The 576,716-nt window shown below is 42.1% G+C and overlaps 2 protein-coding genes and 1 non-coding gene across 4 annotated transcripts; all 3 read right to left on the reverse strand.

The window, feature by feature from the left end:
* Positions 1-188,805: 188,805 nt before the first annotated feature.
* RIT2 (Ras like without CAAX 2) lies at positions 188,806-457,598 on the reverse strand. The gene is made up of 5 exons (XM_073343437.2): positions 457,496-457,598; positions 379,706-379,762; positions 336,534-336,607; positions 311,604-311,795; positions 188,806-189,154 (listed from the first exon to the last, which is right to left on the reverse strand). The coding sequence occupies exons 1-5, from the start codon at positions 457,596-457,598 to the stop codon at positions 188,927-188,929; spliced, it is 654 nt and encodes a 217-aa protein (XP_073199538.1). The 3' UTR covers positions 188,806-188,926.
* Positions 457,599-527,845: 70,247 nt separating this feature from the next.
* On the reverse strand, positions 527,846-539,653 carry SYT4 (synaptotagmin 4). 2 transcript variants are annotated; one of them, XM_073343440.2, is made up of 4 exons: positions 539,332-539,653; positions 535,588-536,348; positions 533,853-533,973; positions 527,846-531,294 (listed from the first exon to the last, which is right to left on the reverse strand). In XM_073343440.2, the coding sequence occupies exons 1-4, from the start codon at positions 539,363-539,365 to the stop codon at positions 530,987-530,989; spliced, it is 1,224 nt and encodes a 407-aa protein (XP_073199541.2). In that variant the 5' UTR covers positions 539,366-539,653; the 3' UTR covers positions 527,846-530,986. The 2 variants fall into 2 exon arrangements, with proteins under 2 accessions (XP_073199541.2, XP_073199540.2); XM_073343439.2 differs by having other exon boundaries at positions 535,588-536,402; positions 539,332-539,652.
* A 19,066-nt stretch (positions 539,654-558,719) lies between these two features.
* On the reverse strand, positions 558,720-558,802 carry TRNAL-UAA (transfer RNA leucine (anticodon UAA)). The gene has a single exon. It is a non-coding gene; the product is annotated as a tRNA-Leu (tRNA).
* Positions 558,803-576,716: the final 17,914 nt, after the last annotated feature.

Here is a 576,716-nt window from a genome sequence, read left to right on the forward strand (position 1 = left end):
CCCCTGAGCTCCTGGCCGGGGAGGCTAGTCCCCAGCTCCTCCCCCGCTGTCCCCTCTCCCCCGCAGTAACGCAGCCACGCGGGCGGCACAGCTTACACCCGCCCACCTCCCAGACTTTCAAATCAGCCTGTCTTGCTGCTCTGAGCGGCCTGGTAAGGGTGAGGGTAAGGGTAAGGGTAAAGCGGGGGGGGGGGGAGTTGGATAAGGGGCAGGAGCCCCCGGGGGGCAGTGAGGACACAGGGGGCGGTTGGATGGGGCGGAGGTTTGGGGGGCGGGGCAGTCAGGAGACAGAAAACAGTGGGGTTTGGCTTGCTGCAGGCTAATACATGTATGAGTTATTTTAAATGGCTGATACTGTCTTGTAGCATCACATTATCCTCACACCCCTATGTTATTCTTGCATGCTGCACATGCTTCAGAACTATACTTGCTCACACAACAGGTCTTCGGAGTTTCTATGAGGGAGGGTCATATTTCTATTTATTTAGATTTTATTTCAAGAGCACCTAGCCATCACTCTCTGGACATTCACACAATTTGGCCAGGATAAACTATAAATTACACCAGTGTCCCTAACTCAAATCCTCCTCTGCCCATCCAAACAAAAACCACCTCGTCAGCATCTCTACATCCATTCGTACACACTCAGCCTTCCCCACAGAAAAACCTTCCTGATCTGACTGGTCTGTTAACAAATTTCGAACCTGGAAAACCATAGATGTATTCCATTGTCAACACCCTGCCTCCACACCCCTTTCCCATTTCAATCCAGGGGCTGCTAACTCAAGACCCCAGCCAATCTCAATTGCCATGGCAACACACGAAGAAAGAGGCAACCTGTGTGGTAGCTGGGACCCAAACTATGACCTTTATAGAATAACACCCAGAAATGAGTTGGACAACAAAGTGCCAATGACAAAGCACTGATATAATCTGCTTCCTGTAAGAAGCAATGCTAAACAACAGGGTCATCACATTCCACATCACCTAAACTTTCTGAGTGGTCTTCAGGGGATGTCCTGAGAGCATTTTGCACCAATCTAGTCAAGAGGTCTGAAAAGGGTATGTATTAAAGACTTGTGCCATGATGCCTATTGAAGTTTGTAAGCCGACAATGGATATCTAGGCTCGTGGTGAGCTCTGATAACTGCTACCGATTGGCTTATTTTTCTCCATTAACCAATGATCCAAACAAAAATCCTCCATATCTAACAAGCATGCTTGTTTTGCTGTTTCCTCATCCTCCTTCCTTTCTTTTCTCCTGCGACAGGGTGCTGGGCAAAAACTGCCAACTCATCCCTCTGTCACACCAGCCCCCATTAAGGGCAGTAAATTGGAGCTAGCTAGAGAAAACCTGGGCCTCGTTGGGGAACGGGAGGCAGCTGCCCACCCAATTAGCCAGGGGCTATATAAAAGACTGGGAGGAAGGAAGCCCAGGGGGAAGGGAGTGGAAGCAGAGTGATAGCTCTTCCCTTGTGGGCTCAGACAGGAGAACCAAGCCATGTGATATATCAGGAGTTAAGCTAAGACTGTCTCTCTAGGGCAGGGACTATTGTTTCTATATGTTCTGTTCCATAGCTAGTACAATGGGGGACCCAAGGTTGTAGCCACTAGGTGCTACTGCAAAGCAATAATAATAGTTAATAACAATAATTAATGGTACTTGTCAGTAGCATGGTATTTACTCAATTTTAACTGCATTCTTTTATATGACTATTGTATAATTGCTAAATGACAAATAGAAAATGATGGTAAATATAATATGTGCGTTAAACAGGCACCAGCATTCAGATTAGGTTTAGGACTGTGTTTGGGTTATGGTTATAAGACGGAAACAGAGTAAGGATTTGGGTCCAAATGCAAAACAAATCAAAGCAAAAAGATGAAACCTCAACAACAGTTCCTGTGAGCTTTCATGCACCAGAAAAAAGAAGTTCCTTCCAGTTTTGGATCCAAAATGGAACGAGAATCGTAGATATAGGGCTTTAGGCAGATTCCCCCTTGCCCAAAATCTTCCCACACTCACACTTTGAAGAAGTGTGGCCCATCCCTCACACTTATATAGCACTTTTCAAATTCAGGGTACTTCACATTGCAGGTGCAGAAGTGATACGTAGGGCGACTGAACTGGTGTTATTTACATACTGAGGAGACCTGAAGAATTTGTAAACTATAATAAGTTAGACTCAGAATTCTCAGGCCCACTTCTGCTATCAAGTACAAAGGCCCATCTCCCATTGATCTCATGGACATATATAACTAAGAGCAAAACTGAACCCTTGAGGAATATCTTTACAGTGATTGACTCTCTTTAAATAAACAGGTTTCAGAGTAGCAGCCGTGTTAGTCTGTATTTGCAAAAATAAATTGGTTAGTCTCTAAGGTGCCACAAGTACTCTTTTTTCTTTTTAAATAAACAGCTCACTCGGTTCTAGTTCAGACAATATCTAAAGTTCTGAAGGTTAAGACTATAACTAAAAGAACTAGATAAATTTATGGAGGATGGGTCCATCAATGGCTATCAGCCAGGATGGGCAGGGATGATGTCCCTAGCCTCTGTTTGCCAGAAGCTGGGAATGGGTGACAGGAGATGGATCACATCATGATTACCTGTTCTGTTCATTCCCTCTGAAGCACCTGGCATTAGCCATGGTCGGAAGACAGAATACTGGGCTAGATGGACCTTTGGTCTGACCCAGGATGGCCATCCTTATGTTCTGCAAACATGCAACATGGCGTTATTGGTATCTGATTCTAGCAGAATTAGTGGTGGTCACCAGGTGGAGCTAATATATCACTTGACAGCTACAATTTTGAGACAAGAGAGCATCCAGTATGTTTCCCCAGTTGACTTTCTCTTCATTATTAATGTGCACCATATCCATGCCAGCAATTTTTCATCACTGCATGCAGATATAGCAATCCACTGAACTTCAAGTGAAAGTCCTTCTTTCTCATATGTAGTATTTGAAGACCATCAGCATTGGTAAACTCCAGGGCTAAATAAAACCCTAGTTCCCTGGATTATTTCCCCGCAATGCTTGGCAATATTTTGGAGCTTGCCCATCAGTTGTACGAGAAAAGTTCTGAGGCTATCTGCCCTCCCCAGTGCTCAAATTTTAGGAAATACCAGAGGTAAGGTTCTCTGAGTAACCATAATTCTGCATACTTCCACATATTAATTACAAAGCAGTCTTTAAATACATGTTTGCATACTGTTTTTTCCATAAGACCCCTGCCTCACTTGTGCAGATGATGGAGTGAGTCCATCAACCTGCCTTCAAAAGAGCTACACTGATTTATGACAGGTGAGAATCCATCCCAGAATCAAACCTGTACTTTTCTTTCCCCACATAGCTCCTATTCAGCTCAGTGTGATACAACAAATCCATTTCTCTTGCAGGTCAGTGTGCCCTTCATTCAATAAGACATGACCTTAGAAGGAATGCTCCTGTTTCATAAATGGGAATATTTGTGAAAATTGAAAAATGAAGTAACAGGAAGAACAAAATAGAGTTAAAAAGCATGGGAAGAAGAGAAAACAGAGACAGAAAGAATAAAATGCAGGGTCAAGTATCAGAGAAAAGGGAGGAAGGGAAGAGAAGCTAGGAGAAGCAATGATTTATTTGTAGTAGCTATTATATCAGAAAGAAAAGGTTATTGATCTGAGGGGCATACCTTGCCCCATTGCACAATGCCCAATGTATGCTGAATGCTTATGTACATTGCAGCCACAGCTGTACATTTTGCTTTAATTTAGGGTTGTTTAAAGAATGATTTTACTTTTGCCTAGTTCCGCTTTCTCATTGCCATTCCAGCCTTGCTCACTCCCACTAGACTTTTCCTCTCCTTTGCTTTTTTGGTGAAAATATTACTTATTATCCGGACTCGTGAGTGACAGAATATACCCCTGTATTCACACCCTACACATTATTATAATAATCTTTGTACAAAGTATGTCTTGTGAGGTACAATTTGAAAACTCATCATTTGCTGGTCAGTACTGTCCTGATAAAATGTGTGGCAACACTGTATGTAAAGTTATAAGATTTCCCTGTATGGTGTTATTAACCCCACAGCCCTCCCCAAACAGAAGTTGGCAAAAATGTCTGTCCTAAACAAAGGAATGTGTGCTCTGCTTAATTTTGCATTTAAACTGTAAATAGAGTCATCAAGCAGACAGGAAAAAAATAAAAGCTCGAACAGGTGAGAAAAAGCCAGCAGGGAACATCCTTCCATATAGACTCTTTGTCTCCTAGTGCCCAGCTGGAGATGTTTTTAAAGAGAGGGACTTTGAAACTATGACAAGGAAGGACAAACAACCCAAAGGACCCTTCTCTGTCTCCCTGCCCATCACATTCACTGCACCTGAAGAGATAAAGGAAGCATTTTTTGAACTCTGGTGGAAGGTTCCTGACCTACAGAGTTTCAGTAAGAGTGCTGAAAGCACATGGTGAGAAAATTTGTGTGACTCTGATACAGTTTAAGTTAGGCAATAATAAGCATTTTATTTCTCTTGTAACCACATCTGACTTGTATGCCTCCTTACTTGTACTCACTTAATTTTTTTCTCTTTGTAGTCAATAAGCTTGTTTTACTGTTTTATCAGATCCAGTGTGCTTAAATTGAAGTGTCTGAATAACTATTTGAAATCAGAAGCTAGCATATTATTCCTTTTAAGGAATAATGGACTTAAAATATTTGCACTGCCCAGGAGAGGGCTGGGCAGTACAGAACATACATTTCTGGGAGTAAATCTGGGACTGGGGGTGTGCTAGGGTCTCCCTGCAGTATAGCCAAGGCAGGTAAGAGCCCAAGTGTAACCCACGTCTGGCTGGCAGGCTACAGTTACACACAGATACTCAGGGTGTGACTTGCATGCCAGAAGGCTGTTTGTGAGCGGCCCAGGTGAGAGCTACTTCAGCAAGGCATTGTAAGGCACCCAAAATTGCAAGGGTGGCACATCCCTTCACTGATCTAGACTGTACCCTGGTATGTCACATCATATTCTTAGGTGGAGGCAATATTTCAAAGCCATTGCTGAGTTACACCTGGCTTAGAAGTCAGTGAGCAATGGAAAACCGCGGAAACATTTTGCATTGATTCTTCTCTATTGTTTTTCCTGAATGTGTTAGGGGGAAAAAAGTTGGAAACACTGTTGCCACGAGACTTAGAAATAGGGCCTATGAAATCAATTGAAAGACCCATTGATTTCAATGGACTTTGGATCAGCTTTTAGTGGACATACATTTTTATTTTCACAATATGATGGAGAGCTTCTTGGATCTCTTAACGATAAAGATGATTGAGCAGGGGAAATAATTTGCAAATACATGATTTATTTATAGATGATAGAAAATATCATAAAGTGTTTGATTACTATAATTTAACTTTCTACAGAGCTGGCTGAATAGTGGCAAATTGTATTTGTGAAGAACTATTGAGGGGCAATTGGCAAAAATTCACAATCAGTGTTATTCACTATAGCCATCATATAAAATATCCTCTTCAAAATAGATTCCACAGAATTGATAGCATTTTCCATTTTTAATTTTCTTGGGGGAGGGGAGCGGAGTGAGAAAGAGAGGCTTTTCTATGACACTCCTCGCTATACAATTAGTTCTTCACAAATCTTAATGAATTTCCCCCCAAAAAAGCTCTGAAGTGTAGGAAAGTGCTATTATCCCATCTTGCAGATGGGGAACTGGGTCACAGAGAGAGAGAAACTAAGTGTCTTGCCCAACATCACAATACTGGCAGAGGCAAAACCTCAGAAATCTATAGTTCCTAACTGATGGCTTTATGCACAAGTTGGTTCTTGTCACAGGGTGGCTGGCTTCCTGTGATTGCAATAGGTCCAGATCCTCCATGCCAGAGCAGGTGCTCCCAAGTGAGCCCATTAAAGGGGCCAGGGCTGCCCCTGGGCTACAGAGGGTCAAAGAGAGTTCAGTGAGTGTGGTGGTAGAAGGGGAGCTGCAGAGAGGAGCAAAAAAAGAGAGGCTCTCCAGCAGTGGTCCCTGAAGAAGGGAGTTGGTCCCTGAGACAGCAAGAAGGGACCATACCTCACGGGGTGCAATTTGAGGCAGAGTGGAAGATTTACTGTTAAGCTTGCTTTTTTGAAACTGCGCTAATGTAGAAACCACACCCCAAGAAGTGTTGCACGTGGTGAGCAAGGCAGTGTGGAGTTTGTTTAAAGACCCCTGAAGCAGGGAAAAACAGGGGCACAGCAGAGGTACCCCTGGGCTTGAGGGGTACACTTGGGTGGTGGCCATGGCATTACAGTGCTTCGCAGGTTAAGATTGGTGCTTCCAGACAGATCTGAGTAGAAATATTTTAGATGCAGGTTTTCAACCATTTTCAGAGTCAGAGCCACACTGTAAAAGAGTCAGTGGAACTATGCTGATTTACGCCAGCTGGGAATCTGGCCCATTGTCTCCTGTCTCCCATTTGTGCCTTTGAAAATCTTTCCCGCTCAGTCATCCACAACACAAGGCTGCCTTTTAAAGATAGTCCCATCCGGCAACAGCCGGTGATGAATCAGAAATTGTTCTAAAAATATTCCTTCAGCTTTGTGTTTTTTTCTCCTTCTCTGATATGTTGGACAATGGAGTTACACCAGAGAGGAACTGGGCTCTTCACATTCTTATACGTTCCTATGACCTAGGAGAAAGTGCTGTAAACACTATGGGATAATAATGGGTGTTTCTATGCCAGCACAGCTCTGCTTGTTACCACCCAATACTCTTTATAATCCATCTTTCTCCTGTCTTGTTGTCTTGCTCATTCCCTATCAGCCATCCTGTAGCATATGATCTTCCACCGGCAGCTCACATGTATTCCAGCGACTCCCTGGAAACCACACAGTGAATGGTTTCTCTTTTTTTGCAGTCATTTATCCGGAGATTAGCCTCTTTAAAGAAATAAAGGCCTGTTTGTTGTCCTCATTTAAACTGACTCTCAAAGCTGTATTTTGAGCATACTTTGTCTAATTTGTGGGGCTATCTTCAGGGTTATTACTCTACTATATTGTTCTATTACTTTGTAAAGTGCATGTGTTGTATGGGAATTACGCTTAAATGACTTGGTAATATTGCAAGTACAAAAGGAAATGAGAGCAGAGAACCTTTGCCAGTGTCCGTAAGCTATAAATTGTGCACTGTTTGGAGAGATAAAGCGATGCTGTGACAAGCATTTTAAAGGGCCAGAAAAGCTTTATGATGCAAATATATTAAATATATTCTTCAATTAAAAAAAACCCACAGTCTCAGCAAAACAATATTTCTTTTTGGCCCCAGGAATGCACTAAATAACCTGATGTTTTAAGTATTTACCAGTTCTAACTTTTAGGATTCTCTAATAGATTTGGTTGGATTTTTTCTTCCATAGAAAATTTCAACACAATTAAAAATATTTGATCAAAAAACTAAAAACTTGAAAACCAAAAAAGTTTGGCTTTCCAAGGGAAAATCTAACTTGTTTGAGGACAGCAGATGCTTTCCACCAAACATATCAATTAATTGAAAACTCAATTTCCTGTTAAAAAAAATATTTTAAAATTTTCCACCAGCCCCATTCTGTGATTCGAGACATGAAGACAGGAGTCAGTGAACAGGGAAATTATGAGAGGGCTGGTTTTTAGATTCTGTCAAGTTTGGATGAAGTTTTGTGGTTGCCTGGTTTCCTGAACGCTTCTCTGGAGGTACTGTACATGTGTTAGGAAGAAGCCAAGAGATAATTTGAGGTTTGCTCTTAGTATTCCACTCTGCTTTAGGTTCTTGTTAAAGATTCTGACTAGTGTAGTTCAACTGGTGTTTCCTGTTCTGACAAGTACTGAACTCAGAGCTTATACTAGAAGGAATTCAAAATGCTATGGTTCAAATTCTGTTCTCATGGACAAAGCTAAGATTTTGTCACAGATAATTTTAGTAAAAGTCACAGACAGGACAGGTCATGGGCAATAAATAAAAATTCACGGAAGCCTGTGACCTGTCTGTGACTTTTACTAAAGTATCCCTGACAAAATGGGGAGCTCAGCTGCGGGGTCCCCACACCGTCTGCAGAGGTTGGGCAGCTGCGGCGGCTGCTCCGAGCTCCAGGGTCCCCTGCCACCGCCAGTGGCTCATAGCTCCAGGGTAACCCCACTGCCCAGAGCAGCCAGGAGCTGTGGGCCTACTGCCTATGGCAGCTCGCAGTTCCAGGGTCCCCCACGCAGCTCAGAGCTCAGGGGTACCCCCGCTGCCCACCACTCCTACCAGTCTGGGTCCCTCTGTGGAACTATTGGTTTAGAATGACTGGCTGCAAGTCCAAGAGGATTTGACTTTCTTCTCCTTACCTGACACTAAATGGTTACTGTTTAACATATTGGAAAAAGGCGAGTGGTGTTCACCAATTACCAGGTAGCTATTTTGGACCTCATTATGACAGATGAAGGTGAATTAATTAAAGGGCTGGAAATTGGCTGTTGCCAAGGGACCAATGACCTTCAGTGTGGGCAAACAGCCTGAACCACTAATATGTATATATTTTGTGCTTCTAAAGAGCTAATTTCCCAAAACTGAAGGAAAATATGAATGAAATTAATTGGGAGGAAACATTTAGACAAAAAAATGTGAATGAAAATTGGGAGTTCTTTAAGACGAGTTCTATTAGATGGCCAAAAAGACACAATTCCACAAAGAAAAAAGAGGTCAACTGTTGGTTAAAATTAATTCTGACTGAGTGGCAAAGTGAAGGCCACTTAGAAATAAAAGCAGTTAGAAATAAAATAAAAATAAAGCAGTTAGAAATAAAAGGTTACTATATAACAAATGGAAACAGGGGAAATAGATTTATAAATTGGAAGTGATTAAGTCTGACTGGGAAGCTGAAATTGATAAGGGAAGCTAAAAATATAACGGAAAAAGCCATGGCTGGAAGGTCTAACTACAATAAGGAGGAGTTTTCCGGGTGTATTAGGAACAAGAGAAAACCCAGCAGTAGTATAGGGCCATTACTAAATGAAGATGGTCAAATTGTTAATAACGATTCAGAAAAGGCTGAAGTGTTCAACAAACATTTCTGTTCTGTAGTTGGAAAGAAGCAAGATCATGTACTCCTGTCATATGAGGATGATAAAGTACTTTCCAGTCCATTAATAACTGAGGAAGATGCTAGACATCATCTCCTAGGGACACATCTTTTTAAATCAGTAGAACCAGATAACGTTCATCCAAGAGTCCTAAAAGCATTTGGAGATTTCTGGCTCACTTAAGTTAATTTGTAACAACCCACAGAAAACTGAAGAAATTCCAGAAGACAGGAAGAGAGCTAATGCTGAGCCAACATTCTCCCCCATCCCAGCTTGCTTGTCAGACAGCACCAAACTAGAAGATTGCTAACATTGTACCAATATTGAGAGAGGACAAGTAGGATGACCTGAGTAACAAAAGGCCAGTTAGTCTGACATCAGTCCCAGGCAGAATAAAGGAAACAGTGATATGGGATTCAATTGAAAAAGAATTATGATAGGAATATTAATAATGCTAGTCAACCACATCTTGTCATGCTAGTCACATCTTGTTAAACAAATCTAATTTCATTCCTGGATGAGATTACAAGTTTTCTTGATAAAGGTGTAGATGTAATAGAGTTTCATAAGGTGTTTGACTTATTACCACACAAGTTTCTGATTTTAAAAAATGGGCACTGCAGAATACGAATAAAGCACATGTTAAATGGATTAAAAACTGGCTAACTGACAGATCTCATAAAGTAGCTGTCAATGAGAAGATAGCACTGGAAGGGTAGGGTTATCAGATAGCAATGTGAAAAAACGGGACAAGGGTTGAGGGGGGTAATAGGCGGAAATAGACTGTCCCTTTAAAAACGGGACATCTGGTCACTCTATGTATGGGGGAGTTTCTAGTGGGGTCGGGAGGGGATTTGTAATAGGCCTGGCGATACTCAACGTTTTCATCAGTGATTTGGAAGTAAATATGAAATCACTGCTGATGAAATGTGTGTATGACACAGACTGGCACAGATGTAAATAATGATAGGGACAGTGCAGTCAGACACAGCAATCGAAATTGCTCAATAATCGGGGCCCAATCAAACAAAATGCTTTTTAATTCAGCCAAATGCAAAGTCACATATATATAAGAACAAGGAATGCAGGCCATACCTTCATAATGGGGGACTGCACCCTGGAAAGCAACGCTTCTGAAAAGAGGTCATAGTGGACCAACAAATGAAAACAAGCACTCGGTGTTATGCTGTGGCCAAACGGGACAATGTGATACTTGGATATATAAACAGGGGAGTAATGAGTAAGGGTGGGAAGGTGATTTTACCTCTATATATGGCATGAGTATGACCGATAATGGAATAGTGCGTAAGTGTCTACGTTTTAAAAAGGATTTTGAAGAATTAGAGAAGGAGCAGAAAGGAGACACAAACATTATTTGAGGGCTGGAAAAAAATGCCTCACACAGAGACTTCAAGAGGTCAGTCTGTTTAGGATCTCAAAGAAAGGTTTTCAGAAGTGACTTGATTACAGTGTATAAGTACCTCCACAGGGAAAAAAATATACTAGGTGCTAAAGGGCTCTTTAATCGAGCGGAGAAAGATGTAACAAGAACCAATGGCTGGAAGCTAAGACAGACAAGTTTAAATTAGAAATTAGACACATTTCTTTTTAACAGTGAGTGTGATTAACCAGTGGAACAAGTAACCAAGGGAAGTAGTGAAGTCACCATCTCTTGGTATCTTCAAATCAGGACTGCAAACTTGTGTTTTAGCCAAACCCAAGTTATTGGGTTCAACAGAGGAGTGAACTGGGTAAAATGTAATGGCTTACAATATAGAGGAGGTCAGACTATATGATGTAATGCCTCTGCCTTAAACTCTATGCATCTAGGGGAATAATAAATTCATCCAGAATAGATCTGTGTGTTTGTGCAGGAAGATTAGGGTAAATTAGAGGGAAGTTTCATGTTAACAGAAGCAAGGGGTTTGCTTAATATGTCCTGGAGGGTAGAAAACACATTGATTCCCTAAGAGGTTCAAGTTGGAAGCAGCCCCATGACCATCAGGTTCATGTGAACTAGGGTGACCAGATGTCCCGATTTCATAGGGACAGTCCCAATTTTGGGGGCTTTTTTTTTATATAGGCACCTATTGCCCCCCCCCCCACATCCCGATTTTTTACACTTGATATCTAGTTACCCTAATGTGAACCCAAAAATCTAGTACAAAACGTGGAGAAAAACAACACATGCCATTTGATCCATCAGTGAGTTGTGATGGTCCGTCTGCTCTCTAATCATCTCACTAGCTATGAGGCCAGAGACTTTCCTTCATTTTAACATGAAATACTAGCACCAAACTGCTGATTTTGAGTAAATGCTTCACTAAATGCCATGCCTTTGTGATCTCTGGAGTACAGGGGCAACCCCAAGGTTCAAGAAAAGGTTCGTTAAGTGGTGCTGAATGTCTCCAACAATACTTCAGCACGAAGGGTTCTCACAGCTATAGATGCGGCTAATGTGTCTTATTGGAAGATAACACAAGGGAATAGCGTACTTTACGAGGGTTACAGCTAGCGTGTGGCACCCAGGCCCAGCCATGTTTCAGCACAGTGACTATTTTCCTTGTATTGATGTAGCCAGTGTAGTCAGGAATGAGAATTGCATATCATGGATCCCTGCACAATTTTCCCCCACAAAAAAGGGCATGAATAGAATAAAAATATGTCAGCCAATCTGAGGAAAATAGCATCATTTAGTTTGCTGTTAGTTACAGGGCTCTGTTCATTAGACTGATTGCATGATGCCATCCAGTGTTTTCAGGAGCACTTAAAGAATGTGCTTATTATCTGTGATGCAAGTCTCCTAGGTCACAAGTAGCCAGACTTAATCTGTTCCTTTCTATTGGGAGAGAGACAAACAGCTGTGTTATCAACATCAGGGGCAGAATCATCTGTTAATATGTTCAGCTCACAAAAATGGGGTATCCATAATGATCTCTTAATAAGGCATTTAAAGTCACAAGAAAATGCCACCCGACAAAAGGATTTTTTATTTCCACTTTTGCCCATTACCTTTTCCGACCCACTATTGCATTCTTCATCTAACAGAAAGAAATCATGCATGAAATAGCATTCTATTTAGTTTAATGGTTAACAGAGCCTGAATGGCTACATGCAGTGCATTATCTTAGTGCTGAAAGACTTGGTAATTTTCAAAGCATAACCTCACTGAATAGAAAATGTATCAACTGACTAGCCTTATTTCCATTACCAGCAAATATATTCCAGAGGGCTGCTCCATAATAATCATTCCCAGGTTCAAGCTTAAAAAAGAAGCATATTTTGCCCTATATTAGCAAAAGTAACATTTAGAACAGAGAAAATCCTTGAATGATTTTCATCCCCCATCCTCTCTTTCTTTTAATGATGGCAGACTCCATCCCCATTTACCTAGTTTTCCCATAAGCACCTTTCTGTCTTCTTCCACAATGTCCCTTATGAAAGGAAAACCTTCTCCTAATACCCTGAACAAATGTACCCTGTCTTCCTTCTAATCCCTTTTTAATCCCACTCTACTGTGATAGTGTGATGCTGGCAGACCAGGTGCCAGCTCAAGCCAAGCCCCTAGACCTCACTGAACACTTACAAATGCATAGCTGCAAACCAGTCTACCTGACCTGTGGGTTACCATTGTTAAAATAGATGTAATGTTTTTAAGAATGTGGTTTGTATTTAGACTTAATGAAATGCTTGTAGGATGCTGCATGTATTGATTTCACTTATCTGTATCTCATGATATAAAGTTATATGGAGTCTTTGCATCATAAAGTATGTAATTCAAACAGGAAAGAAGCACTAATTAATTGAAGTGGTGATCATGTGCACAGGAAGGCACATGGAAGCCAAATGAGACACTCTGAAACATCAAATGACAAATATTTTGTTGTCGTCCCCGTCCCTCCCGCCACACACACACATGAAGAGGAGACAGGTGCCATCTCTTCTCCCATAATAGAATCATAGAATATCAGGGTTGGAAGGGACCTCAGGAGGTCATCCAGTCGAACCCCCTGCTCAAAGAAGGACCAATCCCCAGCTAAATCAGTTTGAACTCTGGGGAAAGGGAATAAAAATCCCTGACAAGAAGGAACTGTATTCACTTTGCTGCTTGGAATTTGAAGAGGACAATATTTCTAAGCATACGCAAGGGATCCCCAAGCTGCTTACCTTGAGTTAACCTCAAAGGACATATAAAGCTTGCACACTACAGCAGCTTCTATTAGTTTTTGAAACCTAAGATTGTAATTCATTTGTGTGTAAGTTTACCTGCATTAACTTTGTAAATAACTCTCATTTCTTTTTTCCTAGTTAATTAATCTTTAGTTAGTTTATTATAGGATTGACTACAAGCATTGTCCTTAGTTTGAGATCATAGGTACAACTGATGTGGGCTAAGTGACTTTGGGCCTGGGAGTAACCTGAATATTGTTGTGATTTTTGATGTAAGGCACAATCTATCACAAAGGCAGGCTTGCCTGGATGGCAAGATTGACCGGAGTGCCCAAGGGCACTGTCTGTGATTCCATGTTAAGGCAGTTATAGTGTCTGAAGTGTTCACATTTGTTACTTGGTTGGTGAAATCTAATTATAGAACACACAACCAGTTTGGGGTTTGTGCCCTGATTTGTGACAGTCTGCCCTGAAATTGGCGCCCTTGTTTGTGAGCCATTCCAGACAGCTTGACCACCTAATTATTATTAATTATTTGTTTTGCCAGAGCACCTAGGAACCCCAGGCATGGCCCAAGACCTCACTATGCTAGGTGTTGTACAAACACAGAGCAAAAAGATGTGCCCTGCCCCAGTGAGATTACATGATCATAGCTAGGCAGGTGGCACTTACATAATCATAATAATAGAATCTTAGAATTGTAGGCCTGAAAGGGACCTTGAAATGTTTGATTGCACATTAATGATGATAGTCCAGATAATTGTCCATTAATGATACAGATGGACTTTGATTATCTGAATGGCTCAGGGGACAGATCAAAATTTCAGAAAATCAGGGTTTTGGAAATTCAGAATTCTGATGCTGGGGGCCATTTCTGAATTTCAGATAACTGGGTTTTGGATAATCAGCATTTACCTGTTGCATCTCTATATATAACTTTTCTACCATAGATCCCAAAGCACTGTACAAATGTCCACAAGCATAACCATTGTACAAATGGGATAAGTGAAGCAGAGAGAGATGAAGTGAGACTACACAACAAATCAGCTGCCTGGTTTTGCACAGCTTTGCTCACCTAAGTTAGCTGTATTCACACAAGTAGTTCCATTACCATTCACCAGTATCCGCTTAGGGTAATATTTGTTAACATTATAACATCAAACACAAAGGCAAACCACAGAAAGGGAGTAAATTGAGGACAAACCCAGTAGACGTAGAGGGTGGCAAGATTTAGGCCCTTAAACATTACAAGGAAAGAATCTCCAACCCTAGTTGTGTAAATTTTTCTGTTCAATTCTGCTACCAGAAATGCTCATTCAGCTCCCATTGAAACTAATAGGATTTGCACACACAAGAGGGTGGCATTTGACCTTTTAAAAATAATGAAAACTACCTGAGAATCTATTAATTAATTTCTTGATTCTCACAGCTCCAGTGAGGCAGAAAATGATCTACCCAAGCTTACTCCTGAGGGAATTCTGCTTCACTGTGTTAAGGAAAAGTTAGCACATGTGACTCCATTTTGGTTTGGGGCCCACCATTGTTTAAATGCCAGCACATCATACACCAGGAGGAGTAATCCTTAGATATTGAATCCCTGTGAAAATCCTCCTCCTTGTCTCCAGCCTGCCTTGACTCCCAGTATCTGGTTTTTGTCAGTCTCTAACTCCCTGTCTCTTGGCCTTGATGTGAGGCCTCCTATCCTGATAATAAAAGTTACTGATACATGGCTTTAGGACCATGCTGTGTAATTAACATACTGGTATAGCACGAGGAATGCACCAAGCAGGGATAGGTGGTAGATAAGACAAGGGTTTGTTTATTGGCTAAGGTTTCCGATGCACGAGGGCAACATGCTTTGCTAAAAGGTATATAACTTTTGTATAATCTGCATTCAGGGTCCCCTCCTGGCTAGCAGGGGGGCACCACGCTCGAGCGTAATAAACTTAGTGTCTTTTGGGAACTCTGCAGTTGTGGACTTTGTTTCTGTGCCTCAGCCTAGATTCGAACTGTGCGTGACCTATCAGGTATAATTCGCAGCATTGGTGTGCGTGACCTATCAGGTATAATTCGCAGCACTGGTGTGCGTGTCCTACAAGGCGTAATTCGTAGCACTTGTGTGCGTGTCCTACCAGGTGTAATTCGTAGCACTTGTGTGCGTGTCCTACAAGGTGTAATTCGTAACAACTGCACGTGCACAGAATTCATGTCCCCCACAGATTTATTTGCTTCCACGCAGAAAAATGACTTCTGACAGGAAAGCAAAGGGAAGCTGCAAGAGTGGTCATGTGCCTCTCCCTGGCAGCACAGCCAGGTTGGCTCGGGTGCCCAGAGCAGCCGTAAATCTGCTGCCAGGTTGGGAGGAGGCTTGGTAGTCATGAGAATGAGAGAGAGAGAGACACACATACTTTGTTCCTCTTGCTCACTATTGCAGCACGCTTGGCGTGGAGGGGCAGGGCTTTGGGGTGTTTCTGAGGAGGTAGGTGTGCGGCAGGTTCTGTCCCACTCATGCAGAGCAGAATTTAGCTGCCTGTTTAGTGAATTGTTCCCATTATCTTTGTGAATTTCCCCAGGAGTATAAAATAGGTGTAAAAGTTTTAAGTCTCCTTCATATTGCCAGGGTGGTGTAAAGGACAGTATGGCCTTATAAATGCTTATGGTGCTTTTGTGATAAGAACTGGTCTAAATTTTTGGACTGAAAAAATTTCCTGTCAAAATGTGCTCCATGAACTGTTTGCTACTGACCTTTCTGGAGATGGGCAGTAGCCAATATAAATTGTGATTTTGATTCCCCAGCCCTCACTTGCTCTTCAGTTGCCTATGAAATAACACTAAACATATGGCTGCATATATTTGTTGATTAATAACTAGAAATAAAGAGTCAAACCTAGCTACATTACTATTAGGAAAGGGGGGTTAGGGATTTCCTCCAATGCTCCCCACTCCCATTCTCCATCCATTGCATAGTAGTTTAAATAAATTACTGAAATAATTGAAACCAGAGTGATTATATTGCATTATTTTGATAAATAAAATATGCAGAATTTTGCAGAATTTTGAAATTTTTGGTGCAGAATTCCCCCAGGAGTACCAATCTGTGTGTTGTTTCATGACTCTTTCCTCTACATATTCAAACATTCTGAGGACTCATTGGTATCAGAGGAATACACAGAGACCATCTTAAAGAAAACATGGAGGGTCAGATTCTAGGACCCTTATTCATGTTGAATAGTACCTTATTCCCTGAACTATTCCTCTTGAAGACACTGGGACAACTTGTGGAGTGAGGCATCACTCCACTTAAATAAGTGTTCCATGATTTGTCCCTGAACTGGCCCATGAATTAGATTTGTTTAAGCATCAGGGGCTATCATGATCTCAGCAAATCTAACCCCTTTTACAATATGAATTACTGCTCTGAGGCGCGACTCCCTTGATGAACATGAAGAGGATATTTTAGGAAATAGAAATCATCTGTTGCTCAGTCCTACCTAAACAGACCCTTTCCATTTCTTTCCTTCTCTTTTATCTGCCTCTGACCTTGAGTGCATCACATACTTGACAGGGAATGAAAATGTTCCATCCATCCTAGCATTCATTTCTCACCCTCATGAGCAGGGGAAAAAACAAAGAAGGCATAATAAACATGCACATATAATCAATAGCTTTGTATGAGTAAAGGAGGTAAAGCACAGACTGAGTAATGATGAAACACATTCCCTACTCCGGTTGCATCTCTAATTAGAACTTTGAAAATGGCACAGATTACTTGGGTACTGTGATATTACCTGAGATGTTTAAATTTTCTGTAAAAGTATCGATTTTGTTTTGAATGTCACGCCCTGAGGTTGGCATCTTTTCCCACGTAATGAGCAGATTACTCTCCAAATTCTAATTAAGCTTCTTTGCTTAAATGAAAAGCAGAAAAACAGCAATACAAGTGAGCAATTATTGGAGCAGTTATCGACCTCTGTGGGGGCAAAATGATCACAATTTTAAGCATTGCTAAATAGCCCTTGATTTGCATAGAATGAAAGCTCTTACAAAGATGAATTGCTTTCACTTCTAGGTATACAATTTGCTGTTCCTAAAAAAAAGATTGGTTAAATAGTTCAAATGGAACACGGGATGGTTATTAACAGGTTCGGTGACACAGCAATGTGACATATTATCCTTCAGAAAATCAATCGTCTGCTCATCTCCTCTGGTCAAAGAACAAACTAATTGAATTAGTCAGCACGTGCTTAAGTGTTTTGCTGAATTGGGGCTTTGGAGAAGAAAATTTAAAGAACTAAATTGACAGAGGTGGGGAAAAGAATTCTAAAATGAGAATTCAGTAACACTGTGAATAATTAAGAAATGGATGGAAAAACCTGTTAGTTTATCTTCACCATCTTCCAAGACCAATGCAAGGACCAATGCAAGGCTGCTTCCTATCACATATTCTCCAGTGCTTTTCGTGGCATAGTTTCAAATGTCCCAGTAGAGGCTGGGACACTATTCTTGGGAGACTAAGCCACTAACAGATTTTGTTGTCAAGAAGTTGTCTTTGACATTACATAGACAAGAGCTGCACCATTGTGATCTGGGTTTCAGACCTCTCTTAGTTCAATGATGTCCAGCTTCAGATTTTGCTTCAGGTCCAACTTTATTATTTAGTTTTTATTTTCCTCCCCCCCCATTGTTCTTAGTTTGGACCAAATGATGACAGCATCCTCTGGGATTTCATAGGATGCACAAGACAAAGAAGAAAAACAGATTGAGAGACCATCCCGTGCCCTGACTAGAACAGGATTGTTCCTTACAGTACATTGATAGGAAAATAGGAATTGCTATACTGCATCAGATCCATGGTCCATCTAGCCCAATATCCCATCTCCAAAAGTAGACAGCACCACATACTTTAATGGAAGAAGCAAAAAACCTGCAGTAAGGTAGATATGAGATTATCTGCTCCCTGCTCCCCTCTCCTCCCCCCCCACACACATCCCCCTCATCTTTACAGGTTAGAGCTTGGTTTAACCCTGAAGCATAAGGTTTAATATCTCTTTCAAAATTTGTTAGCATGTACTAAAAGCAGTGAGGAGTCCTTGTGGCACCTTAGAGACTAACAAATTGATTTGGTCATAAGCTTTCGTGAGCTAGAACCCACTTCATCAGATGCATGGAGTGGAAAATACAGGAGCAGGTATAAATACATGAAAAGATGGGAGTTGCCTTACCAAGTGTGAGGTCAGTCTAATGAGACAATTAAATTAACGGCAGGATACCAAGGGAGGAAAAATAACTTTTGTAGTGGTAATGAGAGTGGCCCATTTCAAACAGTTGACAAGAAGGTGTGAGCAACAGTAGGGGGAAATTAGTATGGGGAAAATTAGGTTTAGGTTTTGTAATACAGACTAACAGACTGATACAGACTAACACGGCTACCACTCTGAAACCTATTAGCATTTACTGTTCTAACCTTGGCTATTGTTGTTATCCGTGTAAATGCCCAATCTCTCTCTGACTCTTGCTGATTTTTTTTGCCTCAATGACTTCCTTGGCAATGAGTTCTACAGTTTAATTAAGTTTTGTGGAAAAAAAGTATTACCTGTTATCAGTTTGAACTTGCCACCTTTTAATTCCATTGAATGTCCCCTTGTCTTGTATTCTTGTCTTGTGCCTTCCACCATTTCCCTTAGTATATTAGTCATAAGAATATTGATCTCTCTGTTAACAAACAGTTCCTTATATTCTGCAATAAATTTCCTCTTCTGAATTTCATCCTATTTCTCATTTACTGTAAATCAACCCCCCAGTAGCACCACTGCCCTGTTACAACCACCAGACACCAATTCCACAAGGTAGAAAACTAAACTAAAAGCAAAAAAGTTCAGACAAAATTACATTATTTCATCCACTATCCCCAATAGAACTTGCTTTAGGAAAAAATTAAACTGTTTGTGGGTTTAGTTTTCTAGACAGACCAGAACTTTTAATGCTTCACAATTTGTCCAAAAGCCCATAAAAGTCTTCCCGAAAGGCCTCTGCAGCTCCCAGTTTGGGGAGTGTGGAATTCAATGCCACAATCCTCAGAACCATTTGGAAACCATTCACGAGTAGGGATAGAAAGTAAATCCTAGCCACTAATTTCTTTTTTCTCAATTTGGTTTAGAAAACAAAACAAATAAAAAACGAAAAAATGTCTCCAAAAATTGTTTTGCCAAAAATACTTTGTCAAAACAATGCTTATGAATTATTAATAAGAATAGAATAAGAACAAGAATATCTACATCATATGTAACACTGAGACAAAATATTTTTCTGTATGTCCCTCAGCCCGCACTGCTTCCAGCAGCTCCGATTGGCCTGGAGTGGCGAACTGCGGCCACTGTGAGCCGCGATTGGCCGAACCTGGGGACGTGGCAGGTGAACAAACCGCCCCGCCAGGGGCTTTCCCTGCACAAGCGGTGGAACAAGTTTGGGAACCCCTGCTCTAGAGCAATGGGAGAGTTGCTGTGGTGCTCTATTCCACTTTTATCTAGAAACATATTCCAAAGTAAAAAAAAAGAAGTCACATTATGGAAAGGAATTGTTTTCCATTTAAGACTGATTGTTCTGACCTTTTTGCTTGGACATTGGTACTTGCTTAGGGGTGATTCAACACTATGCTATGGCTTTGATGTACAGTCTTAAAAGCACCATTACAGGCATTTGCTGGAAGGAAATACCTTGTTGCCATGGCTACTAGTGCATCACTTGGCATTGTGAGATGGCTGGATTTCATCACCACGACACCAAATTTCTCCTGTGCAGCAATACAGTGACTGGATCATGTAAACAATGGATTAAGTTGCATTGCATTTCTTTCTTCTTGCTTCTTAAGGTGCGTATATCCACCTCTAAACCAGAGCTATAAAACAAAAAGACTATGTTGACCAGTGGTTATAGCAAAGAAATGGGAGTCAGGGCTCCCGGACTCAGCATCTGGCTCTGCTTATTGCAACCTAGGAAGGATGAAGAGTAGAGTCCTCTGTCAAATCCACTGTGGATCTTGGTATGTTATTCTAATTTATCAGTACAGCCGGTCAAACTAAGTGGTACTACTCATGCAGTAAGGTACCACTCTGTGTTAATAAATGCATCAACATTTAACCTTCTGGGACTCATCCAGTGCCCACTGAAGTCAATGGCAATCTTTCCATTGACTTAAATGGGCACTGCATTGGGGTGATATGTAACGTAAATCTACATTTTTAATATCCTTAGCTATAGATCAATCCCTGAAGACTAGTCACACGAGATTACCAATATTGTTTTAAAATCCAGGAAGCAGGTCAAGGAAACAAGCATGATGTTATCTATCTGTAGGGCTGGCCAGAAAACTACTAATTTGTTTCACAAAACATTTGACATTTCAAAAAGTGTTTGCATTGCATTACAGTGGAATGAAAATTGGACTTTTGGAAATGAAGACAGGCTCTCTCTCCTAATGGTGAGGGCGCAGGGCTAAGATATGACAGATCTGTGGTTGTAGTGGTAAAAAAAAAAAGGAAGGAAGAAGTGGGTAAACTAACCTAAAGTAAAGTCCATTTCCCCCAAACAGGAAGTGGGTATAAGTCTGGTGAAGATTTTTCAACCATCGGTCAGGCAAAGCATCGTTATTACCTGTGAGCAACCACAGCAGCATCCCTGTTCAGCCCAAATCTGATAGAATATATGAGTGTTAAAGGCCCCAGTGACTTCCCGACATGCCTCATCACCTTTACTTTTCAAGCTGCCAGATGTTGTGACAAAGTGAACATGATTGTGTCTCAGATGCTGCTAAACATGCATTTACGTAAAGTTCAGTAGTTATTATTAATACCACATGGCTGAGAGAAGAGAAGAGTCTGGACAATTCTATTCCAATCCACATCCCAAACTCTGAAGGGGTTTGGGTGTGGCATTCCAGTTCAGGTCCATTCTCAATTGTTTTAACATAAGCTCATCAATAATTTAACCCTTTCTATCTTTAGCAGACATGCTCTTCTCTTTTTTTAGTGTTTGAAGCAGGGAAAGGCAAGTTTGTTTACTTCAAATTGTTCCCTTGCCTCAATTTCATCCCAGTAACATGGATTACTTTGTAGGCCTGTGTTTAAAAGGATATTTTGGTTTCACCGTCAAATGATTTTGTTGCAGGAATTTATAGTGCACTTTGTTTGATATATGACTCCATTTATATGCTTCAGTCATAAATTTGAACCCATAAAAAAATATTTCAGATTTTAAAAAAATGGTCAGCAGGCTTGTTAAATTGTTGCAGAGTCAAACGTTTAAGGAGTGGTTCCCATAGCAAGTCCTCTTTTCAAGGCAGGTGGCTTAAACTCTTTTGGCTGAGATTAAAAAATACGGATGTGTTTAGCAGTTTTCAGGCTACCTCTAATTTTAAAAATACCCCCAGCTTTCACTGAAGCCCATTTCCTTTGAATATATTTGTTGTTCAAGTGACATGAAACTGAGCAAAAATTTTATAGTCATTAAGCAGCAGTTTGTGCAGCAGTGAGTAAACTACAAAAGAGCAGAAGGCCTGGAAATTTGTTTTAATGATCTTAGGACACCACACTTCAGAATCCCAACTGGCACTTTGGAAACAGAGGAACATAAGAACAGCCACACTGGGTCAGACAAAAGGTCCATCTGTTCCAGTATCCTGTCTTCCAACGCCAGGTGCCCCAGAGGGAATGAATAGAGCAGGTAATCATCAAGTGATCCATCCCCTATTGCCCATTCCCAGCTTCTGGCAAACAGAGGCTAGGGACACCATCCCTGCCCATCCTGGCTAATAGCCGTTGATGGACCTATCCTTTATTAACTTATCTACTTCTTTTTTGAACCCTGTTATAGTCTTGGCCTTCACAACATCCTCTGGCAAAGAGTTCCACAGGTTGACTGTGCATTTTGTAAAGAAATACTTCCTTTTGTTTGTTTTAAATCTGCTGCCTCTTAATTTCATGTGGTAACCCCTAGTTCTTGTGTTATAAGAAGAAGTAAATAACACTTGCTTATTTACTTTCTGCACACCAGTCATGATTTTATAGACCTCAGTCATATCCTCTTTTCCAAGCTGAAATATCCCAGTCTTATTAATCTCTCCTCATACGGAAGCCGTTCCATACCCCAATCATTTTTGTTGCCCTTTTCGGAACCTTTTGCAAATCCAATATATCTTTTTTGAGATGAGGCGACCACATCTGCACACAGTATTCAAGATGTGGGCGTACCATGGATTTATATAGAGGCAACATGATATTTTCTCTCTTATTATCTATCCCTTTCTTAATTATTCCCAGCATTCTGTTCACTTTTTTGACTGCCACTGCACATTGAGTGGATGTTTTCAGAGAACTATCCACAATGACTCCAAGATTTCTTTCTCGAGTTGTCACAGCTAATTTAGACCCCATCATTTTAGTTGGGATTATGCTTTCCAATGTGCATTACTTTGCATTTATCAACATTAAATTTCACCTGCCATTTTGTTGCCCAGTCAGCCAGTTTTGAAAGATCCTTTTGTAGGTCTTTGCAGTCTGCCTGGGTCTTAACTACCTTTAGTAATTTTGTATGATCTGCAAATTTTGTCATACAGTTGTCTCTATTCTTTACTGGAGCTAAACAGAATAGAAACACTAATAAGGTGTTTTGCATGTTCTTGTATTTTTGTGGTCATTGTAGCTTTTGCTTTTTTAGGTTTCTGGGGTTTTTTTGGGGGGGGTAATAGAATTGCTAGCTAGTAAATCTGCTTCTGTGAAAGGTGATCTTTGTATGTTTGTTAATATCACTTTTCAAAGCAACAGACTTGTTAACTAGCAGGGAGGCAGTAAAAAGTGATATTAACAAACATACAAATAACACTTTTCACCAGGTTTACTTTGCCTTGACAAGCAGGGGGACACGTTAAGAACTGGATGGGGAAGTGGGTAGAGAGACACTGGAAGCCAGGGGTGAATAGGCCAGGCACCATGGGAAGTGATGCAGCAAGAGGCGATGAGGGTGGTGATGAGCCTGAAGCCCAGTGGCCAGAGCCTCCTGCCACTTGGCCGAGAATTGCTGCTGGCAACCCCAGAGCTGACGCCAGAACCCTGAGCCTCACGGGCCACAGGAAGCTGGGGAACTCGAACCGGCTATCTATACTGCCAGCATTTTCATTGAAAAGGAGAGAATGGCCCAACCCCTACTTGCAGATGCAGGGGAGGGGCCAATGCTTGGCAATCCCCACAATCACCACCCTGTGATTGCGTGACAGCTGTGACCACAAGAAAAGACTCTGATGGCTGTGGCGGTTCAATGATGAGACAGAACACAGCTTTATGCAAGCAAGCAAGCTGGTCAGCTGAGATGGGCTGTTCTGTCCCCCCGCCTTCCACCTTCTCCTTTTATTATATTTCTCCCCCCTAAGCATTACACACTGCTACCGCAAAAAGATACACAGAGGAATGTATGACGTTGATTAATATACTTATTTACCATCCTTTATCTACTACAATCCTGGTTCTCAGGCCTTGAGCCCAGGCTAAGAAAGCTTCCCACAGTTGCTGTCCCAACAATCAAGTTCTCATGTTTCATATCTAGCCCTTGTCCTTGGATAGAGCAATGTGTGCATTGCTTCTACAAAACAGTCAGGGTGTGCCCTGCCTGCTTCCAGGTGGAATAGCTAAACATGAACCCTTCATCCCCCCGTTTTTTATTTAATGATATTTGGCCATCTCATGGTAGCCGTCAATTTGTTTTGTCATGCTATTTAACTCCCAGACAGACAAGGACATAACTTGGGGAGCTTTCCAGGACGAAATTTTACAAAGTCTTAACAAGGAAGGAATACATTGTACACAGCAGCAGCAAAAAATAAGCCCAATGATTACAAACACAGAATAACCAAAAAGCTGTCGCAGCCATTCTAGAGAGGGCAGCCAACCTGTAAGCCAATTCCAAAAACCCTCAAACCCCAGATCTTGGCGTATGTGTGTTGTAAGACTGGCCAATTCAGCCAGTCTAGTTTCTATGGAGCGACTATTATCAGTTAAATTAAAGCAACACATGCGCTGAAACGTGGAGCAGCCTAGATGGTGTTTCAGGAGCAGAAAATCAATGGCTGCTCTGTTATCCAAAATTTCACCCCTTAATTCGTGTTGTTCTGTGTTAAGTAAGGCAATAGCCTGGGATGTTGTATTAATTGCCTTTGCTGCAAAGCATGCCAGGTTATTTAAAGTTCTGGCTGAATACATAGCAAGCGCGGGGACCCCAACAATAGAGGCTGCTAAGGCAGTATACTCAGCACGACTAAAAAGCTCAACATCTGCAATACAATCATCTAAAAGGGGTACTCTTCTTTTACTACGGTTTTGACCAGCAAAAGGCAATATAAGTGTCATTCTACTAAGACAGCAAAGGGTGCCATCACTTAAATTTGCAGGAATATAATTAAAGGTGAGTGAACCGCAAGTAAAAAACCATCCTGATGGTAGGATGATATGGCCATAATTATATGAAACATTAACAGCATGGGAACAATTTAAAAGGGGTTGAGAAATTTTTCGACAGCCCAAGGGCACCTTTGTACTAGTGCAGTTAACTACATGCGCACAGGTGACATTGTGAGCCCCGGCCGGGTACGGTGTGTGGAGGGATATAGCCGTGCGAGGCAGAGTATAGTTGGCCGGGCCCCAATTAGCCATGCTAGAGTACTGGGAGGAAAGATTCGCATAAGCAGAGAACAGTGTCTTATTCTCCATCTCCTCAGGGTGATGACATACTGGAATAAGGCATGTACCTAACAAATCTCCGGCTGCTACAGATTTAGATAGACAAAAGTGGGTAACATTTGCTATTGAAGCCAATCTTTCCCATATGTTATATGTCATTCGGGCTCGTAACGGGGGAAGCGCTTCCGAGCCAACTCCTACAGGAAATAGCAGGTACAAAAGGCACACAATCATCACAGAATTAGCAGTGATTTGGGCGAGAATCGCCACAAACAAAGTCTCAGGAGTCTCTGGCTGTTGATCTGCTGCCAGTCTTCATTGGGCCGCAGCGACCAATGCTTTTACTGCTCCCCATGTCACGGGCCGGTTTGGGACACTACGCCTCCTCTGTTTCCGTCCCGTCGTTGTCGACTGGGGGGGCAACGCGGTCTCCTCCAAGGTCAGCTGAAACTCTGGTATGGGATTCGACAGCCCCTGGTGCCATGCCATGTTGTTTAAGTGCCGGTCGCACACACCGGGCCGGAACCCACAACGGTCCTGCAGGGAGAGACACAGCAGCATATCCCCGACCCCAAGTGATTAGAGGTGCTGGGGCCAGCCACTGTGGATCGGGCAGCTGACGGTAACAGACACGCGGTCTTTCCAGTACCTCAGATTTGTGAAAATGCCGATCCGCGGGGGTCTGCTGATCTGCATTCAGTGTTAAATTATTTAAAGTAAACAAGAGGATATGCATTTGTTGTTGAATGTCTCCTAAGGTTCGGAGACGCAGCTCCCCTTGTTTTAATTGTTTATCTAGCAAGGTTTTGAGTGTGCCATTGGCACGTTCAACAATGGCTTGGCCCGTGGAATTATAAGGGATTCCGTGTTTAAGACGGACGTCCCAGCGGGCACAAAAGGTGGAGAGGGCTGCAGAGCAGTAGGCTGGGGCATTATCTGTTTTAATTTGGCAGGGGCGACCCATAACAGAAAAGCAGGCCAGCAAATGGTGAATAACTTTGTTAGTGGCTTCCTCACATTGTGGGGTTGCCCAAAGGAAGCCCGAATAAGTATCAACGGAAACATGTAAAAATGAATAGGGGCGGAATTGTGGCACATGAGTAACATCCATTTGCCACAGCTGATTTGCTGCGGTACCTCGGGGGTTAACGGCATAAGAAAAAGTAGGAGCAGCAGCAGCACAGTGGGGGCAGGAACGAACAATGGAACGTGCATGATCAGCAGGAATGTGAAACTGCCGGGCCAAAACAGAGGCAGACTGATGAAAAAAGGCATGGCTTTCAGTGGGGTCAGAAAAAAGGGAATTTACCTGACCACGCAACGCACGATCGGCGCGTGCATTGCCCTCAGTGAGTGGCCCAGGCAGAGGGGTATGACTGCGAATATGAGCAACAAAGTAAGGGAAATGACGAGTGGCAAGAAGATGCTGCAAAGACAAAAACAGGCGAAGGAGGTCTGCATCAACCTGAGGGGTAATGAGGGCAAGGGGTAAATGATCAATTACCTGATAAACATAATGGGTATCCACAATTAAATTAAAGGGACAATCAGCAAAAAGTTGAAAGGCAAAAATAACAGCAGCCAATTCTGAACGCTGTGCAGAACGCTGAGGCAGGGTAAAACGAGAATGCCAACGAGGGGGGTCACCCAACTGATAAGTGACTACACCTCGGTGGGGAGAGCCATCAGTAAAAAGAGTGACAGCGGAAACAATGGGTTGAGAGTGGCTAAGACGATGAACAACTAGGGGCACCTTTTGGGTAATGACCAACCGAGGATCTTTTGGAGGATTGTAAGAAATCTCTCCCACATAATCACAAAGAGCAACCTGCCAGGCCAAGGAGGTGTGGCACAAAGAGTCAAATTCAGAACGGGACAAGGGGAGCACAATGGCAACTGTCATAAATATAAAGGGAAGGGTAAACCCCTTTGAAATCCCTCCTGGCCAGGGGAAAGCTCCTCTCACCTGTAAAGGGTTAAGAAGCTAAAGGTAACCTCGCTGGCACCTGACCAAAATGACCAATGAGGAGACAAGATACTTTCAAAAGCTGGGAGGAGGGAGAGAAACAAAGGGTCTGTGTCTGTCTGTATGCTGCTCTTGCCAGGGACAGAACAGGAATGGAGTCTTAGAACTTTTAGTAAGTAATCTAGCTAGGTATGTGTTAGATTATGATTTCTTTAAATGGCTGAGAAAAGAATTGTGCTGAATAGAATAACTATTTCTGTCTGTGTATCTTTTTTGTAACTTAAGGTTTTGCCTAGAGGGGTTCTCTATGTTTTTGAATCTAATTACCCTGTAAGATATCTACCATCCTGATTTTACAGGGGGGATTTCTTTATTTCTATTTACTTCTATTTTTTATTAAAAGTCTTCTTGTAAAAAACTGAATGCTTTTTCATTGTTCTCAGATCCAAGGGTTTGGGTCTGTGGTCACCTATGCAAATTGGTGAGGCTTTTTATCCAACATTTCCCAGGAAAGGGGGGTGCAAGTGTTGGGAGGATTGTTCATTGTTCTTAAGATCCAAGGGTCTGGGTCTGTAGTCACCTAGGCAAATTGGTGAGGCTTTTTACCAAACCTTGTCCAGGAAGTGGGGTGCAAGGTTTTGGGAAGTATTTTGGGGGGGAAGGACGCGTCCAAACAGCTCTTCCCCAGTAACCAGTATTAGTTTGGTGGTGGTAGTGGCCAATCCAAGGACAACGGGTGGAATATTTTGTACCTTGGGGAAGTTTTGACCTAAGCTGGTAAAGATAAGCTTAGGAGGTTTTTCATGCAGGTCCCCACATCTGTACCCTAGCGTTCAGAGTGGGGGAGGAACCTTGACAGCAACTAAATCAGTGCCAGTGAGTTGCACTGCACGGTGGCGGGCTTTACGAACAAGATCAGATAGGGCATCTAAATACAGATAAATATTTCGAGGAGGGGTGGATGAAAGGTATAGCCATTCTATTATAGAGACGGCTGTGTCTGTACGGGGTACAAACGGAGCCGCAGTTGGCGTATGAGGGGTGGCAAGAAGAACCAATCGTAAGGGACAGACCTCTGGGAGTCTGTCCACAAACTGCTGACTCAATGCTGCATTGATTTGTCGAATGCAGGCAGTATGCTTTTCAGTGATGGCAATAACCGCACCCGGTGCCCGGGCTCCACGCAGGAGCTCAAACAACGGCTGCAGCATTGAAGTGGGGAGACGAAAGTAGGGCCGAATCCAGTTTAAATGACCCAAAATCTGTTGTAATTTAACAAGGGTAATGCGGAGGGCACGGTGGGTGAGGGAGGGTTTTGGGCCATCAGATGTTAATATCAAGGGTGGTGTCTAACTTTGTAAGTAAATCACGGCCCCAGATATTGAGGTGGACAGGGAGTACAAAAGGGCGGATAGTAGCAAGGGCACGGCCTCCCGGTTTAGAGACTGTGACCCAAGACAAACTGTGGCGCCCGGGTTTACTACCCCCAATCTCCCACAATTCTTTAGAAGGAACCGTAGGCCAACTAACCGGCCACTCCAGATCACGAATCACCGTAACGTCAGCTCCAGTGTCCACCAGCCCTGTAAAAGGAACATCATTTAAGAGAAGTGTTAACTGAGGTTTCGAGGGGCGGACTGACATTGTCAGAGCAACAAGTGAAGAAGACGCGCTGTGAGACGGCGAGTGAGACAACGTCGATCCAAAGCCTCCTCCGCCCCGAGTTCGATCCTCGGCAGCTGGCACCTGATAGGGGACTAAAATCAATTGTGCAACTGACCGTCCACGCGGGAGCAACTGTGGAAGATGAGTCCACACCTGAACCTTAATAATGCCAGTGTAATCAGCATCAATGACCCCTGGAATGACAAAAAAGCCCTGTTTCCCAGCATGTGAGCGAGGGAGAACAAGACCTACAAAGCCGGCAGGGAGAGGTCCCGTCACCTGTGTAGGTATGGCACAGACCTCCCTTGGCAGCCGAAAGTCAGTGTCCTCCTGCATGATCAAATCAAGCCCTGCACTTCCAGCAGTCGCCGCCCTCATAGAGTCTATGGATTTTAAGGCAGAGGAGCGGTTGTCTGAGTGGGAAACACCCCCGTTTGGCCCTGGGTTCGGGGGGGACCCGTTGCGCGGTTTCCCGACCCGCTACGACACTGATTAGCCCAGTGATAACCTTTCCCAGACTTGGGGCACTTCTTTGAGGGTCAGGCTGGTGCCTTAGATGAGCGGCACTCCCGCTGAAAATGACCCTCCTTACCACAGCGGTAGCAACGCTTCCCCTCCTTCCCAGTTTTTCTCAGGGCGGCAGCCAGAACTCCAGCCTTGTGGGCTTGTGTGCCAATGTTCTGGCACACCCGCAGCATGTCTGAGAGCTCTAAAATACCAGAGGCTTGCGCTGCCTGGAGAGCACGGCGGCAATCCTCGTTTGCATTTTCAACTGCCAATTTTAACAGGAGCTCGTGAGCTGCCTCAGTGTTATCCACCTGTCGGAGGATAGCCTCATGCAATCTGTTGGTAAAATCCAAAAAGGACTCTGAGGCACCCAGACGGATACTGACAAAGCTTTTGGTAGGCTTGCCTGAATCCGGGACCTTCTTGAAAGCATGCTGGGCACAGGTGGAAGTAATGGGGAAGACGGCCTGAGGGAGTTGAGACTGCATCTCAATAGTAGCAAACGGGCACTCCCTTGCCAAATGCTCATAAATGATACCGTGCTCTCTATGTACCTGAGCTTGGCGTTCTGACATCTGCCGATACTCACTAATCCAAATAACATACTGACTGGGTGATAACATCATGCGCAGCAGCGTTTTCCAATCCTCAGGGATTAGGGAGTACCCAGTACCTATCCCTTCAATGAGACCACGCACAAAGGTGCTAGTCAGGCCAAACTCACGAATTGCTTTCTTTACCTCTCTAACCACCGAGTATGGCAAAGTGGTCCAGGTGCCCATGGGGTTGCCCTGGTCATCATTCTGCCAGGTCACCGGGCAAACTGAGACCAGGTCAGCCAGCTCCTCCGCTGTAAGATCTGATCGAGCTTTCGCTGCATGAACCATTTGTTGCACCAGCGAAAGCTTCTGAGCAGATACAGATGACCCTCCGGGGGGCCCCGGAGCATGGGGCCCCACGGACGGAGGGTGATCACACACTGGCTCCGGTGGGGAAGGCAAGGGAGGCGGTGGTAATGAAGACACTGGGGGCAAAGCAGGGAGAGGGAGGGCTGTGGGTACGGGAGAGGGTCTTTCCGAAGCGACACGCTGGGTTGCATCAGTAGAAGGGGAGAGAGCTGCAACGGGGATGGCTACAGGAGCCGACGGGCGTGGCGAGATCACCAGCCTCGTGAAAGAGGGCCTATCCGAGGTGACACGCAGTATCGCGTCGCGACAAAGGTGCCAGGCATGTAAAGCCTGCATGGGCGCCCGAGGCTCTTCGTGCAATGTCTGGCCCAATCGCTCCCAGTCTGCTAGCTTAAGGCTTCTGGCTTCAGGATACTACGGGCACTGGGCACTCACCTCCTGTAACAGGAGAGTAAGTGCTCGAGCCGGGCAGTCATGCTGAGCCTTATGCAGCAAATACTGCAGCTCATTGCGGTGTTGCACTTGCAAAGCAGAGAGGGAGCTTCCCATACTTACCACAATGAAAAATACTCACCGGGATCCGCAAAGCGGATGAGTGACGCGTCTGAAACCCTTGCCGGGCGAGGTGAGTGCTGAGGGCCCCACGTTTGGGCGCCAGTTGTGGCGGTTCAATGATGAGACAGAACACAGCTTTATGAAAGCAAGCAGGCTGGTCAGCTGAGATGGGCTGTTCTGCCCCCCCCGCCTTCCACCTTCTCCTTTTATTATATTTCTCCCCCCTAAGCATTACACACTGCTACTGCAAAAAGATACACAGAGGAATGTATGACGTTGATTAATATACTTATTTACCATCCTTTATCTACTACAATCCTGGTTCTCAGGCCTTGAGCCCAGGCTAAGAAAGCTTCCCACAGTTGCTGTCCCAACAATCAAGTTCTCATGGTTCATATCTAGCCCTTGTCCTTGGATAGAGCAATTGCTTCTACAAAACAGTCAGGGTGTGCCCTGCCTGCTTCCAGGTGGAATAGCTAAACATGAACCCTTCATGATGGCCACATTTGAAAACTGCAGGTCTAAGCGCAGAATTCTTCCCTTGGGAGCAAGAGGGAATGGGTTTCAGCCCTGGACAAGCCCAAGAACAGTGCCTTTTCCTGGAAAGCTTTGTCAAACCTATGTTTTTTTCCAACAGTCTCTTGAACCGCAGCTGCCTTATCAATGTAATGCCGGGGTTGCACTGGTGGCCAACAGAGCCTGGGGGCCAGGGCTAGGGATGCAGAGGGTGAGCCGGGGTGGCTGCCTCTCCCAATGGTGGAATGAGCATCTTGAGCACGTGGCGCAAGGGCGACTGGGGTGGGCAGGGCAAGGGGAGGCTGGACAGTGGCCTCGGCCACTGGTGGGAGAACCAGTTTGAGGTGGCAGCACGGGGAGTCAGCGGCATCTTCCACCCATTGGGCCCAAAGTGCTGCTGGTGGCTGAAATCTTTTCCTGCTGGGATGTCCCCGCAAATGCAGCCCAGCGGAGATTCATGCTCCCCAGCACAAGCCACGCAGGGAGCCTTAAGAGACGAGCTGTAGCACAGGGTAGGGAGGCTTTCTGCTGGGCACCCCAAGAAAAGGGAGAGGCTTAAGGGTGGGCCTCTGCAGGTGGATGTGGTTGGGAGCTCCCCAGAGCCAATCCGCCCACTCGGCAGAGGCAGACGCTCTCACCCCGAAGCCAAGAATGGAGTGCCCGGCTCACGCAGGAAAGTGCAGCCAGAGCTGTGGTTGTCTGCACCCTATCCGTTCAGCTGTATGGGGCAGCCCCCCGAGTGGAGAATTGAGCACTCAGCTCAGCTGGAAAGGAGAACTCTTGCAACTTTCTATCTCTTTTCTTCTACCCAGTCTTCTCCTGATTGTCATGGGCTCAATGTATCCCTCCCTGGGAGGTGAAGATGCAGGTACTGGATTCTACCTACTGGTGGCCAATGGCACACACAGAGACGAATGCCTACAGTATCATGGCACTGGAGGGTCATGATTTAGAAGTGGTGAAAACTTACAGGAAGGTTGGTTTTGGGCCTAACCTTCTGAGGCCAGACAATGGCAGACACCACAGCCAAAGGTGGCTTGTTGGTCTAGGAGTAGAATTCTCGTTTTGGGTGCGAGAGGTCCCAGGTTCAAATCCCAGACAAGCCCTCCCTGAAGTTGTGTTTCCTGTTCTACCTTTGTGTTTCCAGGCTCTTTCTGGGTTGCTTTTTGGAAACTCCTGTGAAATGCTGCTTTCCTTAGAGTTCCAAAAGGATTAGTTGGACTGGAGCGTGAGTCTGCTTTTGGGAGCAAGAGATCCTGGCTCCATATTTCATCCACGCCCTTGCCAAGCCTGTGTTTGCAGCTGACCATTGAGGGTTTTTTTCTTCCTGTTTCCCTCCAGCATCTTGTAGAGTGAGGGCTGCATTCGGGTCTGAATTTTGTTCCTGGGTCCAGGTGAATGGTTCTCACTTATGGTGTGAGAGAGCAAGGAGGAGACCTTGGAAAGGTGAAGACAGGCACAGTACTTTTTTGTTAGGATATAGATATTCAGGCCTGTCTGTAAAGGCCTGTACTTTAAGAATTTAGGTGTATTCTTATCACTTGGCTAGTTAGAGGTATAAAAGAAAAAATCAAAATCACTGTCTGCCAGTGTAAGGTCTTTCTCTTACTGTGACAATCTGAGGCCCTGTTCTTAGGCTAAGGCCTTTGGCTAAGCAGCAGAGGCAGCCATAAGCTAGGAAGTGAATAGTCACATCCTCACATTCCAAACTAGTCACATTGAAATAAGGTGCTATTGGGCTGTCAGGCCCTATCAGGACAGGATTGTATTCCTATCACCTCCAGAGAAAGGGAAGTGCCTAGAAAATGTAAAAGGAAACTTAGTTTGATAGCATCCTGTCTGGCAAGAACTCACTTATCAATAGCTGGGATGTGAAATCCTCACTTCTGTATTGTTTTGTCATTATAGTTCCCACTTTGCTATTGTTTGTCTGTATAATCTCTGTTTGGTTCTGTGATTGTTTCTGTCTGCTGTATAATTAATTTTGCTGGGCATAATCTAATTATTGTGGTGGGATATAATTGATTAGCTAATCATGTTACAATATGTTAGGATTGGTTAGTTAAATTTCAGTAGAATGATTGGTTAAGGTATAGCTAAGAATATTAATATATAAATTAGGGGCAAACAGAAAGTAAGTTGGGATTTGAAAATAAGGAAAAAGGAACTTGTATTTAAGCTTGCTGAAAGTTCACCCCAATAAACATCGAATTGTTTGCACCTTTGGACTTCGGGTATTGTTGCTCTCTGTTCATGCGAGAAGGACCAGGGAAGTGGGAGAGTGAAGGAATAAGCTCTCTAACATTTTTCATTTTAGGGCTAACTCTGCCTGCTCTTGTGGGGCTTGGTTTGGTTTCATTTGCTTTGGTTGCGAAAATCGTGAGAAATGATATTCGCTATGGCTCCAAAGAAATGGTTCGTTGACTTTTGCGAGTCCAAGTGTGGCTTCAGGTGCGAGAGGCCCTGGGGTCAATTCCCGGACAAGCCCTTGCAAAAGGGTCTGTTTGCCACTGTCCCTTTCTTCCCTCCCCCCAACTTTTGCCTGTGTTTTTCTCCCCAGGCCTGTGGTGTGAGAGTGGCGATAGGGTATACATTTGGTTGGTTGCTCTAAAGGTGTGACAGACCCAGCCTGGAGATGACCTTGGGAAGGTGAAGATAGGAGCAGTCCTTTTCAACTTTATGCTGACAGTGGCCTGTTGTTTCTCCCAAACTTCCAAGGCGTGCCAAGCCCTCCCTGGCAAGAGGGGCTTCTTGGTCTAGAGAGATGATTCTCGCCTAGGGTGCGAGAAATCCCACACAAGCCCTTGCTATGGTTTCTTTGCTGCTCTATGGTGAATTCGGAGGGGCTGGGGGCTTGTCTTTCCCTGGAGGTGCTTTTCCTGCTGTTCTTTCCATTTGGGTAGTGTGACGGCCCGGGTCCACTCACCGCTGGACAGCGCGTCCTTGTGGCTCCTCTGGGGAATAGACTCCGTCAGGCCAATGCCCCAACCAGCGGTTACACCCTGTCAGTTACTCCTCTAGAGCCGTCTCTCGCTCTCGGGAGCTGCAGCTGTCCTTTTTGGGATTAAGCCCTCCGGCTAGGTGACTCGGCATTTCCCCCCTTCCGGCGTACAGTGCTTCCATTCTCTGTCACTACCTCAGTGAACCAGGCGGTCATACCCTTCAGTGCCCTGCGCCTGGTCTATGCTATGCCCTGGGTGGCTGGAAGGGGAACCTGGGCGGGCCCTCTTCTGCAGGATCCAGTCCAGGGACCCTATAGCTACCAGTTCTGGGCTTTCTCCTCCTTGCCTGGACTGCTTCCTAAAACTCCTGGCTTCCCTCCTTGCTCTGGGTGTACCAGCTCCAAATCCTTCCAGGGAGCGAGTGCCCTTTCCCAGCAGCGGCCTCTCTCTTTCTCTCTTGCCAGCTTCCTGGCTTTAGAGGCCCTGCCTCGTCCTGCCCAGCTGAGTCCACTTGCACTCCATCTCTGCTCCCTGGCTCTTCCTCCAGGTGCAGCCTGGTGGAGTTGATAGGCCTACCTGGCCATCTTAATGCCTTCTGGTCCTGTTGCGGGGGGAGAGTGGGGGTTGGGCGAATCCATATCAGCACAGTTAGTGTTTTGTGGGTACATTTTGAGGAGTGTGGGCTTGTTGGGAACCTGTGTGTGTCTTGTTGGTCTAGTCTCTAAAATATAATTTCAGTATCTACATACAGCTCCTTATGTGACATCCATACATACATTTTGCAATGATGACCAATATGCCATAATATTTTATTTGATACTTTAAAAGACAGTATTTAAGGATAAATACTTCTATACCAATGTATTGGGTGTAATGGGTTTGTTAGGCTTGTCAGGAATTGCTGACAGCTAACCGTAAGCTCTTTTTCAGTTGGTACCTATGTGAAACTCAACTGCTTACTGATCGTTATTCACACATCAAAAAAGGTCAATTCAGCTCATCTGTTTTGTTAATTAAGAGCTGAATCAGTCAGGCCAGATAAATGTATTTTTCATATGCCAGTACCAAAAAACACTGGACCTAATTTGCATCTGTATTTACAACCATGTAACTGAAACCAGAACCTAATCCTATATGGGTACTAAAATGCTGACCAGTGTAACCATAGATGCTTCATGCCAACCTCTTGTGCCTCTACATAGCCAGAATTTTCTGTTCTTGAATGTAGCACATCACACACGCATGCAGACACACACTGACACCCTTCCCTCCCCCCAAAAATCAAATGAGGAAAAATAAGATTGAGTTTGGGTTCATATGGACTTAAGGGATAAGGGATGGCTTTTAATTTTAGTGTAAGAATCTAGTTTGCCAATTCTCAGGAAAATAGTGGTACGGAACCAAGCACCCTTGGTAGCAGACTCGATTTATTGTGTCACAAAGATCAAAACGAAATGTAGGCAGCTAAAGAATCTTGATACCCCCAGCTGTGTATGCCGATTTGTGAACGTAACAGACACTGACTGTTGCACAGCCCAGTACTGCTGCTTGCCAGCTTAATTAAGTTAGGATTGAATGCCCATGGATAGCAGATAATAACAGGCACAAACATACAAAGGATATGTGATATTGTAGATTAAGTTTATAAGAACTGCTTTGTCTCTTTGACAGGGAAATGTAGAACGCACTGCCATTAAACTCCAAGAGATGGGACTCCCGCAGTATTAAAGAATATGCTTCAGTTTGTATTTTTCCTTTCGTATTTCTACATCCTTTCTAATAAAATTCAAGACTTTGAGCTGCATGCAGGGGAAATGGCACAAAAGGAGACAAGCTAAGGAAAACAGTCACCGGTGAACTTTTCAACTCAAAGCAACATCTCGAGGCCTGCTGTAAATAAGATTGCTTTTATGTGAGTGCTGCCTGCTACAAGTGTTCTTGTTAAGAGTCTGTCACGATTTCTATTATATATGAACAGCTGACAGGCAGACATCCCAAGTATTGGGGATTCAGCACAAAGCCCAGTTCTGCAGTGCTTTACTCATTCGAGCTGTCATACTGAGTCAATAGTAATAATGATAATACTTTGATAACAAGCTTCAGTCAGGATCTCAAAGCACTTTACAAAGGTGGTAGAATATCAGGATCAGCATTTTACCAGCAGAGAGATAGAAGCACAGAAGGGTGAAGTGATTTGCACAAGTTCACATGGCAAGTCAGTATCAGAGCTCCAAATATTCAATCCAAGGCCTTAATAATAGAACTGCCTCCACACTGATGGAGTCATGTAATACAATTTTTGGGATCAGGAAGGAATCTTCCCCTGGGTCAGATTGACTGAGACCCTGGGAGGTCTTTCACCTTCCTCTGCAGCATGGGGCATGGATCACTTGCAGGTTTAAACTAGTTTAAATGATGAATTCTCTGTAATTTGAAGTCTTTAAACCATGGTTTGAGGACTTCAGTAACTCAGCCAGAGGTTGGGGGTCGATCACAGGAGTGTGTGGGTGAGGTTCTGTGGCCTGCAATGGGCAGATGGTCAGAGTAGATTAACACAATGGTCCCTTCTGATCTTAAAGTCTATGAGTCTATGTGCCTGCATGGAGCCACATTAACTACAATGAGGCTCTGCACTGGTGCAGGGCTCATCTTGTGTGGAAGCAACTGGTGGACTGGGATCAAGCTCCCTGCCTCCCAGTTCTGTGCTCTAATCACACTGTAACAGAGCTACTTGCCTCAGTGCAATGGTATTTAACATGGCTCATGACTGCAGAATTAGGCCCTCAATCCAAAGTGTAGCTATGGGCCTGACATGATGCTAGGTTGAGGGCCTTCAGCCCCAAATCAGGAGATGCTCAGACTTCATCAGATCGAGCCTTGATTTGCTTGGGTCTACAAAACTCATTTTGAACTCTCATGGTAAAAAGCTGTGTCATGATATTACTGGTTCTCCTTGATCCTGACTTCTCAGAGTATTTCAGCATTCACACTTCTGGTTTTTCCCAAACCTTTCAAATCTCTACCAAAGCCCAGTTAAAGTTTGGGGGGAAGGGTCAGTGTGATTGCTTCCAGAGGTGGAAGCAAAGTCCTTATTTTATCTCTATCAATGTACCCATCCTGAGAAAACCCCTGTTTCCAAGATGATCTGAACATAGTCACAAAACTTTGTTCCAGGCTAAAATTCTCCATAGAGATTCTAAATCAAAATCTGTGAAAACCCCACCAAAGATCCTATGTAACCTTTGACATCTGTCAGTTCAGAATTCAGGCTCCGTCTCTGTTCCTAACTCATATCCCAATGACAGCTGCTGGGGCAAGTCTGAAAACACTGGGCCATATTCCCCAAAGGGAGAAGTAACAAGCAGAGATCTTTGCATCTGTAGAATTTTAGCCCCTGATTCTGACAAGACTTATGCACATGCTTAAGTCCAAGACCAATACTGAGTTTATGACCATCCTTCCTTTCTGGTGAGGCATGTGGTTTCACTCTCACTTGGGTTCAGTGTTCTGGTAATGATGGTCAGCACTGCCATGCTGGAGAGATGTTCAAAATAATTCTCAGTCCCACTTTCTTAATCTGGCTGTATCATGGGAGCAGCATTTTTAGGAAGCCATTTTTTTAATATCACTCAACAGAATCTTTTCTCTGACTCGTGAGATGTTTGTAAAGATAAATATCACCTAAGCACTTGTCCTGCAGAAGTCCAAAGCACAAGCAGCCATTTTCAAACATCAGGTTTCAGGAACCCACTCTGATCACCATCGTTATGTTCTAGGACACCCATGTCAGAGAAATGCATTATTAATCCATCCATTCATCTTTTATGAATGAGTTGGTAGTTATGTTCCTGAGCAGCATTCCTTATTGCTTGATTTTGCTCAATATGTATGCATGATATCAATCACTGCTGATGAAGAAGAGGACTAGGGCCAAATCCATCCCTCATCTATCTGCACTGAAGTGCAAAGTGGGGGGAAATCACACAGTGTAGGCAGAGTGAAAAATGCAGAGGATCCAAGGGTTTACCAAAGGCAGGGTAAAGAGGCCTTAAAGTAGGCATACACTTAAGCACCGAGTCCGTGGGTGCTCCAGGGCTGGAGCACCCATGGGAAAAAAAATGGTGGGTGCTGAGCACACACTGGAAGCCCCCCATCAAGCACCTCCTGCTCCCCTCACCACTTCCCACCGGCCAGTGGCCCCACTGATAAGCACCTCACCCTCCTTCTCTCCCGTTCTTTCTCTCAGCGCCTCCCGCCTGCCACAGATTAGCTGTTACACGGTGTGCAGGAGGTGCTAGAGTGGGGGGAGAAGCGAGGGTGGGCGTGCTCAGGGAAGGGGGCATAAGGGGGTGGGAAGAGGTGGGGCAGGGCCTGTGGCGGAGCCAGGGGGACCACCCCTCCAGCACATTAGAAAGTTGGTGCCTGTAGGCATACATGTAATTTATGCCTTACATCTGTTTCTCTTTAGCTAGAAAATGTGTTGTCTTTTTAAAACAAAAATCTTCCTTGAATTAAAAGAAGTTAAATTAGGGGGGAGGGAGAAAAGGTGTTTGACCTAATTTTGCAAATCCTTGAACTTCACAAGATGCGCTTCTCTCTCCTCTGAATTATTCTATCTATCTCTTCATCAGCACCATTGTGGTCACTAGTTATTATGCAACGGTCAAACCAGCTCTGAGATAGCAGCAGCATACTAAATTAAGATATATGAGAGATTGAATAGATCAGGTTAATTGTGTTTTCATTTTTCTTGACAAGAATTTACTAATGCTGGGTGGGGAGAACATCATTGCACTTAAAAGCTGTTGAAGAAAAATAGGACACTGCACAATAGAACTAAGAGAGCTATGCAATAATAGTCATTAAATCTGAAAGGAAAGGGGAGAAAAAACAGTGACCTGATCCAGATGGGACACTTTCCTGATGACCATGAGTAACAAAAACATTATTTCCACACAATTATTTTCTTTCCTTTTCTTCAATCAGTTCTAAGGGCCAGATTCTGTCACTCTCACTCAGAATGAGCGTAGAACATGTCTGTTTAAATTACTGTCCCTATTATTTTCTCTTCTTGGTCCTCATCAATCCAAAGTTTTACTGCACATCTGTGTTGGAGACAAGGCAGAGTCCTTGTGTAGCTTACTCTTTCCCTGCAGATGTTCTAGAGCATGGAGGAAGTTAGGACCTGAATGAAGGACAGTGGGTTCAAACAGTAATGTGGAAAAACTGAGGTGATGCTGTAGCAGAGTCTGGAGCATGGGGCCTGGTACAAGGCCTGAGGCCTGAACCAAAGGCAGCAAAAGTTCACTTTGGGCTGATGGTGCACCACCAATGAGGTGCCTCTACTACAAGGTGAAATCACAAAAGAGCTAAAATTACTAAGAGCTGAAATCACTGAGTGTTGTGTTAAGTAGTGGGGGAGCCTGAAGATATATTGTGGAGCAGCTCATGGGGCAGCTGGCAGAGTGGAGTGGCTGGCGGAGCGGAGCTGTTTGCGGGACGGCTGGAACAGCTCATGGGGGGCTGGCAGAACAGAGTGATTTGTGGGATGGCTGGTGGAGCGGAGCGGAGCGGAGCCCCATGGAGAGGTGGGGCAATCAGCTTCAGAATTTTATTTTTATTTTTTTATTTATTTCTTGCGGGGGAGGGATAGCTCAGTGGTTTGAGCATTGGCCTGCTAAACCCAGGGTTGTGAGTTCAATCCTTGAGGGGGCCATTTGGGATCTGGGGCAAAAATTGGGAATCGGTCCTGCTCTGAGCAGGGGGTTGGACTAGATGACCTCCTGAGGAACCTTCCAACCCTGATGTTCTAGGATTCTATGAAAGTCATGCTCTGAGCGAAAGCATATGTCAAAAGCAGATGTTTGCCTGCAAGTTCTCTGTCTGGTATACGGACTCAGCACGAGTATTGCTTGCATTGCTAAAACACACAGAATATGTAAATACGTTCCGGCAGGCTAGGATAAGAACTGCCCAACCTAGCACACAATAAGATGATTTGACAGAAGAAACGAATCGTGATGTTTCGTCTGAAACATCAGAAGAAAGGTACGAGGGGAGGTAACCCACATGTCAGGAAACACGTAAGGTGATATGTAAGTTGTTTATCCCAGATTGTTTGTCTCAGTCTATAGTTGGGATGTCTCCCCTTAACACTTTGTCTGGCCTGTGGGGCGGGGGGAGCGGAAAGTCCTGCTGCTCCCTGAGCTGGTCCATTGTCATGGGCATACATGTATTAAGGGTACCTGTAGCATATATAGGGCACTGAGACTGTGCTTTCTTGGCAATAAACCTGGCCGAGCACCTTCACCATTGGACAGAATATGAGCTCTTCTTGGGCAGTTTTGATCGAGGTCTGCTATATTGGTGACCTGGCGCAGCACACAGATGAAACACATGCAGCCAACAACTGACAACAGATGTGATCAAAAGAGAGAAATATTTCTAAACTGAGAAGCAGTTTTGACCAATGGGTAGGGGACTGGTCCAGCAGAAAGGAGAAATGGGTCCCATTCCATTCAGCTGCTGTGTGACCTTGAGTAAGTCTCTTCACCTCGGTTTTCCCTCTCACCCTTTGTCTTTTCGGACTGTAAGCTCTTCAAAGCAGGGACTGCTTCTTATTATGTGTTTGTACAGCACTTAACACAATGGGGCACTCATGTGGACTGGGGCTGCTAGATGTTATACAAATAAGAATAAATAGTAATACAGATAATAAATAAATAATCAGTGGATTTCACCCCATTGCCAGTCTACAGGTTAGCCATCCTTCTGGACTCTTCATTGCTTGTAGATAGCCACACCACTTAAAAAACCCTCTTCCATAGAAAATGGCACCTCTATCTTATGAGACTCTAATATAGCCATTGGGATCCATACCAGGTTTTGCTATTGCAGTTTGCTATACCTAGGAACAGGGACGGTGACTCTGAGTAGCTCCATTAGGTAGAAACAACAAGGAGTCCGATGGCACCTTAAAGACTAACAGATTTATTTGGGCATAAGCTTTCGTGGGTAAAAAACCCACTTCTTCAGATGCATGGAGTGCAAATTACAGATGCAGGCATAAATATACTGAACCAGCATTGACAGGGCCAGTTTGATCAGGGTGGATGTAGTCCACTCCCAATAATAGATGAGGAGGCGTCAATTCCAGGAGAGGCAAAGCTGCTTTTGTAATGAGCTGCTTTTGTAATGAGCAATGCCCCTCTGCCATGTATATTGGCCAAACCAGACAGTCCCTACATAAAAGAATAAATGGACACAAATCAGACCTCAGGAACGGTAACACACAAAAGCCAGTAGGAGAACACTTCAATCTTCCTGGGCATTCTATAACAGATTTAAAAGTAGCCATACTTGAACAAAAAAACTTCAGAAACAGACTTCAAAGAGAAACAGCAGAACTAAAATTCATTTGCAAATTCAACACCATTAATTTGGGCTTGAATAGGGACTGGGAGTGGCTGGCTCACTACAAAAGCTGCTTTTCCTCTCCTGGAATTGACACCTCCTCATCTATTATTGGGAGTGGACCACATCCACCCTGATCGAATTGGCCCTGTCCACACTGGTTCTCCACTTGTGAAGTAACTCTTGCATAACACGGGCCATAGAACTTCCCTGAAATAATTCCTGTTTGATCTAGATAATATCATTCAGAAAATGATCCAATCTTGCTTTAAAAATTGCCAGGGATGGAGAATTCACCACAAAAATCCATAACACAGGACCTCTAATACAGGACCTTCACTGAGTGTGTTAATCACAGGTTGTTGTGTTGTGTCATACACCCAAATTGATCATGGTAGGTATCTCAAAAACATATGTAATATAATTTAAACGGTGGTGGACAAAGTTTTAGATTGTGCAGGCCTCACTACTGAGGATGAGTACTTACAGTATTGAGGATGAGTACTTAGCCCCATGAAAATCAATGAGTGTACTTATATGAGGAAGGCCTCCATAGATCTAGTCCTTTGAGTTTCCTGTGTGCTCATCAAAACAAGAAAACAAAAAGCTAAAAGTGAGGCCACAGAAAGTTACCCAGTAAGGATCAATTTGACCATCAGGAACCAATCCCTAAGTAGCAAAGGATGTGTGAGCGAGCCCCATAGTCTTGGTCAGTTAAAGGTGACCAGACTGGAACCAGTCTGTTATCAACCTGAGCTCTGAGTGCTACAGATACCACAGCCGATATCACAGCCAAGGAAACCATTCTTTGGATAAGTGACCCAGAAATTGGAATTCTGCCTCGTTGGAGCTGCAGTTCAGTCTCCTCTATGGGCCTATTAGAATTTCAAATACTCCTTAAGATTTTTTACAGATTTCAACATTTGTAGCTTTATTAATTGCTTCACTGTCGGACATACATATAATATGGAGATTTAATGGATTTTTATTAGACAACTTGTGTGTGTGTGTTTATCTAGAACAACTAATTTCCTCCAAACAATAACTCTTGTTTATGCACTCCTGAGGCAGCATCCTCTTGGGAAAAGTAACATTTGTTTGGGTGGAGATGTAAAATGTACAAATTGTGTCTAAAACCCAAAAAATGACAGAAAATGGTTTGTATTCCTTTATTTTAATCAAACATTTCTCCAAAAGCATTACTCATCTTTATAGCCAGAAAGAAGCATATCTTATAACTAGCATAAAGCCATTCAAATGTGAAAAATTATACCGGGCAGAACTGAAAAAGATAAATTCTCCATGACAAAAAAAAAGTAGAGTTGGAAGTTTTCATGACATATACATCTATTCTTCGTATATAGCTCTAAGCTACCAGCCAATATCTGCATTTCAACAGTGTGCAGGGCAAACTAAAGTTCAATCGTAGTTTTTACTTTCTTTATGGTCCAGTAGTTATGGAGGTTTGCAGTAAATGGTTTAAAATGGACAGCACCATAAATCTGAGTGACAACTGTCCACTTTGTTCAGCATTTGGAGGAAGAGGCCAAACTGAGAATAGGTTTAGAAAGAGCTGCCTCTGTAATTACAATGAGATGAAATGGTTGTTGGTTTATTTATTTCATGGTATTTCAAATTTCAACAATGGGAATGGATTCTTAATGGAAATACTTTGCCTTTTACAAGTGTCCAAGGATCCCAAAGTACTTCGAAAACATTAATATAGAATCCTTGCCACATCCCTGTGAAGTAGGCAAGTATTATTCCCATTTCTCAGATGGGGAAATGGAGGCTTAAAACCTCCAGTGATGAGGATTTCACAACTTACCTTGGTAACTTGTATCATGGCATGACCTCTATCAGATCTCCTGAATCATGGACTTAGGCTAAACCACATTACAAGGCAGCCACTTCAGGTAAGTGACTGATCCACAACCCCATGAAACCACTGGAATGACTGCCATTGACTTTGCTGGACTTTGGCTCGGGCCCTATTGGAGAATACATGGATTATACATCAAAATGCATGCCTTTAAATGTTCCTAGGTGTTCCAGTACCAGCTAATGCCACAATGTCTTGTGCTCAAAAATAATGTAGCAACATACATTATGTTTCTTCTGTCCCTTAGTGTTTAACACGTGACAACTCACTTAAGGGTCCTGTGGTTTGTACTATACAACATAAGAGACCCGGATTCCATTCCTTCACTCCCTGGTTGGGTGGGATAGAAGCCCTGCAGCAATCATAAGGAGAAGACCTTACAGTGAATCTTGTGGCCAGCCTGGAAGTTCTGCCAATAAGAAAACACACACAAATCTATTTACACAGTAAGCACGGAGCAAAACAAGCAGTGACTGAATCAAGAATGTGGAGGAATGGAGAGGCCAAATTGTACTTAAATTATAGGTGTAGATTTGAGCCCACTGAGTAAAAATAGGTGGGTATGTATGTGATTTGCAATAACTTATGCAATTCATATAGGATCTTCCTAACATGCAGGGATGTATTTCAGTATCCAGAACTATTGTTTACAGAAGGGGTGCTCAACCTGGAGGTCAGAAAGAGGTGTCAAGGGATCATGCCATCCCTGCCCTATCCATAGTGGTAGTGATGTGTGTGTATGGAGAAGAGTTCAGCTGTGATATGGAAAAGGGGATCATATGTGGAAAAGGGTTAGAACTAGAGATGGCTCGGAATTTTCCAGCAAAACGTTTTCTTTTATTTTTTATTTCGCCAATTTGTCAGAAACGTATTGTTTTTATGAAACTTCAGTTGGGAAAGGTTTATCAGGTCCAGGATGCAATTTCCGGTTGAGAGAGACCCACCCCAGAGTAGCCAATAGCCCAGTGGTTAGAACATTCAGCTGAGACATGGAAAACCCAGATATTTGTCTTCCTGATTCGGTGCTGAGACTAGAACTTTGGTCTCCTACATCCCTGGGGAGTGCCGTAACCACTAACTTTTTGATTCTTCTGGGGTAGGTCTGTCTGTCTCTCACTCTTTGGGTTTTTTTGGGGGGGACCTTTTGTTTTTGAAAATTTTTGAAGGGTCTCAGTTTTGTTTTGATGCAGAACAAAAGAAAATGTTGAAACCTTGAATTTTTTTACCGAATTCTTGTTTTCCAGCCAGCCATAGTGAGAACCGCTGTGATAAATTATAGTAACTTTCTTTTAAAGACACCATGGTGTGTGAGTTTGTATCCAAAACTGCAAGTTTTACCCCTCCCATCCTGACTCTATGATCTCTGGCCTCTTCTGTAGATTGGTTCTGTAGATTTCTGTCTGATGAGTGGAATACGCCTGATGTTTTCATATTGTTTTAGATCCTACTTTGGACTCCAGTGAAACTCTTTGCTCATAAACCATAGGAGTTAGAACTGTGTGAACTGTGTAAAGTGAGATCTGAAGGATGCAATACTGGTTCTGTGCAGAAGAAGGAGCTGGAAAAAATACCCAGCAAGCAAAACTTTTTCGGCTTCATTTTGAAAACAACTTCAGGCTTTCAGACCACAGTTTCTTTGTCTGGGAGGAGATTAAAGTTAATGGAGAATCTAAAAGACAGAATAAAATTAAGGCAGCAAGAAATATCAGAATCAGGCTGTATTCGACATGCAAGTGGCTCAGAAGAACCGATAGAGACCATATGACACTAGATGAAATGCAGGCAGAGTCTGACTGTTCTGAATGGCATTACCGTCGGATGGGTGTTTGGGCTGGTCTACACTACACTACACTGACCCACTGGAAAAGAGTGGAGATATCCAGGCAAAATCCCTCTAGGAAGTCTGGGGAAAAGAGGGGAAATGTGTACACTGCATTGCCCTTTAAGGAGACATGGTGGCTTCCTTCTCTGCATTGGACATGTTTCTGCTTCCCACCCCTCTCCCTTCGGATGGTTTAGTCCCTCCCAGGGGGCACTAGGAGGGGGCAATCTCTGTGCATGCCCCACAGCCCCTTACACAATAGCCAGGCAGAATTTAGTCCCTAACTGGCACTGCACAGGCCCTCTCAGCCTGTCACATCTTAGACAGCAAAAAGTCAGCTAAGTGCTACTCTGCTGCCATGGGACTCACCTTCAGAGGAATCTTTTCCACTGTGCAGTAGCCACTCATCTTGAACTGACATTATACAGCCCTCATCATCACTATCGATGTCAGGAGTTACAAGAGCTGCCACAGCAGCAGGGGGCACGATGAAACGCCTTTGAGTTTATTTTTTGAAGTGTCACTCCCCACATCCTCGTCCTTCCTCAGCCTCTGCTGGTTGGTAATGACTATATCCCAGAGCTGTCACAGAAAACATGTCCCAAATACACTGCTGAAAGGATGGCAGCTTGAATACTCCCTGAGGTTATGTTTGGGGCGGGCCAGGCTCGTGACACTGAGTAATATTGCTTGCAGCAATGGGCCACTTTGTACCAAGTACTGGAGACTATTTACGTACAATATCTCCTAGTCTAAGTAAGTCACACTTCAGAGGAGGAACTGCTGGAATTCTTTGAAGAAGCAAATGGAAAAAAAAAAACACCACAGGAAGCAGATGGTTGGTGATTATGCTGCCCTACCTTGTTTGTCTTCATTCTCAGCCTGTGTTTGCTGCAGAATGGATCTAAGGATTTCTACTTTTGATGCACCTCCTTATGTGTTTGTTTGTTCTTTTTCTTGATCAGCTTGTGACCCTAAGAGGCCCTCAATAAGACTTCACTGTCCTATAACAGCAACTTCTATCAGACCTCACAAAATCACTTCACCTAACACATTGCTTTGATAGCATTTATCCATAAAGCATGTTGTGTAAGGTATCGTATGAAAACTTATAACACACCAGCCATAAATATTATTGTGAAATATATGTATTACCACTATAGGAGAAATTAGTGATACTTATTGATATTATGCTATAAATTCTGCATGGAATTCTCCATGGAAGATTGGACAAATGACCATGGAGGAATATAAAAATATTGCTCAGGCATGCAGAAGTGAAATCAGGAAGGCCAAATCACACTTGGAGTTGCAACTAGCAAGGGATGTTAAGAGTAACAAGAAGTGTTTTTACAGGTATGTTAGCAACAAGAAGAAGGTCAAAGAAAGTGTGGGCCCCTTACTGAATGGGGGAGACTAGTGACAGAGGATGTGGAAAAAGCTAATGTACTCAATGCTTTTTTTGCCTCTGTCTTCATGAACAAGGTCAGCTCCCAGACTGCTGCACTGGGCAGCACAGTATTGGGAGGAGGTGACCAACTGTGGAGAAAGAAGTGGTTCAGGACAATTTAGAAAAGCTGGATGAGCACAAGCCCATGGGGCCAGATGCACTGCATCCAAGGGTGCTAAAGAAGTTGGCGGATGTGATTGCAGAGCCATTGGCCATTATCTTTGAAAACTCATGGCGATCGGGGGAGGTCCTGGACGACTGGAAAAAGGCTAATGTAGTGCCCATCTTTAAAAAAGGGAAGAAGGAGGATCCAGGGAACTATAGGCCAGTCAGCCTCACCTCAATTCCTGGAAAAATAATGGAGCAGGTCCTCAAGAAAGCAATTTTGAAGCACATAGAAGAGAGGAAAGGAAAGTGATCAGGAAGTCAGCATTGATTCACCAAGGGCAAGTCATGCCTGACTAACCTAATTGCCTTCTATGATGAGATAACTGGCTCTGTGGATGAGGGGAAAGCAGTGGGCATGTTATTCCTTGACTTTAGCAAAGCTTTTGATATGATCTCCCACTGTATTCTTGCCAGCAAGTTAAAGAAGTATGGGCTGGATGAATGGACTATAAGGTGGATAGAAAGCTGGCTAGATCACTAGGCTCAATGGGTAGTGATCAATGGCTCCATGTCTAGTTGGCAGCCAGTATCAAGCAGAGTGCCCCCAGGGATGGTCCTGGGGCTGGTTTTGTTCAATATCTTCACTAATGATCTGGAGGATGGCGTGGATTGTACCCTTGGCAAATTTGCAGATGACACTAAACTGTGAGGAGTGGTAGATATGCTTGAGGGTAGGGATAGGATACAGAGGGCCCTTGACAAATTAGAGGATTGGGCCAAAAGAAATCTGATGAGGTTCTATAAGGAAAAGTGCAGAGTCCTGCACTTAGAATGGAAGAATCCCATGCATTGCTACAGGCTGGGGACCAACTGGCTAAATGGCAGTTCGGCAGAAAAGGACCTAGGGGTTACAGTGGACGAGAAGCTGGATATGAGTCAACAGTGTGCCCTTGTTGCCAAGAAGGCCAACTGCATTTTGGAATGTATAAGTAGGGTCATTGCCAGCAGATCGAGGGACATGATTGTTCCTCTCTATTCGGCATTGGTGAGGCCTCATCTGGAGTACCGTGTCCAGTTTTGGGCCCCACCTACAAGAAGGATGTGGAAAAATTGGAAAGAGTCAAGCGGAGGGCAACAAAAATTATTCGGGGACTGGAACACATGAATTATGAGGAGAGGCTGAGGGAACTGGGATTATTTAGTCTGCAAAAGAGAAGAATGAGGGGGAGTTTGATAGCTGCTTTCAACTACCTGAAAGGGGGTTCCAAAGAGGCTGGATCTAGACTGTTCTCAATGGTAGCAGATGACAGAACAAGGAGTAATGGTCTCAAGTTGCAGTGGGGGAGGGTTAGGTTGGATATTAGGAAACACTATTTCACTGGTAGGGTGGTGAAGCTCTGGAAAGGGTTACCTAGGGAGGTGGTGGAATCTCCTTCCTTAGATGTTTTTAAGGTCAGGCTTGACAAAGCCCTGGCTGGGATGATGTAGTTGGGGACTGGTCCTGCTTTGAACAGGGGGTTGGACTAGCTGACCTCCTGAGGTCCCTTCCAACCTTGATATTCTATGATTCTATGATTGCATGAAATTCTGTGACCAAGCAAAGGGAAAAACAGGTTTTCTTTCAGACAGGAGGGGAGGTATTTATCTCCCTGTCTGTAATGTAAATTAAGCAGACTTAGCAAAACACAGCAGAGGTTATATTTGCATAGTGTGACAACAAGAAAAGCAAATTAACAAAAGAACAACATAGCACTGTGTCTACACAATGAAGAATAAACAGTGGAGGCAAGGAACTCAGTCTACTGATATGCTTCAAAGGAACATAGAATTAGAGGGTTAGAGAGGACTGCAAGGGTCATCTAGTCTAACCCCCTGCCAAGATGCAGAATTTGTTATATCTCAGCCATCCAAGACAGATGGCTCCAGGCTCTTTTTGAAAATCTCCAGTGAAGGAGCTTCCCCAACCTCCGTAGGTAGTCTGTTCCATTGTCCTACATTTCAAAGGTGCACTGGACTAGAACAAGAGGTGGAAAAGATTTAGACTTTATCCATTTATTGAGGAAAGCTCTTGTAGGGTGTAGGGGAATAATGGAAATCTGGATCCTGGTATGACTGAATACCAGCTGTACAGAAGGGTTTTAGGTGAGAATCTGTTTTAAATAAGATTAACTTGCTAGAATTATGTTTTAGTCTTGTAGAAGCAAGGTTGGTTGTTGGGGTTTTTTTGGGTAATTTTGGTTTGTTTTATTTGTAACCATTTCTGTCTCTATTATCTTTACTTAATATCACTTAAATCTCTGTCCTTTGTTAATGAACTAATTCTTGATTTTACTATAAGTTCTTCTCAGCGTTGTAATGCTAAAGTGTGAATACTCTGTTAATCTAACGGGCTGGTGTGCATAATGTCTCTTTAAACACTGGGCAATTTCTCTGAGCATCCAGTGACAGGGGATGGATACTGCAGAGGAATGGTCTTCTGGGGGCGGGGGGGTGTCAGGGACTAGAGCACCTCAAGTGTTACCTACAAGGAAAAATAAAAGCTGGCAGAGCTTGGTTGGTTGGCTAACAGATTGGGGTGACATGCTGTCACCACGTTTAGCTCCAGCAAGTTCCTTCTTTGCTAAGGCTGTGGGGTAACAAAGTCACCCATAGTTCTGGGCTTCCTGAGAAAGCACCACAGTCCCATTAGGAAGTGAGCTTTGAATTGCTGGGTTTTTTTAAATCCTCACCTTGAGTAAGGTAAAGTTTCTGAGGATGCCATGGAAATGTATTTTAGGTAAGAAAATCTTAGACCAAAATACTGTGCTTTTTATTCAGAAAACAGCCACCTGCTTCAGAGCTGAAGCAAGCAGATTGGACATTTCAGGGTAATGGGCTGCAGAGACTTCTCTAAACAGCTGGTTCAAATACAACTGAGGTTAGCAATGACTGCAAAATATTGTCAGATGGACACCTACATGAGGTTTCAGCCCAGTTTCCCACAACATAAACCACCCCTATGACTGGTAGCAATTGGCTCCTCTTTTGACAGCCATAGCAGAGTGGTCAATGACCCCAGGGAGGGGGGGAAGTGGAGACTGAGTTACCGTCTCACCTCTCAGGAAAGAGGTGTAGTGGGTGTGGGAATTTGCAAGACTGCCACCTGTGTTGTATCTGTTTGGAGGATAAGCAAAAGACTTTGGGTTGCAGATCTGTTAATCCACCTCTTATCTGGGTGAATGAGATCACCAGCACTTGGCCCTGTAGTTGAGGTTAGTAGTGAGAGGCTAACTGCAGAAGCCCATTTCAGTGGTAGACTCCAATAAGGAGGGTGAGCTTAGGGAGGCCATTCCAGGCACACGGGGCAGCATGACAAAAGGCTGAGGCCATAATTTGATTCCAAATTACACTATTTTAAATAGAATAACTCATTTGAAGTCAATAGAGTTACACCGATGTAAAGGTAAAGAGAATCAGGCGCAGGAGATTTGAATGGGAGTCAGAAATTAAGGGGGTAATAAGAGGAAAGGAATGGGAGAAAGCGGGGTAAAAGAAAATGGGATAGAAGGATTCACAGACTGACACATCACATGGACAGAGCTGAGTAGTCCCTTGAAGACCAGAACAGGGAGCCAAATCCTTCAATCAGTTTAACCGATGAACTGCCCCAGGCCTGCAAGCATTTGCGTATATGTTTAACCTCACACATGTGAATAGTTCCACTAAGCTCAATGAGACTAACACATGCGCTTAATGGGCTCATGTGTGTAAAGATGAGCGCTTGCGTAATTATTTGCATTATGGGGTCTTATATTTGGAGTATTTCCACTGGCTTCAGTACTCTTACTCTGGTGGTGTGCTGGTGTGCTTAAGAGCAGAATTTGGCCAAGGAGGTTGAGCTTGAAGTGGAAAGAGAATAGGGTGATCAGATAGCAAGTGTGAAAAATTAGGATACTTTTTTTGGAGTGGGGTGTCTGTTTGTGTATATAAGATAAAGCCCCTCATATCTAGACATCTGATTACCCTAAAAGAGAAGGAAGTCAGCAAAGATGCAGATTTGGGCAGAGGGATGACAGGACGATTATTTTAGCTGAAGTGTTTTGGAAAGGGGAGACAGGTAGGGAAGGGTTGTAATAATCCAGATGAATGAGGCACTAAAATAACAAACCCTGGCAATTTTGCATGAAAGTCATTTCTGGAGAGATTTCCAGGCCTGTTTTGCACACACAAAAATCCAAGTAAAATAAGGAGGAGCAGCCAGACTTTTGGGTGCTTAACGGAACTGAACCAAACATAACTATTCACCTATCATTACTGAGATTGTGTCATAATGATGTTGCTCATGTTTGTTTCACTATGAGGTTTATCAGTACAATAATGGCTCCCCTTTGGCTACCAGGTTTGGAGGCACTTATGTTCCTCCAGTGGCTTGGATTTACAGCTTTACTCTAAGCTTGCTGTCTATCAAGGGCCTCATGGGAAAAAAAATACAGGACTCATTCAGGGCTCCAGCAAGTGATCTTGTTCAGCTGAGTCTGAATCACAGGTAAGCAGCTCATTGCAGCTTTAATTTTAAGATGTGCAAATGTTTAGCTCCTAGAATTCCCACCTATCTCGGAAAATAGAGCCCTTTACTATCCTCCATACAAATTTAAGTTTCATAAAGTCAACGCGTTTGCTTTCTCTGCTGTGTGAACACAAATATTTGAATTTCTCATGTGTGCATTTTTCTCCCCCGTTAGTTTTTACTTCGCCTCCAAATACTTTCACGCCAGTTCTGTGAGTATCTCTTACGTAAGACCCAGCACTGATCTCCCCTTTTTCAGAACAGCGCTGCAGAGAATTTTAAGATGACATTGCTGAGGACAGTCCTCATGCACACCCACCCGTTCCCATGCAGAGGAACATGACTGTATGTGTCCCACACTTTAATTGCATGCTTGGCTCCCTTGAGATAAGTTCTGCGCAAGCTCATTAACTTAAACAAAGAACGTACATTTCAGCACCGGAAAAAATATCAATAATTGCAGAACACAGGTGTTTTCATGTAATTTAGGGGGAGATCAGATCCACTTATTCTTCAAAGGCAGAAGTTTGTTAAAAATAGAAATAAAAAATTATCTGGGCCATTGCAGCTTAAAAATAGTGGAAGAGAAACATTGTTAAATTTATTCTCGTGGTCTTTTGTGTTCTTCAAGAGTGAACATGCACGTTTTTTTCCCCCTGCAGGGAGGTGCACATGAAGGAACTGAGTATGATTCAGTGATAAACAAAAAAAATCAGACAATAATCAGGGAATGAGAAATAGAATTATAGGGGCAGATTATTATTGTGGCGCCGCATTTTAACTGCTAACCATTTTATTCCTGCATATTCTATCAGCCGGATAAGCATTTGGCTTGCAGAACCACTAACACTTTCAAGGTCTTTGCGTTCATTAGAATTTTATATAGTAGTTTTTTACCTCTTTTATTCCACCCAACACACTAAAGATGAAATGATTATATTGAAATGTTGCCTAGTAAAATAAAACACTAGGCAACCTGATACTTAAGTTTTATTGATAATCTCTTTTTCCTTTAAAATTAATTCATCCCATACCTCCTCTTCCACATGATAACCTACTCAGAGAAAAATTTCATCATTACAAATTACAGAGACACCCTTTCGAATAAAGGCCAGAACATAACTCACACTAAGATCATAGGTCAAATCTGCAATTTTATTGGAAATCTAAGGAAAAGGATCATTTGAATGACGTATGGTACAAACCTCAACTCCTAATAGCCTAGAAAGAGTTCTAGTTCCCTGTTTAGAAAAGCTGGACGTGCACAAGTCCATGGGGCTGGACGAGTTGCATTCGAGAGTGCTGAAGGAATTGGCGGCCGTGATTGCAGAGCCATTGGCCATTATCTTTGAAAACTCATGGCGAACGGGGGAAGTCCCGGATAACTGGAAAAAGGCTAATGTAGTGCCAATCTTTAAAAAAGGGAAGAAGGAGGATCCTGGGAACTACAGGCCAGTCAGCCTCACCTCAGTCCCCGGAAAAATCATGGAGCAGGTCCTCAAGGAATCAATCCTGAAGCACTTACATGAGAGGAAAGTGATCAGGAACAGTCAGCATGGATTCACCAAGGGAAGGTCATGCCTGACTAATCTAATCGCCTTCTATGATGAGATTACTGGTTCTGTGGATGAAGGGAAAGCAGTGGATGTATTGTTTCTTGACTTTAGCAAAGCTTTTGACATGGTCTCCCACAGTATTCTTGTCAGCAAGTTAAAGAAGTATGGGCTGGATGAATGCACTATAAGGTGGGTAGAAAGTTGGCTAGATTGTCGGGCTCAACGGGTAGTGATCAATGGCTCCATGTGTAGTTGGCATCCGGTATCAAGTGGAGTGCCCCAAGGGTCGGTCCTGGGGCCGGTTTTGTTCAATATCTTCATAAATGATGTGGAGGATGGTGTGGATTGCACTCTCAGCAAATTTGTGGATGATACTAAACTAGGAGGAGTGGTAGATACGCTGGAGGGCAGGGATAGGATACAGAGGGACCTAGACAAATTGGAGGATTGGCCCAAAAGAAATCTGATGAGGTTCAACAAGGATAAGTGCAGGGTCCTGCACTTAGGACGGAAGAACCCAATGCACCGCTACAGACTAGGGACCAAATGGCTAGGCAGCAGTTCTGCGGAAAAGGACCTAGGGGTGACAGTGGACGAGAAGCTGGATATGAGTCAACAATGTGCCCTTGTTGCCAAGAAGGCCAATGGCATTTTGGGATGTATAAGTAGGGGCATAGCCAGCAGATCGAGGGACGTGATCGTTCCCCTCTATTCGACATTGGTGAGGCCTCATCTGGAGTACTGAGTCCAGTTTTGGGCCCCGCACTACAAGAAGGATGTGGATAAATTGGAGAGAGTACAGCAAAGGGCAACAAACATGATTAGGGGTCTGGAACACATGACTTATGAGGAGAGGCTGAGGGAACTGGGATTGTTTAGTCTGCAGAAGAGAAGAATGAGGTGGGATTTGATAGCTGCTTTCAACTACCTGAGAGGTGGTTCCAAAGAGGATGGTTCTAGACTATTCTCAGTGGTAGAAGAGGACAGGACAAGGAGTAATGGTCTCAAGTTGCAGTGGGGGAGATTTAGGTTGGATATTAGGAAAAACTTTTTCACTAGGAGGGTGGTGAAACACTGGAATGCGTTACCTAGAGAGGTGTTAGAATCTCCTTCCTTAGAGGTTTTTAAGGTCAGGCTTGACAGAGCTCTGGCTGGAATGATTTAGTTGGGGATTGGTCCTGCTTTGAGCAGGGGGTTGGACTAGATGACCTCCTGAGGTCCCTTCCAACCCTGATATTCTATGATTCTATTATTCTAGTCTAAAGGCGGAAGCACTCAGAGTGACCAAACCACTGTCAAGTTGAGGCCAAAAGTCAATTTAGAGCCCTTATTACCTTTGCAATAATGTGCAGTGGAGACTGCTAAGTCTATGGCACTCAGTTCTACATGGTTTTCTGTGATCTAAAAGTAGTTCATGCATTATAGATTAACGGAATAATTGAATATCCCTGAATTATAATCATGAAAAGGCAGTGGGTGCTCCATAGTTAAGGTTGCTATTTAGCTTTCTTAAGAAACTCAGTTCTTCCCTTAACCTCAGACAAGCAAAAAATATCAGCCTCAAATCTGGTAGGCAAAGTCTGAAGCTGTGTTAGGATTTTTCTGCCACACTGGAAGTCAATCAGGCAAGAGGTTGCCATTTTATGACACCGAAGAGCGAGCTCATCAGAGACCAATGTGCAACTCTGATTTTAATATTTAAACGGTTAATCACTTTAAAAATGATAGGCTAATTACCCATTCTCTGGTCCTGTGTCTTAGCTCCTAACTGTGTCTAAGCTCCTAATTTGCAGATCAATCCTGCAAATTAAGTTTTATCTTTTTTTTGTTTATTTTTTCCCATGCAATAGTAAGTAAGTGTCATAAATTTAGCAACTGTGACAAAGGTCTTAGGGAGTTAACCTGGGTTTGTCTGAAGGCCCAACCAACTGACCTATCACTGAGCTGAAAAGGATGGATTATCTTTGAATGGAAACTAGACCTGGTGGACATAGTTTGTAAAAGCAATTAAATTTGAGGGAAAAATAGGACATTTCTGTGTGAGAAAAGTCCCCATGTTTTTCATTAACTATAGACCTGCTCAACTTTTTCAAATCTCTAAATTTTGCAACTTAAAAAAAAGTGTGGGGGGGGCGTGGGGGGGATTTAAAAAAACAAGAACTGCTCATGATATTTTTTCTCCTTTTTTCAACCAGCTTGAGACTGTACAATGGGGGGGGGGTACATTCGATGCAGAGGCCAGGCACACCTGAGTCCCTGCTCATCACTAGGTGTGGGCACTGCTCTATAATAGCACCAATTATACAAATATCCTTTAGAATTTAATAGCAATGAAACCAATAAAGTTCAATGGAAATTTAACAAGACTCTATAATGATCACTCTGAAGTCCTGTACAATTGAACAGGTTTTTTGGTAGCCACCTTAAAAATTCTACAGAAGGCATATATTTCACTGCTAAAGTCTATAAGATGATTAAAACCATAGAATATTTATCATTTCCCATTAAATTCATTAGGCGTTTCCCAAAAGGGGAAGTCTTTGATAAGCAGAGCCCTATCAAATTCACAGCCGTGAAAAATGCATCATGGACCACGAAATCTGGTCTCCCCTGTGAAATTAAGTTGTTTGTGTACTTTTAACGTATACTGTTCAGATTTCATGAAGAAGACCAGCATTCCACAAACTGGGGGTCCTATCCCAAAAGAGGGTTGTGGGGGGTTGAAAGGTTATTGTAGGGGGGTTGCGGTATTGCCACCCTTACTTCTGTGCTGCCTTCAGAGCTGGGTGGCTGGAGAGCAGCAGCTGTCAGCCGGGTGCCCGGCTCTGAAGGTGGAGCCCCGCCAGCAGCAGCACAGAAGTAAGGGTGGCAATATTGTAACCCCTGCTACAATAACCTTTCAAACCCCCCGCCCCATCCCCTTTTGGGTCAGGACCCCTATGGTTGCAACACTGTGAAATTTCAGATTGAAATATCTGAAATCATGACATTTACTATGTTTAAAATCCTATGACCATTAAATTGACAAAAATGGACCCTGCATTTGATAGGGCCCTGTTGATAAGCAGGTCTGATTAGCGTAAAGAGCATGGAACTTTATTCTCCATTGTATCCACTCTGACAATAGGTTAAGTGCACCTGGACTTGTGTGTTCCTGTGTGTGTGAGTGGGGGCGGGGGTAACAAAGCCTTTTACTAAACCATGCTTTTTGGTTTTTTATGGCACTCGTCTACGAGCTGGACAGGCCAGCACCGTCACACTGCAAGAGTGACCAACGTATTCTGTCAGATATGGCATCTACTGACCAATAGTGCATTTATCTTTGGTGGTATGAACACCATGCCCCTTAACTCCCTTGGGAGTTATGCCCCACACATAACTCTTGTGGCCGTAGCCTCATAGAGTTGTGAAAGAGACACTCCAGCTAAGAAAGACTGTCATGACTAATAATCTCACATTTCTAATGGGCCATTGATTATTTACTGTGTGTATCGCACTTTGAACATATAAAGAGCTATACTAATTGCAAAGAATTATTTGCCTTCAGAACATTTTGCCAGGTGGGTAGGATAGAATTTCTGCTCTTTTGGGATGTTGCTGTCTTTGTCAGAAATAACATACTATCAAAAGCCTGTCACTGTAATAATGATTCAAGTAGACCATGTGACTGTCTACATTCCTATGCCCATGACTGTAATATCTTAGCATCAGTCTGGAACTTGTGCTTTTTCTTCAAAGTTCTTACTTAATGCCTTTTTAAAACGTGTTCGCAGTTGCACAGTTCTAATGGTCTTGTTGTCTGAGTCTGTTTCATACACCAATTACACTGTGCATAAAGACTTTTCTCCTAAACTCCCCAGGTGCCTGGCCTTTGCTTTGATTCACAGCATACCCTTATATCTCTAAGCATGTTACCCTTTCAAACAGCTTCCACCTCCTTATGAACAAATCATGCCTCTTCTTCAACTCTTCCTAATTTTCCTCTTAAACACAAACACACACAGCTTTTGCCATCAATGGGTAAAACTGGCTCAGGTAAAATAGGAACCTCCTGGAACCTTCAACCAACCTTGAACATAAGAATGGCCATACGGTGTCAGACCAATGGTCTTCCGACAGTGGCCAATGCCAGGTGCTTCAGAGGGAATGAATAGAACAGGAATCATCAAGTGATCCATCCCCTGTCGTCCATTCCCAGCTTCTGGCAAACTGAATTTTATTGGTGTTTTCAAAGAATGTTGTTTACTTCCCCACACCGTTTTCATACATTGTAGTGATGAGTTTCAGCAGGGACCCTAAGTATTGAGCTGCCATGAGAAAGATTATTGTGACTCAGACAAAAGATGGCACTGGAAATCTCATTAGACATGTTGTTCAAGATAGGATAGTGGACAAGATGGACCATGGACCTGACCCAGTATGGCAATTCTTACGTTTCTGTGTCCTGTCCCTGTAAATTTTACTTACATTTATCTCCTGCCAGTTTCAATGGGAATTTTGCTCTTGTGCGGAAAGAAGAATGAAGACCCAAATTTTGCACACTCACAAAGTATGTGTACTTTAGTCAAGCATCAGGAAAGCATCCAAAATTTTGTGCACTACCTCAACCACACTTTCAGAGTTTGGCCCATAGTTAATTTTAATTCTTCCACTGCTTTTAGGTCTGTGATGTAATGCCATTACAGAAAGAACTAAATGCTTCTTTATGATGGCTATATGAACCCCACACTGGGTAAAACAAGGGATTAAGAAGCTGCTCTGGCTTTAGCCAGTCCTACCCTGCCACATCTGCAAGAGATGCACAGAGTAGAGGAGAAGTTAAAAAGGAGAAGATTAGCTCACTTGGGTGCAGGCCAGGAAAGAGAGCAGACCTGCAACTTGTAGCTCCTGAGAGAAAAGCTGAGGGAAGGCAAGATCTCTCCCTATAACAACTGCCCAAAGGTCCTTCCCTGAGGGAAGGGAGGACCTGCTTCAGATATACCCCGAGAGGGAGGCATACCCCTCTCTCTCCCCTATGGACTCAGTTTGTGTTAATTCCCCTTGTTGTGTTTATGGACTACCCTATCAGGGGAGACATTTGGAACTGACCTGGCTGAGGGACAAGCCAGAGGAGGAGGCAGCCACCACCTCAAAAAAGAAAGATTTACCATACCATGTACGGCCACAAGTATGTGCAAAGCACTGAGCTTACCCCCTGAACCTCTCCTTACCACAGACGGTGAGCTTCTGGCAATCATGGGGTAGTAGGAAGTGGTCCAGGGACTGCAGCCTTAAGGAGCCCCTTATAAAATTAGATCTTTAGACTGTCAGATCTTTGATAGCCCTCACAGAGTCCAGTGGAGTAGGAGGGTTTGGTATCCCCTACCAACCCCGCCTCCCAGTTTGAAAGGCCTAAGCCCTGCCTATTCAGCAATGCTCCCCACGAGTGAAGGCCATCACAGATGGCATTTCTAGAAACAAAATCAGAGAGTAGTGGGTAGGTTCTAGAGGCATGTAAAAGATTTGCAACACATACAAACAGAAAAGTTAGATAAAGACTTCAAATACTCTTTCTAGAAGGTTGCAAAATGACACTACTTTTATTCTTAGAATCCAGAATGATAACACACGGTAACAAAAACAGAGAGAGACAAGATAGGCTGCTCCCTAAAACTGAGAGGAAAAACTCATCTCACCTTGTTCTAGGCTGGGTCCTTCCAGACTGATTCTGATTGCATACTTCCCTATAGAGCCCCAAAGTCTGCAAGCAGGACCAGGAAACCCTGTACAAATTAAAGTGACGGCCTACAAATTCCAACATAATTTTCAACTACACCACATGATGAAACACAAAGTACATCAGTTTCACATGGGCTATGTGTTTTCTTACAAACCCAAACAGATTCACTGAAAGGTTTGCTAAGTTGTTCTGAATATTTAAGTGAACATGGACATAGTTTTTAATGATCCTGTGTTCTTCCCCACATTCCCACATCAGAATAATGGGAAATTTACCAAACTGCACAATTTAATTGGGGAGCAAGATGAGACTTGATCATGTTCACCAAGTTTCACTTTGAGATTTTGAGACCATTTAAACCTATAGCTCAAAGAGAAACTTGTGCAAACCCATGTGAACAAAAACTGAAGAAAATACTTGCATAAAACTTTGAGGTTGAAACTGGAGTTTTTGCCCAGCTCTGGTTGTTGTACTGTTGAACATCTCTATGAAGATCAAAATGAAGCAAAACTGATGAGACATATTTAAAAGGATGGTGTCTTTGGATTCCACTACGGGATGTAAAATCCAGAAAATCACATTGAGTTTGTGTATTGTATCCTTTTAACCAGCAAATGTTTGCATTTCCAAACCTATTTCAATCCGGTCATTAAATCACAGCACCTAATCCTTTTTATCAGTGTACCTAAAGGGAATGCAGTGATTTGCTTTAGTTTCCTAAACACATATATGCTGGTACAGACTATATTATGAAATGTCTTTGGTTAATTCAAAATATTTCCCAATAGGGTCAAATCTTAAAGCCCAGGCAAATTTCCCAGTGACTACTGTAAGTAAGAACTGAGTAGTAACTACAGGATTTGGCCATTTTGCTAAAAAAAATTGTTTTGGATTAATAGAGTTGTGTTCCATGGGTGATTCTCTTTATTCTGATATCTTATTTTGATCATTGCCAACATACAATGAAATTTATTTTATATTATAAATACCACTAAAGACCTGTGAAATTATGGACCACTAATCATGCTGCTAGATTTCTAATGGGGAGTGATTTCAACGGGGTTTGAATCAGGGCCTACATGAGCAGCAATCACCCCCCCCCCCCCTTTCTACATGACCTTGCTGTCCCTCTGCAACTCCAGCTTCTTGCTTTCTCCTATGCCCATTAAACTTATTTCCTCCTCTACCCCCACTTAAGTTCAAGTGCTCCTGAACTCTGGACTGAGCTTCTAAGGGATCCTACCCTGTGCCCTACAACAACAATGGCCACCACATAACGAGAAATTTTGCTTTCAGCTGTTTTGAAAAGGCTTGCAGCACCCTGACAGAGAGCGGCAGAGAAAAACTGAAAAAAGGGGTTTAAATATCGTAAATTTCACCTCTCCCCATTAATATAATTAAGGTGGTGACAGTATCAGGATACTTTGACTTGCATAAAACAGCAGCTAGTTTTAAGATTAAGTCTTTAGATAAATAGTAATTAGTGATAGTTTAAAATTAGAAATCAAAATGGGAGATGCAATAATCCTCTATGAAAGCTCAGGGCTAGGGTATGGAACGTTCCAGCAACTCATAGGGAGAAGCTTTGCTATCTAAAAATAGGTCCGGGGAGACGCTCTACCTAAAATGGCATCAGAGAGAGGAGCTTAGCGATCTAAAAAGAGGTATGATGGAATAAGAAGGATTTAGAAATATGCTAATTACAGGAAGCTGGTCGGCTGAGCCAGGGCAATAAATTATGTTAATGAGCAGACCTTGGAGAGGCTTAGTTGTGGGGTTTGTGAAGATCAGAAGCCTCAAGAAGCAGCAAGAACCGCAGCACCGGAGCCAACTACAGCAGCATCTCAAGAAGCTTCCGGAAAGCAGCTACCTGCAGAAGCAGCAGCCGCAGAGCCTTCTGGAGGGCAGCAGCTTTAGCGCCCCGCAGCTACGGGAGCCTCGAAGGCGGACGTCCTGAGGGAGATGCCGGCAGCAGCTTTAACTGCCACTACAGCGGCAGGTCCTTCAGGACGAACGGCTGCCTCTACTGCGCGGAGCCAGCACCGGCCACCATCGCCGGTGCCAACCCCACCCAACCGACAGAACAGAAGGACCCCCTGAGACGAGTCAGAGGGAACTGAGAAGAAAGAGAGTAAGTCTGACTGTGCCATCGCCCCTTAAAGGGCGTCTGGGTGTGCCTGTCAATAAAGCAGGATGCCTGTGTTTGAGTGAGATCCACCCCACCCATCCGCTCACAGTGTGCAGCTAATGATTTCATTTCATCACTAACCTTGTAATAGTCTCTTGTACGTGCATGTAAAGGTCATGCATGTTACATTATACCTTACTAAGGCTTTGGTGTATGCAGAGTTTCTATATGCCTATTCCAGTGTAACTGCTATAAGGTCTGTGTATCCTGTATATTCTGTGGGTTGTGGGTTTTTTTGGTGCCGCTTTATTATTCGATTCTTTAAATGTAATTCTATTGTATTTTACTCTGTTTTATGTGTTCTTTCTGCTTTATTGGATACATTGTAACTACTTATTTCTTTTAAATAAATATTAGTTTGTTTTCGAAGAATTACTGCTTGTGTGTCCATCCTTGATCAGAAGGCTGTATCAGTCCTTCTAAGGGTTTGCAAAATTAGTTTGCTCTGGGGAGCCCTCTACGGGTCACAGACAAGCCCCCTGGTAACACTCGGGCAATTCCTCTAAGGTGGACCACTACCTTATTACCCCTTTGGATAAAGCAAATTGCATAGTCTTAGGCAAACTGTCATTGGAGTGCCTGAGATCTAAATCTTGGGGTAAGAACCAGAGCCCTCTGCTATCATTTCCCAGCATGCTGAAAGTCAGATGTGGGGACAGAATGGAGTAGAAATTCCTGCGGAGGCCAGTAGGGAGGCTTCTGCATGGGGTGACATGTACCAAGCAGTCTGCTGGGGCAATGATGAGCCAGGGCTGCTCAGCCTCTCAGAGGTAGGGCACAGTTTGACTCAGAGGCAGAGAGACTGGTTTTAGTTTCAACTTTGAGTCTGGCAGCTGAGAGAAGCAGAACAGCCCAGGGAGCCTCTAATTAACTCCCCTGCCCCACAAAAGGGGGTCGGATTCAACTGCCGTGGGATCTAGTGCATGGGCCAGGTATGGAGACCAGCACCGAGAGTGGCAGAGAACCAGCCTGGAGCCAGCTTCCAAGAATCACCTGATGCCTCCACAGGACTTCAACCAGGGATCCTGGAGACCACCTTGCCCCACCCAGGGCAACGACACTGTTAGGGGATCTTTTTGCTTAAGCCTGTGGACTCATCTTCAGTATGTTACCACCCTGGGAAGATGCTCTGGTGGGAGGTAGGGGTTAAGATCAATTGTGAATGTTGGGAGGTGAGGAATTTGTTGATTTGTTAATGTTTGATACTAATTGGTTAACCCACTTAACCTTTCCGAACCCCAGATCCTATTTTCCAATTCCCAGTAAAGTTTCCCCTTTGTTATACTTTGTTTGCCATGTTGTTGTAGCCATCTTGGTTCCAGGTTATTAGAGAGATGAGGTAATACCTTCTATTGGACCAAATGCTGTTGGTGAAAGAGACAAGCTTTCGAGCTACACACAACTCTTCTTCAGGTCTCAGCCCAGATCTGTGTAGTTTGAGAGCTTGTCTCTTTCATCAACTTATTATCAGTCCTTTGTGTCTTGTCTGTCAACCTTCTATGTATACACAGAAACTAAAAGAGAAAGGAGATATATCAACTATCAAGGAGTTATTTCCGTGTCATTATCTGTGCTCATCCAAGTATCAATGAGATAAAACCCACCAAACTCTCCATTGATCAAAGTCTCTCCAGCAGGCAGTGCTCTATTCAGCATTGATCTCCCATTGAGCTAATGTTATTTTTAAAAAGCTAGACTTAAGCTGGTGTCTTAAAACAGGTCATCAAGACTTGTAACCAAATTTATCAGGCTTCTTGACAAATTACTGAGAATGAAGGAACTCGGTCATACAAAATCAACTATATTCCTATTTAAAATGAGCCAAACAGTGAAGGGGAATTGCGCATTGATAAGACCTTCCAGATCTTTTTTGGACAATGCAATCCTTTTTTTTTAAGTTTAGTTTCTTTGTCTGCATCTAGTTTTGCCATCACAAAACCATAAGAACAGTTATGAATATGAGACAAAAGATATGGAAAAAATTACTAAGAGATCTCACCTCCCTCACCTTCCCCCCCAAATATAAAGCATCTGAATAATAGAAACCAGTTCTTGCCACATACTGGAGGTTGGGTGCCATGAGAGTCAAAAGTGGTATCTGCCATAGTAAATAGTTACAATAATCTATAGCCTTAATGAACTCCAAACTGCAGTAAAGGAGATAAGAAGGTATTTATCTCCAGAAAGGTATTTATACGTGTTCCATCCTATTTCTTCGATTTTACAGAGGCCAGCTAGGGAAAGACATTCCTGCCCCAGTGCAAATTTTCAGGCAGAATAAATAAATCTGGGGAAAAAAACATTTAAAAGGGCTAGTGATCTGGGTGATTCAGAGGCTCCTAGGTATATGATGTACCCACAAGCTAGGCCAAGCACTGACATGCTACCCTCTGGCAGAAGAGTGAATTAGACAGTGCCACATTTTCTAGTCCTGACTTTTACAACCAAACTTTTCAGCTTTGTCCAATCTGAGCTCCTCCCATTCGTTGATACACGGGACTCCAATTTTCAAAGAATTTGTAATAAATCCATGGCTGTATGCACAGATATCACAGCTGTGCCATACAGAAATCCCACACGAGATAGGGGATACTTAGCGATGTGCCTTGTAAATATCAGAGACAACCTAAAGATAGCCAAAATTTAGAATCTTCAGATCCAAAACCATAGAACAGATGTTTAGCACAAACTATTCAGGACTTTCCTGGGAGTCACATGGCTAAAATTCTACAGTGTTCTGAACAGATTTTTTTTTCAGTTTTCTCTCCCTAAACTATCATTGATCCATTTAGTGAGCTGCCTCCCTTGTTCCTTGATTCCTCAGATTGTGAATCAATGTAATATACATTGCCTTACCATATGCTTTCCTGAAATTCAGACAATCTTCATTATTAGTTTCCCCCTTATCTATAACACATCTGCAGTAATGTACTCCAAATGCTAGTACATTTCTCCTTTTTATGAGTCCATCCTGACTGCCCCTTAATAAATTATGCATTTCTAAATGTTTTATAGTCTTTTCTCTTATTGATAATTACCGTACCTTTCCTATAACTGAAATCGGGCTCAGAAGTTAGTGGTTTCCTGAATGTTCTAAATTGGCTGTTACTACTCAAGAAAGAGATTTTGGAGTCCTTGTGGATAGTTCTCTGAAAACATCCACTCAATGTGCAGCGGCAGTCAAAAAAAAAAAAAAAGCAAACAGTAAGTTGGGAATCATTAAGAAAGGGAGAGATAATAAGACAGAAAATATCGTATTTCCCCTATAGAAATCCATGGTATGCCCACATTTTAAATACTACATGCAGATGTGGTCACCCCATTTCAAAAAAGATATTCTGGACCTGGAAAAGGTTCAGAAAAGGGCAACAAAAATGATCAGAGGTATGGAAAGGCTTCCGTATGAGGAGAGATTAATAAGACTTGGACTTTTCAGCTTGGAAAAGAGATGACTAAGGGGGGATATAATAAAGGTCTATAAAATCATGACTGGTGTGGAGAAAGTAAATAAGGAAGTGTTATTTACTCCTTCTCATAACACAAGAAGTAGGGAATCACCAAATTAAATTAATAGGCAGCAGGTTTAAAACAAACAAAAGGAAGTATTTTTTCACACAACACAGTCAATCTGTGGAACTCTTTGCCAGGGGATGTTGTGAAGGCCAAGACTATAACCAGGTTCAAAAAGAACTAGATAAATTCATGAAGGATAGGGCCATCAATGGCTATTAGCCAGGTTGGGCAGTGATGGTGTCCCTAGCCTCTGTTTGCCAAAAGCTGGGAGTGGGTGACAGGGGATGTATCACTTGATGATTACCTGTTCTGTTCAGTCCCTCTGGGGCACCTGGCCTTGGCCACCACTGGAAGACAGGATACTGGGCTAAATGGACCTTTGGTCTGACCCAATATGGTCATTCTTATGTTCTATTATTATATTCTGAAATATGCATCAGAATTAGGAAGTATTAGGGTACAGAGGTTACCTATGATAAATCAGAAGCAGGAAGCCTGCTCAACAACCAGTGGGTCCCCTGGACGACTGAGATACAAAAGGAGCACTTAAAGACGATAAAGTCATTGTGGAGAAACTAAATGAATTCTTTGTTTCAGTCTTCATGGCTGAGGATGTTAGGGAAATTCCCAAACCTGAGCTGTCCTTTGTAGGTGACAAATCTGAGGAATTGTCATAGATTGAAGTGTCATTAAAGGAGGTTTTGGAATTAATTGATAAACTTAACAAAACAAGTCACGGGGACCAGATGGCATTCACTCAAGAGTTCTGAAAGAACTCAAATATGAAATTGCAGATCTATTAACTATGGTTTGTAACCTGTCCTTTAAATCAGCTTCTGTACCCAATGACAGGAAGATAGCTAATGTAATGTCAATATTTAAAAAGGGCTCTAGAAGTGATCCCAACAATTACAAACCGGTAAGTCTAACGTCAGTAGTAGGCAAATTAGTTGAAACAATAGTAAAGAATAAAATTGTCAGACACATAGACGGACATAAATTGTTGGGGAAAAGTCAATATGGTTTCTGTAAAGGGACATCATGCCTTACTAGTCGATTAGAGTTCTTTGAAGGGGTCAACAAACATTTGGACAAGGGGGATCCAGTGGACGTAGTGTACTTAGATTTCCAGAAAGCCTTTGACAAGGTCCCTCACCAAAGGTTCTTATGTAAATTAAGTTGTCATGGGATAAGAGGAAAGATCCTTTCATGGATTGAGAACTGGTTAAAAGACAGGGAATAAAGGGTAGGAATAAATGGTAAATTTTCAGAATAGAGAGGGGTAACTAGTGTTGTTCCCCAAGGGTCAGTCCTAGGACCAATCCTATTCAACTTATCATAAATGATCTGGGGAAAGGTGCCAAAGTGAGGTGCCAAAGTTTGCAGACGATACTAAACTGCTCAAGATAGTTAAGACCAAAGCAGACTGAAGAACTTCAAAAAGATCTCACAAAACTAAGTGATTGGGCAACAAAATGGCAAATGAAATTTAATGTGGATAAGTGTAAAGTAATGCACATTGGAAAAAAACAACTATACATACAGTACGATGGGGGCTAATTTATCTACAGCTAATCAGGAAAGAGATCTTGGAGTCATCATGGATAGTTCTCTGAAGATGTCCACACAGTGTGCAGCGGTAGTCAAAAAAGCAAACAAGATGTTAGGAATCATTTTAAAAGGGATAGAGAATAAGACAGAGAATATCTTATTGCCTTTATATAAATCCATGGTACGCCCACATCTTGAATACTTGCGTACAGATGTGGTCTCCTCATCTCAAAAAAGATATACTGGCATTAGAAAAGGTTCAGAGAAGGGCAACTAAAATGATTAGGGGTTTGGAATGGGTCCCATATGGGGAGAGATTAAAGAGGCTAGGACTTTTCAGCTTGGAAAAGAGGAGACTAAGGGGGATATGATAGAGCTATAAATATATATATATATAAAATCATGAGTGGTGTGGAGAAAGTGAATAAGGAAAAGTTATTTATTTGTTCCCATAATATAAGAACTAGGGGCCACCAAATGAAATTGATGGGCAGCAGGTTTAAAACAAATAAAAGGAAGTTCTTCTTCACACAGCGCACAGTCAACCTATGGAACTTCTTGCCTGAGGAGGTTGTGAAGGCTAGGACTATAGTGTTTAAAAGAGAACTAGATAAATTCATGGAGGTTAAGTCCATTAATGGCTATTAGCCAGGATGGGTAAGGAATGGTGTCTCTAGCCTCTGTTTCTCAGAGGGTGGAGATGGATGGCAGGAGAGAGATCACTTGATCATTACCTATTAGATTCACTCCCTCTGGGGCACCTGGCATTGGCCACTGTCGGCAGACAGCGTACTGGGCTGGATGGACCTTTAGTTTGACCCAGCATGGCTATTCCTATGTTCTTATGAAAAAGATATGCAGAGGTCAATATGGTATGGTGAGGGTCATTTTCATGGTTCACCCACAGTCACAGAAGGGAGGGACACAATTTTAAGACTGAACTGAGTGAGAAGAGAAGGAAAATTTCCTCTATTATCTTTATATAGATAAAGACCAGATGACAGTTTGGGAGAATTCTCAATTTAATTTTATTCCATAGTATCTCAAAGAGATATTAAGGCTAGGGTTTGTGGAATAGGTATGAATATAAGGACTCCCTTTGCCCAAATGCACACCAAGTCTTTTCTCAAGAGACCATTTCACTTTATAAAGTTACAAATTAATAATATTAATAGTAATATTTTCATATGCCCCTAAATTTCTGAACTTTGACCAGGACAGGAAAAGCTGAAACACTACAAGAAATGCTATTTTGGGTGGCATTTCTGGCCTGTCCAGAAGCAGTAAATACTGAAAATCTTATGGAAATATTCTGATTAGCCTTCCAGCCCAAATTTCTATACTCAGGACACTCAGACAGTTTAGATTACGATCCAAATGTGAGGGGAACATATTTGAATGAAACCAGAATGTTTTTATATTCCTTCATCAGTGATAGTCACAGTTCAGGGCTAGCTGCACCTTTGAGTCCTTTCTAGTCCAGCTGAGTGCACCCTTTCAAGTGAGGAGCACTGAACCTTCACTCTCTCAGGGCGGAATCTCATGATTCTCCCACTCTCAGACTCAGTCCCAGGGAACAAGTAACCTATGTAACAACTGTAATTGCTCAGCTGACTAGGTATGGCTACCTTCAACTCTTCCCTTTGGGAGCTGTCAGCAGTTGTTGAACACAGTGACCCAAAACAACCTTTACAAAACAACATATTAATTAATCACAACAGCAGGAACAAAACCTAACAGAGAAAAAGGTGTTTAACACAACAGTCTACATACATATCTGCCTTACACAAAGCACAGGTAGGCCTCCTCACTTATCCCAGACACCCCCACTTCTGGGGACTGAGCTTCAGTCTCCTTCCCCACAGTTTCTGCCTCTCTCTCTCCTGTGAGCAAGGAGATGAGTTTTTATCCATCCCAGAGTTCTTTGTTTCAGTTCTCTGCTTGGATTTCATAGAATCATAGAATCATAGAATATCAGGGTTGGAAGGGACCCCAGAAGGTCATCTAGTCCAACCCCCTGCTCAAAGCAGGACCAATTCCCAGATAAATCATCCCAGCCAGGACTTTGTCAAGCCTGACCTTAAAAACCTCTAAGGAAGGAGATTCTACCACCTCCCTAGGTAACGCATTCCAGTGTTTCACCACCCTCTTAGTGAAAAAGTTTTTCCTAATATCCAATCTAAACCTCCCCCACTGCAACTTGAGACCATTACTCCTCGTTCTGTCATCTGCTACCATTGAGAACAGTCTAGAGCCATCCTCTTTGGAACGCCCTTTCAGGTAGTTGAATGCAGCTATCAAATCCCCCCTCATTCTTCTCTTCTGCAGGCTAAACAATCCCAGCTCCCTCAGCCTCTCCTCATAACTCATGTGTTCCAGTCCCCTAATCATTTTTGTTGCCCTTCGCTGGACTCTCTCCAATTTATCCCCATCCTTCTTGAAGTGTGGGGCCCAAAACTGGACACAGTACTCCAGATGAGGCCTCACCAATGTCGAATAGAGGGGAACGATCACGTCCCTCGATCTGCTCGCTATGCCCCTACTTATACATCCCAAAATGCCATTGGCCTTCTTGGCAACAAGGGCACACTGCTGACTCATATCCAGCTTCTCGTCCACTGTCACCCCTAGGTCCTTTTCCGCAGAACTGCTGCCTAGCCATTCGGTCCCTAGTCTGTAGCTGTGCATTGGGTTCTTCCGTCCTAAGTGCAGGACCCTGCACTTATCCTTATTGAACCTCATCAGATTTCTTTTGGCCCAATCCTCCAATTTGTCTAGGTCCTTCTGTATCCTATCCCTCCCCTCCAGCGTATCTACCACTCCTCCCAGTTTAGTACCATCCGCAAATTTGCTGAGAGTGCAATCCACACCATCCTCCACATCATTTATGAATATATTGAACAAAACCGGACCCAGGACCGACCCTTGGGGCACTCCACTTGATACCGGCTGCCAACTAGACATGGAGCCATTGATCACTACCCATTGAGCCCGACAATCTAGCCAGCTTTCTATCCACCTTATAGTGCATTCATCCAGCCCATACTTCCTTAACTTGCTGACAAGAATACTGTGGGAGACCGTGTCAAAAGCTTTGCTAAAGTCAAGAAACAATACATCCACTGCTTTCCCTTCATCCACAGAACCAGTAATCTCATCATAAAAGGCGATTAGATTAGTCAGGCATGACCTTCCCTTGGTGAATCCATTTCCTCCTCCTCTGTGTCAGCCCAGGGTATTGAAAGCTTGATCAGAGGTAAATGTAAAAGGGAATGACCCTTGCATTGTCCATTGAGTATCAGTAAATGAAGCTGTATGCTTTCCTGCAGTTAAGTCCTCCTTGAATTAACCCTTCATAACCATACAGCAAACAATGTAGTAACAATCAGACAAATGGAATATATAATACTCATGAACTATTTCAGACAGCTCCTATGTCCTCCTCCCTTACCACCCCTTCTTATGGATAATGCTCTCTCTTCCTCTTAAGTTGTTTTATGTTTTGTGCCAGAAAGAAAAGACACATTGGAGAAGTGGGAATGTAGGAAGATATGACTAAGTGGGCAAAGACAGGTGCCAGGTTTGCATAGGAGAAATAAGGCAGAGGAAGAAAGGAAGGGTTGCTTCAACACACAAGTGGTTGTACGTAGATTAATGGTAGCCAAAACATAAACATGGTTGGAAAATTTAAATGTCTGAGGAGGTGAGAGCCCCAAATTTGATCTTGCATTTAAAACATTAGTAGCAGAATTGTCATATATCATACTTTCTCTCCATTATCTGTATGCCTGTATTAATGATACAGAACTCAATTCACAGCTACATCCAACACCACACCTTGATATGGGGACAAAGTAAGAGTTAAAGTAACACTTGTTTTAGGAAAAAGAAAAGGAGTACTTGTGGAACCTTAGAGACTAACAAATTTATTTGAGCATAAGCTTTCGTGAGCTACAGCTCACTTCATAGCTTAAAGCTTATGCTCAAATAAATTTGTTAGTCTCTAAGGTGCCACAAGTACTCCTTTTCTTTTTGCAGAAACAGACTAACATGGCTGCTGCTCTGAAACTTGTTTTGGGCAGGGTAGAGTAATCTAGCATCAGGAAGAAATGGAAATTTGAAGGAGGCATTTTATAGGAGGCCTTTGTGTTTGCTAAAACTCATATATTCATTGCGACTTTAGAGCTGCTCTCAGAAAATCATGGCTCTTTTCAAAAGTAAATATCTGTAAGGAGATTTCAAAACACTTTTAAAACTGATGTTGAAAAAACAGGGAGCCTGTTAGTACAAAATCAACACTCCCAGGCAATTCAATAATACAGTGCTCAGTAAGGAGGATTAATTTCCTTGACATTAGGATTATGCTTATTGTGACAAGTGTGAAAATCATGCTCGTGGCTTAGAGGTTTTGGGTGTAATTTTTTCAGTTTGTGGGCACATTGTGTAATTCTTAAAATCACACTTTTGAAGAACCAGATGGCTCAAGGAAGAATAATGGCCTATGAATCTTTTAAAGTAGCAGCCACGTTAGTCTGTATCTGCAAAAAGAACAGGAGTAATACATTTGTTATTCTCTAAGGTGCCACAAGTACTCCTGTTCTTTTTATGAATGTTTTGATTTCTGGGTTGCTAGTTCATATTCAGTAAACGGGGTAGTGGCTAATCATCCAAGAGTGACTGATAACCCTTTAGTTTGATTTTAACTTAGTCTAGTTAAACATGCAACTGTTCATATCACCAAAACCAGTATCTCTATCATCTAATCAACAGAGATGCCGAGGGTCATAGAAATGAGATATTTGAATGTCTTCTTGATCATTCTAGTGAAGGATGGTTCTCTACATATATTTTTTTAGTTGTAATTGTCTTCACCTCTTCCTTTAGGAGATCATTATATAGTCTAATAGATCTACTAGAATAGATTAGTTAAATTGGGAGGTAATCATGCAGGTTATTGGTGTTTCATTGTATGGGCAGGTTAACAGGATGAGTTGGCCATCACTTATAGATTCATAGATTCATATAAAACCTACTGGAATATTCATTGATGGGCCATCCATTCAAAGGAACGTTAAATACAGTAGGTGATTCTACACTACAAGGGTCATGCTTGACAATTAATCTTGTAGCAGAGCTTCTTGTTATTAAGATGATTTTCTCATTTGACTGCTAATTTTACTAATAACATTCACTTTGTATTACCAAAACAGGAAGGCAGGCAAACACTAAATCCAAAATCCCTATGTAATCCCCTAAATAGTCAGTATTTGTATTTCAGTCTTGTTAAGATGTGTCAATTCACTCACTTAAGAAGATTAGGTTTTTCTACTCAGTTGTAGACAGTGGGCTGCTGTAGTATGGTCCTTCTGACTAATTATAAAGCGTTATACAAGCAAAACGTTACAAGGATTCCCAGTGCTTGCTTTTTTCCACCACTATCCTGCCCAATATTTGCATATGTTTAACAGAGTCTGCTTCACATATGATTTCTGACTGCAGTTTATTAGCTCTGTCAGTGAGCTGAAAATGCAAGGCAAAGTGATTTGAGCAGATGTGATTTTTTTTACGTGAAAATGTCAGTCTTTTTCTTTTTTTCTTGTTTGTCCAAAACAGTAGATTTCCAGGAAAGCTTTAGAGAACTCTGGGGAAATTAGAGTAAGATATTTACAACAGAGTTACAATATTGGTTCAAATTGTGTCAAAACAAAGGATGGACCTGGTATTCACAGCTTTAAAACCAGTAGCAGTTTCCCTTTGCCATGTTCACCAGGAAAGCACCCCTGAAAATATCCTTGGTCATGGATATGGTAGCTGTCTATCACATTTCTAACATGCCTATTAGGTAGCTGCATCATTTATAATACCTGGTTGTAAAAGAAGAGAAATATTTTTGCAAAATATTCCCCTGCCCCATTTTTAAAAATTCTAACTTTCAAAATTTGAAATTTCAAATACAAAAACAAAACAATGTTGATCAACTCAATGGCTCGGCTGGAAAATGCAGAACTATTTCACTGAAGTTATTCCCAATTTTTTTTCATAATTTGAATGTTGAAATTTCAATGAAATTTGAAAAAAATGAACAATTTATTATTTATTAACTATTATTATTATGATCTGTATGGTGCCAATAGAGTGTCAAAATGCTTCACAGGCAGGTATGAAGGCCTTGCCCTAGAGAACTCACTGTCTTCATAGAGACAGGTTTCAGAGTAACAGCCGTATTAGTCTGTATTCGAAGGAGTACTTGTGGCACCTTAGAGACTAACCAATTTATTTGAGCATGAGCATCCGATGAAGTGAGCTGTAGCTCACGAAAGCTCATGCCCAAATAAATTGGTTAGTCTCTAAGGTGCCACAAGTACTCCTTTTCTTTTTGTCTTCATAGACAATGTGTAAACACAAAAGGTAGATGCCGAGTAATGGAGCAGCAAAGTAGTAGCTTCATGATCTTTGTTTGTATTTGTTTTTTGGTTTTTTTTAAGAGTAAAAAAGATTTTATCTCCTGTAGTTTGAAAACAATTGGCGAAGGACAGATTTAAGAAGAAAAGGACTGCCATCTTGGGCATGACCAGAGATTAAACCAAGACCTCCACACAGCTAAAAACATGGGCAACAATAGCTTAAGCTAAAGTCCTATATCCTGTAGCTGAAACTATATTAGACTCATGTGGATCAATACACAGGGGGACATAGAATCATAGAATATCATAGAATGTCAGGGTTGGAAGGGACCTCAGGAGGTCATCTAGTCCAACCCCCTGCTCAAAGCAGGACCAATCCCCAACTAAATCATCCCAGCCAGGGAAACACAGAAATGTAATAGTTACTGGACAGTGGATTACATCACCATCTCACAGCTGCCCAAAACCTCCCCAGAGTGTTGTCATAGTTCTTATAGAAAAATGCTGTATAATTTAATAGGGATAAAAACAATAGGGTTCTTATAGAAAGTTACTCTAAACAGAACTTCGGCTGATGTAAACAATGACAGCCCTACTGATTTCAGTAACCAGCTGTGGTCTCCAATCTGTGGGTGTTTGAGGGGAGACACTGCAGAGCAGGGTGATGAATTGCTGGTACAGAGTGGCCGTAATGTGAAATACATGGCCCTACATCTTCTCTGCTTATATGCCACCACTAACTTGTTTTTATGCTTCATTATTAATGTGTGAGTTGTCTGCAGTACAACAGGAGATGAATATCCAGGCTGAGATGGGTGGGGGCAGACATTGATCAAGCTGTTCAAGACAGTTCCCATTGATTTCTCCGGGCCACGTATACGCTACATGTCTCTGATAATGTGGGAATATGGTTTGCTGTACAAGACAACTTATATTATGACTTTGCTCAAGTAAAGGATGGATTTTGTATCTTTATGGGCACAATGTCCAGTGACACTAATAGAACGGCCATTTTAAGCAAGGCCTATAGGCTGGGGAGTCAGAATTACTGACAATGGGGATTTAAAATCCAGATAGAATAGTGAATAAAGCTTATTTTGTGCTGAACACCCTTCATTACTTCTAGAATTCTTCAAAGAAATTCCTGATGACGGTCATGACTGGTCCTTTCCTTGGCACACGTTGTTCAACACCACTGTCTCTGGGACACTCGTACAGCCTTTTTTCCCTCTAATCTTTCTCCCAGGACACTTGCCTGTGAGTATCAGGTGATCTTGGCTGCTTCCCTTAACTCCATTTTGAGGGCCCTGCTGCGGATCTTTTCAAAATACCACTGATTGATTATGCCTCTGAATGCTGGGTTTGAAAAAAAAATCACTACGTTGTTATTTAACAATAGTAAGCAAAATATAAATATAACAATAGTGTTCAGTAACCTTCCTACTTCTTACTCTAACAGGGAAAGCCTCATCTTCAAAGAGCCAGCAGTTTTTCCTTTCCTGACCATAGTGTAGCTCCCTGACCCCCCTCTGGGATCCTCCTTCCTCTCCCCTCAGGAGCCAACCAATGATCCTTCAAATTCAAGCCCCCAAAGTTCCAAATGAGCAGTATGGGGTGAAACTTCCACCCCAGAGTCCAAGCCTCTGTGTCTCTGTGCACCCAGCGGCATATGTTCTGTTTGGTTGTTGTCTCACAACATACCCCACCATACAATTTCACTTAACACTTACCCTACAATAGCTTCTCATACAATTTCAAGTTAACATAGTCCCTTCTCCACAGTGACTGAAACTTTATTTTACTGCAGCGCTATGGAAAGCATGTGCTGGTTAGCCGAGTGATTCAGTGTTTGGTGTAGCTTGACCACTTCAGCTGTCAAGCATCTGTATCTAGGTAGATTAATAGATTAGAAGGTCAAAAAGGAACAGTGGGGACACAGATGAACAGGCATGGTTATCATCTGATAACACACCCCCATTACCAGAGACAATGAACCTCCAAAGATTTGGAGTTGAGTTTAGATAAGCATCTAGAAGTCACTGCTTATCCAAAGCAGTTGGGCCTGGAAACCTTTGCTTGAACTCTCCTAAGAACAGACTTTCTTGTGAGACTATTGAACATTCTGCAACTGAACCTGTCCAGAAACATAATTTAGAATAGCTGTTCTAAAGGGATTTTGGCATTTCTGGCTCTGGATTAGGAATAACCCAACCTGTAATGCAATACCTTTCTATGTATTTTATCTAAGGGACCTGTTACTCTGGTTGTTAAGCTGAGAGGGGAAGTGTAGTATATCTGTATAAAATGTCCTTCTTTTCTATGAAGTGCACCTTTAAATTTCCAAGAACTCTGCCAATCTGCAGAGAAAGCAGCCATTTTGTCCACAAACTCACTGTGTCTTTTTCCAGAAGAAAAACACATACACTGTGATCTCTCATGAAAACATTACTTTTGTTCTCTCTTCCCTTATTCCTCAATCTAAAATAAAAGTCAGTTTAGGCTAGAGTCACCTGTTTTGCACTTTGGGCATGGAAACATAATATGAAGCTGGGTAAGAATTTCCTCTGAGGCATGCAACGGTGCATGTTTTCATTTAAGGGCTGATCATAGGAAATCATGTATGCAACAAACCAGTAAATTTGGATTTTGTTTGAGTTATGATGGCATTTACACCCCCCATTCCTTCCTCTTCTGTAGCTCTAACTTTTAACTCAGAATTTACAGAGAACAAAAGATTCTAGCTTTGCCTGGAAGCATTTATTTGAGGCACAGTTGAACCAGTTGTTAAAACTTATTGAGCCTTCTGAGTGAAAGAAGTCATCGAAATTCCAATTAACACTGCTGCAGTATTACCCTATTGTCATGGTAACAGTGGCATGAAAGTTTACATCAAAAGCCTTGTTAGGAAGTGCCAGCCTGGAAGTCCTCAAAATCCCAGGGAAAGCATTTAGAAGTTCAAAAGAAGCTAATGAAAAAGGCCTTTAGGACATAATTTTCATTGACAGTTAGTCTTAGATTAAGAAGAGACAACCCACAGAAGGTCTTATGATATAAGGCTGCATAGTGGTTAAAACAGAGTGATTAGAGCAATGATGTTAAGATTAACTGAAACATGGAGGTATATACTAGAAGGACACAGCTACAGCTAAGAGAAGAAAAGCTAGAGGTGACAGATTGGATTGTGGATCTCACACAATATGCACTGCAACTCTAAGAAAGTATAGTCACATGCTTGTGAAATGTAAATCCAACCAATATTATAGATAGTAAGAGTGGAGCATCTCAGAGTAAAGAAGTTATTAAATGAAACAAACTAGCCAAAGGGTATTTGGTGGTCCTGGGTAATAGGTATGAAATCCTTCCAATCTCGGTCACTGATGTGTGTCTAGGTTTGGGTGGGTACTAGTGACAATAAAACATTAATCTATGGGTGCTGGTTTTCTTTGGCTGCTGATCTGAGGACTTTCAGATCTCGTTGAAATCAATGGGAGGTGCAGGTACTCTGCAGCACTTCTGAAATTCAAGCCCATAATGTTTTGCATTTGCATAACAGCTTCTATCTGATGATCTCAAGGTACTTTGTAAATAGTGAATTAATCCTCACAAATGCTCCTATGAAGTGAGCTGCTGAAGTCACCTTCCCAGCCTGTCAATCAGGGAGTGTCACTTCCCTCTTCACAGCCCTCTCATAGAATCATAGAAGATTAGGGTTGGGAGAGATGTCAGGAGGTCATCTAGTTCAACTCCCTGCTCAAAGCAGGACCAATCTTCAACTAAATCATCCCAGCCAGGGCTTTCTCAAGCCAGGCTTTAAAAACCTCTAGGGATGGAGATTCCACCACCTCCCTAGGTAATCCATTCCAGTCCTTCACCACCCTCCTAGTGAAATAGTTCTTCCTAATATCCAACCTAGACCTCCCCCACTGCAATCTGAGACCATTGCTCCTTTTCTGTCATCTGCTACCACTGAGAACAGCCTAGCTCCATCCTCTTTGGAACCCTCCTTCAGGTAGTTGAAGGCTGCTATCAAATCCCCCCTCACTCTTCTCTTCTGCAGACTAAAAAAGCCCAGTTCCCTCAGCCTCTCCTCATCAGTCATGTGCCCCAGCCCCCTAATAATTTTCGATGCCTTCTGCTGGACTCTCTCCAATTTGTCCACATCCTTTCTGTAGTGGGGGCCCCAAAACTGGACACAGTACTCCAGATGTGGCCTCACCAGTGCCGAATAGAGGGGAATGCTGGCAATGCTCCTACTAATGCAGCCCAATATGCCATAAGCCTTCTTGGCAACAAGGGCACACTGCTGACTCATATCCAGCGCCTCGTCCACTGTAATCCAGCAGGTTCTTTTCTGCAGAACTGCCACGTAGCCAGTCGGTCCCCAGCCTGTAGCAGTGCATGGGATTCTTCTGTCCTAAGTGCAGGACTCTGCACTTGTCCTTGTTGAACCTCATCAGATTTCTTTTGGCTCAATCCTACAAAATTTGTCTAAGTCACTCTGGACCCTATCCCTACCCTCCAGCATATCTACCTCTCCCCCCAGATTAGTGTCACCTGCAAAGTTTATGAGGGTGTAATCCATCCCATCACCCAGATCATTAACGAAGATGATTATTTCCAATTGTCCGGTACCTCCTGCAATCTACATGAGTTTTCAAAGATAATGGCTAATGGCTCTGCAATCACATCAGCCAACTCCCTCAAAGCCCTCGGATGCATTGCATCTGGCCCCATGGACTTGTGCATGTCCAGCTTTTCTAAATAGTCTTTAACCTGCTGTTTCACCACTGAGGGCTGCTCACCTCCTCTCCAAACTGTGCTGCCCAGTGCAGCAGTCTGGGTGCTGACTTTCTCTGTGAAGACTGAGGCAAAAAAAGCATTGAGTACTTCAACTTTTTCCACATCCTCTGTCACTAGGTTGCCTCCCTCATTCAGTAAGGGTCCCACGCTTTCCCTGACCTTCTTCTTGTTGCTAACATACCTGTAGAAACCCTTTGTTACCCTTCACATTTCTTATTAGCTGCAACTCCAGTTGTGCTTTCGCCTTTCTGATTACACCCCTGCATTCTTGAGCAATATTTTTATACTCCTCCGTAGTCATCTGTCCCTGATCTGTGTCCATTTCCCACTCCCCTCTGTTCCCAGTAACTGAGTCAATGTTCCATTCAGATTAGAATTTCACCATGAACACAGAACTTCCCGTTTCTCTACAATACTCTTTTAGCAGAAGCATACTGAAAGGCTTTTAATGTCCAGGTAGATTATAACTGCTTTGTCAACCTGCTGTTGCCCAGTGCTACTGATAGATTCAGCAGTGCCACTGACTCCCTTGCGCGTGTGTGGCTTGAAAGCTTGTCTCCCTCACCAGTAGAAGTTGTTCCAATAAAATATATTACCTCACCCACCTTGTCTTTCCCCTGAACCTGTCATTTTGAACTCTCACTTTGATTGCAGTCAGTAGCACAAGAATTTTTCCTCTGTTGCAGCAGGAGCAGAAGAAGAGGGGAAATGGAGAGCAGGCGGGTATGACAGATTTGACTTACAGGTATGCAATTTTGTGGCTTTCACTTGCTCTGTTATTATAACTGAGTGTCACATTCACTTCTCCCTGGGCACCTCTCCTACTTTCAGTGAGAAATTTCCATTGCTCTTTCTGGGTCTCTCATTTTCTTTATAATGCAAGCTGGATATTTGATGCCGGAGCTCATGCATCCGATTCTCCCTTCTTTGCGTCTTGTGTAGTCATTTACATCAATGCAAAATAAGTATGCACTGACTTAGGAACACAGAACATAGGACTGGAAGGAACCTTATGCGTCACTGAGTCCAGTCCCCTGCTACCATAGGGAGCCCCATCATAACATCCCATTAATAAACCAAGCTCCATCTTAAAACTAGTTAGGCTGTTTACACCCACTGCGCATATTGGAAGGTTGTTACAGAACCTCAGTTCTCTGATGGTTAGAAACAGTCTTCTAATTTACAGCCTAAATTTATTCCTGGCTGGTTTATACCCATTTATTCTAATGTCAACATTGTCTTTTAGCTTATATAGCTCTTTTCCTTCCCTGGTATTTACCACTGGCGTATTTATAGAGAACAATCATATCCCTCCTCAGCCTTCAGTTTGCTAGGCTAAACAAACCAAATTCTTGTAGTCACCTCTCATAACGTTGGCCCTGTGGGCAGGAGCCACCACTTCCTGTGGTGAGTATGGGACATCATGGGCTCACTTTCCAGCCCTCCTCTGAGGGAGCTATTAAATTTTACTCAGACCATCCTAAACAATACTTTCACCCTCTGGCAATGGGACTGGAAGGGACCTGGATAGGTCATCTAGTCCAGCTTCCTGCATTGAGGCAGCACTTAGACCATCTCTGACATGTGTTCAATTAACATATTCTTGTCTTCTGATGGGGATTCCACAACCTCCCTTGGAAGCCTATTCCAGAGTTTAACTATTCTTATAGTTAGAATATTATTCCTAATATCTAACCTACATCACCCTTGATACAGATTAAGCCCATTACTTCTTGTCCTACTTTCAGTGGATGTGGAGAACAACTGATCACCATCCTCTTTATAACAGCCTTTAACACATTTGAAGACTTATCAGGTCCCCCTGTCCCCAGCTGTCCATTTGTAAGATTAAACATGCCCTGTTTTCTAACCTTTCCTCATGGGTCAGGCTTTCTAAACCTTTCATCATCTTTGTTACTCTCCTATGGATTCTCTCACATTGGCATCAACTCCGTGAGTGCTCTTGGGCTGGAACACCCATGAGAAAAAAATGGTAAGCACACACCAGCAGCCTCACCAATCAGCACCTCCTGCTCCTTCCCAGAGACTTCCACCTGCCAGGATCAGCTGTTCCACCGCATGGAGGAGGTGCTGTGGGGGAGCGTGAAGAGCAAGGGCAGGATGCTCTTGGGGCAGGGGGCAAACGGGGCACAAAGAGGTGGGGGCATTGGCGGAAGGGATGGAGTGGGTGTGGGGCCTGGGGAAGAGCAGAGGTCATCCATTATTAGCTCTGCTTCTCTCCTAATCAGAGGACCTACACTTTGCCTTTCTCTTACTCATAATGTATTTATAGAATCTATTATTCATTTATGAATGATTAGAGCCTAAAGACCAACCAAAAATGAGGTCCCAGTTTGCTAGGCTTTTTAAAAACACCACCACAGAGATTTCCAGGCTGTAGAACCCAAATACAAACATTGATTTGATTTCAATTCCAAATCAAAAGCCTTAGTTTGACTCCAGATCCAAATATAATTTTATTGGCCCACCTCCATTCCTCTGTTTGTTAAATCTCGTATGCTATAGCCTGAGTTATGTGAAGGTCAGTGGTTTAATTTTGCAGAAGCTTGTGCCAAGTTTCTACTGTTCTCTCACAACACCTTCCAATTTTGCTTTGTGTTTCTGGGTTACAAATCGATCTATTAAGTCAAGGCAAGACTCAGCCAAAGCTATCACATTGTTCCACTTTTGCCAAGTTTCAAATCGTTTTCATGCTCAATTGCGAAAACACCCTGTTTACAGTACACTTGGCTTTGTTTCTCACAAACCTCTGCTGTGTCTGAGGGTATGTCTAACTACGAAATTAGGTTGAATTTATAGAAGTTGGTTTTTTAGAAATTGTTTTTATATATTCGAGTGTGTGTGTCCCCACAGAAAATGCTCTGAGTGTATTAAGTGCATTAACTCAGCGGAGTGGTTCCACAGTACCGAGGCTAGAGTCGACTTCCAGAATGTTGCACTGTGGGTAGCTATCCCACAGTTCCCGCAGTCTCCACTGCCCATTGGAATTCTGGGTTGAGATCCCAATGCCTGATGGGGCTAAAACATTGTCGCGGGTGGTTCTGGGTACATATTGTCAGGTCCCCGTTCCCTCCCTCCCTCTGTGAAAGCAGCAGCAGACAATCGTTTCACGCATTTTTTCTTGAGTTATCTGTGCAGACGCCATACCACGGCAAGTATGGAGCCCGCTCAGGTAACCGTCACCGTATGTTTCCTGGGTGCTGGCAGACGTGGTACTGCATTGCTACCCAGCAGCAGCAACCCCTTGTCTTGTGGCAGCAGACGGTGCAGTAGGACTGGTAGCCATCATCATCATGTCCGAGGTGCTCCTGGCCACGTCGGCTGGGAGCGCCTGGGCAGACATGGGTGCAGGGACTACATTAGAAGTGACTTGACCAAGTCATTCTCTTTAGTCCTGCAGTCAGTCCTATTGAACCATCTTATGGTGAGCAGGCAGGCGATATGGATTGCTAGCAGTCCTACTGTACCATATTCTGTCAGACAGGCAAGAGATGAGGATAGCTAGCAGTCCTACTGCACCATCTTCTGCTGAGCAGCCATGAGATGTGGATGGCTTGCAGTCCTTCTGCACCGTCTGCTGCCAGCCAAAGATGTAAAAGATAGATGGGAGTGGATCAAAACAAGAAATAGACCAGATTTGTTTTGTACTCATTTGCTTCTCCCCTTCCCCCCATCTAGGGGACTCAGTCCTCTAGGTCACACTGCAGTCACTCACAGAGAAGGTGCAGCGAGGTAAATCTAGCCATGTATCAATCAGAGGCCAGACCAACCTGCTTGTTCCAATAAGAACAATTACTTAGGTGCACCATTTCTTATTGGAACCCTCCGTGAAGTCCTGCCTGAAATACCCATTGATGTAAAGCCACCCCCTTTGTTGATTTTAATTCCCTGTAAGCCATGTCATCAGTCGCCCCTCCCTCCACCAGAGCAACGGCAGACAATTGTTCCGCGCCTTTTTTCTGTGCAGACGCCATACCAAGGCAAGCATGGAGGCCGTTCAGGTCACTTTGGCAATTAAGAGCACATTAAACACCACATGCATTATCCAGCAGTATATGCAGCACCAGAACCTGGCAGAGCGATACCGGGCGAGGAGGCGACGTCAGCGCGGTCACGTGAGTGATCAGGACATGGACACAGATTTCTCTCAAAGCATGGGCCCTGCCAATACATGCATCATGGTGCTAATGGGACAGGTTCATGCTGTGGAACGCTGATTCTGGGCTCGGGAAACAAGCACAGACTGGTGGGACCGCACAGTGTTGCAGGTCTGGGATGATTCCCAGTGGCTGCGAAACTTTCGCATGCGTAAGGGCACTTTCATGGAACTTTGTGACTTGCTTTCCCCTGCCCTGAAGCGCATGTGTCAAGGTTCCTCCCCCACTCTGAACTCTAGGGTACAGATGTGGGGACCTGCATGAAAAACCTCCTAAGCTTATCTTTACCAGCTTAGGTCAAAACTTCCCCAAGGTACAAAATATTACACCCGTTATCCTTGGACTGGCCGCTACCACCACCAAACTAATACTGGTTACTGGGGAAGAGCTGTTTGGACGCATCCTTCCCCCCAAAATATTTCCCAAAACCTTGCACCCCACTTCCTGGACAAGGTTTGGTAAAAAGCCTCACCAATTTGCCTAGGTGACTACAGACCCAGGCCCTTGGATCTTAAGAACAATGAACAATCCTCCCAACACTTGCACCCCCCCTTTCCTGGGAAATGTTGGATAAAAAGCCTCACCAATTTGCATAGGTGACCACAGACCCAAACCCTTGGATCTGAGAACAATGAAAAAGCATTCAGTTTTTTACAAGAAGACTTTTAATAAAAAATAGAAGTAAATAGAAATAAAGAAATCCCCCCTGTAAAATCAGGATGGTAGATATCTTACAGGGTAATTAGATTCAAAAACATAGAGAACCCCTCTAGGCAAAACCTTAAGTTACAAAAAAGATACACAGACAGACATAGTTATTCTATTCAGCACAATTCTTTTCTCAGCCATTTAAAGAAATCATAATCTAACACATACCTAGCTAGTTTATTTACTAAAAGTTCTAAGGCTCCATTCCTGGTCTATCCCTGGCAGAAAACCAGCATACAGACAGACACAGACCCTTTGTTTCTCTCCCTCCTCCCAGCTTTTGAAAGTATCTTGTCTCCTCATTGGTCATTTTGGTCAGGTGCCAGCAAGGTTACCTTTAGCTTCTTAACCCTTTACAGGGGAGAGGAGCCTTCCCCTGGCCAGGAGGGATTTCAAAGGGGTTTACCCTTCCCTTTATATTTATGACAGCATGAATACCAAGATGAGAGCAGCCCTCACAGTTGAGAAGCAAGAGGCAATAGCCCTGTGGAAGCTTGCAACGCCAGACAGCTACCGGTCAGTTGGGAATCAATTTGGAGTGGGCAAATCTACTGTGGGGGCTGCTGTGATGCAAGTAGCCAACACAATCAAAGATCTGCTGATATCAAGGGTAGTGACCCTGGGAAATGTGCAGGTCATAGTGGATGGCTTTGCTGCAATGGGATTACCTAAATGTGGTGGGGCCATAGGGATATGGGTTCCGTCTGTCTTGGCACCGGAGCACCAAGCCAGCGAGTACATAAACCGCAAGGGGTACTTTTCAATAGTGCTGCAAGCTCTGGTGGATCACAAGGGACATTTCACCAACATCAACGTGGGATGGCCGGGAAAGGTACATGACGCTCGCATCTTCAGGAACTCTGGTCTGTTTCAAAAGCTGCAGGAAGGGACTTTATTCCCAGACCAGAAAATAACTGTTGGGGATGTTGAAATGCCTATAGTTATCCTTGGGGACCCAGCCTACACCTTAATGCCATGGCTCATGAAGCCGTACACAGGCACCCTGGACAGTAGTCAGGAGCTGTTCAACTACAGGCTGAGCAAGTGCAGAATGGTGGTAGAATGTGCATTTGGACGTTTAAAGGCGCGCTGGCGCAGTTTACTGACTCGCTTACACCTCAGCGAAACCAATCTTCCCACTGTTATTACTGCTTACTGAGTGCTCCACAATATCTGTGAGAGTAAGGGGGAGACGTTTATGGCGGGGTGGGAGGTTGAGGCAAATCGCCTGGCTGCTGGTTACGCGCAGCCAGACACTAGGGCGGTTAGAAGAGCACAGGAGGGTGCGATACACATCAGAGAAGCTTTGAAAACCAGTTTCATGACTGGACAGGCTACGGTGTGAAAGTTCTGTTTGTTTCTCCTTGATGAAACCCCCCGCCCCTTGGTTCACTCTACTTCCCTGTAAGCTAACCACTCTCCCTTCCTCCCTTCGATCACCGCTTGCAGAGGCAATAAAGTCATTGTTGCTTCACATTCATGCATTCTTTATTCATTCATCACACAAATAGGGGGATGACTACCAAGGTAGCCCAGGAGGGGTGGTGGAGGAGGGAAGGAAAATGCCACACAGCACTTTAAAAGTTTACAACTTTAAAATTTATTGAATGCCAGCCTTCTGTTTTTTGGGCAATCCTCTGTGGGCGTCTGGGTGTGGAGGCTATGGAGCTTGGGGAGGAGGGCGGTTGGTTACACAGGGGCTGTAGTGGCAGTCTGTGTTCCAGCTGCCTTTGCTGCAGCTCAACCATACACTGGAAGCATACTGGTTTGATCCTCCAGCAGCCTCAGCATTGAATCCTGCCTCCTCTCATCACGCTGCTGCCACATTTAAGCTTCAGCCCTGTCTTCAGCCCGCCACTTACTCTCTTCAGCCCGCCACCTCTCCTCCCGGTCATTTTGTGCTTTCCTGCACTCTGACATTATTTGCCTCCACACATTTGTCTTTGGTCTGTCAGTGTGGGAGAACAGCATGAGCTCAGAGAACATTTCATCAAGAGTGCATTTTTTTTTCTAAGCTTCACTAGCCTCTGGGAAGGAGAAGATCCTGTGATCATTGAAACACATGCAGCTGGTGGAGAAAAAAAAAGGGACAGCGGTATTTAAAAAGACACATTTTATAAAACAGTGGCTACACTCTTTCAGGGTAAACCTTGCTGTTAACATTATATACATAGCACATGTGCTTTCGTTACAAGGTTGCATTTTGCCTCCCCCCACTGCATGGCTACCCCCTCAACCCTCCCCATGGCTAACAGTGGGGAACATTTCTGTTTAGCCACAGGCAAACAGCCCAGCAGGAACGGGCACCTCTGAGTGTCCCCTGAAAAAAAGCACCCTATTTCAACCAGGTGACCATGAATGATATCTCACTCTCCAGAGGATAACACAGAGAGATAAAGAACGGATGTTGTTTGAACACAAGCAAACATACACTGCAATGCTTTGTTGTACAATGATTCCCGAGTATGTGGTACTGGCCTGGAGTGGTAAAGTGTCCTACCATGGAAGATGCAATAAGGCTGCCCTCCCCAGAAACCTTTTGCAAAGGCTTTGGGAGTACATCCAGGAGAGCCGCGAATGCCAGGGCAAATTAATCCTTTCACATGCTTGCTTTTAAACCATGTATAGTATTTTAAAAGGTACACTCACCGGAGGTCCCTTCTCTGCCTGCTGGGTCCAGGAAGCAGCCTTGGGTGGGTTCGGGGGGTACTGGCTTCAAGTCCAGGGTGAGAAACTGTTCCTGGTTGTCCTGTTGCTTGCTGTGAGCTATCTACAACCCCATCATCAATCATCATCATCATCTTCTTCGTCCCCAAAACCTGCTTCCGTGTTGCCTCCATCTCCATTGAAGGAGTCAAACAACATGGCTGGGGTAGTGGTGGCTGAACCCCCTAAAACAGCATGCAGCTCATCATAGAAGCGGCATGTTTGGGGCTCTGAACCCGGAGCAGCCGTTTGCCTCTCTGGTTTTCTAGTAGGCTTGCCTCAGCTCCTTAAGTTTCATGCGGCACTGCTTCGGGTCCCTGTTATGGCCTCTGTCCTTCATGCCCTGGGAGATTTTGACAAAGGTTTTGGCATTTTGAAAACTGGAATGGAGTTCTGATAGCATGGATTCCTCTCCCCATACAGCGATCAGATCCTGTACCTCCCGTTCAGTCCATGCTGGAGCTCTTTTGCGATTCTGGGACTCCATCATGGTCACCTCTGCTGATGAGCTCTGCATGGTCACCTCTGCTGATGAGCTCTGCATGGTCACCTGCAGCTTGCCACGCTGACCAAACAGGAAATGAGATTCAAAAGTTCGCGGTTCTTTTCCTGTCTACCTGGCCAGTGCATCTGAGTTGAGAGTGCTGTCCAGAGCAGTCACAATGGAGCACTCTGAGATAGCTCCCGGAGGCCAATACCGTCAAATTGTGTCCATAGTACCCCAAATTCGACCTGGCAAGGCCGATTTAAGCCCTAATCCACTTGTCAGGGGTAGAGTAAGGAAATCAATTTTAAGAGCCCTTTAAGTCGAAAAAAAGGGCTTCATCGTGTGGACGGGTGCAGGTTTACATCGATTTAACGCTGCTAAATTCGACCTAAAGTCCTAGTGTAGACCAGGGCTGAGATTTGTAATGAAGCAAGTTTCATGTGACCCCAGGTTTTGCAACAGAGGCTTTTGGTATGACATTTAGTTTCAGCAATTCTCTGTCTCACCTCTTGAATATGTCTCTGTTTTCCTGGTTCAGTTTAGATAATGCTGAGGCCAGGGTAAGCTGAAATTTTCAACCTTTATTGCTTAAATTTAGTGAAAACATTTTCCCCCCTCCTTGGAGGAAAATAGAAAGGATCACCAGCCAGCTTCCAATTATTTTTCACATGCTCTTGCCTTAAATGTGCACAAGACAGCTCTCTGTCCAAAAGTAAAGAGACAAAAAAGAATAACTGACGTGCAACAAATAGCAGCTAAAATCAGGAGACCAGAGAGAAGTTGAGACTGTTGGGGGTGGGAGGAAGAAAAGAGACGAGCACATTCAGGTAATGTTCTTTTGATCTTACTTCACAACTCTATTTCATTTTACACATCATTGCCTGCAGAGAGAAGGAGGAATGAGAGAGATTCAGATAATTAGTTACACATGTTCTTTGATCAGTATTGCATTTTACTTCTTCATGCTCTTTGCCAAAGTGCAGTCAGAGGAGAAGGAAGATTTTATTGTGGCAACTGTGCAATCAGTCCAGTAACATGAGTGTTACCTGCTCTTTAATTTTAGTTGTATATAGTTCTTTAATGGCAATTGAAAGATAATTTAGACTTGATTGTCTTTGTGCAAATTCAAACCCTTTTGACTGATAAACATTTTCAATCATACTGTTACCCCTTTCAACCCTCTAGGATCCTGCACATTATTTACTTTAGGAGGGAAAATTGGTAATGGAGTCAAGTATCTTTGGGACAATCCTGTTTAGTTACAAAGGAGAAATCAAACAAATGAGATTGTTTCTTTGCCCACAGCTCCAAGCCCCTTTCAGCCAGCACGAAGCACGAAAGCTCTCTCCTCTAAACTTTTCTCAGCACCACATACTCAATGATTCTTCAGGGTGTCTCTGGGCTTCCTTGCTATCTGTGGGCTTTGCTGATGCTTTTGCTGATGCTCTGGCACACACCAAAGAAGGCCCAGTAAAATCCCTCTGCCCACATTATTCAAATTTCTGAGTGGACTCATATGGGTTTGGGGCAGGAACCTGGACTGTGTTTTTGTTTGAAGTCCCTTTTGTTTCCTACATTTATTCTGAATGAAGGGCAGCTGTTAACACTCGCCTGTTTCAATGAGGTTTATCCCAAGCTACACCAATACTTAGCTGTTCATACATGGATCTTAATCTGTTTTCGAAAGGAAGGTACTTAGTATTGTTAGCATCATTTCCCGGACACAGAGAGGTGAAGTGACTTGCTCAACAGCACATAGCAGGTCAATGGCAAAGCTAGGAATGGAATCCAGGGCTCCTGAAATCTCATCTAGTGCCCTGTGCACTTGGCAATGGTTTGTTAAGTAGAAAAGCTCATGAAATGCTTAACAAAGATTGTTCTAATTTTCAGAAGTCCTGTGCAGCAATAATGCCAAGTGATGTCAAAGTGACCTAATTCCCAGTGCAGAGAGGACCTGTGATTCTCAGAGGCACCAAACCTTCCAGGGACTCTGCATGCGGTAATGCCACTGTGACTGCCGCTTACTCAGGGATGTACCAGCTAGCCCAGAGATTGCAACACTTATATTGGAAGGTAACTGCAATTTTTTGATTTTGTGTGGCTTCTCTGGCCATACAATTTAGGCTTATGTGCACCGGTCCAGACCTGGAGGGCAATTTAGAGCAGCCCAAGGGCCATTCCAGCAGCCAGTGATTATCAAAATGTGACGGTGCTATGACCATATCCTTCCCCCTGGCCCAAGAGCCATGAGTGGGGAAGCAGATGGCTAGATTCACTGGCTCTACATCACTTGGGGAGGTCCTTTGTGTTAGGGAATCCTCAGCTGGAGCATTAAGCCAGCTTTATGGTCTGTCAACAGGGTGGCACAAAGAAGTTGCAGAGGGGGCCAAGGATGTGATTGAACATCTCCAGTAGCATGTGTCCCTCAGGCACAGTGGAATAGTGATTCGCTATTGGGATGCACAGAAGGTTGCTTGTTACCTGCTAATCCCCAACCTCCAGCCCTGCAGCCCCAAATGATTCCTTAGAGGTTTCCTATCCAACAACTTTTTTGTCCCCAAACCATCTGGGCCAGCATTAGCAATAGACCCCACACACCACACCTACAAATTTGGTGATGGGCAGGGTGCTGGTCCATAACAACTTGGGAGCAGCAGCTCTTTGCTGCCAGCATTTGCCTTGGCCCCTACTGCTTATGGGATGGGGGAGGGGAGGGGCTGACGAGACTGAGGGGGGAGTAAGAGCATCCTTACCTTTAAGGGGCAGATACTCCCCTCTACCCCGCATGCTGTACTAGGATGCAGCTGAGATGGAGTATGGCATCTAGGCTCCCAGTCATGGATGCCATTGATATTGCGGGGTGTAGCAGTATGAAAGTGCTAGCAGACACTTTTTCAGGCATGTATGCTGTACCCGGGGGGGAACCGTTTGGAAGGGACACCTCCAGAACAACTGTCAGGCAAGCCGTGTGGCTGAAGAAGCCATGTTGTAAGCAGCCACACTAAAGCTAGGGTTTACTCATTACCCTGGTGTCAGAGTGAGATCTGATATGGCAGATGATCCAGACACAAATGAAGCATAAATCACCTTTAAAGGGTCCATAGCCATGCTGGCTCAACTCCCATCTCGTGCAGAATGGGGCTGAGATGCTCCTTTAAAAACAGGCTCCATAGACAGCTATCTATTTGGTCTATGTCTAACCCCATGCTCCAAACTCTGCTTAGCTTGTGAGATGTGATAGGATCTGATTTCTTAGTGGATCAGCCTCAGGCACACTTCAAAGCTTGTTTGTGTGTTAACTGAGACAATCTCCTGTTCTCTACAAGAACTTTTCATATAAACTTTACAAATCTGCTCTGTAATCGTCTGAGACGGCTGTTGGCATGGGTCTGTTTTCATGCTCTCTCTTCCCTCCATCACACAATCTCAGGACATCTGACTGCAACACTCCCCACCCTCGAAATAACTAATGAGGTTACAGGCACATTAGAACATCATAGGTCACTCGCTACCAACGTTGTGACAAGTGTCGGTTCTGTATAAATTACCTTGTGGGCACATTTTGTAAAATATTTCATTATTTTGTGTGGCAGCTTCAATAGCTACGATATGGGACACATCTCCCATTAGTAGCGCACAATATATTTCCTTGTCAGTTAATCTTGAAAGCTGGCTACACTTCCTCAAGAAGACTGGAACTTTCATTTCCTTCTAATAAATACTTCATGCTAAATACATTATTGCCAGAGATGTGTCAGTAATTGAATGCTTATCACCTCAGTCTATCCATGGCCTGTGACAAAAATGTTTGCTGCGTGCAATACAAAAGGAGACTAACTAGGGAATAGGGGAGTAAATTAAAGAAAGGAACAGTGAGTTGAATCGACACAGAAACCTTCCTGGCAATGAGATCACCCATGCTGGGGTATTTAAAGCTAGACTGAACAAAGAGACAGAGGGTGTGCTGTAGGGAACAATGTAGCTGGCTAGAGTACAGGTACATTTAGGGCATGTCTGTAGAGCCCTGCGCAGATACAAATTTATACCAGCAGATGTGGGTATCCACGGATATTAATCGGTATCCGCGGAACCGCAGGGCTCTCCTGGGAGCTGCAGTGGCAAAAGGAGCAGAATGTGGGGCCGCCGCTCCCAGGAGCCAGCATCCCACACCAGGCGCTCTTCCAACGTGGTTGTACTGCCCCCAGCCCTGCCCACTGGGGCGGGCACCAGGCTTACCAGCAGCTGTCCCTGGTCGCGCTCGTGTGTTCAAGCAGCACGCATGCCCCCAGACAGGAGACAGACATCTGTGTGGAAGAGATGGGGGCAGGGCTAGGCATGGTACAGCCACACCAGAGGAGCTGCCGGTGTTGGGTGCTGGCTCCTGGGAGTGGCAGCCCCCCTTTCTGCTCCTTTTGCTGCTGCAGTTCTCGGGAGATCCCTGCAGTTCCGCGAATACTGATTTATATCCACAGATATCCACATCCGCGGGTATAAATGTGTGTCCGCGCAGGGCTCTACATGTCTGCACTGCAGTGTAAGCCCATGGTTCAAAATCAGGCTCAAGCCTAACCCCACTTCTGTCTATACACAAATTGTGCTGACCCAGGACCCCCTAGGGGTGAAAAGTGCAAGCTGGGACCCACATTTCAAGTCTAGTGCTTTGACGTGTAGATGCAGCCCCACTGGACTTGTGCTCTGGGAGTCCACCAAAAGTATCCTGTGGACTGACTTACTTTGTCTTCTGGACAGTCACATTTGGCAGACAGTCAAGTTTTTCCACACTGCACTACAAACAATGGATAGAGTGGCCACATTTTGGGAGGATGCTAGGAAATCTGGGATATGAGTGATTGGATTCCGGCCTGCATAATGCAGTGTAGAGGCCAGAGCCCCAGGGTTCAACAACTCCTAACCTAAGTTTACAAGTGAGTGTAGAGTCTCTAGCCCTAGGTTAACAAACTCAGGGTCTGCCAACTCAAGTTCTACTAACCCTAGGCTTACATTATAGTGTAGACATACCCTTAGTGTGCAGGAATAGATCAGTATCCCTTAAAATAAAGTAACAAGATGTTACAACAACAGCAACACTTTAAATAGTTCATAAGCCATCTAGTACGGTATATTTAGAAATTGCCAGTAGCCAGCTGGAGCAGCAGTATGCAGCTAGATAGGTCTTGTGTATTTGTGCATATTTCTCAAACACAGGTTTCAGAGTGGTAGCCGTGTTAGTCTGTATCAGCAAAAAGAATGAGGAATACTGGTGGCACCTTAGAGACTAACAAGTCTATCTGGGCATAAGCTTTCATGGGCTAAAGCGCACTTCATCCGATGCATGCAGTGGAAAATACAGTAGGAAGAGAGCGAGAGAGAGAGATACACACAGAGAACATGAAAAAAATGGGTGTTGCTATACCAACTCTAATGGCAACACCGATTTTTCCATGTTCTCTGTGTATATATCTATATCAGTCTATCTCCCTACTATATTTTCCACTGCATGCATCGGATGAAGTGCGCTTTAGCCCACGAAAGCTTATGCCCAGATAAATTTGTTAGTCTCTAAGGTGCCACAAGTACTCCTCATTCTTTTCACAAACAGTTCATTAGGACCCGACTGCGCTCGCTTTAGTAGTTTCCTCATCTTGTTTGGTTTTGTGAAGTGCAATGAAAAGAACAATTAACCTAATACATCTTTTACTTTTTTAAACTCTATGACTGTGCAGAATTACCCATTTTACAGAAATGTGTACTTATATAGCTGTAGTTTGTACTGCACCCATCAGAGTAGCTCAGTAGCTTCTGTAGTGTTTCTTAAGCATTTGATTCAAAGCAATTATCATGCAACAGCTGTAGCCTGAGTGTGGGAAGAAGAAGGCGTGTAGAGGGGCATAGGCTAATCAAAACAGGGAAGGAAAAGAGTTATTAGGAGTCCATTAAAATATAAAATAATGCCTGAACTTTTGATTGTAGAACACTAACAAGAAAGAGCATTTAAATTACTAATAACCTCAGCCGTGCAGAACACAATACCATCCACAGCCTCAGAAATAACTCTGACATCATAATCAAAAAGACTGACAAAGAAGGTGCTGTCATCATAAATAGGTGGGATATGAACAAGAGGCTGCTAGGCAGCTCTACACCACCACTTTCTACAAGCCATTACCCCTCTGATCCCACTGAGGGTTACCAAAAGAAACTACACCATCTGCTCAAGAAACTCCCTGAAAAAGCACAAGAACAAATCCGCACAGACACACCCCTGGAACCCTGACCAGGGATATTCTATCTACTACCCAAGATCCATAAACCTGGAAATTCTGGATGCCCCATCATCTCAGGCATTGGCACCCTGACAGCAGGATTGTCTGGCTATGTAGACTCCCTCCTCAGGCCCTACGCTACCAGCACTCCCAGCTACCTTCGAGACACCACTGACTTCCTGAGGAAACTACAATCTATTGGTGATCTTCCTGAAAAGACCATCCTAGCCACTATGGATGTAGAAGCTCTCTACACCAACATTCCACACAAAGATGGACTACAAGCCGTCAGGAACAGTATCCCCAATAATGTCACAACAAACCTGGTGGCTGACCTTTGTGACTTTGTCCTCACCCATAACTATTTCACATTTGGGGACAATGTATACCTTCAAATCAGTGGCACTGCTATGGGTACCCGCATGGCCCCACAGTATGCCAACATTTTTATGGCTGGCTTAGAACAACACTTCCTCAGCTCTCGTCCCCTAATTCTTCTACTCTACTTGCGCTACAATGATGACATCTTTGTCATCTGGACCCATGGAAAAGAAGCCCTTGAGGAATTCCACCATGATTTCAACAATTTCCATCCCACCATCAACCTCAGCCTGGACCAGTCCACACAAGAGATCCACTTCCTGGACATTACGGTGCTCATGAGCGATGGTCACATAAACACCACCCTATACCGGAAACCTACTGACCGCTATTCCTACCTACATGCCTCCAGCTTTCACCCAGACCACACCACACGATCCATTGTCTACAGCCAAGCTCTACGATACAACTGCATTTGCTCTAACCTCTCAGACAGAGACAAACGCCTACAGGATCTCTATCAAGCATTCTTACAACTATAATACCCACCTGCTGAAGTGAAGAAACAGATTGACAGAGCCAGAACAGTACCCAGAAATTACCTACTACAGGACAGGACCAACAAAGAAAAGAACAGAACGCCACTAGCCATCACCTTCAGCCCCCAACTAAAACCTCTCCAACGCATCATCAAGGATCTACAACCTATCCTGAAGGACGACCCATCACTCTCACAGATCTTGGGAGACAGGCCAGTCCTTGCTTACAGACAGCCCCCCAACCTGAAGCAAATACTCACCAGCAACCACACACCACACAACAGAATCACTAACCCAGGAACCTATCTTTGCAACAAAGCCTGTTGCCAACTGTGTCCACATATCTATTCAGGGGACACCTTCATAGGACCTAATCACATCAGCCACACTATCAGAGGCTCATTCACCTGCATATCTACCAATGTGATATATATGTCATCATGTGCCAGCAATACCCCTCTGCCATGTACATTGGCCAAACCAGACAGTCTCTACGTAAAAGAATAAATGGACACAAATCAGACATCAAGAATTATAACATTCAAAAATCAGTCGGAGAACACTTCAATCTCTCTGGTCACTTGATTACAGACCTAAAAGTTCTTCAACAAAAAATCTTCAGCAAAAAAACTTCAAAAACAGACTCCAAGAGACTGCTGAATTGGAATTAATTTGCAAACTGGACACCATTAACATAAGCTTGAATAAAGACTGGGAGTGGATGTGTCATTACACAAAGTAAAACTATTTCCCCATGTTTATTCCCCCCCCCCCCCAACTGTTCCTCACACATTCTTGTCAACTGCTGGAAATGGCCCACCTTGATTATCACTACAAAAGGTTTTTTTCCTCTCCTGCTGGTAATAGCTTACCTGATCAGTCTCGTTACACTGTGTGTGGTAACACCCATTGTTTCATGTTCTCTGTTTATATAAAATCTCCCCACTGTATTTTCCACTGCATGCATCTGATGAAGTGAGCTGTAGCTCACAAAAGCTTATGCTCAAATAAATGTGTTAGTCTCCAAGGTGCCACAAGTACTCCTTTTCTTTTTGCGGATATAAACTAACATGACTGCTACTCTGAAACCTTAAATTACTAGAATGCCCAAAACAGCTCTTGTAAAATACCTACCTTGCTAAGAGTAGGAAAGCTTACGATTGCAATCACCTTATTAACATCACCCATCTCTCCACTGCAGAATAAACTTCTTAAACTCAAGCAACCTTCACAGCTAAATTAAAGCTTCCATCCAGAGTAAGACCCTCTGAACAGGTGTATGCCTAAACAAAGTTCTGAAAGTTAACCAGCCTTTTCGAGCTGAAGTGACATACATCTAGGCTGAAACTCCCAAACTGGAAGTGAACTTCACAAGGACTAAGCAGACTTTATAGTCCCTTAGCTACACCATTTGGTAGGTCTTGACCAATCAGCCCTCTCCACCTGACTCGTAAAGGGGATTTAACACAAATAATCCAATTAACCCTTTCACAGACCAATCCCCTGGGCTTCACCACAGCAAATAATCTCCTTGGTCTCCAGCTATATCAGGTCACACTAACCCAGTCAGCTGTAGTATTTTTTGGGTAAGGGTGAGAAACATTTTTCTCCCACCCCATGTAACTGATTCCTGTCTCATACCACAATTGACTGAGCTGGGCCTGATGGGAAAAGTCCCATAGAATTTAATAGGGACAAAACCAGTCACTTTCTATGGACATTATTCCAGGGGCAGCTTTAGCACGGATTCATGGATTCAGTGGCACCCACAGGAATCATAAAACCAAGGGTTTAAAAACACTGTGGTTTTTTTTGTTGTTTTTGACACTCCACTGATATGTATCCGCTGCTTCATGCTGCCAAACCTGAGCAGCACTTTCACCCCGAGCCAAACTTGAGTGTGGAGGGAACACCCTGGGGAGCTTGAGCACCCACCCCACAGCAGTGGCTCCTGCCCCAAGGGCCTGGGTCTGGCTCCCTGCTTCTGGGTGGTGTGACCTGGTGCACAGGATCACAGCACCACTCAGGTTCGGGCCAGCCACCCATCCGTCACAATGGAGAGGTGGCTGGGCCAAATGTAAGTAGCGCTGTGACCCCATGCGCCAGATCACAACGCCACTCACTCAAATTTGACGAAACTGCTGCCTTCGTGTCCATGGTGCTCCAGGAGGGGCAGCAAGCAAACAGTGCCCTTAGAAACAATCCCTTCCCCCGGGGCAGGCTGGCTCCGCACCAGACTCTATGCAAGCCACAGGATACAACAGTGAATGGTCTCATTTCTATAGGAACGTGGGAGCATGTATAGTAGGGATCTAATATTTTTCTATTACATTCTAAAGGATGATCCTATAGGGAAGTTATCATCCTCTGTTAAATCTTTTGGGATTCTCCATAAGGCAAAGGGGAGTAGAAAAGTGCTCTTGTAGGTAAGGTACTGGAGAAGATTCCTAGCTCCGCCACAGCTTTCCCGTGTGGTTTTGGGCAACTCATTTAGCCTCTCTGTGCCTCAGATCTCTATCTTGTATAACAGGAGAATACTCCTTTGTCTAGTCTGCTGAGTTGGTAAGTTTTTCAAGACTGTGGCTGCTGCACGGCACCTACCGCAGTGGAACTTCAGGCTCAGTGGAGGCCCTCTAAGTGCATCTGTAATCCTTCTGATAAGGGAGTTTGAAAATGATTCTTTGAGCAGAGTCAGGCCAAAAGGAATCAGACTCTGGCCCAAAATGAGGCTAGAAATAGTTAGGTCCTTTCTTCAACCCCTCATGTTGTTCTCTTGGGATAACCACTGGGTGATTTTAAACATACTTGTATTTCCCATGATCAAAATCTCTCTATTTCTCTTAGAGTTTTATACTGCCACCCATCGCCATAGTATCTGAGCACCCTGCAGATAAAATCAATAGCAATTCTGAAGTCCCTCGCTTCCTACTTTGTCTTGGCTCCCCCTTACTCATTTTGACAGCATCATGGTGCGTTTGTACTCTCTACGCTGTGCACACTAAGACTGCTTATTGTGCTGGCAGACTGGGGAAAGAGGTGATTCAGACTGAAGTCAAGAGGCCCAGCAAGTGCCATTTATCCTTTTAACTGCAGCCATCACTTACCCCTCTGGGCGGTACAGGTTTTGCTTCCAAGTGCAATGAACATTTCTGTCAATTGGAAAATTCTTTCCGTTGGCACAGGAGGCTGGGATCCTAGCAGGTGGAATGCTTCTTCACCTCCTTGGGAACCAGTGTTTACAGCTGTCACTTTGCAACCCTCTAGAGAGGCGTTTATCAGCTCAGTTCACGTTCAAACACCTGTTGAGCCTAAGCAGCCTTAACACCCACGCATTCATATCAGCTTGCCTGACTGTTGCATTCTTTCTGTGTGATGGGGGTGGCTGTGTGCGTAGCTAGGAGAATAATTATCCTTGCTGAGACCAAGGGGGCAATTCATCATGTCAGGCCTACAGTGTCTCTGTATAGCACAGAAAACCTACATAACTAAGCAGTGAAAACTAAGCATGGAGTGTAGTGAATTTCCCCTGTGATTGTAGAATTTGGGGTCATTATCCCATGTTTTCACTGAATGCCATAGGCATATTTCCAGGCTAACAGATGCATCGTCTTGGCTTTATTTCCACCTTCCTGGAAAAAAGAGAATGTATAGCATTTCACCAAGCCTGCAGAGCAATGAAATAAATCATGTGAAATGGTCATTTCTCTAAATTCTGCTTGCATAGGGGTTATGTGTAATTATCTGCTTTGATGTACTACATATTGAACTGTATTTATTTTTATTATGAGGAATGGTACATTCCTGTTGTATGTCTTGGCATCTCGTTGATGGTGTGGTGCTGGTGATTTAGGAATACTGTGGGCCTAAGTATCACCTAAGGGGTATGTCTACACAGCAACTGAACACCTGCTGTTGGCCCATCTCCGCCGACTTAGTCTCGCAGGGCTGGATTGCGGGGCTGTTTCACTGCTGTGTAGACATCTGGGCTTGGGCTGGAGCCCAAGCTGTAGGACCCTGTGAGGTGGGAGGGTCCAGAAGTCTACACAGCAGTGTAACAGCTCCGCAGCCCGAACCCTGAGAGCCTGAGTCAGCTGCCACGGATCAGCCATGAGTTTTTCTTTTCTGTGTAGACATACTCTAAGAGTCTGTTAGGCTTAGTGCTGGTAGAAGGTTATTAAAATTAAGTTGTTAAAATGGCAGTAAAATATGCAGTGCTTGGACTTTCCTAAATGCTGGTGAGCAGGAGACTGTAATACTCATATGTGCTAATCTCTGTATTTCTCATGTTAAGAGTAATATCTGAACATTTGTGTTACATAACTCTCACATGGCTGGGACAGACTCAATGATAACAAGAGTGATTAATTGTTGCCCATAGAAATGGCTATACCCCTTAGGCGAGAAAGTGGTCAAGTAATACCCATTGAAAAGCAGCGTGTATGGAAGAAACTCCTCAATTCTCAGTACAGCAGCTAGAATACAGTTTTCAGGACAATGGAGAAGGGGAAACTCCCAGCAGGATGACTTCATCAAAGAATTACCTCAGGGGCCCCCAGACACAAACCTTTGCCTCAATGAGCTTGGGGTCAGAACGGTCATATGGAAGGGTTTTCAGATAAAAGTTGCCTAGTGAAGGGAATAAGGTTCTTTTTGCCAAAGTGGCTCCTAAAAGGCAAGAACTTTGTCTGCCAGGTAAAGGACCCCTGACTGCCACAGCTGGGATAAGCCTCAGCAGATGAACCTATGTGACTTTGTTATGTTGAACAGAAGTTTTATAAGACAATAACCTAAGTTTATGCTTTTGCCTATCTGTATCTTTAGTATCCTTAGCACTGTGAAAACACTTGCTTCATTTTCATTTAATTAACAAAGCCAACATAAGTTTACTATGGGATCAGACTGAGCATGGCCTTATTGAGTAAAGGAGGGGAATCTAAGGAGGAACGGACTTGTGGCTGTGATATGTTCCTTTTGGAACAGAGGAACTTGGATTTTCTCTAACATTATGGAAAAAGGGCTGGTGTCAGGAGGGACTGACTTTTCCAAGGGGACTGTTTCAACTCTACATTGAGGCTGGTGAAAGTCTAGGGAGCTAATAAGCAGTATGGTTAGCTAGTTAGAGCCACAGCTGGCACCGGGTTCATGTCACTGTTGTTGAACTGTCTGCCCTGAAGCGGAACCAACAGTCTTGGGATACTGACAGGAATGATGGATGGAGATTTTGTGGTAATATGTTATTTATCATGGTAACCAGCCCATGAATATCCTGTGACTCTGTAGATCTCCACAGGTAAATTCCAGCTACAATCAAACCTAGCTCTTATACAGCACTTTTCACAAGTAGATTTCAAAGTGCTATACAAAGGAGTTTTTTTTAATTCCATTTCAGAAGGATATTATTAATTATTAATTATTATTATTATATTATTTATTATGAAAATTCAGAGTTTTCCACCAAATGGGAATTCCAATTTCCATGTAGCTCTACTTTTTACCTCTGGAGGTCCTTGGTTCAGTGAAGTTGTCCTGAAGCTGGGGAACGAGAAGGCCCGGGAGCTGGGACTGCTTAGGAACTGGGAGCTTGGAAACCAGTGTTTCCAGACTCATAGCTATCCATCAGCCTGCTACGTGACCTTTTGAGGAATCGTGGGGAGGGCGGGGATGGGGGTGCGGCAGCTGGCAGGAAACCAGGCAGGGTTCCATCCACATCCTGCCTAATTTCCATTACAATCTTGTCAAAATCAATATGTTCCATGACCGATAAATATTCAGTCAGCAAAGTTCTGACCAGTTCTAATAGAAAGCAAGAGTTTCTACAGCTTGATCTAAAGAGCTAAACAAACAGCTAAAATGCTAAAATTATTATAATACTAAATTGGTCATGCTAGTTTGGATAAAATAAGAATCCGGAGAATATCTGACGCTAGAACTGAACCATAGTTGAAATTCTAAAATATTCTGTTGAACTTTTTTAAATGATTACAGTGTTTCAGTACTTTCACACTCCTCTGCCCTTGTTGATTCCCTCTGAGACCTGAAGTGCCAAGATATTGTGAGAAATACTGTAAGTGCCTGTGATATTTCCAGCTCATGCTGAAGCAGGAAATACAGTCCCAGGAGAGAGTCTTCTTTTGTGCTACTTTCAGCCAGCAGTTTGAAGAAGCATAGGGACTTTATGGACATTTCTTTGGATTGAACTAAACCTTCACTCCTGCTGAAAAGCCTTAACACTAGATTAGACTGCGCTTTGACCTCAGTGAGAACTGGTGGGTGCTCACCACTTTTGAAAAATTGAGGTGAAGCCTACATATAGATTCAGAAACCTAACTTTAGGCTCCTGTTTGTGAAAGTTTCAACCCCAAAAATTCTGTGGAGGAAATATTTGCACACTGATGTTCCAACCTCTTTCAACACAGTCAATTTGAAAGCAAAAATGACAACCAAGGTTCTCTGCTTATCAAATATTTCATTCTAGTTAAGAATTCCCTGGCTTGGAAAACAAACCAACCAACCCAACCCAGCAGGGAAAGGACATACTCACCACCCTCAGTTCTGATCATCTGCAGACATGATGAATTTTATCCCTTCACGTTCAAAGCATAAATGCTTTGCAGCCAAATGAGTAATATACTGAATTAATATGCTGCTCTGGGGCTCTGTTTAAAGCATATGCTTAAGTGCCTGGCTGAATAGGAGCCTAATTGTATAAAGAAATAAAATCCCTATAAAGAGTAGTTTCTGTCCTAAATACAAAAAACAAAGCACATCAGGCCAAATCCCAATATTGCTTATATCAATGCACCTTAGAGCAGAGTCTAATTAATTGATATCACAGTGATCTTTGCAACTGTTCTAACTTGCAAGGTTTATGGAAGATTTGTGTGACATTCATCTGCTAGAGTGCATTACTATTGCAACCCTTCTGTCAGGTGAAAGTCAGCAGCAAGGGCCAGGTTCAATATCTAGGGGTTCCTCTTGAAAATAAAAAACAGAACCAGTTTGAGCCCCTACCCAGTAATCTGGGGAAACCTAACACAACCCTGGGGTTGCTCTAAAAGGCAATATTTCCCCACTCACATGCACTGAGCCTGTGTGTAACAAAATGGAACTTTTATTAAAAGGAAAAGGGAACCAAGATTAATTTGGAGAAACACCACAAGCACATTCAAAAGCACATGACCAGAAGCAAACCCGACCCCACAGCATATTGGGTAGTGTCCCTTGCCTCAGTTTCCCACCTTGTGGTGGGAAATTCCAACAAATGAATATACCTTTAGCAGATCTCTTCCCTCTCCCTCTGCTGCACCCCACGCACAGTTGGATGTCCCTGGTTAGTGAAGACCCAGAGTTCAGAGATGCATTCGCAGGGTTCATCTTTCCCTCCCACCGGGTAGTTGAGCAATGCCTCTACTGCTGCTACTGCTTCTCTGCCAGCGCTGGCCACTGTTTCTCTGCTGCCACTAGCTACCACTGCTTGTTAGTCCTGCAAATCACATTATGAGGTTCCACCACTTAACCCAGCTCTCAGCAGTTTCAGCAGGTAGCGGGGAACCTCACTACCAATGCAGTTTCTATGTCATCGTTCACTATCTCCACACAAGGCTTAGCTCCTAGTCCTGTTCAGCCATGATATCAACACTAGGAATCACCCACTGAAAACAAGAACTTTCAATTGAGTCTAATCAGCTGTTTCATTAAATGCTGGCAAAGAACAGGTCAAATGATGTCTACAGATACCTGTCTTTACACATTCTCCTCTTCACTTGCATTTGGCATTCCTACCCCTTGCTTAGCAAGTGAGGTTCAGTGTAGCATGACCCCCCCCCCTCAATCAGGACAGGCTAAGCACAGTTCTGCTGCCCTTTACTCATACAATAAGGATAACAACTTTCCTTTACCCCTGTTCTCAATACTAGAGTGATTTGTAACCCCAAACCAGTCAAAAATGATCATTTTGGCAAAGCAGCTTCATCTGCTGCGCACCTAGGCAGAGTAGGCGTATCTATACAAACATGGTCTGCTCCTGAAATTTTTTCCTCCAGCTCATCACCCGGTGTCAGGGGAGAGCTCATTCAGACCCTTCTTATGCTGTGTTCTTAGTTCTGCATCAGCCCATCTACTATCCCAGCTTGCTGTCTACCTGGACTGCTGTCCTGTGTATTTGTTTTGTTTGTTTCAGGCCCTGGCTCTGAAATTGCGATCTGTGCAAATCTCATATGGAACCCCATTCCAGGAGCAGTAGTACAAAATATTTGTATTATGGTAGCACCAAATGGCCCCATTTAGAACTTGTATATCATTCTCAGTGGGTGTCTTCATGGACAACAGAATCTACCTATATGGATCTGACAGCAGGATCAGAACTTAGATCGCAAGATCTTTGGGGCAGGGAGCTTGATAAAATACCATGTAAATGTATGGTGCTATGTAGGTAATATTGTAATAAGCATACTCGTAAATGGCTATAAAATTCCTATATCATTGAATGCATCTGCTGAAGTGAGCTGTAGCTCACGAAAGCTTATGCTCAAATAAATTTGTTAGTCTCTAAGGTGCCACAAGTACTCCTTTTCTTATATCATTGGAGTTTTCTGGCTGTCAGTCAATTATATCACAACTCATGTCAAATATAACCTGTGAATATGAAGATCTACTGTTGATCATTTCCATAGAGTCTATGCAGTGTATTTTGTAGGGCAGCCTCTGGCTTTGCGGCTCCAGCCATACAAATAATAGTGATGTTTTAGTGGTCTACACATCATGAGACTGATTCTGCACTGCCAGGTTCCTTGTGTAGCCATTTACACTGATACCAAGTGTGAAGAAAGTGGGCATGTAACATACCTACATACCTCTAAATCCCCAGACTCTATCATGAGGGAGAATGACCCTGAATGAGGGAGAACACCCCTTGAAATGATGGGCATCAATTTTTTTTTAGCAAACACACTATTTTATTACACACACACACACGCAAATAGCCTTGAACTTATTATGATGAACCTAAACAATGGTTCTGTGTGCTAAAAGCATACTTTGTGTAGAAAGCTACTATTTACAATAAAATAAAAGTCCATTTGCTCTAATGCTCACTGATGTTGTATTTTGTGGTTGCAGCCCCAGCCCCTAGTATCCCCAGCGATCTCCCTCAGAATGTGTGAGAGTGGGGGGCAGATCCTGCCCCTAAAATCTACAGACACCCCCCTCAGAATATGGGCCACATCTGTTTGCCTGCTAAAGCCTTGGCTATCTCCAACTATGGTTCAGCCACCACTAGAGGGGAACACTGAGTGGCTGTGTGTTACAAAAAGAAAAGGAGTACTTGTGGGACCTTAGAGACTAACCAATGTATTTGAGCATGAGCTTTCATGAGCTACAGCTCACTTCATCGGATGCATACTCTGGAAAGTATAGAAGATCTTTTTATACACACAAAGCATGAAAAAAATGGGTGTTTACCACTACAAAAGGTTTTCTCTCCCCCCACCCCACTCTCCTGCTGGTAACAGCTATTTTGGTAAACACCCATTTTTTCATGCTTTGTGTGTATAAAAAGATCTTCTATACTTTCCACAGTATGCATCTGATGAAGTGAGCTGTAGCTCACGAAAGCTTATGCTCAAATACATTGGTTAGTCTCTAAGGTGCCACAAGTCCTCCTTTTCTTTTTGCGAATAGACAAACACGGCTGTTACTGTGAAACCTGTGTGTTACAAATGCTCCATTTTGATTTGGAGAAAAGCAGTGGAGAAGAGGGGCCTAGGTTTTTTTAACATGTTGGCTCCTTGGCGATTTATTAGTATCATGAAGTTTACCATGTATGGATGAGACTTCATACTACAGAGACTATCTACTCTACAAGGGTAGTAAAGATCTCATATCATTTTACACAAAAAAACAGAGGTTTGCTTGAGAGCCTTGGCCACAGTGTCTTCTCCCTCCAAGGCCCTGTGGTGTGTGCCCTCTACCCCAGAAGTGTGTGCATTTCAGTGGTATTGGATGTTGCTATTATTTATATATTTATATGCATTATGGTAGGGTCTACCAAAATAGATGCCATAAATAAACACAGCAAGAGAGTCCCTGTCCAAAAGAGCTTGTAATCTAAGTAGAGGCAGGAAGGATTATTATCCCCATTTTGCAGATGGGGAAATGAGTCACAGAGAGATTAAATTATTTACCCAAAGTCACAAAGGAAAGCTGTGGCACAGCTGGGAACTGAATGCAAAGCTCCCAACCACTAGCCCTTAATTATAAAACCATCGTTCCTCAAGCTCCTAGGTGCAGCATTTAATTGAAGAACAGGTCTGGGTTGAAACAAGGTGCTTCCTAAATTACAAAGTAATATTACTATGTGTAACTTTGCTCAACTTCTATATGAACCAGCTGTCTGACCAGGTCAAAAAGGTTGCTGACCAATTCTGCTAACTATGTAATTCTTGAACAGAGCTGGATCCTCTTAAGCTTTATTTAAGTTAAATTTCATGGCACTTGATAACCTCAATTAAATTTTTTTAGGGGAAATCAGAAGTGCCACCAAGGGCCTCTAAGATCAATGTCTGTGGCTTTCTCCTGCTAACCGCTGATATAAACTTGGTGGTTTTTAAAAAAAAAATATAGAGAAACAGCTGCTATTTTTATCACAGGCATAAGAATGCAGCCAGTGATAACGTCTCTCTGACTGTGCTGTTAGCTCTCCCTAGCCCCATTCCTAAAGCACATACAGTAGAACCTCAGAGTTCCAAACATCTCGGGAATGGAGGTTGTTCGTAACTCTGAAATGTTCGTAATTCTGATCATTGTTACTTCGAAAGTTTACAACTGAACATTGGCTTAATACAGTTTTGAAACTTTACTATGTGGAAGAAATATGCTGCTTTCCCTTTATTTTTTATTAGTTTACATTTAACACAGCACTGTACTGTATTTGCTTTTTTTTTTTTTTTTGGTCTCTGCTGCTGCCTGATTGTGTACTGCTGGTTCCAAATGAGGTGTGTATTTGACTGGTCAGTTTGTGACTCTGGTGTTCATAACTCTGAGGTTCTACTATAATAGAACTATATAGAATATTGTTCTATCCTAGATAAATCTCCTTTTATGTTATGTTTGGTCAAAAAGAATACTTTTGTTGTGTTTTTCTAAAGCTCATTGGGTTCCATCTGTTATAACCATCAACAAAGATCACTTTAACTCTAGTAGTTTTAGGGACTTCACTTGAGTGGTCTGAACCAGGAGTGGAAGATTTCTAACACTAATAGGACTTGAAGGTACCTCAAGAGGTCTTCAAATCCACTCCCCTGCACTCATGGCAGAACTAAGTATTATCTAAGTATTAGCCCATCCTGACCAGTCTTTGTTTAATCTGCTCTTAATAATCTCCAATGATGGAAATTCCACAACCTCCCTAGACAATTTATTCCATTGTTTGACTACCAGGACAGTTAGGAAGTTTTCCCTAATGTCCAATCTAAACTGACCTTGCTTCAATTTAAGTCCATTGCTTCTTGTCCTATCCTCAGACGTTAACAAGAACAACTTTCCCCCTTCCTCCTTGTAACAACCTTCTATGTGCTTGAAAACTGTTATCATGTCCCCCCTCAGTCTTCTCTCCTTCAGACTAAACAAACCCAATTTTTTCAATCTTCCCTCCTAAATTATGTTTTCTAGATCTTTAATCTTTGTTGTTTATCTTCTCTGGACTTTTTCCAATTTGTCCACATCTTTCCTGAAATGTGGCACCCAAAACTGGACACAATACTCCAGTTGATGCTTAATCAGCGCAGAGTTGAGTGGAAGAATTACTTCTTGTGTCTTGCTTACAACACGCCTGCTAATACATCCCAGAATGATGTTTTCTTTTTTGGGAACTTTGATACTCGCTTTATGAATATCCATTTTACAATTTGATTGGTATACCACTAGACATTAAAAACAATCTACAAATAACAACTCTTAGAAGTTATCCAACATTTTACAAGCCTGATTCCCTGCTAGTATAAATCACCAGAGCTTCACTGAATACTATGGAGTTACACCAATTTAAACTAGTTGAGAATATGGTCCAACATCTCTAAAGTGGGCCACAATTAGGGCCTAATTAATTTAAACTGTGCAAATGCATTTGTGCAAACAAAAGCACACACGTCATTTACATGTCTAATAAGTGTGATTGCATATGATGATCAGGTAACTGCCTGAGCAAATGGTAATTTGCACAAGCAATTGGACATTTTGGGGGCGGGGGTGGGGAACCACCTTGATCTGCATGTACATTCACAGTACTTGCATGGACAAATTTCATTCACAATATTATATATACTTTTACATGTGCGAAACATAGCAGACAATTATGAAATCAGGCTCTTTAGTCTTTAAAAGGCACTCATCAAATTGGTCTGGATAAAATAACAGCCAACAATCAAACAGGCTATCTGCCCAAATTAAAACCAATATTACTTTGAAGTAAAAAAAGTTTGATAACTTTATTTTTAATACAATGTTTGGCATTTGTACAATTTCTCGTGCCAGCTTTGAGCAGAAGCATTGAAATAACATACAAACAGCTGCTCCATGATGAAATGTCTAGCCACAGTAGAATTTAGAAGCAATGTGACTCCTTGGAAAACACATATTGCATATGATTTCCAGCCTAAGTTTTCAGATTTAAGTTTAGATCCATATTTTTTGAGTTTCATTCACCAATAATATAAATTCATATTGGATTCTTGCACTGTTTATACAATTTAAAACATCTTTGATTAGTCTTGTAATGTCCATCTAAATTGTCCACTCTGTGTTCGTCCCAGCAGGTATACAATGTTCATAGTAGATAAACAAATAAATTGGATTTTAAAACATTAAATACTCTCACTGCAACATAATAGTAGATTGTGTTAGATTATGATTTCTTTAAATGGCTGAGAAAAGAACTGTGCTGAATAGAATGACTATCCTTGTCTGTGTGTCTTTTTTGTAACTTAAGGTTTTGCCTAGAGGAATTCTCTATGTTTTGAATCTAATTACCCTGTAAGGTATCTACCATCCTGATTTTAGAGAGGTGATTCCTTTACTTCTATTAAAAGTCTTCTTGTAAGAAAACTGAATGCTTTTTCATTGTTCTAAGATCCAAGGGTTTGGGTCTGTGGTCACCTATGCAAATTGGTGAGGATTTCTACCAAACCTTCCCCAGGAAGTGGGGTGCAAGGGTTGGGAGGATTTGGGGGCAAAAGACGTGTCCAAACTACGTTTCCCAGTAAACCCAGTTAAAGTTTGATGGTGGCAGTGGAAATTCCAAGGGCAAAGGGTAAAATTAATTTGTACCTTGGGGAAGTTTTAAGCTAAGCTGGTAAAAGTAAGCTTAGGAGGTTTTCATGCAGGTCCCCACATCTGTACCCTAGAGTTCAGAGTTTGGGAGGAACCTTGACATGGTGGCAAAAGTGGGATTAACCTAAAATCCTTTTGAGATCAATTTTAGATTTTTTGAACCAGAAAAACAGATTTTAAAAAGGAATTTTTTTTTCATTTGGGGCTGCTGGAAAGGAGGTCCAGCTGAAAGCAGCTAGTTTTTTCTCTGCTTCGGGGCCAGAGCAGAGACAAAAGGGGATTATCTTTGTGAATTGCAGGTTTTCTTTGCCTGGAGGCAGAGTAATTAACTCCTGCAGGGAAATTCAGAGTCTTCGCAAACCAGAGGGTTTTTTTTCCCCCCTAAAAGTAAATAGGGGGGTGTTCTACTCATTTGCCTGGAGACAAAAGTGGTAGGTTTTTTGGGTTTTTTTAGGATTTTGATTTATTTTTTTACAAGGAGCACAGGTTTGAAAGGAATTTTTTTTTTCCTTTGGGCTTCTGGTAAGCAGGTTTCCAAGTAGATGGACGTTTTTTGCTTTAATTTGGGCCCAGAGCAGAGACAAAGGAAATTGTCTTTTTCTGTAGGCTGACAATCACTATCAGAGAATAGGTATCCTATTCCAGCACAGCAAAATTTTACAGCCAAGTTTTGTTTGTTTATTTCTAAACCTCGGGCGTAAAGTTAGTTAAAAACAGAGAGGTTAGGATGACAGAATCCACGGCTCAACAAAAGCTGGAATTAGCCAGATTTCAGGCTGAGGAAAAACAAAAGGAACATGAAAGACAGATAGAACTCATGCGGCTGGAGAAGGAGGTACAGGAGGCTGCCCACAGGAGAGAAAGGGAGGCAAGGGCCAAAGAGCTGGAGGAGAAGGAAAAAGAGAGGAAGCATGTGGAGGAGATGGAGAAGATAAAGGCTCAGCAGAATATACCAACAAACCCTAGCAATCCTTCTCCAGGTACCAGTTCCCATCCCAGAAAGTTCCCCACCTACAAGGCAGGCGATGATACGGAGGCCTTCTTAGAAAACTTCGAAAGGGCCTGCCTTGGGTACAGCATCTCTACCAACCAATACATGGTAGAGCTGAGGCCGCAGCTCAGTGGACCCTTAGCTGAGGTGGTGGCTGAAATACCTAAAGAACACATGAACAAGTATGAACTGTTTAAATCCAAGGCAAGAGTCAGAATGGGGATAACACCCGAGCATTCTCGTCGGAGGTTCAGAGCCCTAAGGTGGAAACCAGACGTGTCATTTACCCGACATGCCTACCACATTGTGAAACATTGGGATGCCTGGATATCAGGAGCAAGTGTTGAATCTCCAGAAAATTTGCCCTTCCTAATGCAAATGGAACAATTCTTAGAGGGGGTTCCTGAGGAAATAGAAAGATACATCCTACATGAAAAGCCCAAAACTGTAATCGATGCAGGAAAGATTGGAGCCAGATGGGTGGAGGTGGCAGAGAAGAAGAAAACTGGTCGCAGTTGGAGCAGAGAGCAGAAGGGACAACCCCAGACCACACCCTATTACCGGGGGCCACCCAAGGCCCTACCTACCTCCCAAAGAACCCTCCAGACACCTTATCATCCCACCACCCCGTTCTCCAGCAACGTACCTTGCCCCAGTGACCCGTCAGCTGGATGATGTTTTAAATGTAACGAGCTGGGGCATGTAAAGGCCAACTGCCCCAAGAACCCCAACAGATTACAGTTCATTGCACCGGAATCACACCAGAGGTCTGCAGGCCCAGATACCTCCCAGATACCCTTGGAGCGGAGGGAAACTGTGAGTGTGGGCGGGAAGAAGGTGGAGGGACACCGGAGCACAAGTGTCAGCTATCCATGCTTCCTTAGTGGATCCCAATTTAATCAACCCAGAGATCCAAGTGACGATTCAACCCTTCAAGTCCAACTCTTTCGATTTGCCTACAGCCAAGTTGCCTGTCCAGTACCAGGGCTGATCAGGAACGTGGAATTTTGCAGTCGATGATGATTATCCCATTCCCATGCTGTTGGGGGAAGACTTGGCCAATCATGTGAAGCGGGCCAAGAGGGTGGGAATGGTCACCCGCAGCCAGGCTAAACAAGCCGTGAGGCCTAGCTCTGTTCTGGAAAATTCTATCAGGACCCGGTCAGAGGTGATGGACCTGGACTCCAGGCCAATGTCTGCAACAGCAGTAGTGGATCCAGTCCCAGAGACCCAGATAGAACCAGTCCCAGAACCGGAACCAGTGGAACAACCAGCACCAGACCATTTGCCAACACTGAATCCAGTACTTGCAACCTCAACACCAGAGGGCCCCACCTCAAACCTGAACCGGCAGCAGCCCATAACCCTACACAAGAGACTCAGCCAGAGACTGAACCCCAACATAGTGTCCCAGCGGAGAGCGGTTCACAGTCAACGGAAACAGCCCCATCCCCTACATCGCTTCCAGAGGGACCAAGCCTAGGTCCACAATCCCATGAGGAACTGATGTCTCCAACATCAAGGGAACAGTTCCAGACTGAACAGGAAGCAGATGAAAGCCTCCAGAGAGCTTGGATGGCGGCACAGAGCAACCCACCACCTCTCAGCTTTTCTAATCGTTCCAGGTTTGTTGTAGAAAGACGACTTTTATACAAGGAAACTCTTTCTGGGGGACACCAGGAAGACTGGCATCCTCAGAGACAGTTGGTAGTTCCAACTAAATACCGGACCAAGCTCTTGAGCTTAGTCCACAATCACCCTAGTGGCCATGCTGGGGTGAACAGGACCAAAGACCATTTGGGGGGGTCATTCCACTGGGAGGGAATGGGCAAGGATGTTTCTACCTATGTCTGGTCTTGTGAAGTATGCCAAAGAGTGGGAAAACCCCAAGACCAGGTCAAAGCCCCTCTCCAGCCACTCCCCATCATTGAAGTTCCATTTCAGCGAGTAGCTGTGGATATTCTGGGTCCTTTTCCGAAAAAGACACCCAGAGGAAAGCAGTACATACTGACTTTCATGGATTTTGCCACCCGATGGCCAAAAACAGTAGCTCTAAGCAACACCAGGGCTAAAAGTGTGTGCCAGGCACTAGCAGACATTTTTGCCAGGGTAGGTTGGCCCTCCGACATCCTCACAGATGCAGGGACTAATTTCCTGGCAGGAACTATGGAAAACCTTTGGGAAGCTCATGGGGTAAATCACTTGGTTGTCACTCCTTACCACCATCAAACAAATGGCATGGTGGAGAAGTTTAATGGAACTTTGGGGGCCATGATACATAAATTCGTAAATGAGCACTCCAATGATTGGGACCTAGTGTTGCAGCAGTTGCTCTTTGCCTACAGAGCTGTACCACACCCCAGTTTAGGGTTTTCCCCATTTGAACTTGTATATGGCCGTGAGGTTAAGGGGCCATTACAGTTGGTGAAGCAGCAATGGGAGGGATTTACACCTTCTCGAGAAACTAACATTCTGGACTTTGTAACCAACCTACAAAACACCCTCCGACCTCTTTAGCCCTTGCTAAAGAAAAGTTACAGGATGCTCAAAAAGACAAAAAAATCTGGTATGATAAACATGCCAGAGAGCGTTCCTTCAAAGTAGGGGACCAGGTCATGGTCTTAAAGGCGCTCCAGGCCCATAAAATGGAAGCATCGTGGGAAGGGCCATTCATGGTCCAGGAGTGCCTGGGAGCTGTTAATTATTTCATAGCGTTCCCCACCTCCAACCGAAAGCCTAAGGTGTACCATATTAATTCTCTAAAGCCCTTTTATTTTAGAGAATTAAAGGTTTTTCAGTTTCCAGCCCAGGGAGGAGACGACGCTGAGTGACCTGAAGGTGTCTGCTATGAAGGGAAAAGTGCTGGTGGTGTGGAAGAGGTGAACCTCTCCATGACCCTTGGGCGTATGAGCGACAGCAGATCAAGGAGCTGTGCACTAGCTACACGCCAACTTTCTCAGCCACCCCAGGACTGACTGAACAGGCATACCACTCCATTGACACAGGTAATGCTCACCCAATTAAAGTCCAACCTTACCGGGTGTCTCCTCAAGCTAAAACTGCTATAGAACGGGAGATCCAGGATATGTTACAGATGGGTGTAATCCGCCCCTCTGGAAGTGCATGGGCATCTCCAGTGGTTCTAGTTCCCAAACCAGATGGGGAGATACGTTTTTGCGTGGACTACCATAAGCTAAATGCTGTAACTCACCCAGACAACTATCCAATGCCACGCACAGATAAACTATTAGAGAAACTGGGACGGGCCCAGTTCATCTCTACCTTGGACTTAACCAAGGGGTACTGGCAGGTACTGCTAGATGAATCCGCCAAGGAAAGGTCAGCCTTCGCCACACATCTCAGGCTGTATGAATTTAATGTACTCCCTTTTGGGCTGCGAAATGCACCCGCCACCTTCCAAAGACTTGTAGATGGTCTCCTAGCAGGATTAGGAGAATATGCAGTCGCCTACCTTGACGATGTGGCCACATTTTCGGATTCCTGGGCAGAACACCTGGAACATCTACAAAAAGTCCTTGAGCACATAAGGGAGGCAGGACTAACTGTTAAGGCTAAGAAGTGTCAAATAGTCCTACACAGAGTGACTTACCTTGGACACCAGGTGGGTCAAGGAACTATCAGCCCCCTACAGGCCAAAGTGGATGCTATCCAAAAGTGGCCTGTCCCAAAGTCAAAGAAACAGGTTCAATCCTTCTTAGGCTTGGCCAGTTATTACAGATGATTTGTACTGCAATACAGCCAAATCGCCGCCCCATTGACAAACCTAACCAAACAGAAACAGCCAAATGCTGTTCAGTGGACCGAAAAGTGTCAGAAGGCCTTTAACAAGCTTAAAGCGACACTCATGTCTGTCCCTGTACTAAGGGCCCCAGACTTTGACAAACCATTCCTAGTAACCACAGATGCATCCGAGCGTGGTGTGGGAGCAGTTTTAATGCAGAAAGAACCTGATCAAGAATTCTATCCTGGAGTGTTTCTCAGCAAAAAACTGTCTGAGAGGGAAAGCAACTGGTCAGTCACGGAAAAAGAATGTTACGCCTTTGTCTACACTCTGGAAAAGCTACGCCCATATGTTTGGGGACAGCGTTTCCACCTACAAACCGACCATGCTGCGCTACAGTGGCTTCATACCACCATGGGAAATAACAAAAAACTTATTCGGTGGAGTTTAGCTCTCCAAGATTTTGATTTCGACATCCAACACATCTCAGGAGCTTCTAACAAAGTGGCTGATGCACTCTCCCGTGAAAGTTTCCCAGAATCAACTGGTTAAAATCGTCCTTGAGATGTGGAAAATATTGTTAGTCTTTATGTACTTGGTAGTATATTTAGTGGTGCATGTGTCTTATTAACTCTGTTTTTCCTAGAGCTCCAGGAAGAAATCCCAGCCAGTGTTTCACCCTAGCTGAGATTGGGGGGCATGTCATAAATATAAAGGGAAGGGTAAACCTCTTTAAAATCCCTCCTGGCCAGAGGAAAAATCCTCTCACTTGTAAAGGGTTAAGAAGCTAAAGGTAACCTCGCTGGCACCTGACCAAAATGACCAATGAGGAGACAAGATACTTTCAAAAGCTGGGAGGAGGGAGAGAAACAAAGGGTCTGTGTCTGTCTGTATGCTGCTTTTGCCGGGGATAGAACAGGAATGGAGTCTTAGAACTTTTAGTAAGTAATCTAGCTAGGTATGTGTTAGATTATGATTTCTTTAAATGGCTGAGAAAAGAACTGTGCTGAATAGAAGGACTATTCCTGTCTGTGTACCTTTTTTGTAACTTAAGGTTTTGCCTAGAGGAATTCTCTATGTTTGAATCTAATTACCCTGTAAGGTATCTACCATCCTGATTTTACAGAGGTGATTCCTTTACTTCTATTAAAAGTCTTCTTGTAAGAAAACTGAATGCTTTTTCATTGTTCTCAGATCCAAGGGTTTGGGTCTGTGGTCACCTATGCAAATTGGTGAGGATTTTTACCAAACCTTCCCCAGGAAGTGGGGTGCAAGGGTTGGGAGGATTTGGGGGGAAAAGACGTGTCCAAACTATGTTTCCCAGTAAACCCAGTTAAATTTTGGTGGTGGCAGTGGAAATTCCAAGGGCAAAGGGTAAAATTAATTTGTACCTTGGGGAAGTTTTAAGCTAAGCTGGTAAAAGTAAGCTTAGGAGGTTTTCATGCAGGTCCCCACATCTGTACCCTAGAGTTCAGAGTGGGGGAGGAACCTTGACAATGCCACATACAGATGTGACTGTTCTTGGGCTGCCCAGGAGTATGAGTCACCTTGTTACCCTCCTCCCTCCAGAGAGAGGCTTGCTTGTGATTGACTGGATGTCAGCTTCCTGAAACTACCAGCCTGTTAGCTAACAATCTCCCCTGGGCTAAACCAGCCCTTACGGTGCCTTGCAGGGTAACAACAGGTACACCCCAGTCCCTAAGTCCCTTCAAAGGACTCACCTGTAGTGTCCAGACCTTTATCAACGGAACACTCACATAAATACCAGGTCAGCTGACCCAAAGGGAACAATATATCTGTATGATTCAACTTAGGATCAGCACCTCGATTAATACCACAGTTGAGATATAGTTATAATGAGATGAGAACAAACCTAAGTTCATTATCAAAGATCAAAATTTAAGAGATATTGAGTAAGGATAATGGAAACAACAGGTTACATATAAATCACAAGTATAACATGCTTTCTAGAAACTAAACAGGCTAACAATCTGTCTCAATTTATCTCACCCCAAAGGTCTTCTGCAGCATTTCAGCCAGGGCTGGTTGTGATCCTGTTTTCATGAACGTAATCACACTGCCCAATTACTTCCTAGGTACAGAATAAAGGGGTGTCTCTTTGCCTTTTTATGTTCCACAAAGTGCATTGTTTTCCCAAAAGACAGGACAACCCCCTGCGACTCATTTTCTGGTGTCTTTTCTCCCTGTTGACTTCACATCGCCCTGTTGACTTTGTATGTAAATGGGACTTTCATTGTGTTGGCTTCTAATGCTCAATTTACATATGAACCAAGAGAACTTAAGAATGGCCATACTGGGTCAGACCAAAGGTCCATCTAGCCCAGTATCCTATCTTCCAACAGTGGCCAGTGCCAGGTGCCCCAGAGGGAATGAACAGAACAGGTAATCACCAAGTGATCCATCTCCTGTCACCCAGAGTGATGGGTGAATACATATCCTTTGTCCGGCAGAAATCTTTTTGTCATCCCTGCCTTGATACAGACTTCAGGAACATATTTTCATTATGCACACATAACTCCTTACATAGTATCTATACATACATTTAACAATTATATTAATAACCAGCATGAGCCTGGCTTTCATTTAAGATGTCACATGACACTCTTTGGTGACCCAGAATGTACATACCAGGACCAGAATATTCCTGTGACCCCCTCGCCAGTTGACAATGTTATGCTTTAGGGTCCCAACAGAATAGGGAATCCACCTCTTTTAGATCTTTCAGGGACATGACCTTCTAAGATGTTTCTGTAAAGTCACCATGAAGAAACCAGTCCCTCGGTACAAAGAAAGAAAGAAAGAAAGAAATTGAATTTGTTTTTGGAAACTGTGTCATGTTGGCTCCACTCACATACACACTAGGGAATAAATTAATGCAAATTTCTGTGTTGCCTTTAATAAATGGAGGAGAAGGGGAGGGGCAGAAAAAGCTGCAGAGTCTGGATCTGTTTGGGAATGCAAAGCTCCAGCCTGTTGCTGACCTATTCCAGCTATTTAGAGAGACATTCCGTCTTCATTCATCTCTGACCACTGTACCAGAACCGGCAGCAGGGCTGCATTCACACAGTGTTGTCACTGGCTCTCCTGTCCTCCACAGACCTCTGTTACCCTTCTGCGGGCTCGTCTAGAGGTGGAAATGAGTGATGTTTGAAAACTGGTTAGCTAATGTATGAATTATTACATTTTATACACCACTTAGCACCTAGTGTAGACAAAGCCCGTGATCTTTGAAACACTTTGTGACGCTGGCAGACCAGGTGCCCGTTCTTGCCAAGGCTTTAGGCCTCAGCTGAGCACTGACAAATTCATTTCTGGAAATTAGTCTGTTTCACCTGTGTGTGTTAGTATGGTTCAGATGGGTATTGAGCTTATAACTATGTGTTTAGTGTTTAGACTTTATAGAACGTTTGTAAATTGCTACATGCATTAATTTCACATATAATATCTTTATCACAGGCAATAAGGCAATATTTAAGTTTTTGCTTTATAACTGTAAAACTGTTTGCTCTGAAACCGAACCCAGTCAGCAGGGATCATGTCCTGCCCATCAAAAAGAACTATCAAAACTAAATGGGCCCTTGTGAAACGTCACAATACAAAGACTTTGTTAATTGCCCCCCTCATACTTTGAAGAGGTAGGCTACCTGCAAAAGGGCTTGTTCCATCAGCTTGAATTATGGAACAAGGAAATAAAACCAGCTGACAAGAAAATAATTCATCTCTTGTGCATGTTGGACTCTCACAAGGCTAGAGCTATGAAACAGAAGCAGAGATCCCCAGATCCTCAACCTGGGTTAGCCCCTAAAAGATGTTCAGAGCTGACAAATTACTACAACTCTGTAACCTTTTAAAACCATAAACTGTAACATATTTGTGTTTGTATGTTTGCCTGTTTTAACCTTGTAATAACACTCTATTTTTTTTTTAGTTAATAAATCCTTAGATAGTATACTATAGGACTGGCTAAAAGCATTGTCTTTGGCATGACATCTAAGGTACAAATGGATCTGGGGTAAGTGACTGGTCTCTTGGGACTGGGAGAAACCTGAATATTCTGTGTTCCTTAGTGTATAGCAACCACTTATCATTAATTCTAGCTTGCCTACGTGGCAAGATAGACTGGAATGCCCAAGGAGACTGTCTGTGATCCCGTGGGAAGACTCTCATAGTGCTTCAGGAATTCACATTTGTTACTGGGATGGTGAAATCTAATTGTAGAACACACCACCAGTTTGGGGTCTCTGCCCTGCTTCTTGCAATCTGCCCTGACATTTGATTTCACCATCGTGAGCCACTCCAGATAGTGTGACATGTGAGACAATATCACTGTCTTTCTCTCCATTAGGTGCTAACTGGTGTTTAAGAATGTGATTAAGAAATATTAATATTAATAAGAAATATTATCTTACACATTTTAAGATACCACTTGTGTTCCTACCATTGATAAGACTTGATGCAACCCATAGAGTATGCAGCTATAATTCAACATTGGCACAAGCATCAGGAGTTTGAGTCTCCTTTTGCTGTCCTACACGCACAATTCTGGAGGAAAAGTCTAGTTTAGAAAACCTGTTTGATGGCTTCTCCCTCCCTTTTCCCTGGTCAGACTTCCTTTGCTGGGCAGTATATTAACCATATAGGTATTCTGCGAAGGGGGCAAATGTAACCATGCATGATGGGGAGTGTGGTGGTGTGTGCAACCCCACACTGGCCCTTAAGGAGTTAATATGGGTCTCAGAGGTCAATTATGGTACCTGGCTGCTTGTGGAGGGAGAGCCAGGTTTAACTATTCATGAAGCCCAACTGGGCAGGAGCAAGCTGATTAGTGTAAAGCCAGGAAGTGGAAAGCAGAAGGGGGCTACTGTCACTCCTTTGTGAGAAAGGGAGTTGGCCAGGGACAAGAGGAGATCCAGGAGGAGAGTAAGCCCTGGAGTCATGGCTATGCTAGGGAGTCTGGCAGGAGGCCAAGAAAGGTGAAGTACCCTGGGAGCAGAGGACTCTTCTGTGGTAAACCCAGAGATAGGCAAGGAAATAAAGAGGTGGGGTAGGAAGGAGCTCAAGGAAACAACAACAGCATCTGAGACTGAGCAGACCTGGATTGCTAGTCATGGGGTCCTGGACTGGAATCTGGAGTAGTGGCAGGCCCGGATTCCCCTACCAGTTACCTGGCCAGAGGGCTGGGCTGTGACACGAACTCAGCTGCTGCCTCCTGCATTCCCTCTATTTGCATGTCTACATTGTGTAAATGAAGAGAGATTTGTGATCCCTGGTACGGTGGATCATGCACTTAGGATGGAGAAGATGAATAACCAGAGTAGAAAGAACATCCTCCCCAGGGCTGGTGCCTCAGCAGTATAACTGCAGAATGTGTTTGGCCATCTGGAAGGCACCAGGTTATCAAGACCTGCATGTAGTTAATTATGAAGCCATGGTGCCTTTGAAAAATGTAAATGTCCCCAAGGATGTATAATACAGTGCCAGAGAGCTCACCTTCCCAGCTGCCTTTAACAGGAAGTAAAATAATTTTTTATCTGTTTTGTTGATTTTTACCAATTTTTACCAATCTGAGGGCCAGATCCTCACCTGGTGTGAATCAGTGTCGCTCCATGGGCTTTAACAGGGCTAGGCCAATTTAGACCAGTTTGGGATTTGACCCTGAAAGTTCAGAAGGCAAATACTTCTCCCAGGAAATATGCATTTAAGTAATTTTGTCTATGCTTACATCCAGGGAACATGGAACCCTGGAGTTTAAATCTCAGCTTTAAATAAGTACTAAGGACTTCAAGATTTGTCCCTTCAAAAATAAAGAAATAGTTAAAAACAATGCCAGCTACCGTGCAAATCCTGTTGTTCAGAACAAGATATGTGATGGCTTGTCCATTAAGGGTTTCTGAAGAAGTCTCCCAAGGGTAAACTCTCTGTCAGGCTATGTCTACTCTATAGAGCTTTTCGCAACATGTCTGTGTCATTACAGCTGTGCCACTAAAAAGTCACTCAGCGTAGCTGCTGTCTGTAGGCTCTCCTGCCGATAAAAAGCATCCACCTTCAATGAGTGGCGTTTGCCTTGTTGGCGGGAGAGCGCTTCTGCCAACAAAGCACTGTGCACACCTTCACTTGTCCCCATCAAAACTTTTGTCTTTCAGGGGAGAGGGGGTGGGAGGGTTAACACCTCTGAAAGACAAACATTTTGTCATTCAATTGCCAGTGCAGACATAGCCTCAAAATGCAGGAAAACCATTCAGAGAGTAGTAAAGAGATGCTGTAAGGTTAATGGCCAAGACCCCCACAGGCCATTTGTCCCCAGCAGAGTGGGCAGCTAAAAGGTTTTCCAAGTTCCAAACAAAGAGACTGGGTGCTAGAACAAGGCTATGGGTTACACAGATGGAGTGAAAAAGGATAGTGGATCTCTATGGGTCTTTGATTAGAAGAAGAGGCAAAAAGTACCTGCTTCTTGGGTAAAAGGGTGGATTGCCTTATGTGGGATTTCAGCAAAAGAGATCAGCCTGCATGCTGTTTGTTCGTGCTGCTGTTTGAGGGAACAGGACTGGTGTGTACTTTGTAAATAAACAAAGTACACTCAGAAAATACAGCAACTCTCTTAAATCCCCTGATATGGTTAAAATGTTCTGGCTAACAACTGTTGTTCCAAATCCCATCCCTTCATAGCCCCAGGAGAAAATAGTGCCCTGGATATACAGCCACATGAAGATTCTTCTCACAGTGTTAGGGTACCAATGGGACTGTTGTTCACAATACCAACTGTGATCATTTTCCTGTACCTTGTCTCTGTTTTTTTTTATTCTCCCCCCCCACACCTGTTGTATGTTGCCTGATCTATTGGTTGTATATTGATTTTATTTAGTTTCCTCAATTAACACTCTCAAATTTGGTAGGTTCTTGTCTCAAGATCAGGCCCAGTGTCATCAGGATTACTGTTTTGTCACAACAATGACAGCAATATTCACTCTCCAGGAAGATCTTTTGTAATTGCAAAAGTTGTATTACCACTATGATTAGTCCAAAAAGTAAAACAATCCAATCAAGTAAAGTGATGTCATACAAGCCTGTTAAGGTGTCCTGCATCATTGCATGTGTATATTTACTCTATCCTCAGGGAGAGCTCTAAAGGTCAAGAAAGCTCCTAGTCTGATTCTGGCATGACGGCAAATGGCTTTACCTAAGACCAGATGTTTTGTAGGCCTTGTGCTATTGTCAAGGCTGATTCCCCACTCTGGCACTTCGAGTGCAGGAGGTGGGGGCCCGCAAGGATTCTAAAACTAAATTCTGGCCACTCCAGGCTGGTATTAAACTCCCAAGGTCACAGTTTCTCTCTGACCTTGGATGGGTAGATGCTGCCACTAGCCAAGTGCAAAAAACCCCTTTAGACCCAGGAAGGTGCACTTGGGAATTCCTCCCTGTGCGGTACCCTCAAGCCCTTTCACCCCCCTCTAGGGAACAGCTGAGAAAGAAAATGAAATCAGCTGTTGTCACCAGCTAATTAAACAACATGTGAACAAACTTCTTAGGACATAAAAAATCCAATCCTGTTCTTAAAAAAAGGTAAATTTTATTAAAAACAAAAAGAAAGAAAATACACCTAGAACGTAGGCTATTGCTAGATTTGAAAAGAGCAAATATAAAAATTAAAATAAAAATTATAAAATTTAATTATAAAAATTAAGCATCAAGAGTAGTTTTCCTGAAGTCCAGCTTAAAGGTTACAAGCAAAACTAAAGCACCTGGGGATAGCACAGAGGAGTCCACAAGCCATAAAGAAATAAAAGAGAGAAACCTAATCATGTCTTCCTAGACATTTCCTGATCTACTTACATATCTGGGGGTTTTAAATAAGTATTTTCTAGGTATGATCTGATGGTTTTTCATACCTGGCTTTAAGCTTCTTACAGCATAGCTCAGCCCTGTTCCTGCTCTGCATCTCCTCTCTCTGGAGAACAACAACAGACAGACAAAGAGATTTTTTTTTCCCAATTTTAAAAGTTCTACCCCTCCCATTGGCTCTTTTGGTCAGGTGCCCACTCCCTTCCTTTTACCTATGGGCTTTCTTTAAACCCCTTACAGGTAAAGCAAGTAGAGAACAGCTACTAACAGGGATTTTACAGCTAACTGGCTGGCTGGGTGTCCACAAAAGGGAGCTAACTCCTACTTCATTTATCACAGCTATGTTTAGACTGCAAACTGTACAGAGCAAGGACTGGTTTTTTTATTGTGTTTGTATACTGTGCCTAGGTAGAGCCAGATGGCTCTGACCCCCAAAATAGGATTTTTAGGTGCTCCTAACAATACCACTGCTGCTAATATTATTATTTGTCTCAATCAGGTAAATTTGGATTTGGAAAGCTAGAAGCACTTTCCATCAGCAATAACTGTGGCAAGCATGTGAGGATAATGTTGCCCCTTTGGCCAAGCAGTAGCCAGAATTTGAAGCCTTTGCAAGGTGATTTCCATTTAGATGAGAATTCAGTGCTACAGTGGGAGCTGACAGTTCGTGGCAGTGTGTACCAGTGTGCTAGGAGCTGTGTAAGGCTGCGCTTTGGAATGACAGTTATTAGCCAGAAATTTTAGCAGACACAAGCACAACTGAATACAAAGTGGCAAGAAAGAGTGAGGAATTGCAATCCGAGTGAAGCAAAACTGAAAAGAAAAGGTGCTAGGGAGTGAACTGGAAGGGTAATATGTGTACTTGGCTGGAATCTGTAACAAGGCATGTGGCATTCACTTTGGCAGCTGTGACTAAGAGTTTATCAAGGGCGATATATTCTGGTGCAGCAAAAGGCTGTATGGTAACCTCTATAAGATTACTGGGTAAGCCATGTAAAACTGTATCAAAAGTTCTTTTTAGTTCTTAAGTAAAAGGGAGAGACATATTCTTGCAGGGCTTAGTGGGCTGTAGAAGTCTGATGAGGAGGGGGATCTGGTGTATACTGTGTAATGCAGGATGTATCTAACAAATTGAAAATGAGGATTTCATACCAAACTGTACAAAGTATTTTCTCCAATTTTCTATGGGAGTCTTCATCAGCTAATTACAAATTGGGTTTGCATTAGAGACATCATTCCTAAGCTCCGGTAGAATTTAAAAGAGGTGAAACCAATATGGTTCTATAGAAATCACTGTACAATCCTACAGAGAATGAAAACCTCTACACAGAATTTTAAACCAACCAACAGGCCTTTGCAGAGAATTATATCCCTGCTATAGAACTTAATGGGCCAAATTCGCAGATGGTGTAAATCAGTGTACCTCAGCTGAAGTCAATGTAACATATGCTAGTTTAAAAATCCTATAGGAAATCTTACAAAGTGAATTCAGAATCCTCCTGGAAAGTTATCATTCTCTCTTCAGCTCTATTGGGTTTTTCCTCACTATGAAATGGAAGAGAAAATTATAATGGAAGAGATTTATTTTCACTCTTAGTCAAATCCTGAAGTCTTCATTTACTATGCTGACCTTACTAAGGCAAACTTCACAATGAACTCAAGAGGAATTTTGCCTGCATAGGGGATGAATAAAAAAATGATTAAGTGCCTCAGAACATGGCCCTAGGAAACAGAACTGATCACCATGTTGTAATACTCACTGATATTAATAATGAGTAAAAGCTTCAGTGATACTGTTCAGAGAAGCAACCAAACTTTTGGAGATTTATTCTGATTTAATCAAACTTTAGGTTTGACCCTGACAGCCTGAGGATTATGCTACTTATATGGGACCTCTCAGATCCAATGGCTTCTCATTTTATGCACCTAACCTAGAAATGAGAAATGAAGAACAGCACTAATTGTCAGATGGGGAGGGGCTACATTTTGACCTAAAAATTAATCAGCCTGATTCTCCATTGCATGGGCATTAACTTAGCATGCATTTGGAAAATTACCTCTGAATTTAGTGGGCTACGTTTTCTAAATAGGCAATTAGTTTTGCCCCAGGATACAAACAAAATAGAGGGTGCAGACAACTATTTGAACACGCTGTTACCCAAATAGCAATTTGTATGGTTTACTCAGTGCTCACACAGATAACATGTGTACATATTTAAATGCATGCCATTTAGAGTAGACACTTGTTTGCAAAAATCTTGCTTATTAGATAGTAGTCTGCAAGAACATCTAATTACTCGGTAGTTACAAAAGACACGAAAGTTGGCATGCAGTTAAATACAGGATATTTGTCCATCTTTTATCTGCCTTTAAAATGAGGGCTTGCAACAAAGATGAACTTGGATCAGACCATAAACTTGGTCTGGCAGGGATGCACTTTGAATTATAAAGAAAAAAAGTATTGTAAGTGTGGTTATGAATGAAGCCAGATGGTCAGCAATCTATAGTCATGTCTTTTAGGGGGTATCCATAAATTACAGAGAGCATTAGGGGGTGGGTGGGTCTTTAATTTTGCATGTTTGTTTCAGTGTTACAAGGGGGTGAGCAGGTCTTGAAAAATCACCAAATAATGTGTTACGTAACTTATGGAGAGCCCCTTAGAAAACATCTAATCTTGATTTAAAAACTTCAACTGATAAAGAATCCACCATTTCTTTTCTAAACTGAGCTTTCCAAGTGCTGAGCACTGAATGCCCCACCTCCTTTCTTATGCCATTGTTTCCACTCGTAGTACCACAGGGGGCTTTTACAAATCCTGTTTCTCCAGTGGAGCTAACATGCCAAGTCAGTAAGAGACTGCAGGGGGCATCCTTGTGATCCTTCTACTCACAGAAAAGGTCACACTGGTGCTGTGATTAGAGTTATTTCCTTTTGCTACTATATATGTCACACACTAATCTAGCTATCAGTCTGTCTATCCACTGCAGGTATTTCATGAGCAGGTATTTCATGGGCAGAAATCATGCAAACTATTCCAAAAAGCCCTGAGCCATGGTACCTCAGCCATAATTCTAAGGGTAAGAAGGTAGTTTACTCTAGAAACCAATTCAGTCCTTGGCTCCTTTACTGAAATGGCCCATAAAGGAGCCAATTAATGCCAACTTTGGTATTGGTGGTTTTATGAAGTGGATGCCTGTCCATTAGGAGCTTGGCTGAGAGATCTACCAATCTCGTTTCAAATGCACCACCAATCAGCTATCAGCTTGCTACCACCAGCAATTTAACTTTCAGTTAGCACCAGCAATTCAAATTTAGTAGCCCAGAGGTGAAAACTTCAGATCCTGCTAGGAGTATGCCAAGCAAACCTGCCTCCCTAGGGCTTCTTGAGTCCTGTTGTAAAGAAACACCACCAAGTGTATCTGCCACTGTTGTCTCCACCACAATGAAATGTTTACAGGAGTGAAGAATGGAAAAACAACTGAATGACAGTGCTTGGACATTTGTGTGAGGGTGGTATGTGGAAGAGAGGCAGAAGTGGATGCCCCAAATCCAGAAACCTTCTTGCCAGAAGAGGGAAATAAATTGTGGACCACAGTCGGAGATGATGTGCTCTGGAACGCCCTGGATGTAGATGATTTGGTGCACCTAGAGCTGGGCTGTTTCCTGGGTTGAGAGTAGGCCAGCGCTGGGGATGAAGTATGCCATCTTTGGGAGGTGGTCCACTGCTGACAGAATGGTTGTGAACCCACTGGACTTGGGTATTTTTACTATAAAATCTAAGATGGTGACAGTGCAGGGGCCAGGTGGACTCGCAAGAGGTTGAAGGAGCAGGGCCAGCTCCAGACACCAGAGAAGGAAGCAGATGCCTGGGGCGGCCAATAGAAAGGGGAGGCACTCCGTCCGTCATTGGGGCGGCACGTCCGGGTCTTTGGCGGCAATTCGGCGGCGAGCCCTGCAGTCCCTCTCTTCCTCTTCAGCGGCACTTCGGCAGCAGCTCAACCAGGCTTGTTTTGTTTTTTGTTTTTTTCCTTCGCTGCTTGGGGCGGCAAAAAAGCTGGAGCCAGCCCTGTGAAGGAGTCTGGGGGTTTATTATGCTGCACCTGGGAGCAGGTGCATACAATGCAAGAGGCCAGAATGGCCTGCACTGTGGCCTACATGTGAGGCCATCAGAAGACACAAGAGACTAAGTGTTAAGTTTTAAAGTTGTCAAAATGTCCTGCCAGGGGGAGTAATGACGTATTTGTAGGATTGTAGTATCAGAGGCCTAGGGGGACTATATATATTCCCTTTTAAGTAGGTTACTCCATCTCATACATTGTGGGGTTCCTTACTTATGGCTTCCTGCTCATCACGTATCCTATAGGTCAAGGCTGATAGTATGAGAAGGAGCAGATCTTGGCAGGGACCCTCACCCAGAAAGTTCTGAGACTTCAGGATGCAGGAGGTTTGGAGGCTCGAGTCCTTGTAGTCAGCATAATATTCACCCTTCTCCAACAATGCATCAGCTTTGCTATTTTTGATGCCTGGATAACAGATTACAAAATCAAAGAGTAAAAAGAATAAGGCCAACTAAAGTTGTTGTTCAGACCTTGTAAAGACCTTGTCCCTGCACAGATATTCAAGGTTTTTATGATTGATGTACACCTGGATGGGGTACCAGGCTCCTTGTATATAGGCCTGGTACCTCTTCAAAGGCCATCTGAATTGCCTTTTTAACAAGAAGACGGGTGCCCTGGCAGACTAAGTGGACTGATAATAAAAGCCTTGGTTAGGTTCTCCTGAAGGTAGGTGCACAGCACAAATAGTTCCAGCTAAGATATGGCATATACATGCAAATGAAATCTATGTCATTGGTTGTAGCTTGATTGGACAATTGTAGTCACTGGGAGGGACGGAGGGAGGGGGCAAGGTGTAGCCTGTAGGTAAGGCATAGGTATAAGTTAAGGTAGTCGTGCAATGAGCCTACAAGCCTCAAGACCTGTAAAACAATAGCTTAGCTACACAAGACATAAGGCCTCAAAAGCCTTTGAATAAGTAGTTAACCAGGAGTAGCCCTAAATCATAATATATCACAAGATATACACAAGTATAAGTAGGCCGCTGATAGGTGACCACACAATGCTAGCTTATAGCAGTCTGAGGTATTTTACAGTTAGGAACATCAGCACATGTCTTATCACAAGGATACCATGGTAATTAATAGACATATATGCTAATGAACTTGAAGTAAAAAGATTAGTAACCTGTGGGAGAAGGGAACCCCAACATTAGTAGAGTGAGGAAATACAAATAAGGAAAAGGGGGTGAAACCCCTACTGAATATGCATTAAGCATAGTGGCTTCAGCATAACACATTCTAAAGACTGTATCCTTGGTCTCCGTGCCTTGAGGGAGATGTACCTCTTAGGAGATGCCAGAATGGTGACCACTGCTGCTGGTTACGAGGAAGATAATGACTTGAACTCCAGGTTGTTCTTCAAGGGATGGTGTGATTATATGGATGCTCAGATATACATTCTGCATTATCTCTATCTACCTGACTGGGCTGGAGAGCTTGTAACTTTGCTAACTGTGTTAATAAAACTATTACTATTATTACTATTATTATTATTACTATTACTATTATTAAGGTTTTTCCTAAGTGTGAGTGTTGCAACCATGCACGTCGGAGTTCCCAACTGAACAGTAATTTGAATAGTGGGCCTGATCTTGGGACAAGGACCTACCAAACCTCAAAGTGTTAATTTGGAATTCTTAAGTAATCAATATAATTAATAGACAAAGGTGTCTGTGTTTTCTTTGTCTTTTCTTTTTCCTGAAGACATCTCTGTAGTAGCTATATTTGGATGGAAGTCAAGGACTGGAATCAGTGGCCGGCTGTGCTTGGCCAGGTGCCCTGGTGTGCAACTGCCGAGGAACTACTGTATGCTGCCTATGTCCTGGAATCAAGCAGTGTCGGTGGCAGAATTCTGAGAAAAATGTGACTTTTAGTTCATGCCAGCTGATAAGGGGTGTGGAAGGCCAGTTATGAGATATTCAGAATCAGAGGACAGTGCAGGGAATGGAAGGCATTGAACTGAATGCCCTTGGATAATAACCTCAAAAGGAACAGTTTCTGTGGCCATTGGCCAAGAGCAGTGCTACTCAAAGTGGTGGTCCGTGGACCGGTGCCGGTCCGCAAGCCATGGCTGCCGGTCTGCGCGCACATTGGAAAAAAAAATTGCCGGTCCCCCACATCAGATAGCTTGAGAAGCACTGGCCTAGTGGGTAAGAGGGACACACTGATTGTCCCTACAAGGTCCAGAATGGGCTTGGGCCACAGAGGAATTAGTAGTGCCCAGCTGCTTCTGCATCAACAAAGTCATCTGTTGCGCCGAAGTCAGTCAGGGCTTGCTGGAGAGGCAGTGGATGGGGATGCCCCACAATTAATAACCTGAATGGTACTTGTTGGTGAAGAGCTGGTTGATGGGAGCTAATGTGTGATCCCATCGGGGTCTCGATTCAGTATTCAGAGAGACACTCTGTCAGGACATCCAGGCTGGCACCCTTCACTGAGCCTCGGCTGGCTTGTTTCCCGGATTCCTTTGGACTGGATTCTAATGGCGTGCAACCTGAAATAACTTGTCCTTGCTTGCCACAGTAGTACACAGGTTATGGTGTTGTCAGCACTCACTCTCTTCAGGGGTGAGTTGCCTGCAGGTCAGATCTATCTGCATCAGCTCAGCTGGTGGGGTGGAATCCAATAGCGGGGGATATGGTTGCAACACCCCTCTTCTTTCTTCTGGTCGCTCACTTAGGCAATTACCAGTACAGATAACAAGATCTATGAAGGTGTCCAAACCCATTGGGGTCTCAACTCAGGCCAACTCCTCCTTATCTTCATCCTGCAAGTCCCACTGAAACTGAAATAACTGGGCCACCTCATTTCATTCTGAATCTTATACAAGATGGAGAAAGTGAGCTATGTAGGAAGTGGCTGTGCTCAGCTCAATTGGAGTTTCCACAGAGCAGCCTCAGCGAAGTGGGTGTGGTTGGGGGTGTTGAAGATTAACGATATTGCCTGCTGGAAGGCATCCCAGTCGGACAGAACCAGATGGTTGTCTTCCAGCAGGGGAAAGGCTCACTACAACACCTCCCATCTGCAAGCTGACTACCTTCGTACGGACGAATGCATGCATCTGTGGTTGAAGCAAGAACAAAAGGCAGCCCTGATTCACAAAGCCCTGGAATTCGGAGTCGCTTTTATCGGAGTGCTTGGGCAGAGGGATAGTAGGTCCTTGCTCAGGTGACTGCACACCTAGACAGACCCAGAGTACAGCATTCTTTGTGTGGAGTTGGTGGACTTGCTTCAGCAATGTTTGAATCTCAGTGGCCAGCTGTTCATACTGCACCCACAATACTCAGTCATCTGCTTGGTGGTAGATCACCTGTGTTTGCAGTGCTGATATTCCTTTTAGTATGGGGAACTCTGCTTGGTCCATCCTTGGCCCACTCAGAGAAGTTGGTAGTGGTTCAAGCAAGCTGCAGGGACTGGGGTGTGGGTAGTCATGACTAATGGTTAGAATCAAGAGCCTGGAACCAGAGCCAGTATCAGAACCAGGGTCAAAGTCAGGTGCCAAGTCAAAGGTCAGAGCCAGAGCCAGAGTCAGGAGTCAAGCCGGGGTTGAACTCTGAGACAACATCTGGGCCAGGGCATAGGGGCATGGACCTGAAGCAAGGCAGAAACCAGGAATAGATAGAGGTCTGAGATCAGGAGCACAGAAACAGGCTGGGAAGCAGGGCACAGGAGTCAAGAAAGTATTCAGGGTCCATAGTAACAGCCAGACAAGGCTGTTCCTGGGCAAGTGAGTTCCTTGGACAAATTCCTGTGCCTCCTTCTGGTTTAAGTAGAGAGCTGCGGGCAATCAGTGGGTCTGGACACCTTCCTCATTCAGGAGCTTCATAGGGATTCATGGCCCAAGATCCCTCCCAGTAACCTGCTCTGTGTAATGGATTCATTATGATCTTATAGAAGGTCCTGGTATTTCTCCTATTGTTAAGGCTTTCCAACACTTTCTATTATGAGACCATGTTTTCAGTTACCTATAAATTTGCCAATGTTAACCATTTGTACAGAGATTTCCATGTGTAGTTAGCTGTTGGCTGTGTGTTTTCTCACTGCATGCTGCACTGGCTCTGTCCAAATAGCCTGTACAGCAGGCTCCAGTCATATTGCCACGGACTCACTTTCTGTAGTGAAGGCACTCGGCCAGGTTTATTGTCAACGAGTCATGATAATAGCACCCAGCAGACTCTAAGGGGATGCTAAAACAGGTATGCCCGTTACAATGGACTCAACTCAGTGAATGGCAGGACTTTCCATTCCCGCCTCGGCTGGACAAAGACACTTCCTCTGAGGCTCCTCTTTTATACACTGATACAAACAAGTTGCATATTTCCTGTCTGTCGTTGTTAGTTATCACTCTTTACCTTGTACCTGCTTGTCCGATCAAAACATCTCTATGCGTCACCCTGTCATCCTGTCCTTATCTCCAGTCCAGTAGAAGTTGATGTGTAAATATTTTGTTTAGATGGGGGTCTGTTTAATTGATGTCCTGTTTTCACTGTTTTGTTAAGTCAGACCCATTTTTCTTTCCATTTTAGGACTATAGACTCCCTTTAACTTGGTCAGTCCATGTTAGACAGCGGCATATGCTTCTGTAGTGCCAGTGACTTTCTGGCATTGCTTTATATCGTGTTAGCTTCTGGACTTTCTTATGACTGTCAGAAATACAATTTATAAAGCATTTTCTGATGTCAGGTTAAAGCAATGTTCTCAAGGTTAAAAGTGTTATTGGATTGTAGAATCAAGGCTAAAAGCTCTTGTTTCCCTTAGTCTGTTCTATTTAATTAAAGACTGTAAGGAAGCCTCTCCATGTGTCATTCTGCATTTAAAGGTTAGATAGAAAAGGGTGCCTGGGTCTTGAAAAAATACATTGACTCTCCCTGGCTCCCACTATGAAATAAATCAGCTGGAAAAACCGGCAGTGCTGGCTAGCATTTCCATATAATTGTTACCAGACCCCTGGGGTACAACCTGGAGCTGCGGGATTGCTGTAACCCTTTAACTCTCCAGCCTCTCATGATGTTTTGCTAGTGACAAGCAGCAAAGCTCTCCAGGTGCTGTGATCACTCAGTCAACAACATGCAGCGACACACTCAGCTAAGTTGCACAAATGCTCTCTAAGTCACTCATGAACCATACACAGGGAAAGACCAGCAAATTCCCCCAGCCCCCAAACTTTGCATCCCAGAAATGTACCATTTCACACTGCTCAAGACCTTCTCTTGAACAATGCAAGCTCATTAATTAGTTCATCATTTTGTCAAAAGGTAGTGGACAGGCATCAGCATTTCTAATCTGTCCAGATTCCCCAAGCACTTTAGGCAAACTCACTGGGAAAAGTAAAACATTAAAATAAGTTTCTTAACTACAGAAAGATAGGTTTGAAGTGATTGTAAGTGGTAGGCATAAAGGCCACGATAGTTACCTCTGAAATAAAAAATAAACATGCATTCTAAATCCTGAACTTTATCAGACTCAGTAGGATCTGATTCAAACAGCTTTTCTCACCTAACTGGATGTTGACGGCAGGTTACTGTTCTTAATACACAGGCTGAATTCCCTTCTCAGCCTGGGACCAAAGTCTTTGTCTTCCCAGTGTTCTTGTTGACTTCAAAGTAGGTAGAGGAGGAGAAAGGTGGTCTCATGATGCCACTGTCCCTTATGTTATACTCTAAATTCGTGTCCCTGGAAGAATCCTACCCCAGACACGTCCTGGTGGACCTTGCTAAGTCTCAGAATTGAGCAGTCTCCATTGTGTGGTGCTTGTGCAGCTGTCTCCTACTGAACTGTAAATCTCTTGTTTACGATTCCCCTGCGGATCAATGTCTGGTGCTGGTTGTTAACGGCAGCCTGGGTGTGGGTCAACTCATTTGTTGCCTTTGGAGAGCTGTGGGCATCTCCCAGACTCACGACATATTTCAATAACAACCATATAGAAAAACCTCCTAACTTCATACACAATAAAAGTATACATATTTGAACGAGCAATGAGTTTCAGCGGATCATGACCTTTCATCTGATACCTTAGAAGGCATGCTTTGTATAAAATATCACATCCATATATGCAAGCATGGTCTGAATGAATTGTCCCCTGACAGCTAGCTGGGAGCGGGGAGACTTCAGGAGCAAGTTGACATGAACACAGCTACTCTGCTTAGATATCCAGTAGATAGAGTGGTGTTGCTCAAAGTAATCAACTTTGGTTGGTGTTGGGTTACAAATCACTTTAGTACTAATGCAGGGGTAGTAAAATGCTGTTATCAATGCTGTTGTCAATATTGTATGAATAAAGGGGAGCAGAACTATTCTTAACCTGTACCAAATTAGGGGGTCACCCTCAATTGAAAGGACCTCATTAGGCCAGGAGCTTGAATGTCAGAGAACTCTGAAAGTAAGAGGGGTGGGGACAGGTGTACCAGCCAGGAGGTATGGACTGTCTCTAAGGGTCCCCAGTCTGGTTTAACCTGTTCCTCCCCACCTTTAAAGAAAGATCTAAATAGGCTTCATTGGGAGGGAGTCTTTGTTACGTTAAAGTGCTCAAATGAGAGCTGAAATCACCTGAGATGAGGCAGTGTTTCTGCCCAGCCTGCAAAGAGCTGAAAATTACTAAGAGACTGATGTGTAGAGGTCACAGAAAAGAGGCAGGTGGCAGTAAAATGTGACTAATAGTCAGTTGGCAAATGAGTGGCTAGTAAGCAGAATAAGTGCCGGGCAAGGCCACTTGGGTCATAGACTATTGTTTGGAAAGGCATTTATTTAGACGAGTAAAATCACAAGAGGTGCCTGTCTCAGACTCATGCACATTGTCCTGGAGAGGTGCAACAACGTCTGCTTTGAAGAAGAGTTAGTGTAAATATGCAGTGATGACAGCTCTGGTGATTTTATCACAAGTAATGTGATTTGGACCAATGCTGAGGATAATCTTGCAAAGAAGTGAAAAGCTGTGCCTCCCTTAATTTTAGAAGCAAAATCAGAGAAAGACTCACCACTACAGGAAAGGCGAGCCCACAGGCCATAAGTTCTAGAGCCAGTTATTTCAACTAACTTAAAAAAAAAGTGTGCCCTTCATGCTCAGTGAAGAAACCAGTTATATGGACCCACACTTCATATTGTTCCTTAGGAGGTAACTATCTTTCACCAAGAAGGTAAATGAGAGTTTACACAAAGTTATTTCAAGCAGAGCAAGGAATAGAACCCTGGTTGCCTATATAACAGAACCATGATCATCATCTTTGCTGCAGTCTTTCAGAAGGGCTATGCAAAATTAGATACTTCTGTAACCCACACTAACACAGTGGGGCTCTTTCATGCTCTACCTATAAACTATAGTCAGAGGTTTATGATTCCATTGCTACAGCTAAGAGAGGTCATTCTTTAGCTTACTCAGCAGAGGATCTTGCTTTTATAGCAGGTGACCTCAGGTTCAGCCCCCCCAGATGACCCAAAGGGGCCGTTGTTACATTTGACTATGCTGTCTGTAACCTCTAGAGCACAATTTGCTCCCAGAGCCAGGATGAAAAAACAAGACTTCTGATGCCCGGCATTCCACTGCTACTTTCAACTACTCGTGAAAGCCTGTATGAACTCAGGATTTTTGAACTTGTGGGGTTGAGAGCACTAAGAATAATATCTGGAGATAATCCCACTGGGAAACTTTGGTCCAAAGGCTATGAACCAAGGAGTTCTCTTCCATAAGAAATGTCATGTTTGGTCATGATTTTCAAAAGTGACCAGCACATGTGGATGCCTCAATTTGTGGATGCCCAACCTGAGATGCTTTAAAGGGGCATGATTTTCAACAATTCTGATTTTCAGCACACTTAGGAAGTGACACTTCTTGAAGACTGATTCGGTTGAGCACCCAAAATCACCAGTCATTCTGTGTATAAACCTTGGCCTTCATGGCTGCAGTCTGATGGACAGAAGAAAAAGCCTAATGATTGTAGACGAGAACTAAGATTAATAGATTCAAAGGCCAGAAGGGTCCATTGGGATAATCTAAGCTGAAATCCTGTATAACACAGGCCAGAGAACTTCCCTGAATTAATTCCTTTTGAACTAGAGCGTATCTTTCAGAAAGAAATATCCAATTTTGATTTAAAAATTGCTGAGGATTGAACTTGTGGGGCTGAAGATGACTGTATAATGAAAGTGAGGTCAAATACAGATAAAGTTAGTGTAATAGGGGGCCTCATCCCTGCAGCACTCCCTGATGTCCCAGTACAGCACCACCATTGTATCACTGCCTCGGTTTCCCCTACTGGGCTTCAATAAGTCCAATGAGGCGTATGTATATTGAACAGTGCCCCTGCAAGAGTGTAGTTTATTTAACCAAAGGATGAGCATTATACAAAAAGGCTTCCATCCAGCATCTCTATCTGGAGGAGGAGAGGGGATGAGTTAACCTTAATCCATCAATCCCTCCTATGTCAACTCCCTTACCAGCAAGGCTCTTTTGGCCAGGAACCCTCTTCTGGAGCCAGGGCCTCTTATCATCAGCTGGGAAAGGGTTCCTTCTCTTGGGTCAAGGTCCCCACAGAAGTCAAATCACGATGACCCTTCCAGAACAGTATATCACCCCTCAGGACTGGTGATGTCCTTCCTTGAGGCTCAAGTTCCACTGAGAGTTGGCATTTATAGCTCCTCCCTTTCGGAGCCTTTCCTGCCCAGGAGCATTCTTTCTTAGTTTCCTTTCCTGGTGTGCCCCCCCCAGCCCCCCACCCCCGGCTCCCTCCAAGAAGCCCTTCCTTTGGGAGCTTTCTCTTTGTGTTCCAGAGACTGTTTCTCTCCTGGAGCCTCTGTTCTCTAGCCCCCAATCCCTGCCTGAGTGGCTCCCCTTTATCACTTTGAGGTGATTCCCTATTTAACTGCCTTCCAGTTTCTCTGTGAGTTAATTAGTCCCAGGCAGGACCGGATTTACACCGTATGCACCCCTAGGCACAGCATCTTCAGCCCTCCCTTGCCTACAGCTGACTTTTGGGTTTTCCATTAAAAAAAATAGATGTTTAACTTTTAGACATGCCTAGAATGTTGGCACCCCTAGGCACATGCCTACTGTGCCTAACTGGAATTCCAGCCCTGGTCCAAGGTGAACCTGAGTTGCCTCATTTCCCCTTGTGAAGTCTGTCAGAAGTAGGCTGAGCCCCTGACTGTTTTAGAGGGCCAGCTACCCTCTGACACTTGGTCATTTTGTACATTCTTGGCCGTGATCAGGAAGTGGAGAAAAGTAAATGCTTGAGGACATTTTACTTCACTATCCAGAGTCATTAACAGACCCCTGCCAAGCACTGCCTTAAATCACCACATGGTTCCCTGTAAAGAGTGACCTGCTGCAAGGGCTACTGTCAGTCAGATCTCAAGCATCTCTGCCTTGGTGTTGACATCCCTGTTCTTTCAGTGTGCATTGGTCAGCCTTTGATAAGCCATTTGTATTGGGGCACCTTCCATAGAGAGGAAGAGAGAAGCATGTTTTCATCCCATCTTGGGAGAGCACGGAAGATTCTATAGCCTGCAGATGAGTTCCTGGTTCAGGATAATTTTGCGGCCTCTGAACCATGGCGTTATTATTATCCTGGTGTTTTGCCATAAACAGAACCCAATGCTAGACAGGGAATTGATATATTTATTAGCATGAATTACTGACTGTGTTCCTCCATATTGCTTGCGCGCAGCCATAATTCAAATAACTGTAGTCAAAATTATTGCAATAAATATTACAAAATATGGATGTAATTATTACAGCATTTATTTCAAATTCCAGCTTTATTTACAAAGATGTGGCATTGATTAAAGCAGCTTGAATTATGCTAACTACAGCACTGAACTTTCTTTATAAAACCATTTGAGACGCACAGTAATTTGAGTTCAAGGGAGAGGCACTATTACAAGAAGGCTAATGATAATCCTGTTTAAGGTCACTGGCCGTCAAAATACTTGAAATACAGGAACCTTCTCCTCACAGACAATTATAGTGGAGGGCCTTTGGATGGGGTTGAAACACTCACAGTGCATTTCTGTGACTGCTTTGTTCTTACATTATTTATTCAATTTGTAGTGCATTATCTGCAGCATAGTTTTAAATTCACAGTGTCACAAGGCAAGTGGTTTATGCAAAGCTACACTGTGAGACTGCAATGACGCTCTAAGTTATAGTAGTTCCCCCATCAATAGCAACCCTGCCCTCCTGGATCTAAAACAGCCCACAGGTCCTTGAAGATACTATTCCCTAAAGATACTATTCCCTATTCCCAATACGCTACTAACTTAGTAGATCCCAGTATAGAGTTCTTCAATATATTATAAGGGAATCTGTAGCACAGATTCTTTTGTAGTCAGTCTACAGTCCATAATGAAGAATTCCTGTCACTGTCCTGTTTATTTCGGTTTATTTTTAATTTGGTCTTCAAAGAAAGAGTGAGTTATTAATCTTACATGCCTATGGACCCAATTATTGTAGCAATTAAGCATCTCAGACTTTAGCATGTTTATCTTTCCAGCATCCCTGTGATGTAGGGCACTGCTATTAACCCCATTTTACAGATGGGGAACTAAGTCAGAGAGAGACAGAATATAGATGCCTAAGTCCCTGGGTAATTTTATTGATTTATTTTCCAGAGAAAGGAATTGAACAACAGCCTTGTAAGTTATAGCTTGGCAGCCCAACCACTGGGCCATCCCCTTCATCTGACAAAGCATGTAAATTCCTTAAACTTGGACCAATTAAGGAACCAGAACCTTTGACCAGCTCCCGTCATAAACACTGTAAAAGAAGTCCCAGATTTAAAATGGAAATTTGAACTCAGTCTTAACTCTAGTGTGTGTGTTTTTACACCTAGAACAATTCAGAATCATGGTGATTCCTTTTTACATCCATTGTGTTCTGAATTGGTTGTCAAACTCTGGGTCAGGAAGGGATTTTTCCACACTGTATTTGTAATAAACTTGTTTTAAGTTTGGCTGATTGGTTTGTTGTTTCCCCTTCCCCTGGAGCATTGTGTAATATTTATTTGCTAGCATCAGATAGACTTGCCATCCACAATTTCTCTTCGATGACTGCTGGGTTCAGTAGGCTTTGCCAAACCTCTGGTTTTACTATGGTCCCTATCAAGCACAGCATTTATCATGGTCCTAATCCAACTCCTGTTGATTTCATTGGGACTAGTGTGTCCATGTGTACAAGAGAGCTGGCTGAAAAACAATTTGTAATTCTGATAATATTTTTGATTGAAATTTTGATGGGAAAAAGGATGAAATTTCCATGAAAACATCCAAATAAATGCAGGCTTGTTTTTCAACCAGCAGCTTCCTGTGTAATTTTAAACACATAAGAAGTAGAGCTGGTGGGAAATTAGGTTTTTTTCCACTGAAAATTTTGTCATGTGAGCAAAAAAGTCAGCTGAAAGAATCCAAATGTTTTGATTCAAACTAGTGTTGCAGTGTCTCATGAGAGCTCTAGTTTGGATACTTTATAGGAATTATAGGAAGGAATTTCCCCTGAGGTCAGATTGGCCGAGACCCTGGGTTTTTTTTTTTTTACTTCCTCTGCAGCCTGGGGCATGAGTCACTTGCAGATTAAACTAGTGTAAATGGTGAATTCTCTGTAAATTGAGGTCTTTAAACCATGATCTGAGGACTTCAGTAACTCAGCAAGAGGTTAAAGGTCTATTTCAGTAGTGGCCTGCAATGTGCAGGAGGTCAGACTAGATGATCACAATGGTCCCTTCTGACCTTAAAGTCTATGAGTCTCTTCTCTATGGGCGAGGGTGTCTTGTTGACTGATGAAGTGAGCTGTAGCTCACGAAAGCTCATGCTCAAATAAATTGGTTAGTCTCTAAGGTGCCACAAGTACTCCTTTTCTTTTTGCGAATACAGACTAACACGGCTGTTCCTCTGAAACCTGTCAAAATACATCTCCCATGATGCACTACTTTCACCCCTTTTGTTGATGGGAGGGAGTGTATCATAGGAATACCTGGCTATGTTGCATCACGGTAGATAAAGAACTCCATAAAGCCCTCTCTCTAGAGGAGAGTGGTAGCATAAGGCACCCGCACAACAACTCCCATGATGCGCGATGGCACCATATTGAGTCAAAATATTTTGAGTTTCAGGAGGGTTTTTTTGATTAAAAAAATATCAACAGAAGTCAGGCAGTTTTCATGAAAAATTCAACTTCCTCAAAAACCCAAATTTCCATCAAAAACAACTTAGATGGAAAGAAAAGGAGTACTTGTGGCACCTTAGAGACTAACCAATTTATTTGAGCATAAGCTTTCGTGAGCTACAGCTCACTTCATCGAATGCATACTGTGGAAAACACAGAAGATGTTCTTATACATAAATACCATGAAAAAATGGGTGTTTACCACTACATAAGGTTTTCTCTTCCCCCACCCCACTCTCCTGCTGGTAATAGCTTATCTAAAGTGATCACTCTCCTTACAATGTGTATGATAATCAAGTTGGGCCATTTCCAGCATAAATCCAGGTTTCCCCCCCCCCCAAACCCACTCCCCTCCCGTTCCTCAGACGTTCTTGTTAAACCCTGGATTTGTACTGGAAATGGCCCACCTTGATTATCATGCACATTGTAAGGAGAGTAATCACTTTAGATGAGCTATTACCAACAGGAGAGTGGGTTTGTGTGTGTGGAAAAAAAAAGGGGGGGGGGGGGAGAAAACCTGGATTTGTGCTGGAAATGGCCCACCTTGATTATCATACACATTGTAAGGAGAGAGATCACTTTAGATAAGCTATTACCAGCAGGAGAGTGGGGTAGGGGGAGAAAAAACCTTTTGTAGTGGTAAACACCCTTTTTTTCATGATTTGTATGTATAAGAACATCTTCTATATTTTCCACAGTATGCATTCGATGAAGTGAGCTGTAGCTCACAAAAGCTTATGCTCAAATAAATTGGTTAGTCTCCAAGGTGCCACAAGTACTCCTTTTCTTTTTGCAAATACAGACTAACACGGCTGTTCCTCTGAAACTTAGATGGAAAGTTTCCAACCAGTCCTAATAAGAGGTCTGATTGACCTTGCTGGAACTACTAGCATACTTGAAGTTACATATATGTGAAAGTGATTTTTCAGCTTGATATTTTAGAAAGATTTTTTTTCTCCTTCTGTTTCCTGAGCAACAGATGGGGAAAGTGAGGTAAAGAAAGACAAGTGAAATACTTTGCTATGTGTACTTAAAATCCCTGTGAAGTTTTCATACCGTGAGAAGAACAAAATACACAGTTTAAGTCAAAGTCAATGTTTGTTCGTTTTTTCTTGCATCCAAAGTTACAGAGACATAATCTTTGGCCAGCTTTGCCTTTTCCTGGCAGATAGCTGTAATTTTATTCTGATTAAACATTAGAATGCATGCTATCTCTCCGACCCTTTGATCTAGGCCCACTTACCCAATTTTGAACAGATGTGAGCCTTTTCTTTTAAATGCACACAATTTACATGCTCATTCTTTTACAGTTTGGTCCATTCCATTCTCCAAGAGGAAATGAGAAAAAAGAATGCCTTTTGCGCCTGGTCATAAAGGCTGAACCAGCATGGAACAGCCATTCAGGGAGCTAACACTGCTTGGTTTTAAACAGCTCTGGGATGTATGCACAACGAGTGTCATTTGGTTTTGCTGTTAATGGTGCCATCTTCCCGGCACTGACTGAGGCACATTAAATATCCAGGAGTTTCTTAAAGGATTTTCAAAAGAAAGTTTAGGAATTGAACATCCTGATCCTTTTACTAGCCTGTGTCAGCAGAGGGTTGTTAAATAATTAAGCTGCTACAAGCTTTCAGGACAGCAGGAGGGTAACACATGCAGCCCTGTGGTGCTGGGAAAAAGCTACCTGCTCCATTGGAAGAGGTGTCTTTATCCTAAAAAGATATGTCCTGGCCTATTGTTTTAAACCAGCAGCACATTTTTACTGCTGGTTGTTGCACAACGACTGTGAACCTCCAAAAGCCAGTAACTGCACTATGTGTTCTTATGCACAAACAGCATTTGAGGAGGAAAAGGCACATGCAACCTAAGTAATCAATTTCATGTGCAAATGACCTGATCTGTTTGTGCAAATGTGGACTTTGGAAGGTGCACACAACTGAGTCTTCCTCTGCAAATCTGTCTTCTGTGAAGCTGCTCTCATAGTACTGGAGTTTGATTGAGTTGTAGTGAAGGATTGCTGGAACTCTCATAAATAGGAGAGGTCAAACCCCCAGCTGGAGTAGATAGGCCAAGTAGAGCTATGTTAATTTAAACTAATTGAGAATCTTGCTCAATGTGTGCGTCTGAAAGTATGGGAGCCTATTCTTGAGAGGTGCTGAGCACCCACAACTTCTGTTAACTTCAGCACCCCCAGGTCCTCACTAAGCATCGTTTCAAGTCAATAAACAACATTGCTGTGTATAAGCTTTTTTGTTAAACATCTTTTTCTTCATGTAAGTTCCAATTCTGTAACTACCCTGCATACAGAACTTTCATTGCACACAAAGGGAGCTATGATTGTAGAGCCTGACTCAGATCTGATTTACACCATTGTAAATCAGGAATAAGTCTATTGGGATCAGTGCAGCTATAGTAATAAAAAACTGGTGTAAGTCAGGTCAGAACTAGGCCTGCACAGCAGCTGCAGAATTAGCCCCTTAGGAAACAGCCTGCTTCCTGCAAAGGTTTCCTTTTGTAATTCCTACTGTAATCTTATCACAAGGTAAGGTCATTTTTATCCTTCTTCCACCAAGTGCTATATTATGGGTTTGGATTAATAAAGCATCCTCCTTGATTGTGGTTTATGATTTTTCTGTAGCATTCTTTGCTTCCCTTTTCATAAATATTTCAGAGGAAAAAGTCACTTCAGAGCAATATTCAGATTTCAGTGAGATCACTCCTACAATATTTAGAGTGGATAATACAACCTTCCGGAAATAGTTCTAAATGTAAGTGCAGTCACTTGACCCCGTTGTGCCGCCACATGGGGAAATATACTGGAGACATTTTGAAACTCTGTTTGCCAGGCTGACCCCATTTCTCATATCAACAAGGAGATTCACACAAGGACAAAGCCGTCAGAAAGCTCTCTGATATATAACGTTGGCTTCCAATTTCTGAAAAATGCAGCTTGCTCACACATGTATGTTGTGTACGGGTATGTTATAGGCAGATATATCACTTTGTGCTAAAGCACAGCCTACGGGAGGAGGTGGCATGTAGGCTTACCATCTCAGTGTGAGCTCCTGGATGTATCTGAGGCACCCACTGTACCTCTGACACTGCAAGGAAAACACAGGTGCTACCCTTTGCAATGGTGAAGCATGAGTTTCCCATGTGTCGGGTGAGCTCTCAAGTCCATGAATTGGTTCATCTCCACCCAGAAATGCTCATGCTATTGCATCCTTTCATTCAGAGCAAGATTCTGGACCGAGTCTGCCTCCTGTACAAGGTTGTAAGGACAGTGGGGGCTTAGAGGAAGAGAGGTTCTTGCAGCTTCTCCCTCCTCTCCTTGAACACTCATCATAGGGCTAGCAACAGTCTGGATCCTAGAATATAAGGCACTGTGGGTGAGGGCCACTTCTCCTATGTCATGCATACCTGTGATGATGTAGAAATAATAAATGCAGGTGTATTTTGCCAAGCACATAACACAGTTCTGATGCACATCATTTGGCTTCTATTTGAGCCAAGAAATCCAGCTCCCTGTACAGTATAGATCCCCATGTATGGCTCCTTGAAGACTTCACTACATTTTCCACTGCAAACTTGTCCATTTGTAACCACCCTTGGTTCACTGAGACACAGACAAAGCAAACAGGCATGACTAACTTTTGGAGCAGTCAATCCTGCTTTAAAACTCACCAGAAAACAAATATTTAACTGAATCTGCTGTATACACCCTACAAAAAATAAGTTCTGATCCACACAATACAAGTAAAAAGAAAAGGAGTACTTGTGGCACCTTAGAGACTAACCAATTTATTTGAGCATTTATTAGTCTCTCAGGTTCCACAAGTCCTCCTTTTCTTTTTGTGAATACAGACTAACACGGCTGTTACTCTGAAACCTGTCACAATACAAGTAGTAAGCAACAACCGTCCATCTTCTCCTTGTATATATAACTACACTAGCACAATGGGGCCCCAATCTTTGCTTGGGAACTCTATGTGCTACTGCAGTGCAAATAACAAACAAAAAATACTTTATACGCATGTAACATGACTCCTTTCCAACTCAGAAACCAATACCTAGATTCTCTGGTGATAGCCTTATCACAGATAGGGGGAAAGAGCCTCCTCTATCTTTGATGTCCTGATATAAACTAACAAAACTCTACTGAAACCGGAGGAACTAATACCAGTTTACATTAGCTGAGGATCTGGCCAATTGATTTTTCAAATTTATGGTCCCCTTCCCTCCTACTTTGCTAATATTAAATCATTTTACTTTAGAAGTCAGACTTTGATTTGTAGAGAAAGAATGACTTGCAGCGAAGGTACAGAACTAGGCCTCAAGAAAACTGGGTTCAGTTCCTGACTCTACTATGGCCATCTTGTATGACCTTGAGCAATGAGCTGTGCCTTAGTTCCCCTTATGTACAATGAGGATAACAACTAGAAGTGGTTAGGAAAGGTATTTTATTTCCTTAAAAAATACTGGAAGGTTGTCCCCCACCTCCTGCCAGAATTATCTGGAGTTTTCACCATAAAAACAGAAAACTCATAAAATGAAAAATGCTGATGTTTGATTGTCAAAACCCCCCAAATATTTTCAAATGTCTTTCTTTGATGAAAACCTGAAAAATGCAAGTAAAAATGGATGTTTTCTTGCAAAAAAGTCTGGTTTGTCAACAGAGCATTAAAAATGCCTTTTTGGCCATCTCTAGTAATTCTTGCTTTCCTTCACCCTTTGTCTTTGATGTTGAAGCAGAGGGATTATCTCTTATAATATGGTTGAACATTTGGCGGGGGGCGGAGGGGAGAGAAGGCTGATTACAGTTTAAGGACATCCATGGAAGGCAGAACAGATATGAAAGAGACAAGGTGGGTGCAGTAATATCTTTTATTGGGCCAACTTCAATTGGTGAGAGATATTACCTCATCCACCTTATCTCTTTAATATCCTGGGACTGATATGGCTACAACAACACCCCGTAGAACAGATGTTAGTCACACAAGCTTTTAGACTCTTTTCTGTAATTGCTTCATGACAGGGCTTGGCCATAAGTGGCCTGTGTGCACCGGTCAGTTACCAAGTTGTGGTCAGAAGATGAGTAGCAGGGTTGAAGTCAAGGCAGGTGAGGATAGCAGGCAGTCAGAGTCAGGCCCCAAGTTACAGACAACAGGCAAGTAGCAGAGTCAGGGATGCACTGGGGTCAGATGTAGGTTGCCAAATATCCGGTTTTCGACTGGAACGCCCGGTCAAAAAGGGAACCTGGCGACTCCGGTCAGCACCGCTGACCAAGCCGTTTAAAATCCAGTCGGCAGTGCAGGGGGACTAAGGCAGGCTCCCTGCCTGCCATGGTTCCATAAGGCTCCCAGAAGCAGTGTCATGTTTCCCCTCTGGCTCCTACGGGTAGGGGCAGACAGGGGGCTCCTCACACTGCCCCCACCCCAAGCACCTGCTCCGCAGCTCCTATTGGCCTGCAGACGAGGCGGTGCGCAGTGCCACCTGGACGCACCTCCGTGTAGGAGCTGGAGGGGAGACATGCCACTACTCTCAGGAGCTGTTTGAGGTAAGTGCCGCATGGAGCCTGCACCTCTGACCCCCTCCCATGCCCCAACCCACTGCCCCAGCCCTGATCCTCCTCCTGCCCTCCGAACCCCTTGGCCCCAGACTGGAACCGCCTCCTGCACCCCAAATCCCTCATCCCCAGCCCCCTACCAGAGCCCGCACCCCCAGACAGAGCTCTCACCCCATACACTCCAACCTCCTGCCCCACCCCAGAGCTCCCTCCCACACCCTGAACCCCTGCCTGAGCCCAGAGCCCGCTCCCATATTCTGAACCCCTTGGCTCCAACCCCAGCCCAGAGCCCCCCTCCTGCACTCCAAACCCCACATACCTGGCCCCACCCCAGAGCCCACACCCCCAGCCAGAATCCTCACCCCCTCCTGCACCCCAATGCCCTGAGCTAGCCTAGTGAAAATGAGTGAGTGAGTGAGGATGGGGAGAGCAAACGACAGAGGGAGGCGAGATGGAATGAGAGGGGGCAGGGCCTCAGGGAAGGAGCAAGGTGGGGCCTCCGAGGAGGGCGGGCAGGGGCGGGGCAAGGGTGTTCAGTTTTGTGCAAGTAGAAAGTTGGCAGCCCTAGTCAGACGCCAGAGTCTAGAGTCCACAGCAATGCAAGGTCTGGAGCAGAAGCAAGCAGGAAGTCTACACCATTGCTGATACAGCTGCACATGCTGGCTTCCTGTTAATATACCAGCGTGAGTCAATCAGTGGGCTCAGGGGGGGGCTCCACTCAGGCCATGCTGGGTCGTACTTCCTGCAGTGCCTAGCTTCACGGGATCCTCCAGCGAAACCTAGTCTAAGATTCTAGTGGTGATGCAGAAGCATCCATGGCCTGGACTCCACCCCCACCTGTGGGTCCAAGTTCTAATCCACCCGTTTCTACTGCCTTTCTATTCTCAACTCTCTCCCAATATCACCATGAACAAGCTATAGGCTGGATTCTAGTATCTATGTGGAATATGCAGCACAAAGGAAGGGTGCCTGAGGCCTTGTCCATGCTGTGGGCAGCATGTAGGGTAAGCGTAGCTATGTGCTGCAGTGAAAAGCAGCCCCGATGTCAACATTGTGGCATGCAGCAGTCAAAGGCTCTGACAGTGGGGAGGCAGCAGGACACTACATTGCTAAAAATAGCAGTGTAAATGGGGAAGGCATGGCTTGGATGTGTGGAGAGCTGTGTAGGGTATATACTCTACAGTTCTGGTGTGTCTTTGTTTGCCTAAACAGTGCCTCATCATCTAATTGCTATTTACCCCATGGAAAGGCAACTGCACACGGCCTTAAATGTAGACATAGCCTAAGAGTGGAAATCAGAGAGGCACCAAGAAAACAGTGTGCCCTAAATGTGCCTTCAGAAACATGGTGCAAAACCATGGCCTCAATGAAGAAGAGAAGGGGTATGTGGTTTGTCTGTGGCTTATTAAAAAAGTGAATCATAGAATCATAGAATATCAGGGTTGGAAGGGACCTCAGGAGGTCATCTAGTCCAACCCCCTGCTCGAAGCAGGACCAATTCCCAGTTAAATCATCCCAGCCAGGGCTTTGTCAAGCCTGACCTTAAAAACTTCTAAGGAAGGAGATTCCACCACCTCCCTAGGCAACGCATTCCAGTGTTTCACCACCCTCCTAGTGAAAAAGTTTTTCCTAATATCCAACCTGAACCTCCCCCACTGCAACTTGAGACCATTACTCCTTGTCCTGTCCTCTTCCACTACTGAGAATAGTCTTGAACCATCCTCTCTGGAACCACTTCTCAGGTAGTTGAAAGCAGCTATCAAATCCCCCCTCATTCTTCTCTTCCGCAGACTAAACAATCCCAGTTCCCTCAGCCTCTCCTCATAAGTCATGTGTTCCAGACCCCTAATCATTTTTGTTGACCTTCGCTGGACTCTCTCCAATTTATCCACATCCTTCTTGTAGTGTGGGGTCCAAAACTGGACACAGTACTCCAGATGAGGCCTCACCAATGTCGAATAGAGGGGGACGATCACGTCCCTCGATCTGCTCGCTGTGCCCCTACTTATACATCCCAAAATGTCATTGGCCTTCTTGGCAACAAGGGCACACTGCTGACTCATATCCAGCTTCTCGTCCACTGTCACCCCTAGGTCCTTTTCCTCAGAACTGCTGCCTAGCCATTCGGTCCCTAGTCTGTAGCTGTGCATTGGGTTCTTCCGTCCTAAGTGCAGGACCCTGCACTTATCCTTATTGAACCTCATCAGATTTCTTTTGGCCCAATCCTCCAATTTGTCTAGGTCCCTCTGTATCCTATCCCTGCCCTCCAGTGTATCTACCACTCCTCCCAGTTTAGTATCATCCACAAATTTGCTGAGAGTGCAATCCACATCATCCTCCAGATCTTTTATGAAGATATTGAACAAAACCAGCCCCAGGACCAACCCCTGGGGCACTCCACTTGACACCGGCTGCCAACTAGACATGGAGCCATTGATCACTACCCGTTGAGCCCGACAATCTAGCCAACTTTCTACCCACCTTATAGTGCATTCATCCAGCCCGTACTTCTTTAACTTGCTGACAAGAATACTGTGGGAGACAGTGTCAAAAGCTTTGCTAAAGTCAAGATACAATACATCCACTGCTTTCCCTTCATCCACAGAACCAGTAATCTCATCATAGAAGGTGATTAGATTAGTCAAGCATGACCTTCCCTTGGTGAATCCATGCTGACTGTTCCTGATCACTTTCCTCTCATGTAAGTGCTTTAGGATTGATTCTTTGAGGACCTGCTCCATGATTTTTCTGGGGACTGAGGTGAGGCTGACTGGCCTGTAGTTCCCAGGATCCTCCTTCTTCCCTTTTTTAAAGATTGGCACTACATTAGCCTTTTTCCAGTCATCCGAGACTTCCCCCGTTCGCCACGAGTTTTCAAAGATAATGGCCAATGGCTCTGCAATCACAGCCGCCAATTCCTTCAGCACTCTCGGATGCAACTCATCCGGCCCCATGGACTTGTGCACGTCCAGCTTTTCTAAATAGTCCCTAACCACCTCTTTCTCCACAGAGGGCTGGCCATCTATTCCCCATGTTGTGATGCCCAGCGCAGCAGTCTGGGAGCTGACCTTGTTCGTGAAGACAGAGGCAAAAAAAGCATTGAGTACATTAGCTTTTTCCACATCCTCTGTCACTAGGTTGCCTCCCTCATTCAGTAAGGGGCCCACATTTTCCTTGGCTTTCTTCTTGTTGCCAACATACCTGAAGAAATCCTTCTTGTTATTCTTAACATTTCTCGCTAGCTGCAGCCCCAGGTGCGATTTGGCCCTCCTAATTTCATTCCTACATGCCCGAGCAATATTTTTATACTCCTCCCTGGTCATATGTCCAACCTTCCACTTCTTGTAAGCTTCTTTTTTATGCTTAAGATCCGCTGGGTTTTCACTGTTAAGCCAAGCTGGTCGCCTGCCATATTTACTATTCTTTCGACACATCGGGATGGTTTGTCCCTGTAACCTCAACAGGGATTCCTTGAAATACAGCCTGCTCTCCTGGACTCCTTTCCCCTTCATGTTAGTCCCCCAGGGGATCCTACCCATCCGTTTCCTGAGGGAGTCGAAGTCTGCTTTCCTGAAGTCCAGGGTCCGTATCCTGCTGCTTACCTTTCTTCCCTGTGTCAGGATCCTGAACTCAACCAACTCATGGTCACTGCCTCCCAGATTCCCATCCACTTTTGCTTCCCCTACTAATTCTTCCCGGTTTGTGAGCAGCAGGTCAAGAAAAGCTCCCCCCCCTAGTTGGCTCCTCTAGCACTTGCACCAGGAAATTGTCCTCTATGCTTTCCAAAAACTTCCTGGATTGTCAAGTGGGCAACACTTGAATGAAACCCATTATAAGCATAAGCTTTCGTGAGCTACAGCTCACTTCAATTGGTTAGTCTCTAAGGTGCCACAAGTACTCCTTTTCTTTTTGCGAATACAGACTAACACAGCTGTTACTCTGAATCCTGTCATTATAAGCATGTTCTTCTTGACTAGCCGTGTGGAATATGGTCTATAAACAGATTCCACCTCTGAGACTGATTAAAGTAAAACAGCTGCTTTATGGGTAGGTTTGGCAAATTCAATTTTTATTTGTGTATAATTTCAATGGATGGTATTGGTATTTATTTTTAAGCATTTGTTTTGATTTCTATGAATTTACATTTTCACGGTTGCACAAAAATATGGGTTTTAATTTTTGTTTTAATTTTATAGATTTACTTAATTTAAATCGAATTTAAATTTAATCTATTTTTATTTAATTTTATAGATTTAATTTTTTTTTCAGATTTGCAGGAAATTATGGGGGGGTCAGGCACTGGGGTGTGGGGACTCCGACACTATTTAATGACAGTACATGTTGAGATTCAAACAGTTAAAGCTTTTATAACTTATTCAAAACAAATTCTCAACATCACATGTCAAAATATATAAACTGAATATCCTTAAATCAAACTCTAACAAGTTCTCAAGCAGCATTTTTCTTACTTTACCTATCTGTAAATGTCTATTATTATCTATAGAAATATTTTTCTCTGGCTTGTGAGTGAGAGGTTAAATAAACTTTTTACCAACATTTACCAATAGAAAACATATCCTTCCAATCCTATCTATGTCAGCTGGCCTAGGCACACACAGCCATATATGTGCAAAGCAACAGGTAACAAAGTGCCTTGTGATGTTCATGGTAAGCTGCTACCTTGGAGATTTTTTCTTCAGGGGCTAAAGAAGAAAGAATTTGCTTTATGTTTACTGCAGCATCACAAGCTGAGCCAGGGGTGCTGAAACATTTTTTACAGTGGGGGTGCTGATGATGGAAATCATGGAAACTGTGTATTTGGTATTCCGACCTCAAAGCAGGGGCTGCAGCAGCATCCCCAGCGCTCCGAGTTCCAGCACCACTGGGCAGAGCATAGAAAGTTTTAACATACGAAGTCCAGAAGATGGCCAGTGGGAGCCATGTAATTACACTTAATGTTCTCTCTCTCATCTGTAATTAAATGCACATTTTTCTCCACTTTCTTTCCTGAAGGTAACTTTAAGGAGAACATAACGAGAAATTGGTATTACTTTTAAATCACCAGTACTTATTCCCATACAGCTCCTGTGTGACAATGCAGGCACGCTAGAGCTGAGTCGCGCCTCAAGATCCATTTTGACAAACTGATTCTCCTATCATGTACATTGGAATAAATCAAGACTAATAATAATAACTGTAATACGTTGCACTTATATATGCTTTGCACTAGGGCTGTCAAGCAATTAAAAAATTAATCACAATTAATCACACAATAATAAAAATTAATTGTGATTAATCAAACAATCTCACTGTTAATAATAGAATACCATTTATTTAAATATTTTGGATGTTTTCTACATTTTCAAATATATTGATTTCAATTACAACACAGAACACAAAGTGGACAGTGCTCACTTTATATTTTTTTTTATTATAAATATTTGCACTGGAAAAAATAAAAGAAATAGTATTTTTCATTTCACCTAATACAAGTACTGTAGTGCAATCTATTTATCATGAATGTTGAACTTACAAATGTAGAATTATGTCAAAAAAAACCCCTGCATTCAAAAATAAAACAATGTAAAACTTTAGAGCCTACAAGTCCACTCAGTCCTAGTTCTTGTTCAGCCAATCGCTCAGACAAACAAGTTTGTTACATTTGCAGGAGATAATGCTGCCCACTTCTTAATTACAATGTCACCTGAAAGTAAGAACAGGCATTTCCATGGCACTGTTGTAGCCAGCTCGCAAGATATTTGCATGCTAGATGCATTAAAGATTCATATGTTCCATGATGCTTCAACCACTGTTCCAGAAGACATACATCCATGCTGATGATGGGTTCTGCTCGATAACGATCCAAGGCAGTGCAGACGGATGCATGTTCGTTTTTATCATTTGTTCATTCTCAAATTTAATTAACACATTATCTTTTATTGAGCGTCATCAGCATGGAAGCATATCCTCTGGAATGATGACCGAACCATAAAGAGGCATAAAAATCTTTAGTGCATTTGGCACATAAATATCTTGTGACACCAACTACAACAGTGTCATGTGAATGCCTGTTCTCACTTTCAGGTGACATTGTAATTAAGAAGCGGGCAGCATTATCTCCCTTAAATGTAAACAAACTTGTTTCTTTTAGCAATTGTTTGAACAAGAAGCAGGACTGAGTGGACTTGTAGGTGCTAAGGTTTTACATTGTTTTGGTTTTGAGTGCAGTTACGTAACAAAAAAAAACTGTATTTGTAAGTTGCGCTTTCATGATAAGGAGATTGCACAAAAGTACTTGTATGAGGTGAATAGAAAAATATTATTTCTTTTGTCATTTTTGCAGTGCAAATATTTGTAATTAAAATAATAACAAGTGAGCACTGTACACTTTATATTTTGTGTTGTAATTGAAATCGATATATTTGAAAATGTAGAAAACCATCTAAATATTTAATAAATTTCAATTGGTGTTCTATTGTTTAACAGTGTGATTAATCATGAATAATTTTTTGAGTTAATTGCATGAGTTAACTGTGATTAATCAACAGCCCTAGTTATTATTTATAAAGTAAAGTAAAACCCCAATGTATGTACTAAATAGGTATTGAGGAGACAGTACAATCAGAAAGTTCATTAAACTGAAAATCTCAAAATTGCAGTGGGAATGGAAACGAATGGTACCCTTCATCACTTCAAACCACTAAATAGTGATTTTCAGGGCACTGAAGGCATCAGAAAGCTTTCATTACAGGATTTTGGTTTAGTTTCTTTTCCTGATCAGGAAAAATGGTTCATATAATTTGCCATTAAGTGTTCGTAAAATCAAGATTCTACAGTTCGTTGAGTTCGTTGGGTTAAGGGGGTTATATAATATATCAATCCAGATGATGATGTTGAGTGATTTACTACTGCTGCTTCTTGCATGATCTCAACAAAATTCTGAAGTGTTAAAGCCTCATCTGACTCCGGCAGCTTTTCATACAGTCTCATCACTGTTAGCTGCACATCCGGCAAAACAGCAGTAATTCCCAGAAGCAGATATGACAGGGCCTTGCTAATGTTGACATTGCAGTACCAAAGTCTGACAGACTGCTATAGAAACCTGTGATCGGATGTCATCAATGTGACAGCATAATGAAGTTGTTCGTTTGCTACAGCATAGCCCACTTCAATAAGGTTCATAATTGATTATATCTGGGACCAGGAGTCAAAGATATTTGTGAGTTTTGCTTGTGGATCTTTGCCAGCAAAACAATGAGTGTGTATGTATATATGCACAAAACAATGATATACCAAATATATATATATATGGTATATCATTGTTTTGTGCATCATAGGCTAAAAGAGAGAGCTCATGTTTCATTGGCAGCATCGTTTATTTGCATGAAATAGTTCACAAAATGCCATATGCCAGCAATATTGGAAGACAAGACATTCACTGAGATTGATCATAACAGATGCTGGAAGTTGAGCTGTCATCAACTTGATGGATATTGTGCGTTGTTTTTAAATGGATCCAGCTAAAGTAAAAAATTCTGTCCTAATGTTGAATGTGAATTCTGACTGCCCCAATAGATGCAGCTTATGGCATGAACAAAGCTCTACCTTCCCTGGCTATTATGCTGTTTGCTACAATGGCTATCTTGTTTTTTGTCTATGACTTAACTTTTTTACAAGAGTTAGTTGTTGGCGTATTGCTGAGCCCCCCAAGCTGGAGGAGCAGTGGGCTGCTATTCATCTGGTCCGTATTCTTTGACCTGTTTGGTTTGGACGGACGTGCTAGGACTTAAAACTCCCACTGGCATAACTTTCAGGGTCATTAGAGCATGCAAACCTTCCCACCACATCAAGATGCATCCCCAGGACAGGTGGTCCTAATTACAGTATGTTAAAATGTTTTCATGAGGTCTCGTTGAAACTTTTTCATCAAAACTGATTTTTAATAGAAAATTAATTTTTGACTTTTTTAAAAATAAATGTGTCTACTTTTTGTAGAAATTTTCAAATGTTCACTGAAAAAAGCTCCAAAACGTAAAATTGACATCTAGTACCTCATGGGATTTGTAGTTTGTTACCTCATGTCACTATTCTCCTGTGTGGGCTGCATTCGGCCGATGGACTACATCTCCCATGATACCCCTAGACGAGGGACTCCTATAATCCAACCACCTCCCCTCACCATGAAAGGACAAGTCACAACAGTTCCACAACTATGCAGGTAGCCATTAGTTTTTGTGTAGGCCTGCTGCCACTCCCATTAAATATTTGAAGTTGATTTCCAAATTGGGCCTTCCCCCTCTTTATAATCACAGTTTCAGATGCTCAGGTCTGATCCAAATACTTTGTACTGCTCATGTAAGGCACAACACCTGGAAAGCTACCCTAAAGATGCAGCCGAAGATCCATAATACAGGATTATACTTGGGTGATGTAAAGTCAATGTAACCCCACCATTTTGAGTATGTCGTATGTTAGGGGTGGGGATAAGCAAGGAGGGTGTGTCAAAGTTTGGAGTACCAGGGCTAGAGCACATGGTGTTCTGTCTGATGCTTCACCAGCAGTAATTTAGAGCAGCATTTAGGGTGCTCTAGATTAATCTACCGGCCATTCTGGACCCCTGCCAGATTCATGATACAGGGACCAGGAAGGTGGCCCCTGCCTCTTTTCAGTTGCATCCACCATGAGCTGAGTGCCGCTGAGAATTTGCCCCAAATTGCTCAAGAACTTGTCCTATCTGTTTCCTAGTCAGGTGTACCACAACCTTTACATTATAATGCCCGCAGGGAAATTATACACACTTTACCGGGGGAAAATATATTTTCTGCACTTTGCTAATGCTAGAGAGTAAACAACCTCCCTCACAAGTCATGTAAACATTTTTTGCAGGGTTAGCTTCCATTTTTAATTCTATAGAAATAATGACATTATGTGATACCATAGGCATGGATTTGCCTTGGCATTGTGGGGAGGGATAGCTCAGTGGTTTGAGCATTGGCCTGCTAAACCCAGGGTTGTGAGTTCAATCCTTGAGGGGGCCATTTAGAGTTCTGGGACAAAAATTGGGGATTGGTCCTGCTTTGAGTAGGGGCTTGGGCTAGATGACCTCCTGAGGTCCCTTCCAACCCTGATATTCTGTGATTCACCTCAAGAATAGTCAATATTTCAGACCCAGTTTGAAGCTGAAATTTGAAACCCATTGAATTTCATCACCATTAAAAGAGGGGAAATTAGGATGGAGTTTTATGTATTATTATCATTAGTAGTATATGTATTATACTGTATTCAGATAGGAGAAGGTGATGATAGCTTCGTAGATTCTAAGGCCAGAAGTGATTACTGTGATCATCTAGTCTGACCTCCTGTATAACACAGTCCATAGAACTTCCCCAAAATCATTCCTAGAGCAGACCTTTTAGAAAAACATCCCATCTTCATTTAAAAATTGTCAGTGATGGAGAATCCACCACAACTTTTGGTAAATTGTTCCAATGGTTAATTGCTCTCACTTAAAAATGTATGCCTTATTTCCAGTCTGAATTTATATAGCTTCAACTTCCAGCCATTGGATCATGTAATACCTTTCTCTGCTAGACTGAAGAGCCCAATATTAAATATTTGTTCCCCATGTAGGAACTTAAAGACTGTAATCAAGTCACCCTTTAACCTTCTCTTTGTTAAGCTAAATCGATTGAGATTCTTGAGTCTATCACTATAAAGCATGTTTTCTACTCCTTATCGTTCTTGTAGCTCTTCTCTGAACCTTCTCCAACAACCTTCAACATCTTGCAACATCCTTCTTGATTTGTGGACACCAGAACTGGAGACAGTATTCCAGGACGAATGCCAAATACACAGGTAACAGTGTACTCCTACTCAACATTCTGTTTATGCATCCAAGGATCACATTAGGCTTTTTGGATATAACGTTGCATTGAGAACTCATGTTTCACTGATTATCTACCATGATTCCCAAATCTTTTTCAGAGTCACTGCTTCCCAGGATACAGTCCCACATCATGTAAGTGTGGACCACGTTTGTTGTTCCTAGATGTATACATTTACATTTAGCAGTATGAAAACACATATTGTTTGCTTGGGCCCTGCTTACCAAATTACCCAGGTTATTCTTTATCAGTGACCTGACTTCATTATTTACGATCCTACCAATTTTTGTGTCATCTGCAAGCTTTATCAGTAATGAATTTATTTTTTCTTCCAGGTAATTAATAAAAATGTTAAATAGCATAGGGCCAAGAACCCATCCATGTGGGACCCCACTAGAAACCCACCCATTTGATTATGATTCCTGATTTAAATTATATTTTGAGGCCTATCAGTTAACCAACTTTTAATCCATTAAATGTGTGCCATGAGATTTTTATATCATTCTAGTTTTTTAATCAAAATGTCATGCGGTACTAAGTCAAATTCCTTACTGAAGTCCATCAATACTATTTCCTTTATCAACCAAACTTATAGTATCATTAAAAAAATCAAGTTAGTTTGACAGGAGCTATTTTCCATAAACACATTTTGATTGCCATTATTTACATTACACTCTTTTTATTCTGTTTTAATCGAGTACTATACCAGCGGCTCCATTATCTTGCCTGGGATCAGTGTCCAACTGATAGGTCTATAACTACCCAGGTCATCCCGTTTATCCTTAATAATTATTGGCACAATATTAGCTTTCTTCCAGTCCTCTGGATCTTCCTTAGTGTCCATAGATGTATTGAAAATCAGCAATAGCAGTCCAGGAAACTCCTTATCCAGCTCTTTAAAAACTCTTGGATGCAAGTTATCTGGACCTACTGATTTTTAAAAAAAAGCTTCTGTTTCACATCCACCTGAGGTACAAATGGAATGGAAAGAGTGAGATACAGTAAGACTTCCCGTATATGATATGTCCCCCCACCCCATTTATTGAAGACTTCTGCATTTTCTGCTTTATTGTTGATAATTCTACCATTTGCACCTAGTAATGGACAAATATGATGGTTAGGATTCTTTTTGTTCCTAATATACTTTAAAAAATCACTCTTATTGTCCTTAACTCTGCTGGACATAGATTTTTCCTTGAGCTGAATTTTCTCTACATCTCCCAGATTTATTTTTAATTACTATGGTGTTTTGTGCTAATAAATCCTATTGCTGTTTCACTCTCAGAATATTCCAGTGGCTTTCAATTTACCGTAATAATTTATCAGAAAATATGCAGGACTGAACAAAATGAAAAAAGTACTTTAAAGAGATTTATTGCACTGCTGGTATTTTAGCATCTGTGACTTAGGACCATTAGTATTTTGCTTTCCTCTTCCCAGCATCTGACAATACACATGTGCAGGTTTAATAGTGGATATTAAAAATATAAAGATTATGCATTGTACGGCCACATAGATAATTTGTGAGGAGTTGTTTTGGGCAAAAACAACATTAAAGACAAGTTTCTCTCCAATTTCTGTTGTGAGTTCTTAAATGTAGATGATTACAAGAGTGTAAATACTCAGGCAGACACAACAGACACACAATCTTGCAAGGTATGCAAACATGTGTACCATCTTGTACAGAAGATACATAAGATGGCCTAATCAAACTCCCATTGACATTTTTCATTTAACATGGATGGGGGGGAGTTGACCCTAAATGAAATAATAAGAAATTAGTAACCATGCAAATTAACTGGACCCCAAAAAAGGACAAAATTTTGCATTTCTTTAGACTTGATTTTTTCCCCAAATTTTAAATTTTAAAACTCAAAATTTTATTGAAACTGGAAACATTTCAACTGCTTTTTTAGAAAAAATGGTGTAAAATTTTGTGGTGATTTCTTCCTTTTTGGTTTTAATTTTGATGTACAAATTAGTTTTGACCAGCTCTAAGGCAAATTAATAAATTAATGTAATGTAATCCAAGTCTCCCCCTCTCCCTTTCTTTCTCCGAATCCCTCCGCACAACCCATTACCTTTGTGCAGCATTCTACTTAACCATTGCCTGGCGGTCTCCACACCAGTAATGACTCTATTCCTTCCTGTGTTTGTTACTGCTACTCACAGGGGGCTCCATCCTTCAAGGTAATCAACCAGTTTTAGAGGGGATGAGTGCTTTCTTGTTTGACTGAAATGCCAAATCCTGGATCCAACACCTATAGAAGCATCTATGGTGAGATTTCCAAAAGTAACCAATGGGGCCACAACTCTGTTTTCATTGAAGTCAATGGAAAAAATTCTCATTGATTCTGCATTTAATATCCTGAATATTCACTGTAAATACACTTATTAAACTACTGCCATTTGGGAAGTGCCTCAATCACTGGAAACTTGTCTGGAGGACTTGACATGAATCCAACATTACTAGATTACCTTTTGTTTGTTTTGCTGTGGTTGGTTTTGTTTTTAAAATTACACTATATACTAAAGCAACTAGAACCATCTTAATGAAAACCTTTTGCCACACTAAAATATTCCAGACTGTCCAATCCTTTACATTTTAGTGTGTGTAGAAAGCAGAGCCATTTTGACCCTTTTGCCTGAGATGATCACAGTACTGAAAGTTCCAGTTTCCCAACAGAATGATGTAAGTACAGCCTTTGTGTGCCTAGCAGGATGTAAACATTTGGATTATACTGAAGCATCTTGGCAGAATCATTTCTCCTGTTTCAGCGAGGTAATTTTTTCTATATGTCATGACTGGTCAGTCCCTTAAACGCAGCACAGACCTAATAAAAGAAGCAAGTTTTCATGGGGTTCAACAACATCTTAATGCAAGCTTTTTAATCTCCTTTTGTAGGTGTAAATAATGTTTTATTGTGTCTTGCTTCGGAAGGATGGTCCTGATAATTTATTTTGAAATCATGGCAGAACCCATATAAAGAAACAAAACACTCAAAATCAACAGTTTAAAAATGAAGAAAGACAGAAGAATTTCTTGAGGTGGGACACTTTCAAGATACTCTGTTAAGAAACAGTAAAGAGATGAGGTGATTTTTTTTTTTAGGAAACAATTTAATAGAAGACTTAAAATTCTTAAAATTAGAATCAGTCAGGAATTTTTTGATATTTTTTCGTCAGAAAATGCAAATTTGTCAAAACTGAAACTTTTTGTGCAAATGTCTCAGTTTTGACAAAAAGGGTTTCAGGAAGATTTCTCAGGAATGTATGGAATTAGGGTCAAGTAACCTGACACAGCATGGATTTGAACCAGATTGTCCCAACGTTTCTTGGAGGACTGTAACGACCAACCTGTTAACTGCTCTTTGGCAGTGTTCCTCCTTTCCTTCCTCCATTTTCTCCACCCACCCCCAGTCTCATTTTATTCTACAACGGAAGAAAAACAAATGGAGAAAACTCAGTTTTTTTGTTAAATAGAAATGTTGTTTTCTGGCCAGCCCTGCTTAAAGGTGAAATAAAACTCTCCTGAATGAAACACACAGGAACAAAAAACAAGTCTTCTGTTCTTTCTAAATCCCCTTTTTGCCACTCCAAGAAAGGGGCCTAAAAGATGGTTAACAGCGGTACCTGAGGATTAATTTAGCATATGGGAATCTTCATCTAATATAGGGCTGCTGCTATTGTCTTCCTTCTCCCTACAGTGTAGATGGCTTTCCAGAATTGGTTAGGGGCTGGGACAAGGCATGTCAGGGAAGAGTAACATAAGCACCATGGATCTTAGCTAGTGGAGTAGCTCCAAGTGAGCCATTAGCCACACTGTGCTTTGGCGGCCATAATCCAATGCCCAGAAAATGTCCCATGCTGACCTACCAAAGGAGTAGAGCAGATCTTTGGTGAGTGGTAGCTGAATGTTATGAATGAGAGAACCTTGCACAACAACATGTTCACTAAACTAAGGGATCAGGTCCTCAGCAGGTGTAAATTGGCATAGCACCCGTGACTTCAATGGAGTTATTCTGATTGATACCAGCTGAGGGTCTGACATGAATATTTTTGTTATTTGCTTTTTGTATGTAGATACGATCATTTTAAAGTCCAGTTTGGATCCAACAGTAAACGGCTACCCCAAAAGAGTCAGAGGTTTGGCCTAGATCAGTGTTTGCCAGGTGGTGTGCTGCAGCACACTGATGTGCCGTCAGGCACGAAAAGGTACGCTGCAGAAATTTTTGGAAAACGACATGTGAGAACAAAAAAGCATTCCCTTGTATTTTCATTAATGTCAGAACCAGATTGTAGTCTGTACTTTTGATCTCTGGAATGCGGCCCCTTTCAAATATGATGCATGCGTCACATTCCATTCCCCAAAGCGAGGTTAAGATGGCAAATTTGAGTCCTGTGGAGTGGGGAAGGGGGAAAGAAGGTGGAGAAACCCACCTTCTGATTGGCCATCTGCCTCACTCCAGAAGCAGAGCAACCAATCAGAGCTCAATCTCCCTCTCCTCCCTGCTCCCCACCTGGGGGCAATGGATCAGCTCCTCTGCCCCTCCACCTCCTTCCTGCAGCTGCCGGTTGGAGGCAGGGGAAGAGCCACCAGCGCCCCACCCCAAGCCTGGAAGGTGATTGGGGACCCTGCTGGAGCCCCCTGATTGAGAGGGGAAGAAAACCAGGAGAAGCAGAGGTGGGGAGGGGTGTATTGCTGGAGTGGGGCTCAGTGTGAGGTGGGGGAGCTGGGGAGGCAGAACAGGTGGGTGTGGGGGCAGAACAAGTGTGAGGTTAGACTCTCACATCATTAACTATTGTACAGACTATGAATGGCAAGGGTGGTGAAAAGTTTAAACTGAGACCGTAAGAGAGTGAGTTCATCTGGAGACAATATGGTGGTATGCCTCAAAATAATTAAAAGCAGCAGCAGTTGCTTGAAGGCTTCTACCAACTGGTCAGCAGGAAGCAGCAAAGGCCTGCCAGAAGCAGGATTCAAATGGTTAGACAGCAAGGCCTCTAGGCTGTGAAGATCAAGACCTTAACCACTTAGCCATCCTGGCCAGCCTAAGAGGTATTGCACACTAGAGATATAAACATAGTCTAGGCAGCTACCAGAACTCTCCGATACTTGGACATGCTACACAGATAACAGGGAACCGGTTGGCCCATCCTCAAGACAGGCGCAAAAGGGTAATATGATGGATCGAGTTGTTTTGTTCAAAAGAACATGTACAAGTTGAGAGGTGACACCTTACTGCGTAGATGGGTTTTACCTTGCTACGTGGATGTGTTGCACCTCAGTACGTCAGGAGTGTTACAAATTACACCTGGTAGGACACGCACACAAGTGCTATGAATTACACCTTGTAGGACACGCACACAAGTGCTACAAATTACACCTGGTAGGACACGCACACAAGTGCTACGAATTACACCTTGTAGGACACGCACACAACTGCTGCGAATTATACCTGATAGGACACGCACACCAATGCTGCGAATTATACCTGATAGGACACGCACAGTTCGAATCTAGGCTGAGGCACAGAAATAAAGTCCACAACTGCAGAGTTCCCAAAAAACACTAAGTTTATTACGCTCGAGCGTGGTGCCCCCCTGCTAGCCAGGAGGGGACCCTGAATGCAGATTATACAAAGGTTATATACCTTTTAGCAAAGCATGTTGCCCTCGTGCATCGGAAACCTTAGCCAATAAACAAACCCTTGTCTTATCTACCACCTATCCCTGCTTGGTGCATTCCTCGTGCTATACCAGTATGTTAATTACACAGCATGGTCCTAAAGCCATGCATCAGTAACTTTTATTATCAGGATGGGAGGCCTCACATCAAGGCCAAGAGACAGGGAGTTAGAGACTGACAAAAACCAGATACTGGGAGTCAAGGCAGGCTGGAGACAAGGAGGAGGATTTTCACAGGGATTCAGTATTTAAGGATTACTCCTGGTGTATGATGTGCTGGCATTTAAACAATGGTGGGCCCCAAACCAAAATGGAGTCACATGTGCTAACTTTTCCTTAACAGGAGTGATGTGTAACTTGTTTGCACCTGTGTATAAGAATGCATCCGTGAGGCAGTGTGTCTGTCCAGCCTAGGAGGCAGTTGAGTATTCTTTGTCAGGGGGCACATATTCGTAGTGTGTCCTGTAGAGTCTGCTGGAAACTATTACTGTGCTTCGTTGACAATAAACCTGGCTGGGTGCCTTTGTACATTATTGGAGTCTGTTGTCATTGGGGGTTCTCTCGGGGTCTGCTGTGTCAGCGATTTGCAGAGCAGGGGCAGCACACAGAGGGAACACATTCACACAGCCAACTGTTATCAACATTGAACAGAACAGAGCACCACATGGGTGACGTCTGATGCCAGGGAGAACCGGCTTGAGGTGGCGGCCCAGGGAGTCAGCAGCATCTTCGACCTATTGTACCCAATGGGTTGACCTGGTGGCTGAAATTCTTTCCTACCAGGATGTCCCTGCACATGCATCTCCATCTCCACAGTGGGTCTGTCACACCTCTTGAGTAAGAAACCAAATTCACACCCTAACGCCACTCTCACGCCACAGGATTGGGGAGAAAAACACAGGCAGAAGTCAGGAAAATAAAGGAAGGGACAGCGGCAAACACACCCTTTTGTAAGGGCTTGTTCTGGAGTTGACCACAGGGCCTCTTGCACCCGAAGCAACACTTGGACTCCCAAAAGTCAACAAACTATGCTTTGGAGCCAAAACAAACATCATTTCTCAAAACTTTGGTGACCAAACCAAAGCCAGACAAGCCCCACAAGAACAGGCAGAGTTATCCCTAAAATGAAAAAGTGCTGTACCTGACTTTACCTTTCCAAGCTCTTCTCCACACTCTCTCACACCCTAAGTGAGAATCATATACCTGCACCAAGGAACCAAATTCGGACACTAATGCAGCCCTCACTCTACAGGTTGTTGGAGAGAAACACAGGCCAACGCCCCCTAAACTGTCAGCTGCAAACACAGCCTTGGCAAGGGCATGGATGAAATTTGAACCCAGGATCTCTTATGCCCTAAAACTGACAAACGCACTAATAAAACAAATCTTTTCAGAATTCTAAGGAAAGGAGCATTTCATAGCAGTTTTCAAAAATAAGATGACAAACACCTAGAAGGAGCCTGTAAACTGGAAAGTACTGCAGCAAACACACCCTCGAGGAGGGCTTGTCAGGGCATGGAACCCAGGATTCTCCCACTCAAAGAGAGAATCATGCCCCATGACCAACAAGCCACCTTTTGCCATCCTGGCTTTTGTCAGCATTCAGAGGGTTTGGTGAAAGATCAGTCTTGCTGTAAAGTTTGACCACTTCTAAATGGCATTCGTACAATGCCCACAATACCCTAGGCCACAGTCTCTGGGTGTGCCATTGGCCACCGGTATATAGAATCCAGAGCCTGCATCTTCACCTCCCAGGGAGAGATACTTTGAGCCCCTGACAATTAGGGGAAGTCTGGGTAGAAGAAAACTGACTGAAAGTTGCAACCATTTTCCTTTGTGGCTGAGCTAGGTGCTGCATTCTCGACTGCACTTTTATGGCTGAGCCGGGTGCTCCATTCTAGCTTTGGGGGTCGGGGCGTCTGCCACTGCTGAGTAGGCAGACGGGCTCTGGGGACCTCCCAGCCTCAGCCTCCTGTGGAGGGAGACTGTTAAGCCTCTCACCTTCCTTGGGTTACCCACCAGAAAGCCTCCCCACCCTCCACTACAGCTCGACTATTTCGCCTTCCTTCATGGCTTGTGCTGGGGGGCATGATCCCCACTGGGCTGCATTTGCTAAGAGATCCCGCCCGGAAAGAATTCCAACCACCAGGTCAACCCATTGGCTCCAATGAGTCAACAATGCTGCTAATTCCCTGGGCCACCACCTCAATCACGCTCTCCCACCAGCCACTGCCCAGCCTACCTTTGCCCTGCCTGCCCGAGTGCCTTTGTGCCATCTGCTCATGATGCTCCTTCCACCACTGGGGGAAACAGTCATTCCGGCTCGCCCTCTGCAGCCCTAGCCCCCAAACTCCGTCTGCTACTAGGGCAACCTGGAACTCCATTCAGAGGCTAACAAAGCTTTGGCTTGACAGCATATTGGAGAAAACTGCAGACAGAAGAAAGGTTGCCAGGAAAGAGACTTTTGGCCAGAGCTTGTCCAGAACTTGAACACGGGACTTCTTGTTTCCAAGTCAAGAATCATGCTCCTAGACCAACAAGCCATGCAAGGGCACACAGTAAGCCCTCACACCTCAGAAAAAAACAAACAAAGTGCTAATTTTTCTGAGGAGGTGTCCACCCCACACACAGGACTGGAAGGTGTTAAGGTGGCCAGGTAGGCCTATCAACTCCACAGGTTGCACCTGAAAGAACAGCCACAGAGCAGAAATTGAGTGCAAGCAGACTCAGTTGGGAAGGAATGGGCAGGGCCTTTAAATCCAGGAAGCTGGCAACAAAAGGGGGCTGCTGCTGGGAAAGAACACTCACTCCCTGGGAAGAGGGAGGAGAATTTTTATCTGGTACACCCAGAGCAAGGAGAGAAGAAAGGAGTTTTAGGAAGCAGTCCAGGCCAGGAGAAGAGATCCCAGAACTGCTAGTTGTAGGGTCCCTGGACTGGATCCCTCAGAAGAGGGCCTGCCCAGCTTCCCCTATCAGCCACCCAGACCATGGCATAGACCAGGTGTGGAGCATTGTAGGACGAGATGGCCTAGGTCACTGTGCTTGTAACAGAGAATGGAAGCATTGTATCCTGGAAAGAGGGAAATGCAGAGAGACTTAGCCGGAGGGATGAATCCTCAAGAGGACAGCTGCAGATCCTGAGAGCGACAGAGGGGCTGCAGAAAAGAAACTGACAGGGTGTAACCACTGTTGGGGCATCAGCATGACCGAGCCTATTACCATGAGGAGCCACAAGGAGGCGCCACCCAGCAGTGAATGGACCCACGCGGTAATATTAACCAAATGGAAAGAACAGCTGCAAAACTACCCCCAGGCAAAGGCTAATCCATGGGCCTCCTTCTCCGCAGAAAAGAAACCATAGCAAGGACTTGTCCGGGATTTAAACCCAGGCTCTCTCGCACCCAAAACGAGAATCACACCCCCCTAGACCAACGAGCCACACTTGCAAAGGGAGGGCTGGGCATGCCTCAGAAGTTTGGGAGAAAGGCTGGACTGCTGTAGGTACAAAGTTGAAAAGGACGGCGCTTATGTTCCCCTTTCCAGGGTCATCTCTACGGTGGGTCTGTCACACCCCTAGAGTAGCAAACCAAATTCACACCCTAGTGCCGCTCTCACGCCACAGGATTGGGGAGAAAACACAGGCAGAAGTTGGGAAAATAAAGGAAAGGACAGCGGCAAACAGACCTTTTTGCGAGGGCTTGTCCTGGAGTTAACCACGGGGCCTCTCGCACCCGAAACGACACTCCCTGCCTGCAGAGTGTGTTTGCTGCAGTACCTTCCAGTATACAGTCTCCTTCTGGCTGTTTGTTGCCTAGTTTTTGGAAACTGCTGTGATTTGTTTTACTAGTGAATGAATCAGCTTTAGGGCACAAGAAATCCTGGGTTCAAATTTCATCCATGCCCTTGCCAAGGCTCTGTTTGCAGCTGACAGTTTAGGGGGGGGTTTGGCCTGTGTTTCTCTCCAACAGCCCATAGGGTGAGGGCTGCATTAGGGTCCGAATTTGGTTCCTTGGTGCAGGTATATGATTCTCACTTAGGGTGTGAGAGAGTGTGGAGAAGAGCTTGGAAAGGTAAAGTCAGGTACAGCACGTTTTCATTTTAGGGATAACTCTGCCTGTTCTTGTGGGGCTTGTGTGGGTTTGGTTTGGTCGCCAAAGTTGTGAGAAATTATGTTTGTTTTGGCTCCAAAGCATGGTTTGTTGACTTTTGGGAGTCCAAGTGTTGCTTCGGGTGCAAGAGGCCCTGTGGTCAACTCCAGGACAAGCCCCTACGAAAGGGTGTGTTTGCCGCTGTCCCTTCCTTTATTTTCCTGACTTCTGCCTGTGTTTTTCTCCCCAATCCTGTGGCGTGAGAGTGGCGTTAGGGTGTGAATTTGGTTTCTTACTCAAGAGGTGTGACAGACCCACTGTGGAGATGATCTCGGAAAGGGGAACATAGAGCGTGGGCTGCATTAGGATCTGAATTTGGTTCCTTGGTGCAGGAGTATGATTCTCACTTAGGGCGTGAGAGAGCGAGGAGGAGACTTTGGAAAGGTAAGGTCAGGGGCAGTATTTTTTTTTTATTTTAGGGCTATCTCTGCCTGTTCTTGCAGTCCTTTTCATTGTTGTGCCGAGAGCAGCCTGTTCTTTCTCCCAAGCTTCCAAGGCGTGTTTATCCTTTCCTTTGCAAGAGTGGCTTGTTCATCTTGGAGCCTGATTCTTGCTTTTTGGAGCACGAGATCCCTCATTCGAATCTTGGACAAACCCTGGCCAAGGGCCTCTTTCTTGGCAAGCTTTGCTCTGCCTGGATTTTTCTCCAACAGTCTGTTGAGCCACAGCTGTCTTAACGTCTGAATGGAGTGCTGGGTTTCCCTGGTGGCCGACTGAGTCTGGGGGCTAGGGCTGCAGACAGTGAGCTGGAGTGGCTGCTTCTCCGAATGGTGGAAGGAGCATCATGAGCAGGTGGCACAAGGGGACTGGGGCCTGGGGCAGACAGGGCAAGGGGAGGCTGGGTAGCAGCTGGCGGGAGAACTGGCGTGAGGTGGCAGCCTGGGGAGTCAGCAATAGCGTCTACCCATTGGACCCAATGGGTTGACCCGGTGGCCGGAATTTTTTTCCGGACGGGATGTCTCTACAAATGCAGCTCACCGGGGATCATGCACCCTGGCACAAGCCACAGAGGAAAGATTAATAGTCGAGCTGTAGTGGAGGGTGGGGAGGCTTTCTGGTGGGCACCCCAAGGAAGGGGAGAGGGTCTCCGTCCACAGGAGGCTGTAACTGGGAGGTCCCTGGAGCCCATCTGCCCACCAGGAAGAGACAGATGCCCCCACCTCCAGGGTGAGAACAGAGCACCCGGCTCTGCCAGAAATATGAAGCTGGAGCTGGGTTGTCAGGGGCAGCCCCCAAGTCGAGGATGGAGCACCCAGCTCAGCCAGAAAGGAGAATGGTTGGAGCTGTCTCTTAGTTTTCTTCTTCTGAGTTGTCCCCTAGTGGATAGATCACTAGCCTGTGACTCCCAAGACCTGGTTTCTATTGCCAGGTATTTAGTTGTTTATCTTTTTTTATTCAGCACTCATCACTATATGGTCTACCTCAGGTGTGCTGGATAATTTTGGGCAGATCATATCACCTTTCAGCTCTTCAGTTTATCTATAATGTAGTGATCATTCTGGCCTCCCTTGTAAGTCATTATGATGTCTATTGATGAAAATTACATTTATAAATGTTCAATAGTGGTCATACAGGAGTTCTGTGGAGATATTTTATTTAAAATATATTTATAATCTGTTACTTGTCTTCTACTTTCCACCCCGTAATCTGGTATCCTAATTAAACAGCTGCTGTACTCTCAGTGGAAATGAATATGGGTTACTTAATTTGTTTTCAAAGGTTTGTATGCAAGGCCCTATTGGTCTAAACTTCTAGCAACTATTATCTGGAGTATCAATTACTGTCTGAGCCAAGATATATCATCTACAGCATCTGAAAAGTCCATAAGATTAACTTGTGAAAGCTTCTCGATTATAGAGGACTATTTGAAATGATTAATTTATATAATGTGTATAATGAGGGGGGGTTTAAATGGTATATCCTGTAGTAAATGAATCCTAAATGTTTGGCTACAGTCATTAAAGATTCACAGATAACACTTAAAGAAGAATGGATTATGAAAACTAGGTTCAGTGAGCCAGAATTGAACTGGTATAATAATTCTGTCTACCTGACTTTTTTAGGACCTTCTATTTAATGATTATGGGCTGTATGTGTAGACTTCAAAGCTGTCTTGATTTTTTTCCTCTGTAAAAATAGGTGCAAACATTAAAAGCTTGGGTGGGAAATTCCACTTTTGAACTTTTAGTGTTGTCATCGTGGTGGTGGAACAAACTCCTGTCCATACTGGTGAGCCAAGTAGCACCATTGTTTTGACTGGTATTATCCATGTAAGGGAATGCTTTCCCATAGGATTTCCACATATTATCCCTTAGATATGATGATACAGCTCTCCATTTGGTGTGTATCAATGTATTTCAACAGCCTTTTGGTGGATGAACTAATTTACTCAGCTGATGCTCTGGGCCAAATAGTCTAAAATAATTTCCTTCCCCTCTACAAAAGGCATGCCAGGAAAAATTGTACCTGGAGTACAGTTTATTGGTCTCACTAACAAAGCCCTGTATACTAGGTTCAAGCAAAGACTTCAGTGATGTACACTAACAGACTATTTCCAATGAGCTTTCTTATTCATTAAGTAGAATACTGGAATGTTTCAGCAATTTGTCAAGGAAAATTAATGGATTTCTAATGGTCTGTATTTAAATTTAAACCAAATCACAAGAGAACTGAGCCTGATGGAGCTGTCTGAACTCTCCTCGCCAGCTTCTTGAAGGCTGATTTTGCAGGTATACTGTATCATGAGCTCTACCGGCCTGGATTTTTCGTTAATCACATTCCATTTAATTGTGGCAAGGGACAGAGTTTTAGGGTAAAACCAAGAAGAAGTGGTTCATTTAAGCAGACAGGGGCCCCAAAACAGTAGAAAAAATATCTGCCACTCATTTTCTACAGAGACTGAACGCTGATTGGCACGTCTCAATTCTGTCTCCTAAAGTGATTGGATTCTCAGTAACAGTGTTGACTCTGGTTGGCACTGTCCTACCAATTAATAAGGAAGGGTCCATTACAGCGGGATCCATTTGTCCAGTGAGGTCTGAAACAGTGGGTGTTTAGAATAGATGACATGAGCCAGAGACCACTTGTCATGTGTCCCAGGTCCACCTGAGGTAGCGGTGCATCTTGCAAAGGGAGCTCACATGGACTTTACTGCCATAACTTGATATTCAAATCAAAATGGCCAACTGGACTTTAAAATGTAAAAACATAAAACATGGTCCGAAATGTACAGAAACAGTTAAACCCTTGACTTAGCCAGGCTTGTTGGGTAAAGGTAGGGGAGAACCTTCTTCCCCTCTCCCACCTTCATCCAGAATGGAAGAAGCAAACAAATCATTTTTATCTTGCCTGCTGTGCCTTGCTTCTGCCTGCTCCCAACTCTTCTAGCCACTGGATGACCAAGTTGAGCCTGGGTGTCCTCTCTGGGCAGTTTTCAAAGGACTGAACTGAGTAATCCTGCCAGTCAAAAGGACACCTTCTGCAGGAAGGGCACACCCAGGTAGCAGAGCCATGAGGAGAGGGAAGCAAACAACTAATACATACCATCATACCATGTAAAGAAACAAACCTCTTGACCCTGATCAGCTTGTCAGTTGCACACACAAATCTGCCACAGACTTCAATGTATCCAACCGATGAAGGATGATCACTTTCTTTGTATGGTTTCAGAGTAACAGCTGTGTTAGTCTGTATTTGCAAAAAGAAAAGGAGTACTTGTGGCACCTTAGAGACTAACCAATTTATCTGAGCGTAAGCTTTCGTGAGCTACAGCTCACTTCATCCAATGAAGTGAGCTGTAGCTCACGAAAGCTTACGCTCAAATAAATTGGTTAGTCTCTAAGGTGCCAAAAGTACTCCTTTTCTTTCTTTGTGTGCTTTCTTTACCATGTCATTATTGCAGTGAATGATCCCTTATAAACTCAGCGAGATATGCTAAATATATGTATTTTAATTAATAAACAGCAGAGGCAATAAAGAGCATTGTAACAGTTTCAGAAGATATAGCTGTAAGAGTATGATTCTTTATTTTCTTTCTTGATCTTGGATTCCAGTCCAAAGTTCTAAGATTTGAAGTGCTTTTCTAGTAAAACTAATGGAAAACAGCTGCAGCAATGGCTTTCACCTTCCTCCTCCATTTCAAATGATCAATGACATTCAAATATCTTTTGATTAAAAGTTTCAATGCACTGAAATCTAAAAATGCCAATTATTGTTTTGTGGAACATTTTGAAAATGTTCTCTTTCCCCCCTTAAATTTCCCGTGATTCCCCCCCCCCCCCCGGTTTTTCTAAGCAAACAAAAAGAGAAAATTGGAAATAAAAAGGTGTAGAAACCCATTTTAGAAGGTTCCCCCCCCTTTCAAATAACCTGCTATTCAACACCCCCCAAACCCTAAACATTTTAGCTGATCTTAGTTTTAGGTGATCTTAGCTGACTGCAAACCATTCCTCTGAGAAAAGAGATGGAAGATACATTGCTTAAGAATTTTATAACTGGCTTTGTTAAAGTGCTAGAAAATACACTGTAGGGAAGAATCCTGTACTACTCATGAAGGATATACTAATTGAGTTAAACAGGTATGTTTCATTTTGAATTTGTATGATCTTATGATGAAACCAGATGGGATGCTGTATAAAAAAGAAAGATAACTAGATACACTAATACAATCAATTTATTTGAGCATAAGCTTTCGTGAGCTACAGCTCACTTCATCGGATCATGAAGTGAGCTGTAGCTCACGAAAGCTTATGCTCAAATAAATTGGTTAGTCTCTAAGGTGCCACAAGTCCTCCTTTTCTTTTTGGGAATACAGACTAACACGGCTGTTACTCTGAAACTAATACAATCACCACTGTTACAAAATTGCCATAAATCTTGTACAAAGTATGCCTTTTGATGTATCAATGGAAAAGTTATAGACTGCTAAATCTTATTATCTTGTTTAAATCCATGTATTAGCTTTGTATGTGAAGTTATGAATATTTGCTATGTGTTTATATCTCAAACATGTTGTTTTCTTCTGTGATGCCCCAAGGCAGACTTGCATCAAGGCTAGCCAACCTGTTTGATGTTATTATAATTGTAATAACATAGTACAGTCCAGAGTTGGTGTAGAACAGGTCTTACTTCTTTAAAGCTCAGTTTCCATCATACCAAAGTATCTACATTAAAAAAAAAAAAACTTTTTCCTCCATTGGGGGATGGCATCTTTTTAAATGAACTTGTTCAGTGATACATCGAGCCTCAATACTATGAACTTAAATATTGTTTATATTTCTTCCATGGCCCACAGAAGCTAAATTTCTATTACATACCAAAACAGTTGTCACAGTTCTCTTTTTGGAACTTGTTCCTGTGTTTACAAGAGAACAAAACACACTTAAATATCTTGGAAGGAGCCTAGTGTTTTGAAAATATGATGGTAATAAACTTGTTGGCCGTGCTGGCATTGCATGCTTCTTCTATGATACGGACAATGGCTCAGAAATGCTTCAAACAGCTGCAACAAAAAGGGTATGGCTTTGTTGGGTGCTCTTGAGAGATCCTGGGAAATCTGATGAGTTGTTGATTTTTCTGTGATATGAGCTGCCTTCTGCATTATCCATTTCACAGCTGCATTAACAGTGCTATGTTATCAAGTAATACATTTGTCATGAACTTAAACTGGTCAATATTACAGCTTATAGTAACTACATAGCTCATAGTTTAAAAATTATAGAACAAACATAGAATACTATTCATCACCCAATTTAGGGAACAGTTTCCATAGCATGGGCCTCTGAAGAAGGTAGATGAGTGTAGAGTTTGGTTCTAAGAATGTGTATTCTCCCTTAGATTCTCGTGACTAGCCAGAGAGGATATCTTCCCTTGCTCCTTCAAATGGGCAATAATTTGACCAACACTGGAAAAAAAACCACCCTGGATACTTCAGTCCCAGTCAACTACAATCCAGTGTCAAAACTTCTATTCCTGAGAAAGCTCATAGAGAAGCTAGCCAACCACATGCTCATCTCCATTAAACTAATATTCTAGACTCCGTCGCAATTCTGATTCAGGCCAGGACATGGAACTGAACCTGGTAAATGGTTAAATAAGTAAATAATAGACAAATAGTTGGTGTGTTCCTCTCAGTTGTACTCCTTGTATTGTAACAGCAGCTGAGCAATCCATCAGAGAAACATGAAAGCTACAGACAGGAATGATGTATTATGTCAGGATTGCTCCTTGCAGCACATGGACCAGCGCTCTGCCTGGTTTAAATATAGATGAAAAGGCCTCCACCTGTTCCTTTGGATGACTATTCTACCATCAGATGTAGCTTGCCATTTAGAAGCTTGTCAATACAAACAAATTATATTTTATTTCTTTCTGAATTTGTCCTATTGCTCCTAATGAATGCGTATCCACAACGATCCACCCCCTCTGTGGGGGTCTACTTGTGCAATTTTAGCCCAGCTTCTGTTGGTGAGTACTTACGAATATGAAGAGTTCCATTAACTTTGATGGGACTTCTTGTTTAAGTAGTCACCAGCTGCAGTATCTGCATCTGTAGCAGGATGGTCCGATGACCAGCTGCCCTAGTGGTCAGCCCGGGGTCCTATGGTTTCTGCCAGCCTAGTCATCTCAGAAGGGGCCCCAATTAAGGCTTCAATTATTCCCATGTGCTCGGATTGCTTCCCTCCCCTCCTGAGGCTCTCTCCCTACTGAAGAACAGGGAGGAGACACATGGTCGGAGGACCCAGGCCCACCCACTCAACCAAGTCCCAACCAAGGGCCTTAGGGGTTTATCAAAGCGTGCAGTCTAGTTACTGAGCTACCCCAAATTAGGCTTTCCCCTGGATCACTTCCTAATTGTCTGGAGCTTTTTAATTTGGGGCATGGTCACTGGTTTAGAATACATTAGTCAGTCTCTTGGTGTCCTGTTCAAGTGATATCCGTCAGGGCTTTCGGCTCCCAAAGAGGGGAGAATCAAAATCCCTACAGCTAGAGCCGCCGTCACAAAGCTGTAGCATCACCTGACACAGTTCTCAGCACTAGCGTTGTTTCCTGGTGTATCATACAGCTCCTTTTCTTGGGCTACAAGCATCCTTTTAAACTGTTTCTCCACTTGGAACATGCCCTGTACCTGCCAAGGTGCATGGTTTCCCTAGCCCAGTATTGTGCTAGTTCAGTGTGGGGCCTGTACATCCCATGACAGCATCCTTCAGATCCTTATAGATAATTACTAGGGGAATGATTCGGTCACCGTTACATTGGACAGTACCTTGGTCTATGAGTAGTCTTTTTCATATTTGCAGTAAGGTACTCACCGTGAGCAAAGGTGGAAGAATGTTGCCTCACATTCTTAGAATATAAGCATTTGCAGTAGTAACAGGGAAGTGATAGGTCCTTACCAGTTGTGATCCTTTAGCATAATATTTATGGTGTCTTTTACACGAACAAATTCCCTCTTTAATCTTTTCTGTGCTACTGTGGTAAAAACGTCTGCAGAATAAAATTCACTATTTTAATTCTTACACGTGTTTTCTTGCTCCGGTTTTAGTTAGATAAATTCCAAAATATATGCGTTTAAAGGGGCAGATAAAATCCTATATTTTCTGATACCCAACCAGTCAGATTGCTCCTTTTCTACTATAGGAGTCAAGAAGAAAATGGCTGTGTCTGAGACTATAAATATTTATTTTCTTTCCACTTCTCTTTAACCTTGGTTCTGATCACTTTGAAACTTTCCTGGCATATTTCAGGCAACAAAAATGTCAAAAACACTTTGTCATTTTCCTGTAGATGATCTAGTTCTAGTTTCTAGTATCCTGCTTTAAAACTAAACACACCTGTATAATAAGAATCTAGCAAAGGGCAGACATTTATGCTAATGGAGATAGCACTTTTCCATAAGAAGAACAGCTAATACTGCAGTGCGTGTTTTATGCTCCTGAAACAGCATGGCTAGACACGGCACCATTGCAGAATTGGATAGGAGGGTTAAAAGGGCAAGGAAGACCTCCCTTGCACTCTTACAGAGGCTCTGGCCAAAATCTTGAAGGTTCTGCCTTGTCTGCTTCTTCTTAGTACCCCCATAGATTTTAAGCGGGGAACCATGAGAGCAGAGCTATGGTTCCATACCTTAGTGTGAACCAGCCACCAAGACTGGCTGGAGACAGGAAATGGGGTGTGATGTACTGTCTTATGGGGTGGTGCAGTTGGCATGCTGACCAGAGCTGACTCACAATCACCTTATTAATGGATTGTTATGAAATGTGCCATGAGATTTGTAATGACTACAATTAATCAAAAGGACCTCCATTTTACATGTCATCCAGAACACAAGTATCCTACTGGCCCAGCATGCTCTGACACCAAGGTAAAGCTCAGCAATGAATCAGGAAGACCTACTAAATCACTATTGTACTAAATCAGTAGTGTACTGACATTACTGTGCTTTCTTCATTACCTTAGGTTTCAACAGAAGTCTTCAGCCCTACTTTGAGTGGTTTGGCATATGAATTCTGACAAGATCTCAGCTTAAGGTGGTGTGTCTGCAGCCCAGCTGCTTTGCCACTAGAATGACTATCCCTCATCACCATGATGTCTCCTTCTTCCCATCTATTTGGTCAGATATTCACTGTGATTCCTGATAAAGATTTCTTACCGATTGGTGGGGAGTAGATTGAAAAATCCTTAATAGATGAGCAAGAACATTCCCCACTGACTGTCCTCATGCTCTAGTTTCTCAGTAGACCCTAGGTATCTACCCTGAACCATGTGTTTTACCATCACTAGATCTTACAGCAGCCTTAACTTATGCCTTTGTCAAGGCTAATGTTGGCAGACGTAGCAAATTCTCCCAGATTTTGCAGTATCAACTAATTCCCCCCCCCATGCCCCCTCAGCTCTCATCTGTGTTATCGGACTCAACCCCTCACACACTGAAGAACTCTTCAAAATACCCCTTTGAACATCTGCCTCTTTAAAGTCATCCCACATGTATTCTCTGATGACTTGGTGTAGTGAGGTGGATTGGTCGCCCACAGACCCAGAGGGGGAGGGGCCCCTCATTGAACCCTGATGGGCGGAGGCACATCACGCTCAACCCTCCCACCGGAAGTCAGTGGGCGGGACCGGAAGTATAAAAGGTGGGCCGGAGAACTCAGTTGGGGCCCAGCTGCCAGAGGAGCCAAATGCCTCTGGTAAGCTCCGAGGCTGCCGCAGACCCTGAGGAAGATGAGAACTGGCCAGGACTGCCAGACCCAAACATGGAGGAGCTGCAAGCCTTGATAGAGGCCTTCTTCCCCAATGACCAGGATGACCCTCTACAGAGCCAGATATGCCCAGAGGGGGATTTGGAAGTGGCCCAGGGGTAGCCAACCCCTGTCTGGTTGCAATGCTGCTAGCAAGCGAGTCAGGGTGTTGCGGTCAGGATCCTCGCTGACCCAGAGGCAGACCGCTCTGCCACTGCTAGGGCCCTGGGCCAGGATGCAGTGGAGTCCATGGGCCTGCGTCCCCCCTGCCGCTCCAATTCGTGGGTGCCAGTCTGCCCCTCGCTTAGGCAAGAAGCTTGCACTTGTCAGCCTTCCGCTGGATCTAGGAGGCCTGACTGCTTGCAGTTCATCCTGAGTACAGGCCTGAGCCCTGAGTTTCTGACCCAGGGCCTGGGCTCCCTAATTGTCTAATTGCTCAGGCTGAGTGCAGGCCTGAGCCCACAGACTCTCCACTGGCCCACCCTGAGCAAGGGCCTGAGCTAACTAGCTGGCTACCTAGCCCGGCCTGAGCCAGAGACTCTTTGCTACCCCGCCCTGACCAGCTGCTGGGCTCTGTGACTGTGTTTGTCATTTGGCCCTGATCACAGATCCATGTTCATGTCTCCCATCGCCTTGCTGATTCCCCACGCCAGGTGGCCTCCCAGCAAGGTACTGAGGTGGATTCGCTGCCCACAGACCCGGGGGTGGGGAGGGGCCATTCCCCCCCATGGACTACACTTGGCTTTCATCCAGTTTTGGTTGATAAAGTCTGAGGAGTATTCGGAGGACACTTTATTAGCTAAACAGTAATGAAAAGCCAATCTCTCACATTTTACACTAACCTCTGGTCTGAGAGTGGCAGGAAGAAAAGCAGCCAGCAATGAATGTCCTGCATGCACTGGTTGCAAACTGGTAGCCACTTCTCCAGATGAAAGTGCATGCTTGAAGTACCAGTGGAAACCTCCAGCAGGGAGCTGCCATTCCATCATTCAGGTGAGTTGTGAGGGGCACAAACGGTGTTTGCAGCTACTCAGCCCAAAAAATAGGACTGCAAATCTCCCTTTTTTTCCCCTTTTATGTGCGAAAGCTGCTTCAATTCATACAGTCGGACTCATGCTGGAAATCAGTCGTAAGCTGGAACATCAGAAAGAGCCTTGCTCTACTGGGCCAGGGTTACTGCTATCTATAGAACTGGCAGGGTCAATTTCCACTGTTGAGACATCCTGCTCCATTCCATCCATCTCTGGATGCTCAGGAAAGGCCTGATCCAAAGCCCATTGAAATCAAAGGGAGGCTTTCCCCCCGATTTTCATGGCTTTGAATCTGGCCCTAAATCCTGTTGCTTCCTCTTTACTGCCCCCATAATCTGCTGTTCCCTCCATAGTCTCCCCATTAAAACATTTTTCCATACCGTGGTTGTCTCTCACTCTGATGACTGAAATCTTCCCTTTGCTGTTGTCTCTCAACCTTCCAATCTGGCCAAAACACTGTTGCTAAATCCTCTTCTTCTCCCACTACTCCAACAATGATCCCCTGCTCTTTGAATGCTGCCATTAGCCTCCTGTATCTCACTGCATCAAAATCAAGCTCCTCCACTTCCCCTAATATAATCTTTCCCTGGCTACATCTCCACTCTCCTTCTCCATGTCCTTCATAGTCCTCTTACCTTACTCATCCCTCATTCCTTTTCCGATTGTCAGCTTTGTGATATCTATTACGTTGGCCCATTCCCCTTCCCAGTTCTCATCAACCAATCCATCTTTCCTTCTTTAAACCTATTCCTTAAAATTCACCTCTTCTCATCATTAATAATCTCCTCACTTTTCCTCTCCTCAAGTGTGATCTCAGGCTTGATTTGGTTTATGCAGTTTGTAAGCTCTTTGGGGCAGGGAGAGCACCTTGAGCTGTGTTTGTGTAGTGCTCTGTACATTTCATTCTGTGAAAGAACATTTCTGCGTGATTGTCTGCCAGAAATGGATGAGAATCAAGAGCTAAATCTTCCATTGCCCTCAATGGAGCTGCACGGATTTACTCCAGCTGAGGTTCTGGTCTCAAGTGTCAAAGCTGATTCTTTTAGATCTGCAGCTGCCTTCAGTGCTGTCGATCACGAGGTATTGAGATCCGTGTACAGAATCTAGGAGGGAAGATTAATTCTCTTTGGAGTAGTTGTGCTTTTTTAATTCTGAGAGAGCTGGGAGGGTTGAGTGATTGCTCATGGGACCTCAAAGCTTTCTTATGGCACATACTCTAGGATTCTATCTTGTCAGTCCTGTTCAGTATGCATCTGAGGCTAATAGACGGTTCAGAGAGGAGATATCAAGTGCAGTGCTTTTTCTCTGATAATGGCTCCCTGTTGCACTTCCCCGGATGCTGCAGTGGAACAATTTCCACAGGGTGTGAATGAGAATGGATCTAGTTGAAGCTCAACATGGTTTGATACTTGTGTGTTGGGTGAATAGAAAGGGTGAATGGCAAAGATTGTAATAGTCCCCTTATTAAGGGAGAGACCTTGGAGGGGTTGCAGGCGAGCCATTCCAAAATGTGGAGTAGGTCCCAAGTCTGTTAACCCTCCCACCTCACTTCCTCAGCACACTGTTCCAGGGTAGGGAATTCCATGTGTATTCTGTTTGACTTCAGTGCAGATAAGCCAGAGCTAGGGCCTTTCCCAGTGAATTCAATGAGCTTCGGATCAGGCCCCTCAGTTAATGCGTAAGGTCTGAAAAGACACTGGTGTCTCCCCAACTTGTAAAAATAGTTTGTCTAGTGGCATTCCATGCAAGAATTAATCTAAAATCTTGCTTTGCTTTACCTTCCTGTTATAATTCTGTACCTTGTATTCTGTTCTAACTGTGGCTGTGATCAATAATTTTCCTTTTGAGCTTGGTCATATAGTTGTTGAACCAGTTGTAAGGCTAAAAGCACTGCAAGTAAGACAATGCATGACAAAGCACTGGAGTGGGAAAATCTCATTGTCACATTAATTATCAAATGACAGAAGATATACAGTAGGTGATGCAACTTTCTTACCTCTTGGGGGAGAAGTTCAAATCAGGAAATGAGTTTGGAGCTCTCAAGTCAGCGTTTGTCCTCATCACATAGCAACCCCATAATTCAGAGAAGTGTAGCAAAATTGAAGAGTTTGACTCGAGAAGGCTCAGAACCAGGAGCACAGGGGAGTTATAAATCAGGATAGAGGTGCAGGGCAATGCTGCATGAGGTGACTTTCACAGCAGCAAGAAGGCAATGCCTTTTCCATTACAAATCACTTTACATCCCAAGAAGCCCCATGAAATGGAAGAGTCTGTGCAGGATAAGCTAAAAACAATGTTCCGAAATAGTTGATTGGATTTGGGCTAATAGCTACCTGCTATTTAGTGGGAAGTGGAAATTTTAAATCTGGATTAAAAGATAAATTTTGTAGCTTGGATCCATCTCTGTCATTTATAGAGAGCTAGATTGTGCCTTTAGATGGTTGCAGTGTCATGGGGCTTTTTGTGCAAGTAATTGCTCATCTATGTGTAACCCTTCTGCCAGGCCAAGTTGATAGCAGCAAGGGCCGGGTTCAGTACACAGGGGTTCCCTCTCACCAAAGCAAATGCAAAACTGGCTCAAGCCCCCACCCAGTGACCTGGGAAAATCTTACACACCCCCTGGGCGCCTCAAAGAGGCAATACGTCCCCTCTCGCAAGCGCAGAGTCTCGGTGTAGCAGAGAATCTTTAATAACTTGAGGTAAACGACATCAGCATTAAATTGGGGAAACACCACAACTAGTGTTCATTAACCAAACCATGAGCAAAGACCCACCCCAACAAATTGGGCCACGTCCTTTCCCTTGGGTTCTTGAATCCCACAACCCAAACATCTCTTGAGTCCAGCAATCCAAAAATCACCCAAAGTCCAAAAAGTCCAGTCCCAGAGTTCAAAAGTTCATCTGCAGAGTGTTACTCCCCAGTCTGGGTAAAAATGTGCCTGTGGGGGGGGGGGGGGAAGAGGTAAGGGGCACCTTACATGACCTGAAGCTGACTGCCCCACAGCTCTACAGGGCTCCACATCTCACGAATGGCTCCACTCGCCGTCTCACAAACGCTCCGCCAGCCTAGCCATGAACAGCACCACTGCACTCTAGATCTTCAGGCTCCCCACTACTTGACACAGTGCTCAGTGATTTCAGCTCTTAGTGATTTCAGCTTGTAGTAGTGGGAGCCTTAGTGCTGGTGCACCATAAGGCCAAAGTGAATTCAGCACAGTACCTGTAGCGAGACTCTTAATAGACCCTAAATTAGCTCTGATATTCCACAGTGGAGCGAGATAGAGGTGCAATTAGTGTTTCAGGCCCTCACAAAGGGGCCCACACCACCACCACCAGGTACTAATACCTGTCTCAAGCCTCTCTTAATTCACAGAGTTTTGGAACCCATGTCCCTTGCCTAGCAAGTACTACTTTGTTGATGGTGAGTCCCTCCATCATACAAAAGGCCAAGTACAGTTCCACTGTCCTTGATTCCCATAATCAGGGTAATAACAATTTATTCTTCCTGCCCCAATAACAGAGACACCGGGGATCCCACAGCAGCCAAAGTGACCATTTGGGCAGCTATGGCCTCATTCTAGGCAGGGTGGGTGTGCCTATGCAAACGAGATCAGCCCCTGAAGTTCTTTTCCACAACTTGCCACAACTCACCACCAGATGTCAGGGTGGAGCTCATCCTGACTCTGCTTACATACGTGACGAATGGGGTTGCAATCCAGCTCTTAGTTTGCAGTTCATTTACATGGACAAAATGTATTTGGTTAAGTAACACTGGCAAGGAGGCTGGATGACTTAGTCATATAGAGAGATTCTCCCTCTCAGTTACTGGTATAAAATAGTCCAAACTGGTGGATTCCTACAGTGACTTTAAATGTTGGATGACCAGTGTGAAATCAATTGATGGACTGCAGTTCACCCCTAAAAGACAGGTCTCCTCATCTCATATCACTATTATGGGTGGCACCAACTGATACCTTTAGTTGCTGTCTTGGCAGATTCATAGGGCCAGATAGTGATGTTCTTGCTCATATTGAATTGTTCGTTTACCTTATGCCATGAGAAGTCCCACTGAAGTTAATGGGGCCACTTGTGGAATGAAATACTACTCCTTGTGAGTAATTTAGCTCACAGCGGTTGTAATACTCTTTCAAAGCTGGGGAAGAAGGCAAAGGAAGGTATTAATAGAGTAGTAAGTACCAATATGGGGATGCTTTCACTAGTGATGCCCATCTTGTACATGTTCCATGCATGCCTCTGTACCTGTGTGACAAAGGGCCTACATGATGGGGGGAAAGTTTTTCATGTAGGAAAACTTCAAAAATTGGGGTTTGGTTCCTTCCTTCAGTGTCAGCAATACTTTCTGTAAATAACCCCAGCCTCACAATTCTTTATTTTGTTTGTACATTATTTTCCCTAAGAAAAGTGATGATGGGACATCAGATTTGTGTGGATTGTAGGTACCTTTGGAGCCAAAGGGGATGATGTCATTAAATGAGAAGTGCGATTCTACAGACAGAGCAGGCTTCAGTGTTACTGGCCCAGCATCATCCATGAAGAACACATTTATGGGAAAACCAAAATTATGCCTATATTCCATCTTGTCTTACAACCCCTTCCAGAGATAATGACTTCATAGCCGGATACAGCATGTGATCTGCCAAAGCTGGGGAAAAGGGTAATAAATTTTCATATATTACATATGATATATTATATATGTAAAAGACACCACAGATCCATTTGAAAAGTCATATTATTTTATTTTATTATTAACGTCCTTTATTATACCCCTGGAGGAAGCTGAATTACCCTCCAACTGCAGCATGGACTGACAGTGGAGTAAATTATAGTGGCCATCTTCATGGGACTGTAGGTACCAGAGCACAATAAAATTACCTGTTTCCTTCTTGAAATCTCCCAAACATGATTAGGGGACAAGAAAGAGTAGTCAGACACGGAGAAGTCTTCAGATGCAGAGCTGCTGATTTCTAAGTCTATCAACCAGGTCTGACAGCTAAATACAACTTCTCTGATGGAGGCATAATGACTAATTAGGAAAAGAAGCAGCACCAGTTCTCTCATTCAGTTATGACTTATATTATTTTCACTGACTATAACCTCCATAAGCTCTGCTCAATTAGCTGAGGTTAAGTATTACAGATCATTGAGAAATCAGATGATTGTAAATCAGGATGACATTTTCATTATAGAGGGGAAAGATGTCCATGTATTTAAGGGCTAGAAGTCGGAGTCAGGTGATCTGTGACATTACACCACAGACTTCCTGTCTGTACAGTGGGCAAGTCACTTAGGGCCATTTTTTCAAAATATTTAGGTGCCTAAAGATGCAGATAGACTCTTAATGGGATTTTCAAAAGTGCTAAACTGGTTAGGCACCTGGCTCCCATTGAAATGTCCATCTCATCTGTAGGGACCGAAATACCTTTGAAAATCTGGTTCTTAAGGTCTGATTTTCAGAGATGTGGGAAATCAGCCCACATACTTGGTCTTGGTTTCGATGTCGGTGTCTCAGTGTATCTTTCTATGTGGTCACCTATGCATGCAATGACACTTGCCTGCACAAAGTCCAGTATCTGGGCTATTCACAGCGGTGTCCTCTTACTTATTGTCTCACTGTTTCCTTGTGCTCCCCAAATCTATTTGATGTAGCCTGCTGTTGTCTCTCAGCACATACTTAGGACCTGTAAGCATCTAGGGTATGTTTAGCTACATGCCACAGTGGCAGGCTCTGGCAGGGGTAGGCAGCAGGGAAAGGCTCCAGCACTTGCGAGGCAGCAGGACACTACACTGCTGAAAATAGCAGTTTAGACAAGGAAGGCACTGATTGGGCATATAGTCATGTAGGGTAGATACCGTACAGTTCTGGCATATCCATATGCCACTCACCTAAGTAGGGCCTCTTCATCTACACTGCTATTTATACCAGTGTGACCTGGGCAGGCAGTGTCTATACTCTACACTCCCCCGAAGTGTAGACCTACCTTTAGCTTATAAACTCTTTGAGATGGGACTATGTCTTTGTTTATATATTTGTACAGTGTCTATCACAGTAAGACTATGGGCCTATGGGCACTTTGGAAATACAAATAATTAAAGATTATAAGACTACCTACTGCGAGAGCTGCCTTTAAATGTAAGAGACAGTGAACAAAAACTACAACTGACCTTGACTAAGTTCATTCCTTCTCCATCACAGTCCTAAAGTGGAAACACAGCCTTATTATTAGGCATGGAAGGATGAGCTTTTTATCAGTCAACATCAATTTCACAGGCATGGGCAGTGGGTGAAGCTTCCCCTTGGGGAGGCTAGCCCCTTGCCCTGTCTCTACTGGCCAAGGCCCTGGCCCCACTTACTCCTTCCCCCTCCCCCCTCATTGCAGCCTCGAGCCCGGATAAGCTCTGTGCCACCAGTGCAGCCCTGGAGCTGTGACGGGGAGCAAGTGCTTCTCCAGCCTGGGGCTGTGGTGGTAGGACATTTTTCAGGGCCCCCCAAATCCACCACTGCCCTCAGGTCCCCCCGGCAGCATGAGTTTTGGGAAGGCTTAGCCTCCCATAGCCTCCATTATGTGCTGCCCATGTTCACTGTATGCACAAACTGATGAAAAAATATTTCCATCATTAATAATGAAAATTTACAGAGAGACAAAGTAGGAAAAAAGTTGTTTGAGAGCTTAGAAGAGTTTGATTTAAGGATATATACATGATATATTTTGACACGTGATGTTGACAATTTGTGTTGTAATGGTTATAAAGCATTAACTTTTTGAGTCTTAACATCTAATATCATTAAGTAATTACTGGCTGAGCCCCTATTATCTGACCCCCCCATAATTTCATGCAACTGTGAAAAATTAAATTAATACAAGTAGAAAAATGCTTTAAAATAAACATGGATATTCTCTGTCAAAATTATTTTTTTTAAAATTCTGCCATGCCTACTGTGAGGGAAAATTAATAGAACATAAAACTCAGGTCAAGGCCTTGACTTTGGTCAAGCTTGCCTCCAGGCTGTAAACTGAGATCCTGCTTGCTTATGTGTGTCAAGGGGTAGGAGAAGTCACAGTGAAAAGTCCCCAAAACAGAAAAAATGGTTTTCTGTGCATAAGGGGCATGAAGGGGCAGGATGGAAAAGTCCCCAGACAGAACATATTTGCAATAGTCATGATTATGAAATATATAACAACAGTTGTGTTAGAAAGGTCGCAGATTGCAAAAGAAAAGACAGTGAATAACAGGAAGGGCCTAGTGGGGGAGACACTTGTTTTTGCTTTTGACCAGTGTTAAGTTTGCAATGTATTCCAAATAAGGTAATTAATATGGAAGTATGTGTAATTTGTCTGTGGTTTTAAGCTTTAAAAAGCTGTGTGTGCTTTGAATCCAGGGGCAGCTACTTAGAGCTATTACCCCCCTGTGCTCGTAATCAATAAAGGAGCCTCAGACTTGTTCTGATCCAAGCACAACGCATGGTTATTTTTTCCACGACACTACTCATTATACTAAGCCAGATCTACAAAGTGTTTGCTCTACTGGCAAATGCACTGGGATAAGACCTGGTTGAAAAAGTTTTCAATGAAACATTTTTAAATTATTATTATTGGTAAAACTTGGCCTTTCAGTAAAGTGGATTTTCAAGGAAACTATTTCTATTTTCATTGAAAATGTTCAGATTTGCCAAAAAAGTGTGTTTTTGTTTGCTTTTTTTAATAAAACCCCACAAAATTTCAAAGAAAAATGATGTTGAGTAAAATGAAAATTTAACAGGGATACATAGCCTTTCAAATGAACTCTCTAATCACATGAGCAGGACCTATAAGGAAGGGGACAGGTTTCTATCAACAAATGTTTTAAAAGATCAGGAGATAACAGACACAACTTTCATTACTTTGTTTCATGGAAATTGTGATCTTTATTTTTAACACAATGTCTGCATGCTTTACCTGTAAAATTTATAAATAAAATCCATTTCAAAAAGAGGAATTAAAAAAAAAAAGTAACAAGACTCTTCTATTTCATGGCTGTTTTATTAAAATATAAGACCTATCCAAATGATTGGTAAAAGAATCCCTTTGGCCAGTCAAGGCTTGTGAATAAACAGTATCTGATAGCATGTCGTTCTGTAGTTTGTAGAGGGCTGAATTGTGCACTACATGTGCTGCTCCATACTAAGGCTTGTACAGAGCTGCACTGCCCAGTGAGAGCTCTAGGCAGCTTTGTGTTTCCCTAGCTCCTTGCTGTGCAGGAATATATGGCTGCTTCACTATCCCTTAACAGAGAGTGCAATGTACACTCCACTGTGACCAACTATCTCTGCAGACTGGTAGGGAGGGGAAACAGAGCCTTGGCCCTGCCCCCTTGGGATAGCTAGCCATGCCTGACTTCTGAATCCTTGCCCTGCCCTTCCACCAAAAAGAAGGACTACAGCTGTGCCAAGGCTGTCCATCATGGGGCAAAGAAGGGAGGCCTTTGTATTCCTCCTGGCTTTGTGCCCATGCACATACATACAGATGCTGAGCACAACCTAGCATTTAACCTGCAAATGTATGTAAAGTTGAAGGTCAAATCCTAAAGTCCTTAGCTACTAATCCTTATAGAGGCAAAACTCCCATTGAAGCGAATGTCACCCTTTCATCCCTGTGCTGGTGCAGAGCCCCGTGTAAGGACACAAAGAAGGCAACATGTACATCCATTTTTCTGGAGCTGATGAGGACTTATTAGACATTGGGTGCAGGTCCTACCCATCCCATCTGGAGACTAACCAGGGCACAAGAATGTCTTGGCCATATAGGTGAGTGGCAGACACCACTGATTTGGTCAACTTAATGTACTCTCTCTACATACATACACATCATACATAATTTGAAAACATAATATGTCTATTTTAAGATGATATATGATGTGGAGCTACCAAATGGTGCTATTAACATAAAAAACAGGGATAAACAAGTGACACCATCAACATGTTAAAATAACTACTTTGAAACATTTGTCTTTGCTTCTGTTAGTTTACTGAGTCTATGTCATTTCAAGAGATATGATTGGATATTTTTTGTGACCTGAAAGCAACATAACAATCTAAAGGGTAAAATAAAATATAATAATAAATGTGTACAGATATTATTGCAATGTAATAGTGCTGATGATATTATCATCATTATCATCATCTTGTTCATCATTATGATCTTTGTCAAGAGTGTGTGGGTTACCACAGTCTTCATTGTCTCGGCATGTGCACAGTTCTGAGGAGCGAAGATTTTTCTGACTATAAACAGTGGATTGTGTAGAAACCCTTATTGATATAGGCACAAATAAGGTCCTGTAGAAGCCAAGATGCCACCGGGCCCTTGAAGAATACAGGAAGTAGTTCATCATCCACATTTTCCATCTATATTGAAGTGATGATCCAATACCTGGTTTACCTGTGCATGAAGACATCGAAATCTTTGATTGCCCAGATGCTCTTTTGAAATGCTCTTCAAAATGGTCCTCACATGGTGGACGTTTGGCTAGTGACTTGTCCGTTTTGATGGCTAGATTGAGGTGCAAGCCATTCAGGTTCTGTGGGACTCCTTTTCTTTCTTGCTTTGCTCATACAGCACTGCTACCAACCTCCTTGCTTTAGAAATTTCAGCTTGTTAGTCCCTGTCTCCCAATTTGCCAAGATCTCTGAAGCAGTTAGCTGTCTCTATTGTGAAAACATTAAACACAGATTTTTTTTTCCCAAGTACCAAATAGGAATGATACAGAGTCACATCCTGTTAATGTGTGTAGAGCAGGAAGTAGGTTGCAGAAGTCAGGAGTGAGCATCACAAATTGCACATACACATACAAAGCGACACTTGCCAGTTGTGCTGGTAATTGTGCCTGTTTCAACCCCCATGTTACCTATGTGTTCCATTTTTTGGAAAGTATTGAACAGCAAGGACCAAAACATCTGTATCAGGTGACCTAATTACTATGGTTCCTTGGACACCAAGAGACCCAAAAGCCATATTGGCACATACAGCATTTGGCAATAGCCTTGCGCCAAGTACTGTAGAAGTCTTGGGTTTCTTCACCTCCTCCACTGGTGATGGACTTCACCACTGGAAAAGCCTTCACAAGAAGGAGTGTTTGTGTTAGGTGTGCTCCTTCATTCTCAAGTGCATTTTGAACCATATATCCACAGAGCAATTTTACAAGTGACTGCTTGTTGGATGCCATGTTTAGAAACTTGGTATTTCTTCCATCTAACCTTAGATCTTGTCCGGCATTATCTTTCTGTAGTTTTCACAGAGTGTAATTCAGGGTAAAATGGGTTTGCTGTATTGTTGGTTAAATGATTGTTAAGAGCTGTAACATGCTTTTAATCCCTCTTCAGTGCTGAGGTAAAGACTTGTTTGTGGACTTTGTCTCCACTACTTCTTGTTAGGTCACTTCTTAAAAAGGCTAATGTAGTGCCCATCTTTAAAAAAGGGAAGAAGGAGGATCCTAGGAACTACAGGTCAGTCAGCCTCACCTCAGTCCCTGGAAAAATCATGGAGCAGGTCCTCAAGGAATCAATTCTGAAGCACTTAGAGGAGAGGAAAGTGATCGGAAACAGTCAGCATGGATTCACCAAGGGCAAGTCATGCCTGACTAATCTAATTGCCTTCTATGACAAGATAACTAGTTCTGTGGATGAAGGGAAAGCAGTGGACGTGTTGTTCCTTGACTTTAGCAAAGCTTTTGACACAGTCTCCCACAGTATTCTTGATAGCAAATTAAAGAAGTATGGGCTGGATGAACGGACTATAAGGTGGATAGAAAGTTGGCTAGATTGTCGGGCTCAACGGGTAGTGATCAATGGCTCCATGTCTAGTTGGCAGTCAATATCAAGTGGAGTGCACCAAGGGTCGGTCCTGGGGCCGGTTTTGTTCAATATCTTCATAAATGATCTGGAGGGTGGTGTGGATTGCACCCTCAGCAAGTTTGCAGATGACACTAAACTGGGAGGAGAGGTAGATATGCTGGAGGGTAGGGATAGGATACAGAGGGACTTAGACAAATTGGAGGATTGGGCCAAAAGAAATCTGATGAGGTTCAACAAGGACAAGTGCAGAGTCCTGCACTTAGGACGGAAGAATCCAATGCACCGCTACAGACTAGGCAGCAGTTCTGCAGAAAAGGACCTAGGGGTTACAGTGGACAAGAAGCTAGAACAATGTGTCCTTGTTGCCAAGAAGGCCAATGGCATTTTGGGATGTATGAGTAGGGGCATTGCCAGGAGATCGAGGGACATGATCATTCCCCTCTATTCGACAAGGTGAGGCCTCATCTGGAGTACTGTGTCCAGTTTTGGGCCCCACACTACAAGAAGGATGTGGAAAAATTGGAAAGAGTCCAGCAGAGGGCAACAAAAATGATTACGGGACTGGAACACATGAGTTATGAGGAGAGGCTGAGCGAACTGGGATTGTTTAGTCTGCAGAAGAGAAGAATGAGGGGGGATTTGATAGCTGCTTTCAGCTACCTGAAAGGGGGTTCCAAAGAGGATGGATCTAGACTGTTCTCAGTGGTAGCAGATGACAGAACAAGGAGTAATGGTCTCAAGTTGCAGTCGGGGAGATTTAGGCTGGATATTAGGAAAAACTTTTTCACTAGGAGGGTGGTGAAACACTGAAATGCGTTACCTAGGGAGGTGGTGGAATCTCCTTCCTTAGAAGTTTTGAAGGTCAGGCTTGACAAAGCCTTGGCTGGGATGATTTAATTGGCGATCGGTCCTGCTTTGAGCAGGGGGTTGGACTAGATGACCTCCTGAGGTCCCTTCCAACCCTGATATTCTATGATTTGTGGAAGTATAACATTGTATAAGTATAGGGTTGTATAAGGGGACATGCTGGATACATTGTATATGAGAGGGCATGCCAAAACATGTTACAAAGTATCTGAGGGAGCACATGTAGGGACAGTTAGCTTTTGAATGGAGAAGCAATTAAGATAGAGCCAGCACGTCTAAGAAGCAGGCATCAGAATGGAAGGTGTGAAGGGCAATTTGTTAAGTTAACTGGAAGCTGTTAAAGGAGATTGTTAAGGGTGGCAGGTAATTGAAGATACGTGACTGGTCTCAGGGATCTCGAAGGGTGGTGACTAAAATCTTTTTTCTTCTTTTGTCTGTAACTTCTCTGTAACTTGTTCTCCAAAAACTGTATAAATTAAGAGACACAAGCCCCACTCGGGGGGCTCACTTCTAAATGTATTAGCAGAGCAGCTTTGCTAATAAAACAGAGTGGTCTGATAAATTGTGAGTCTGAGTCAAACTTTGACAGATTGTGTGATTAATCTCATAGCTTTTGCATATTCACTTAGGACATGTCTTGTGAGGGTCCATCTGATAAAGGCTGGCTTCTTTCTTGTCAGGCCTACAATCCCACTGTTGCCATCTGAGTTTTTGATGACAGTTTTCTCTGTTTTCATGTCACCTCCAAATTCCACTGAAAGAACCAGGACTCTGACACACAAATTCCCCAGGTTCAAAGGCATTGTGTACTTCTTCATGGTGATTTAAATAATCAAGAATATAGATTGGCAACCACCAAGCATATCTGGGCCTGTTTGCACCAAAGACGCATTGAAGCATGCCATACTGTCTGTGTAGGTGATGTTTCCATTCACGCTCTTGCTCTGCATGGACATTTAGAAGTAGGATCTACATAACCTGGAGAAAATGAACACAGAACTTGAATGGAGGAGACTGGGCATAACCCTATGACTGAAATTCCTCCAGTAGTGGTTGCAAATGCTGAGTTACAGCATCATCAAATTCTTTAATGACCTGTTACAAGGACTCAATGTCTTCAGACTCAAACACCTATTGAGTTCATCAGCATTTGCCAGACAATTGCTAGAACTATTTGAGTACCTGCTCCCTGCTCATACCGCTTAACAAATGAATAAAACTTCAGAGCACTCATGGCCTCAAATGCTAGAATCAAGACATGGAGAGCATGGCTAAATTGCTTACCAGGAAGCATTTGCTTTGCAGTACAAGTTGCATATACATCAGAATCAACAAGAAGGTCTGGCAATCCACAATTTCCCAATACATGCGATAAAATTATGTGAAAAACCACCCAGGCAAATCACATTGGTCCCAAGTTCATTTGTGAGAGTCTATTTCATTTTCTGAACAACAGCATACAGCTGCTGATCCATGGTCTGAATAGCATACTGCTATCCTAAAGCCCCCGAAATTTCCTTATGTTTCAGCATGTTGGATAGACTGGCCATATCAGCTGGTTTGGCATCCACAATAGGTGCATATGCAACTGCTGTGTATGTGTTCTTCTTTCTTGCAAGATTGTGGTTGGAACCAGTCCAAAATGGAATCATCTGAGTGTGAACAATATCAGTATCCTTTCATACTGGCATGATATCACAGGCTAATAGTCTCAAAAAACACCAGGAGAAATCTTGAAAAGCATTTATATGTAGTTGACAAGAGTTTATTTTCTCAAGTACTTTTTCATGGCAAGTCAGTTCTGGACATGTTCTAAATTTTTCAAATGCTGCACACTGCATGCTCTGATTGCCCAGGGAGAGTAAGTGACTTTTCCTTCCCAAACTTCAGTGATATTTCTCGTGATCCTGGACTATCTGCAGATTGTTCTTGAAAACCCACTTTAGTCTTTCCATCAATGATCTCTGTGTTGATGTATATATTATATTCTCCTTCATGGATGAGATTTCCACCAGCATGAAACGGGACAATTCCAGTTGGAATGAACATGCCTCCCTGAAGTCTTTCTACTTCAGTTTTTGCAGCATTAGTGATGAACTGCCTCAGCTCAACATAACTGAGGCAGAATCCATGAAGGTGTAGTACTTCACTTAAATTGTGAAATCCAAACTCATGGTGTAACTGTGCAGCAAGGCTTATGTGCAAAAGTGTAATAATTTTGGAACTGTTAAATACTATGCTCTCCAGAATTGACAGTTGCCCTCTTTGACTGTCTTCTGAAGGATGATATTCATTGCTGTCTGAATTATATGTCTCTATCTATTAACCAAAGGACAAATTCCTGCAGCAGCTGGGGCCCAAAAGAACCAGACCTCTGTTAACGGCAATCACCTGGTTTGGGATGCTATTCAGAGGTTTTATTTTAGTTAGTTTCAGATGGAATGATTGAAGTGGCATTATACAAAACCACTTATTCATTTGAAAGCTGTTGACCAGGGTTACTCGCCAAAAGAACATCCACAAAGTGTTTGGATGACTTATGTTTCTGCTTCAGATTAGTAGCATCTTGGATAGCATCAGCTAATGTTTTTGTGCTGCATAGAACAATGGTAGACTTGCCTCGTCCATGCTGTTCATGGAATGAAATTGCAGAACCGTGGTGTTTTTCTAATTTTGCCTGTAATTTGCTTCTGGAGTGGCTTGCAGTTTCTACATCTGAGGGAAATAGGGCTTTATAACTTTGTAGCAGCTTGAACAGCCTTCTTGTTATACATAAGATCATTATCTCTAGTCTCGCTTCAAGCAGCTGATACAATGAGATGTCATAAGGTGATTGTATTGTTGCAGGGTTCAGAGTAGCATCCGTGTTAGTCTGTATCCGCAAAAAGAAAAGGAGTACTTGTGGCACCTTAGAGACTAACAAATTTATTTGAGCATAAGCTTTTGTGAGCTACAGCTCACTGCACTGGATGCATTCAGTGGAAAATACAGTGGGGAGATTTTATATACACAGAGAACATGAAACAATGGCTGTTACCATACACACTGTTATGAGAGTGATCAGGTAAGGTGAGCTATTAGCAGCAGGAGAGAAAAAAAACCTTTTGTAGTGATAATCAAGGTGGGCCATTTCCAGCAGTTGACAAGAACTTGTGAGGAACAGTAGGGGGTAAAAATAAACATGGGGAAATAGTTTTACTTTGTGTAATGACACATCCACTCCCAGTCTTTATTCAAGCCTAATTTAATGGTGTCCAGTTTGCAAATTAATTCCAATTCAGCAGTCTCTCGTTGGAGTCTGTTTTTGAAGTTTTTTTGTTGAAGAATTGCAACTTTTAGGTCTGTAATCGAGTGACCAGAGAGATTTGAAGTGTTCTCCGACTGGTTTTTGAATGCTATAATTCTTGACGTCTGATTTGTGTCCATTTATTCTTTTACTTAGAGACTGTCCACTTTGGCCAATGTATATGGCAGAGGGGCATTGCTGGCACATGATGGCATATATCTCATTGGCAGATGTGCAGGTGAATGAGCTTCTGATAGGGCCTAATCACATCTGATAGTGTGGCTGATGTGATTAGGCCCTATGATGGTGTCCCCTGAATAGATATGTGGACACAGTTGGCAACAGGCTTTGTTGCAAGGATAGGTTCCTGGGTTAGTGTTTTTGTTGTGTGGTGTGTGGTTACTGGTGAGTATTTGCTTCAGGTTGGGGGGCTGGCTGTAAGCAAGGACTGCCCTGTCTCCCAAGATCTGTGAGAGTGATTGGTCATCCTTCAGGATAGGTTGTAGATCCTTGATGATGCATGGGAGAGGTTTTAGTTGGGGGCTGAAGGTGATGGCTAGTGGCGTTCTGTTATTTTCTTTGTTGGGCCTGTCCTGTAGTAGGTAACTTCTGGGTAGTCTTCTGGCTCTGTCAATCTGTTTCTTCACTTCAGCAGGTGGGTATTATAGTTGTAAGTATGCTTGATAGAGATCTTGTAGGTGTTTGTCTCTGTCTGAGGGGTTGGAGCAAATGTTGTATCATAGAGCTTAGCTGTAGACAATGGATCGTGTGGTGTGGTCTGGATGAAAGCTGGAGGCATGTAGGTAAGTGTAGCGGTCAGTAGGCTTCTGGTATAGGGTGGTGTTTATGTGACCATCATTTATTAGCACTGTAGTGTCCAGGAAGTGGATCTCTTGTGTGGACTGGTCCAGGCTGAGGTTGATGGTGGGATGGAAATTGTTGAAATCGTGTACATTGGCCAAACCGGACAGTCTCTACATAAAAGAATAAATGGACACAAATCAGACATCAAGAATTATAGCATTCAAAAACCAGTCAGAGAACACTTCAATCTCTCTGGTCACTCGATTACAGACCTAAAAGTCGCAATATTGGTAACAGCCACTGTTTTATGTTCTCTGTGTATATAAAATCTCCCTACTGTATTTTCCACTGGGTGCATCAGATGAAGTGAGCTGTAGCTCACGAAAGCTTATGCTCAAATAAATTTGTTAGTCTCTAAGGTGCCACAAGTACTCCTTTTCTTTTTGCATTGTTGCAGTGTAACGAGGTGGTTTTGCTTTAAGATTTGTTTTACTGAAGTAGGAAGAGTGTCATGTTGAGTGATAGACTCCATTCTGAGCAATCAAGTCTTCCACAGATATTCTACACAACATGTCATTATCCTCTTTGAAGTGATGCCTTTCCTAGATTAGCTGCTTTCTCAGATGTTTCCATTTTGTGAAGTTTCTTATCTTAATGGTGTGTTTTTCGCAAGCAAACAACACAACTGAGTGTAGAAGTGGAGGATGTACTAGCTCTGGCAGCTATGGAAGCAGGTGAACATGATGCTGTCTGATCAGATTCAGAGTCTGTTTTCTTTCCTGGGTTCAGTACAACTCTGACATGTGCCAAATTTAACTTGCTTATGTATGTCTGAAAGCAACCCCTATGATAGAGTATTGGTGACACATCAGCTAAAATAGGGAATTAATCCAGTAGGTGCCAATACCATTCATCTCTCCTGCCACTACTGCCAGCATCACAGAATTCTGTCTAGCACTGGCAGCTTTTGACAGTTCTGAATTCTTTTGATTTTTCTTGACAAATAGCACATTTCTAAAAGTTTGTGGAAAGCCTTTGTTTATTAAAAAGAAAAGGAGGACTTGTGGCACCTTAGAGACTAACCAATTTATTTGAGCATAAGCTTTCGTGAGGTACAGCTCACTTCATCGGATGCATACTGTGGAAAGTTTAGAAGATCTTATTATATACACACAAAGCATGAAAATATACCTCCTCCTACCCCACTCTCCTGCTGGTAATAGCTTATCTAAAGTGATCACTCTCCTTACATTGTGTATGATAATCAAGGTGGGCCATTTCCAGCACAAATCCAGGGTTTAACAAGAACGTCTGGGGGTTGGGGGGGGGTAAGAAAAAAAACAAGGGGAAATAGGCTACCTTGCATAATGACTAAGCCGCTCCCAGTCTCTATTCAAGCCTAAGCTAATTGTATCCAATTTGAAAATGAATTCCAATTCAGCAGTTTCTCGCTGGAGTCTGGATTTGAAGTTTTTTTGTTGTAAAATAGCGACTTTCATGTCTGTAATCGCGTGACCAGAGAGATTGAAGTGTTCTCCGACTGGTTTATGAACTTGATTATCATACACATTGTAAGGAGAGTGATCACTTTAGATAAGCTATAACCAGCAGGAGAGTGGGGTGGGAGGAGGTATTTTTTCATGCTTTCAGTGTATATAATAAGATCTTCTAAACTTTCCACAGTATGCATCCGATGAAGTGAGCTGTAGCTCACAAAAGCTTATGCTCAAATAAATTGGTTAGTCTCTAAGATGCCACAAGTACTCCTTTTTCTTTTTGCGAATACAGACTAACACGGCTGTTACTCTGAAACCTTTGTTTATTAAGGAGCTTGTATCCTCCATGCCTTCACATACTGTAAGCTCCCTGTAGAGGTAAAATTTCCAAAGTGTATTCTTAGCAATACCACCCCCACTAACATAATTTTTTCATTTTTTACAAATATTCAGATTTGTGCTATGTTACATATAAACTAGATCTATATGTTAATATCAAAATTGCCATTTTTTGCTGATTGAAACGCACTTTGATTGCAACCCAGTATGAAGAGGTGTATTGTCATCTCTAACACTAATGCCAGCCTGTGCTTAAGTGTCATTGAATGAAAAAAGCTAGTTTCTAGAATATTTCAAAGGATAGTACTGCACACGTAGACAATTACAAATGAAAAGCTTCTACTGGGCAGACCAAGATGCTACTTTGTCTGTACGAAAGCTTACAAATGGAGAAGCATTATGTTAGGAATTTACATACATTTCTATCTACCCACTTGGCAGGACAAATGATGGGCATGCAATCTACAGCTAATCATGCACCACCTTCTCTGTGAGATTGATCACGTCGCATATTTCAACTGAAAATATTGACAACTATTATAATCACTTCTGAGATACTTTGACAATTAAGAATCTGTGATGTGAAAATATTTGATGTTAGCTTACTGCAAAATGTTGATATTCGGCATTTTTGCCACATGCTGAGCAGCTTAATCCATTCTAAAAAAAATGCTTGTCCATGAAAAACCAATAAGATATGTTAATAGTTTGTTGTTTGGTGGCTTTGAGCAAGGAACCCCACATTAAGGTGTTGAAATTAACATAAACAGTAAAAGCTGTAGTTATAATCATGTTGCAATGTTGCAGGAACGATGCACAACGTGACACTTTTTCATTTGGGGTACCATTATTTCACCATGCCTACCAGCTTACGACACCATGTGACTGCTCCACATCATAATTCATCCAAACATACATAAAATAAGCTTTTAAATTATATATGACTTGGATGTTTGTATGGTGGGTACATTAAATTGCCAAACATGGCCCGTTTTGGAGAATTGCTCCATGCCTAAAATACTGTTTCCTATCCTTGATGACCTTGAATACCCCTTGCTGGGGGATCATGCAGGGAAATGTACAATGTTCGCTCTGCTGCCTCTGTATCTTACACAAGAGGGCCTACTGTGCCAAAAGTGAGGGGAAGGGTAACTGACTGTTATGTGGTTCCTTCTGCATTGGCTATTTTGGCATAAAGGGGCTACCAGACAACCATAGATTGGGCCTCATATAAGTTATTCCTGCATAAGGACTGAATGAAAGCAGAGAAAGGACTCCAGAACTGGGCCCTGACAATGCTGTGTAAATGCTGCCTTAGGAATTGCTACAGATGACTGTGATCAGCTCCCTAAAGGTGGCTCACTGGAAAGTGCCATCAGGTTGTGCTTTCCCTTTTCTTCTTCAAAGATCCTTTCAGCATCTGCCACAGACTGTCCTTCCTCTTCATCTTCTTCTCTGTCAGGGGCAGTGAGGATTCTTTTCTGCGGATTTCCCGCACTAGTCCATGAAAGACATCATCAATGTAGAAGCGCAGGGCAGCTGAGGTCTCAAAGAAGGAACAAGAATACTCTCTCGCCAAGCTCATGCCTTCTTCAGTCGAGACCTACCAAAAAAAAAAAAAGGCCATTAACAACAACAGGTTAATAAAGTTTGAAGCCAGAAGGGAGCCTTAGATCATCTAGTCTGACCTGTGAATCACAGGAGTGTGACACCCTGGCACCCCTTATTCACCACTGTCATATAATTAGGATATGTTTTGCACAAAGTTTGCCTTGTGAGGTATCATTCTTAAGAGTCTGGATCTGCTAGACATCAATATCTCATTGGATTGTGTGTGCTATCATTGAATGTGAAGTTATGAAGTTTGGCTAGGTATGTGTCACTGAAACCTGTTGAGAGGTTGAAAACACCCCAAAGCCGCCTTTCAGATACAACAGTAACAAGGCCAAACAAAGTTAATGGCTTATTGAGGAAATGCACACAAGCACAAGAATTGCCCCAGGAACTGTGTACAATAAAACCTCTTAGTGATAGCACTACACAAAGGGAACTGTTGGACCCAGGTCACAGCAAAAGAGCTTTCCAGCAAGTGGGAAGAAGACATAAAAGGTTGAAATGACATCATGATGGTACCTCACTCTCCCTACAACAACAAACCTGGAAACACCTGAGGATCGAAGACTGAACTGGGGGAAGTGATGGACCCAGGCTAGAGGGATTTCTAGCCTGTGTATGAAAACCTGGGAAACCCAAGCTGCAAAGCAAAGGCAGCTTGTGCCTTAAGAATCTGCCACCCTGTTTATCACTCAGGGTGAGAATTTGCTAATTCATATCCTATCCTAATATGTTAAGCTCAGTTTGTGGTTTTGTTTATTTACTAGGTAATCTGCTTTGATCTGTTTGCTATCACTCATAATAATTTAAAATCTATTTTTTTAATTAATACAATTATTTTATGATTTAATCCAAACCAGTGGTGACTAAGGTTTCTGGGAAAAATCTTAGTTTGGTTACCACAAGTGTGCATGGCCCTCTTCACATTGGGGGAGAGGTAGACCAGGTATTAAACCCATCTACCGGACAGATTTAGCCAGGGCAGGACGGTATTGCTCTGCGGTCCTAGGCTGGGAAGCTGCTGGTTAGAGAGCCTGCATGTGACTGCAGCTGGGTGTGGCCCTACCTGTGTAAATGCTGGTGAATGTGCAAGTTTGAAGGGCTTTGCAGCTTGTCACAGAAGCACCGTGTGAGAGGGAGCCCAGACTGGTGGGTCAGAGGGCTCAGTGGTACCCCAGTTCCAGGTGGTACCCCAGGGGAACCCATCACAAGGAGCTCCACCCTTAGGTGGATATGAACCACCAATCTTTTGGTTAATAGCCAAACATACTAACACATCATGTCACGGAGAGTAGAATGCATCAAAGACTGTCCACAAGCTGTCTGAATATAAGTATTCTATACATTAATGGCCTCCATTACCACAGTATTTAAGCAACTCGCAAGAACCCTGAAAGGCAGGGAAATACTATTATCCTCATTTCACATGGGAAACAGAGGCACAGAGAGACTAAAGAATGTACGCGAGATCTGCAGAAGGGCAGGGATGTGGACCTAGGTCTCCTAAGCCCCAGACCATCATGCAAACCAGTGTTGAGTACTAAGCTGGAAGGGTAAACCTTCAGAATTGAATTCAAATTCAAGGCCAGGAGTCCCAGTTTTTATATTTATTTATATTTAGATATCAGGATTTATTCAAATATGTTTAAAATCATGATAATAAGATGAGGGCTGTGTGAGACCCCTATCAATATCTAACTAAATCCTAGGTTGTGAGAAATACCAATTTCCTTTGAGTACGTCAGGGCTAAGCCATCTTTTGTTCTTCAGCCCAATCACATTGAGCCAGTGTTTCTGTCACATTTATTAGAGATATAAGCCCTCGTGCTTCAGGGTGTAAGCAAACCACTTACCAGCTAGCGTTAGAAGGAGACTTTCTTTATGAATAGGTTATTTCATCATTTTCCTATCTTGGGCTTTTTGCACCTTCCTCTGAAGCATTTGGTGCTGATCACTATCAGAAACAGGACTCTGGACTAGATGGACCAATAGACCGATCTAGCCTGGAAACTAGTCTGTAGCTATCACATCCATGCATATACTTTTTTTGGAGAGTTGCAGATTTTCGTATTCATCCATAGAGTTTAAGGCCAGAAAGGGCCAACAGATCACCTAATCAGACCCCCGACATAAAACAGGCCATAAAATTTTACCCAGATACCCCTGTGTTCAGCCCAGTAATTTGAAACATTAGCAGGATTATACATTATTTTAATCTTAAAGTGATAACAGATATTGTAAAGGTAAGCAAGTCAGTTGTACGCTAACCTAAATGATACTCAATGACACCAAGAAAGAGTGTTACCACTTTAAGACTGCTATAATTGCCCACCTTCTGCAAAAGGAGGTGGTAGCAATATGCTCCTTGCTTTTCTCAGGGCAGCTGTGTAAGCAAAATGCATGATTCAGTATGTCTAATGGGCACCACTGAGAAACTGATTGTGTGAATAGAAGACTCTGATGGCCTATTTTGTACTTTTTAATCATTCTCTCATTGTGCCTTGTTCTTGTTGAAGGAGGAATTCACTTTTTTAAAGGCGCTGCAATTCTCTGAGCAAACCCGTAAATGGAGCTGTAATTTTATTGAAGATTTTATTTATTACATAAAATAATAATCTTTAAAACCCCTAAAACAGCTATGTTAAACGAAAGTTAAGGTTTCAAAGTCAAGTATTCAACCTTGGAAAATGCCTGGTCCATTTCCCCCACTCCTCTGTCCCTGCCCCCATCCTCCTGATAGTCTTTCTGTGCCCTCCTCCTCGCTTCCCTCATACTTCCTCCTGCCTGGGGTCCATTGAGAGCACAGGAGAGAGTCTCTTCTCTCAGTTCTGCTGCCTGACACCACAGAAGCTCCCACCAGACAAAAGGAACAATGGCAGGAAAAGACCTGCTCAGCTGGAGAATGGAGAATGCTTAGTAATCTCTGTGGGGGTGGTGCACGCTGAGTATAGTTAGCATGGAGCTCAGTAGGGGTGGGGCATATTCAGTAGAGACAGATCGTTTGGAGAATTTTGCTGGAGTTCTCTAATAAACTCAATGCAGCTAGTTTCACTGGTTTATGACTTGCACAAATTTGATTGGATTTTCAGAGAGATAGCAAAAGTCAGCTCTTTGAGTCCAGGGTGACCCTTGCTACCAGATTTCATGTCCCTGCTTCAAAGCATTGAGGTTAATAAAGTGTCATAACAAATGGTTATTTTTTTCAAAATTGGCAACATATGGCATTTCCCCCTTATTTCATACTCAGGCACTGCTGAACTGTTTTTACTGAAACTTTCCAAGTCTGAGGCAGACTCCCAACGTGGAAAACTTCAGCCCAGTTGGCAAAGTTAGAAGTAACTGAAAACAGCGTCTTCAAATGGAAAGTCTGAGCATAACTCTAGAATATCTATATTGTAAATTCATTTATAATTATCTGATTGCTGATGAAATTTTAAACTCCCAGCAATGTGCTGAGGAAAAATGCAAGATTTTTTTTCAAATAATAAATCAGTCATGGGATTAGATGGTTCTGAAGATTAGTAATGGGGTATAAAGCTCTGAATAAAGGCACTGGGGCTCAACATGACTGCAACGGTCAGTCCTCTGTGCATCTCATTTCAGGGGTACTGACTACATTGTGAGATCAAATCCAGCCCATGTCAGAACTAACCAAAGGTTTGTTAACATCTCACGGTTGCCTGGAGGCCCATATCATGGGATTAGGGGAATCCTAGAATGCAGATCTGGAATTTACTAGAGGCAGCCCTGATCTGTCGGGAAGGGAGAAAATTGCAGAATATGTTCCCTGGGAGATGGAGCTTGTGACTTCTCTAGGGAGGGTACACTGTTTGGTTGATGAACTTGTTATGATTTGCCAGAGAAAAATTCTGGTCGTACGGGAGAAAGTATGAGTGAAGGCTTGCGCCGTAGCTGATGAAATTTACAGATTTATAGATTCCAAAGCCAGAAGGGACAACTGTGATCATCTAGTCTGACTTCCTGTACAATCCATCGACCTTTCCCAAATCCATTCCTAGAGCACATAAAACACATCCAATCTTAGTTTAAAAAATGGTCAGTAATGGAGAATTCACCATGATTCTTGCTTAATTGTTCCAATGGTTAATCACTCTCACTGTTAAAAACGTACACCTTATTTCCAGTTTGAATTTGTCTAGCTTCAACTTCCAGCCATTGGATCTTGATAATCTGAAAATTTCATTTTTCTGTGCTAGATTGAAGAGTCCATTATTAAATATTTGTTTCCCATGTAGGTACTTCTAGACTGTAATCAAGTTGCCCCTTATCTTTCTGTTTGTAAAGCTAAATAGATTGAGCTCTTTCAGTCTATCACAGTAAGGCAAGTTTTTTCATCCTTTATTCATTCTCGTGGCTTTTCTCTGAACCCTCTCCAATTTATCAACATCAATCTTAAATTGTGGACACTAGAACTGGACACTCCAGCAGCAGTCACACCAGTTCCAAATACAGAAGTAAAATAACCTCTCTGCTCCTACTTGAGATGCTCCTGTTCATGCATCCAAGGATTGCATTAGCCCTTTTGGCCACAGCATCACCCTAGGAGCTCATGTTCAGCTCATTATCCACCATGATTCTTAAATCTTTTCCAGAGTCACTGTTTCCCAGGCTAGAGTCCCCCATTGTGTAAGTATGGCCTATTTTCTTTGTTCCTAGATGTATCCATTTACAGTTATCCGTATTAAAACACATATTGTTTTGCTTGAGTCCGGCTTACCAAGAAATCTAGGTCATTCTGTATTAGTGACCTGTCCTCCTCTTCATTATTTACTAGTCTCCCAACTTTTGTGTTATCTGCAAACTTCGTCAGCAATGATTTTATATTTTCTTCCAGGTTATTGATAAAAATGTTAACTAGCATAGGACCAAGAACAGATCTCTGTGGGATCCCACTAGAAACACACCTGCCTGATGATGAGTCCCCATTTACAATTACATATTGAAACCTATCAGTTAGACAGCTTGTAATCCATTCAGGTGTGCCAACTTAATTGTATATCATTCTAGGTTTTTTTTAATCAAAATGTCATGAGGTACCGAGACAAATGCCTGATAGAAATCTAAAGACATGTCTACATGGCAATTAGAAATCCGTGTCAGGCCCATGCCAGCTTACTCAGGCTCATGGGGCTCAGGCTAAGGATATGTGTAATTGGGTGTAGATGTTCGGGCTCAAGCTGGGACCATTCGACCTTTCAGGGTCCAAGAGCTGGGCTCCACTCCAAGCCCAAATGTCTCCACTGCAATTAAACAGCCTCTTAGCCCAAGCCCCGTGAGCCTGTGTCAGCTGGCATGGGCCAGCCGTGGGTTTATAATTGCAGTGTAGATATACCCCAATTATATTCCCTCCACTATTCTCTTTATCAACCAAACTTGTGATCGCCTAAAAAAAAAATCAAGTTAGTTTGACAGATCTATTTTCCATAAACCCACGTTGATTGGCATTAATTATATTATCCTCCTTTAATTCTTTATTAATCAAATCCCAAATCAGCCACTCTGGGATCAATGTCAGACAGACAGGCCTATAATTACCTGGGTTATCTTGTTCACTCTTTTAAAATAATGGCACACTGGAGCCTGGAGGAGTATGTGTGGGACAATGGATAGAAGGGAGGCATAGAGGGAGTTAAGGTGACGGGCTGTTGAAGGCTCCAGGGGCCTGATCCAAATTCTATTTGGGTGAAGTGTGTACACGTGTTTCTATTGATTTAAACTGGGATTGAATCAGGCCCTATGGCAGCAGCCACAGAGCTGGACTGGTCAGAGAACTTGAGCAGCTGAAGATCAGGACTCAACTGAAGAGAGAGTTGGAGGGGTAACTGTAGAGGTTGGGGTCAGGGAGCTGAGCTTGCCACTGCCTCACCAGTCACATTAGCAAAGAATGTGGCCCATTTGGGGTGTATGGGTTGCAGGTTGGGGTCTATACAGATGTGCGGTCTCCTAAAGTAAAGGGAGCTAAACTGAACTTGGGGAATGTTTGTGTAGCATGACCTCACAATGAAAGAAAATATTTACTGGCTCCAAACAGCATTTTACAACATTAAAATTCTGTTTGTGGCTTTTGCAAGCCTCCCTCGGAAAATTACAAGTGAGATTAAATGGATTGCTGACAGCATGTGGAGGCGGTGATGGATGAGCTGCCATGTTAATGACAGCCAGCTACATATTAAGGTCAAGTCCTGCACAACTGAAAGGACAGCATGAAACGCCAAGCTTGGATGCAGATGGGGAGGCACTGGCAATCACCGGAGCGCATCAGATGAAGAACACCAAAACATTTGTACTTTGGGATGGAGGGATGAAGAATCAAAATGGATCAATTTTCTACGCATGCCCTTGGGTTGTCAATACGGAGAAAATCTCCTTCAGGATCAGTCTGTGCTGTGTTTAACCTTTTCATCTTTGTCAGAACAGCCGCAGCAGCATCTCAAAGGGTGTTTCATTCAGAGAGTCAGCATTAGCAAAATCAGCAAAATCAGCATGGCAAGGCTGGTGTTGGTCTCCATACTGGAAAGCAATGTCTCTCCCCTCACACACCTCACACCTACAGTGGTGGCGATCAGCACCCGCTGCCTGAGTCATTAGGAGCTCTGCCACAGAGAAATTGTATAGGCCACAGATGAAATGATAATAGTTACAAGGATTCTCCTAAACGTTTGTTACTTAGAGTTCCATCCAAGGTGACCTCATTAGCTTTTCAATGGTAAACACAGTGGCAACTACAGACTTAAAAGCTTCATTTAGACTCAGTTTTAGAGTGGTTGCTGCAGGACGTAATGGGCTTTGATGCCAAAACTAAGGAAGAAGGGAAGGCAAGTCGTTCAACTCTGTTCCAAAAGCCTTATCCAAAACCCATTGAATCCAATAGAAAAAATTCTATTGGCTTTGGATCAAGCTCTAAATGGTTGGTATTTTGACAGAAACAAATTATCCCCACTGTAAAATAATGTAAAATGTAAAAATGTAAAAATGTAAATGTAAAGAAGGAATTATTCAGCGCAGGACTTGCAGGTTTGGCTCTGAAGCTGCACTGCTCTTTTCTGAACTCCATTCTCCACTACGTCCAAGACAGTGATGAGTACATGGAGCTGGCTGCTGCTCCCTAATACCCAGCCACTCAGTGTTGTCAGAAGTTAGAGCAGCAGGTGGGTGGCTCTAACTTTTGCCACTGGCGTAAGCACTGCAGTTTAAACCAGAAGGGAATCAGGCCTAGTGGAGTTCAAGCTGACTCACCCCTTTATGCCCTGTAACCTGACCTCTCCATTCCCTTATACAAAGGTTATGGCAATGACATAGTGTTATAGGAAGCTTTACACTGGCAGTGATATGTCCTGCCCAGGTGGAAGTCTCCAAGAGGAATCTCTGGTTGGTTTAAGAATCCAGCCTACTGTGTTCATTGGTTAAATGATATTGCTCACTACATGCTTGTATACCATTGTGATCATTGTGTATAAGATAGGTAAAACTAGACTGGAGAGGCAAATCGATCAAGCTTTCTTTTTTTTTTCTAAATACAAGCAGCACTGACATTATTTACCTACAAATTATTTATGTCCTGGAAGATTAAAAAAAATATTTTAACGCCCCCCCCCACCACCAGCATCATTCTCCAGCCATTTACATTTTTAACCATTTCATCATTGCCACTGAGCGCTGACAGCCCTCATTAAAATGGGAAAACCAAGATCAAAAGGAAATCAGTTCAAACTGGAAGACATGGCCTACTTTCTACCCCATCACTAAATGAGCAACATGGGGATAATTTGATCACATGGCACAAATGCAAGTGCAGAATTTCAAGACACTGACATTACTCTTAAAGCCATTTGGAAGTCTTCAGAGGTAATCAGCTGAGGAAACCTCACTCTCACTTCATTGCAAGCAATTCTGTGGGCTCAGTTTTGCTGACTTTCTAGATTACAAGGCACGATGAGATAAAGGCTGCCACACAATTAATCATTATTGGGAGTGCGTTACAACTCATTCCATTGCTTGCTTTCCCCAGACTTACACAAAAGCTGATGTCACATAAGAAGACTGCCCCATTTGTTCCTTTTTTCTGAATGCGAAGTTTGCTGTTTGCATGCTTTAGGAGTATCAGTGATTAGAATGTGACCTTGTTCCAGTTGTATAAATATTGTGTAATAAATATTCAGGATCCGATTCTGATCTTATTTACACTGGTGTAAATCAAGAGTAATTCTGCTGAAGTCAGTAGGATTGCACTGGTAAGGCCTGATTTATATCACCCTACCACCTTTTTCACCCAGCTAGTCTGAAGGGCAGGTACAAAGCCCACACAGGCTTTACCAATGGCATAGGAGACCTGTATACCAGGAGTAGACACAGCTCTGAGCTATCTCTATAGGAACCCCCAGTGCAATGGAAATGTCAAGTCAGGCAGGAGGCATGATGGAGGTGGGCCAGGGAAGGAGACATATCAAGACCAGGAAGAGGTATGGTCAATGTGATATATGTCCAGCAATTCTGCGTCACCTGCAGGTGTGCAGGCTAGCACAGCTATGAATGCCATCCTGGTGTATGCCATGGGCTGCCCCAACCCCTGAATAATAAAGGGCTCAGAATGTTTCCACTGTGCCCCTATACCAGCCCAAGGATAAATGAGGCCCAGAAACACTGCAGCAGGAGGCTGAAAGAAATACACTTCCAAAAGAAGAAAGATGCAACAGAGAAATAACCATGACTTTCGAGGTGCAATCAGCCTCAAATTGCAGGGCTCACACAATTCTCTCATGCTCATCCCCACTGTGATCCTCTCCGCCGCTCAGACCTGCACTAGCCACTGTACAAAAGGAGTCCTCCCCTCCCAGCTATTTTAATTTGTGTTATGAGAAATCATTGTTTTAAATAAAGAGACATAGATGATTTTGAGTGACATGAAATACACAATGCTCCCAGACCTATCGTTAGAACTCGGCAATAATCACTACTCCTTCATTATCACATACAGCGATAAATAACTAAATTGGCCTGGTGTTTAATGTAAAGCCAGCTATGGAAATTACCTGCAGGTTTGGCTCTGAAGCTGTAGTTCACTTCTCTGAACTGCATTCCTGTGGCTTTATCTTGTCAACAGCAGAACTGATGGGTAAGGTTAAGGCAACATTATACCAGGATGTAATTCTGGAAAGATGGAGTTGGGACTTGACAAAATAGGATACTCAAAGCCATGCTATTTCACATCTTCCATGGGCAGCTCTGTTTCTAATATGAAGAGACTCTGAGGGCTGTTAAATCTTCAGTGTTAATCTTCAAGAAGAATGATTAAGGGTCAGTTGCTCAAAGCGTTTTCACGGATCTCACAATTTTCTAAATTATCGATAATCATTAAAGATGCACTGATTTCAAAGCCTAGCAGAATGTATTGTCAGGCAGAAGAGGGCAGACAAAATAAGACATTTATTTATAGATACTTATTAGAAGTAGGATCTCTCTATTTGTATGAAAATAACTTCAAAGATTAATTTGTTTTTTAGTACTTAAACCCAAGGAATTTATTCAAATTTTCTTCTAAGCAACAACAAAGTTTTGTTAATTTTTATCATCTGCTGCCAACAGATGGTTACAAAAAAGATTAGCATGTAAAACGAAGGCTGTGAATGTTGCTTATTTAGCCACGATCAGGAAAAATAGAAAACAACAAAAAAGCAAACCCAAGAAAACCCTCAAAGGTCCACTGAGCCAAATTCTGATTCCTGCTAAGGCAGCTTTGCACTGCTTTGGTGGCACAAAGGAACTTTAAAGCCAGTTTAACCAATCCCTTTTATTCTTACCTATCTAAACTTTCAAATCCATAATCATAATTATAATTATTTATGTATTTCGTATTTGTATTGCAGGACAATGGCCCTGATTGTGCTAGGCAATGTGCATACCTTTGTAAAGATATGATCTAACCCAAACAAATCTCTCCCTAATTAATATTATGTTATCACTACTGGGAAGACAGGACTAATACGATAGATACTTAAAGAGGAAGAGGGTAATGTATGCATGGAGAACCAGATTGCAGAGGAGGAAGGGGAGTAACAGGAACCATGTGTGTGTGTGTGTGTGGGGGGGAGATCTTTAGATGTAATGGAAAATTTGTTTGACTTACATGCCACAAGTCCAGAACTAAAATAATTTCTAGTGCTGGAGCAAGTTCTTTGAGGCCCATATTCAATAAAATACATAAGCACATGTGTTGCTTTAAGCATATGAATAGTCCTATTGATTTCCCTGGGACTACTCAAATGCTTAAAGTTGTATACATGCTTAAGTACCTTGCTGAATTAGGGCATTAAACATTAGACTGGACAGGTCATGATAAAGTCTGTTCAAAATGCAACAAACAGCATTGTGTGTCACTGACATTGCCTGCTGCTTCATCCACTGCATGAAGTGTGGTGCATATATGCCATTCTTTATAGTATTCATAGCTAAGAGCCATCGAAGGCTTGCTGCCAAACAAACAGAGAATATGTTGCTATGCCTTAGCAATGAAAGGGAAAGCACTACAAAACTCTCCCTTTCCCTTCCCACCTTCTCCACATGCTGATCATTTGTTGGGATTCTATCTATTCTGCTGAAGTGGGTATTCTATACAGGGGAGACAGGGAGAGAATTTACAATGGATTTATATAGAACCGGAGTGCAATGGAATAGCCTTTTTTCAGAAATAGTTTGCTAGAGTAAGAAAGCATTGCAAATGTATGAGGTATCAAACTGCCATTATGCACAGGGTACAGAACACATGTTCCATCCTTCAATTTATTACTTGAGCTGCTTTTCAAACAGAGAATTATTTGCTACAAGTGATGCGGGAGAGTAATTGAGGGAGTAAGCTGTGGGTTGGTTTTTCTTCTGGAATGTGTAATTTAATTTTGAGGTTTTATAAATCTCTGAGTTTATTGGGAGGGTTAGTCAGAACCTCTCATTAAGTAGAACACTTGAGTGGTATCTTCATTAAACTAATACCATTGATCTTCCCCAATGATGGTACCAGTTAAGGCAAAATGTCACACTTCGGCAGGATAAGAATTGACATAAGAAGATTAATGGGAGTTTCACTAGTGTCTTCCCTTTTTATTTCCTTTCCTGCAGGCTCGGAAAAGAAAAGACTAGAAAAGGCGAGGAAAGGATCTTTTCTTAGAATCATAGAATCATAGAATATCAGGGTTGGAAGGGACCTCAGGAGGTCATCTAGTCCAACCCCCTGCTCAAAGCAGGACCAATCGCCAATTAAGTCATCCCAGCCAGGGCTTTGTCAAGCCTGACCATCAAAACTTCTAAGGAAGGAGATTCCACCACCTCCCTAGGTAACGCATTTCAGTGTTTCACCACCCTCCTAGTGAAAAAGTTTTTCCGAATATCCAACCTAAATCTCCCCCACTGCAACTTGAGACAATTACTCCTTGTTCTGTCATCTGCTACCACTGAGAACAGTCTAGAGCCATCCTCTTTGGAACCCCCTTTCAGGTAGTTAAAAGCAGCTATTAAATCCTCCCTCATTCTTCTCTTCCGTAGACTAAACATCCCCAGTTCCCTCAGCCTCGCCTCATAACCCAGGTGTCCAGTCCCCTAATCATTTTTGTTGCCCTCCGCTTGACTCTTTCCAATTTTTCCACATCCTTCTTGTGGTGTGGGGCCCAAAACTGGACACAGTACTCCAGATGAGGCCTCACCAGTGTCAAATAGAGGGAACGATCACGTCCCTTGATCTGCTGGCAATGCCCCTACTTATACAGCCCAAAATGCCATTGGCCTTCTTGGTAACAAGGACACACTGTTGACTCATATCCAGCTTCTCGTCCACTGTAACCCCTAGGTTCTTCTCTGCAGAACTGCTGCCGAGCCATTCGGTCCCTAGTCTGTAGCGGTGCATTGGATTCTTCCGTCCTAAGTGCAGGACTCTGCACTTGTCCTTGTTGAACCTCATCAGATTTCCTTTGGCCCAATCCTCCAATTTGTCTAGGTTCCTCTGTATCCTATCCCTACCTGCCAGAGTATCTACCTCTTCTCCCAGTTTAGTGTCATCTGCAAACTTGCTGAGCATGCAATCCACACCATCCTCCAGATCATTTATGAAGATATTGAACAAAACTGGCCCCAGGACCGACCCTTGGGGCACTCCACTTGATACCGGCTGCCAACTAGACATGGAGCCACTGATCACTACCTGTTGAGCCCGACAATCTAGCCAGCTTTCTATCCACCTTATAGTGGTCAGGTTAGGTCAGGTCTACACTATAAACTTACATCAGTATAAGTACATCGCTCATGGGTATGAAAAAAAATCAATACCCGTGAGCAACCTAGGTTCTGGAAGTAGGGGTGTGGGGGGTGCTGCAGCGCCCCCTGGCTTGAAGTGGTTTCCATCCTATACAGGGTTTACAGTTTGGTTCAATGGCTCTCAGTACCCCCCACTATACCAATTGGTCCAGCACCCCTGATGAGCGATGCAGTTATACCGACCTAACCCCTGGTGTAGATAGCGCTGTGTTGATGGGAAGACCTCCCCCGTTGACATAGCTACCGTCTCTCATGGAGATGGATTAACGATGGTGACTGGAGAAGCTCTCCTGTAGACCTAGTAGGACATTCACAGCTGCGCCACTGCAGCATTGTAAGTGTTGACCTGCCCCGAGTCACAGGGACATGGAAGCATAGATAGTCCCATGGCGAACATACCAGAAGATGGGCGTGACAGTCATCATATGCGCCTCCTTTTAGTCCCATTCACGGTCCTAAGAAAATACAATCTGCTTTTGTGGAGATTTTTGCAATATAAAACTGCAGTGGAAAAAAACGCATATGACGCAGTCAGTGCTTAGAAATACGTGTTCCTAGAGAGGCAATTAAAGAATTGTAGCTGGCCAGTGGGTTGGAATACCTGTAACAATGCACTTTGCTTAGTGGGGCACATCAGCCAGATCACATCACCCTAATATCTTGCACTCTGCACTTGGTATGCATTACAGGTTCCTTTTCAAGCAGCGGGCCTTTTATATTCCTAATTCATCTTAAATACCTGCTCCCTGCCATGGTACGTGTATTCAGCCCGGAAGCAATGGCTGAGTGAACTCAGGTGAAAGCTCACAGGGGCAGAATCAGGGAGTTTTTAAAGCTAAGGACCGGTAACTTTGGAAAGCACTGCAGCCTGAGATCAGGCTGATCCCATGTCATGCCACTTTAGGAAAGAAAGCAAAACTAACCCTTCTAAGAAACTTGCTGGCTAACAGTCTGGGCTGATTCTCTGTTTACAAGGTCGACACAGGAAGGGTAGAGGTCTATAGCCTTGTCCCTCTGTGTTGAGAAATCTTATGTTAATTCATGTATTCTTTTAATGTATAAAAGATATTTTTTCCAGTAATATATGCCCAGTCCTGTGCCCTGGGAGCCCTTACACCAATTACAATGAACAAATTGATATCATCATCCAATATAACTGACTACCCTAGATAGGAATGTAGCTAACGCTATCCGCCCCACTCCCACCCTGCCACACACACACACACTGAAAAGCTGCCCTTGACCTCAAACTATTCCTTTCCAGAATGCGTGGGAGAAAAGATGGGCCTTGCAACCTGACTGAAAAGTTAACTGAATGTGGTGTGTCAAAGGGGAAGTTAAGGGAGAGTTAAGGGGCCAACATGGAGAATGCTCTTCCAAAAATTCCTTTGACACCAAAAGAGCTCTAGCCCCAGGCAGTGGTGTAACTAGGTGGAGCAAATAGGGGCAACGGACATAAAGAAGGTGCCACCCGCTTGTACTCACCGGGCGGCGCTCCGGGTCCTCGGCGGCACTGAAGGCCCCCTCCGCTGAAATGCCGCCGAGGACCCAGCACGAGTGAAGGCCCCCTCCGCCGAGCCAGACCCCGTGAAGGCCCCCGCCACCGAAGACTCGGCGCGCCGCCGGGTGAGTACGAATTTAAAAAGTCGCCTATAAATTAAAAAGGTGCCACTTGTGCTCAGAGGGGGGGCGGCCGCTCCCCCCCCCACCCCCCGGCTACGCGACTGGCCCCAGGGCCTCTGCGGCCTGCAACTGTTCTATGACTTTTGTTTTGTTGAGTACCTCGGCCAGCTAGTGCCTATTCCAGTTCCCATCCCATGACACTAAACTGGGAGGAGTCTGAGACTAAACTGGGAGGAGTGGTAGATACGCTGGAGGGCAGGGATAGGATACAGAGGGACCTAGACAAATTGGAGGATTGGGCCAAAATAAATCTGATGAGGTTCAACAAGGACAAGTGCAGAGTCCTGCACTTAGGACGGAAGAATCCAATGCACCGCTACAGACTAGGGACCGAATGGCTCAGCAGCAGTTCTGCAGAGAAGGACCTAGGGGTGACAGTGGTCGAGAAGCTGGATATGAGCCAGCAGTGTGCCCTTGTTGCCAAGAAGGCCAATGGCATTTTGGGCTGTATAAGCAGGGGCATTGCCAGCAGATCGAGGAATGTGATTGTTCCCCTCTATTCGACATTGGTGAGGCCTCATCTGGAGTACTGAGTCCAGTTTTGGGCCACACACTACAAGAAGGATGTGGAGAAATTAGAGAGAGTCCAGCGAAGGGCAACAAAAATGATTAGGGGACTGGAACACCTGAGTTATGAGGAGAGGCTGAGGGAACTGGAATTGTTTAATCTACAGAAGAGAAGAATGAGGGGGGATTTGATAGCTGCTTTTAACTACCTAAAAGGTGGATCCAAAGAGGATGGATCTAGACTATTCTCAGTGATAGCAGATGAGAGGACAAGGAGTAATGGTCTCAAGTTGCAGTCGGGGAGGTTTAGGTTGGATATTAGGAAAAACTTTTTCACTAGGAGGGTGGTGAAACACTGGAATGCGTTACTTAGGGAGGTGGTGGAATCCCCTTCCTTAGAAGTTTTTAAGATCAGGCTTGACAAAGCCCTGGCTGGGATGATTTAGTTGGGATTGGTCCTGCTCTGGGCAGGGGGTTGGACTAGATGGCCTCCATAGGTCCCTTCCAACTCTGTTATTCTATGATTCTATGATCTTGTCTGGACGCTTGCAAAGACAATGAGCTGCACTCTCTGGGACACATGGGATAGAGACATGAAACTTGGTGTCATCTGCACACTGCAGACCCCACACTTCACACTGTCTCACTAGCTTCTCTGAGGGATTGTAGCAGGGTGGTCACCCGCTCTGGTCCCAAAGGGAAAGGGCTGTTCCAGGGGAGCCAAAGGCTAGGCTGATGGGGAAGGCAGCCACAGCTGGGGCCATGCCCCAGTCAGGCCACAGCTGGCCCTATGAAAGGCTGTAAGCCGGGAGCTCAGGCAATCTCTCTCTAGCTGTGAAGAAAGATGGGCCTGGCTGCTTGGGAGCTCATCAGGGTGCCTAGAGTGAAGCAAGGCTGTGGAAAGGCCAGAGGAGCTGGGGAGCTCCAGGCTAGAAAACCCCCAACCTGCAGGCCTTGCTGAAGGCCTAAAGCAGGTGCTGGGGTTGCAGAGGGGCAGCCCAAGGTTAGGCAAAGGCAGCAGGTCCAAACCCTCCTTGCCGATGATGAGTGGTACAGACTGCAGTCCACCCCAGTGTGCGGGGGCTAGATGAGGACTGGCAGTAGCCGCTGAGGCAAGGTGGGAATAGAGGGTTGGGGGTTCCCCAGGGCGGGGAGACCCAGAGACTGCGGGGGGACTGCAGAGGGCAGAACCCCGAGGGAAGGGGCCCTGGGGTCTGGGAGGGACATGGCGGCCTGAGGCAAGCGGGACACCAGCCTGCAGAGGGCATTCCAGAGTCTGGAGAGCTAATTCCCAGGACAACCAGTGGGAGGCACCGCACCGATGAGTCGTGCCTTGCTACAGGGATTTACATCAATGTGGAACAGGAGGTGTGACACAACAGACCCTGCCGTATTCCACTCCACGTGAGATGGCCTCCCAGGCAGGTAAATTCCCTCTATGTCCTTTCAGACAGAAAGGAATAGATACATTCAAGAGCAACCATTTCTATTCCTGATGCTCAGCAATACCTCATCAATGATGCTAAAGGCAGCTCATAGGTCAATGTAAAAGATCCAGTATGGTGCCTTTTTCTCCATATGAAGATCACCAGAAGCTGCATTCCCCCCCCCCTTTTTTTTTTACAGATTATTTAAGGTGACACTGTAGCATTTTTTTTTTTTAAAGAGAGGAAATAGTAGAGTGGTTCACTTGATAAAACGGCATGGAAGCTTTTTGAGCCAAAACTGACATTGCTGAATAAGGACAATCTGGCCTTGTGTCAACTCCTTTCTGGAACAGAGCCTTTCCCCTTCCTGTGTGGAAAACTGAGAAGTGTCCAATTTCAAAGGCAATCTGAATGGACACTAGATTCCTTTGAATTGGGCAATAAGTATGTAGTTCACATACTGACACAGCACTCAAGAGAAAGTGCTTAATTTGAATTCACCCATAGGGGACATATACAGTTTCCCGTCTGTTTTTACACACACACAAACTAGAAGGAAAAAAAAAAGAATTTATAGTTTTTGTGAATATAGTGTTAAAAGCAACAGCTGGTGACTACCGATAAGAGCTCAAAGCCTTAACAGTTGCCGTCAGTAACAATTCAGGACATGTTATCACCCTGTTTATCCCATACAGAAATAAAGCTGGGGTTATTAAATGACTTAGAAAGCTGCAATTGCCTATGGTAAAGTTTTGCCATAGTCAAGTGAAGTACACTCATTAGTATTCCATCGATGTCTTCTATTTGCTACAGGATGAAGGGAAGTTAGGTAACGGGATGTCCATTTCAAGTACTTAACATTTAATCCAATTATTATTATTTGTATTGAGGTTGCAGCTAGTGGCCCAAAATAGTGGGTCTCTTGTCCTAGATGCTGCACAAAAACACATAGTTAGAACTCCTGCCCTGAAGAGCTACAATCTAAACAGATAAGACAAAGGATGCAAGGGAAACAGAGGTACATGATATTAATACATTTAAGTTTTGGTGCACTTAGTTTAAACTCTGTATCTGGTAGAATTTATTCTCTCTTCTTTTGAATTCATTTAATTAGATCCTCCAATTCTCCTTCTTGTTTCAAAGCATATTTTATTGAAATAAAAAACAACAACAAATAACACATTCCAGGAGAAGTTGGATCATGACCATCACACATGAGAAACAAGATAAAAGATGGTAGAAATGCACAACTCTCACACCACACAATGTTGTTAACAACAAAGTTCAAGGGCTAAGCTTATTGAATTCATTAGAAAGATTCCAGATAACATCCCTGGACTTTAGATCAGACCCTGTGACTGTAGCTAGGTAACAAATATTAATTAGTCACTGAACAGGGGGTGTTTCCAAGTAAACAAAATGCAAAAGGAAGAGGCAATGAAGAAGAGGAGTGGATTAGACCGTAATGGCCTAAGGGTGTTCAAACACAAGCAGATGAGCTTGTTTGTTTGCAATCCAGAACAGCTGTCAATTTTCATATAAAGCATGGGTCCTAATAATCTTGTGGACCAGAAGGGATTTGCTATTGGTTTCCCATTTGGACATTTATAGCAATAGTTCAATTTCTTTGAAATCTGTAGTGGGAAATAAATGACCTTGATATATTTCTATTAGTCAATATTTCCTTGGGTCTGGGGTGCATACTACACTTTGCAGTCAATAATCTTATGGTGGCATCAACAACACTGGAAGAGAAACAGATCAGAACAGCAATACCTCTGGGATGTAGTTTAAATTAAAACTATAATACAAACCGCTCCACAATAAGATTTGCCAGTTTTCAATTTCCTTAGTCTTTGAGGGATTAAGGGTGCCTGATGTTGTCCTCCTTTCTATTCCACTACCAGAGTTGTGTGCCTGAGTATGCTATGTAGTCCTGCCAAATCAGTAGGGTTACTCATGGAAAATGCAAATATTAAACTTCCCCATCAGGATTAATAGTCTTGTTTTCTTAGGTAATGATCTCTGCCCTTACAATAAAAGAAAAGGAGGACTTGTGGCACCTTAGAGACTAACCAATTTATTTGAGCATAAGCTTTCGTGAGCTACAGCTCACTTCATCGGATGCATACTATGGAAAGTGTAGAAGATCTTTTTATATACACACAAAGCATGAAAAAATACCTCCACCCACCCCACTCTCCTGCTGGTAATAGCTTATCTAAAGTGATCACTCTCCTTACAATGCGTATGATAATCAAGTTGGGCCATTTCCAGCACAAATCCAGGTTTTCTTACCCCCCTCCCCCGCCCAAAAAACCCACCCTCCTGCTGGTAATAGCTTATCTAAAGTGACCACTCTCCTTACAATGTGTATGATAATAAAGGTGGGCCATTTCCAGCACAAATCCAGGGTTTAACAAGAATGTCGGGGGGAGGGGGGGTAGAAAAAAACAAGGGGAAATAGGTTACCTTGCATAATGACTTAGCCACTCCCAGTCTCTATTCAAGCCTAAGTTAATTGTATCCAATTTGCAAATGAGTTCCAATTCAACAGTTTCTCGCTGGAGTCTGGATTTGAAGTTTTTTTGTTGTAATATAGCAACTTTCATGTCTGTAATCACGTGACCAGAGAGATTGAAGTGTTCTCCAACTGGTTTATGAATGTTATAATTCTTGACATCTGATTTGTGTCCATTTATTCTTTTACGTAGAGACTGTCCAGTTTGACCAATGTACATGGCAGAGGGGCATTGCTGGCACATGATGGCATATATCATATTGGTGGATGTGCAGGTGAACGAGCCTCTGATAGTGTGGCTGATGTTATTAGGCCCTGTGATTGTGTCCCCTGAATAGATATGTGGGCACAGTTGGCAACGGGCTTTGTTGCAAGGATAGGTTCCTGGGTTAGTGGTTCTGTTGTGTGGTATGTGGTTGCTGGTGAGTATTTGCTTCAGGTTGGGGGGCTGTCTGTAGGCTTGTCTTGCCTGTCCTTGCAGGACCCTTTCAGCGTAGGGTCGTTCACTCGCTCAAGGTCTTCAGTGGCACTTCAGCAGGGCAGGGGTCCTTCAGTGCCTTCCTTGAGTGAAGGACCCAATGCCGAAATGCCACCGAAGAACGGAGCAAGTGAAGGACCCAACGCCAAAGTGCCGCCGAAGACCTTGAGCGAGTGAACGACCTGACGCCGAAGTGCCGCTGAAGACCCTGAGGGAGTGAAGGTCCCGACGCCGAAATGCCGCTGAGGACCCTGAGCGAGTGAAGAACCCGACGCCAAAGTGCCGCCGAAGACCCTGAGCGAGTGAACGACCTGATGCCGAAGTGCCGCTGAGGACCCTGAGCGAGTGAAGGACCCGACGCCGAAATGCCGCTGAAGACCCTGAGTGGCTGAAGGACCCGACGCTGAAGTGCCACTGAGGACCCTGAGCGAGTGAAGGACCCGACGCCAAAGTGCCGCTGAAGACCCTGAGCGAGTGAATGACCCCACGCCGAAATGCTGCTGAAGACCGGAGCGAGTGAACGATCCGATGCCGAAGTGCCTCTGAAGACCCTGAGCGAGTGAACGACCCGACGCTGAAGTGCTGCTGAAGACCCTGAGTGAGTGAACGACCTGACGCTGAAGTGGCGCTGAAGACCCTGAGTGACTGAAGGACCCGACGCCGAAATGCTGCCGAAGACTCTGAGCGAGTGAATGACCCGACGCCGAAATGCCGCTGAAGACCCTGAGCGAGTGAAGGACCCGACGCTGAAGTGCCGCCGAGGACCCTGAGCGAGTGAACGATCCGATGCCGAAGTGTAGCCGAAGACCCTGAGTGAGTGAACGACCCGACGCCGAAGTGCTGCCGAAGACCCTGAGCAAGTGAAGGACCCGAAGCTGAAGTGCCGCTGAAGACCTGGAGTGCCACCTAACCCACCGCCAAAGACCCAGAGTGCTGCTAGGTTAGTAAAAATTAAAAAGGCACCCCAAAATTGAAAAGGTGCCACTTCTGATTGGTGGGAGAGTGGCCGCTGCTCCCCTTCCTCCCCTCCCCAGCTATGCTACTGTGGGTATGCACCCCTGAAAGGTAAAGAATTTACTCAGTTGGTTTTATGGCAGCTGTGGGCATGGTTGATGAGACCTACTTGAGAGAGACAATCTCTGTTGCATCTGTCACATTTAAAGGTGGTGTTTTGGCCCTTTGGGCTCTGCTTTCTGTGAGCTCTTTTCTCCTCTACTAAGTTGGATGGCTTCCTCTTGTAACTCTGGAGAGTTCTGTTAAGTTCTTGTTCCCAAAGGCTGTGGTCTTGAGTATGATCTTCCCATTTGTCCACGTCCATGTCAATTTCTTTGAGGTCTCACTTGCACAGAATGAAACACAATTTTGGGCATCTTTTGGGACTTTTTCCAGATTCCAATTCTCCATAGAGGATGTCCATAGGAATGCACTCATCATTAGTTAGGCACATACCCAAGCCAGTGGAGGTGTCTCTGGTTGAGGAGTGTTTGTATGCTGGCCCGCTTGAGCGCCTCAGTGTTGGTGAATCTGTCCCTCCAGGAGATTCCAAAGATTCGATGAAGGCAGCACATGAAAGTTTTTGAGCCTCTTTTCCTGATGAGAGTATAAGGTCCATGTTTTGCTCCCATACAAAAGTGTGCTGATAGCAGATACACGATATTCACAGATCTTTGTGTGTTCTGCCGGTTTGTTCTTTAGCCATACCCTCCTGTTCAGTCTAGACATTGTTGTGGCAGCTTTTCCAAATGCGGATGTCAAGTTCAGTTTCAAGTGAAAGGTTGACTAAGATAGTGGACTCCAGGTATGTGAACTCGTTCACCATTTCAAGTTCATAGTTGTTGATCTTGATGGAGGGTGCTTCCTCAACTCCTTGGTACATTGTGTTCATCTTTCATTTAAAAAACAATCAAGCTTCTAGTCCTTGTGGTTGTGGAGAAACACTTGCAAATATCACCCCAGTTTATCCAAAAGGCTCAGATATCAGAAATCAAAGATAAAGAATCAAAATGTATTATTTATTTTTAAAAAGATCTCGGCATTTCTAAGCCAGTCTCAAGATTTGGTGGAGTCTGATTCATGATTTTTGAACAATGGGGTTAGCAGTATTAGGTATATAAAAAACGTATGGAGACAAGGCTCCATAAAGTATACTAGGGACTTTGCTCATGCTATTGATTTTATGTGGAAGGTGTTCAGATACCTGGGAGATGGGTATCAATATAAAACATTATATATGAGAAAGATAGAGAGAGTCCCTGCCCACCTGAGTAGTGGAAATAGTCGGTACATTTGCCACTTGATCCTGCATGCTTGGTCCCACTGTGGTATAAAGAGAATTTTAACTGCACTTCACTTGCACGTACATCCAGGGTAAATTTTCAAAAGTGCTTAAGTGACTTTGGAGCCTCTGCTCTGTTTTCAAAAGTGACTTAGGAACTTAGGCACCAAAGCCCCATTGATTTTCAATGAAACTTACTCTCCTAGGTGTCTCGTCACTTTTGAAAATGGTCTGTATGCTCCTAAGTCATTTAGGTGCTTTTGGAAATAGCCCAAGATACCACGTGCCCCAAATATCACACACACACATTTAGTGGCTGGTTTGAGCAGCTGTAAATCTTGCCTTTCTTTTCTGCGAAAAATGAGCTGGAACAATGTGCTCAGGTTTCTGTCTGAGCTAGCTGCACAGACTTGTTACCAAGTGCTATTTTTGGTTACAGGGACAAAGCCGATGGGGATTTTTACAGTATTATTGGTCGGAAGCAAGAGATGGGGAGGTGAGGAACCCGTGAAAGTCAATCCTTTTGTTGGTTTGCTTTGAGTCAGCACCTGCCAGCCTCAGCCCTTCTGATCTTTTCTCAGGGAGCCACAGTGGCGGCAGTTGGGAAGATCGGATAAACACTCAGGGCAATCTGTCAGATGCTACAGTGACATTTTCCCCAACTCTGAACCACACAGAAATAGAGACTGTGTATTTAAAAAGGGAACAGCCCTGTATATGGGAAAGTCACACCTAACATAGGAACAACGCTGAACACTCTGCTCACCTCTTGCTGTGACTTTTTTATACGGCTATCTAGCAGCCTCAACAGAGATTGCATCCTGCACTGTGCTGTACCTACACCTAGAACAAGCCAGTCCCTGTGCTAAAGATGCCACAACAGAGCTAGACAAGACAGACAAAGGGCAAGAGGCAAAGTGTAGGAGACATGTTGTATTGTTGTTCCCATGTTTACAGCTGGGGGACTGAGGTGCAGAGGGATTAAAAGACTTGCCCAAGGTGACACAAGAAAAACTGGAATAGAACCCAGATCTCCTGAGTCCATCTAAGCGCCTTCACCAAAAGGTCCTTTTTTCTAATACTGTTTTATATTCCATAGCTCCTTTTCACAAAGGATCTCAAAGCACTTTGCAAATAACAATTGATTAGGCCTCATCTCAATCCTGTGAGGTAGGCCTTATACCATTTTACAGATATGTAGTGACTTTCCCAATGATAAGTGGACTGGACAAAGCACTGGAAATGCTTTGGATAAAGCTGGAAGGGCCGGGGTGAAATAAGACACTTTTTCTTTTTTCTATGATTAGTTAATTATTTGAATTAAAGAAACACTTAGATGTTCCAACTCAGATTGGAACCCCTTCCTGTACAAACACAGTATGAGACAGTCCCTGTCCTGGATTGCTTACAATATAAATAGTCAAGACAGAGAAAGGATGGGAGCAGAAATCAATGCACAGAGAAGTGAAGTGACTTCTTCAAGGTCCCAGTTGTTTAATAGTAGACCTGGGAATATACCCAGTTTCTTAACTCCCGGATGGATGCTCTATCTACTAGACCACAATGCCTCTGACTTTGATGGGTTTATTTCATTGTTTTCTTGTAACTCAAAACTAGTTGAATGTAGGTCTGAAGCAGCAATGAGCCTGGTGTCTCATCCTTGTCTGTATCACGAAGCCACCATGCAATTTGACATAATTTAGCATAGCTGGGTATTTTTTCTGGAGAGAAGCTAGGCATTATGATAAGAGAGGCAGGGTAAGTCAAAACTGAATTGTGCTGGCAAGGCTGCATGCCGATAAGTTTGTGTAGCACCTGTCCAAATTGCTCCTAACTCCAGGCATTTTGGTTCGTCTCACCACTCCTATTAGGCTTAAATTCACTCACATCTTTTAAAAGATGAATTTTAAAAGGACCAAGCAATGACTTGAATCATAGAATCACAGAATATCAGGGTTGGAAGGGACCTCAGGAGGTCATCTAGTCCAACCCCCTGCTCAAAAGCAGGACCCATACCCAATTAAATCATCCCAGCCAGGGCTTTGTCAAGCCTGACCTTAAAAACTTCTAAGGAAGGAGATTCCACCACCTCCCTAGGCAACGCATTCCAGTGTTTCACCACCCTCCTAGTGAAAAAGTTTTTCCTAATATCCAACCTGAACCTCCCGCACTGCAACTTGAGACCATTATTCCTTGTCCTGTCCTCTTCTACCACTGAGAATAGTCTAGAACCATCCCCTCTGGAACTACCTCTCAGGTAGTTGAAAGCAGCTATCAAATCCCCCCTCATTCTTCTCTTCCGCAGACTAAACAATCCCAGTTCCCTCAGCCTCTCCTCATAACTCAGGTGTTCCAGACCCCTAATCATTTTTGTTGCCCTTCGCTGGACTCTCTCCAATTTATCCACATCCTTCTTGTAGTGTGGGGCCCAAAACTGGACACAGTACTCCAGATGAGGCCTCACCAATGTCGAATAGAGGGGGACGATCACGTCCCTCGATCTGCTCGCTATGCCCCTACTTATACATCCCAAAATGCCATTGGCCTTCTTGGCAACAAGGGCACACTGCTGGCTCATATCCAGCTTCTCGTCCACTGTCACCCCTAGGTCCTTTTCCGCAGAACTGCTGCCTAGCCATTCGGTCCCTAGTCTGTAGCTGTGCATTGGGTTCTTCCGTCCTAAGTGCAGGAGCCTGCACTTATCCTTATTGAACTCATCAGATTTCTTTTGGCCCAATCCTCCAATTTGTCTAGGTCCCTCTGTATCCTATCCCTGCCCTCCAGCGTATCTACCACTCCTCCCAGTTTAGTATCATCCGCAAATTTGCTGAGAGTGCAATCCACACCATCCTCCAGATCATTGATGAAGATATTGAACAAAACCGGCTCCAGGACCGACCCCTGGGGCACTCCACTTGACACCGGCTGCCAACTAGACATGGAGCCATTGATCACTACCCGTTGAGCCCGACAATCTAGCCAACTTTCTATCCACCTTATGGTGCATTCATCCAGCCCATACTTCCTTAACTTGCTGACAAGAATAATATAATATAAGAACAATATAATCTATTTGGCATTCTCTCAGTGTGTGATGCTGTTCCTCTGTGCTCAGAGATTCATAAACTCACTGACCAGCCAGTCTGTCTCAGCAATTTAATTTCTTTCATTTTGTGCTCGAAACAAGCAGATCATTAAGATAATTATCAGAGCCTACCCATCCTTCACAATAACATGACCTGCAGCATAAAACGCTTTTCTTGAATTTATGTAGGGTGAAATTTGCCCTGTGCAGGAGGCTAGCGAAAGGGATGTGCATTGCTTTAGCCCAGAGGACTTTGTATGTATATCTCCACGCCCCGCCCTTTCTCCCACATCTCTACATGGTTAATATTTTTAAAAGTGACTACCTATTTTGGGTGCCTCCGTTTTTCAGATTCCGAATTTGCGACACCTTAAAGGGGCCTCATTTTTGAAGGGCAGGTTCTCAGCACTATCTGAATAGCAAATCCCTTTAACATGTTTCGAATCTGGGTGCCCCAAAACTGAATCACCCCAAATCACTAGTAGTCGCTATGGGTGGAACTTTGAAATGCACTCATTATGGTTTAAACTCTACTCCCATTGGGCTTTTACCGATGACTTCAAAGGGATCAGAGTTAGGCCAGTGATAAGTGCTTTTGAAAATCCAACCATTTACACACACACACACACAGCACATGGGTGCATTTATTTCTTAACTTCCTGGGTGAGGCTTACATATATGCTTTGCTATTATGAAATCGCCATCAAAGTCTCTTTGAAAGCAACGAAGCCATCATGCAGAAAAAGAAAACCTAACCTCCAAAACAAAGGTTAAAAATAAACATTCATTCGGGGCTGGCTTGTGCTTGCTGGTCTCGTGAATGAGGTAAAAATGACAGAATTAGTTAGACAGCAGTGTCATCTTAAATCTTTTATCAGAAAATGTTTCATCATGACTGTTTTTTTTTTTTGCTCATTGTGCTACCTTTGTAATGTACTCTACAGCAGAGTGCTTTGATTTCCCTTATTTTTATTTCCTTTTAAGATACAGAAAGGTACAGAGCACAAAGAGAGAAAGAAAAATTGAATATATCAGATAAACTGATTAGTATCTCCCAGGTACATTAGCTGATCTTCAAAGCTAGGGAGTTCTGCTAACATGGCATCCTGAATTTCCTGTTGTAAGTAATTGTGTTTATCAGATAGATCGATCATCATAAGACCTTTTAAATACCAGTGTGCTTATATAAAGCAAGCTGCTTCTTTGTCACTAAAAAGAAATCCACAATCAACAGTTTTCTATGACCTCTTAGCATAAATTTCTTCTTAATCTGTTGATCTGCTTTTTCAGACTTGCAGATACCGCTGCTGTAGCAAAACATCTCTCTCATCTTCAATAAGACAAACACAATAACAGGAGTGGCCAAACTTACTGACCTTTCAGGCGGCATATGACAATCTTCAGAAGTTCAAAAGCCGGTGCATGCCTGTTGGGGTTTCAGCCCTGCTGGGAGGAGGGTCTCAGGCTTCAGCCCTGTGGGAAGTGCCTGCCAGGGCTCACGGCTGAAGACCCACTCCTGCCAAAGTCCCAAGCCCTGGCAAGCGTGACCCATGGGGCTGAAGCCCTGAGACCTCTCTCCCCACTGGGCAGAAGCCAGAACTGACATGTGAGGGAGGCACATGAGGTCATGTGCCCCGCCAGATTTTTGCCAGGGTTTGCTGGCTCCACTTGGTCACATGGTGCCGCCGGGCCCCCTCCCTGCACAGCAGCTGCTGGAGCCAGCAACCTGGAAGCTGCTGCCATGGGGAGAGGCAGTAGCAAACAGCTGGGAACTACGGGGAGTGCCACTGATTTGTGGCTCAGGGGCGTGGCTCAAACCTTTAAATTGTTCCCCTCTCTTTTCAGCAGACATCAGTCATCTCTGGCAGAAGCTTCTAGCCCAACCATCAAGAAGAAGCCATAAGCTCTTCACCTCCAGTCTGGCAGGTGGAGAATGGTGGGAATATGGGGGGGGGGGGGCTCTGTGAGCTGTACTTTAATTATAAAAGACCCGTTTATGGCTTGTGAGCTGCAGTTTGGCCACCCCTGTACTATAACCTAAATCAGTGAATCTCAATCACTGTTCCTCTGCTTGCAGTAATAACAATATTAATAACAATCCTTTGTGCTTATGTAGCTCCTTCCTTACAAGAACCTCAACGCCTTTTAAAATGTGTATTCATAAGCCTCAAATCACTCTGTGCTGTAAGGAACTTTTACTATCTCTGTTTTACAGATGAGGAAACCAAGACAGAGTGAGACTAAATGACATGTACAATCTTTCTATCTTATATATCCCCCTATTCCCACAGTATCTCAGCACCTCATAATCTTTCATGCTTTTATCCTCACAACACCCCTTTGAGGCAGGGAAGTGCCAATTTTTCCATTTTAAATGTTCATAGATTTCGAAGAACAATTAGATCACCTACTCTGACCTCCTGTATAACATCAGACATATAACTTCCCCCATTTCCCCCTGCCCTGAGCCCAATAACTTGTGTTTGGCTAAAGCATGCCTTCCAGAAAGACACCCAGTTTTGACTTGAAAACTTCAAGAGATGGAGAATCCACCATGCCCCTTGGTAGTTTGTGCCAGTGATTAATCATTGTTGTTAAAAACCTGTGCCTTATTTCAATTTGAATGTGTCTGGCTTTAACTTCCAGTCAGACACTGGTTCTTGTTCGGCATTTCTCCATTAGGTTAAAGAGCCCTTTACTGGCTGGTATTTTTTTTCCCTGTGAAGATACTTATACTTGGTAATCAAGTCACCTCTCAATCCTTTTTTTGAATGAGAAGCTAAACAGATGGAGCTCTTTAAGTCTCTCATATTGAGACATTTTTTTCCAGCCCTCAAATAATCTTTTGTCTCTCTTTATTCTTCAACATCTATCTTAAAATGTGGATGTTAGAACTGTACACAGTATTCCAGGATCGCTCTCACCCATGCCATACACAGAAGTAAAATAAAAAGTCCATCTAGTCCAGTATCCTGTCTTCTGACAGTGGCCAGTGCTAGATGCTTCAGAGAGAACAAACAGAACAGGGAAATTATTGAGTGATCCATCCCCATCTGACTTCTGTCAGTCAGAGGTTTAGAGCCTGGGGTTGCTTCCCTGACCATCATGGCTAATAGACATTGATGGACCTATGCTCCATGAACTTATCTAATTCTTTTATGAACCCACTTGTACTTTTGGCCTTCACGACATCCTCCGACAATGAGTTCCATAGGTTGGCTGTGTATTGTGTGGAGAAGAACTTTATTATGTTTGTTTTAAACCTGTTTCCTATTAATTTGATTGGGTGATCCCTGGTTCTTGTGTTATGGGGCGTGGCTCAGGTATATTTGCTTACATACTTATACCTGCCTCTGGAAAATTTCCACTACATGCGTCTGAAACAGTGGGTATTCACCCACAAAAGCTTAGGCTCCAATACATCTGTTAGTCTATAAGTTGCCAAAGGACTCTTTGCCGCTTTCACAGATCCAGACTAACACGGCTACCCCTCTGATACTTCACTATGCACTTGCCCTCTCATATAACAACATTTGACGGGGGCTTTGGGATTTGTACCAATTTCCACTGCTGCTTAAAGAGATCCATATGAGCACATGAATGTGAGCATCTCTGGTAGTAACCAAAACCCAATAAAGCTGATGAAATTATTATTTGTTGCACTTTTATTATGGGAAACTGTTTCACAATGCGTGATATAACCTGATTCATATCCTGTCATTTATCAAGAGACATCTTCTTATTATACCTTGTTAAACAGCAAAGGAACCCTTCATTCAACATTATGAGGAGTAAAACATGATAAATAATAATGGAGGGAAATAACTGTCAAGCAATTTACAAATAATATGTTGTGGAAATATTGCACTATGGCGGTTTCTACTAGGAAAATGCATACTAGAGTAACACTCTGAATCAGATGGCACTTTGCTTATTACAGATAAAATGAGTATAGATGGACAAATCTCTGTACAGAGTCCAGGTACACATTGAATATGCAAGCAAAAGTTTTGGGGCAAGATTCTGAGCTGCCTAGTAGCAGGCAGGCATTGGACAGAACTCACAGTCCAGCAAGACAGCTATGGAGACTTTAAACTCTCCCAATCATGGTCTATTCCAGCAGCTGGAGAGACCCCCTGGTGCAACTGAGCCCTGGAGCCTTTGTTACGTCAGCCTCCTGGGCTGCACTATTGGTCACAGTGCTGCCTAGAATCTCCACAGTTCTGTGTGCTGTGGCCTCAACCACAATATGCCTCTCCAGTGCCTTACCCACATGCCCCTATCTCAGAGCTTGTGGGGTGATCTTTGGGGGGCAGCTTTATAGAATCATAGAACTGGAAGGGACCTCGAGAGGTCCTCTAGTCCAGTTCCCTACACTCGTAGCAGGACTAATTATCTAGACCATCCCTGACAGGTGTTTGTCCAATCTGCTCTTAAAAATCCCCAATGATGGATATTCCACCACCTCCCTAGGCAATTTATTCCAGTGCTTAACCACTCTGACAGAAAGTTTTTCCTAATGTCCAACCTAAACTGCCCTTGCTGCAATTTAAGCCCATTGCTTCTTGTCCTATCCTCAGAGGTTAAGAAGAACAATGTTTGTCCCTCCTCCTTGTAACAACCTTTTATGTACCTGAAAACTGTTATCATGTTCCCTCTCAGTCTTCTCTTCTCCAGACTAAACAAACCCAATTTTTTCAATCTTCCCTCATAGGTCATGTTTTCTAGACCTTTAATCATTTTTGTTGCTCTTCTCTGGACTTTCTCCAATTTGTCCACATCCTTCCTGAAATGTGGCACCCAGAACTGGACACAATACTTCAGTTGAGGCCTAATCAGTGCGGAGTAGAGTAATTATTACATCCTGCTAATACATCCCAAAATGATGTTTGCTTTTTTTGCAACAGCGTTACACTGTTGACACACATTTAGCTTGTGATCTACTATGACCCCCACATCCCTTTCTGCAGTACTCTTTCCTAGGCAGTCATTTCCCATTTTGTATGTATGCAACTGATTGTTCCTTCCTAAGTGGAGTACTTTGCATTTGTCCTTATTGAATTTCATTCTATTTACTTCATGACTATCTTCTCCAGTGCTTGAGCCTGGGCAATTTTCCCTTGGCCACATTCAGGGATTTTAAGAACACTTTATGCGCTTCCAGTCTTTTATATGGTGTATAGGGATGAAGTTTTGTCATGCTACTTTGGATGCTTAGTCAAGCTATTTGAACTGTTTTATTAGCTAAATAATGTGTGTGTGGGGGGGGGGAGAAAAATCAAACATTTTAGGAGTCTCAGACCAGTCAGATTGGGGCTGCACTTTAGATTATCTACATATTGCTTGGCAGGCTCATTAGAAATTATATGTCTATAAGGTAATACTCTGAAAATAATGCTCAGCAAACCTGTCTTTGTCAAAAGTCCAGCCTGGTGGACTTTCTCTCTCACACATATGTGCACGCACACCCACCCACAATTCCATAGACATGCAGACTTTTCACAAAAGCTGATTATTTCTCAGAAAACTTTGCCCTTTAAAAAAATATAATCAAATAACTCTGGCAGAAAATGTAATTCAAAATATCTGCCTGCTACTTATTCTTCAAATTGTTTTTTGTCTTTGCATTTTCCATTTGTCATGTTTTAGTGAATGAGGGTCCCTCACCCCCAAAATTGGAAGATTCCCAAACCTAATGTTTCTATTTAAAAATCAGAAAGTCCCATGTTTTTGTTTTTAAAAATCCATTTTTGAAAATGAAAAACTCCTTTTAGGGAAAAGTTATCTATGAAACAATCAGACAATGAAAAATTGCACTGTTAGAAAAATTAAGAGAATGGAAAATGATTTTGAATTTACTGAAATTTTAAAGGGAACTTTTCCCCCATTACTTTGAACAGTGCTAGTTATAAATCATCTACAGTGGATTGTTATCATTAACATTTGTTCAGTCCAATATAATAGGTGCTTTTCTGGCCAAAACAAGGATAAGATCCAAACTCCAAATAGCTTATGATCCTGGGCTTACAAATTTATACATCTGGGCAGATCCCAGTGCCTGAAAGACCACCACTGAAGTCAGAATCTCATTGCAAAATTGAAACCAATGTGAGATGTAACATGACTGATCCAGTTTTTCTCTCTGCAGGATCCTGAAGGAAATAATACAACCCATTGTATTCTGGGATAGAAAATATAGCACAAGTTTCAGGGCTCACATAGTTTTGGTTTCTTGTAGGTTAGTATGTTGGGAGAAGGGTAAATGTGTCCAACTTTCATTATTCATCTTTAAAAAAATCTCCCTTATCTTCATGTTTTATTGCTTCGGTGCTTTAACTTGTGCAACTTCATTCCATTTTCCCCCCTCTTTTGTTTTTTTAAAGGCCTTGTTTTCATTTTTAGTTTGAGCTGTCTTTAAATTATACATCCATTTCTTTTTAATTAAACTCTCCCTCTTCTATCTGAGATGAGCCAAATCCTGAACCTCACTGCTGAACCCCCTCAAATTCTAGGATGGAGAGAATTTAAATTAAAATCTCCAGAATACACGTCAAACCAGAAAAAAAAAAAAAAACAACACTGTTTTCCAGTTCTAGTTTGTATCTATCTAAACTCTCATCAGATTGGCCAATTTCATGTGGTTCTGATTCTGTCAAATTCAATCACCAACCTTAGTCCTGGTTTGGCACTACAGGGCTTGAATTTGCATGGTATATGCAGCTTTATGAACGTCAACGAATCCGTGGTGATAGATTTAAGGATAAGCCATCAGAAATTTTGGCCCCTAATTCCCAACCTTAATCTAAATGTAATCTGGAGCCTAACACAATCTTCTAGGTCTGCATCTAATTCTAACGTTATTGTAAACTTACTGAATAGGAAAAAATGAACATGCATATCACATAAACAGCAAGCGATGTATACAGCAGCAAGAAATATTAAGTGATAGTCACAATAAATAAATAAATTACACAACCAAAATCAAAATGTCTTTTTCTAGACCAGGGACTAAGTAGCTATACATTTATAAGATCATTATCTTAAAACAGGGATTCTTTGGTTTGCAAACTAATTTTCTGTATGCAAATTAGGCTTTCTGAGCTATATGTGGAAACCTTTGAATTGACATCTGTCATAAATATAAAGGGAAAGGTAATCACCTTTCTGTATACAGTGCTATAAAATCCCTCCTGGCCAGAGGCAACATCCTGTTACCAGTAAAGGGTTAAGAAGCTCAGCTAACCTGGCTGGCACCTGACCCAAGGGACCAATAAGGAGACAAGATACTTTCAAATCTTGGGGGGGGGGGGAGATTTTTGTTTTGTGCTCTTTGTTTACGTTTTTGTTCTCTCTTGGGACTGAGAGAGGCCAGACAGAAATCTATCTTCTCCAACCCATCCTAATCCAAGTCTCCAAGTGGTCTCTTTCCCTGTTCTTTTGCCCAAGTGACAATTCAACCCTTCAAGTCCAACTCTTTCAATTTGCCTACAGCCAAGTTGCCTGTCCAGTACAAGGGCTGGTCAGGAATGTGGACTTTTTCAGTCTATGATGATTATCCTATTCCCATGCTGCTGTGGGAAGACTTGGCCAACCAGGTCAAGCTGGCCAAGAGGGTGGGAATAGTCACCCGCAGCCAGACTAAGCAAGCTTCCACACCTATCCCTGTTCCTGAGCCTTCCACCAGGGCCCCGTCTGTGTTATCAGAGACCCAGATGGAGGTGGTGGAACTGGATACCCTGCCAATGACTGCAACGGCCGTAGTGGATCCAGTCCCAGAGACCCAGCCAAAGCCAGTTACCTAACCGAAACTGGCGAAGCAACCAGCACCAGAACCATTGCCAGCACTGAGTCCAGTGCTTGTAACCCCGTCTACAGCTCCAACACCAGAGGGCACCACCGAGCCTGCACTGGCAGCAGCAGCAGATGACCCTACACAAGAGGCTCAGCCAGAGCCTGAAATACCCAATAGTGTACCAGCGGAGAGCGATTCACCATCAACGGAAACAGCCCCATCACCTGCATCGCTTCCAGAGGGACCAAGCCCAGGTCTACAATCCAGTGAGGAATTGATGTCTCCAGCATCAAGGGAACAGTTCCAGGCCAAACAGGAAGCAGATGAAAGCCTCCAGAGAGCTTGGACGGAAGCACGGAGCAACCCACCGCCTCTCAACTCTTCTAATCAATCCCAGTTTGTTGTAGAAAGAGGACTTTTATACATGGAAACTCTTTCTGATGGGCACCAGGAAAACTGGCATCCTCAGAGACAGTTGGTAGTTCCAACTAAGTACCGGGAAAAGCTCTTGAGCTTAGCCCGTGATCATCCTAGTGGCCATGCTGGGGTGAACAGGACCAAAGACTGTTTGGGGAGGTCATTCCCCTGGGAGAGAATGGGCAAGGATTTTCTGCCTATGTTCGATCTTGTGAGGTATGCTGAAGAGTGGGAAAATCCCAAGATGAGGTCAAAGCCCCTCTCCAGCCACTCCCCATCACTGAGGTTCCATTTCAGTGAGTAGCTGTGGATATTCTGGGTCCTTTTCTGGGTCAGTAGCTCTAAGCAACACCAGGGCTACAAGTGTGTGCAAGGCACTAACAGACATTTTTGTCAGGGTAGGTTGGCCCTCCGACATCCTTACAGATGTAGGAACTAATTTCCTGGCAGAAACTATGGAAAGCCTTTGGGAAGCTCATGGGCTAAATCACTTGGTTGCCACTCCTTACCACCATCAAACAAATGGCCTGGTGGAGAAGTTTAATGGAACTTTGGGGGCCATGATACGTAAATTCGTAAATGAACACTCTAATGATTGGGACCTAGTGTTGCAGCCATTGCTCTTTGCCTACAGAGCTGTACCACACCCCAGTTTAGGGTTTTCCCCATTTGAACTTGTATATGGCCGTGAGGTTAAGGGGCCATTACAGTTGGTGAAGCAGCAATGGGAGGGATTTACACCTTCTCCAGGAACTAACATTTTGGACTTTGTAACCAACCTACAAACCACCCTCTGAACCTTTTTAGCCCTTGCTAAAAAAAAAAACCTAAAAGATGCTCAAAAAGAGCAAAAAGCCTGGTATGATAAACATGCCAGAGAGCATTCCTTCATAGTAGGGGACCAGGTCATGGTCTTAAAGGTGCTCCAGGCCCATAAAATGGAAGCATCGTGGGAAGGGCCATTCATTCCAAGAGCGCCTAGCTGTTAACTATGTCATAGCATTCCCCACCTCAACCCAAAAGCCTAAGGTGTACCATATTAATTCTCTAAAGCCCTTTTATTCCAGAGAATTAAAAGTTTGTCAGTTTACTGCCCAGGGAGGAGATGATGCTGAGTCACCTGAAGGTGTCTACTACGAAGAGAAAAGTGATGGTGACGTGGAAGAGGTGAACCTCTCCATGACCCTCGGGCATATGCAGCGACAGCAGATCAGGAAGCTGTGCACTAGCTACGCACCAACATTCTCAGGCACCCCAGGACTGACTGAACGGGCATACCACTCCATTGACACAGGTAATGTTCACCCAATTAGAGCCCATCCTTACCGGGTTTCTCCTCAAGTTAAAACTGCTATAGAACGGGAGATCCAGATGGGTGTAATCTGTCCCTCCCACAGTGCATGGGCATCTCCAGTGGTTCTAGTTCCCAAACCAGATGGGGAGATATGTTTTTGCATGGACTACTGTAAGCTATATACTGTAACTTGCCGAGACAACTATCCAATGCCACGCACTGATGAACTATTGGAGAAACTGGGACGGGTCCAGTTCATCTCTACCTTGGACTTAACCAAGGGATATTGGCAGGTACCACTAGATGAATCCGCCAAGGAAAGGTCAGCCTTCATCACACATGTTGGGCTGTATGAATTGAATGTGCTCCCTTTCGGGCTGCAGAATGCACCTGCCACCTTCCAAAAACTTGTAGCTAGTCTCCTAGTGGGATTGGGAGAATATGCAGTCGCCTACCTTGACAATGTGGCCATATTTTTGGATTCCTGGGCAGAACACATGGAAACATCTACAAAAAGTCTTCGAGTGCATAAGGGAGGCAGGAAGTGGGTCAAGGAACTGTCAACCCCCTACAGGCCAAAGTGGATGCTATCCAAAAGTGGCCTGTCCCAAAGTCAAAGAAACAGGTCCAATCCTTCTTAGGCTTGGCCAGATATTACAGGCGATTTGCACTGCAATACAGCCAAATCGCCGCCCCACTGACAGACCTAACCAAAAAGAAAGAGCCAAATGCAGTTCAGTGGGCTGAAGAGTGTCAGAAGGTCTTTAACCAGCTTAAAGCGACACTAGTGTCTGACCCTGTGCTAAGGGCCCCAGACTTTGACAAACCGTTCCTAGTAACCACAGATGCGTCCAAGTGTGGTGTGGGAGCAGTTTTAATGCAGGAAGGACCGAATCAAGAGTTCCATCTTGTCATGTTTCTCAGCAAGAAGCTGTCTGAGAGGGAAATCCACTGGTCAATCAGTGAAAAGGAATGTTATGCCATTATCTATGCTCTGGAAAAGCTATGCCCATACTTTTGCGGACGGCGTTTCCACCTGCTAACCGACCATGCTGGGCTACAGTGGCTTCATACCGCCACAGGAAATAACAAAAAACTTCTTCGGTGGAGTTTAGCTCTCCAAGATTTTGATTTCGACATCCAACACATCTCAGGAGCTTCTAACAAAGTGGCTGATGCGCTTTCCCATGAAAGTTTCCCAGAATCAACTGGTCCAAATCGTCCCTAAGATGTGGAATCTATTGTTAGTCTTTATACAGTTAGTAGTATATTTAGAGATGCATGTGTCTTATTAACTTTGTTTTCTCCTAGAGCTCCAGGAAGAAATCACAGCCATTGTTTCACCCTATCTGATTTGGGGGGCGTGTCATAAATATAAAGGGAAGGGTAACCACCTTTCTGTATACAGTGCTATAAAATCCCTCCTGGCCAGAGGCAACATCCTGTTACCTGTAAAGGGTTAAGAAGCTCAGCTAACCTGGCTGGCACCTGACCCAAAGGACCAATAAGGAGACAAGATACTTTCAAATCTTGGGGGGGGGGGAGGCTTTTGTTTTGTGCTCTTTGTTTACATTTTTGTTCTCTCTTGGGACTGAGAGAGGCCAGACAGAAATCCATCTTCTCCAACCCATCCTAATCGAAGTCTCCAAGTGGTCTCTTTCCCTGTTCTTTGTTTAAAACACTTGGTGGTGGCAGCATACTGTTCAAGTACAAGGCAAAATTTGTACCTTGGGGAAGTTTTTAACCTAAGCTGCTAAGAATAAGCTTAGGGGGTCTTTCATGCAGGTCCCCACATCTGTACCCTAGAGTTCAGAGTGGGGAAGGAACCCTGACAACATCTGATTTGCAGTCAACGGATTTGGCCAGAATTATTCTCCAGTCACAAAGGCTTAGAGAGGAATAATTTGTCCGTCTGTCTAATCAGACTGATAGAGGGTCAAAGAAAAACAAAACTCACAACATTAAAAGGACACAGTTCAAGGAACTCTATATGTGATAGGGATTTAAAAAAAATCTTCTTTATATCTGAATGACTGAGATGTTCACATTATAAACCTAAGTAACCGTATGGCCTGGTCTTTATAACCTGGATTCTCCCTTCCCATTTGTTGCTGTCACTCATTACATCTTATCCAGAATGTAGACTGTGAGCTCTCAGAAGTAGGGAATATATATATTTTACATTTGTGTGCAAAATTCCTAATGCACTAGTGAGTGCTATTTAAATAACAGGAGCACTTACAAAAATATGTGGAATGGCCTTGATCCTGCATCAGGATCTCCTAGATTAGACCGTTATTACTACATGAAGTCTTACTGATGGCACAGGTCTGGATCTCAGAAAATCTGGGTTCAATTCCAGCCCTGCCACAATCTTCCTGCATGACTTTGGGGGAGCCACTTAAATTCACTGTGCCTCAGTTCCTCATCTGTAAAATAGGGATAATAATTCTGCCTCGTTTGTTTGCGGCTAGAATCTAATGTTGTCTCTGCCCATGTTCACCTATGTGTCTTGTTGATGAGATGCACTTGGGCAGAACTTAGACTGAGAGTGTTTCAGGGCATGGATTTATTCTTTGTATGCATATATGCCAAACTTAATTTAATGGGTTCTGATCTTGTTTGAGACCTCTAGGTGTTATTTCAATAGAGTAATAACAACAAATATTGTCTTGGACTTTGAAAGAAAAATAATAAGTAAAAAAATGATGAAATGTCTGATCCAACTTCTTGCAATATCCCCTTAAAATAACATCAAAATATATACTGGAGTTATGGTATCATCAGAACTGATGGGAGAAAATTAGTTCTCTTATTGTTCATTTTAAAAATGCTTACATCTGGCCCCTCCTATCCTATAATTATACTAAGCTGCATCTGAATTGATTTTTGCATGTTTTTTATTACTTTCATGATCACAGAGGATCACATTTTGCCCCTAATAAGTAATATCAATTTTCTAAACATTTCACTGAACTGTTCTTCATGAAAGCAATGGAAAAGCATGTATCCAGAATTGCAAACCATACTGGATTCCATAGAATGGACTCCTGCATAACTTCCTTACTCTGGGTTTAAAATTCCCAGGGTCACTGGTATTTTGGGGAACATAGATTGCCCTGGATGTGATAACAGTGTTGCAGTACCACAGGGCTTGATCTTTGCTTGCTATATGGTAAAGTCCACGTGTTTGGGAGTTAAGAACTCAGAGAGATGGATTTTTTTGGGGGGGAAGGGGACTAGGGACAGAGGGGGTTGTTGAGGTCACCCTGTAATTAGGCTGGTGGAAGCTGGAGTTGAGACCTTGATGCTTGTAGGCTAGCTAAATAGTGTCAGTGCTCTAAGCCATAGCAGAAAAGTATTATAGCATTCAAAGTTACAATACATGTAGTGGCAGAATTCTTTACTGGTCTGGGTGATCACAGGGGGGAAGTAATCCCAGCCTGAAACCTGGACATAGGTGGTATCCAGGTGCAGAAGGAAAATCCAGAGGTTTACACTAGAACCCTGAGCAGGACTATTTTTAATCCAGCTCCCTTCCATCCTGCCCCACAGTATCCACCCGCTCCTGCTGTTATGGCCGCAGAACCCAGTCCCACTGCAGGGCTCTACACTAGTTCCCTGCGGGGCTCTAGTTTACACAGCTTATGTTTGGATGAGGCTAGCCTTTCAGGTCTCAAAGCAGACGGTAGATTTGAAAACACAATCCCATAGGAGAAGGATCATAATGAACATCCCATTAAACTGTTGTGCCACAAATTTACAGTCTTCAGTATTATCCATAATCTGTACAGAATGTAAAATTAGGAGTAGGCCACTTGTGAAGAGGAAAATTAATCTAGTGTGAACAAAGAGATGGATGGTTTGGGGCTCACAAGGTAAGAAGCAATTTTCCATTTATCTTATTAATTTATTGCAAAAGTAACTATTGTACATTTCTGCAGAGATTAGTGGGACGTAGGGCTTTGACATGTTGGATTTAATTTGCCCATCCGATGCAGACAGAGGTTTGAGATATTAGTGGTGAGTGAAACACATCAGTGTTCTGGGTTTACCACAGGGCTGAGGAACTCTGTTCTGGGGCCTAGAAATGCTACACAAAGCACCCGAGAGAAAGACATAATGGAGTCAAATTTAAACTAACTGTAAAAAGGAGATTATCCAGTATAATGGTGAACTGTGGTCCATGTTAAAGTTAAATGGGTATTTTGCAGGTAAATTCCTGCATGTTATGTGGGACAAACTACAGCTCAGATAAAGGGAAGCTGAAACTCAACAAAAATGTATTCCAAAATGCAAACTCGATCATTTCACAGGTTCAAAAATATTGTATTAATTATTATTATTTATAGTTTATATTGTAGTAACCTAGGGACCCCAGTGATGGATCAGGACACCCCCCCACTTCCCAGTTTTGCTAAATGCTGTACAAACATAGAACAAAAATATTCTTCCTGCACCAAAGAGCTCACATTCTAATGGAATAAGCTGTATAATAATAGTAATGAACTGACAATTATAATTATTTCTTTATGGTACAGGGCCACAGAGATGCATGCTCTCTTACAAAATAATTAAAATGCAGAATTCACGGGGGGAGAGATAGCTCAGTGGTTTAAGCATTGGACTGTTAAACCCAGGGTTGTAAGTTCAATCCTTGAAGGGGCCATTTAGGGATCTGGGGCAAAAATTGGGGATTGGCCCTGCTTTGAGCAGGGGGTTGGACTAGATGACCTCCTGAGGTCCCTTCCAACCCTGATATTCTATGATTCTAATGCCTGCCCTAATAGATTTACAAACTGTGGCCCCAATCCTGCAAACACTTAGGCCTTATCTACACTGGCAAGTTTCTGCACAGTAAAGCAGCTTTCTGCGGTGTAAGTCCCGAGGTGCACATGCTGCCCAGCCACCTAGTGCACAGAAACTGTGCAGTTGCAACACTGTAAAAAAACCACCCCAACGAGAGACGTAGAGCTTTCTGCGCTGGGGCTGCAGTGCCAGTGTAGACACCCTGGTGGATAACAGTGCTGCGATTGGTCTCCGGGAGGTGTCCCATAATGCCTGTTCTCTGGTCATTGGTTTGAACTCTACTGCCCTGCCTTCAGGTGACCAACCATCATCCCCATCCTGTAAATTCCTTTGGAATTTTGAAAGTCCCCTTCCTGTTTGCTCAGTGGTCTCGGCACGTCTTTCCAGGTGACCGTGCCTGCTCCATGCACCAGGCGATCCCCCGCTTGGAGCAATGCCAAGCGGCTGCACCTCCTCATCATTTGGGGAGAGGAGGCTGTCCAGGCCCAGGTGCGTTCTAGCCGTAGGAATTATGATACCTACGGACTGATTTCACAATGCACGACAGAAAGGGGCCATGAGCGGGACACACTGCAGAGCAGAGTCAAAGTGAAGGAGCAGTGGAATGCCTACCACAAGGCGCGGGAGGCAAACCGCCACACCGGTGCTGTGCCCACGAGCTTCTGGTTCTACAAAGAGCTGGAGGTGACACTCAGTGGCGACCTCACTTCCATTGTGAAGGCCACTGTGGATATTTCGGTGGCTTGTATGCCAGGCAAGAGCGGACCAAGCCAGGAGGAGGAAATCTTGGACAAGGATGTGGAGGGGAACCTAGAGGCAGAGGATGACTTGGAGGACAGAGATGCATGCAGCCAGGAGCTCTTCTCTACACTGGAGAAGGCTAGCCAGCCACAGCTGTCGGAGCTTGGTGAAGCGCAAACAGGAGAGGAGGCCCCTGGTAAGTGGCTTTGATTTTGGGAATCGTTGAAGCAAGTTGTTAGGGGCAGGAGGGTTGCGGAAAGTAGGTTTGTCTGTATGATGCACGTACCACCACATGCCTAGACTGAGCGGCAGAAAGGGTGTTGTTTGACTCCCTCACTTCACAGGAATCTGTCTCAGAGATCTCCACAAAATTCTTATGGAGATACTGGGCAATCCACTGCCACAGGTTCTTTGGCAGAGCTACTTTGTTTCTTGCCCCATTAATGGTAACTTTCCCCCACCACTCTGGGGGCGACCATTGCTGCACTCAGGTGAGCCACCTAAGGGCCAGGGCAGAAGGCGAGTCTTGGCGAAGACCCTCCCTTGAGTCTCTGCTCGCCCTCAGCAGCGAGATATCCTTCATAATGAGCACAGGCTGTGAAAAATGTGGGGACAGTAATGATTATAAGCTCCCCGCCCCAGTGCTGGCTCTCCCCAAGAGCCACGTGCCCAGAGTACAGTACGGTCCTGGAACACTAATTTCCCCTGTCCCTGAGGTTACTCACCATTTTGGGAGTCTTGTGGCTCATGTGTGCTTGCCTGTGGTCAGCCAGTTAGTGACAGGTATGTGAATAGTGGTTGTGTGTTAAATCACTGAATCAGAGGTCTGTGTGTTGCAAACAATACTGATTCTGTAAAATGTTGCATTTTGGCTTCACAGAGATGACTTTGGGAGCCCAGCCTCCCTCTTTGTTATCATCGGCTGAACAGCTGCGCAGAATTAGAAAACAGCCACGAAGAACTAAAGAGGACTTTCTGCGTGATGTCATGATGCCCTCTGTGGCTGAAAAACAAGAATTGAAGGAGAGGCGGGACAGTGAGAAGAGGGACTAAAAGGAGAACGCTACATGCCAGAACAAAGCCACGGAGCGACTCTTAAAGTTTATGGAGCGCCAAGCAGACAGGCTCCAGGTGCTACTAGCATGCAAAGTGAGCAGCTCCACGCCCTCCCTCCACTGCAGCTGCTGTCACAAAACTCTTTCTCATGCACCCTCCAGACACTGCCAACATACTCTTATCAACCTCCTGCCTCCACTCTCTACCGTCTGCATTCCACTCCTGCCCCATCGCAGTCCAGCCCTGTGGACTCCCAGTACACATTGCACTCAACACCTGTCCCTCTGCAGTTTAGCCCTGCTGAAGTAGAGTACCCACTGCACTGTACTCCAAAGGACGAGGTTGCATATGATATCTGGACATATCTTTAACCATCCCAGGACCCCACCTCCTCCTGGGACCCGCCCTTCCCCTCACAGTGCTGATGTGGTTTTTTTTGTTTGTCTCTGTCCTCCAGTTGTTGTTCTTTAATAAAAGAATTGTGTTGGTTTGAAAGCAATTTTTATTCCATTAATTAAAAGCAAACAGAGCCCTGCAAAGCAACAGGCAATTTTATTAAACCTTCACAGTGCATTGTCTGCGCTAATCACAATCACCTCCTAGCATTACAAGCACTGCACTCCCGAGCATAGCAACAAATATTAGTGGCATTCAGCTTCAAATTGGTTCCTTAAGGCATCCCTGATCCTTATGGCCCCACGCTGTGCCCCCTGATAGCCCTAGTCACTGGCTGTTCAAATTCAGCCTACAGGTGCTGAGCCTCAGCGGTCTAGCCCCGAATGAAACTTTCACCCTTCCCTTCACAAATATTATGGAACGTACAGCATGCGGCTATAAGCATAGAAATATTGTCATCAGCCAGGTCCAGCCTCCCATATAGGCAGCACCAGCGGGCCTTTAAACAGCCAAAAGCACACTCAACAGTCATTCTGCACTTGCTCAGCCTGTGTTGAACTACTCCATGCTGCTGTCAAGGTTCCCCTTGTTTGGTTTCATTAGCCACGTCATTAAGAGGTAGGCAGGGTCTCTCACGATCACAATGGGCATTTCGACTTCCCCTACGGTGATCTTCTGGTCCGGGAAGAAAGTCCCTGCTTACAGCTTCCAAAACAGTGTTCCAAAAGATGCGTGCATCATGCACCTTTCCAGACCAGCCTGCATTAATGTCCATGAAACACCCACAGTGATCCACAAGCACATGGAGAACCATAGAGAAATACCCCTTCCAATTAATGTACTCAGTGGCTAGGTGGTCTGGTGCCAGAAGTGGAATATGCTTGCCATCTATTGCCCCTCCGCAGCTAGGGAAGCCCATTTGTGGAAAACCATCCACAATGTCATATATGTTGCCCAGAGTCATGGTCTTTTGGAGCAGGATGCGATTAATGGCCCTGCAAACTTCTGTCAGATGAGTCCAATTTTCGACTTTCCCACTCCGAACTGGTTAGCGACTGATCAGTAGCGGTCTGGAGTAGCCGGTTTCCACAGTGCAATTGCCACATGCTTCTCCAAAGACAGGGAAGCTCTCATTCTCGTGGCCTTGCACCACAGGGCTGGGCGAGCTCATCTCACAGTCCCATGAATGCGTCTTTCCTCATCACCCAGTCCGATGAATGCATCTTTCCTCATCCAGCCACTGTCCCTCATCCCAGACGTGAATGACGACGTGATCCCACCAGTCAGTGCTAGTTTTCTGAGCCCCAAAGTGGCATTCCACTGTGGTCAACACCTCCATGAATGCCACAAGCAATCTTGAGTCATAGCTACTACGTGTGGCGAGATCAATGTCGAACTCCTCTTGCCTTTGTAGTTTAAGGAATAACTCCACTGCCACTCGTGACGTGATAGTGAGAGCGAGCAGCATATTGGTTAACAGTGTGGGATCCTTTCCTGCAAACCGAAGAGGCAGAACGCACAGTACACAAACATTTGAAAGATGGTGCCAAATGTGGCTGGAAGCACAGGGATTGCTGGGATGCGAAGCAGTGCATAACGGGGCATTGGGACAGGACCCAGGCATTGGGACAGGACCCTGTGACCCCCTCCACCTTCCCACAACTCTTAGTGGCAAAAAAGGAAGTGATGCTCTGTGGGATAGCTGCCCAAAGTGCACCACTCCGAATACTGATGCAAGTGCCGAAAGTGTGAACAAGCTCTTGCGCAGGCAGCTGCCAGTGTGAACACACAACAGCGGTTTCACTTCAGCGCTCTCTGAGCTGTGCTGTAACTGCGGTGATGTAACTCTGCCAGTGTAGACATACCCTTATGCACAAGAGTAACCTGTGAGTGATCTCATTGAATTGAACGGTTTTAAGAGGGGCTGAACTGCAGCAGTGCAAATCACAGCTTTCCTTGGCTATCCTTCAAATTTGAAACACTATGGCTAAATTAATAGCTAGTCATTAATTGCTGTAATCAGAGCAAGTTCCAAGCACAGACAGATTCTAGATATTTCTGAGCATCTTTCACACTGGTATCTAGGTATTTCTATTGACATTGAAATAGAAAATTAATAAAGAAAATGCTACACTAAGAGAAAATATGACACTAAGATTTACAAAGATCTAGGGATGGTAGCTTCCTTCCTGTTTTGTTTTGTTTTTTACTGTTATTATTTAGTGCAAAATCCTGAGCTGAGCACTGAAAATTTATTAAATAAGAATATTTTGCATGTTATTGCTTTTCTCTTAGATAATCCATTTTCATATGTGCATTGCAGAAGTAATGTCACCATTTATCCTACTTATGGCAATTTTGAAATCTGTTTTCTGTTATGTATCACTTATGGGCTCACTCACTAAACTCACTCACTCATTTATTTTACATAAATAAGGGATTTGCAAAGCTCAGCCCTGCACCTTATAGCACTCCTCACTAGCTATGCAGCTTTTTCATTTCATTGTTATCCAAGGAATGGGGGAAACCACTCTGGATATTATAAGAACAGCTCCAAACCTACACCTCCAAAATTACATTATTTTACCATTCTTCATTATTATTTTAAGTACAAATTAAGTACCCTAGCTATAAATATAAGGATGGACCTAATAACAAAGTTACCGACAAAATGTATTTTAGAACTGGCTGAAAAATATATTACATTTTCCAAGACACAATTAAATGAAAATGAACATTTTTCATTTTTGTCACTGAAAAATTACTATTTTTAAAATTTGTTTGTTGAAAAAAATATCTCCCTCCCCGTCCCAGGTTTCAGCTGCTGGGGTGGAGGGAGTTAAAATTAAACATTTATGACCAGCTCTTATGATTTCTTTTCCTTGCTACTGTCTATCTATTTGTCTTGTACTGCCACCAATGACAATGGTACCTAAGTGACTTCCAGCTGAATTTAAGAGCAATAACTAACCACTACTTCAACCGCATCCCACTCTCCTGGCTTTTGTCTTGGTGCCCTAGCTCCCTATTTTCTTCAACATAAATGTCAATCTTCTTTTCTCCTCCAAGGTCTCTCCATAATTCAACTGCTCTGGACCTTGGCTCTCATTTCCTCCTGAATCCCATCCTGGTCTCTTTGCTCTGCTCAATCACAATGCCTAGTTATCTCTTGCATGTTTTCCTCTCAACCACACACCACACAACAGAACCACTAACCCAGGAACCTATCCTTGCAACAAAGCCCATTGCCATCTGTGTCCACATATCTAGGGGGACACCATCATAGGGCCTAATCACATCAGCCACACTATCAGAGGCTCGTTCACCTGCACATCTACCAATGTGATATATGCCATCATGTGCCAGCAATGCCCCTCTGCCATGTACATTGGCCAAACTGGACAGTCTCTACATAAAAGAATAAATGGACACAAATCAGACGTCAAGAATTATAACATTCAAAAACCAGTTGGAGAACACTTCAATCTCTTTGGTCACTCGATTACAGACCTAAAAGTGGCAATTCTTCAACAAAAAAACTTCAAAAACAGACTCCAACGAGAGACTGCTGAATTGGAATTAATTTGCAAACTGGATACAATTAACTTAGGGTTCAATAAAGACTGGGAGCGGATGGGTCATTACACAAAGTAAAACTATTTCCCCATGTCCATTCTCCCCACACACACACACACACTGTTCCTCAGACATTCTTGTCAACTGCTGGAAATGGCCCACCTTGATTATCACTACAAAAGTTTTCCCAGCGCCCCCGCTCTCCTGCTAGTAATAGCTCACCTTACCTGATCACTCTTGTTACAGTCTGTATGGTAACACCCATTGTTTCATGTTCTCTATGTATATAAAATCTCCCCACTGTATTTTCCACTACATACATCCGATGAAGTGGGCTGTAGCTCACGAAAGCTTATGCTCAAATAAATTTGTTCGTCTCTAAGGTGCCACAAGTCCTCCTTTTCTTTGTGCGGATACAGACTGACACAGCTGCTACTCTGAAACCTGGCATGGTCATGTTACCTAGCCTACCACATGACCAGCTAACTGAACAGCCTACCACATGACTGAAAAGGTATTAAGCTGTGTCTACGTGGGCATTAAGCAGCCTTTCCAATTAATTTAAGCTAATCTGATTGAGCAATGATTGAATAAGGACCTTTCCCTCTTGTGTAGACATGTAGAAAAAATATACATTCAATTAAGAGTGTCAACTTTTTCTCCTATTTGTTTTCTCTGCCTTTTCCTGGAAGGATTTATCAAAGCAGAAGGAGATGCTAAACATTACAATCTTTCCTTTTTTTTTATTGGAATATGTTTAAATACAATTTTAAAATACATGCTTTCAGTCTTATCCCAGTAAGACCACTTATAGCATTATTTTATTGCCCCATTAACCATAGTCACTGTAAGCCGCTGAAGCAATGTGGTTGCAATACACCCAAGGCATGTATTAATTGTCGTAGAAAGCATACTCTGTACCGCGTTATTGCTTAAATTAAGTGTAGTTACCATGACAACTTTTGAATCACATAATGCAATGGTGGATACAGCAGCACTAAATTTTCTGCAACACTCGCAGAAACGTAATGGGTAAAAATGTTGCACATTGCTCAGGAATTGCAGTGGTTTATGTTAGACACAAAAATGAGTCTATTTTCTCACATTGATTCAGCAATGCTAATTATTAGAAGAAAACCATTCTTTTTTCTGTGGCTGCTGTTGAATGGCTTGATGCTTTTCGCTGTTTTAATGTATTCCAGCCATATGCTGCAGAATAAGATAGTTGCAACGGGCAATCCAATATTAGTAGTTGGAACGCTAATCGTAGATCCACAGAACTCATGGTTAGGCATTGCTAACTGTTGCCAATTGAAATTATTCACAAATTGCTCTGTAATGGCTACATTAAGTTTATCTTCTGACTTTATATGTGTGTATATTACAAAAATTACATTAAAAGAACATTATTAAGGTTGCAAAGTCGAGGAAATGCCAGAATTAAAATTGAATGTGCAGCCTTAAATCAGTCCCCTTAAATCAGTCCCCTTTTGCATCAGTACACACACACACACACACACACACACACACACACACACACACACACACACACACACACACTATTAGTATGTGATCATCAAATTAAAGACTGTATCATAATGCACATGCAAAAGGGGACAGATTTAAGGCTGTACAGGCAATTTTAATTTAGTGCTGCTGAATCCACCATTGCATTATGTGATTGTATATATATATACACACCCACCCACATGTATCTCAGTTGGAAGATAAGAAATTAGATCTTTGATCCGACCATAAGTAAATTTTAGCAGATCTACTATGTATAGGATAAAAATGTGAATGGTGCTAAAGAAAAGATTATAATTGTCTTGACCTTTAGTGAAATGGTAAGAGGCTCAAGGCTAACAGGTTTATCATATGTGGATGATAAGTGAATATGTGCCCTGTGGACACCTATTCCCAGGAAAGCACTTAAGTCCATAAGCATTCAGGACAGCACTTAATCATGTGCTTAACTTTAAATATGAGTGTGTTACAATGCCTGGAATTTAAGCATGCCACTCTGAATAGGAATGATCTCCTGAATTGGGGCCATAATGATAAATGCTGATGCACTACGGACAAGTATTAACACAGTAGCATTAAAATTGTGAGAGTTTTAACAGGACATCCTGCTAATTGCCTAGTTTGGGGTAGTAGTGGGGTGCTTAGGTTAGTCCCTAACCATCCATTCATTAAGTAAGAGACCTGCCGGTAGAAAGTTGACCTGGACACAGGGATCTGGGGAGAATTACCCTTCACATATCTTTATTTTCACTGGGTGAAATTCACCACTGTGCACATCCCTGGCATTAGGTACACATGTTAAATAAAAACAACAAATATTTTACATTTGTACTTCTTTATTTTCCAGGTCACAATTACTCTTGCAGAAAGTACTCAGTAAAACAATCAAATGTGTCCTGAGGGTAAAAAAACAGATTTTAGCTTTACAATATTATCAGGCTTCTCTGGTGAACTTCTAAAGTAATCTAGGAAAGACATGTTCATTAGAGTCTCATTACTTGGCTGGATAATTGCAGTTCATATCAGCAACAAAAATCACAGGGAAGGCTTATTAAACGAATCTCTTAAAAATCTCAGACACACAGACTTTACTACACAGTATCTGTCACTAACTCATGCGACTATTATCAGAGAAATTACTGAATGGAAAAGTCTTGTAGATTATCTAGTTCCCTCTCTCTCTAAGTACCAGATTTTTCTCCACTGTCTGTTTCTGAGTGTCTTTTTCAGTCCAGTGTCTAGTGATTAAGAGATGGTGTTTCTATCATTATCCATGGAAGATAATATCATAGCCTAATAGACTTTACCGTTAGGAACTTTATTCTTGCTATTCAGTCTGCATATTTTTTGTTCAGTTTCATCCTATCACTCTTTTTATCCTTATCCACCTACCTATTTTACTAAGGCCACTACTATAGAATCTGAATAGCTATCCTTGGAATGACTTAAACAATTCTTCTCCTTAGATCCTTCAAAAATGCGTAGATGGTCACTGTCTGATATAGCAAAGCTCTGAAGATGTACTTAACTTTAAGCATGTGTTCAAGTCCATCCCTGCTCAGCAAATCATTTGAGCATGTGCTTACCTTTAAGATCACCATGTGACTTGTTAAAATAATTGTCAGTGTAGTGCAGCATACTTTTTCTATCTAAAGCTTTTGCGGTTTCATTCAGAGTTTTGGGACTTAAATCCAACAATTGTATAACCAAGACCACCAATACAGAGAACTTGAGAGGAATTTCTTACTGTGTGATGCCTACATTTCTAGACACAGTAACGACTTTGGAGTCACACTTATAAATATGCCACTGTTGGACAGCATTTTAATCAGTGATGTAAGTCAGTGACATACCAAAATGATATGGAAGGAGAAATTTTGGTAAATAATTGATGAATGTCACCATGACAAGGGCAGAGTTACATTTCTAAGGATGTTAAAGTTAACAAAGCAAAGTGGCAGGGCTAATTTTTTGATCGTGGACATCCTGTTTCCTAGAAATTTTTGTGGATATTGTGGAGAACATATAGAAAGGTAGAGTCACTTCACGCATACTGTAATTTTAAGATGGGAAAAGCAGGGGTGCTGGAACAATTTTTATAGTGGGGGTGCTGAGAGCTATTGAACCAAACTGTAAATGATGGAAACCTGCATATGATGGAAACCCCTTCAAGCCAGGGTGTGTGGGAGCACCCCTAGTTCCAGCACCTATGGGAAAAAATAGTTATTTGAATCTCATTTTGAATCTCACCTTAATGCCATTTTAAAGCCACTGAGATAAAAGATACTATTCCTGATTTCAGGGTAAAAGATGTGCATGGCAGCATGACCAGTGGTGAGCTGGTGCCGGTTCACACCGGTTCGCTAGAACCGGTTGTTAAATTTAGAATCCCTTTTAGAACTGGTTGTTCCACGAGGGACAACCAGTTCTAAAAGGGCTTCTAAATGTAACTGGCCAAAAGTGGTGCCTTAGGCGCTGACTCCATGGGTGCTCCAGCCCTGGAGCACCCAAGGAGAAAATTTGGTGGGTGCAGAGAACCCACCGGCAGCTCCCCGCCCCACCCCTGGCCCCAGCTCACCTCCACTCCGCCTCTGCCTCCTTCCCTGAATGCGCCGCCCCACTCTGCTTCTCCGCCCCCCCAGGCTTCCCGCAAATCAGCTGTTTGCATGGAAAGCTGGGGCAGGCTGAGAAGCAGGTGGCGGCTTCCCAGTCAGGCCCAGGGAGGCAGAGGTGACCTCGGGCCGGGGGCGGGCGGGCGAGGAGGGCCGCCCGCTCCACAGCAAGTAACCAGGGGGGGTGGGGGAGGCTGCGCAGGGGAACCGCTCCCCGCCCCAGCTCACCTCCGCCACCCTCGGCCTGAGTGTGAAGCCGCCGCCTGCTTCTCAGCCCTCCCAGGCTTCCCGCCAAACAGCTGATTTGCGGGAAGCCGGGGCAGGGTGGGGCAGAGAAGCAGAGCGGGGCGGTGCATTCAGGGGAGGAGGCGGAGGTGGAGTGGAGGTGAGCTGGGACAGGCGCAGGGCGGGGAGCTGCCGGTGGGGGCACCCACCAAATTTTCCCCATGGGGGCTCCAGCCCCGGAGCACCCAGGGAGTCGACGCCTAACGTGCAACTTTTGATGTGATCAGTGGGGGAGCGGCCGCTCCCCCTGCTCCCCCCCAGCTACGCTCCCCCCACCCCTAGGAGCCAGAGGGACCTGCCAGATGCTTCCTGGAGCTGCCCCAGGTAAGCACCTCCGGGACTCTCCACCTTGCCCCCTGGCAGATCCCTCTGGCTCTTAGGGGTGGGGTGGACACCCACTACAGTGGCCCACGAGACCCTCCTGCCCGGTTCTGGGGGCAGTCAGGGGACAGGGGAGGGGGTGGATGGGGCAGGGGTCTTGGGGGGGGCGTCAAGGAACGCGGGGGGTTGGATGGGGCAGGAGTCCCGGGGGGCGGGGGTGGGCAACGACCCCCTCGTGGGGTGAGGAGAGAACCCGTTGTTAAGATTTTGGCAGCTCATCACTGAGCATGACTATCATGAGTTTAACAGCAGAACTTTGCTGATACATTGTTACCATCCTTGATGCACAATTATAGAAGACATTACATTGATATTTTATTTTTCTATGTAACATTTCCAGTAGAACCTCAGGGTTCTGAACGCTGGAGTAATGAACTGACCAGTCAACCACACACCTCATTTGGAACTGGAAGTACACAATCAGGCAGCAGCAGAGACCAGAAAATAAACCAGCAGAAAAGTAAATACAGTACAGTACTGTGTTAAATGTAAACTACTAAAAAAATAAAAGGAAAGCATCATTTTCTTCTGTATAGTAAAGAATCAAAGCGGTATAAGTCAATGTTCAATTGTAAACTTTCGAAAGAACAGCCATAACAGTTTGTTCAGAGTTAGCAACAGTTCAGAGTTATGAACAACCTCCATTCCCGAGATGCTTGTAACTCTGAGGTGCTACTGTACTTTCTTTCTTCTTGGCAAACAAGATATGAGACTAATGTTTCAGTTCTAGTCCTCTAATTTACCAGTTTAATCCTTATTTTTGTGAAAAATAAGTTTAAATTAATAATAACGCCACCTGTGCAGAGAACCTGGAAATGGTTTTGTACCTCTATCTGCATTGGGGGGTACATGGGTTCTCCTCTTTCTTCTTCTGGAATTCACATGCTGCCAATTTTCTTCCCCATTCTGCACTGCCCTCTCTGATTCTTCAGCATGCTGCCCTGCAGTACCAAACTCTGACTTCTATCAGGCCCATCTCTAATGGAAAAAAGCCCTAAAAGGTACCACTAAGGCTGCTTAAAGAGCTGTGGCAAAGGGCGACTGAATTCTCTACTGCCCTATGCTGAATCTGCTGTAGGTAACACATGGCAAGGAAATTTCATTTGAATAGCCTCTGTGGTAGTTACTATAGCAGACTACCTGGCTGTATAATGAAACAAATTATTTGCAAATAATAGTTGAATGAACGGATACCAACATTCACAATACATGGTATTTCCCAATAACTATTTGACAAGCTCTAGCAGTTACCATGCATAGCCTTTAATTAAAATGTAAAAAGAGAGAGAGAGAGAAAAAGAAACAAAAAGCTGACTTTGAGCCCTATCCGACAGGATACTGCTGGTACCATCTGCTAGCATTGCCCACAGGAACCAGGAAACTACAGAATTTGCTTTATGTGAGGGATATGCTTTACCTGCTTTTTCAGAAAGATTAAAATGGGACCGTTGAGTGAATGTAAGATTAGCACCCACTTAATTTGGCTTCTAGCTGCGTGTGGGGCCATCTCCCAAAGAGTCAGAACTCTATTCAAAAGCGTAGATGCTTTATCCAAACCATGCAAACCTTCTTAGACTGCAAAACTAGATTGGAATCCTGATAAGAAGAGGCTTTCTTCTGAGATTTCTAGCTGTGCCACTGATGATTCTGACCCAGAATACCCAGAGAACAGCTCTTTTTTTTGCAGCACTTCTGCTTCTTTACTGGCTAGCAACCTGATGTGAAGAAAATGTATCTGAACATTTCAGAGGCTCATTAAAGGTTAGGCCCGTGTTTGGTGAAAATGGAGGAGGTGGGTCAGTGTTATTTCAAAACCAAATTGCCCATTTCTGTGTACTATACAGAACCTAATATTGAATCAAAGCAATGGAAAGAGAAACTGAAGACAAACACTAACTTGATAGACTACAATGAGGTAAAGAGATTTTGTTTAAAAAATCCCCATATCTCTATGTTGTCTGCCATATGAAAAATGTCATAACACTGAGGTTCAAGGATTTAGATGTGGAATATACTGCAAGCTGCAGATGGAATAGTGATATACTAGGAAGGGATACAAAGCATGCTACAATGATCTTGGAACACATCAAAACACTGGGCTAAACCAGATAAACAGAACAAAAATAGCACTAGCCATAGCTGTGAAATGAGTAGGAGAAGTGATTACAACACAGACTGTTCACTAGAGTTTTATTTAAATTATGAACTGAATCAAAGGGGTGGGGGGGGGATTCTATCTACATATTTGACTAAGATTAAACCCTGGGTCAGGTAAAACCCTGCTGAAATCCGTGAGAAATTTTCCTGCTTAGGACCTTACAGAAAAGGCACTGCAAGATGAATCTGTGTTGGTATGTGGAGAAAGAGGCTTGCTGTATTTGCTCTCAGGATTTTTGTATGCCAAACTTCATGAGTTAATGACATGCAGTTACCAAGAATTTAAAAGGAAACCACCAAAGAACCAATATACCTAAATGTTCCAGCCCTCAGTATTAATGGTCATTATCGGCCAATGTCACAGTTTCAGACCAGTGTCAAAGCTCTAGCCAAACACCCTTAGTAACTCCACTGAAAAACCTCCCCTTTCAAGTTTCCACAGTAACTTCAAGGTAAATTGAGGGCTGGGCTTTTATATCCATAGCAAGTCCATAGGCGCCGACTTCTGCTGGCGCCGGTGGGTGCTCGACCGCTCTCTGCCCCAGGCCCCACCCCAACTCCACCCCTTCCCTGCCCCCTTCTGCCCCTGCCCTGCCCCCATTCCAACCCCTTCCCCAAATCCCCGCCCCAGCCCTGCCTCATCTCCACCTCCTGAGTGCGCCACATTCCCGCTCCTCCCCCGTCCCTCTCGGAACTTGTTTCACTGCAGCAAGCACCGGAGGTAGGCAGAGAAACGGGGATGCAGTGCGCTCAGGGGAGGAGGCAGAGGCGGAGGTGAGGTGAGGTGAGGTGGGGCAGGGAGGGGAGCTTGGCTGCTGGAGGGTGCAGAGCACCCACTAATTTTTCTTCAACACCTGGAGCCTGGCTCTCATCTATGTAATCATGTTAATTCCATACCTGCATTCACTCATTGGGGTAATACTATTGTTTCATCTTGCTGCTCTGTCCGCTTTCTTCAGGCCTATTTTACCCGGCTTTTGCCTATTTTTTCCTCAAAACTCAAATGCTTCGGGGAGCCCTAGGTAGCCACTCTTCTCAGAGAGCTGATGAAATCCATGGTAGGACCAAAACATCGTATTTCAACTTTTCTATTGCACTTTACATTGAGTAGTTTGAAGAGCAGAGATCTGGGGAAAATGGATCACTAGCTGTTTGTAGCAACTAATGTGGAGGAGCTCACAGGAACTGAGCTACAGAACAGTTTTCCCTAAGAGGAAGTGAGTAAAGTCACTTTAGGCTTCTATCTTGAACAAAAGACAAATTATGCAAATATTAGGGTAGAAATCCTAGCTCCATCAACTCTGTTGCAAAACTCCCATTGGCTTGAATGGGGCCAAGGCTTCACCCTAGAAGAATAAAGTGGAAAGATAAAGAAATTTGCCATTAAGAAAAATAGAAATGAGGACACTCAAAGGTCTGATCAGACTTGCTCTGCAATGTTCTTTCCATCTTAACTGCGTCTTCAGACCACATCTCATGCAACTTTACACAAGGAAAAGGCATTTATTATTGTGTGCTCCATCACTGCAGACCATGGTATTATTATTCTCTTTCTTTAGGACTTTATGGAAGTCTTCAAGCCAGGGCTTTGGAGCTGTGCTTCGGCTCCACTCCAGCTCCAGGCAAAAACCTGCAGCTCCACTGCTCCAGAGCTGCTCCACACTCCAGCTCTGGGCTCCTCTCCAAAGTCCTGCTTCAAGCAGACTAAAAGAGAAACTGATACCAACGACTTAAATGCTTTGGAAATTAGGCAGGACTCTTAACACAAAGGGAATATCCAGAGCCCTCAGCAAGAACTATTGCTGGGTGGGAGGCTCTCTCACCAGGTGTGGAAAGTGAAAAATCTACCTAGATGTTTTGCCTTTCAGGGTAGAATCTTGCAGAAATGATAAAGACCTATTTGGACATCTAGTCCATGTTGTGACAATGAAGGAGTATTCCCAACAATACACTGTCCAGTCTAGTTTTTGAAAAGTCCCAAGTGACTGGGCTTCCCACCACACTATTCCCTTGAGAGACTATTTTAGTGTTTGAAGCAATTCACTGTCAGGAAAGTTTTGCTGAGATTCTCTTCTTCCTGAGATAGGTGAACAGTACATCAGGCAGATATTTGACTTTCACAATTCTTTTGCAAAATAACAAGACACCGTCTCTACTCCACTTTTAATCCATGAAATAGATGAATGCATCCCCTCTACAGATATGCAAGAAGGGGACCCCCCCCATGAGCAAGTTTCCCCCATCTTCACAGAGGAGGGGATGATGCCATCAGCCTTTTCTCCCTTACATTCCACAGTAGCTCTTCTCCTGGACTGGGTATAGAGGGTGCTCTGTTGCTGAGATGGGAGAAGGCAGAGTCAAGGGCAGGCATCACCATCTGTTCAGCTGCCAGATTCACACCTGGGAATCCAGTCCAGAATTAGTTCAGATGCCCCTCCAGGGATGTTATTCCCAATGGGCTACACTGTAGAACAGTTTAGGACAGGATAGTTGAAGAGAATACCCTATCCAACTGAAACAGAAGAGGAGAAGTTAGGTAGGCAGAATAATCAAACTAGAGACTGGCCAGGATACTGGGGTTAAACTCTTAGGGAATGTCTACACAGCAGCTGGATGGGTAGCCAGACACACTCCAGCTCTGCTCAAACTAGCATGCTAAAAATAGCAGTGTTGTCATGGCAGCCCAGGCAGTGGCAGGGGCTACCCTCCCAAGTACCCACCCGGGGGTTGGGTGGATTGTATTCGAGTGGCTAGTCGGAGCTGCCGCCCATGCCACTGCAACCACACTGCTATTTTTAGCCTGCCAGCTTGAGAAGAGCTAGCGCATGTCTGTCTACCCACGCTTGGAAGCACTCTGCTGTGTAGACATATCCTCAGTCATACATTAAGAGCCAAGGAATTCTTACTGACGAATGATCAGGGCCTTGACTTTATGTCTCGTCTGAAAAACTGGGTGTGCAACACAGTGCCCCAAGCACGACAATGAATCATCGATTCAATGCCAATCCAAAAAGAAGAGCACCTCTAACCCATTTATGTTCTCATTCTCCTGTGGCCTCTGACTTCAACAGTAGGATCAAGTTCTTGATCTTATTTGGTAAATCTTCTCAATAGATAAGTAATCTTTAGGATTGGAGCCTTGCTGTGGTTTCATAAATCAATAGGTTGGGTTCATAACTTTTTGTTCATTTGATTTACATATGAATGAATCTTCATATTCTAAATCGTTTCCAGTGTAGCCAGGCTTCTAATAAACAAGAAATTACTTTCCTAAATGAAACTATTTACCACAGCTATTACTAATGTTATGATATTTTATTCTCGATTGTGTTAACTGGGAAAATTGTAACCTTGAATGCTGTTCTTTGAGCTGAAGTTCTAATTTTTAATGGTGGCTAAAACTTTCTAATTCCTTTTACTTTTTAGTCTTTTCTAGAAGATGCATAAAATTATATGACAATCTAAGCATTAAGCAGGACAGATAATAACTGACATTTCAGATCTACTAATACATAGTTATAAATCAGATAATTTTATATCTCTGTAGATTTATTAATCTAAAAAAATCCATTTGAAGCAGTGGGATTTTAATAATGATAGTCATATTAAATTACTCTCCAAGGCTAACCCCTGGCTAAAGCTATGTTAAATCTTTTATTTTTTTTTTTCATTAGAAAGTCACATGAGGGGGAAAAAATGAAAAAAAAAACCCTATGAACATCAAATCTGTTAATTCCAACAAGTTATGTCTATGCAGGATATAACCATTTCCAAGGGAAAGTTACACCATTGCTTCTACAAGCTGTCCTTGCTATTCTAAGCACATCTAATTTTGGCATGAATATTTCATAGCATGCTTTGCAAATTCCAGGTGTCAAATATTGGCCCAACTGAAGTCAATGGGAGATTTGCCATTGAGTTGAATGGGTCCAAGACTTCACTCCAGGAGTTTAATGTTGCATACCTTATTGTTTTGAGTTTACATATAGACAGGAGCAAGGGTGATGAATGAGCTGCATCAAGCCAGGAGTAACCCAGGGAGGCATTATGACACCTGTAAATCATAATTCCTCCCGTCTCATCCTCCTTTCTAGGGGGTAGTAATTTGCTGCTAGCCTACACCAACATTAATTTTCTCTCCCCTCCCCCTGACACTCAGCCACTTTGGCCAGTGTCTAGGGTAGTTAATTACCCTGAACATTCCCTATGTTTACTCCATCTCTCTCCTCTGGGAAAGAAGTAAGCCGCTGAATAGCCCTGCTTATTTGTATGCACAGGTCCAAGTAGCCTGTGTAGGGATGTAAGAGAAGTTGCTACATACGCTTATTCTCCTTTTGGAGTGTGCTACAAGTCACGGTTAGAGCTGGTTGAAAATTTCCCCTTTAAAAGTGTTTTTCAATTAAAAAAACAATTTTTTGGCTAAGTGATTATTATTTTTTCGCAAAAAGTGTTTGCATTCCATGGAAAATTTGGATTTTGGTAGAAAAAATCCATACCTGAAAACTGAAACAATTTTTATCTTCAGCTGAAAACTGAAATATTGTGATTCTGAAATGTTGTTGTCGTGCAGTGGTTCCCAAACTAGGGGCGCCACTTGTTCAGGGAAAGCCCCTGGCGGGTCGGGCCGGTTTGTTTACCTGCCACGTCCGCAGGTTAGGCTGATCGCGGCTCCCACTGGCCGCGGTTTGCTGCTCCAGGTCAACGGGGGCTGCAGGAAGTGGCATCCAGCACATCCCTCAGCCCACGCCGCTTCCCGCATCCCCCAGTGGCCATGGTTCACAGTTCTCGGCCAATGAGGGCTGCGGGAAGTGGCGTGGGCTGAGGGATGTGCTGGGCGCCACTTCCTGCAGCCCCCATTGGCCTGGAGCGGCGAACCGCAGCCAGTGGGAGCCGCAATTGGCTGAACCGGCGGACGCGGCAGGTAAACAAACCGGCCCGGCCCACCAGGGGCTTTCCCTGAACAAACGGCACCCCTAGTTTGGGAACCGCTATGTAGCACCTCAGAGGAGTGTTAGTTTGGGAGAATCATGCCCCCATCTCTTATGGGCTGTGATGTGCAGCCAGGCTACATGTCTCATGATGCACCATAACCATGTGACTGCTATGATGCACTGCCTCCCCTAACCAAGAGAGGAGGCCATGGTGCCTCATGGGAAATGTTATGCCTAGAGAGGATCATGAACATGCAAACTGCAACTCCACAAGGCATCATGGCTGCATTTCAGAATAAAAATATTTTGCTTTTCAGACACAATATTTCAGTCTTCCATTGCAAAAATAAAAAATTTCTTGAGAAAATTTCTCTGAAAACAATTTTTGTTAGTTTTTGTTGAAATTTTCTATAGAAAATAAGTTCTGACCAGCTCTAGTCACAGTCTAGCCCTAAGTAATCCATTCACATTTTCCCCTATGTAAATATAGTGCTCACAAAAGGTACCAGACTGACAGCTCCAGAGGTAAAGTCCTCTATTCACAGGTAAAATATGGTGAGTGGTACTGCAGTCTTCCTACCACTTGCACTCCGATGTGCTCCAGTGAACCAGCCCAAGAGCTGAGAGAGTAGTTCAGTTTCCATAACCCATTCACTCTTTGGCCGTCTACCAAGATTATCAGAAGGATTTGAATCAGTGCCCATTGTAGTGGTGGCTATGTTAACAGAGCCATGGAAATTGGATCGAGGTATAAAACTAATTTCACATAGGCCACTGAACAGTCAACAAATGGTAACAATTTTGGGGGGGGGCTGTCCAACTCCCACCAAAGTTAGTGGAAATCTTTGTTCTATGCAAGCAAGAGTCTTGAGGCAAATATCAGTAGAGAAGGTAGTGCATTCAGCTAAGAGGTAAAGATACTGTTATTAGGCAGTGACAATTAATATATCCAGATGGTCCAATGAATCATCATATTCATTATCTGGAGATGAATAATGTATTGGTAGGTGTAGTGCTCCCAAAAGGCCAGTCCTTATAAACTTCACGTATATAAACATTCACTAAAACTACAGCTGGCCAGAAAAAAAAATCTGTTTTTCAAAACATTTCAAAGTTTTGCAATGTGTTTTTGTTATGTATTGGAACAAAACTGAGACCTTTAAAAATTTAGTGGAAAAACATGAGAGAGTGAGATGCCAGGATAGTGACTAGCCCAATGGTTGGGGTACTCACCTGGGAAAATGCCAATTTGTTGATGAAACTGATTGGTTTTGATGAAAATATTTCCCAGCTTCAGGATGGAATTTCTGGTCAAAACCAAAGAGAGCTAGGATGTAGGAGACCCAATTTCAAGTCCCTGGTTGGAATCAGGTACAGGGAATTGAACCTGGGTCACCAACATACTAGGTGGAACTCTCTTCATTTTGATCAGAAATCGAGAAACATTTTCATCAAAACGAATCAGGTTTCATCAACGAATTGCTATTCTCTGATGCAGAAACGTTTAGTCCAAAAATTCCTAACCGAGTCGACTAAGAACATCTCTAGACTGTCTAGTGAAATCCTCACCAGATCAATAATGACCAAGGATCCAATCCAACTCCCAGTAAAGTCAATGTAAGTGTTTCCTGAGAGCCTTACTTAGTCTGTACATAGGCAAAACTTCCATCAACTTGAGAAGATTTCCCTAAATAAGGGCTGTGGAAAAACTCTGTAACCGTGGAGTAAGGAAAGTGGCGGGGGCTTAGCACCTTATAGAACCAGGCTCTGTTATTTAGGAAGCATTTTTCCATATGCTCAATGCAGGCAGAATTGTATGTAAAATGAGCAAGGGCCATCTTCCTGGGAGGTGAGGGTATTTCTTCTTCAACTTTAGAGGGAGCAGGGATCCCTGCAGGTTCTTTCCTCCTACTTTTTAATGAGAAACCTCCATCCACTATTTTCTTAATTCTGCACTTTCCGGTTGGAAAATACATTTCATGACCCAAAATGAAATGTCAGAATTATTTAAATGTTCTGTGGTCACAGTGCTTTGTCAATATGTGAATATATCTTGTTTCTAAAGCAAAGGAAATATGTAACAAAATAAAGAAAAGGCCAGCATGGGTTAAAAGAAAAGTATGAACTTTGGTAACCGCGGAAGAAATATTGTATCTGACAGATTTTTCAGGGCTGCAGAACAACACCAAGTTATGTCCCTGCTTTGGACCTTCAGGATACTAATTTGGCACCTGTCTCCAAGGTGAGTCCTTGCTATCAGTGATACCTGCTGTGGGTCATGAGCACCAGTGTCTGTCAAGTATCTACTCTTTGTTCTCGAAACCTTACTGACCCCTTTTGACAACAGAGCAGATGAAATTGGGTAATGCGTATACTCTATCCATATGTTCCATCCAGAGCTGTGCTGTAACAGCCAAAGTCATTCTGAAGGCGTATAATTTTATTCAACTTTAAAGATAGATGTTTTGTCTTAATATGTTTCTCAAATATACTCACTGCACTGGGGTGATGGCGAGAAAGGTAGTAAAGACAGAACTCGGAGCCATTGTAGTTTTGGGCATTATCCAAGTGATGGTTGGGCATGGGGGACCTGTTACACCATTGAAAGAGTGGTGAATGATGGAGGACGGGATGCCATCCACATTCGAGAGAGGGCACAGTGGAGATGCATTACAATGTGACCCAAATTCTATCAGACTCTTTGATGACACTATATTATTATGTTCCGAATGTTTTGTTACTGTAACAAGGTCTACTGTAACCTAGATTGGTAACTAGGCCTAAACGGACATACAGAGAACTAAGAGGGAGTAAGACAACCCACCCCAAGAGCTCCATGGGTAGCACATTAGTGCTCCCTTCATTGTGGCTCCAGGCCTTTGGGTGAGAGCAGGGACTGTTGTGAGATCTCCGTGGGAGTTAGGCATCTAATCTGCTTAGGTCCTTCTGAAAAATCTCACTAGGTGCCTATCTGCATCTTTAGGTGCCTAAAAACCTTTGAAATTTGGGCCCTTAGGATGTTCTTTGAAAGCCAGCCTTGAAAAATGGAATTTAAACTCTTAAGTCACTTAGGTGTTCTTGCACATTTTACCCATGGTCACTAAAGCTCTAGTTGTGTAACTCACCACTGAGTCTTGTTGCATTGATAGAAAGAACTCCCAGCTAAGTCATAACAAGGGTCATGCAGTCATCTTCTTAAGTGGGCAGTGTTGTTTTCACAATACTCTGCTGGAATTTTAACCTGTTTCCCACTCTGTTTATCCACAGGATCAGTATTGTGAGCTAACTATTTTTGTGCCAATAGGAAAGCTAACCTGACTGATATTTCAATGGGAAAGAAAACAAATGGAGATGCCATAATAGCACTGCTTGTGGGCTGAGTGCTGCTGTCTCTTTGCTGCAAGACAGCCCCGGTGGGAACACCTAAGCCTTAATTCTTTGTCCAGTTAATATGCACCAGTACATGGAACAGAAAAACAGCTAGCTGATGCCATAGTGAATGCAGTGCATCTGAAAAAGCACTTTTGACATATTTGACAGAAATTAGTCAAGTAAAAGGCATCTTGGCTAAACTGTCTCAACATAAAACAAAGTTCACTTAATATTGCTGAATGAGCTGGTCTGATAAGAGTCCTCTAGCTGTCCTTATTCCATCAGTAAGTGCAAGTAGAAAAATAATTATGTGGGGGGCGGAAATCAGGCACAATGTAATATGCTTTTTTTTCAGCAGAGCAGAACCTAGTGGTCTCAATATAGGGTCAGATCCTTCAATTCCTTGAAGTTCCTCAAAGTCAATGGGAGTTTTACCTGAGTAAGCGATGTCTGATCAAACTCACAGTTAAGGCTGCATTGGTGTTTTCAATCAATAAAATCTAGTGTTTTATAATGCTTCTTGGAGAAGCTAGTCCTGGAACCCAGAAGGAGGGACTGGGAGGCAATTCTTGATTTAATCCAAAGTGATGCACAGGATGTGGTTTAAGAGGTGACTATAGCTGAACTGCTCAGTCCTAGTGATTAATTAATCACTAATTAATTAATTTTAATATCTTTGTAAGGTGGATAGTACCAAAAACACCCACTACCATAACATTTAATTTCCAAAGGAGGAACTACACAAACATGAGGATGCTTGTTAGATGGAAATTGAAAAGAGCTGTCACAAGGGTTAAATGCCTGCAAACAGCATGGAGACTATTTAAAAACACCATAATGGGGGCTCAGACTAAATAACTCAAGTTATAAAAGACAGTAAGAGGACCAAAAGAATACCATAGCTACATGCAGAGTCATGGTGGCTGTTAAATACAAAAAGGGATCCTTTAAAATTTAGAAGTCAAAACCTAGCGAGGTTACTAGGAAGGTGCACCAACTCCTTCAGGTTATGTGTAAAAAGTATAATAAGGCAGGCCAACTTGAGAAGCAAGTTGCTAAAGATGCAAAAAGTAACAGTAAGAATTTCTTTAAGCACATCAGAAGAAGGATGCCTGCCAAACAGGTAAGGTGTTAAAGCAGTACTCAGGAAAGACAAGGACATTGCAGAGAAGCAAAATGAATTCTTTGAAGCAGTCTTCACTGCAGAAGATGTGGAGGAGAGACCCACATCAGAGATATCCTTTTTCAGTGACAAATCTGCCCCACATTGCTGTGTCAATGGAAGAGTTTGTGATACACTGTACCTCAAAATGGCACCCTGTAACCCCCATATTCATCATTCACATATGGTTGTGATATTTCATACAAAGCCTGCCATGTAAGATATCATATGAAAGGTCATAATCTCCTGAAACCCATTGTTCTGTCCAAATATGTGTATCTTTAGTGGGTATAAAGCTATGAGATTTTGCTGTATGGTTGTTACCGAAATATGCTGTAAATTTGTTAGTGACATACAAAGGACTCCTGCCCAGGAGGGTGTTCAACAACCATTAATCAGCAGGGGAGTTGTAGTCAAGGGATTTACAATTCAATGAGGACTACCTAAATACCACACAATGGGGACTGCTCAGCTCTATGACTCAGCAAAGCCCATCAGGGCATGTCTGGGTTAGTGTTTTCCAGGCAGATGGCCTGAACCTATAAAATAAGGAACAATGGCATCTTGTCTTTGCCTTCCTCCTTCTACACATACACTGGAAGCAACAACAACGCTGAGGAGACTAGTCCAGGCTTCAGGGAGAATCTGTGTATTAAGGACTGGTTTCAGAGTAACAGCCGTGTTAGTCTGTCTTCGCAAAAAGAAAAGGAGTACTTGTGGCACCTTAGAGACTAACCAATTTATTTGAGCATGAGCTTTCGTGAGCTACAGCTCACTTCATCGGATGCATACTGTGGAAACTGCAGAAGACATTATATACACACAGAGACCATGAAACAATACCTCCTTCCACCCCACTGTCCTGCTGGTAATAGCTTATCTAAAGTGATCATCAAGTTGGGCCATTTCCAGCACAAATCCAGGTTTTCTCACCCTCCCCCCCCCAAACTCACTCTCCTGCTGGTAATAGCCCATCCAAAGTGACCACTCTCTTCACAATGTGTATGATAATCAAGGTGGGCCATTTCCTGCACAAATCCAGGTTCTCTCACCCCCTCACCCCCCTCCAAAAACCACACTCACAAACTCACTCTCCTGCTGGTAATAGCTTATCCAAAGTGACCACTCTCCCTACAATCTGCATGGTAATCAAGGTGGGCCATTTCCAGCACAAATCCAGGCTTTCTAACCCCCCCTCCCCCCGGAAACACACACACAAACTCACTCTCCTGCTGGCAATAGCTCATCCAAACTGACCACTCTCCAAGTTTAAATCCAAGTTTAACCAGAACGTCGGGGGGGGGGTAGGAAAAAACAAGGGGAAATAGGTTAACTTGCATAATGACTTAGCCACTCCCAGTCTCTATTTAAGCCTAAATTAATAGTATCCAATTTGCAAATGAATTCCAATTCAGCAGTTTCTCGCTGGAGTCTGGATTTGAAGTTTTTTTGTTGTAAGATAGCGACCTTCATGTCTGCGATTGCATGACCAGAGAGATTGAGGTGTTCTCCGACTGGTTTATGAATGGTATAATTCTTGACATCTGACTTGTGTCCATTTATTCTTTTACTTAGAGACTGTCCAGTTTGACCAATGTAAATGGCAGAGGGGCATTGCTGGCACATGATGGCATATATCACATTGGTGGATGTGCAGGTGAACGAGCCTCTGATAGTGTGGCTGATGTTATTAGGCCCTGTGGTGGTGTCCCCTGAATAAATATGTGGGCACAGTTGGCTGTAACATCTAGTGGGGTGAGAAAATTGCTTGATCTAAATACTGCTTAGTGAATAAGTTTCAAGATTTAGATTGTGTGCTTATCTTTTATTGTCTTTCATAACTATCTGTGACCTTTTGTGCCTGCCACTTGCAATCACTTAAAATCTATCTTTCTGTAGTTAATTAATCTGTTTTATACTTTACTTAAAACAGTGTATTTTGCTTGAAATGTTTGGGAAATCTCAACTCAGTTTACAAAGCTGGTGCATGTCCTCTCCACATTGAGGAAGGGGTGGACTGGGTAATAAATTTATACTGGTCAGACTTCTGACCAGGGCTAGATGGTGCAGCTTAAGGGTGCAAGGCTGTGGAGCTGGGGAAGAGGGAATTGGCAGGTGCCTTTCCTTGTGTGACGTTTTGGGAGTATTCATGCAGTCTAGCTGGGTGTGGGGCTCCACATGCGGAGTGATAACAGCACCTGGAGGGATTTGTTGCTTATCCATAGCAAAGCACTGTGAAAAACAGCCCAGGCTGGAGAGTTAAGGGAGCACAGCGGTACCCAAATTCCAGGTTGCACTCCGGGGACCCTGTTGGAGAGGTTTTAAAACAAACTGAAAAATTAAAGAGAAAGAAATCAGCAGGACCAGATGGTATTTACCCCAAGAAGAAACTCAAATATTAAATTGCAGAACTCCTAAATGTAATATTTAACCTATCATTGAAACAAGCCTCTGTACCGGATGACTGGAAGGTAGCTAATGTAACACAGATTTTTAAAAAGGGCTTCAGAGGTGATCCTTGTAATTACAGGCCAATGATCCTAACTTCAGTATCGGGCAAATTGGTAGAAACTATAGTAAAGAACAGAGTCAACAGGCACATATATGAACATGATTTTTTGGGGAAGAATCAACACAGCTTTTGTAAAGGGAAGTCACGCCTCACCAATCTATGAGAATTCTTTGAGGGGGTGAACAAGCATGTGGATAAGGTTGAGCCAGTCAATATGGTGTACTTTGATTTTCAGAAAGCCTTTGATCAGATCCCTCACCAGAGACTATTAAGGAAACTAAGCAGTCATGGGATAACAAGGAAGGTCCTCTCATGGATCAGTAACTGGTTAAAAGATAGAAAACAGAGAGTAGAAATAAATGCTCAGTTTTCACAATGGAGAGTTGTAAACAGTGGGGTCCCCCATGGATTTGTACTGGGACCTGTGCTGTTCAACATGTTCACTAATGATCTGAAAAGGGGAGTGAATAGTGAAGGGCAACATTTGCAAATTATACAAAATTGCTTGAGATAGTTAAATCCAAAGCTGACTGCAGAGTTACAGGCGGATCTCACAAAACTGAGTGACTGAGCAACAAAACAGTAGATGAATTTTTTTGGAACAAAAAATAATCTCAACTACACATACTTGATTATAGGTTCTAAATTAGCTGTTACCACTCAAGAAAGAGATCTTGAAGTAATAGTGGATAATTCTCTGAAAACTTAAGCTCAGTTCTCAGCAGTGATCAAAAAGGCTAACAGAATGTTAGGAACTATTAGGAAAGGGATATAAAACATTGTAAGACTACTATATAAATCTTTGGTATGCCCACATCTGGAATACTGTGTCCAGTTCTGGTTGTACCATCTCAAAAAGGATATAGTGATACTAAAACATGTTCAAAGAAGGACAACAAAGATGATCAAGGTTATAGAATGGCTTTCAAACAGGGAGACACTAAAAAGACTGGAACTGGTCATATTAGAAAAGAGGTGACTAAGCGGGGATATGATGGAGGTCTATGAAATCAAGAATGGTGTGGAAAAAAGAGAACAGAGAAATGTTATTCTCCCTTACCAACAATACAAAAAAAAACAGGGGTCACCTAATTAAATTAATAGGCAGTTGGTTTAATAGAAACATAAGGAAGTACTTTTTGCACACAATACACAGTTAACTTGTGGAACTCATTGCCATGGGATGTTGTGATGGCCAAAAGTGCAACTGGGTTAAAAAAAGAATTTGGTAAAGTTCTTGGCAGATAGGATATTAGCCAAGATGAGGGATGCAACCCCATGCTTGTGGTCAGTGGTGTAGTCCTAAATGGCAGCATCCCAGAAAAGGGAGATCTCTGCCAGCCTGGGCAGGGCAGTGGTTGAAGGGTGGAAGAGTGGTGCGCTCAGTATTGCCCGAGATGACTCCACATTTCTGACTGCCAGAAGCTGGGAGGGAAAGACAGAAGTGGATCTCGCTAGCATTGCCCTGCTCTGTACACTTCCCCTAACACGCTGCCTCCCCCCAAATAAAAATAAAAACTTTGAGACTAACATACCACCCAGTTTGACTCACAAAGCAAAATCTGCCTGACCCACCTCAACTGTGAACAATGGGCTGATATAAAGGCCAGTGTGAAGAAGAGCCATGGGAATTATCTAAGCAGTTTCAAAACTAAAGTAGTGCTGAAGGTTGTGAGATCTGTACAGCCTGAAATAAGTAAAGTACTGGCTGAAACGCACTCGTCAACTAGCAAGGAACTAGCTGTGTCTGTGACATGTGTTGAAGGCATATTCCCGCCAGATTTCTTGACTTTTCATATGTAATTGCACCTCAAGTCAAAAGTAACTTCCTAATGGACCGATCTGCTTGGTTTTCATTTTAGTTTTTGGATGAAACAAATAGTTAGGGCTTTCTCATACAGTTGGATCATTTTAAATGTGTGGATTCTAACCTACAGAAATGGATTCCATGCATCCACAAGGATCTCCAAATAGTTTATCCTGTCACTAGAGCTTGGACAACAATGCTGCTATGAAATAGCCTGAAGAAGTACATTCAGGGAACTTACTTAGCATCCCATTTACCTTAACATTTATGTGACCCCACTCACTCTTTATATCATGTGCACAAAAGACAATACAGACAACAATAAAAACAGGTTCATTGCATCATACAGAAGCAACAACAAACTGGAAGAGCATCAGCAAACTTGGGCACTAAGTGGCCCAGGGGACTATCACCATCTTTAATTACATAAATGCGATACACCCTGGAGAAAGTGAGATTTCTCTGTGCACATCTGATGGCAAAATTGGGCCTTAATTAATATAAAGTAATTTGAAAATGCAAAGTGCTATTTAAATTTTGCTACCAGGCATTTTCCCTCCTAAATCACCAGTTGAAATGCAACTCAGGTTTGCAGCATCCAAGTTCTGTTACTTCCTGATGACTGTTTCAATCCAGTTACTATTAATTAACATTTTTATTGCCATACTGTCTCCAAAGTCCTCACCCAGCAACAGAACACCATCATATTAGGTGTTGTGCATAGGAAGATATGGGTCTGCCCATAAGAGTTTAAAATCTAATTTAAAGCATGACAAGTGAAAGTAATAAAAAAAAAGTAATAAGAGATCTGCATCTTAATTATGTCCCTATTTCTTTTTTGGGTCCAGGGAATAATGGCACACTGCTAGCCTGCACCAACAGTAAATTACTATTCACATTACCTGCGTTGGTTCAACTACTCTGGCCAATCCCTTGAAGAGTAGAATCAAGGTTCTGGCCAATCCCTGTCCACTTACCTTCCCTCCCAACCCACCTGTTCCAGGAAGGAAGGAAGTAGGCACGTAGCCATGCTCACTACCATGCACCCAGAGCCCAGGTAGTTTGTGTATGATGGGGCTTCATTCATTTTGCACACTGGAGTGGGGATGTAGTTTGAATCACAACCTAGCCAGTTGTCTCTAAGGAAAACCAACAAAAAATTATTTCTGCGGATGGTACTAATGTTTTATTTTTTACATTCCTTCAATCCAGTGGCTAGCAACTGGAATAGATATTGCCTAAATAACTGATGCAGTTCAAGATGCTGCACAGCTTGTAAACCACCTAAATAGTGTGTGGCATATAAAAAGGCACCAAAGGGAAGATCAATTCCAAAAAATGAGAAAACCAAAATCCCAATAAAACAAATTAACAAAAATCAAGAAGGGCAAGGCTCTACTAGTGACCTTAGATGACCCCCATTAGAGGATAATTACTACAAGATCAATACTCCTTATGCATAACTATGGACACAACCAATCAATGGAAAGTGATAAAAGTAATCAATAAACATTAGAGTCTGGCATACAATTGTTCAAGAAGAGGTGGGGGGGGAATATCACCTTTGACTTCTTTTAAAGGCCAGCACAAAAATTGTGATTCTCCAAAATATGGAAGACAGGAAACTTTCGTGATGTAACAGACCATTGGTCCATCTAAAATCCTTTCCAGACTGCAAGAGAGACCTGGATACAATATGGTCATTTCCAGATCAGTTACAGCATGGCCCCACTTTGTAGGTAGATGGGATCACCATGTTGCTGAATAACTCATACAGGTAAGCCGAGTTCCCAAGCATTTCTGTTTGGAGGGCTGTGTTAGTGAAGAAAAACTTCTCCATGTGGCTGTTTGAGTACAATATCTGATGAAAGAATTGGTTCTTAGCCAGGGAAAGTGCCTCTCATGTGAAGTGCCTAAACACAAGGGGTCTTTCTGTGTTGCCCGTGGTAGATGTGAAATTCCAGGGGCCTGATCCAAAGCCCATTGAAGTCAATGAAAAAACTCCCATTCATTGCAATGGGCTTTGGATCAGGCCCCCAGATAAAGACCCAACCATGAAACATCATGTATGGTTATTCTCTGGTTGTTAATGGAGAACCATTAGTGAACAGTCCATGTGATTCACACCACATGTGTGAATATGTTTCTGGTTTGTACTTCCTTCAGTATGGTATATAGAATAATATTAACCTTCATTTCTGAGAAGCATCAGTCAGTCATCCACATGAGACAAAACATATGTGCTTCAGAACTTCATGCATTCACACCCACACCCAGAGAATGCTGATGGAAATAATCACTAAGACAAAATTTCTGACAAATTTTTGGATGGAAGTTTAATTCTTATATTGGAAACTCTTAAACATTTCTTGTAATCCTGTACAGTTGTTCTTAGTAGAAAGACCAGACTAGAATCAGAAATAGCCTCCTATAGAAAAAGATGGAAGGACCATTGGTTAAGTCATTTAAAATCAGATCCGGGGGTGGGGGGGAGAACCAGACATCAGGGTTGTGAGAAAACAGCAGGATGTCTGGCAAGTATTCACCTGTACAGCCAGATTTTCAGCTGAGGTAAATTGGTGTAGCACCACTGACTGCAATGGACATATGGTGATTCACCTCACCATATTAATTATGGTTAACTAATTAACTAATTATGGTTCCCACAGCCGGATGAAAAATGGTGAAAATCTTTTGTAAAAAAAAAAAATCTTCTAAAAAATGTTAAATTTTGAAAAAAATGTTCATCAGCTCTACTAATTGCTACTGATGCTACTAATGCTACTAATTTAATTACTAATTCAAGACTTTTTAAAAATCTGATCCCTATTGATGCTCAGGCTGGACTGACCTGCCTGATTAACTTAATAATGTTACTCTGGTGGCTTATTGTACAATCTTTGCTCATGTTGGCACGCAGTGACCTATGTGAATCGTCCTAATGGGATAACTTGCACGCCTAAGTGCTCACCAAAGTGAGTAACGGTTGTAGGATCAGGACTTTAATGTTCACACACACACATACACACACAAATCTTATTCTGTAGATTTGTTCCAATACATTATACAGTTGAATGGTCATAGTGGATAATTTGTTATGGAAGAGTTTAGAACATATCAGTTCCTTTAATTGCTTCCTCCCTTTAGCCTTTCAGGGATTAATTTATTATGACAAACAGTCAGTTTACATCTGGACATGAAGCTCAGAATGACACTAGTTTCTAAAATATTTTACCCCAGGGTACCGATAGTGCTCTGGTCCCCCATTATCCACATTATCTAAATTGCTTGAACAAGTTTATGCACCGTTAATGGATTGTAGTGTAAGGAATAATGTTTTGACTAGACATAAATCTGGTTTAGACCTTCTTGTTCCAGGATAAATGTGTTAATTGCCTTTACACAAGATTTGTTTATATCTCCACACAGGGCACAATTGGCAGGCAGTATTGTAGGGGACTGATGGTATTTTTATCACATTCTATTTAGGCAACCGTGGCTTTTGATTAGAACCTCTTAAACTTTTCAACACATGCTGTTCACTGGTGTTGGAGTGATCAAGATGACTATGAATGCTTCCTTTTGCCTAGGATTGCAAGTCTAGTGACCTGTCCTTTTCAGTGGGACAACCACACTTTATTGCCCTGTTTCTGCAACCTTTAATCAGAAGAATAAAGATTACTAATGTTAAGCAACTTCTGGGTAAGGACTGCAGAATTCAGCCAAGTAATAATACCACATATGCTTGTCTTCGCTGTGATGTGTACGTTTTAGCCCATTAACATTTGTAAGAGGCTAGATTGTTCCTTTGCATGCAGACCTGTGTAAGGGCAATGCCAGAAACATCAGGGGGAAGTAAATGTGACTCGGAGAGCATTCTTCACAACAGAACTAAAGCACATTGGTGAGGCAGGTTGTGGTTGCTTAAATTGCCACCACAAAAGCTGTGACTCTTAATGCAGTTCTAAAGGGAGCTAGATAGATTCATGGAAAGTAGGTCCATCAATGGCTATTAGCCAGGATGGGCAGGAATGGTGTCCCTAGCCTCTGTTTGCCAGAAGAATTGGGTGACAGAGCATGGATCACTTGATGATAACCTGTCTGTTCATTTCCTTTGGCATCTGCCATTGGCCACTGTCAGAGGACAGGATAATGGGCTTGATGGATCTTTGGTCTGACCCAGTATGGCTATTCTTATGTTCTTATGTGACTCAGTATTTCTGCATCCAAGGATCTCTGTTTAGGACCTTTCATCAGCATTACATTCATGAGAGCACTCTTTCATCTCACAACTTCCTATACAAGAATAAACCTTCATTTTGATCCGCACTTCCATACGATAGCCTCCTACTTTGCTTCTAGTTCAGCAGAAAGCAGCCATCTTTGAAATCATATGCAAAGAAATAATTTTGCTGCACTAAAGTTTACAGTTTTATATATGCGGGGAAAGAGTGAACAGTGAGTCAATCAAGAGACACAATACTGAGAAAGGGTAAATGTCCTTGACACACCATCATAATTCACCAAATATATCAGGCAGTAAAATGCTATGGTAACCCACTTTTCATGACAAAAGCTGTAATGAGAACGGAAAATGGGACAAATTAATCTATTCACTTGAAACAGATTATAACTAGAAAAGGGGTAACCAGTGCAGAATTAACCCATTCTCATAATAATCATACAGCTATCAGCTGATGCTTCTCCTTGGCTATATTCTTTTCTCTATTTTATTTATTATCCATTTATGAAGTGCCTCCATACCTGCATGGCTTGCTGAGCAATAAAGATAGATAGAAATGACAAAGGGATAGTTTGGAAACTCCTAAATTTCTCATGTTTTCATAATCTATTTCCATGAAACAGCATAGTAAGCCTGTTAATCCTAAACTAGTGAAGTAGGAGGATATCAAAAAATGTTGTTTGTGCTTTGCTGTTTGGAAGCTACACTGGGAGATGCTGAGGATAAAGCATGTTTGTATGAGCTTTTTGAAATATTCACAGTCTTGCAGACCAAGGCAATTGCTGGAAATTTGATAAATGCAGGCTAAAAATAAGGAACACATTTTTAACAGTGCAGGTAATTAACCATTGCAAAAATATATGTGGTGGATTTTCTTCCACTTACAGTCTTTAAATCAAAGGCATGATTTTTTTCCCCATGAAGATATGCTCTAGCTCAACCTCAAGACATGAAGGTGATGTAGGAATCACTGGGTGAGTTTCTCTGGTCTGTGTAATGCAGGAGGTCAGACTAGAGGGTCATAATGGTCCCTTCTAGCCTTACAATCTACCAGTTTATGAATTTATGGAAATGCATTCAGAAATTATGCAACCATCTCCTTATCATCCTGCAAATCTTTCCCTAAGTCTCACCTCCGTAATGATACCTGAAACTAATACTGCTAGCTGACAGGTGGTGAGACATACCTAATGTTCCTTTTACTCAGATGTGTTTGTTCTAGTGTTCCCCATTCTCTTGCCCCTACACTCTGTTTCTTGGTTCAGCTACTCGTTGTAATCTTGCTGTAAGCTCTTTGGGGCAGGACTTAACTTTTAAATAACTAGTTGTACCCTGGCACAATGTGGCCCAGATCCATTTGGAGCTTTTAGGTCTTAACATAGTACAAATAATAAACAATAATAATGTAAGGCTCAAGTGACTTTGAAATTTAGTTACAAATATGAAACTCAGATGAGATTCACTGAAAGATTCTCAAACACTTGAAGCAGTCTTGAGCCAGATATAGCCAGTTTATGGCTTCCCAAAGAAATCATGCTAAGTTAGTAAGTTTGCATGTTTTCATCAATCAAGTTTTCTTTAAAGAGTCTGGGTTCATTAGAACCATAAGTTCAAAAACTTTGTGTTTGGGGGTGGGGGTGGAGGGGGCGGGGTGTCTGCTAAAAATGAGAAATGATAGGGAAGAAAGTGCATAGCCAATCACAAAAGAAGTTCAGTTCAGTTTAAGTTATATGCAAAAGTTAATTATTTCACCTGAATCAGTTTTCTCTCCCACAAGGAGCTATTGCCACAAGTAAAATCATGGCAAGTATGTGCAGTAAAACTGTGATTTTTGATTCTCAGGCAATTCTGAAAAAAAACCCTCATTTTGGGTCAATCTGAAAATGAAATGTTTCAATATTTTCACCAAATCAAAAATATATATTGGGTCGCACAAAACATTTTGTTTCAATTCTGAGCTTTTTTCCTATACATTTAAAAATATATATTTATTAAAGCAATTTTCAGAATCAACTCAAAAAGTAGAAACAAAATGTTTTGCCTTGTTCTCTTTTTTTTCCCCCCACCAAAACAATTTGCTGACATGGACACAAAAGTTTTGCTTGAAAAATTTTGCCCATCTCCTGAGTGGAGTAGCTGCTATTTTTTTATGTCGGGGTTCAGAAGGCATCTGGAGAGTTCACACCGCACTGGAAAGTTCTGTGACTGCTGAACAGAACAGATCGCTCCCTACTCCTGTGAAATGAGGAGTAAGCTTTGTTCTGAACTTGGATGTAAAGCTAAAGATGACAGAACTTGATTTTTTTAACAGAAGGCTCCTTGCCTCAAAGTAAAGAACCCAGCAAGCTCACAAAGTCCACATATCATGGGTTGTGGTCAAGGGTCCCAATTCAACTGTCACTGCAGTCAACGACCAGACTCCCATGTACCTCAGTGGAAGCTGGGGGCGGGGTCAATCCATTTCAGCCTCTTACTCCTGGTTATATTTACTTGGTATGCTCTGATAATTCCTGTGCCTCCTCTAAAAAAGATTATAGTCAGAGGTCAGATGGAGTGTGTCTACACTGCAATTAAACATCCATGTCTGGCCTATGTCACACTCACTGAAGGTCTTCAAGGTAAGAATGAGAGCTCAGGGAGTGAATTACTCGCAACTGGAGTTCGGTGACTCTGAGTCGAGAGGCTGCAACCTGATTCTAAGGAAGACAAAGGTTCTGAGCAGAAAGTGTGACTGTGCTGTGGAACAGACCAGCACACCCCGTGGCAGCTGGGCAAAGCACCATCACTGCAGATGTGTAAAAGGTCAGATAAGCATCAGAGGAGGTGAGCGAGGGCTTGATTCTGCAACACAGAGAGAACTCCTGAAAGATGCACTGCACTGACAACCTCCATGAAAGCCTGCAAAAGCCAAAGGTTGCTCAAAAGTACCTTGCGGAAACAAGCCCACAATGAATACACATGCAGTTATTACACAACTTGCCATCATACAAGGTTATGTTGTTGCTCAGCTCTCTAAGAGTTTATGAAAGCGGATATATCAATTACACATGTACGGGAGGTGGGGGCAGCTTTGTGTTCCAACTGTGCTTCTTGGGACCAAGGGGGTGAAGTTCTTGGCATAGCTGCAATTAACCTTTGTGTGGCTGGCAAAGATCAAATACAAGAAGGGGGTGAAATGTTCAGAGGGAAGTGGGACATATTTTTTCATTCATTTTTGTAACAAAATAGTTTTCTAAGTAAGCTGGGGGGGGCAGCAGCAGAATTTGCAGTGCAGTTTCCCATCCAACTTCAACATACTATGCAAATTCCCCACTGTGTAGGGATGGATTGTAACTGTGCAACTAGCCTGGAGTAAGGGGCTGTGCGGAGCTAGCTGCATTGTCCCACAAGCCGAACGGAGAATGAGTCGTGACACAGAGAATCACAATCCTTCCCCTGCTTCCCCCCTTGCTTTGGGGGAGTAGTAAGTTACAGAGAGCAGCTTACTCTCTGTTACCGTGGCTGGGGAGTAGTAGGGGCAGTACCAGAGCGCCTCCCACTCCCTCACCTTTCTCTGCCCTCTCCCTTCCCACTTCTTCACCGTGGGGAGTCACAACCAGATCCGAGCCACGCCAGGGTGTAAGGGGGACCTTACTCCCTTTTGCAGCTGAATATAGCCTGTGACAATCTAGCCCTTGGTGATTAATGGAAAGGCCTGCGGAACTGGACACATATTCCACATCCTCCTAGCAGGAAGGAGGTGCGTGGTGTGATGGTTGGTGCACCAGCACAAGCAGGATATGTGGGTGAGGGACTATCAGCTGGAAGGAACAACATGTTGGGGTTTGCTTGTTGTCTGATACCTGCGTGGCACATTCATAATTCTACAAAGAAATGATCTTCAGGACCTAAGCACCTCATTAACTTGACCGGAACACCTGATGTTTCAGTACCGCGTGCTAGGCAGGGGATTTGTCAGTAAAACCCCTCTTAAAGCATTGCTGAGAAACTCTGAAAAGCTGTACCACGTAGTATCACAGCGACCTCTGCCCCATCTTGTCATGGTGCATCAAGTTGGCTTTTGTCATGATGTCTGTTGACAGCACATTATAAGATGAGACACGACATAATGTGGAGGACAATAGGAAAAGAAGACATAAACTTTTGTGACATGTATTGCATTAAAGAATCAATAATACAAGTAACTGAAATATTTCTATCTTCTGGTGCGGACGGGGGTGGGAAAAGGGAGGATTTGACCAACGCTACACTTTTATCCAGCAAACTATGTTTCATACTGGCATAAAGTGAACTGTGGTGCATGCAGATCAGTGTCCCATTCATTTAAATGGAAGCTTGGTCCCCTGGTGTCAGGGCTGGGTTTTGCTCGGAGTATTTCCCACTCCTTTGTTCTCTTGCCAGCTATTACTAGCAGTGCCTCTAACCCTGCTATCACATGGGACTTGAAGTGATATCTGCTCCATATCAGAAATTGCAAAGAAATATCTCTCAATGACCAGAGCAGTCCCCTCTTCCCAGCTGCTCACAGCCCTGAGGAGAGTCAGGGCAACTTCAGTCCTCAGAGCATCGTCAACCCGGGCCTAACAAGAGTCTGTCTCTTCAGCTGACCATTTCCCTGGCAGAGGGAACTGAGTCAGGGAAAGGATAATGGAATTGCATGTATTATGGTTTCTGAGAAACTCTATAGCCACTTCCTGATTGGTCTCCTCAGCACATACATTCAAATGCACTAAGGACCTGATCCAAAGCCCACTGAAGTCAAAGCAAGGACTTTAATGAAATGTGTTGTATCAGGTCCTAGGATATATTCATGGGAACTAGACCTGGGCAGGAAATGGTTTTTCTATCCTGTGAGAATTTTTGAGATTTAAAGAAAAAAAAATCCCATCCCCAAACTGGAGGAAATGTCAAAATCTCAGAAAATATTTGTGAACTGAGAATCCCCCCACATTTTTGGATCAGGTCAATCAAAACATCTAAAGTTTGTGATTTGTTTTGTTTTGAATTTGGAAGGGGAAAATCATCTAAACCGACCCTTTCATCTGAATAGGTTTGGTTTTGATGAACCGGCGTTTTCCAATTAAAAAATGTTTCACTAAAAAATTCCTGACCAACTCTAGTTGGAACCTCTTCAATATAGAAGAGGGATGGGTATTTGTTCAAACCTGCTGATATTGCCTAGGATGTAATAATAAGTCCTTGTTGTGATAAGGGTTTTTTCCATCAATGCTTCAACATGAACTCATGTGGAGGAAGAGTTCAGTTAAAATTACTCCTTCAGGCTAGTTTTCAAAAGGTATGAACCAAAAAATACAACCTGATAAAACAATTTTGATCTCTTGTTTCCCCGCACCCCATTGCAGGGCATCCATTAGTGGTACAGCCAGTCAAACTAGTTGTTACCAAGAATATTCATTATAAACTTAATCCCTTTTATGGTTAGTGAATCATTTGCAAACCATTTTCTTTGAATTGATTGTTCATAGCAATTGGCCAAAATATCTAGACAAAACATTTTCAGACTGGGGGTGGTTTGAAAACCGTTTGCTTTCACTAGTCTCTGTTTATCAGTCATAGTGCAGTTGATAAACAGTCATGTTGTTGTTTTTCTTCCTGATTGGATGATTGAAATTTTTTTAAACAGGAGAGTAACAAATAGCAAATCACAAATGATGCATTTTTTGTATGAACTTTTCTGGTATGAGTGAATAATCAACCATGCAAAAATGAAGGAAACTTTGGGGATTTTCAATCATTTTCACCAATACTTGGTGGATTTCTGATTCCATGACAACAACAAATAATCTGATCCCCCGAGTTGTAGTGGAATGAACTTGATAAGACTAATTGCAAATATATTTGTGTTGGGATTTTTTGTTTTCATTATTTAACCAGCTGTTGGTGGTCATGAGCATGAAAAGAAAAGGAGTACTTGTGGCACCTTAGAGACTAACCAATTTATTTGAGCATAAGCTTTCGTGAGCTTATGCTCAAATAAATTGGTTAGTCTCTAAGGTGCCACAAGTACTCCTTTTCTTTTTGCGAATACAGACTAACACGGCTATTACTCTGAAACATGAGCATGAAGTGAGGCTAAAAGAGTGAATGCCTTGAGTTACTTGAGAAGTACTCAGTAATACCTACTAGATACTCTGGTGTGACTTATTGCTTAGAGTAGGGCTCCATTATTTTATGGAGTGGTGTGGTTATTAATCATTATATCCTTCCACTAAGAAAAATAGCTCCTCGTTGAAGGATAAGAGAAAAGAATAAGGGATGTATGGAAAATAGAAGGAATTTCCCCAAACATCAATAATATGTTTATTCCTCTACCCTCCCCCCCACACACCTTTTTAAAAGGTCCCTGGAACTCTTTGAAAAGTTGTCCCTCCTTCTCTTCCCAGAAAGCTTTGCTATTCTTTCAGTGGTTTGTGGCTCAAGAACATCTGTTAACTCGCTTTCTAAGTGCAGGAAAAGAAGGAAAAAAAGAAAAGAAAATCCATCCAGATAACTGAACCGTTCCTGCATGGGTTTTTGCAAAAGAAAGTGAGTTAAAAGGGAAACAAAATGCAGCTGAAAGAGGGATTGCAAGATAGGGCAATTTATAGAGCAGTATTATAGCAGCACCTATTGGCACCAACAATGGTTAGAGGCCCATTGTGCTAGGTACTGTATATGTACATATCATAAGAGTCACTCCCTGTCCTGGAACACTTACAAGCAAAATAGATAAAGGCTGGAGGAGTAAGGAACTATTATAGTAACTGTTCTACAGATGTTGAACTGAGACAGATTAAATGAGTTACCCAAGGTTACAAAGGGAGTTTATGGCAGAGCAGGGAATTGAACCCATACCGTCTGAGGCTATGTCTACACTGGTCAGACTACAGGAGTGTGAATAGCAGGGCAGCCCAAAGTGCTGCATCATAACAGCCCCATGTAATCCATGAAGGCACAAACTAAAAGGTTTCTAGCTCACATTAATGTAGTCCTGTTTGAAGTTGACTATGTTTATGCAAACTCAGAAACTTTCAGTTTGTGCTTGCAGTGGCCACGTGGGGGAGTTACAGTGCTACACTTTGGTCTGCAGGACTATTCACGCCCCTGTAGTCTGAACTGCAGGGCAGTGTAGACAAGCCCTTAAGCAAGTGGTTTATCCATGAGAACAGCTGTCCTCTCTACAGCAAGTTTTTCTCCTCTAGACTTTTCCTCTTCCTCAGTTGCCTCTCTTCAGATCCACCATCTGCCTCTATTATCTTTGCTTGGGCACATTGGATGAATATTTTTTTCCTCCCGCTTACCATAACTAGTTAGACTCGTCCCTGGTATCAACCCATTGTAAACAATGGAGTCCTGCCAAGCAAGTACTTGGTCGAGTGGGCCTAGGGATTTTTAAAATGTTATTCAGTGACAAGAGCCCAGCTTTGCATCATTGAGAGCTGGTAAATGGGTGGCTTTCGATAATCAGTGTCCTTCTCCAGATTCTAATTAGAGTTTTAACTGAAAGGAAACTTAACTCATCATAAAACTCAATCATCCAAGCACTCATTGCTGTGAAGCTGCAAAATAGAAGTGAATGTTTATATTAAGGCTTCAGCTGAAGCTTTGATCAGAGACTTTGGGCACTGTCAGCTGCTCATTGTCACTTTAAAAAGAGCCATTTATTTTATTACTTTTTCAATTCAGTGGTGGTGAAAGATGTCAGATCGACAGCCCTGAAGATAAAAGCTCTTGAACCTGATTCTCCTCTCACAAAAACAAGTCTTAATCAGGAATAGCTCCAGTGAAGTCAGTGGAATTATTCCAGTATCAAATGAGAAGAGAATGATGGAGTGTGTATTGTGTGTGTGTGTGTGTGCGTGTGGTGTGCTTGTGCTGTTTTAATTTAGTTTTATTCAGTACTCCCCAACCCCCAAAGTCCAGTACAGCAGGAACAGTAGCAGTTAAATTTTCCTCATGCTGCAGGTGGCCAATGGATCTCAGTACAATCCTAATGAGAACATATTTTGGGGTAGGAGTCTGGGACAACCTCTTTGTCCAACAATCTTTGGCCTTTCTGGCACATCGGAGAACAAAAATACTTGGGAGAGTGGTTTGAATTAAGCAGGCACCTGCCCACAAGAAAATGGACTAGAACCTCCAACTCATTTCACGTTGGACAACAAAGAGCTGTCAAATCAATTTAGGATCAGTGATTCAGATTTGACCTAAATGGCTCAAGGTCCCATTCCCGGTCCCTTAAACCCTCCCATCCTTTTGGCAAGAGGTTCTTAATGAACCAGCATTATACATTCTTTTTCTCTCTTTCCATTTATTTTTTCTGCCTCCTTTATCTTTTGTCAGATTTTCTGGCTATAAAATATATTTGCATTCTTTGTGTGGCAAAGATTTTGAGTTTCAGAAGTTGAAAGAAAGAAAGAAAGAAAGAAAGAAAGAAAGAAAGAAAGAAAGAAAGAAAGAAAGAAAGAAAGAAAGAAAGAAAGAAAGAAAGAAAGAAAGAAAGAAAGAAAGAAAGAGTATCGTGTTTGATTTGCAACGGAAATAGTTATTTAGGGACTGATCCAATAGAATTCATATTCTCCTTTACTTCAGTGGACCTTGTACCAGGCTCTGTATGGCAAGAACATAAAAAAAATAATCTGAATTTATTGAAGCACTTTGGAAACAAAGTGTTGTTCATAATCTAATACCGAAGTAGAAAAACAGTGAACAAATCAGGATAGGATTCACAGTTAGACATAATAAACAAATGGGAATGTGCTATAACTGATCACGGAAACCTGTCTGAGTTGGATCCTGGAATCATTTGCTATCAGACATAGGACATGATGCAAATCAATGGACGTCTTTCCATTTATTCAGTGAGCTTTAGATCAGGCCAATAATGCTTAGTCCCACTGAAATCAATGGGAACACTCATGGTTAGAGCCGGTTGGAAGACAGAGTTTTGTTTCCACCGAAAATGTAAACAAACAAACAAACAATTTGCTTCCATTTTTATTAACGTTTTCCATGAAAACTTTTCATAAAAATAATGAAATTTGGGCTGAAATGTTTCATTTTGGGGGTGTTTAGTTTTTTTGACAAAATATTGAAATTTTCCAGAGCAAATAGATACTTTTCAGGGCATGGTGGGGGGGAGGGGAGAAATCATTCTGTCAAATGCCGAATTTCCTGTTGAAAAAATTTCAATGAAAATTTTTCAACCAGCTGTACTCATGGTAGGTAGTAAGCATTGTGCCGGGAAGTAAGTGTGTTTCAGGATTGAGCTCCAAATGAAGACAGCATTTAGAGAAAAGGGAGCAATCATTTGATAAGTTTATGAACAAGCTTATATGATAGCATTGTCTATGATAGCAAGAGAGTGTATTTGATGACCCAACAGGTCCCTTCCAGTCTGATGTCTTACTTTCCTCAGCGGCAGGGTTCTATAGCTTTTAAAATGATCACTCGGCTTTCTCACTAACTCCCTGGCCTCTAGTACCTGAAAAGGGGGTGTCTTTTCCAAACTCAGCTGTGTTTATCTATCAGTTAACCCACATAGATACCTTTTGTCTGTAAGCACCTGCAGATACAAAAGAATCCAGCACCACATCTTTCAGATACATGGCTAGAAAGAGCAGTTACTGGGATTTTCATTTTGCTTTTCAATTTTACCTTTTTCCACATTGAGCACCTAAATAATTGAAAAAAGCTTTGTAAATTACAAATCCCAGTGAAACCCCTGTACACAATAATCATTTAATTATTCAAGTCTTTCCACTGTTGTTTTGTTATCACTAATGCAGTAATTGGAATTTCTTTTCTGCTGTGTATGCTCGGATTATATTCTAAGAGAAGAGAAATCTCTTTTTTTTTCCAGATGGTAGAATGGTTGGTATCTTGTTTAAGTTTTTCTAGTCATAGAAGCACACAGTTGTCCAGAAGGCAAAATCTCCAGTTCATTCAGAAAAAAAAAATACTTATTTGGATAGCCTCCATCAGAGTCAGTAATCTTACTTCTGCATCTGTTCTGGGGAATAGTGAGTGCAGCTTCACTTTTTTTGATTTAGCTGCTTCCATGCTGGTACACAATCATTAGTTACAACTAAAAATCAACATTCGTCAACAAGAGCTAAACTGTTAACTCATAACCAGGATCATACTCTCTTGATCCATGTGCAGAAGATCCTCAGCAAGTGTTAACATATCCTCTTACAAGAGAGGAGGTTCCAGATATTTCCACAGTAACGTTCCCTCTCTCCTTGGACCCCATAGAAAGCACTGTATAGGCTCAGCACTTAAGAGCTCCAGGAAAAGAGCTATTCACAGGAAACCGTTTGCAGGGTGCTACAAGTTGTATCGGTTCGACAAAACCCGAGGTCTCGGCTACATATTCTTCCATCTACTGGCACCCAGACATCTCTCTGTGACACAGTGATCAGTGCTGCGCAAAGCAGTCAGGAAACTGAGAAGTCATGAAAGAAGGGGTAAAGCCAGAAACATTTAGATAATTTCCCAGCAGAGAATAGGCAGGAAAGATAATACAGCCCCAGGCCCACAGTTATTTCCTATTCAAACTGTAGGTGGAAAATGTATTATCTCAGTTACCACTGTGTAGTAACCTTTAGCAACACTGACCATTAAAGGAAGTCCATGTGTTCAGAATATGTTGCTATATAATCCAGGGAATATTTCAGAACAATCATTTAAGGCAAATGTCTTTATTAAATAAGGGCAGGCTACCTAACCAAACATTAATCAAGACATTCATTACTTTTTCTATGTGCCTCTTTTGCTACAATAATAGCAATTATTACTGAATATTTAGCATTTCTGCTAAAACCCTATAAAATAAAATGCTACCATACATACACAATTGATAAAAATTATACTTGACATTTAAAAACAGTGGGAGCACCCATCTGAGAAATACCTATATTAAGAACACTCAAATTATCATGAGATTCTGCTCATTTGTGAAAGCTAAGACCTTAATGGAAATACAAGGGACAATTACTTTTCCAGAGTCATATGATGTAGCCTTCAACTCTCAATCATCTAGGAGAAAGGCACTTCTGGTCGCTCAGATACTTCAAAACCCATGCTTTCATCATATTATTGTTATGTTGCTGTATGACATAAAGCTGTAGTGTTTCTTCTTCATCCCTGGACTCTTATTATCCACAGTCCAACACCTTCCCTTCCTTAAATCATAAACTGGAAAGCCAAACTCTGCCCCTAGAGTGTTCAAAGCCAGAGGTCTTCAAAAGGGAGTTGTGTGCACATGTCAGAGGACAGAAAATACTTAATCTCCGAGCTAGATTGTAACTTTGGCCGTACAAACATGCAGGGGAAATAGGAGTGAAAACTCCCCTTAAATTCCTGTCCAGGTTGTCTGGCCTCAGGTCTGGTTGTGGTATGTCTACTTGCTCTTCATCCTCATCACAGGATTAGGGAGGTGGATGGGAAATGGGTGAAGCCAATGTTCCCCCCTGCAATGCACCAGCCGAAGCAGTGGGGCCATGTGCAGGTGTGTCATTCTAAGCAGCAAATTTCTACCACCCTGGAGCAAGGGGTAGCCATAAGGAAATTGCCATTCAGGGCTGCTCTGTGCATCACTCCTTGTTCAGCAGCAATGTGCCTGAAGGTGCAGTCTACCCCTCTGAGAGGAGGCAGGTAGAGGGCTCCTTCAGATGCCAAAGAGGTTTAGACATGAATCGAGGTGAGTTAGGGGTGCTATTTGTTCTTTTGCCTGCCATGGTTTGCCTCTCTCTAGTTATAATGCCATCACACATGCTGGCATTTGATAACTAACTTAACACATGACACACACACACACACACATAAAAACATGGTACAGAAAAAGGTAGCAGGAAACCAAAAAAGAAGACAAAATAAAGAGACCAAATGTTCAGTAAGCAGCTTGGAGTAAAAATTTCTATTTTCCCATATGCTTAAGCCCCTGTTTCAAATTTGTTAGAAAAGAAACTTAAAAGAACAACATAACCCCTACAGTCTTGATTCTTGGTCGTCTAGTGGTGTGACACACACCTGTAAAGTTAGAGGTTCTGGGCTCAAATCCTGAGGAAGCTCTGGTGGCAGAGGTAAATATTATGACTTCTTTACCTCATAGAATGCTTTGTGAGGATGAATATATTAAAAGATTGTGAGGTGCTCATATACTATGGTAATGAGGCCATATAAGTACCCAAGAAAGACATGTGCTTAACGTTAGACATGCATTTTAGTCCCATCAAATTCAACAGAATTTAAGAATGTGCTTAAGTTTTAGTAACAAGGCAATTCTGCAAGTAACTTAAGTATGTCATAAGTTCCTTGCTGAATTGGGATCATTGTGGGCTATTATGAAAAGTTTCATTAAAAGGAAGAGATTTATTGGAACGTTCTGTTTATATGTTTCTACCCATACCACAAATGTAGTGGTGATACCTGTGTGATGTATTGCACCACACTGTTATAAATTGTGAAAGCATGGGATAAAATACAGAGCTATGTGAAATTATTTTGCCACACGTGGCCATACTAAATTCATAACTTAACAGGACCTAGAAAATAATTCTTGAACATGGTCTCTAAATATTTTATGTGAAAAAATGTTGTTATATATATTTGACAAATAAATATTTTAATTGTTGGTGCCACTCTGAGTGCTGTATATCCTGGCTTCAGAAATGGCCGGTGTCAAACAAATTGCCAGTCTTGTAGCACCTGAACTCTTTTGATTTAGTGTTGAGCTGAAACCAATATTTGTTGAGAAATGAGAAAAGAAAAGAAAAGAAAAGAAAAGAAAAGAAAAGAAAAGAAAAGAAAAGAAAAGAAAAGCCAGAGAGAGTGCCCAACCCCAGTCTCTCCTGTTGAAGCTGTTCCACTTTGTCTAAATAATTAAATAGTTATTGGAGTAGGGACTTGAATCTGTGTTTCACTCCTAGATAGCACGGATGGCTACCCAAGCTCCTACTCAGCTTCACAGAATCCATTTCTTAGGTGCCTAACTGTTCCCATGTGTTGTATAGGCACCCAGATTGACTAACTCAGGGCTGAGAATTCCACTAGGCACCTGGGTGATGAGGAATTAAGCTTTGCAATACTGAGCATTGTAACACCTAAGTAGGGTGCCCACATGCCCCGTTTTGGCCAGGACAGTCCCTTTATTGAGCCCTGTCCCGGCCGTCCTGACTTTTTTGGCAAAAGTGGGCATTTGTGCTGTTTGCTCTTGGCAACTGATGATCAGTCAGCAAGAGCAAAGGGGACAAATGCCCACTTTTGCCAAAAAAGTGGTGGTGCACACCTAGCGGGGTGCAGAGGAATGTGCAGGGGAGCAAGGTGGTGGAACCGGGGCTCCGGGGAGCAGGAACAGCCAAACACACAGGGAGCACGCAGGGCTCAGGCGAGTGGCAATGCCAGGCCCGCGCAGAGAGCAGGCTGGGCTCGAACGAGAGCCCTTTTTTGGGGGGACGCAGGGCTCGGGCCAGCGACTTAGGTCAGCTCCGTGTGCAGAGGCAGGAAGGCAAGGCATGGGCCAGCCCCATGTGCAGGGGTGGGGCTAGGGCGAGCCGTTCAGGCCAGCCCCGTGTGGTGTCCTGTTTTCCGCTGGGGAAATAAGGTCACCCTACACCTAAGTACCTTTATGAATCTAGCCCTGTGAGCTTATTTTCAGATGTTCTGAGCAGCTGTGACTCTAATTCTGGGTGCTCAGCGCTTCTGCAAATCAGTACCGAGTTATTTCCTGCTGGGCTTTTTAGGATGGAGGCACTCGAAATCAGCAACCACCTTTTGAAAATGTTAGCTAAGTGACTTACCCAGAGTGAAAGGATGACTCAGTGAGAGACACTGGGGAGTTAACCTAGATCTCCTGCCTCCCAGTCATAAACCTCTTCCAACAGACCACATGCTGCTTCACAGGACAATGGCCTTTAGACACCAAATAGTACACGCATGCACACAAAAATCTCCTCATAAACAAAAAAGGCTATTTATTTTTGTCCAAGACATTTGGTCTCTGAAGATAAGCCTAAACTGAAGGAGAAAAATATATTAAACTGGAAGAAATAGTCATTTCACGCCCTTGGAAGAGAGAACCTTCCTGAGCTAATGAAAACAGATATCAGGAGGCTGTTAACAGCCTGTCTCCTTACCAAAAAAATAAAATTAAAAGAAAGCAGCGCCTTGTAAACTGCAAAGTACTTTCTCACCGGGAAGAAATGCACAGATGCATGCATGGCTTTTCTGAGCCAACAGAAGAAAAATTACTTCTTCCCTCTTTAGGGGATGAGAAGTTTGAGAAGAAAACACTGTGGTGACTGGAACACATTCAGCCTTTGGTGGCCTGTTGCCATTTTCCTTTTTGATAAGCATCAAGTTCAAACTTGGAGAACACGACTTCAAACAAAGAATAGAAAATGAGGCCCAGTACTGTACCACACCATTTTCTGTCTGAGAGAGACAGATAGCAACAAATTATAAATCAACATAACCCCACTCTCGTCTCTGAATTATTGAGCAGGAAACTAAAACCTTGGAGAGGCTTAAACAATCTATCTTAAACAATCTATCCGCTAAGCTTTCGTTAGAAAATTAGCTCATGATATGTAATGATCTCTCGTATACATTTTAATTCATTTTAACTGTTTAAATAGAATTTGAGTAATAGCTTCTTAATGTTTACCACAGAAGGTAACTAAATCTTTAATGGACTCCCGCTGCAACCAGCTTGATATTGTAATTTAATTGGGTCTGTGCAAAAAAAAAAAAAGAAAGAAAGAAGCATTTCATCCTTTTTTCTTTACTATTTAGATGTGCTAATTATTTATTTGTTTATTTACAACAAACAATCATTTGAATGAAAATTGCATTTTCACATGCACAAAGTTCATGTTGACATGTGAAAGAAGTGGGAATTTTATTGGGGAAGGTTATTATTCCTGCTTCTTTATAGAAATATTTGCATTTTAAGTCCATACATCAGGCATTGCAAGCCATGCCTCCAGATGAATACTGGGAGAGAAACTCAATATATTAGGTTTGTATGAGGTCTATGGACATCTTACACTTTGGGCCCGATTTATATGGGAGCTACATTGGAACCTTTGTGACAATCTCAAAAATCTGCAAGATGGTGCTTAGTTTTCATTCCAGAAGAAAAGGAAAAGGGAAGATGTCCCTTCCCATCCTCCACTAGGGCAGTACAGCTCACACAAGATGCAGATCTGTGTGTAAGATAATATGGTCCATAACAATTTCTCACGTGAATTTCTGTGTTTGTGGCCGGATTTTGCAAAGTGCATTCACCATGAGTGGCTTTTACTCATGCAAGTAGTCTCATTGACTGTACAGGGGTTACTCATATGACTGGTCTCAAAGTGAATAAGGGTTGCAGAATCGGCCTCTATGTGTAGAGAAGAGATGCTTGGACCAGCCAGCCAGCTGCCACATTTCAACTCCAGGGGACTCTGTTTCATTGATATATAAAGAGACTCCTATGTATACAGTACATATTTTTGAAGTCTGTAAAGTTTCTGCATGAAAAATGTTCTCAGATAAATTCAAGACATTATTATTATTATGGGATGGATTTGCAAAATAACTCAGCAGTGTTGGAACAACACTGCCACCACTGAAGTCAATGGAAAATCCAGCCCTCGACTTTGTTAATTAACTCCAGAAAGAACTCGCATTTCCTTTTTGGTCCCTCGCGGCATTTCCCCAGGTGTTTGCCCACCAGAGAATTTTGCAACACACCTGACTCCGAATGGACATCTTTACTTGTGCGTTATTGAATCGAGACCTAAGGTACTGGAACCACTTTTGTATCCTGCACCTCCCTTACATGGTTGCAGGGCATGCTTTTACCTAAAGTATGGACTGGGTGAAAATTCCCTCCATACAACAACAGATTTATTAACAAGAACAAGATTTATCAAAAAGAGAGAGAAAATGTGTTAAAAAAAGAAAGAGTTTGCTTAACACACCTAGATTTACCCTTTGCAGAAGTTACAATAGGCAAGACAGCGTCAGTCTAAGTTAAAGACTGCCCCCCGCATGTATACATGTTCCAAAAATCAATTTGTAGGCATGACCCCAGTGTCAGAGTTCCAACCCCCTGCCGTCCTCTGTGTGTGTGTGTGAGAAAGAGAGAGAGATCTTTACTTACGTATGTTTAGCAATCTCTCTTCCATCTGCCCCGTGTATGCAGTGTTCCCAATTCTGAGGATTTGGTCATGAGTCTCATGATAATTATTGCTTTCAGAGTAGCAACCGTGTTAGTTTGTATTCACAAAAAGAAAAGGAGGACTTGTGGTACCTTAAAGACTAACCAATTTATTTGAGCATAAGCTTTCGTGAGCTACAGCATCCGATGAAGTGAGCTGTAGCTCACGAAAGCTTATGCTCAAATAAATTGGTTAGTCTCTAAGGTGCCACAAGTACTCCTTTTCTTTTTTATGGTAATTATTGTTTTTCTTAAAGCCACAGTTCCTGGAGTCAAGTGGACATGTGATGATTTCAGCCTTCAATCTTAAAGAAAAAGTACATTTCTAGCCCTCATGGCTGTGGAGAAAGCTTCAAAATGTGACCCCAGTGCACCGTAAAGGCCCCCAAAGCAGAAAGCAAATAAAAAGAACAAATCTATTATTGTACACAATCTTACAATTTTAAAGCCAATCTCAAGATTTTTGAACATTTGGGATTGCCTATGCTAGCATGTGTGTCTGAAAAAAAAATTGACAGAACAGTTTTCCATTTGAAAATGCAGTTTCACTAAAAGCGAAGCATTTGGCAGGAATGTGTGGATTCCAATGAAATTTTAGATGGGGGGAAAAAAGTTGAAATGACATTTCAACTTTCTTGTTTTGTGTTTCTAAGGGTGAATGTTTTGTTTGAATAAGGTAAAAATGTTTCATTTGGATTCATTTAATTTAATTAAATATTTTTTAATATATACATATGAATCACGTTGATGGTCTTGAATTGAATTTTTTTGGAATTTTTGTTTCATGAGAAATTTAGTCTTTTCATACCAATTTAGAGTGAAAACAATTTTTAAATGGCGATATTTTTTGCAGAACAGAAATTCCATTTTCTGACCAGCTCTGGTCTACATATACTTCCCATCAACTATGGCAGACACCCCATTCTCTAATCAGTTTCCCCCAGTTATCCACACACACAATAGCATTTTGAACCTGCTTGCCAAAGCTTAAATGATATCCCATTGAGAACACAGCCACCTTTAATAGCCACCTTTCAAAGGCCTAATGACCCATCTCCCAGAGTGCATTCATCAGATCAGCTTGGCTATCAAATAAAGTGGTGGCTGATGGACCATACACATAGTTCATTGAAGATGATAGTTTTGTCTGGCAGGGGAGTTTTAAAGCTTAACTCAGGCTCCCACCTCCATTGTTATGATGTAATATACCCAGGCATGAAGCCTTCAGCCCTTCAGAAACTCCAAATAGTATAGAATGCTCATATGCATTTACTCAATGTTGCAGGCTACTCTGAGTACATCAGACTTGTTCTCTGCTCTCTGCACTGGCTTCCCTTAGATTCTGCCCAGCCTTCTTCAAGATATCAGTCCTTATCTTCAAAATGCTCAGTTGCTCATACCCAGGATATCTAAAACATTGCCTAAAGCTTCAGGATGAGGACTGAGGCACAATGGAGGACTGAGGCACAATGGAAGTAAAGCTTGTCTGTGCAGGAAATAGGACTTTCTCCGATGGCAATCGCGTCTCTGCAATGAACTCCCACAGCAGCTAAAACCTCACCACCTTCTGCTGCAAATGCAAAGCCCACTTTCTTTGACCTGCGTTCTCTGATATAAATACAGAGCAGTGGGTATATTTAAAAAAAAGTTAAATTAAAAAATAAAATAAAAACAAAACCCCACCAAAATAAATCACTGCACATAAAATTCTCCCCCGGGGAGAGGATCAGTCATGTTACTTACTGCACTACTGAAAGGTACTCAGATACTACAGTGAGGAGAGTGGCATAAGAACCTATATAGAATAAAGAAAAGGAGTACTTGTGGCACCTTAGAGACTAACCAATTTATTTGAGCATAAGCTTTCGTGAGCTACAGCTCACTGCATCCGATGAAGTGAGCTGTAGCTCACGAAAGCTTATGCTCAAATAAATTGGTTAGTCTCTAAGGTGCCACAAGTCCTCCTTTTCTTTTTGCGAATACAGACTAACACGGCTGCTACTCTGAAAATAGAATAGAATTCAATATTACTTTCTTGACATACATATTCAATCCATCACACTCTTCAATGAGAGTAGATTAGGCCAGTGCTGAGCACTTTAGAAAATCACACCAATATACTAATAGTATTATTAATAATAGGATTATTATATAACTCAAGTGGGCCGAAAATGTGAGGGGAACATTGGCTACATTGCTGAAGAAAGGTTTTTCTTGGTTTTTGTTTGTTTGTTTTAGTTTTCCTACCAAAATGTCAATGATAAATTTTATTAAAATGTCTAATGCGGGGGGGGGGGGGGGGAATGTAACCAGCTCTACAGCTGTGCAGTAAATTGAAGAAAGGAAGGATGTCCACCACCAGCTCCAATGATGACTTTTGGTGTTCCAAACCAAAATTGCATGGGAAAATGTTCACTTTAAACCAATATGGGCAGAGACTGCCAAGTTTTGCACTGTTCTAGTTATTACTGTTAGAAGGTAAGACGGTCCCAGGCCATTCAGAAGAAAGAGGTCTATGTTCTAAAGGCAGGTCTGTTTCTGGCTAAAATCATCTCTGAAGTTCAGAGATTTCAACTAGAAATCCATGCAAACCTCAAAAAAAAAAAAAAGGGGGGGGGGGGCGGAGTTCACCTCATATCCTAGCAAGTGAGTATCACCTGTTTTCAAGTTTTGGTACAAAACTTTTGCTTAGCCCCACCATTTACCTAGCTCACTGGGGTTCTGAAAAGCCTTAATTAATATTTGCAAAGAGTTTGAGATTCCAAGATGAAAAGCTCTAAGTGCACACTATTATTATTATACTATTATCATGCCTGAGAAGCCTTTTATAGCTATTCCTATCCCCAGATCTAAGTTGGCTCTGTGAAAAAAAAATCCTATAAGAAACAATTAATGAATAGCTTTTCATAGCAGTCCTTCTTAACAGTAGGTGCAGCTGGAAGGAAATTATCCACAAAGGAATTCTACTTTAACTTATTATTACTTTTGATTTAGTTTAGCAGATGGTTGCTGGGTACCATTCAGAGCCTCCCTAATTTATCTCTGTCTGTTGTGGATGTCCTTGATTAACCATCTATCGTGTTATTTTAGACTTTCCCAACATTTCATTGTTTATATAAATAATAATAAAAATAACTTAGCAACATAACTGAACACTGTAAATGAAGCCTTCATGGGGTGAACCAATACCAATTTCATTTTCAGTAGAGCTGTAAATCCATATCCTCATATCATAGCTTTTAAACACATTTAGGACCGAACTTTCAACTGGTATAAATTGGTGATTTCAATGGGCCTACACTGATTGATGGTAGCTTAGGATCTGTCCCTATGTTTTTATTTAGCATTGTGAATCTATTATTGTGTCATTGTTCCAAAGGAGAGAGTGGAGATCTTTGTAACAACGGGAAATCTAGTAAGTGGTAGAAGTCCTATCAATGCATATATTTAACACTGTGCTGGGAAAAGCACTAGAAAATACATGGTAGGGGAAAATCCTGCACTAAGGGGAAAAGCCTAGGGGGCTATGAGGAGCTCTTGGAGCAGGAATAAGCTGTGTGGGTAGAGGTGCACTTTCACCTTTATTCTGAGGTTTGCTATAAATCCACAAAGAAAATATGAAGTATGTGCTGCCCCATTAGGGCCAAACAAAATACACACGCCAGGGCTTCCCCAAGGTAGATCCAAAAGTATATTTCCCTAAATCCAGTTGCAAAAAACACCTGATCCTCTTGGTCCCCTCAGCTGCAGCCCCCTATGACCATACTTCTCTGATTTGCTGGAAGATCAGACCCCACATCCTTACAGTATATTATTCTCATACTGTGCAGAGGGGTATTAATTCCACAAAGCTCGTCCAGCCCTCTCCTTCTGAAAACACAGTGGTCTTCCTCCAGCTGGTCTTCCTTCCTAGCCAACTACTTAATGCGGGTTGCTTTTTCCCTCATCCTATTGACCTGACTTCCAATTTCTATTATTTTTTGTTTTTATGTGCACATAGTACCAAGAGTAACTCAGGTAAAATTCCTTTAGTCCTCGAGTAGGAGTGCAGGATTTGGCCCATTAAATAAAAGCAACTCTTTCCCAGAGTAATGTATTCCAATGAGCCTCTGTTAAGCAGGATGACCATTCAAGGCCAAATGACTCCCTCCAGCAAGAGGGGTTGTCAAGGTTCCTCCCCCACTCTGAACTCTAGGGTACAGATGTGGGGACCTGCATGAAAAACCTCCTAAGCTTATCTTTACCAGCTTAGGTCAAAACTTCCCCAAGGTACAAAATATTACACCCTTTGTCCTTGGATTGGCCGCTACCACCACCAAACTAATACTGGTTACTGGGGAAAAGCTGTTTGGACACGTCTTTCCCCCCAAAATACTTCCCAAAACCTTGCACCCCACTTCCTGGACAAGGTTTGGTAAAAAGCCTCACCAATTTGCCTAGGTGACTACAGACCCAGACCCTTGGATCTTAAGAACAATGAACAATCCTCCCAACACTTGCACCCCCCCTTTCCTGGGAAATGTTGGATAAAAAGTCTCACCAATTTGCATAGGTGACCACAGACCCAAACCCTTGGATCTGAGAACAATGAAAAAGCATTCAGTTTTCTTACAAGAAGACTTTTAATAAAAATAGAAGTAAATAGAAATAAAGAAATCCCCCCTGTAAAATCAGGATGGTAGATACCTTACAGGGTAATTAGATTCAAAACATAGAGAATCACTCTAGGCGAAACCTTAAGTTACAAAAAAGATACACAGACAGAAATAGTTATTCTATTCAGCACAGTTCTTTTCTCAGCCATTTAAAGAAATCATAATCTAACACATACCTAGCTAGATTACTTACTAAAAGTTCTAAGACTCCATTCCTGGTCTATCCCCGGCCAAGATAGAATATGGACAGACACACAGACCCTTTGTTTCTCTCCCTCCTCCCAGCTTTTGAAAGTATCTTGTCTCCTCATTGGTCATTTTGGTCAGGTGCCAGTGAGGTTACCTTTAGCTTCTTAACCCTTTACAGGTGAGAGGATTTTTTTCTCTGGCCAGGAGGGATTTTAAAGGGGTTTACCCTTCCCTTTATATTTATGATAGGGGTACTTGAAAAAAAAGAAACATTGCAAAGTTTTCTCCAGATCATTCTATGGTGGTCACATGAGGTCAGGATCATCTACAAAGAGACTCCCTGGACTCCCCAGAGGAGCTCTGGCTTACCTCTCATTTCTCTTCAGCCTCATCCCCTCCCCAGCTCTACACCTAGTGGAGGAACACTGCTTGGATTTCCTGGACCACTGGCTGATTTTAGAATCACCCCAATGAAAGGAGATTTCCACAGCATAGTGGGTCTTGGTGGAACTCCTAAATCACTAATTTCTTGGATTCCCCATGTGGCTAAGGACTGGACGATAACCATCCCCCCAGCCCTCCACACACTATCACTTCTCCAGCTGTGGACCTCCAAATCCATCAGTTGCTCTCTGAGAAGCCCAAGGCAGGAGGAAATAATTCTATGGAAGCAGGGCAATTGCTCCCAACCCACCCAAGCAAAGAGTGTAACCCTATGCATGGAGGGTTCCTTCCTGTATGGAATCAAAGAGGGATAACCAGACCCTAGGTCTGCACATTTTTATTTTCAGCTGAATCTGGGCCAATGGAGAGGCTCCTATCATACCTGTATCGGAAACAGTTCAAGTTAATTTCAGTCACCCCCCATCAGTGTTTCCAAACCTAAACATTTAAAAATGATTAATCCAGCACCCCAAAATCGTTGCTTAATAACCATGATATTGCTAAACTATAATTAATGCTGGGTTCATGTTATTTGCATTCTAGTTTCTAAGCTGCTTGGTTACAGCTGGGTCATGCTTTTCAAGCTTTTCTCTGCTGTCATGAAGACCAGAATCTTCCTTTTTTATGTATATGAAAGTTGAGATTTTGACACAATCACGTGACTTCAGTGATTGGGGCTTAAATAAAAACATCAAATATCACAAGACTCATGAATGCATAACATAAGAATTTGAGCATACATGGCTTCATTTCACCATATCATACCAAATGGTCACCAAATGGTAATTCAAGCATCTACTGGCTATTATGTCATACGTCCATACATCATATCGACACCTCCATAAAAAACAGAGGTATGTAACGAATCTAGATCAGTTCACAAGCTCCATTAGTATTGTTAAAAAAGCAACCTTCAGATTATCTAGCCAGTGATGCAATGATGTAAGTAATTGGTTGTAAAAATGTAACAAGCAAGGCCATATGCAAGGCCCCAGTTAGCAAGCCAGGTTTGGGATTATGAATATAAATTGGAAAGAGAAGAAACAAAACAAATCATAGATGTCATATTATGAGGAATGGCTTTTCATAGTTCTGGAAACAAGCAAGCAAAAATATGTCTTATCTCTCCTGCAGTATTTATCAGTATGCTTGGCTCGCTCTACTTAGGTGTATGGAATGAAAATGTAATTGCTGCTCTATACAATGGAAATAATAACTTCACTGCAAAGATTTTCATTTCAGACACATGTAAATATAGGGGGTAACGGGATAAGTGTGATTAAAAACAATGATCACAAGAAGTTCTTGCCACTCTGCACTCTGTCCTATAATACATCTGGGAACGTCAACATGGTCTGCACATCATATCAGTGGTCTACAACCTGCTTGGTCCTCTGAAAGTTGAAGGTCTATTTGTTCTTCATACATTCCAGGATGATCTTGCACATGGTTTCCCCAGGCACTGAGAGTAATGTGATTACTCTCCAATTATTGCAATTGGTAAGGTCACCCTTCTTTGGCAATTTTATCATAAGGCCTCTCTTCTGCGGTGTTGGGTCCTTCATTCCAATTTCTTTCCAAAAATACAACGAAAGCCTAGAGGCCCTATTTCATCACTTGCTTTAAGCATCTCTCTAGTAACATTATCCTCTCCAACTGCTTTCCCATATTTGAGCTTACTGATGGCTTTTCTAACTTCTACAATTATAATATAGCAGATGACAGAACGAGGAGTAATGGTCTAGCAGATGACAGAACGAGGAGTAATGGTCTCAAGTTGCAGTGGGGGAGGTTTAGATTGGATATTAGGAAAAACTTTTTCACTAAGAGGGTGGTGAAATACTGGAATGCGTTACCTAGGGAGGTGGTAGAATCTCCTTCCTTAGAGGTTTTTAAGGTCAGGCTTGACAAAGCCCTGGCTGGGATGATTTAACTGGGAATTGGTCCTGCTTCGAGCAGGGGGTTGGACTAGATGACCTTCTGGGGTCCCTTCCAACCCTGATATTCTATGATTCTATGATTCTATAATATCTCCAAAAACAATACAAAGTTCTAGTGAAAGGTCTTCATAATATATTTCTAGTAGTTCTCTTGGGACTATTTACAGCAGCCTGAAAATGTTCTGCTAATCTTTTCCTTTGTTCTTTTTCTATACTAAGAGTTTTTCTATTTGCATTTTTAATAGGGCCTCCAGTACTGCTAAAATTTCCTGTTAGCTGTTTAATTGTCTTATAGAAGGTTGTAAGGTCACCCCTTTGGCTAGCATCTTCAGCTGCTTGATAAATATAACCTTTTATCTCTTCTAGCACTCCTTTTTTTACCTCTCTATCTAGAACTCTGTATTCTTCTTGACACTTGCTTGTCTTTTCACATAGGTGCCAATTCCATGAGTGCTCGAACCCTGGAGCACCTATGGGAAAAGAAGGGTGGGTGCCAAGCACTCACCAGAAGCCCCCCTATCAGTGCCTCGCCCTCCCCCCAGCACTTCCTGCCTGTCAGTGGCCCCACAGATCATCACCTCCACCTTTCTCTCAGCACCTCCTACCCACCACGGATCAGCTGTTCCTTGGTGTTCAAGAGGTGTTGAGGGAAGGGGGGAGGAGTGAGGGTGGGGGCATGCTCAGAGGTGGGGGCCTGGGTAGGGTCGGGAAGAGGCGGGATGGGGCTGGGGCCTTAGGGAAAGAGGTGATTGGGGGCAGGGCCTGGGGCGGTGCTGGGGGGAGCACTCCCCCAGCACATTAGAAAGCCAGCACCTATGTCTCTTTACATGCATTAGCATTTGTGAATTTTTGCTTTACACATGTGCTTTTTTCCACTGCTGCCCAATAGTATTGCTAATCCATTCATCTCTTTTAGATTTTGCTATTATTAGAACTGTCTTTGCACTTATTAGATAGCACTCTCTGATGTCTTCCCGGGTCTTGATTTTCTTCAGTTAACTCCATTAGAACACTGAACCTGCTCTTCGTTTAAATTTCACCCCTCCCTTGAGCCCACTGAGCTCAGTCAGACAAAAGCATATCAGTCCTCAGTTGAATAAACTGTTGGCTACCACAGGCGAGGATGAGAGAGACTGAGGTGCTAGTAAAGAGTTACCGCCACTGAATTCAACAGTGTTACACTACTGTGGCCTCATCTCAATCTCGGTGGACCCCAATGTAAATCAGAGATACACACCACTGAATTAAATAGTGCTATACCAGTACAAAACTAGAATCAGTTCTATGTTGTCATTATAGTTTCTAAACAGGAGCCACTGATGTGCTTACTGACCCTCCTCAGTTTAATTAAAATAGTTTGGCTCTAGGCAGACTTAGGAGGGATTCAGTCCATGTTCTAGGGAACCTCACATATCTGGATCCTCCTCTTAGTACTGGAATAGTGGCAGATAGCCAATAATCCCTAGGCATGAGCCTGCAAAAGCAGAGCAGGGTAGAATGTCACTAGGTCCCAGACAGCAGCCTGAGTATGTGCCTCCTTCTGCTACAGGGAACCCACAGATCATGATACCTACCTTCATAGATCCAGTAACCACCCCAAACACACCAAGAAATCTGTTGTCTATTGCCAGGCACTCAGACACCACAGAATATGCTCTGCAGTGAAAGTCAGGGATATTCCCCTTAACACACACAAAATCACCTTCACCAAACAAGGACATCCCACCAGAGAAGTAGACTGTATCATGGAGAAGGGCAACAAAATACCTTGAGGGACCTGCTTCAATACAGAAATACCAACCTTCCCCACCATCACCAACCACACATCCCAAGTTGTCACCTATCACTCCACACTGAAACCTGTATGGGAGATCATCACACAACTACAACCCAAACTCAACGGGGACACCATCCTGAAAGAAATCTTTTCTGAACCCCCTTTTCTGGTCTTCAAACAACCCCTCACCTTGCCAAGCTCATCATCAGAAGCAAGCTACCCATAGACCAAGACATGCCAACTCAAAGCAGCACCAGACCCTGCCAGAACAACAGATGCCAAACCTGCAGACATATTTCCACTGCTACAATGATCAACACCCCCTACAACTTTCAAGATCCATGCATCCTACACATGCCTATTACAACATGTGGTGTACCTCGTCCAGTGCACTAAATGCCCCAACAACAACTGTATGGATGAAAACCAACAATCACTTTGCTCTCAAATGAACTCACACAGGAAAATGATAAAAGATAAAAACACCAAATCACCTATGGGTGAACACTTTTCACAAAGTGATCACTCTATGTCAGTCCTCATCCTCAAAGGAAAGCTGCAAAACCCTTTCAAAAGATGAGCCTGGGAGCTTAAATTTATAACTTTGTTAGACACTAAAATTCATGGACTGAACAGAGACACTGGATTTATAGCTTATTACAACAATCTATTACCCACTAACCACCTCCCCTATTGCCTTCCTTTCCCACCATGAGGGGAGTGGTGTTAACAGGCCATTTCATCTTGAATGCTCCCTTGAAACATGTGTTAACTACTTATGCTAAACAATCTGTGCCACCCGTGGCACTCTGAGTACCTTTCTCAAACCTGAAGGAGAGCTCTGTGTAAGCCTGAAAGCTTCTCACTCTCTCCAACAGAAGTTGGTCCAATAAAAGATATTATCTCACCCACCTTTTCTCTCAAAAAAAATATTTTGACAGAAAATTTCTGACTAGCCCTAGTTGAGAATATTAATTACTATGAATAGTTACATAGGGGACACAGGAGTTACTGTAGTGGATCAGACTAGTAACCTTCTTGTCCAGCATTCTCTCACTAACAATGGCTGATACCAGGTGCTTCAGAGGAAGGTGCAAGAAATCCCGAAGAAGGCAGATATGGAATAACCAGCTCACAGATAAATTTCGTCCTAAAACCACTAGCTAGATGTTTGCATAAGTTCTGAAGTTTAAGGATATATATCCTTTCCAAAAATATAATTTACTTCTTTTTTTAATAGTGATAATTATAACAGGATATTCTTGTTATCCATATACATGTTCATTTTCTTCCAGTCCGGTTAAATTCTTGGTCTCAATGCTGCCTTGTGCCAATGTATCCCATAGACTAATTGTGCATTGTCAATTTTGAATTTGTTGCCTTAAATTCCCTTGTTTTTATGTTATGAGACTGGCTGAGTAGAAGTTTGCTTAGCATTACCTAAAAAGCACCAGACCTACACTCTTTCCATATCTATCAATATATAAGGTGAGTTTACATCATCACGTATCATGGTTTATCAGCAAGTATAATATTGTCATGAAAGAAAAAAGCAAAGAGTTTAAATAACTGGAAAAATAGCTCATGAAAATACAATAGTAGTTCCACAGCCAGCACATCTCCATGCTGAAATTACTCCAAATCAAATACATTTGGGTTGAGCCAGTCATCCTTGTATTATTGGCCATGGGATAATTAGAATACAATCAGTGTTAGTATTATAATTATTTCTAGCTTAATTCTCACATTGACCTGATATTGCTCATTAGTATGCTTCATTACACTTGTTTTATTAATACAATGTACCAAAAATTATGTTAACATTCACTGCTAGCTACAACATAATCTTCCAGTTCACCCCCACACAAAATAGCATCCATTAAAGGGGTGGGGTGGGGAAATCTTGCAATAAAACTTAAATGCTCAGTTACCTTCTCCCTTCCAAAGAATCACAACAATTTACATATTTTCCTGAGCATTTTTCAACAGCCCTTCCTGACCAGTTATGGGTAGATCACTGTATTACTATGTGCTTCTGAAACATTCAAAGATGCTGTGTTGCATGACAGCAAGAATTGGGCTAAGATTAGTTCAATGATCCCAGTCTGCTACTGAGTAATCCTCTCAATACTTTGGTGTAATTGCTATGGAGAGTATATTAATTGTTGTTATTGAAATCTATTCATATACCACTAATTATCATTAAAACTCATTACTCTGTCTGCAATATGATGATTTCATCTTCTTTTCTATAAAAAAAAAGCATCTCGCTTTTTTGCAATCTATGCATTTTACTGATGCTGTTGTAAAGCACATACCACCAAAAGAACAAATTAAAGGAATTAATTACAAAAAATAATCAGAAACTTGCAATTAGAAATTACAGGAGGGGCTAATCAATTTCTATTTTAGTGTTCTGCTTTTCCATGTGTGTCACTTCAATCAAACACAAAGTATTTATTCGCTTTCGGTGAAATTCACTCCAGTGCAGGGGACAAGCACAAGGTCATTAGACAAGTCAGGGGTTCTCAAACTTATTTGATCAGGACCCTTTTCTTTGTGTCTGTAGTTGTTTACAACTGCCCTGCCCCCAAAAGTACATATACTGCCCACCCAGCTCTGAAGGCAGAGCAGAGAGCAGTTGCTGCTGGCTGGGCGCCCAGCTCTGAAGGCATCTCTGTGTCAGCAACAGTGCAGAAGTAAGGGTAGCAATGTGAAAAGTGATATTGACAAATATCACTTTTCACAGCAGACTTAGTGACCCACTGCCACCTTACTTCTGCACTCCCAGTTAAGGATTGGGGAGGGGGGAAATCTCTGGCTGTGCCCTTTAGCCCTGCCTCCTGGGTGTGCACAACCCTTCTGCATGAGCCTCAACAACACATGGCTGACAGCCAGAGATCTTAAAAAAAAAAAAAAGGCAAAAAAAGTACACAGCTCACACCTGCCTTGACACATTCCCGTGCTTCCCTTGGGAGGCCTGCCCCATAGTTTGAGAACCTAAGTGATGCTTTAGAGGGACTGAAGTGATGCATTAGTCTTTCACTGGTCCTTTGCGTGGGGGAAAATGTCACCATTTACATTGGAAAAAGAGCTGTTCAAGGTTATGATATTCAACATTACTGAGGCTTTTCCACTGAACCAAAATTAGAATTTACAGATGGACAAAAGCTGTTCTTAATAATAAATAATAATAATAATATTGCCTAGGGAACCAATCATAGACAAGGACCTCATTCTGCTAGGCCCTGTACAAACACAGAACAAAAAGACGGTCCTTGCCTTATGAGACTTACAATCATAGGGCTTGTCTAAACAAACAGTTCACAACAAGCTGGGGTGTAAATCTGACTTGTGCTGGCTTGCTGTGTACTAACCATCCATGTAGACCCTGCTGTTGTGCTACTTTTAGTGTGTGATAGCAGTGTCCACACAGACAGTCAGCACATGGACCCTAGTGTGAGGTAGATTTACACCCCAGCTTTCCGCACACTAACACTTTGTTTAGACAAGCCTTAAGTAACTATGTAAAGTTTGTCGCTAGATGTAGATCCAAACTTCCCCAAAGTTCAAGGGGTGCTGATTGGTGCTCCAGTCATAAAAAAAAGTGTTGGAACACATAGTGGAAGTGCTATTCCAGCTCCCCAAGACCGTGACGGAATGGCATTCTGGAGCATTGCAGTATAACTCAAGCTCAAGGTGTGGATTCAGTAATACAGTTCAGTTCCATTTTATAGAGATGGGCCCAAGCCAGGAAGTTCTATTCTGAATCTGGATACAAATCCCGCATTTTCAGTTCAAGGACGCTTGGATCCTGTGCTCTGGTTAAAGTCCTCCTATAGTTAGGATGACTTAGACTTCTTTTAAATTCTGCAGATTCCTTGAGAAGATGAGTGAGCCTCAAAAGCTCTGGAATTCAGATTTGGTTTGAATAAGCTTCCAAGAGTTTGGAGGTTTGTCTGGAGTTTATCTGAACATCCCAAACCAACTGGGTGTGAAAATTTTAGGCCTGTAAAATCTTACAACTTAAATAATAATAACAAACAAGTGTATGAAATGTAGATAAACCCCAAACTTTATGCTCCTTAATTCATATTTAGTCAGCTAACTAGCCCGATTTTCAAAAATGCAGAGCATCCAGCAGCTCCCACTGACTTCACTAAACCCATGTTGGTGTAACACAGAAGTACTGACGCAGTGAGACAGGGCCCATAGAACCTCTGTGCAAGATAGAATAGTGTGATTCACTCTAATTCTTTGTAGGTGAAATGAAACAACTAATGGCAGCTGCCTGTAGCTGCTCCCTGGTGCAAGCAGTGAGAATCTTCCATATCCAAAAGCACAGTCCACAAAAAAAACAGAATGACACCTCTGTCACATTTCAGGACAACTGCTCCTATATTTCCCCTTATTGGTCCAGCCAGGGTAGCCTCTCTCAGGCTTCCGGCTCCCCTGAACATCACCTTTCTTGGCATTTAACTCTAGCAGTTTTGCCCAGGATATTGTCATATCTGGCACAACTTCTTTCAATTACATCACTGCATACAACACACTTTGCACTATCATTTTGGAGACCAGAGTTTGATTTCCACTCCTGTTCTCTAGGTTCCTTATTCCTCGGTATATGGCAGTGCTAAAGGGGGCAGCATACTCAGTCTGTGTCCTGGGGAGCAAGTGTAGTTACTTCCTTTGCAACTTCTGGTCTATTAGGCTCTGATCCTAAGACCGCTGTAGTCAATGGAAAGACTCACACTCACTTCAGTGGACTTTGGAGCAGGCCCTAAAGAAGGTAACACTAACAACAGAGATGGGTTATAGGGCTTATTAAACAAAAATAAAGACATTCTCTCCCACTTCAAGTTTTCGTCCTGTGATAGAACAAACTCAAACTGAACACTCTGAGTTTGATTTTCCATTCACTTATTGGACTTCTGACTCTACAGTTCAGTGGAAAAGCCATACTGGTGTTCAATATTGTAACCGTTCTTTCATCTTAAAGGAAGAAATACACCCCGTGCAGAAGTCCCACTTTTCTACCAAAGTCCCACTTAAGTCTTATAAATCCATGGTCTTCAGTGGAACTAGGGCCAGTCTACACTACAAAGTTAGGTTGGCTTAACTACATCACTTAGGGATAAGAAAATTTCTGCAACCTGTGCAATGTAAGCAAGCCAACATAAGCCCCGATGTAGACATCACTAGGTTGATGGAAGAATTCTTCCATTGACCCAGCTACCCTATTGACCCACAACTTGACATTACTGCAGTCAGCCATTTTGTGTGCCCAGCCACTGCAAGTTGAAAACCAAATACCACATAGCTAGGAATGATCAGCAGGGCTCTGAGAGGCAAGATCAAACAGCTACATGATTGCAGTTTTGTTAATCAGAATTGGAGGATGGGAGTGAGAACTAATGTACCGTGAGAACTAATGTACCACGAGAATGAAAGGAATGTTTTTGACATCCTACCTTGGCTTTAAGTGTCCCTGACATATACACTGTATTGTTGTTATGACTAGAAATGTTTTGATAAAAAGAGATAATGAGTAATTTGCTGAAATTAGGAGAATTGATAACCCACTAGGAGTCACTATGAGTTATCTGCTTTGTTTAAATTAGCTGTAAAAGATTAAGCAAAAGAATACATGTTCGAGAAGTCCGAGGAAGCTTTTCTTTGGGCAAAGCGCTAACACCTAAATTTCCCTCATCTGGACAGAAGGAGGGCCCCCAGAAGCCTTGCTGTTGATCACTTGAAACCATCTCAGACTTTGGGGAACTATAATGTTTGGAGTGCTCCGAACCTACTGTTACAGAATATATGTGTGTGTGCTTGAGACCTAATAAAAAGTAGTTTTAGGTAAAATGATTCTTGTTTGTATCAATCACTTATCAGATGGAGGAGCTGTGTCCCCATTGATTTATTCCTAACGCCACCTGAAGAAAAACAGTTAAGTTACCACTGCTTTGGGTTCACAACACCCTGGGTAACGACCCCCTCTCAAAGAGGTGGATTTACTTCAGTGATGCAATAATCCATTGCCATCCACATTACAGGGCTACACTATAATAAGTGGCTATACTACCAAGCCACAGCTGCAGCACTGTAACATTTCTAGTGTCGACATACCCCTAGTCTTGCGTCATGCTAGCGTCAGTAAGAAGAGAATCAGGTTCTTAGTTCTGAAGAATTCACTTATATCTTTAGTTGGTTGAGGTTTTTTCATATCTGGTTTTGACCAGAGCTAAGACGAATAAAACACTATGAGAAATCCCTTCTTGAGTTATATCCAACCATGTCTGGAAGCAGAAAGAGATATTTGAAATTTTGGTGAGAGAAAACTGTGTAGAGAGTTTGTGAAGTTTCCAACTCAATTTTGTAGACTCAGAAAGCTCAAATAAACCATCAGTAATCTGTGACGTTTATCGAAACTGGATCCAATTTCAACCTTTAAAGGGTCACCAATGAGTCATTACTAAACTCTAAAGGGAATCCTATCCAGCATTCCCTTGCTGGAATGATGGCAAATGTAACACAGGATTTTGATAGCAAAAGAGATATGCCTTGACTCCCCCCGCCCCCATTATATGCTATATAAATGGGAGGATATTTCTACAATTCATCAGACATTTAGTTTTAAATATCTCCCCCATGTCACTACAAATGTCTTATTTCTTTCCTGCTACAGAAAACAACCATTTATGTTTTCCTAAATTAGCCCTCAGGTTTCAATCCGTCCCTCACTATCTTAGGCAAATGGGGTCACATAGATCCTTTGCTTTCCGTTTGATTAGCTGTAACTATTTAGTTTCTGCCATTCATGTTTATGACTGTGCAGTAAAAGACAGGCTTAATGGGCCAGTGGTCCAGGATGGAAAATCATCCAGCTAGTGAAGCATTGAGGACATCGAATTAGTGGCATTGCTGATCAGTTTTTCCCTCTAGGTTGACATCTGTTTGCACATAGAGCCAAAAGTGTTCTAAAAGGCAATGTCAGCCTTAGGGTTTGGAGTTTGCCTCTTCAGATGCATCAGCAAGCCTATCTTCCCTTTATTACTTGCTATTTTCTGTTGTGAAATGACAAGACAGATGCCATCAAGTTCCAGGGAGGCAGTGGTACTCAGTGCTGGAAAAGCAGACTAGAAGTCAGGATTCCTAGATTCTATTTCTGTAACCACTACTGATATTCTGTGTGACTTTACACTTGTGTGCCTGCTAAATGTGTATATCTAGTCAGAGCATAAAAAAGTTTCTGGGAAACTCATTAGAAATTGACTTAGCTACAGCTATATAATGCTCCTTTTGTTTTCTTTTCCAGCATCTATTCTAGTGAATGAGTTTACTGGCAAGAATCTCCCTGGAAACAGTGAATTTTAAGGGAAGATTGGAAATATTAATAGATTCATCGATTTTAAGACCTTTGTGATCTTCCTACATAAAACCTGTCAAAGAATGTCACCGAATAAAGTCTGCATTAAACCCATAACTTCTGTTTTACAGAGAGTATCTCTTTTTAAAAAATATATTCGGTCTTGATTTAAATAATGTAAGTGGTGAAAATATACCACATCCCTAGGTAAACAGTTCTAATTGTTAATTACCCTCACTAGTCACTACTTTTGAATTTGTAAATATACACAACTTTACAGGACAAATTACTCTAAGACCTATGTTCATCCAAACCAGGAAGAACAATAATCCTGGGAGGCCTGTGTGTCCCATCAAAATTAATCACCACAGCTCAATTTTATTTAATTTCAATTACTTTTACCAAGCTGCTCACAAACCATTTACAGTCCAAGGATCTTTCACAGAAATAATCGTGCATACAGAATAAGAAAATGCCTATGAATGATTTGTTTGTCATTCCTCAGTGCTAATCCTTGCCTACCTCATGGAGGTAGTGTGTGAATTAATTATTGTTTGCAAAGCACTTCAAAATCCTGTGATGAAAGGGTTAGATAAGTGCAAAGAATCTTTAGAGAATAGGTGATAAAGCTGCCAGCCACCTGCAGTGGTCAACTTCAGCCTCTGTCAGGGCTACTCAGGCAAATTGCCTTACACGACTGCTGTAGTCAGAAAACAATGATGTGTGCAGGTTGTATCACAGACATCTGATTTAATGAGCCATATGTATATCATTACACAACACAAACATACTCACTTGGACTGGATGAGGAGGACAATTGCTCCCCAAACTACTATTACATTTCCTGCAGCTGCCTCAAAGAGTGGCCATAGCCACCCAGGCTGGAGCCATGTTCAAAGGAGGAGTGTAATCAATACACAGCTAAAACTCTCATCCAGGATCTCAGCATTTCATGTCTTGACTCTTCTCTGTCCTTGACAAATGCAGGCCTTCCCCACTTACCTCCATTCAAAACACTCTCAAGGATCATGTTTTAGCTCACTCCTTTGATTATGTCACCCTTCTCTTTGTGTCCCTTCACTGGTTCCCACTTCTCCATCACTTCAAATGAAAACTGCTTTCAAAGCTCTTTAGAGCCTATCTCCACCCTAACTACCATCTCTTATGTACTATTGAAATCTTGACTCCTGCCTTCACTCCACCACTGATGCTGGCCTCCACAGCCCATGATTACATTTTCAGTCACCTTTGTGCTCAGTTGTATGCTGCCTCTCACAAATGGATGGAGCTCGCCGCAAACATTGCAAAACTGCCTCATTGACCTCCTTCAAATCCCTCTTCAACTTTCGTTTGCTGTGATGACCAGAAAAAAACTGCCAGTTGGTGGGATAAGACTGTTCTGACCAGGACTGTCTCATTGTTTCCTTGAGCTTCCCCATCTTTAACTACTTGCTCTCTCCTCTTGGATACTTAGATTGTAAGATTTTGGGGGCAGATTCCATCTTTCTGCATTGTGTTTGTACATCACCTAGCACAATCTGTCCTTGCCCATGACTGGGTCTTCTAGGCATTGATTTTCTCAGGAGGAAAGCAGTGTCGACATACCCTTACTAACTGGGCTTAGAGGCACTCACTCCAGCTGATAGCTTTCCTGCATAATAATGAAGGGGACATTTTGCAGGCAAAGGATTAAGGTCTTTGTAAAACATGGAGGGACATAGAAATACAGTGATAGCAGATTGGACACAAAGATGTTTGGTAGCTGACACTTTCAGGTCCTGAGTCCTGGGAACAGTACAGATCAACCCCCCAAATCTAAACTCTACCAATAGTTTGAGAAGTTTGCATCAAGACCCAAAACCTGCTCTGAAGTTTGCACCCAGATCTTATGTTTATAATGAGTTAAATATAACCACTGAGTCAAAATTTGCCAATTCAGATCCCAGCTTTGCAAATCAGGTTCATCTCTCTCCATAATTGTTTCACTTTTGGTCTCCTCTCCACTTCAAGTACTTTTTAGTTTATTCAGATTAGAAGTACCAGAATACGAGCCTCTTTCATTATATGTCAGTGCTTCCTCCTCACGATGAAATCCAGAAAGGTAGATGAACCTGGGGTAGGGGGATATAACACACTGACCAATCTTTTCAAGCCTCAGGAAGGAGTTTCAGAAGTGAGTACATTGTATAGAAGGGCTATTCGCAGTGGCTTATGTTGACACCCACATTTTTGCACAAAAATTAAGATGTCAGAAATGTTTTCTTAAATGCTAGTTCTATTTGCAATCATCCTCCGCACAAATGAAACAGTATATTGGGGAAGCAGATGATTTAATCCATTTTAATGGACTATTCAATGGAGCAGTTTCTTAGTAATTGCTTGCTAGTTAATTTCAGGTACCATAGGATTTATTTTGTCTATTGCTGTGTGTTCATTTTATTTCTAACCATTAGTGTACTTTATACAACAGAATTCCCTCCTAAAGATTTTGTGTTGGGATTTCAATACCAGACAGCTCCCTAATGCTTCTTCCCCATTTTGATAACTGAAGGAGAATGGCCATTTTGCTTTAATGCAACCCACTTCATGAGAAAAATCAGACACTCTATTTGCAAGATACAGGAATCTAATAATTATGAAAATGAAGGAAGTTATCATACTGCTGTTAAATTTTGGCACAACATTAAGGTTCTAATTTCAGTGTGTGTGTGGGGGGGAAATCAAAGAACCCTATTAGAGTTCTCTAGTAACATTTATTTTAAGCACATCCTCTTTACCTCATGGTTATTATACTTGTGCTCCATTAAAAAAAAGCAATTATTTTCTACCTGCAGAAATTCTGCATTAAAAATGTCATGCTGTTAGTACAAAAATAACATTATTTCCATGTGTTATGGTTCCAAAATGAATAACATTTTGTCTTCTCCTTTTCGTGGTAAATTTAAATTACATGAATGTTGATGGACTGACAGCCCTGGGGAAAGAAGTCTCATATTTGTTCACAGAAGACAGGCCTGGGACGTGGCACTTTATATTTTCCCACAAACCCCTGACAATGTGCTTTAATTCTTATCTAGGAGGAGCAACAAAACAGAGAGAAATTCAATTCCTCTGCCTATTAAATCCTTCCATCTGCTGAGGGATGGTCTACACTACAAAGTTAGGTCAGCTTAACTACATCACTCAGGACTGTGAAAATTTTCACACCCTGTTCAATGTAATTAATCTGACTGAAGCCCTGATGTAGACACCACTACATGGATGGAAGAATTCTTCTGTTGACTTAGCTATCACCTCTCGGAGATATGGATTTACTCCAGTAACAGAAAAATCCCTTCTATCGCTGTAGTTAGGTCCACTGTGCTGAGGTAGTGTTTCTAGTGTAGACATATCCTTAGACTGCCAATAAAAGTGTTTAGAGCTAAATGTGGAGATGTTGTTACCCTTTGTCCTCTTGGAAAAGGACTGCCTGGTCTAAAGCCCATTGAGGTCAATGGAAAGAAACACATAGACTTCAATGTCCTTTCAGTAGGTCCTAAGGCCTCCATTCAGCAAAACGCTTAAGCACGTGATTAACTCTCCACCACTGTTTAAGTCCCATTAAAATAAAAAAAAAAGAAATACTTGTGGCACCTTAGAGACTAACCAATTTATTTGAGCATAAGCTTTCGTGAGCTACAGCTCACTTCATCTGATGAATTGGTTAGTCTCTAAGGTGCCACAAGTACTCCTTTTCTTTTTGCGAATACAGACTAACACGGCTGTTACTCTGAAACCCATTAAAATCAAAGGGACTTGGGACTCAAACACATGTTTTAAAATATGTGCATGTGTAAGTGTTTTTTTTTCTGAATAGGGGTGATTTGCTTGTATCGCAGCCTATGAGCACCAGTTCTCCCCCAACATCAACCTCACAGATCATATTAATGTAGGACTGGAAGGGACCTCAATAGGTCATCTAGTCCAGTCCCCTGCACTGTGGCAGGACTAAGTATTATCTAGACCCTCCCTGTTCTTAAAAACCTCCCAAGATGGAGATTCCCCTGCCTCCCAATGGTTGACCTATAATGGAAGAAGTGAGAGGGAAACAACTTGATCACCATAGCAGAAGTCTCATGCCAAGAGTCAGAACGGCTGCAACATAAAGAATTTATTAAACTTTTACAGTGTGGCTGTTCAGGTGTTGAAGAAAGATTTTCTTTGCATCCACTACAGCATCTCTAAGTCATGTGAACACTGTTTCTTTTAAGCCTGTCAGGTGGCTTCAATGCCATTCACCATGAAATGCTGTCAACATATCCACATGCACAGCAGAAGAGATGGAGTAACCTCAATTCTTCCTTTGTGAGAGATCCCGGAGTTTTGGGCAACTGCTTTTCTGCCTTGAGGATTCTCTCAAATGAGCAACTATCAGGTTCTCTGTTTCCTCCTCTCTTTTTTAATGTACACATGAAGATTCTAGGAGAGTTAGAGATCCAACTCCCTGATCCAACTCCCAGTGAAGTCAGTGGGATTCTAGCCTTCAAAGGGAGCTGGATCAGGTCCTTAGTAAAGGGATTTGGTGTGTGGTATTGGGGCGCAGTTCTGAACCACCATCCTGTTTTTCCTAGCTGGTGCAGTGGAATAGATGACCCAGCAAGTAAATGAGATCAGTATCTGGTTGTGGAGCTAGCTAGCTGAGGGTCAGACTGGATAAGGCTGGTCCAATCTGAGAGAGTAAAATGCAAGTGTTATCCCATTTTCCTCAAAGCTGAAATCCATAAAATCATGGAGGCTGATGGTGAAGAAAGATTTACAAGCAAAGACAAGTATTATTTTTCAATAATAAGAATATTCATGATAATATACAAAAAATAGGAGTCATAGCAGGGAGGAAAGTGTAAGAAATTATCCTGGTCAGCTGCACAGAGAAGAAGAGAGGGATTTGGTGATGACAAAAAATCATTAAATGTAGACACACTCTCTCCTCCAACACCTTGGAGGAGAAGTGGAGCTGACTACAAATTCTAGTGATTAACCATAAATGACAGAAACATCCAGAGGGTGCCATGTGGTGAAGGTGCCTAGCCTGCACTCCACATATTGTCAGTGTTGATTAAAAACACATTTGTGTTCACATTTACAGCCAGATGATATAAAAAGACTGACAGGTCTTAAATTTTCTTCCTTATTAACCTTTTGGATTATATTAAGAAATACAAAAGACAGAGGTGTTTATTCAGAAGTGACCTAGTTATTCAGAATGAGTTCAGATAATACAACAAAGGGCCTGATTTGGTCCCCACTGAAATCATGAAGGGTTTTTCCATTTGCTTCAAAGGGAGCAGCCTTTAGGTCTAGTTTGTTTGTAGGAAGTAACACATCCTAAATCAGGAAATTATAGACCCAACTCTGCTCTTTCTTACATGGTAAATCTGGAGTAAATCCACTGAAGTCAATGGAGATACACTGGTGTAAATGCTGAGTAAGTCAGATCAGAACCAGGGTAAAATCCACACCCCTGAGCAATGGAATTATACTAACCTCAGTGCTAGTGTAGACAGTGCTGCGTGGGTGGGAGAGCTTCTCTCCCCGACATAGCTGCTGCCTCTTACGGACATTGTTTAACTATACTGACAGGAGATCTCTCTCCTGTCGTCATAGAGTGTCTTCATTAAGCACTGCAACAGCACCTCTGCAGCGTTTTAAGTGTAGACCTGCCTCAGCTACTTCTTTCAAGCGCCCCTTCCCTGCAGCTTACTGCAGCCTTTTATATTGGTATCCCTTATTCCTTTCAGGGGGGCTCAGGGCTGGTTTAACCCTAGCTCTCCAGCCCATGGGCAAACCACCCCTTTACACAGGCATTCTTTAACTTTTGATTGCTTGACTTTGCAACCTCAATAGCATTCTTTTTTACATATTTTTTATTATTTGCAATTTTCCAGGCTTTATTGACATATTTATGTTAAGTGACCTTTATTTAGCAACCTAAATCATGATTTGGAAATCTAACTTTAGAAACATATCTGACTGTCTTGGCCAAACTATAGTTCTAGCGAATAAACATTTCTAGTAAGATATAAGCCATTTTCCCTTTCAGTGTTGTTGTTGGTTTGGGGTATGTTTTATTTTTTTTTTCCCTCTCTCTCTTTTTTTTTGTTTTTGGCTGTCACGATTGCACAGATTTAGCTGTGTCACAGACATTTGTGTGTGGAGATAACGTTACTATTCTTAGCCAAGTTGGCACTTCTAGAGCTAAACAAATCGCTCTAATTTCCTCCTTTGTCTGAAAAAAACAAGTTTGTAAGTCAGGACTGCAAATGAGCCTTTCAAACAAAAACGATTAAACAGATTAATCCTCCTTTCTTTTTAAATGTTAGGTCGGGCTCTTATTATTTGTAATACCATAACGAGCAGTAATTAAGCTCTGGCAAATTTTCTTCTCCAAAGTAACTTGAATTACTGTTGAACTAGCACAAAAGAAATCAACCATGCTACTAGACATGGGCAAACTCTTTGCAGAAAACAATTCATTCAACACATTTTACCTCTTTCGCTCACCAATTGATCTTCTTACAGATTTTGAGACTTCCAAATGTGTTCATTTTGGCCCCATTTCAGGAAAGCAGCCTTATTCATGTACAGCCTAACTTCAAGAATACACAAAAAAATCAAGTAAAAATGTGCTTAAGTGTTCCCCTGAATTGGAGCCATAACAAATAATCAGTAAGAACTAAGTAGATGGGCACAATGCAAAAGAGAGACCCCAAAACAGTCTGGTGTTTAGGACAAAGCATGGGCTTGAACCTGGCTCAAGTACATCCCACCTGAGTGCCTTAACCACCAGGCTATTCTGGGGTGAGTTGCTCTCATGCTCTCATTTTTTTCATGAAAAATTTGAAAAGGTCTCATTTATTTGTTCCACTTGAAACCGAAAGGTAGGTCCTCTTTTTTGTGTGTGTGTGTGTAATGAAATTCTTGTTTTCCAGCAATCCCTACCCAACCCAGACACCAGACTGTGATTGACAACCAGGTTCCTACTTCCTACTTGCACAAGGTGGAAAATAAATTATGACAGCTCTTTCATTGTTGCATCTTAATTCCCCATACAGGCTGGCTGATATGTTAGAAGGAGAATATGTAACCAAAGCGCCACTCACTTTACCCCCACTTCCTTCTAGGAGGAGAAGTAAGATCTTAGTGGCCTTTACCCCCCTGCAGAGACATCTAGCCAGGTTTGCTAATGTGCTGAGACCACAATCTAGCATGCTGAACAATGTTGTCTCATTGTTCTCTTGTACTCTCATATGGGTCTGTCAATGTCCATCTTGTTTTAGGGCCCCTCTACACAATCAAATACTTTGGACTCTGGGGTAAGCCAGGGATGTTAATTAGCCAATTAGTTGTAAATTCACAGCAATTGAACTCCCACAGAGCCCTAGTATTTGATCCTTTATATGATACTGATGACTGAGATAGTGCTAAGTATTCCTGGTTTTAGAGGACTACTTAGAACGATCTCAGGCCTGGTCTACACTAGAAAATTAGGCCCGTATAACTACATTGCTCGGGAGAGTGAAAAATTCACACATAGTAAAGCCAACCTAAGTCCCTGTGTAGAATAATTCTTCCATCGACCTAACTACCACGCCTTAGGGAGGTGGATTACCTATGACAATGGGAGAACCCCAGGGGTCCTGGTCCAGGACTAGTGTTCATAGGCATGATGATAATATAAATAATAATTATAATGCCATGACATTGTCACTATAGTTAAGGTTACATCATGACTTCTGTTTAAAGGTTGACCTTTCTACATTCTTTAAAAATGCCATGATTAGCTGGATTCCTTTGAAATATGGTGTACCTCAGAAAGGTGCAGGATAGCGTTAGTAACCCACATTTGGGGTTATCTGAGCTAAGGTTCACAGAGATATAAGCCTGAGAAAAAATAGACATATTTCACAAAATTTCTAGGCAAGTTTGTTTTGCTCAGAGCTAGAGATAAATTCATTGATATGATGCAGGTCAAAATGATCTCAAACTATCAAGTTTTACCAAAGGTAGTGCTTGGCACCCACTAAATCTTTGAGGGTCCCAAACTGAGAATGGTATTTAAGAACATGCACATTTGTTGCAATGCTCATGTGCCAATTCACACAAATGGCTAGAGTGTTTCCATTTGTGCCATTTTATACGCTTGAAAGCTCAACCATTGTACATACTCTAAAATCCAAACGGCTGCTTGGATTATTTTGAAATTTGGTATCCCTCATAGGGATAATCATAGTATTAGTGATCCAAATTTGGACTCATTTGACTGAGGGGTTCCTGAGTTACAGTGCCCCGTTTCCCGCCTCCTCCCCCAAATCATTCCTTCTGCTGCTTTTGTACTATTACTATTGTACTTCTGGCTCGAAGGAGACTGACTTTTGGGGGGGAGGGATAGCTCAGTGGTTTGCGCATTGGCCTGCTAAACCCAGGGTTGTGAGTTCAATCCTTGAGGGGGCCATTTAGGGAACTGGGGCAAAAATTGGGGATTGGTCCTGCTTTGAGCAGGGGGTTGGACTAGATGACCTCCTGAGGTCCCTTCCAACCCTGATATTCTATGATTCTATTAAACAGAGAGCTACTAATCACTGGACAAATCACAGACCCCATTGAAAGTGATGCCTGTAAACTCACCCTTCAATTAATATAACTAAGGATAAGTTAATCACAAGCCCCCATCTCAGACAAAAAGAGTTTGGGACTAAGTGATTGGAGGTTGTTACAATTTGTGAAACATGGGTGGCAATTTTATTTGGCAGGAATGTAATTGAAGTCTTTGTGGCAAAAATTGGACATAGGCATGCTTCCTGGGAGGAGAGAAGGATTAGGGCATGGGGAAATGTGGGGAGAGGTATCTGGGGCTGCACTGAGGGAAGGATATTAAGTAGGAATGGATGGTAGGGGAGGGAAGAAAGCTTGGGGGCTCAGGTGAGGGAGGTGTGGGGTTAGAGAAAATGGAGGGGCGGGACAATGGGAAAGGAGAGATGCGGGTGAGTGGTAGCATACTGGGTAGGGTGGCCACTCACACATTTCTGGAATACCAGACATTTCAGTACTTCAGGGAACAGCATGATACCACCCCTGCCTGCATTACCCTGCTCCTGCCAGTGTGACCTTGTACACACAGTGCTTGCCAGGTCACCACACAAAGAGAATGTCATTTTCAAGAGTGCATCATCCTGCCCCAGCCACCCTGACCTCCCATGCAGTATGTGTGTGGGATCACTCTGGTGGGGGCAGAGCGGCATGCTATTCAAGATGGTGTCCCCCATCTGATACCAGGTGAAATCACATCTGGTATTGTCCTGGATGGGGGACAACCCAGTCAAAAAGAGGACTGTCTAGTATAAAACTGGATGAGCGGCCTCCCTGAGGAAGAACAGGGGCAGGGATACTTGCCATACCCACCATCTCCCCTCTTGTGTATGCACCCAGATCTTGGGTGCTCTTGCCCATCTAATGGGGTCTGAGACCCCCACTCCTTGTCCCCTTATAAAAGCTGGAATATGGATGGAGGGCTTACCCCTCCAGGGGTGACTGAGCTCCTGTATGTGTGCCAGGATCTGGGGGAGCCATGCCCATCTACATGAGTTAGACCAACTTCTCTACCTTCCTCATCCGAGACAACTTCTGGGAAAGTGTTGCAACTCTGCGTGGGGGAGCTGAGAACAGGTAAGCTTCCTGCATATCACAGGCTCTAAAGAACTCAGGAGTATAGGGAACACCCATTGAGAAGAATGGAGCAGTTCACAGCTCTCAGAGCTATAGTTTCATTAATTACCATTGGCTGTTCTTATTCAGCTGAGAACATCACATTCCCACCTTTCAGAGCCTCCCTTGCTGTGGATGGAGATGGCTGTATGGAGGAACCCTTTCCCTGCATCATCCCTCTATTGTTCCTTAAAGAACAACGCTTTTAAGTGCTCTGAAATCCTCATGAGACAGAAGACTGTGTGTGTGCTGGGGGGAAAGAGACAGTGCAAGGGGTTGTGGTTGTGGATGGACAGGTAAGGGTAGACAAGCCTGGGATTGGTTGTTTGAGGTGATCTGGGGGATATAAGCATTGACTTCTTGATCTTGGGGAAGATTAATATGGTGTTTCCATAAACACAGTGTGGAAGTTTGGAACTAAGAGCATAGGTTCCTTGAATGCTGAAGGGAAAGAAATGTGCACTGCCTTGATTTCCAGCATATGGATTTTGAGCAAATCCTGGGTCACAAGGTTACAACAGTTTGCACAAGAGCAAGGAGTACCCTATGGCCTAGGGATTGGTATACAAATTGCAGGGCATTATATGTATAATTGCCTCCCAGACTACTAACTCTTTCCAACAACATATCTTTTCCTATTTAAAAACAAAAACTAGGAAATTCAATGGCAACAGACAAGGTTAATATAGCATTGAGGTTGCAGCATGGTATGATATCCCCTCATAAAATGTTGAGTTGAGCAAAATTCTGAAAACCAGGAAATGCACAATTAAGGTATCTGATGCACCCTTAAAATGTCCCCTTTCAACAATGCCCCAAAATGCCGTGTTTACACACACACCCCTATACCAGGCTGGTCTCACCCTTCCACACCATCCTATTGCCTTCTGGTCAGAGCCCTGTATCCTCCTGCTGTGGCTACTGTTGGATCTCTGCTAGCAACAGAGTGTTTCTCCACCCAGCTCATATGCCCTCCAGTCCCCATGTTCTGGCAGCCAGCTATCTAGACTTCCTTCTGCAGACAGCTCCCAGGCTGCTACCTCTGGCCAGACATTCCTGATCACATAAAGCCTTCCATTCCCTCCAGAGCCTGGTACCCTCCAGCTTCAACTAGAACTCTCTTTTACTGTGCTGGAGAGATTATGGTGTCCTGTACTGGCTGGAAGTTGGACTGGGGGTTAACACTGGGCCCAATAGTGAGCCAGTAGCAGATTCATTACAGCTGTTTGTGTGCTTGGTCGTTTAGTCACATCTTAAGATAATATGCATGCATGTGTTTTGATTATGAAATATAGAAGTATTGGAATGACAGATTAAGTAAGCATAACTGAACAGTTGTTAGAGGGGGAAAAGCTAAATAGTGCTTCTTTGCATGAGACTGAAAATTGCTAAATAAAATCCCACCTGTTGTCTTGGCAGAGAGGAAAAAACATACAAGATGTATTTTGTTTTGGCAGTGGAGGAGTAGCATTGAAAGAGTTTATTACAATGTCATAAGGCGAGATCTCAGGATAGAAAGGAGCGACTAAATGTGGTGGGAAAAAAATCCCTCCATCAGATGATCATTTCTAATGGAATGAGATCTAATTAACAGTTAATGCAACAGAAAATAGAGATTTTAAAAAGGAACTGAAGAGAAACTTCTAGATTTATTCTTGGGAAGACAAGAAAATAACGAAGGTGAGATAAGTGTGGCTGCTACTTCAAAGCTTTTAGTGTCAGATGTTAAGGGAATTCAGTATCATGAAAATAGCAAAACAAAAATAATACTTAAGTTAGCAGAGAGTGAAAATATATTCTTAAAGGGGTGGTGTTTTGCGCAATACAATACAAAGGAGAGATAGTTGCAGATATTTCTAAACTTAATTCACTTTCTTCAAGCATTGATGCTAGCAAAACGTTATCACCCAAATGTTAATTAAAAATGAATATTAAAGGGGCATGAACAGGGACAAAGAAGATTTGTTTTTTTAAAAAAAAACAACCAAACATTCAAATGCTTTGAAGAATGTTCCCAGACTGACTTTGTGCTCCAGCCCTCCAATGATTTGGTTATGCTGGTTATGTCTCTATTAGAAGTGTTGCCATTTATTCAACATAGTTATTTAGGGAAAGCCTGCAGAGATGCATCCTATAAGACTTTTATCCTGGGCTTCACCAGCTGCTGAATGAAACTGTTGTGCTGGATCATGAAGACGGAGGTGGCCTCTCACATATACAGATCCTAACCCATTCAGAGTTTTAAAGGTGGACTCCAAGATCTGGAAGTGGATTTGGGACAGGACAGGAAGACAATGCGGGGAATAAGCACTGACATATTGTGACTTGCATTTCCTAGTAGATGGGCTGCTGCATGTTGGACCAGATGAAGCTTCAGCACATGCCTCATGATCAAAGCCAGGTAGAGCACATTGCAACGTTCTCACATGTAGGGGGCAAAACCATGACTCACTGCAGCTAGGTTTGCATCTGAAAGGAAAGCCACAGTCACTGTGTCAGACAAAAGTAGCAAAGGGCCTAACTATAGCTACTATTAATGTTGAGGAGCAACAAGAAATCCAGTAGGACAGCTGTATTGTGCACCACTTTGATGACTGGATAGAGCATAGACTCAAATATCTGCTGTGTCCCCTTCCACTCACAAAATAAAGTCTATAAAATGCTTTGGGATCCCTCATCATGAAAAGTATTTTTAAAATATAAGCTATTACTATTGTTAACTGCTGCAAAATGGTAACAGTAGGCAGTGGATTCTCCCCAGTCTTCCTGCCCGCCAACTACTGAGATCATCTGTTCAGAGTTCCACAGTACCAGTGACTAATGGGGGTGAAAGGAAGTTCAGCAATTATTTCTTCATAGCAGTCTACCAGACCAAAAAAAAAAAAATAGAGTATAGACTTGTGTTTTAAGTATCTCAAAGTCTCTGCCAGCCAGCATGGGATATAGCTTGGAAACACTCCAGAGATGGTGATGAGATGACTGCACAGAAAAAGAAAAAAAAAAACCTCAGCGCTGGTCTACACTACAGAATGACTTTGACATAATTCTGTTGCTCGGGGGTGTAGATTATTCACACCCTGAGTGACATAGTTATACCAGCTAAGCACCAGTTTAGACAGCGCTATGTCAGCAGGAGAGCTTCTCCCAGTGACATAGGTACCGCCTCTCACGGAGGCTGAGTTAAGTCGATGGGGGAGCTCTCTCCCGTCGCTTTACAGTGTCTTCACAAGAAGCTCCACAGTGGTGAAGCTGCACCACTGTAAATTTGTAGCATAGACCTGCCCTTAGAATTCAAATTACTTCAAATGTAGAGAACCTGGTCTCACAGGTGTTAACAGCTGGGAAAGTAGAAGTACAAAAGTTGGGGTTGCGGGTACATCACAGTCATAGAAATGTAGGGCTGGAAGGAAGCTCAAGAGGTCATCTAGTCCATTTTCTCATGCCAAGGCATGATTAAAAATACGTAGACCGTCTCTGACAGGTTTTTGCCTAACCTGTTGCAGAATTCCCATCCCTGGAAGCTTGTAACAACTTAAACTGTTCCAGTGCTTAACTACCCTTAGCTATAAAGATTTTCCTCATATCTAATCTAAATGTCAATTGCTGCAAACTAACCTTATTATTTCTTTTCCCACACTTGGTGAATAAACAGAACATAATCCTCATGTAATAATATTTTATATAATTTAAGACTGTTACCATGTCTCCCCTCAGCCTTTGCTTCTCTAGACTAAACACTCCCAATTCTTCCAACCTTTCCTCATAATCATGTTTTCTAAACCTCATATTTTTGCTGCTCTCCTCTGGAGTCTCTCCAATTTCTTCACATCTTTCCTACAGTGTGGTGCCAAAACTGGATATAATACCCCAGGTGAGGTCTCCCCAGTGTTAAGTAGAATGAAACAATTACCTCCTGTGTCTTACATATAATATTCCTATTAATACACCCCAGAGTGGTATTCACCTTTTTCACAGCAGCAACATAATGTTGACTCTCATGACAAGCACTAAGCACATAAAGTAATAAGGAAGTGTTATTTACTCCTTCACATAACACAAGAACTAGGGGTCACCCAATGAAACTAATAGGCAGCAAGTTTAAAACAAACAAAAGGAAATACTTCTTCACTCATCACACAGTCAACCTCTGGAACTGTATGCCAGGGGATATTATGAAGGCCAAAACTATAAACAGGGTTCAAAAAAGAACTAGATAAGTTCATGGAGAATAGGTCCATCAATGGCTATTAGCCTGAATGAGCAGGGATGGTGTCCTGAGCCTTTGTTCAATAGAAGCTGGGAGTGGACAACAGGGGATGGATCATTTGATGATTACTTGTTCTGTTCATTCCCTCTGAGGCACCTGGCATTGGCCATTGTCAGCAGACAAGATACTGGGCTAGATGGACCATTAGTCTGACCCAGTATGGTTGTTCTTTTGTTCATCTTGCCCAAATTCAGGTCACAAGCATTAACATCTAAGCCTGAATGTTCCAAAGACAGCAAGTTAGAATCAAGAGAACCTGCTCAGGTGCCATACTACAGATCTGGATATTATCTGGGCACATGGCATAGTGAAACCATCGAGTTTTAATGTAACCACACAAATACAATTAATGGACACACCATCTGATAATGTTCAGTTTAAAAGAGTGCTCTCATGAGCTCCTAGTGTGAAAAAAAAATATGCAATCATGGGCACTGATTATGTAAAGATTTATACATTGAAGCCAGTAAAGCTAGTCATATGCTGAAAGGTAAACAAGTGTGTAATTCTTTGCAGGATTAGGGCTGTAGTTAGTAAAACTAACATCTTTGGTGACAGGCTTCCCAGAGAGGTCAAGGGCTGAGTGAAGCATCAGCTGCCCTTGTAAACCAAGAGATATTCTCTCCTGGTCAGAGTGGAGGCACACTGATGGGCACTGGGGGGTGCTTGGGATTGTATGGCAGGCGCCTACGTCCTGGGGGCCAATAGAAACAATCTATGCAAATTCGTCAATCACTTACACTCTGGCAGCTTTTAGCAACATGACCATGCCTATGTTTAATTGTGTTTGAATTAATCAAATCAATATAATTTAAATTAAGTGCCCTAAAATCTATTTTTAAATGGTATTAGTTGTTATTGTATCTTTTGTACAGATTAATCTGTTTTAATTAGATTAAATGTTTATCTATGACAGGTTTTAAACCTCATTAAGGGCCAGATCCTCAGCTGGTGAAAATTGGTGTAGTTCCACTGAAGTCAATGTAGGTATGCCTATTTACGCCAGCTGAAGATCTTGCCCTTAATGTTTTCAAATAATCTAACTGCAATTAAAATACATACACTGCCTATCTTTATTAATCTAACTACTTAAATGTAAAATGGCACTGGTATTAAATTGATCTTTAGTCATGCATTTATTGCCTGATTAAAGACAAGAATTAGAAATCTAAGACCACGACTGAAACCAACCAACCCACCAAAAACACACACTAACATAAATTAGTTGTACTGAAATCAATGAGACTAAAGCACATACCAATATACTTTCTTGAATAGAGATGCTTTCTTGAACTGGGGCATTTAAGTAGACCAATAGCCTAGTGAAGTCAATGGGACTACTTAGGTGCTTAAAGTTAGGGCCCAGGTCAGCAAAGTACTTATGCAGATGCCAAAATCCTAAATTTAGTCTCCTAGACATGAAAGAGCCTAAATCCCCACTGACTGTCAACCAGATCTTGACTCTGAAGTGCCTAAATTCCTTTTGAAAATGAGCTTTAGGGTCATAACTCAGTTAGGCATTGCAACACTAGTGCTGCAACACCTAATACTAACCCCCCCCGCAAACACACGAACAAAAAACACTGGGCCTAAGGGCCAGATTTTATAATATATTTAGGAACCTGAAGACCCAGATAAGCACTAAATGGAATTTTCATAAGCAGCTAAGAGCTTAAGTCCCATTTAAATCAATGGGTAGTCAGTATCCAACTTGCTTAGGGACTTGTGAAAATTGCACAGGGGTCCTATCTGCATCTTTAGGTGCATTAGCACTTCATCCTGATTCAACAAAGCGTGTAGCACATGCTTAACTTAAAGCACATCGGGTAGCTAATGATGTTGATGGGACTATTCACATGCTTAAAGTAAATCATGTGATTAGTTGGATCAGGCTAGAGTACTTAGCACCTTGCAAGATCAAGCCCTTAATTAAGTACCCTGCCTTCTAGGATAGATAGGGGTGAAGAGAATATCTACCAGTACTTGCAATCAACTGGACATGCAAAATAGGATAAGAAACCACGTATCAGCACTTATTAACTATGACTTGTGACTCAGTTGCTCATGCTTTACAGATGAAGTGGATGGTTTTTATTCTTTAAGCTCTTGAAATTCCAGTTGGTTTTTAAGAAGGAGCACAGATAAACCCACGTTTTTAAGGACAAGACATACTTAAAAGTGACAAGAGATGCTTAACAAAATCCACGAGAGGCATCAGAAAGGAACATTATTTAAAATAATAAAGCTCACTTTGAGTTGGGTTGTTTCATACACTTAATTTTAATTGCAGATTATTCTTGTTCTCATATCACTATCAATAGATTTAAGAGAGATGGCATGCATCATTAATTTCACTGTGTAGGGGATAGCATTTCAAACAGTAGCTTTGCTGACCCAACTCCTACAGCCTGTCTGATTGTTATGAAATTGTGGTACAGGATTAAGGAACATTGGATCTAATGTTACTGCCATATTAGTCAAGGCATTTGGAAATGTATCTTTAATGACTTTAGTATGAAAAAAAATGGCTTTAACAAAAGTCTTAGTAAAAAGAAAAGGAGGACTTGTGGCACCTTAGAGACTGACCAATTTATTTGAGCATAAGCTTTCGTGAGCTACAGCTCACTTCATTGGATGCATTCAGTGGAGTGAGCTGTAGCTCACAAAAGCTTATGCTCAAATAAACTGGTTAGTCTTTAAGGTGCCACAAGTCCTCCTTTTGTTTTTGCGGATACAGACTAACACGGCTGCTACTCAGAAAAAAGTCTTAGTGTTAGTCTTGGTACCCGGGCCGATTTCCAATTTGGGTAATTGCGTTCTGCCTATGTAACATTCCCTCAGTAGCTTTAATTGGGTAGTTTTCTTTCTCACAGTTTGTTATAGTCTGTTTTGTCACATTGCTTTGTACTATTAAACCATTGTATTTCTTCCCAGAGGTGGCTGCACTTCATTGGTGGGTGCAACGATTCCTGTCTAAGCATTTTTAATATAGCCCCATGAACAGAATTAAGACCCCAATTCTGCAAGGTACTTAAGCATGTGCCTAACTTTAAGCATGTGAACAGTCACAGCTACTCATTTTATCCAGCTGTGTTCAACAGAAAGCTCATTCAGGCCCTGAGCCTGCAAAAACGTATGCACATGAGTAAACACACTGAAGTCCAATGGACTACTGACATGGTTAAAGCTGGAGATTGGCTTAGGTGCCTTATGGAACTGGTACCTAAAGAAGCACATTTCCATCTTGTAAAAAAACAAACACAAAAAACCCCACACCTTTTATTTCTGTTGTATACCAATAATGTAGATTTTACTCAAAAAACCACCACATTATCCAGTGCTCATCTGTCTTCCTGAAAGGAGATTGATAGGCCTCTCATCTAATACCCTCATTACTAAGGCTACATCAACGCCGTAAGCCTGGGGTGTGATTCCACAGCTCCCACACACAGACTTGCAGTAGTCCGGTGAGGCCTAGAATGGGTATAAGTAACGTAGGCACAGTAGCACAGGCAGCCGCAGCATTCATCGATCTACCACAAGTACGTGTACGTGAGCAGAGGAAATCACAGCCCTACCTTGTAGATTGAGCCCAGAGGCAAGCTTTCGCTGGAGAAAAGATTGGACGTGTGTCCTCATTCTAATCTCTAGTGGCAGGGAATTCAACAGAGAATAGCCTAGAATGTGGGTCAGCTGAGGACATCCCGTCTGAAGTGTTAGAGTGTGCTTGCTGACTGCTGTAGAGGACTCATGGAGGGAGAAGTTCGAAGGCAGATTGGTCCACGCTCCCTAGAGGCTTTAAAAAAAATCAGAATCAGGACCTTGATTTGTGTTTGTCATAGCACAGGGAGACAGTATTGGCCACTGAACACCCGTGTGATCCATTTTCAGCTGGTAGGGAGGCTGGTCCAGGTTGAAGTTTCTTGGTGGCCTTTAAAAATAGCCCGATGACTGAAGACTGGACCACTGTAATTAGGTCCTCAGTGGAAAGGAATGGGTACAGTCTCATACATAATTATCTTCTGTCATGTTCAGCATATAAAATTGAGCCTTGGACTCCCATATATAAAGGATTCCAGTGAGGTCTGCTGAAGGGGCATGAGCAAAAACAGATTGATGTAGTTCACCCATTCCTTCTAGGTTTAGTATTTTATGACCTCTCATGTCAATAGCAGCTAATAGATCTAATAACGTCAGCGCAGATGTTTGTCCACTGTTCATGGTTCTAAGGAGATCCCTCACTATAGCAGTCATTTGGAAAACAGCCTGAACCTTGCGAAAGGTAGCAGGAGTAGAGCCGGTTGCTGGGGGTGAGGGGGACTATGATTCAAAATTTTGAAGTTGCTTTTGTTTCTCAGGGCTTGAAGTTCATCATCAATGTTTTTGTCATAATGGTTTTTGCTAAACAAAAAATTGTGATAGCCATTTTGAGGGGGAAAATAGAGCTTAATTTGTCCCCAGGCTTACCAGGGTTCAGCCCCAGCACCTCTTCAGTCCCTGGCATGCACGGTGTGACCTCTCATTTAGAGGACATATGACATCACACCATGTGGAGAACATCATTATTATTGGTTGAGCTCCTGTACTTGTCATCCCAAATCAAACACTGGGAAAAACCCACTATGAAACACAGTGAAAAAGGAAGAGTCTGATTATTACAAAAAAAATTTTCCACCAACAAATGGTTCTAATAAAAAGCCATTTTTCAATTAAAGAACTTTTAATTTAAAAGATTTTGACCTGGTCTAATCCTGAGGGGTAACATTTTCAAAAGCACTTAAGTGGTTTGGTAGCTACAGTGACATTTTCAAAAGTGACTTAGGCATATTGAAAATCAATGGGATGTAGTTCTTCTCAGTGGCTAAGTTACTCTTGAAAATGGGACTCTGCCTACCAAGCCATTTAGGCACTTTGGAAAGTTTTACTCAAGATCTTTAATGACCCATAATGGTCATCATCTCATTCTTGTTCTCTTTGGAGTGAGGATATCTCTAGCATCAGTGCTCCCAGCACCTCTCCCTGTATCACTCTGGAGTTTCATATAAAGTCTCCCATCCAAATGTTGACCACACTGTTCTTCCTAAGCTTCTGAGACCTGAAAAGATTAAAATCCAACTTTCTGTTGTTCTCTAATATGTATTTTATATAGTTTCAACCATCATCCACTGCACAGATGGCTGAATTCATTGTGACAGTTGACACATTTATAACTGATTGGAAATACATATTTTAAAATCTCAATATTAATAGCATGATTTGGGGTTTTTACAAGTCAAAGATGTAACATTTTAGAGATGGTCCAAACTTTAGTGTTCAACAGCTAGACCCCAGTTTTCATAATATTTATACCAGGAAAGGCTGAATCTGGGAATTGGGTATGGCCTAGTATAGACATAAAGGTCGAGTTACAAAATTCAGATCGTGGTCCAAAGTTCCTCAAAGTGAAGGGATATTTGTATTTCTGGTTTTGTTTCAAGCCTATCTCTAAATATTTTAGATCAGGAAGGTTACTAAACGTACTAGTAACTGACCATTATGTCAGGAGTATGACCACTTATCCCATCAACTAATGCAAGCCTGAACGCCCAATAAAACATGAGCTTAGAATCTGGGAGCTACAGAGATACAGAGGGTGAGGGGAATAAAAATATTTCCTAACACAAATATCATTGCACATAGTGACTTGCTGAAAATTCATCTATAAATAACAATAGATAAAGAAATTAAATGTAGTGAACTCCTGTTATGTGTAATGGAATATTCTTAGTGGAATGATTGGATTCACATTCCTTCCCCCACCATATATATCGCCTCAAGAGTTACATGTATTTTACAGAATATTACACAGAGCACTATTGTTCAAGGTCTCAAGCTGAGCATTATGCTACAGCTGGATTGTCACCATTAGGCTTTTGTCTCAGTCTGATTTAGGGAGAAAGTCAATGACCTGGAAATAAATGTGAAACTCTTTAGATGTTTCTCGGAGTCCCAAAACTAATTTCACTCCTATTGTTGTATTGAATTTTCTAAGGAAGAGAAGAGGGAACACATGGGGGTGACATGCTAAAACATGAAAAGGCAATAGGCATGCATGTGAACACAGATGCTAATGAACTAGAGAACAGCACTTTAAACTGTTATATTTTCTATACCCAAGTTACATAATTTATTTGAAGTTCAATTCTACTCGGTATAAATGGCATCCTGGGTTTCCATGTTTGATATGTCAGTAGCTTCCAGAGCAAATATGATCAGTTTACAAAACCTGCTAGCTGTGGATATGAGTGGATTAGGCTCCTTTAGAGTGAAAAGGGTCATAGAAATTAACGGTAATATTTACCTTAATTTATTAACAATCCTGGTGCATTGCTCTTTGATCCCGGCCTATTCTGGGGCAATAATTCTCAACAGTACCATATGACACATGCTGCATAAATGCCTAACATAGCAGAGGAAAAGGAGCAGAAAGAAACTTCACTTACCTGCCTGAACTCCTCAAGATCTATTTTGTTTCCCACCAGCACCAATGGGATGTCATAAGTGTGCCGGACACGATAAATGAGCTCCTTAAACTCTGCAGCTTCCTGAAAGGATTGGCGGTCTGTGATGGAATAGCAGATAATGAAACCCTCTCCACCTCGCATATATTGGTCCCTCATGGCTGTGAATTCTGCCTGCAGAGTAAGAACGACATGCTCTATAATTTAGTAAACAAAATAATCCGCCTATAAATAATGGACGTGATGAGAGTTTTTCTAGCATAATTTTAGATTGATTGTTTACTTTTTTTAACTAGTTCTTAGCAAAATGTAGTCTTCCTCCAGGGACCAAGACAGCAATTTGTCTCTGGGTAATTCACCTCCTAGTTTTTCCTTAGGCAATTTCTTTTTCACAGATGAGCAATCTTATATTGATTCCTAATATTTCTTAGTCTCATGTTTTTCTAGCTTCTTCCACAATATCTGTATTTTGGTGTATGTGGAAGATGCTTACTACACATTGGATACCGACAGATAAGAAGTGAAGAGCACCTGGATCTTATTCCTAAAGATAGCAATTTTAGACTTCAGAGGGGTAGCCGTGTTAGTCTGGATCTGTAAAAGCAGCGAAGAGTCCTGTGGCTTACAGGACTAACAGACGTATTGGAGCATGAGCTTTCATGTGTGAACAGTTACTTCGGTTAGACTTGTCTCCTGTTTATAGACTTGATCCAGAGCCCCATCATGTCAAAGGAAAGACTCCCATTGACTTGAATGGGCTTTGGATTAGTCCCTAGAAGACTTGATACAAGAAAAAAAAAACATAATAAAACTTCTATTTTTCATCTAGCACCTCAAAAGACACCAGTTTCCATTCCAGTGTGGAACACTATCACTAAAGATGGGTGAGCTACTTTGAATAAAATAAAAACTGTTCCAAAAATCTACCCCAAACTCAATGGGAACTTTTTTTGCCACATTAGCATTATTTTTAAAGATAGCTTTTGGTTCAGAACCATATGCCTTGGTCTTGCTCCCCTGGAAGTTAATGGGTATTAACTCAGAGTACAACATTTGGAAAATCTTAAGCTTTGCTGTTCAAAAAGCAGATCCAATTATTGCCCCCTGAGATTGTTTTGGGTTTTTTTAAACAACTTTCATTTTCAAGTGCCTTTGTTCTTGATCACAGCCTGGAATAAAAGTGAAAGGGCCCCAAATCCTATGACAACAGTTGGTCCGAATGAGAATTCTCATGACAGAACTTATTCTCACAAGATTTCCATACTCAAGAGGCTCTAATAAAGTTCAGAATACACCTATAAATGTTGGAGTGCCTCTGTAAACTGAACCTTTTACAAACCCGAGAATTTAAATTAGGATTTTCAAAGTAGCCTAAGGGAGGAAGGTCCCTAACTCTCACTTAAATTCAGTGGAAACTGTGCATCTAAAACCTTTTGCCCCTTTAAAGTTATCAGCATTAAGCATCTCTAAAGTATTTAACTAGGCCATATGGATTACCATCATCCACAATTGATGGCTCTATACTTGTTGACCATTATCCTGGCCAGGGTTCCTTCCCCACTCTGAACTCTAGGGTACAGGTGTGGGGACCTGCATGAAAGACCACCTATGCTTATTTCTTCCAGCTTAGGGTAAAACTTCCCCAAGGTACAAACTCTTTGCCCTTGGAGGGTAAACTGCCACCACCAAGTGATTTAACAAAGAATCAGGGAAAGGACCACTTGGAGTTCCTATTCCCCCAGAATATCCCCCCCAATCCTTTACCTCCCTTTCCTGGGGAGGCTTGAGAATAATATCCTGTAATTGGTTACAAAGTGATTACAGACCCAAACCCCTGGGTCTTAGGACAATAGAGAAATCACTCAGGCTCTTAAAAGAAACAGAACCTTATTAGGAAAAAAAAGGTAAAAGAAGCACCTCTGTAAAATTAGAAGGGAAGCTAATCTCCCAGGGCAATCAGATTTAAAACACAGAGGATTTCCCTCTAGGCAAAAACTTTAAAGTTACAAAAAGAAAACCAGGAATACACCTTCCTCTCAGCACAGAGAAAATCACAAGCTGAAACAAAAGTAAACTAACACATTTCCTTGCTAGTACTTACTAATTCTAATGGAGTTTGATTGCTTTCTTTCTTGATCTCTCTCCGGCAAGCACACAGAACAGACAGACAAAAGCCTTTCTCCCCCCCCACCCCCGATTTGAAAGTATCTTGTCCCCTTATTGGTCCTTTTGGTCAGGTGCCAGCCAGGTTACCTGAGTTTCTTAACCCTTTACAGGTAAAAGGATATTGTGCCTCTGGCCAGGAGGGATTTTATAGTACTGTATACAGGAAGGTTGTTACCCTTCCCTATATATTTATGACAATCCCTTATTGTGATCCATCCTTTAATAAGGAGTTTCTCACATATTTCAGAGTACTTTATCTCCACAGGGGAAAAGCTCATACATTTATCTCCAGACTAGCAGATTAATAGGTGGCTTTTGGGTGAAATACTGTGTCAAATTTACTAGAGCTTGTCAAAACCTGGAATTTCCTTCCAAGATATTGTAAAACCATTAGATATTATATATTGTAAAAAGTTGAAACAAAGTGCTTCAAAACAAAACCTTTCACAATTGTCAAAATGAAACATCTTTATTATTTTTTATTGCATGTTTTTGTATGTTCCCAGCAAATGTTCATTTGACAATAGAGAATTGTTGCATTGGAAAATTGTTATCTGCTCAATATACACATGTGAGCAATCCCACAGAAGCCAGTCAGGTTTCTCTGGTGTAAATAAGAAAAGGATTTAGCCCATAGACTTCTGCTGTGATGAACAGACAAACTACTCAAAGAGGTAAATACAGTATATACCTGTTACTGGAATATGAGGGACCATTTTTTTTCTGATAATTGGGAGTTTGGATAATTGAGGGGGCAGGAGTCATTCAACTGGTGGCAGGGGTGGGGGAAGCTTCCCCTCTGGCCAGAGGCTCATCCTCTTTGCAGTCATGGCCAAAGATCTTTGCTCTACCCACCAGGACCACAGCCTCCCTCCCTGCAGCTGCAGAGAATTTAATGTCACTGGCCCTGTGGCAGCACATGGAACCCACTGCAGCTCCACTATGATGGCCCAGCTCACTCCCTCTCATGACAGGTGGGCTGCAGAAGGCTCCGTACACCACCACAGGAGCCATTCAGAAGCAACGTGGCCTCCCCCATGGCTGGGGGATGGTCCTCCTCTCAGTCCTGACCTGGAGTCTCTGCTCTATTATCCAGACCTCCACACTATTTGAAGCCCTTCCTTGTCCTCCATAAATCTCATGCTTGAATGGATTCAGAAAATGGAGGTTTGGGTAATAGGTTTTCCAATAAACAGAGGTACACTGTATTATACAAGTGAAACCCCAACTGAAGTCAATGGGAGCTCCCACACACATCTAGGAGCAGAACTTGACTCAAACCATAGGCCTTAGTCCTGCTGCAATTGAGGTTGATGGCAAAGTTCCCCAGTGACTTCAGCCAGAAAGGGACAGGGTGTGGAGTGCATTATTCAGGATGACTATTCCACAAGGCAAGGTTGCCACTGTCACTCACTCATTCCAAGCATTTTCCCAAAGCCTGTGCTTTCTACATTTACATTTCTACTGCCCTTTGTTTCGAGACATGGCAGTACAGTAAAGTTATGACTTAAAGGATACAAATTAGTTTGTTTATGCAACTGCTTATTCTGACATGTTACTGCAGGTAATGTATTGGATGAACTGCCAAAACACCTTTCGTGCCATGCTTGGAGTGATCCATTTTAGCATGCATTAAATATTCTATGCAAATTGGATTGGGGCAGTCCACCTGTTCATTTGCAGTTTTTCTTGGATTTTGGATGCTGGTTTCCACCTACCTCTCTTGCCTTTGGCATGGTTGCTAATTATGGAGTCAAGGATTAAATTAAAAACCAAGAGACCTTTCTTAGATTTTCCCACTGGTTTCCCTTAATTCTGCCTAGTCACTCAGAATCCTGACATTAGAAGCATCTTCTGGACCTGAATATAAGACAGTATATAGATTTTGGGGCAGAGGTAATTTATGATACACTATAAGAGACCAGTGCTAAATTTTATTAGAGTTGGGACCAAACCAAAACTTATATCTAATCTCCTGGAGACACTGATGAAGTTTTAATTCAAGTCCAGATCAAATATCCATTGCTTACTCCATCTCTACAATGAAAAAGTTCAAAATTTTGCATTCCAACAGGTCTGGAATTTGCAAAAGTTCAGAGATGGATCAAGATCTAAGCTTTGTGATTCCTGAAGACGTTACAAGTAACTATTCATGTCAAGGTTCCTCCCCCACTCTGAACTCTAGGGTACAGATGTGGGGACCTGCATGAAAAACCTCCTAAGCTTATCTTTACCAGCTTAGGTCAAAACTTCCCCAAGGTACAAAATATTCCACCCGTCGTCCTTGGATTGGCCGCTACCACCACCAAACTAATACTGGTTACTGGGGAAGAGCTGTTTGGACACATCTTTCCCCCCAAAATACTTCCCAAAACCTTGCACCCCACTTCCTGGACAAGGTTTGGCAAAAAGCCTCACCAATTTGCCTAGGTGACTACAGACCCAGACCCTTGGATCTTAAGAACAATGAACAATCCTCCCAACACTTGCACCCCCCCTTTCCTGGGAAATGTTGGATAAAAAGCCTCACCAATTTGCATAGGTGACCACAGACCCAAACCCTTGGATCTGAGAACAATGAAAAAGCATACAGTTTTCTTACAAGAAGACTTTTAATAAAAATAGAAGTAAATAGAAATGAAGAAATCCCCCCTGTAAAATCAGGATGGTAGATACCTTACAGGGTAATTAGATTCAAAACATAGAGAACCCCTCTAGGCAAAACCTTAAGTTACAAAAAAGATACACAGACAGAAATAGTTATTCTATTCAGCACAGTTCTTTTCTCAGCCATTTAAAGAAATCATAATCTAACACGTACCTAGCTAGATTACTTACTAAAAGTTCTAAGACTCCATTCCTGGTCTATCCCCGACAAAGACAGAATATAGACAGACAGACAGACCCTTTGTTTCTCTCCCTCCTCGCAGCTTTTGAAAGTATCTTGTCTCCTCATTGGTCATTTTGGTCAGGTGCCAGCGAGGTTACCTTTAGCTTCTTAACCCTTTACAGGTGAGAGGAGCTTTCCCCTGCCCAGGAGGGATTTCAAAGGGGTTTACCCTTCCCTTTATATTTATGACAATTCAATATTTTCCTTGGTTCATTTATAACCTAGATAACGGCACACAGTGTTCCGTACATCCTGAATGCTAATGCTTCTTTAATGTTTTCTGCTGTAAATGTGTTTGTTGGTTATTTTTTCCAGGAACATTACTGATGTCATTTGTTATGCATGAGGAAAAAAATACTGAACATTTCCACATGGGTAAATGCAAAACGGAAGAGATAAGAGTAAGTCACAAATCTTCAAAATTCTCAGAATCAAACGGAAAATTTGTCATGGTTTGCAGCTTGACATGAGTTCTAATACTTATGTACTATAACTAGGAGTTTATTGAAAAATACAATAGGAAAGTGATTCCATTTCAAACGATCTCGGATTTGGAATGAGTGAAGTGGTTTAGGTAAAATAAACTCCATCTAGAAACAGAACCAAACGTTTTCTAAAGTTCAAAGAATGCCACATGATTTTCCTTTACTTTTCACACAATAGATTGGATTGGGGAATGGGGGAAACAAAACACACAGATATAACTTCAAACCAACTTCAAACCCCATGCTTCAAACCATTTTATAACTAATGGAGTCAAGGAAGAAAATGTCCCTGTGGAAAGTTACACCATAATGGAATAGTCTAGGGCTTCTTGCACCTTCCTTTGAAACATGTGGTACTGAACACTGCCATAGACAGGATAGTGAACTAGATGGATCTCAGATCTTATCCAGTCTAATAATTTTTGCCGTGTTTCTGGTCCAATAATTTTTGCCGTGATGTGTCAGCAATAAAAAGCCTGTCCTCATGAAATATCCAGGTAAATTTGGTCAAGTAAGACAGGTATATACAGTTTCAATATATATCTAGACTTCTGGACTCAAGTGAGACCCAAATATCTAAACTTCTGTACTGCTCCCAGAGGAAGAAAGAATACAAGGGATCCATCCAGCAGAACTTAATGTTGCTTGCAATGCACAACTTTAAATTGGGGCACCTCAAAACTGTCTCCTCTGAAAAGGCACATGGAACTTTCCTGATGCAAATAAGGACATAAAGAATTGCCATACTGGGTCAGATCATCTAGCCCAGTATCCTGTCTTCTGATAGTGACCAATGCCAGATGCTTCAGAGGGAATGAACAGAACAGGACAATTAAGTGATCCACTCCCTGTCATCCAGTCCCAGCATCTGGCTGTCAGAAGTTTAGGGACACCCAGAGCATGGGGTTGTGTCCATGACCGTCTTGGACAATAGCCATTGATGGACCTTCCCTCTACGAACTTATCTAGTTCTCTTTTGAACCCGGTTATATTTCTGGACTTCAGAACATCCCCTGGCAATAAGTTCCTTGCAGGTTGTGTGAAGCAGTGCTTCCTTTTGTTTATTTTAAACCTGCTGCCTAATAATTTCATCGGTAACCCCTAGTTCTTATATTTATGTGAAGGGGTAAATAACACTTCCTTATTTGCTTCCCTCACACCATTCATGATTTTATAGACCTTTATCATATCCTTCATCATTCATATATTTTACCCAAACTGAACACTTCCAGTCTTTTTAATCTTTCCTCATATGGAAGCTCTTCCATACACCTCAAATTTGTTGCCCTTCTCTATACCTTTTCCAGTTCTAATATCTTTTTTTGAGATCTGGCAACCAGAACTACAAGCAGTATTCAAGGTGTGGGTATACCATGGTTTTATATAGAGGCAATATGAATACTGCTTGCAGTTCTGATTGCATTATAATATTTACTGTTATTTCTTTCCTAATGGTTCCTAAGATTATTAGCTTTTTCGTTGCTGCTGCATGTTGCAGATGTTTTTAGAAAATGATCCATGACTCCAAGATTTCTTTCTTGAGAGGTAACAGCTAATTTATACCCCATCCTTTTCTATGCATAGTTGGGATTATGTTTTCCAATGTGCTCTAACTTGCACTTCACATTGAATTTAATCTGACATTTTGTTGTCCAGTCACCCAGTTTTGTGAGATCCCTTGTAATTCTTTGCAGTCTGCTTTGGACTTAACTATCTTGTATACTTTTGTATCATCTGCCAGCTTTGCCACCTTACTGTTTACCCCTTTTCCCAGATCATTTATGAATCTGTTGAACAGCATATGTCCCAGTACAGATCCCTGGGGGTTCCTGCCATTGGGAAACCAAGTCAGAATGAGGGGAAGTGACTTCCCACTGTTACCCAGCAAACAAATGGCACCAAGGCCTCCTTAGTCTCAGTCCAGGGCTCTCCCCAATAGACCACACTATCAGGAGTTAAATAAGAGAAGACAGATCAAAAGCAATCGCCAAGACAGTACAGAATGTTTTGCTCCTTTATTACATACTGCAGCAACGTTGAGGACAAAATGACTGCTTCCACTGAAGTGGAGCTCTTAGAAATTTAAAGGTGCTACACATAGAAAGCAAAGGCGTCACAGTTTCAAGCACCACACTCAATACATTTTTATGTCTGATCTTGGCTTGTACCTGTCTTGGAAGAGATCAGAACCTCCTTAGGGAGCCCAATTTAATCTGAAAAATGCCCCTTTCTATATCTGCTTGTCTTGTTTTCTGCTTGACTTTAGAATTGGGAATCTGCTAACAGATGTTCTTAACCACAGCTGTCTGCATGATTACCACAGGAGTCACTCTTATTAAGAAGTTTTCACATTTATATATATATATAAAAAAAAACACCACAGGGGGATTTTGCAGAAAGAGCCAGTGCATTGTCTGTCTACGACAATGAACAATCAAGGATAAAGTGAACAAGAAGGATACAGAAAGAACAAAAAAAAAAAACCCTTCAAATGACAAATGGGAGGGGGAAAAAATCAAAAGCTGACCCTGTACTGTGAAGACACCTGTGCAAAAGTACTGATTTAAAATTCACTTTACAGATTTGCTTTTGCAAAAGCTGACATTTTCTTAAGTTCCTGTGAGAATTTTATTAATTTGGTGAAGGTGAACTTTTACCAGAAAATGCATTTTAAGATTATTATTCTACATGCCACCCCACTAAAGTCAATAGGACTTGATGGTACAATTCTCAAGTGCTTCTCAAACACCTCTTCCCTCTTATAATGAGACCCAACTTCTCCTGTTCCATCCTTTCAGAGAGACTAGTCTCCATGGAATATCTCCGGGCCTGAGATATACAAGGAAGTGGACCACTAGACCATCTCCCAGAGGAGGCAGGATATAAATAGATGGTGGTTAGTGTAAATAGTTACAGGTTCAGTTAAACTAGGGGCAAGTGGCCCAAATTAGTTACTTGAGGTGTGGAACTTTTCACAAATGAGGCCTACCAGGCAATAGCTAGGGAATGTTTTTCCCCAGGCAAATAGTTTGTAGGCAACAGTTTTGGTCAGCCCAGAACAAAAGTGTGTTTTCCAGTAGTTATGGCACTTGTCAGGGACGCAGGCTTGAGTCCCAGCTCTGGAACAGGGACGTAAATTCAAGTGTCCCACCTGCCAGGTGAGCACTATACAACCAGGTTGTAGGGTATTCTGAGGTGGGCTGCTTTCACTCTCTCCAATAAAACTGTTCTACTTTGTATAATTATTTAAATATTTATTAAGCCAAACAGAGATATTGAGTTTGACGCTATAGTCTGCTGATTAGGGCATTCACCTGGGACCTAGTAGATCTGGATTCAAATCCCACGGCTGAATCGGATAGTTCCCATGGATCCCACCCCACCACAGGCTTCCATGTTGGTCTGTGCAGGGCTGACGTATAAACCTTTTGTTACATGGCTGCTTCCTTCCACAGCTTTCCCCCTACACATTTCTAATGGTGGGGAAGGCATTGCACCATCCCGAGGTAAATCAGGTGCATTTCACTTTTTCAGCACTCAGCAAAAGAACTGGCACATAGCAGCTTTGGCGCGAAAGTCTGTCTCCAGCTGAAATTGCAGCCAGACTTTTTCCATTACAAGAGTCAAGGTGGCAATCCTGGAATCTGCATTGGCACACTTACACCCAGGTGCCATCTGCACTGATTAATGCACATCAATCTGCCACCAGCCACCAGTGTAAGCAAAGCTGCAAGAGCACTGAACAACATTAAAGCCCCATCACTTCACCCTTCTCCTCCTGCTTTCTCCTCCCACCAAAGCTAACTTTCAGAAGATCAGGAACAAAATCTGCTGTACAGGGAAGGAGAATGAAAGGAGTTTACAGCAGGATACCAGGCCATCTGAAACAAACCAAACCATCTGCCACTCAGCTGAAAGGGAAAGTGGAGAATTTGATAAAAGTGCAGATATAGAGCAGAACAAGAATAGTAGCTATGGCTTAAACACTGGGGGCCTGATACGGATTTACACTAAGGCTCCTTTACATTGCTCTGGCAGTAAAATTACACCTGTTTAAAGGCTCCTTTACACTGCTTTGGCAGGATGCTAAAACAATGTGAATGGGCCTTACTGTAAATCAGAATTAGTGCCTGGGTCTGCAGTGGAGGTGGATTATTATTATAATCAGTCCATTGATTAGTGATCAGTCTCCTTCTCTCCATAGAATTACAGGAAGGAATCTTTCCTCATCTTTTCCCATTATAAAGAGCATTGTTCTCCTTGCTATCGTTAATTTGTGGTGGGGGCAAAGAATGCATTGCAAAGGTTGACATTGTACAGCACAAAGTTATCATGAAAGATAATCTCTGTTCCCAACAAAGTATTTTAAATCTGAATTTAGTTCAGATGACATTTTGTAACGTCTGTGGTATGATTCTCTTAACTCAATGAGGCTAAAGCAATAAAAAACTGGGGTAAGTAATAGCAGAAATGAACTCCCATGATTTGGAATGTAACAGGCAAGTTCAGCTAAAACCACCCCTTGCAGTCCATGGGGTAGATTTCTCTCTCTCACACACATTCCATTGAGCAGGTTTCTTGCTCTCAAAGAAGAAAATTAATAGAGCTATTGAAGCAGAGACCCTCTAACTTTTCAAATGATATATGCATAATACAAGAAACATGTATTTTTCTTCCAGACCATGAAGAGCAGAGTTAATGGAGCTGACCGAAGTGCTGAAATTAAAAAAGTTCCACTATACATACGCACACACACAGAGTAAAGAGGACTTGGAATGGGAGTAAATGTAATGCCAAAGCAGTGTAAATGTGCCTTAGTATAAATGAGGTTTTAAAGGCAGAAGGGACCATTATGACCCTCTGTCCGCTGTATAACACTGGCTGTAGAATTTCATCCAATGATTAACTTCAGAGGCAATTGAAATAAGAAGCAAGTAAGTTGCCTTATTTCAGATCCTGATAAATAACAGGTGAACCTCTAGGTGCTGGAAGCTCAGCTTCTAATTGGATAAATACCCACATTATATCCTAATCTCCTGAGTCTGCACAAAAAAGGCTACAAATCTCAGGCAAATAAGCTCCTTCTTGAGGTTTCTGCTACATCATTCTTCTCACTGTTTTCCTGGCCTTCTCATCCCAGCTAGAACCCGGTAGCGCTTTAGACTTCTATAAAGGATTGGGTCATGTTTGGGTCTAGAAATGGGCAGCAGTGCAGGGACATGAGTTCTTGTTTTCCCCTCAGTATAGGGCACTTGTCCCTCATCATGGCTATGAAGACTGGGTATCCATAAGTATCTGAGGGACTTTCTAACTTCAAAAGCCTTAAAGGAAAGCTTCCATCAATATTTGGACAGAATGAATCCAGAGACATTGGGGTTTTGGTTCTCTCTCTAGAGGGTTTTATACCATGTCTATTACCACAGCATCAGGGCATTAGTAACAGCTTAATCAAAGAGAAAAATAAATTCTGAGACATTATGTAGAGTCCAAACCTGTTCTCACTTATTACATCTTGTGACCTTGATTAGACTCTTTTCTATCTAAACCAAGGTAGGGCTAGGGCTATGGGTTTTTTTGGGGATATAGTAGGGGCAGACATGGTAGAAGCAAAGATCCATGGTCTCTTTTGACCACATGTGCCTGAACTAGATATACTCCTGAACTGGAACACCAGATCCAAATACCCTTCAACTTGGGAAGTTACGAATATGGATCAGAATCTACATTTGAGCTTTCTAGCCCAGGATCATCCTTACTTTCCAATTACCACCACCTCTTCCCGCCCCACACACTTTCACTGTTTCCAGCCACAGAAACCCTCCTGAATTAAGCCCCACTAACCATTAGTACAGGTTCCCTTTCAAACAATGGTGTCTTTACTTACATCTTGATTCATCTAGTTTTTCTGGTTGTGCTGCCCCAGTGGCCAATAGAAAAACATTTTATTTCACAAATATTTTTCTTAGTGTTGCTCAGTGTCAGGGAGACTGCACAGCCAGGCTGGCTTATAAAACAATTGTGCTCCCAATCAGTAAGGATGAAAAAATAACAAGGATCCTTCCCACAACAGAGCAAAGAAGCAGAACAAAGCCCTACGAAAAATAACAGAAATTGCAAAACAGCATGACAGCAGCCCTTTTGTGTACTAAAGAGGCTACTAACTAACCAGCTCTAGCGTTCAGATCGCTATTCCAGAACTAGCTTCTTTGCACCAGGGTTCCTGTTTGTACTCTGGTTCCTGGCCTCAGGTGACTAGGCATTCACCAATTTGCTGCACCTATGCTGCAAGTGTAGCTGTATTAATCAAACTTTTCTTAAAGTGGCAAACCTCCCTGTCACTCAATAATGAAAATATACCCTCTCTCATCTGGGAGTCAACACAGGCTTTCCATTCACCCCCAAACAAGGCTGGAAGCATTAAATCAATTCTCCACACTAGCAATAAAACACCTTGAAGCAACAGTCCCTAGCTCAGTGAACTGTCTTTTTCTTTCATGTTAATGCTCATGGCTTCTTCTGTGGGAATAAACACTTTTATAATTTTCTCTTAAATGCATTCACTGAAGCAAACTTCATTGTTAACTATCTCTAAACACCCCACGTGCATTTGATTTATTGCATGCCATAAAACACTTCCCCCTCCTAATTTGTATTCAGGCAAAAATAAAACAGATTTTCATCTTTTATCAAAAAATGCATCCTAAGTGGTAAAGGGAAGGAATTAATTGCTCAGTAAATATATTTTAGTAAACAGCAGAATAACAGAAGTGTAGTGGTAATGTCTGCAGCTGGCTGGGAAAGGCTCACCAGGGATTAGAACAAGCCCGTGTCAGCTCGCACAAGGAACACAGACTTACAATTTTTCCCAGGGTGGCTCAGCAAAGGTAAAACAGGAGGCCAAGGAATCGACATATTGATGTTCTGATAAGTGACTCAGAATGACATTCTGGGCTTGCATATTTACTGCCTTGTGGTGACTTCCATCCAGTCTGCTTACCTTACAAATCCCAAGAGATGGTAGCTCCCCTCCCACCCCCGAGCTGCAAACCTAACCTGGGATTTGAATATCAAGCTGGGCTTTTCTTTGTCTCTTACAGCATGTCATCATCACACGTAGTGAAATTCCAGCCACTGAAATTTAGCTAAGCATTTTGCTGAGGCTTGGACACCTGTTCTAGAAATCATAATAGTTCTGAATTGTGAATAAAACTTTCAATATAAAGAAACAGAAATAGCTCTTCTTTAGTTGTATTGATTTTGTGTTGATCACAGCATTAAAGTCTGGTATGATTCTATGACACAAATGGCATGATTGTCCCACTGCCCTTACACCATATGTAATCATTTACACCAGTGCAAAGTAGGTGTCCAATACTACCATTCTTATCTGATTTCATCTTGCACTAATTAGGTCCACAGGGAACAGATAATGAAGGCTGAATCTCCTCTCATCTAAACTACCTATCTAGCTATGTATGGGTTTGATCTTCTTTTGTTCATCCCTCCACTCAGGGATTTGTGACATGCACATCACCATGAGGTCTGGGCACTGGTGTAAGTCAGGAATAGTTTCACTGAGATCAATGGAGTCACACTGGTGTAAGTAAGAGGGGATGCAGATCCTATATTCTGTTGTTAGGACATGGCCATTTTTACATGGTCTCATTCCCGACCATGACTGGATATTAAAGTTAAAGGATGAGTAGAGTTGGTCCAACCAATTAAAAACCTTTGCCATCCTGAGTTGTGACAGTGGACCTCTAGAAGATAGGAGTGTGTGAGTGGAGATATCCAAAAGGACAAGAATGAAGGAGAAGTCCTGCAATATTAAAGCTTTGAAAAGCAACAGTGCTAATTTAAAGTCAATTCAATCCTTTTAAACGGCCCATGTAAACCACAGGGTAATTATAAAATAATCCAACCATTGAACAAACCTATTGCTGCATTCTAAAAAGTGGAGCACAAATTGTGGAGTCGTCTAGTTGAGAATCTTTCTTATAGGGAATGATGGCAACTGAGCCTCATCACTCGAAGATACATACTGATATTGAGAGGTGATTGATGCATATAGGTGGTCCAGTGAAATCATGTAGGGGAGGCATAGTGTACATAAAGGAACTTAAGGATGCAGAAAAATAATATTAGCAAGAACTAGAGAAAGGGTGGTTTCGTGGTTAGGGTGCTAGCTTGCAATTCACAAGACAAGGGTTGAATTCCTTGCTCTGCCACTGACTTCCTGTGTAACACTGGGAAAGTCACTTAGGGTGGGATTCGCAAAAGTACTTATGTGACTAACTCTGGGAATTAGGCACCATAACCCCTGATTTAGGCCCCACTGCAATCCACAGAACCCTGCTTGGCCGATGCCAAATTTCCAGAGTAAAAGTTCCCTTGGAGCCCAAGTTTCTGCCTCTGGACATGTGCACTGCTGCCTCACCCTAAGTGTTCAGACACCTGTCTAAGCCCAGAGGGATGCACAAACTGGGGAAGGAAAGGTATTCGCCCACCTTTCTCAATGTGAAGTCCAATCTGCGAGGCATGCTCAGAGACGACCTACTGGAGCAGGTCCCGTTCCAAATTTGGCCAGAAGAGGAGGTGCTGGTACCTACCCTGCAAATTCCAATCTAATGGTTAGAGCACTCACCTTAAGTGTGGGAAACTTAAGCCTGAGGGAGAGAAGGGTTTAAACTGGGGTCTCCTACCCCTCAAGCACATGCTCTAACTGCTGAGCTGTGGGATATTCTGATGAGGGGGGTCCCTCAGTCTCCTCTATTGAAACTCTTCCCCCTGGATAAATAATTAAAGAGTCATTGGGCAAGAGAGAACAAGTGTGAATGACTCTGTAGCCTGGTGATTAGGGTACGGAGATGGGAGACCCAGGGTCCAGTATGCTCCAATAATTCTTTAATTATTTATACGCATTACTGCGTATAAATAATTAAAGAATTATTGGAGCATACTGCTTCAACAGGAGAGATTCAGGGAGTTCTTCATCAGAATATCACACAAATTAGTGGTTAGAATACTCTCCTCCTGTAAGGTGTGGGAGACCCCATTCAAATACTTTCTCCCTCCCAGGCTGAGGTGGGAAACGAACCTGGGTGTCCCATATCTCAGCTGTGTGCTTTAGCCACTGGGCAAAAAGCTATGAGGTGGGTGGCAGCACCCTCTCCTCCTCTGCCTGTTTTGTGTGCAGTGAGGCATCCTGCCTAATGTATTCTCACAAGAAATGCCTTCAGCGCCTAAGTCTCCTGACTCCCGGTGAGAGTCCCCAGGCTGTGGATTGCTAGCAGAGACAGGAGTCTCCCTCCAGCCTGGAATTAGGTACCTATTTCCATGAGGTAGTGGGGCTTAGGACATTGTCCTGCCATCAGCATCTCCCATCAGGTAGCTTAGGAGGCTCACCACCTAGCGTGGTGATTTTTTGTGGATCACATTGTACAAAGCAAGGGGGGTCGGATAGCTCAGTGGTTTGAGCATTGGCCTGCTAAACATAGGGTTGTGAGTTCAATCCTTGAGGGGGACATTTAGGGATCTGGGGCCAAAATTGGGGATTGGCCCTGCTTTGAGCAGGTGGTTGGACTAGATGACCTCCTAAGGTCCCTTCCAACCCTGATATTCTATGATGCTAAGTCTTCCTTTTAACATTCATTGTGTACGGATCCTAGGCACCTAACCCAGGCTTTGTGAATTTCAGTTTTGCTCTTGTGATTTTCTAGGTGTCTACAAGTTAGGTGTTACAATGTTCAGTTTTGCACCATTTAAGTCCTTTTGTGCATCTAGCCCTTAGTCTCTCTGTGGTTCAGCTGCTCATCTGTGAAATGGGCATAATAGTTCTTCCCTACCTCACAGGATTGTTATGGGGATAAAGACGAGGCTCAGAACTATGGCACTGGGGGAGCATATGAATTCTAGGATCAATAGTCCCAAAAGATGATGAATGATGCTGCGGGCCTTCAAACCTAGTGACAAAGCCTTGCCTCTGTCAGAAAAATTTGGGGGACATGCCAGGAAAAAAAAATCTCATGCAGTTTTCCTTTTCTCCTCCTGCCTTAAAATAGGGGTCAGACACCAATTTGTAGCTAAGAGGCTGAAGATAAAAGAGATCAGCATGATAAACAGATCTAAATTCCTGTATAGGTACAGTCAGTAGATCTGCAGATGAGCTTTTGTTCTTTCAAGAGAAGCACCTGCTGAGCAAAGTTTGTTTTGAATCCTCACACTGTTCTGGTAATTACATAAAACTGCTGTGGCAACAATATATTCTCATTAGCTATCACTCCCTAACAAAAGCAGGAGAGAAAATCTATCGGAGCTGGACGAAGCAAGAGAAATACAAATCTGAACTAGATCTGGTGTAATAAAGATCCCCTATTGCATTAATAATTTTCTTGAAATAATTTCTCTTTTGCCCTTCCTTTCCCCTTTGGAATGGTTTTCATACTCAACAGTAGCATCAGCCAGGTCAGGATTTCCCAGAACCAGAAAAAACGGCTGAAGTGGGTTGAATCAATTAAAATACTCACCAGCATGAATACACAACGGAAACTCAAGCTGAAACATTTGCTGATGTTTTTAAATTTCATTTGTTTGCAGCTCTCTTCCTGGTTCTGCTTGGGATACTGTATCCTGAAAGACAGCTTCTGCTTTTTTGTTTCTCATGCTCATGAAATAGAAAATACCGAGAATCTCTTTAGAAAGCCTTTTCGTGTGAGATTCTCAGTGCAATCTGGCAGATTCAAAAGATTTGGGGAGTTCAGATAAGACATGAATAGGTACCCATAGGTGCTGGAACTAGGGGCTGCTGCACCCCCGGCTTGAAGTGGTTTCAATCATATTCAGGGTTTACCGTTTGGTTCATTGACACTCAGAACCTCCACTATACAAATGGTTCCAGTGCCACTGTAAGGAACTCATCACGGGCACCTCAACACCTTCTTGCTTGAATGGCCCCCTCTTTCCCTTGGAACCTACTTTGGAGCCCCCATCAACCAACCCAGCAGCTATCGTGCAGCATGAGACACAGCTAACATTTTCTGAGCCATGGTTGCCTTGCACCAAAACACTTTTATACTCCCACTGATCCAAAGCCTGCAAGGTGCTCACAACCCCACTTTCTGCCTAAGGTCATACACATGGTCAAGTAGTTCTTCGGTTATGGCAGCACTGGTACACGTAATTTTAGTGTGTCCACACGTTTTTGCTCTGGGAAAAAAATGCTTGCATTATTGTGAGTTTGAGTCTTGAAGTTCTGTTTCGAGGTCGCTGTTGCAAGTAGCAAGAAGATTTTCTCATGCTGGAATCAGTTGCCAGTGCAGAGTTGGTTCCTGAGCATCAGATATTGGTGTCTGGAATGAGTCTTCTGAAATATGGGATTGCCTGTATGCTGTTGTGGCCACATCTGGTATATGTGTGAAAATAAAGTAAATTGTACTTAGCATATACCCAGACTCCATGTCACTGATTTCTCCTCCACTGAGATGCAACCTCCAAGTTCATCCACCTCTCATCAGAGGGGTAATGCTGGTAACAGAAATGGGATACAGGTGTCACTAAAAGGGATAGAACTGCATAATGATGTGGTGCTGTAAGAGCTGGGGGAGGGGGAAAGTTTGGATGGTGATGGATGTAAGCTCATTCCCAGTACAAACTATTATGGAACTGTTTGGAAAATGGTAAGTAATTTCCTGAAAAATTTGGAAACAAACAAAACAATATTTGCCCCATTTTTTTCTTGGACATTTTCTGGGGTTTTGTTGTGGTGGTTCTGTTTGCTTGTAATTTTGTGGGGAACAGCAAAAACTGATGTTTTTTGTTTTGGAAAACCAAAATATATCAAAGCCATGAATTTTCAAATGAAATACATATTTTCCATGAATTTTTTGTTTAGAAAAAAGTCTTTTATATTTAAGAAAAAGAGTTTAAATTGAAAACTTTCACCCAGGCCTAATATGGAACTCTAACCACGAATAGAACCTGCCTTGTCCTGCAATAAGAATCCCTAGGAAAGGGGAGTAGTAGAAATACCAGCTGCTATTAGACATGGGTCAGGTCACAATGATACCTTGGGTCATCTAGTGCTCCAGTGGTGATATGGTTTGAAAGCCACATTTGCAGGGGGGAAGTGGGGACATCAGCACCTCTGGCATCAATAAACTCTGATATTCACCATCAGTCAATATCTGCTTCATACAGCCATATATTACATCTATCTGACAGAGGGGTAAACAGGTGTAGAAAGGTAAAGTGACACCCTTGGTTATGCTGTGGTTCATTTGATGACAGAGACAGAAAGTAAACTCAGAAATTTTAGCTCCCAGACACCTGCTCCAGCTAGACAAATGGTCTTTACACAACATAGGCCCTTCTCCCATTGAAGTCAGTGAAAGCCTTGCCATAGATTATAATAGAATAAGAAGAAGCCCTCTACTGTTATGATCTATTCCTGTCACTGAATCTATGATTTACCAAAATCTTTGTTTAATTTCCCAAACCTCAACTGCTTCTCCCAAATTTGCAGCTTCTGAAACAAAGTGATTTAGTGATGAGATGGATTTTGTCTCTCTCTGCAAGACTGTGTCAAAATATAGAGTAAAAAGAAAAGGAGTACTTGGCAGTTTCCACGATATACATCTGATGAAGTGAGCTGTAGCTCACGAAAGCTTATGATCTAATAAATTGGTTAGTCTCTAAGGTGCCACAAGTACTCCTTTTCTTTTTGCGAATACAGACTAACATGGCTGTTACTCTGAAAAATATAGAGTAGTTTGCCGTGATAAGGAATTCAACAAAGCATTCAGGATCATGGTTTGATTTTTTTTTTCTGAATGCCGGCATCAGCTTGCCTAACAAATAAATATAAAAAGAAAATTAAATTCATGCTATTCACTTAGCATATTGAGTTAATAATGTTCACAGTTTAGCTCACTAATACAGTGCCTTAAAAATAAAATGAGAATATTTCATTTACACATTACAGTATATAAGAGAATATGCATTAAAGTTATTTTCTCCACAAAAGAATAAGCTCTAAAGGCCCATTAAAATATAATTACTGCCAAAGCTCCATTTTAAATTTCCTTTAGACAAGCTTCAGTAGTCCGATTTGAAACTCAACTAGCACTGATTCAGGATTATGGAGCAGCATGTTTTGATAATTACTAGAAGGATCACAGAGAACAATCTGGGTGAGTCATCAGGCTATGATGTTTATTCTGGAAAAGTGTGTTTATCTGAAGGGCTCTTGGGTTAATATGGTTCCCTCTTCAAAGCTTGAAGCAGGGGGTAAAAATCTTAGTCTTGGAGGCTGGCAGGATAAACATGTCTTGCGATTTGCTAGCAATTTGGGAGACAGATTTCAGTACAGAGTGTACTGTTGTTGTCAGGTTGGAAGTGCCTGTCTCAAAATGAATTAAAACACAGACTGCTCCAGACAAAGGAAATTCTCCTTTAAATGATATCCCTTAGCACTTTAAGGCAGGTTTTTAATCTGGAAAATATGCTTCTGCATCAACTGCGTTTAAAAATACACCATTTGGACATGCAAAGTTGGCCCAATAATTGTGCATATGTAAGTTCTGATTGTCAGGTGCATTTACCCATTTTTCTGCACAAGTGCCTTCTCTGTGTGCAAACAAGTTTGCCTGCCTGTCTAGGGTCTTCTAGGGTTCTCTTTCTGCAAGTAGGGTTCTGGGTGGTGCTGTTTTTTTTTAAAGCCCTTTATGGGGACTCAATAAGGAGCTTGGGATCATGAGCCGAAGAATAAAAGCCTTGTGTCAGCAAACAGTGGAAGAACATAACAAAGGAGATAACTGCTGTGTCTGTTCATGAGGGAGGAATTTAAACAGGGCTGCAGACAGCACACATTTTGAGCTTAGAATGAAAAATGGCTGAAAGTGAGAAATGTTTCCAAGGCTCTGTGTGACAGCTGTTTGTGTAGGGCTGGGACAGCTGGGGCGGAGGGTGCCAGTCACTGATAATCAGTCGGCAGATCTGAGGCAGAAATAAAGGACTAAAAGCCTGAGTCTCCTCTCACTTACACCAGTATAATCCCAGAACAACCAACAGACAGAGAGCAGCATAGGGGTGAGTTTCAAGGGACATGGTTAATAAAGGAAAGAGGCTAAAAACTCAACTCAAGCCTCCTTCCTAGTAAGGGCTCCATCCTGCGTCCCTTAGTCAAATGGGGTTTTGCTATTAACTCCAAAGACACCAGAATGAGCCTCCAAAGCAACCACAGTCTGCAAACTAGAGATGTTAGGAAAGCATCCAATGAAAAGATTTTTCTCCTGAAAACGTGGTTCCATCAAAATCAAAGTTTTCCACAGGAAAATAATGATTTCAAGAAAACATTTTGATTTTCAGAATCAACATTTTGAAAGGAAGCAAAAGGTTTTATTTTAAAATGTTTTTATGTTTTACATTTTGTTTCAAACTGACATTTTGACTTCCAGTTTCATTCTTACATCATTTTAAGCTGAAATGTCAGTTCAAAATGACACTGTTCATGTTGAATAGACATTTCAACTCAATCAAAAAAGTAGTCATTTTTTTTTGTTTTCTCATTTCCAAATTAAAATATTCTGAACTTTTTGTTCTGGGAAATTTTCCCATATTTTAACTTTTTGTCCCAGTTTGGGATGAAATGAAAGATAGAACTAGTACAGTTTCTCATGGGATGGAAATTTTGCTTTCCAACCAGCTCTAATGCAAACAGAATAGGAGCTGGGCAACTTCAATGCACTGATTAACAGAAGAAGGAGATATTCATATCCCGTAGTACAACACAATATTCAACATGTCACACCAAGTAAGGGCAGAGAAGAAAGCATAGACACACCTGTGGTAGGAGATGACACAAGAAGCATGGATCCAGTATAGCTCCGGCCAGCAGCAAGAAAGAGTGACAGCAGAGAAGGACCAGTGGTGCAGAGAGGCAGTAATTTAGGATTCACAGAACATTTGGACTCTTTTTTTGTGATGAGAGCTTGCTCAGGTTTGATGGTCTCCATTTAAGGAGAAGAAAAAAGCAATTGACTGGATTCAAAATCACCTTAGCTTGATGGCTTGGTCACCTGTTTTTCTTTTAAACTAGTTGCTGAGGTTCAAAACCAGAAATATATTTCTCAAATGGCATCTATGTTTACAATGGCCCCAAACTCCCCTCCCCACAGTCCCTTATCTGAACACCCCAGATTTTGATACAAATTCAGATATATACCAGATATAAACTTTTCAGTCTGGGCCCAATTCTAGCATAAAGATATTAAATGGGAATGAATCACAGCATTTGGTCAGAAGTGCAAAGTTACAATTTATGTATATACTAAACAGGCAAAAGATTAAAGATATTTTAGATGGGATTTTAGGAAGCTCACATTTGCTACTTTTACCTTTGTGATGACATTATCTTCTATAAAAATAATTCACCAGGTTTTATTGGGACAATTCTGCTTTCTTTTACACTAATGCATGTCTGGAAACAACTCTTCAGTGAAGTTACTCCAATTTTACACTAGCATACTGGCCCTTTTTGAGGGGTATATTCTAGCAAAGGAGCAGTTTTAATGGAAATATTCTCTATGCATTTGATTTAATTCTATACAGCATATGGAATTGCCTGCCCTTTGTCAGGGTTCTTCTCCCCACTCTGAACTCTGGGGTACAGATATGGGGACCCGCATGAAAGACCCCCCAAGCTTATTTCTACCAGCTTAGGTTAAAACTTCCCCAAGGCAAAAATCCTTTCCTTGTCCTTGGATGGTATTGGTGCCACCACCGAGTGATTTAGCCAAAGATTCAGGAAAAGGGCCACTTGGAGTCCCTGTTTCCCCAAAATATTCCCCCAAGCCCCTTCACCCCCTTCACTCCCCACCCCTGGGGAGGCTTGAGAATAATATACCAACCAATTACCTTTAATAAAAGTACGGACCAGACCCTTTATTTTTAGGGCACTAAAAATCAATTGGGTTCTTAAAAGAAGAAATTTATTATAAAGAAAAAAGTAAAAGAAGCACCTCTGTAAAATCAGGATGGAAGGTAATTTTACAGGGTAATAAAAAGATTTAAAACACAGAGGATTCCCCTCTAGGCTCAACTTCAAAGTTACAAAAACAGGAATAAGCCTCCCTCTTAGCATAGAGGAAATTCACAAGCTAAAAACATAAGATAATCTAACACATTTCCTTGCTATTACTTACAATTTCTGTAAATTTAGAAATATCATTTCAGGATCTTTTTTAGGAGCTGGTTTACCTGCTTGGTCTCTCTCTCTGTCCCAAGAGGGAACAAACAAAGAGAGCCCAAACAAAACCTTCCCTGCCCCCCCAGATTTGAAAGTATCTTCTTTCTCCATTGGTCCTTCTGGTCAGGTTCCAACAAGGTTAATTAAACTGATTAACCTCTTACAGGTAAGTGATTCTGTACCTCTGGCCAGGAGGGATTTTATGTTACTGCATACATAAAGGTTGTTATCCTTCCCTTTATATTTATGACACCCTTATATCAAACTCTTAAACCTGGAATTCATGGTAGGCAAGTTACATAACTTCAAAAGGCTCATGGAGTCATATGGTGTTCAAAGTTTAAATGATAAAACGTTGTAAACTAACACAATAAAAAAGTAGCTAAGGCAGGTGACCACCCGTCCTTTTTTTAAGATTATTGAAATGTATTAAACCTGATAACTACCACTGTAAACATTACATTGAAGCTTATGATAATTCCACTGTATACCGGAGGGCAGTAGAAATGTACATTTGAGAGAAACATACATGATTTGCTAAGGGAAACAGAGTTTTCCCGAAAGATACCTTAAAATAAATTTGTTAGTCTCTAAGGTGCCACAAGTCCTCCTTTTTTTTTTTTTTTGCGAATACAGACTAAACACGGCTGCTACTCTGTAACCTTAAACTAAAGTGCTGTTTCTTATTTTTCATATGGTTTTCCCTTCCTTCCATCCAATTAAAGTGGTTATCCTAAACTAAACTGTAAGTGACTTTCTTTAACAGCTGAAACTATCTTTTAGGCCTCAGTTGTACAAGACTGTGAGATGATTATTATATTATTTTGATGGGGCTTACATACCCCATATTAAGGGCTTGTCTACACTTAAAACAGCTGTGACACTGTAGCACTTCAGCATAGACTTTACCTATGCTGATGGGAAGGGTTCTCCCACTGGCATAGGTAATCTACCTCCCCAAGAGGTAGTAGCTAAGTCAATGGAAGAATTCTTCCATCGACCTAGTGATATCTATACAAGGACTTAGGCTGGCTTAACGACGCTGCTCAGGGTAGTGGATTTGTCATATCCCTGACCAAAACAATTAAACCAGCCTAATTTTATAGTGTTGACTAGGCCACAGCTAAGGGACTTGTGGAGCAGTATTGGGCCAAAAAGACCCTGCCCCGCAGCTGCTGCAGATAATGTCCCAAATGGAGGACCTGCTTAAAAGGGGACTCCAAAAGTCAAGCAGGGAGGAGAGTGAAGGAGAGACATCTGCAGCCAGGTTGCAGCTTCTGGCACCGAGGGGTCCACAGGGGATAGGGTAACCAGATGTCCCGATTTGATAGGGACAGTACTTTTATTTGGGGTTTTTTTATTATATAGGTGTCTATTACCCCACCACCCCCATCCTGATTTTTCACACTTGCTGTGTGGTCACCCTAATAGTTGAAGGGTCCAGACTGTGGTTAAGACCAGACTGGTAGGCCAAGATCCTGACTCCTTTTACTCCCTTGCTTTTCCCTGACAAGGGAGAACAATTGGACACTGAAAAGTGAGCAAGGAAACCCCAACTGACTGTCTGAATCATTGGGACTGTTTGAGCAACAATTTGAGAAGGAAGCTGAGTGCTGGGACCACACTCCAAACTAAAGAGAGAACAGGGGAGGTAGGAAGGAGTCCAGGGGGAGACTGGTCTGTTGCACCTGCTAGAGGAGACTAAGACTCTCTTCACATCTTCCCCCTTGGGCACTGGCTGGGACCTGGTGGAAAGGGAGGGCCTGGGTTCCTGTACCCTTCTCCCCTCCCCCTCTTCCCCTCCCCCCAGTCAGGAGAACCCAGGAAGAACTGTAACTCGCCCGCTAGGCTTCAGATTGCCTGGCAAGGCCATTCCAAGACTCTGAGAGACCGCTGAGCCATGGCTTGGCCACTAGACCTGCTGGCCCCGAGTGAAGCCCCATACAACTATCATAAATTATTATAGAGAATATTTAAAAAAGAGAAATGTCCTCCTTTTAACCTCTTTTAAAATAATAATTCTGATGCAACAGCCTGCTTCAGTCACTGTAGCTCGGTAGATATGGTGGACATTGAGTTATGCTTTCTTAAAATACGTACTAACTCAACCACATATAATGTGTTAAAACAAAGCTAAAATTTTGGGTCAAATCTTCAGCTGGTATAAGTCAGGATAGTCAATGAAGTCGACGGAGCTGCACTGATTCATACAAGCTGAGAATCTGGCCCTCTGACTCAGTGATAGCTCTAAACACTTTTAAGAGGCTCCACAAATCTGTGTATGTTTTAAACTCTTTTTTTTTAAATGGACAGGGAAACGGAGCTGTGGCTTCTCCATACGCTACAGTGCAACAGAAGAACATTTGTGTCCTGATTCTTAGTACGATACTCCCTGAATCACTACAAATCAGAAAGTTGTGAAATACATGGAGAAATGTGGGCTGCTGGGCCATCTTTTGAGGATTTTGTACCTCATCTCTTGGAAATCACAGTGGCTGGTGAAGCTTGACATTTAGGGTGGGAACTTCAGAAGTACTCAGTTTTGGTCCAGCCACTTCACTGAGACTAGTGTTAGGGGGACACTGAGTACTTTAGAAAAATCCCTCTTTTAATGGTTATGTTTGCCTTATATCTCTACAGCAATTATATCAAAATCAATAAATTTATACATAAGAAATCATAAAAAAATGGCACTTTCAGATTTTCCTACTGCCTTGTGCTAGCTAAAAAACATGACAGAGTTTTGCTTACTAGGAACAGGAGAATTTTGGGGGAGAGAACCAAATGACTGGTATTATTGACTAGAGACATCAGAAACATTAAGATCAAATGTGCAGCAACATTTACTCATGTCTTTATTACAACACGTTCTCCATGTGTGTATGTGAAAAACCTTTATTGTGCTAATCATTTGCTCTAATGTTGCCTATCTCTACTGGTCAGGTAACTGAGTCACATTATATTTCTGATGCTCCCCTTGATCTCTTTTGTACTAATTCACACATGTTGTGCCAACACTGTTCCTTTCGTGCCTGAATAGTGAAGCTTGTCTCCATCCTTGTGACCCATATATTGGAGGTCTTTGCTTTTATCTCTGTTACAGAAGTATACATTAAGAAACTACTCACCTGTCCAGCAGTGTCTAGAATGTCCAAGTAAGCTGGTTCGTCATCTATTCGCACTTGAGTTTTATAAGCATCCTCTGAAAAACACAAGGCAGTAGGGGTGCTCAGGAAATAGAAAAGGAAACAAATTTGCAGCCTTAGAGTGGGATTTTCAAAAGGCGTCAGTGCAGACTCCTGTCCCCTCCCACTGAAGGCAGCAGGTGTTTTACCATTGATTTCAATGGCAGCAGAGCTAAGCCAATGCCGAGTCCTTTTAAAAATCCCACCATAAGTCCAAAGTTAGAGCTTATAAGGAACTTTGGAAAGGAGAAACGAGCCATGCATTTTTATTACGATTTCCCAATACACCGAATAAGTGAAATTCACTCCATGCAGAAAGCTTGCACAAAGCCAATGTACCACTTAATCCCCACTGATGCCAAGGTCTTCTTCTGGCTCTCTGCCCAAGTGTGAATTTCACATAATAGGAATAGTACTATGCACTTCCATAGTGGCTTTCATCCAGATACCTCAAAGCCCTGAACAAAAGTCCATTGGAATTAGTGGGAAAGACATTTATTGGCTTCACTGAACTTTGGATCAGCCCCTCGGTAGACATTACTTAATCACGCCTCACAACATCCCTGTGAGGTAAGTAAATGGATTTATTTTTTAATAAATAATTTCAGTATTCTCACCCTGAACCACTGTGCTTGGTGGACCATTCTATTCACCCTTGGTTTGTCAAGCTAAAGATATTTTAAAGGGTTAACTAATATCTGTGTATGTTGTTTTGCTCAAATGTATATTTCATTCCTCTCTTATTGTTTATATTCCCCTGATAAGGCTAAAGAGAGCCGAGGCATCGGACAATATTTATATTGGAAATAATTGCAGAAATTATCTGTGCTGTTTAATTAAAGGATAACGAACGGCAGACTGTGTGGTTATGCTGATTGATGGTGTACCTTGGCTGTGCAGCGAGGCATGAGGTGAAGACAAGTGCTTCCAATGCACCTGAGAAGTGTCATTAATCAGCACGAGCATATGGTCAGCTGTGTCCTATGGCTTGAGGGTGCAAGCCCTCTACAATCAGAACTCCCGTTGAAATTGATGAGAGTCCCAGGGACAGAGAATTTTCAGGACTGTTTCCTTAATGGCATTACATTGCGGGTAGCAGGAAATATAAATAGTGCATTTAAACTCATTTCTTAGCGATGCTGAACTCCTCAGTTACATACAATATCATATTAGCTTATACAAAAAACATTAAAAGAACAGTGGGGCTGTACAATAAAGCATGCACAAATGAAGAATGGCCAAAATAAATGTTATTTTCACAACCTTAACTCTGCCCCTTCTGTGCACGCATTACCATTTCGGGTATGTCTACGCAGCAGAAGCTGTGCTCAGACTAGCCTACCTGAGCTATCTTCAGTCCAACTAGTGTGGTTAACAAATGGTAGTGAACAGCACAGCACAGCACGGATTCCAGAGTGGGCTAGTGAGTAAAATGTGCACCCAGGGTCCATTCCTGACTTATGCTGAAACCCACACTGCACTGTCTTCACTGTTATTGGTACCTGTGATAGCTGAGTTCAAGCTGACTCAGTAGGCTAGCCTGAGCACAGGTTTTGCTGTGGAGGCATTCTCACAGTCTTTAACGACATGATCTCACACTATTATGTCTTCTTTCAGGCCCCAATTCAGCAAACTATTGACACACATGCCTGACTTTAAGCAAATCAGTATTCCCACTGGCAACAGAATTACTCACATGCTTGAAGTTGAATATGTGATTAAGTACCACGCCTTATCGGGGCCTCATCATCCAATCCAATGTGCAATGCATCAATGGATATCTTTCCACTGGGTGTTGTTCCTCAATTCGTAGGCTAGATAATACACTGTGCATGAAATTGCACAAAATTTTAACTAACCTATCCAGGTGTGAAGGAGAAGGTTGCATGCAGTGCCACTTCTATCTTTCAAGCAAAAATTAATACAAAATGATTTATTTCCTCAATGTAAGTTTAATTATGAATATTTAAAAATAATTATTTAAAATGCACTGTATCTGTATCTCTGTAACGTGTGTCACCCTCACAACTCCATTCCTGGCTCTGTTGCTTCACTCTCTCCAGCCTAGATGTCGCGGTCCAATTTCTGCTCTCACTTGGACCAGTGTAAATTCAAAGTCTCCTGACTTCAGTGCAGTTACCTCAGATGGGCACTGTTGTAACTGAAAACAAAATGTAGGCAGAAATCAGGCAAGAGCCCAAAACACTTGCTAACAGAGATGAGCTGGTGAGAGCCTCTTGCTAACAAACCCACCCATAAGCTTCCATGAAGGAGAATCTCAGCTTCCAGTGTAAATAAATAAATAAATAAATAAAGTGCTGATACTCCACTGTGTTACTCCAATTGGATTCCAGTGTAATTCCACTGTAATCAACAGGGTTCCTCCTGTGTAAATCTGGAGCAATACAATCAGGCACTATGCTCACGGTCCTTGTGCCTCAAGAAGGACACACTGAACATGAAAACCAATGCATTATTCACATTTATTCAGTGCTTTTAATCCATAGGTCTCAATGTACTTTGCAAAGATGAGTGAGCATTCTGATCACAATCATCCACTGGGAAAACGAAGGCACAAGAAGTTCCATTACTTGCCTGAAATCACACAGTGAGCCAATGGCATTCCATAGCTTTCTGGATTATTTCATAATTATTTATATGTCCTAACATTTTCATTGTATTTTTGTGAACTACACTGTGCACTGAGTTTGATCTGCTCTCAACTGTGTCCAAGTGTTTGGCTTCAATGAACCTCTGTGCATGGATCTGATTTAATTTAAGACAAAAAGCAGTAGATGGGTGAAACAAACATATGACAGTGTGAACTGGGCCAGAGTCGGGGGACATGGCTCACAGTAATTCAGACATAGACTGTCTGCACACAAAGTTTGTAGGTGTAATGAGCCAATTAGTGGTAGCGATATCTAAACCTATATATATATATATATATATCACAATCTAAATAAGAGTAAAAATATTGTTACGGCTAGTTGAACATTTTCTGTACTCTTTTTGGACAAAAACCTGGGTTTTCAACTAAACAAAAGTTGTCACAGAAAGTATCCACATTCCTTGGGGATAGGGGATGATTTTTTCATTGGAAAACCAAAAGCCACACCACCGAAAATTTTAAGCTGAATTTTTTTTGAGTGGGGGAGGGGAGGTTTCAAGATTTTTGATGAACATTCAAAATTTTCCATGGGAGGAAAAACATTCCAACTCTCCCTATTAGAATGACTATTATTAATTATTTTATTATTAACTTATTCTTCCTTCCATTGTTCTCTCATTTCAGAAAAGAGGAAGCGAGTTTAACATACTTTGCTGTCTTGACACCACAGTTGTCCTTTGTATTCTTCACACATTCTGTACTAGTTTAGCAATACTTTTTGTGATTTCTGTTTTCCTACAAGATTTACAGAATCTTTCCCTTTATCCCCCCCCCCTTTTTTTTAACCATTCTGACTATAGGGACATAGTTCTGGAGATAGGATTACATTAATTACTTCAGATTGGAACTGCCATAAATTATTATCTTAGCAACAGCTAATCTGGGTTCATAATTTTTTTTTTAACAGACAGCTTCTTCTGCTGCAAGCAGGCAACCTCTTTATGGCAAAATTGACTTGGATGGGCTACAACCTAAAGGAAATTTGGAATGGACTTTTCATCACCATCATAAAGTCATGTTCTATTTCCTGAAATCTAGGTGACCTGCCTTGTTCCTGCAGTAGCTAATGCTGCCATCAAATTTCCCCCTTTCCTCTCTATCTTCCACACTATCAATCACAAACACTTACAAACAATCAGTTACTCCCTGGTATACCCAAGCCAAAATGTGTTTTATTTTGCTAGTTGGGTGCCAAATGAGCAGAAGGATGTTCAGCTCAGTCAGTCAGACTCTGCGGGTCTTCATCTTTTTGCTCTCATTGTGTGCCAAAAGGAGAACCAGTGACCCGCTCTTGATGTGCGTATATTACCTCCTACACTCTCATCTTGGTTCCTGGATTCTTACACACATAAGGCCAGATTCTAAACCCCATCCTGTCATGAGTAGTCACATTGTCTCCAGTAAGACCTCCAGTAAGAGTAAGGACTATTCAAGTAAGAAAGACATCTGGCATGAGGCTCCAACACCCCATAACAGTCAATGGATGTAAATCAACTTATGATGAGATAAGGTATGTATATCCTTAGAAATCAGTCAGCAAATTCTGCAGGGCTTGTAAAGTTCTACAGCTACCTTGTATATAATCATACTCACACAGATACGTAAGCACACAAAGATGTGTGCTCAGTGATAAACTGAGCTTGGCTAGAGTGGAATTGCCTACTTTCACTGCTTTTGCCTTGTTTGTTTTTTTGTTTTTTGTTAAGAACTTGTGTAGACAGGAATATCCTTTAACAATAGGGTAGCAACACAGGAAAATAGAAATGACCATGCTGATCCATCCAATAGTCCATCTATTCAAGTATCCACTCTCCAATACTGTCTAGTAACACATATTAGTCTATATATATCATCCCGGTGTGTATGAGTAGTTCAGATTATTCCTTCCATTCTTATTTTAAATTTGTCAGCATTGAGTTACCTCTCCCCATTCACCTAGCTTTGTTAGATTCTTCTACTGAGTCTTTACCCTTAATAATTTTGTGTCATCTGAAATTCGGCCACTTCACTGTTGACTCCCTTTCACGGATCATTAGAGAATATATTAAACACCTGGTTGCTGATTGCTTGTGGAATAGACACGAGATCACCACAACCTTCTGGTACCCCAGACCTCGCACGCTGAATCTATCGTTGCCATAACCAGACAGATCTCTGGTGTAGCTTGGCTTTTCAATAAAACACAAACTGAAAAGTAGTGTTGCGTTCAATGCAGTCAATACTACACTTCCAGTCTTAGTCTGATGAACAGAATGCAGTGTAGGCATTGGGAAGACTAGAATGGTGTTAGGGAAAGTAAAGCATAGTTGCACATGTTTTTGGCTAGTCATAAGGGCGTATTGTAAATGGATTTGCTCAATGTCACACAGGAAGTCTGTGGTGGAGAAGGGAATTGCACCTGGATCTACTGAGACTCAGCATTCTATCCACTGGACAACTAGTTGATTCCCAAACTATTACTATCTCAGTTTTCAATTCCTTTGTTTAACTTCACTGATGTTCCAACTGCGATGAAGTCTACTCCCCTACCTGAGTTCCATGGTCAATCTTAGTCAGTAATAAAAGCTAAAAGCTTCTTTTCTCCTAACAGGTCACTCTGTTTTGTTTCTCAGCTAACCACAATGTTCCCCCTTTAAAGTAATTATGTATCCTTCTTAAGCATCTGCTCTCAAATTAAGCTTCTCCCTCTTGTTGGGCTGCCTAATGGCTCAGCTCTCTGTACTGCAGAGCAAGACTGATAACACACAGCTGCTGAAGCAGCCTGATTGATTTGTAGATAGGTAACTTACTCATTAATTTGCTAAATGGCCCCAAATGCAATTCAGTGCCTTCCAAGTTCTAGGATATGTTGCCTGGCACACTTTCTATCTCAGTGTTGTCTGTAGGTACACACAAAACTATCTTTCTCCCTCAACACTTGCTTCTAGGTGTATTACTTTGTTTCTTTCTTTGCTGAAAGTCAGACGAGATGGGTGATACTTAGCTTCTGCTCGGGTGTTGATTTTCTGTAGTCATAAAAAGAAACACCGTTAATGGTGATGGGGTTGAGCAAGAGGACCCAACAGAAGTATTTTGATTTGAGGGCCGTCTTCTCCCATTCTGCACTTGCTATCAAGCAATATATTACTAAGCAAATTAGAAACTAGCAAAGGCACCAGAAATTCTGAAAGTGACCCAAATGAAAAATGAATCCACAGCAAACTGTGTAGGATGGGAAATGTTTGAAGGCACCATGGTCATGAATAGGGAATAGATAGACAGTGAGAGGGAGATAAAATATAGTGTTGGACATGCAATCCAATGTAAAAGCTTCTTTTTTCAGATGACTGAGGTCAAGAATGTTAGCTCAAGACTGCCAGAAATCCAAACGGAGTACTACATTCTGTTTTTATATAGCACCTAGCACATGGGACCCTGGTCCAAGATTAGAACTCCTAGGTGTTACAACAATACAAATAAATAATCAAAACTGTTTAGGTTTCTGAGAGTGTTTGAATGAATATTGTTGGGGTATCATTAAAACTAACTAAAAACCAAGACCTAAAACCCAGAACACTTAAAATTTTGTAACAGGAAAAATATTGATAACATTTAGCTATAAAAAAGTAGAAAGGTTTTGGACTTTGAGTAAAATAAAAAATCCCCTGAAAAATTAGTGTTTGCAGAGGATAAGAAATGTTGACATTAAAGAACCACAGCATACTTTCTAAAATGCCACTTCTAATAGATTAAGCAGGAGGAAATATACTCATGGAAACACATACTGATCTATAACATTAAAATGAAGGGTTGCTAATGATAAGATTAAAAGCTTTGTTAGGTACGTTTTTAATAAATTGTAATTATGGATATTGAGGAAATATAGATAAGGTAACACACAGGCCAAAGCTTTACCTGGCACGAGTGTATTTTTGTTAATTTCTCTTTGATATAATTTTCTGATTTGTTTAAAATGATATTGTTGGCAAGATAAGTAACCTGTCGTGCTGGAAGATGTAAGAGATACAAACATGTAAAGATAAACCAAAACTTCCTTGTTCTGGGAATTTAGAAACAGGGTGACCCAGGGAAACATGACACAAAAACTATAAATTCAGCAGGACAAATGTAGATGATAGGTGATTAGTGCTTGCACATGCATAATGTACAGTTTATGTAAAATTCATTAGATAATCTGTTGAATGCTGATTGGTGGAAAATTAGGTAATGGAGAATGTGAAAATGTGTAAGAATATGTGTAAAAATGGGCCCCAAACTGGAGAAACACTGGATCAGAAACTGAAGAATGGGACAGAAGGATCTGACCAGGAGATCGGGGAGGTGACAACCACCATGGAAGAAGGAAGGACTTCACAGTGCTCCAGAATGAGGTAATTTGGGCTCATTTAGCTATTCCATCTTGTCTGTTATTACTTATTGGCATAAATGCATGTCACTTATGGTGTCTGGACAGTAATCCTGTCTGAAATTGTATTAAATAAAAGCAAAATTGATAAAGCCGAAATTGGGTGAATGTGTTGACTCAGTTTCCCACTCTACACTCCCAACTGATATATTTTAGGTATGATAAATGCCCCATATGTAGCAGGTACCTGCAATATGGAGAAATGCCCAACATGTACTACAAAGGGCTCAGGACTAGAAACAAACTTAAGACACAAATTTCCTGATTCAGATTGGAACGTCCCAAAGTTTGGGGTGATAGATTGATTGATACTGGCTCTAGTCCCAAAGAAACCTAGGCTGGTTTCTGAGATATATGCAGCATTCCACCATTTCATTCTGAGGCTGCAGGCATTGCGCCTTTGTCAAGGTTCCTCCCCAACTCTGAACTCTAGGGTACAGATGTGGGGACCTGCATGAAAACCTCCTAAACTTACTTTTACCAGCTTAGCTTAAAACTTCCCCAAGGTACAAATTAATTTTATCCTTTGTCCTTGGAATATCCACTGCCACCACCAAACTCTAACTGGGTTCACTGGGAAACGTAGTTTGGACACGTCTTTCCCCCCAAAATCCTCCCAACCCTTGCACCCCACTTCCTGGGAAAGGTTTGGTAAAAATCCTCACCAATTTGCATAGGTGACCACAGACCCAAACCCTTGGATCTGAGAACAATGAAAAAGCATTCAGATTTCTTACAAGAAGACTTTTCATAGAAATAGAAGTAAATAGAAGTAAAGGAATCACCTCTGTAAAATCAGGATGGTAGATACCTTACAAGGTAATTAGATTCAAAACATAGAGAATCCCTCTAGGCAAAACCTTAAGTTACAAAAAAGACACACAGACAGAAATAGTCATTCTATTCAGCACAGTTCTTTTCTCAGCTATTTAAAGAAATCATAATCTAACACATACCTAGCTAGATTACTTACTAAAAGTTCTAAGACTCCATTCCTGTTCTATCCCCGGCAAAAGCAGCATACCGACAGACACAGATCCTTTGTTTCTCTCCCTCCTCCCAGCTTTTGAAAGTATCTTGTCTCCTCATTGGTCATTTTGGTCAGGTGCCAGCGAGGTTACCTTTAGCTTCTTAACCCTTTACAGGTCAGAGGATTTTTCCTCTGGCCAGGAGGGATTTTAAAGGGGTTTACCCTTCCCTTTATATTTATGACAGCCTTAATGTTCAGAGTCAGAATGGGATCGGATGCCAGTGGCAATGTTCACAGGAATCTTTGGAAAGCGGAAACACTAGGTTTTGCTGCCCAGCTCTAATTAGGATTCACACAATGGAGACAAAAAGCTAGAAAACAAAGTTCCATCTCTTTTTCTCCTCAGAAACATGGAACAAAAAAGGAAAAAAAAGCCAAATGAAACATATGAAGAGCATGTGAACAAAAAGAAGCCATCTGGGGTCCCTGCATCTAGAGGTATATTAGCTGACGGAGATTTACTGGGACTATCTGCTAAAGACAGCTCATGATCCTTCAGATCTATTACTGCATAGCAGTGACTATAACAACAGCAAAACTGAAAACAGTAAGGTCCTTTATCAGACCACAGAGAGCTGCTTCCAAGCAGCCACTCTGGAAATTTCAGGGCATTTGCTTAATATTCAGTGCATACACATCTACGTAGGGGTCACACTGAACATATTGTATGTGCAACTGAGAAAAAAAAAACATTGGTCACAGCCTCCTCTTGTCCACATAAAGGGTAACATTCGTCTACAGCTATCAGCTTGTGGCATTACCACTTTAGCTCAGGCAGGAGACATTTATGCTGCAATGCTGGGGATCCTGCATTTAAATCCAGGCAGGGGCTTCTTGCACAGCTCCTTGATTTGAGACTGCTCAGCTAGCATTAAGGAGCTTATGTCAGCTACCCTTATTATTTACTATTTTTTTACTATTATTGAAGATTTTAGAGGCCCATGCGAATGTTAGGTCCTTCGCGAAAAATCTATTTCAGATGACTCTATTTTCAGATGATTTAACTGGGAATTGGTCCTGCTTCGAGCAGGGGGTTGGACTAGATGACCTTCAGGGGTCCCTTCCAACCCTGATATTCTATGATTCTATGACTCCCTGCCTCAAAGTGTTTAGACTCTAAATTGTGGATCAACGAACAGGTGGTAATAGAATATACTCCAGGAGGGAGAGGGATGAAGAAGAGCCTGGGGGTATGAGATAGGATTACACAGGTGTTCAGCTAGGGTGACACTAGTACTTGGTGTAGAAGGACAGCACAAGCCTTGAAAAGGGGCTGCAAGAGCGAGAACAGGTGGAGCAGTCATGAAGGGGTGGGTGTATACCTGATATGGACCACAGAACATTTCTAGGCTGGCCCCATGGATTTCATAACGGAAGGCACACTGGAGTCATTGCCAGAGAAGGGGTATGACGCTTCCCAGGACTACCCAGGTTTGCGAGGCACCTTGCTATCACCTGCCCTTGGCATGAGGAAGCTTTGTCTGTGCCTGGCATGGCTCAGTGCCTCCAGTGCCACAGGCAACGCAAACACTCCCCTCTAAGCCTAACAGGCCATGCTGTCACAGGTTAGCAATTGGCACACTCCAACCTTCAATTCCTCTGAGTATCTCCCTGAAGCATCCAGCCCCTGCTCCACTGGGCACTCACAGTATTCACAGATTTGCTGTTTCCAAAGAAACGGTGCAGCGCAGCTCACCAGTTCCACTGCAGATCACTGCACCACTCAACACACAGCACTGAGATATGTTGACAGTGAAAACAAGTAAACGTTTATTTAACAAAGCACAGAGATGCTGGTGGTAACAAGTATTGGAAACAAATGGCTACATATCAGATAAAATTGTAACACACTTTAGACTTAATTAGGAAGATACTGTCATGTCTTGTAGAGTATTGCTCACCCCAAATCCTTGAGCGCTTTACAGCCAAGCTGGCGGTGACCCTCATTTCGTGAGACAAGTCTGTTGTCAGTTTGCCTCCTAGGTGAAGGATTCAGTGTGTCCCTGACCAATCTTTTTGTCCTATTCATAAACAGCTCCCTCCCCCATTCCCTCTCTCTGCTGTTTGTTTCTTCCTGTAGATTTTCTCTCTTGTAGATTTCACAATCTTTAATTGGCACCTGGCTCGGTTTGCAAGTAGGCATATGTCATAAATATAAAGGGAAGGGTAAACCCCTTTAAAATCCCTCCTGGCCAGAGGAAAAGTCCTCTCACCTGTAAAGGGTTAAGAAGCTAAAGGTAACCTCGCTGGCACCTGACCAAAATGACCAATGAGGAGACAAGATACTTTCAAAAGCTGGGAGGAGGGAGAGAAACAAAGGATCTGTGTCTGTCGGTATGCTGCTTTTGCCGGGGATAGACCAGGAATGGAGTTTTAGAACTTTTAGTAAGTAATCTAGCTAGGTATATGTTAGATTATGATTTCTTTAAATAGCTGAGAAAAGAACTGTGCTGAATAGAATGACTATTTCTGTCTGTGTGTCTTTTTTGTAACTTAAGGTTTTGCCTAGAGGGATTCTCTATGTTTTGAATCTAATTACCCTGTAAGGTATCTACCATCCTGATTTTACAGAGGTGATTCCTTTACTTCTATTTCTATGAAAAGTCTTCTTGTAAGAAAACTGAATACTTTTTCATTGTTCTCAGATCCAAGGGTTTGGGTCTGTGGTCACCTATGCAAATTGGTGAGGATTTTTACCAAACCTTTCCCAGGCAGTGGGGTGCAAGGATTGGGAGGATTTTGGGGGGAAAGATGTGTCCAAACTATGTTTCCCAGTAAACCCAGATAAAGTTTGGTGGTGGCAGTGGAAATCCAAGAGCAAAGGGTAAAATTAATTTGTACCTTGGGGAAGTTTTAAGCTAAGCTGGTAAAAGTAAGCTTAGGAGGTTTTCATGCAGGTCCCCACATCTGTACCCTAGAGTTCAGAGTGGGGAAGGAACCTTGACAGCATACATTGCGAGGCACACAATACACCATGCACAAATGGCCAGTCCGTTTCTCAGGAAACTTACTATTTTATATTTTCTAGCAGCAATGGGAGGTAATGAATACCAATGAAGGGCAAAATTCAGTCTATGTGTAAGCTAATTGACTTCAGTGGAGCCAAAACTGAAGTTACCCTCAAATCTTTCTCTCTCTCTCTCTCTCTCTCTCTCTTTTATTACGATTATGTCCTATAATAGGGGTCTGTCAGGGTTCCCTCCCCATTCTGAACTCTAGGGTACAGACATGGGGACCCACATGAGAGACCCCCTAAGCTTATTTCTACCAGCTTAGGTTAAAATCTCCCCAAGGCACAAATTCTCCCTTGTACCTTGGATTAGGTAACGCTGCCACCACCAAATGATTTATACTAACTCAGGGAAAGGACCACTTGGAGTTTCTACTCCCTCCTAATATCCCCCCAAGCCCCCACAGCCCCTTTCCTGGGGAAGCTTGAGAATAAACAAGATGAGCACAGACCAACCTTGTGTTTTTTAGGACACACAAAAAAAGCCTAATCAGATTCTAAAAGAAACAGAACTTTATTAGAAAGAAAAAAGGTAAGAGAAGCACCTCTGTAAAATTAGAATGGAAGATAATCTTACAGGGCAATCAGATTCAAAAACACAGAGGATTTCCCTCTGGGCCAAACTTCACAGATACAAAAAGAAAACCAGGAATACACCTTCCTCTCAGCACAGAGAAAATCACAAGCCAAAACAAAAATAAGCTAACACATTCCCTTGCTAGTACTTACTAATTCTAATGGAGTTGGATTGCTTGCTTCCTTGATCTGTGTCCGGCAAGCACACAGAACAGACAGACCAAAACCTTCCCCACCCAGATTTGAAAGAATCTTGTCCCCTTATTGATCCTTTTGGTCAGGTGCCAGCCAGGTTATCTGAGTTTTTTAACCCTTTACAGGTAAAAGGATTTTGTGCCTCTGGCCAGGAGGGATTTTATAGTGCTGTATACAGGAAGGTTGTTACCCTTCCCTTTATATTTATGACAGGGTCATTCTAAAAAGAGTCTTTCCATTACACATGTACTGTCTTGATTCTATTTTCACTCATGCTTTCTTTCCTTTTGCCAGCTCTGACAAATAAATGAGTCAATATTAAGTGTGTAGCTTCCTGTTAGGGCCCATTAAGGGAGGAAAAACCGTTATGCCTATTAGGAAGGTTTGACATGTATCCCATATCTGGGAGTTCAAAGAAGCCCTGAGCTGGATCATACAGGCAGCAAAACAAAGTGATTTCCCAACATCTATGAATCACATTCTGCAGGAGAAAGAGAGACACATATTCCTCCTCAGCTTTTTTTTCTTTTTTCTCAATGTTCAACTTAAAATTAACTCCAAACAAACCAATCATATTGTCCGACATATTAAAAGTAATTAAGCTTTCTAAATACAGTAGGTCTCGCACAGCTGTACAGCTTAATTAACTGATAAGAAAACAATGGGCATACAAATTGTGGAAAAGGAAACAAATTGTCAAGGGATAAGTGAACCGTTTCAAAACTACGCTCCTTATCCTTAAATCCTGCCATACCCTTTCCTGAAGTATCTCTCAGACTGAAGGTAAAATTTAAAATGCATGTGAGTGATTTCAGAGCCCAATTCTCATTTTCAAAAGTGAATTAGGCACTTCAGAGCCTAAATCCCAAGTTACTTTTAAAAAATGGGACTTAGGTATTTTTCAAAATTTTCCAAGTAGTCTCTAGGGGTATGTCTACACTGCATACGAAGCCCAAGTCTGTGAGACCCAGGGTTGTGGACTCCATGTTTTCAAGCCATCCTGGAGATCCATTTTTCACTCTAAACCTGGGTTTACAGTTGCTGGACCCAGGTCTCACACCTGTGATACCATGTTCTTACTGCACTACACAGTCATTGAACCAAACTGTAAACCCTGTGTATGATGGAAACCACTTCAAGCCAAGGGGTGTGGCAGCACCTATGGTGTGCAGTGTAGACATACCCTATATTTCTTCCTCCTAAGCCTGTGGTCCAAGCTCTGCTACTGACAAGCGGTGTGAAATTAAGCAGGGCACTTATGCAATCTATGCCTCAGTTTACCTATCTGAAAATGGGGATAATTATACTGACCTTTCTTGGTATATGGTCCGTTGAAGACCATGGGAGTCCTTCAATTGATTTCAGTGGGCTTTGGACCAGTACTTACAAGGTATGAGTAGAAAAATTGAAAAAGATGCAACAATCTCTCCAAGTCTTAATATTAAAAACCATGAGGATTACTGTTATGAGAAGGCACTGAGAGCTGGAGTCAGAAAAAGAGGTTACTAGTGTGTGTTTTAACCCTTGTTCCTCCTTAAATACCAAAAGTTTACATTCAAGTTATTAGGAAAGAGTTAATATGAATAATAACAAAAACTTGAAATGACAAAATAAGTAGAATTCTATAAAAATGAAAATGGGATAGGATATGTAAAAATAGCAATATAAAAAAGTAGAAATGTTTTGGAATAGGGTGAACATATAGTTTAGAAAATGAAAGTAAATACGGTAAAGAAAAGTAAGAGGAAAAATAAAATACAATTGAACTATGGGGAAAGGATACAAACCAGCAATCGAAAGGCCAATAAGACAGGGTTAAAGGCACTAAAGAAAACAATAGTCCTATAGGTAGATCGATGGATGGATAAATATAAAATGGGAATAGCGGTATTACAATCAAAATGATATATAAAACTTCAAAATGTGAATGGGTTTAACAATCAATCCAGAACAATTGAAAACAGAAAAGGGTTAGGAAAGAAGAGTGATGGGAGGGTCAAAAGTACAAGAAAATCAAAATTGAATTCTGAGAAAGGGCTTCAGAGTAAGCAATGATCCAACAACAGTCATGAGATAAACAATGAAAATGCAAAGGGTAATCATAGTGAAAGAACAAAACCAGGCAATAGCAAGGAAGACATATTTTCAGAAGTAGTGGACAGGGATGAAAGGAAGAATAGATCAAATGAATATTCTTGTGTATATTCCATTTCCTTTCTCCCCAGTTTGCCTACTGAGGCTGTAAGTGGTCCTGCATGACACAATTTTTTAACAGTGAAGGTAATTAACCATTGGAGCAACTTACCAAGAATTGTGGTGGATGCCCCAACATGGAAATTTTTAAATGGAGATTGGATTTATTTTTCTAAACGATTGCTCTAGGTCAAAAAGGAATTATTTCAGGAAAGTCCTATGGCTGGTGTTATACAAGAGGTCAGACTATATAAGCACAATGATGCCTTCTGCATTATAACCTATGCATAAATATGATCCCAAGAAAAGTTCTACTGAAGTCAGGGACTGCAGCAGCCCTGGTAGTTGTTTGTGATGTGTTTGTGTACCAGAACCATAGACTATAAGCAATTTAGGCTAGTGACACATCAACATTTGCATTTGTGAAGTGCTTAGCAAACTTTGGGGTGCTATAAAACAATGTAAATGATAAACAGCACTAACTGAAACTGACCCCTTCTGGTTACACAGAAGCCAACACCGCATTTCCCTTAAAGCAACCCAGCCTTAGGCCTCCACCCAGACACCCAAGTCAAATATGATGAGGATTACTGAAAATCTTTTGAATCATATAAGAAAGTTCTACCAATCCCAAAGGATCAGACATACTACCTCCCAGGTTAATGAATATTCCAGCTCTTACCCAAATACGCACTTACAGCCAATCCTTATTAACTAAACTAAAATGTATTAAAAAAGAAAAGAGAGAGAGAGTATTGGTTAAAAGATCAGTATACATACAGACAAGAGTACAGTTCTTGAGATTCAGATTCAAAGTAGAGATGGTAAGCTTTGTAGTTGCAAAGAGTTCTTTCAGAATCAGTTCAGAGGTTATTGTCCAATGTTTATGTTCAGGGTGATTCCAGGTTAGGACTGGAGATCTCAGCCTTTTGTCTTAAGCTTCCCCTGCGTGAACCATCAAACAGGTCTGAGATAAAAAGGATCAGGACCCAAGGGTCTTTTATACAGTTTTCTAGCAGCCACTTGACCATGCACTCCTGGGCGAATAAGAGGCTTTTGATGTAACTTCTGTTTCCTAAACCTCACTGGTAATTAACTACATGGACTAACATAAGATAATGTATCCATTAGGCAGTCTATCACAGACTTTAAAGAGACATATAGATAATGGCATTATTTCACCCAAGATTCATCTAAATGTTAATATTCATTTTTGATCTCTGAATCAATAGCTACAGTGACATCACATTATATGTTACATTATATGATGTATTATATGACAAGTTATCGAATCCTCATTTACATAAGGTGCATACTCATTTCAGATTCCAAACCATGGAAACTTCTCACCTTGAAGGTAGATATGGAAAAGTTCATTCACATATTCATGTAAATCTGGAGAATTGTAAGATCTAACTCATCTTTTGGACTGTAGAATTTTCTAGCTTCTGACAGCACACTGGATTTTACCTCTTTTGTATAAAAAAGCATCTTTATTACCATCTCAAGAGATTAATGGTTTTTGGTATTTTCTCAATCAGTAATCACATAGGTGGCAATTTTTGTCCTTTTAGCATTGTGCAGAAGAGAGTTTTTATTAAGTTCTGATTGATGTTTTAATGTATTGTATGAAAATTATATAGATTACTGTGTTTTAGATTGTGCACATTTTTCTTTTTGCATATGCAAGTGACATATGTCACATGTGATCTAATAAAACTGATTGATTAAGAAGCCTGCAGACCTTCTAGGTCTGAAAAATTAACTGGGGTGGAGTGAGTCAGAATCCTGGGATTCTTCTGAGCCAGGCTTGTTGGCAGAGCAACTGAGCACATATTTAAAGCAAGCAGCACAACACATTCAAAATGTTGCTATACTCCCTCATTTAGCAGGAGGATGGATGACTCTTGATTGGGAAAAGAGAAAACTCACCTAGGGGAGAAAGGGAAAAAGAACCCAGCTTGGGAAGGAGTGGCACCAAAGTTGGAGGAGGTGTCTGACCAGGAGGTTGGAGAGGCTTGAATTTTGATGGATCTGGATCCAATTTGTTTTAATCTACCCTTAGAAGATGGGCTGGAAGCCATGTGAGAATATCCTTCCCAGTGGAAGTGATGGAAGGTCTATTTCCAGGGAGTTTTAAAACTAGACTGAATAAAACATGGGCAAATCCACTATCAGGCATGATCCCACATTGGCTGCAAGGAGATAGACTGGATCATCTACTAGGTGTTTCCAATCTCTGTCTTCCATGGCTTCTCTGTTAATTCTTACTTCAACTCAGGCCAGAAATAACAATACTAACAGACAAACAGAGAAGAGCCATTAAGTTGAGTGTAGTGTCTCACTTGCTTGGCCAGTCACAACAATGAGCTCCTCTATAGCACTTCCCATCAGTAGACTTCAAAGCATATTACAAAGGAGGTTAGTATCATTGTATCAAGTTTACAGCTATGGAAACTGAAACACCAAAATGCAAAGCCACTTGCTCAAAATCAACCAGCAGTAGAGAGCCAAGACAAGAACTCAGATTTGCTAAATACCAGTTCAGCTCACTATCCACTAGGCCATGATTCCTCTAGGATGCAGTAGAACAGTCTTTCAGCACTATGACTTCTGACTGGTAGTCCGAAATGCAAAGACATATGAAGAAAAAAAATGTTCTTTGCTTCGTCAAAGTAAAAAAAAAAAAGGTTAATTTTGGGTTGATATTTGGATGAAGGTTTAGGGATGATCCTTGCTCTATCTGAAGAACTCCCTCATGCTTAAAAGTAGAAATGGAAATACTTGTAAAGGTGCTGAGACACTGTGGAGACTAGCTCCATAGAAATACCTAGAAACTGTACATATAGAGATGAAATAAATAAATCAATCATCATAATAAAATAATAATTATTATTATTAATAATAATAAATAAAAACACAAGTTTAGTTCAGATAAGCACCCCAAAAAACTCAGAAGTTTTTCCATACCTCAGAAGCATTCAGCCTATATGATGACATGGTATAGAACATAGATGATTTAGGGCTAGTCTACACTACAAATTAGGTTTTCTTAACTACATCTCTCAGGGCTGTGAAAAAAATCATATTTTGTGTGACACAGTTAAGCCAATCAAAGCCCCAGTGTAGACACAACTAGGTCAGTGATTAATTCCTCTGTCAGCCTAGCTACTGCCTGTCGGAGAGGTGGCTTTACTGCTGTGATGGAGGATCCCCTTCCATTGCTGTAGTAAGCAGCTATACTCAGCAGCGCATCTGCAGTGCTGCGGCTGTACCACGGTTGCATTTCTAGCATCGGTATATTTGAGCTAGATAGACAGATTTATAGTCAGGCTCTTTTAAGCAGTCTTTCCGACAAGATTTCTAGTACTTCCAGATTAGTATTTTGATGCTTTCTTTTCCAATCCCAGATGAAGCTAATCTTACAAAAGAAAGAAACAAAAAAGATTGAGTTCAAATCCATTTTTAATGTATGAAATCTGGTTCAACCCATCATCAATAGTTTATAATTTATAAGAAAATGATGATGGGATTGAGGGATTCAAATCTTTATTAATCACATCCCCAGAGATGGAACATAAGTAACCAAACAGTGTTTTAGACCAGGAAGTACCAGATACTTCACTATTAACTGAGATTACCAGACAGATTCCTTGTAGTGTAAGAATCTGAATGATCCTGCAGTGGCAAAGTGGTGGGTTTCATGATCCAATAGGCTTGTTCTACCTTTGGCTTCTTTAATTCTACCATAAATAGTGGGGTTGTCAGCCTTGTCCCCCACAACACCACTGTGGGCCATGAAGAAAAGAAAGCATTCACCAATAAGCAGGTACATTTTTGGTATTTATATAAACTTAAAATATTTTGAGGCACATATTCATCCTCTTTCGCAAGCCCACCCTAGAATTTCCATGGCCTTGTTAATGCATTAGTGAATCGCATTTTAACTTTTGTAAATCTTATCGAAATTTGCATTTGACACTGAAACGTCTCCCTCCCTACCCCCATTTCAATCAAAATGTGATATTGACACAGCCCTAATGCTCTCAACGCCTTGTGCCACTTATTTGACACAATGTCATACAGTAATATCTCATGAAAACAGGAAGCTGCTTTCACATCTCATTTGCATTATGTATTCATTTTGAGATTAGTCACATGGCTAACGAGCATCTTGGAGGGTGTCCATTTTGTCACACTATGTCATGCTTCCCTTCCCACCACTCTACTACATTAACTCTCTGTGATACTGCCAAGGATTGCACAGAGTATAAATTGCCCTTATCCATTTGTTCCAGAAAATGATCACATCTACCGCTGCTTGGAAATGGTTTCCATTGTTGAGTATAATTAAATACTAAATATACAGCAGAAATCACTTCATTTTCTCCAAGTGCTAACTGCTGAAATTTTGCCTGCATATGGTCTATCCAGCAGTGCAAGACTTTTCCCCCGCTCTCTTACAAAATAACATGTTTCTGTCTGGAAATTTTAAACTGGAAAGTCTGTGGCCAGATCGTAATAAATGGTCATTATTAATGCTGTAGTGTAAAGACATAAATACAAAAAGCCATGATTTCAGCAGCACATAGAATATTCCCTAAATAGGAAGTTCCTACATTTATTGAGCTGCCTGCTGAAGAATACTTTGGGGTCCTCTCTGGTAACTGTGAAGGACCAAGAACTTTATAACGTCTCCAGATTTCCCTTCCTTTACAATAAAATTAAAACAAGTTATAAGCCAAAGTATATACAATTCAAAATAAACTTCAAATTTCTTTAAATTATACTACTACATCTCTTTATCAATTATATTTAAATAGTCCTGAGCCGTATTCCAAGGATCAAGTCTTTGAGGGAATCAGATCAGTCTTCCAGACCATTTTTTCATTTTTGCTGGGTTTGTGCATGGATTTCCTTGCACAGGGGAGCTCAATTGCTGACAGAGTACCAGCAGGTTCCAGATACTCTCTTTGCTATGCTGGGAACCCTGAAGATGAACCCAATTCCTCCAGAGTAGAGCTTTTTGTTCAGGTGGTATTTTTGTTCTGTGCCAAACATCGACATTTTGTTGCTACCAAATTTTTAGTTCAGCATCCCAGTTTCAAAAAGCCTTCAGATCAGGTCTCTCAGCCTGAGGTTTAAGGTGGATCAGTGCCACAGGTAAAGGTATCCGTCATCATCTTCACATCAGAAGTTCTGCTGAAGATAGTCCAGACATGAATAGTGTTGACAGATATACCAAGAGGTGCTGTATATGGGTCCACTGATTTTTGCAGAAGTCTTTTTAAAGTCTGCACCGCTTTCTCAGTAATACGGACTATCAGTATCATGTTGAAAAACGAAAGTCCTGCGCAAATGCTAGAAAAGTTTCAGAAGTAAACTAAGGCTCATTATCAGATATGAGGACTTCAGGAACTCACAAGTATTGACTTTAGCTTCTGGATGATCTGTGCTGATGAAGTCTGTGTAAGTTGTGACAAAGTTCCTGCTCTACCTTGGTGGGTCTTGCAATTATTGGTGGATTTGCTCGCTTTGGAGCTTCATGGCAGCCCTCAGTTTGGCCATTTTCATGAACCCACAGTCCAGGTCAACTCCTCCTGTGTCTGACCAGGAGTTGGGAGGTTTGGGGGGAACCCGGGCCCGCCCTCTACTCCGGGTTCCAGCCCAGGGCCCTGTGGAATGCAGCTGTCTAGAGTGCCTCCTGGAACAGCTGTGTGACAGCTACAACTCCCTGGGCTACTTCCCCATGGCCTCCTCCCAACACCTTCTTTATTGTCACCGTAAGACCTTCCTCCTGGTGTCCTATAATGCTTGTACTCCTCAGTCCTCCAACAGTACGCCTTCTCACTCTCAGCTCCTAGTACCTCTTGCTCCCAGCTCCACACATGCTCACCACAAAATGAAGTGAGCTCCTTTTTAAACCCAGGTGCCCTGATTAGCCTGCCGTAATTGATTTTAGCAGCTTCTTGATTGGCTGCAGGTGTTCTAATCAGCCTGTCTTAATTGTCTCCAGAAGGTTCCTGATTGTTCTGGAAACTGCCCTGTTGGAAAACGGAACGTCCTTTGCTTGCTCCTCAGCTATCTGCTTTCTATTCTTTTCTAAAGCCCCCTGGTCTGGATTTTTCTTACTTTTCGAACCTGCCTTAGTTTTCCCCTCCGACCGGGCCAGACGCTTTTTGTTTTGGTTTGATTTTTGTTATTTTTTTTCTTGCCGTTTACGTGCTGGTCGGCCTTCAGCTTGCCTCCAGCACCCGCCCCCCACCCACGCCTGCTTTCGGGCACAGCTATTTGCCTCAGCTGAACCCCCCCAAGGAGGGGGGGGAAGATTGCCGATTTTGCTATCCGGAGGGGGAGTGGAAACCCCCAGACCCAGCCGTTTTGCTGGCATCTCAGATTTTACTTTACAACATTCTCAGCATGCCGGAAGCCTTGGAACACAGCCAACACAGCTGGAGAAGAAGATTTCAGAAGACAGGAGAAATAACCCAGGGAAGCTACAAATCATCGTGAAGGGGGCCGTAAGACTGAGTAATGTTCTGAATTATACTCTCGTGGGGGGGAGTTTGACTGTTGTTTCCTTGCGTTTGTGGCGGCACAGGGGTTGTGGCGTGGAGTCCCCTCCCCCGATACATCGGTGCCCCTAACTCCCCCCCACCATTACTACAACTGTTATGGCCCCCCCGCCATCAGTCCCTGCTGGCAACCTGCCATCTACCTTCGGATCCAGCTGTTCGCTTTGAACTTTGCCTTTCGGACCGGACATAACAGCCAACCAACCGAGACTCTTTGGACAAACATACGTGGGTCTGCACCACCCCCCCGGATTGCTTATCCCACAGCTTGTCCCTATTACCGGACCCCGATTTGTTTCCCCCCCGCCCAGTCCAACCCCTTTGGCATTCCCCCCCCCCCCGCCTGCAGCCCAGCAGGGAGGAGCGGTTACTTTGCTTCCCCCTCCCTCCTCCTCCTTCCGGTGTCTCCTCGTCTCTCCCTGCTCACAATGGTGGGGAATGAGAGGGGCGAGGCCCTTTTAACAAAATTAGTTGTCCCTCCCCCACCTCCCCCCCGCCCGACCCCCAAGGTCCCCCCCCCACCACTATTGTTAAGATACTTGCCACCCTCCCTTGCTGGGGCACCGGCAGCAGGAGGCACCGGGGTGATTACTGCTGCTGCTGCGCCCACCGCCCCCCCCAGATTCTAGGAACCACCCCCCCCCAGCTGGCCGGAAGGGCCAGGGCGGGAAGAAAGGAAAGGGCCCCGCTAAAACCACTAAGCCCTCCATGGCAGGGGCTGCCCCCACCGCTGTGCCCTCGTCATCAACTGTGGCGCCCCTCCCTGCGTTTCCCTCCACCAGCTCTGCGATTGTCCCTCCCCCGGCCCCCAGGACGTATGCCCAGGCGGTGACAGGCTCCCCCCTGCCTGCCGCCTTGTCATCTTGCCCCCACCCCCGCCTCCACTACCATCACCAGCAGCCGGGGCCCTTTCCCCGCCATGACCAGGAGGCACGGTGTCCGTTGCCTCCTGGTGCCCGCCTCGCCCCACGTGGAGACATACGTGCAGGCGTTGGCGAAGGTGGTAGGACCCACGGCTATTGTGGCGGCCTCCAAGATATATGGGAAGGTCGTTTTTTTCTTAGCTTCGGAGGCTGCTGCCCAGAAGGCGGTGGAGAGGGGCCTGGCGGTGTGGGGGGTGTTTGTCCCCCTAGAGCCGCTGGAAGACCTGGGCGTTCGCCTCGTCCTCACCTCCGTTCCTCCATTCTTACCCAATGTTGCCCTGTTACCCGCCCTCTCCACCCTGGGAAAACTTGTCTCTGTCATCTCTGTCTGTTGCCCTTTCCCGTTGGGCTGCAAGGACCCCACCCTCCGTCACGTCCTTTCGTTCCGCCGGCAAGTGCAGCTTCTACCGCCGGCGGGGGCGTGTGACGGAGAGGCGCTCGAGGGGTCTTTCCTAGTCCCCTACCAGGGAGCCCGCTGTCGGGTCTTTTACTCCACCGGAGAGGCCCGGTGCTACCTCTGCCACTCAGCGGGGCATGTCCGCAGAGACTGCCCTTTGGCCCGGGGGGAGGGGCACCCGAGACCCCCGAGACCCGGCAGGACATTGGCCCCATCGCTGCCGACGCCTCTGGCTGCCCAGCACCTGAAAACAACCCTCCTGCTACTCGACCCATCGCTGCTCCCGTCTGGGCCCAAGAGATACCTTCCCTACAACGCCCGGGTGAGCAAGGAGTTCCACCCTTGCTATTATCAATCCAGTAGAGCCTATGGAGGAGGGTGTGGCAAGGATATTACCGGGTACAGGAGAGGGCCCGCCCCAAGGAGAACCCCCCGCCCCCCATGCTGCCTCACCGCTACCCCCCCCGAACCCTTGAACCATCGCCTCCGCGCCCCGACACAACCCCTGCTAACCAACCCCCAGACGACTCTATGGAGGGCTTGACCCTAGTCCAGGGGCAGCGAGGCAAGCGGAAAGCTCGAGCTCCGCTGCATCCATCCGACGTGGAAGCCCCCTGGAAGACCAGGAAAGGAGGCACTGATATTGAGCCTCCCACTATGGCCACGAGTGAAATCCATCCGCTGGTGTCGGGAGGGGAAGGCGGACTGGCATTGGAGGGCAGAATCCCCCCTCCACGGGAGACCCTCCCCTCCGAGACTCCTGAGGATGCCCCTTCTGCCTGGATACCACCCGAACCCCCCGCGGACCCCGAGGCGACCGTTGAGGCGGGCCCTAGAGAGAGGCCCCCGGGGTAGCAGGAGCTGGCCTCTCCTCCGTGTATGCGGAGATTGAGGCCCTAGATTTGACCCCAGTCACCCAGGGAGAGGATGATCTACTGCCAGCTGGCCTCAAGCTGGGCAACCTTACCCCAGCCCCCCTTTCCCCATGCTCCCTCCCCCTAATTGCCTTCCCGGGCGAGCACCCTGCAGAAGGTGGTCCACCATCTGATGCCATGGCTGCCAAGACCACCACGGAGCCAGCGCCTAGCATTATTGGGAGCCCCCTCCCTTACCCCTTAACCCTTGACTCTGCTCAGGAGGCACTTTCCTTTAGCTGCTTGCCTCCTGAACCCCAGAGCCTTACCCCTGCCCCTGCCCCCTCCACTGTTCCTGCCCAAGTCCCCTCCTCCTGCAATGCTAATACCGCCCCTGGGGTTATTTCCTTTCCGCCTTTCACAGATTCCCCCCAGGGAGCAGTCTTTGCACTTTCTAGTCGCGACCCATTAGGAGTTGCAATTTTTTCCCTGCCATCCCCCTCCACCCCAAGGCGTGAAATGAATTTAATAACCCCAGCCTGTCAGATGCCCCGTCGGTGGTCCGCACCCTGTCTACCCGCCTTAGCAGACCACGAGGCTGTATTAAGAGTCCCACCAAGGAACACCCCGGAAATTGTAACCCCACCCCCCCATGAGCTGCGGCATGCGCTACGGAAGTTCCTAGAACACACCCGTGGCGCCCACAATAGGGTACAGCTGGCTCTTCAGCTATGGGGGGACTTTGACCAAATCCTCCAGGCCACAAGGGCCCTTATAAAGGAGGGCAGGGGGCAAGGAAGGCGCGGTGCTGCGACCTACGAGCGAGCCCGAGGCTTCCGACACGATCTACTCATCCATGGGATGGGTCACGGGTTGCTGCGCAACCCGCCGGGGGCCCTGAACACCCCCGCCAACAAGAAACCCCCACCCCCCCAGCCCTCTGCATGACGCCTCTTATTATTGCGACCCTGAATACCAGGGGCTGTAGGATGGCTCTCTGCAGGTCCCAGGTGCTCTCTTACCTTCGGGAATGGGGGTACTCTGTAGTTTTCCTGCAGGAGACCCATACAGACCCGACCGCCGAGGACAGGTGGCGGCTGGAGTTGGGGGACGGGGTATACTTTAGCCACTTCACGACTTGGCAAGCTGGAGTGGAGACCCTGTTCTCCCCCAACCTATGGCCCGAGGTGCTAGGGGTCACTGAGGATGTGCCGGGCCACCTGCTGCACCTTTGAGTCCGTATGGAGGGGCTCGTGGTCAATCTTGTTAACATCTATGCCCCGCAAATGAGCTCAAGGCGGCCACAATTCTATCAGTGGGTGTCCGAGTTTCTCGGCACCCTAGATTCGCACGAGTGCCTGGTCCTGGGAGGGGACTTTAACACCACCCTCGAGGAACGGGACCTCTGAGGGGCCGAGCCGAGCCCGGCCGCCACGAATATTCTCCGAGGGATAGTTGAACATCACTCCCTAGTGGACGTCTGGCGTGACCATCACCCAGATGACACTTCCACGTTCACTTTTGTCCGGGTGGAGGCCCATCGGTCACACCACTCTTGGTTGGACCGTATTTACTTATCCCGTTTCCATCTTTCACAGGCCCACTCCTCCGCCATTCGGCCGGCCCCATTCTCCGACATCGTTTAGTCACCGTAACGGTCTCCCTCCGTGCAGAGAGACCGGGGCTGGCCTATTGGCACTTTAACAACAGCCTGTTGGAGGACAAGAGCTTCGTGACATCCTTCCGGGAGTTTTGGCTGGCCTGGCGAGAGCAGTGGCGTGCCTTTCCCTCGGTGCGGCGATGGTGGGAACTCGGGTGGGAATGTGCGAGCCAAGCTCTTCTGCCGTGACTACACTCAGGGCACCAGCCGATGGCAAAATGCGGCGATACAGCAGTTGGAATGGGAGGTCTTAGAGATGGAGAGGCGCCTGGCTGCCAACCCCGAGGACCCGTCCCTCTGTGGAGCATGCCGGGAGAAGTGGGAGGAGCTCCGGGCCCTCGAGGACCACCGGGCCCGAGGTGCCTTTGTTCGGTCTCGCATCCGCCTCCTTTGGGAGATGGACCGTGGCTCCCGCTTCTTCTATGCCCTGGAGAAAACGAGGGGGGCCAAGAAACACGTCACCTGCCTTCTTGCGGAAGACGGCACTCCCCTCACGGATCCGGAGGAGATGTGTGGGAGGGCCCATGACTTCTACACAAGCCTTTTCTCCCCGGATCCGACCGATCCTGGCGCTTGCGGGGTGCTCTGGGAGGAACTCACCACGGTCAGCGTGGGCGACCGAGACTGACTAGAGCTGCCTCTCACCCTGGCCGAGTTCTCGGAAGCCCTCTGTCGCATGCCCACCAATAAATCTCTGGGCATGGACGGGCTGACCGTGGAGTTTTACCGCACGTTCTGGGACATCCTCGGCCCAGACCTAGTCACCGTCTGGGCTGAGTCCTTGCAGAGCGGGGTCCTCCCTCTGTCGTGCAGGCGAGCGGTGCTCGCCTTGCTGCCGAAGAAGGGGGACCTCCGCGATTTACGGAACTGGCGTCCCGTCTCACTCCTTAGCACGGATTACAAAATCGTAGCGAAAGCAATCTCGCTGCGGCTAGGGTCCGTGATGGCGGACGTGATCCACCCAGATCAGACCTATACTGTCCCGGGTCGCAGCATTTTTGACAACCTATTTCTAGTCTGAGATCTTTTGGAACTCGGACGGAGAGATGGTCTGTCGTTTGCCCTCCTGTCTCTTGATCAGGAGAAGGCGTTCGATAGAGTAGACCATGGGCACCTCCTGAGCACTCTGCAGGCGTTTGGATTCAGACCTCAGTTTGTGAGTTTTCTCCGGGTGCTGTATGCCTCCGCGGAGTGTTTGGTTAGGCTCAACTGGACCCTGACTGAACCGGTCAGCTTCGGGCGAGGAGTGCGGCAGGGGTGCCCCCTCTCGGGCCAGTTGTACGCTCTGGCGATCGAGCCTTTCCTCTGTCTCCTCCGCAGGAGGATGACAGGGTTGGTGCTGCAGGAGCCGGAGCTGCGGCTGGTCCTGTCGGCGTACGCCGATGACGTGCTCCTCGTGGTCCAGGACCCGGGCGACTTGGCGCGAGTGGAGGCATGCCATGCCATCTATTCGGCAGCCTCCTCCGCCTGAGTCAACTGGGTCAAGAGCTCTGGCTTGGCGGTGGGGGACTGGCGGCAGGTAAGCTCCCTCCCACCCGTGCTTCAGACCATCCAGTGGAGTGCGGGTCCACTGCTCTATCTCGGCGTTTACCTTTCCACCACGCACCCTTCCCCACTGGAGAACTGGCAAAATTTAGAGGGCGGGGTGATAGAGCGGATCCGGAAATGGACGAGGCTACTCCAATGTCTCTCCCTCCGAGGGAGAGCACTGGTGCTTAACCAACTAGTCCTGTCCACGCTCTGGTACCGGCTCAACACCCTGGCCCCGGCCCCGGGTTTCCTGACCCACCTCTGGAGATTGATTCTAGAGTTCTTCTGGTCAGGAATGCACTGGGCCCCTGTTGGAGTTCTTCATCTACCCCTGAAGGAAGGAGGGCAGGGCCTGAAGTGTCTGTACACTCAGGTCCACGTTTTCCGCCTCCAGGCCCTGCAGAGGCTCCTTTATAGTGCAGGTAGTTCAACGTGGAGCATATTGGCGCACGCCTTCCTGCACCGCTTCCAAGGGCTCCAATATGACCGGCAGCTCTTTTATCTTTGTCCGAGGGGTTTTCCACGAGACCACTCCGGGCTGCCGGTCTTCTACCAGGACCTCCTCCGGACCTGGAAACTGTTTCTAACGACCAGGTCCATGGCGGCCACTGTGGGAGCAGATCTCCTCACGGAGCCCCTGCTACACAACCCCCAGCTCCGTGTGCAGGTGGCGGAGTCCCGCTCGGTGTGCCAGAGGTTGGTCCTGGCGGAAGTCACGAGGGTCGGAGACCTCCTGGACTACGACCGGAGAGACTGGCTGGATCCCTTGATGATCGCTCGGCGCATGGGGCTCTCCAGCCCCCGTACCTCCCGGCGCGTACTTCAGGAGGTGAAGGCCGCCATGACCCCCGCTGCTCGGGCTTATGTCAACCGAGCCTTGCGCAAGGGCGCACCCCGCCCATCCTCTACCCCAGGCCCGCTGGACCTTTCCATTGGGCCCCTACCCCGTAGATCCCAACAAACCCCTCACCCTTTCACTGCAAGCTGGCTGCATGAACTGCAGCCGGTCAGTTTTCAAATTGCACCACAGAAATGTTTATACACACTCACGCTTCACACCCTTCATGCCCACACCCTGGTGTCCCGCCCCGATACAAAGTGGCGGGACCTCCTGCCACCTTTGGAGGGTGAGCAACCTCGATGGGCCAGCCTGTATTCCACCTTGGTCCTGAGGCCCGTCGAGGACATCAGTTGGCAGCTCCTTCATGGAGCTGTGAGCACGGGCGTGTTTCTGACACGGTTTACCCCCATCCCGGATACTTGCCCTTTTTGTAATGTGAGGGAAACCCTTGCGCACGTATATTTAGAGTGTGCCAGATTGCAGCCCCTTTTCCGGCTCCTCATAAATATTCTATTGCGCTTCTGGCTTCATTTCTCCCCTCACCTTTTTATCTATACACTTCCCATCCGTGGCCCCACAAAGTCGCGGAATCTCCTGGTCAACCTCCTCCTAGCCTTGGCTAAAACAGCCATTTATAAAACCAGAGAGAGGAGGTGGGCCCATGAAACGTCCTGCGATTGTAGGGCCTTTTTCCGATCCTCAGTACATTCACGTATCTGGGTGGAGTTCCTCTGGGCGGCATCCACCGACTCCCTTGACGCCTTCGAGGAGCGGTGGGCGCTGTCCGGGGTTCTCTGCTCAGTGACCCCGTCCAGTTCCCTCCATCTGACCCTTTGATTGAGGGGAAGAGCGAGAGACGCCAGCCCCAGCTGTTGCCGCTGTGGATACCATCATTACTGTCATCTAGGAGAGGGTCCTATAATACATGGGTGTCTACCCCCCCCACCCCTAAACCGCCCACCCCGCAGCCGTGCCCATCTTGCCGGGCACTCTCAGGAGAGGGAGGATCAGTGACACTGGGTGCGGCACTAGGTAACTCGAGGGGGTGCAAGACCACGAGTGTCGAGGAAGCCCCCTCCCGCTCTAGGCCACCAGGTAACTCAGGAGGGTGGAAGACCACGAGTGTCGAGGAAGCCCCCCCTGCTCTGGGCCTAGGCTAGCCTGAACACTTCTCCCTCCTGAAAGCTGCTGTGTTATACCTTCTGTTTGCGTTGTTTTGTTGCATAGTTGTTTTGTTTCCTTTGGTAATTCTTGTAAGTGTTACCAATAAACTTCTTTTCTGTTTAAAAAAAAAACAAAAACCAAAAAAAAACAAACAAAAAAAAAACCTTCCCTGTTACCTTACCCAGGGAAAAGGCACCTACTTAACCTGGGGCTAATATATCTGCCTTCTATTACTCTCCTTAGCCATCTGGCCTGACCCTGTCACAAAGTATAGCCAAGTCAATATTTCTGGAGAAGTAATCAGCTGCAATAACGTATGTGTGTCCTTTCCAGAAAAAAAAATAAATCTGTGGCTACCTGCTGCCAAAGTCTGTCAGGTAACTTTGCAGAGAATAATGGTTCTGGTGAATTTTTCCCCTTGTTACATATTTTTCAGCCTTCTACTAAAGTTTAAATTTGCCTACTCAGACAGGGCCATAGTATGGATTGTTCTGCTTATGCCCTGCACTTATTTATATCTTGGTGTCTCCTCATGGATTTTGCAGACAATCTCTTTCTGAAGTGTCATTGGGATAAGAATAGGTTTCAGAGTAGCAGCCATGTTAGTCTGTATTTGGGAAAAAAAAGGAGTACTAGTGGTACCTTAGAAACTAACCAATTTATTTGAGCATAAGCTTTCGTGAGCTATGGCTCACTTCATCTATCTGCATCCGATGAAGTGAGCTGTAGCTCACGAAAGCTTGGATGCTCAAAGAAATTGGTTAGTCTCTAAGGTGCCACTAGTACTCCTTTTCTTTTTGGGATAAGAATGTACCATCCTTTCAGAAGCAGGCCATCAGCCATATGAAGGTCATTTTGGTCCTGCCACCATGTTAGCAGGGCTCTTGAAGGTTGCTTCCTTCAACCCCACCCTCTTTGGCAGAGTTGAGTCAGTTTCTGGCAAGTCTCATCCTTTTGTTGTTCTCTAATTTGCTGAAGTTGGCCAGCAGATTCTGGGAATTGCTGCCATAAAATCTATCTTCATTTGTTAGTATCTGCTTAATTGGGGCTCAAGATAGAGTGAGTACTGTCCCTCATATGTGTTCAATGTCAAAAGAAAACCACATCAATCTAAAGCTTTGAGTCATAGGTAGAAGGTCATCCAGTGGTTTGCAATCTAGCAATGCCCCTGTTCCTATGTTGAAATTCAACCCAAACTGAGTGTCAAGGTTCCTCCCCCACTCTGAACTCTAGGGTACAGATGTGGGGACCTGCATGAAAAACCTCCTAAGCTTATGTTTACCAGCTTAGGTCAAAACTTCCCCAAGGTAAAAAATATTCCACCCTTTGTCCTTGGATTGGTCGCTACCACCACCAAACTAATACTGGTTACTGGGGAAGAGCTGTTTGGACACATCTTTCCCCCCAAAATACTTCCCAAAATCTTGCACCCCACTTCCTGGACAAGGTTTGGTAAAAAGCCTCACCAATTTGCCTAGGTGACTACAGACCCAGACCCTTGGATCTTAAGAACAATGAACAATCCTCCCAACACTTGCACCCCCCATTTCCTGGGAAATGTTGGATAAAAAGCCTCACCAATTTGCATAGGTGACCACAGACCCAAACCCTTGGATCTGAGAACAATGAAAAAGCATACAGTTTTCTTACAAGAAGACTTTTAATAAAAAATAGAAGTAAATAGAAATAAAGAAATCCCCCCTGTAAAATCAGGATGGTAGATACCTTACAGGGTAATTAGATTCAAAACATAGAGAACCCCTCTAGGCAAAACCTTAAGTTACAAAAAAGATACACAGACAGAAATAGTTATTCTATTCAGCACAGTTCTTTTCTCAGCCATTTAAAGAAATCATAATCTAACACGTACCTAGCTAGATTACTTACTAAAAGTTCTAAGACTCCATTCCTGGTCTATCCCCGGCAAAGACAGAATATAGACAGACACACAGACCCTTTGTTTCTCTCCCTCCTCCCAGCTTTTGAAAGTATCTTGTCTCCTCGTTGGTCATTTTGGTCAGGTGCCAGCGAGGTTACCTTTAGCTTCTTAACCCTTTACAGGTGAGAGGAGCTTTCCCCTGGCCAGGAGGGATTTCAAAGGGGTTTACCCTTCCCTTTATATTTATGACACTGAGCCATTCACAAACCCAAATGATGGCTAGAGCTTTCTCTTCCATTTGCCCATACTGCTGCTTTGTTTCTGTGAAGCTTCTTGATGTGAATACAACAGGTCTCTGGTCTACTTTTGGCTGCTTCTGTGAGAGCACTACTCCTAAACGATATAAAGGTATGTCCATTGATACTGTTGAATAGTTTACCTAACATTGTGCCAAAATAGATGGTAAGGTCAGTAGTACTTTTATTTTATTAAATGTGTTTTGTTGTGGAATAGCCCAGATTCACATAATATGACCATTAAGAAGATCTCTTAAAGTTTGTTGGATGAGCTGAATTTGGCAAGAATTTCCAAAAAATGATTTGTCATGCACAGAAACCTTCTTAGACCAGAAACTTCTTTGGGTTAGGGTAAGGAAAGTAATGATTTCAGTTTGTCTGAATATATCTGAATTCCCTGTTTGCTAATTATGTGTCCTACAGGTTTTATCTGCTCATTTCCAAATTCACATTTCTCATTCAGAGCCAGGTTGTGGAAGTGTTTCAAAACTGCATGTAGTCACTCATCATGTTCATTTTTATATCTGCCATATATTAACACAACATCTGCATGGCAAAGATGCCAGGCAAATCTGACATGATCTGAGAGATTCTCTTTTGTAAATGTTCTGACGCTGAAGATATGTCAATTGGAAGATGCTTGAAACAGTACCCTTCAACTAGGGTGATGAACGGAGTTAATGATATAGCCCCTTTAGCAAGAGGGATTTGCAGGCAGCCTGCTGTACTATCTAACTTTGAGATGACTTTAGCTTCTGATAACTGAGCTAATGTCTGGTTAACTGCAGGAAGCATCTCTCTCTCTCTCCACATGTTTTTATTAAGTTGTATAAACTCCACATAAATCGGAATTTTAACATTGGGCATTAGTACTACAATCCTGCCCAAATACCAGTCAGTGGATTCTTCTGTTTGGGAAACAATCCCCGTGTCTTCCATTCTCTTTAATTCTTCTTTGACTTTCCCTAGCAAAAGTATAGGGAGGTGACATGGGGCTGTGAGAGCAAAGGGAGTTGCTGATGACACCAGTTTTATTTTGTACTCCCTGGATGGTTTTCATAGCCTTTGAAGATATTTCCTGTAGTTTGATTTTTTTCTTATTAATGCATTCCAGTTTCCCTACTAGGTACAGTGCTTGCATTGCTGGCAACTGTAATAGGGAACAGAGTAACAGCCGTGTTAGTCTGTATTCGCAAAAAGAAAAGGAGTACTTGTGGCACCTTAGAGACTAACCAATTTATTTGAGCATGAGCTTTCGTGAGCTACAGCTCACTTCATCAGATGCATACTGTGGAAACTGCAGAAGACATTATATACACAGAGACCATGAAACAATACCTCCTCCCACCCCACTCTCCTGCTGGTAATAGCTTATCTAAAGTGATCACTCTCCTTACAATGTGTATGATAATCAAGTTGGGCCATTTCCAGCACAAATCCAGGTTCTCTCACCCCCCCCCCCCCCCCCACACACACACACAAACTCTCTCTCCTGCTGGTAATAGCCCATCCAAAGTGACCACTCTCTTTACAATGTGTATGAAAATCAAGGTGGGCCATTTCCAGCACAAATCCAAGTTTAACCAGAACATCGGGGGTGGGGGGTGGGAAAAAACAAGGGGAAATAGGCTACCTTGCATAATGACTTAGCCACTCCCAGTCTCTATTTAAGCCTAAATTAATAGTATCCAATTTGCAAATGAATTCCAATTCAGCAGTTTCTCGCTGGAGTCTGGATTTGAAGTTTTTTTGTTTTAAGATAGCGACCTTCATGTCTGTAATTGCGTGACCAGAGAGATTGAAGTGTTCTCCGACTGGTTTATGAATGTTATAATTCTTGACATCTGATTTGTGTCCATTTATTCTTTTACGTAGAGACTGTCCAGTTTGGCCAATGTACATGACAGAGGGGCATTGCTGGCACATGATGGCATATATCACATTGGTAGATGTGCAGGTGAACGAGCCTCCGATAGTGTGGTTGATGTTATTAGGCCCTGTGATGGTGTCTCCTGAACAGATATGTGGGCACAGTCACCTACTACAGGACAGGCCTAACAAAGAAAATAACAGAACGCCACTAGCCGTCATCTTCAGCCCCCAACTAAAACCCCTCCAATGCATTATTAAGGATCTACAACCTATCCTGAAGGATGACCCAACACTCTCACAAATCTTGGGAGGCAGGCCAGTCCTTGCCTACAGACAGCCCCCCAACCTGAAGCAAATACTCACCAACAACCACATACCACACAACAGAACCACTAACCCAGGAACCTATTCTTGCAACAAAGCCCGTTGCCAACTGTGCCCACATATCTATTCCGGGGACACCATCACAGGGCCTAATAACATCAGCCACACTATCAGAGGAAATGGCCCACCTTGATTATCATGCACATTGTAAAGAAAGTGATCACTTTGCATGAGCTATTACCAGCAGGAGAGTGAGTTTGTGGGGGGGGGGGGGGGGGGAAGAGGGTGAGAAAACCTGGATTTGTGCTGGAAATGGTCCACCTTGATTTTCATACACATTGTAAGGAGAGTGGTCACTTTGGATAAGCTATTACCAGCAGGAGACTGAGTTTGTGTGTGTGGTTTTTGGAAAAAAGCGGGGGGGGTGAGAAAACCTGGATTTGTGCTGGAAATGGCCCACCTTGATTATCATACACATTGTAAAGAGAGTGGTCACTTTGGATGGGCTATTACCAGCAGGAGAGTGGGGTAGGAGGAGGTATTGTTTCATGGTCTCTGTGTATATAATGTCTTCTGCAGTTTCTACGATATGCATCTGAAGAAGTGAGCTGTAGCTCACGAAAGCTTATGCTCAAATAAATTGGTTAGTCTCTAAGGTGCCACAAGTCCTCCTTTTCTTTTTGTAATAGGGAAGTTGTCAATCCTTGTATTACATATATTATTTCATGAAGAACATTCAGTCCTTTCTCCAGTTTCCCAAAGAAATGGCCAAAAACATCCAATATATTGTTATAGCCCCATACAAATTTTTTGCAGTTCTCCATTCTGGGATTGATGATAACTGTTTTTTGGAATTTCAGTGGCTGCTGCCCCACTATCAGTTTTAAATGTAAGTTTTTGACCATTTAGCTCTATGATTGTGTACCAAGGTGTTTGTTCTATTGAGGATATAGTCCCTAGAAGTATTGACTCATTGTCATCAGATACCATTCCCTTTTGGATTGTTTCCACTACTCTGGGTGATCTGCAAGCTATTGCAAGATGTCCCATTTTGCGGCATCGCCTACATTCTGGTTCTTTTGCTGGCTAGCTGTGGCTTGGTGTCTTGCCACAGCTTCCACATCTTTTTCCAACAACCCCTCTTATTAAGTGAGAGACCAAATAACCTGTCTAGTGGTGCACTGTTCTTATGTTGTATATTTGGCCTGGGTGCTCCTTTCACCTGTGTATTTTTCTCCTTTTTGCTGTGTCAGTATTGTCTGATACCATCTTCCCTCTTCTGCTCGCATGTAAGTGACATTGCAAAACACCAGAGAGACAGCATTCTCACTTTTTGCTATAGCTTTTGCTAGCATGAGATCTGTGTCTAACTGAAAAAACCTGTGCTTATAAACTGGTGTGTCTTATGTCAACAACTGTCCTGTCTTTTTTATTCTCCTTTTAACACTCCATATTTGCAATGTTCAGTAAGCCTGTGAACTGCAAGTAACAACAATCTTAGCTGTTTCCCCTTGTTTTTGACACCTCCTATTAAATTTGGCCCTTTCACGTATAATATTCGGTCTGCCTATCAAAGAGGCATCGAAGCCTCTTTCACATTGGAGTATTCATTCTTTTCCTCAGCAGAGAGAGGTACAGCACATAGGGTATCATCAGCAGCATCACCCATGTCAAATATCAGGACAATTACCTGGTATTTTTGTGTTTTCTTCATTAAACCATAAACCACCCTATCGCACCCCCCCCCAAAAAAAAACAACAACAACAACCCACCCCTCAAATCTACAAATCTAGCAAGGCCAGATGCTCGAATTATCAAAATCAAACTTTTGTAAAAGAGCCATTTGTGCTACTGCTGAGACAGGGTTCTGCCTCCTTTCTGCTGTTGCTTTACAGATCTCCTGTCTGATTATCCACTTTCCCTAGTAATTCACTCTGGCAGTTTAGGGTTTTCTTTTCTTTCCTGTGCTCCTATAGAGAGGGATTCACAAATTTCTGACACCCTGTAGCGTGAGGACATACACTCTAGGAGCCATGCTTTCAGCAGCAAGTAGAGTACTCTCAAACCAGGATGTTCCTCATTAACTGAGCTCCCCATTGCAACACTTCCTGATCCTCTCTGGTAATTGCAGAGGACCAGGAATTCTATAATCACACCTCAAATGCTTTGATTAATATGTGGTAATACTCAAACAAATGACTCCATGCAAATTTAGCTCCTGGGATTCTGTATCTATTTCCTCAGAGACTATGATAAAATATTTGATCAGTTTTCTTTGCAAATATTTTTAGATTTAACATCTAGCACTGTAAACTCAACTTGGGATCCCAGCCTTCTCACAATTAGTCCAAAGGACAGAGTCTAAGGCCAGAAGGGACCACAGTGATCATCAAGCCTGATCTTCTGAACAATACGTCATAGAACTTCCCCAAAATAATTCCTGTTTGAACTGGAGCATCTCTTTTAGAAAATACATCCAATCTTGATTTAAAAGTTGCCTGTAATGCCTGAGAATCCACCTTAACCTTTGGTAAATTGTTCCAATGGGTAATTACCCTCACTGCTAAATATTAGTGCCCTTATGATTTCAGCTGCCACTGTATCATATATGGGAAAGATCATCTCAGGTAGATAGATCCAAAACCATTTGTTGCTTTCTAGGTCAAAACCTAGTAGAAATCAAAATAAGTATTGCCTGAAAATTAGCTGGTAGCTAGGACAACGAGGAGTCCTTGTGACACCTTAGAGACTAACACAAGGACTCCTCATTGTTTTTGTGATACAGACTAACACGGCTACCCCCCTGAAACCTGGTAGCTAGGGCAGCTCACGGAGCATATGTTTGTAACATGGTGAATGAAACACCATATAATAAGCATTCTGCTTCACTCTGTGCTACGTGCGATTTTCTAGGCTGAACAAGACCTTAAATGATATTTCAGAAATGTCACTGGATCATCCAAAAATTCTGGGGTCCACCTGTAAGGGTAAAACCTTGTCTTCACACTTCAAGATGCATTTATAGTCATAGTTCTATAGATACAAATCACCATAGAAAAACAAGGTGTAACAATGATAATCTCTGATTAGTAAATCATAACACGGGGGACTGATAGTCATGGAAAAGTCATCTCCTTAGGACATTATGATGAAGGAGGAAAAAGTCAAATGGCTATAGTCCTCTAGTGTTGCGACCACAGCTTTTTCCTACCTGGAATAAATTCTTCACTAGCGGGGGAAGAGACACTACCCATAGTAGGTCACGGTGGCAACTACATAGATTGTCAGAGTAAGGATGGTCTAGTAGTTATGAAACTAGCTGAAGATGTGGGTTCAATTCCTTGTTCTGTCACAGGCTTTCTGTGTGACCCTGGCCAAGTCTCTTAGCTTCTTTGAACCACAAATTCCTATCTACTTTCCTACCTTGTGGGGTATTATGAGGATAAATACATGAATGAGCATGAAGTGCTCAGATAGCATGGTGATATGGGGCCATATATGTACCCTCGATAGATGAGGTGCTGTGGTCCAGCACCTGATAGCTAGTAGGTGGAGAGAGATAATTCAGTGTGAAATCAGCCATGTGTCGCTAGTTCTTCAAAATGTTAGAGGCACCCCATCTGCACAGGGAATGCCTTCTACCAACACAGGGGCACCATAGGGGAGAGGCTTCTCTACTTCCTCTTTGTGCCATGGAGAGGCCTAGAAGGGACTTAAAGTGAACTAGAATCAATCCCTCAGTTTCTTTATATCTGAATATGCAGTTTCTGCTGAAATAAAGTCACAAGCAACATGGGGTAACTGCGGCCACCTGTCTAGCTAGTGTCAGCCAGGCAGTCTGTGCTTTTCAGACTCCACCTGTCAGAGAGTCTTATCTCTTACAAGCGGAGAGAGAGAGACATCTTTTTTTTCTGAACAGCATAAAGCCTTCAGTGAAATCATCTAGACAGTTGTAATGTCTGTAACTCATCTTGCAACCTCAAGCTACTTAGGCTCACATGCCATGTACCAAGTAGTGTATTGTTCACTTGACAGATGGAAGTATTTCCCTAATCTGATTAAATCTGTGTTTTGTTTGGACTGTGCACATGAGTTTTAAATGAAGAGGATCCAGCTAAATCTTTTCACCTTTGGCTTTCTGATGGATTGGAGTAAATAATGGCTGGAGCTAATATTAGTTGAAGTAAACCCTCCTTTCTTTAACCAACTGTGGTCTTCATCAGCTCATGTAAATTTATGTTATGTAGCTACATTGAGTTCAATGGAGTTTTTCTGATTTACACCAGCTGAGGGTCTGTCAATTAGTCTCTTCAGTCACTACATTTATGTACTTTTAACAATCCCATGCTGCCTTATTTGTAAATTTCTGTCTTGGCCAATATAATGACAAATTAAACACTCAAATGCACCAAACAGTTTAGTCAGCCTTTAAATTCAGGAGCTGTTCTCTTTTAATATTATCCATTGTTCATGGTACAACTGTAGCTGGTTTTCTGACAGCCTACTGGGGATGTTTTAGAATTCTCTTACAATTCAGACAATATATTATTTCTTTCATTTTGTCTCTGGTTGTACTGTTGACAATTACATTCTTGGCTAGCACACCAGGGATTAAACTGGGGATATCCACAGCTAAAGGTATAAACAGCTCCAGCTTGAACTAAAGAGCCAACTCTCTGTAGCTGGGGGAGGGGGTTGTAACTACTCATATTCTTTGTGGATCAGAAACAGAGGGGGACCTGTAATCCTCACTTACTGGTGAGTTATACACATTCCAATTGGTTTGTAGTATGCTGAATGGGGAGCTTGATCCTAAGAGAGTGCAGGGTCCCAGATGTGACAATAAAGCTTCCACTATTTTGTTTTCCATTTAGTACATATTCCATAGCAGGAATAGAAACTGAGCATTTCTCAGCACATCTTGAGAGACATCAGAGTCTGGTAGTTAGGGTACTTGGTTCATATCCAGCTCTTCCATTGATTTGCTGTGCAACCTTTAGAAAGCTATTTCATTTTTCTGTTCCTCTATTTCCCTTCCTACTGTATGTCTTATCTATATAGATTGTAATCTCTTTAGGATAGCGACTGTCTCTTATTATGTGTTTGTGCACAATGGGCTCTTGATTCTGACTGGTGCCTGAAAGTGCTACTGTGATTAACATAATACATAATAATCACTTCTATCTCTTTATTGATCATTATTTTTCATATTATGATAGTGCCTAGAGGCCCACAATCTGGGATTATGACAAGACAATACACAGTTAAATATGTGGTAGATGATAGACAAGTTAATGTTAAAGATGAGTGTGTGACTTATTGTTCTCAATGACTATAATGGTTCTCTTCTCCCCCACTTTTTTCTCATTTCTGTTTATTCACTGTTTTCCTGAGTGCAATGAATGTGCATGTTGAGATTTTCTTGTAGTTTAGTTCTCTTTAGAGCTGATATTCACATTCTTTTTTTTGTGTGTGATTTTTCTTTAAATGGTCATAAAAGTCTTAGATATTGTCCTGGGTGCATAATACTAACAGTTTATTATTCCACAAAGTCAGGAGAAATGTTGTGAGCACTATTAAGACCTATATGTTGTTTCTTTTGACCTTACTAGGGCCTTTGACACTGTAAATCGAGATGGTCTGTGGACAGACATCTGCAAATTTGGTTGCCCTGATAAGTTTGTCAACATTATTAAATCTTTTCACACAGGAATGCAGTTTGTGTCCTTGACCAAGACTGCTTCTCAGCTGCCTTTGTTGTCACTGATGGAATAAAACAACGCTGTGTTCTTGTTCCAATGTTATTTAGCATCATGTTTTGCTGATGTTTTAATAGAGGAATTCAGAGACATTGGTTGTGGCATTTATATGCAATACCGTATGGATGGAGGTGACTTATTGCCTGCATACGAAGAGAAAAGTTATAAAGACAACTATTCATAAATTACTGTTAGTTGGTGATTGTGCTTTATTGGCCCATAACCTCAGGACCATTCAGTTGCTCTCTGGCTGCTTTGCACATGCAGGAAAACATTTTGGTTTAACAATCAGCCTGAAGATGACAGAAGTCATGGTCCAGTCTCAACTGAGAAGTACTGCAACTATTCCAGTTGGTTTCAGAGTAACAGCCGTGTTAGTCTGTATTCGCAAAAAGAAAAGGAGTACTTGTGGCACCTTAGAGACTAACCAATTTATCTGAGCATGAGCTTTCGTGAGCTACAGCTCACTTCATCGGATGCATGCCGTGGAAACTGCAGCAGACTTTATTTATACACAGGGAATATGAAAAAAATACCTCCTCCCACCCCACTGTCCTGCTGGTAATAGCTTATCTAAAGTGATCATCAGGTGGGCCATTTCCAGCACAAATCCAGGTTTTCTCACCCTCCACCCCCCCACACAAATTCACTCTCCTGCTGGTGATAGCCCATCCAAAGTGACAACTCTTTACACAATGTGCATGATAATAAAGTTGGGCCATTTCCTGCACAAATCCAGGTTCTCTCACCCCCTCACCCCCCTCCCAAAAACCACACACACAAACTCAGTATCCTGCTGATCTCACATCCCCCCCACCCCGAAAACCTGGATTTGTGCTGGAAATGGCCCACCTTAATTATGCACATTGTAGGGAGAATAGTCACTTTGGATGAGCTATTACCAGCAGGATACTGAGTTTGTGTGTGTGGTTTTTGGGAGGGGGGTGAGGGGGTGAGAGAACCTGAATTTGTGCAGGAAATGGCCCAACTTTATTATCATGCACATTGTGTAAAGAGTTGTCACTTTGGATGGGCTATCACCAGCAGGAGAGTGAATTTGTGTGGGGGGGTGGAGGGTGAAAAATCTGGATTTGTGCTGGAAATGGCCCACCTGATGATCACTTTAGATAAGCTATTACCAGCAGGAGAGTGGGGTGGGAGGAGGTATTTTTTCATATTCTCTGTGTATAAATAAAGTCTGCTGCAGTTTCCACGGCATGCATCCGATGAAGTGAGCTGTAGCTCACGAAAGCTCATGCTCAAATAAATTGGTTAGTCTCTAAGGTGCCACAAGTACTCCTTTTCTTATTCCAGTTGGGTCTGTCAATGATGTACCACTCAAAGTTGGTGACAAATTTTGCATCCTAGGGAGTATCATTTCATGGGATGCAATAATTGACAACATTACAAAGTTCATTGGCACAGGCTACGAGGCCTTCAGAAATCACCAGTGTCATCTCTGGAATGAATATGCTGTCAGACTGGGAATGAAAATTGATGTTTACAGTTCTATTGTCATTACCACTTTCCTCTATGGCTGCAATATGTGAATTACTTATCAACACCACCTAAATTGCTTGGACCAATCCCAGCTACAATGTCTATGGTGAATAATGGCAATTAAATGGCAAGATTTAATTCTAAACACCAAGGTCCTTGAATGCCTCAAGATCACAGGCACTGAAGCTTTCATAGTAAGAGTGCAGCTGAGATGGTACAGTCATGTGGTCTGTACGTCTGACAGTAGAATACCGAAAACAGTCTTTTACAAAGAATTGAAGATTGGAACTCGTTTTAGGGGCAGACCAAGCAAACATTACAAAGACTCTCTCTCAAGACCAACTTCCAACCTTTCAAAATTGACCTCAACACCTGGGAGCTCTTAGCCCATGACAAGATGGCAACAGCTCTGCCATCTCAGACTGAAAAATTTTGAGAACTCATTGATTGCTGCAAACAAGGAGAGACCTTACTTCCTTCTAGATTCCTGTTCACCCTAGTAGGGTGTGGTTCACAAACTGAACTTGTCATTAATTATATTTACGATTCACCCAGATAACACAGGAGAAAACTTAACCCTTGTCCAACAAAAGAAACTATTAGCTATTGCCTTTATCCAGAGAGCAAAGAAATGAAGAGATCTGGAAAGAATGAAAGGAATGAAGTCCTCCCAGAGGACACTTCCAGACTTCTGCTTTCATGTTTTTTTTCTTTAGAGCCAGATAGATGTGCTTTCAGCCATCTGTCAGTACAGAATGTTCAGTGAAGGTAATCCGAGGTGATGGATGTGCCCAGTGGATGTCCAAAGGGATAAATCTGCACTCATTACTCACTGCTCCTTTTAAAGGTGGTACCTCTAAGATCTATAACAATGCCTGACCTCAGAATCAAGCAGTAGTAACCGATGGATAATGAGAGTCAGAACATTTGTAACAGTGATTGGAAACAGCAATTCAAAGTAATGATAAGCCGGAAACGTGGGGCTGGACTGTATGTAATCCTTCTGGGAAGTGGTGGCACCGCTCCTGGACAGCGCTGCCTGTTCAGCTAGCTTTCTTACAGAGATGTGGGGAAGGAAGAGGCCACGGTACAACCCTGCTCCAGACTAGCCTGTTGTTACAGGAGTGCTCTAGAAAAGAGAGATTCCTATATATCGATAAACAGTTAATAGGTCAAATGCTAGTAGATGGCATGCAAGACTATGCAGCATAGATCCTGGATTTTGAAGGTCTAGTAAAACTTCTTGTTGCTGTGCACTCTAAATGGCTTCCCTGTGTGCAGCTCTTCACGTGCAGCTCTTAACTCCTCGTGTAGAAGGGAACCCACTCTGCACTCTTTCAACCAAATCTGCCTCTCCTGCTCACACAGTCACTGAACCCCAAGAGGAAATCCAGTGGAATCAACCAGAATCAAAGAATCATAGAATATCAGTGTTGGAAGGGACCTCAGGAGGTCATCTAGTCCAATCCCCTGCTCAAAGCAGGACCGATCTCCAACTAAATCATCCGAGCCAGAGCTTTATCAAGACTGACCTTAAAAACCTCAAAGGAAGGAGATTCCACCACCTCCCTAGGTAACCCATTCCAGTGCTTCACCACCCTCCTTGTGAAAAAGTTTTTTCCAAATATCCAACCTAAACCTCCCCCACTGCAACTTAAGATCATGACTCCTCATTCTGTCATCTGCTACCACTGAGAACAGTCTAGATCTATCCTCTTTGGAACCCCCTTTCACATAGTTGAAAGCAGCTATCTGCTCATTCTTCTCTTCTGCAGACTAAACAATCCCAGTTCCCTCAGCCTCTCCTCATAAGTCATGTGTTCCAGTCCCCTAATCATTTTTGTTGCCCTCCGCTGGATGCTTTCCAATTTTTCCACATCCTTCTTGTAGTGTGGGGCTCCAAACTGGACTTCTTTTCCAGCTCAGGCCCTTCCCACCCTGGCTCAACAATGTGATCCTTAAAACAGATGCAAGTTTCTAAAGAAGATAGATTTGAAAGTGTTCTCCTGGATGACTCTCAACCCTTTATTTATTACAGGAAAAATTCTCTGATGGCATAAGTCCATTGAAATCAAGAGAACTAACCCAGAAGAGAGTGTGACCCTATCTATCGTGCAGTAAACTGCATCTATCATGCAGTAAACCCAGTAGTCACAATTATTTTCTCATAAAAACAGCAATAATGTTTATCTTGATAAGAAATGGTTTGAAAATAGGAAAGCAAACCATAGAGTTTGAGCATTTTCTCCCTACGATGGAATAACACAGGATGTTGAATAGGCCTTTTCCACAAGCGAATGCTGCCCTTGTTAACATATAGCATTAATTAGATTTCATGGCTTCACTCACCTATTGGTAAAAGAATTTTCTTTCACAGTGTTTCAGGACTGGCATCACAAGTGTAGAGCTGGCCTTGACTATATGATGGATCATGTTTTCATCAATTGTGGCATTCTGTGACAGCAAACTCCCCAGGTAGCAAAACTTCACCACAGAGACAAGAGGAGCAGTAAGAAGAAAAGGAGTACTTGTGGCACCTTAGAGACTAACCGATTTATTTGAGCATGAGCTTTCGTGAGCTACAGCTCACTTCATCGGAGCAGTGTTTATCTTAATAATTGGGTAAAGATGTGCATCGCCTGATACTGTTTGGTACAATACTTCAGTTTTCTTCAGGCTGATTGTGAAACCAAAACAATTGACTGCACAAGTGAAGTGATCAGTTATAAATTGAGCATCACCAATTGAGTGTGCAACCGGTACACAGTCATCAGCAAATAAAGGCTCCTTAATAACTAAATCTGCCTCTTTCATGTGGGCATAGGAACAACTTCCCATCAGTGCAGAATGGATAAATACTCCTCTGTTGATGCCCTGAAATGCATCCATCAAAGTATGTGAAAAAAGAGTGTGGGAACCAGCATGCAACATTGTTTGGTGCCACTGGTGACAGAGCAAGGTGGTGGCAGATGTGGCATGCCACCATTAACCACTTTGAAACCTGGTGCATTAAGACCTAATGTGGAAAAGGTGAACAGTGCAAAGCAAGGATGCAACAGCCCGCGGTGGTCATGGACAATCCTGTCTGTGCTACATGTAGCAGTGTTTCTGGTTCTTGCATTAATCTGACCTCGCATATATGTGTTCACCAATAGTGTGGGCTGAATCCTCAACATCAACATGAGACTCCATCATCTGAGGACCAACTGTCTATCACATGACCATGACCAACCAAATGACCATCAAACAAATATTCTCAGTTTGAAAGTTATAACTCCCAGGCACTTCACAAAGCATTGTTAGGTGGTTGCCATGGCCCTGCTATTCCCATCTTGCTAATTGCAAGGGGAATCCCACTAAAGAAAAGGGATCCCAGTGTGGACAGGTTGAGAGCTACTGGGGTAAATCTCATAGAGCAGCCAGACTGGATGGAATAAAGAAAAGAACAATCTGTACTCACCTATGGTTGGATCATGGTAATCAGGGAACCGATGGCTTATGAACTGCATTGTCATTGCTGAGAAGGAGAAAAAGAGAGAGGTTACAAAAGAAAACAGTGAAGAGATATGGGGTGAAATAAAGCATAGGAAAATGTAGGCAGAATTCACAAAGCCAAACATCAGCCAATGGTCCAAGCACATGGCTGATATTTGCAATTGCACAAGACAAAGCCCGATTGATTTTGTGTGCCTTTCTCTGCAGACTGTTTGCCCAGCTTTAGTAGATGCCAATCACTACAGTAATTTAAAATAGGATAAGAGGATATCCTCTAGGGAGCAATCTTGTAGCAGGCTAAGACAGGTTGATAAAAATAGCTTGTGAATGTCTTAACTTGGTCTTAATTGGGACTACCCAGGGGACAATTATTGGCCAGCTCATCCCCTTTGTGAAAATAATGCATGGAAACAATTTCAAACAATATGAGTCTCGTGTAGCATCAGGGTCTGCATGCCCCACAGAACAACAAGAAGTTTTAGAGGATAAAACCAAAGAGATCCATGCACCAAAGGGACATGGAACATCAGCCCTCCAGGCCGCAAGTTAGCTACTGCCCTTGTAACACTGCTCTTCTCCAAAGAGGGATTCAACAGTGCAGAGGGAATGTTAGCTATGTTAAAGTTGGCCCAATCTGTATTAATTTACCCATAAAAATGTGTGTGGTTAATGGAGAAACATTGCTGCCTCTTGGTCATCCCCAGACCAGGAACCGCAGTATATATGGATTATTAAACCCATGTAACTCCAAAGAAAGAGCTTATAAAGGGTGAGCGGGTAGGAGGAAATGATGCCAAAGTACCTCATAAATATAATGGTCTTTATAGGCTTTCCAGACATTAATAACTTATTCTTGTGAGGTAGGAAAATACCTCCCTTTTGCAGATGGGGCAATGAGGAACAGAAAGTTTTAATGAAAAATCTGTGGGCATTGTGTTAATATATATTTAAATACAATAATGGAAAAATACAATATTAAACATTATGTTCATTGAAATACACCTCAGTTTCTTCTTTTTTTAAAACTTTATTGAGCAGTTTTTTTACTAAAAGGTCAGAGATGAGATTGTCATGTCTATTTAGTATCTGGATAAATACTATGTAACACCTTGGCACTGGTCAAATATCTCCCTTAAACAAAACTGTTGCTCATATTCTCCCAGTTATACAATAGCACACTCGTACTCTTCATCAGGTGCCCCATGAAGTATCTCAGTAAAGGAACCATCATGATTAAGCATGCATTATAAAGTAAAGTATTTAGAAAGTATCATCAGATGGAGAAATTGTTTTTAATGTTGAAGAGAAAAATAAATGAGGTCCAAGAAGAGTCCTTAAGGTAAGTGTGTAACAGATTCTTCTGATTCACTCCTTTCCTACCAAAACCTCATCATCCTATATGAATAATTCAGAACTGTACAAAGGCTTGGCCTACATTACTGAGTTAGGTCACCATAAGGCAGTTTATGGCTACCTAATTATGTCAGGTTCTACACTACAATGCTGCTTCTGCCAAAGTAAGTGGCTCTCTATACCAACATAATAATTCCACCTCTGTGAGAGGCATAGCACTTATGTTGATGTTGTTAGGGGACAAAGTGTCTGGGTAGACACTGCGTTACCTACATTGGCTATTGGCGGTCAGCCCTGAATGGGCCTCCCCCCACCCCCCGTCCCCAACGCTGACAGCCCGAGTTGTCAGCTGGGTGCTGGGCTCACAGCTGGGGCTCCTGACACTGAAAGCTTGGAGTGTCAGCACCTGGGTGTGGGAAGAGTCCATCTGTGAGCCTGCATCTTGCTGACGGCGGGAGAGGGCAGCCGCTCTGAGCCCCATGCCTACAGCTGAGGTTGTCAACCCCAGGGCTGCTGGGCTTTAGCTGTAAGTGTCCCACAATGCCCCACTTCAGTCGGTGGAATTGCTCCTGGTGAGGAGGCATGCCATCTACAGAAGGAGCAAGTGTGGACATGAACCACCATTTTAATTACTGCGGTGACAGTATGGCGACTTAAGTTGACTTAATTTTGTCGTGTAGACAGGCCCAAAGTAACATCAACTGCAGTACCTGATTTCATATCTGATGCTTCTTTCAAACGTGAACTCCCGTTAAATATGATGTAAGAGACAAACAATCCTTCTTTACACTATGTGGAATCAAGTTTCCTCCCATCCGGTTATTTTATGCCTGAATGTTATCCACTAAGGGTATGTCTACACTACGAAATTAGGTCGAATTTATAGAAGTCGTTTTTTTAGAAATCGGTTTTATATATTCGAGTGTGTGTGTCCCCACAGAAAATGCTCTAAGTGCATTAACTCGGCGGAGCGCTTCCACAGTACCGAGGCAAGCGTCGACTCCCGGAGAGTTGCACTGTGGGTAGCTATCCCACAGTTCCCGCAGTCTCCGCTGCCCATTGGAATTCTGGGTTGAGATCTCAATGCCTGATGGGGCTAAAACATTGTCGCGGGTGGTTCTGGGTACATATCGTCAGGCCCCCGTTCCCTCCCTCCCCCCGTGAAAGCAAGGGCAGACAATCATTTCGCGCCTTTTTTCCTGAGTTACCTGTGCAGACGCCATACCACGGCAAGCATGGAGCCCGCTCAGGTAACCGTCACCCTATGTCTCCTGGGTGCTGGCAGACGCGGTACGGCTTTGCTGCACAGTAGCAGCAACCCATTGCCTTCTGGCAGCAGACGGTGCAATACGACTGGTAGTCATCCTCGTCGTGTCCGAGGTGCTCCTGGCCACGTCGGCTGGGAGCGCCTGGGCAGACATGGGCGCAGGGACTAAATTTGGAGTGACTTGACCAGGTCATTCTCTTTAGTCCTGCAGTCCTATTGAACCGTCTTATGGTGAGCGGGCAGGCGATACGGACTGCTAGCAGTCGTACTGTACCATCTTCTGCCAGGCAGGCAAGAGATGAGGATTGCTAGCAGTCGTATTGTACCATCTTATGCCAGGCAGGCAAGAGATGAAGATGGCTAGCAGTCGTACTGTACCATCTTCTGCTGAGCAGCCATGAGATGTGGATGGCATGCAGTCCTTCTGCACCGTCTGCTGCCAGCCAAAGATGTAAAAGATAGATGGAGTGGGTCAGAACAAGAAATAGACCAGATTTGTTTTGTACTCATTTGCCTCCTCCCCTGTCTAGATCACACTGCAGTCACTCACAGAGAATGTGCAGCGAGGTAAATCTAGCCATGTATCAATCAGAGGCCAGGCTAACCTCCTTGTTCCAATAACAACGATAACTTAGATGCACCATTTCTTATTGGAACCCTCCGTGCAGTCCTGCCTGAAATACTCCTTGATGTACAGGCACACCCTTTGTTGATTTTAGCTCCCTGAAGCCAACCCTGTAAACCGTGTCGTCAGTCGCCCCTTCCTCCGTCAGAGCAACGGCAGACAATCGTTCCGTGCCTTTTTTCTGTGCAGACGCCATACCAAGGCAAGCATGGAGGCCGCTGAGCTCATTTTGGCAATTAGGAGCACATTAAACACCACACGCATTATCCAGCAGTATATGCAGCACCAGAACATGGCAACGCGATACCGGGCGAGGAGGCGACGTCAGCGCGGTCCCGTGAGTGATCAGGACATGGACACAGATTTCTCTGAAAGCATGGGCCCTGACAATGCATGCATCATGGTGCTAATGGGGCAGGTTCATGCTGTGGAACGCCGATTCTGGGCTCGGGAAACAAGCACAGACTGGTGGGACCGCACAGTGTTGCAGGTCTGGGACGATTCCCAGTGGCTGCGAAACTTTCGCATGCGTAAGGGCACTTTCATGGAACTTTGTGACTTGCTTTCCCCTGCTCTGAGGCGCATGAATACCAAGATGAGAGCAGCCCTCACAGTTGAGAAGCGAGTGGTGATAGCCCTGTGGAAGCTTGCAACGCCAGACAGCTACCGGTCAGTTGGGAATCAATTTGGAGTGGGCAAATCTACTGTGGGGGCTGCTGTTATGCAAGTAGCTCACGCAATCAAAGATCTGCTGATATCAAGGGTAGTGACCCTGGGAAATGTGCAGGTCATAGCGGATGGCTTTGCTGCAATGGGATTCCCTAACTGTGGTGGGGCTATAGACGGAACCCATATCCCTATCTTGGCACCGGAGCACCAAGCCGCCGAGTACATAAACCGCAAGAGGTACTTTTCGATAGTGCTGCAAGCTCTGGTGGATCACAAGGGACGTTTCACCAACATCAACGTGGGATGGCCGGGAAAGGTACATGATGCTCGCATCTTCAGGAACTCTGGTCTGTTTCAAAAGCTGCAGGAAGGGACTTTATTCCCAGACCAGAAAATAACTGTTGGGGATGTTGAAATGCCTATATGTATCCTTGGGGACCCAGCCTACCCCTTAATGCCATGGCTCATGAAGCCGTACACAGGCAGCCTGGACAGTAGTCAGGAGCTGTTCAACTACAGGCTGAGCAAGTGCAGAATGGTGGTAGAATGTGCATTTGGACGTTTAAAGGCGCGCTGGCACAGTTTACTGACTCACTTAGACCTCAGCGAAACCAATATTCCCACTGTTATTACTGCTTGCTGTGTGCTCCACAATATCTGTGAGAGTAAGGAGGAGACGTTTATGGTGGGGTGGGAGGCTGAGGCAAATCGCCTAGCTGCTGGTTACGCGCAGCCAGACACCAGGGCGGTTAGAAGAGCACAGGAGGGCGCGGTACGCATCAGAGAAGCTTTGAAAACCAGTTTCAGGACTGGCCAGGCTACGGTGTGAAAGTTCTGTTTGTTTCTCCTTGATGAACCCCCCCGCCCCTTGGTTCACTCTACTTCCCTGTAAGCTAACCACCCTCCCCTCCTCCCTTTAATCACCGCTTGCAGAGGCAATAAAGTCATTGCTGCTTCACAGTCATGCATTCGTTATTCATTCATCACACAAATAGGGAGATGACTACCAAGGTATCCCAGGAGGGGTGGTGGAGGAGGGAAGGAAAATGCCACACAGCACTTTAAGCACAGCACTTTAAAAGTTTACAACTTTAAAATTTATTGAATGACAGCCTTCTTTTTTTTGGGCAATCCTCTGTGGTGGAGTGGCTGGTTGGCCGGAGGCCCCCCCACCGCGTTCTTGGGTGTCTGGGTGTGGAGGCTATGGAACTTGGGGAGGAGGGCGGTTGGTTACAGAGGGGCAGCAGTGGCAGTCTGTGTTCCAGCTGCCTTTGCTGCAGCTCAACCATACACTGGAGCATACTGGTTTGGTCCTGCAGCAGCCTCAGCATTGAATCCTGCCTCCTCTCATCACGCTGCCGCCACATTTGAGCTTCAGCCCTGTCTTCAGCCCGCCACTTACTCTCTTCAGCCCGCCACCTCTCCTCCCGGTCATTTTGTGCTTTCCTGCACTCTGACATTATTTGCCTCCACGCATTCGTCTGTGCTCTGTCAGTGTGGGAGGACAGCATGAGCTCGGAGAACATTTCATCGCGAATGCGTTTTTTTTTTCTTTCTAAGCTTCACTAGCCTCTGGGAAGGAGAAGATCCTGTGATCATTGAAACACATGCAGCTGGTGGAGAAAAAAAAAGGGACAGCGGTATTTAAAAAGACACATTTTATAAAACAGTCGCTACACTCTTTCAGGGTAAACCTTGCTGTTAACATTACATACATAGCACATGTGCTTTCGTTACAAGGTCGCATTTTGCCTCCTCCCACCGCGTGACTACCCCCTCAACCTTGCCCCCTCCCTGTGGCTAACAGCGGGGAACATTTCTGTTTAGCCACAGGCAAACAGCCCAGCAGGAATGGGCTCCTCTGAGTGTCCCCTGAAGAAAAGCACTCTATTTCAACCAGGTGACCATGAATTATATCTCACTCTCCTGAGGATAACACAGAGAGATAAAGAACGGATTTTGGTTGAATGCCAGCAAACATACACTGCAATGCTTTGTTCTACAGTGATTCCCGAGTACGTGTTACTGGCCTGGAGTGGTAAAGTGTCCTACCATGAAGGACGAAATAAGGCTGCCCTCCCCAGAAACCTTTTGCAAAGGCTTTAGGACTACATCTAGGAGAACCGCAAATGCCAGGGCAAAGTAATCCTTTCACATGCTTGCTTTTAAACCATGTATAGCATTTTAAAAGGTACACTCACCAGAGGTCCCTTCTCCGCCTGCTGGGTCCAGGAGGCAGCCTTGGGTGGGTTCGGGGGGTACTGGCTCCAGGTCTAGGGTGAGAAACAGTTCCTGGCTGTCGTGAAAACCGGTTTCTCCGCTTGCTTGCTGTGAGCTATCTACAACCTCCTCCTCATCATCATCTTCTTCGTCCCCAAAACCTGCTTCCGTATTGCCTCCATCTCCATTGAAGGAGTCAAACAACACGGCTGGGATAGTGGTGGCTGAACCCCCTAAAATGGCATGCAGCTCATCATAGAAGCGGCATGTTTGGGGCTCTGACCCAGAGCGGCTGTTCGCCTCTCTGGTTTTCTGGTAGGCTTGCCTCAGCTCCTTCAGTTTCACGCGGCACTGCTTCGGGTCCCTGTTATGGCCTCTGTCCTTCATGCCCTGGGAGATTTTGACAAAGGTTTTGGCATTTCGAAAACTGGAACGGAGTTCTGATAGCACGGATTCCTCTCCCCAAACAGCGATCAGATCCCGTACCTCCCGTTCGGTCCATGCTGGAGCTCTTTTGCGATTCTGGGACTCCATCATGGTCACCTGTGCTGATGAGCTCTGCATGGTCACCTGCAGCTTGCCACGCTGGCCAAACAGGAAATGAGATTCAAAAGTTCGCGGTTCTTTTCCTGTCTACCTGGCCAGTGCATCTGAGTTGAGAGTGCTGTCCAGAGCGGTCAGAATGGAGCACTCTGGGATAGCTCCAGGAGGCCAATACCATCGAATTGTGTCCACAGTACCCCAAATTTGAGCCGGGAACGTCAGTTTAAGCGCTAATCCACTTGTCAGGGGTGGAGTAAGGAAATCAATTTTAAGAGCCCTTTAAGTCGAAATAAAGGGCTTCACTGTGTGGACGGGTGCAGGTTTAAATCGATTTAACGCTGCTAAATTCGACCTAAAGTCCTAGTGTAGACCAGGGCTAATAAAAGTTTTAGAAAAGTCATTTCAGCCGGCCAAAAACGAACTCATAGCATTTTGCGGTGTGGTGTTTCCTGGGGGTGAAATTGATCTCTGTGCAGATGGCCAGCAACATGTAAATCACACTTAAATCTTATTTTAAGGGATTAAGTGGTACATAACCCTCATAAAGACCATTAGAACTAGACTGAGTTTCAGCTTGCTTGGGTCAATTGTCATTGTTTGCTAAGAGACTTGTGTTTGTGACTTCTGTTTGCTAAGAGAATCTGGATGGGGTCTCAAATCCCATCAATGCCACTTCTTGCTTAAACAAGCTGTGCTGCCAACTCTCCTGATTTTATAGCATCCCACAATATTTTGGTGTTTCACCAGTGTCAAAGAGATTGCATGAGGAACTCAGCTTTCACTGAAAAGAAAACAAGTAACTTTGTAGCCCTAAAGGTTTCAGGGAAATGGTTGAAAATGTGAAAGGAGTTGACCATAAAGGCTCAGAACCGGAAGGTTAATAAAACAAAATCAAAGTGGTTTAAAAAAATCTCATGATTTTTAAAACAATCTCATGACTTTTAGTGGAGCTTAACTCATCATTTTTGAATGGTTGGAGTTGGCAATATGTCATATTGTAACATACTTATACCTCGCTCTTATATAGTGCTTTTCATCAGCAGATCTCAAAACACCTTATAAGAGAGATCAGTACCATTATTCCTATTTTACAGACTGGCAAACTGAGGCACATGGCAGGGCAGCAAGCTGCCCAAGGTCACCCAGTATGCCATGGCCAGGAAATGAACCCAGGTCTCAAATCCAAGTCCAATGCTCAGTCTACCAGGCCATGCTACCTCCCCTAGGATACATATAAAATACACTTCCCAACCCCAGGGCTGAATATAGTACCTCTTCCCTGGTCCAAGCTACCTATTATGACATGTTAAATCAAAAATGAGATTCTAACCAGGATATCTTGAATGGCAGAGCAGATGGACACTACAGCATCCCTACTTTGAAAATTATTTATTTAAATTAGTCCAGAATTGCATTACTTTGTTGAAATACTCTTTCTGCTGTTATCTTAGGGAATCATGGGTTAACAAGATGTCCTGAAAAAAATGTTACAGAAAAGCTGGATTAAATATTTATTACCATGTTAATAAAATATTGCATATTTAGGGTAGACAAATATAAATGTTAAGGAGCAGCATTATAAATTCATAGCCACACAGACAGGATAAGTGTGTTAAAAAGCTTATTTAAAGTCCACATACCATGGGTGAATAAAACAATATGCAGTTACATTAATGTTTTCAATCTTGTGCGCAATCAAATGCATTACTGTTTTGAGTACTGTATGCATTTGGGTACTTCCATAGCCAGGCCACCTGTTTTTAACCCAGCAAGATTTTTAGAGACCCCCATCTGATAACTATTTGGTGGCTTGTGAGAAATAAGTTAATGCCCAATGTCATATTCTCAGTTTGTTACCAGACGTGGAACCACTGAGACACATCCCATAAGATTCAGGCATACAAGCCTTCATTGCAACTTTTCTGAGATCACACACTGTCTGCACAGCAAATGGATCCAACTAGTTCCATTCCCTTGTGGGTGCTATTGCCAGCTCTCTTGAAGGTACCCTCCACTAATCCATTCTCAATCCAGTTCCCAGTGGACCAATGTCCATGTCACAAAATCTATTGTGAAAACTGAAACAATTGCTGAAATTCTCATCAGAAGCCAGGGATTCAGGATTAAACTTTCCCGTTTTCCATGAACCAGCATAAAGACGGTGCACCATTTATATCCCTGTTAAATCCTTAGCACAGGACTTAAGAGGAAATTTTGTTGTTCATAGATTTAAATGATTCTAAGATCAGAAGAGACCACTGTGGTCATCTAGTCTGACCTTCTGTAGAACACAGTCCATAGAACTTCCCCCCAGAATTCTGTTTGAACTACAGGATATCTTTCAGAAAAAAACATTCAAACTTAATTTAAAAATTGAAAGTAATGTAAAATCCTTTCCAACTCTTGGTAAGGTGTTCCAGTGGTTAACTACCTGCACAGTTAAAAATGTATACCTTATTTCCAGTCTGAATGTATCTAGTTTCAATTTCTATGGGTTCATAGGCATTGTACTGGCTGTTTACACTAATGTGCAAGAAGACTGGATTTACATGGTCATTTCTAGGTATTTTCCCTCCCAAGAAAAGTTGAGGCCCACTGGTGTGGGGCGGCATTGAAATGTGCAGTGCCCAAGTCAGACCTATTAAGCAGCTACATAGTGAACTTTAGTCTTTTAGGAGTCAAATTCACTAAAGGTATAAGAAAGCACAACTCAGCTGGAGCCAGTGAAATTATAACTGGGAATCATTTAAGAACAGTTTACCAGATGCCCAAAAAGCAACAATACAAAAATTAAAGGAGTACTTGTGGCACCTTAGAGACTAACCAATTTATTTGAGCATAAGCTTTCGTGAGCTACAGCTCACTTCATCGGATGCATACTGTGGAAAGTGTAGAAGATCTTTTACACTTTCCACAGTATGCATCCGATGAAGTGAGCTGTAGCTCACAAAAGCTCATGCTCAAATAAATTGATTAGTCTCTAAGGTGCCACAAGTACTCCTTTTCTTTTTGCGAATACAGACTAACACGGCTGTTACTCTGAATACAAAAATAGAGGAAGAAGGTGTGCAGGTTACAAAAAAGACCTGGTTTAGAGGGGAAGTGAAGGCAACTATAATAAATAATAATAATAACAAATGGAAGAAAGGGGAAGTTGATATTAATAAATACAGATCAGAAGTCAGGAATAGTAGAAAATTGATAAGGTAAACAAAGGGACACAAAGAGAAATATTCAGACAGCAGAGTTACAAAAATAAGGAGTTTTTTAAATGTATCAGAAACAAAAAGAATCCTGACAATGGTACTGGTCTGTTACTAGATGGAAATGGTATACTTATCAATAATAATGCAGAGAAGGCAGAAATAGTCAATAAATATGTGTGTTATATATTTGGGTAAAAGCAGATGATATAGTGTCATTATATGGTGATGATAACACTCTTTCTATTCCATTAGTATCTCTGGGATTTTAAACAAAAGCCAATAAAGTTAGACATTTTTAAATCAACAGGTCCAGATAGCTTGCATCCAAGAGTTTTGCTGAACTGTTAATGTTGATTTTCAGTAAGTCTTGGAAAGCTGGAGAAGTTCTAAAAGATTGGAAGAAAGCTAATATTGTGCCATATTTTTTAAAAAAAAGGGTAAATGGGATGACCTGTGTAATTATTGACCTGAGAGCCTATTATTGATCCCAGATAAGATAATGACACCACTGATATGGGATTTGGTTACTCAAGAATTAAAGGAGAGCATGTAATCAATGAAAATCAACATGAGTTTGTGGAAAATAGATCATGTCCAAGCTAATTGAAATTGTTTCTTTAATGAGATTTCAAGTTTTGTTGATAAAGGTAATAGTGTTGACTTAATATACTTAGACTTCTCTAAGGAGTTTGACTTGATACTGCATGACATTTTGATTAAAAAACTAGAACAATATAAAATGAACATGGCATACATTAAATGGATTAAAAAGTTGCTAAAAGATAGATCTCCAAATGTAATCGTAAGTTGGTAACTGTCATCAAGGGTGTGTGTTTCCAGTGGTGCTCTGCAGGGATCAGTCCTTGGCCCTATACTATTTAGCATTTTAATCAATGACCTGGAAGAAAACATAAAATCATTACTGCTAAAGTTTGCAGATAACACAGAAATTGGGGAAGTGGTAAAGAATGAAGACGACTGGTCATAGATTCAGAGCATTCTGGATTGCTTAGTAAACTGGGTGAAAACAAACAATATGTGTTTTAATACATCTGAATACAAATGTACACATCTAGGAAATTTTTAAAAAAATGTACTTACAAAATGGGGGACCTTATCCTGGGAAGCAGTGCCTCTAGAAAAGATTGGTCATGGTGGATAATCAGCTGAGCATGAGCTCCCAATGTGATGCTGTGGCCAAAAGAATGAATGGGATTGTAGGATACTTAAACAGGGGAAACTCAAACAGAAGTAGAGAGGCTATTTTACCTTTGTATTTGGCACTGGTGTGACTGATGTTGGAATTCTGTCCAGTTCTAGTGCCCACAATTCAAGAAGAATAGTGATAAATTGGAAAGGGTTCTGAGAAGAGCAATGAGAATGATTAAAGGATTAGGAAACTTGCCTTATAGCGACTGACTCAAAGAGCTCAATGGTTTAGCTTAAGAAAGAGAAGGTTAAGGGGTGACTTGATCACAGTCAATAATTATTTACCTGGGGCACAAATATTCAGTAATGGGCTCTTCAGTCTAGCAGAGAAAGGTATAATGAGACCAATGGCTGGAAGATGAAGCTCAACAAATTCAGAATGGATATAGGCATTCCTTTTTAACAGTGTGGGTAATTAACCACTGGAACAATTGGAACAAGGGTTGTGGGGATTCTCCATCACTGACAATTTTAAATCAAGATTGGATTTATTTTCTAAAAGATCTACTCTAGGAATGATTTTGGGGAAGTTCCTATGGCTGGTGTTATACAGGAGGTCAGACTCATACTGGTCCCTTCTGGTCTTGGAATCTATTAATAGAATCTGACTGAGTTTGCCCCTAGGCAGTCCCTGAACCCACTGAAATAAACAGGTTTCTTCAGTGAGAGTGGTATCGGAATCAAAGTTCTTCTCCAGAACAAATTAATTTCATACACTAATAAGAAAAATGTATGAGTATTGTATGATGTTTTAAGTAAATATTCTTGTCTCTCTTTTCCTACTTTTCATAGATTCAAAGATATTAAGGTCAGAAGGGACCATTATGATCATCTACTCTGACCTCCTGCACAACGCAGGCCACAGAATCTCACCCACCCACTCCTGCGAAAAACCTCTCACTTATGTCTGAGCTATTGAAGTCCTCAAATCGTGGTTTAAAGACTTCAAGGTGCAGAGAATCCTCCAGCAAGTGACCCATGCCCCATGCCACAGAGGAAGGCGAAAACCTCCAGGGCCTCTTCCAATCTGCTCTGGAGGAAAATTCCTTCCCGACCCCAAATATGGCAATCAGCTGAACTCTGAGCATATGGGCAAGATTCACCAGCCAGATACCCAGGAAATAATTCTCTGTAGTAACTCAAATCCCACCACATCTAATATTGTTATTACCTGCCTTCCTCCCACCATTCATACACACACACAGTCCCCGATCAAACATGCTCTGGCTCTGACCAAATTACTCTGGGGCTCTGTGACAGGAAGGGCCTGTCTCAGGGGTGAGACTGAGGTGGCTTCAGAGCCCTTTCAAGGGTTGTTTTGGGGTTTTGGTAACTCATTGTGGATGGTGGAGTCTTGTCAGCTTTCTCCCTCTCAGCTACTCTGTAGCAAGAGTCAGCTCCTTTCAAGACACAGCAGCTTTCCTCCTGGTTGCCACCTCTTCCTATGACTGGCTCTTCTTGGTAAGCTTGCTCCTCCAGCTGGGGAAGGCTCTGCAGGTGTATCTATCTTGGTAGGGACTGAGCCCAGAGGCGCTCGTTAGCCTTCTCCAGATTGGGATGGGAGCATGCCCCATCCTAGGCTCAGCATAATGAACAATACAGCAAAATTTTACAAATCTATAAATGAGGAGCATTTAACTCTGATTTATTCCACACAAAAAGCAATATATTAAAATGATACTTTAAAATGGAATGATAAAATGGAATAAAAGGATGAGCTTGATATTTAAATAAATACATATACATGCAAAAGGGTCACTACAAAAATATTTATTATAGAAATACTCCTATTTAATCTGTTGCAGTTATTATGAAACAATTTGAATTGCAAGTCACCCTATAGATATTTAATGAATATTTTATTAAGCTTTGAAGAGCACTCTGTTTAAGCGGCACATGTTTATCACATCGCCACTAGTATTAGTAAAAGGATCATTGTTTCAGATGAATAGGTATCCCCCTTATATCTATCTGTAGCTAGGTAAGTACAAATGTTCTTAGATGAACAGATGCAAGCTTGATATGTATCAGTAACTATCTAACTGTAATGTTCACTTGTATTTTCAAAATCAAAAATATGTGCTTTTTAGAGCCTGGAATAACCTTTTATTTCCATTCCCTATTATTCTTTTCTAATTTTCATTTGTTATAATCAATAATTAAATGTTAATTATCTCCTAATAGCTCTTATAATTGTTGTACTTGTACGTGATCTGCATATATATTATGTCTGTATTAGCACTACACGGTATATAATTATTCTCTGTGAATGATAATGTTAATCTTATCTAGTTATTTCTACTTAGTTTCGACTCACCTACACCTAGTATTTACTCCCCTGTCCCAGCAGGCAATTACCATATTGTAGAGAAATGTTCAGACAATATTGTTTGTTCTGAAACGTTGCAGTTCAAAAATCAGAGGGGTAGCCCTATTAGTCTGTATCCACAAAAGCAATGAGGAGTCTGGTGGCACCTTAAAGAACAACAGATTTATTTGGGCATAAGCTTTTGTGGGTAAAAAACCCACTTCTTCAGATGCATCTGCATCTGCAAGGGTTTTTTTTTCCCACAAAAGCTTATGCCCAAATAAATCTGTTGTTCTTTAAGGTGCCACCAGACTCCTCATTGTTTTTGCAGTTCAAAAAGAAGCTTTACTTATTTTGCTCAGTGCATCATCATGAAATTTGATATGAAAGAGAGAGACAAAGTGGGTGAGAACGACTTCTGTTGGCCCAACAAAAGATATTACCTCACCCATTTGGTCTCTTTCACATCCTGGGACCAAAAGGGCTACAACAACACTGCAAATTATATGAAAGACAGTCTAATCGCAATTGGTGCTCGTAAAGGATGTTGGCTCAACAGTCTGGAGACTGAAGTTTTCTATATACGGAGCAGACACAGCACAATCATGCTGCCCTACCAATTCCTCTCAACGTTGATCAGTATAGACCTCTACCAGGGTAGTTCCATCTCAACAGACTTTCTGTTAAGGGTGCCATTGGTACCATCTGTGGTGGTTTTATTATATGGATACTTCATCTCTGTCTTACCATGTTCTCCCTTCTCACTCAGTGTTCTACCCCATTCATATCTTCTCCCAACCTCCTGTGCCACTCTGCCACCTATATTCATCTGTCTCCATATTTTGCCTTTCCTATCACAAAAGCTTACAATCTAAGGAGGGGGGGAGGTAATAATTTGCCACATCTTGGCAATTCAGTGAGTTTCTGTTTGGTTGGCTTTGTTTTGGTCTTTTTAGATATATAAAAGATCCCAGTTGCTCCTCAGCATAGCTGTTACTAGTCTGCTCATTTCTTGGAGGTTTCTACAGGGGAGGAACTAACAGGAGGATAGGACGGTGAGTGCATCCCTGTCATCTGGCAGCTTTTAGGTGTATGTGCATTCAGGTATATTATACAATTGACAAAAGAATGTGTACAACAGAAATCTTCACGTTGGGCTGGAGAGTGACCCTGTCCACTTACCCAGCCATGGCGGCACCTGTCCCAGAGGACTGGGCCTGACTCCCTGCTCTGGGTGCTGTGACATGACATGCAGAGCCATGGAGCTCTGGGACCCCATGCATCATGTTGCAATGCCACTCATTCAAATTTGGCTAAGCCACCTCTCTTATGGCCAGGCAAAACCTCAGTGGTGTTACAATCCTGTGCATCAGGTGTAATACCCAAAGTAGGGAGCCAGGACTAGCCCCATAGAACAGGAGCCACCGCTTCCACGTGAGTGTGGGGTGGGCTCACTCTGTAGCTCCCCTCCCCCCACTCCCAATGACTCACCACTCCACAACATTACAAAACATGGCTCTGGCATTGGCCACTGTAGAAGTAGGCCTTGAGGAAAAATTTGAATGAGAATAAGTTAGCGGCCTGGCAGATCAGCTCATACAATCATATAATTGTAGGACTGGAAGGGACCCAGAGAGGTCTTCTAATCTACTCCCCTCCACTCAGGACAGGACTAAGTATTATCTAGACCATCCCTGCCAGGTGTTTGTCTAAGCTGTTCGTAAAAGTCTCCAATGATGGAGACTCCACAATCTCCCTAGGCAATGTATTCCAGTGCTTAATTATCCTGACAGTTAGGAAGTTTTCCCTAATATCCAAGCTAAATTGGCCCTGCTGCAGTTTAAGCCCATTGCTTCCTTGTCCTATCCATACAGGTTAAAGAGAACAATTTTTCTGCCTCCTCCTTGTAACAACCTTTTATGTACTTGACAACTGTTATCATGTCCTCCCTCAACCTTCTCCACACTAAACAAACCCATTTTTTTTCAAACTTCCTTCATACATCATGTTTTCTAGACCTTTATTCATTTTTGTTGCTCTTTCACAACTTTCCTGAAATGTGGTTCCCAGAACTGGATACAATACTCCAGTTGAGGCTTAATCAATGTGGAGTAGAGTGAAAGAATTGCTTCTTGTGTCTTGCTTACAACAAGGCACAAGCTCATTAGCATGGAAAAACTATATTGATAATCATTAGGATGGAGATGGGACAAACAAGCTATTGAGACTTGCATCCCAGTTGGAGCAGAAGACAGTGGGCATTAGGGGTACAACACAGCAAGAGATAGGAGTGGATAAGTAGTTAGGGGCAGGGATATGTAGATCGTGGAAGGAGCAGACTATGCCATAATAGATATTTTGATTCTCTGTCAAATTTGTAAATGTCATGATCTATTTCAAATATAGATTGGAGATGTGGATTATGTCAACATTTTATTATTTTTGTTTGTTTTGTTTTCTATTTTTAAAAAAGTGTCAAAAATGTCACAAATGACAAAATTCCACCCTTTCATTAAGCATGCAAGGATTTTATTATGTGCATTTGAAACATTCCCTGTCAACACAAATATTTGTAAAGTGGAAATAGACAATTTGAACAGCTCTGGCATTCCTGATGGCTTCATTTCCTGACACTCTGGGGTTTGTCATCCTGTGAAGTGGTCACATTTAGAGATTGGAACCTTGGCTTCTTTTGCATTGGCTTAGAAAAGTAACAAACATTTTTATAACTAAGTGGGAGTTCATTCCTTAACATTTAGATTAACTTATCAGGTAAAAGACAATCATGATTATTCTTCTACCGATTGATTTCTTATCAAAAGGGTTTTGTGTAATAATAATGTGCATACATATATATACATGATGAACAGCAAAAGGCATAAATATTGTTTCTTCCAGGAAGCTGCCTGGTATCTGAATTGTATTGCTATTCTGAGAATGCGTGCACTACTGAAGACAGTAATAAAGCCAGGAACACAAATACAATAGAGACATTTAAACAGTTGCTTTTACTAGAAGGAGTTCCTGTACATTCAGTAACTCTAGGCCTTCTGGCCATTATTCTATTTTGCTCTAATATGGGCAGACAGCTCTAGCCAGATCCACAAGTGATGGAGATGATGGAAATAAAGGGGGAGTTGTAAGCAGGCTATGTTCCTGTGCTTTTAAATATATGTCAAGACCTCCCATTCATTTGCGTGAAGTTTGTGTATCACCAAAACTTATATTCTTCTATAATAATGACTGGAATAAGCCTTAGTTTGCTGATGTACTTGTGTAGGGACACAAAAGAATCCCAGAATGGTATGTCTATCCATGTATTATTCATGCAGTGGAAGTCATTACCTACCATAGCACTTAATACTTAGACCTAATTAGACTGAGTTATTGAGGCGCCACATTGTATTTTCTTTCTTGTGCCTTTGACCAAGAAGTCCTATAACACAGCAAACGTTTCTTTCTGATGACAGCTTTTCATATCAATAGATTGCACTCGCAAAACCCAGTTTGATTGATAGATACACTAGAGGATATTTTCTCTTTTTTATCTTTAGCTGTTGTATTTGGGTCCCAGCACATCCTTAGAATAAATAAAGAACAGCAGCAGATACTTGACCTCAAGCAAAAAGCATCTGGATGTCAAATTACAGTTGGTATGTTCCACTGCTTCACTTCAGTGTGAACCAATATAAATGAGCACTGGCTAAAAAGGAGAAGGGGACAGATATTTTGAGCTGGATGGATTGCAGGAAAGTCACGACTTTCCATGATGTGTAATGTATTTGCATTACCTGTGGGTGTGGGGGGCAAAGGCAGAGACGCTGCTTCAGCAAAGCGCTTAAGTATGTGAATGACGTTAAGCACACAGCTAGTCCCACTAGAATTAATGGGACTAGCCACATGCATATAGTGCTACACATGCTTAAGTGTGGGCTTTTCTAGGTGGAGGCCTAGAGCTCCAGGGTAGTGGGTGAAGGTTAAAACTGATGAGGGTGTTTATCTTGACAAGATCCTTATTAGGTTTAATTGCTAAGAGGAACAAGGAGCACAGAGGGTCTGTGTTGAGGGCTTTGGTTCATAATTTCATGACAGAAATGGGCAAATAATGGGAGGTGCAATTATTACTAATTTTAAGGTATTATGATATATTAGGTTTCAGAGTAACAATTACTTATTGAGCACAGTCAGGAAAATAAAGGCAAGTTGAATTTTAGTTCTCTGTGCTGCTGGGTTTTCTTTTTTTTCTTACATCATGGAAAAATACAGCATTGTGCCCAACTGCCCACTTAGCTCTCTTACCATCTTTCCATATTCCTCTATGCCATGCAGCAAAAGGGAACATAGGGGCTGAGATGACCCAGATATCACCAAGTCAGTAATAGGTGAAAGCAAATGAACCAAATTAGTGCCACTGTGGCATAACATTGTGTGATGCAAACATAGAAATCCTATCTACCAGAACTGGACTGAGATCATAGAATCATAGAATATCAGGGTTGGAAGGGACCTCAGGAGGTCATCTAGTCCAACCCCCTGCTCAAAAGCAGGACCCATCCCCAATTAAATCATCCCAGCCAGGGCTTTGTCAAGCCTGACCTTAAAAACTTCTAAGGAAGGAGATTCCACCACCTCTCTAGGCAACGCATTCCAGTGTTTCATTCCAGATCACCAACTAATGTCACATAGGCCCCTTAAGAGCTATCAAATGGCAACAACTTCTTATTGCTGTTAGTATGACCATGTTCTAGATTCAGAATGATGACCTGGGAGGGAAAGGCTCTGTATCCCATCATCTGTTGAAGTAGTGTAATGGTTAAACAGATTACGGCCTCACTTAAATCACATCTGAGAGACAGGGTCTCATAACTAACTAGGCTTCATCTTGTGACTTTTCTAGTATTACTTTTGCATTCTGGGGGTGAGGGATGGGATAAAATGTTTTCAAATTACAATTCCCCCCTGGATATTTACCCCTTCACTCATCCTCAGGAAATGTACAACTCTCCCATATTTTGGTAATTTGCTAAGCAGGGATCAAGATATATAGATAGAAAGACTGACACATCCCCCTCCCCCTCAGCTATGTATTTAACTACTTTAATTATAAAAGTAATAAAAGCTAATGCAATGATTAATGGTCCCTATTAAGAGGAAAAAATGGGCTTCTCCATTATTTCTTGTCAATTGTTAAATCACAAGATAAAGATGGTGAAAGAAAAGTGCAAGTGTAATGCATGCAATTAGGTTAAATCTCTTAGGATTCATTTTAGGACTCTGGAATCATTTGTTCTTTACATTGTTGAGCTAAAGAGAAATATTGGGCTGTTCAATATCAACTCTATGTTTATTTAGAAAAGGTGGGGGGGGTCAGAAACTGTTCTTTTACACTTAAAGGTATTTGGCTACCTGATCTGCCTCTAAACCTTTTAAAATAAAGTTGCTTGCTTCTGTAGCAGAGTCAGGGCACTGCAAGGGAGATTTCAAATCCTTCTGTTGCATCTGATGCACCTCAGCTACTCATCTGAGCAGCCTTCACTGAACTATTTGGAAATGTCCATCTGTGAAAATCGGAATTTGAGGAATAGGTGTCACCATGTAAAGATCAATGACTGGCCTAAGCTGTAGCTTCACTCCCAGAATTCCTCAGTTCAGTGGCTGTACTTTGAATAATGACAACATCATTGAAGGTGATTTCTTACTGAACTGGCAGGGGGTTGGTTATTTGAAAGGCACCCATGGGTCAGTTATATCACCACCCATCTATCTGCAATTAATAACTATTTAGGGCTCAAAAGTAACTTTATCTCAAACTCTGAGTAACAGGCAAGCATAGCAACCCTGTCATGGATGCAGACCAAGGTAGAGATTTTGACTCAGAATTACAGTGTGGTCCCTGTTTTCTTCCCTCTGTTTCGGGGGAGGGAATGTAAGCTGCACCAAACCTAGTACTTGACAAAGATTGCTTCCCTAGCAGTGCCCAGGTCCACTGACAGCATGCCTTGGGGAAGGGGGACATAACCAAGACTGCCCACTGGTTGGAGAAGAAAGTAGCAGCCCTTTAATGGGAAAATGAGGGTAGTGCATAGTTTCACAAGAAATATTGTAGCTATGGAAGATGGCCGTTTTACACCAGACATTACAGCTATGCAGAACATTTCTGTTGAAACTAACTTTCAAGGGAAAATGAAAACAAAGTTTCAATATGTTTGCAATATATATACACACTTATATTTCTGCTTCCAACCAACTCCTCTAAATTTGAATAGACTCCAGAGAAGCAACAATGAAAAATATCAATGCAGAGCATTGTGGTATCTCATGACATGTCCCGGTGATATTCTCCAGGACACTCAGCAAGAATGGGGTTTGCTCAAATACATTCTGCTATCTGTGCATAAGTAATAACGTTGTACAAACAAATAATGTAGGAGAGGCACTTATGACTAGGACTAGGTGAAAGAATTATAAAAAAAGTCAAAGTGTAACATTTTGACGTTTTTGCAATAAAATATTTCAGGTTTTGTGGTTGAAATGACTTTATTTTGAAAAATCCTTCAATTTAGTTTTTAAAATTGCAAACCAAACCAAACCAAACCAATTGCTTGAAATCCAAAGGGAATATCTTGTGATGAACAAAAGATTTAGTTTGACCCAAATTATTTTTGTTGATTTTCTGACTCATTGAAAATTCTGAAAAAAAAATATTTTTGAGTCAATCTGAAACAATTTTTATTTGATTTTTTGGAACTGTCAATAAACCCAAAAGACTGTTATTTATGCAGCTCAACTGATGACCACATTTAGCTGCACTTACTCTCAGAATATACAGAGGCAGAATGTACCATATTGTGAAATGCACTGACTGATGTGGTGAAAACTGTTGGCTGATTTTTAAGGTCTACAGGAGATCAAAATGACCTAGTTGTTATTACTCATGCAACAGACAGCACCATCACTGGTAAGATATGACCTCACACACTATAATGGTGCATTAGTTTAATACTGATTAAACACCATTTTCTAAGTACCATTTGTTCTCCCTAAGAGGTCTCCCATAAAAGTACTGAACTAGCCTATTCCTGCTTAGCTTATAAGTTTTGGCAAGATGCATTAATAAATAGCAATTACCTCTGGAAAATGGGACTCTTGGTGCATGTTACTACTGTAAGCGTTTCACCCATTAGATTAGAAACAGCAAGATAACTTTAATGTGTATTCTACTGTACTCCAGCTAGAAAACCCTATGGCAATAGAATACCTCAGCCAGAAAACAATACAAAATGACATAATGACATAAAAGGTTTTGAAAGCTTTTAGAGCAAGCTCTCGTATAACAATTTTTTTTTGTGAAGAATACTTTGAAAAGCCTTGAAAGACTACATATTTTCCATACATATTTCTGAAAACATGACAGATTATCAGCTTGTATAAATAGGCATCTCTCCATTAAAGTCAATGGAAGCTGGTTTGAGGATCTAGCTCTGGTTTTTTTGTGTGTAATATTTCATTATCTTATCAAGATAAAATTAAACGGCGGGGGAGGGGGAGGGAAGCCAGTTCTTTGTATCAATCAATCCCTGCTTCAAGTCAACAGATCCTCTGACATCATTAGCGCACAGTAAAATATACTTCCAAGAAAGGATAATGTCTTGGAGGAATCCTTAGCCCAGTGAAAGACAACTCTCATCAGTTGCATATATTTCTTTTTCTGTTTAACTGCTGTCACAATTCCATATAATGACTTGTGGTGGTCTGACTTTGTTCACTGCTGTTTCAAGTAGAGGTAAATTGAGAGGGTTAGCAGGTTTAATAACATAAAGGAGTGGTTAGTTCCTACGATACCCTCTATATGAAATTACAACGCATACGTTAAGCAGTGATGAATTGGCAGTGAGAGCAGTTGCAGATTCTTGTGAATGGGAGTATAGTCACTTCTATAATGTTGTAGCTACATTCTGAACGCCAAACCTGTGGGCTGGAAAATTGGTGTCAGGTGTCAGGAAGAAACACACTTTTCCATTTAACCCAGTAAAGAAGTTATATTCTGGTTTTAAACTCTGTCCACCCTTTGGTGCCAAACTGTCAGCTTTTGGAATTGACAGGTAATGAAATGACCGAAAGGGACATGCCCCCTTGTTATACAAAACCCCGATGTATGGGTCATTAGAGATGAGAATTGCAGGGGTGGGGTGGGGGGAATGATAGAATAGTTTTCCATTGGAAAATGCAGTTTCATCAAAGTCAAAACATTTCATGGAAAATCATTGAAATTTCACTGGGAAAAAGTCAAACATCTTGTTTCAGTTTTATTGTTTCATTTTGACAATGTCAAAATGTTTTCTCGTGACTTTATTATTTTGACACATTTCAACTCCATTATATCATATTTTGTTATATTTTCTATGAGAATGTGTTGCTCTTATTGAAAAAAAATGTTTCAATAGTCCCAAATTCCAAATGTTTTGTGTCACAGGAAATTTTTAAATTTCAGCTTTTTGATCCAATTCAAAATGAAAACAAATTTCTAAATCTCAGAAATTTCACTTTTCAACCAGCTGTATTAAAGTCAATGAAAATTTTCCCACTGACTTCAATGAGCTTTGGGTCAGACCCCAAGAAATCACCCTAAGAAGATGAGAATAGTTTCTGAACATGGAAACAATGCTGGGAATTCACAGCAGAAGACTATTGGGCCAATGAACTCAAAGAGCCAGATACAAATCCAAATTCATGGAGGGAAGCTGGTAATGAGAACTCTATTACCAACATATTGCCACAAAGGATTTATTTCATACTCATGTATTTATAGTCACATGTATTTCAATGAGAACTGAAGGTGCTAGACATCTCACACAATCTGTAACTGATTAGCTGAAAAATATAACTCACTACAGATACATGAGTTTGAACAGCAGATTTTCCTTGTCATATTCCAATTATGTTTCTCTCTCACCCAGCTAGGTAACACTTCATAATTCAGCGTAATCCATATGGCCATCAGTCCCAACATGAAAAATGCATGTCTTTTACACCTATCCTAGGAAGATGAGATATTTAAACAAAATCAGGGATGTCTGAGTTAGTTGGGCTATATGAAAAGCTATTTTGAATTGTGTTCCAAAACTCAAATGCAACCTTCTGACATATATTTAAGAAAGTCTCTGTAAACCACAGTGATCATCAGAGCAAGAATTGGTGGAGATAAGGGCAGGCAGTCCTGTTGTATCACCAACATCACTAAGAAAAGAATTTGGCACTGGAGGTAAAAATCACAGGCTAACAAAATTAATAAGGAATTGTTGAAACAAGAAGGTAATGCTTGGGAACCTTTGTGTGTGTGTGTTAGCAAATCATCAAGACTGTTACTCTTGCAGCAGGGACACTCTTAAAATATACAATTCACCTCTGGTACCATACACGAGTTGTGCAACAGGAAAAGTTATTGTTTCAGAAACAGGCTGGGTTCATTTTAAGTTATTTTCTTTAGGCAAGGTAGAGGAGAGGAAGAGCAGTCCAATGTTTAGGGTACTAACCTGGGGCTCTCTTCCCTGCTTGCCCACAGACTACGTTTGTGACTGTGTCTAAGTTACATAGGCCCAGCTCCTCTAAGATATTTAAGCACCTAACACCCATTGATTTAAATGGGAGTTAAGTGCCTAAATACTATTGAGAACATGGGCCTTATTCTCTTTGTGCCTCAGTTCCCCTCTCTAAATTGGAGACCATCATACTGTTCCACCTCATCAGGGTGGAGGTGTGGAGTTGTGGAGTGAAATACATTGAAGATTGTGAGATGCTCATATGATGGTGATGATGCCCATATAAGTACCTTAGGTAGATAGGAGGTGACAATGACTCTGTTGTTCTTTTATTTTGGTCCAGCTGTTTCACTTTATTACCATGCCTATAACATGTAGGGCCAGCTCTTTTTCTAGTGTATATCAGCATAATGCCATTGAAGATGTAGTGTTGCCTAGTGGCTAGACTGGAACTTGAAATACTTGGCATTTTTTCTTGCCTCTGCTACTAGTCCGCTGGGTAACCTTGGACAAGTCACAGTATCTCTCTATGCCTCAGTTTCTCAATCTGTAAAATGGAGGTTGTGATACTTATTTCCTTTGTAAAGCACTTGGAGATTTACTATGGAAAAGTGCTATACAAGACTGAGGTATTTTATAATGTTCTTAATTATTTGTAGATGATGATGATGATGATATATACCAGCGAAGGATCTGGTCCTTGGTTGTTAATCTAAGGTCAAGTTAGGATAATAACAAAGAAGGAAATATGAATGAGTGAAACTGATCCATTTCCTCATTATGTAGCTTTCTGGATGAGATCTGTCAAGATGTATGACAGTAAACAGCTTACAGCATAGATATTAGTTACTGGTATTAGTTTTCAATGTGGATGAAAGAACTATATTGTATTTATGAAGGTGATAAAATGATATAGCTAGATATCCTCCACTTCCTCCCACAGTGTATCCTAGATATGAAGTTTACATCCAAGAAAAAGGCATTCATATTCCCTCACACATATACAAGTTACATTATGATGATATATTGACAATAGGGACAATTGTAAGATGTGTTCTAGGGTGAAAGGTAGCACTCCAGGCACTAAAGAAGTGATTTATTGTAACATTAATGTGTAACTGAAAAGGTCAGAAAGCTGCAAAACTCATACACAAAAGTTTGAGACAGCTGGTTTTATTTTCACTGGTTGAATCTACATTAGTTTATTAAGGTTTGTACCTTCTGTGTAAATAGCAAATGTTAAGCCCATCAATCTTAACAACACAGAAAAAAATTAAAAATGGTCCATTCTACAGCTAGAGGGGGCTAGCTCAGAGACCTAAGCACCAGGTTGCAAATATTTAGACTCCCCAGAACAGTCTGAATTTGAGTCTTTCTTCCTTCTGAGGTTGATAAATTGAACTGAATGCAGTTTGCACTGCACTTTGAGGTCTTGATTCTCCTCTTATTTTTAACAGTGTGAATCCATTTACCTAACTTTGGGGTTTAAATGCCACCCATCACTGAAGTATCTATGCAACTTCTATGTACAATTGATAGCAAAAGAAAAGTTCCTAGTATACTTCATGGGATTGGTGATACTTTTCCCCTTTTGCGGTAAAAACTCTGCTTGGGGTAGGGTTTTGGGGGGATTACGAGGGCTTGTGGGGGGGCTAAGAAGGTTTGGGAATAAAAGGGATGTTTGAATTGTAAGAGTCACTTATAGTGGAAGGTATTAAAGAGGAAGGCCTTGTAATATTTCCTAAAGATTGTAAGGTGTTGGATTTGCCTGATCTCCTCCAGAAGATTGCTCCACACCTGGAACCCCTTGACAGAGAATGTTTTGTCCCCAAATCTGACATGATTCATCCTGGGCTTTGTGATCTGCAGTGACCCAGAAGAGCACAGAGGTCACAATGGTTCATGGATTGAAATTCTCTTGATGCAGCTGAGGCTTGATCAATTAATTGCTTTGAAAAATAGGCCCCAGGCCTTGAAGTGGCATCAGAAAATGACTAGGAGCCAGTGAAGAGACTTGAGCACATGCCTGATGCTCATGGTGTCCTGAGCCATGAAGGAAACGGGAAGCCACATTCTGTACCAGCTGAAGCCTCTGCATTGTCTTCACATTCAGCATCAGATACAGTGAGTTATAGTGATCCGCTTTCCCTGCAGGCAACAAATTCATAGATCACTGCAGGCAGGTCCTTGTCTGGGAGGAAGGGCTGAAATTTCTTAGCAAGCTGGAGGTGAAAGAAGGCATTTTTGGAATCAGATGCTACCTGGTCATCCAAATTTAGTGAAGAGTCAAACAAAATTCCAAGGTTTCACACAAATTTAGTGAATGCATTCTGAAAGTCTTCAATGACAGGCAGAGACAATGTCTGGGCTGGTCTTTGGAGCATTTCTCTTTTCCAAACAGCATCACTTTGGTCTTGTCTGGTTTCACATAAGCCAGCTGTTCTTCATCCAAGAACTAATTTTCTGTAGGCATGCTAACACTGGGGTAATTCTAGTGGTTGTGTCAGTTGAGAGTGAGATATATAGTTAAGCATCGTCCGAATTGTGTTGGCAGCTAAGCCCATGAAATCTCATTCTCTCTCCAAGTGGCCTCATGTAGATATTGAAGAGAAGCGGGCATTGTATGGATCCCTGCAGGATCCCACAAGAGAGGAAAGTTACCCATCATCACTCTGAGTTTTGCTCGAGAGGACTGATTGGAGCCACTGTAGTGGTTGGCCATGGCCATGGCCATAGAGATCTTATCTCTGTTCATGGCCATGAGGGGGCTAATCATTTAGTGCCATTACATGCATCTCTGTGCTATGCCTTGTTCAGAACCCTGATAATGATCCACCTTGTTGGCTGATGTAATATGATGTTGGTGATTGGTGGTGACTATTATTTCAATGATTTTGCCCAGGAATAGGAGGTTGGGGCCAGGACAGTAGCTGAAGATATCTTCAGAGATGAGTGTTGACTGCTGAAGGATTGGATGAACTATTGCAATTTTCAAGGAGTTTGGTAAGCAAGCTTCTCTGAAGGAGGAACTGACTATTTACATTAGTAGTTGGTATCATTATTCTTCACTGGCTTTTACTAGCTAGGAGGGACATAGATCCATTTCACAGGTTGAGGAGCTAATATTTTTCAAGGACTTCTTAAGCTTCATTATGTGTGATGGAGCCAAACTCAGTCAGGAGTGGTGGGGAGGATGATATAATCTAGTAAGGGATGGAATCTTCTTTCCCAGTTCACTCTATACATAATCCGTTCATTTTATCAGTGAAGTATGTCGTTCGCTTGTAACGATGGTCAGTGCTTGGGTCTGGCATCTGGTCTATGCAGTCTGGGTTGATTAGCTGGTTGTCTGTGCAAAATATGTCTGCTGGCCATGATTCTACCACACTGATTACAAAGGAGTAGAAAGATCATTTTCCCACCTTTAGTGGATTAGCCTAGTCCTGTAAACATTGCTCGTGTGCTGGTGACAAAGGGCTTCATGCTGCTCTTTGTGTCACTGGTGTTCTAACTCGCTGCCTCTGCACTTCATCTGCTATAGATCGTCTGTGACTCATGGTGACCTTGGTCAGAGTGGAGGATGTGGATGGCTTGGGGCGAAGATATCAATGATTGTAGACAACAGGTGATTGCCCAGTTGTACTAACTCATTGGCACTTTAGCCTTGCATTGTGTGACTTGTTCCCCTAGGACAAGTTGGAATCCAAGTTCAGGAGTCTTCAAGGGCAGACCAGCTTTGGTTTCTCACTACCTGGTGGGAAGGAGGGAAGGCTCTGATCTCTGCCTGAATGAGGTAGTGCTCAGACTTGTAGAACATATTGTGACATCTCTGATATCCAGTCCTATGCTGGATCCTATGATCCAACCTGTGTCTTGCTGCATATGTAGGCCCAGAGACAGCCTGGGAGAGTCCCCTGGTTTCCATCTAGGCCATGAGACCAATTGCTACTGTATGACTGAGATTGTGTATGTGAAGGTTGAGGGTACTGAGGACGTAGGATCTGGGGGATTCTAGTACTGTGCAGGGCTATGGCTTAGTAAGTTCCTCCAGGGAGTTGACAGGATTTCCATCTGGAGGTCTTTATACCACAAGGCATCTTGTTCTTGTCCTTGCAAGCCTAGAGAGACTCCAGAATAAACAGGAAAAAAAAAGGAAGAAGGAGGAGGTGGAGTAGGCATCCTCTTCCCTTCCTGCATCAGATGCAGAAAACAATTCCCTCTTCCGTATGGATGCACTATTTCTGGGATTAATTGTATTCTGCATCTGAGGCTGGATGGGAGGAGGAGTCATACTCCACTTCCCTTTCTTTTTTCCCCGGTGCATTCTGGAGTCTGTCTAGGCTGACGACATTCAGGGTGTCCTGTGGGGACTAGCTGTGCTAGGATAGGGTTGGAGGTGACACTGAACTATGCTTCCGTGCTGCAACTGAAGCCAGGTGCTTCATCCAAAATGAGATCACGAATGATGCTGATTTTGTTAATAGCTGATGTTGCATTTAGGAGCAGGAGCTTTAGGCTGTTATTTTCTTCTTCGCCTCTGTCTAATGATATTACTTTTCAAGCAACTGGAATCAGGTACCCAGCTTTACAATTCCTGCTTGTGCATGGTGTTCTTGGGGACATCTCCTCAACCTACTAAGAGTGGGGATTTGGGAAGTCTTATTCACTGGTTAAATCCCACTAAGGAGCTAAAAATAGGATTTAAGTACTGCTGGCACTCTGCAGAGGGGTGGTTTCACCCTTAGTGAGCCATTCAGAAAGAGATGAAAATCAAAACCAGGGGCCCTTGATTCCCTTGCTATTCCTCTAACCACTTGACCACACTTTTTTCTTTACAATATCAATTCTCCATTGATAATGCAGTCACATATAAAGGGAAATAATGGGCCAATGCTCACTAATAAAACCAGAACAGAAGAAAGAAGTATAGTAGAACCTCGCTAGTCTGGTTTCTCTTCAGAGCAGTATGGCCTAATGCACTAGCTTGGGACACAGGAGACACGGGTTCTATTCCTGGCACTCCCATAGATCTTCTAGGTGAGCTTGGGTAAGACAGTTCATGTATCTGTGCCTCAGTTTCCCCATCTGTAAAATGAAAATAGAGCTACTGCCCTCATTTGAGATCTACTTATGAAAATGACCATATGAGAACTAGGTATTTCGCTTTATAAATGTTGTGATTTGCATATACAAACAAAAGGAAGTATTTCTTCACACAATGCAGTCAATCTGTAGAACTCCTAGCTGGGAGACATTGTGAAGGCCAAGACTATAACACGGTTCAAAAAAGAACTAGATAAATTCATTGTGGATAGGTTCATCAATGGCTATTAGCCAGGATGAGCAGGATGGTGTCCCTAGCCTCTGTTTGCCAGAAGCTGGGAACGGGCAACAGGGGACGGATCACTTGATGATTACCATTCTGTTCATTCCCGCTGAAGCACCTGGCATTGGCCATTGTCAGAAGACAGGATACTGGGCTAGATGGACCTTGGGTCTGATCCAGTGTGGCCATTCTTATATTCTTAAATGATGGGCTTTCTTCACTTCTCAAAAACATTTTAGTAGCAGAGATATCTCCAGTTACTAAGATATAATATTTAGTAATAAACACTTAAAATATTTTCACCTAGTCGAAAAGATTATGCTGGTCATTATACTAGATTATTCTAGAACCAGTAAAAACTTTCAAAAGGGCAGAAACCATGTAAGTGATAGGAAGTAATATAAGTGAATTAATCTAAGCTGCACTTGTCAAGTTACCCATTTTATGATGCCCTGTCATTGCTATTTTTATTGTGTTTTGGTTGCTTAGGCCCTGATCCAGCCAAGCACTTAAGCCCAGGCTTCACTTTGAAGTCAATGAGACCATTTATGACTTGAAGTTAAGCGTGTGCTTTAGTGCATTGCTGGAGTGGGGCATAACACACTTCTTTGGAGAATCAACCAATGTGCAATGAGCACCCCAATCATTAGTGTGAATTAGCATCATTTTGACTATATTGAAAAGCTTTCTGGAACTATTTTTCATGTTTCTAGAGAAACTGCATATTAAAAAATCTCAGTTGGCCCACTATATTGAGAAATGAGTGATATGGGCCTTTTTGTAAATAGAGGCACTTAGAAAATGACCAGCCTCTGACAGGCCTATTATTGCATCTTGAAAAACACAGGGAAACAAATCATGAAACTAAAGGAGAATTTCTTAAAATGTCCAAATCAAAAATAAAAATTGAATGCTATGAAGACTTGCATGAGATGCTCTCTGAATTCTATGTAGCCAGGCCTGCCATGAGCAGTTCTCCTCCAGGCCTTTGCTTAGAGGCAATGTCTCCATTCAGCCTGAAGAAGGCAAGCGGGTCGCCTAAATTGACTTTTGCCTTTTTTAACAGTCTGGGCCATGCAAACAAAACAGCTTTGCTTTTGTTTCCGTAACAGAGGTTAAACAAACAGAAGGTCTGACTAACCAAGGGGGAGATAAATAACACAGGGCGTGGGAAGAGAAAGAAAGCTTTATTATTGGTTTAAAGACTTCTAGTGCGCAGTTTATAGGGAAGCCAAGTAACAAGCAGCAAACATGAAAGGTTTATGGACGTCTGTGGAATCCAGTTATTCTTCTCTCCCCTTCTGTCTTTCCCTAATTTACAGTTCTAATCAACAGACCTATTTTCTTTTTGGATACTACTATCCCCCTTATGGGTTGGAGTAAATCACAAGCAGCTCTAGCCTTTAGCTTCACCAGTATGAAACACTGTATATAAAATGAGTTACTGCAAATAAGGCAAGGGCTAGTGCAGTAAAGCTGTCACCTTCACCTCCAGGATTTTCTTTCCTAATAGACCTACACATTTTCTGGTTATCACACACAGTCTTTTTTTTTAAAGGCTGAAGCTGCTATTAGACAAATACAAACTCATTTAGGGACTGCATGCTAAGGCATGGTGTCTTCATGAACAATGGGAAAGATGCATTATAAGTATCTAGAAATTTTGGAATGATTTCTGCCAGGTCAGATTCTGCTCCCATTGAAGTCAACGGCAAAACGCCACTTGACTTCAATCAGACAAGAATTGGGCTGAGATCCTCCATATATATTCTCTGGCATTTAGGAGGCAGAAGAGTTTGGATTCCAGGAGCAAGGTTCAGTTCTCACAAGAGCAGCCCTGGCTGTTTTGCCAGCCAGGGCAGAAAACCTTTATGGTGCCATGCCCTATCTCCCCACAAACCACTGAGCAAAAAAAACACAGCTGGCCAATCAATGGAGCAAATAAATACATAAATAAATGTCCAGACAATCGACAAAGTAAAAGCAGGTTTCAGAGTAACAGCCGTGTTAGTCTGTATTCGCAAAAAGAAAAGGAGGACTTGTGGCACCTTAGTCTCTAAGGTGCCACAAGTACTCCCTTTCTTTTTTTAAAGTAAAAGCAGCCGGCTATTCAGAATGGAGTAGAAAAAAAAAAGGAGAGAGTTGGCATCCAAGGAAACTGCCCTGCTTGCCCACCCTAGAACCGACCCTAAGACCTCACCTAGGAGGCTGTAGCTTTGCTGTAGCTGTACCTAGTTGTCAGGTTACAGTATAGTTCATATTTTCCAGCTATAAGTCCCAGTGAATTGAGTCATGTGTTGTGTATGATGCAGTCTAATATTCACAGAGCAACAGTTTGGAGTTGTCATTTGATTTCAGAGGTTTGGTTTACACAAGCAACCAAAAGTTCAGAGATCAAGGCAGGAGGGGTGCTGGCCACCTGCTGGGAAGCAGCTGTTACACCATTACTTACAAACCTTGGGAAAGGTGTTTTGTTAGTTTGTTTGTTTAAACCACATTAGCTAATGTGATAAAACCCTAGTGTGGGCAAGGAAGATGTAGTTTTCACACATCAGCTAGTTAAAATAAACCCTAGGGTCTGCCCCTAGTGTCATGGACTCTTAGGAGTCAACCCTATATGCTTATCCAGGACATTATTATCTAGAAGTCTTATGGTGAAAATCAGAGTGGAAATTTTGCAAACATATGCCTTCCCTCCAACTACCCTGCAAGGATTCCTTTGTTTGGGTTGGACTGGTGGTACAAACAGAAAGATGCTGAGGAATAAAATTAATTAACTTTTTGAACAGATAAAATTATTCAGATATGAATCATGTTTTGGTGGATGGTTCAACTCAGTTTTTATATCATCCTGCCATCTACTTCCCTTCACTGCCTGTCTCCTCATGCACAAAGTAATGTTGTGTCTCAGCTATATTAGTGAAGCATTCTGCAGTTCTAGCCACTGCCTCCAACTATCTATGGGATAAATATATTTGCGTATTAATAGAGCTGAATGAATCTCTGTTCTTTTGGGGCCCAATCCACTGAAGACTGAAGTAAATAGGAATCTCTCCATTGACTTCAATGGGCATTGGGTCAGGCTAAGACCCTCAGATGACTCATCAACTTTTGGTATCAACTGTTGTAGCTGTGTCGGGCCCAGGATATTAGAGAGACAAGGTGAGTGATGTAATATCTTATATTAGACTAATTTCTACTGACAAGAGAGACAAGCTCCCTTCAGAAGATCTCTGTATCAGCTTGAAACCTTGTCTCTCTCACCAACAGAAGTTGGTCCAATACAAGATATCATCTCACACACTTTGTGTCTCTCCAACTTTTTGTTTGTTCCAGTTCACGTGAACTCTCTAGTTTTCTTTTCAGCTGAACAAAATCAAAAATGTAAAGTCTCTATAAACAACACAGAAGTTGGCATCTGGAAAATGTGTTATTTATTGGGTTGTATGATGCCACTAGCTAATTTATAGCGTCTTCATCATTTTATATTTTTCCTGTATCCTGTGGAAATTCAGCCATATACTTAATCCAAAATAACAACTCCAGTCAAAAAGTGGAATGCCCATTTTTGTCTACATTTCCTTAACATAGGAGCACACTAGATCTGAGACAGATAACTAGAATTTCTCTATCTATTGGTGAATTTATTAATATTTCACATTCCAAACTTGTGGAACAACTAAAACCAGGTGAAACTCACTAAATAGTGTAATGCTATGCTATGTTTATTTTGCCCTGGTGTCTGCAAAGGGACAACGTGCCCCTCCCACTCAGTGGATTCCTTCTGTATGTTACAACTGTCCATCTGTTTTGCTCTGTAGCTATCGTCATAACAACATAAGAACAGTCATACTGGATCATACCAGTGGTCCATCTAACCCAGCATCCTGTCTTCTGACAGAGGCCAAGGTCCAGTGCTTCAAAAGGAGTGAACAGAACAGGGCAATTATCAAGTGGTCCATCCCCAGTTGTCCAGTTCCAGCATCTGGCAGTCAAAGGCTTAGGGACACCATAGCATGGGGTTCCATCTTGGCTAATAGCCATTGATAGACCTATCCTCCATGAAGCTACCTAATTCTTTTTTGAACCCCATTAAAGTTTTGCCCTGAGAGCATCTTTTGGCAATAAGTTCTACAGGTTGAGTGTGCATTGTGTGAAAAGATACTTCCTTTTGTTTGTTTTAAACCTGCTGCCTATTAATTTCATGGTGTGATGCTTCGTTCTTGTGTTATGTGAAGGGGTAAATAGCACTTCCTTATTCATTTTTTCTATACCATTCATGATTTATCAGACCTCTATTATATTTCCATCCCCCCACCGCTGCCCCAGTCATCTTGTTCCAAGCTGAACGGTTCCATTCTTGTTAATCTCTCCTCTTCTGGAATCTGTTCCATACCCTTAATAATTTTTGATCAGAGTCTTTCTGATGAATTTCGCTAAATTTCACATCTTATATCAAGTTTTTATTGCAATTTATTAAGTACTGTTTCCCTTTTACTTTTATGTAATTAGCTGGGTAACTATATCGAAAACTGTAGTGAAATACAATGAATGGCAGAAAGTAAAATAATGAACATTTGGTGAATACTAGAACTTCAATTCAGCATGACCCTCCACTTCATTAAACCTTTTTGCATTTGCAAATTCACAATCCTTCTTGACTGGTCTGCCTGGTTTGCTGAAATTCACAAATTCAACACAGAATACGTGCATTCCACCTACTAGAATACATGGTTTATCAAATCTGAAATTCATGTACCTTCTACCAACATTGACTACTTTGAGAATGGTCTACAGGCTACCACTTGTTCACTTGTGATATTCTTCATATATTTCCAAATCAGTGGACTTCTTTATAAATGCTTTTTGAAGCTAGTGATAACCAAAAATAGCCAATTTTAATATTTTGGAATCCTGTTCAGTCAGCTCAACTGGTTTTAAGACATTGGTGCATCAACAGAATTTCAAATTCTAACAGTAAAAGTAGATTATGTGTAAATGGTGTCCCTGATTTGTGTATTAATTTAAAGGTCATTAAGCTCATATTAATGTGGATATATAGACTGGTGGCTACAGAGTAAAGGTCTGTAAGAATATCCAGTGCAATTTTGCAGTCTGGCATTACAACATGACTTGCCACATTAACTTATTCCTTGCTAATACTAATTCAAAGTCTCCCAGTCTCAGGCTAACTTTATCATAGCCATAGGTCAAGGAACACAATGTAAACAATGATGGATATTCGGTGATGTCATTGTTTGCGTACCATTAAGTTTGTACATCAGCACCTTTGTTTTGTAAGGGGAATACTCTGTAGAGTTTATACTGCGAGGCCATTGGGCAAAACACATTTTCTCATACTTATGAGGCAAAAAGCACCCCACTGAGCTGTCAGTAAACAACAGATTATCGAACAATACCTGAAGCAGAAGGTTCCAGTCCACTGAAACTTAACCCATTATTAGGTGCTTGAGTAAACTGTTGATATACATGTTTCAGAATAGCATATCTGTTTTGGTTCTTATTCTGAATTCATTCATGGTGCTCACATGGGAAGACAGCACAGATGCTCCATCTCTGAGCTGTGAGTTACCTGATATCCAAAATATATGAACCTCTAGCTTTAACAAATACAAAACGAGCATGAAAGCCCAAGAGATACTGCTGCAGTGAAATATATGGGAAGAATAACTCTAAAGCTGTTTGTAGACTCCACAAAACAGTAGATGGCATAGTTAGATTCAGATGTCAAGAGCAAGGCTAAAGTCATACATCCACCACATAAGTACAGGAGTTGATGGCACAACAGCACAAACAAAAAGTGTTAGCACTCCATTTACAAGGACAGTGGTATATAGACACTGGACAGAGCTCTCATCATAAGCACACAATGGGACAGCATTGTAAAGGAAAGTTGTTACCCAAACATAGACATATGATAACAAATGTACAGGTGATAAAATAGACTAGTTAGTGATCTGAATAACTCACCAGCCAAAGGGTTTTGTTGCAACCTGGAAACTCAGGCCAATTTGCTAAATGTTTTCCCAAGGACTGTGAACGTTTTGAGAACATGGAGCCAGTTTTATCGGGTCTCGAGCCAAATTTGGAAGGTCCTTAGACTGAGTTTTGAATAAACTTGAGCTCATTCTGGGTTTGGAGAGAAAATTCTGCTCCACATCACTTCTGCTCCCTGCCTCACTTCGGTTCTTCCTGCAGCTCCAGGGACTCTTTACCCCCTCTCCCAACCCAGGGGGTGGGGACTGCAGCAGAGTCCCCTCCCACACTTCCCAGGCTTGGTGTAGCAGGGAGGGACAGGGAACTGGGGAGAAGCAGAGGATCCATCCTATTATTCACAGGAAGGGAGGAGGGAGCAGCGGCACCCTGAGCTTCAGCTCCTGAGGGAAGGGCAGAGAACTTTCACTACTTCCTTCAGCAGCTGTGATTGGCTCCTTACACCTCAGGAGGCAGACAAATGAGGAAAGCAGCCAATCAGAGGGCCCCCGCCCAGTCGGTATTGAAAATATGTATTCCTTTAGGGCCTGCTTTCTTCTTAGAGATGTTATTTCCAGGGTCTGTGGTACATTGTGGCTTGACACACTTTAAACACTGGTCTCCCTAGGCTTTCCTCTTAGCTAAGATCACTCCATTTAAACCCCAGCAAGCGATCACAGATCATAGATCTGCCCTTTCCTCCCCATTCACAGCGCGGTCTGATGATCCTGCCCAGAAATATCTTTCCATTCCTTGGAAGAGGGCTTGCTGGCCCCAGATCCTTACTCTATAGATTCATAGATTTAAAGGCCAGAAGGGATTCTTGTAATGATCTAGTCTGATCTTCTATATAACTTAGGCCATAGAACTTCTCCAAAATAATTCCTAAATCATATCTTTTAGAAAAGCATCCACACTTGATTCTAAAATTGTCAGTCATGGAGAATCCAGTATGGTACATTGTGCCAATGGTTAATTACTCTCACCATTTAAAAAAATGTGCTTTATTTCCTTATTATGCCAAGCTACAGGAACCTATCTTCTTTGAGATGTTAAATGGACATGAGAAAATCTTTCAAGCAAACAAAAAAGATGGATTAGAGGTGGTTTATGAATATTTCTCACTCCTATCTCTCTATAGGAAAACTTATTTAAGTGACAAAAGATTATTTAAAGTGGTGGTACATGAATAACTGTTAAAATAATTATTACTACAGAATAATTAAGCCTAATTCACTATTATTACCATTACAGAATAAGGACAAGGAAGGATGGTCTAATGTTTAAGGCATTACCCTCAGATTAAGGAGAGTTGGATTCAACATCCTCTTCCACCGCCCGTTTCATGTGTGATTTTAGCAAGTCACTTATGTCCAGATTTTCAAGAGTATTCAGGTGCCTAACTCTGGTGCCTCAATACCTTTGAGAATGTGGCCCTTAGTATCTGTGTCTCAGTTCCCCATCAGTAAAAAAGGAATCTCTGGCTTGGGATTTTTTAAATACTTGAATGGATGAATAATTAGGAAATAGACCGTAGATTACAATTCTGCAGGGATATGGACCAGATGATCTAATGGGTCTTTCCTTCTTTTAACATCTGTGATTCTTTTTTTCCCCTGCTACAGTACTTTGAAGTAATATGAGTTTATTTTGTAGGTGACAAATCTCATTCTACCTCCCATTACTAAATGAAGCCATGTTACTCAGCATGATGTGAACGAAATAACGAGATACAGTTTCAGAAGAAATACTTGGCATCACCAAAATAGATAGAGCTGTTCCCTTTGAAACATTTACTGTGATCTTTGGAATGATTGCTTTCCCTGCTTCAGTTCATTTACCCTGTCTTGAATACTGAAGCACATTTCACAAGAGGGTGCTCATAGACCTCAGAAAACTGTATTTCCTCATGTTATTTTGTGTTATTTTAATCATAAGCATATTATGGGTGTTTATAATATAAATATTTTACATGTATGTAGCACCTTTCATCTTGAAAGATCCCCAAACCCATTACAAACTGTGGTAAACACAGTGCACACTGTACCAAAGCAGTTAGCCTAGGTTCTAAAGGAAAGTCTGGGCCCTTTACTGAGGGAGGGAGGCAACCTAGTGACAGAGGATGTGGAAAAAGCCAATGCACTCAATGCTTTTTTTGCCTCTGTCTTCACGAACAAGGTCAGCTGCCAGACTGCTACACTGGGCGACACAGCATGGGGAGGAGGTGACTAGCCCTCTGTGGAGAAAGAAGTGGTTCAGGACTATTTAGAAAAGCTGGAGGAGCACAAGTCCATGGGGCCGGATGCGCTGCAACCGAGAATGCTAAAGGTGTTGGCGGATGTGATTGCAGAGCCATTGGCCATTATCTTTGAAAACTCGTGGCAATCGGAGGAGGTCCCGGACGATTGGAAAAAGGCTAATGTAGGGCCCATCTTTAAAAAAGGGAAGAAGGAGGATCCTGGGAACTACAGGCCAGTCAGCCTCACCTCAGTCCCTGGAAACATCATGGAGCAGGTTCTCAAGGAATCAATTCTGAAGCACTTAGAGGAGAGGAAAGTGATCAGGAACAGTCAGCATGGATTCACCAAGGGCAAGTCATGCCTGACTAATCTAATTGCCTTCTATGATGAGATAACTGGCTCTGTGGATGAGGGGAAAGCGGTGGACGTGTTGTTCCTTGACTTTAGCAAAGCTTTTGACATGGTCTCCCACAGTATTCTTGCCAGCAAGTTAAAGAAGTATGGGCTGGATGAATGGACTATAAGGTGGATAGAAAGCTGGCTAGATTGTCAGACTCAACGGGTAGTGATCAATGGCTCCATGTCTAGTTGGCAGACGGTATCAAGTGGAGTGCCCCAAGGGTCAGTCCTGGGGCCGGTTTTGTTCAATATCTTCATAAATGATCTGAAGGATGGTGTGGATTGCACCCTCAGCAAGTTTGCAGATGACACTAAACTGGGAGGAGTGGTAGATACGCTGGAGGGTAGGGATAGGATACAGAGGGCCCTAGACAAATCAGAGGATTGGGCCAAAAGAAATCTGATGAGGTTCAACAAGGTCAAGTTCAGAGTCCTGCACTTAGGACGGAAGAATCCCATGCACCGCTACAGACTAGGGACCGAATGGCTCGGCAGCAGTTCAGCAGAAAAGGACCTAGGGTTTACAGTAGATGAGAAGATGGATAAGTGTCAACAGTGTGCCCTTGTTGCCAAGAAGGCCAATGGCATTTTGGGATGTATATGTAGGGGCATTGCCAGCAGATTGAGGGACGTGATCGTTCCCCTCTATTTGACATTGGTGAGGCCTCATCTGGAGTACCATGTCCAGTTTTGGGCCCCACACTACAAGAAGGATGTGGAAAAATTGGAGAGAATCCAGCGGAGGGCAACAAAAATGATTAGGGGACTGGAACACATGAGTTATGAGGAGAGGCTGAGGGAACTGGGGATGTTTAGTCTGCGGTAGAGAAGAATGAGGGGGGATTTGATAGCTGCTTTCAACTACCTGAAAGGGAGTTCCAAAGAGGATGGATCTAGACTGTTCTCTGTGGTAGCTGATGACAGAACAAGAAGTAATGGTCTCAAGTTGCAGTGGGGGAGGTTTAGGTTGGATATTAGGAAAAACCTTTTCACTAGGAGGGTGGTGAAACACTAGAATGCGTTACCTACGGAGGTGGTGGAATCTCCTTCCTTAGATATTTTTAAGGTCAGGCTTGACAAATCCCTAGGTGGGATGATTTAGTTGGGATTGGTCCTGCTTTCAGCAGGGGGTTGGACTAGATGACCTCCTGAGGTTCCTTCCAACCCTGATATTCTATGATTCTATGAATTTCCAGGCATATGTTTGCTGCACTGTCCACTGCACAAGAATGAGAGAAAATAAAATTTTGAATAGGGCTACCAGAGCAAGACCTTGTTGTTACAAAAAAGTTCCATGACATCACTCTCTCTGACTCTGTGTTTGTACAGTGCCTAGCACAATGAGGTTAGTGCTTAAGCTACTGTAAAAATCATGATTAATAATTAATGTCCATGGAAACTGTACTTCAGTTTTCACGATTTGATAATCTGCTAGAATACTCTGCCCATCACCCAAATCATTGTGGGTCTGGACCAAAGCTCATGGGACTCAATGGGAATATTTCCATGTACTTCCATAACTTGAGCATGGGTTCTGTATTTTCTCCGTGCCTCTATTTCTTCCATATGTATACTTTCCTTACATATTGTTATTATGATTATAATTATTATTTTGGGAGTACCTGAAAACACCAGTCATGTACCAGGACCCCATAGTGCTAGGCATTGTACAAACACAGAACAAAATGATGGTTCCTGCCCCATATACCTTGCAACCTAAGTAGAATTCAAGAGACAGCAGGAGGGTATAGATAGATGGATGGGAAAATACAAAGAAACAATGACGGAATAAAGGACTTATGAATGGTCATTATATTACACCGTACATCCAAAGCTAGAAATTCACCAGTTTTATACAGTAGACAGTGTTTATGTCAGATCAGGTGGCTACAGTGCTATTGTGGGAAACCCACGGCAAACCTGCCCACAGACCACTATCTTTAAGGACAGCAATGATAAATAAAATTATAATGTGACAAGCATTTTAATGACTCCTTTCAGTATTTAAAAAAATGACAGGACAAGGAAACATGCCAATGCTGACTCATTTTGCCATTCATCATCAGCCCAGCATGTCAATCAATGAAGGAAAGAAATATAGGAACATTTTGCAGGTGATCCCATTGATTGTCATATACACAATTGTTAACCCAGTTAGGCTTGATGGCTGAGCATTTGTCTGTTAGTCAGGTTTATTGTGTATACTATTGATGTGATTGAATCACAGTGCAATCTGAATGATAGAGAATACAATATACTGTGCTGTGGGACATAAAGGGGCATGCAAAACTGAGAAACAAACAAATGGAAGGATAAGAACATGAGAACCCTGTGGCTACTCATTAGCAATTCAGCACACAGACAGATACCTGATATATGCCCAGGGCAGTATACAATGCTATTTGGTTAGTGCCCAAATGGAAATAAATCATTCTTTTTAATGTTTGATAGGTGTCCAAAGCAAGGTATATCAGCTTTTAAACCAGTCCTTTTTTCATCATCACATAGCAAGGATTTCCTTTGTGTACTTCTCCTCCAGCATATATATCATGGGGGTATGAAGGTTTGCAGAAGGGATGGAGCAAAGAACAGGGTGGACAGGTCAATGTCAGGGAGAAGATTTGCATGTATATTAGAGAGCGAAAGCTGGAGTTTTCTGGATGCAGAGAGAAGGTGTAAGGCCTGAATCTTCTCTCATTTACACTGGGGAAAGTCTTAAATGATTCCACTGAAATCAGTGAGTTTTACACTGGTTTTACACTGGATGACAAGTTGTAAAGGCACTCTGGTATGTAATGAGTTACTGCCTATTGGATGGCTGATCTAAGTTATAAAAAGAAAGGGGTACAAAGAAGCTTTATCATATGGGATGGACATGCCCACCTTCCTCCCAGCCCTCTGAGTTAGAAAGGCAGATGGATATAATTCAGTGGATTCAAGTTGATTTGTTCTGCGTTTGAGTTTGTATTTTTGTAAATAAAGCTCTGAGGAAAGGGATGGGAAATCAGCTGCAATTGGGACTTTACTTTTTCCTTCCCCAACTGGTGAGTCTACACACCAGCTTTCAGGCCATAAGGATAACTACTCTGCAGTTAGACATCCATGGCTAGCCCATGCCAGCTGACTCAGGCTTGTGGAGTTCAGGCTAAGGGGCTGTCTAATTGCAGTCTAGATGTTTGGGCTCAGGCTGGAGCTTGAGCTCTGGGACTCTCCCGCCCTCAGGGTCCTAGAACCTGGGCTCCAGCACAAGCCCGAATGTCTAAACTGCAATCAAATATCCCCTTAGCCTGTGTCCAAGTCAGCTGATAGGGGCCAGCTGTGGGATTTTAATTGCAGTGTAGACATACTCTAAGTGTGTATTTCTGCTCTGACAAGCAACTTTGTGTGTTGCCACATTTATTGTGTCTCAGTTATTTCCCTAAGTCATATTTGCTCAATTGACAAGTAAAAAGCTTGCATATTTTAACTGCCAGCCCAGCAAACACACCCTCAGATTTGCATCCCCGGTGTGCAGTGGCAAGGGAACACTGACATATATAGTATAATTATACGCTCACCTTAGATACAGTCAGGGTGTCTAGGACTCAGGTATAAATAAGAATAAGGGGACAAGTATCCTGGAGAATGTGCTCTAGATAATCACAGAAATCTGGAGGATCTAAAGGGAAGCTCACTCATCCTTGACCATCTTCTTGCCAGGCAGCAGATATGTGTTCAGTAAATGTAATGTGTCTTTGGAGTGAATCCTGCTTAGATAAGCAATGTGGAGACAGAGTCCTTCTAAATAAGAGACCACCTGTACAGGAAAAGCTGCCAGAAGCTGCCACTCATGGGAGTTAGCAAAAATGACAAAAGTCACTTGTAATAGGTGGTCTCTCTTCAAAGGTTTGCACATGGTATTCCATGGCCTCTGCAAGTCATCACTCATAACAGCTGGTCTCTCGTCAGAGGTAAGGCAGATTTTACTGTATATATCAAAAGATTTAAACATATTCCTTTCCTGTAGAAAATATAGCTTCTGTAGAAAACTAACTAGATTTTGTAAGCTAGAGTGACCTCCTTGGTAGATGGGGTCAGAAAACAGAATGTCCATCCCACAGAAAATTTCTGCATTTTGAATTTTCTTTTAAGCTTCAATTGGGAAGAAAACAAATCATAATTTAGATTTTTTTCCCAGAATGGAAATTGTAAAAATTTTTTATTTGGAAACATTGAAGACTTTAGCAAACTTTTTCATTTTAAATATATTAATTACATTCAGAGTGGAACATATTATATTCTAGTTGAAAAGAAACAAATAAGAAAGTTTGAAGGAAACAAAATGAGAACATTGAAATGGAATATTTTGGTTTTGTCTCTTTCAAAATTTTTCAATCAACATTTTTGTCAAAATTAGGGTGGCCAGATAGCAACTGTGAAAAAAATGGGACGGGAATAGGGGGTAATAGACACCTATATAAGAAAAAGTCCCCCAAAATGAGGCTGTCCCTATAAAAATGGGACATCTGGTCACCCTAGTCAAAATCAACATTCTTTCAAAGAAATTAAATTTCAACAAAATGGCATTTTCCAAAATTGTTCTGTCCAAATAAATAAATAAATAGAATAGAATAGAATAGAATAGAATAGAATTGACCAGCCCTACATTTGGGTGAGGAAGACATATGGAGCCGTCTCTTCCATCTCTAGCTTGCATGCGCTGTGCCAGGATCAAGAACAATCACAATGGACCCAGTGCTTGTGGGACTACAGGGAATGCTCTCTCCATGAACCCAACGGATCATTAACCTCTGCCAAAGGATGCTGTATCATGTTTCTTCCTTCTGTGTATCAAGGATTGATTGTTTCCCCCCTGACACAGACACACACACAAAAAAAGATCCACTTCAAGAATTGCTTCAGTGCTGAAACACAAATTATTCCTGTGTTCACATATTATCAAGACTGCAATTTTCATCCCAGCTGTCTCTTGGAATATATCTGAATGGGAGGGATGTCATGTAATGTTCATGATCATGTTGAACAGGGTAAAACCTTTTATGAATTATTTCTGAATGCTTCTGGACTATGAGATTTTCATTAAAATTGCACCACCACTGCACTAATAAGACAATATTCAAGATATCATAGTGCCAGAGTTGCAGCGAGTGTAAATTAGAGTTTGACTTAACTAGAGCAACATTAATTTATACCAGTTGAGAATATGGTACATTACATACCTCTCTAGCCAAGATTTTCAAAGTCACTAATGATTTTGGCCATCTCATATTTTGAGAGCCCAATCTGAGATACTTAGATTTTCAGAAAGTGCTGTTTCCAGTTGGATGGCCAAAAACTGAAGCATCCAAAAATCCCTAGTGACTTTTGAGAACGTAGACCATAGATGCAACTCTCATGAATAAGGAAGGTGGTTCTTTTTCAGCAAAATATAAGAAAGACATGAAAACAAATGGCATACTTCAAACTCTTCATGTACTTGTGGGTTTTAAACACCCTATTTAAACATTCACAAAGATTGTCCATGTCTTTTCTACACTCATGGTTATAGGGAGGTAAAGAAATCTGTGGTTGAGAACATTTGCTTCATTTAACATTAGATTTTCTCTGGGGAATCCTTGTGCATCTTTTATTTTTACTTCGTCTCTACTAAAATAATTGCCTGTTTTTTTTGTTTTTTTTTAATATATGTGAAACATCTTCATTGCTGGAGGAATATCCAGGGTGACGAAGTGGATGAAATCTGGCACATTTGCATCTTAGCTGTGACAAAACAGATCAATGAAGTTTCAGAGGCAGATTTTGCATGCAGTCCTACTAACAAGATGGCCCCAGGCAAGCATTTATTTTTCCTACCCATAACTGTATTCACTTGGCAGAGCTTTCCCTGCCAAGTGTGGCTTTATGCTTCACAGAGTATATGGAGGTGTTCAAAGACACAGTTGGGGTTCTTGCTTTTTCTTTTGCCTTGAGGCACTTTTACCTGCATGCCGGCTGCTGTTCCAACTAGAGGGTTTTTTTCTTTCAGATTCTTTTCATTAAAAGAATCTTAAAACATTGAACAAAGACGGAACATTATTTGAGCCTCTTTCACTTAATTTGAATCGAAAGCTCCCCCACCCCGTTCTTCACTATTTAGTGCAATTGCATTTTGATACAGTATTTCTTCAGAACAAATTAGCAAAGTTTTAGATGCTGCCTTTGGTTTCAGTGGTCAAATTTTTAAAGCTATTGAACCAGCACTATGGATCTGATTCAGAGCCCATTGAAATTAGCAAGAGGCTTTCCATTGACTTCAATAGGAGTTGGATTGGGGCCTTAATTTGGGCTGGCATAAAAAGGAAGGCATGACCTTTTGGGGAAAACAAACATTAGCAAGCACAGAATTGCATCTATGGACCAGCTGAGAACAAGCAATAGGACATTTCCTAGCTTCGATCGACATATCAGTGAAATCACTGGTTTCCTGCAAAGATGTAACTGTATTTACAAGATACGTTTTTTTTTGTGTCCATTAGTAGGTATATCACTTTCTTGATATTTCACCTATAATATTTTTTCACTACTATATAGAATTAGGTTTCAGGGTAGCAGCCGTGTTAGTCTGTATTCACAAAAAGAAAAGGAGGACTTGTGGCACCTTAGAGACTAACTAACTAACTAATCTCTAAGGTGCCACAAGTTCTTCTTTTATATAGAATTTTTTTTTTTAAAAAAAAAACCTCCTGTGAGAATATCCAATGTAGTGGCTCCATAAAGGTCAAAATAATGTTGCACTCTGTTTTTGTCCTTTAAATAGCCCACTGTTGTATGACTTCATTGTTGGGCATAACTATGAAGATAGGGCCTTTGAGAGACGGTGAATCACTTAGTTGTCCATTGCTAACAAAAGGATGCACAGGGACTGTTTCAATCGATCTGTATAGCAGATAGTTCATCACTAAAGCCATCACCATCAAACAATTGCAGACTGCAAAGCAACTTTTCTGTCGCAGTGAGCTTGGTGCCATCAGTGGAATATTATGGGCCAAAAGGTCCCAACTGCTTGTGTCAAAAGGTTAATGAGTTGTGTGCTGGTTTTCCTTGCCAGAAGCTAATACAAATCTGGTGGCGAGCTGAATTACCAAAGAGAAGATTAAATCACCAGCAGATAGCAAGATACCATGTTATGCTCCTGCCCCTGCAAAATCTCAGCAACACATTTTCATTCCCACATTGAAAAGATTTGTTCTAAAACCAGATTTCATTAAATGATGGATTGCAGTTCATGCTATGCTGTTGCAAGATTTGTTTAGGAACACAAATCCATTGAATATAAAGCAATGAGCAAATACTTGACTTTTGCAGGAATCATTTTTATCTGGGAGAAGATCTGGATCTGGCAGATGCCATTCAAAGAGTTAAAATGTGATTGATAAGAGAGGGATGAGCCAAGGCATAGAAGAGGCTGTTATTATTTTTCCACTATCCCTTGGTCGCAAGGGTCACTCACTGTCAGTTAATATAGTTCCAGTTTTGCTCTAGGTCTGACTGTTCATCTAAGCCTTCTATCTGTGCCAATTCTCCACTGAGAGGCAAAGAGGCTCTCACTTCACCAGAGGAATGAAATCAACTGAAAATAACATTTGCTCCCAGCTCACACAAAGCAAATTTATTTCTAAGAAGGATGAGTTAGACCTATGAGCAGAGGGGCAGCTATTATTGATCATGTTATTTATATGAAACATGATTCTGCTGTTTACCAAACTGCTCATTAAATAAATCAGTGATTAGCTAGTAAATCCCTTACATTGCAACATACACACATTCAGGCTGAACCCACCCCAGCAAGCTCTCCTTCATAAAATACTCTGAGCAAGAGAGACTGCAGTGAGCAAACTATAAATTCACTTTGATGTTATTTCCATCCACTGGGCTTAGTAATTTAGAGCAGGGGCCTCTGTGATTCCTCTTATTCACACCCAGTTAGACAATTATTACTGTCTATAACCACACATCTCTGCATTATCTCTGCCCTTAGATTCTGTGGTTTCTTTTAAATTGCTTATTTCAACTGTTTAATAACATGTGTTTTCCTTTCATTGGCAGAGGACTTTCTTTCAAACCATCCCCTAATTTAGGACCTGATGTAAGGCCTCAAAGTCAATAGAAATGCTCCCATTGACCTCACTGGGTTTTGGATCAGGACTGTTCTCCAGGGTTTCTTTTGTTTTAAATTCATCATCCAATTTAGGCCTCAATCCTGCCATGTGCCGGGCATGGGCAGACTCTTGTTCTCATGCAGACCCCCGCTGATATAACTGGAGCTCCATGCTGGTTCAGGTGTCTGCTGACACAGAGTTCTTTGTGGGTTCAGGGACTTTGATTGTAAACTGTAGCCAGAGACCTAGCCTTTTGTATCTGCTTTCAAATTGCCATGAGCACCTGTAGTGCTATATAAATAATAACCGTGATATAAAGCTAATGCAAATTATTTACCTATAAACCTAATGAGTAAAACATTGATGGTTACAAACCAATTGCTCATAAGTACTGAACACTGCTGCAATTTGATATTCCTGAAGTGAAACATGTTTCCTAAATGAGAAGAGATTTTTTCCAAGTTAGTTTACATTCAAAATCCTCTTTAATTACAAATGTTTCTTCACCAGAATCCCATATCCAAACACCCCAAAACTTGTGGAGGAAGGCTCTGAATCCAGGCAGCTTCAGCTCATCTCCGGTTCTATATTTTTGTCTGTTATGTAAATTCCATCTGTGGATTTCATATCCAGCCTCATCTGCTCTCTAACCTCTTTTCTGATCCTTACAGCTCAGCTATAGCTATTATTATTAATTATTAGCGCTGCAGTCGTGCTGAGGAGCCTGAGTCATGGACCCCATTGTGCTGGGCAAACAAGTGGCTCGTGATTGCTAGTTCCCAGCACACACGTACAGAATGCAGAAAGCACTATGGGTTTAATCACGTGTCCAGTCCCTGCTCAGGTGTAAGAAGAAACTTTTTTTCTTTTCTGATTCTTTTGCAGGGATGTGGGCACAACTTGTGGATTCGGCAAGACTTAGCCTCTGCCCTGAGGTGTGGAGCAGCAGAGAAGAGGTGAATTTATGGCCCTGTCACACCAGTCAGCAAATCTGGCTAACCATGAAGAAGTAAACATGCTGCCTCCTTTCTAGACAACCAGTCCAAGTCCTTTGAAGTCAATGGCAGTCTTCCCATTGATTTCAAAAGGATATGGATCAGGCCCTTAAGGTGACAGTTTCCTGCCATGGAAACTCTTAGGGACATTGTGTCTCCATGAGGAACAATGCCTCTTGGGATTTCCCACTTGGGTGACTCTGAACTGTTTCAATGTAGTACCGAGGCATAATTTAGCCATTGGTGTGCATCAAAAAACAATATAGCAGTAATTCCAGAGGGACATATCGAAAGGCCTGCTGTATATAATTCTCGTTAATGCCATACTTTCGTGCAAGAACAGTCTTGTAATTTCCTTGATAATCTTGATATTTCTGAGAGTAAATCCTTTATCAAGTACTTGCATTGTCCAGCTATGCTTGTTATGAGCCTTATCCAAAGCCTATTGAAGTCATTAGAAAGACTCCCACTGACTTTATCATGTTTTAGATCAGGCTGAAGCTGCCTTCCAAAGAAAGGAAGATGGTCCAGTATTTAGGACCATAGCCTGGGACCTAGAAGACCTACATTCAGTTCTCTACTGTATCACAGGTGCCCTGTGTGACCTTGGGCACAGTTTCCTAGGTCCAGATCTACAAAGGGACTTAGGTGCCCAAAATGTAGATTTAGGAGCCTAAGTCCCAGTTTTAGGCACCACGGTGATCCACAAAATCCATGTTCAGCTGCCACCTAACTCTATAGGCACTTAAATCCACTCAGCATGTACATTTTCACTGAAAAAGTTCCCTAGCTGCCCCTGTTTCTGTCTCTGGGATGTGCACTGCTGCCTCAAGTGGATGTCCAGATGTCTATCTCATGCCTAAGCCCCAACTGATCATCAAACTAGATGAGAGGTGTTCCCCCACCTGCCTGGTCTGTAGGGCATGGTCTGGTAAGAATGCTCAGAGCATACCTAACTGCACAGAAAATGGGCAGGAGGAGGCGAACACCCTGATAACCTTTAGCTTAGGGTTTAGGGTACTCACCAATGATTTTCAAGGCACATAACGTTTAGCATTGCAATGCTGAGCATTGCACCATCTAAATCCCTTTGTAGATTCAGGCCCCTGTGCCTCAGTTCCCCATCTGTAAAATGTGGATACCAGTATTCCTTTACTTCATAGGGATGTTGTGAGTATAACTACATTAAAAATTGTGAGGTGCCCAGATACTGCACCATTGGTTGGCATAAAGGTACCGTAAGAAGAAAATAAAGTGAATGTGTCATGTCCATGAATTGTTCTTTATCCCTGCCATTTCCATTGTCAGTCATATGACAATAAAATGTAAGTCACTGTGTTATGTTCACAGCATACATACCGAGAAGTTAGATAAAAACATAAAATATTTTTGCTGGAAGATGGTAACATAACACAACTTTGTTTCTTAGAATTCAGAACAATAACACAAAGGACCCAAAACTAGAGAGAGACAAAGCAGGCGGTTCCCCAAAAACAGAGGCACAACTCACCCCAACTTTCTCTAGGTTGGCTCTATGCAGACAGCCTGCTACCAAGCCCTGATTGCATGCTTCCCTACAGAGCCCCTTAGCTTGCAAGCAGGACCAGGAAACCCCCCTGAAATTTGAAGTGACAGCCTACAATTTTAACACAGTATTCTATACACTGCATACTGAAACAACGTATCAGTATGGAAACCGAACTGAGCTTTCAGTAACTGTATGCCTTTTTTTATTTTAAAGAAATCTAAATTACTATGCAATTTATTCAACCTGATCTTTTTTTATGGGAGACAGTCATTCTAATTCCTCCTCCAACTGTTAGTTGTGAGAACATTATCATAAATAGTGTATGGAAAACAGAATAAATTAAATAGCAACAAAATGATACTTGACATTTTATAGAAATATGCTAAGGTGAAACATTTCCCAATTATTTGCTAAACATCCAGATTCCTAATTAAGAAACTTTGTGTGGTAAGAGAAAGAATGACAGGTGTTTCAGAAACTAAGAGTCAGCCTTACCAGGACAATATAATAGCTCATATGTTGTTTGAGATCACAGATGCTCAAGCAGCACCATACAAGTGGAAGACAGGTTGGTCTCAGTGGTTAAATTTTTTCATAGATTAAAAGTCCAGACGGGACCTCTGTGATGATTTAGTCTGACCTCCTGTATAATATAGGCCATAGGACTTCCCTCAGTCAATTTGTGCTTGAACTAAAGCATATCTTGATTTAAAAATTGCCAGTGACTAAGAAGCCAGTACAACCCTGCGTAAATTGTTCCAATCGGAGAAGTTGGATATTAGAATTTCACCCAATGCCCATTGCAATTCTCTCTTAGCTTTTGTTAATTATTTTTCCACATTTAGTTGCTGTTCCTCTTCTTCCCTGTGTTACTGGGATGGTTGTCTCTTCAGGGCATTAGCTAGAAGGGAGGATATGCATTGCCTTCAATATTAATGCTTCATTTGATCAATGAGCAGAGGACTATTAGACATGGGTCACCCATGTCCCTCCTGGGAGATGGAATGCACTTGAGTCACATGAACTCTTAATTTTCTCAAGTGCAAAACTCAAGGAAGTTGTGTCTTGTCCCAGGAGCAGCCTAGATTGCTAATGGACCATAGCATAGGAGCTGCCTTATGGAGAATCCACCTCCTGTTGCATCCGGTGGCACTAGAAGCATATAGAAGACAGATCACTCTCCTTGGAAGACTATTCCTATGCCCGCCCTCAGATCTAAATAGATTTGATCTCTTGGTTTAATCCAGACTTGGTTTATGTTATCCTGGCAATGGTGTTGGACAAAGCATTAGAATATGCACTTTCTTGCATAAACTGTAGGGAACTGTCCATGTAGTGGGGGAGCTGGTGTTGGGGGGTACTAGATGGCCTGATAGGTATTTTCCATTAGTAATGTATATGCTTTCCCTTGTCTGCATTTGTAAATGTGTAGGGGTGACCTTAGACTATTGCCATTTACTAGGAGAACAATTTAAATATTATGTATTGTGCTTGCAGTGATTTTCCATTCTAAGCATCGTGGATAATGTCTCACAGTAAAATCTGATCCAAAGCTCACTGAAGTCAATGGGAGTCTTTCCATTGACTTCAATGGGCTTTGAATAAGGCCTTAAGACCTCAATTCAGGACAGAATATAAACACATGCTTAAGTCTATCTCTAGTCACCAAAGCATATGCCTAAAGCTAAGCTCATCCTTGCATTCTTTGCTAAATAGGAAGAGTTGGCTGAATTGGAACCTAAAAGCTTTTGAAGGTGTTTGCTGTACCTTATTATGTTAACCTGAAAAGAAAGAACTCTAATGTACTGAATTGCAATTTCCCTCAGTTACCCTTTTTCCCCCCTGAAGTTTTACTTCTCTTTCTTCAAAGAAACTTTGAAGAGCAGATATACCAAGCTAAGATTCTTCAGCATTTTATAGCACTCTTATAAGAAAAGGAAAGAAAAGAAAGAAAAATGGATCTTTTGACAATGATTGAATTCATATCAATCTGAATCTCATTTCCTGTCTGGCTTCAGAGCATAAAGGGATACTGTAAAATCCGTAATATTTCAGCATAATTTTTTATTATTTAACCAGGAGACACTCAAAAGACCTAAGCACTGATGGAGTGTAATTAAACATACATACAGCTTAGTGCAATTTCTAGCACACCTAAATATGAAGTCTCTGGCCAGCAGGGGCCTGATCACAGAACATCAGGGTTGGAAGGAACTTCAGGAGATCGTCTAGTCCAACCCCCTACTCAAAGCAGGACCAATCTCCAATTTTTGCCCCAGATCTCTAAATGGCCCCCTCAAAGATTGAATTCACAACCCTAAGTTTAGGGGACCAATGCTCAAACCACTGAGCTATCCCTCCCCTGACCTGACATGATAGACAATGTGAGTCTTTTTATTGATTTCAGTGGGCTTTGGATCAGACCTAGGTGCTATATGCAGTTTCATGTAGTGGAATATGCAATTGACCAATTATTCTCTCAAACATTCCATTAGATTGATTTGGATACTGACAAAATATTCTGAATAATACAGAATTCCTTTTCTTAGTGATTTATTTTTAACCTTGAATGTAGGAAGGTCAGCTCCCTTAAACAGAATTACTCACAAAAATGTTTTTCCCCCTGAAAGACTCATATTTCAAAGTGGATAATGGTAATAGAGGAGCACACTCTTCAGTACATGTCTTGCAATTACTGAAATTGTTTTGCAAGGATCTGATTTTGGAAACACTGTAGTGCAGTTATGAAACATACAAGATCTATTAGAGGTTGGATTTCCTTTCATTTTTATAAACTCCAATACACAGGAGCGTGGCAATCTCTGTCACAAGGGTACTGCATAGATGTTAATGTTCTCCACACCATTTCTTGCCATATGCACTGCACTATTGAGGAGATTTTGAAGGAGATTCATCCCGTGCAGTCATGGAGACTTGCACTGGGGCAGAGGGTAGGCAGCTTTTACCTCCCTTATTCAGGTCTGTTCGCAATCTGCACAGCTCCCCGTGCAGGATAAAGCAGGCTTGATCTGGTTTCAAACTACTTGATCTGGTTTCAAACTGCTTGATCTGGGTTGTAGTTTTTGTTATGCAGTGTTAGCTGGTGCAAAGAGGCCAGAGGGTAGGCACGTTGTTGCCTCACTCTCAGGCTTACTGCCGTCCCAGTTGGCCTCTAAACCTGATCCAGAACAAACTCTGTGTGATCTTTTCAGGAGCTGTGGATACAGACTGCATGTAAGGGGCATTCTTGGGTAAGCCATAGATGGGACAACTGGGGTAAGAAAGTGTTGTGGGCAGTGGCATTCCTAAGCTGGCACAAAGGGCTATAGGACAAGTACAAATCTGGCCCTTTGTTTCTAGCAAAATTAAATTTCCATTTTATTTATTTATATTTTAAATTAAGGATGATCAGGGGCCCAGTAGGTGGACCTTTCCAGAGAGACAGTTTAGATACAAAGTCTTATCTCTGTAGGAAAACCCTGACTCCTTCTGAGTGCTCGTTAATCGGGTTTTTGTCCAAACTTCAAAAAAAGCCTTGGTTTGTTCTCAGTTTGTGATTTGGATGAAGTAGGTAAAAAATATCACAAATGGGACAAGGTGGTATTCACCCAAGGGTTCTGAAGGAACTCATATATGAAATTGCAGAATTATTCACTGCAGTATAAAAAATGAGGAGTCCTTGTGGCACCTTAGAGACTAACAAATATATTTGGTCATAAGCTTTCGTGGTCTAGAACCCACTTCATCAGATGCATGGAGTGGAAAATACAGTAGCAGGTATATATACATAGTACATGATCCCCCATTTGGTAAGGTAACTCCCATCTTTTCATGTGCTGTGTATTTATACCTGATTCTGTATTTTCCACTCCATGCATCTGATGAAGTGGGTTCTAGACCACGAAAGCTTATGCCCAAATACATTTGTTAGTCTCTAAGGTGCCACAAGGACTCCTCATTGTTTTTCCTGATACAGACTAACATGGCTATCACTCTGAAACCTGTCACTGTAGTATTTCAACTCTCACTGAAATCAGCCTCTGTGCCAGATGACTGGAAGGTAACAATTTTTTTTTAAAAAAAAGGCTCCAAAAGAGATCTTGGCAATAAGCTGGTGAGCCTTATCTGAGTACCAGGAAAATTGGTAGAAAATGTAGTAAAGAACAGAATTATCAGACACATTGATAAACAATATTTCATAGGGAAGAGTCAAGATTTTGTGAGGAAGTGTTGCAAAGTCATGACCCACCAATCTATTAGAATTCTTTGAGGGAGACAACAAGCATGTGGAAGAGGGGGACCCAATTGATATAGTGTACTTGGATTTTCAGAAAACCTTTGACAAAAAAACCTTTGACAAGATCCCTCATAATAGGCTCTTAAGGAAATTAAGTAGGCATGCAATAAGAGGAAAGGTCTTTTCATGGATCAGTTACTAGTTGCAAGACAGTAAAAAAAGGATAGGAATAAATGGTCAGTTTTCACAATGGAGAGGAGAGAACAGTGGAGTACCACAAGGATCTGTACTAGGATCTGTGCTGTTCAACATCTTCATAAATTATCTAGAAAAGATGGTGTACAGAGAAGTGGCAAAATTTGCAGATGGTACACAATTATTCAAAATCGTTAAATCCAAAGCAAACTTTGAGGAGTTACACAGGGATCTCACAAAACTGGGCAACAGCACATCAGATAATATCCAACATTGATAACTGAAAGTAATGCACACTGGGAAAAAATAATTCCATCTATACATATACAGTGATGGGTTCTAAATTAGCTGTTACCACTCAAGAAAGAGCTCTTGGAGACACCACGGATAGTTAGTTAACTGAAAACTTCTGTTTAATGCAGTCAAAAAGCCTAACAGTATGTCCGGAACTAATAGGAAAGTGAGAGAAAATAAGACAGAAAATATCATAATGCCACTATATAAATCACCTTGAATACTGTGTGTAGTTCTGGTCACCTCATATATCAAAATGTTTATAATGAAACTGGAAAAGGTTCAGAGAAGGGCAGCCTGGATGATCAAGGGTATGGCATGGTTTCCTGATGAGGAGAAATAAAAAGATTAGGGCTGTTCGTCTTAGAAAAGAGATTACTATGGTGGGATATGATAGATGTCTATACAATCATAAATGGTATACAAACGGTGAATAAAAACAGAAATGTTATTTACACGATGCAAAACCAGGGGTCACTCAATGAAATTAGTAGGCAAGAAGTTGGTACAATGAAAAGGAAGTACTTTTTCACACAACACACAACTAACTTGTGGAACTAATTTCCACGGGATGTTGTGATAGCCAAAAGTATACATGGGTTGAAAAAGAACTGGGTAAATTCATGGAAGATAGGTCTATGAATGGCTGTTAGCCAATGTGGCCAAGAATGCACCCCATGCTAGGGGTGACTCTAAAACTCTGGCTACCAGAAGCGGAAGACGGGGGTTGATCACTCCAGAATTGTTCTGTTCTGTATGCTCCTGCTGATAGCTATGGTACAGGCCATTGTCAGAGACAGGATACTGGGGAAGGTAGACCATGGTCAGGCCCAGTATGGTATCTCTTATGTTCTTCAATGGAAAAGAGAATGAGCAGGGAAAGGAATATAGGTGGTAGGATTAAGGTGACAAAGGGGAAGGAGCGTATTTTACTCTACTGGTTTTAAAAATGCCAGTAGTTTTATGGAATGCATCTAGAGGGCTATTAATGAGCTATGCCAATTTATACTAGCTGAGGGTCTGGAGTAGTGAGTATATTCTCCTCTCCTCCTTGCACCATTGTAGCTCAAGTTATTTTGCTCAAGGCATCCCCATAGTAGTTCTATACATTGAGGTATCTGGTGAATGGGGGTTGGGAAATGTGTCTACTGAACACTCAAAAATGTATTTGGATGAAAATAAGCAGGGATTTCAAATGTCAACAGTGATATGACAGTGGGCATGCTGTGTAAGGCAAAGGGTCAATGCACAGGGCAGTCAAATAGCTGTTATTGACTCCACCCCTTCGAAAGTGAAAAAACCCGAATTGTAAGCAGAAAAACGCCTCTTCTTTTCAGAGCAGAACAAACCTAACAAGATTTATCTGTGTAATCTGAATTTACTGGGAGTCAGTAAAAAAAAACAAAACATGGGGGTGTGGTGACAATCTAGGAGCAGACAAATGCGTGGATGAGGCTCAGTTATCACCAGGGGCTGCTCTACCAATTTCACCACCCCAAGCAATCGCCACCGAATTGCCGCCGTCGCCAAAGCTACCGCCCAAAAGCCGCCGCGGCAGGAAGGCGGAATTGCCGCCGCAGGACACGGACGGCCGCCCCATTCTGAGTGCCGTCCCAGGCACCTGCTTGGAAAGGTGTATGTATGTTCAGATTTGACACATCTGTGGTTCATGATATTGACTGGTGTTGCACTAGATGATTCAGCCACTTGTTTTTAGGAAAGTAATTTGCTAAGCTCAGTTATTATAGTCAGCCACTAGACAGTTTAAAATTATATTTCATCTGCCTGTTATGCAAAGTTCTCATTTTGTCTCTTTGATTGTTTTTCATCTTTCAGAAAATAACATAAAAGGAACCAGACTGTTTTTTCAGCAGAACCTCTGGGCCTGATCCTGATAGGTATTCTGACTTAAATGAAGTACAAATTGGATAGCCCCTCTCAAAGAAGAAGTATGGTCTTGGGGTTAAGTCATTGGCCAGGGACTTGGGAAACCTAGGTTTGATTTCTTGATCTGATACAGCCTGCTTGTATGAACTGAGGGTGAGATTTTCTTAAGCACTCAGTGTTGGCTTAACTCTGCTCCCACTGACTTAACAGAACTAGCTCAACATTGATCGTTTTGGAAAACGATCTCTATGTGCCTCATTTTCCCATTTATGAAATGGAGATAATGATAATATGGGGATCCTGATCTCAGAGAGTTGTTGTGAAAATTAATTCATTAGTGTTTGTGACGTGCTCAGGTACCACAGTACCTGAGCTGTAGAGGCACCGAGGCAGATTTACAGGTTAGAAAAGTTTATTTTAGTTATGCACGTGTTTTAAGAATGGAGAAGATCCCTTTTTGAAAAACAACAAAGAGCTGTCAGTCAGGGTTGCAGGTATGTGTCTTGCTCGACGTGTCAGGACAGAATTTAATTTGCTTCATACCACTCCCCTCCCTTAGAGCAATTACTTTTTATTATTATTCAGATAATTTAACTCTGCTAGTGCATGTCATGTTCACCCATCGTAAGAGAATGGAGGTATGGAACAGAAGTGCCAGAATTGTCATATTCCATTTGCGCTCAGCTCCCTAGAGTAAGTAATTGGGCCTAATCCAAAGGGGAAGAAACATCATAAACTATGAACTGTTTGTTGTCATATGATGAATCTTTCATGCCCTTGGATCATTGACCATGATGAAGGAAGTCGAATATATCAAGAAATCAGTCAGGACAACCTCCAATGAAAGTGAGCAGTGGCACAGAAGACAGAATGATGCTGATGTCAGAAGGTATGACTGTGCCCCATGAAGCACTGACTCATCTTTCACTGAGTCCTCAAAATATAGTGACACCTGCTGAATACACTTGCTTTAGTGATACTATGAATATCAAGTAGAATTCTCTGACAGAGCAAGAGCAAAGAACAGTTCAGCATCTCGTCAGTTAGCTCCAATCCAACCATCTTTTTAGGAAGCTAGGATATTAAGTAGTTAAAAATGTATTGCCTTGAGAAGAAATATTGTCTGCTATGGTGTGTTTCATCTAAGGAAGCATGCAGTATCACTAAGAGAAAGTATTTGGGAAAATTTCTTCCACAGAGATTCATGGTTCTTACATACAACAGCGATAGGCAAATTTATAATACTGATAGATTCACTCTTGTATCATGTGCAAAAAATAAGATGAAGGGCCTGGTTTGAAAAATGAATGATACATACAGAGTCTCAGATGATGACCTTTGTTATATTATGGCCTGACTCGACTGCAACTGTTCTGAAACAAAGGTGAGGGTAGGAAAGGATCCAACACTTGAACTTGTGGTGGCTGCCATCTGGGCCAGCGCTGGGGATTGAATTGGGACCTCCAGAACTAAAAACATGAGTTTTCTACATCTTGAGCTAAAAAAGCAGGCTCTGTAGAAAAGGGGCTATAGCAGACTCTTATAGAATCATAGAATCATAGAATATCAGTGTTGGAAGGGACCTCAGGAGGTCATCTAGTCCAACCCCCTGCTCAAAAGCAGGACCAATCTCCAATTAAATCATCCCAGCCAGGGCTTTGTCAAGCCTGACCTTAAAAACTTCTAAGGAAGGAGATTCTATCACCTCCCTAGGTAACGCATTCCAGTGTTTCACCACCCTCCTAGTGAAAAAAGTTTTTCCTAATATCCAACCTAAACCTCCCCCACTGCAACTTGAGACCATTTCTTCTTGTCCTGTCCTCTTCTACCACTGAGAATAGTCTAGAACCATCCTCCCTGGAACCACCTTTCAGGTAGTTGAAAGCAGCTATCAAATCCCCCCTCATTCTTCTCTTCTGCAGACTAAACAATCCCAGTTCCCTCAGCCTCTCCTCATAAGTCATGTGTTCCAGACCCCTAATCATTTTTGTTGTCCTTTGCTGGACTCTTTCCAATTTATCCACATCCTTCTTGTAGTGTGGGGCCCAAAACTGGACACAGTACTCCAGATGAGGCCTCACCAATGTCAAATAGAGGGGGACGATCACGTCCCTCGATCTGCTCGCTATGCCCCTACTTATACATCCAAAATGCCATTGGCCTTCTTGACAACAAGGGCACACTGCTGACTCATATCCAGCTTCTCGTCCACTGTCACCCCTAGGTCCTTTTCCTCAGAACTGCTGCCTAGCCATTCGGTCCCTAGTCTGTAGCTGTGCATTGGGTTCTTCCGTCCTAAGTGCAGGACCCTGCACTTATCCTTATTGAACCTCATCAGATTTCTTTTGGCCCAATCCTCCAATTTGTCTAGGTCCCTTTGTATCCTATCCCTACTCTCCAGCGTATCTACCACTCCTCCCAGTTTAGTATCATCCGCAAATTTGCTGAGAGTGCAATCCACACCATCCTCCAGATCATTTATGAAGATATTGAACAAAACCGGCCCCAGGACCGACCCCTGGGGAAACACAGAGCTCCTCACAGAGCTCTTGTCACAGGGGGTCCACTCACAGCAAGTAGTGAGTCATCCTGACCATCCAGGGGATTTGCTCTCTCAGGTCCTGTCCTCCTCTGGCAGTGTCCCTACCCACCGTTTCTCACCCTGCTAGTCCCTCTCACTCCAGCCTCCTCTTTGTGACTCGGCCCTCCAGCCTGATCATTATGTGGTTCCCCCTTCCTGGGGTATCAAAGTTCTGCTATACAAATGGCAGTTTTCCCTTCACTGCTGTGACCATGACACCCCTCCCGTTGCTGGTAGGGGAACCCGGACCCACCCTCTACTCCAGATTCCAACCAGGGACCCTATCTCTAGCAAGGTGGCCTGCTCACTCCCATACCATGTTCCTCTTTCCCTTGACTCCTTCCTACTTCCCAGCTGTACCTTCTGGCTCCCCCTCTCCCTCTGAGTTTGCCAGCTCAACCACCCTCCTCTGAGAGAGTGACAGCAGGCCCCCCTCTGTTTCCTGCTCCCTGACTTTATACCTGCGCTGCCTGTTCCTTCTCAGCTGGGTACTGACAGCATGTAGGTCTCAGCTCTCCCTGGCTTTCCTCCTGGTGTATCCTATAGGTTAATTAGGCCTAATCTACCTTCTCAGGGCCAATGTGGGGAGCACACCCAATCACAGCTGGACATATCATACACTCATCAGTGGGTTACATGTTATTCAGCATTTTGAACAAAAGGAAAGAATCAAAATGTAAACAAATGGCTTAATATGTTTGATATTCTGAACGGAAATGATACAGCTCTTGCTCTCTCTATTGATACACATGGAATTCATTTAGGTCTGTGTTCTCCCCAGTCCAGTACCCTGAGATGGTTATCTTCACTCACAGAAGAGAAGAGTTCCAGTTCTGCTGCATGCTCATCCCAACCCTGTGGAATATGTCTTTGCAGGTAGTTGGGTGGCTCTGTATGGTTTGGTACTCTGTTTCTCCATAAGTTGGTTGGAAAAAGCTGGGAGGGGGGAAATGAGTGAAAACACTGTCTACATTTTTTCACTGAAATTTTAAGAGTTGCCAATTTTACATTTAAATTTTGAAATTGGTTAAAAAATGGCCACCACTCTTTAGTTGGATTAAAAATGGGGGGAAACATTTGCAAAATCAAACTGAAAATCCCACATTCCCCCTTTTAAAAAGTGACTTGATCACAGTCTAGAAGTAGTTATATGATGAAGAGGTTTGTTACAGTAGGCAGCTCTTTAATCTAGTGTGGGGGGAAGGTATAACAAGATTTAGTGGCTGGAAACTGAAGATAGACCAATTCAGACTAGAAATAAGGCATCGATTTTGTAACAGTGGGGGTAATTAACCATTGGAACAAATTATCTGAAGTGGTGGTGGCTTTCCCATAACTTTACATAGTATTTTCCATCTGTAGACCCCAAAGCACTTTACAAAGGAGGACAAGTGTCATTGTTCCCATTTTTGCAGATGGGGACACACAGGTAGAGAGAGGTGAAGTACATTGCTCATGGTCACACAACAGTGCAATGGCAGACTGAGGGATAAAATCAAACATCCTCATTCATGTCCTTTCTACACTAGACCACACTGCCCCTCAGAGGTAACAATGAGCTGGGAAAGGGGCACAGGCTTCATGTTCTAAAAACAAATGAGCTCCAGATTTGGCAGTCAGTATCAGACTGGCCCTATTCCTCTCAGCTCAAGAATAGGAGAGGTTATAGAGGAAAATTAATGTAGAGATTCCTATCTGCATATGCATCATTCTTTCAATGGCATTCAGCTTTCCCTCTGCATATACTTCAGCTGCTAGCTCAGTGATACATATAAATCCAACGGTAACACCTCATGCAGCTAGAGCAATTTCAGCTTCCATTTTTTATATTTAAAAGTAAACAAAGAGGTCATTAATCATACTGATTTGTGCATTCCAATAGAAATTAAATCCGCAGTCTGAGATATGAGGGTGCAGTCTGAGGGTTAGGTTTCCCAAACTTTTGATGTCATACACACACCTGGAAAAAGAGTGAGTGCATGTGTACGCACAGATGTTAACACTATGAATGGACAGAAACTTCTACCCTCACACAGTAGGATGCACAGAACGGTCAAAACCAGTGCAAATATATGAGGTCTTAGGTACTGCATGTATGCATGAGAATTTCTGCACTGCACTAAACCAGACAGAGAAGTGGCTATTGTGTATTTATGATTGTTAAAGAAAAGGATAGAGATAGATCCGCAGCTGGTGTAAATCAGCATAGATACATGGTCCATGGAGCTTCATTCAATATTTACATCAGCTAAGGATGCGACCTGGAATGTTGACACTGGCTAGTGTCTCTCATATAAGGACTGTGCTAATAATCTCTGAACGCCTCTCAGTGTGAAATTGGCCACTCACAATTCCACAGGAGACCTAAAGAGGTGCCAAGAATCCTGATCAGGATAAGACTGTCCCAGATTTCGCAAACACCACCTGGGCATTGAAAGTCCAGGCCAGCATCCTGGAGCTGTGACAGCTGCTTCCTGGAGGTAGTTTTGCTGCATTGTCAGGCTCCTGCTACTGGGGTCTGTCCTGTGCAACAGTAAGGTTTTCTTCCAAGACTGCTTCTGACCCTGAAACCTGCCTCAGCTGCACTAGTACGGTGACTAATAATGTGCATATGTGGATGAGACTGGCTCAGAGGAATTGAGCTAACAGTTAATGCCAGGACTGTATGCTCCCTGACTTTAATGGGGGTGGGTGAGATCCAAACACACTACGGAATACTGTGTTGGGGCAATTCTCTAATACTGAGATTTAAAGCTGTGGTGCAGAAAGCATTAGCAGTCACAGCAGGGAGTGAGGCATTGGGCCCCTAGAATCACCCCAAAGGCAGCTATGTGGGGCAGGCTGTTCCATCAGCTTCCTTCCAGGAGGGGTGCATATAAAGATTCCAACCCCCTTGGAGCTGCAGAGACTCCAGCAGCAGATGGGACAGACAGAGAGGAGATGGTGTGGGCCCTGGGGCCATGTGAAACAGGCACATTGCCAGTTTCCTCTTGGGGGGGGGAGCCTGTAAGGATAGAACAAGCAGTAACGGTCTCAAGTTGCAGGAGGTTTAGGTTGGATGTTAGGAAAACCTTTTTCACTAGGAGGGTAGTGAAACACTGGAATGGAGGTGGTAGAATCTCCTTCCTTAGAGGTTTTTAAGGCCTGGCTTGACAAAGCCCTGGCTGGGATGATTTAGTTGGGGAGTGGTCCTGCTTTGAGCAGGGGGTTGGACTAGATGACCTCCTGAGGTCCCTTCCAACCCTGATATTCTATGATTCTATGACTTCACTTGGCTTTGGACCAGGCCCTAAACCCCCAGACTTTTATATGAGCAAGCACTGGGCTCAGCGTAAAACAGGGGATAAAATTTCTGGAGCCAGTCTCTTCTTTGGTCGTTCCAACCCCCTGGTCAGCAACCTGGAACGAATGTCCTCAGGTCATTACAGCATTCCCAGTGTATTTACCCACCCACCCACCCAGTGGTTTCCTGATCAAAGTTTCTCCTTTTGATTAAAGCCTCATTTTTCTATCTTCCAGCTCTGCAAAACAAGCCTAGCTGCTGAAAATTGAGCTGTGCTCTTTCTGCTCCAATGTTAAGGGCAAACAAAGATTGCCGTAATCAGTAGTTAGCTTCCAGTTTTCTTTGTGATGCATGAGGCAGAGCTTGCTTTTTCCATATATCTCTGGCAGTTACACATTCCGACTCAGAGGTGCTGAGCTGACACTTATCACTGAGCAAACCAGACATGACTCAGAAGCCACAGAGGGAACAATAAGTCCCACTCTATCTATAGTTAACCTGGTCCATGGCTGAGGCTCCTACGCATTATGATAATACAAATAATATTAGTCACAAAGCTATCACTTACTACAGTGTGTGTGATTTTTAAAAATCTCAAAGAAATATACAGAAAGATTAGAGTAAGAATGGAAAAATGCCTAGTAGACAATTGCTTACAAACCAAAGCCCTTCAAACCCCACATATTTTTAATAAAAATATTTTTTATTAACATGCACTACACTTAAAAGTAGTTTATGAGAAACATAAAACATATGAAAACCAGTGTGGGGTGCACAAATCCCACTAACACAAATAGGCACTAATTTACCTCTACCACAGCCCTCATAAATTCTTCCACAGACTTAAAAGTCCATGCAAAGGAAGGGGTTTGGGGGTGGGGAGGGAAACAAGCACAAATAATTCCACTGTGAAGCACTTCCTGATTTTTCATCAACAGTTTATGCAGTAGATTCAAAATGAATTATTCATGAGATTTTGTCCATTGCATTGAACTTGAACCAAGCTTTGATGAACACGGTGAATCCTTTCGGGAAAGTTCCAGCAGCATTTCTGCCGTTAGCTATTCTGTTTTGCTGGGGTCAGTATCCGAGCAGTCTTGGTGTCCTAGCAAAGACCACGATAAAACCTAATTTCTCTCCCTCTCTCAGTCATGCATCATGCTATTTATTCTGCATATATTAATGGCATAGATATGAAAGGCTTCCCTTTGGGTCCAAATTCTATAAGTGCTGAGTGCCCTCAGCTTCATTGACTTCACTGGGAATTGAGGATTCTTAGAGCCAGGCAGGAAGTGCTTAGAACCTGACAGAATCAGGTGCCAATGCAGGATCCCTAATTCTTATGTTTTCAACCTAATTATAGAACAAGGAGCAAGACACTCTGCTCATGCAAACTGGCATAATTTCATTGACTTCAGTGTAACTATGCCCCTTTATATCAGCTAAGGATAAATCAAGTAAATACTTGATTAAGAAATGTAAAAGACTGAGATTCGTCCAGCAGGGACAGTGATGCGTTAGAAATAAACACTCCAATATCACAAACTGATTTGATCCGTAGTCCTTTTCAAGCGGATGACATTGAGGAACGAAAGGCATTCAATCACCAAATATTCTATTCCTTTAATATATTGTCACTGTCAATCAGTGGAAAGTGGTTATCTCAATGGGTTTGGCAGAGCCTTCAATAATTCATCCTTGACTAACATGTCAGGGCTTTAACAACTAGTTTTCAATAAACAAGTGAAAATGTACTTTAATTATTTTACATTTAAATACATTTTTCTTGACTGTATCTTAGGGAAATGTTTTTGTTTTTTCCCCAATGGTTATAGTCACTGGCAATTTATTTTTATAGCTCCCCTTACAGCCATCTCTCCTCCTTTTTAAGAGGAGTAGGTTGATGTTACTTCAGTACATATTTAAATAAACGATAAGAGACAGGAGAATGAGTGAATGTGCTGGATCTCTAACAAGGAGGGTTAGGAGAAGAAGAGAGACAGCTGCACATTTTACTTTGCTTCGTGGCACTTTGCTTCTTTGGGCTTGGGATAAATGAAGCCTGATTGTATTTTCAGGCCCTGCAGGGGGGAAAAAATATGTCCAAGTAGTGATACAATGCATTATTCTATTTGCACTCAGGGTTTGATCCTTCAAAGCACAGAGACATTCCCATTGACTTTGAAAGGCACTTAGTACTACTCAGAGTTAGTCCCTAAATGTTCCCACATCCCACTTTCAGAGGTATGTGGGGGATACACAGCAAAGTGACTCACTGCTCTCTCTGGCATTGCATTTATATAAGCTAGCATCACGGCTAAAGGCTGGGTGAGTTTGTTCCAAAGCACTGGCAGGGTTGGAAGAAAAGGATTGACCTAGAAAGGTTTGTGATTCATTTGCTAATAGTGACTCTTACTTCTTACTGTCAACTTTGAGCCTGTGGACAAAGTCTACTGGGAAGCCAACCCACTGGGAGTGAAATGTAGAGGGATGAGTTCTGGCCCCTAGGACAGGTGTCACAAGCGTGCAGCCTTCAGGAAGGGGAGTAATGCAGCTAGCATTGAAAGGGGTAGATGTTGTAAGAACAGAAAGCAGAGGCTCATTGACCTTGTTGTGGGATCTGAGTAATTCTCACTGCCTTAAACTCTCTCTCACCATACTCTTCTTACCTTTGTTTTTTCTTATCCCCCTCCAATGTCCTTCTGTTTTTATTATTCTCTCTTATTTGTGTCTTTTATATGTTCCAGCATCTATTCATCTACTTTTGTGCTCTCGATTATATAATTAATTCTCTTCCCACCTTGTTTTGTTCTCTTAATAAATCCTGCTCTCCCACTTCCTTGCATATCCCAATTCAGAGAGACAGTGTGCAAGCAAATGCAGAATACCCAATGGTTAGTGAGTTTACCTGGGATGAGGCAGACTGAGATGCAAGTCAAAGCTCCAGCTCTGACAGAATAGGGACTAAACCCTAGGTATTCTATATCCCAAGCAAGTGCCCTAACTATTGAGCTATTGACTATTCTCCAAGGCTTTTTCACCCATTTTTATCACCAGAAGAATTGGAAGGCGTTGGTTTCATTCCAATGAAGAATGAAAGCAACTTTTGAAACCTGCACAATTTTACATGAAACAGAATTGTTGTTTTCCATCTAGCCCCAATTTTGACCTCTCGTCTCCTCCTCCTCCTCCAGAGATGAGGAAGAATATTGACTACACAGGGAATTGTTTAGATAGAGAATTTTATTTGGTTGCATAGAAAGTGACTGTAAATTTGCTTTTTAGCTATCCTGGGCACAGATAGATAGCAAAGAAGTCATGTTTCTGTTAAAGCAATTCAGCAAAGGGAATAAGCTCTAGGCTACTGTTATCCTGGTGCTCAGCTGGTTTAAGGCACCATAACTCCATTTAAGTCAATATGGCTATGTTGATTTACAGCAGTAAGCATTTTGAGTTAAAAATCTGCAGCTCCGGTTTATTGATTTTCAGACAGTTAAGGAAAGTTGCAGTCAAGATATTGTAGATTTTGGCCATTGGCATGAGCTAAGCATATTCCACTCAAGGGGTATCCAAATTCCATGGCAGCAACAAGAAGCCTTCAAAGAATCCAGGGATCTCATGGGGAAGTATGAAACATGATAAGTAGCCCTGGTAAAATGAAAGTATTTCACTGTGCACTAATCCACATAACCCAAGACTGAGATTCCACTCATAGTTCTTTTGTGCTGCACAGAGCAAACAAACTGTGTAAATGGGCTTGTCTATATTATAAAGCTTTATTGTGTTTGAACACAAATTGTTAAGCATCAAGTTAGATGACACAATATCAAGCATGACCTTGTAGGTCAGTGTAGGCCAGGAGGAAACACATGCAGCATCATGCCAGCTGATCATGATTAAAATCTGCTGTGATCAAAAACTTGGGATAGGTGGGGGAAATGCAATGGATATTGATTAAAGTTTTCAAATTTAAATTTGTTCCCCCCTTTTTACTTTACTTTCTGTAAATAGTCAAGTTAATGATCTTCACTAGTGTGAACACATGGGGAACATGAGCAGAAAATTGGGTTGCCCATAGTAGGGTGCAAACACCACAATCCCAATTGAACAATTCTTGGAAAAGAGAGAAAAGGTGTGGGAGTTAATATCATTTATTGGACCAACTTCTGTGGGTGAGAGAGACAAGCTTTTGAGCCACACAAACTCTCTTTTTCTTCTGGTCTAGGAAAGGTACTCCAAGTATCACAGCTAAATGCAAAGTGGTACAGATTGTTTAGCATAAGTAGTTAGCACATATTCTAAGGGACCATTCAGGGTAGTGTGGGCCGTCAACACCTCTGCAGTCATAGGATAAAAAGAGGAGGTTAGTGGGTTACAGATAGTTGTAATAATCCAGAAATTTTGTGTCTCTGTTCAGTCCATGATTTTTAGTGTCTAGCAGAGTTATGAATTTAAGCTCTCAGGTTCATCTTTTGAATTTAAGCTCCCAGACTCATCCTCGCTTACAAACAGCCCCCCAGCGTGAAGCAAATACTCACCAGCAACTACACACCACGCCACAGAGACACTAACACAGGAACCAACCCCTGTAACAAACCTTGTTGCCTACTCTGTCCCCATATCTACTCTAGTGACACCATCAGAGGACCCAACCACATCAGCCACACCATCCGGGGACCATTCACCTGAACATCTATTAATGTGATATATGCCAGCAGTGCCTCTCTGCCATATACATTGGCCAAACCAGATAGTCTCTACGTAAAAGAATAAATGGATACAAATCAGACATCTGGAATGGTAACATACAAAACCCAGTAGGTGAACACTTCAATCTCCCTGGACATTCTATAACAGACTTAAAAGTAGCCAGCCTGCAACAAAAAAAAACTTCAAAAACAGACTTCAAAGAGAAACTGCAGAACTAAAATTCATTTGAAAATTTAACACCATTAATTTGGGCTTGAATAAGGACAGGGAGTAGCTGGCTCACTACTTTCCCTCTCTTAGTGTTGACACCTCCTCATCAATTATTGGGAGTGGACCACATCCAACCTGATTGAATTGGCCTTGTCAGCACTGGTTCTCCACTCGTAAGGTAACTCCCTTCTCTTCATGTGTCAGTATAATAATGCCTGCATCTGTAATTTTCACTCCATGCATCTGAAGACGTGGGATTTTTACTCACAAAAGCTTATGCCCAAATAATTTTGTCTTTAAGGTGCCACTGGACTCCTCGTTGTTTTTGTGGAAACAGAGTAACACGGCTACCCCTCTGATCTTTTGAAAGTGTTGTGCAGGTTTCCTTTGAGGATGAGAACTGATTGGTCAGATACAGAGTGATCAAATTCACCTTGCATTTAGCTATGATGCTCAGAGTACCTTTCCTAGACCTGAAGAAGAGCTCTGTGTGGGTTGAAGGCTTGTTTCCCTCATCAACAGAAGTTAGTCCAATAAAAGATATGACCTCACCAACCTTGTCTCTCTAATATCCTGGGACAGACACAGCTACAGCTACACGGCATACAATTCTGGGAATACTCTTTCACTGAATTACAGCTTCTGCCTATGTATATTTATATGGGAGGAGGCAGGCAAGCTGGTGACTTCGACATGAAATATTTTGAGCCTGCTCCTCAGCTGACATCAATCGGTGTCACTCCATTGGGATCTGACCCACTGTCAGGTATGTTGTGAGTAAACTGCAGCAAGGTGGCTTCCTGAGTCGGTGAGTGCTCCTCAGCTAAGCCCCTGCACAGTGCTTTGAAAGCACGTAGAACCTGTCAGTAGAACTGTGTGAGTCTGAAGACTTCCCTTGCTTCTCTTTACACAGGAAGAACAAAAAAAAAAAAAAGCTTGCAGGCGTAGGGGGAATTTAATTAAAGTCAGTGGAGAAATTAAAAGTGGAAAAGGATAAGGACAGGGACAGGGAAGTGAAAGGGAAAGCATAGGAGAGTCAATGAAAGCAGCAGAAAAAACAAACAAACAAACAAAACACACATTCTTTCCTAATTGTGCTTTGAAGGGTCTCTAATGAATTCCCCTCTTCATCCTAACTACAGCAGTGCCCTGAACTGCAGATGGCTTGGCTCAGCAGCAGGGATGGGTTAGAATGGAAAATGCAGCCCCCTGTGGCTGCCTTGCAGATGGTGAACAGCAAAGGGACTGACAGTGCCCAATCATTGTCATGTAGCCCTGTTTATTTCCTTATTTCGGAGTTTACTTGGGACCAGCAGAACAGAAATGCTTCCATATGGAGGCTTTTGTAGCTAGACTCCTTTAGTCAAAAGGCTTCCTTTCCTTAATAAGAACCAATTAGAAGTGAAAAGAAAATGGTAACAACATAGTCCCCATCTACAGTTGTGACTGGAAAACCTCTTTGAGTCAGTCTGCAGGTGAAAACCAGATATGCTCATGTAACCGCTGGTGACTTACATTCACATCCATCATGATTCAGCTGTCCTGAGTGTGTGTGACAGGTAGACCCTGAATCAGTGGAGCACGGGGATGAACCAAATCCCCAATTCCAAACCAGACCACTGTCACAGTAATTGGCTGATTTTCATTTTTCACTAGTGCCATACAGAAGCTCGACATTCAGCATTGTGAATCATAGACACAGTGTAAGGCACCATTCCTATAAACATCTAGGCATGTAAGTAACTTTACACATGTGATTAGTCCTGCTGACTTCAAGTACCTAAGTGTGTGCAGGACTCTCCCCAGTGGCAGAGAGGAACACAGGATAATTATAGAAATTAGAGACTGAAAAGCTCTTCTAGTCACCTGATCCGTTCTCTTGACAGTATAGGACTGGTCTCTACAGTTCATTCTCCTGCATTCTGTTTAGCTCAGCTAAAAACGGTACCTGGGCTGGGACTTCCACCAACCTTGGGAGACTATTCCACAATCTAATCAACCTCACTCTTAGCAAATAGTTACAGATAGATACCCTACCTTCCTAGAAACGACAGGGAGTGAACCCCTTATAGATAGACTGAATGTGTATACATGTTCTTAGCTTTTATCTAAACATTTCATTCCATTCCTCCTAGCCAAATGCTCATGTGTGCTTCCACCAGTTCCCTCTCTTCCTTGATATTTACACGCTTGAAATATGATAGACTGTCATCTCCAGTGTAGACACTGGGCCTGATTCTTGACTACATTACACCATTTTATCCATGTGCAAGTAACACAGTGAAGAATCATGGTATATTGTTTGTCCAAGCTATACAAATATTGGTCTTTTACTCATCTGGAATCATAAATCAAATTTTCTAGGCACTTTAATAATTTTTGTTGATCTTCTCTGAACTCTCTCCAATTCAGCAGCAGCTTTCAGGTATTGAAGGGACTGGGACTGCATACAGTTCTTATGACTTAATCATGTGCTTAAATGCTTCCTTGATTCAGGCCTTAGGTGGGCTAGTGATCAGTGGAAGGGTGAAGCCTAGACATGGAGGAAAGGTGGCCCATCAATGGCTATAAGTGAAGATGGCCAGGGACACAGCCCTCTGCTCTGGATGTCCCTAAACCTCTGTTTAGTGGGGCAGTTACCCCACTGCGGTGGAAAAGGCTAGGCTGATTGGGGAGGCAGCCACAGCTGGGGCCATGCCCCAACCAGGCCACAACTGGCCCTGTTATAAGGGCTCAAGGAGGAGCTGTCTCACTCTCTCTCTAGCTGTGGAAACAGAAGGACCTGGCTGCCTGGGAATAAGGTACCTGGAGCAGAGCAGTGCTGGGGAAGGGCAAGAGGTGCTGGGGAGTTCCAGCCTAGCAACTCCCCAGGCTGAGGCCTTGAGAAAGGCCTATGCGGGTACTGGGGCTGGAATGTGCAACCTGGGGTTAGGCAGAGGCAGCTGGTCCAACCCCCTTGCCGGTGATGAGTGGCCTTTACAGACTGCAGTTTGCCCCAGTGAGAGGGGGCTAGATGATGACTGGCAGTAGCCACTGAGACAAGGTGGGCTTAGAGGGTTGGGAGTTCCCCTAGGAGGGGAGACCCAGAGTTTGGGGGTACTGCTGGGGCAGAACCCTGAGGTAAAGGGCACTGGGGTCCGGGAGGGATATCGGGGCCTGAGGCAGGCGAGTCACCGGCCACCAGAAGGCGCTGTGGAGCTGGAGTTGAGCTAATTCCCAAGATGATCAGCAGGAGGCACCACACCAGCAAGTCTGCTCTTTCCTAATTCTGACTACCAGAAAGTGGGACTGGATGATGGGATGAATAACTTGACATAGCCCTGTTCTGTTTGTTCCCTCTGAAGCATCGGGCACTGGCCGCTGTCAGAAAACAGGATACTGGGCTAGATGGATCATCTGTCTGACCTCGTATGGCCATTTTTATGTTATGGTCTTATGTACAGTGTTCTCAATAGTCAATTGGTATTTGACCTACAGAAATCATCCTATTAAACGTACACACGAGAACCACAATGGACTCCTCCTCCTCTAAAGCTACTGAAGGGCGTGAACAGCCACAGTAATGAAATATCTTTAACTCTCATCCCTGAGGCAAACAATTCTGTCCCTGATGTCTTGTCCAAATTCATAAAATAAATGAATGAGCCAGTGCTTCATCCTGCCAAGTGGATAACAAACATGTTGCCGTTCTTCAGGCAGAAAAGAGAGGGAACAATTATTTATTAATGTGTCTATTTATTAATCCATACATGGATGGCTCACATGTCATTCACTAGGAAAGAGGAGTTTGTACAGCAACAGCAGCACAAAAGTAAACTCCAAACCTGTTAGTTAAAACGGCTTCTGAAACAGAGACAAAGTCAGCCACCATTCATTACAATCTGCTAGAAGTGTATGCACTCAAAGGGCCACTGTTTTTCAAGCTAAGTCATGCTGGCTAGTACCCAAGTCCTCCAACTGTGTCTTTGAGATCATTGTGACCTACTTATTCTAGAAGGTAGTACTCAGTGAGAGTTCAGGTGACAGAATTTCACCCACACTTTTTAACCTCTAGAAGCCATTTGGAGCTACATTGTGGCTTTACTAAAAGTCTAAGTAAGGGGCAATGTGTAGTTGTGTTTAACCAGGAGCAGATCAGGAACAAGATTGTGTCTAAGGTCATGTCTGCTTTATGCCAGTATAGGACTACACCAGAAAAGCACTCTGAGTGTGGATGCAGAGTAAATTAGCAAAATTGCTTTTGCTGGTATATCTTATTCCAGCCCCACCCCAAGAGAAATAAACTTATCACAAGACTCACCATTCCAGAGCACCCCCTTGTAGCACAGTGTGGCATTGCAGCCATTCTGCCTCAGTTTCCCCACCATGTTCTTTGGACTATTCCAGCCACAGATATGACTTGACCCTCCAGCCAAGCCACATTAGAAAATTCAACCCCTCCCCGGGTAACAGAGTCCCTTAGATAAAGTACAGCAAAAGCACAAAAGGAAAGAAATCTTTGACCTAGTCAGGTTCAGCATACAGCCCCCTTCCTTACAGGCAGGCCCAAGGTGCAATGGGCTGTCTCAGCACCCCCCAACAGGTACATGTTCTCTGGTCTGTTCAATCATCCAGTCCAGGCCCACCCTCCTACAAAGGGCTCTGGCTGGAACACTCCTCAGAGAGCTCCTAGCCCTCAATCAGGCTTCCCATGCCCAGGTAGGAGCAGTTTGTCTGCTCTCTTCCCCAGTCATCACTCAACTGCTGGGCTGTCCTCCTTTTAAGTCCAACTCCCAGCACAGGTGTTGAGGGACATAGCTAACTGAGCAGGACTGACTGGCCCCAGATCACTTATTACATTCTTCCACCCCCCTTGCCCAGCCTGAGGGCAAGCTCTATAATCTAGAAGGTCCTCTCCTGTACTCTTCAGATCTGATTTATTTATGTCTTCTGCCTCAGGGCTGTGGTGGGTTCTGTGCTTGTAGATGCTTTAGCTCCCCCTCAAGCTTACTGACCATCGAGATTAGAAGGCTCCTCTCCCTTAGTGTCTTCTGGTGCTCGTTTATCAGTTGCCACCAGGTATACTGAGAGGGAGTGAGCCAGTGACTACAATCTTCTGCTTCTCCATTAGGGACCGTCTGGCATCCCACTGCACATCATGTGGCCTCAAGCTTCTGCTCCCTGGCCTTTATCTCTGCCAGGGGCTCACACAGTTCTGTCACTAGACTACACATTACTCCCTCTTGGAGCTGTGGGGCCTCTTCTGGGGTTGTCAGAATGTCTTTAAACTGTTCAGTACACAAGACCTGGTCTCTAAACCCAGCCTTCTCCGGCTTCCCATTAGTTAAAGAACCCAGCTCTTGCTTTCCAGTTATCAATACCCTCTCTGCTTTTACAAGGGAAGCTCACCTTTGAGCCCCTATTTTACAACACTTATTGCTGCCTGGAGCATAGCCAGTTCCGGCACCTGCAAGCATTTTGTCATCTGAATTTGAGAGCTGCTCTGTTGGGCAAAGACCTCTGCTCCATGCTCATCAGCCACAGAAACCCTCTCCTCTATCTCATCCAGCCCCTCATAGATTAATCTGTGCAGTAGCATAGGGAGGGGCTACTGTTATCCCTGGTATGTCTGTTGCATACACCATCTCTGCAGGTGGGTTGGTTTCTGGATCCAATGCCTCTCTCATATCCCTGGGATGGGAGAGAGCTCCTCTCCCATCCTCCTCTTAAGTCCAAGCATCCAGCAATGCCGTAGCAAGGCAGGGCTAATTGTACAGGGCTGACCCTCCAGGCCTTTAAATGGGGCAGGCTGCCTTGTTACAAAATATATTGATAAAAGTGTAATGTTGCAATTATAGCTGCGTCTGCACTACGGGCTTTTGACTGGTTAGCTGTGTTGGCCAGGGATCTCTCCTCTTCACAACCCTGACTGACATAACTATTCCAGCAGACGTTTGGAGCATAGACATGGCCTAGGAGTAACAATCTGGTCCCTGTCTCTCCTCTTGTATCTGTGGGCAAGTAATGTGAGTAAACCCAGGGTCAGGTACAGATTATTTCTTCCACTGTGCTGGCTGAGCCAAGCAGGCTGGCACATTGTGGGCAGAGTCAAGGCTTTGCTCACATATGTGGGGGAGAGGAAACAGCAGCCTCTTAAAAGTTGTGCTCTCCCCTATGCTGCACCCCATGATAAATAGCCTGGCATAGGATTAAAAATTACACACCTGCAAGGGTCACAACCACACCTTTTGTGTTTTTTACTTCTGCAGCTACTTTCAAAGGCATCCCCTCTCCCATCCTCACCCCCACTTTGTACTATAACCAAACAGATTTATTGAAATTATTTAAGGAGTCGTTTAGACATATAACTAGTGACATGCCATTCCCATCAGGTTGAGCAGAGCTCACATTTGTTGACACCACAGGCCAGTCTGTTTTCCTAGACCTTCTCTTAAAAGGGTAGTTTGAAGGCGGGTTAGAAAAGAAGGAAGGAGAAGAATTTTATGGTGGAGGCGAGTTTTACTGATTGATCTGAAACAATCCTGTATGTGTTCTTATTATTCCGTTTCAGTAGCATCCACAGAGTGCTCATCACTCTCCACTCAGAGAAATCAATCCCTTCCTTGAGCAGCTGTGATCTATTGTGTAATACCACACAAAAGTCCAGTCCTGCACTGTGATATGTAGAGGGTGAGTGCTGTCCCTGTATTGATCACAAGGCAGGTTTAAGACCTAATACTCTGCAAAATGTAGTACTGTGTGGTGTACATTGCATAGTGGATATGTTTTGTGCCACACCAATCTAGTAAATCTAAATTCACTGAGTTATAGCAGAGGTGAACTGCGCCCAATTTGTTTGAAGTGCAGATATGAACTTTGAAACTGTTACTGGAGTTACTGGACCAGGTTGTCTGATTCCTCAAGTTTATGCTCAGAGATTTGTTTCTCTTCTTGGCCCTGGTAGAACCCTGGGGAGTGCTCTAACTTGTACCACTTTGCAATAGTCCCCAAGGGTCAATCCAGCAGTTGTGCTTAGCCAGAGCCCACAATGCTACAGCCAACTTCCTAACATATATCCTGTGGTGTACCTGTAAGGCAGATGGTGTACGGGCTCATTATAATGTCACTACATTTCCTGAGGACCCCCCACCACTGAAGAAATCCCCCGGGAAAAGCAAGCTCTACTCCTTTGCACTACCTGGAGGGGGAGCAGAGCAGGACAGAGAAACTGCCCCACTAAAAGACTGTTTATAAACTCAAGTGGTATGAGTTTGTGGTTTCAGTCCAGTTCCTAGAGCATACATTTTCACCTCCCAAAAACCCAGGCTGGTCCTGATTCTGGAAAAATATCCTGAAATCAATGGACTATTCACCTGCTTAAATGTTTGCAGGACTGGGGCATTTGTTCAGCTGTCGGCATCAGAGAGCGCGAACAGAATGAATGGACCGTGGAACAGTTAAATACTGCTGACTAGATCAGGTCAGGAAAGGCATTTTTCTTTGTGTGTGCATGCAAAAAAAAATTCCTCATAATTTCTCTGGTTTTTAGTTGAACACCTGACAATCAAAAATTGTGTGGGTTTTCTTGCAGAAAATATTTGGGTTTTGGGGTTGCTAGTCCCATGAACATTTATGTAGTCAGATTTTCATTTTTCCAATGACAACCTGAACACTTCTCAAGCATGCTCATTTCTTGTGAGAGAAAAAAAAAAGCCATTTTCCATTCTAAAAAAACTCTTTCAATGCAAAGTTTTTGAAAAGCTCTACTTCTGACCCAAGACATGATCCCTTTAGCTCAGGTGAGGGGGCAACTCCAGTATGTTCCAATCCAGCACCTTTTACCACCAATAGATTGGCTATGTCTAAATGGTATTATGAGTAACATAGCCGATCATGTTCATTCAGCAGGTCTGTCTTCTTTCAGGAGATAGACAAAACTGACCAGATTGAAGCATCCTTTAGGAAATAACATCCCTTGTGAGGCAGAGTTATTTTATTCAAATGTTAGGATAGCTCAACTTGTTTGTTCTTTATGCTATGCTTAGCAATAATTACCTGAGAGGCTTATACAAATGTTTCACAGAGTGTGTTATAATTAATTATTATTGGTGTTGCTAAAATTAAGCTGGAAATGAATAGCCTGCAGAATTCAGAGGCTGTTCTGTTTATCTTTTGTGTATTACTGAATAAAATAGGTGATTAAACCAAGCTGGTTAGACTGTGTTGCTTAGCTGGGGTCTATTCTGGAACTAGATTCACCAACCAAGCCCAGAGCTATGAATAATATTTATAAACAAACCCAGTCTCTCTCTCTCTCTCTCTCTCTAGTCTCTCTCTCTATCTCTCTCTCTCTCACATACACACACTTTGTCAAAAGACTAACTAAGGTTTGTGAATCTTACAAGCCAACACAGGATAAGTTTGGAGATGGGATTTTAGTACAGATCATTATAAAACAGGGGCCAATGCAAAATCTGCTTTCAGGTCCAAATGGCCTCAAAGGCAGCAGGGTTTCAAAGTGCAGATTTTGGGTCCATCTTGAATCAAAGCAGTGAATGATGAATGGCTTTACTTAGTCTCAGCCCCAAACTGCTTGAAATAACATTTTAGTATTTCTCTAGAACTCAGAAAGGGATCTCTTTTTTCAAAATATAATATACAGCGGTCAGTTTACTTTTGAAGGACAGAACACTGTTACTTCCTCATTAACTATAGTGAAACTACTTGCCCAGTTATAATATGCCTGTGTAGCTTTATTTCTGTACCTTAATTGAAATAAACCCATAAGACTAAATTGGCTTCTCCCTGCCCCAGAGTAAAATCGATGTAATTATTGTTTGTTGAATGAAATTGCAAATTTGGGGACCTTAAATTCAGAATCCTTAAAATCTTTTGAAGTTAATACATCACTATTCTTAACTAGCGATGAGCTAAGAGGTGATGTTCAGATCTGATTTTAGTTGGGATTTAGGATAGGATTCGAGATTTGGGTTCTGAAAATAGGGTTTAACTTTGGGTGCCCCACCATTAAGATCTCATTAGCTCTTCCTGTAAGATTTCTGCTACACTGAATGGGATAAGTGTTGTGAGATTGGCTCTTCTAAGATATCTGCCATTTTAGCCCACAATCTTGCAAGAAAAACAGTTCACTACTATCCAGTCAGAACCAGAAACTAGGCTTCTGCTAGTTTTGCATTCCAGTCTGTAACTAAAACTACAGTGACAGGTTTTTATCTTGAGATTCAAATCCCAAAGCTGACTCCACCTAAAGATTGAAAACGTTCAGGTTTGGGGTTCCAGCCATGTTTCATCTCTCCCTGGACCAGGATTTTCAGCAGAAATCTGTCAGCCCCATTGGTAACAGCTCAATTTTCAGTTGACTTCTGCCCTTATTTTTCCATTGGCTTTTCAATCATAGAATCATAGAAATTATAGAAGATTAGGGTTGGAAGAGAATTTAGGAGGTCATCTAGTCCAACCCCCTGCTCAAAGCAGGACCAACCCCAACTAAATCAACTTTTGTTGCCATCTTCATGGGAATGTGTATATACATTATGATTTTGGATTTGATATAAATGGGTTCACAACATCCAGATTTCACTTTCAGTTTCAGAACAGGAACAAACTTCAGTATATTTCACCTGTTATTTTCCCCATCCAAAATGACGATTAACAGAAAATCTCACATGATTTCTGTACAAGCCATAAATCATTCCAGGTTAATTCAAAACTGCACCTAGGTTTGATCAAAACCTTTTGCCAACCTGGAGCAAGTTAGCTGTTCTGTTCATTCCCTCTGGGGCACCTGGCATTGGCCTCTGTTGGAAGACAGGATACTGGATTAGATGGATCTTTTGGTCTGATCCAGTATGGCTGTTTATGTTCTTATGATCCCAAAGCAGGTGATTCTTTTGCATAACGATTGGTATTTTATTGCTGATATTTTCCCTAGTACTTGTAAAGTTGAGCCACATTCTTCTTCCATTTATACCAATGATATTAATGTGGTGGTAAATGAAAGCAGAACTGGGCACTAGTCTAGTAAAGAAGCACCTTAGTGATAAATAAAACCCCTACATTTGATTGTTGAGTTTATCGTGTTTAAGATACGCAACCAAAAGTCTTGGCTTTGCAAACCTAGGTGGGGCATCTTAAGACCCCTTTGAAGCCATTTTTCTTATTATATTTCTGCCCTCCTCCTTACAAATCCATACAAAGCCAGAAGTGTAGATGCTTAAAAGAAGAGAAAAACTTATCTGCAGAGCTTTTTTATATAATTGATTTCACAATACACCAGTGACACCAAATGAATAAGTTCCTGTGTAGTTTCCAGGCCAGGAATGACTGTGAGGAAGTAGAGGTTACCTAGCTGCCAATATCTGTGTTGTATGTACGGATGAGTAACTTGCAGTCTTTAAATCATGGTTTGAGGACTTCAATAACTCAGCCAGAGATTACGGGTCTATTACAGAAATAGGTGGGTGTGGTTCTGTGGCCTGAAATGTGCAGGAAGTCAGACTAAATGATCATAATTGCCCCTTCTGACCTTAGAGTCTATGAGTTATTTTGCATAAGATAAGGAATTGCCTGAACTTTACCTTTACTTCAAAATTCAACAAAATCTATGTCTTTCAATGTCAATAAATGTTCATATGGGGACAGATTGTGAACTCCATCATCATGTTGAACAATAACTGACAACATGAGTAGTCCCACGGAATTCAGTGAGGCTGTTTATGGAGTAATGCATTACTCAGTTTGAGTATGGGGCTTGCAATATAACTCTTAATTTTCATAGAAGCATAGAGGATTATGGTTGGAAGAGATCTCAGGTGGTCTTGTCGTCCAACCCCCTGCTCAAAACAGGACCAACCACAACCAAATCATCCTAGCCAGGGTTGTGGCAAGCTGGGCCTTAAAAATCTCTAAGGATGGAGATTCCACCAGCTCCCTAGGTAACCCATCCCAGTGCTTCACCACCCTCCTAGTGAAACAGTGTTTTCTAAAAAGAAAAGAAGTACTTGTGGCACCTTAGAGACTAACCAATTTATTTGAGCATAAGCTTTCGTGAGCTACAGCTCACTTCATCGGATCCTAGACCTTGCCCACTGCAACTTGAGACCATTGCTCCTTGTTCTAATCCCCCCGCCCCGCTCCACACACTCCATCTGCTTTGCTTGCTTCCAACCAGGGCTGGATCAGGAAATTAGAAGATCAAAAATATTAGAAGAAGTCTTGTTTAAATGAAGCCATCAATTTAATTTCCAAACCAAGAAGATTTGGATTAGTTGGAATAAGCTTCATGTAGGCATCATGATGTTTCAAATACTAGAAATTATTAACTTGTTGAAGTTTCCTTAATTTGTATCTGAGATTCATCTCCCACAATCCAATTCCATTATGAATATTGCAGCATGTATATCTTTACTTTGAAATGTCACAGCGGTTGGGGAACTGCTCTTTTAAAATAAATGGTGCTTGCATAGACAAGGTGGACAAAATTGCTGCCACCTTTGGGATACTCTCAGCAAAAACAAGCATGGCTTTGTTGAAAGTTACAAAGGAAAGATATTTCACAGAGATCCTGCTTGCTGCAGAAAAGTGAGTTGGGAAATACATGCAGTAAACTAACATAAGAAGCCCAATTGTTCATGTTTTATGTAGCGAACAGCAATTGTTTCTCAATATACCACTGCAAAAATTGTCACTGGCTTGGTTAGATTAATATTGAGGGGGTATAGTCCTCTTAGATGAAGGATGCAACCCTAAAACTAAAACCAAATGGAACACTGGCTATAGCATATGGATATAGAGAATGATGTCCTCACTGCTTAAAATATAACTATCTACATCTAGTCTTACCAGGTAGGTCGCAAACAGTGCTTGGCTTGTCTGCAATATCAGTAGTTTAGTTTTACAGCTTGCTTATTCTGTCTGCCCTCCGACTTGCATGGAGGCTAGTCTGTGAAATACTGTATCCCAGTTGTATAGTCATTTCCCGCAGATTTAATTATATACTTGTTGTGCTGGGTTAAATATGCTAGCTACCAGGCAGACACTGCATGCTCAGCAAAGTCTTTTCTTTGCTTTTTTTAAAGATCAGGGAACGTTAGTGTCAGTGACAATAAATCAAAAGGTGATAATATCTGAGAAAAAGAAAACCTCGTCCGGAGAAAAAATCATAGCTCCTCTGAAGAGATGCCACCGCAGACAATATCATGTCTTGCCAGCACTGGACAGCGATATTCAAATATGCTGGGTATCAGCCTTCTGACCTGGAGAGACACTCAGATATGCATCCTATAACTTTCCAGACAGGAGGTGCGAGTACCACCAGCAGAGCCATAATGTCACACAGTAAAGAAGTAACTTAGAAGCTGTGTCATCCTCCTCACTTTCCACTGCAGACCTGACTTGGCAGTCGGTTTTGCAAGTGGTCTCTCCCACGTGCCTCTATGAAGGATGATTTACAGGCCCACAAGTTATACCTACACTGTCCAACATGCCGGTACCCCTTAAAAAGTGCCACAGTGGCATTGTCACAGGCAGAACGGAACAGTAAGCTAACAGCAGCAGGCTGACTGGACCCCAATGTCTGTAAAGGAAAGAGAAGGCTGGCTAAGGAAAAAAAAAAGGATTACAACATTTTTCTCTGCAACAAAATTAAGCTGACTCATGCCCCCAGTCGTTAATTTCAATATTTTTTAATCCAAACCATCTTCAACTGAACTGTGGGTGGGGAACAAGCCCCTTATCAAGCCATTCTTGTTCTCAGAAGTTTACACTCTGATCCACCCCTTGCTGTTAATTAAAAACTTACCGCTTTTGCCAACTCCCCCTGCTCCCAGCATCACCACCTTGTACTCCCGGGAGCCTGCTGAAGAATTGCTGGAGGAGCTGATCATTTCATTTTCTAGCTCCATCTTGCACAAGGGACCAGAGGAGAGTGAGAAGGAGGAAAAAGCAACTGACAAGTGCTTGCTCTGATCTTAAACAACTATAAAAGCAGCATAAATAAAAAAAAAAGAAAGGTATGATACAAGAGGTATGATTTATCAGCCTCACACTCACGGCTGTTCCTGCGGTAGCTGGAGAAGGTCTCATAGCAACCACTTTAACAGCTTCCAATAAAAATCTCTCTCTGCCCCCTCCCATCTCTGTATCATTCTCTCTATGTGTCTCTTCCTGGACAGAAGCAGTTTTGTAAGACTCAGGAGCTCTGCTGCATATGGGTGTTGCTATGTCTTTAGATTTTAACTAAGCGGAGCCTCAGGGGGAAAAAATTGATCACATATCTCTTAATTCTTAAGCTTCTCAATGCAGAACTTATTTTATTTTAAAGAGAGAATGGAGGTGTAACAGCCAGTTGCTTTGCCACTGGGGCGTTAACCTGTGTTGACTGAAGTTGCCAGATTTGCACTCGGTTGAATGATCCATTTCCAGAAAAATAAGAGACAGCTTTATAAAATACTCTTTTTTTTCTGTTTTTCAATGGTTTCACAAATAACACAACCTCTCCACATTAGGATTTTCCATAGCATCCATTGTTTTCGTATCATTCACAGATAGAAGTGTTGAGTTTGAAGTATGCTTATTTGTAGACATTTGATTTTTCTTCCCATGAAAAGCTTCAAAAAATTGTCATTAAAAATGGCCACTATTTGAGAAACATCACTAATTATTTGTGAGTGTTTGGACAATGACTGAATAAGCATGGAAATATTTGTAAATCCCAGAAGTTTCATAGATTTTAGCAACCAGGGATTATCCAGCCAAATAGTCTTGCCAGCAGTTCATTATTTATTATTCTCCTTTTTAAAATATTTCAGTCACTCACTCAGGAAGCAGGAAAAATACCATGTGACTTATCTGACCAACCCGGATAATGAATAACAAATAGGCAAAGCACCGAGCATGAACACAACTCAAAAGGTTTATAAAGGGAGGGAATGGGAATAGAAGAAAGACACAGATAACTGCTGAGATCGTGGGGTTGCTCAGGAATGTGTGTGCACATCTGGAAGGCTTTGTTCCTACTTCTTCACTTCTTGTAATTGTGTCACAAGATTTAACCAATTGGTAGAAAGCAGGATCCAGGTTTTAAAATGAAAAAAAAAAAAAAATCAGTCATAGAACTGGTTGGAAAATAGGGATGGAAAGAGATGAGGGGGGCATTTTGACTTTTATCACAAAACTGGGAACTTAAATTTTTCAGCAGACATTTACATTGTTTTTTTGTTTTTGGGTGAAAATGATCCGTTTTCAATGTTTTAGTTTTCTGATGAAAACTCAGATGTGAGGAATGCAGTCTCTTTCCATGTAAAATTTTGTTTAATCGAAAACTCAATTTTCCCTGAGCAAAAATCTTTGATGCAAAATTTTTGACCAGACCTATTCGAGAACTCCAGAGGTTCATTTCAATTAAGTGCAAAAGGCCAAAGTTTATAATAGGAGTCTAAATTTAGAGTCCCAAATTGAGTAACTGGATGGATTTGCAAAACTGGTGAGCACCCAGCAACTGTCATTAAAGTCCATATTCCATTTTGCTCCCCCTCCCACTGCCCAGTGACTGTCTTGGGTGGGGGTATAGCTTTAGACAAAAGCTGTGGGAAGGACTTACATTTCAGCTCATTGTACAAAGATTTAGACAAACAGTTCACAATAAGGTGGCAGATGTAAATGTCTGTTGAACACACAGCAATATCATGCACTGAATTGAGAATGTCCCCCCAATATATTCTGGAGTAAATGTAACAATCATTGGATCAGAACAGGTAAATAATTCTCTAGTGCAGCTTTTCAATATAGATAGCTGGTTGGATGTAGTGGAGCATGCCATTAACACTGCATCACACTGCTTTATAAAGTGAGTAATACTATAGTCATTTGAAACTCCAAGGGGAATGTAAGGAGGCAGAATGTAATTACTTAAGATGGAATTTAGCCAAGACACTAACATTACCTCAGCTAGTTATACAAAATGAACCTTAATGAACACAAATGGCCAGAGCGCAGCTCCACCAGGCCACTCAGGCTGGGATCAATTCAACTCCAGGTGAAGTCAATGAGAAGATTCCCATTAGCGTCCATAGGAAATGAATCATTCTTATTGTCCTTAAAGTCACACTCAAGTGTTAATACAGTATTGACTCAGCAGGAAGAATGCAATATATCATCATCGTTTTCTGAAGCATTTGGGTTTTCCTGGTGGCATCCCAGCTACATAACCAACTCATTCCTCAGGAGTCTTCACCTTAGAAATTAGCAGTAAATCTTGGTTGACACTAAGATTTACCATGACTAGTGAAAAAGGGTGGGTGAGTTCAGAGAGAACCTTTGAGAAATACTCTGATCACAACTAGCACTGATCATCTACAAACAAACAACTCTGGATCTCATAACCATTCCTTCCCATGATCAAAACCTTGTTCTCGTAGTTTGTAACCACAACCCTATTTTGGATAATCTTGCTTTCATTGAATCCTGAACTAATGCAAACTCATTAATTTCAGTCTTGTGAGATCAAGCTCTTAGACCCTAAGAAACCATATCTATTTTATGGCAACACTATGTATCTCCCCTTTATTGTCCAAGTAGGAGCCTGGGCTTTAAGGTCTGATGCCTTTTCCTGCAGTAAACAGCAGCAGCCATAAACTAAGAATCAGAGAGTCACATCCTCCAATTCCATCTAAATGGCATCAAAACAATGCGAAATTGGGCTGTTAAGGAGGCGCTCCTGTCCTAATAGTATCCACCATCACCAGATAAAGAAACAGATTTTAAGATGTTTAAAGAAAACTTTGTTTGATGGAATTCTGTCTGGCAATAAATCACTTATCAGCAGTTGTGATTGTGAAATCTATACTTCTGTATTGTTTTGCCTTTATGGCCCCTACTTCTCTATTGTTTATCGATATGGTTCCTCCCTGATTCTTTGATTGTTTCTGTCTGTTGCATAACTAATTTTGCAAGATTTAAATCAACTAAGGTGGTGGGGTGTCATTGGGTAAAGAATTGTTTCATAATGGGCTAGGATTGGTGAAAATACTGTTTTGTAGAACTTTAGTTTAAAATGATTGGTTAAGGTATAGCTAAGCAGGACCCAAGTTTAACTGGGGTCCAAAAGGAAGTTCTTCAGAACCTAATTCCAGGACACAGCCCAAGATCAGAGCTGCCAGACCTCAACACCCTGCCAATCATATCATACAGAAGTTGGAGCCCTGGATGACCTGATCCTGACTGTCCACCAGGAAAAAAATCTTCTTCCTTATTGGGAGTGGTGAACACTGTGTGCTTAGCATGTGTATTCTGCTTTGGTAACTGTTAATAAATAGAGGTTAAGGATATTAATGTGTAAGGCTCTTTCACTGGTAAAAGGCTCCGCAAACCCTCAGAAGATTATGCCCTGAGGAAGATTATGCCCCTAGGAACTGAGTAAGGGATGCTTTTTGCCCAGAGCCCTAGGAACTGGGAAGGGGTGGGGGTGCCTAAATTAACTGGACTATGCCATTAGCCCATGGAAGGTTAAAGGTGGGGTGCCCTAAAGTGTGCGGGTAACAGGGCAAGAACAGAGACTTTTGTGCTCAGGTTTCTTCTGAGAGAATTTGCACAAGGGTGGAAATTACTCATTGTAATCCACATACCGTAGTAAAGACCTCCAATGTAACTACCTTAATCAATAACAGGAGGAAATTGCAGACCTATACCTGATGCTGTGATTTTTTGGGCCTTTACAATTTTTGGTGCATAATATAATAATCTGCTAATTCTAAATTGGCATTAAAAAATCTCCATATTTGTTCTATTTCAAAGGTACATTTGTCAGGATGTGAATAAATAGAAAAATGTCCCTGGCCAAAGAAGAGCATCCGCAAAGGTGGGGAAGAGCTGGGCAAATAATCCAAAATGAATAATTTATTTTAAAAGGTTTGCCTCTTTTGCTGTCCACAGATCGCTCATGAATAGATAGCCAGACTATCAGGTTTGTCATTCTGGATAATGTTTGCTCTGTAATTTCTGAAATTTTTTGCAAGCAGTTCATTGCATGCATTCAATATTTAAAATCTCAGTTGTTTCAGCTGAGTACATGTTGCTACTGTTAATACTGTAAATTGTGGTATAGACAAGATTGCGCCTTGAGGCATCATCTTCAGTAAGGGGCCTTGCTCCAGGGCAAGGACTAGAAGAGACTGTGCCTCAGAGACTGAGCAAAACAGTATTCTACCCAGGGATGCCTTCTTGCTCTGGGGTTGTGGAAAAAAATAAAAAGGGTAATGCCACATGTGAATGCTATGTGATTGCTGCCTGCAGGACTTTACCTTTGAAAGACTTTATCAATTAACCTGGACAAGTATTCTTGTCACTAGGCAGAGAGCTTGGAATTTTAAAATCTTGAGTCACAAGCAAAATGTAAATCTTAAGAGATTTGTGTTCTATGGGTTAAAAGACATGTTCACTTATTTAATAATAAGTGAATATGCATGAGCACATTGGAGACCATTCCATTAAGGAGATACTAACTGCTCTTCCAAGGCTCATCTTATCCATAGCATTCGGAAGAAATGTTTAACAAAGGTTTCAGAGTAGCAGCCGTGTTAGTCAGACTTCATCGGATGCAGTGAGCTGTAGCTCTCGAAAGCTTATGCTCAAATAAATTGGTTAGTCTCTAAGGTGCCACAAGTACTCCTTTTCTTTAAACAAACAAACACCACCACAATCCTTTGGGGGATAGAGGGGAAAAATCTACCTTCAGGATGAAGCCCTGAAGCCAGTTTCATGAGCTGATGAACTGCATTACTAATACACCAAGAAATGGAGTACTATCCGTGAAATTACTGCACAGTGCTGGAGCTTTGATGAGATTCTTTCTTGAGAAACAGTGTATTTGACACACTAACCTACCACCATCAATGTGGTGAGATATAGCCAGCATGATAATAGACTAAGTGCTAGGCAGAGTATGAGAGCTAGGGGTGCAAATTTAACTTATATTGTAAGGGAATGTGAGCACCTTCAAGTCCTTTTGTTAAGGGATCTTGGTCCATTGTAGGGAGATGCTCAACACTTTGTAAATTGGGTTCTTATTAGAAACAACACCCAATAGTTAAATCACTGGTCTGCCACAGAAATCCTGAATTACTTTAGGTAATTGCTTTCCTTTTCTTATGCCTAGTTTACTCATCTGTAGCATAGGGATAATAAAACTTTTCTAATTCATAGGGTGCAGTGTGGCTTATTACATTAGGGTTTGTAAAACACTTTGAAATCTTTCATTGGAAGGTCCTACACAGGTACAAAATTGCTATGAACTATTTAAATAATGCTATACATGTTTATATGGCACTTTAGAGAAGAAAGTGGCAAGTTGTCTGTGTAACCCACAGACATAGTTAGCGACACACTTCCCACTCTCTGACGTAAGTTTTATTTCTCCCACCTTCACAGACTGGTTCTTCAGCTCAAAGATATGCCTTTAGCTCTGAGGACTTTAGTTCCATCCCTAATGTCAGCCCACATGGTGTGCATTGCCTCTGTTCCAATGAACTCACAAAATTATACCAGCACACTGAATAACAACAGCAGGCTGGGAAAGACAAAATGGGCTACAAATAAGAAGATATGAAACAACTTTTCAGTAGGTAGAATGAAAGAACAAATTTTAAATATGAGAATAAAGGACATTCACAGAGGAAGACACACAGCAATATAAGCCAGTGCTTCCTGAAAGAGCTAGATTTTATGGAGGGATTTGAAATGATAGAATACAGTTACTTTGTAGACAGGAAAAAGGAGGTTTGCTCCAGGAATCCAGGGCATTATCATCCAGTTTGCCCATCCCTATTTTCAACTCAGATAATAATGCAAATAGCATCAAGATGAACAAGGTAGAATGTGCTTATTCCATTCTAAAAAGAAAACATTTTCCAATGTTTTTATTGTAGTGACATTATAAATTGGTAAGTGACTGATCTACAACTTCTCTTAGAATATAGAAGGTGCAGGTCAAATCCCAGTGTATGTCACTAGAAATGCTATTTTCTCTGGGTTTCCAATATGGTCTCACAGATGATTTATGATCTGACTGGTATCAGGCATTAATGATTTCAGGTCACTCCTGGATTTGTGCAGATTGACTAGAATTTTAATTATGTTCAAGGATAGACTTAATTATTATCTACATTTTAAATGTGATATATTGACATTGAAGATATGCAAAATTTAAAGACAGCTTTGCAACAGCACATGTTGCATATATATGAATATATACATACTTATATATACACACACATGACCCAGCTATCCTCCAGTGTTTCTGCTGAGGAGGCAAAAGGTGAGTTGGAAGATATTTGAGATTTGGAAGATGCTCTAGGATGTCTGAGTGCGAAGTGAGCTGTAGCTCACGAAAGCTTATGCTCTAATAAATTGGTTAGTCTCTAAGGTGCCACAAGTCCTCCTTTTCTTTCTGGTATGAACTGTGGATTTACACTTGCTTGAGTTCTCTCTTAACACTTTACTAAAATTGTTTCATACATGCTTTGTAATGCACTTGGAGCTAGGGAGAGAAACAGTGCAAAACCTGGAAAGTAAATTAATACCTACTAGGTTTAGGAAAGTTGTTACTTCCTTCCTTCTACTATTTTGTCTAATCTGTTCCTGAATGCCCACCATGACAATACCTCAAAAGTCTACCTTGGGATTCTTCCACTTCCTTATACTTCTTCCTTATAAGAACTTTTTTGCCATTATCTAGGCTAAATTTTTTCCTTCCTTCTTCTCAGGCTCTCTCTTGTCCTAACAGCTTGTGATCAGAAGCTTGCTTCATTTATATTGTAACTTTGAAGATATTTATTGATTGTGTCATAGCTTGCTTCCCCTTGAGACTTCTTTCCTAAACTACATAAATTTCGTTCCCTTCATCTCTGCTCATATGTTTTATACTCTGGGCATTGACATTTTTTTCTGGTTGGTCTTCACTTTATTTTCAAACCAGGGATATGTTGGGAAGCACTATGCACACACGTACACATACACACACACACACACATGCGACTGTGGGGGGGGGGAATCATTGTCACTTTTTTTGGATGGATGTCTATATACAGGGATTTGCATATATACATATAAGTGTGTGTTTGTGTAAATATACACACATTTACATATATATACACACACACGTAAATGTGTATATATTTACATACACACACACACTTATATTCAAATCCCTATATATAGACATGCATACAAGAAGATGGGCAATGATTTCTCCCCCTCGTGCACAGTCAAGTCATGGCTCTAGATTTTAAATAATTCATAATTGTCTCTCTGACTTGCTGCTTTCCAGATGACTCTTCTTCTGTATGGATCTGCAATTTATTTCTTTTCCCTAGGAATATTTGGATTCAATGAACATCTCATTGCAAGGTCACCCACTGTTCTAATATCTCTAGAGGTATGTCTATACTACCCACTGGATCCCGGGCAGCAATCGATCCAGCGGGGGTCAATTTATCGTATCTAGTCTAGACGAGACAAATCGACTGCCGAGTGCTCTCCCATTGACTCCTGTACTCCACCGCCACGAGAGGCGCAGGCAGAGTTGACGGGGCAGCGGCAGCAGTCGACTCACCGTAGTGAAGACACCTCGGTGAGTAGGTCTAAGTACGTAGACTTCAGCTACGTTTTTCACGTAGCTGAAATTGCGTAACTTAGATCGATATTCCACACACACACACACAGTGTAGACCAGGCCTCGGTTAATCCACTGTTTGGATCTGCTCTCTGGTGTGTTTGCTAGCCCACTGAATGCAATATTGTCAGCAAATTTGTTCACACTTGCATTTGTGCCTTCACGTAGGTCATCAGTGACAAAAGGATTGTTGGTCTCTGTGGCACCCGTTTGATGCTGTTCCTCAGGTGGACATCATATTAAACTTTCTTAACCCTTTAAGAGACAAATGTCAGTTGTACTTTACATAGAACTACAAATAATTCAAGGGTGAATTCGCTGATAGTTACTCTTTGTTTTCTGTTTTTGGTAGCATTTTTATTTATTTGGTTTATACTCAGTTTTCTAGTAAAATTATTAGTAGAGCTCATTAAAATATTTCAAACTAACATTTTCAGACAAAAGGGGGTCTTTTTTAATGAAAAATCTCTAATTTTTCAACCAACTCTAATGATTAGGAATTAACATCAGCATGTTGAAGAATGTATTGAGAAATATACGGTTTATGGGGAGGTGGAGCTCAGATCAATGCTTTTGTCTTTAGCCCAGGTTTAGATTCTGAATTTACTAGTCCTGGTCACTGCAGAATGGAAATAGGGGAACATAGTTATGCTATGTCATTTAGACTCCTAGTCAGAAGGATACCTATGTATATGCCTCACTTTAATAAGTATGTGCGTACTCCTGTGCATTTCAGTGGAACGACTCACATGCCTAAGTTAGGCACTTGTTTAGGTACCATACTGAATTAGGGCCATAGTTTCTACGTAGCTCACCTTGCATACCTGCTGCAGAGAACCTTGCATACCTGCTGCAGAGAATGTCAGCTCAATTCTCATCTGACAAACCACTACCTGTTATTCATTCAAATGAGTCCTGAAAACTCATTGTTTACATGTCACTGTTCATGTTCTACTCCCCATCAGCACCTGGTGCCAGGAAAGCTAATGATACAACCAGTGCACCAAATCTAGTGATGAATCCTGGTCACACACCACCTGAGGCAGGTTGTGCATATGCTAAGAAGAAGACCCACTAGAAATGAGTCAATAGCATAATAATATAAGCTTGTGAGGTAACCACCAAATTAGGTTGTATATTGTTATTTCCTCCTCTGGGCTTCCCGAGGCTCACTGTCTACTGTGATTCACCTCTGCTTAGACTGTAAGTTCTTAGGTAGGGACTATTTGTATAGATTGTGTGTTGTGCAGCTCCGAGCACATTATCAACTCCTAATAACAAACAATATTGCTGAGTGTCTGCAGTTACTGGACATTGCAGGCTAAGTTTTCAGAGTTCAATTGTGGAAAATGGCACACAAACCTGAACATGGAAAGACACAGTTATTTTCAGAAACGCCACTAAAGTATGTGTGGTTTGGCTGAACACAAGCCTATTTCCATGCACATGTAATTCACATGTATAATTGCACTTCCTAGCTATGATCCGATTTTCTGTGAATTCAGGGAGAATTGTAAGTCCTCACAACTTCCCATTGATCAATGTCCCCTTCTCATAAATATATAAGTGCCCACCTAATTGTGCTCCTCATACTTTAAAATTCATATAAGGAATAGAGTAGAAAGCTAATACAATGTTTGACTGGAGTGGGGTCTATTAAATTCTTAGCTATTCTGCTTGTTTCAATAATTTCAAATAAAACTATGTTGCCTGCAGATTAAGCCATGAAACACCCATTGAAGTCAGTAGGAACTGTGTGTGCAGAAAACTGATACAATTTACAAAACTTGAAGTGAATCTGCACATTAAGCCCTGCAAAATGAATGCAGAGACATATCACACACGTTGATTTAACAAAGTCTCATAGATTTAGTGGTTTTCGGTTTGTGCTTATGTGGAAACTTGCTGTAGGTTTGTTACTGGACAAAAAGAGGTTAATACTATATAATCCACAGCAGATATAGATCATTAAAAAGAAAGGGGCCACAGGCATTTTGAAAAATATGGATACAATTTTAGACAAATTGAAAAGCCCAACTAAGTAGTTATCAAGATTTATTTGCATTGATTGGTTTGAGTCCTAAATGGCACAGGTTACAGAAACAACTGAAAATGCTGCTCTGGTATTATTGGGTAGAAGGAGGAAAGGCCAGGAGAAGACGGAGAAGGAATTATCCCTCTAAGAATTTATAGACCTGAGTACTCTTTTGAAACTCTGTTACTGTGAGAGAGCCAACGATATAGATTTGTTAAAGAAATCATTAGATATCAGTGCAGAGCTTACAAGGAGATTTAGAAAGTGCAATAAAGAGGAGTCATGCTGTAGTGGTTAAAATATCATCTGCCCTTGACGTTCAATCAAGATTCAGGATTCATCTCTAATGAAGCTATTGGAGACACTGCGGTTTGTCACTTGTTACCATATTCATCATTTTAAAGATGATATTCTTACAAGAGTTGATCAATATATTAGCTTTTCTTTTAGGCTGAGATATCTGGAATGCAAGCAATACAATAATTTTATGATGTAGTTAATTCACCAACAAGTGAAAAGCTGCATTTCAGGGCTTAATCCTCCAAAGTGCTGAATTTTAAAGTGCTTAAATTTAAACATGTGAATTCATCTATGTCTTGATCCTGCTCCCACTGAGCTCAATGGCAAAAATCCCATTGACTACTGTGGTACAAGATTAGGGCCCTAATTCATGTCAGTGGGAATTGATTTCAACGAGACGTCCAGTCAGTGGGAATACCCACAATGCGTTGAAGTATTAGGTACATGTCAATCCAAAGTCAAGACACAGGAAAAGATGGACTACTGGTCTGACATATAATAATATGTATGTTTCTAGGGAACCTGGGATCTCTTCTATTCAGTATCTTATGCCACCAGAAACTTGTGTGTGCCAACTTCCCCATCTGTAAAATTGGAATAATAATACTCCCCTTTCTTAAACCGCTAATGTTTATAAAGCAGTTTCAGAAACTAAGGTGGAAAGTGCCATATACATGAAAATTATTATTAAGAAAGATGCTACCTGGAATTCAGAGGAAGAGGAAAGAGAAACTAATAATCAGACTGCACACCAGAAGCTAGAGCTGGTAGATATTTTTCAGATAAATGTGTTGTTGATAGAAAATGGCTATTTTTCTAAAAGGAAAGATTTCACAAAGTAATGGCTGACTTTCTTTGAAAATTTTCTTGACTTTTTGAATGCAATCATTATTGCAATTTCCAGTCTTCAAGTATCAGGTGTATAAATGTTGCGGTAATAACCTAAACGTATAACAATAATACTGTTTAATAACCATTTTTGCATCAATATTGAGGTATACCCCTAGAGTTTGGGGGAAAATATATTTCCCAAAAGCATAAATCAGGTTATTTTTGCATTCCTGAAAAAGGAAAACATTGGGGAAGTTATGAATGTATTGGTGAAGGGTTCGTTCCCCCTCCCTCCACTTCTCAACAAGCTCTACCAAATCCTAGGGAAGGTTTATCTGTGAGTCAGGTTTTGTAAGATCTGTTTATATTTAGCCCTAAATCAACTTTGCTGAATATTGTGAAGCACTTTGCTTATATCCATTTAACTTTCAAGGCCCAATTTACAAAACATATCCTCTGTGAACACAATATCGCTTGGTTGTACACCTTTTGCACACCATCAATTGTGTGCACAAATGACAGAAGTGCATTCTGAGTCCCATACAAATCACCAAGTCTGACACTGTGAATATTAAAATAAAGATTCAGGAGTCTGGAAAGCCTGGGGGTACATTGCCAAGCATTCCCTAAAAGGTCTGGAAACTATTCTTGGCCTGCTGTAATTCGTGCACCATAGCAATTTAATTGTGGATTATCTTTATGGGATAAGGGTGAGTATAATCAGTCAACTTTAATTGACAACCTGCTGGAATTTAAGGAGATTAAATTTTCTAGAGTTCTGAATCTTTGGAAACCTCAAATTAAAGGCAGACAATTAACATTCATTGAACGAGACTTGAAGGTATCAGTCACAGTGCATTTCCCAATGCCTTTATGCTACAGCAACTGCCAAGCAGCATATAGCATCACAGAAAAAACCCACACTGTTAAGCACATGAATTATTTTGCTCTTAATTTTTAGCACAGCAGTATTTTTATTTTATTCCTCAAATCGGTGATACTGTGGATGATTCCTCCTGGCTTGCTCCCTTTTTATAATCATTAATGAGTAAATCTTCAATATTAAAATTTTGCTCCAATGTACTTGTAAATGAATTTAACACCCAAACCATCTGTACCATCTGTAACATAGACACAAAATTACCACATGTATTCTTCTTCCCATTGTGTGTCAATGGAAAACCAGATTGTTATTTAAAGCGGGAGAAAACTAGGATGCAACTTTGTAACCTGTTTGCATTAGGTTTTCTTTTTGCGCTATGGTGAGCATGGTTTCCCATCTTCTGGGTCCCCTTCAACCCACCAGGTGCTCTGACAGGGAAAGCTTGTGATTTCTTGGTAGCCTGGAGTCCCAACATCTGCAGTTCCCCACCAACCTGCCAACTGGACTATCCCCGAGCCAGGGAACAGAGGGCTTCCAGGCAGGTCTGAGGCTCCAGGGCAACCTGTCAGGTAGCCTGCTCTAGAACCAGGGCTCAATTCCATTACAGGGAGAACTGAGAAATGTTTGTTATATTTCCGAGTAGCAGCCGTGTTAGTCTGTATCCGCAAAAAGAACAGGAGTACTTGTTTCAGAGTAACAGCCGTGTTAGTTTGTCTTTGCAAAAAGAAAAGGAGTACTTGTGGCACCTTAGAGACTAACCAATTTATTTGAGCATGAGCTTTCGTGAGCTACAGCTCACTTCATTGGATGCAATGGTTAGTCTCTAAGGTGCCACAAGTCCTCCTTTTCTTTTTGCAGGAGTACTTGTGGCACCTTAGAAACTTACACATTTATTAGAGCATAAGCTTTCATGGGCTACAGCCCACTTCATCAGATGCATAGAATGGAACATATAGTAAGATGATATATATGTACATACAGAAAAGTTGGAAGTTTCCATACAAACTGCAAGAGGCTAATTAGTTAAGATGAGCTATTATCAGCAGGAGAAAGAAAAACTTTTGTTGTGATAATCAAGAGGGCCCATTTAGACAGTTGACAAGAAGGTGTGAGGATACTTAACTTAGGGAAATAGATTCAATATGTGTAATGACCCAGCCACTCCCAGTCTCTATTCAAACCCAAAGAGAAGGTGAAAGGAAAAAAAAAGAACTCCTACTTGTCTAGATGTGCTTGGAGGGATAATGTGACAGATCTTTATCTGTAGGGCTCCATTAATAAGATTCTTTTCATTAATTATGGGAATTAAAGTTAATCATGTGCATAATGTTAGCAGGATCAGGGACTTAAAAAGGACTTCTTTTGTAAAGGAATATCTATCTATAGCTTTAATAACTAGTCACTCTAAGAAATAGAAGGCTGAAAGCAGACACTGATAGGTAGGTCCCAGGGGGGGGAAAGGTCATAGGGTCTGTTCAGTCTTATGGAACAAATCTAAGAGCAGCTGAGTGTTGTGTCAGAGATGGCTTTTGACATAAGCTACCCATGATCTGAATGCATCTGTTCCACATTCACTAGTACTCTATTGCAACTTTGGCACAGAGCCTGATCCAAAGCCCACTGAAATCAATGGAAGTTTTTCCATTGAAATTCATGAGCTTTGGATCAGGCCCATAATGAATTATGTTTATGTAATGGATTAAGAAACACAGATGAGGTTACCACTGTATGCTTGTATGACCTGACATTGGGCTGCCCTTTTAATGCTGTGAAGAAATATTTACTTGTTTTTCAGAGTAACAGCCGTGTTAGTCTGTATTCGCAAAAAGAAAAGGAGTACTTGTGGCACCTTAGAGACTAACCAATTTATTTGAGCATAAGCTACGTGAGCTACAGCTCACTTCATCGAATGCATACTGTGGAAACTGCAGAAGACATTATATATACACAGAGACCATGAAACAATACCTCCTCCCACCCCACTCTCCTGCTGGTAATAGCTTATTCAAAGTGATCACTCTCCTTACAATGTGTATGATAATCAAGTTGGGCCATTTCCAGCACAAATCCAGGTTTTCTCACCGCCCCCCCTTTTTTCTTCCAAAAACCACACACACAAACTCACTCTCCTGCTGGTAATAGCTTATCCAAAGTGACCACTCTCCTTACAATGTGTATGATAATCAAGGTGGGCCATTTCCAGCACAAATCCAGGTTTTCTCACCGCCCCCCCCTTTTTTCTTCCAAAAACCACACACACAAACTCACTCTCCTGCTGGTAATAGCTTATCCAAAGTGACCACTCTCCTTACAATGTGTATGAAAATCAAGGTGGGCCATTTCCAGCACAAATCCAGGTTTTCTCACCCCCCCACCCCCCAAAAAACACACACACACAAACTCACTCTCCTGCTGGTAATAGTTCATCCAAAGTGACCATTCTCCCTACAATGTGCATGATAATCAAGGTGGGCCTCTGATAGTGTGGCTGATGTTATTAGGCCCTGTGACGGTGTCCCCTGAATAGATATGTGGGCACAGTCACCTACTACAGGACAGGCCTAACAAAGAAAATAACAGAACGCCACTAGCTGTCACCTTCAGCCCCCAACTAAAACCCTTCCAATGCATTATTAAGGATCTACAGCCTATCCTGAAGGATGACCCAACACTCTCACAAATCTTGGGAGACAGGCCGGTCCTTGCCTACAGACAGCCCCCCAACCTGAAGCAAATACTCACCAACAACCACATACCACACAACAGAACCACTAACCCAGGAACCTATCCTTGCAACAAAGCCCGTTGCCAACTGTGCCCACATATCTATTCAGGGGACACCATCACAGGGCCTAATAACATCAGCCACACTATCAGAGGCTCGTTCACCTGCACATCCACCAATGTGATATATGCCATCATGTGCCAGCAATGCCCCTCTGCCATTTACATTGGTCAAACTGGACAGTCTCTACGTAAAAGAATAAATGGACACAAATCAAATGTCAAGAATTATAACATTCATAAACCAGTCGGAGAACACTTCAATCTCTCTGGTCACGCAATCACAGACATGAAGGTCGCTTTCTTAAAACAAAAAAACTTCAAATCCAGACTCCAGTGAGAAACTGCTGAATTGGAATTCATTTGCAAATTGGATACTATTAATTTAGGCTTAAAGAGAGACTGGGAGTGGCTAAGTCATTATGCAAGGTAGCCTATTTCCCCTTGTTTTTTTCCTATCCCCCGCCCCCACCCCCCCAGACGTTCTGGTTAAACTTGGATTTATGCTGGAAATGGCTCACCTTGATTATCATACACATTGTAAGGAGAGTGGTCAGTTTGGATGAGCTATTACCAGCAGGAGAGTGAGTTTGTATGTGTGTTTTTGGGAAAAAAAAAAAAGGGGGGCGGAGGGTGAGAAAACCTGGATTTGTGCTGGAAATGGCCCAACTTGATTATCATACACATTGTAAGGAGAGTGATCACTTTGAATAAGCTATTACCAGCAGGAGAGTGGGGTGGGAGGAGGTATTGTTTCATGGTCTCTGTGTATATAATGTCTTCTGCTGTTTCCACAGTATGCATCCGATGAAGTGAGCTGTAGCTCACGAAAGCTTATGCTCAAATAAATTGGTTAGTCTCTAAGGTGCCACAAGTCCTCCTTTTCTTTTTACTTGTTTTTGTGCTACTTCTGCAATCAATTCTTCTGTGTTGGGATTGGACACAACATAACTGCACCAGGGACAGTAGCATCACAATAGAACACCTTAGAATCATAGAATATCAGGGTTGGAAGGGACCTCAGGAGGTCATCTAGTCCAACCCCCTGCTCTAAAGCGGGACCCATCCCGAATTAAATCATCCCAGCCAGGGCTTTGTCAAGCCTGACCTTAAAAACTTCTAAGGAAGGAGATTCCACCACCTCCCTAGGCAACGCATTCCAGTGTTTCACCACCCTCCTAGTGAAAAAGTTTTTCCTAATATCCAACCTAACCCCCCCCCACTGCAACTTGAGACCATTACTCCTTGTCCTGTCCTCTTCTACCACTGAGAATAGTCTAGAACCATCCTCTCTGGAACCACCTCTCAGGCAGTTGAAAGCAGCTATCAAATCCCCCCTCATTCTTCTCTTCTGCAGACTAAACAATCCCAGTTCCCTCAGCCTCTCCTCATAAGTCATGTGTTCCAGACCCCTAATCATTTTTGTTGCCCTTCGCTGGACTCTTTCCAATTTATCCACATCCTTCTTGTAGTGTGGGGCCCAAAACTGGACACAGTACTCCAGATGAGGCCTCACCAATGTCGAATAGAGGGGGACGATCACGTCCCTCGATCTGCTCGCTCTGCCCCTACTTATACATCCCAAAATGCCATTGGCCTTCTTGGCAACAAGGGCACGCTGCTGACTCATATCCAGCTTCTTGTCCACTGTCACCCCTAGGTCCTTTTCCACAGAACTGCTGCCTAGCCATTCGGTCCCTAGTCTGTAGCTGTGCATTGGGTTCTTCTGTCCTAAGTGCAGGACCCTGCACTTATCCTTATTGAACCTCATCAGATTTCTTTTGGCCCAATCCTCCAATTTGTCTAGGTCCCTCTGTATCCTATCCCTGCCCTCCAGCGTATCTACCACTCCTCCCAGTTTAGTATCATCCGCAAATTTGCTGAGAGTGCAATCCACACCATCCTCCAGGTCATTTATGAAGATATTGAACAAAACAGGCCCCAGGACCGACCCCTGGGGCACTCCACTTGACACCGGCTGCCAACTAGACATGGAGCCATTGATCACTACCCGTTGAGCCCGACAATCTAGCCAACTTTCTACCCACCTTATAGTGCATTCATCCAGCCCGTACCTTCTTTATCTCCCTCCTGGTAGTTACATTAGTAACCATAATATTTAACAATGGCAGAACGGGGGTAATGCAATTTATGATTGATTACCCGTCCCCCCCAAGTTCCTTATTAAAAAGTCAAGACAGTCAAAAAGGTTGGAATTTTCAAAAGCACTCACCATTGCCCCTACTCTTCTTACACTGGAGTCAAGAGTAAAGTCCCATTTATTTCAATGGGATCAGAATGAGGCCCAGGGGGAGTGCTTTTGAAAATCTCACCCTAAAGATTAGCTCCTACTCCCACTTAAGTCTATGGGAAGACTCCCATTTCCTTCAGTGTGAGCAGAACCAGGTCTCAAATGCAGGAGTCTATTCTTCCTAAGAACACATTCCTAAATACTGACATGTGGATTAATCAAAACCAGACATATACCATTAAAAAGAAAGGATGTTTAGATCAGAATTATAGTACATCTCAGCCCATTAGGTGTGAAGCTTTTTTATACTTCCATACTTAAAGGATTATTTCTTTCCCTTGCAAGCCTCAAAGCTTTTTCATATTTACAGAAGGAACTGTACACTTTTTTCCCTATCCCTATGACATGAATCTTTTGTGTCATTTCTATGCAGTGAGAAGCGAAGAAAGGGAGGGTGGTGAAAATGCATGAATTTCACTAAAGCAACTGCCTAATAATCCCTTTTTCCAAACTTTGAAACATCTAATTAGTTCATGAATTGCAAGCATCTCGCAGTTCTGTGTGCAAGGATTCACTCAAGCTGGCAGAGGTGAGGACATGAAACTGCAGCTGTGTGTAGGGAGTGAGAGGGGCGGCAGTCTGGATCTGAGACAGTTTCACAGATACTGTATGAAGCCTTGACAGGGTATTAATTTTAATTTTAACTGCGGGGGGGGGGACTTTTTGAGTACTTGCCAGAAATAGGCAAAATATAATTATAGAAAAATGAAAATGACACTTTGTGGGATATTAACTCAAAACTCATAGGAGGAAACCAGCTATTTAAGAAAAAGCTCTTATTCCTGATCAAACAGTGATTGACAAAAGTGTCGAGTAACTGCTTCTGGAAAAAAAGTTTTCATGTGTACTTATTACAGCCATTCTCTTGCATCTGGCATGGGGACTTCACTGTAAAGGAAAACAGATGGTTTTGTGGTTAACGCTTAGCTGGGAGCTAGAAGAACTGGTTTGGTTTCTATTCCCACCTCTACCACAGCCTTCCTGGATGAGGTCTCTGAACTGAAGGCTAAGGCTGCTGCCCACATCACAAGGGTATGGTGAGACTTGATTCAATATTTTTAAAGTATTTTGAGGGGACCATTTTAGATTAGCCTTCAGGCTGATGTAATCTGCCCCAGGTAACCAGCCTGGCACTGAGGTATCTGAGGCAACATTGTCTCCCACCCACCTCTCTGATCTCATGTTATAGCACATCTGTGATGGAAAATATAGCTCCTGGCCACTAATATGAAAATAAGAAAAGGAGATAGCTTAAATGTTAAGACTGCTCTCAGTCATCTCCTCCAGCATAGTCACATACACCTCAACAGCCACATGCATACTCCCAATACCCTCAGACACCATTTGTCCAAAATTTATAGGAAGCTTACTTGGAATAATTTTTTTAAAAAACATCCTAGCAAGGCTGGAGTCAGAAATGTCCATAAATCACAAACCGATATGGTGAATTTCTAGACGACAGGTGTCCCTGGAATTACCTGAAGTGCTCAGGGACTCGAATACATGAAAACATGACAGGTATGGATTTCAAATATGAATTTTATTTTATGGCTGACACTGGAGGCTGTACTCCAGTGCAGAATAACAGCATCAACAACTTCTAGAGCATATGGTCCAACATAATATAAGTCCCACTTTTAAAATAGCATCCCCAGAGGGGTGAAAAAAATACACCATACCAGATCTCCTATACTGTTTCATTGCAGCTCTGGTACTGTTCACAAGAGTCTATACTTTTACCTCTTCATCATCATCATAGTAATAATGATAACTTTAATTTGCAAAGCACTTTGGGACCCCATTGCATGAGAGGCGTCACAGAAAGGCAAGATATCAAATTCCTAATGCTAATTATCATGTGTTTCCACAGGTTATTGTGATGGGAATGGCAGCCAACACTATAATTAAGATTTCATACACAGGGCGGTGCCAGCTCTACAATGAATAGATTTTTTGAAGGTATTTAGGTATTGCTTTTCTCAGCATTGTAAGGCCTACGCGGCTTACATGGCTAAGCCCCATTTTCAAAAGTGACCTCTTCCCTCAAGGCCCCTCCCCTCTCTTGCTCCTCTCTGCCCCCCCCCCTCTTGCCCTTATGGGCCAGTAAAAAGTGGTGGGGCCATGGCCCCCTGGCCCCACAGTTCCAGCACCCCTGGCACTTAGGGCTAGATTCACAGAGGAACTCAGGCACCTAAGTCCAATATTTAGGCCCCACTGGCATTAAAAAATAAACAAAGAAAAACTCTCTGATCAACTGTCACCTAACTCTGGAGGCACCTAATATCCCAAGACACCTACATTGCCACAGTTAAAGTCCCCAAGGTGCCTCAATTTCAGCAGCTGAGTATGACATCATTCAACAGCTGAGCCCCTAAGCGCCTGAAGGATTCACACACTAGTCATTCTTCCTCCTGCCTGTCCTTTGGGGCTGGTCCGGGAGCTGTGCTCTGAGCATGCCTATTCACACACAAAAGTCTGGGAGGAGGAGCGAGCAGCATGTTTATTATAACCTTTAGCCTAGGGGTTACAGCACTCACACCAGATGTGGGAGACCAGTTCAATTCCCCCTTTTCGCAGAGAAGGGAGTTGAGCTCAGGAACTGCCCCTTTGGACGTCAATACCATCACCACTAGGCTATCAAGTCATTCTCATAGGGGCTCTGGCCCAACATATATTTAATTATTTAATACCACGGAACAGCTTCAGCAGGTGAGATTGCCAGGTGCCCCACTGCAGAATACCCCATTACTCAGCGGCTAGTGCGTTCACCTATAATACGGGAGAGTCATGTTCAAATCTATGATTCATAGCCGCCGGGGGTGTAACTGAATGTGGGTCTCCCATCTGCTGGGTGAATGCCCCCCAACTACAAGGCTAAAGGTTATAAAAAGTGGCTTAGGCGCCTAACTCCAGGAAAGGGTTTACAGCTGTGTATCCCAAGCAGAGATAGGTACCTCCCTCCCTTTGGGAGACTAAAGCCACATCCTGCTACTTGATATTTCCTATTGGTTAGCTTAGGCTCAGCATGCTGACATGTGTGAAATGGTCAGATCCCTAAATCTCCCCCTGGATTGTATTGGGAACCTGGGCTCCTAACTCAGGTAGCAGGGGCACCTAAAAGTTCGGTGCTCCAACACTTTTCTCACTTATGGAAGATTCTGTAAGATTCAAATCTGTAAGAGTCGATTTGGCCACTTTGCAAATTCTTCGTAGCTCCTAACAGACTGTGTTTAGTGATATGCCAGAAGGGTTAAGAAAGGCAATAGCTCAGCCACCACTAATCCAGCCTCACAGGAACCATTCTATCAGTGGCTTAGCATAGAAATGGAAAGTAGTTAGTAGCTATCTCAAAGTTTCCTACCACGGTATGGGCTATGTTGTGTGTTTAGGTACAGGCCTGTGTGAGCAGTGGTAAGCTGCGCTACCTCTTTAATAGCCCTGGGAGTCATTGTCCTCAGACACAGAGTCCTGAGACTCTTCTCTGCTCTCTCCTGGCTCTGGCGAGCATATTTCGAGGGTCAAAGCCAAGGCTTTATCCAATCCCTGTCCTTTTCTGTCCACCCACTTCCTAATTCCCGCCCACTCACTTGGGCACATCTGGACCTACAGTCTGGATAGCCGGTATAATGGTGGTGGGTTTCTTATTCTCTCTTATTCTTCTTGGTCAGTCACAATCTAGCAGTATATGAGTATGTTTATGTACGTATACATGGTGCTATACAGAGGTCAATCAATGTAAATGAATGCATTCATTGCTGTGCAGCATTATTCTCGTCAAGTTCTTATGCCATTTCCATCACACTAGAATCTGAAAAAAGAAAAGGACGACTTGTGGCACCTTAGAGACCAACAAATGTATTTGAGCATAAGTTTTTGTGAGCTACAGCTCACTTCATTGGATGCATTCAGTGGAAAATACAGTGGGGAGATTTATATACACAGAGAACATGAAACAATGGGTGTTACCATACACACTGTAAGGAGAGGGATCAGATAAGGTGAGTTACCAGCAGGAGAGCGGGGGCGGGAGGGGAACATTTTGTAGTGATAATCAAGGTGGGCCGTTTCCAGCAGTTGACAAGAACATCCGAGAAACAGCAGGGGGAGGTGGGGGAATTAACATGGGGAAATAGTTTTACTTTGTGTAATGACCCATCCACTCCCAGTCTTTATTCAAGCCTAATTTAATGGTGTCCAGTTTGCAAATTAATTCCAATTCAGCAGTCTTTCGTTGGAGTCTGTTTTTGAAGTTTTTTGTTGAAGAATTGCCACTTTTAGGTCTGTGATCGAGTGACCAAAGCGATTGAAGTGTTCTCCGACTGGTTTTTGAATGTTATAATTCTTGATGTCTGATTTGTGTCCATTTATTCTTTTACGTAGAGACTGTCCAGTTTGGCCAATGTACATGGCAGAGGGGCATTACTGGCACATGATGGCATATATCACATTGGTAGATGTGCAGGTGAACGAGCCTCTGATAGTGTGGCTGATGTGATTAGGCCCTATGATGGTGTTCCCTGAATAGATATATGGACACAGTTGGTAACAGGCTTTGTTGCAAGGATAGGTTCCTGGGTTAGTGGTTCTGTTGTGTGGTATATGGTTGCTGTTGAGTATTTGCTTCAGGTTGGGGGGCTGTCTGTAAGCAAGCACTGGCCTGTCTCCCAAGATCTGTGAGAGTGATGGGTCATTGTTAGCCGACGGCCAAGGATGTTTGGTGAGGTGCCAGCTATGCCCGTTTATACCATCTGTGACTTTAACCACTAGGACGCACTGTCCCTTCGTGGCGGGCAGCCCGGGCTAGGCTGACGGATGCCCCAAAGTCCTAACCACCCGTGACTTTAACTGCTAGAGCTCAGAGCTCCTTCGCAGCGGGCAGTCAATACTGACTGACAGGTGCCCCAATGGCAGCACTAAGAGCCTCTCCACACCCGTGACTTTAACTGCTAGAGCTCAGATCTCCTTCGCAGCAGGCAGCCAGGATTGACTGACAGGTGCCCCAAGAGTTTGCCCCGTGGAGGCGGCACAACTCAACACTAGGCTCTTAGTACTCTCACCTAATGGCCAGGCTTTAGAGCCAAAACGGCTGAGGTTCTTTAATTGTGTTGGCTGCTTTACAGTAAACCAGAGAAAACAAGTCAGGCTTATGCATAAATGGTTACCAAAATTTATTAAGCTAGGTTCTAATCATGTGGTTACAAAATTGCTAGTGCCTACTTATTTAAATTTAGAGATGTTACACACACAAACAAGTTACAAAACTGAAGCCACAATCCCAAAGAAAGAAAACAAAGTATAGAGCTCTATTTCAAAATATGTGTACACTAAAGATAGGAGATCAGGTGTGGGTGCTTCTTACCCTCCTTGCATCTCTCGATTCCAGCGGTGCCAAGCCAGGATCGGTCACTCAATTCCACGGAAAGATGAATAAGGGACAAGGCGTAGGGACCCTCTTAGCTGCAGAAGCCTTGGGAGGCTGTCACTTATCTGACCAGCAGATAGATAGTGAAAAGCACTCAAAAATCATGGTGCTGTAGGTCCCCTACTTATACCTCTGTACTCCTTTATTCTCTTTCTCCTTTCTTATGCCAAATTGAGGCTGGTCTGTCTGTGTGACGCCAGCTTTCGCAAGAGTAGTATACACTTGCAAGGGAGAGAAACAGTAAGTTTCGACTACTGGACATTTCTTTTATCAGGGTAAATATTTTCCCACCTAGGATGTTGGGGTGTGTGCATCACGCTATTTAGTAGGGGCTAAGAGCCATGTCTGTCACAGGGCCTCTGCCTGCTGTGAGCTTAATCGTTGTATCTGTTCCCAGAGGCACATTGTAGCAGCACACCTGTGCTTTCACAGCTTCAAAGGCTGTGCTGGAATATATGTTAAGTCCCTGTTCCGGCTTCCTCCTGTGTTTCCAGCAATGCTGGTCTGGGGGGGGGGGGGGGGGGGGCTGGCTGTCTGGCTACAGTCATCCAACCAGGATAGGTTGTAGATCCTTGATGATGATCACAATCGCAGACTAACAGAGGAGACGCAGATGGATGGATCGCGGAGCCCAGATGAGGAAATTCACTAAGGTTGTTGTTATTGATATTATTGCTGACCAATTTCTTGTCAGCATCATGGAAGTAATGAGTCTTCAGGAAGATTTTGACTGGAGAGAGGATGGTCGTTTGGCAGACTAGGGCAGGAAGGTTGTTCGTGCACAAGGGGTGGCATGGAATGAACCTGGAGATGGTTGCGGGAGCAGTACATGAAGTTTGGCTTGGCTTGCAGTGGAGGTGGGATAGTTTCCAATTTCTAAAGCTTAGACACAAGAGAAGAAAAACAATGCAGGGCGCATCAGAATAATCTGTACGCAGAGTGGGCAATAGCCATTATAGTTTGGAATAGGTGAGCTGGACTAAAATCTTAAACTGTAGACCAGACATGCCAAACCTGTGGAAAAAGCGCAGAAATTGGGCTTGTTTTTGGGTTAATTGGCTTGTGAGTTGTTTGTTGGCTAGTTTTTTGCTTGCAGCTTGTTGCTTGTGTGGCTTGTAGCTTCTTTTTTTTTTTTTTTTTTGATTGGCTTCCAGCAAGCAGGGGCAAGAGGGGGTAAGCAGGGGCAAGGGACAAGCAGAGGCAAGGGTGGGGAGAGAGTCAGGGGTGCACAGAAGGCCCAGCACAGTCCCAGACTGCACGCTGGGGGGAGAGATCTAGTCACATGGAGTGTTGGGGTCTTAGGGATCGTCTTGTTTTGGCCTTGTTTTCAAATGGGATTAGCTTGATTTTTGCTTATTGTGAATGTCGGGGTGCTTATTTACCGTGTGAAAGTTGGTAACTGTGCTGTAGACCCATAAACCTAACCACCACACACCAAAACCCTAGCCAAATTTCTGACAACACCCTTGCAAGCCACATGTACAAGGTCATGTGCCATCTGATAAGATAACTTCATTAGCAAATTCCATATGAACAATAATGTGTGCAGGTTTACTGGCTTAGTTTCATCAGTGACTTATCTCATGTCTTCTAATCTCAATAGAAGATCATCTTCGGCAAGGCAAGCTGAGACTTGTTCTTTGGATGCAGCATCTACAAATGTAGCCCAAGGCCTCTATTATGGTTAATTATGAATCTTGTCTGAGAACTCAGTCAGCATTAACCCCAGAGACTCACTAGGGATATCCTACTCTTTCCAATTGGTTTTTATGATTTTAGTTGAGCCTTTAGCTGTTTTAATCAGAAGGAATATATCTGTATGGGTTATAAATGCTGGAGGAGAAAACCATAAAGACTGTTTTTACACCAATGACAGTACATTCAATTTGTCTAACACAGCCAGAGTCATTTAAGGCAGTGCTTATTGATTTATGAAAAAAATGTCACACAGCTTTGCTAAGTCAGATTCTTTGGGCTTTACTGATGGCCCAGGTTGATCCTTTTAAATGCTGTGTTACTATTTAAATGGTCACAGAAAGGGATCAGCATCCAGCCTTTGGTAAACATTTGCAGTTAGAGCTGGTTGGAAAATGCTAAGTGTTCCCTGTGGTGGGGAACAAGCAAGCAAACAAAAAACAAAGGTAATTACATACTTGAGAGTTTTTCAAAACTTTTTTGCAGGAATTTACCAATTTGGGAATGAAAAACTGAACCCTGAATATTTTAAGGTTTCAGTCATTTAAAAAACACTTTTTTGAAAAATGTATATGTAATTTGTATTTTCCACTAACATTTTTTTCCATTAATAAAAATTGAGCAAAAAATTTCTACAAACTCTAATTGCAAGGATAACAACCCTTGTCCCGGGGCAGAGGAGGGGTAGGACAATGTCTTTAGGAGCAGAACTTCTCTAATTCTAACATGCAAGATTTGTAACTCACAGTACCTCCCATCAGATGGGAATTCCAGGTCCTCATGTATATGAGCCATTCATTCTGTTCCTTGTTGTTTAACTGCTAATAGCACTGTTTCTCAGAACTCATTATTCTAGTCTTGCTAGAATAGTGGTGGCTTCTATTACTACATGTAATATACTTGTTATTCTTAAATGACTGCCATTTGTTCTGTGACAGCTAAGGACATCTGCCCTCTAATTGGCAACGTTTTCCTGTTCGTCATAGAAGAGCCCCTGCCACTGGTGATATTTGGTTTGAAAATCATTAATCTCTCTTCCCCTATTAAACCTTTTACAGGGCTGTCTTTCAATACATTTTGTAGGACTGTTGTCTGGTTCCACATCAAAAAGATTCTCAGAAGGGTCTCACTATAGAAGACTTTCCATTGACTTCAATGGACTCCGGATCAGGACCAAGAGAGAATTTTCAGAGCAGTATTTGGGGATATATGAGAATCCCATTTACTTTATTAGGATTCATGGGAGTAAGACCCCAGGCAGAGGTATGAACACTTAGGGCTATGCCATTGATAATTTTTTCAAGTCTTGGTTGATAAATTTCTCTAGAGTTCCAGCACCCCGTGTCAAATCTCATACCTCAATATCATCCTTTTTTCTTTTCCTTTGTTAAATCAAACAGATTTTTAAGGCTACAGAACTTTTTAGACATAGAGCTATCATTCCTTCATGAAATGTAGCTTGGTATAGATTTTCTTACAAATGTTGACAGCTTCCCACACCCTGAAGAGAGGAGCTTAGGCAAGCTAACATTTCTTTTTTTTTTTTTTTTTTACCATAAGCGCCGAGAGTCTAAGATTCAACACTGAATAATTTTGTGAACTCTGGTTAGGAGAAGCCCAAGAGTTTTGAATTCATGTCGGACAGCAGACATAAACCACTATATTTTCTCTGAACCTATTTTCTAAGCATTATTACAAACCAAAGTAAATCATAACTCTGTATTTGTTTCTTGTTTATAAGTTTCTCTAGAAAAAAAGTTTTTTTCCCCTGACTACATATCAATAAAAAAACTCTTCTCTATACATGTTAGGTCTCCAAAATAAGTTTTTCCTAGATTTGGTATTGACATTTATTCAAACCCTAATCTCATAAGGGTGCTCTCTTCCACACAAATGGTACAGACTGACAGGCAGTTTATCCTATACACAAATAGCAAAGAAAAGCTATCATTTAGTGGTAATTAAGATTGCAATAGGACACATTCCATCAATAAAATGGAAAGAAGAGGCTAAAGGGACATTTTTGTGCATTTCTTTCCACTTTCATATTTCCTACAAACTTATCAATAATACTCCCCAGTACTCATAAAGCTTTTACCTTCATCTCCAGATATCCAAAAGCAATATGTACCCTGCAACTTCATCACGCTTGCTCACTAATGTAAAACCTTAACAGTGACCTCAGATACTTTTATAACAGCTATATCAACAGATCAGCACACCTGTCTATCACTCACCCTCTAGACATTTGTGAAGTAAGTATCCCTTAACACTCCTGGACTCACTGTTAAGGTTTTGCATTAGAATACAAATAGATCTTTTAGGAACCATGGTGAACTGTCATCACATACTAATTACACAATTTTAAAAAAGGCCACTTTTAATAACAATTGCATCTGTACATATGCAACAAAATTAACCTCTGGAAGATCTCCATTGATTAGAATGGATTTATACCAGTGAGTAATTTTGCCCTAATCTACAAACCTAGTCACAATAAGTAGTATAAATGATGTTTCCACTACTTCAAAGCAAACTCTAATAGTTGTTTCCATCATCAATCATCATCATAATCATCATCATCCATGCGAAACAAAGTGACCCAAATGCTAAATTAAATTTAAAAGCAATATATTGTGACCTGAAGATTATTAGCCCTGGCCTCAGGCAGACCATCAAAAGGGACAAATTCCAAATATGAAGGCCTCCAACTCAAATCCAGTCCAGTTGGGTTAAACTCTAGGTTCAGCAACCTACTGCCTGAGTAATGTAAAGTAAAATAGTACTGAGTGCTGATCTCAATAGCTGTGCTCACTGTGGCTCACCTTGCTTAGAAAGCAGACAACTTACCCAAGTCAGTATGTTCCATTGTTCTACTGTTCCAGCTGAACAGTAGGACAATGGAACAGACTGCATAGAGAGACTATGGAAGCTCCTTCATTGGAGGTTTTCGTAAGGAGGCTGGATAGCCATTTGTCTTGGATGATTTAGACACAACAAATCCTGTACCTTGGTAGGGAGTTAAACTAGATGATCTTTGTGGTCTCTTCTAACCCTATGGTTCTATGATCTACTCCCTGCATCCCGACAAGTCTTGCTGCCATTGGACTCAATGGCAAAAGTCCTGTTGACTTCAGTCATGCTGGATCAGGACCCAACGTACAGGTAAATGTCAGAGATAGCTCTAAATAGATTACAGTCCAGTAGTCTTGTGTGGAGATGACAGTGAATATGGACATATTGTTACAATACCTTGAACAACAAATTATTTTTATATTTAAATTATTTCAAAAGGATAATTAAAGTTATCTGTTAAAAGCCATTTTTCACTTATCTATTTTCCAGTTGGATGAGTTTGAAACTATCTAAATAGCAGATATGTTTACCTGTGGAAAGAGTCCCACACCCTACTCTATCTCCAATAGTTAGAGGTATCCCTAGTGGATACTGATGGCTATTAACTTGTAACTTGAGAGTAGGATGAATGTTATTCTAAGTAACAGCAGTAGAATTGGCAAATTATTATCTACCATAAATAGAGTAACCTTGGAAAGTTGGAAAGCCATAAAAGGCACATCACAAAGACAACCCTTTGGATGAAAAAGGACCTGGTATTAACTAGCAACAGGGTTTCATCAGTCTTCCTGATAGATGGATGTAGATTAATCTGCTGTTCACTGGTTCATAGCAAGTCATGGAACATCTACCTTCCCCCACACTAAAAATGCTACTCCCTTTTAAGTCAGCCTTTTCTCTCAAACATAAATTAAACTCTTCTCTTCCTTGGTGATAAACTCCTACTCTCTATATTAGTTCAGCCGTAATAACTACGGCTCATTTTTATTCTGTCATGTTTTGCACCAGCAACTTTCACAAAATGGGACAGGGAATAACATTTAGTTGCTTTTAGTTTATTACCCTAAGCAAACATTTGACCAAATCCTTTCTTCCATGGTGGTTTTGAACCAGCATCCATAGACTCATTCAATATACTTTTTCCCTTTTACTGTAGATTGTCAGATTATCAGTCAGGTCAATTACCTTAGATTTACCATGTCAGTCACAGTCTAGCCACTAAATGTACAACAACAGGATTGTGACATGGAATCCTGAATACAACTGGAGGTTTCTAATTGGCTTTTACTAATATAATTCCAGTGTGTATACGAGGTACTGAAGCTCCATGGAGCCTAATGATTCCTTCCTTTCTGACTTCCCCACAGTCAACTAATTTTGGTCCTGAGAATGAAGCTAAATTCTTTCTTGGTCATGTATCATCACCCATAATAAAATTCCCACATGCCAAATCCAACCCTTATTTATATCTGTATAACTACATTGTTTTCCAGATTATGTCAAGTGACATTTCTGAGGTGACAAAATCATACAAAACAATAATCCAGTGACCATGCACCAGGTTTTGGCCTGACTCTGGGTTCAGTGGTCCTTACAGCCCTTATATTAAAGGGCTTTCACATCAACTTCTTCGGTAGCTGGTAAGGAAATTGAAGCCCTCCCTCTTTTCTGTGTTCCAGTCCAGGGACCCAATGGCAAGCAACTAAGGTCATTTTACTCAGAGTCCTTGCTTCCCTGGATGACTTCCTATCTCAGTCTGTCTCAAGTCTCTTTCCCTCAGCCTCTTCCCCCCTTCCTGGGCTCTACAGAGTTCTTTCTGGCTCTTCTACCAAGCAAAGCCTACCAAAGTTTTTTTCCTGGAGCTCTAGCTCCTGTTGGCTTCTCCCAAGGCTCTCTCTGTGTCTGTCACTTTTCACATAAACCTGACCCCCAGTCTGCTTGTCTGGGGTCTTGAACTTTTGTCCAGGGTCACCCCAGGAGCTTGCCATGTTCCTGTGATATCCCTGTTTATTCCCTAGCCCTTTGCCAGAGATCCATTCTTGGGAGAGAAACTCAAGGCCTACTTTCCCCTGGCAACCTAGGAGACAGTACCAAGACTCCTCACCCCTCATTCTTTTTTTTCTCCATCTTCCCTGAAGTCCTTCTTTTATATTAGCCACCCAGCTCCTCCCCAGATGGTTCTCATCCTTAACTGATGCCCTGTAGTTGCCACCAGGTGCCTTAATTTTGCTCTCCAGCTCCCTTCAATCCTTTCAGTAACAACAGGGGGTTTATATACACCATCACAAGCAGTATGGATTCAGTGACCCAGAAGCCCCTTCCAGTTTTACAGCTTGCTTTATTATGAGAACTGGTTAAAAACTGGTAATTGTTTTTCCCAGAAAATGATGCTTTTTTCCTGTAGCAAAATAGAAAACTTTGGATCTTTCCCCTCCCTTTTTCCCAGTGGCAAAGGGATGGAGGAAGGGTCTACTATTTGTAAGAAGAAAACAAACAAAAAATCCCAAATTGTAAATGAAATGGAAATTTCCACTTAGAAAAAAATATGTATATAAGAGGACATTCCATTCTGTGAAACTGGACTTCCTCACAGTACTCACTAACCATTCTTTAAAAAACAAAGACCTTTCCTGCCATTTTCTTATCAATGGGTATTTCCAATAAGAAATGTTTACATTGGTGGCCTCATGGCAAGGCCCGTGTGTTTGAGTTTACTTCTCACACAAACCTCTGGTAAACTTTTATTGTTTCCTACATTCCGTTCAGTTTGATGGACTGCTAGCCCAGCCAGTTTAAAGCATTCCTGCAAGTAATTCCTCAAAGCACCAGAACCAAAAAAACCCTGATAAAATATTTATAAAACTTTATTACCACAGAGTTAATACAGCAGCAGATTTAATGGTCCAAGTTCTCAATTTAGAGTCCTCTAATGCTTCTCCCAATAGTTTAGAAAGTCTTTCTTTATTTATAGTCTGAAAGTAAAATATGCTTCGTGCTATTGGGACAATTAGAGTTGTAGCAGCTAAACATCTTACCAGAAATCCAAACACTAGTGTACAATCCCCTTCCAGGCTGTGTTGCAAAAGCTGATGAGTACACTACTCTTTGCCTGTTTGGCTGCCAATCATGTTGTAACTTGTCAAGCCACTACTCAGATGCATCATTGGGGTAGCCAATAAGCTCTCCCTGCATGTTAAGAATGCTATAATGACAAGGCGGCTGGTGTGCTGAGGCCACATGTTTTTAAGGTTCTCTAATGCTTGGAGTATTAAAAAGAAACTGCTCATTTGAAAGTCTGAACCTAAGTGAGTTCACCCCCATCCCACTGAAATTCACTGGATCCTTTTGAAATCCCAGCCTTATTTACTATTTATTTTCATACATCTCTTCACTGCCTGAAAACAGTGGTGAAACTGTTGAAACTGGTGAAAACAGTAAGTAAAAATATTCTCTTGCAAAGTTCCCAGCCCAAAGGGAAGCAGGATGTAGCAGAACATGGCACCACACCTTGTTTTCATTCAGATTTCCAGCCAACAATTTATGGATTGAAGAAACTCCCTCTTGAGCTGACTCTCAGAACTTAATTATGGTGGCAATATCAAATCAGTACCTTCCAATATTTACACCACATCAGTCGAATTCTTCCCTCCACAGCATCTAGCCCAAGTAAACTGTCTGGATATTGGAGAGACATGGGAAGGAATCTTTTTTTACCAAGACCAGGGAATGGCAGTGGAGCTTAAGTAGCCTCCATGGCCTAGTAAACCTGCTCTGAGTGAGGAGGAGTGGTAGGACTGGCATGAAGACCCTCTAACCCTGTCCCTCTCCTAATCTCAAAGAGTCACTATACTCAGCAGCACAGGGTAGTTAGTGGAATTGAGTTTCACAGAGTATAGAATGCAGACTTCTTGCAAGGAACGTATCACAGACACAGGGGAACTCTATTGGTTCCCTTGGTTCAGTGGCACTAAGTACCTGTGACGGGAGAAGAGGATTTGGGCCCATGTAAATAAATCCTGCTGAAAATTTACATACCTCTTCCCTAAAAAATCTTAAATCCTCAATCCGCTTCCTCTTTAATTGCTATCTTGTTCTTATTTTTCAGTCAAAGTTACACAGGGCAGTTCTTACGATTTTCCTGACAATCCTTTCCCTCACACACATAAACCCCAACAAATAAAGCTTTGGGACTCTCTGCACTTTCTCATGTTCAGCAATCTTTCTCTTGTATAACTGCATGCAAAATTCCAAGTCTGGCTTGGTTAGGCTTTATGTATTATTAGGATAACTTCTCCCAATTCATGTAATGCCATTATTTGCACCTATGCTGACAGATTTGTGTCTGTTTCTGGTGCCAATCTTTTAGGAGATGACTTTAGTTTATTATCCATAATCCCCTCCAATTTTTTTTCCAGCCTCTGGTCTGTGTTTTCTGTTGTGGTTCCATTCAGGTACAACAATTTGCATTGTGATTATTTTTTATTCCAGTTTTATTAATATACACTTCCTTATTACTCCAACTGCATGAGCTACTTCTCAGCTCAGAAGCCTAGTGCACAGAAAACATTTGAATTGGTTTTCTCTTTTGCTAGCCTTCTATTACATAAGAACATAAGAATGGCCATACTGGGTCAGACCAAAGGTCCATCCAGCCCAGTATCCTGTCTTCCAACAGTGGTCAATGCCAGGTGCCCCAGAGGGAGTGAACCTAACAGGTAATGATCAAGTGATCTCTTTTCTGCCATCCATCTCCACCCTCTGACAAACAGAGGTTAAGGACACCATTCCTTACCCATCCTGACTAATAGCCATTAATGGACTTAACCTCCATGACTTTATCTAGTTCTCTTTAAAACCCTGTTATAGTCCTAGCCTTCACAACCTCCTCAGGCAAGGAGTTCCACAGGTTGGCTTTGCATTGAGTGAAGAAGAACTTCCTTTTATTTGTTTTAACCCTGCTACCCATTAGTTTCATTTGGTGGCCCCTAGTTCCTATATTATGGGAACAAGTAAATAATTTTTCCTTATTCACTTTCTCCACACCACTCATGATTCTATATACCCCTGTCATACCCCCGGTATTCTCCTCTTTTTCAAGCTGAAAAGTCCTAGTCTCTTTAATCTCTCCTCATATGGGACCCATTCCAAACCCCTAATCATTTTAGTTGCCCTTCTCTGAACCTTTTCTAGTGCCAGTATATTTTTTTTTGAGATGAGGAGACCACATCTGTACGCAGTATTCAAGATGTGGGCATTCCATGGATTTATATAACGGCAATAAGATATTCTCTGTCTTATTCTCTATCTGTGTCATCAGCAAAGACAGCCACTTTTGAAACAATAGCTTTCTTGATCTCACAAATAAAAGTGAAGATCAACTTGTTCCCTTGCTACACTCTGAATTTGAATCCTTCCTGTGCCATTAGATGCCGTTTAGGGAATGAATAAGGCTCCACTATCCCTGGCTACCATACTGTATGCAGGAAGAGGTACTTTGCTGTGTTTCTATAATATCATTTATTTATTTATTTGTTTAATGGGGACTGGTTGTTGTCCTATCACTCAGCTCCCACCTTGGTGGGTCAATGAACTGGTTTTCATCTTGTCCCTACCATTTGACCCGGCCAGCTTGGCTAGACCTATCAGGAGTTAGAACTTCTTCCAGCAGAGCTCTTGTTGTTATTGAAACATGTAAGTGTCTGCTCCACATCAAGGTTCATCCACAGGGAAAATGACAGTCTGAATGCTGCCCTTTTAATGTCACCTTCTGTCTCTTTCTCATGTTGAAGCTGATGTTCAATAGGGTTTCATGGTATGACTATGGAGTTGTACCACTGCGAAACAGGTGTCAGCAAAAGGAGAATCAAGACCTGTGTTCCTAGGACAAAAAAAAAAAAAAAAAGGATCTCCAGCACTGTTGACTAATTAACTTCTGGGCTCCTCTCTGGTGATCCACAACCAAGGGCTAGGAAGTTATTCACAGTCAGTCTGATGTTGATCCAGTATAAGATAATAGAGTGGCTGATACAGGATTTAATAAAGAATTAAAGGAGGGTAATATAGTTAACAACAATCCACATGGATTTATGGAAAAAAGATCTTGTCAAACTAACTTGAGATCTTTTTCATTGAAATTACAAGTTTGGTTGATAAAAGGAATAGTGCTGTACAATATACATAGACTTCTGAAAGGTAATTGACTAGGTATCACATGACATTTTGATTAAAAAACTAGAATGACATAAAATTAATGTAGCACACATTAAAGGTTGGCTAACTGATAGGTCTCAAAATGTAAGTGTAACTGGGGAATCATCTACAAACAGGTGTGTTTCTTGTGGTGTCCTGGTTCTTGGTCCTATATTATTTAACATTTTTATCAATTATCTGGAAGAAAATATAAGATCATCATTGATAAAATTTGCAGAGGACAAAATTTGGGAGAGTGGTAAATAATGAAGATGACAGGTCACTGATACAGAGAGATCTGGGTTGCTTGGTAAGCTAGGCAAAAGCAAAAAAAAATATGCATTTTAAAATGGCTAAATGTAAACGGAACGAAGAATGTAGGCCATACTTACAGGATGTGAGACTCTATCCTGGGAAGCAGTGACTCTGAAAAAGATTTGGTGCTTATGCAATCTCCCGATGCGATTCCATGCCTAAAAGGGCTAACACAATCCTTGGCTTCATAAACAGTGAACTCTTGAATAGGAGCAGAGAGGTTATTTTATCTCTGTATTTGGCACTGATGTGACTGCTGCTGGAATACTTTGTCCAATTCTCGTGTCCATAATTCAAGAAGGATGTTGATAAATTATAAATTTGTAGACAGTTCAGAGAAGAACCTTATAGTTCTATCACTGCCTCACTATCCTTACAGTGAAAGGCTCATGGATCCCAATCTATTTAGCTATTTAAGAGAAGGTTAAGGGGTGACTTGATTACAGTCTAGAAGTAACATAGGGGACAAAGATAATGGGGTTCTTCAATCCATCAGAAAATGGATTGAAGAACCCCATTGATCCAACGGCAGGAAGTTGAAGCTAGATAAATTCACACTGAAAATAAGGGGTGCATTTTTAACAGTGAGAGTAATGAGCCATTGAAACAACTTTTCAAGGATCATGGTGAATTCTCCATCACTGGCAATTTTTAAATGAAGATTGGATGTTTTGACAAAAGAGCTGCTCTAGGAATTATTCTGGGGAAGTTCTATGGCCTGTGTTATAGAGGAGGTCAGACTAGACAATCACAATGGTCACTTCTGGCATAGGAAGATATGAATATAACACATAGCATGAAAATTATTGAGAATGACATTGTGCACTAAACCATGCCTGGATGAGGAATGAGTTAGAGAATAGGACTCTTTGAGACAAACTGGAGTTTTTTTCTGACACATCATGTTGTGATGTTTCACTTTTTTCTGCATTAGTCACAGCACCATATCGCACATAGTGTGGTATGTTTGACACAATATAATGTGACGTCCAAAGTAATATGTGAAAAGAAAAAGAAAAGCAACACTTTCTGACCTAAGAACTGCAGTTTAGTTCCATTTCATTTAAAAAGACCTACTTTTGTGGATGCTGACCCTCCCCCAACCCCTCCCATCACATCACAAGAAACTGCTATCTATTTACCTTTCAGACTAGTGAGAGTTAAGCAGATCTCTGTGAAAACATAGCCAATGGCAGTAAGAAAAAAAGCCTTCCCCCTGCCCACAATTTTGTGACAACTCTGTCTTCGATATTTATATTGATAATAATTTGGCCTCCAACACTGTCTCTGAACTTCAGATCCAAGAGCATTTTAACACTCTGCTAAAATTTGGGAATATTTGGTGTTATATTCATTTTACTGGTAGATAAACTAATATTGAAAGAAGATAAGACTGGTATTTGCAAAAGTGGGTTCTGATGCTGCATGATTAAAATAGGCATCTGCCTTAAATTGGCACCTGAAATCTGAGGCCACTTATGAAGATGAGGACCAAAGTGACAGACCTAAATGACTCACCAAATGTAACACAGCAAGTGGGTGGCAGAAAGAAATTAGCACCTAGAAAGCCCAGTGGTTATTGGCCAGTCCTGTGCCTCCAACCACTACAAACATGCACTCCTTTTTTCCAGTTTTAACTCAGTTTCATGGCTGGTGTGATGAAAACAGAAAGCAGAGTTCTCAGATGAAAAGGTGCCACTGTGTTTCTCAAAAAACCTGTTCTTCCACAAAAATATAAAATGTGAGAAAGTTCATATTTTGCCAGTATCACATTTACCCCAAAATTAGTCAGTCATAACCTAGATCAAACTGATGACATTCCTACAAACAATAGGCCTATTTCCTTAGCTCCCATTAATTCCATTCATGACATCTGTGGCTTCTTTCCTAATGATAATGCCCAGAAGAGAACCAGTGCAGACCAAACTACTTCAAAGTATAGGAGGAAGTCAGACGGCCTTTGGCCAATGACACCTGGGTAAACTCCCACTCTTACGGGATCTTGAATGTTCATGAAGAACAGACAAGATTTCAGCTTTTAAAGACCCACAATTACTAAACTGAAGGAAACTCAGTTTATCTTCCTGGGAAGGAGAAAGACTGAATTAGGCTATAGTGGGCCACTGTTTTTCGAAATGTATGTATTAAAATCATATACATTCTAGAGGTGTTTCTCAGAAGGATAAACAAAAATAGATCTGCAACAAGGATCTTTGATTTAAAAAAAATCTAACTTTAAAAAATTAAGAGAATTAGTTAGGTTGATGAATTCAAGAACCTGAATATGAAGGAGGCTAGGAATTACTTTAAGTCAAAGTTGCAGAAGCTACCTGAAGCCTGCATCCCACGGAAGGGGGGGAACTGTAGGAAAGGGTTGCAGACCAAGCTGTATGAACAAGCATCTCAAACAGGTGATTAAGAGAAAGCAGAAAGAATGAAAAGGACAAGGACAAGGAATGAAAGATGGGATGGATCATCAAGGAAAGCCATCTCTTGGAGGTCAGAAAGTATAGGATTAAAATGAGAATTGCCAAAAGCCAAGCAGAGTTGGAGTCTGCAAAGGGAATTAAAACTAATTGTATAAGGTTCTATAGCCATATAAATAAAATGAAAACAAGGAAAAAGAAGCGGCACTGCTAAGCATTGAGATTGTGGTGGAGATTAAAGATAAATTAGGCATGGCCCAACACCTAAATACATATTTTTACCTCATTTTTAAATAAGGCTAATGAAGAGCTTAGGGATAGTGGCAGGGTAGCTAATGGAAACAAGGGTATGTAGGTAGGAATTATTACATCTGAGGTCAAAGTCAAACTCAAACAGCTTAATAATGGGACCAAATTGGAAGACTTAGATAATCTCCATCCTAAAATATTAAAAGAACTGGAACATGAAATTGCAAGTCCAATAGCAAGAATTTTTAATGAATCTGTAAACTCGGGGGTTGTACCCTATCACTGGAGAATTGCTAATATAGTTCTTATTTTTAAGAAAGGGTAAAAAGTGATTCAGGAAATTACATGCTTGTTAGTCTGATCTCCATTGTATGCAAGGTCTTGGACCTTGGAAGAAATTTTGAAAGAAAAAAGTAGTTAAGAAGATAGAGGTGAATAGAAATTGGAATAACATACAACATGGTTTTATAAAAGGTAGATCATGAAAGATCAGCCTGATCTCCTTTGAGAAGATAACTGATTTTTTAGCCAAGAAATGCAGTAGATCTAATCTACCTAGATTTCACTATGGCATCTGATACAGTTCCACAAGGGAAATTATAAGTTAAATTGGAGAAGTTGAGGATTAATATGAAAATTGTAAGGTGGATAAGGAACTGGTTAAAGGGAAGACCACAGCGGGTCATACTAAAAGGTAAACTGTCAGGCAGGAGACTGGTTACTAGTGAAGTTCCTTAGGGATTGGTCTTGGGACCAATCTTACTTAATATTTTTTCATTACTGACCTTGGCACAAAAAGTGGGAGTACACTAATAAAATTTGCGGGTGACACAAAGTTGGGAGGTATTGCCAGTACGGAGGAGGACTGGAATATCATACAAGAAGATCTGGATGACCTTGTAAACTGGAATAATAAAAATGGGATGTACTTTAACACTGCAAAGGGCAATGTTATGCATTTAGGGACTAACAACAATATTTTTTGCTATAATGTGGATACTTAACAGTTGGAAGTGACAGAAGAGGAAAGAGACCTGGATGTATTGATTGATCAAAGGATGACTATGAGCCATCAATGTAATGTGGCTGTGAAAAAGGCTAATGCAGTGCTAGGATGCATCAGGTGAGGTATTCCCAGTAGAGACAGGGAAGTGTTATTACCATTATATAAGGCACTGGTGAGACCTCAGCTGGAATACTGTGTGCAGTTCTGGTTTCCCATGTTTGAGAAAGATAAATTCAAACTAGAACAGGTACAGAGAAGTGCTACCAGGATGTTCCAAGGATTGGAAAACCTACCTTATGAGAGGAGATTGAAGAGCTTGGCTTGTTTAGCCTAACCAAATTAAGGCTGAGTTACTACAGAAAATTCTTTCCCAGGTGTCGAGCTGGTGGGTCTTGCCCCCATGCTCAGGGTCTACCTTAGTGCCATATTTGGGGCTGGGAAGGAATTTTCCCCTGGCTCAGATTGGCAGAGATCCTGGTTTTTTTTTTTTTTTACTTCCTCTGCAGCATGGGACACAGATCACTGGCAGGTTTAAACTAGTGTAAATGGTGAATTCTCTGTAACTTGAAATCTTTAAACCATTATTTGAGGACTTCAGTATCTCACCATAGGTTAGGGATTTATTATAGGAGTGGGTGGCTGAGGTCCTGTGGCCTGCAATGTGCAGATGGTCAGACTAGATTATCACAATGGTCCCTTCTGACCTTAAAGTCTATGTGTGTATGAGAATTTCCTTTTCCCATTTCATAGATATTTTACACAGATATTTTTAAAGAAAATGCATGGGCATGATGGGGGACAGTATATTCTGTTGCAATGCAATGAACCCCATAATAATTCTGAATCTCTCTAAACTTATAAACTTCAAGGGAAAATAAAACTGAAGACAAGAAGATGGGAAGCAGAGGACAAGGAAGGGGAAACCACTCAGGAAAAACATCTCAACATTATAGAAAATGGACATAATACCGATCTTTTTTTACCGCTTTTTTTGCTGGTGTAACTCGGTTGAATTGAATGGAGTTACTCAAGTTTTATATGAATATAAAACCAGAACCAGGACTAACAAGTTGGTTGTTATTGTGCAGTCATTAAAATCAGAACATACTCATTTCTGCATTTCCATGCCCCAAAGCGTGTGTGTATGTGTGTGTGGCATTAAGAGACACAGAAAACATGGTTCTGTATTGCATAGTGTGATTAATTCTTACTGAACATAGGCTAGGTTTACTTCACTTAGCCTGATCATATTATATTCCATGGTTGCTAGGAGGAAAAAAAACAACTGCATTAAAAACAACAAGCAAACTCCAGGCTTCGTAACTCACGGCACGGTCCCACTTTATGAAATTACACTGACATCCTCTTCTGTGATAAAGAAAAACAATGCCTTTTCCAATCCATGTAATGAAATTGATTTTTCCCTCTTTTATGAGGAGCTGGCTCTTCAAAACAATGGCTGCCCTGAGTATTACTCATCTCTACTAGCTTCAGAGCTTAATGATTTGGAATGGGCCCAAATCATATAAAACAAATCCAGTTTATTCTCCTACACCAACAGGTAGTCCTGTAGCATCTTGAACAAAACATATACAGCAGCACCAAATAAATCCCTGAACAATAGTCTGAGTATTAGAAACTCTACAGCCACTGGGCTTACTTCCAAGATAGGGCTCCAATGTAGCCTTCCCTTAATACCCTCTCAAACCCATGCCTCCTTAGCTTCTGGCTGCTCCTTCAACCCCTACTCTGCCCACTGTCACTATTTCTAACCTTTTCCTAACATTTCCATGGGGTTTCCTTCAGCCCTCTTCTGATTGGCTGCCTCTGGCACAGCCTCCCTAGGACTGTTTTTAACCTCTTTCTGCCAGTGAGGGGAAGCTGCCCCATCACAAGGTCCTTCTCAGTCTTTCTGTTGAATTTATTCAACTTAACATAAAATAATTAAATATTTTTTCCCTATATGCTTGTGCTATTATTTTAAATTCCTCCTTAGCAATTTGTCCATGTTTCCCCTTTTTGATTTTCAAGTCATTAAAGAGCTCCTGATGGAGCTTTACCAGCTACTTACTTGTCTTCCTTTAATATTGCCTTCTTGACAAAATGCCAGCTCCCCTGAACTCTGTTTTCCCATAGATTTTTTTCCCAGGGAAACTTACCTACCTGTTCTCTGTATGAGTATGACTAGAGCCAGGTAACTTGACATTCAAATTTCTTTCCAGTCCAAGAGTTGTCCAGCTTTGCAATCCCTTCCATATTTGGAAATGACTATAAACAATATTGACAAGTCCATGAATCATGAGTTATCCCCCAAAATAATCATGGGGTGTTTTGTTCTGTGATAGATTTTGAGTCCTTTTGGGCATTTGGAGTGCAATAAGGTCACCTTTTGAGATTATTCTCCACAAGCACGATGGCTTTTAAAAGTTAGTTTTTTAAAAAAATTAAGGAATATTGAGATTCTTATGAAGTTGCATGATTTCAAATGCTTGCTTTGAAGAAGATCACCAAATACCATCTGACTTGCATAAAATCACAGAAGTTGGTCACGCTATACAGCACTGGTACTTTTTTAGGCATCTTGGTCTGAATGATGACAATTACCACCGGAGACAGCAGATACTATTTGTCATATCACTAATGATACATCCCTTTTTGGCACAGCTGAAGCATATTAAGCAGTGCAATACAATGGACGACAGTGAACTTGGTCCAAAGCCCCTCAAAGTTAAAGGAAAGATCCCCACTGACTTCAGTGTTAGAATGCTCTTAAATTGAAATAACACTGTCTAGTCTCTGTGCTGCATGTAAATGAGCAACTCAACATAAGAATATAAGAATGGCCACACTGGGTCAGACCAAAGGTCCATCCAGCCCCGTATCCTGTCTACAGACAGTGGTCAATGTCAGGTGCCCCAGAGGAAGTGAACCTAATAGGTAATGATCAAGTGATCTCTCTCCTGCCGTCCTTCTCCACTCTCTGACAAACAGAGGCTAGGGACACAGTTCCTTACCCATCCTGGCTAATAGCCATTAATGGATTTAACCTCCATGAATTTATCCAGTTCTCTTTTAAACCCTGTTATAGTCCTAGCCTTCACAACCTCTTCAGGCAAGGAGTTCCACAGGTTGACTTTGCATTGAGTGAAGAAGAACTTCCTTTTATTTGTTTTAACCCTGCTACCCATTAGTTTCATTTGGTGGCCCCTAGTTCCTATATTATGGGAACAAGTAAATAACTTTTCCTTATTCACTTTCTCCACGCCACTCATGATTTTATATACCTCTATCATACCCCCCCTTAGTCTCCTCTTTTCCAAGCTGAAAAGTCCTAGTCTCTTTAATCTCTCCTCATATGGGACCCGTTCCAAACCCCTAATCATTTTAGTTGCCCTTTTCTGAACCATTTCTAATGCCAGTATATCTTTTTTGAGATGAGGAGACCACATCTGTATGCACTATTCAAGATGTGGGAATATCATGGATTTATATAAAGGCAATAAGATATTCTCCGTCTTATTCTCTATCCCTTTTTTAATGATTCCTAACATCCTGTTTGCTTTTTTGACTGCTGCTGCACACTGCATGGATGTTTTCAGAGAACTATCCACGATGACTCCAAGATCTTTCTCCTGATTAGTTGTAGCTAAATTAGCTCCCATCATATTGTCTGTATAATTGGGGTTATTTTTTCCAATGTGCATTACTTTACGTTTATCCACATTAAATTTAATTTGCCATTTTGTTGCCCAATCACTGTGAGATCTTTTTGAAGTTCTTCACAGTCTGCTTTGGTCTTAACTATCTTGAGCAGTTTAGTATCATCTGCAAACTTTGCCACCTCTCTGTTTATCCCTTTCTCCACATCATTTATGAATAGGTTGAATAGGATTGGTCCTAGGACTGACCCTTGGGGAACACCACTAGTTACCCCTCTCCATTCTGAAAATTTACCATTTATTCCTACCCTTTGTTCCCTGTCTTTTAACCAGTTCTCAATCCACAAAAGGATCTTCCCTCTTATCCCATTAACTCCTTTTGTGTCTGTCTGCTTATTTTTTTGCAACAAGGTAAAGAGAGAAAATTGTAAGTATTTTGCTTTTCTTAGCATATTAGATTTGACATTTCCCTTTAATACATTGTGAATATATATGCTATAATAATCAGATTGATTTCAGTTTTCAGTGGCACTTTGTGTTTCAAGACGTATATAAAAATCTTTCAGTTATATGAACAGAATTTTTTTATCAACGTATAAGAGTATTATCATTATTTTCCATTTTAGGGGCTCCTTTGAAGCTGCTTTAATGTTAACACTTTGATGGGGTTTTGTGCCATGTAGCTGCCATGGAAAGAAGATATAGATAATAAGGTAAAAAGTACCACAACTGATCTGCTTTATACTGTAGCAGGTACTGAAAACATATATTGACGAAATGTGAGGACAGCAAATTTATCATCCAGTGATTATTGCTATTTTTTGGTATAATTATGTAAAATTCCCCACATTTTGCTTCATCGCTTTTCCTGACAACAGAAGTATTTTGAAAAATTTCAAAAAAAGCTCAGAATATGTTTTCCAATGTGAAATCACTGTCAATTTGTAAATTCACCGTTCTTCTGTAGTCACTTCAGGGATTTGTGCTCCAGATCTCATGGTACAGGTCACTAAAACTTGTCTGTAGGCCTTCAGGGTACTTCTACATTACAACACTTAGTCAAAAAGCCCAAGTCCATTGACTTGGCTCACATGTCTTGGATTACAGTGCTAAAGATGGCAGTGCAGAGGTTCCCACTCAGGCTGGACCCCGGCCCTCGGCCCTGCCCTCCTTGCTGGATTTCAGAGTTCAGGCTCCAACCCATGCCCAAAGATCTACACTGCTGTGTTTATCCCTATAGTATAGGTTGTGCAAGCCCAAGCCAGTTGACCTGGGCTCAGATTCAGTGCTGCAGGTTTATCTTTGCGTTGTAGACATCACATGCGATGCCATACTTTTTCATTTTAAGTATGTTCAGCACTGGCCATCTCCCTTTTTTGTTTTCATAAGGCTTGGACCAAGGCCCAGTAAAGTCAATGGACAGGCAAGCAGAAGATTGGCACAGAGACTACGGGTGTGTTTCCATTGGTATCAGAGGTGAGAGTGCAGCACATGTGGACATATGCAAGCTAGCTTTGATCTAACTAGCTTGAATAACAATAAGACTGAAGCCATGGCAGCAAAGGTTGCACAAGGCTGCCCAGGACCCTTAATATGTACTTGAGAGGCCATCCCATGCTTCTGTGGTGGCACTGCTCTTGTTATTTGAGCTACTTAGATCAAAGTTAGCTTGGGTATGTCTACACACACAGCAGTCACACCTCTGATTTCACGGTAGACATACCCTAAGCAACTTGCCCAAAGTCAAGCAGGAAGTCTGTGGCAGAGATCAGAGTTAAACCAACATCTCTAGAGTTTCAGACTAGTGCTTTAATCAGAAGACCACCCCTCTTCCCCAACAAAAAGATCATTCTTCTTCTCAACACCTCCATTTTCTCTCTTTCTCAGTCTCTCTGTGGAAATGAGACGAGTGAATATTAGTCAGAAGCACATATCTGAACTGGAGCCACAACATTTATCAACGATCCTATCAACGATTTATCAACGATTTATCAACAAAGGTGTCAATGAACCCTTGCACTTTCCAAGTCAGAACAGCAGTTCTGTCCGAGCAATATAAACAAGTGTGTAGTAGTTTGGAAAGAAGAACTTTGGACAAAAAAAAAAAAAAAAAACAAAGAAACAACGAATAAGCTGGGTAAGTGGATAAAAGAGTTAAAACAAGAAAATGGAGAGGCTCTCATTATCTCAACTCTCTGAGAATCTATTAGAATAATTCCCAGTGACTTCACAGACGCCTAGCTGATTAAAGAAGGGCTGATGAGTTGAAGGCTTCCCAGCTGCTAAGCTCAGCCAACAAGTCACAGATGACTTCAGCAGATGGTCTTGCTTTTAGTCCATTGAGAACTTTATGAGCCATGTATCCTCCTTCAGGCAACTCATTGTCTGAAATAAGGAATAGAATGATGAACTAATGTGTTGTGTTATAAAATGCTCCAGGATATATCTTTCCTGAGCAGCATCCAAACATCCTCAACTTGAATATCATTATTATGGTCTGAAAATTAATGATGTATAAAAAAATCCCCAAAATCAACTGAAAAAAATTCAACAGTGATGCAGAAACCCTAAGAGCTGTGAAGTCCATGAGGGCAATAAGATTGCATATAGATTTAGTTAAGAAAGGAAGGTGGTTGCGTTTGCGAGGTTGTCATTCGGAATAGTCCACTTTATGAGTAGATTCTAACCCCCAGTTTACTCACACTGAATAGTGCCTTATTTCAGAACTAGCTCCACTGACTTCAATAGGATTATTCACGCTGACTGGCACTTTAATCCAGAAATAGCCATTGGGACTATGTGTGAAGTATCATGCCTCACAAGCTGAGTTATGGGATCAGAATCTAGCCCTATGTCACCAGGGAACTTCTAATGTCCTTTTTCACAACACCATTTATTGCTACAAAAAGTCATCCTGAGTAAAAAGGAAGGAAATCTTTGTCAGTGGGAAGACTCTATTGTATTGGTTGCTCCTATAGGACAGACTTTTTTTCCCCAAGTGAATTCTCATTAAAACCACATATCTTGAGTGCAATGCTTTTTGAACTAGTACAGGAGTAACATATCTATTTGATGTCTGTATTATAAGGATGAATCTCCCACAAATAGTAAGAAGTATTTTAGGCAAGGAGCTAAATCCTTCTCTCAGTTACAGCTGTGTCAGTCAAGAGTAACCCCACTGAATTGAGTGGGATAACTTAGATTAGAGTCTGGTCCTGGGTGGTCTTCTTGGAACAAGAAAATAGAGGGCAGTCTTGTATTTTAGAACTTCAGCTTCTGGTTCCCACCATAACTAGGAAGTTAAAAGATACAAAGCCAGTGCTTTCAATGGGATTACTGAAGGAATAAGATCCTTCTCAACATGACTGAAGGTGGCAGAATCTTACTTTTTATACATTTCTATTTATTATTATCATTATTTATTTATTAACTGTATTGCAATAGGGCCTAGGAGACCCAGCCATGGATGAGGATCCCATTGTGAAAGAATGGTCCCTGCCTTCAAAGAGTTTAAGATTATTTTTAGGATTAGATAAATTCTTATGTTTTCCTTCCCCTGCTTTTTAAAAACACTCTGCAAACTAGCTGCTATGAATTCTAAAACATACCCAACGACAGGGTCTGCATTGTTTTATGACTGCTGTGCTTCTCAAATACTTGGAAACCCTTTTCATTTTCATATTTAAGTTGGCTGTCTCATACGAGTCATGTTATCATAAATACATATTGTAAATATATATTATATGGGACTCAGTCCGACACCCATTGGCAATCATAGCAAAACTCCTCTTGGCTTCAATTGCAGCAGGATAGGGTCCTTAGTTTGTGGTGGTGAAGCTTGTTTTTTTTAAGGCTGCATTGAAGTTTCAGGTCAGTATTTCGAGTATGTATTTTTTCATAAATAATTCATTCTCTATTATTGAGCATATACAAAACAAAAACCAAAAGAAATCAGTCAGGGACTGCAATGTGCTCTTGCCGTGCATGAAACATTCTCAAAGGTTATTCCATCTCGTGTATATGTATGTAATAAGGTAACCCTAATCAAACATACTACAGTGTTTCTGACAAGCTTTATTGCTTAATTCTTTTTTTTTTTCCATGCACCAATAAAAATGTTATTCAAAACATTCACAGCTGAATAATAAAAGCCCGCTGTGAAATCATTCTTACTGATTGAAGGCTGATTATTTTCATATTCCAGCTGTTGCTAGCTATTCCATGGTTTTAAACTTGATCATTACAGTGGCATCAGAGACATATTTCTGATTTCAGATCATGGCATTTTGGGGGCTGTGATCTATTTTTTCTAGAGAATGAAAATGCAAGCTTTGCTTAGCAAATAATGAGGTTGACCAAGTTCTCACACACATATTATTTATATATAATGTCATATATATTACATTAATAGGACTCCATACAGTTACAGGGGTCTTTCTATCTGATTTTCTCTACAGGATTGGGGTCTTGGAAAGGCATTGCTTCAATGTGAAGCTAGTGTAACCTCATTCATTTCATTCCATTCCATTGACCCACCAGACCTACAATGTTTGGGTTAGACTCATGGACGTTAAAGTCAGAAGGGACCATTATTATCATCTAGTCTGACCTCCTGCATAACACAGGCTACAGAAGCTCACTCACCCACTCCTGCGATAAACCTCTCACCTATGTCTGAGCTATTGAAGTCCTCAAATCATGGTTTAACGACTTCAAGGTGCAGAGAATCCTCCAGCAAGTGACCCATGCCCCATGCTACAGAGGAAGGCAAAAAACCCCCATGACCTCTTCCAATCTGCCCTGGAGGAAAATTCCTTCCCGAACCCAAATATGGCAATCAGCTGAACCCTGAGCATGTGGGCAAGATACACCAGCCAGATACCCAGGAAAGAATTCTCTGTAGTAACTCAGATCCCACCCCATCTAACATCCCATCACAGGGATGGGCCTATTTACCATGAATAGTTAAAGATCAATTAATTGCCAAAATCATGTTATCCCATCATACCAGCTCCTCCATAAACTTATCAAGTTTAATCTTGAAGCCAGATAGGTCTTTTGCCCCCACTGCTTCCCTTGGAAGGCTATTTCAGAACTTCACTCCTCTGATGGTTAGAAACCTTTGTCTAATTTCAAGTCTAAACTTCCCGATGGCCAGTTTATATCCATTTGTTCTTGTGTCCACACTGGTATTGAGGTTAAATAATTCCTCTCCCTCTCCGGTATTGATCTCAGGTCCTGTACATTTTGTCAGTTGGATAATCCTACTAAGAATTAATTTGCTATTAAAATATTATCATTTTAGAAGACTAGTACATACTTACTAAGAGTATTTAATGTAGATTCAATCAATCATGTCACTTTGGGGTACCTTTCTTAAAACTGCTGAAGTCCCAGACTCCCTTTTTGCAGATGCAAATCAGAGGGCTTGCCCTAGGACCTACTTCCCTTAGTTACTTGGGATTGGATCACATTAAAATTCATGGGCGGGGGGAGGTAAGAAATAGGAAAACTCTTTAAGGATCCCTTTCTAGAATTCAATCTCAATCATTTTGTCATGGGTGGTGAGTTTGCCCTGCTTTGGAAAGAGCCTCAGGACCCACCTATGAACCTGGAGCATCCCCAGGAATCCACCTGGATTGTGGGTAATCATCATGAGAGCTGGGCTATCCACAAGAAGTCCCTGTGCCTTCCTGCTCAGCTCTCTGCTCTCAGTGCCCATCCTTTCAAGCATCAACTTCACTCTATCCAGAGCAGCTCTAAGGAAGGAATGCTGCCAGAGACTGCCCCTGTCCACAAGTGCTCCAGGATTCTTCTTAAAGATGGTGTGGCGACAGAGGACTCCTTGTGTGGAGAAGTCTCTGTGGAGTAGGAAATACAGCCCCAAGTTGTATTATCTAGCCTTCCAGGATAACCTTCCTGCATGTGAATCTAGACCACACCAGGAACCCCCCACATGGGATGATAAAAAGTGTGAGCTGTACCACAGAGTTGGCTGATACATCTTCCACATAGTAGGACTGAAAATGGGTCTCCCTCCATTGACTGATCATGCTAGCACTAGCTGGTGCCTAGTTTGAACCTTCAGCTAGAGGTTCCAGTTCTCAGATTTGCAGATGCATATTCAATTAACTCACCAAAGAAAGAGATAGATACACATTTTATGGGAGCAAATTGCACCCATAACAAGGTAGTTCACTCTTTTGAATAATTGGCCTTTAAGCATTTGCCAGTTTCCTTTCCTGTAAAATAGTGTAATGTTTCTGCATGATAGGCTGGTATTGTGATCCTCATTTTACAAATAATGGAACTAAGGCACAGGGGAATATACTACAGGGGCATTATTGCCTTCTACGTTACAGACATATCAGCCACTTAATAAATGTTATTGTGGGTGTTCATTATTTCCAGTAGGTATTTCATTCTTCCAGTCCCAATAGATCATAATGTAAAGGATTATATACACCACACCCACTACCGAAAGGAATGTCAGACTTGCCCAAATGGTTACATATATGTCTCAAATAAAGCCTGACTCACATTAGGGGAAATCCTTCAATTTATTCAGGGCTGACATATGCTGGTACTGCTATAGGGTTTATGTTTCCTTTTCTGTAGCTACTTGGTTGGGTTTCAAATGTAATGTCTATGGAGTGGTGCACCCATAGATCATTGTAGATTTTCCTCATATCATGCCCTACAACATTTTACATCAACCATAAACTATGGCTGTCAAGCGATTAAAAATATTAATCATGATTAATCACGCGATTAATTGTGCTGTTAATAATAGAATACCATTTATAAAAATATTTTTGATGTTTTCCACATTTTCAAATATATTGATTTCAATTACAATACAGAATACAAAGTGTACAGAGCTCGCTTTTTATTTTTATTATAAATATTTTCACTGTAAAAATAAAAGAAATGGTATTTTTCAATTCACTTAATACAAGTACTGTAGTGCAATATCTTTATCATGAAAGTTGACCTTATAAATGTATAGCTATGTACAAAAATAATTGCATTCAAAAACAAAACAATGTAAAACTTTAGAACCTACAAGTCCATTATTATTGATAATCCACCATTTCCTTCTAATAATGGACCAATACCATTGTTAGGATTCTTTTTGTTCCTAATATACTTTTTTTTAAAAAAAAAAACCCTTCTTATTGTCTTTAACTTTGCTTGCCATAGATTTCTCCCTGTGTCCCTTTGCTTCCCTTATCTTTTCTACAATTCCTAGCTTCTGATTTATATTCATTACTATTTACTTCCCCTTTCTACGATTTGTTATATATTATTTTTTATTTTTAATAGCTGCCTTCACTTCCCCTCTAATACAGGTTGGTAATTTAATGAATGTGCCCTTCTTCCTTGATTGGGGGTTTGTGGCTTTTTGGGCATCTGGTAGTTTTCTTAAATGAGTCCCAATTATCATTCACATTTTTCTGATTAAATTCTTCCTCCCAGCTGATTTGCCTCATTATTGTTTTCAGCTTTGTGAAATTGGCCCTTTTAAAGTACCAAGTATATGTATTTCTGGTCTGGACTTTATACTGTTTGCACATTATAAATTTGATCAAGTCATGATTACTTCTACCTAAGCTACCATTAATTTTTAGTGGTGTGATCAGTTCCTTTTCACCTAACAAAGCAAGGTGTAATATAGAATTCCCCCATATTGGATGCAACACTTTTTGAGTTAGGGAATTTTCATCCATGATGAAATTCCAAAAATGTCTAGTATTGGCATCATGAGATCTCCAGATATGTCATTCAGATTGAAGTAACCCATGATCATGCACCTTTCCCCACCTATATATTAGGATAGGTGTATTAGGAGCCTGTCATCATGTGTTATGGTGGCATATAGCAGACACCATCTAATTCCCCATCTTGTGCTTTATCTGTTAGCATCTACCTCTATAAGTATTCAAGATAATTTTCTTTTAACTTATCAGTGACTTGGAAACAGGTAATTAAATTTTTGACATAGAATACCACTCCCCCTCTCCTTTTGCCCACTCCTTCCCAAATAGGTTTTAACCTTTGGTTTTAATATTCCAGTCATGTGAATTATGCCACCAGGTTTCAGTAATACCAACTTGAACTAATTTATGCTCATAAATGAGCAATCCCAATGCCTTTTCTTTGTTACCTAGGCTCCTAGCATTGGTACACAAGCAATTCAAGTATTTCTTCTCTTCATTTCCTTTGTTTCCTTCATTACTTTTGTTCTCAATATCTTCATTTTGTGCTAAATGATTGGCCAGATCTTCCCTCTTTTTACCATCCCATTTTGTTGTTATTAGTTCAATGCCTTCCTGACTACTTTAACCAGCTTGTCCCTGTGGAGACTAGATCCCCTTCTACTGAGTTGAAGGCCATCCAACCTATACTTCCCCTTGCCCATAGAAAGTGGAACAATGTTCCACAAACCCAAAACCCTATACCATACACCATTAACCTAGTAATCTGTTAACTTCTAGAGTCTTCTGCCTTTTGTCTTCCTTTCTTCATGACACTGAAAGGGACTGAGAAAAAATTGCTTGGACATTCTTGTTCTTCAGTATGCTTCTGAGTTTCCTGAAGCCATCTATTATCGTCAAGATATCCCTTGATGCAGTGTCATTATTCTGATATGAACCATCACCAATGGATCCTGACCTGTTAACTTCAGAAGCCCAGCCAATCTTGGAGTGATGTTTCATGCCTTGGTTCCAGGAAGGCAGCACACCATCCTCTTGTCTGCCTGTGCCTTGCAGAATGTTCTCTTGATTCTTCTTAATACTGAATCCCCAACAAGAGTAGTCTGTCTTCTTTGTATGGTTGGAGAACTCTTTGTGGGAAAGCTTGGTTTTTTTACAGGTTGGGATGAGCTGCCATCCAGAGGTGTGTCCCGTACATCTTTGTCTTCTTGGACCAGCTGTACCTTGAAAGGTATCTTCCACAGTTCCCAGGTTGAGGATCTGGTATTGATTGGAAATTTCTAGCAATGTGGAATTTCTCGTGGTCCTCTTCTCTCTAGTGGCCACTGCCTGCCCATTCCCATTTGTCTCCAGACATGTAGCATGCTGCTCTGACCTTCTGCCCCTAGTGGTTTTAAACTGCCAGGTCTCCTCTCTCTCTCTCTCTCTCTGTCTCTTTCTCTGACTCTTTGGTGGTCAGCTCCTTTCTTCCTTGAACCAGGGATACTGATGTTTCCTCAACATGGTTGCCTAGGAACTCCTCAGCTTCTCTGATTCTGAGTAATCTCTCTACTTGCTTCTCCAATCCAAGAACTTTTTCCTCCAACACAGCCACCAATTTGCACTTACTGCCCAGGAAGTCCTTTCTATTTTCAGGCAGGAAAGAAAGCATGGCACATCCATTGTAGGTCACCAGTACTGTTCCATCGCTGGCCACCATTGAATAACACATAGAGCTAATTTGGAAGGAAAGCTTCTCACATTCCCTCCAAAACTCTCCTATTTACTGCCTTTCTTTGTGGCTTTCCATTGTGGTAGGTACTGTATGAACACATATTGGACAACAGCCTCTGTCTTGAAAAGTTTGCTATCTAGATAGATAGGGAGTGAGAAAGGAAAACAGACACAGAAAGGTGACTGGAAAATCTAGGGCTAGTGCCTAGCTCTTGTGAATCCAAGTCTAATGTGCTATTTGCAAGTCCATTGTGTATTCTCTTTCAACAGGACTTTTCAAGAGACAATTTACGCTAGTCAGAAATCTAAACCCACGTGAATACTTTGTCATACATATTTTTAAGGGCTAACATATTCATTATTTAATTATGAGTTAATTATCATAGTAACAGACTGGGCCTTAATCAAATCACCACGTTTAACGCCTGCAGTTTTGTGACTGCATTTCTTGAGCTTTTCTTAGTTTGGGATGCACTTGATATCAACTTATTAGTCTTAGTACTTGACGTGACCTGCAGATTAATTACCTAGATGACTACACATGCCAAATGTTCATAACTGATAGTGTTGGGAGGGGATATTTTGGTAGAGAATGGAGGACAGATGGGGCTGAATTAAGGTTGTAGCACAGAGTCTGTGACTGCGATAATGTCTGTGGGTAGAGAAGAGGGTATGTACTCTAAGGCTTGCTCTACATTTAAGTTAGGTAGACATAGGTATGTTGGTCAGGGGCGTGACAAACCAGACATAACTATGCCAACCTACTCCACAGTGTAGACATAGCTACTGTCATTCAGGGATGTGGTGTTCCTGAACTGATGGAAAGAACCCTTCTATTGCTGTAGGCTGCATCTACATTACAGGGTTATGCCAGCATAGATATGCCAGTATAGACTCAGAGGTATAGACATACCTTAAGTTGCCTTAACATTTTTTCTTACATTTAGGTCAGGTATCTTATGTGTGTAGCAAACCTATCTACTTCACAACCATGTATCTAGCACCTAGTACAATGGGGTCTTGCTCCATGACTGGCAATCCTAGGTGTAGTCCCAGCAATATAAATATTAAAAAGAAAGTCTTATTTTACAATATAGTTTTATACTTAGTTATTCATAAAGGCTTTCAGGAGGGGTTTGGTGATAAAAAAAAAAAAAACCCACAGCACTGTGTAGCACTTGCTGAGTACATGGTAATTCAATATTATCCTTGAGTAAAATTATGCCATTACATATAAAAAATATGTACTGTAGCTGTACTTTGATAATTACATTTCTTTTGCCATAATCCAAATCCATTTATACGTTATTTTTACCCATTAGTTGCCTATGTGCTGTTAGTGTCTATGGTAACCTCTACAAAGGAAGCAATACAAACCAACATATTACTGCATTTAGGTATTATAGCTGGAGCACTAGCAACAGCTACTGTTAAGGGTCTGCAAACATTTCCATTATAGCTCCATGTACTTGCTCGTAAATTTTTTAAACTTTCAGCCTTCAGGCAATAATTTTATAGATTTGGACCTGGCCAAAACTGAATGCAATAAAACAAAACTCTATTCTCACTTCCAAAACCCAGACGTTACTTGGACACTTAGCACACTGAGAACACACATATAGTGGGGACCAGAGCTATGTTTATGGTAGGGCTTTCGATTAATTGCAGTTAACTCATGTGATTAACTCAAAAATTAATCATGATTAATCGCACTGTTTAACAATAGAATACCAATTGAAATGTATTAAATATTTTGGATGTTTTTCTACATTTTCAAATATATTGATTTAACTTACAACAGAGAATACAAAGTGTATGGTGCTCACGTTATATTATTTTTATTACAAATATTTGCACTGTAAAAATGATAAAAAGAAATCGCATTTTTCAATTCACCTCATACAAGTACCATAATGCAATCTCTTTATTGTGAAAGTGCAATTTACAAATGTAGATTGTTTTTGTTATATAACTGCTTTCAAAAACAAAACAATGTAAAACTTTAGAGTCTCCAAGTCCACTCAGTCCTACTTCTTGTGCAGCCAATTGCTAAGAGAAACAAGTTTGTTTACATTTACGGGAGCTAATGTTGCCCACTTCTTATTTACAGTGTCATCTGAAAGAGAGAACAGACATTCACATGGCACTTTTGTAGCAGGCATTGCAAGGTAGTTTTGTGCCAGATATGCTAATCATGCTTTGGCCACCATTCCAGCAGACATGTTTCCAAGCTGATGATGCTCATTAAAAAAATAATGAGTTAATTCAATTTGTGACTGAACTCCTTGGGGGAGAATTGTATGTCTCCTGTTCTGTGTTTCACCCACATTCTGCTGTGTATTTCATGTTACAGCAGTCTCAGATGATGACCCATCATATTGTTTTGGTTTTTACATTGCAAATATTTTCTAATAAAAATAATATAAAGTGAGTACTGTACACTTTGTATTCTGTATTGTAACTGAAATCAATATATTTGAAAATTTAGAAAATATCCAAAACTATTTAAATAAATGCTATTTTATTGTTTAACAGTGTGATTAATTACTTGACAGCCCTAGCCATTACATTATCTTGCCCAGGATAAATGTTAGACTGACAAGGCTATACAAACCTGTGTCATCCTGATTATCCATTGTAAATATCAGCACAAAATTAGGTTTCTTCTAGTCTTCTGGAATTTCTCCAATATTCCAAGATTTATTGAAAATCAACATTAATAGTCCAGTGAGCTCCTCAGCCAGGTCTTTTAAAACTCTTAGATACAAGTTGTCCAGAACTGCTGATTTAAAAATATCTAATGTTTGAAGCTTCTGTATAACATCCTCCTGAAGTACTAGTGGAATGGAAAGGGTTATAATATGATATGACTATATAATATTTTCCCATGCAGATAATAAAATAATTTTAAAAATAGAATATTCTTTCATTTCAGGTCACAAGGACTGGACTTGACACATTTAATGCATTTCAAATCAAGTACATTTCAGAGCACACTAAAAAAAAACAACACCTAGGCAAACAATTACATTTGTGCCACAATGCAACTAATGCTTCTTTAGGGAACATTAGGTCTCCATAAATTACCCAGCTGATGTCTAAAATCATTAAAGAGACTTGTTCATTTATGCAAATGGTTGTAAACAATGCATGAGTGCTCTGCTTGGGGTGCTTTGGTTCAGCTTTTAAAAGACTTCCAGTGAAACAAACAGCTACTGCTGGAGCTTCTGTACTGGCCAGGAGGGGCAATGCTACTGGAATGCAGCCATCGTACAGTTTATTTAGGATAAACATAAATACAAAGGTTTGTTCAGAAAGAGGGGACCTGAGTTAAGAGAGCTTGACTCTTTCCTCAATTCTAGCTGCATAGAAGAGTCAAGAACTCCATTTCTGCTCTCTCTGTATTAAGGATCCCCCTGAGTGATTAATGAGTGAAGTAGATGGAATGGGGCCATGAAGGGAAACATTTTGAGAGTTCCCTTCAGAGCATTAGTTCCTGTATTTTGGACAGGTCTCAGCCCACTTTGATCTCCTTAACCAAAAGGCAGATCTACCCAAAATGTGACCTTTAGGGAGGATGGAAGAAATAGGGGTCACTGAGATATTGTAAGGTGCACTAATGCAACATCCTTCAGCCAAGGACAATCAATCATGTGACACAAGTCAGTAATATCACTCCATAAAGCAGATCGCTAAACTGAGGCATTGTGCGGTGGTAAATGACTTGCCCTAGGCCAGTCATTGAATCAGTGAAAAACCCTAAAACAACAAGAGGTGTCCTGACTACCAAATACTGTTTTACCCATAAGACTATACTCCCCTTCTAGCACCTCACCCATACAAAGGTATTATAAAGTTACAATGGAATTGTTGGCAAATCATATGGTAATGGTGGCATATTTCACTGCAAAGGACATGTTTGTGTATTTATCCCCTACCCCACACACTTTGGACCATAGTTTTCACAGGCATTTTTTTATTTGCAAACATTAATACAGTTCCTGTAAAAAAAAAAATCTCTCTCCTGAAAGCCCTTTTGTTTTTGTTAATCTACCCAAGTAGAGAAAGTGGCGTAAGGCCAAATGCATTAGCCATAATGGGTTAGTTTAATGCCAGGCACAATTTAAGCCATTTTATGGCTTGGTTTAGTTTGAGTTTAATGTAAACATAGTGGTTCTTTGCAGTTTTGATGATATACTCAACTGTTACAGAAAAGGACATCAGGGCTTCATGACGGATAAAAAACCAAGGAATGTAAATGTAATATATGATAAATAGTCATTTCTCTTTGAGCACTTTGTAAATTCCCTATTTATCCTTTCCATAAAAAGGATGCAAAGCTGGTTGTTGTTGTTGTTTTTCCATTTGGTCACAGCCAGAATAAGTTACATTTTCAAAAGCATGCCCAGAATGTGTGATCATAGGGACAATTAACCACCAGGAAATTGTGAATCGTGCACGGAATTAAGTATTGCATGCACTGAATTACATGCTTTGTCTGTCCCATTTATATACACCTTAAAAATTATTGGAACTTGTAAAGTTCCACAATCTGATCACTTTGAATGACATTTTCCTCTATGCAGAGTAGTTGTAGCCATGTTGGTGTCAGGATATCAAAGAGACAAGGTGGGTGAGGTAATATCTTTTATTAGACCAACTTTTGTTGGTGAGAGAGACAAGCTTTTCTTCAAGACATTCTTCTTTGGAGGACCTTTCCTGGACCTGAAGAAGAGCTCTGTGTGGCTCAAAAGTTTGTCTCTCTCACCAGCAGATGTTGGTCCAATAAAAGATATTACCTCACCCACCTTGTCTCTCTAATATTTTCCTCTGGTACTCTCCCACAAACCGGCTTATTTTTTAAATGATTATGTGTATAGGCTCATTTTGTTTTCCAAATATGGTGGAACTAGTTGCACTCACCACCGTCAGAGCATGATGCTGCTGGAGCTTCCACATCTAGCACTTCCTGTTGGCCTTCACTTTGACTTTACAGTGACCTGGTTCTGTCATGATTTAGCCCTCGAGCTATGTCCTGTCATGTCTGGACACTCTCTAGGTTGACAAGAATATACTAAAATCTCACAAATGTCCCAGCACAAAAAATCTTTACCTCCACTTGGGCTATTCCTTGGCCCATCTTTGAAGCTTAGTCTTCAGGCACACCCTGGGCCCAACAGTCCTTACATCAGGCTTGTACACCCCTTCCTTTGAGCCGGTAGGAGAACCCAATGCCCAGCCCCTGATCTGGGTTCTGGCCCAAGGACACTGTATTGGGCATCAAGGTCTGCTCCCTCAGACATGCTGCTGTTTCCATGGTCCACGTCCTAACTCCAAACCCCTTGTGCTGCTTCCCACAGCCTATGCTTAACCTAGCTTCCCTCTAGTTTTCAGGCCTCTGGCTTCTCTCTAGGTCCTCCCAGTTCCTTCTTCCTCTGCTGGAATTCCATTCCCTCTAGACTGACTCTCTGTGTCTTGCCCCCTTTCCAGGGCCCACCACAGGGATTAATTCCATCCCTGTGACCTTCTTCAGTTTGCTTTCCCCAGTTTCTTCCCATAGTGAGGGAACTCCCTACCTCCTCTCTCCTGAGTCCTTCTAACTGGGTTCTCCTCCTTAATATGTCGTCTTTCCTGACCCTTTCAGATCTAGGATCACTAATTACATTGCCAGATCAGAACCTGCTGAGGGATCTCTTCTAGGTCACAGGCAAGGTTGCACGTGACTCCCCTTAAAGGACTACCCAGCCTATGATACATGGGTAAGTAATTAAAGTGTATACATGCACACTATCCTATTTGACTATACAAATATTGGATATTTTCATCATATTTAAAATCCCAACTTTGGAAATTTAGTTCAGTTCTTTTTCTAACAGAGTGACACTGGTGGGAAGATGGAAGCCTTACAACCCATCTAACTCATCCACTTGTCAGCCTAGCACCTGTACTCTGTCTATTTCTCCCTGCAAGGGCCCACAGGCATGGGAACTAAGGGTGCGGAGTCTGCTGTAGCAACCCCAGCTTTTGTGCTGGGTCCTGGCTGCCAGTCCCGTGCTCGGGGTCCCAGCTGCTGTCCCTGCACCCAGAGTCTCAGCCGCTGTGCAGGGTCCCTGCCCAGTGCCCTGGGGCTCCACTGCCAGTCCAAGTCACTGGCCCCATGACTGAGGTTCCAGCTCCACTGCCGGCCCTGGGTCCCGGCCCAGGGTCCCAGCCGCCGGTCCTGTGTCCCGGCTCGGGGTCCCGGCTGCTAGCCCCACATCCGGGGCTCTGCTCCTGGCTCCAGCCTGGGGCTCCGCAAGTACTCCCTTTGACACCAGCCTCAGTCACCTTACGCCTGTCTGTGTCCCCTCTTCCCGGAGCCAAGGCCTTGCTCCCGGTCCCAGCTCTAGGGGGTGATGAGGGGCCCGGAAGTAGTATGGGGGGGCGCAACTCAGCATCCCCATCCTAAAAATTGTTCCAGCACCACTATAAGGGTCAATCTAACTCTTTTTCAGATTACGGTCATGTTTATCTCTTTTGTTGCTGTCTGGGGGTCACTGTGGGTGTGGAAAGGTAAAGCCTGAACTCCTGTCTGGATCTGAGTTTTGTTAATGGGACTTCTCTGCAGTGTTAAGGTCAAGAACTAGAATCTTTATTAAAATGTATAATTGCTTCTCGGCTACCACCCCCAGTAATAAATGTCTGGCAGGCCAAATTATTCCCACAGTGATTTCTCATCTGCCAGCTCATTTTTTAATGTGTTTACATAGGTGAAGCTGATTTCATAAACAGTTCTATTAATGTTGCACGAAAAGGATCAGAAACCAGCTCAGTCGTTTTTAGCTGTGTTGCCTTTGCAGAGTTAACAGGAGTAACAAGCATTAACAACTTGCCTTGGTCTGTGCTGTTTTTACATAGTCAGTCCTGACAGACGAAATGCACTTTAATCGTTTTATTTTTGTCCTTTTCTGTACTTTTCCCGCTTCTTCAATATCCGGTCTGTAATATATTAACCAGAAAAAAACACAAAGCTTAAGCTGTGACTTGGTTGACCCTTTGTTCGTGGCATAAAGATCTATTCTAATTGACTCTGGTTTCCTCTATTTATTCATCTCAGTGCTCTGTCTACATGTGAAACTCTTGCCAGACATTGGGAGAATGGTTTAAAATTTATATCCATTCCTAACTCACACACAAGGTCCCTTTATTCATCCTGTAGTTTGGGACCACTGAGGGCAGAATCCCTTCGTCCTTTTGGGCATGATTCTTCTTAGAGTTCATATATCTGCAGATTTTCACACCCTGCTACTTAGTCCTCCATTTTAGGTCATTGATATATCATTTGAACAAGACGCAGAACAATCACTTCACTTATCACCTCCCTCTCACCTGATGGCTAACCAGTTGCATTCACAGAACTAAGAGCAAGGCCCAGCTAGACATAGAAATATAGAAATTATTTAGAATAGAAATAATAGAAATTGTAAGCCCTGTGCTCACGCACTGATGAGCAGTTGACATCAGTGGGACTACTTGTGTGAGTAACTGCTCACATATGTGAATAAGGGGCTTACAATTTGGCCCTTTACTTGAATGCCCCAAACCAAGATGGTATTAATAATGTATAAACCAGATCAAAACTAGCCCTGATTTTGTTTGTTCATCTCCCAAACTCAGCAGATGATGAGTTGCTAGTGGTAGGGCCCTACCAAATTCACAGCCATGAAAAACACGTCACGGACCGAGATATCTGGTCTTGTGTGTGCTTTTACCCTATACTATACAGATTTCATGGGGGAAACCAGCATTTCTCAAATTAGGGTTCCAGATCCAAAAGGGAGTTTCAGGGGAATCACAAGGTTATTTTAGGGGGAATCACGCTATTGCCACGCTTACTTCTGAGCTGCCTTCAGAGCTGGGTGGCTGGAGAGTGGCGGCTGTTGGCCAGGTGAGCAGCTCTGAAGGCAGCGCCCCGCCAGCGGCAACGGAGAAGTAAGGATGGCAAAACCACACCAGGCCATCCTTAATTCTGTGCTGCTGCTGGCGGCAGTTCTGCCGTCAGAACCGGGCTCCCGGCCAGCAGCTGCCACTCTCCAGCTGCCCAGCTCTGAAGACACACACCGCCACCAGCAGCAGCGCAGAAGTAAGGGTGGCAGTACTGAAATCCCCCCCCAATAACCTTGAAAACCTCCCACAACTCCCTTTTGGGTCAGGACCCCTGCAATTTCAACACTGTGAAATCTCAGCTTTAAATTTCATGCTTTCTGTTTTAATAGATGATTAAATAGAAATCATGAAATTTACCATTTTTAAATTGCTGTGACCATGAAATTGACCAACATGGACTGTGAATTTGGTAGTGCCCTTCTAGTATGGCACAGGATGAGGTTACACTGATGGTCTCCATTTTGTTCTGTCTCTACATGAATGTAAATTGGAGATTAAGGGACACATTGTGACACTGGCTTGAATCAGTGGCTTGAATAGTGGGCAGTGCAGAACCCCTCTATCCAGTGGGAATCTCCTGGGGGGACTGTGCAAAGGAAGGCACAATCTATGCTCTCACTCCCACATCCCAAGCAGCCTGGTATGGAGGGTGACCCATCTTCTTTGCAATGGTGCAGACTGCTCCCCCATGTATTGCCAATGGGTTCAGTGCCTGGTGCAAAGAGGAAAGACACCATAGCTCCTCCTTCTCTCTGTCCCCTTTGCAATGTCATGCTTCCTTATGGGTGCACCCAGAGTGCAGCCGTGGCTGTTCCTGTGAAATACTTTTGCATGGGATATCCAAACAGGATAGGCTTTTTCAACACTTTCCCTAGTCACTCAAGTACAGCCATAAAGGCCAGGCACAATGTAGCCCAGAAAAAAAAATCAACATCTATGTTTTGTCGAATTCATTGTAAATCACCTAAACAAAGAGACTTCTGCCATTTTCATAAGAAGACTAGTTGATACCATCACTCCATTACTGGGCCAGTTTTTAATCCCACGGATTATCATCAATATTGTTGTTGCTAACATTAGACATTCATCTTCTTTGTGATTCTGTAAGAAATGGCTTCTTAAAGCCAAAGTAAATCAAAGCCATTGCTTCACCCCTGACTGCTCTAATCAAGCTAAACCTGTCCAAGATGCTTACTTAAAGGCCTCAGAAATCAATGCAAAATCTCCCCGGATGAGGACAAAGCCATAGGAATTGTCCCACTATGTCTTTGCCTGGGATGTGGAGATGCATTTCTGGAAGCTATATCTATTTGCTGGTCTCCCCTGCAATGTTATTTTTTAATATTTCTCATATCTCCTTATTGTCCTTTCTACTCATTTCAAGATGCAAACCCTCATGCTTCCAAGTATAAACCAATCACTAATTGATACCTTCCCCCCTATGGACAGATTATTCTTTAATTGGCCAATATAGGATTTATTGCAACTTGTTCTGAAACACATGATCTGGCCATAATCAGAGACAGGAGAGCAGATGGACCACTGGTTTGATTTGCTATGACACTTCCTATGGAATTACCAAGTGCGATACGACTTCGGGGTTTCATTGTGAAGGATTCACACAGCTCTAATGATGACTCTTCCCAAGGCTACTTTTACCTTTTCAACTATATCTTCTAAATTACTTTGCATACCAGTCCTACTTCCCTCCCTAACTTTCGGTGCAAGAGATATGGAATCTCCATTTTGAACAATGGTAAATTTTGATTTTCCTTCTACCTCACCTCAAGGTAACAGTCATTTGTAGTGTCAACATTAATTGTGCTTCCTAATACATTGACACAGAAAATAAAGCCCCTTGTAAAATACTGTTTATAGTAGAAAGAGAGCTTGAGCATACGCCCTTGTATCAGAGGCCTGGTAGGAGGCAGGACCTGCTCACAGAATCTGGCAACAACAGGGCTAATATTGCAGAAATATACATTCCTACAAAGTGATAGTCATAGAGTACGAACGCAAACACACCCGATATCAAGTGGTACCAAAACATCCTGCTATCAAGGCAAAGATGGTAGAAAAACATTCCCCAAGAATAGCAGGAACACACTGACCCCTCCTAAAAAATAAGGTCAGAATAACAGTATGTAATAAAGATGTTTTGATCGAACCAACATGTACAAGACAATGGGTAATAACTAGCAATGTCAGGGGGCAGTAAATATCTATGTCAGAGGCAGTACTAACTTGTTTGTATCGGGGTATAAAAATGTATCTGAGAGGGAGTATCTTTGTCTGGCATAGTAAGGAATGGAAAGTCCCACTGTTCACTGAGCTGGTCCATTGTTACGGGCATACATGTATTAGTGGTCCGGTAGAGTCTGTGAGATACTAGTACTGTGCTTCGTTGACAATAAACCTGGCTGGGTCCCTTAATGGATCTTGTGGACATTGGGCAGGTCACTCAAGGTCTGCCGTGCCAGCTGTCTGCCCAGGGCTGGGGCAGCACACAAAAAACCCACACAGGCGCAGCCGAACATCTATCAACATCTAACCACACCATTAATAACTATTTATAGAGGTCTGAAAAATGGTTTTCCACTTAATTCACAGGACAAAGTGTTGTTTTTCCTCATGAATAAGACACAGGGGAGTGGCTGTCCAGACTTCCAGATAGTGAATGAGAGCCTTCACCCCAGATGTGAAAGTAATGTGTGAAATGAAAAAGATTTATTTTACCTATTTCAGTGCTGGGTGTAGACTACTAGTCTGATCTACTCCATGTGGTTTATGGCTAATAGTTGAATGCCCTCTCAGTGCAGGGGGGAGGCACTGAATATGGCTTTCAGAGAGATATCACCATTTCAAAACTGGTCTTGGCTGATCCCCTGTGTATCGAGATGACTGCAAACTCAGGCCCTGAGCCAGCCAAGGAGGCCGAGAAGTTTGTAGTTCATGCTCACCCTATGCTAGTGTTTAAGTGATGCAGAAAGGTAGGTAAAGAAGAAAGCTATGAATGAAACCACATATATTTCCTCTTTGGAAGTCTCTGGGAAGGCAGCTCATAGAAAAGGCAGATTTTCTGCACCCTCCCTCATGTCCAGTTTCCTGACAGTAGCAGGCACATAATTGGCTAATGCACCTATTACTCTTTTTAAGGGTCTGTCATGATGATTTTAAGGCAGAGCAATGGCTGTATATCTGTGGTAAACTTTAAGGAAATTGCTGTTTTAGAGGGATGGGCACTATAAAAGATTTAACTTATGGCAGACAGAGAAACCAATAGAAATTTCTGTTGTTTATGTCCCTTATTTCTCCCCACAACATATTTCCTCACTTCTATTCAGCCCCTGTTATCAAATCCATCAGCACAGCAATCACATCTATCCTTTCATAGCTTTTTGCTCCTTTTATCTGTGACAAATAGACAAATTCTGTCTATTGTGTCCTCAGCTTGAAAAACATTTGGAGTTTACAGCATTACCAGAAAGAACCACTAACAACCCTGTAAATGGCCTTTCTTTTTGATGGTGCATTTATGGCATGTACCTGTTGTGACTATGAAGCACTAGTCCAGAGAACAAAGATCCTTCTCTCTGGACTTTAAAGAAATACAAAGGATGGCTGAAAGTCCAGTACCATCACTTACAAATCCACAATGATATTATAGGGCTAGATCCTGGTGTCACACACCATAGCTCCATTTGAATTCTGCATATCTGGCCCCTCCACAAGTGAAGAGAAGCTTGGACAGCATTCATCAGTGTAGAAAACCTTGGGCAGACTCCCTTCTTGCCACTTTCCTTCCCAACTGCCCTGAGCTCCCATTTGCAGGTTTACCTTCCTTCAGGGAAGCCCTATCTACCAGCAGCCCAACTCAGCAATCTGGCTCCAGCCGGGCTTCTCTCACCAAGTGAGAGCCAGAGCCTCCTTCTCTGACAGATCCACCTGAGCCAAGTTCAGCTCTTTTAATTCTCTCTCCAAGTTTGACACCTACTGCAGGTGAAATGGAGCACAGCTGGCTGAGCTCGCCAGGTCTCATTAACCCTTTCTGAGTCAGTGTGGGGTTGGCACACCCCATCACAGTAAGAAAGTGTCGAATTAGAATGGTTCAGATCATTCTTGTTTGCTGGATTGCCGAGCATGGTAATGAGAAAATGTTTGTCTCGTGAAGAAATGCTCGAGTGGAGAAGTTCCACAGGGATCAGTCCTGTCACCCCTCTTGACAATGTGAGTGTTCAGTGCTGGTGGAGGCTGTTAAGCAATTTGGATAGAGGTGGTCAGAAGACAGAAGTTCTGTTCCACTGGAAATGCTGATATTTTGGAATTTGTTGTCATTCCAAATCAGAGCAAAAATGCAAAATTTCAAAAATTCCCACAAGAACAAAAATTTTGAAAAACACTGATTGGGAACAATCAAAACAATTCATTTCCATAATGTTTTGTTTCAATAATGTCAAAATGTCAGAACATGAAATATTAAGGATAATATAAAAATCAAAACTAAATCAATTGAAATGCTAATAAAACCAAAACATGTTCATCTCATATAAAGGACACTTTTTGAAATTATTGAAACAAAATGAGAAAGCTGAAATGATTGATTTCAACATTTTCCCCTCTAAGATGGACAGATTCCCAGAAAACATTTCAAAATGTTTCAACATCACTTTGAAATATTGCAAAATGGGAGGGATAGCTCAGTGGTTTGAGCATTGGCCTGCTGAACTCAGGGTTGTGAGCTCAATCCTTGAGGGGGCCATTTAGGGATCTGGGGCAAAAATTGGGGATTGGTCCTGCTTTGAGCAGAGGGTTGGACTAGATGACTTCCTGAGGTCCCTTCCAACCCTGAGATTCTATGATTCTATTCTAAGATATTTCAGTCAATGAAACTGCATTTTCCACCTGAAAACTGCTCAGTCAAAAAAAATTGCAACCAGCTCTAAATATGGGCTATTGTGTAGTCATAATACTTCTCAGATCTGTGCCTTCCCATATACTTGTGGCTGCATGCACAGTACATATACTGCATACCTCCCTAGCACAGGGATAAATAGCAGTGTAGATGGTGAGGCACTGGTTAGGTGAATAGATGTAGAGACACACCTGAGCCCTGTGGGTATGTACCCTGTATGCTCTCAACACACTTAAGTTCAACCTGGACCAGAGAGATCTGGTAGAGCGAAGAATACCCACCTCATTATTAGCCTGTCTACTTCTGCTCCTAGTCTAGCTGTGAGACCAGACAATATATATGTACATGCCCTTCCCCAGTGTTCTTCTGCTTGCTAAAGAAATTCCTGTGTTCTTATGTAAATAGGGATTGGGAATTCATGCTATTCAATATGGTTAAGGGAAGGCTGTGAGACACATCATTTTTTAGAAACTTTGATTGCAAGGTTCAGGAGCACACAAATGATGAGTATGACGTACAACAAGGTAATATAGCATGAAGATTATAGGAGAACATGGTTGTTTTCAGCTCAGATAGCAGCTACTCATTCAGATCATGCATATTTCATCTAAATTTATTATGTAGAATAAAAATGGTGTGAACACTGCATAGCATAGCATAATTCTCGGTCTCATTCATTACAATAAAGCAGTTTTGTCATTTCTCTAATACAAAAAGTACAGAAAAAATAAAACAAATTGATATTATGGACCTAAATGACTTACTGTAAGTAGTTTGGTAACATTGCCTTTGTGCATGTTTTGAAGCACCTTTAGGGTCCATATTTCAAAGCAGATTCATGGTGAACATTATCGGCTTTTCATAGGCAGCGTTTATTTTAGATTTGAGCAAAGGACAAATTCAATTATGGGTATGTGGATTAATGATATTTTCCAGTGCCATGCACTGCATGATAAGCACATAATCAAAGGAATTCTACACCAGTCAGTACTATCAAATACAGTTTTTAGTTCACTAATTCCAAATGTTGCTATTGGACAACAATATTATCCTTTTAAAAATATTGCTTAGCTTTGTGGATCTCTGTTCTTTAGAAATTAAGAGGAAAGGGATATTTCCATACACTGCCTCACCATGTAGAGAGAAGAACATAATAATAGCCATACTGGGTCAGACCAGTGGTTCATCTAACCTGTCTTCCAACAGTGGCCAATGCCAGGTGCTTCAGAGGGAATCAACAGAACAGATAATCATCAAGTGATCCATCCCCGATCACCCATTCCCAACTTCTGGCAAACAGAGGCTAGAGACACACAGAATAATCACATTTAATACTAATTCTTAGCACTTTTAATCTACCAAGTGCTTTAATAATGTTATTTAATTGACCCTCACAATAGTTCTTAGAGATTGGTCAGTACATATTATGTACCCATTTTACAGCTGTGGTTGAGTGACTTCCTACTCATCACAGAATGAATTAGTCATCAGAACCAAGGTTATAATTCAGGAATACCTGGGTCCAATCTTATTCTCAGGCCAGTAAATGCCTCAAATTTGGGCATTGAGTCTGTCTGGCAGCATTTAACATTTTTGTACCAAGTTTCCATATTGCCCCTTGTGGTAGAGAAGAGACAGGACTTGGTGTAACGAGTATATAAAAGGGGATTCTTCAGTAAGGCTACAGGACCATGTAATGGTCTCTCTTTCTCTAGCTTGTAAGTATCGTGCTTCCTAATGTCATTACAAGATCTCAGGTTTTTTCCCCATTCCACATTGAAATGAACCCAAATTATTTTGAAGTTTTTCTTGGAAATACAGCGAGACTCCCACTCACAAATAGCCCTGTGCTTAAGACACTCACCTGTGATGTAGTAGATCCAGGCTCAAGTCCTTGTTCTGCCTGATTCAGGCCAGGGACTTGAACTTGTGTTTCTCTCATAGTTGCTGGGTGACCTAACCACCATGTTATTGGTTAACCTGGGGTGGGTGTGGGAACTCTCTCTCAGCGCTGCTCCACTTTGCATAAATAATTAAATATTAATTGGGCCAACAAAAAAGACTAGCTCTGTAGCCTGTTCATTAGGGCACTCTCTTGGGATGTGGGAGCTGCAGGAACTTACACCATTCTATTGAAAAATTCCTGACCAGCTGTTCTATCGACTATGTTCTTGTGACATACCCTGAGTACATTCCAGATTAGAGGGTTGCTGTGTTACCCCTGCCTTCTAAGTTGGGGTGCCCTTTACATGGCTTTCCTGCTGTGGCCTCCAGACAGGAGTGTTCAGAAACAGCCTCCAGCATGTATGTCACTCCCAGCTATGTCCGTGTGCACTTGCAACCTGCTAGTCATACCCAGGCTCTTATCAGCCTGAGCTATACTGCAGGCCCAGCACACTCCCAGTGCCAGATTTGCCCCCAGAAATGTATATCTTACACTGCCCAGCCCTCTTCTGGACAATACAAGCTCATGTAATGTCCATCATTTTATTAATAGAAATGATATGCACAAATCTTGTTTGGATTTTCCCAAACACTTCAGTTCAAACACACTGGGTAAAATAAAGCAATAAAACAAGTTCATTAACTACAAAGAGCTAGATTTTAAGAGAATACAAGTAATAAAGCTTAAAAGCCAGAAAGGGTTACTAGAAAAATAAGGATAAAACTCAACTAATGCCTATCCTAAAAAACTATGATAAATTCAAAGCTAAGTTTTTTAGTCTTACAAGGATCCCTTCTTCTGTGTAATGGCTGCTTCTTTTGTTCTTTCTTGTGCAGTGAATCAATGGACAGACAGAGAGACAGAGAGAGAGAGAGAGAGAGAGAGAGAGAGGAGGGGCTCCCCTTTCTTTTTATAGTCCTCTCCCTTCTTTGAGAAGCGTCTCCAGCTGGGAGCATGGCAACAGGCAGACTGTGTGAATGGGAACTCCATGCTGTTTCTTTTCTGACATGTAGATTTTTCACCCAAGACCCTTTTCCTGCCAATGAATAGCCACTTAGAAACGCATTGCCCTTGTTTACACCTGTCTGAGGTGTCAGCTTGCCCTTTGTCCCTGTGGAAATGGCTTGGCTACTTCCCAGACTTGGAACATGATTAACGCCATATAGTGCAATCTTATAACTTTACATACAACGTTGGCACACATATTTTATCAGGACAATAATGACCAGCAAATTATGAGTGTTCAAATGATACCTCACAAGGCACACTTTGTACAAAGATTATTACAATAGTATACCAGGGAAGAATACAGGGGTCCAGTCTGTCACAGTAGTAGTTACATTTTCTGGAATTCATTATAATTATGCTAAGAATACTCACTCAAAGATCTGCCTCTGTTACAGTGCATTGTGAAGTACATCTGCATGGAAGGCAAACAGGTTCTCCTGGGATGGGAGAGGCCTAGGAGTCTGGCCTTTAAATGACACGTTTTTTTATTGCAAATGAATCTGAACATGAAAAGTTTCCATTAGAACTCTTCACTCTCTGTGACTTTGGGTGGGCAAAAGTCTGTTTCCTCTCAGTAAAGAATACTTTGATAAGATTATTCAAGGGATTGTCATTTGGCCACTGAAAGCTGCCAGACTCTGATACCTGGCAGAAGTTTGTTTCTGGCTTTGTTGCATTTTTACAGTTTTAATCAGAGATGGGTGAACTTTTGTTTGTGACATTTCAGATCTGCCCTAGTTTTGAGATCTGGAAGTTTCCACTGATCAACTAAGGACCAGTTGTGCATTGAGTTCAACCCTGTAACACTGACTGTGAGAAGAGAGTTGGCTTTAACATTAAGCACATTAAGTTACATTCCTTCCCCACCTCTCCTTTCACTTGCAGATTGTAATGCATTGGATAAATGGCTTGAGAAAGTAGCAGAAAAGCAACCACAATCCAACAAAGAGGAGCAGCTTTAGGATGTAGGAACCAAAAGGTTTGACTGCCAGTCTCTGTCCTACAAGGAGACTGATATGTCAGGAACAGAAGCCAGTGATATTTTGGTACCTATTAAAAGAGACAGGACATAATACCTTGGGGACTTGTGTAGACCTTTAGAGTTGATTCAAAGTAGATGTAGTGCCAAATTCAGAGGCGACATAGTGTGAGATTCAGAGGCAACATAGTGTGAGTCTCATGTCAGAGTAAATCACCATCAGTTGCCGTAAATCAGCATAAGTCGATGTGAGGGTGTGTTTAGTGCACTCACTGAGGAGTCAGTAGGGGTCATGGTACAGCAAGAAAAGGAGGCAATAGGGGGTGTATAACAGCAGGAGCAGCTTTAACTTATTTCATTTTACATAGTCCTGTTGGCGGCTTCTCTTGCTGCAGCTTCACATTTCCACCCTCCCCCCCACACACCCCCAGAACATTATAGTGACACAGACTCACCCCATGCTGATTTACTATTCTATAACTTTCACCATCACTTAATATCACCTCTTGATTTTAGCCTGGAATAACTATCTCTTGTCATGCATGGATTTCCTGCTTCACATTTCTTTTCTTCTCCGTGTATATCCATTGAACTGTACAATTCTAAGGAATTTATTAGAGGAAAGTGTGGCCCCCAAAGCAGCACTACTGCCCTGGAGATTGGGGCAAAATCATAATAATTAATTAAAAAATAGTTCATAGCTACTATCCTAGCTGTTAAATTTTGTCCTGTACATCTGAAAGGAAAATTGAGTGTAAAATACTGCATATCTGCCCTGCACACACATACTTTAAATGCAGACTTATACAGGCTCCTCTGTCCATTCATTAATGTCTGACTTGGAAGTTTCATTCACACCATCCTAGAGGCAATCTCATTTGGAGGGCATCACAGTAAAGGAATCAATAATGCTATTGATATCTGTGAAATACTTCTTATTTGTTTCCTTAAAACCAATTGTGTTTTCAGAATCATGTGAAAATATTTACAGCATCTGTCAGAGAAAATAGATGGCAATATCTGTGATTGTCTTCAGGACTACATTAAATCTTGGCTGGCTAGAAATGCTTGGCTGGCTAGAAAAAAGAGAACTGCAGAAGCCATTCTATTAACATTGGGATGAATAAGTGTGTCTGATTCTTAATTAGTTTAATTCACTTTGGAAATGGATTAGGTTCATTTGGAATAAAGCGCTCTTATTCTGGAATAAGAGCATCCACACATGGAATTAATCAAGAACAGTTAATCTACTTTAAATTTGCACCCTACCTCAATCGGATTAATTTTTATATGTACACAAGTCCTTGGAGTGCCCTTCCTTGTATAGTAAACAAAAAAAGGAAAATTATAAACAAACTGTAGCAAGGTCTTCCATAACATGTGATTATTTGAGCAGCTGGAATGAAACCAAATATGCATTCTCCACCAAGAGCAAGTAAGACTTTTTAAGGTTTTGAGAAATGAGGGAGTAGATGCTGTGTTGATTGGTAATGGACTGAAGACCTTTAATCACTTGATTACTATTTTGAACCTAGCTCAAATAACTAATGATTGAGAGCTGTTTTCATCTGACAGGTTGGCACTATTAGAAAAAGCAAGTGAACAAGAGAGAGAGAAAGAGAGAGAGGAGTAATCCCACAGTATTCTTGTCAGCAAGTTAAAGAAGTATGGGCTGGATGAATGCACTATAAGGTGGGTAGAAAGTTGGCTAGATTGTCGGGCTCAACGGGTAGTGATCAATGGCTCCATGTCTAGTTGGCAGCCGGTGTCAAGTGGAGTGCCCCAGGGGTCGGTCCTGGGACCGGTTTTGTTCAATATCTTCATAAATGATCTGGAGGATGGTGTGGATTGCACTCTCAGCAAATTTGCAGATGATACTAAACTGGGAGGAGTGGTAGATACGCTGGAGGGCAGGGATAGGATACAGAGGGACCTAGACAAATTGGAGGATTGGGCCAAAAGAAATCTGATGAAGTTCAATAAGGATAAGTGCAGGGTCCTGCACTTAGGACGGAAGAACCCAATGCACAGCTACAGACTAGGGACCGAATGGCTAGGCAGCAGTTCTGTGGAAAAGGACCTAGGGGTGACAGTGGACGAGAAGCTGGATATGAGTCAGCAGTGTGCCCTTGTTGCCAAGAAGGCCAATGGCATTTTGGGATGTATAAGTAGGGGCATAGCGAGCATATCGAGGGACGTGATCGTCCCCCTCTATTCGACATTGGTGAGGCCTCATCTGGAGTACTGTGTCCAGTTTTGGGCCCCACACTACAAGAAGGATGTGGATAAATTGGAAAGAGTCCAGCGAAGGGCAACAAAAATGATTAGGGGTCTGGAACACATGAGTTATGAGGAGAGGCTGAGGGAACTGGGATTGTTTAGTCTGCGGAAGAGAAGAATGAGGGGGGATTTGATATCTGCTTTCAACTACCTGAGAGGTGGTTCCAGAGAGGATGGTTCTAGACTATTCTCAGTGGTAGAAGAGGACAGGACAAGGAGTAATGGTCTCAAGTTGCAGTGAGGGAGGTTTAGATTGGATATTAGGAAAAACTTTTTCACTAGGAGGGTGGTGAAACACTGGAATGTGTTGCCTAGGGAGGTGGTGGAATCTCCTTCCTTAGAAGTTTTTAAGGTCAGGCTTGACAAAGCCCTGGCTGGGATGATTTAATTGGGGATGGGTCCTGCTTTTGAGCAGGGGGTTGGACTAGATGACCTCCTGAGGTCCCTTCCAACCCTGATATTCTATGATTCTATGAGTGGATGGGCATAAAAACTCAACTACTCTCTCATCTGCCAGCAGAACTCCTTCCAAGGTACAGTTAATACACATTCGCCAGTAGTTCAGGGAATCTTGCATTAGCATTGACTCTGCTTGAACTGCATGCTTTCTGTGGCTAAATGGAAAGGGAAAGTTTAATCAGCACAAGTGGTTCCATCCCAGAATATCCCTGGCAGACATTGTGACTCAGAGATGTACTTCTGAGTCACAGTTTCCTTCCAAAGGGTAATCATTTACTTCTAGCAAGTTAGTATGGAGAATAGAGCAAGATTCCACTTATTCCCTGCTACTCCCTTTCCACCTTCTCTGGATAAGGAGTAAAGGGTATGCATCCCTGTTTATTGTGGATGAACAGCATGGAATAAGGATCTAGCTGGGAAGAGTATGGTATATAAAAAAAGCCTTTCGTAAAACAATTCTACCCCAGTGTTATTTTGGGGGTAGTGACTTGGGAGAGGGAATATTGGTTATCTGGTGAAGGTGTAAAAACAAAGACCAAGAACAAACCAATTGAGTCTATTGAAAACATACAGTGGTAGAATATTTGCGTTAGGATGGGATGAATGAAAGCAGCAGTTTATTCTTGTCTTACATACATGGCACAACATACAGAGCTGGCACAAAAAACTTACAAAACCTCATACACCATGCTTCCTCCCAAATAACTCCTATCAAGTTACAACAGCATAAGAAATCAGTTATTTAGTTACAACAGATCTTCAGACATGGATAACCTCCCATTCAGATTTTTTTTGTAAGCTACTTAGACAAACATTATTTTACATGTTTAATATAGTACAGTATCCTTAACAGAGTTCAAGATATTCACATTGAGAATTGAATACTTTATAAAATGGCAAAATTTCTCATTTCAGGGCAGGATCACTTTTACTCCTGCCACGTCTGGTTTACGAATGGGTCACAAATCATTTTTACTCAACTTTCCAAGCTAATCATTGCTTCAAATTAAAAACAAAAATCCTATTTACAATTTTTCCAGTGTAATAAAAAGATATTTGCGTCCCACCTCCCCATTTTCCCTCCCCTGCAACAGCTGTCATTTATCTGGTAGAAATATTAACCTTTAGGCTGGTATAGAAACTTTAAGACACCCTCCTGACAACATCACATTGGATGGAAAAATGAAAGATGGCCACAACCCATGGCTGATTTTTTTAACAAAAAAAGAAAAGAGAAACTTTATTTATTTTACTGAATGAAAGGCTTTGTATCCACTAGGAACTTATGCTAAATCTCATCATTTGATCACTTTAACAGAGATGATGCACCACCTGTGAGCCAGACTATAATAACTTTACCCTTGTTTTAGTTGTACCTTATATTACATAACACCCCATTGACTTCACTGGAATTACTTGTGTAACATTCTTTTTTGACATTAGTAAGGATATTGCAGTCTGGCTCTATAATACTACTATCTTTGGGCTAGATTCTATCACCCTTAATTATACTGAATAGTTACTTACTCCATAAACAGTCCCATTGATGGGACTATTTATGATTAAGATACTACTGTATGGTCTTGATCCAAAGACCACTAAGTCAATGGAATTTTTTCTTTTGACTTAGTGGGCATTGGCTCAGGCCCTGTTTGTATAAGGTTAGCAAACGTTAGCCCTGAAGTAGATAATCCATGTCTAAACAAACAAAAAGTTTCTATTCTTTTGTACAAGCTATATGAATTTTTTTTACACTAAGTGTTGTCATTAAAAGCATGTTGTTTTGAAAATTTTATAGAACTTTATAAACATTGAGATATCAAACACATTCTCAAAGCTGGATAAAGTACTGACACAAAACCTGAAAGAACCTAAATAGAATTCTTCCAGTAGTATTTTTCTTTCTTTCTTGCATATTTAACATTCCAGCCTCCTCCACTTGTCATTTTATGGCCAAATTATGGTCCCAGTGAAGCCAGCAAAACTCCTATAGACTTCAAGGATTTGGCCTTCACTGACAGTCTAATACAATACGAATTGTTAAAATGTTTTCATCATTGGCCCTATTCTGCCACTGTTCTTCACACTGAGTAATACCTTAATTCATAAACAGTCTCATTCATTTCAGTGGCATTACTTGTGAGGGAGGAGGTACTCAGTCTGAGCAAGGGTATCAGAAACTGACCCTGAATTTTTTAATCCTTATTTCCACCACTAACAGTTCTTTAAAAATATTCTTCTTTACAAAGCTTGTCATTCAAAAGGATCATGGGACAAATATTTGCAGACAACACTGTATAAGAAATCAATGTACCCAGTGTAAACATAAATAAGATTCACAGGGCTCAAATGTTTTATTTATATACTTGTGTACTTTGTGTTACACTTATTCCCCCAATCTGGCATTGTGATCACAGTTTAAATCACTTGGTACATACATGTGGCATACTACAGTGAAATCATGTTACTTCCCTCCCCTTTCCCATTTTTTAATACAATCAGCCATGGGCACATGAAAGTGATTTAAATGAAATGCTACTTTAAAATTGTTCATCTAAGATGATTTAGCATGTGTATCTGGGCCTCAATCCTATACATATCTGTTTCATTTTATACTCTGTAAGTAGTCTTATTGATTTCATTGGGACTACTCACAGTGCATAAAGTTAAACACACATGTATGTTTTAATGGGATTGGGGCTTTGATTTCTGCCATACAATACAATTTGTGGGGGGGCGGGTTATTTTGGGTTTTTGTTTTTTTTCTGAGTGAAGCAAATAGAAAAAAAACATGGAGACAAGTTTATTTCAGATATTTCCAATGTTTTTAAAATATAACAAGTGAAAGACCATTCATTGTAATATACTTCACATTTCATTGCCTTGGTAAAAATGTTTTACCTTCATTAGAAATGCTCAGTTTGTGTCCTGGGTGTGGGGCAGGTGAGGGGAGGAATTGCAGGCCATACTTAAAACACAAATCCTAACCGTATTGTAACATGTGCACACCTATACCCGAGCCCTTTTTATAAAACTATTAGTTTTAATTCATTTGCTACTTTAACACATACTTATTTCATCCATTGTAATAATAATAATAATAATTAATAAAAAACCCCAAACATAAAAGACTATACAATATTTCACACACATAACAACTATTTGCACTTGATGTGATATGCAAAGCAAGTTGTTGAAAATGTCTTGTATTTTGGTTGATCAAAGTATAAGTACCCTAAACTTATGAAAATTGGTTGAATTTCTATAAGAGAAGATTTCTGATACAATGGTAAACCAAATAAAATACTCTTCCTGCCTCTCACGCATTCCCAATTTTTAGACTTAAAAAAAAAGTCTGTCCCTAGATCTAGCAATATATATTAATGAGGTTATCATTTCTGCATGGAGTAGTAATCTACAGTTTCCAGTGATTTATTCATAACAGATAGACTGCTCTTATTGAAGTTTGCACTGCTTCACAAGTCTATTACTATGTAAACTCCAGCAGAATATGAATATCATATGAAATTATGTCAAGTTTCTATGAATTAGAAAGACCTTTGTTTAATGTGAAAATTTAGTTATCTTCTGTTCTGATAGTTCACTCCAGTTTTAACAAAAAAAATGTCTTGTTGTTACAAGCCTGTAATTATGCATCATACAGAAAGAAAATTGCTCCTTGCCTATGGAAATATTTGTTAAGTTCCAACCCATTTCTAGGCTGCTAACCATCACACAGCATATGCCACTTGGCAATTTGTCTCCTAGGATATTCACAAATTTCCTTCCAGTGCTCTCCACTTGTTCCTTCTGCTGAAGCTCCCAGGGTTAACCGGCCAATAATCTCATTCCTGGACCCTCTATCTGAATCCAAAACCAAAAATTCAATGCTGATATCTTCAAGGCTCTCACAAGGAATGTCAAAGACAAACAATTCATTGAATACTGCATTGGGGGTGCATTTCTTCACATGGGTTTTCTTTTTAGAGATTCTCTTCTTAGCATGGTAGAGGTTCACTTTTACATAAGGATCTGCAATGACAAGCAAAAAAAACCCACAAGACTATTGACTGTTGTCCGACAGCAATTCATGGATCATGTAAATGGTAAAATATATTCTACCAACATAATGACTATATGATGAGGTGTTGCCACAAACAAATAGATGTTGAAAAAAGGTCTCAATTGTAAAACTTTACCCTAAGTGACAACTGCAAGCTTTGTTGTCTTTTATTTTTTAATTAAACTATGAATCTTGAACAACTGAAGCATAACTGATAAATGTTAGATCTGGTTCATTATTACAGCATGAAGGAAAAAATTCTATTTGCCTATTGGCAGAAATGCAAAACTCTCTGTATTTATGTTTAATATGAATTAGTTATTCACACTTATTTGTATAGAATAAGCCACATCTTAATGAGAATTGTGCAAGCAAATATATAGGAGAAAAAAAATCTTTAAGGAATGGTTGAATGGACAGAATGTATTCCATTTTTTTCAAAAAGAAAAGGAGTACTTGTGGCACCTTAGAGACTCACCAATTTATTTGAGCATAAGCTTTCGTGAGCTACAGCTCACTTCATTGGATGCACGAAAGCTTATGCTCAAATAAATTGGTTAGTCTCTAAGGTGCCATAAGTACTCCTTTTCTTTTTGCGAATACAGACTAACACGGCTGTTACTCTGAAACCTTCCATTTTTTTGTAACTCCAGTGTACTCCAGTGATTTTAATGGGCTTGATTAACTTGACCCCATACAATTTAATTTGGTTATTTTGAACCAGCAACTCCAGATGCGGAGCTGGATTTGTTGGTAGGCTATATACACCCAAGCTTAAGCAAGTTGATGACTGTGTTGCAACATTGCAGCAGCATGAAGTAGCCAATTCAAAAGGTTAAATTTGGTCCATATTTTATTAGTCCTGTTAATTGACCTAACGTGTGTTTTTTAAACAGCTTTCAAGTTTCGCTTGACTCTTCTTCCATTGAATTCATTGAGAGTTCTACCATTGATCAGAACTAAACACAAATCCCATTTAGAGTTGTTGGGCTGAGGACATCAAATTGGAAGAGCTGGATGATGACAAAGTTACTTGTCCATTTGGCCTGATGGTATATTTTGCAGAAATAAAGAAACAAAGATTGTACTGCACATATTCAAGTGCAGTATGACAGTGACAAAGTGTGTTAAAATGTATTTCCACTTTCATACTATACTTTCATAGTTAGCCAAAACTTTAGGAATAAACCTCAAATATTTAAATAATTAACTGGCCTTTTGAAGCACAAACGCCCCAGCATTCTGTATATCAAAATCAATACCCATCAAAGTGCCATATAGTGCTCTTGATCTCCGGCCAAATAAACATTGTTGGTTAACATATCCCAACCATAGACACATCTAAAGTGTCCAGTTTGCTTCTCTCGTATCTATCAGCAGCCTTTTATACCACTGACCAGGAGGTTTTGTTGAGATGCTGGGGCATCATATAAGTGGTTTATAGAGTCTCCTGAGTGACTCACTTCCTATCTTGCTGAGAAGGTAAAGGTGAGCAGTAAAAGTGAGAGGGGTTCTCCCATGCAGGGAATCACAGGAGTCTATTTGTCATGATTGGCATCTGATTACCTGAGAGACCTCCTTTCTCCCTGGCCCATGTTGACACAACAGAGATCAGAAGAGATGCTAAAGGCAAAGATCCCTTTCTGAAGCATCTTCAGCTTTGAACGATGGGCCTGGAAGTGTACTTAGTAGGCTGACACATCTTTTCCCTTGGGCATTCAGGAGGAGTTGTGTTGAGGGTTGAAGAGGATTTTATTTTATGCTCAGAAGAACAACCCATTGCATTTTATTGTGAAATTAAACCATGACAGGGGGCCCAGTGGTTGGATATGCCCTTACTTATGACTCTCTTCAAATATATTGAATACATATACTATAGTGTCTGTCTGTGTCTGTGTGTATCTACCATTGGCTTCAATGAACGTTCCATAAAAAGAAACAGTAGCATAATAGAGCCATGAAAATAGATTGCAAAACCTGCTTTTCCTTAGTGCATCCCAAGGACACTGCATTACAATGCACAAATATCGTGTTACAAGTGACTTATCTTACATTGCAAATACCATGTAATGAGCCATATTGAGGGCTAATGTGACTTCCCTGGAGCTATGTTGAATTACACCAGCTGAGGGGCTGTCTCAGAAATAAACCCCTGTAAATTACTTATTTACAATAAAACTATAATTCTGCAGTATTTCCCAACAAAATATCCTGCTCATGTCAGAGGAGTCCTACAGAAGAAAAGGGCAAAACTCATTGACTTCATTGGGAAGAGGACTTCTTCCATATTAACTGCTAGGCCACTTAATTTCTGGGCACATACTATATAGGAACAAGCTTATAACATTTGTGACTTGGAATGTAAAGTATTACTTGTCTCTGTGAATAAAGTAAGAGTGAATTGCAGATCATACAGTCCATGAATACATGGGTGATAACAGAGGCACTATGTTTAATCTGTAAACACCCAGGCTCAGTATGGTTTTTACACTTCTGCTTACTCCACAGTCATAAATAAAGACATTACCTGATAATCCTGAAACGTCAGCTTTGGGTAGGTGCCTGGCTTTTAAAACAACCACGGTTAGAGTGTTTGTTGTAGATTGGTAACAGAGAGAGATCAGTAATTCTCCACGCCCAGATGACTTCTGAGGAAATGAAAAGAGAACCTTTATGGACAAATATCTTGGCCAATATCTTGGCTATGAATTGGAGTCATTAGTACACTTTTTAAAAATGTCATATGAGACCAGATGTTGGAGCACCTTGGAGTAGCTCTAAAGGAGCTATTTATTATTATTTATTATTATTTATTATCATTTATTATTATTAGGAGTAGAATTATTAGTATTATTTATAATCATAGTGCTATGCTGCTTTATGTTACCAGACTTGATCCAGTGTATTCTGGTTACAAAACTTTGTTAATGGTTTAATGAGTGCTTGTTAGTAAACTGATTAGAAAAACAAGGTGAAAGCATAGATTGTCATGGAAGAGACCTATTAGTTCACTTGGTCTATAGTAAGATAAAGATTTAAACTGATTTTGAAACACCTACATCATAGGAAATAAATCTCAGTGAAAAGAAAAGAGTAGAAGCAGGGCTAAGATAGAAAACATCTATCAAACACATGTACTTCACCAAAATCTGCAATGAAATCTTTTGACAAATAAAGACTCAACATTTTATTGAAATGTTGTCCCTAATACGCTCTGGAGGACTACTATTTAAATGGGAGGAAGAGGAAATCAGGGTTCTGCTGCATAATTATTTAATTTGAATTTGCAAGAACAATGGTTCACTTCAAGTAAAGCAAAGAAAAGAAACAGGGACCTAAAAGGCTGAACGTCTCTGGTATGTACAGTATCAATGAGATGAGTACAGAGCTGTTGTGCTGCAGGATTAGAACTATCAAACAATGATATTGCTGATCAGAATATTGGCTGGCAGATGTTAATTCAATTTGATGTAATGCTTGATCTTTTGAAAACAATTACATTAACAGTCAATACACATGCCAAATCCTCAGAAAGGGCTGGTGGGTACAATTCAGCTGTGATGGTTTTGAAATATGTTTTCATTCTGAACCTGGATAAGAAATACAGGGTGAATTCTGGCTCCACGGAAGCCAACAGGAGTTTTGACAGATTTCAGTGGGGCCAGGATTTTGCCCATATAGCCTTCCTTTTATTAGTAGAGCTGCAGGCTATATTACAATACTTACAATACAGGACAATAATACAAAGGTCAAATAATATGTTTTAAATCAAACAATGTAGTCAACAATATGATTTTGTGACTGGTTTCAAATAAAATATTTTTGATCTTTAAGGGCTTGATCCAAAGCGCATGGCCGTCAACTGAAAAATTCCCATTGACTTCAATGAGCTTAGAGTCAAGTCATAATTGCCCATCTTCGATAGAGAACGGGGAAAACAAGCTGTGCATTCTGTTCTTGCCAGCCTGATTAATTTGGGTCAGAGCCTGCTGACCTAACATAAGTGGTCCAATTGAAGTAAATTGGACCAATTGCATAAGAAAATAGGATTTGATCCATTAGCAATTTCTTATAACAAGCTCACTGCACTGATCCCTGAATGCACTTCTATGCTTGTCTCCCCATAATGTCATCATGTAAAGCTTCTTAATGTTTGTTCTGATGAACTCTTTCCCTAGTTTTCTAAGATACTAGTAAAATAATAACATAATAATAAATAATAAAAGCACATTACTTTTTAAAAGATATTTAAAATAGATTACCCTAACATTTCTTTTGATGATCTCCCTGTTCATTAGCATCCTTCCATCAAACAATTCAATTCCTTCAAGTGGAATGAGGACTTCTCCAATGATGTCATCTCTGGAAAACCTGTCAAAGCTCAAGATCATAAAGTGAAGGATTAAATCTTGGACTTGGCTATAGGGGATCCCATAAAATGTGAAGGTTTCATCGAAAGCTGGATCTAAGGTTTTTCTCAGCACTCTGGTTTTCACCTTATGCTTCTTCTCGGGTAAGATTGTCATTTTGATGTAGGGATCAGAAGTCATTGACTGTTCATCCATTGCTGGCAATCCACGTGCTTCTTTGATGTTCACCACAAATGCCTTCTTCTCAAAGTTGTACTCTAAGGAGAAAAAGAGAGTCCCTAGCTTGTCTTGTTTCTCTTCAGAAGACAGTGAAGTGTTGGACTTTAAGCTCTCGGGGGATATTGAATCTTTCTCTCTTTCTGCAAAGTGTTTTGGAGTCAAATTCTCAAGATCTGGAGAGCCCTGGATTTTGGGGGTTGTTTTGGGGAAGTTGCCATTCAAATCTCTCTTTTCCAGGTCGAGGTGGAGAGAATTCTTTGGCATCACTGATTTGCTTTTTGTTTCACTTTTGTCATCTGCTCCAAATTTCTTCTTACTGTTAAGGTTCTCGGGATAAATGTCAACCCCCTTCAGCACATGGACAAATTTGTAGGGAGGGGTCTTGTTGGATTTGGAAGATTTACGCTGGCAGCAGATCCAAGCAAAGAGGGAGACTGTGAAGACAAGGCCAAAAGCACTAAAGATCCCAACCACTGTAGGAATTTCATCTGCAAATCAAATTAATAGTAACAAATATATAAACAGCAGTGCTTGAGATAATAATGTGATATATTAGAAAATACACTCAAAAGAGATGGCACTAGCAGCAACCTAGGCAGACTGAAATGCTTTTTCATTATACCCATTGCAAAGGATCTGTTTATATTTCACGCCACCTGCAGGTATAAATGTATAGCCACACAGCAAGAGGGACTCTTCATGTAAGTACTTTTCCATATACAGTGTAGCCAATTATTTTAATGTACTGTTCATTTCTTGTTAACAACAGAGTGATTGGGAGGAAAACAGTCAGACAAAATAATATCATTAATAATTATTCTGAAATAGCTCCTCTCTATGGGAAGTTTCTAAATTCACTTAGAACAACTAAATTGGTATGAACCCATGAGGCAAAAGCATTTTCGTCTCACTCCTGCAGCTTCTGCATTGAGTCTCCGGGATTTTGTTGCTTAAACATAATCTGAAATATTCATTACTTATATATGCCATCTGCATTTTATATTGCTCCCTGGACTGCTCTGTGTATTGAATGAGGTAAATGTTTTGTGTTCTGATCTCATAAGGGGTTAGATGTATCTCATGAAGATGCTGAGTTTAATAGAAGGGGATGGTATTCACTTTCTTAGGAGGTACTCACCTTCTTGCAGGAGTGAGTCCTTGAAACAATAATTATATATATAAAGGCTTTTTCCTGTTACCTGAACATTATGCATTCATGTTCAACTCTAAAAACAAGAAAACCCACTGTGTTGCTATCCATTAAGTATTGAACCCATACGACTATTAACCAATGTCACGGAGAATTTAAAAGCAATAGAAGGAGGGTTCTTGTTTATTTTACAATATTTCATTAGATTGTATATTATGACAAAAAACATTAGAGCTAGATTCCTCTCCTGTGTTCATATGCATCATGCATTTGAAAATTACATTTCAAAGGGGAAAACAGTGCAAGTGCTACAATCTCACTTGGAATGTGGATAAAGTGGTTGCATATAGATTTATATCATTAGTATTTCATAAGCATGCAATGAAGGGCCACATCAGCACAACTAACTGGAAATCCAATTTGCCTTATAAGTAACAAGTTTTAACATCCCACAATATACCAGTCAGAGCTAAATCCACATCAGTGTGAGAGTGAGGAACTAATAAAATATTAATGTGATGACATTTTGTATGAATAAGGGTAATTATGGTCTTTATGTAAGAGTGCTGGTTCTTTAACACATGATTAGCAGAACTTTCTGGTTGAGAAAGAGTAGAGATGTCATATAGGAGTGAGTCTGTTATGTATAGTTAAAAGCTAGGCACATGGAACTAATTTTCACTTACTGTTACATCTCTATTTTTTTTTGTAGTGACTGAAAAAATAGCTCTATAAAGAGATATTAGGAAAGAAACTTCCAGAAGCTAAAGGGTTAGGCCTGGCTTTACATTTCTTCCAAGAGTTGAGTCATTTTCCCTTCTACTCTTATTCTGTATCATTCATTATAGTTAAATGTAAGAACTCAATAAAATGATATATATGATCAATAAGTGAATTCATTTTTTTTAAAGTTAAGCATGTGGCACTGAGTTTAGACAATTCCTCAGGGTTCAGAAATGGAAAATGTATAAGATGCAATAGGAGAAAACGAGGTAGGTATCATAATTATTAGCACAGCTTAAACCGGTTTTAAGCATCAGTTTGCATTTTTGTAGCACTTTTCATTAGATCACATTTAGACAGACTTTATAAAAGTGTGAATAATAATGTTACATCTACAGCTTCTGGTAGCATTGAATGGACAAAATTGGTACTTAAAATTAATTATCTTAATTAAATCAGTCATCAGGTGAGCAAGATGTCACAAATGTAGTTAGAAAAACCCAGGTGATGGGTCGGGGGGGGGGAGGGAGATGAAATGGTAAATATCATTGCTATACATTTACTTCAATTAGATAACAACCTGTGTTTGTTGCTATTTTCACATGGCAAGTCAATTGTCCAGCCATTCAGAAAAGCCAGATTTCTTTGAAATGCTGTTTATTAATACTAGAGCAGATTCTGATCTCAGTAACACAGATGTACATCTGGATTCACTCTACTTAAATCAAGGGAGTGATTTCAGATTTTCTTTACTATTTACTAGAGTAAATATTTTGTAAAGGATAGTTCAGAAACATTTTCTTTTATAAACTCTAAGTAAAGATACATATGTATTTACACACCTATTTATATGAATGTTTCTGCAAATCCCTTTCTGTAATAAAGTTAATCCTATATTCAACAGAAAAAATGTTGAATTTAAAACTCTCTATTAGTATTATTATCCTTTTATACTAGTATCCACGGCACCTAGATTCATCCAAGGAGTAAGATGTTCATTTAAAATAAGTGGGGATATCACACATTCACTCACCTAGCAACATCAATTAAAAGAGCATATGTATCTGTGGATAAGATTTTATATGCCCCCCTCTTTAAGAAGACGGGGTGAAAGCTATTCCAAGCGTATATTGAGCAAGGATTTGATCTTTAGCATGGAATATACTTGAACAACGCAACTCTGGGCTATACTATCTTTCCTCGAGATAGAGGAAATAATCAAGGCATCAGTGATACACAAAAAAGGCTTAATGCTTGCCAGCGCCTGGGCTGCAAAAACAACAACAACAACAAAAGAAAATTACACATCTATGAACTTCAAAGACATAAAACAAAACAAAACAAAAGATGCGAGTGCTCAAAGGATTCCTCTGAAAGAGAAATAAGGAAGCTGAGGAGCCAGGTCAGACGAGATTACATGCATACCCTTAGTTACAGCGCGCCCAAGACCATGAAATGGAACGTTCATACAAACGCCCAGCCAGCTCTCGGGCTTCAGGGTGGAAATTGCCTGACATTATAAGTTTGAGAGGGAACTTGCTTACCAAATTCGTCTCTGTTCGCTGAAATCGGAGCCATTTTTGCTGCGTGCTCTGTCCGAGGTACTGAAAAGCACTTCCTCTCCTTAGCCCAGCTCTTAGCTTGCACAAACCCAGCGGAGCCCTCTTTTCCAGCGTGATGAAAACACAAACATGAAAGATCGGGATGGTTTCGGAGGAGGAGGAGGAGGCTGTAAGGGGGGGAGGGGAGGGAGCTTTTAGACCTTCCCTTTTCACAGTGACTTGCAACCCCCTTCCTGTTTTGGCTCTTCTGAGTAGATCGACTCCGAGACTGAAGACGTGGTTGAAACCCAAATTGACGCAATCCTGACGCTACAGGGCTGAAATCAGCACCTTCCCCCCGCACCCCTCCACCCAACCGCTCCTGGGGATTCAGCACACACTCATCAATTATTTTAACTGCTCTGCTGCAGGAGATTAGCTCACATTCTCAGCCTGTCACAGACAGAGATGCTAATTCCTACAGCCAAACATGCCCTTGTTTAATCCACATCCCTGTTATGTTTCATTAAGTATTGTTTATTAATTTGATATCCAGGTTGCAATGATGCAGTAGACGATGCAAAGTCTTAGGGTCAAACGACCCAACTCCAATTTCAGGGATGTGTTTTCACTGTATTTGATACCATGCACATGATGGATCGGAATCATTAAATGTCTGTGTCTACTGCCCCTTCCCCCTTGGAAGTGCAAGAACATAGTTGTTCTCTTTTCCCGACCTGCCTTCGGGTCTGGGTAAAAGCTCGATCTTCCTGTCAATTTAGAACCTAAGGCTCCCGGATTGTACTGTAAGAAAAAGTCTGATGCTAAAACACCCACAACTCCCCCTGAATCTGCAACAGTGCTGCAAAACCTGGCACTTGAATCCTGCTGGATCCAACCAACTTTTGGCTCCCATCCCAAATTCTGCTGCATAAATGGAGACCGAGTGAAGATACTCCTGCTACAACAACACAATCCAGAGACAGATGGATAGTGCTCCAGATCCCTGGATCTTGATCCCGACATTTTTTATCCCCCACCCTGCAAATGCTGCTGCTTAACGACAGTACGAATGTAGCTGCTTCTAACTCCAGCAACATCAATCAATCTGAGAGGCTGGACGAGTCAGTCTGTGGTGCTGATAAGCCCAATTCCACTTCCTAAACAAAGATCATGTTTAGCTGCTCCTGCTGCACTTTAACTTTCCTGCCCCTGCCCTCCACGCCACCTCTCCACACACACTGCAGCTGTTCCACAGAAACTCAAATCCAGGATGGGGACTCTACTGGATCTTACCAAATTTTGGCCACAAACTCATAAATGATACTATAAAAATAGACTATAGTGGTGCCTCAACTATACCACCTACAAAAATCTGGACAGCCGCACATGCTGGTGTAAGAATGTGGCAAAAACTGTCATTTGACTCCTCTATTTATTTTGACAGTGCAATTTGGGTGTTCAAAGACAGGCAGGATCCAGGTACATCCAGCTTTTGACTTTCCTTCCCTTACTTTTGTTCATGACAACTTTTTAATTTTATTTTGGCCATCTAACATTTAGACTTGTTCAAATGTAAGAGCATGGAAATAATTACATTTGATTTTATACTCCAGAGCAGACTGACAGGCTTCCAACCATGATCAAAATATGCTGGATCTTTAAACAAATTTAACTGGAGAACATATGGATGCTATCCCTGATCCAGTATCAATAGGGCTTTTTTCCCCCCTGATGAAGTCTGGAAGAATCTCTGTTGATATACACAGGGATTGCCAAGCACATGGAACTGCCAATTATTAACTGTCAAAGGTTTCCTTCCCTTCTGGTTTCTTAAAAATCATGAAACACAGGAAGGCACCATGTAAAAGGCTGTTACACAGTTTGCAAGTTTTGTAGTGGCCGAGGACCACTTTCATACAATGTCAGGGTTGGAAGAGACCTCAGGAGGTCATCTAGTCCAACCTGCTGCTCAAAGCAGGACCAATCCCCAGTATCTGGCCCAGACCCCTCAAGGATTGAACTCAGAACCCTGGGTTTAGCAGGCCAATGCTCAAACCACTGAGCTATCCCTCCCTTTCAGCATTGAGTCTCTTTCCCAGAATGGAAACTCTGGTAAAATGGAGGGGTGGGGATGGGCAAGAAAGAGTTGGTTTTTTTACAAAGTACAAGGTAGTTCAGCCATTTTCCTTCCTGCCTTCCCCCCCCTTTTAAATTAGCAAAATGTGTCCTTTTTATGGATTATCAATATTATTATTTGACATTAATATTCTGGGAATGCCTAGAGACCAATCAAGTTGAGGACCCATTGTGTTGAATACTATATAAAAATATAGTAAATTACAGTCTCTACCATTATTTTTATCTCAGGTTTGTACATATATGGCTCATCCAAACATGAAAGAAGGTGTTTCTTTCACTGCCCTCACTCCCATCCTTTAGGAATAGCTAGTTTTCAAGGAGATTATGATGATTAGATAGACTGCTATTTTACATATATAAAGAATCAACTCTTTATTCCCAGAGTACACCACTTCTACGGCATGGCAAAAAAGCAACACTTACATCAATCATTATCCTTCTATAGTTAATCATATGGCTCCACTTAGTACAGTATATGTGTCACAGAAAATACCTAAGAAGCAGGTTGAGCATTGGGATGCTGGCAAACCTGGAGACAGATGTGCTGTTTATTCTCTGTGTTGTGCAAGCACCATCTAGTGTACACCTTAGATCCATCAGTGCCTGAGGAATAGCACACATATACACACTTATGCAAATATACATAGAACTATGCAGATAGATAATCAGCCTATTTCCATGTTGTATATAAATCAAATGGCAGAAAAATGGTCGCCTGTTCTATTTGTTAACTCCCTTCCTTTCAGCTGAGCCCCACCCAAGTAATGGGTACTTTTTCTCTCCTTGTGGTTGAAGATTCTTAGGAATGCTTTCCTGTCCTGAGAAAACACACTGAAGGTTTCAGCAGAGATTCACATTCTTAGAATACCCTTTTGTAAAAACTAGAGAGAAAGCTCATTGCTCAGTCTGCATTCCCCTCCATTAATTTAATAAGGAAACAGATGATCATGACCTGAGTGCATCAACCCCAGACACATTCAGCACAAAGTCAGGGAGAGCTGTTTGAAACCTTGGCCACTGTACTTACTTAAAATGATTTCCTGTGAAAAATGTACAGTCTAGCTGACTGCATCACAATGAGACTTTCTGTGGGTCTAGAAAACAGATCATCAATGCACAGGCATGCGCAGAACACCCTCCAGCTGAGCGAGTAGGGAGTCTGGTTACTAAGCAACAGAGACCATACAGTTCCCAAAACAGATAGGCCTCAAATAAGCATTTTGGGCTGGAAAATAATGGTCTCCCCTTCCCCTCCCCACTTATCAACAAACAGTTACTGTGTTTCGGATTAAAAAGAGCTTGTGTGGAGGAGAAAAAGGCCTGGTTTCCTCCTTCAAAAACCAAAAACAATTATTATTTTAAAATATAAAATAAATATATAAAATAAATAATAAATATCAAATTATATGTAGGAGGTAAAAACAGGGAAACAGCCCTTTTCCATCCCAACAAAATCTTATCCCTGGAGCTACACGCTGATGGTATATCTACACTTGGAGCTTGGGGGTGCGATTCCCAGCTTGCATAGGCATCCCAATGAGGTCCAGGTGGGGTTTGCACTCAGGTTGGCTAGCCTGTGGCACTGCTTGCCACTGACCATGCTTCCACAGCGACAATATTTTTAGAACAGTAGCTCAGTTATGTCTATGCAAGCTGGGAACCACAGACCACAGCTTCAAGTGCAGACACAGCCAGAGGTTCACATGTTCAAATGCGGCCACTAATTGTGTAAGGCTTGATTTTTAGATTCCAGACTTGAGACATTGACTTGATTTGGTCCTGAAAGTGCTTGTTCAGCACATCTGAAAATCAGGCCAAAAAGCCAAGATTTTTAAACGTAGTAACCTAAGTTAGACCACATAAATAAGTGGCCACATTTTCAAGAATGCTGAGAACCCAGAAACCCCCACTGACTTCAAAAGAACCTTCCTAGCATTTCTGAAAATCAGGCCACTAATTTGGAAGTCTAAATATCTAGTGGTTAAATCACTAGACTAGGACTTGGGAGTGCTGATTCCAATTCCCTGCTCTGCCACAGACTTCCTGTGGGACATTGGACAAGACACAATCTATCTGTGCCTTACCTATCTGTAAAATGGGAATGATAGCACTTCTCCACATCACAGGAATATTCTGAGGATAAATACATTAACAAGTGGGAGGTGTTTAGATACTGTGGTGATGGAGGTTGCATAAATACCTAAGATAGACAGATAGCATGGATTTAGGAGCCTACATTCCTGTCTCTGAAAAAAATCAGCCTTGGTGTAAATTTGAAGCTTAGGGTATTTGTGGAAAAATATGGCCCTAGATATTTTCCCAGTATCAAGATTCTGAAGGTACAATGACTTCCTGCCTACCAGCTATTTCAGGAAAAATACATATATGCAACTTACATGCAAATACCATATAAGTAACATATGGTATGATATTGACTGTGTCTGAGACTTTTGACTAGAGTTAGTTGGAAAAATGTTTTGTTTTGTTTTTCTGTGGAAAATGTTTACTTTTTGGCAAAAATTGAAAACTTTTTTTGCAGACAAATACTGAACATTTTTGACTGAAAAACAAACAAACAACACCTTAATTTGGAAATATCACGGCAATGCCTCATGGAAGCTGTAGTTTAGAGGTGTCCATTCTGTTCTTTGTGCTGGGCTCCCTGGTTGAACTACATCTCCCATGATGCAGCATGGTCTCCTCTCTCACTGAGCCATTTTGGTTTATCATGTGTGGCCTTGGCAACAGTACATATGGGGAAATGTAGTCTGGCTGGAGAAACTTTAGGGGAGAATGGGGGAATGAAACAATAAAACTACAACTTCCAGGAGGCATTGTGGAGGCATTTCCAAACTTAATTTTTTGGGCTTTTGGCCAAATGTTTTCAGTCTTCTGTCAAAAAAAAAAAGTTTCAGTTTTAAGGTGTTAGTTTTTCATTACAAAGTTTAAATTTTACACAGACAGCAGACACAGTTTGTGGGGGAAAAAACAATTTTCCATTGATAGTTTTGACAGAAATTATTTAACCAGTCCTCATTTTGACCTATATGCAAGTTGCAAGTTGTATTATGCTCCATACATATAAGTAACATATTAAAACATAACAGTTTTTATGTAGATGGGAGACATGCAAATGTGTCATTTTCATACACAATATACTATTTGTCAGAAGCATATGAATTTAACTATCAGTGCCAGGTGCACAAGAGCAGTACTGGGCAGAGCCGGGGAGGAAGGTGGCCCAACAGGTGGCTTTCACCATCTTTCCCCCCACATTCCCACAATCTCGGAGGCTGCTGGAAATTGAACCAGCCTTTGGTGCAAGTTAGAGCAGTCTTAGCACTGTTGTAACTATCACCAGTGGATAATGGCTTACCAGTCACATGTTATCAGCTAGGATTACCAGGGTGCATTTATTCTCTAGTTCCTCCCCTTCTCACACTTGACACACCCCTTCCCTTCTCCTAGCCTGCTCCATAATGCCCACCATACCAGAAGACCAGAAGCCCACCCTCCCTCAAATGAGAATTATCCTAGAAGAACCCTCATGTGCTCCCCTAGGGCAGCTATAAATCCCCTTTGTGTCAGGAGACTTAGTGGACACTCAGTATCTGGCACACAGTCTTGTGTTCCAAACTGACAAGCTCCTATTACTCAGGCTACAAGAGACAGGTCTATCTTTTTGTGTCCTGAGTTCCTGCTGACGTCAATGAATTCTTGAGTGGCTGCAAAATCCTGACACTGGAAGTGTCTCTCTCCCTCTTCTTTCTATTTGTGGTATTTTGCACAATCATTTGCTAAATATATTATGGCGTGTTCTTTACCTCCCTCTTGAGCTTTATGACCTTAATGCCATTTCATGCTGTGGAGGCAGAGAAGAGAAGGGAAAAAGGAAAGCTGTCTGTGGTGAATAAGGCATTTCCAACAATTGATTTTAAAGTGGTTGTAGGCAGAGTGCACTGGCACAGATTATCTTTCTACAGCTTCTGAAGACCAACCCTCTGGTGGTTAGAGACACAATTATGTAATGCAATATCAGGGAGCACGGCTGTGGAACTGGCTATTACTAATACTTCCTGTGATTTTTTTTTTAGGTTACTTTTTTACAGGCAATTTATTTCTTCATGCAACAGCTTTATTTTGATAATAGCTAGGCTCCACTGCTTCTGATCTGTTAAAGTTCATAGATGGTAGTGTTTGTGAGCTAGGAGAATTATTGTTGGTGTATACATTTTATTGGCTTTGCAGTACAGGACAGTCAGGGCAGCTGTTATGCTCTCAGCAAGTCTACAGGAATCCTGGGAAAGGGAATACTTTTTCACCTTGGTGGCCTTGGCCTGTTGAGGATAAGTAGGCTGTATTCTCTCTTCCACCACAGCATTTTATACCCAAGATGTTGTATCTAGGAAACAGACTCAAAGTCATATCAGTGACAAATATATACTTATTTTTTAAATCAATTACAAATACTAATTGAAGGGAAGAAAAAGGTACAATCTAGGTTCTCCAAAGGGGCCAGATGAGAGTCTATAATTGGGAACCTCATTCCATTTGGCTGCTTTGTAAATCCCAGCCTTAGTTGACAGCTCAGCTAGCACAGTGGCCTAAGTTAAGTGTCAGTAACTTGGATCACTGGTAAATAAATCAGGATCAAAAATGAAAGGGAGACATTTCTTTCCATTTTGAAGCACAAGAGAAAAGAGACGAGGATAATAATATAAAGCTAAATCCCGAAGTACTTACTAGGGTCCTGAATATCTTTCCAACACTTATGCATATGCTTAACTTTATACATGTGACTCCCACTGAGTTCTTTAGGACTGAAATTAAGCACAAGCATTGATATTTATAGGATGTAGCCCTTAATTTTAAATCACTCCTTGCTTTGGTAAAACTCCCATTGAGAATCCAATCCTGCAAGGTAGATCTGCTGAACACACTCAGATCTCACAGTAGTTGAGTAAGGAGTTCAGGATCTAACACATACAGAATATGGTAAGAAAATAACCAATACAGAATAAAACATATTGAAATCTAATAGCATTGAAATTTCAATGGGACAATTCCTGAAATGTGATAAGCTTCCAGAATCCACATTAAAGTCAGTGGATGATGTTAGGCAGGTACTCAATCTGTTGTGAATAATTTATTAGAAGTCTTTTAATTTAGTTAGATATGGTGTTAGGAATTCTGGACCAAATTCATGGTGGATTTTTAAAGAACTGAGAGGAAATCTATCAGGAATGAATTTGGAGCTCTTATTTTCAACTCAGTTTTATTTTCCCATTCATGATATAGTAATTCACCTGCCAACTGTTTAGAGTTTTTTATTTCAGTACTGTTTCAAAAGTGCTTAATAGTTCACCATTACTTAAGCAATTGCTTCATCCCATTGCACTCTGTTAATTAACTTCCCATACACTGTGAGATACTTCAGACCAGGTGCCAGTTCATGCCAGAGCCCAAGGCAAATTCACTTGATCACTAGATCAAAGTTATTGTTAAATGAATGAGAGTGTATTTGGTGTTTAAACTTAATGAAAACTAGTGGGATGATCCTTGTATTGTTTTCAGTTATCTGTATTGTATTATAATGTAGTAGCTAATATTTACATTGAGTATACCCCTGTAACTCAATAATCCATCAAATGAGAAATAAGCCTCATGGAATGCAAATTAGGAAATTTAAAAGAAAAGTGCTAATTTCAAAGTAAGTGGTCATTGTGTTTGATGAGTGGAGTTCAAAGACTCAAAATGCATTCCTCACTCTCTGTCAAAGGAAAAGCCCACTTGGTAATAACACTGTCAGCTTGTTTTCTGTGAGAAGAAGCTATGAGTATGGATTCAAGGAAAGATCCTTTAATCTCTGGCCTATGTGGACTCATACAGGGAAGTGTACCAGATGCAAAGCAATGATCCCTAGAGACAATCTAGGAACCTAAAAAGTCTTTTTAGGAAACTGACAGTTTATTACATCACTGCCACCATTTGGAATTACAAATTCTGACTCATATATGCATATATTATACATGCTTTAACCTCTCAATAATTCTCACTTCTTTTTCTTAGCTAATAAACCTTTAGTTAGCTTACTATAGAATTGGCTACCAGTGTTGTCTCTGGTGTAAGATCTAGAGTACCAGTTGATCTGGGGTAAGTGACTGGTCTCTTGGGAGTGAGAGAAACATAGTGTGGTGTGATTTTTGGTTTAAGTGACCTTTTATCACAAAGTCCAACTTGTCTGGGTGTCAAGATAGACTGGAGAGTCTATCCCAGACCTTGGTGCCCTGTACCTCAGGGTTCTTCCCCAGCAGAACCCAACCAGGCTCTAGGTCTCCCCTCCTAGGGGAACCCCCAGCCCTCTCACACACCTTGCTTCAGTGGCTACTACCAGTCATCATCTAGCCCATGCTCACTGGGGCAAACTGCAGTCTGCCATGGCCGCTCATCATTGGCAAGGAGGTTGCACCAGCTGCCTATCTCTGGGCTGCCTCAGGCTGGGGAGTTGCCAGGTTGGAGATCCCCAGCTCCTCTGGCCTTTCCCCAGCCCTGCTCCTCTCCAGGTACCCTTTTCTTCCTGGCAATTAGATCTTTGCTTTTTTCTTCCTGGCAACTAGATATTTCCCACAGCTAGAGAGAGACTGACCCAGCTTCTCCCTGAGCCCTTATAACAGGGCCAGATGTGGCCTGGTTGGGGCATGGCCCCAGTTTTGGCTGCTTCCCCAATCAGACTAGCCTTTTTTCTAGGAGCGGGGTAACTACCCCGCTATAGTAGTTATTTCCAAATTGCAGTTTGGAAGTAATTGACTGTCTGAATATGGGCAATTTTTCCTGGAATCTAATATACAAGCAGAGCTAACCAAGGCGTGAGGTTAGTGAAAGGAAAAGATACTGTTCACTATGTAGTATAACAGGGAAACAAAATTAATGATATAGAGGCACAAATAGTAGATGACAAGCAGACATGGAAATCTACTGCTCCAATTCTGCTCCAGTGGCTTTCTCCTTAATATGGTTTGTATTACTTCTAAATAGTGGATTTTGTGAGAGATTCTATTTCTTTAGTTCATGGGCTACTCCTGATGTTGCTTTTTCTTCCTGTTGATGGGTTTAAAAGGACCAACAAATATATGGAAAACTAGAAGTTCAAATCTCTTTACATAAAAGTCACAAAATTATTCAGGTTGTTAAAAGAAGAAAAACAATGCTTGCTCTGTAATCCAGCAGAATCTTGAGGTGGAGCAGTGATGGTTTCAGATATGGAAAACTTGCTGTCAGAACAGAAAACTATTATTGTGTCAGATGCAATGTTGTAAACAGTTACAAATTATCAGAATAGTTCTTGTCTGTAAGTCTCATGCTTCTTTCACTAGCAATGTGAGGCAGAGAGAAAAAATCCCACTCTCCAGTTGTTAGGGTTTTCAAATCATATAAAATATTTCTGTGGGGAAATGTGGTTCCTATCTCTTGCCTCTTACTTAAATTTGAGGTGAACAAATCCCTAATATGGAATCCCTGGGCTTTTACACCAAATCTGAATCTGATCAAAATTTGCCAAGTGATACTTGTTCTTATAATGAGCTGAATCTAATCCCCAGATCTGAGCTTTGAGGTGTCCAACATACAGGTCCAAACTGTGTACCTTGAATCTTATCTTAGCATTTGTCTAGAGAAACATTTAGTTCATTGAAAACAGGGGTGTGAATCTACCCTGCACTAGCCTGCAACAAACTAACTCTGCGTATGGATCCTGCTGATGTGCATTAACAGTTTGTTAATGTGCCTTGATGTAGTCCCATTTCAAAGAGGACAATATTAAAGTGCATTAACAAATGAACAATGAGTCCATGGCAGGCTAGTGTGCAGTAGATTCATATCCCAGCTTGCCTGGAACTAATTGTTCAAGTAGACAAGCTTTTAGACTATGAGAGAATGGTTAGTGCTCATCTATTTGCATGAGTTATCAGAGTCTTTTAAAGATACATTGGTTTTAATGATCCAGATGCTGTGCCCATTGAAATTAATGGCATAACAATCTCAAAAACCTTTATGAAATTAAACAATAAGTAATTACACACAAAGTTATGGTAAAAGAACATTGATAAGATTGCAAACTCAGTCACTCAAAAGTTAGGAAATGCCGGAACGAATGTTGCCTGTGCAACTTTAACTTTGTCCCCCGTGCATATGCATTATGAGATGGTAATTCATTACTTGATCACACCCAGAGGATGGATGGGGCTCATTTAATGAGGAGCTATTCTATATTTCGTTTATTCTCATTGTTCAGTGTGTGGCCCCAGGCCTTATTTCTTGCACACTGATCAAAGCCTGCTCTGAAAACAGAAGGATCAGTTTCCTCAGGAATTCCTCTATAGTGTCTGAGTGTTCCACAAACATTCATTAAATTATCTTCACCTCAGCCTTGTGAGATGAAAGGGTATTATTATCCCCATTTTACAGATGGGGAGAAGAACAAAAGAGATTAAGGTCAAAAGTATTAATTAATTTTGGGTGCCCATTTTGAGATACCTATGACCTGATTTATATAGTACTTTATATGTTCAAAGCAAACACTTGCAGTTGTGAGTGCTTAGCATTTCTGCAAATCAGACACCAGAGCCTTAAGTAAGGCACCAAAAAATGAGGAACACAGTGAATGAGGAACACAGTGTGAAATGTTTACTTTAAATGATTTGCCCAGCAACACACAGGAACTCTGTGCCAGAGGGAGACTCCTGTTCTCAGGGGCAACATTCATCTGTTTGAGATATTCATTTTTCCCCCTGCAGAATTTATGACATGCCTTTTAGCTATCAGTGGAGTAACTGATAGCAGTAGTAGGTTGTCATCCTTGATGTGACCGGTCTGAGACAGAAACTTTGCTAGTGGATTTTACAGATTTTTGCTGATGGCAGCGGAATGGTGAGACTCTGGAATCATGAGTTCCAGTCCAGGCTCAGGAAAAAAAATGTGTTCTAGTTTCTGTCCCCACAACCTTGATTCATTCTGTCCCAATCCTCTCTTTCCCCCACCCCATCTTCTGATCCCATTCTCCAATACTGAATCTTCTCATCCCAGTCTCCTTGCCCAGCCAGTCCTAGTTCCTCTCCAGTCCCAATTGCCTCCCTCACAATCTCTCCTCGCTCCCCACATTCAGTGTCAGTCCCCTGTCTTCTTTCCCAGTCAGTTTCAGTTCTCTCAGCTCAGCTCTCATCCAACCTAGTCAGTAGTAGGAGCTGTGAGGGGCTGGAACATGTTTAGTTAACCAAACAGTTCCAGTTTTGCAAAATTATGAGCAACTGAAAACAGGGACTTTTAATGGGAAATATGAGACAACCTTAACGGCAGTACCCGCCCCATTGATAATATTAAAAGGACAGAGAAAGTTAAGAGGCAGAAGCAGAGGAGAGAGGATGTTTTCAGATGGTGGGGTCTCTTGAATCATAATTCAATATAAAGATGGGTTCTTCTTAAAAATTGAAGTCATGCTGTGAGGAACTGGTAGCAAATCTGAAGATGGAAGACAATTTGGGTGAAAGTGATCATGAAATGATAGATGTCATGATTCTAAGGAAAGGATGGAGTGAAAGCAGCAGAATAAGGACAAGGAACTTCAAAAAAGCAGACATTAACAGACTCAGATAATTGGTAGGAACGATACCATGGGAAGAAAACCTAAGGGAAAAGGGAGTTCAGGAGAGTTTCTCAATTAAACAATATTAAAGGAAACTAGCCCAATGTGAAGGAAAGCTAGGAAGAATAGTAAGAGGCCAATAAGGTTCCAAAAGGAGCTCTTTAATGACCTGAATATCAAAAGGGAATCCTACAAAATGTGGAAACATGGACAAATTGCTAAGGAGGAGTACAAAAGAATAACACAAACACATAGGGACAAAATCACAAAGGCTAAGTCGCAAAATGAGTTACACCTAACAAAGGACATAAAAAGGAATACGAAGAGCTTCTATAAATACATTCGGAGCAAGAGAAAGATGAAAGAATGTGTAGGTCCTCTACTTAGCAGGAAAAAAGACTAATAACAAATGATATCAAGAAGACTGAGATATATAATGTCTGTCTTGCTTCAATTGTCACTAAAAAGGTGGTCAATGGTGACCAGATACTGAACACAATTATTATTAACCGGGGGAAGAATGTAAGCCAAAATAGGGAAAGAACAGATTAAAGAATAATTAGATAAGTTAGATGCATTCAAATAGCAGGCCCTGCTGAAATTTACCTAGGGTACTTAAGGAATTAGCTGAAGCACTCTTGGAACTGCCAGTGATAATTTTTTAGAACTTAAGGAGAATGGGTGAGACCCCTGAGGACTGGGTAAAGGAAAACATAGTATCTAGCTTTGAAAAGGACAAAAAAAAGAGGACTTGGGGAATTATAGACCATTCTGCCTAACTTCAATATCTGGAAACATAGTGGAACAAATTGTCAAACAATCAATTTTTACGCACCCAAAGGACAATAGGATTATGCCCAATAGCCAACATGACTTTTTGAAGAACAAATCATGGCAAACCAACCTAATTTCATTCTTTGGTAGGGTTTCTTGTCTATGGCTTTCGCCCATCCACTAGGCATGATATATGTTGATTTAAGTAATGCTTTTGACACAGTCTCACATAACATTATCACAAACAAACTAGGGAAATGTTGTCTGTATAAAATTACTATAAGGTTGGTGCACAAGTGATTAAAATATTGTACTCAAAGAGTAGCTATCAGTGCTTCACTGTGAAACTGGGACTTTTACTGTGGTCATTCAAGGGTCTGCCCTGAGTCTGATACTAGTCAATATTTTCATTAATGACATGTGTAACCCGATTGGGGTTGAGAGAGCATGGGCCCTTGTCATCCCAAAAACAGGTTTTGGGGCCCCCCTAGAATAACTTACCTATTGCCCTCTTAGTCTGTCTTTCTTAAGGTATGGGTCTCCAGGGTATACTTGAAGGACACGGATACAGCCTTCTGATAAATGATTGACACAAGCAGTATTCTTTTCAAAACAAGACACCTTTTTATTAGTGTAATCAAAAATCCCCAATACAGTGATGGTCTAGAAACACAAATAAGACACAGATTCCTTATTGATGTTATAAAAACAGACATCCATTACGAGTTAAAGATCATTTTAAACCTCAGTAACAGACTGTTCATATTATTCTAAGTGTTTGTGTTCTGTCACAGATGGCCAGTTTGTCACAGAGAATTGATAGCAGTTGGTAACAGTACTTTAAATCTTACATATATAAAACCTTTTTTACAAGTAACACACAGTTACATATCTTTATTAACACACACACACACAGAGACTAACATTAATTCTACACTGTGCTATGCTATAATTAAAACTGGCAGGCTGACTCTGTCTGCTGGCGTCTGCTACATTTGCTGCTGCTGCTGTTTGCTGCTGCCACCATCAGCTCCTTCGCCTCAGCTCCTTGTGGTCAAGTCAGGTCAGCTCTTTCTTCTAGATCTCTCTCTTTCTGTTCCTGGTTCTGACTCTCGACTCCTCTCAATTTCTCTCTCTTCCCTAACCATCGGCCTTTTATACTGAGCTAGCTGTCAGATCTTTTATACCATCTATTTTTAGCCTCAGCATTTCATTGGCTATCTGTCCATTCTATTTTTGTCCTCCAATTTGTTGTCTACCACTTTTGTAACCGTTATCTGTCAATCATTGTTGTTTACCACTTTTGTGGTCTATTTGGCTCTCTGCCAATACATTACTTCCTCATTCTACTGCGCGTGCTTGCTGCCATTGTTTACCTCAGAGTTATGATCTGATGATCTTTCCCCTACCTTTGTACTGCACATGCTCGGAAATGCCTTGTGACCTGAGCCTTCCAGTGGTGGAGTGACTTTTGCTGTCTCAAAATTGAAGCTAGGGACACCAAATGCAGTATGAGGAATTTCTCCAGTATCTTTTTGAGCCAGAGGGATTGCTGAGTTGTTCCAGGAAGAGGAAGTGCTGGTCATTCCAGGGGTGTGGAGAGAGGAAGAGTGACAGAGGGTGTGTACCAGTAGCAGCAGCAAGAGGGCTACAGTGAGCAGGCCCTCATATAGTGAAGCTTATATTAAACTATTTATCAGGTCCTGTCTCAGTCTTCTTTTCTCAAGACTAAACATGGCATAACATCTTTAATGTGTACACATCAAAGCACATAGGAACATTATCTACAAGGCCAGGTCCAAATAGCTCATGCACACTAACCTGAATGGGACTCAGTCTACATAACTCAGAAGGAAAAAGTGTTGATCCATGCCAGTCTTGCTGGGATTTAAACTCATTTTTTTCAGAAATCCAGATTGTCCCCTGTCATGGCAAAACCTGTGGGAAGAGGGAAGGTAGCCTGGGGTGTGGGGTAGGGAAGACCATTCTGTGAGATTGCCTTTTTGTCATTTTCCTTGTGAAGTCCATTGTAGGGGATGAAAGCCATGGATTTTGGAACCACCTCACCACCTCGATTGAAGATCCTGGAAATCCACAGGTCCATAGAAGGAAGAGCCATCCTGAAGAGACAATAGCCCCTCCATCTGGCTTCACTTGCTCCAAAAAGAGCTCTGTTTCCTTTGTTTGTGTCTCCCTGAAGTTGCTCAGCCACAGCTGAGGAGAACCAGAAGAAGCTAACAACATTTTGATCTGAATTCATTGGCAGCTGCTTTTATAGGCAGAATCGCAGTGGGACTTTGCCTTATAGAGCATCCCCTTATTGGCCGTTCATCTATGTCCTCAAAACTGCACAGCCCCTCCCAAATGGGAGATTCACAGAGGGGCATCCATAGGATGCTGGAGGGGGCAGTCAGTGCCATAGAGGTAGGGCAGAGTAGGAGTCATGTGTGTAGGATCCCCAGGCCTCACAGGATATGTCTACACTGCAAATAAGCACCTGTGCAGCATTTAACCATTTATGAATGGTTAAAAAAAAACAGCTGACTTGTGCTGGTGGGTCTTAGGCTGCGGGACTACTGCAAAGTAGACGTTGGGGCTCAGGCTGGAGCCCAAGCTCTAGGTGGAAGAGTCCCAGAGGTGGAAGAGTCCCAGAGTCTGGGCTCCAACCTAAGCCTGAATATCTACATTGCAATTTTATTTCCTCATTGCCTGACCCCACCAGTCTGAGTCAACTGACATGGGCCAGTCATGGGTGTTGTCTTGCAATATAGACATACCCAAGGCATCTGCACATTTGTGAACCTGATGTTAAAGTTACCATCACGCTGACCTCTTTGGCTATATTTGGAAAAAAAGTGAATCATCAAATGTGGCTCATTATCATGCCTCTGATTAAAATCTTCCAGGCCTTCTTGTTTTACAGTAAATGACTAATAATAAAACCAGGCCAAGTCTTTTCTGGATTTGGAAAGGGCAGCAAAGACAAAAGCTAGGATTTTCAAAGGAGCAGAGAGGAGTTAGGTTCCCAGCCAAACTGGTCCCCAATTCTAATAAGGATGGTGAAGACCACCAACACCTCACAACCTTGGAGGCATGGGGAGAAAGACTTTGGAAATCTCCTCTGTGCCACAGTCTGATTTACTAGTACAAGCCTAGTTTGCAGTCAAACTTGAATTTCCAAGAGGCTGCCACACAAACTCATGATCCCCATATTGTTGACATCTGATGTTATCCAAAGTGACAAAGTGTTTCCTGGCTTCTGCAAGTCAGCTGGGAGACACCAGCTCCTGAAACAATGTGCCAGCTAACTTTTATATACAAAGGTATCAGTTCATCATCTGAAATTAAAATGTTTCCTCTCATTGCTATGGATCTTTTTATTCCTTCTGTCTGTGCATTGATATTTAGGGAATCCATATGTAATTTGGTATCAGTATATTTAATCATAATCTGCACAAGCACAGTGTTTAGCTGAACATATAAAATGGATTATAATGATTCTAAAATGTTTAATTTAAGAATTGCTGCCTCTGTGCATACGAATCAGAGACCTGTGTTTAATTATTGATAGTAATTAGAGCACAGAAGCAGACAAACAGCATCTGGTGGCAGGAATAATTCCATACCCCAGCCTTTGCTCAGAGTCTCCTTTTGGTACCAAAGCCACTCTTCATTTGCTGCACTGTAAAAATTTGGTTTTCTGTTTCTAAACCACCCTCTGAAACCATTCTGCCTTCTTATGAGCCCTGCTGTCCTTATGGGTTTTGCCCCTCTGGGCTGAGCAGATGCTACAAATGGATAAAGTTGGTAAGACAGTGGTCTGATGCAATCAGACTCCAAATATTATTCCTACATAAGTACTTCTCTGTTTTCATGTATGCTCTGTCTTGGTGAATGCTAAAATTTTAAATAATGCATTGGCATTCAAGCCTGAAGGTCACTATAACCAGAAGGATGCTCTGGGAAATACCAAACATGAACACTTAAGCAGAGCTGGCCAAACAGTAAAACTAGCATTTGCCAATATTTTCCCAATTAGGCAGAGTTTGATCCTATACCCCCTGGAGTCAATGGAAGTGTTGCCACTGACTTCAATGATTGTAGGAACAGATCTTGAGTTCCATTTGCTGTGATTCATGGGGTCATATTATCGTTTACCAGCAGTAAATAGACAAATGCCAGGGGGTTGTGAAAATGTCATGAATCCAGAAAGTTTCACATATTTGAGCATGAATGATTATTCATCTGGAAACTCATTCTAGGAATGATTTATTGATTAGAGCTGGGGAGGGGGAAGGAGGGGGAAATCACTACATATTTTTCAGAAACTTCCCTTTCCCCTCCACCCTGAAAAAAAATCTGTTAAAAATTTATGAATGGTTAAAAAAGAAGTATGGAAAATTTACCTCTAGTTTTTTTTATTGAGACTTGTTATTTTCCTGCTTAAAATGTTTCAGGGAGCAGAAACAAAGCATGTAACTTAGGGGAGCAAACATTCAACATGGATACCAAACAGGCAAAAGCTGAATCATGAATAGTTTATAGCCTGAGAATGATCTGTCTGAACTAGTTTTCAAACAGGTACACAAATGAATACATTAGAGGAAAATCAAGATCAATTTGCAAAGGATTTGTGAACCTAGAAAGGAGATAAATGCAGAGGGCTAGTTTGTTACTTATCCCTTTATGGCTACAAGGGAAGCAAGGACCACAACCTGATTTGGAACTCCTATCACAGATTGGAACCCCCAACCCAGACCTTATCCACTTTGGGAGTCTGGCAGGAAGGTGCGGAGATGAATCTCTATGAGATTGCTGTTTCCCAAGGTAAGCAGGTGGGTGGGGACAAAGCAGAGGAAGTTAGGGAGTGGGTGAAGTCTTGACTCCATTTCCCCAATGCGCTGGCAGGGAGAGCTGTCAGGGCATGAGGGGGAAGTAATATGTGCATTGTCAAGGGTGGCACAAAACTAGTTCCACCAGGGAGCAAGGGAATAACGGAGAAGAGGTTGTGATTCAAAGCTTTGTTCTGCCCCTTACTCAGAGCTAAGAACAATGTCTCTGTCTAACCCACAAGGGTTATTATTCATGCTGAAATTGTAGTCTTTTTCTGAAAAAAAAACCACATATATAAAAGAGAAGTATTTTGTATTTGGAGGAGTGGCTGTTTTCCTCCTTCTGATTCACATGGAATGAAAAGCCAAAAATCGCATAGAACATTTGGAAGAAAAATAGCACCGGCAGGAGGGTCAATTGAAAAGAAGGCATTTGCAGCGTCAATATTGTACAGGGTTCTATTCATTCGATAGTGGAACCTGTTTGCAGTATTATTGCATGGTGAACAAACACAGGGTCAAGGTTTGCTGTGACTCCAACAGGGCTGCATGGAGTATAAAATAGGGCAAAACTTGGCTCATATTGTAACTAATGGGAGACAGTGAGGGAATGAAAATAAAGAACCAGGTTCTTGGTCAGTAAAAAGGGACACACCTCCATTGACTTCAGTGGAGCTATGCTGCTTTATCCCAGCTATTGACCTGGCCCAAAGAGATTAATAGACAAAATTACATTTTTAAATTCTCAGATATCTTTAAAATCATTAGGCCTCTGGTGCTTCCCACTGCTCCATGATGTACAGGAGGGGGACATCCATAGAAAAAGGTTGGGTATATGGAGAGTGTATAGGGAGAAAAGATGTTTAGATGAAGTATAAAATTGCATTCTGGGAAGTGTAGCTTTAGCAGACTTTTTGCATTAAAGATGTAGAATGACTCAGTAGCCCACAGACTGCTCATTGGCCACATTCAGCTTAAACTAAAATGCCATTTTTGAGTAAAATGTATCAAGCAGTTTCTAGTAAGAAAAAACCCAGATCTCTTGCTTTCTGTCATCAGATGCTAATCAGCACAATAGAATTTCAGCTTCTTCCTGTGAGACATCATTCATGAATGATCTCATATTGTACTTGTACTTTCTGTACACCAAACATGAGTAATCTACTGGAGCCCCTACGAAAGATACTTCAAGTAAAGCATTAGCAATTTAAAAAAAAATCAATTATAATCTGGTTCTGTACCTGTGCTACTTCCAGATAGGAAGGTTCTGATTAATTATATTTTCTGTATTAGACATATTATTTTTGAATGCCACTAAATGCTTTGATTTGGAAAGTGCATGGACAGTGACTAGTCTGTGGTAAAATAGTGCATGTCATAAGTACATTATGTTTTATTGCAATACTGAAACATTCTGCTATTAAACAAACTTTTGGGGCCTGATTCACATTTCACTAGAGCCAGTTTACAATGCTCTGGTGAAATAATTTAAGACAACTTTAAAACCGCTTTAAACTTAACCATAGGGTGAGCTGGCCTTTTCAGGAGGCGGGCAGTCAGATGCAGCTGTGTCAGATTTAGCTCATCTCCTCAAGTGAAGGAATGAAAAGGGTCATTTGAACAGCAGCCCAGGCTCATCTCCTCAAGCCTAAGTGATTTGTCGAAGGTCACAGTGGAAGTGGGAGGGAAAGCTGGGAACTGAAACCAGATTTCCTGACTCTCACTCCTTAACCACAAGACCATCCTTGCTGTCCTCCATTAAGGCCAGCACTTGGTTTCTGTCCTGCAACTGAACTCTTTGACTAGAGCAGGTCATAGAATCATAGAATATAAGGATTGGAAGGGACCTCAGGAGGTCATCTAGTCCAACCCCCTGCTCAAAGCAGGACCAATCCCCAATTTTTGCCCCAATCCCTAAATGGCCCCCTCAAGGATTGAACTCACAACCCTGGGTTTAGCAGGCTAATGCTCAAACCACTGAGCTATCCGTCCCGCCAAACATCAGCTACCAGGAGTGGGGTTCGAACCCACGCAGACATGCATCCATTGACTCTTAAGTCCAACGCCTTATCCACTCGGCCATCCTGGTGCCGGTAAATAAATCATAGAATCATAGAATATAAGGATTGGAAGGGAGCTCAGGGGGTCATCTAGTCCAACCCCCTGCTCAAAGTAGGACCAATCCCCAATTTTTGCCCCAAATGGCCCCCTCAAGGATCGAACTCACAACCCTGCGTTTAGCAGGCCAATGCTCAAACCACTGAGCTATCCCTCCCCCCAAAAAATTCAAAATTTTTAGTGTGGAAAGTTTCCCTGATAAAAATATAATCTTATTGAAAAAAATGTTTTTGTGAGAAAATCTCAAGTCCAATGAACAATTTAAATTTTCCAGAAAAAAAACAAATAAAAATGTTCATTCCCAGGCTAGGGCCCTACCCCATTGAACCACCCTTCCATTTAGGAGCTTTAGGGTTCAGCAGGCTTTGAACTTGGGACTGTGAACATAAGCCTCCCTAAGTGCAAACATAAACTTCTTATGTGGAACAGCCACTAAAAGTGGCCAAGGAGAAACCTTTTTCCTAATATGAGTCACAAGTTTACCGAAGAGTTTTGTACAGATTGGAATCCATACCACAATGTTCAGATCTAGCATTGGGCTTCCCTGAAGTTTATATATACTCATGTCCAAAGTTTTGTTCAGACCTCTCTCTAGTTTGGGTCTTTGGAAGTTGCCTGAAAGCCTGGTGACTTCAAAAAGACTAAAGAGGAAAACAATAATTAAATACCAGTCATGTTCATTACAAAGCTTGTTGTTATTAATAGCATTATGTTTTTATGAAGCTTGCATTTAATAAAGAGGCATCCTTACCCTTACCAAGCAGTAGTTGGCTGTTTTATTCAGGCGGGTGTATCTCATGGGAGGAATTCACATGGTGTGCACATGCATTGTTTTATGTTATGGTATCCTTTGAGTATCTTGTGGAGATAAGCATTTAGGATAAAATTCACTTTTGTGCAAGAGAGCTAGCACAAAGCCAATGCACCATTTTCATTCTCAAAATAGGTCCTAAGTAATGTTATTGTTTATTGTTTTTATTACAATAGCAGTGTACACACTTCGAACAAAAAGACAGTCTCTGCTCCAGAGGGTTTATTACCTAAAAATAAGAGTCAATAGATGAAGACAGACAGACTAATGGGGAAGTACAAGAAACAGTGAAACAATAGTGGTTGGCATAATAGGCGGTGGTCCCTGGATACCTATGGCCTAAGTAAAGTTGATTTTTTATAGGCAAAGGAGAACTTTAAGGAGGGATTTGAAAGAGAATAGTGATGGAGCTCTGCAGATGTTTACAGGGCGTATCCCCAGAAGCATGATGGGCAGCATAGAAGAAAACAAGAAGCTGCTGAATTGCAAATGTAACAACTGGGCAATGGAGGCTGGCATCATGGACCAATTGGAGGTGGGACTCAACCTTTTAGTACTGAATGAGAGACAATATGTAGGCTGAGCATAGGCCATGAAGGACCTTGAAAGTGAAGACAAGCAGCTTATGTTTAATACAGTGGAGAAGAGGGAGCTAATGGAGGAATGCAAAGGGAGGGGTGACATGGTCAAAGCCACAGGCTAGGAAAACGATCTTTGCAGCAGCATTCTGAATGGATATGAGTGAAGCAAGATTGCATATGTCAGGGCCAGAGAAAAGGATGATACAGAAATTGAGATGCAGGAGGAGTCTGGATGAGAGTTTCAGAGGGGTAGCTGTGTTAGTCTGTATCAGTAAAAATAACGAGGAGACCTTGTGGCACCTTAGAGAGGAACACATTTATTTGGGCATAAGCTTTGGTGGGATTTCGTGAGAGTTGTAGCTGTGTGGATGGGAAAGGCTATATCTTAGCGATGTTATGCAGAAATAATCTATGAGACTTAAACACTGATATGAGGACCTAGAGAGAGGTCCAAGTCAAAGACCTGAATGACAAGAAAGATGGAGGTTTTGTTCACAGTGATCGAGAAAGGTGATAGTGGGGAGGGTTTTATCCAGGCTGAGCTTGAGCTGATGGCCATCTATGAGGACATGACAGAGACAGACAGAGATTTTAGTATGGACAGAAAACAATCCTTCAACTCTACGCAGGGTGAATTTCATTAATATGAAGACTCAAGGCAAATGTAATGGGGTTTAAAAGAATATCTGAAAAACGATCCAAGAAGTATGTCAGAAAGGGAGATAGTGATATTTAATATAGGCAAAGTTGACCGTATTAGGAGACCAACAGCAGAAAATCTCACATAAAATGTCCCTGTGTACTTTCCTATTAACTGAACCATGAAATATGCTTTTCAGGCTTATCCGGGCTGGTTTCAGTTACTCTGGATGTTCCTCCTTTAGCCAACATTCAATTAATTCAAAAACTCACAGAAAAGAACTGGGTGAACTCACTAGCAATGTCTGAACTTTTCATTTTGTTCCCCCAGAGTTCAGATAACAGTGCTGCTATGAAACAGCTGAACTAGAAGAGCATTCTGCATACAGAAATGCAAATAAACTCACTGAGTGTTCCAGTTCACTGCCAAAGTCTCATTTCCAGTATTGCCACAATGAGTAATTTATCTGCTGGGTTCAGAAGCTAAGGGGTTCTGCTAGGTATAACAAAGTGAGATACTTAGGGCTTGATTGTGCACAAAATGGCACTATTCATATGCATGATTTCACTCACATAAGAGCTTGCAAGACTGTGCCCTGATGTGCTCATTTGTTGCCATTTATTGACCAGACTGCTGCAGCTACATGGGCAACTGAGAGCTCATCAAATCATCTTCTGTTCTCTACTCTGGTTTCTCCTAGAATATAAAGTCAAGTCAAGGTCTTGGTCCTTATCTTCAGGAATCACAGGGGCCTGTGCCCAGGATATCAACAAGATCATATAAAGCTCTGGGATGAAACCAGAGGTCAATAACTCCACTTCTCAGAAACAATGGAGCTTTTGATCACAAAGGTAAAGCTTGCCTGTGCAGGACATAGATGGTTCCATTGTTCAAGACAGTAGAACAAACTCCCACATGAACTGACCATCCCAAACCTCACCAACTTCCCTTCCAAAACCATAGTGCATTTCTTCAACCTGCATTCTCTAATATAAACACAGAGTAGTGCATACATTTACAAAGGTTTTTTTTTTTTTTAAATACTCAACTGCACATGCAATTCTCCTCTGAGGAGAGAATGGCAGAGAGAAAAACCATATATGACAGATGTTACTCAAGCCACTTAACGCACTACTGTCACGTGCTCAGATACTATAATGATGAAGATCGTATACACAAAGTAGAATAGTTTACAGGTTTTCAAAACCATGATACTGTTGCAATTATTAATATTATTGATGTTGTTGTTCGCATTACAGTAGCACCTATGGGTGTCATTCAAAAACAGGGCCCCATTATACTAGGAACTGTACAAACACAAACTGAGAACCTGTCCCTGATCCAAAGATCTTACAGTCCAAGCAGGAAAGACAAATAATGAAATGATCATTATTGTCATTTTACACATGAGGAGAACTGAGTCACAGAGAGATTAAGAGCTTAATTTTCAGAACAGCTGATCATCCTTAGCTCCAATTGAAGCTACAGATTCCCAGAGCCTCTGAAAATCAGGTCCTGTGTGGCTTGACTGAGCTCAAGCAAGAAGCCTTTGGTACATCTGGGAGTTAAAACTAGATCTCCTGCGTCCCAATCTAGTGCCTTATGCACAAGACAAACTTTCTTTGGGGAAGAGACAGAAATCCCACAATTCTTTTTCTGAAGCCTTGCATAACGGAACTATGGAAAGTTCCCCTGATGCACACTACCGCACACACACACACGCACACACATGCCCCTTTAGCCTCTAAGCCTTCTGTCAAGTACAGTCACTTAGAACAATCCTTGCAAACCCAAAATAGCAGGTGCTAAATCAGTCAGCATGGCAAGCAGACTGTTCAAGGAAAATGGAAATAAATTGTTTATAAAGAAAACAGACTATCACCTTTTGTAACCCTGGCATTACCATTTAAATGGTCCTTGACAAGGATCTTATTCTGTGCCATTTTACATTCATGCTTAGCAAACAAATATTGAACATTCATTAAGCAAACCCGCTATAACAAAAAGAAGTGCAATGACTCCAGGAATGTTATCACACTCCATGTTCTGGGAGTGATAAATAATTAAACACCTGTTGGCATTTGTGTGTGTGTTTTTATGTATGTATATGGTTCCATATCTACAGCAGCCCAGGGAAACTATCTCCTGCTGCAAGACCCTATTATTCATTTACATTTGGAAACCAAGGGCCTGATCCTTAATTGGTATACATCGGATCATGCCATTAGAGTCAGTGAAGCAAGACTTTTAGTTACAGCTTTTATCCATCACCAGAATAAAAAACCAACAACAGAAGCCTTTTCTAATTGAAATGACTGCTTTTTATTCAAGGACCAGAACTAGATCCTTTGTTTTTGTTTTAAATATATTTTTGTTTTTAATTTTCAAGAATAAATTAGAGGAAGAAAAATCCAATGTGTTAAAGTTCAAGGTAGCAAATGCAATCAGATTTTGTATTATACAGGAATACAAAGTAAATCCTCAGGACTATATATAGTAGATAAACATTAGGAGTAACATTTTCAAAAGCCCCTACATGACCTAGGACCCTAGGTCTCATTGAAGGTCAATGGGACTTAGGCTCCAAAGATACTTGTGTACTTTTGAAAACTGTATCCTATTGGACTAAAGGCTTTATTATCCCCTCGATTATGCACATGGGATGAAATTTACCCCAACAATAATTACCCCCTTTCTTGAGGGAGTGAATTGGGAATTAGGGGGTTCATAGGTCTTTGTGCTTGCCCTCAGTGCAGGGGTGAATTTCACCCTACAAACAAGAACCACAACTTTGATTATCCAGAAAACACAGGTGAAACTGAATCAATTTGGATAATCAAGGTTTTTGCTATTCACATCAGTTCCCAGTTATTCTAGGGAGTATCGGATAACTGGAGTTTTGATAATCCATCATTTCAAGATTTAAGATGATGTAAATGAGAGAGACACGATTCATTGCTCTGCCATTAAAGTTATACAAAACTCAGCATTCTGGTGTCCAGGGTACAGCATGCATTACAGGGGTGGGCGCTATTCCAGTATGCATGGAGAAAGAGGGATAGAAATGCATGCATTTTTCAAATGGATAACACTTGTTGAAAGGAACCAATTATGCTTGCTGTCCCATCGGATTAGTCAAACAAATACAAGTTTTAGAGAGAGACTTAATTAAAGCCAGTTTGGGGCCACTTCATTTATGCTCAACCTGGACACTATTCATAGCCTCTACATCAGTGAAGGACAACTATTTTTTTTCTCCCCACACTCCTCAAACAGAAAATAAAATAAAATCTGATAGGGCACAGACTGTAATGTTATTCAAGGACCACAAGATTCTATGGAGTCTGTTGAACTGTATGAATAGGCAGTTAGCTCTTGGAGAAATGCTTACTGCTATTTGCACTTTTTTTTTTTAGAAGCCGTGGATACCATCAGTAAAGTCTTTTCTGTCTGAGCCTCCCTTTGACAGGATCATTTAGTAGATGCAGAACTGCTGCCTCTAGGTTACACCCATGGAGAGCAAATAAAACCATTGCACAGTGTCGAAACGTGACATTATCGGAAGGTAAGCAGAAAAGCAACCTAAGAAGAATATTTAAGTGACCAAAACCACTGAGTATGATGGAGTTCAATGGTCCAGAAAGAAATGGAAAACATGAGCCCTCCTAAGCAGTGGACAAATTCGAGCCACTTTCCGAGCTCCCTTTCATGAGTATTCTGAGTGAGAAGGGAGAAGGGAAAATGGTGCTATGTTCCAATCTGGGTTGGAGGAAGAGGTAGAGACATTTATAGATTTGTGGTCTCAGCTAATGGGGAAAAAAAGGTGTGAGTGTATTACAATCGACTTGTTTCTTCAAAAGGTAACCTGATGTTTGCATGCTACACTGCAATTAAAAACCCTGTGCCACCAAGTCTCAGAGCCCAAGTCAGCTGACTCAGGTTTGCAAGACTAGGGATGAGATGCTAAAAATAGCAGGTTAGACACTGAGACCTCTTCCCTCTCAGGGCCTCACAGCATAGGCTCCAGACCAAGCCTGAATGACTACACTTCAGTTTTATAGCCCCACAGTCGAAGCCCCATGAGCCCAAGTCATTGGATGAGGCCAGCCTCAGGCAGGCCGTGGATCTCTTACTGCAGCATAAAACATACTCCTGAAGGCCAGTGTTATACAGGAAATCAGACTGGAACATCTCAATGGTCCCTTCTGGCCTTGGAATCTATCAATAACAATCTACAGGCCCAATGATCCCATAGAATGGTTTGTGACAGAGGTAGAGCTTCTGACTAAGAACTGTGCAGTGGACTGCAGGGGTAGTCCTAATCTTTAGGGTATGGTCTCCCCTATGCATGCTTTTTCACCTAAATAGTAACACATAGCTCTTACATAGTGCTTTACACCCAGAGATTGCCAAGCACTTTACAGCCAAGGTATCAATATCAGCATTTTACATATGGGGAAACTGAGGCACAGAGAAAGGACATGACTAATCCAAAGTGACACAGCAAAGGAGCAGCAGAGTGGGGAACTGAAGCCAGGTCTCCTGAGTCCCAAGCCAGTGGCCTATCTACTAGGTCACACTACACTGGGATGGCAGAATCCCATCAGGGTTGCAACAATTTAATGTTCAAAATGTTAAACAATTGCATGAAGTTTCCCATACAGAATATAACTGTTCTACAATGTTGTGATAATGCAACAGAGTTCAGTTCATAGAATTTGTTAGTGGGCTTTCAATTCCACTAAGTCTGAAGTATTCAAACAGCTTTACACTGTAGAAATATAATGTATTTGGCATCTTAACATACAGAATACATCTTAAAAGGCAGTTATTGGCAATTTCATACTGTTGATAATGCTAGAACTTTTCTGAATCAGATAACAACCAATGATCTTTACTACTGTGCTTTATATATTGTTATTTGTCTGTAGTGTCATATAATCCAATCTTATACATATTTAACAACTATAGAATTTACTGAATATGGTATGTAAATGGAAAAAATGGAATTTAAGAGCAAATTAATGGTAGACAGAATTCTTTAATAATAAATCCATTTAGTATTAATGATAATTTACAGAGACTATGTAGAGGGTGAAAATCACCCCACACAGAGAGCTACACAAGAATATGGAAGATTTAGGTGATGTATGTAGAGCAGAAGTGCAGACTGATGCGCAGAATGCCCTTGAGTCCATTCCTTGACTAGCTGTTGCCTCAGCTCTGGAACCAATCTGCTGTGATTAATAAACGTAATGGGACAGACTTTACTCTTTAATAACAAAAGTGATATAGCACTTGTTGAGCTCTTGTCTTACCCTTGGTGGACGTGAAGAACAACTGATCACCATCCTGTGTATAACAATCGTCTACAGCTATAAAATACACACAGAGTGCATGCTACTATGGAACCTTCAGCTTAATCTACTGGTTAGAGGAGGGGACTAGGAGCCAAATGTGTTAGTCCTCAACTCTAGGAAGAAGTTTCTCCTAAGTTTTTTCAGGTGCTGTCGTGGCACAATGCAGAGCTGTCTTGGGCAGCCACAGAAGAAGAACAGCAGGTCACAGAGCAGCAAGAAAACCATTGAAACTACACTTCTCAGAGCCAATGACAGTGGAGACATTCACCTCCCACACAAATGTGGAGACTTCTCCTAACATGCAGTTACTCTCCTCCAAGACCCGTAGAATATTGATTGCACTCTATTGAGCATGCTTATTTGGCTGAGCATGCTCATTCTATTGAATATGCTTGCTCACGGCTGAGCTGTGATGTATTTGCCATGTCCCTTTTTCCACAGTTCAGCAGTACCTTTGGACTAGCCTTCTGCACTGGGGTGAATTTCATCCAAAATGAAGGTATAAGAAATTTGGCCCCATCCTCAACTGGTGTATTTCACTGAAGTAACTATGCCGAATTGCACCAGTTCAGTATCTGGCCCATGATGAGTGTCAGGCCTTTAGAATTAGTGACAGCTTATTGACCTAGATCTGAGAGAGACCCCATGTGGCACATGAAGATGGTGCTCAAGCCATTGGAACAGCAAGGTGCCGCGGTTCATCATGAGCAAATGTGAAAGGCATGTCTGCAAGATCTTACCCCTGCTGCTCTGGTAATATGACAATGGTTGTTAGCAGGATACAGGGATTGTTCTTGGCAGCTGGCAGCACAGGAGGTGGTAAGCTAAATATTACATTCCACATCTCCAGCAAACCTCTTCATAGAGCCATACCATTCTGAGACCACAATGTGAAACAACAGAGCTATAAAACTGCTTACATTTGATTATCCAAAAGATATACTGTGTATACTAAGTGAGTATTGTTACAGACATTAACTGAAGCAGTAATTAACTGGTATGGAGATGGTTGGGCATTGATTAAAGCTGTGCTGTTTTCTTCTATAACCTGTTTGGTTACCAGTGACTCACCGTGTGGCACTGCTATTGGGCAACATTGTCTAATTTTGACTCTTTGAACTTTTTCCTGACGCCACCATTTGACCCCATTCCTTGACACTCTGCCAGTTGTAGTGATATCACACAACCAGTGCCAGGTTGCATTATTATGCATTGCTATGTGTGTCTATAATTGTATGAGGGCAGAAAAAGGCAAGTCTCTGATTCGAAGGACTACCCCATGCCAAATTTCAAGTTCCTGCTGCAAAGCACAGACACTAGTATGCTTCAGAAATGTTTGGAAAAAATATCATCATGGGAAGTGTTAAGAAACCTAAATATAGGGGTTGCTGCTGCTCCCCCAGCTACTCCCATATAAATAATATTGAATATTTGTGTTGGCTTTTGCAACATTAAGAGCACTCATTTAATACAGCTATTTTGGTAGGTAATGTATATAAAATTCCATACAAAACAATGACTCTTATGCAGTTACTATGTAATCATCTATTTTATTATCCAATAATGCAGTCATAGAATCATGGAAATGTAGGGCTGGATGGGATCCTAAAAAGTCATCCATCCATCACCTTCTGCTGAGACATGATTAAACATTCCTAGACCAGAACCGCACCTGGTCTAACCTGTTTTAAAAAACCTCCTAGAACAGAGATGCCACAATCTCCTGAAGTAACCTGTTTCAGTGCTTAACTATCCTTATAATTAGAAAGTTTTCCATAATACCTAAACTAAATCTCCCTTGCTGCAACCTAAGATGATTACTTCTTGTTCTACCCTTGCTGGACATGGAGAACAACTGATCACCATCCTCTTTATAACAACCTTTTACAGATTTGAATCGGTGCTAATAAATGCACACAGCGTTCAATTCTTCCCATATGCTATTACACAACCTTCAGTTTAATCTACTGGTTAGAGTAGGGGACTAGGAGCTAAATGTATTAGCCCTTACTTGGGCCTTGATTTGCTGTCTGACCTTGGAATGTCAAGTGAGCACTCTTTTCTTCAGTTTACCTATTTATACGACCAATATAATAATTCTTACCGACCCACCAGAGGTTATTGTTGTTTACTAGGGAGAATGCTTTGAGATCCTAGGGTGAAAACGAGCGCTAGGTGTTTTTACTATTTTAGCTGCTAGAAGTTTACAATACCAGAGAACACAGCCCTGAAGTAATAGTAATTATATGTGGACTAATCACTATAGAGCCTTTGCATAGTATTTTATTTATAAAAACTCAGCTATTGAATACTGATATGATTTTTAAGTAACCAGAGTTCTCTCTCCTGCTATTCTACCTACGAGGATAGCTCCATAGAGGCTTTAATAGAGAAGATTTCATTGGTGTCATACATGCTGCTGTAAACATCTAAGCTGGGAAGCAAAACATTTCCTTCTGGAAATAAAACTTGTATTTATGCTAAAACAATTCTTGTGATCTGCAGCGTCTCATAATTGGTTTGCAGACTATACACATTTCATTGCACTTTGCTTTGTGAAATGTCCCTCCTGTTGTCATACTCAAGAGTCATGTCTGTAAGCTAACAGACATAGTGTTATGCTCGGGGCCGCAAAGCTCCACACAGCCCCACAGAGTTCTGGGAGGCTCTCAGAGAGAACAGCCATTGTGCCATTTTTCTGGGTATCATCTGAAGCCCTGTGAAGTCAATGGGAGTCCTTCTGCAGACTTCAATGGAGTTTGGATGAAGGCCCTCGAGGAGACGGCAGTGCTTGTCCCTCAGCTCCACTGGCTAGTGCAGAAGCTGATGTGAGCCATGACTCGCTGAATAGCATAGCATTGACTTAAGGCTAACCCTGGAGAGTCCTTCTACTTTGCAGGCACAAGGGGTGGTCTTGTTTATACCCCACACATGGAGTAAGAGGATGCAACAAACCCATTTTATCTGACTTTGCATTGCACACCCACACAAGCAGCAGACACAACCTAATATTGAAAGCTGAGCCCCTCTTTACACAAGGGTTGGACAGAGGCCATGGGATTTTTTTTGGGGGGGGAATTATTATGATTTTTATTTTTTAATATTTTTATTGCAGTCGCACTTAGAAGCACCAGTCATGGACCAGGACCCGATTGTGCTAGGTGCTATACAAATGTACAACATAGGGATGGTTTCTTTCCCAAAAGATCTGGTAGGGGCCATGGTGGACAAGCAAGTCACTATGCGTTCCCAGTGTGACGATCCTTGAATGTACAAACAAGGGAGTGGGAGTAGCGAGTACACACAGAGAGGTGATTTTACCTCTGTAGACTGTATTGATGAGAACAATATTAGAATACCACACAAAGTTCTGATGTCCATATTTTCAAATGGAAGGTGAAAAATTGAAGAAGGTGCAAAAAAGAACCACAAAATTATCTAAGGGCTGGAGAAAATGCCTTACAATGAGAGACTTAAAGAGATGAGTCTGTTTAGCTTATCAAAAAGAAGGTTGAGTTCTAAGTACCTTCAGGAGAAGAAAACACTAAAAAGCTCTTTAATCTAGCACAGAAATTGGAAACAAGATACAGTGGCAAATTAGAAATAAGGCACACATATTTAACAATGAGGGGGATTAACTACTGGAACAAACAGTTAAGGAAAGGGATGGTTTCTCCCTCTGTTGCAGTCTCTAGATCAAAACCAGAAGCCTTTCTGAAAAATATGCTTCACTCACGGACAAATGGTTGTGCTCAAAAGAGGGTAACTGGATGTAATTTAAGGACTGGTTATTTACATGTGGTCAGACTTGATATAACACTCCATTTTGGCTTTAAAACTCTATGAATCATTGAAAGATCTTACAATCTACTCATGCTTCTTCTACATCAGAACTCTACTCACAAGCAATCCCAGAGGTATGCTGCCACTGAAATTGCCTTTAGTAGGCTTCTAAGTCAACACCCCTCATGGATACATGAGTATATATATAAATAGATTTACATACGTAATGGGAGTTTTGCCATGTATCAAGGGAAGGATGGACTCCTAAGGCTTGAATAAATTTGGACTCTTGCCCCTTGCTGCTCAGGATAAATTGATGAAGCTATTTTGTTCCTCACAACAGGACCATTCTCAGATAAACAAGTTCTAAATCATACTTATGGTCACAAATTCAGCTTTGGGTCTAAATCAGTGTGAAAAACAGTTGATGTAACTTATATAATCTTTCTGCAGGTTAGCGTAAAGGCTCAGAATCTCCCTCTTGCCAATACAATTATCAGCCACAATTCATTCATCTGACAAATTATGTCATTATTTTTCTAATGATTTATTTGAAAATACTTTTTCCATTATTTGTCCAGTTCTACTTAACAACATGTGAACATGTAAAACCCTTCCATATCACCTCTGAATTTTGGCCTAGTGTATCAAGAATGTGTGTAGACCAAAGTGCTAAAGCCAAGTAGCCAGCTGAAGTGGGCAAGTGATCTCAAATTAGTATGCTTGGTTCTGGGAGTCAACAGAAACGTCTTAAATGTTCTGACATTATGAACTTGTGTCATGGTGACTCAAAGAGTTTGGACACAATTTCACTGAATGAGTGCCAAACCCCAGATTTTCTGGGTTTGGTCACCTTTATAGTGTGACCAAATACTGAATACTTCTGTGGCCAAATTCTTCTCACATACCTGTGAAATACAGAGCATCAGACAATAGGAGTAGAGTTACTTCAGATTAACATCAGTGTAATTGTGATTAGAATCTGTCCCATGTGTCTGAACTACCCTCTCATGCTTAGAAGTGATCCCTCCAGACCTGAGGCTGAGGCACAAAGACAGACCTTGCTGGGAAAGTGCCGTGGTCACTGCATTTCTCTAATTCTTTTGTGGATTATATTGCAGGAGTTTTGTTTCCAGTGCTCTCAAGCTGACACCTTTCATAAACGCTAAATTCACTCCTCTGTAATAAAAATCTCACAATAATTACAAAATATAACAAAATAGAAGGATTTTATTAATTTCACTGTACTTTACAATCAGCTGGAGGACTTCAAGCACTAAATCTCTATCACGGAAGTGATGTTATGTGTTAACTAGTAAACCTGGCTGGTTTATGATAAGCCTTTTGACTAAACCTGGGTATGTTTTGAAGACTCGTTTATTTTCTCCTAAAGCTCAGTGGCCTCCAATAAAAGTTGCTTTTCTGTATTCTGCTGGGATAGATGCAGAGTTCACAGAAAGTTATTAATATTCTATGATCCTACAAAAGCCCAGAGCGCTTTGCTCAGATGATTTTGGCAGAGGACATATCTTATGAAATAGATATAAATCAGGTGGCTAAAAGGCCTCAACTGCCACATAGAAATACCACTGAGCTGTGTCTCATGCCTTTCTCTTTCATGGATTTTGAAGCCCTAATTAATACAGTTAGGCCTCATCTGCATGTGAAAGTAGCACCGGTATAACCTAAAATTTTAACTTAAACCAGCATACCTATACCCAGGCAGGTTTCAGAGTAGCAGTCGTGTTAGTGTGTATCTGCAAAAAGAACAGGAGTACTTGTAGCACCTTAGAGACTAACAAATTTATTTGATCATAAGCTTTCATGGGCTACAGCCCACTTCATCGGAAAACTCTGTATGACCACTCTCATTTTGTTCTCAGTGGCTTTTTTTGGTTTAGTTTAACTCACTTGGAAGAAATTTAATTTAAAACAAAATAAACCACTTTTAAACTGAATTAAGAGTTTAAGTATCTGAGCACAGGGGTTTTCACTCGTTTAACTACGTTGCTTTAAAAACTGATTTAAGTGGTGCCATTTTCTCATGCAGACAAGTCCTTAATATTAATCAGCTCTGCTTCAATTACCATATCCTCCTGCTCCACCTTTACTTGTTGACTGAAGCTTATTGAAGACTTTACCCTGGACAAAACTGGTTAAGATAAAATTAAAAAAGAAAAAACTTCCAAACCCAAAGCATGCAATTTATATAATTCTTTGCATTTCAATAACACCTTCCATGCAAGGATCATGGTGTATTTTCTGAATGGTAATTAATGTATCCTGACAACATTACTAGGGAGTAGGTTTAAATGGCCCCATTTTACAGCTGTGGAAAATTAGGTATAAAAGGGTTAACTGACTTGTCCAATGAATCACAACAAATAGGTAGTCAAGTTGGGAATAGATTCCAGATACCTAGATTTTTTTACCCCTGGGTTTTAACCACAGACCAATCTCTCTGAGGTTTTACTTCTTACTTAAGAACATAGGCTCAGATCCACAAAAGATGGAGAATTATGGAATATCATCTCTAGAATGAAAGTTTCTTCAACTAGTGGTTGATTCATTCCCTGAAAACTGTGAGTTTACAAACCATCTTTTTATTGAATCCTATCTAGTGTAATTCCAGATATTCCCATTTTCCATATAACTGGCTACTGCTGTTTTGAATCCTACCTAATTCTTGCTGTCAATGGTACCAAGTGGCAATCAGTTCCACAGATGACAGATCGGCTGTGTAAGAAAATATTTTGCAATCTCAGTTCTAAACTTCCTTCAGTTTCTTTGAATGCTCCCTGGTTCTCATATTATGAGGAAGGGCTGCATACATCTACCTTCCCTGTATCAGTAATTTTATATGCCTTTATTATATCACCAATTATTGATCTCCTTTCCAAATTAAAAAGTCCTAACCATTTCATTCTATCATTCTTTTGTCCATTTTTATCACCCATCTATGAATTCCCCCCATTTCTGAGACAGGGCGACCAGAATTGAACACAGTATTTCAGGTGATGGTATGCCAACATTTAGAATATTTCCAGTGTATTTTCCATTTCATTCCTCATGTATTCTAACATTTTGTGTGCTCTTTTTTGTCTGCCACTTTACATTAAACAGAATATTTTATTGAACCATCCACACTGACGACTAGGTCTTTTTTTCCCAAGTGGTTATAGTTCATTTGGAACCCAGTAAAGTGTATGAGCAGTTCCTTCCATTCAAATTATTCCTTCCATTGTGTGTTATCTTGTGTTTCTGCATCAGTGATCATACTAGTAATCCTGTCATTGTCTATTAATATTTGATTTATTAACTTCACAAGACCAGGATTTTGTGGAGGAGAAAAAAGATCTTTTTGTACACAAACATTTACCATTATTATATTTCAGTGATTTAACCACTGCCAGAGAGTATCAATTTGGCCTCCAACAGATGCATTATTTTACAGATGACACCGTAAAGGTCCATCATCTGAGTCTCCCCAGATTAGATTTGTGATTGCATTGATATAAGAGGCTTCATTGCACATATAAGAAACAGGAACATTGCCCTATCTTCATGGCTTGGAAATTGGTGCCAATTAAGTTTTACTTTTGGGTGGTCCTGCATTCAAAGCCAATAGGTGCAATTGCAAAGCAACATACATGCTCAGTTATTATTTTTATTGCCATGTGTTAACTGGGTCATGCCTTGTTATTTTAATGGCTCTATCTCAGCAAACATGGCAAAGTGCTTAATTAGTTGTCTATGCATTGGAAGAGGAGTATCAGTAAATGCCTCAAGAGTTCTTCAATTGATCCTGAAATTGCTTTAATGCCTGACTTGCTTTAAATACCAGCCAAATCACAAAGGCATCTCATACTAAACATGTTTGTATTCTGAACTTTTGGCCCAGATACCATATATCTTTTTCATGTGTTAAAGTAAGAAAGAGCAACATTCTCTTGAGCCATCTCAGATATCTTTAATAACCGCTCAAATGTGTTGAGGAAATACCTCTCTAATCCACACCATGCATATAAAAATAGACACACCATGTTATTTCCTAGGTGCTCAGAAAAATAAAACAAAAACAAAACACCGTATCAAAATAACTGGAAGATTTGTAGAATATGTTTTTCTAATCAAAGTGTTCAAAGACACCAGCTCCTAGCACACATTCCTGCCACATCATTCCTATACTTTTGGTCCATCATGTCTTTATAATTGCAGTTTTGTTTTGCAGATACGAGCTTCTTGGTCAGATCTGTAGAATCAGAGTAAGCACACAAGGGCCAACTTTTGAAAAGTGAGCACCAGCTCTGTATGCACAAAAATGTTCACTGCATGCACTTGTGTGTACAGGCATCTATGTGCATGCTGATCCCTCAACCCATGCATCTGGCATTTTGCTCTGGCATCCTTGGCATGTACAAAAGTGCACATTCACTTCTGCACATGCACTTTTCCAAATGTGAAGCTAAATATTGAGCCGAGTTACCTTCTACCTGCATTTTCTTTGGTAAGTTTTGTTGCTGAAAAAATCATTCTTTCCCCCCTTTTATTTATAAGAATGTTTATGGTGCTTATCACCATTGGTATCTGAGCATCATCAGTGAATTTATTCTCAAGACATGTGTGTGAAGTAAAGAAGTATTATTATCCCATCTCCTTTACAGATGGAGAAAATGAGGACTTGAGGTTTTAGCAACTTGTCAAGGTAGCACAGCAAACCAGTGGCACAGCTGACAATAGGCCTTAGGCATCCTTACTCCAAGTTTTTCCTGCAAGTGTTGTTTTTCAGTTGTAAGACCATTCCTACTGTCTTTATAAGAGCTCTCTGGTTGTTCATATCACAGTAGAGAATGGGTAAAACCAGAACACTGCTTCCCTTTACCCTGAACCTTCTGAAGGAACACAAATATAAATGCTCTGGGGGGTTAAAAAAGTTTAACTCATCATTTCCCGTGTTATGTTTCATTGCTAGTTACTTCTGTGATTCAAGGGCTGAAATTCACAACTGGCATAAGTGCCTTCAACTCCGTCCGGGCACAGACACAGAAATGCTGCACTACTGCTGTTGTGGTGTTTCTGACCTGACTGGTAGCAGAATGTGTTGTTTTGGGGAACTCAAAAGATGGCCTGTTGTCTCAAGATTTTCAGGGCCAAAAGATTCCAATAGTTTAGCAAAGGGTTGGACAAACACCTGGACTTGTTCAGTTCTTATCTAAAGAAACTCAAATCAAACTTCCCCAGTCATTGAAACTCCACTAGTTTCTATGTTTCTAGTCCCAGTTATGTTGTGTTGTATATAGTTACATTATATGCAATTTCACAACTGGACACAGACATAATTAATGTGGGGCAGTTAAGAAGGTTATTTTGCAGTTTGCTTTGTTTACAACAAGAGAAGATTAGAGACTATTTTCAGATGTTGTGGAACCGGATCAGTTTCTCGGGAAGCAGAATAGGAGGGTGAATTGTGACCCCATTTCTACTCAGCATGAGGCAGAGTTATATAATTGAATATGCAACATAATGTGCCACCAACCATTTAATTGACCAGTTTTTGTCACATCATAAACTGCAAAAGCAAAAGCTACAGTGATTTTTCATGACTTTTGGGGGTATGTTAAACATGATTGTGATAATAATGCTCTGAATTTCTACAGCTGCTATCTTTGATTATATCAATGTGATTTATAAACACTAATTATTTAAACCTTGCAACACCCTTGTGAGGAGCATAATTGTGCCAAAATGTGGTAGTTAGGATCAAACTGGTATATTAGAGGGAATTTTGCTCTAAGATTTGCAGGTCATCTGTAGCAATGGAAATACAACAAATATTACATCCTTTTTTCTTTTCTTTTTTTTTTTTTTGGCCAAAGCAAGTGTTTTGTTGAATATACCAAGCTGTTCTTCATTATTAATAAATTAGTTTCTTTTCTCACTTGTAATAATAGAGCTAATAAGTCACAATAAACAATTAATTGAATTTGGGCTCTTTTGCTTGAAAAATGTCCACAAGCAGATTGCAGAGTTCCTTAATGTATTCATTATTTAATGTCATTCACAAGTTTTTCACCCCAATATGAACAGCTCATTAACAAATCAATCAATTGGGGGAATATTTAATGTTTTAGCTTTCCCATTTGTTGAGTGGCTACCTTATAGAAACCACCTGGCATTATTTCTGTTCCCTGACTGGCTGATTTTTGTAGCTAACTAAAACGGCTTGAACTTTGCATTTTACAGACATATACTAAATACAAAATTCGCTTATGGTGTTGGAGTATATCAGCTCAAAAATTTTCACAAATAAACATATCAATAAAGCTTGACTTTTCAACCTTTCAAGAGAAAGTGAACCTGAAAGGGATGTGAAAATAGTTGAACTAAAATTCATGTCCAAATTTAACTAAATATTAAAAAAAAATATTTTTAAAATGGAACACTCAGCAATATCCAATTTCTAGAAGCCCCCATGAAGATATATTAGCTCTTAATAATTCTCTTTCAGAGCAAGGTCCCCTCTTATAGCATTTTTCCCAGCATGCCTTTCTGTCAGGCTGATCCTTTAATTTTGGTAGAGACAAGCTGCTGTGGTTCTAAAGCAGCCATTTTGCAACTGGTTGTTCCCTTTCATTCTCCTCTAGGTGCTAAGTGTTCTGAGCTCCTATTATATATTCCCTTATTTAACTTGAGAAGATGGATGGTACACT

This window comes from Lepidochelys kempii, chromosome 5 (genome assembly GCF_965140285.1).
Source record: "Lepidochelys kempii isolate rLepKem1 chromosome 5, rLepKem1.hap1, whole genome shotgun sequence".
In the NCBI taxonomy this organism is placed as follows: Eukaryota; Metazoa; Chordata; order Testudines; family Cheloniidae; genus Lepidochelys; species Lepidochelys kempii.

Bases quoted from the DNA above. Each gene is read 5' to 3' on its own strand.
- RIT2 (XM_073343437.2), bottom strand. From the start codon at position 457,598: ATGGAGCTAGAAAATGAAATGATCAGCTCCTCCAGCAATTCTTCAGCA. The intron at 379,763-457,495 runs GTAAGTTTTTAA...TCTCCTTCTCAG, and splicing joins AGGGGGAGTTGGCAAAAGCG to CAATGACAATGCAGTTCATA. The intron at 189,155-311,603 runs GTAAGTGAAGTT...TTTTTTTGGTAG, and splicing joins ATCTTGAGGAGTTCAGGCAG to GTCTCGACTGAAGAAGGCAT.
- SYT4 (XM_073343439.2), bottom strand. From the start codon at position 539,365: ATGGCTCCGATTTCAGCGAACAGAGACGAATTTG. The intron at 536,403-539,331 runs GTAAGCAAGTTC...TTTGATTTGCAG, and splicing joins AGCGAACAGAGACGAATTTG to ATGAAATTCCTACAGTGGTT. The intron at 533,974-535,587 runs GTAATCTATTTT...TCATTTCCTCAG, and splicing joins TCATCAAAAGAAATGTTAGG to AAGTCATCTGGGCGTGGAGA.